A 576,716-nucleotide genomic window follows, 5' to 3' on the forward strand; every position below is an offset into this window, starting at 1 on the left:
GTTATAAAGGTATTCTGAGTTAAAAGTTAAGGAAAGCAATTGCTTGAAGAGTGGAAAATTTACTTATTTGGTTTCCCATTTGTTTTTTTTTTAAAGTTAGAAGAATAAAATACATGAATTGGGGTGGGGAGTTTGCTGGGTGCCAGGAACCCAGTGATATCCCAAATTATGTAGCCTGGCTCTGGCCAAAATGTTCAACAGCTAACAGAAACATCAAAAGGGGCTAATTCATCCTTTAAGCACCTCTCTTTCTTCTAATCTATCCTTCATTCTGCTGGTTGGGCACCAATATACACCCTTTTCTTCTTTGTTCCCTGTTTTATTTATTGTACTATTCCAAAACTTTAAATATGTACACCTGTTCCAAGCATGCCCCCTCAAACATTAAACACACATTTAAGAAAGTTCAATGAGGTAGAATGGTGGTGCCAAATAATCTTAGTTCTCCCACCCACCTTTAAGGTCAAACACAATCAATCTTTTGCTAAGTTTTGAAATGGAAGCTAAATTGCACAATGAATTCATCAGAGGCAAAGTGGGTTGTTTGTGCCCACCATGGGCAATAACACTTGAACTGTATTCAACACCTAAGAGCTGGGAGGTAAGGGATATGATTATCTGTTTCCAGCTTTCAGCATTCTGCAGCATATAAGAAATCAGACGGAACAGGATTGTCAAGCACCTTTCCAAAAAACTTAGGAAGCTAAGAATAAAAATGTCTTAATGCAACAAAAGAACAGTGCAAAGTGAAGGCGACAAGCAGAGTTATTGTGGAGCTAAGTAAGCACACAGAAAATTACTGCAGCTATATGATGTTCATTACTAAAAAATTTTAAAAAATTGCCAACTGATCAAAAGAAAATCACCTGGCCTGCTTCTTTGTCTTTAAGAGCAATATAATTTCTTTCTACAGTAGGATGTGAAAATTTATCTGTGCTGATCCCTGAAAATTAAACTGCTGCAAAAGATACTGGAGCCAAATTTTTTTCAGTCAGTTGGTAATTCCTCTGCAGGAACCTAGCTGGAGTAGGAGGAGGAGCAGCAGCAAAAAAAGTATGATTATTGTGTATTTTCATCCTGTAACCTTTATATTTCTCAGGAACGAGGAAGACAAAGTGGTGTCGTGACATCCCCTTGTGAGCAAAGAAGTTAAGTGTTGAGAGGGAAGTGAAATAAAACTGGCCTTCTATCTGCTCCCATAAGACAATGTAAACACAAATCTTTGACAGGATGAGAAGCCCTGCTCAGAATGTAAAACTCCCAGCTGACAGGGCAGTCACGGGACAACCTTTGAGTCCTGCCCTCGTGACAGTTGAAATCCTAATTGGGGAAATAACCACCAGATCATTCACAGGTGTGGGAGTTTGGTTTTGAATGAGAAGCTGGCAAAAAGATCTTCCAAATGGTACTTAAACTCACATGACTGCTGAAAATTGTTCCCCCAAAAGGCAGTTAAGGTTTGCCCCGTGGTTTCTTCACAAGAAACCATATCCGCAAAATAGGATGGCTTTTCTTTTTACCACATTAAATATTGGAAGTATGAGGCATGTACTTCATATCTTGTAGGTGGGGCTAGAAACATAATGATCAATGGTCATGTATTTATGGACAGCAGCTGATGCTAGGCTGCTATGACTTTTCTTAGCCAGTTTTTGATTTGTGAATCAGGTGTAAGCTAATTTTGTTCTTCTCTAGTATATTAGGTGGAGGTTGAAAACCCAAAAACAGTTCAGCTAAGATTTAGGTCCCCTTCCTGCTATTTAATCCTTGATCCTTTTTTTTTAAAAAAAATATGTGATCTATTTTTCATCTTTTTATCCTCAGAATACTCGTGGGGATGAACAATAAAGTAACATATAAACACTTAAACTCCCATATAAGGTTCATGCTAAAACAGATGGTTCTTTAGCTATTCTGACATAAGGTCCTTTCACATGCTCCAGTTTAAAGCCATAAATTACGTTCAATAAACAATTGGCAGTAAGTGTAGTCCTTTCAACCTGGATACAACATGTTCCTAGTATTAAGCTTTGTTTGTTTTCTGGTGAATTTCATAAATCAACCTGATCCACAAACAGCTTTTATTCTTCCTCTAGTAAATTTGGAGATGTCTGTAGAAACAATCCAACTTTACCTATTGTGGAACTTTCCCGTAGCAGCACCCATAAATAAATGTAAGAATATTGCATCTCCAAAACTCATTGTCTGGGTTTGCGTGTCATAAATTGGCCAATCACAATTTGCATTGTGAAAATACAGCTTATGTAAATAATGTTCAGTGTGTCACATAAGCTTGAAGAATTGAGCTCATTAAATCAGTTATTGTAGACACATCATTCAACCACAGACACTGTATGTGCAGCAGCACATGGAAACTGTAATGGCTCAAACAAAAAAAACTGGATGAGGTATTTTTTTTAAAAAAAAATAGCACTTGAATAGTGAATTGGAGCATTTGGATGTGAATTCTAGGAATGAGAACTGTTTGGATCTCACATTTGGGTGCAGGTAATAAGGGAATTGTAATATGGCCTAGGGTTGACATTTCTCTCTATATTACCTGAGTTACAGGAGACTTTAACCAATGTAAATTTAAATTAATATGAGAGTGGTTAAGGTATCAGGCTAGAAACTGGAAGACCGTAAGTTCTAATACTGCCTTAGCCATGAAAGCCAGCTGGGTGATCTTGGGCCATTCACTCTCTCTCAACCCAAATCACCTCATAGGATTGTTGTTATGGGGACAATGAAAAGGAGGAGTATTATATATGTTCACTGCCTTGAGTTATTTATAAAAATAATAAAGGGATATAAAATAAATTTCTAGCAAGCAACTTAGCTAAACAAATAAGATGCAACTAAATAACAAATGGAGGACAATTATACTTTAAAACTACAAGTACCATAACAACAGTTGTAAATTGAATAGATTACCTTCAGAAGTTGTGGGAGCTTCATTACTGGAAGATTTCAAGAAGAGACTGGACTGGTGTAGAAATGGTATAGGGACTCCTGCCTGGGTGGGGGGAGACTAGATGACTTATAAGGTCCATTCTATTCTATTCTATTCTATTCTATTCTATTCTATTCTATTCTATTCTATTCTATTCTATTCTATTCTATTCTATTCTATTCTAGTCTAGTCTAGTCTAGTCTAGTCTAGTCTAGTCTGCTCTGCTCTGCTCTACTCTACTCTACTCTACTCTACTCTACTCTACTCTACCCTACCCTACCCTATTCTATTCTAAATATGAAAGCCTATGTTTAATTTTGGAATACCATTGGTGGAGTTTACAGTTTACACTAAACCATGGTTTGTTGAAGCACATTCCTGTTCATCCAGTATACTAAAATATAAATTTGTTTACAACAGTGGTTCTCAACCTGTGGGTTGGGACCCCATTTGGGGTCGAATGACCATTTCACAGGGGTCGCCAAACCACGCAGTCCGCCATTTTTTTCCCTTTTCCCTAGCTGTCGTACTCCCTCTTATTGGTGGCCACATCCACTTGGGGGTCACCACAACATGGGGAACTGTATTATGGGGTCACGGCATTAGAAAGGTTGAGAACCACTGGTTTACAACAATAAGGATTGATTTCACTGCAAATCTATCTATTGCCTAGCAGTTGTGACCATAACCTGTGTTAGTATGGGTTTATAAGGGATATATTAACCTGTTGATACAGTGATTTGGTTCATCTGATAAATCATATTATAGATTGATACTATAAATCATACTATATATATATATATATATATATATATATATATATATATATATATATATATATTTAGTAAATCGAGCAATGAGACTTCACATTAAAGTACAGTGACCTTTATCAATTCTTTGTTTTTGACAAAAACATTCCCCAAAACTGTATATATTGCATTGAAATATGAATTAACTTATGTCCCTTTGGCAACATACCAGCACATATGGTCAGTACGCCCTGTTTTCTGCAAGGTAAACTATGAATGAAATATCCCACAAAGATTGTACCTGCAGAGGTCTCAATGGTACAGAGCTAATAGAGAAAAGGGGCTCATCAGAAGGACAAATCGTCCTTAACAGTATTTAAGTGCTGTAGTGCCTCCTGATTTATACCTATTGTAGTAACTCTTCTGCTAGTTAGATGAAAGCTCATGGTAATCAAACATTTATGAAGCCAAATTAAAAATGCAGAACAGCTCTTATCAAAATGATTAGGGGGCTGGAAGCTAAAATGTATGAAAAGCAGTTGGGTATGTCTAGTCCAGTGGTTCTCAACCTTTTTAATGCCGCGACCCCCAACCGGTCGTAAGTCGAGGACTACTCAACCAGTCTTAAGTCGAGGACTACTCAACTGGTGCAGTACTGTTTGCAGAATGGGACTTTTGGCGGGCTCAGCAGGGCAGAGACAGCCTGGACAATTCCTATTGGCTTTTGAAAGCCAATAGAATTAGACTCTGTTCAAGAGAGTCTATTCTATTGGCTTTCAAAAGCCAATAGAATAAAAGAGAGTAGCACAGCTAAGGAAAAGGGGGAAAAAATGGCGGACTGCGTTGTTTGGCGACCCCCGTGAAATGGTCGTTCGACCCCAAATGGGGTCCCGACCCACAGGTTGAGAACCACTGGTCTAGTCTATTGGTATGTCTAGTCTAATGAAAAGAAGGCCTAGGAGGGACATAATAGTATTGCTCCAATATTTGAGGGGCTCCTACAAAGATGAGCAGGTCAAACTACTTTCCAAAGCACCCAAAGGAAACTAACCACAGAGAGAAGCAATCTAGAACTAAGGAGAAATTTCCTAACGGTGAGAGCAATTAACCAATGGAATAACTTGCCTTTAGAAGTTGTGGATGCTCCATCACTGAAGGCTTTCAAAAAGAGTCTGAAATGTTATAGGATCTACTGCTCGAGCAGGGGGTTGGACTCCCTGGTGCCTTCCATATTCTATTCTATTCTATTCTATTCTATTCTATTCTATTCTATTCTATTCTATTCTATTCTATTCCATTCCATTCCATATATGGAAGTATACTGTTTCAAAAATGAAAGTGTCCCCAGTTTCCATGGCATGAGCAAAGTTGATCTAAAGACATAAGAAAAAGTTACATTGTCCATGGGAATACTGTACTGCTGAAGCCAGCATGCTAAGTTCTCTCCCCAGTTTACACTTGCTTTTTGAGATGTGAAGAACATTTTCTATTTTAAGAGAGCAAAATTCAAAATATTTCTGCTGGACCAGACTGAGGGCTAATGTAGCCCAGCATCTTGGATTAGATCTGGAATTCAGTGGGTTTTCAAATGAAAATTAATTGTGGTTCTTAATCCTATGTGTTTTCATATCCCCGCAGACAAAGGGCTCTGACATGTATGACTGTGTGCAGTTCTGTGAACGTTGTTCATGTTAAAATTTATAAAGAGGAAGAGTGACATTTTAAAAAAAATGAGTATTCATTATCATTACCAAAGCTTCCTTTTTCATTTGAGCTTGTAATGCAGGAAACTAAAAATATGAACACCAGGTTATCATGCAACTTGTGAAAACAATCTTCATATGTACTCTGATTGCAAGGATTTGCTCACATTTTATGATGGAAAAAGCTGGCAGCATCCTCGAGGCTGTGATATTTTTAGATTAGTGGGTGTTTAGTGCTGAAAGATTATTTGAATATTTTGAAGCAGGATCTGCGAGTCTTTATTTGCAGGCTGAGCGTCTTAATTTAATATTCCTAAGATTGCTGTGGTGTTGTAACTTCAGAGAACAGCTCAAAAGAGTTTCTAGTCTACTTTTCCACACTGAACTTTTTAGAGCTCTTAGACACATTTGATTTCTTGAGAGATCATCTGTTATTAGTTATACGCCCACTTCTTCCTCCCAGGTCATGCTGCTATCACCAACGGGAAGCCAGTATTAGTTGGAATTGCTGGAATTATCTATGGGCGTTGATAGAGCAGTTCCCAGAGGCAGTACCTGTTGACGACCCCTTTACCTCTTGTGACTTTTTCTAGACATAAAAAAAGACGTGTTTTTTTTTAAAAAGCAAGCTACTCTGAGGTTTATACACCTTATTAGTTCCAATAAAAGAAAATATCTGTAGCTCAGAGTTGAATTGTGGAGTGTTGTATAGTCCCCAAAAGAACAAAACAGAGTCAAAACAAGATTTTGCCTTCTTCCATTGCAAAGCAGAGCTAGTGCCAAAACGTTTTCTGTTGTTGTTGCTTTTCCAGGGACTAGAAAACATATTTTCATTTGTTTTAGAAAGCAAATATCCTTTGCACATAAGAGTGAAATTAAGTCTCCTGCAATATGACTTCTTCCATCCATTATATATAATATTATATCTTATTATTACCAGGCTGTGGCTGCAGGATTGGAAAGACAGATTGAAGTGAGGAGCTGCTATCATAATTTCTCAGTAATGCAAATTCTGCACAAGCCCCCAGAGAAGCCCTTTCAGCTCTGGTAGAAGACCTCTGCTCATGATGGGAAGGCATAGCTGTCACCATTCAGAGATAGATAGTGGGGCTACACAAACATTTACTAAACTAATAAACTCTCAGTTAAATAATGAACAATCTGAACAACAGAGCTGATGCTGCATCTTTTTTTTAATTTTGCTGCTTGAAAGCGATTGCAGAGCCAAGAGAAGAAGGAAAGAGTGATATATTAGAAACAAATAGGGCAAACATCAGTTGCTAGACTGAATGGAAACAGTACGTTGCAAAGAGAGGAAATCCACAGATGCAAAGCCCGCAATAACTCTTAATAAAATACAATACAGAAAATAGGACTTAAGGATCTCCAAAATACATTATCTTAAGAGTTGGCAATAATACAAAATAAATTCATTATGTACAAACAATTTCTGCTTTTGGTCTCTGTACAACAATATGAATTTGAGGCACATGTGGACAATTCTCAGAAGTTATGACTAATGACAAGGATGTCAAAGATACACACACTTGTTGAGAAGTGGTTCTTTATGCTGGTTTCAGATTTTTGAAGAAGTGGATACCTAGAAAGTTGTAGTGTTTGTCCTAGTGGACTTTAATGAAGAATTGCTGGGGAAAATTTCTGTATGTAGACTATTGAAATGGAAATCATTGTTGAACCATGCTCATCTATCTGTCCCAAATGCATATACATGTATACTGTGGGGAGTGGGAGACACTGAGACGCCCACTATCTTTGGTTGAGGAGGAACATTTTTAGACATGGTCAAACAAAATTTCTTAGTCGATATAGAGACTGGTATAGATGGCAATCTCATCTTTAAAGGGAACAGTGTAAGATAAAGAAGGAACCCATTAAAATGGGCTACTATTAGACTATTTGAAAGAAAAGCCAAAATTTTAAAAAAAAACACTTAACAAATATCAAAGATCGCATTGCATTTTTGAAAAGCTCCTTATTCAGAAGTAAATCTTCAGACTGTGGTTCCAATCATCAGATAAAAAGACTGATTTTATTGATTATGATTTCTATTCACGAGAAACACTTTTTAGAAGACTATTTTTTTCTTATTTGGACATAAATGTGACATGGTCAGGTGGTAATGTCATATTTGATCAGCAAAAAGTATCTTTTTGAAATATCCTCTTATTTGGATATTTAATTGTAAAGCATACAGTAAAAAACTGAACTAATCAGTAGCTGAACAGGAATGTTTTTGCTGACATAGAAACAAAAATGATTTGGGAATGATGAATGAATGTGTGGTAGACTTCAGTCCAGGGAAAAGCATAACCAGTGGCTGTGGGAATCCCAAGTGGGAATACATTAGAGGGTTGAGATGCTATCCCTGATTATGGAAAATGTTGTGAAACCTGACAGAAAGATCAGTATTGATACCAGGGCTAAAGTAGGAGTGAATAAGAGGTTAAACTCAAGAGCATCTCCTTCCACAGTGCAAGCCTGTTCATTTTACTCAGAAATAATTCCCACCAGGTTGTATTTATGAGTCTGTTAGTTTAGACCTGTAACGCAACCCCCCCCCCAAATCTTGCAATCCTAGTCATGCTTACTTAGAATTAAGAATGATGCTTACTTCTAAGTAAGCACACAAAGGATTGCAATGCCAGTCATATCACTAGAAAAGGATCCTGCAGCCAGATGGAAGAGGCCCGGAGAATTTGCAGCTGCTACAAATATTCAGCTGTGTCACTGGAGGGTCCATCTCTGCAAAAAACATAAAACCAAAACATTAGCTATTTATTTTGTCAACTCTAATTCCCTCTTCATATCAGTCAAAGACCTTTGAGTGGATCTTCCCTCAGCACTTGGTTGGATTCTTTGGCAGATTCTTTCAGTTCTTCAGAATATCTTGATCTCTTTCTTATTTTCCATTGTCCTAGTCTCACATGTAGTGTCAGATATAATACCTGCTACAGTCTGTCACAAATTGAATAGCAAAGGTTGTTTTTCAGTGCTATAACTGAACATATGTGTCTGCAAAGAGCCCCTAGCTCAATTCCTGGCAATGGTTAAAAAAAAGGGATAATTAGCAGGTGGCAGGAATAATAGAGGCCAGAGTTGGCTAGTAATTCCGGAGATTCTTTGGAGAAGGCCAATCTAATCAATCTGAAATATATTTAAATCATTCAACATGTGTCTATTCTGATTTTTAACATAATTTTGGTAGACGTTGAAAATTGCTCTCTGTTAATTGAGGTTTCCATAGTCCATAGAACTTCCTTGCCTGAGATTTTGGGGAAAATCAGATAATTTACAGTTGTAGAAAAAGAACGAAAAATCATTTATTCTAGTTTGAGATTTTGTGGTACAGAGCTTGCCTATGTACTCAAAGTACTCAAAGTACCACGCCTTAATTGTGTCCGCTGCAGCAGATCAATAGTGCTACCCTGCTGGAAACTGAGAATGAGAAAGTCCAGCTAGTTCTTTATCTTTAATAGTAGACTGATTGGCAGAAATAAGCAATGAAGGTTTTGATAAAAACAAGCATGATTAGCTGCTGGGGTTTGCAATCACTGCAATCACACATGCCTAGGTATAGGAATTGGTTAAAAATGAGACAAATGTATTTGAGGCCTAGATAGGAATGAAAGTCTTGATACAAACAATCCCAATTTTGCTTACCTCTCATGGAAACCTTCCTTGGAATGAGTAAGAGCTGAGCTGGTCTGATTCTGATTTGGACCTGTAAGATGGGTTTTGTTCAGATACTTGACTGCTTCATGAGCCACAGCCAGGGTATTGTGCACGTCTGCTTGTGGCTGCTTCTCTTCCTCCCCATTTTTTTCAGCTTCCCACTCTTCAGGATGCTCCACAGAAATGAAGGAGCTGTAGGTCTCCTCTAAGGAGCCCCTGTGCTCATCATAGAACAGCAGGCTCCGTGACTGGACTGCAGAAAGGAAGAGCTTCATTAAGCAGCAAAAACATGTTGCCCATTTATTTGCTATGTCCTTATACCAATAAATGTCACGCTTGTAATTTCTGCCTGTCATGAAACTATATAACAGTCAAGCTGCCAAATAATTGCCTAAAATCTAATTACAGTTTGACTTATTCCCATTTTCTACTATATTAACATAAGGCTATTCTATGAGGTCTCATCATTTGGCTTCAAAAAGCAAGCCGCAAAAAGCAAGTCTCTTCCTCAAACCCCTTATTCAGGTGTAGAGTTTAATTCTGACTGTTAGTCTTCAAAAGACATAACTGATAGTACAATTTGTAATAAAATGTTTTTGCTTTTGCTTTTTTTTTTTTTTACAACCCTTTCATCCCTTAATTCAGGATAGAGTTGGGGTGACAAAATGCAACTGAGCATTTACTGACCGGCTCTCCTTCCTGATGCCTACATGGAGTTCACAGAAGATATTTTCTCTTTACACCCTGACAGAGAAACATCTGCCACTACCTAGCATTGAACTCTCAACTTCCGAGTGGGAGGTGAGTATCTTCACCACTAGGGCCACCACACTGGTTTATAATAAAATGCTTTATAATTGTTTTTTAAAAAATACAGATGATTTAATACAGTTTTCAGACAACTGACGGACTCAATGCCAGTAGAAGTGGTGCCAGTGTACAGTGAAAATATATATGTATTAATTGCAGGTTTTACATTATATAATACCTATGCAAACAACATCCATGTTTTCAGATTATAGTCATAATTTGCAGTACTGTATAGACAAGGCTATTTGCTTGGTACTGTATGGAGAATATCTATACCAACATCAGAGATTCTAGCATCTGATAAAAGTTATGCCTATACGATGGAAGAGCTATTTATTTAGCTCAGCAATACAATCAGCTTTAACAACAGTGCATAAGACAGACAGGGCTGGCCCTGCTGCTTCCATTTCTGAGATTGGTATATAAGATTAGAACGAGGGGTTTTATTTACCTTTATTTAGTGGTGGAATTCAGCTGGTTCGTACCACTTTGGCAGAACCGGTAGCTAATTTTTTGTTGCCCAGACCCAAAATGGACTTCCCCAAGTGGCATCCTTACAGAGAACCGGTAGTTCACATATTTGAATCCCACCATTGCCTTTACTTAAACATGAGTTTTTATAGGGTATATATGTATAAATGAAATGATCATGTACATTGTTAGCTCATTTTGGTTAATCATTAGTATTAGGGTGAGCCAGATTCTTGGAAGAAAGTTAAAGTTTGAAGATGTTTATTTATTTATTTATTATTTATTTATGAGACTTATATACCGCTTTAAGTGCAAGCACTCTCTAAGCGGTGTACACCAGTAAGCAATGTATATATATATTACATTGCCCCCAACAATCTGGGTCCTCATTTTACCTACCCCGGAAGGATGGAAGGCTGAGTCAACCTTGAGCCGGTGAGATTTGAACTGCTGACCTGCTGAACACAGTCAGCTAAAGTGGCCTGCAGTACTGCACTCTAACTGCTGCGCCACCTCGGCTCTTAATATTTTATTTTATTATACCACACAAATATGGAATTTGCTGATCAAGGACAATGAGCTCTGGACATAGCATGCCTCTGCCTCGGATTGATACATTTTATGATAAAGTCCAATCTGAAATTGACAGAACATGTGCTGCTTATGGTTAGAAACTAGAATACCAAAACTGGAAATATTAAGGAAGAAAGTTTAATTGGATTGTATGGTCACAGAAAATTAAATGAAGCAAGATTTTCCAATTTCTGTCAATCCAGTAACAGGACATATATGGATATACATGGAAATCACCGGACAGAATACATAAAAATCAATGTACAAGGAGGTGGAAGAGTTTGGTTATAACAGCAGATACGTGGCCAGGGGCTGACTGCGGAAGAGATCACAAACTGCTCATGTTCGAGTTCCATGTCAAAAGTAAAGTAAAGTAAGTAAAAGTAAAGTAAGTAAAACTAAACTAGAAGAAGCAAGTCAACCAGTGTCCATGCCAACAACCTTTTAAGGAAAACATCAGGAATTGCTTTGAAATCCTGAAACTCAATGATAGGGAACCAGAGAAACTGTGGAATTAGATCAATGTAATTGTTGAGGATGAAAAAGAAACTGCTGCAGCCCCAAAAAATGTAGGAAAGCAAATTGATTGTTAGAACAGAGGAAATGCCAAGAAAACAAGCCAAAGTCAAGAAAGACAATTATCTCAGGAAGGTCCTTAGTTCTAACCAAACTGTGCCAGCAAATCTGGAATACAAACCAGTGGCTAGCAGATGTCTAAGGACCAATACAAAGAAAGGAGGCTTCATAGAGTGTGAAAACAATCATAAATATCTTTAATTTCACATGCTAGCAAAATAATGCTTAAGATCATTCAGTGCGGATAAGAATTGTACACGGAAATGGAATTGCCAGAAATTCAAGCTGGCCTTAGAACAGTGGTTCTCAACGTTTGTGTGACGGCGACCCCTGTCACACAAACATGCCGCGCATGCGCGGCGGCGCCCCCATGCGTGCCGCGCATGCGCGGTGCCGCCCCCTGAGGGGGAAAAATGGCGGATCGCCTTGTTTGGCGACCCCCGAGAAATGGTCGATCGACCCCAAATGGGGTCGCGACCCATAGGTTGAGAACCGCTGCCTTAGAAGAAGCCAGGGAGCAAAAGGTATTATTGCTGATGCAGATTGAATAACTGAGACAAAAAAACATTAAGAAGAAATTAATATATGCTTCATTGTATGTAGAAAGGCCTTCAACAGTGTCAACTATGTTAAGATCTGGAATGTGCTTTGGAGAATGTGAATCCCAACACATCTTGTGATCTTATGCAAAACCTGCACCCTTCCCCATAAGGCCAAACAGACTAGGTCTGGGTTGACAAAGTTAGACAAGGCTGTGTCTTACTTATTTATTCAGACTATATGCCAGACGTACTGTATATGGAGGGTAACTAAATTGGAAGAAAATTTAAAAAATTAAAATTGGAGGAATGAATATCAATAAACTGTGTGCGAAGGCTGTTCTGCAATATGCTCAGTGTGTGGCTACCTTGAATAGAAATCACAACTGAGGCAAAATGTGGCTACTATTTGGCATAGGTTATAGAGGTCGTAGGTGTCTATACTGGAAAATCTGTACAAGATGTCAGTTGCCCGTCAGACACAATTTGAATCCCTTGTGTTGATCTTTAAAATTCTAAAGAGCTTAAGATGGTATCTGTGCATATCATCTCCATCTACAAACCTACTGAGTTGCTTACATCCCCAGAAGAAGCCCTTCTGAAGATATCCTAGTTGCCAGAATTTAGCTGTCAATTATGTTGGAGGGGGCCTTCTCTTGTGTGACTTTCAGGCCACAGAAAGTTCTCCCTTTCATACTCCCATTATTTAGAAAAATGGTAAGAATACATCATTTAACGATTCATTTTAATTGTTAACCTCTTTTAATGATGCTAATTTTAACTCTACTGATTTTAGTATTCTGCATTTTGATTAATTGGTGGAATCACTTCAAGCACTACTAACTAATAGTAAGTAGAAAAGTAGATATGAATTTAATAATAAACAAAACAAGATAAGTTAATGCTTGAGAAAAAGAAATGAAAAATTGGAACTTTATCACACACTCTGGACATGGATTAATGACTATGGAACCAAAACTTCTTAGGATAAATTACCCCAAAATCTAATTATCTCAGTACTGGGCAAATTACAGTCCATTGGCCAGAGGTGGCTCAGGATTTACATTTTTCCATTGTCCCCTGAAATCACACTGCGGAAATTTGGAGCACAACGGTCCACTTTGAGGGCTGCAATTCATGTGTGTAAGTTAAATAAGGCTGGGAATAGGAATGGGAAGCTCTAAGAGTTCCATATCTAATTCCCACTCCTAAACACTCCAAACCACCCAAAGTATTGGAATGGATGGAATGGCCGATGTTGATGTTTTTCTGTAAAACGTTAAAGGTCAGGAATGAGAGCAGGAGATCTGGGGGTGGGAGCAAACTGCTCTTATTCTTGCCCTCTTCAACACTGTCTCTAAATTGCCCTCCCCAACTATTTCAGGTGATTATTCAAGTTATAGATTTTTTTAGGGTTGAAATGGGAGTGTTTTGCCTTACAAAGGCTTTCCCTCCCGTTTGTATCCTTAAACAAATTAATAAGAAGCAAAAAAAAAAAAAAAAAGGCTCTACACTCTTAACAATATTGTTGGGCCAAATGTCCTTCGAAATTAGAAGAGCAAACTTATCCAAATTAAGTCTTATCATCATTTCATTTTAGTATATTTCTATTCTCACTGAACAGTTTAATTCGCCGCTTCTGTCTGTAGGAGGGTAGGGTAAAGATCCCATTCCTTCTCACTTTCGGAGGCTTTTTCCTTTTTTTTTCTCTCCAGGAAATCAATTTTCAAGTAGAAGAGAGAAACTCACTGTTCTTATCCAGTTCCAAACACATTGTTTACAGTCAGCTTAAAGTAGTGCTTTTGGGCTTCGGCTGCTTGTAGCTTTGGCTAGACGCTGATGTTAGCTAGCCTTTCTCCTGCCAGTTTCTGGAGAGCTTTTCCCAAACCGATCAGATCAACCGCCATCTCTCCACAATCGGCAGGACTTCCTTCCTTCTTTGTTGCCTCTATGGGGCAACTTCAGGCCTATTTAGGGTTCCCTAGCAGGCAGAAATTGGCTATAGGGTGCGGAGCCTCATGATCCCTCGGCTGCTCACTACTGCACAAAACCTTGGAATGGGGGAGGCTCTGACAGGCCTAGTGCAGGAACAGGTCCACAATGCACCACTTCCCCAGCTCTCACATGACCTGTGGGGGAGGCAGGGCACCAGGCAGCCTCTGGAAATCCAAAAATCATGTTGGGGAAGGAGAGCAGACCATTCTGCCCCTAAATCTGGATAAGTTTGAAATTGGTGGAATCTGTTAAGATTTTCCTTTTAAATCATGAAAATAGAAGTAAACAATTATCTATTACTGAAAAATGAAAAAAAATGAACTGATGCTGACATCTAGTGGTGGATGAAAATATACAACAGCAGTTGCTCTATTACAGGCATTGGCAAAGCCCAGGAAAAGATAACTAGTTTCTGGTGACCTTCAATGTCTTAATAACAGAGAAAAGCTATGACAGAAAGAAAGAAAGAAAGAAAGAAAGAAAGAAAGAAAGAAAGAAAGAAAGAAAGAAAGAAAGAAAGAAAGAAAGAAAGAAAGAAAGAAAGAAAGAAAGAAAGAAAGAAAGAAAGAAAGGAAGGAAAAAAAAACATTTTGGGCTATCTACAAAGTGAGAATCATAAACTCTAAAAAAACTTGAACTTTCTGGATTACAAATACTAACTCAACTGTGATTCTAAAGGTATCTGCAGAGAAAGGAAAACCCTGACTTTTGACTATCCTGGAAAACTGGAGATCTGCAGAAAGAATGTACCAAGAAAAAACAAATACTTTCCAGAAGGAGATCTATACTATATTGCAACTAATTCAAACAACAATGATCTCAAACCACGAGGAAATTAAAAATAACTTTGAAAATATAAATGAACACATCTCTAATTTAACTTTAAAACACAAAAATTCTCAGAAAATAAAAATAGAAAGTGAGCAGAAAAAACAGACAATTGAATACGAGACAGAGGAGAGAAATTTTAAGATGGAATTTAACAATAGAAGGAAGTATGACTTAACCCATAAGGAAAAAAATTACAGGAAGTACTGGAAATGGAAAAGGTAACTTACACTCTAAGATTACATGGAAAAGATAACTTACATTCTAAATTACAAAATAAGTTCGAGGCCAAGAAAAAAGATTTGACAAAATGGATTCTGTCAGGAGAACTATGAGAACTTGAGAGACAAAAATGATAAATAAAATAAATAAATAAAGGAAAAAGATTCTCAATGAATACGAAGGGGTGAAACCTTCCTATAAAAATCTCTTACCTGTTTTGCCTTTTGTATTTGCAACATTCTCAAGATTATTCTTTGATTCAGTGAAACATATTGATCAGGAAAGATATTTGGCAAAAAAAGTGCTAAAGTGAGAATTAAGAAACTAGATCAGTGGTTCTTAATCTGTGGGTCGGGACCCCATTTGGGGTCGAACAACCATTTCACGGGGGTCGCCAAACAACGCAGTCCGCCATTTTTTCCCCCTTTTCCTTAGCTGTGCTACTCCCTTTTATTCTATTGGCTTTTGAAAGCCAATAGAATAGACTCTCTTGAATAGAGTCTAATTCTATTGGCTTTCAAAAGCCAATAGGAATTGTTCAGGCTGTCTCTGCCCTGCTGAGCCTGCCAAAAGTCCCATTCTGCAAACGGTGCTGCACCAGTTGAATAGTCCTCAACTTACAACCAGTTGAGTAGTCCTCGACTTATGACCGTTTGGGCATTAAAAACGTTGAGAACCACTGAACTAGATGATGGGATTTACCAGAGATAATATTTAAAAATTAAACATTTGTTTGAATATGGTTAAAGAAATAAACAGATTTTGGATATAAATGAAGATCAGTTTAAGAGGGATGAACCCCTCAAATAACAGTATTTTTTCTTTCTTTTTTCTTTTGTGTTTTGTTTTTTGACATGATAAATATAAAAATGTTGGGATGGTTTATATAAAATAAATGTTTTTTCTGTTTTTTTTTAAGATATGAGAAATGTAAAAGTGTTGGGATGACTTGAATGAGAAAAAAGACTTAAATACTTAACTGTAACTAATTTTGAGAAAATCTTAACCAGTGGGAATGCTCTGAATATTGTGGGGAAAACAAATTTAAATAAGAGCTTTGTAAACAGGATCTATGATGAGGCAACCAAGATGATCAATTAGAAAAGAAAATTTATATTGATGTGGTTATTATTTGCAGAAACATAAGCAAAATGTTTATATTTAATTGTCATTTATTCAAATAATAAGAACTGTATTAATTTAAGTTGGCAAAAGAGAATATTATTGGAAGAAGAAAAAATCAAGCAAAGCCATAATATGGACTATAGAATTATAGAAATTAATTGTCATTGATTGTTTTTTAAATACCGTACTAACCCAGACAACATGCTGTTTACCAAATATTAAGGTGATTATGTTAAAAATCAATAAAACATATGTAAAAAAAAGAAATTAGAAGAACAGAAGGCCCACAGCTCAAATTTCCAAACTTTATCTGTTCCTGCAATACCATGATATATCTCTGTGGACAAAATGAACCATGATGGGGTTATCCCTGGAAAAGAAGGATTAAAGAAGCTTTTAGTAATGAAGGAAATGTCCACATTTGACTCACTTTTACTTGTTGTGTAAATATCTGGCGTCGGAGCTGCTTTTACTGTTTGTGATGATGTTGAGAATTCTGGGAGACATGGCATCATGGAGCCCAAAACCAGAACAAAGCACAGCACCAGGACCTATGGGGGAAAACACACAGTAGAAATATTCAGTGCACTGACTGAATAGAAAGGACATTTGGAGAGATGAATAGTAAGAAAGAGAAGAGCTGGAAATCATCAGAACAACTTTGTAATGGAGAAGTGACTATAATAACAAGGAAAACCCAGTCTCACTTCTCTATTGAGCCATAAGGCTTACAGATTATTTCCTATGGGAAAGATGAGCTATAGGTCTAATAAATGAAATATATTTAGGGAAATCAATAGATTTTAAAAATTTAGATATATGTGTTTACAAGAATTCTACAAACAGATTTAAATTTGTAATCATTCCAGTCTATTTATCACTGGGGAATTTTATTTATTTATACATATATACATATATGCATACATACATATCACATTTAGAAGCTGCCCATCTTGTTCAAAGAGCAACTCTAAGTTAGTGGCAAATACATTCATAGGCTTTTCAAAATCTTATCAGGCTTCCAAGAACCCCTGGTCAGCATATACAGTATATTTTCCATCCAGCCCTATAAGCTACATGCTATAGGCCAGAGTTCAGAAATAGTCCACATTGAGCCTGCCACTAAGTAGGAACTGAACATTGCATCATTTGGTCCACGCTACAAACACTTCTTTAGATAAGAATAGGAATAATATTAAAGACCTACTGAAGCAATATTCTTTTTCTGCTCATCTAGAATGGATATTCTCTCACCAGCAAGTGATATAGAGATGAAAAAAGTTTCATCTACTGAATTTTTGCCTATCAGGAAGATGTTATTTACAGGCCCAGAAAAACTCACCAGAAAAAGGAGAAAACTTTAAAAGTTGTAATGAAAGGGGAAAAAAAGAGTGGGAGGGGGATTTTGGTTCGATTCATTGAACAATAATCTTTTATTTGGTCACTTTGAATCTGTAGCACAGAGAATGCTTATCTGAAGCTGCCTTTATTTTTGCCAGAATGGAACAAATGTAAATGATATTTTAAACTTATTCAACTTTCATTTAAAACTGATAGAAAAATTGTACCATTAGGTCTTTTTTACAATGAATTTTCCTTTGACAGCTATAAAATGGATGTCAGCTTTTGCTATTTTTATATCAGAGGTAAGAGCCCATTAGCATTCATTAGAAAAATTCCTTGGTTTGGGAGTGGGAAGCGGGGAGGATGAACCACACATTTAGCTGATGGTTACAGGAAGAAACATAACTCATTCCATGAAGTTTGCAATCTAACTCTTACGCTGTGATTCAACATAATGCAAGCTACATTTGGGGATTCAAAAATAAAAATATAAATTCTCCTGATGTCTAACAAAACTTTAATCAAAATGAGGAATAGAGGAAGGGGAAGCAGGTTGATCAGACTACCATCTAAACAAGTAAGCTCAAAATATTCATCTTTACTGTTCTCACACTATAATAGTGGCTTTACAATACTAAGGACAATTTCACACTGCAGCCTATGTTGCTTGTCTTATGTAATGTCCCAGCTGTTTCTTAAGCCTTGGCAATGTGACTGAGCTGATGCTTAGTCCAAATTGCAGCCAGGTGTTACCCTTTCAAGGCAAGCCAAACACAAGTAGCACCGCCATGAGTACTAATTTTATCTTTATTTTAAGGTTGAATTAACACAGGGGTCTTCAAACTTGGCCCTTTTATGACTTGTGGACTTCAACTCCTAGAATTTCTCAGCCAGTGTGCCTGGCTGAGGAATTTTGGGAGTTGAAGTCTACAAGTCATAAAAGGGCCAGGTTTGAAGATCCCTGGTATAGGGTTTCCTGACTGAGCAGGGGATTGGACTAGATGACCTCCAAGGTCCCTTCCAACTTTATTTTTATTATTATTATAGCCGTCACCACCATCCCTTTCCCACATTATGCCCTTGGACACTAACCCTTTCCATTTTTCCCCCCTTCAGATACCAAGATTTATAACCTCGGGATTATAAAAATCAATCATTGTCAACCAGCAGAGATCAGAATCTGACAGCTTAGGAGGAAATGGCCACCCTGGGCACCAACCAGTTACTGGGAGAGAGGGGACATATTATATATTGCAGCCAATCAGAGTGGAGGTTGTTACTAGAATAGAACAAACTTTCAGAGACTATCTACTCTGAAGGGCTTCAAATTCCCAGGTCAGAAAAGAGCTGTTTTGATTTGAAGCTGGAAATATGGGTGAGGTGTACATTTGCAATGGACCAGGAATGGGAAGACAACATCCTTTTCTGCCTTCAGGAAGTGATGAGCATCCTTTACTGCAGTGTTTCTCAACCTTGACAATTTTAAGGCATGTGGACTTCAACTCCCAGAATTCCACAGCCAGCAATGCTGGCTATGGAATTCTGGGAGCTGAAGTCCACATGCCTTAAAATTGTCAAGGTTGAGAAACACTGCTTTACTGCAATGGGCCAAACAGCAAGTGGGTAATCTGTCCTTAATTTTGCAAAATTTCAAAGTCAAGATCACTGTGAATGGAAAATGATATGTCTACAAAGAAAATTTAAAAAGGATACTATGTAGACCTTACCATCAGGCATGTTCCTGTCTGTGTAGAGGCCATTTTGTATGGCCTGGAAACCTTCCCTGCAACCAGAGATTGTAGCTTTTGTAACTGCTGCAGAAGAGTCCTAGAAATTAATTTTTTAAAAAATAACTTTTTCATCATCAGAAGAAAACACATTAAAAAATTAAGAACTCTAAAAATAGTATGTTTATGTCCTTCTCTAAGAAAATAACATTATTTCTTTCTTTAATAGATTTATATGATTGTCTACCTCAGAAAAGTGACTTTGGGAAACTAACAAAGTATTACAATAATTAAAAACTATTGAGTCCAGATACTTGAAATGAGCAATTAGTACAATAACCTATACAGTACAATAACCATAGCTGAAAACCATATATTATGTATTTATTATTGAATACAGGAAGTCCCTGGGTTACAGCCACTCATTTAGCAACTGTTCAAATTTACAAAGTTGCAGCATTGCAGTGTCCCTGCAATCATGTGACCATGATTCGGGCACTTGGAAACCAGCTTGCAATTATGACAGTTGCAGCATCCTGCGGTCACATGATTGCCAATTAGGCTCTTCCCTGCCATTTTCAAATTCAATGGAGAAGCTGGCAGGAGGTTACAAGTCACTCCCACAAGTCACTCCCACTTCCACTGGTTTTTTTTCCCCAAGGCGCCCCTGGACAGCATGGGGATGCTGTACTCCATAGCACAGACATGTCAAACACAAGGCCCGGGGGCCAGATGCGGCCCGTGAAGTGGTTTCATGTGGCCTGCGAAGCCATCCTGGAAACAGTGAGGGAACAGCAACCGCTGCCTTGGCCCTGGCCCAGGCCAGCCGGGAGCCAATGTACAATTTTGTGGTGGCCATCTTGGCACTTGCCCCGGTGGACCATGCCTTGGCACTTGCCCCAGTCCCACCCCTTCTGCCAGAGACCCTCAGATCTATCCTACTCCTGCCCAGGCTTCCATAGGCACTCTTGACGCGAATGAAGTAGAACTGGCCACGCCCACCCATTAGGCCACACCCACTCCATTCACGCCCATCCAGTAGGCTGCACCCACTCTGGCCACACCCAGCTGCCCCTCCAGGGCAACCGCAATGCTGATGCGGCCCTCAGTGAAATTGAGTTTGACACCCCTGCCATAGCACCTCTACCCACGCTCTTTATTGCCTGCCCATGGCACCCATTTGCATGTAACTCTTGCCAACCCACTATAGATTTGGGATTCTGAATGCAGTGGAGAGTCCAGAATTGGTGGGAGAATCAGAGAAGGTAATTACTTGTCCAGTAGATGGCAGTCATCAGCTATCAACAAAGTTATCAAACCTACTGAAAAGCACAGAATCTTTGAAAAACAGAATATGCTTCAAGCTTCCAGAGACCTTGGATACTGCATCTAACTATAAAGTAGGACCAGAACCTGCTGTTGATCATAAGGGAAAAGCATTTACTGGAGCCACTGAATGAGGGCAGAAAGCACAAATGGAGTGGAAAAGCTCAAGCACAAATCAAGATTATTTGAGGGGGCAGATTCTGGATAAAAAAGTCAGAGTTTATCTAAAATTGTATCCATAGCACATTAAGCAAAAACAGGTTCCTGTATTATTCATACTTTTATTTACTGATAGCATTTATTTGCCACTGAATTCAAACTATAAATTGACACAAACACTGTGCAATGAGCAAAAGAAATTCAACAATGCTATTAACAACAATTAATCAGTTATCAAAGACTTAAATGTATTGCACTCTTTCAGATAGGAACTCTCATCATCCTGACTCAAACACTTGAAGAAGCCAAGGTTTCACAGCTTTTCTAAAGGCCTGCAGGATTGGACCAAGTGTTAGTGAGGTGTGTGTGTGTGTGTGTGTGTAAGAGAGGGCAATTGAGGTATGAGATGGGTAGATAGCTTTGAGTAAAGGTGTTCCTGTAAATAACCCACTCCTGTATCATGTAGGACTTTATATGGAATAACCAGCACCCTAAATTGCATCAGAAGCCTTCTGGAAGCCAATGCAAGATCACAAGGTGATGTGCCACTGCATTCTGGCCCAACTGTAGATTCTGGATGGTCTCCAAGGTCAGCATCATGTAAGGTAAAAGTAAAGATAAAGATTTCCCCTGTCCGGTAGTCCGACTGGAGGGGGTGGTGGTCATCTCCCTTTCTTAGCCAAGGGAGCCAGCATTGTCTGAAGACATTTCATGTGGCCAGTATGACTATACACCGAGGCGCCCGAAACCCTGTTACCTTGCCACCAAAGTGGTACCTGTTTATCTACTCACATTTGCATACTTTTGAATTGCTAGGTGGGCAGGAGTTGGGGCAAGTAACAGGAGCTCACCTCATTGCATAGCGCCTAGGTCTTGAACCCAGGCTGACAAGCTCAGCATCACACAGGTCCCCCACACAGAATACATTACAATATCAAACTGGGAATGTCTACGCTTTGAGTGACAGAGAACAGAGCTTACCAGTCCAGAAACAGATACAACTGATGCAAAAAAATAGAATTCTGCAATATTCCCTCCGAAGCAGGAGTTGTGAATCTAGGAGGACTCCCAAATTGTATTATACTCCCAAATGAAATTATATCACAGTTACCTATTGTCAGTGGGAAATTGTGTAGATGTCTTTCTGTATTTTATAAGCTATTACTTGGCTTAATTTTTACCTTTCATTGGTGGCTAAGCCAATTCTGAGGAATCTTGCTATTTCCCCCCATTTTTACAGGAAGTAGATATCTGAGTTCCCTGCGTGTCTCTTAGTCCAAGCAAATTCCTTGGGCTGAGATGTTGTTATGTAGGACACTGTGCCTGTGCAAGCAAAGAGCAATTCTAGGGAAGATAAAGTACATAGATTTCTCCTTTCCAGCCATTATGATTTGTAAGATGGATCGGAAGGACAAAAACAGTAACCAGTGAGAGATGCCCCCCCCCTTGGGTTAAGAAAGATGACAAATTTATAAGGGGTCTCTCTTGATTCAGACTCAACTCCTGGCAACTAGATGGTCCCTACACTGTTATTTTTGTGGCAACACAAGTTCTTTATAATAATAGTAGTAAAGTTGGAAGGGACCTTGGAGGTCATCTAGTCCAACCCCCTGCTCAGGCAGGAAATCCTACACCATTTCGGACAAATGGCTGTCCAGTCTCTTCTTAAAAACTTCCAGTGTTGGAGCATTCACCGCTTCTGGAGGCAGGTTGTTCCACTGATTAATTGTTCTCACTGTCAGGAAGTTTCTCCTTAGTTCTAGGTTGCTTCTCTCCTTGATTAGTTTCCACCCATTGCTTCTTGTCCTGCCTTCAGGTGCTTTGGAAAATACCTTGATTCCCTCTTCTTTATGGCAGCCCCTGAGATATTGGAATACTGCTATCATGTCCCCCCTTGTCCTTCTCTTCGTTAAACTAGACATACCCAATTCTAGCAACCGTTCCTTATATGTTTTAGCCTCCAGTCCCCTAATCATCTTTGTTGCTCTTCTCTGTACTCTTTCTAGAGTCTCAACATCTTTGCCATTATCTTCTTCTGAAATGGCTTTCAACTTCCAATATAGTCTATAGTCCAGAGACCTTTGTGATCTCTCATCTAAGTACTAATCAGTTCTGATCTCATTTAGCTCTTTCAAACTTGCCAAGCTTGACTAGATGCTGTCATCTCAGTGGCTTATCTTCTGCTAATATACATCTTCCCCAAAAACCTGTCAGCAATTGATTCCCCAAATGGGACTATGCCCTTTTCTTGGCTCTCTGTGCTATGCAACCAGAGAACAAGTTCTCAACCAACAGTCAGTTAACAAGGTCTAGGAAGGAATAGCACTTCCTCACAGGCCTCTAAATCTACAAGGATTTTTCTGTTTCCAGTGAACTCAGGATTCAACTAGTTGTCAACTCTCTCTACCGACAACCTTTCCAAAGTACTATTAAAGCAGAAGTTCAGACCCTAATAAGTAAAATGAATAGTAAAGGAGGAGCCAGATGCAACAGGGGTGCCTTACCATATTTTAAACTAAGAAAAGAAACACTTCCCTCTAAGTAAACCATACCCTCTCCTAATGTGAAAGTTATGTCTGGAAACTAAAACCACCTAATAGCTGTGCTGGACTCTTCCAAGAAATGAGCTTTAGCAAGAGAATCAGGGCACATTGCCTTCCTGACATTTTTTCCTGTGTCCTTCAAATCTTGTTCTCCTTATCTGTTTTGTGCTCTTGGCTATAAATGGCTTTCCATAACTCTGGCTTATACCTATGCGACATTGGCACACAGCTCGCCAGTGAATCTAATCCTTGATACATTTCAAATCAACTAGCAGCCAGCTGAGTTGACCTACCGTGCAGAAGAGTAAGGAGGCTGCATAAGATTGCAGGTGTTGTGTGCACGTGCATATGCAGCATCTGACCACCAAACTATATTTCAATACTATTGGCAGAAAAGCATCCTCTGTATACCGAAGCCAGCTGGACAGTTTAAAGAGAGCAGAACAGTTCTGACTTTGGGTGCAATGCAGTAAGTAATGTGGCTTTGTGCAATGGAAGGCAGTCTCCTGCCTCAGTACTGAAATATGGTTGAACTCCTAATTATTTCGTGAACCTAGACTTGAGGAAGGAGCCAATTTGTCCTTCAGTTATGTAGAAAAAGGGGTTGAGTCAGTCTGACAGAGACAAGTGCCTAAAGATGCACTTTCTACTTGGCCCATCACCAATAAGGGCCACTTACCACTTGCTGAGTACAGGAATGGTTGATGCCCTATATCTCCCACTCTCAGCCAATCGTACATAAATCTCACCCCCATGTTTCCCAGTTTCAGTTCAAAACTGCTATATTCTGACCTAAGCCATCTTGAGCCATTCAGAATAGATGGTTTCCCTCTCTTTTCCATTCCAGTAGCAGCCCCAGCTCAAGTTGGTGGCAGTGCCTGAGAGGCCTCTTCTGCCCCACTGGATGGTTGCTGCCTGGGCAGCCATCTCATCTCATCTCATCAGTCTGCTCTGATCACTGCTGGATGGCAGTAGTTGAATTTTGATAATATTGCGGTTGCTTCGCTGATTATTAAGTCAATGAGCTATCTTCCACATTAGAAATTCCATTCAGGCCCTACATCTCCCAGTGAGTACTCTTTTAATCTCTGCCCAGGCTGGGTGAAGCATGTTCCCCTTACTTACCCGATCCCTGTCCAGTGCTCTCAGTACAGTTTTGTTTCACTTCTCTCTCCTTTACTTTTTTTAAACACTTGTTTAAATGGCAGCATAGAAACAGGACTTCCTTGCTTCTATGAAACTGGGGACTACCAGTTCTACCCTGGACCCGCAAGGGAAGGGAAGAACAACCTGCTGCCCCTTGCTTTGGTTTTTATAGTACCAGAGTTAGGATGGTACCACAAAGGATTATTATTGATGATGTTGTTTTAAAAAAGATAGTTAAGGTGTCTAATTTAGCAGAAATGGCGAAAATCTCCGCCTATTTGAAGGACCATTCACAAGAAAAATATATTTCAGTTTGGAGAAGATGGATTGATTACATTCCAAAGAAATATGAGACTGAAAAGTATTATCTTGCTTATGAGTAGATTTTAGATTATTTTTAATAGTTCAATATGGTTGAATTTATATTATTTTTAGTATTATGGTTTAATTATATTATTATTTTTGTTTTTAATTTGTTAATACTTGTTTTGAAAAGGAGTTAAAGTGTGTTATGGATTTGATTGATAGCATAGTCGGGTTATGTTAGTTAGATTATGTTTGTTTATTTTTTACCCTGTAATCAGCTCTGGGAAGTGGGGGAGGGGGGGAAGGGGTGGGAGGAGTTTGGGTTATAATGTATTAAATTTGTAAAACTTTTAATAATAATAAAAAAAGAGTCTGCTTTAGTATCAAGGGAGATAATGTGGGAAGAGAGATGAAGGCATCCATGGGTGCAATCATCTGGGTCTGGGGAAGCAAAGAGAAGGCACAGTAACTTGGGAGGAAGGAATAATCACTAAAAGGAAAAGGCAGGTATTATTAGACTGGTCCACACAGGTAGCCAGGTTTACCTTCCCTGCAAGGATGGTAAGAGCGACAAATCAAGTCTTGCCATAATTCCAATTCCAGTTCAGGCTGGAATTTCTGTAGTTGCCCTGAGAAAAGGCTGGAGGTAGCACGTGTGAGAAACAGCTTCGGCTGCAGGATATAATTGCCCTTAGAGGAAACTGTCAGCTTAAGAATTGGTCTGGAAAGACATTTGTAGCAGAATCTCAGTATAGTATTAGGGTTGGAATACACTCAGGAAATGTGCCTATTTTTCTCTCCCCCTGCTCCAATTTTACAAAAAGCAAATAAACCACAAAAGTTCAGTCCTGGCTGTCTCAACACAAAAATTCCTAAAACTTACTAACCAAATGCAGCTGATTCATTGCTGGGAAAAAAACTAGAACAGAAGAAAACCAAAATCTGTTCCTGCAGCGTAAACTAATATCTATCAAAAAGTAGATATGTAAAAAGAAATATATTGCAGATTTATTTGCTAGACAAATCAAACAATGCATTAAATGGAATATCTTATAGCAGGAGTGGGTAGTGAATCTTGTAATATTCAACTTGAAATATTTTTGGCCCTGCAAACTATGTGGCATACATAAATGCAAATATGGGAGAGGTGATATGGAAATATGGATATACTTGGTAAAACTGCATATCTACAAGCATGTACAAGGAGAAATTACATGTACATGTGTGAATATTTAAGGAAAGGCGGTAAAGACAATATGCAGATTTTAAGACTGCGGTAACAATTACTTTCAGAAAATCTCGATGCAAGCACTACTGGTGTGGATTTAAGATAATCTGTATATATCATGAAGAAAGGGTGGGGGGAGCTAAGTGATCTTCCTTCTCCTTTCTTCTGCGTTCTCCCAACCCTTTTTCTCAACAGGACCTTTTGGTAAAGATAGGAACATTTGGGTTCTCCTCACCTGTTTGCATTTTCTAATGTCTCCACCTTTTTCCACAATTCATTATTCTCAGATGTATACGTTTCAACTCTGGAGAAGTAAAACAAAATCATGAATATGATGTATACCCACTCTACTCCAGATTCTAGTTCCTAAGGACTCGAACCAAATAGGATATTATTTGTGTGAAAGCAATTAAAGTGCACACATTTTGTTCTGTAAATAGAAACTTTGGGAAAGCCTGAGCAGGCTGGGGATTGTGGTGGGTGTGCATGGAGAGAATGGAGGATATTAACCTGTTCTTTTCTCTGCCACAATTCTGACAAAACTGGTTTTTCTATTTACAATTCAAGGAAAGCCTCTATCAGACATGTGGTAACAGTTGTGCATATCAGACTGTCTCAAAAGAGTCTGCAATAATTATTACATTTCACTTAGAAGAGAAAACATGCAATTTTTAAAAAGAGGCAGTTTAAATAAAATTAATTCTAAATTACCAGTCTGCCTAGGCCCGGGCTCATTTTGCCCCCTGAAGAAATTACGCAGCACAACCGCTGACATGAATTCCTCTTGCAAACATGAAGGATTTTCTTCCAGGCCTTGCACATGGCCTGCTCATGGGAGGCCTTGTGGCTTACTTCTCAGCAAGACAACACCCACCATTTGCACCATTTGAAACTAAAACAGCAATTTTGGAGTGGCCATTTTGTTGGGAGTTTGGTAAACAGAGAAAAACCTATACTTCCGTTCGACCCTCCCTCATAATCCCAAAGCTGTTCAGGCTTCCTTGGGACTCCTTGGGACTGCTAACATTTCTATAAAGAATTTGTGCGGATTAATTTCAACTGTGTGGGTAATATGACATCCAATTTGGTCTTAAGCATCTCTGTGATTGCTCCATGCCAGGAAACAGGCTCTATCTGATAAATGAATTGAAGCAGCTTAGTGCTCTGACTAAAAATACAGAAATCAGGGATGAGTAAGACCTAGTCATAAACCCTGTGTTTGTTCTAAGGACTGATATGTTGCCTTACAATTAGGAAACATTCAGGATGGTTAAAATTGTATTAAAGATGACAATAAATAAAACAGCCAAAGATAAATGTAATTACACAAAGTCATGATGTCCTACTGTACACCATATGTAGCAAGAAAAGCAAAATTACTATTATTGACTGCAGTGCATTTTTGACGCCTTCAAAATTATTCACAGTGTTTATTATATTTATCTTCATTATACATCAGAAAATAGACAATAATGATTAGTCAAAAGCCATTTAAGGAATAAATAACACTCCTCCAAGAGAAGCACCTAATAGTAGAATAAAATCAATTCAAAGACTCACAAATGAATTTAATTCATAGGGGGAGAAAAGACATTCAGCAGAAACTTTCACTGAGGTAGAAACAGACTTGAGTATAAATTGGTGTATTGGTGTATTTCCCCCCCCCTTTTTCTTTGTTCCATGTTATTAAATGAAAAAAGGGGGAAAGATTAAACATAACACAATGAAGTAATGGCCATAGATAGTATTAACCTCTAGCTCTGTGTTAATCAGGCTGCATTTGGAAGGCTGTGTCCAGTTCTGGCTTCCCCATTTTAAAACGGACTTTAGAATGCATTCAGAGAAAATCAGTTAAGATGGTGAATAGGCTGAAAACCAAATTCTATGAACTACAGCTAGTAGATTTGCACAGGTTTAGCTTGGAAAAGAAAACATTAAAGCAAAATATAATCGCAGACCTCAAATATCTGAATAGTTGTCATGCAAAAGATGGAACAGATTATTTCTTTCTCCAGGCCTGGAACAAGTGAATAGAAATTCCAAGGAGGCAAATTTCATCTAAGCTTTAGAAGAAATTTACTGAAAGAGCTGTCTGGCAGCAAAAGTGGCTGGCCTGGGAGGTGGTGGACTCTTCTTTGCTGGAAGGAATCAAATGGAGTCTGAATAGCCATCTGTTGGGGATACAGCAATAGCATCTTGCACTGCTGACCTTGCATTGAGCAAGGAGTTGGATGACATGATGTTCAAGGTCTTTTCCAGCACTATGATTCCATGGATGTGAGCTGTAAACATCTTGGCTTCTTTTCCCCCTTTACTCAGCTATTTGTACTGCTTGGGAAACTATATGCTAAATTCAAGGATTTTTGAAGAGGCCCAAGGAGAGTTCTTTATTCTCCATTTTCCTATCGATTCATTTGCATAATGCTACACAGTGAAATTACTGCTTTAAACTGTATTCTGAAACACACATCACATTGCTTTATTATTTATTAGATGCCTTTAATAAATAAAGTTGTTAAATTTATTAGTTTATGAAACCCGTGTACATTGTATATAACAGTGGTGACGAACCTATGGCATGCGTGCCAGAGATGGTACTCAGAGCCCTCTCTGTTGACACGCACACCACCATCAGCAGCAGGCCCATCAGGCTGCCACCGCTGCCCAGAGCAGGAGCCCCACCCAACACAAAGGAGGCGAAGCGGCTGACTAGCAAGCTTGAGTAGAGGTGGTAGAGCAGAGGTCACCAACCATTGTTGGACTGGAAGAAAAGGGAGGGGGAAGTATTTTGCACTGCAAATGGGGCGGGGCTAGTGCCTACGTGATACTCACTAGCCCTGCCTTGTTCTTGGTGATGCAGTGCCTTGTATTTGCACTTTGCGGGGCAGCAGCAGCTGTTTTTGTGCCTTGCAGCATGGTGGCCCATTTTTGCGCCCCCATTTTTTGCGTGCCAGAAGCGGCACTCAGAGGCCCCTCCCTCCCCCCCCCGAGGGCACCACAATGCTGATGTAGCTCTGGCACTTTGCGATAAATAAATGGGTTTTGGGTTGCTGTTTGGGCACTCAGTCTCTAAAAGGTTCGCCATCAGTGGTATATAACAATGACAACAAAGAAACATGTATCATCAGCAAAGAGGTAAAGGACAGAAAGGCTAGACATAATCTCAAGATGTTTATGTGACTAACCATAAATAAGTTCTGATTATTCCATGGCTGATGAGTTGCATAAATCATCATTATGCTTTGATACAGCCTCTGAAATGTATGATACTTGGTAACATTTGGTGGCAGAATAGTTTCCAATCTTCAATGGAAGTAAAAAGAAAAATAGAGATGTACAAATGAATAAATACGCTTGTGGGAAAATAAAATTATTTAAAATTATTTATTTTAAATAAAATAAAATTTATGAGGAGATTCAGAAAGGGTTTGAGCTTGAGATTTCTCAGACTGGGAATTATAACAAGAGTGAATATTTTCTAATAAGTTGCAGTAATCTTTTCATATTTTAACCTACAGCTTATTATTGCTTATTAAATTAAGAAATATAGAAACATAAGACTGGAAGGGACTTCAGAAGTCTTCTAGTCCAACCCCATGCTTAAGGCAGGAGCCTTATATTAGCCCAATCAAATGGTTGTCCAGTCTACTGTTGAAAACCTCCAGTGATGGAGCACCCACAATCACAGGAAGCAAGCTATTCCATCGCTCAATTGTTCTTACTGTAGAAAATTTCTCCTACCTTTGGGTCGTATTTCTCTTTGACAAGCTTTCACACATTACTTCTTGTCCTGCTTTCTGATGCCTTAGAGCAGTGTTTCCCAAACTTGACAATTTTAAGGCATGAGGACTTCAACTCCCAGAATTCCACAGCCAGCAACGCTGGCTGTGGAATTCTGGGAGTTGAAGTCCACATGCCTTAAAATTGTCAAGTTTGGGAAACACTGCCTTAGAGAACAAGTCAATCATTTTTTTTTTTTTTTTTGGTAACAGTCCATCAAGTACTTGGAGACAGTTATCATGACCCCCAGATCCTTCTCTTTGACAGGTTAGATATACCTAGCTCCCTCAACCATTCGTCATAAAATTTAGCCTCCAGACCCTTTGTCTTCTTTGCTGCTCTTCTCTAAATACTTTGCAAGGCTTCAACATCTGTTTTGTATAATGGTGATCAGAACTGGACACAGTATTGCAAGAGTGGTCTCACCAGTGTGGTGTAAAAGTGGCACTATCACTTCTTGTTGTCTTGATGCTATCCCTCTGTTAATGCAGCCTAGGAATGCATTGTGTTTTTTGGCAACTGCAGCACAATGCTGACTCATACTTAAGCAGTGGTCCACTAGGGCACCTGGATGCCTCTCAAAGTTACTACTGTTGAGCAGTTTACTAATAGAATATTTTGGAAATCAATAAATGGAGAGATGTCCTGAAGAACTTTGCATTACAAGCTTGATTTGGAGAAGAAAATGAATACAAAGAAATTAATTAATGGGGAATAATATGGAGATGAAAGAAGACTGGCTACAGACATTTGTTCTGAGTCAACCCAATGTCTTTTGATGCAATCCCCTTTCTGAATACACAAGACTGATTGCAGCCCTTCATTCAAATAAATTTGTGTATTTTAGACAAATTAAATCCTGGCAACATTTATTTAGTTGAACCTTAATGGTCCTTAATCTGAAGTCTTTATCTGTTTTTAAAGCATCCAGGTAAATGTGATACGGGATCTACGATCAAGATCTCCTATAGTTTCTGTGCTTTTGTTCATGGAATTCTTTGAAACAGGAGAAGTGCTAACAGCTTGGAGGGGAGGAATTTCAGTGGAAAAAAGTGACATTCAAGAAATGGCAGGCCAATTCCAAGCAACACTTCATTATTTTTTTTAAATACCATGTGAGCTTTATTTGTTTGTTAGGTTTTTATCCTACCTTTATTTCTGGTCAAGTAAAGGTGTTGTACACACCTAATGCCCTGGGCTGCTTTTTTCTTCACAACAATCCTGTGAAGTGAGTTGGGCTAAGAGAGAGTGGCCCCAAATCAACCAGCCAAGTCCTCTAGGCCTATAACTACCGTAGTGGTTTCCTGGTTTCTAGTCCAGTACCTTAGCTACCACACCAAACTGGCTCTCTAATTAGGCTTTCTAATCAGTCTCCCATTTATTTTTATTCAGAAAGATTGATCACTCATCACACATTTACTTTGGCTCAAAAAAATCTGATCTGTTTTTAGAAAGTTGTTTGTAATATATAATTTTAATCTTTTTGGCTAAAGTTTAAACCTATTACTTTTTACATCCGAACCAAATGTAATCCTTTATTTTTCTTAAGGCAAACTTTACATGGAGCATTAGGCACCACAACATATAATTTTGTCCCTGACTGCCAAACTGCCCTTTTAGTACACAGCTGGCTGCTATAGGTCATATAGCAATAGCACTTAGGCTTATATACCATTTCATAGTGTTTTACAGCCCTCTCTAAGTGGTTTACAAAGTCAGCATATTGCCCCCAATAATCTGGATCCTCATTTTACCCACCTTGGAAGGATGGAAGGCTGAGTCAACCTTGAGCCATTTAGAAAATTCTTGGAGTGAGCAGTGAGTTAGCCTGCAGTACCACATTCTAACCACTGCACCACCACGGCTCATATAGTCTTTAAACATATTAGAGAAAATGTCTAGAAGACAAAGGCAAAAGGAAATGACAGAAAAAAATACTAACAGGTCTTAAGGTTGCAAGATCCAATCTGAGTTGGTCACCGGGACCAGAGGCCAGCACAAGCCTGAAATCTCAGATCCTAGTGACCAACTCAGATTGGATCCTGCAACATTATCCTGGGACACATATATTTGTCTTCATTCACAGTCTTATGATTGCTACAGATGCAATAATGCAAGAAGAGGCAATTCTATTGGGCAGTAACTGAACCAAAATAAAGGGTTGTTTGTCTATTAGATAATTATCATACTAGAAATCCCAGTCAAGTTCAAGAGAAATTACTGACATCACAAGCCTAGCATCAACTTCCTGGGGTCACCCAGAGAAAAGAATGCCTTACTTTTTCTCCAAGCACTCTACATATTCTTTCTTCTTTCTGCGACTCTCCTGTGCAGAAATCTAGAATGAAAAATAAAAATATTAGCTGCACTCACAAGAATAATTGCATATTATGTAAATATAGCAACCTATGGTCAAATTTCAGGCAACACAGGAAACTGTGAGAAGGATTACCCACAACTACACAGGAGTCCCCTTTGAATAAGGACTGTTGAACCTTCCTCTTGTGATTTATGTTGGTGGACAAAAGAGTTGCTTGGTGAATATTGGTATGGTTGACAGATTGTGGTTTTAGACCAGGAAATGGCATGAGTTCTTTCCCATCATTAAAGTTCCAATTTAATTTGGGGGAGGGGGGTATTCTAAATTAAGACACAGGACATCTGTTTGTGGAAACTGTCTCTGAGGAAGGCTTTTTTAAAGAAGCTGCCAAGATAAGTTGTTTGTGATTTAAAGAGATGTCATCAGGTGCAATGTACACCCCACAGATGCTACAAATCATCTTCTCCCTGTGCAGCAATCCAGATTGTTGCACAGATTTAGAGTATAGACTGAAATGTTGTGACTATGGTCAGGCCTGGCTCAGGATGTGTTGCCTGAGGCAAAACACAAAATTGTGTCCTTCCCAATACCACATACAGAAGCCAATCCAAATGATGGTTGACTAGATTGGGAATAGTCCAACATGCTCCACCGTATCTGAGAATAACAATAACAGTTTGGGGTTATATAGCAGATTGCAATTCACCTGGCTCAGGCTTTGGCTTCTCCTGTTTGAGGCAAGTGCCTGACTTTATTTAATGGCAGGGCCAAGTCTGTCCATGAAGCAGCAACAGACCCTTATACTCTGCTGTTGATCACCCATAAATTGTCCCAATTGGCAGACAGTCTATTATATATATATATATATATATATATATATATATATATATATATATAATATGTATGCATAAACTTCTAGGTTCAATCCCATTGTTAATTTAGCCTTTTTTAAAATACATTTAAAGATCTTGGAGATGTGCATTCAATCAATACAAAGTGAGCTAGATGGACTAACAAAATTATAGAACTGGAAAGTTGGACGGGATTATAAGGATCATCTAGTCCAACCCTCTGCAGAGTTCAGGAGAATCAATTAATCCATCAAGTTGTTTGTCTATTCTTAAATACCTTCAGATATGGACTACCCACAAATTTCTTAGGTAGTCTTCTGTGTACAGAATTTACTGTCGGGAAAATTTTCCTTATATTTAAATGAAATCTTGTTAGCTAGCTGCAGCTTGTATCTGTTATAGCTACATACAGGATTATTTTCTGTACAGAAGTGGTATGCCTCGCCATAGCATTTTTGCTTCTGCATTCTTGTACTGGTGACCATTAGCCTCTGGTTAAGCAATTTTAAGTCTGAACTCACATGACTCTTCTTATATGTGTATAGTCGAGCTGAGCATATGTTTTCATTTTACATTTATGCTTTTATATTATATGCAAAAATAAAAGTTCCTGGCATCTCTATTTTAAAAATTCTTTGAAATAGCGGTACTGAGGGAGAACTGGAAAGTAATTGCCAAACTGAATAGACAATAGTGTGACAGAGAGACCAATAGTTTGCTCAGTGTATGCATATGTTATAGATTAAGTTGGATTGTCTACTCACATTAAATTTCTCCATATTTGAATCATCTTCCTAAGGCATTATTCTATGAAACGATTGACTCTTTACTCCTAAACATTTGCTCTCAAGCTACATTGCCCAATCCAATATATAGATTTCTCATAATCCTTACACAGATCTATCTTGGGTGACATAAGTTGTAGTCAGCTCTAAGATATCTAACTAATACTGTTAGTTTACAATATTTTGCCTGAGAGACATCTCATAAAGTTCCCACAGTATTAGTATAGCACATTGTCTTCTGAGGTTGTGCCAGAACTTTATTTTAAATACATATTTATGAATCAAGTCTACGTTATATTCAGAATGCAAATCAGCCTGCGGACAAACGACTGTAGCTTAACTTCTTGGTGGATCAGAATTGCTAAAAGAAGCTGAATCATTCTTTCCAGATGGACTGCACCTTATCTTGGAGACTATGTTTGATTCATAGAAAGTGACTAACACATATTGTTAGTTCACGAAAACTCACATTTAGGAAGGAATCTACAATTATGGATACGTGAATCAGTAAAAATCCTATCCAGTTTACTGACCACAATTGCAGTTTAATAAACATTTTTTTGCAATCTTTCAGATTTTCCAGACATCCTTTCCCAACATTAAATATTACTAATAATGGTTCAAGAGTTGGGAAACTGAAATATTATTCTAGATGAAGACAATGGAAAACTACTCCCATACTGTTGATAAGACTGTTGGTAAGAAAATTAAACGTATGGGTCCAGATATTTGCCTGGAGTATATTTACCTTTTTATTTCATTAGCACACTATTTTCAGCAATGCATTTTCTTTTCAAAAGTGTATTTTGTTTTTGCAGATTTCAGGAAAAAGTTAAATGTTAACTAGATTTTTAAAATATTTTTAATAGTTCATGCTGCTAGGGAACATTCAACTTTGCAGATTCATCCTTACTCAGAATCAGTATTGTAGACATTTGCTTCTAAATTCACTTGAGTAAAAAATATTTATTGGGCAACCAGCTGATGGAACTAAGTTTAAATGTTGTACATTATGAATGCAAAATAAAACAGTAATATGGTAAATAGTGGCATATTTATACTCTCTCCAAGATCATATAATATATGAGCATAAGAAAGGGAAAAGGAAAGGGGGATATGAAAATAAAATTGTCTAGTTTCCAAAGCACGTGGCAGTTCCTAGCAGATCTTTGTTGATTTCAGAACCTAAGTAGGGTTACCCCTAAATAATATTTAGATGCAGAACTTTCTGAGAATTCAGAACAATAAAAAATTCCAGAAGCAAACAGTGGCAAACTTTTTCTGTAATATTGCTATGAAAAGTGCATGAACACAGCCATAAAGAGTTGAGCTGGATTTGAAAGTGTCTTTAGCATTTTAGAACATTAGGGCACATAGGTGTTCATCAAACTGGTTATCTATGTCTTTTTTCCCAGTGTAACTCAGGAAATTCTATGAATATGTATATAAAATACATGAATACACATCTGTCTGCAATTTCTTAAAACAGCAACAATTTTTCCAGGGAATACCTGGTTGTCCTCCAGAGGTATACGGAAATCCCAGATAAAGATGCATTTGAGTTAAGAAGTTGCAGTTCATGCCTGCTTGCTTCACTTACGTAATGATCATGGTGATTCGCTTAACAACCACAGCAAAAAATGTCATAAGATCAGGTACACTTCACTTAACAATTGCATCACTTAGTGACGGAATTTCTAGTCCCAATTATGGTCATAAGACGATGGCTACCTGTATTGCTTTTGAACCCAGTTCCTTGCAGCCATGTGGGTTTATACATGTAAGCAAAGTTGCAGTGATGGCAGATAACTTGGGGAAGTTGTGAATAAATCTTGTGGAGTAGCAATACATAAATAGAGTTGGATGGGAAAAGAGGAATGACGAGTGAGAGAAAGTCATTTTTTTTCAGGGTACAAGTGTAGTTCTCTGATTGCAATAAATACTTTCTATTTATGTAACTTTCTAGGAGTTCCTATCCATCTGAGGCTTTTCTCCTTAACCATCAGAACTTTTTGTCTATTTAAAATAAAAGTACCTACACAAGACAAGGAGAAGTAAGTTTATGGATATGAAGAAGCCTTATCTTGATATGTATACACATACTTTATAGTACTGTTAAGATTTTTCACTACTAAGTCCCTGTTAGTTACTTTATTGTTACTCCAGTCTCCATTTATTTCAGCTTCCCCCATGTTGAATTTTAGATTACAATCTCCTCAGGGATATATTTTCTGCAAGCAGTTTGCCCACTGATGACATGGAACAGTGAAATACTGTAGATAGGCAAGTAAGTAAACCGGCAGGCCAGTAGATAGATGATCAAAAGTCAATTTATTTTGGAATTCCAAAAAGCAATACAGGTGCTTTCTTGATTCCTTCCTAAATTAATAAGGTGGCTTTGAAAAGGCCAATCATTGCATGATTAAATATTACTGGGTGAATATAAATCAAAGAAATCCCTGCATCTATATTTATATATACCTCACCCCTGCCTCTCTTAGCACTGCTCTTTACTAGTCTTGTATAGTTGGAATAACAGACCTTGTTCTTGATCTTTCGCCTTACTCTCTTCAGTGCTTTCTCTTCTGCTTTAGTCAAAGGAAGCTTGGTTGGGATGGGATAGCCCTCAGCAATCAGGGTGCGCTTTTCCTCCTCAGTTAGGAACAGGGGCCCCGAAGTCCCTTGTAGTTTCTGGGAAGAAAAGCAAGAGCAAACCAATTTCCCCAAATATACATTATAATCTTACCCCAATTTTTCTGTGCAAAGTAATGCATTGTCCTGCACTGTGAACATGAGTGCAAGGGCTCACATTCATGAGCACAAGCACTGTAAACATGAGCACGAGGGCTATCAAGGGATGAGAAAACAAGGACAGGGGGAAGGTAATTCTTGCACATTCCAATATAACAGAATTTAATCAATTTCCAAAAGAATATAGCATTAACATCACAACATTTTAAGCAACACGGTAATTTTCAAGGAGAGATCGGACGGGTCTCCTGGACCAGAACGTCCTTCAGCGTAGACACTATAATCCTGTAGCTCAATGAATCCTGATTTTGAAGGTTTCCTCAGCTAATCTTGTCTGCGTGTTAGAGTTTTTAGACTATTCCAGAACTATGGATAAATTACAGAATTTGGAATCAGTATTGATTCTGTGAAGCCAATGTGTAGTGTCAGCCTAGAAAAAACAACAACAAAGCATAACAGGCAATTTGGAAAGCAGCAGTTGAGGCAACAGGAAAACCATACTTTGAATGCAGAGCAGAAAAATGCATCCAGAAGTGGTATTTGTACTCAGTGAGGGTGAATATAGAGCAGTGGTTCTCAACCTGTGGGTCGGGACCCCATTTGGGGTCGAATGACCATTTCACAGGGGTCGCCAAACAACACAGTCCGCCATTTTTTCCTCCTTTTCCTTAGCTGTGCTACTCCCTTTTATTCTATTGGCTTTTGAAAGCCAATAGAATAGACTCTCGACTTACGAACGGTTGAGTAGTCCTCGACTTATGACTGGTTGGGGGGTCGCGGCATTAAAAAGGTTGAGAACCACTGATATAGAACAACAGTTTCAAATCCTGCCCTCCTAAAATGATTGCTGAGTAATACAGATGATGGGGCAACCTGGCATCGCAGTTAAGCCTAACATTTTCTCTTTGCTTACATGTGGTGCAGTGAGGAGAGGAGAAGAAGAGATTGCTGTAGAAGACCGAGCAGTAGGGCGGGCTGGGCTGGAGGGAGGCAGGGACCTTGGGCTCTGAGATCCATCACTGTCACTACCATGGCTGCTGGGAGGTGTTGGTGGCATCTGCACCAAGTCATCTAAGTCAGAAAAAATACAGAAAACGGGTTAACAGAGGTTGGTCATGGGTAACAGCAGGAAAAAGTTATTTGGCGAAAGAAGGCTACACATCTAACCAGTTCCAACTAGTTTGAACAGCAATCTGGATCTTCATTTGTGAGAAGCAATATTTTTTTTGGGAAATGACAAGAAACAAAACAGGAGATCCACCTTCTCTTCATCATATGTTAACATCTCATCATCGTTAATTACCAATGGGCTTTATTTTCTTGTTTTGATTTTATGTAAAAAAAAAAAAAGGCTTACTTCAACTGCCTAACTAATACTCCAGGATAAGTGGAAACTTTGAGAGAGGAGGACAGTACGGAAAGGTGAAAAATAAATAAATAAATAAATAAAAATAAAAACTTGCCTCCAGGTTTAAGATATATCCAGATCTTGGAACTAAATATGCTCGGGGACAAGATCTAAGGGACTTCTGGGGCTGCTCATTGGCAGTACTTGGGCATCCCTAGGGAAGGGCTAAAAGAAATCAAATTGGCAGGCAGAAACGTGAATTTGATATCCTACCCCTTTTGAACAGTTATGTGTGTCATATATGCACAAAAAGCAGGGCTTCAATTACATGGTTACAGCCACCATCTTCATTTTTTTTTTATTCTCAGCCCCACAGATGTTACAGCTTTCCCAAGTGCTTTCTTCTTTGATTTCCTTTACTGAGCTTTGATTATGGCTAAGATAAAATCAGTGAAATGAAGCTGATTTCCTTGTTTCTTCCTCTATCTTCTAAAAGAGGAAATTGTCCCAGAGGCACATCAGGAATTAGAGTTTGAAGCTTAAGTGGGCTTTACCTCACAATGGATAACAACGCCAATGGAGCTATCAATTACCTTTAATTTTTCATTCATGAGATATCTACAGTTTCTTTCAGGAAACCCTGTTCTAGGTCCAGTAGCATGTGATAGATATTGATGGCAAACTTGTATGTCTGTCTCCCTGCCCTGCTTCTTTTCTATCATCTACATCTCCACGTGGTCTCCACAGAGCTACCTCATGCACTTTCTTGAATTTATGCACAGGTGTATAGCTAAAACATTTCTACTGTTACATCTATTCTGTTCTGAATAGGTTATATATACTTCAGTTGCTAGATTCCAGTCATGGGAGTTGTCTCACAAGTCTTTTGGAATAAGTTTTCTATGTCATTTGCCAGAACGTGGATTTGTTAACTGCTGGTTCTCCCACGAATCCTCTAAATTTCCTGCTGATAGAAGATAGTGCTCTTGCTAATGCTTACATTATTATTACTATTATTTTAAAAAAGCTTGTTCTGTTGGGATACATTGTGAGCCAAACATCTGAGAGAGCCTAATATTTTCTGTAAATTATTGTTTGCTTATTTGAATATGAATTTCCAGTACTTGGAAAGGACACTACATTTTTAAAGTAAATAAATAAATGTGTTCATTTGGCTAAACAGGTCCCTCTGTGCAGTGTTAGTGACTGCCAAGCAGAATTCTAGATATTGTTATCTTTCTGGAAATAAAGCTAAGAACTTTTTACCAGGCACATTAAAAACTGGCAGCGTTCATTATTATCCTTCCAATGACATGCAGCCAATATCTAATCCAAAAAAGCCAGAGAGAAATGTGGGCTGGGTTTCAAGTAAGACTACTGAAACTGGGCAAGCTTTTACTGACTTCATTTAAATCTCTGTCTTAAAACTTAACAAAGCGACTATGATTTTTGTAAGGTGCTCAGTTATTGTAGTGATGGGAAGAATTTCATTTAAGGAAAGACATTTCAACGTCTAATTACCACAGATTTCCCCAGCCTTTTGCCTTCTAAAGAGATAATTGCCTTCTGGCGGACTGAAGAAAAACCCTAACCTTTAAAAATTACAGGAAATGTTGACTTATTAAAAAAAATAACAACAATCTACTAATTTTCACACCAGAAAGGCTGGCAATTTGGGGTTTTGAGCTATCTTTCCATATCATACAAAGCATATACAGAAGGAGGAGCAGGTCAAAGAACACAAAGCAGACCCAGAAGAAGATGGAGAGGCACCATGAAAGATACACTACAACAACATCAATTAAAAATAGTTAAGGCTGCCATAAGAGCAAGAGCCAGAACTTTGTGTCCCTCAACACCCAAAGCAGTAAAAGAGGAGAAGAAGAAAGAAGAAGGAAGGAGAAGAAGGAGAAGATGGGGAGGAAGGAGGAGGAAGAGAAAGAGGAAGAGGAAGAGAAGGAGCCAGCTTTCCAACATGGCTGATCCTGAAGGTTTGCACTTCACAGACTTAGGCCAGACATAACATTGCTGAAATGAAAGAATATGATTTAAAGTTTGCACTTTAAAATTATATCCAGAAAATGGAAATTGCCCCAATCAAATTGCTATGAAAGTCAACTCTCTTAAGAATTGTTCTTGCATTCTTTCAAATAACTATGTAAAATGACAGGGCAAGATACATGCTCCTATTCAAATGACAAATTCTAATTTAATTACAATAATGACTAATAGATTAGTTCGTAAATTTTGATAGATGCTGTTGTATTGATCTGCGTTTTATTTTCTAGAAATGCTGGCAAATATTAGATAAAAGAAGATTAGAAGTAAATCTAATATTTCCACTGCTGATACGCCACATACTCACAATGCCCATCACATTCTAGTAGTAGCCTATTTCAAAGAGATAAATGTAGGTGCTGGTTGCTACCTATGAAGCCCTACGTGGCTTAGGGACTGGTTATTTAAGGGTCTGCCTTTCTCCCATAGTATTTGCCCAGCCAGTTTGATTCTGCAGGGTTGATGCACTGTGGGTTCCTTTGATCAAACAGAGTCATCTATTGGAACCCCAGAAATTCTCTTTCTCGGTAGTGGTTCCTGCCTTCTGGAATTAGGTTTCCCCTGAAATGGCGCCCACTTTCCTTTTGTTCAGAAGAGCCATGAAAATTTGACTCTTCACTCAGGCTTTTGACAAGGAGAGGGAGACTTCATATTATACATTCTGGTCTGTCACGCCATATTTTATCATTGATCTATTGATCAAAGTGACCAATTTCATGAAAATCAATCTTTGATTAAAATAATGCATTAAATTTGCATGCTGCCCAACTCTCTCCCAAAGATTGATTTAATCTTTGATTGATTTTATTGTAATTTTCTGTTGTTTGATTGTTGTAAGTCATCCAGAGTTGTTGAGAGTTAGGCAACATGAAAATTTATCAATTATCAATTATTTTTATTGTTGGTAGGAGACCAACCATGTTTAAATTGGATTTGGCATTTTTATCCACTATGGTATTGCATAGTCAGCCAAAAGTTTAGATTGAATGTGGCATTTTTTCCCACCAATCCAGTCCTTTCCAAAGACCTGGGATAAGTTTGTTTGATGGTGTTAAAGGTATTATAGCAGAATGTGCTTATATCATCATTATTATTTTGTCTGGAAGTTTACCCCGATAGCATAAAGACAAGATGGTCTATAAAAATAATAATATGAGATTGGAGAGCACTGAAAGCTCATTGAGTTATCCAATTTTCTCACCGGTTGGCACATTTAAAAATTGGTTCACTTCTCTAGGTTCAGCTTTGATTACAGGTTGGATAGTCATTTCTATCGGTGCCTGTAAAACAAATGAGAAAAGTATTGGGTTAGTGATTTTTTTGAATATCTTGCTTGGAAGAATCATAAATTTCCCTATGAGATCACATCATTTGCAAGGACTCAAAGCATTGTTGTGTGAGGGAGATGGGCAATGAAATATAAACTCAAACAAACAAACAAACAAATTGTGCTGTATCTTGTCATTTGCTTCTGGGGTCAGGCTACACACATCTCTCACGTCTCTTATTCTGAGACAATAGGGCTCCATACAAGAGACCATCATCCTTCTAGAGATCACCTACACACTATTTTTACTATTCATCTGTATATTATGGTATGTGATATGGTAGTAATCTGCTCCTGGCACCAATTTTGAGCCTCCTGGTAAAGAAAAGTGAACATCATGCAGAATTGATGTTCTGCATGATGAAAGAGTGCATTGCACAAATAGTGTTCCATGACTGACAGTCATTTTCCTATTACCTTCTTCCTATCTCTAAAATGTCCACTTATTCAGATTCAGATTTTGATCTATTGCAAGATTGCGTAGAATGCTTTTGCACAAACTTTGGCGATACAGAATACCCTCTACTCTTCACTGGATTTTCTGCAGGGCTATTTAACAGCTGTTTCTGATCAAAGGAGATGAAGAATTAACACGAAGAGTCATTAATTCCCAGCTACATCAATGTGATCTTCTCTTTCCAGCCTTCTTTTCCCACCAAATGCCAGAGATTTTTTTTTCCTCATTAAACAGATATATTTCACGTTGTCTCAGACTGTAAACATAGCCTGGCAAAGGAAGTTAATATGGTTTTCAAACACACACCACATAGATCTACATTTGGAAATCCAGGGAGTTCAAAGTTAAAGCAACAGAGGAAGTTTTGTGTACAAGTTTGATTTGAATGGTATCCTTGTTTTTCCCCTCCTACATTTATCCACAGTAAGTGAAAGGAAAATAACCCACAATTGAGTACAAATGAAGGGAGTTCTCTTACTTGGGGGGGGGGGGAAAGGGGGAATAAGGCTGTAAAATATATGTGAGAAACTGATTCTAGCTCTCACCTTTCAAAGGGCAGAATAAATGATTTATTGAATTGACACATAGTTCATTTTCTGAAACCTGTAGGCCCACATCTGATCAGACAAACCCTTTGAAATTAACTCATTGGCAGCAAAACACAGTGGGAGAACGTTACTACCATATCTTTCAGGACATCCCTTGAAACACCACACTCTAATTTACACAAGTTTAAATTGAAGTTACAATGAAGCATGTCGTATGATTGGGAAGCAAGTAACAAGGAAGGGTATTTGGCGCTCCAGGTCAGAAGTTCTCAAATGCCCCTTGTTGACATTCCACACACGTTTATTGTTCCATTGGTCTTCTCAATAGGGATGGTCAATAGAAGGGGGGAGTGTTGTAAGCCCCCATTGTAAACCACTTAAGAGTAATCTAGAACCACAAGATGAGTGGTATATAAATGAATGAATGAATGAATAAATAAATAAATAAATAAATGTTTGTTGTACCAAATGGGAAAGAATGGTTGAAAAGACATCACGGGCTGAATCTGGCTCTGATTTCTCATTTTGCAATATATACAGCCTCTTTCCCAAAATTGGTATTTTCCAGATATCCTGGACTAAAAGTTTCTAACTTTAGATTGCTATTCTAGGAGCTATAAAGGATTTTGCATTGACAAGGCTGCTGGGCTGTACAGTCTACAGTAAGCTGATGCACCTTAACAGTCCAACAGATGAAACGACTTATAGGAAGATGATATAAGAAGGCCAATCTAATGTGTCTAAAATAAAATTTGATTTGTTTAAATTTTGACATCTCCATTTCAGCTTCTTGAATACTATCCTGGAATTCTGCTCTTTGACAAGCATATTTGAAATATCAAGGAGTTGCTTCCTGAGGGGGAATGGCAGCCTGATGTTCTCTGAAATGCAGAGAGCTGCTGCAGCTTTTGAAAATTGGATGGGAAATTTTTTGGTTGGCTTTTATCTCCCTGGATCAAAGGGAGATCAGCAGATTAACCGCCTATGTTCCAGACTGTTCTGGACAGCAGGGCCTTCTGATTAAACTGCAAATTAGGGTAGGTTTTTTGCAGCTAGATCCAGGAGCTGTGTTCTCAGGAGCCCTGGACATTCATCTACACCAAGGGTCTGCAACCCTGACAACTTTAAGACTTGTGAATTTCAGCTTCCAGAATTCCTCAGCCAGCTGAGGAATTCTGGAAGCTGAAATCCACAAGTCTTAAAGTTGTTAAGGTTGCAGACACCCGATCTACACTCATAATGGCAGCAGAGTCATTACAAACATTACTGCTTTGTTCTCCCTTCTCTTAATCACTTTAAGAAGTAATCAATTACAGCTGAAGAAAGATTTCCTTTTGCAACAAAGATAAGATTCTTTGCGATGTGTTAATCTTCTTTTGAGACTACAAATATACAACAGAAACTTTGGTTTATTGATCTTATTTAAGTTTTATTGGCAAAAAAATCAATTAAAAGAGAATCTACAAAAGTTTTCAGTGATTAAGGTGATGGTTTTTATTTTTTATCCTGCTATTTTTATTTTTATTATTTTTATTTTTAATGAAAGTGCTTTGTACAATTCATTACTAAGTTGGTTAAAGTGAGTAGTCCAGCATGGAATGTTTGTTAATTATCTCTAAAGTTCTCAATAAACAAAAGACTCAGTAAAGACTCAGACATGACTCAGATTGTGATGTTTAGTTACCATAGAAAGTGCTGTTGTTATATTTTACCAAAGACCTTCTCAGATCATAATTCTGTGAATTTGGTTTATAAAAGAATATCTAGTCCTTTCAGATGGAAATTAAATGAAGTATTGCCACTAGAAAGAAGTTGGCAACAGTTATCTATGTTAACAATAAGAGAAATGGAAATAAAATTGAATTATGCAGAGCAAATAAAATTTGAATTTGCGAATAAACCAATGAGATGATTACGTTACAAATTGGGAAGAGAAAGAAAAAAAGAAAATGTTAATGAAATTACAAGAGCAAGATAATATACTAATGCACAAGGTTTTAACGCAAAAAAAACCATTTTTTCGATATTATTTTAATCTGCATAAAGGGCATGATATTGTCTTGAAGAAAATAGATGAACGTCTTAGAGAACAAAATCTACCAGGGATTAGAAATGAACAAATGCAAATGATGAATGGAACTATAATGATAACAAAAGCTTCAGAAGCAATGAAAAAGAGTAAGCCAGGAAAGATGCCTGAACCAGATGAACATACTAGAGTTCGCATTATAAGTGGTTTAAGGATGAACTTTTACCACCTTTGCAAAATATAATGAATTATATTCTACAGGGAGGAGGGCTACCAGAGACTTGGCAAGAGGCCAACGTAACATTAATACTTAAAGAAGAATAAAATTTGACCTGAGTAAGAAATTACAGACCAATATCATTACTGAATAATGGTTATTAGTTGTTCACAATGATTTCAGCTGAAATATTTTTTCATAAGGTTCTGAAAGATATAAATTTTGGGAGGAATTTTATAAAATAGGTGAAATCTGTTTATGCTTCATAGATATAGCACAAAAAGTATTAATGAGGATTTAACTACAAAATATGAGTTTGCTGTTTAGTTTGGATGATAGTTTGGGTTTTGTAAGAAATAAAAGATTACTCATTTAGAAAATAGAAAACCATAATTTGAGATTTGGGCGGCATGGATGTCTATGGGGTGATAAATTTAAGGTGAATATAAATTTAAAATTGTTATATTAGGCTATTCTAAGAGTATGGAATAAATATAAATGGAAGTTTTACCTTTATGACTTTCAGCACAAGAAGCATTTTATAGATGAGAAATATGCAAACATAAATGGCTAGCCTACTGAGATGTTGAATTTTTTTCAACGGGATTATAAAATGAAACCAACAGATCTGATAATAGAGGGATAACCTTGTCAATGGTTTTCTTTTATCTACTTGAAACCTTTCTTTCTTAGAAAGGTTTCAAGTAGATAAAAACATAAACATGTTATTGCTAAAAAAGTATAAATAGTTGTTGAAATATAGTATTACACAGAAGACGAACAAGTCAAGGAATGTATAATGATAAAATAAGCTAAAACTTTTCGCTATAGATTACAAATGGACCAATGAAAAAGTATGTGATTGAAAGGACTGAAATTTACATTATGTTCTAGACTTAAAGAGAATTTTTATAAAATGACGTATCATTGGTATTTGTCACCAGAGAAGCTGTCTAGAATATATACGTATTTTGAATCTTTGTTGGAAATGTGAACAATATGAAGGGACATTTTATCATGTTTGGTGGACATGTAAAAAAGCCTAAATATTTTGTATACAAATACATACATTAATTCAGAAGGTTTTAAAAGTTAAATTACAAATAAAACCAAATACTTTTTTGTGGATATTAATGGACAAGCAACTAGAAAAAAAGTCATGGAACTTTGTTTTTGTATGTGACAACTGCAGCAAAATTATTATATGATCAAAAGCAGAAAGGCTGACAACAGAGGAATGTTGATGAAGATGATAGAACTTGCAGAGATGGCTAAATTAACCACTTTGATCAGAGGGGAAAAAATGACATTTATGTTCAACTAGAAATGATTTGTAAACTTTTTCATGAAATAGAAAAATGCACTTATGATTTGTGGTTTTGATGATTAGGAAAAAATGAATAATAAAAAAGTGTTTTTTTGTAATCACTGATTAAGAGATAATTTTGTAATTGTACTTATAGTTGCTGAAAAGGAAATGGGAAGTTTCTTCCTATTTTTTCATTACAATTCATTCCATAATTTTGCTTTTCTTTTTTTTTCTTTTTCTTAATGCTTCCATTGTTTGTCTTGTAAAACTTGAATAAAAAAATATAAAAAAGAAAAGCGTCTTTGAAATGTCACCAGCAGAAAGATTTGTATTTTTACAAAGAGAGATAATTTGAATTCTATCTCAGACGTTGGCTTCATCCGGAAGGTTTGCATTATTTGTAGACAAAACGGTTCTAGGCTAGAAACAAATGGGCTAGTTAACCTCTAGAACGTCTGCAGGAGATTCACTTTATAATTTTTATTTTGGGTGTATTTTTCCACTTACACTGATCATAACAATCCTGCCCACTGTTTGGACTAGCATCCCTAATAAAGGTAAGTATAGTTCCCATAAAATCTGCCATTTCTGAATCAGGATCAAAAGTCCTCTGTCCAGTTATCCTTCAACTGCCCACTTTTCCCTCTGCTACGTCACTTTTTAAAAGGTGGTTATTTCAAATCAGCAGTGATTAAAATAAAGACTACCTAGGCATTTTTTTCTTAATTTTATTTTCCACCTTGTAGTAGCCTTTCTATTTAGAATGAAAGATGAGGAAATCATGAAAAATGCCACATTCTCAGGTCCAAATCATTCCAGATATTCTTGGTGCAACTCACCTCTTTGGGGTCTGGCAACCTTTGCAATGGGTTAAGATTCATCATGGGAGCTGCATGCGTTGGCAGCTGAGTTTCAGGTATTTCTGGCACCATGTTCTGCTCCTGCTTCACCATGATGGAACATAGCTTGTGCTGGAGTGTCCACATACCATTTTCCAGTTCTGAGAAAAGAAGCACATGACAGTCAGGTCATATTACCATTGTCTATGAGAAACATTGTACCATATAATGAGGTGTGTCCTGTTCAATGACAGAAGTAACCTGAAGGAACAAGGATTTTACAGCTAAGAAGCACCACAATCAGCTTTTCTTTGTTTCAGAACAGAAAATATAGTCCATTAAACTCTAATACAGGGATATGCTACAATTTCCAGGCCGAAGGCTACACTAAAGCCTTGCCTAGCACAGCACAGCCATTTTAGGCATTATGCCTCAGTTTAAACAATTTTAGAGGTTTTTTAAAAAAGAAATGGAAAAATTCTGCAAGATCACCAAATCTTACCAGACTTCACCAGCCTCACCTGAAATGTCACAAGACCTCAAAGATTAAATCCAACCACATTTTGACAATATTTAAACTTTTTTAAAAAGACTGATATCACACAAGATGGTTGATCTCTCCTATATGAATCTGTTCTGTCAGGGTAGTCTGTCCTATACTGTTTATGAAAAAAGTATGTTAGTAGATTGATATAAGAAGTTTCTTTAAAACAAGGATGGACAATGTTTTCTGCGTTAGATCCACCAGGTCTAATTTTTTTTTTTTTGCATGATTCTAGCAAGCCAGGGTGGGATATTAAGGGTGGAAGTAACAGCATTTGGCTTCCAAGAAGCATTTTGCTCTCAACACATCCTTATTGTCCTATTTTAAACTCAAAAACAGTTTCACAGAAATGTGTTTATTTTGCTTCCAAATTTCAGCAGTTAAGAGTTCAGCCCATTTGCAGCACTTTGGGAGTTTAAGGGCAGGAATGTGAACATTTCATTCTTCAGACAACTTTTAATCCTGTTTTCATTCTTATTTTCATGATTTAAGTTGAATGTGCACTGCTCCAATTCAGTCATTTTTGCCATCATCTTAGGTACCATGATCTCAGGGTATTCTAGGATTACAAATGGAATATATATAAAGAGGTTCTTGTGGGTTTGAGGGGTTCCCCACTGTACTAAGAGAGAAAAAGTGTAATGTTGCTATCAATATGGAAATACTTTCCTCAAAAGAGTAGAAATCCATACAGCAACTCTTATACAAATAAGGAAGTTCTTCATTTGGATATACAGTATATACTGTTCTGGAAAGTATACTTTAAGAAAACTAAGGTTCAGAGGAAAGCATAAAGATAACTCGGTATTACATAGGACAAGAGCAATACAGGAAAAAGTAAAATAATTGAGGTTAATTTGGAGAAAAAATGAATGATAATAGCCTTCTTGAAATGCATCCCTGGGTGTCACATACAGTCATGTGAAAAAGTAAATACAGTACATCCTCTTTGAATAATGTTGCAAAGAAGAGAGGGCCAAAATTCCTTCACAACGATGTGAGAGACTGATAAAGTCATACAGAAAATGACTTTAAGTTATTAAGTTATTGCTGCTAAAAATGGTTCTATAAGCTGTTGAATCATAGGGTGTACTTACTTTTTCACACAAAATGACTTCTTCATTTTGACTTTCTTTTTGTAAAATGAACGATGACATGGTTAATATGTCATGAGGTGTTATTCATCTGAAATTGTATTTATCTACTTTAAGAACTGCTGAGGACCAGATGATTTTTACTATGTCCTGATGTGTAAAACCATATAACTCAAAGAGAGTGTACTTTATTTTCACATGACTGTAGAAGACTATATCGTTCTACCAAGCAGGTTAGATCTTAAAGTTTATAGGAAGCTGGATTTTGACTGAACGTAAGGAGCAAATGCATGATGAAAAGAGCAATGGAAACAAACCATTATGGTTAGAATGTATTTTAGAAACTATATTCACCTACTTTGATTTTTATCCAAGAATCAGAGAATGCAAGATATATCAGGCAGAAGAAAATCTTCAACGGGGTTAAGTTGTAGGTATAAAACCTGGAAAGTTATGGCAAGGCAATACTCTGAGAAAGCCTTTTTAATAGATATGCGATCCTTATATAAGCTCAGAAAGGATTTCCCAAAAATAATTATAGCTCCAAAGGGTGAAAAAATGGCTGTCTGATCCTATGTTAGGGTTGTCTAGAATTCTGACTTGAGCAATTTCTTTTACACACACAAACACACACACACAGAGGGGGGGAGGGAGGGAGGGAGGGAGGGAGGGAGGGAGGGAGGGAGAGAGAGAGAGAGAGAGAGAGAGAGAGAGAGATTTAAATTAAAAACATTTTGTGCCCAAAGAAGTTCAAAACAGATTGTTTCTACCATTCTGTTTTGAGCTTAAAACAGTCCCATTTCCAACTCAAAATGTCTATTTCAAATTTGAACCAGGACTCTTTCAAAGTTCCAAATATTTCCAGGATGGTCAGAATAACCCTTTCCTAAGTTGAGAGATGTATTCTGAATTTGAAGCAGAATATATTGAGCTCAATTTTTTTTTTTTACTTCAAAACAGTTTGGTTATTCCTATTACATGGTTAAATATTTTGGGGATGGAAATGCGAGTTGTGAGTGTGCATGCAGCAAATGGTATTATTATAACTATTAGAGAGCCGTTAATTCTCTCTGCAGAGCTGCATAAGGTCACTGAAGAGAGAAGAACTGTCAGAGAAAGCTGCCTTTTATCATCTCTTCTTCCATGCTGCTTCTTCCCAGATTTCTCAATCTCCATTCTCCTGTGCTGTTGCTCAGAGCCATGATGTTCTTATCATGCTCTAAAGAATTGCATTCCACTATGAAGTAGCTGGCATGATGCTTCTAAAAGATGCAAGGTTCCTTCCGTCTCCAGTTTTACTGGTAGTTCCACTTCCCTAGTTAACTCTTTGGCTTAGAAAAGGAAGGATTTGGGAGGGTTTTGTACTAAGCCCACGGCCCTTTATATTATAAGCATTTATATTAACATCTAGAACAGAGGTCCCCAACCTTTTCGGCACCAGGGACTGGTTATGTGGACAGAGGTTTTTCCACGGACTGGAGGGGGCGTGGTTTTGTGTGCTGTCTGCATCCTGTGGATGGGGCTTTTCTTGTTTGTGCGGATTGGTAGCTGGCATGCCACGGTCCGGTACTGGTCCACGGAGCTGGGATTGGGGATCCCTGAATTAGAAGATATTATAACAGAACGAACATCTAGAAGACTTTATAATAGAACTCATAATTAGCACCTGGATATATAAATAGTATGCTGCATCATTTTCATTGCAAATAACCATATTTACAGAATGTTAGATGTGAAGGAAAACCGAGAGTAGGAACAAGAGGGAAGGGGAGGAGGAATAGAATGGAATATCCGGAAACAAGCAGCACGTGACATTCTATGAACACTAGTACTCCAGTGCTCCTTTTCCAGCAATGTTACTAAAATATATCTCTTCTAGATATTGAGGGGGTTTGGGAGAGTAACTGTCCTCCCTCATCTATAGTCTGAGGTGAGATAGTTCGGTAACAGTTCTACAAGGAGGCAGGATATTTCTTTGGAACAGGACCAAGCAAGAATGACCTATGAAAAAATTGTAGTGCTTTTGCCCCTTCTCTTCTTGATGTCTGGCAACATTCAGCCAGGATAATCTCTAACCACTGTGGGGAAACATTCCCTGCTTTTATGGTTTTTTAGCTTTTTTTTTTTTTAAAGAAAGGTCTTTTTTCTCTTGTATATACTGAATCTGTGCCATTTCCTTTTCGGGCTGATGGTTGTCCTTCAACCACTTGGACACCCACAGGGTCCCACAAATAACAGGATCCTCTGCTAGGATTGCTCTAAAAATATCCTGTCGTCATGAATCATCCTAAAATGAATTGTTTTAAAAATAGGTTTTGAAATGACTATGCCTCTCCATCTCCTGCAGAGAAATCTACTGGTAAAACAGAAGCCCACTTAGGCCTCTACATGTGCCAATAAGGATTAACTGTAAGCAGTAGCTTTCATTCGGTCTACACCCAAGACAGAAGGATCAGGGAAGGTGCTGATTTCTTTGTATCCACACCCAACAACCTCAGGGTCCCTCTCAGAGGCCGCCCAGAGCTTGGCGGTGGGGAAAAAGAGGGTAAATTGACATAGTTTATTTAACCTCCTTTTCCGTGTGAGTATTACAGAACTTTTCAGGGCAAAACCCAGCCATTTAAGCTTTAGTACATGGAGCCCAGCTTTATTTAATGGAGCAGGCCTGATGTTGAGGCTTAGATCAGTCGGTTGGGAAGTACTCAAAATTCAGGGAGGCAGACTGGCCTGAAGGACATAGCTCAGGAATCAAATAAGTTCCACCAGTTTACCTACTCCTCTGTGCCACAAGGTCAGACAGAGAAATGATTTTTTTCTAAAGTCAGTTCAGTTTACAAAACGGGTATTTTAGCACCAGATGGAAAGCATAAGGATTTCTGTAGGTTCTTCTTGTGAGCTGAGGAGAAAAGGAAAGGGAAGGGAAGAAAATCTCTCCCTTTTTATCACACATGAAATTGTCTTCAGTGCTTATGCTCTAGTAAATTGAGTTAAACTGGCCAACCAATTTTCAGCCTATGAGTAAGACTAATTGTAGACAAGCACATCAGAATAAACGTATAGCCAAAGTAGAAAGGGTCAATGCATTCCAAGCCTGAAATCCTTAAGCTTGAACCTGCATGGACACACTTAGGGCCCAAATTTCCTCTCCTCACAAATTAGAGGAGATACATGGACAGAATTGGAGAGAGGAACTACAAGACCAGGAGATCTCCTCAAGGAATATATTCATGTTAGAAGTTATCCATCCCTGATTTAAAGGGAAGAGAAGAAGAAATTAAGAGGTTTTTTTGCTAGAAAGAATGATAAATTAAAAGATTCATAGGAATAATATTAATAATACTAATAATACTAATATACTATTACTACTACTACTACTACTACTACTAATAATAATAATAATAATAATACAGCAAAACAGAAAAGAACTGGAGAAAATCAGAAATACAAAGACGTGCAAATAGAAGTAGAATGATTGTAGTAAAAGAAAGCAAAGTTAATAACAATAGGCTCCTTGGGTGCAATCCAAAATATCTGGAGCACCACTTGAACACCATCAGCATTCAGAATCACCACTAGCCAATTGCAAAAGGCAGTTTAGTTTGAAAAGCTTACATCCTGCAACAATACTTCTAATACCATCAAACAGTATCTGCCTATCCCAGGTCCTTGGAAAGGACTCCGTAGGTGAGTAAAAGTGCAAATCCAGTCTAAACATCTGGCTGAATGTGCATTGAACCATAATAATAACCTCCATTGGTAAATTGCTCCATTCATATATAAATATTACTATCATAAAGTCATTTCTTGTATTTAAGCAAAATTTAGGAATTCTTGTGGAAAACGGAAGGACTCTTACGAATTCCAGAGGATTTTAGCAGATAGATTTATTGCGCAGGTTCAGAAGCAGTAGCAACCAGCAATTCTGAACCCCGAGGGCGGGTTCAGATTTCAGTTTTATACTTTCCCTTTCTCAGGAACAAAGGAATACACATTGTAATACACATTGTAATACATTAGGTTCATTTCTCATGGGTATACAATGGAGAGAGTTTGCTACATACATTGTATCCAAGTGCAATGCGCATTAGGTTAATCACATACTACTAACGCAGCATTATTCCAGTAATTATGCAGACATATCATTATTCTAGTGATTGTTCTTATTCCACATTACTATTATTTTTTTCCCTAGTTTCTGTCTACAATGAAGAACAACTCCTGACTATGGCACCCTTTTGTGAATATGGAGTACTTCTGCCACTGCAGGAACTTGCAGCTATGATTATAGCTATCAATAAAAATGCCTGATTGCAGCTTTGCTAGTAGCTGTAATTTTACCACCAGAGCTTACAGGAGGCTTTTAAATGCAGAAGGAATGGTTGCTTTGCTGCAGGATTTTTTTTGTCATAGCAAATATTGCTACTTACATATTCATTTAGCAAAAGACCAAATGAATCTACACAGCATCAAATACTGAAAATGTGAATTTAGGAAGAGAATACTAGCAATTTCTCTTTTGGATTTTTGTTGGTCTAGGACTTGTAACAGCTCACCAGGCTCATGGTGTTTGTATGGGGGCAATCGTAGATCAGTTTCAAACTCTTTAGAGATTGAGGAATGGAAACAGTGGATGGAAGGAACCAGAAACAAATCAGAATTAGTTCCCCAAGGGAACTAATTTATTTAGCATTATTCAGTAAAAAAAAAAACCTCTTTGGCAAAGAACACTGCTTTAATAGATCTACAATAATGTTGTGTGAATAATGAGAGGTAGTGAGAGGTCAGTTTCTTGGACAATATCCAGGACTTAAATAGTCAGTTTTTATATTAAATGACTGTAAGACAGTAAGCATTCTCCTCTCTTAAAACAGTGGGTTATTGGCTCTTTGCTGTGACTCATGAGGCCAAAACCCATGTTTTGTCTGTTTTTGAAGATCCTGATGAGAAATTAAAGGTCAACTCTAGTATTTTTTTTATATCAGAGCCCTGCTTATTTTTTTTTAAATCTCTATTTCAATTTCCTCCATTATTGCTGTTTTCAACAAAAGAGATTATAAAAAAGGGAAGTTTAGTTTCTAATTTCAGCTTGTTGATATGTGTATCACAGTCCTGTGCATATTTATTCAAAGGTATGTCTTACTGTATTCAATTGAACTCACTTCCTAATTACCATGTTTAAACAGTGTAGTATTCCATTATTCCCCCCACCCCCTTTCTTGAACTATCCCTTATTTGGCTTAAGCACAACCACTCATCTTCCCCAGATAGCTTGTTCGGCTTCCTGATAATACATTCCAAAGAGAGAATATTAGCAGGCAGATAAAACCTATATATGTTTCCGGTCTGGCTTGACTTTTTTTCTATTTCCAATAGCTAACTGAATAATGTCAGCTGTCTTATCATTAGATGATTTAAATCAGTTAAAAATGGATTAGATTAATTGCCTGGAACCAATTTTAACTCTGGACTGCTTTTACAGGAAGCAGGGGCAGTTTGCTAACAGCAGATGATGTCTGCTTTCAAGAGAAACAGCGCTTTTGGAAGAAACACATATTGGACCTGCCTGTGTCAATATCATCCTTTCTCTATCACATCAGCAGAGGATATGATGCAGTTTGGGCATATGTTTCTGGATCAAAGCCTTCAGGGTTCTTCTACTCACCACTGGCATTTTCTTCTGTCTTGACAGGCATAAGAGGGCTCTGTGGAGCAGAGTCTCCACTCAGGGAATAGCTGTGCTCTGCCTGGATGCCAGGAGTGGGAGGATCCAGATCCATGTCCAGCAAAGGGTTCTTTTCCACCAGCATGGGGTCATCAAAGAAGCTGTTGAACAGTTCATTGGAAAAGTCCTCCATGTTCTCAGAGAAGTGGTCAAAGCTCTCGGAGAAATGCTGAGAAAGGAAAGATAAGCGTGAACCACATCATCTCCATGAGAGACTAGAGGGCCTTCTACTGAAACGTATCCCAAGCAGACACACTGTGAGCCAAATCATTTGGATGAGAAACAACTATATTCATCTTTTATTGTTTCTGTTTTCACAGCTTCAGAAGAAACTAACCAGCCAAAATCCACAATGAAGTACATGCCTGCCCACTTTCTTCACCTTCATTTAATACATTTTTATTCTCTCTGTATAAAGCTCATGTTTTATTGAAATGCATTAATTGGAACATCAGAAATACAGGTTTGAAGTATATTACTTTCTTTTTACTTTGAAGCCTTTTAAACATATTTTCTTACAACTCTCATCATCTTCATTGGTGTGTACACTGTGTTGGTGTTCATTTTTCAAACTATCAAAGCACCTTTATTAGGTTTCTGTGCAGTGACAATGATCAAAGGCGCACATACCTAAATTATTTTTTTATAAAATGCAGTTGGGGTATCATATTGATGTTCTCATAAATAACTGTGAAATTAAATTGTTATATAAATCATTTCATAGTTTGAGGATGGAACATTATTCATCATGAAAGGAGATGTTAAGGATTACTATGAAACTTATCGCTTCACTGCCTTTTTTTCTATACAGCATATCCATTTGTGGAAAGTTTTGTCATACAAAACTTTGGAAAAACCTTGGCAGAAACTCATGCAGCATGATACTGATATTTATTCAAAATACTGTTCAGTATTAATACAGTACAAAGGTTTGTTTTATAATGTGATCCAATTCTACGTACCCTCAGTGCACAGAGTGGTAACTTGAGAAGCAGACTGAACATTAAAGAGTCTTGAGCATCTTATTATATATGTTTACAATGAAAGCACATGTCACAAGTCACAGTAAAGTAGTGATACTTATAGAAGACATAAGAAGTCATACCTCTGCTTCAAATCATACTTTTAAAAAAGTGCATCCATTTCATACACATCATTATAGCTATATAGAATTTCAATTCTATTGAAATTCAATGAATCCAGATTTATTTTCCCTTCATTCATACTGTTTGCTTTTTAAACACACACACACAAATCTATTGCATGTTCATTTTTATAAGTAACAAGAATCAGATTTAATTAAAAATTCTGTAATAATTCATAGCTGTGTTTCTACATAGATGCATCGTGAAAATAGCCTTCAGGGAAATCTGTCAATTTTCTCTTGGCAAAATCCCTTTTCTCCAGATAAAAAATGAAGATGAGTGAAAATACTTTAAGAATAATTTTAGACACGTCCACTAGTAAAATTTACATTTCTGCTAGATTGAAATATATATCAGTTGGTAACACAAGAAAACTAGAGTCTTTGAAAAAAGTGATATAGAAGTTTAAAGTTTATGGAGATTCTCAGTCCAGATCATGGTTGTCCCAAAGGTGCTTTTCCAAAAGGCAACTGGACTTCCTTGGGTTTTTTTCCTTGAAAAATGTTTCACTTCTCATCCAAGAAGCTTCTTCCGTTTAAAAGAGAATACAGAAAAAGAAATAAATATTACCAGCTTAATGGGAAGGGGACGATATTGATGGACCAAATTACAAGAAAAGAAAACCACTAGTGTAAATTAAGCCCCTCCCCACAATCTTCCTTGTAGGGAGGAATAATCTGCAGATCTAAACATATTTTTCTGTATCATGATCCTTGTATCTGAAAATGGTATTCCAGACCATCCTGTGTGAATGATGTTTATTGCAGGAAACACTATTATAAACATTGTTATTTCTCTCAGCATTTAGCAGTTATGGAGATGATCTTTCAAAAGTTGTTTTCTTATCTTCCTTAGTTTTTTTAAAAAATTATCTTACTAGGATATATTTCTTAGTCTTTTGCAATTTAAAATATGTTGCCATTATCTCTTCACTCAGTGACTAAGTACTTCTTTTCCTCACATTTTGCTGAAAATTGTACACCCTTCTATTCTGTTCACAGGACTTAGCTTTCATATAAGAAACAGGAACATTTTCACACTATGTCCAAAATCAACCCATCCATTAAACTTTAAATAATGCAAAACCCGAGGAACTTAGAAACAAATACTAACAAATATTATAGATAGGGCCACAGAGATAACAAGAAGACACCTCTGGATGCATGTAAGTTCCAAGGCCAATTATTCCTGTTCATTTTTTAAATATAGCAATACATTTAAATGAAAGAAATTTAACCAAATAAAAAGAGTTCTATTTTTTAAATCTAATAATTGTTTGAGCACAAGGTTATCTAATATCTGCAAATATTTGGCTTGTTAGCAATGTTTAACTTGATTTGGTCATACCTCAATGACTGAATAACTCACATCCAATAAATCAGAACAATGGTTTAAATATATATTAGCAGCTTCTAGTTCTGTTTTTGTTTTGTTTTGTTTTGTAAAATCTAGTTTTCCAGATTTTTTTTTTAACATCTTGAAGTAAACCTGAATTCCTATCTGATAGATAGACTGGAAGCGCTACATTCTAAAGAATATTGATCCCTTTGTAAAGGAAAGTAGGTAAAGTTAAGATCCCATCCACTGGGAAAAAATTCTGAAGAGCTAATGGAATCATCCACCTACATTTTACTAGGACATAATTTATGTTTGGTATGTAGTTTTGGCCAGAAAGTGACTAGCTGGAAGTAGATACAATAAGAAATAAAATGTATTTTTCAAGTTACATTATTATTTATTATTATGATGATGATTTATTTATTTGTACCCGACCCTTTATTATTTATACAAATAACTCAAGGTGGCAAAGATATTCAATATACCTTCCTCCTCTTATTTTCCCCACAACCTTGTGAGGTGGGCAGGCTAAGAGAAAGTGATTGGCTCAAGATCATCCAGCTGGCTTTCATGTCTAAGGCAGCACTAGAACATACAGACTCCCGGTTTCTATACCAGCACCTTAACCACTAGACCAGACTGGTTCTCCTATTTTTTCCATGAGATTACGGAAAAGAACTCCCTTTCAGTTTGATGTCTGCAAAACGAAAGGAACTAAACCAGTGGTTTTCAACCTTTTTAATGCTGCGACCCCCAACCGATCGTAAGTCGAGGACTACCCAACCGGTCGTAGGTCGAGGACTACCCAACCAGTTGTAAGTGGAGGACTTTCCCTGCCTGGGAGCGCTGCGCATGCGTGGTGCCGCCCCCTGCGCCGGCCGAGGAATAGCTGGTAAGCAGCAGAGACGGCGCAGGCCGACCACCGGCTGGGGCACCAGCTGGCCCAGCCCAAGGGAGTAAGGCACCCGCTGGGCCCCACGCGCGCCAGCAATCCTCCCTGCATCTGCCGGCCTCCCACCTCCCACCCCTGGCCCTCTTTTACTTACATTTTTAGTAGTTGCTCAGCAGGGAGGGGTGGAAGCTTCCAGACAGCTCGCCTTCGCTGCAAATAACTTGCAGCACCGTTTGCAGAATGGGGCTTTTGGCGGGCTCAGCAGGGCAGAGACAGCCTGGACAATTCCTATTGGCTTTTGAAAGCCAATAGAATTAGACTCTATTCAAGAGAGTCTATTCTATTGGCTTTCAAAAGCCAATAGAATAAAAGGGAGTAGCACAGCTAAGGAAAAGGGGGAAAAATGGCAGACTGCATTGTTTGGCGACCCCTGTGAAATGGTCGTTCGACCCTAAATGGGGTCCCGACCCACAGATTGAGAACCACTGAACTAAATTGTCCTCTTGCATCTTTATGTTTCCTCTTCTCCATATTCATAGAAGCTCCACTTTCATCAACATTCCTATGAAATGCTAGTTATATTTCTAGATTAGAAGATGTCCTTGTGGGTTTGGATGTCATTCCTTATCTATGGTGGGGAGGGAGGCACTCTAGATAAGCATTGACTTTCATCTCTAACTCCATCTTTGTTTTTCCATTCTCTTTTCTTTTACATACATACTCTTGCATATATACAAAACATGAGAAGAAAAGAGTTGGGATTCTTTCATTTTAGGTTGTCTTTTAAACAATGTTAGGAGCTGTTAACTACAAACTTCTTTGGGGCAGTGGTGGGATTCAGCCGGTTCACACCACTTCGGCAGAACCGTAGCTAATTTTTTGTTGCCCAGGCTGAGAACGGACTTCCGGGAGTGGCATCCACACAGATAACAGGTTGTTCACATATTTGAATCCCACTATGCTTTGGGGGATACAGGAACAAGTATGTTTAAGCAGCCAAATGAGAGAGACTGTTCAAATTTATAGTACGGCATTGGAAGAGAAAAGATTAAACAGTTTCTCTATGCTGTTTTTTAAGAAAACATAAATACATGCATAACATATGATTCCCTTTGGACGACAATGAAAAGCTTCAGGGGCAATTTTCACAGATCAAATAACAAATTATTCTAGTTCTGTATCATCTGCAGATGATATCTAATCTGCATCAAATCTAAGATTGGGAGAGGCGTAGGTCCATTTAGTCCAATATTGTCTACACCAGTGGTTTTCAACCTTTTCTTCACCATAGACCCCCTTTAAATACTTTGTGTTGCCATGGACTCCCATGACTTAACTCAAGATTTAAATCATAACATTTCTTCAAGCCATCGCAGACCCCCTATTGTGCCTCTTCCCAGGGGTCCATAAACCATTGGTCTACACTAAACAAGCAATAGTTCTTCACACTTCATATTACAGATCACATCCAATGACTGTAGAAATTTGGGTTATATGCAAAAAATTAACTGTATTCTTACACCATACTTATCCATGTAAATAAATGATCATGCAGCATGCCTAGCTTTTTTCATGGCTTAGGATGAAATGCAAACCAAGCCTGTCCATTCCATTTACAGTTACATGATTTAAATTGGCAATCTGATCGTCTGAATGAAGTTATTATTTTCTGTAGCAGTTGATAACCTTGGAATTCTCTAGTGATGAAATCTTGCAAGTTGTATGCTGAAATAGCAAGATACACCAGATGCTCTAGATATCATTCAACAACTGCATATTTATTTCAGATTTACTGTGCAAAAATACAGTTATTTTGAGTTGGTGTTTGGAAAGAAAAAGCTGGTGTTAGAAAAGGAAATGCTTTAGATGGTGACATAAAATGTTCATAAGTGACAGATGGAAGGCCAAAGAAGGCTAACTAATCTTCATGTTGCAATACAATGTATAATCTTTTTATTAAGCTATTTTTTTAATCTATAGCCATAAAAATGAGTTACACTGGGTTACAATATATATATAACTTTAAAAAATAACACTCCTTTTTCCACATTTCCTGACAGGTTGCAAGCAAGCTTTTCTGTGCAAAATGTAAGAAGTGAGAAACTTCACCTTCAACCCTCCTGGGATTAAGCCTAATTGTTTCAATTTACTCATTCTTGAGCTTTGGCAGCTGGTTAACTAGCTGACTTCAAGCCAGTCATCCTCTCTCAACCCAATCTGTCCCACAAGGCTGTTGTGAGAAGGAGTGGAGGAAGGAGTGCTGTGTACAGCGCCTTGGGATCCTGGAGAAAAGGCAGGATGTAGATCTGACTAACTAACTAAATATTTACATAAGAACAGTATATGCAATACTTAGATTCACACATTGCCTGAAGCTAAGATTTCTTCAATGAGCTGTAATGGCTGGATACACACATTATACTAGAGGATAAAATGTGTCTTAGAAACCCAATGGCTGAATTAAGCTAAAACCAAAACAAAATTCATTGCAACTAACAGCCAGTTACTGGCTCAGAAGCAGGAATACTAATGAGATTAAATACCGTCACACCTAAGTTTTACTCAGAACTAATGTGGTTGTTTTAAAAAATATGTTTCGTATATTACAGTTATATTGCCTGCCTTTTTAAAGATAGCATCTTCAAGGAAAAGATAGATATGAATAAATATTTAAAGTGGTGGTTTATATAAACCGCCAACAGGAAAAAAAAATGTACCCTTTTGTTGCTCTGATTTACTTTCCTTCAGCACACATGGTTCTTTGCTTTATCCCAGGGTGCCAAATCCCTTGTCAGTCTTGCCAAGAAAAAGACAGAGGCAGGAGATGACCTGAACACCCCGGATACAGGCAAGCGTAAGTTCCTGTTCCAACATAAAGATCTGTTTGTTTTATTCAAAGACAATATCATTGTGTAAATAAATGCCAGGCAATAAGAAGGATGCAGAAATACTGGTATCAATGCCATTTACCAAATATCGGTCTCCAGCTTTGTTCTTAAAAGGATAAAGCAAGTGTAGTTAAAAGAAAGCTCTAGTTTAATATATACTCAGTCAATGGGACTATGACAGAAACCTCAACATGGAAATATTTATGCGTTCAACTGCATCTCAGTTGTCCGCATTGTGAAATCTTTCAAAATGCACACAAGAGAGATATACACACAATTATTCAAACAGACTGAGTAGCTATGAATCTCAAATGAAATTATATAGAATCTTTAGTTTGCTCAAAGAAATTATCTCTACGATACTTACAAGGAAGGCGATATCTAATATCAATGTTCAGTCATGTTACTGTCTCTGAACATCAAATGCCCAAATTTGTAAGATAAACTTACCATTTCTACTAACACAGTTGCACACTTGTAAAATGTTTATCTGTATTTTAGAAGTTATACATCTGATACAAGGCAATGGATTGTACCTGGGCATTTTAAAAAATTAGTCTCTGCTAGTTAATCCACTGTAATGTGGTTTACTAAACATGACGTCATGAAAGTTGGAGAAAAGATAAAATGAAAATCTAAAAACAAAACAAAAATGAGAACATCTAGATTTGCTAACAATCTTTAATATATTTTATTTAGACTTTACCATCTTTCTATTTAGATGGATCAGGAACTCAAAAACCTGATTTGCAGATTTAAAGAGAATTCAGGAATGAATTAAAGAATTTGGTTAGATAATTTGGATAGCTGTCTTGAGAAAAGTGTTCTTGTGAACTGGTAAAAGGTCTAATGGCAGTTCCAGTATAACATGTTGGCTGGGAATTACAGGAAATGAATTCCAAGATAATACTAAAGCACCACCTTAGGAAAGGCTGCTTATACTATTCTTTGTCTATATTTAATAAGGAAAACTGTGGGAGAATAATATTTCATCTATTTAGCAATCTAAAATATTTACTTCCGTGGTGTATTGTGCGAAGCTAAAACTGGAAAGATGGGCAGAGAATCTCTGCAACATCTTCATCAACCTCTGATGTTACTTTTACATGAAACTGCCTTCTATTATCTCTAGCCTATATGGTTGATATATGACTGGTTGAAATGATAAGAGCTGTAGTCCAATCAACACATATGGAAGATGCTACATTGGGGAGACCTACCCTAAAATGTGAAAGAACATATAAACAGAAGGGTTCAATAGTATTTTTGATTGCTGTGACAGGGAGCCATGAAACCTAAAACTATACATTGGTTTTATACCTTGGCTTTTTTATCATTTTATTTGTTTTGCCAAAGATAAAACTGAAGCTTGTTTGATTCACTTTAGAGCACGGGTGTCAAACTCGCCATGTCACGTGACGTGTTGCGACGCACCATGACTCTTTTTGCATTGCTGGCAATGAGGTTGGCGTGGTTTCGGTATGATGAAACTGGCTGCGGGCCAGCAGTTTGACACCCCTGCTTTAGAGTAACACTCAGTGTTGTATTAAACTTATACACTATAATTGATAGAGAATTAAGGAGGTAACCCTATATCTGGACTTCCAGATACAAGATTCAGATGCCAGAAAGATGGCATCATACACATCATTGCTCTTTCTTGTATTTCAGTGGGGAAAAGTTCCAATGCTGGCATATGCACTATTTTATGTGAACGATACATTATTCTACGAAGGAATGCTATATGGTAAAATCCACACCTTGTGTCTTTTAGCCAAAAAAATGTTGGCCCCCAAATTAATTGCTTACTGGAGTACTGTAAATAGTTCCCAACTGCTACCAATTTGTTGCTAGGACTAACACTTGTTGAGCCATTCAAACATTAATTTCCATAATTAACTAATATAATCCCTCATGAAACAGCTTTTTTCATGGTGGGACAATCCTACAGTATATACATAAGAGAAATATGGGCGCTAGTGATGATTCACAAATTGATGCTGGAAGGTAATAACATTAAATCCGTAATATCCCAAATGAGTACTTCACAGAAGATGTCAAGATTTGTTATCTCTTGTCTTAACAGACAGAACCAGGTCAAATAGGCTTAAGTTACAAAATAATAAATTTAACTGAATATTAAGGAAAAATCCTTGACAGGAAGCAGAATGGAACCAAGAAGCTATCAGATATGAAATGCCCTCAGAGAAGTCTTGAGAATGAAGGCTGGACATATATTGGAATATTCTTCCTTTAGATTTCCTGCGTGAAACAAATGCTAAAGCTTGCAACTATCCAAGACCCCATATGATTCAAAGAGTCTGTGTTGTTGTGTCTCGTGATGCGTCACCTTCCTCAACTATGCCTTTCTCTTTTATCTCTGACTAAGTCTTCATTTACCAGATTAGTACTAAAACCACATATTGGTTTTAGTTTCTTCCTGGGTCCCACTCCAACAAGTAGTTTGTGCACTTATTGTAGTTTATGCTCTGACATAAGGTATAATTATGGTAATTGCCAAAGATAGTATAAGGAGTAGACACTCTTGAAGGGAAAAAAAAACACTGCTTGCACACTTCAAATCTGAAAATTCCATTTAATTTCAGGCAAGGCAACATGCAGGGATGAATCACAGTTTATACATGGAGGGGGTGAATCAAGGTTGAAAAGAGTTGAAAGCTATTAGGGACACCCCCTAGTGAGATTACAGATCCTCAGCTTTCTTTTTTTCAAAAGCTTGTTATCTCCAATGGGTGGAGTTCATATTTACATACAAAACCATAATAACCTGTCAGTGATCCAAAATAATCAGCAAGAGTGTGAATCTAAAGCAGTCTGGAATTTAGTAGGTTCAATAGCACCCACTTCTTTATTATTCCTTATTTTCCTAAATACTACTTTCTAAATGTATCAGACTGCAACCTAGAGTTTCCCAAACCCCAAGGATGGTAAGAGGGAGGGGAGAGGAGTTAAGACCAAAATGTTACAAGGACTCAGGTTGGAAAAGGATGATCCAGTGGAAAAGAAAAAAAAAAGTTTATTGAGCTTGTAGCCTAAAACCTTTTTGAAAGAGGATACTATGCAGGATCTTCTCTGTGGTTTGAAAATATATTTTATGCAAAGATATTATGCTGATTTAGTGTATAAACGTGATACGTAGTAGTTCTGCTTCATTACTGCTTAGGCAAATTTCCTAAATTTAAACCAGGAATTGCAAATTCTGGCCTCAGATGTGGCCAAGCTACAACTTCCCTCAGTATTCACCATTTAAATGTTTCATCACATTTTTGTTTAAATTGATAACATTTGGGTTTTTTTAATGTTTGAATCCATATGCATTTTTATGCTAGTTTCTCCTAATATGTAGGAGCTAGTTTTTTTTCTTTAGACATATACGTTTTGCCAGCAATTCTTCCAATATAATGCTTTTCATGCATGCTTTTACTTCATACCTCCATTTTATATGCAGTTTTGGGAGAGGCAAACTATCCAGATTTTTTTAAGAGAGTTTCAGCATGCAAGCATGTTCCAGTTCACGCTGGGAAACTGGCTGAGTTAGCATAAACATGTGAATTGTCCCAAGTAAAAAGATCTTTTGCCGCAGGCATCATAGAGCAACAACTTTTCTGAGACTTCACCAGCTGATAAAGTATCATCTACCATGAGACAAATACATGTTGAGAATGGATCACCCTCTCTTTGTGGAGAAGGTTGCTGATTTTAAAGGATGGGTGGGAAAATTAGAAACATAGTGTAGGAAATCAGCACCTTCCCCCAGAGAAGGAAATATCTGGGGGAATATTAAAAAGGCAGAATGTTATATTTCCCCAAAGGAATAATAGAAAAATCTTAGGAGATGCAGAAACAGCCCAGTCTCCCCCAGACAGAAACTGAGCAGGCCAGCTCTGTAGAAATGCAAATTTGATAATCCTGGGTCACCTATTCATAAGCAAAATGTTTTCAGTCACAGCCCCAGTGAAGCAGGACATGACCTTTAGGATGTAATAGGATTAACCCACCACCATTACTATACCAAAAACTCAGGTCAAAGTACATGACACAGAACAGAAACAACCTCAAACAGGAACAACTCCAAACACAAAATCTCAAAAAGGTATAAAAACACTCACTCCCAGCTCTATTTTGTCACCCACCCCAGAAACATGCTGTCTCACTGAAGTTTCTGGGAACTCAATAAACAGAATCTTCTTTCCTAAGCAGTCTCCATTTTGTTTATTCCTGGCTTGGACTGGATCCTGATGATTTTTCTTTCAATAACAGATTCCACATCTTTTGTGTTTCCTCACTTTCACCAGTGTTTTGTTTATTTTTCTCAAACTCTTCCTCACTCCTCCTTCACAGTCAAGAAAAGCCCCTTATGTGTTCTCAAAGCAGCATTACTGAGGAACACTCATGGTAGGGACAGCCAAAGTTCACTAGCCCCATTGTGGGACTATGGATTGTCCCTTTTCCAAGTCAAAATTTCAGACTGCTCCTTCCAGTTAGCTGTCTCCCAAGCACTGGGAGATATGAGGTGTATCCCTTGATAAGATGGGCGGGAGCCATTCTCTAAGCATAAGCTATCTTTAAACTCCCTAGGAAAATCTGCTCCTGTTTAAGCTATCTCATTCCTGGAACGAGCATGAAAGACTGCCAATCCATTGTCTGTGGCACCCGTTTTCCTTCAGGGATGCATGCGGGATCGAAAGAGGCCTCCTAACATATTTCCACCACATTTTCTCATTATTGCACCCTCACAACACACACACACACACACAGTGTGAGTGAGTGAGTGAGTGAGAGAGGGGGGGGTTATCTCAGGAGTCTGGGTGAAATATCACAAATATGAACTATTCTTCAGCATCTTTTAGATACAGATTCCCTCACCACCTTCAGATACAGTCCTGATATTCCTACATTAAAATAAAAAGAGAGCAGCAAAAACCAGTATGGCTGGATGGAAGCCCACATCCAGAAGGTTTAGCCTCTCTGCAAGTCAGAGGTTCTCCTCATGCTGGCCAACTGTGCCAAATCGGGAGGGAATTCTTATAAGTTTTCCCTTTTCTTTTTTGGAAATATATATATTTTCCTTTTCTGCCTGCCAAGATAAATCTTCATTTCCAGCTGTGACATCTGTGTTTCCCTTCTCTCCTTTCAGTAAGGAATGAACCTTCCCCCATCACACTCCAGCTTCACAGTTGAGGTTTCCATTACTCTACAACAAAAGAAGCACTCTAACTTCCACCCATTCTTTACATGCTTTAAAAGAAAAATGTGATGGTAAATTTTAGTGCTCATTAAACTGACAACACTAATAAGAGACAGGCAGTAGTGGGATTTAAATATGTGAACAACCAGTTCTCTGTGTGGATGCCGCTTCAGGAAGTCCATTCTGGGCCTGGGCAACAAAAAATTAGCTACTGGTTCTGCTGAAGTGGTGCGAACTGGCTGAATTCCACCACTGGAGACTGGCATCATATACGGAGTGGCTAAGCATAGTTTAGCCTGACAGTGAGGTTTAATGTACTTCAGCTCTTACTAGGAACTCCTCCCTATATTGTATTCGCTCTTTCTTTTCCAGTTGTTTCATATTGTTTCTTCTTAATCAATATATATCAGTAATTCCACATAGCAATCACATTACAAACCAATCTAAAATTAACACTTATAATGCTAAAACTATGGGACATGGGTGAAAGTAATGGTCAATACTCCAGAAAGATAATGTAAGTAATGGTCATTTATGTTCTTCCCTGCAAGGAGATAAATATGACAGGCACCATATAGATTTTCATGAATGTCCACAGAAATAAGATGATGATACTGTAGGTTGATTATCTAATGTTCTTAATTAGTGATGAGATATAGGAACTCAAAAGGCAGAGCACCCATGATCAGATCTAGGCAATGGTCCCAGCCCCATTCAATTCACAAGCATGGCTGTAATGTATAGATATGGCTGGCTAAACAATGTCAAATTTCCCACAAATTGCATATAGGCTGCTTGAAGGAAGGGCTGGATAAAAATGTAATAATAATAGTAAACTACAAACTAAATCAATTAATACAGTGTTTCTCAATTTGTGTGAACTTCAACTCCCAGAATTCCCCAGTCAGCATGCTGGGGGAAGGGGAAGAGATCTTAAAGTTGCTGAGAATGAGAAACATCAGACTAATAACCGGCAACAGGCTAAATTTACAAGCAATAAATGAGCCAAATGAATATTTTAGCCTTGAAACATGGGTGATAGTCAGTTTGTTACATACTAGATTTATTTTTAGGACGTGTTAGCCAGATTAATCTGTTGCAGCTAAGCCCTTCCTCTGAAAATCTAAGGTCTCTGATGGTAATATTTACACACTCATTTAGAGTAAGTCTCTCACTGTGTACTGCAGCTGACTCCCAGATAAGCATAAAAATATAAGAAGAAGACTTGTTCTTTCTCATTCTGGAATACAAAATACAGTATGATGGATTTCCATTACAGAAACGCAGATCCCAACTAAATATCTGGAGAAACATAAAAAGCTGTTTTACTGTGGAACCACTTACCTAGACAGATGTGGGTTTCCCTTTATTTGGTTTAAGCAGAGATTAGATAGCTGCCAATCTAGGATATTTTAATTTGGGTTTCCACCTGAAGCAACATTTGGAATCAGCAGATTAAACATACTCTTCCAACTTATTTGACCACATTTCTGGACTTAAAACATCTGGATGAAACTCCTGATGGCAACATAGAGGTAGAATTTTAGGCATCTCATTCTCACTCTTTAGTGGCTATCCAGAAATAAAGCTCTAGATTCAGTATTATCCCAAAAAGTTCCAATATCTGTTATATTGTCCACCTTTAAATTTCACTACAGATCTACCAGAGGAAGCCCTGCAAGGTAGGAATAGTTCCATGTCTTCTTCTTTCATATCTCTTTTGCAAGAAAGTTGTATAAGAGAATAGTTATTTAAAAAATCCTGTCCAGTTCCTTGAATTCTGGAATTTCTGAGTGTCTAAAGACTCTGGGCTAACATTCCAACATTTCTGCCAGCAGCAAGAACAATGGGTGGGAAAGGGGGCATTTTTACATAATCAAAACCAATAGAGAAAAAGAAATATACTTCCCAGACAGCACTGAGAAATATTGTTTTCCTATGTGTTAAAAGCTTTTGAGAACCAGCAGTGGAAGATATGTAAATTAGCTACATTCTTCATTCTTTTACAAAAACCACAAGGAGAGCTCACCATTCGTTTTACAGTAAATCATTTCCCAGTAAAAGATCTTTACCAGATTTGGGTTATGCAAAATCTAATGCTGAATCCCACATCTGCTACAGAGGGGATCATTGACACAAAACAAAACAAAAAGGGAAATATTCTGAAAGCTACAACATTCTCAGGAGCAAGTTTGAACAATTGGGTGCTTGCTTGGACTCCTACCAGTATCTGAGGAAGACACCAGTCCTTGCTTATCTGCTTTGCTTTTTTGCTATGACAGGTCAATAACTAAAGTTGCCTTTTCAGTTACCTTTTGTTCCTCTTGATGACAATACAATCGGAGCCCAGAGGGCAAAACCTAGTAGAAGTGGGCATCACAAGATCTGAGAAACTTGCTTTCTTAATTTTGTCTTCATGCTACATTCTACCTGAGGTATAGATTTACTTCACCATTTTGGGGTTTATCAGTCCTATCCCAATATAAGTAGATACTCCTGGAAAACATGCTGAATTTCAGTACCATCAAGCCCAAGAGATCAGTTTTTCATTGAAAGATTGAGTGATAGACCTTAGAGATAAATTACAAGTACAAATAGCTTTTGATTATTAGAGTTTCTCTAATAGCCAGAGACATAAGAGTCATTTAGATGGATTGTCAAGAAAAGTGGTAAGACAGAAGCTTCATCCTATTGAATAAAGATATACTATATAGCACAAATATTTTTAAAATGCATATCCAGCCTGCCTTTCAAATGCAGGATTCCTAAGGTGTCACATATCAAATATAAATAACAAAAGTTCAAAAATAGAGTGGTGTGATCTATAAAAAAGGTGGTAAATGAACATTTTATTAGAAAACAAAAGCTTGACTGAATAGAGTTTTAAATATTGTATAGTAGAGCATTCTCATATAGGTTATTAATTCCTACTGGCTACAGATAATTCTTAAAATGTCAAACTCTATTCAGTCAAGCTTTTGTTTTCTGATAAAATTTTCATTTGCCACACTATTTGGGGTCTGTGGCCTTTTTGGGGGGGGGGGAAATAAGAGAAGCAATTCCAAGCTCTTGTCTTGTACAGTTCATTGTCTCCAAAGCTGTTAAGAGAAAAGAACAGAACTGGCTGACAAAAGTAGAAGCTGAAATTGCTTGAATCCCACAATAAAAGCCATGCCTGGAAGCACAGACTACCATAAATTAATCTGGAACAGAAATGCAAATGTAAGAATCCCCATCTTGGCTAGGAATAGAGAACACAGACTTTTTATGCTCAGAGGATTATATCGGGGAACATGAATTTTACATTCAAAAGGGGGGGGGGGGAGAGAACAGAACTTTCATTAGCATTAAAAAAACGGCCCAGGAAAGGTTTTATTCTCATTTGTGTGTGTACTGAATGGAGGAGCTACTTTGAATTTATTTATGTCTAGACAGTATAGGGTGAAGATTGCTGTGAGGATCCAAAAGAAACAGGCCCAAGAGGAGTAAAAAGGACAGCAAAAAGGACAGCAGCAACTAGGCGAGGAAAGGCCAGAGGGAACCAGAGAAAACAGAAATGAAGAGGTGAACTCCCTTAGCAGCCGGCCAATCCAAACGCCTGAAAAGGGTTAACTGACTCCCTAAAGAGACTTTCTAAAAGAAACAATAAGAAATCTATCAGCTTATTGGACAGTTCCTAGAATCCCTGAGCCAATGGGAAGGGCTGCCAGCTGAGAAGGCTTTTTGGTGAGCCGATCAAGAGGAGTGCAGGGTTAGAATGGAGCAGGCTCTGCTCATGCGTTTTTCGGGGCCGAGGTAAGGACCCCAGCCAGCTTGCTTTAAAGGCAGATCGGTTTGCAGATAACAAAAATAATCTGACTCGCTCTGTGGTTGCTCCTGAAGGCAGGGCCACGACACAAGAGTTGTAAGTGGCTTAGTAATGCTTTCTGCGTGTTCGGTCTGTTTGCTTTTACCGCAGTTACTTCTTGCTGCCTAGATTTAATCTTATAATCAGAGTGCGACTTGGAAGATGGAGAGAAAATGCACTCTTTGTGCTACAGAATACAAGCCCTGCGGCGTGGGAGTGTTAGTAGACTCCATGCAGCATGGAGGCAAAAATGTCACAATTGGAAAAACATAAGACAAAAGCCACTTTAAAACCTCCAGTGTTCAGAAAACATTTTAGCCTGACCCATAATCTTTCATAACCCAGAGAAAACACAAGAATCACTAGGAGACCACCAGTATTGTAACTGAAAAAGCAGCAGAATGAAAAATTTCACCACCTGAATATCCTGTATCTTCTGGTATAGTCACCCTACTCCACTACACAAAAATAAATTGTTAGTATCTCCCATTCATGTTTTTCAGGATACACGTTCATGTGCATTTGCTGCTTTGCAAGAAAATCTTGCAGGGTATATATTCATTTGCATTTCTTGCCTTGCAAGAAAATCTCGAAGTTGCCATAATGGGAAAGAATATGAGGAGAAAATAAGATCAAAGTATTAGAATCCTCCAAAGGCTTCCCAGCCTCTTTGCCAAAATTCTTTTGTTGCATTTAAAACTCCCTGGAAATAGTGGTATAGTAGCATTGCACTGTGATCTGTTTTTCAGCCACTTTTCCCGAAAGCTGTGACCATGATTGCAGGTTGCTACAGTAGCTGGAGGGGGGAGGGAGAGAAGTTTTAAATACAATAATGCATATAGGAAAAGACAGGCTGCAAAAACAGGATACTGAATCTCAATGAGGCAAGAGTTCTCACCAATGGACCACCTACAAAGTCATCAGAACCACAGCAAATCAAAGGTGAATTGTATTTTTCAAGCAGCTTCAAATAAATTGGCACCAAATTGGAAATAAATTGAACAAAGTAGGGAAAGCTGTTGAAATTATTTTCAATCCCTTAAAAATAGCTCCATTCCAAACCACATGACCTGTGAGGAAAAGAAAAGGAAACTTAGAACAGAGAAGCCATTAACTTTTTCTAAACTTTTGCCCAGTTGCTTCTCCCATTTTGATGCATGGGAGTGGCTGGAATTTTTCTCCAACTCTTAGCAATGCCACTCTGGTCATGTGGCAGGGTCTCAAGAACAGAATAGTTGATTACTCCCAATCACCTTTCCCATAGGAATGTCTTAGGGATTTTTTTTTTCTCTGCAGCCCATTATCAAACTTGATTTGGGCTTATTTTTGTTTTTTTGTTTTTTTGCAAGCTTCTCTCCACATACCAAATTTGATCCTTATTTCCATTTGAGGACCAACTGAAAAAATGCTCATGTTTGACTGCTTGCTTTATATTCTGCCTTTCCTTCAAGCTGCATATAGTACTATACTTTTCCCCAACAACTCTGTGAGATAGGTTGGGTTGAAAGATAATGATGGACTGTAAATAACCCATCAGATTTCATAGATGAGACTGGGCTTGAACCTGTTTGCTCCAAGCTTTTTCCATCTCCTTAGCCACTAAGTTATGCTGGTTCTCAAGGTGTGATTGGTGATTGTTTTCATTTCAGCCCCCAAAATGACTTATTTTCATACTTGAGAGCCTTGGCCTCCTGAGGCCCATAAATTTATCCTCTGAGTCATGTGGGGGTGAGAGTTACTGGGAATCAAGCCACACAATTAATACAGATCTACTAATCAGGATGTTGAAATTTTTTGCTGAATATTTTCAAACTTCCCCTCAAGTTCATGAAGCTCTTAAGCTGAAAAGGTATCTATTTTATCACTTAGCTGATAAGCAGCTCACTACTAGAAGAACAAGTACAATAGTAAATCTGGCTTGTCATAACGGCATTCCAATTATTTTACTTGAAGTTAGAAACATTTTTCTGGCTTGCTCCACCAGTAAATAAATGCTTAGTGTTAACACCAGTGAATGATACAAGCTGGCACTGCAGGAGGAAAACATGCAGAGTCAAGCAACCAGGTCACAGTCTATAAACTTTCTCTAAGGGTTATAATGCTAGCCCAATCCCCAAGATTTCAATTGTCATTGAAGCTATTTATGAGTATTTTATGCATTGAGTCATGTGCAAAAGAAAGCCAGGTTAAGAATGCTTTAGGCACAGCCTACTTTTGCTTAGAACAGGGGTGTCAAACTCAATTTCATTGAGGGCCACATCAGCATTGCGGTTGCCCTTGGGGGGCTGGGTGGGTGTGGCCAGGGTGGGTGCAGCCTACTGGGTGGGCGTGGATGGAGTGGGTGTGGCCTGGGTGGACAGGGCCAGCTCTACATGGTTCGCGTCAAGGGTGCCTGGGGGTGCCTGGGCAGGAGTGGGACAGATCTGAGGGTCTCTGGCAGAAGAAGGTGGGACCGGGGCAAGTGCCAAGGCGTGGTCCATTTCTTCATTCCTCACAAAGAGTGACACCTCTCCAGCATGCACCCAGGGGGCGGGGCTGACGCGGCAGTCCCTTGAAGTTTCCAGATGGCCTTGTGGAGCTAAGACTGAATGCGTTTCAGCATAGATAGCCACCACAAAATTGTACATTAGCTCCCGACCGGCCTGGACCAGGGCCAAGGCAGCGGGGGCCGTTCCCTCACTGTTTCCAGGATGGCTTCGTGGGCCACATGAAACCACTTCGCGGCCCGCATCCGGCACCCGGGCCTTGTGTTTGACATGTCTGGCTTAGAAGAACATCATTTTGTGCATAAATGCATGACTTTTGACATCAGCAAAATAGAAAACCACAGAGTCACAAAAATTTCCAATCTGATATTGGTAATCTGGATGGGCTGGATAGCAGCCTTTTAAAAACTGGATCCTGATCATCCTATTACTGGTAAAATATCCAGCGAGATGGAGTCTATTACTCCAAGAGAAAAATGGTCAAATCCAGGAAAGGCTCTGCTCTTGTATCTGTCTCTACTTCCCCGGGCTATAAAGAATTACTCTGTTGCCTCCTACTATTAAGCAGCACTGAGGGCCACATTAGATATGAGTTGACAGAGCTGGAAGAAGCAGTAGCTCTCCTGACTAAGAGGTTGAGCAACCAAGAAGGAGCAGTAACTTTTTCAGCATGTCATTTTCTTGGTCTGGATTGTTTTCCTATTCCCAAAAGGTTACTATTTGCTCTGTGTATTTTCTTCTTCAAAGCACATTAGGATCTTAGGGAGTGTTGAATTTCTATTTTGTATTATTCAGGGGCTATCCTTTGCAGAAGATCTGATCTGGAACCTCTGGATATTACATCTTATTTGGCAAAATGGAGTTCAGTACTATTAATGAAAGACTACAAACTATCATCTCTTGTATGTAGTTCAGTTTAGTCATTTTTTGAATTCTGTATAGTCCAAGCTCAATGTGGTTATTTTGGCCTTCTCATGGCTTACAAATTCTGAGTTCTGAAATGGACAGATTAACTCTAGAGATGAAAAATAAAACTGAAACAGAGTATTATGAAATTTGGAAATTTGTACGATTGGTTAGAGATAAGGAAGATCGCTGAGATGATTATCAATTGACTAGTTGATATTATAAGGACTTCCTTTTAGTACCTATATTAGGACACAACTGAATGATATGTAAATACAACGTTGATGATTGAAAGATGGTTTATCAAAACATTTACAGATGTTATACGCACAGTTTATTATATTCTGTCCTGCTATAGAATGTATTTTAAGTTTCTGTTTGTCTTTCTGTAACATAAGGTAATACTAAGAGCACTGTTGAAGCCAGGGAAGTTGAATTATGTCCCTTTTTTTGTTTTTAAAATGTACATTTAATAAAATTTGTATTAAAAAATAAATAAATTCTGAATTCTGTAAACCAAAGTGGTGGCTAGTCCGGGTTGAAAAACATGGTCTGCTTAGACTTTAGTTAAATATCTGTGGATAGCTCGAGAGGTGAGGATTAACATAAGTAACTGGATAAATCTCAGTTGGCTGCATATTGTTCAATATGCTCAGCTATTAACCAATTACTATGACTGGGTTCGTAAAATGAGCCAAGGTAATATCAGATACTTACTATTATGCCCTAGATTAGCATTTCTCAATCTTAGGAACTTTAGGATGGGTGGACTTCAACTCTCAAAGTCCCCAACTAGCAGGGAAATTCTGGGAATTGAAGTCCACACATCTTCAACTTGCTTAGTACAATGTGTGAACTTGGCATGGAATATTATGCAGTGTTTTATTTTGGACACCAAAGGGATTGTACATTTATCTGGTTTTATGCTATCCTATCAACTTTTTTTCTATTGCAATAACTGCAAATCTTCTTGGATTAGTCATGAATAACACCAGGAAGAACTTATTTTTGCAATGCAGTTCCATTCCAAAGGCAGCTGGGTTTTGTTAAGTATAATTTACTAATCTGCGGTACAGATTGTCAGGGAATTCCCTGTAAATTTATTTCAAGTCCTTCCTCTTTGAAGGGATTTTATATTAGATACTGTATATGTGATGGTAATAATGCTCCAGTTCCCTCTGGCTCCTTTGAGAAAAAAAAACCTTGTCCATTCTTAACAGCTTTCGCTATTTATAAGTGTGTATTGTTAATCATACCTACAAGGTATTAATGTAGTTCGAATTTCCCTCTTCTGGTTCTATCAAATATTTACCATACTCTGGCTTTTGCTTTTCAGGGGACTTTCACCCCAAATACTGGAAAGCTTAGCTTTCCTGTTCTACCACAATATACAGATCATGAAGAGTCTTGAGACAAGAGTGGTGAAGAGTGGTTCTTAATACCTGGTTAATGTTCCCAATGCTCAGTGGACAAGCTGTGACTGAAATTACAGGTAAAAGATTATAATCATCTACATTGCCCCACCCCACCCCAGCAGAGAAGATTTTACTTTTCCCAATCCCTTGCCTAAAGAAGCACGGGGAGGGAAGAAGCAGGACATGATCTGCAAATTTCTGTGTTACAGAGATTGATTATTTTTGGGAGATCCAGAAAGGCACAAGATCAGTTCTTGAGGTCTTTCTCTGGGATCCTAATGGGGGCTACTGGATTTACCTCTTCCTTATAGGAGTGTTATATTTATCCAGGTAATCCTTGATTCACAGTCATTAGTTTAATGACTCTTCAAAGTTACAATGCCACTGAAAAAAGTGAGTTATGACTGGTCGTCACATTTACAGCCATTGCAGCAGCAGCAGCATGATCATGCGATCAAAATTCTGGCATTTGGCAACTGCCACGATGGTTGCCCCATTCCAGGATCATGTGATCCACATTTGCAACTTTCCCAGCTGGTTTCTAGTAGGCCAAGTCAATGGGGGAAACGAGATTAACTTATTGACCATGTGGCTCACTTAACAGCTTGCAATGATTCACTTAACAATTGTGGCAAAAAGGTTGTAAAATAGAGCACAACTCAACGATTAGTGACAGAAATTTGTGGTTGTATGTTGAGAACTATCTCTACATAGAAATATTACAAAAATGTCTCAGGGATACTGTTTTCTGCTGGAAATAGAATCATAGTATTAGCCATTGAATTCCTCTCTGCTCAAGAGACTTGAGGACAACATGCTAAGCCATGACATGGGATATTTGTTTCTAGCTTTGTGTCTAGTGTTGTGTGAAACTAGTCCTTATGATCTGTTAGCCATAGTTTATAACGTTGTGTAACTTTGGCTAATTATGTTGGATCTATACCACCTTTAAGCAATCTACAGATTAATGAGACATGTGAGCATTACTACAATGATTGGAGTCACACAATCACTAAGCCATTTGTTTTCTTTTATTATAGCTTATTTACCAAGGTATAAACATGATTTATAAACTGGAATGATTGGTTTCATGCAATGTGATAAACTAGAAATAAACATTATATTATGGCTTGGTGCAGTGTGTGAATGCAGTCTGTATGTAGTAACAGACCTAAGTCAAAGATTTGAGACTTGGCCCAGCAGTGGTATTTTTCCTGTTTATACAATATATCTAACTCAGTCAGACACTAACCCACTCAAAACGTCCAAGTAATTCTATCTGTAGACAGTCACGTTAAATTTAAAATTGATTGTGGGTTTTTTTGAAGAACGGTATGGGAGGCCAATGCACCCTTTAAAAGTAATTTTCAGCAGGAGGCCTTGCACATAGAATCCACTCATTCAAGTTAATACAATCTTAAAGCGATGGAAAGGGAAACAAACATCATCTCTACATTTTCTACTCAAAAAGCCCTCCCCTCTCATTTATTTAGGGCAGTATTAACTTCCCCTGTTTGTCAATAGGTTCTCAACAAAGCATCTAGTCAAGATCTTATTCCACATATTGTCAGGTGCCAGAAATCAGGAACCAAGGCTGTTCAAATGAGTACAAGTTTACTTGATCTCTCCCTCGGGCTCAGCCTGGTTATCTCCTACACATATTCCTGTATGTAATCTAAATTGGGTCAGAAAAATGTCTCATTAAAATTTTTCAGCTTTATTTGTGGCTGATGTTGAATAGTCTGTATTCACACGGGAAATCAGAATTCATAATGATAAAAATTACTCAAGATCATATCAAATCTTTGTGGCTACAATAACCAAGGCACAATCAAAAGGAAGGGAAAAAATAGTTTTAAAAAGTGAAGGGCATCAGTGAAGGTGGCAGGCACATTTTTTTTTTGCAAGCCTTAACTCAATTTCCCTTGGTGCAATTCATCATTGTTACATGGATACAGTGATCACACTGACAAATTTTATTAGAAGGTACAAACTACAGCTACAGCTCACTTCAGATGCAGACTTCATCAGCTGTGGCTCATGAAAGTTTGTGCCCTTTAACAAAATTTTGTAATCTGAAAAGATGGTACCACTTTTTCCCAGTATAAATTAACATGGTTCTTCTACAATAACCACCTGATAAAGCTCTATAGACTTTCTTGTTCTTCTAATCTTTCATTGTCTTCTCTGCTGTCTCAACCCTAACCCTAACCCATTATATGATATAGGGACAATCACTCTCTCACAGCCTAATTGACTAACCCCTACAGCAGTTCCCCAACCTTTTCAGTTTTATGGACCAGTGGGGGGGGGGGAGAGGTGATGGTTCCGCATAAGTGGCAGGCAAGCACATGCGTACAGTTCCATTTGCGTGAGCAGCAGTTAAGTGCACGGGCAAGCTCTCATCCACTGCTTGCGCAAGTGAGGATGAATGCGTGCCCACTGCTTCCGTGACCTAGTTCCGAATGGCTTATGGCCGATAGAGGACTGTGGCACAAGGGTTGGGATCCCCTGCCCTACAGGATTTCTGTGGGGGGGGGAACTGGAAGGGGTGCTGTGTATACTGTCTTGAGCTCTTGGAAGAAAGGCAGGAGGTATATTTAACAAATAAAATGAACTACCTAGGTCCTAGGACAACCTGGTCATACTTCCCAAGATAGAAATAATACTTACACAAATGGCACTGGGTGTGTGTGACAAGAATAGCCAGATATTGCTAGCAGTAACTGCATCCTAGAATCTGGAGTGATGATTCATTATAATCATGATTCATTATAGTCACTGTGAGGGCAATTGAATCCAGAGAACAAATGAATTAGGTAGGCCCAGGATGGGGAATTTTGGCTTATGGGTCTATTTTCCCACTTCCGCCAAAATTTCTCCCTCTTTTACCCCTGCTATCTTCTGTGGCAAAAGCTACACCCCAGCCAAAGGGCTTGTTTGGCAAACATTGTTCTGATTTGGTTACTCCATGCTTTCCCTGAATATATAAAGTATGGAATGCTCAAGACTGGATGTGGATGGGTGTTTGCAAGCATAACTGTTGAAGGAAAAAGAGGGCTCAAAGCATTTCTATGGCTTTGAAAGGACTCCTCCTGGTGCTACAAGATATCCGTCAGGCTTTGAGTTTTGCCCCCTTCCCCCCTCCATTGTGATTCTCTAAGCTGCTCATAGGAAGTGCTATAATTTCTGCAGGTACTGTAGATATGTATTCATTGAATGGTTCAATTGCTCCAACCACTAATTTGGCCTAGAAGTGCTCTAGAACAGTGATGGTGAACCTTTTAGAGACTGAGTGCCCAAACACTGGCCCCGCCCCTGCTCCACCCCCACACTGTCTCCCCGCAGGGCCACTCACCGCCTCCAGGACCCAGCACATATTGCCCAGGCAGCGCAGCAGCGCCATGGCAGCCACGCCCTCTGCCCGCGCCTCGCAGCATCAACTGTACGCGATGGGACGTGAGGGCAGAGTTTTGTTTACACTGCCTACCTGCCATGTCTTGGCTGCACTGCTCCGTGTGGGCCACTCTCAGGGGCAACTCCTCCAAGGGGGCTGCTGGTGAGGGGGTCGTGGGGGGAGACGAGCCTGGGGCAATGGCACGTGTGCCTACAGAGAGGGCTCCGAGTGCCGCCTCTGGCACATGTGCCATAGGTTCGCCACCACTGCTCTAGAATAATGTCACTATATATTACATAAGAAGATAAATCTCTAGAATTGTGAATATAGTTCGGAAATATTCTGCATTGGCTTGCCTTTTATATTTTCATGGCTTAATTGTCATTTGAATTGGTTGTTTGTTATATATCTTCTTGAAAGGGAAGGTATGATAATAAAATATCACATGAGTTGCATGAATTTTGCAGAAAATAAAGATCAGGCCGTACATCCCCCTTAAGACATAATACCAAGCAAGCTGAGTGTGTCCAAGCAGCTTAGTGTGTATATGCTAATTGCTGTCATCTGCCCAGAAGAAGCCAGAGAACAAATCCATGAACAAAGTATATCAAATCCTGGCTTAATCCTTTCCTTTTTCTGATGCATGAAGTCAGAATGATTATATATAATGCTAAGCTTAGCTAACCAAGCAGCGAACTATTTATTAGCAGCACATTCTTGAAGGAGAAATCAGGATATAACTCCTGCTCAGAGACGCTCTGGTTGAACACCTAAAGATATGATATTCAAATAAACAAAGAGTCAAACAAAGATTTAAAAAAGCTCACCTTTTCTTCATTTTTTCTATTCCTTTATTCGCTTTCTTTTTTTTTTTTCATCTAAAGGCCCAGTCATCACTTTGGCTAGTTTCTTGCTTTTCATAAATATATACATATTTTAAAATTTGTTTATTTTAATGTTTTAATCCACTTGTTTATCAGGATTATTTTTCTTTTGCCCTAATCTCAACTTATTTTTTCACTTTTAGAGGTGGGAACATAGTGAATTATTGTTTTGATTAGGAGATAAAAGTTGCTTCTTCAAAAATGATAAATTGCACCTCTTGGAGCCAATCCTTAATATCATGAATATTACTACTTTTCCAATTTCTCTAAATAAGAACATATTCTTTAAAGGCATAGATGTTATGCACTGTTATAATGTTAAGAGAATTATTTTTAACTCTTTTTATGTAGCTTTTGAAACGGATTTGACATTTGATTAATATGTGACAGATGTAGATATTTTTCTACTTTACTGATTTTTTGGTAGGATAACTTGGGGAGGTGTATTTTTTGTAGCATTTCATATTTTTCTCTGGTTTTGGGAGGGATTTTGTGTTTTTTTTTTCTTTCTGAAAAACTTGCTAATATAAATAAATGATCATTTTTTAAAAAGCTTGTGGAGTAGGAAGCAAGAAAACTTTTGGATTTGACTTTACCATTTGTATCCCTTCCATCTGAGCTTGTTAAATAGTATCCAAACATTCTGAAAAAAAATAAATGATGCTAACATAAAATTCTGAAATATTTTTAAATAATTCCTTCATTTGATGGTTGGGTTTTAAAAGTATTTAATCTATATAATACCTAGCATTAACAGTACAACTTAAACAACCTTATGTTCATTAACATATTAAAAATCATATTTAACATTGATATAAACTTTTTTTGTTATCTTTAAAGGTTTGTTTAAATCAGCAGTTTCCAATTTCTATTAAATAAGTGCCATTACTTAATTATTATCTGTATTCCATAATGTATTATTTGCAGTTTATAATGCAATAAAACAATTAACTTGGGAAAAGGTACTCTTAAGAATGAATAAAAATGTATATTTTTCTGAGCAATTGATTACTTTTACACATATTGAACCTATTCGCCCAGTGTTGAAGCTTTTTAATAATATTCAATAATATTCAAAATCTTATTTTGGGGCACACCTCGAGATAAAGTCAAGGGTCACTTTCCCTTCTTTGACTAACTATTCAGTCAGTTATGAGATTGTTGTAGGATTACGGTATCACAGTACTCTGGCCTTTGGCTACTTCCCTAAGTTCTTAAATTGATAATCAGAATTTTGGACGGAGGAGCAACAGTTAGATGTCTAATATTAAATTACTTTTAATGAGCCATTGAAATTCCACGGCTCTGGAAACGACATTTTAGGAGTCCTCCTGGACTCTTGGCTCCTGCTTAAGCAGCTGGTGGAAACTCTAGCTGGGAGCAGAGCAGCTTTGCCTTGATTTGGCTGGTGCACCAGTTATAATCTCCCTGGACCAGGATGCAATGGTGACAGTAACTCGCATCCTGTTCCCTATTTGGCTGGAGTACGAGAATGCATTTGAGATGGGGATGACTTTGGAAATGATTTAAAAGTTGCATCTGGTCCAAATGCTGTAGCTTGGTGTACACAGCTAGGCAGATGACTTTGGAGAAGGAATCAAGGACCATTAGGGAAACACCAGGTGCAAAAGAAAAAGTCCAGAATAGAGGAAGAACATTGCAAGGAGACTCAGACTACCCCCCCACACACAAACACACAATTCTGAATCCTGAATATAACAGGGAGAGTTTCGCTAAGCAAGTAGAATCTGTTTTGTTCCATTGAGTCTTTGGCCCAAAATGTTTGGGATGTCAGCCATAGATCCTGCTTAACGTATTATACAGTTGTCCATTGTATGGCTGTATTATTCATTTACGGTTTGAGTTTGCTGTATATTTGTTTCAGATTTAACATTTGATATCCTGAGTCTATTAGTCTTAGAGTGAGAACAAAATATTATAAAAAACAAATTATAGACAAACAAATTGAAAAATTCAAGTTAATTTTGGATGCATGGGGAAGGCTGCATAGTACATCACTGTTTATTGCAGCATCTGCATGTTCCTTAAGAGAACAGTGCATGGATCCAAGCAAAACCTTCAAGACCTATAACGTGTCTCTCTAACTGTTCACAGTAGTCATGAGTTTATCATAGTAGTGGTCTTTGTGATACACACTGGGAGAAGAGGACGAGGGGAGACTTGACAGCCTAGACCAGCATCACCATGGCAAGAGTCTTGTACGTGAAACGACAACAGTGGAGGAGGAGTGCTTAGGAAGGAGTGCTTAGCACAGCTGTTCTTGATTCAAGAAGAACAAGGGTGATTGCCTCACTGTTTAATATTGTAGAGTTAGAACAATTCTGTTGACCTAGTCAGTCAACCAGAAGGGATTAGATTTAGCCCTAAACAGACCTAGTCTTGTTTGGAGTTTAACTCATGTCATATAAATATTTACCAGATAGTGGTTCTTTCCAACAACTGTACTAGAGATAAACTTCCAGAAAGCTCATAAAAGCAGGATTTTTTTTTTCCAGGCATTGTCTCAATTCTTGCTCTCTGCAATCACACAGGGGATCAAGGTGTAGAAAAGTAACCAAAGCAGATAAGGGATAAATCCATCCCTCTGCCCATGATGGCACCAACTGTGATCTTGCCAGTATGAATTTTCTATTCCCCAGGGGGAAAAAAAACCCACCCCCCCAAAAAAGAAAAGAAAAGCGACAGCCTCTTTTGCTGGATCTGGGAGAATTTTGAACACATCACTGATTGTCATTTTGTATCATTTGCTGGCAGCCACAACTGCCTGGGAAAGATCACAGCTGGGTTGTTGCAAACATAGCCTAGGGGTATTTGTAACTAGCCATGATGACAAAAGTGATGCAGTGTATGTGGTTGTCATGAAACCATAGATGAAACCAATTAAAAGAAAGCAAAAGGTAAAATGGCTATAGTTTCTTAATTGTCGCAGTGCTGACAGTGGTGTTTTGCTATCACAGTACAAGTTATGCTCTACTGTACTGTATTTGTGTTGTGATCCTCCCTTATTTAATATTTTCTTCAATCATCGAATCTAAAAATCATCAGTTTAGCTCTTTCCATTTTCAGCAAAAAGTCCATAAAAGATTTAATACTCTGCAAAACTACTTGTTATTTTATCTTCCGTTCTGGGTACTTCGATTTATTTTCATTTGATACAAATATAATAATCTTGCTGGCCAACAAAATAGTATCCGTTTTTATGAATGTATCCATCATAAACAAATATATCCTTCCAGAATGGTTCAGCAGTCTTCTCCTCCCTTTTATAACTTTCACTCCCTTTAATAATAAACATTTTTCTTTATTTTAATTTTGTAATCCATAAATAAGCATTAAAAAAATCAAAGAAGTTTTTTTTCATGCCCATAGCATGAAAAATTACTCCATACTTGTAAGAACATGATCTTCCCAGATCTCACATTTCCCTTCTTTTCCTACTTATCTCTTTGTTTAATACAGTCAGCCAATCAACTTCCCTAACAAATTTGAACATTTTTCTTTCCCACGGAGCTGTATCATCTTTTTCTTTAATTTGAAAAATACTTTAAATAAGGCACTATTCCAAATTGAACTAGTCCACGTTTTAACTTTCTTACTCCAAAATCCCAATAACCTTTTGCATTTAATTCTTTTTAAAACTTTATAACTTGTTCCTACCTTTTTTTTACTTTGAATCTTTCCTGAATCAAAAGTACAGTCATCCAGGTGCCAATAAGTGCTCTGCTGCTAGGGAGGTCTCTTAAAATTCTATTTAAACATACATTAGAAAGTGGATCGGGCAGACTCAGTGCCCTTTAAATAGGCTTCACACAAGGCTGTGGACATAGTCTTTTCTTCCATAGCTCCTGGTGCTCTATTTGTAGGTCATTCACAGGGTAACTCCAGACGCTCTGGGCTTCCTTGCAAGAAACTGCTTCCTTGGAGCTCATTGGGCAATCTCCTGACTTCTCCTGTTCCAGAGAAGCTCTGTTAGCTCAGGCATATGACCCTGCTGTCATTCTTTGTCTCTGCATTATCCCTGCTGTTTATGGAGCTGTCCTGTTTTGCCATGTTTCCACCTGGAAGTTCAACTGTAATGGTTTATATCAGTAGGAGGACTATGGATACAAAATAAGGAAATTGGAAAATTTAATTTGTTTGGGGATTAGTTTGAGTTAGTGATTCAAAATTACCTAGTGGAAGGGAAACTGCTTTCCCTTATTACTTATTACAACAATAAATACAAATACTAAATATGCACATATACCCATAAACCCCAGTGACCTACAACCACAGAAACCGTTTCAAAGAATAGTGGTGCTCCGACAACAATGCTAATTTTATGCATGCCAAAATACTGCAAGCATATGCAATACAAATCTGTTTGCAATACAGATATTCTTTATAAGCCATTCCTTATTATACATCTTAATAAAATGCAGAGTGACACACAATTTCATCCAGAACTCAAGCAGACATACACAATCTTTTTTTCTGCCCAGTTTTCCCCATGACAACAGTCCTGTGAGGCAGATTGGGCTGTGTTTTCATGATTAAAAGTGGACTGGACTTAGAGAAATATGAGTAGTTGTAATAAGTAGTTCTAGTTGAAATAAGTCTTTTTCAATTTGATGCCCTCTGGTTACACTGGGAAAATAGTCTGAATAGACTAAATCTTAAAATAATTAAATGTGAATTCTCATAGAAAAATCAGATCGTGTAAGACATTCCTTATCTTATTTTGACTCCAGTAAACTTAAAAGAAGCTTTGTAATATTTATTGTGGATGGATTTTTATCCTCCAGAGACCAATGCTTTATTTCCATTGAGCACAGATTTAAAATAGGTTTTAAATAATTTCCAATGCAACCCAACAAACTCTTTATTCTGTTCACTTTTCCTTCTTTCTCCTGCTTCCAAAGATGTATACATAATTAACTGTACATCTTGGGTTCAATTTCCGGAGGTTTTGAATGGTATTTTGGAAAGCTAAATCTTGGACAGCAGGAGCTGTTGCTTTAATCTAGACCCAGATGGGAAAGTATTTTCAAGCAGCAGCTGACATGTCAATCTAATGGGGTGTGGCTCTTGGTTTCATTATCACTTCTCTCTCTGGCCCCCAATCATCTGACCCCCAATCATTTCTGAACATCTCAGAAATTACTTTTAAAAGAATTTTACTTTTATTATTGCTATTATTTCTGTCAGACTTCTGCTTTATCTTTTTTCTCTTCCATCCAGCTACAGAAGGGGAAGGATGAGCATTTACCTCTATTAATATCAACCAAAGCAATGATTCAATCTCCTTGGCTCATTTTCAGCAGAAGTGCTTTTTAGCCAGAAGCTTTCAAAGAAGACTTTCCAAGGTTATTCTGCTTTAGATCCAGCCATGTATTCTAGGTTAACAAGATCCAGTTGGCTAATCTCACATGTTGTCCTTCTGATTTATATAATGGAAAAGGGTAATTCCATACCAAGTATGGTTTTTGTTTCTTGATGTTCATCCCAGTTTGCTAATTGAATTTTTTCCCCTCCTGCTTCAGGTTGACAGGGCTTTGGATCTGTCCCCCTGGATCTGTCTAGGAAGAAATAGTTTACCAGGCAATGTAAAGAACTGAGAAGATACATCTTCTCTGCCATATGGATATAGCAAAATCTTATAATCTTCCATCAAGAATGAGATGGACGCATATCTCTATTTATTAAGAACTACTGTGAATTGGCATGAAGCCTGCCAGAGTCATGCCCAACTGTTCTATGTTCTTCCTGGAGAGTCAGAATTACTATGGAGCAGTCAAGTAATCATCAACTGTATCAGCAAGAAATCAAAACATTCATTTCCCAATACACAAGAGCCATTAAGGGTAAGGAAGAAGAGAAGGATTCCAAGTTGGATGATAGAGATTACATCATTATGGATAAACCCATGAGCCTGTCCAACTGAAACCATGCCAATAGACCCAGATGATTCAAGATATTACTACATGCATCTCCAGCTGTTGACACTCTTTCTTCTCCCTTTGCCTCTTGCTTATGCTGCTTTTGGGAAATCATTTTAACAAAAAGATGGAGCTGAGACACTCACACAGGGAGTAGCATCTGAAACGAACTGTAGTGGCAAGATTGGCATGATATTATGCCACAGGGACATACTTGCATTTGGACATCTGATGCAAGTATATAAAGCTTCACATCTGTCTCTGCATATTTTGTGGATACCCTTCTTAGGGTCAGACTGTTACTTTAAAAAGAGCACTGATCTGGCAGATGTACATCCCAGGCATTGTAGGAAAAGCTATTTCTGATCTGCCATAGGTTAACCTGCTAAAATTTCAGAAGAACATTTTACTCCTCAGTATCAGGCCACATACAAGTTTAAATCTTAATGTTAAATTTGTGGTGGTTTTGATGATGATGTCTGGAGAGTGTTACATATTTAGTTAAAATATTGGACTAGGGGGACAGATTCAGTTTTATCCTCAGCTATGAATGTTCATTGGACAAGTTATCCTAGTGTCACAGCTTGCTGTGGGGACAATCTGCAGTATGAAGGGGTATTAAATACATTGAGTTGAGCACCTCTTGGAGTACAGGTGAGCTGTAGATATTATGGATATTACTTATAACAGGGATGCATTTCACCTGATGGGTGTACTTAGACCTCTATGTGTGGGAAAATTTAGATTTATATGGACAGAACACACACAGAAATCAAAGCAGCTGAAACATTTCTGAATATCTCTGGGGCTGTAGGGGAAGGAGTGGCAGAGCCTGGAGGCAGGCTCAAAAGAGAGATCAGTCTAAAATCCTCATGTAGGATTCTGGAGCATACTAAGTTCATCCCACTGTGAACCCTTATGTAACTTCTAGCAAGTTACATAAGTTGAGACTATTCCTGTGCATAGGAACAATTAGCAAAAAATCTGTTTAATTGAAACTTCAAATGTGGTCCTGGTTTTTTGTGTCTGAGGGGTGCAGAACAACACACTTGAAAAGAATGATCTAAGATAATTTATTATTATAAGATTGGTAAAGTTGAAAAAGATGGGAATTTCAATTATTTTTTTTCAAGACTCTTCTGACTAATAAACATATTTTGTTTAAAAATTTGAGGATACTAGGGAAACGAAGGAAGACTTTTACTGCTATGTCTAAGTTTGTAGATTTTGCTAAAATGTAAACCATGTTTTACACAGCATGATGACTAGGTTCATTCATCGTGCTGAGCCATAATAGCATTTGGTTGGGTTTGCCTTGGCATAATGTGTGGCCTCGGCCACCGTGATTTGTAAATCAGATTTTATGACATAGTATTATGACTGAATTAGGCTGAAATGGCTTCTTCAATAAACCCTATTTGAAATAAAACTTGGCCTACTATGATCTGTAATCCCAGCCATTGTATGGAGCAGCCCTATTCATATTGTGCACTTCATTTTTATTTATTAAATTTGTTTGCCTCCCATCTCACCCCTCTGAAGGAAACTCTCAAAGTTAGGCCCTAATTAATTAACCTCTTTGACTAACAAAGCTACGGTGTGATAACTAGCTATAATTCCAAAGGTTAATTTATTAAAGGATAAACTGTCAGCCATTTATAAAGTAGAAAATAGGGTATTTTCTATGCAGGCTAGAGAGTTGGGCTGACATAAACACTGAAGACATCTCTATATCTCTCAAAACATCTGGGAAAGCTGAAGTCCCTCTGTGCCATGGAATTCAGCAAAAATGGAAATTACTCAGCGTGCCTGGCTAGGTTTTTTTAGTTCCAGCCTGGGAGAAGAGAGGAAATGTTCAAGTGGAATTAAATGCATATGGCTTTTTTTAATTAAGTTTTGCATTCATTGCAAAAATAGTAATTGCCATATCTTTGTGGGAATGTTAAAAAGTTTACAAAGCCAAGTGCAATCTACTGTGCAAATTAACTGCTAAATGGTCATTTAATGACTACAGAGAAGGATCATGTTTCTCTTGCTTCTTTCATCTTCCAGGTGACATTATTGTCACGTGAATTATCAGAGGACTTTTAAACCATTTTCTTTGATCTTCTTTTAGTCTGTCTCTGTAAAAGCTCCTCACAGTATCTGTAGCATTTTTTACTCACCTTCAAATAAATAATATGTTTTACAATAGTTATATCAGGTTAGTTTGATCTTTACTTGTAAATTCTTGTCTGCATACACACAGCCTTAAAAGCAGATATTTCTACAGTGGAATGAAGCCTTGTTCAGTCCCAACATAGAATAGCACTAGCAATATCACTTAGGCTTATATACCACTTCATAGTGCTTTACAGCCCTCTCCAAGCAGTTTACAGAGTCAGCATATTGCCCCCAACAATCTGGGTCCTCATTAGATCAGGATTAGGTTAGCTGGTGCTTTTCAGATGTTTTGGATTTTGACTAACATAAGTCCCAGAAAGCATGGACAAGGAGTTGTAGAACAAACATCCAGAAGGTACCAGTCTGTGTATCCATGACTCTGGGTGGTTTAGGCTGGCAGATAGCCAGTACATTTCATAATGTAATTGTGCTCCGTGCAAAATCTTACATAGTCTTTCCTAGATTGTCCGTTGCTTAACTTCATTAGTTGACACCAGGTTCTACAAAAAAGGACGGCAAAGTTTTGAGGCCACTAGTGGATCATAATGATATAAAACTGTACAAGTGTTCTTGTTCCTTTGTATCCAATTTCCAACATAAGTAGAGAATGGATCCATCTATAAGGCTAGATTCAATATGTCAAACTGAAAGCTTTATATTACTTACCAATCTACCGAAACGTATTGATGGAATGCCCAATTTCTAAAAAGGGAGAATAGGTACAGGGCATGGTTGAGCCTCAGCTCCCTTTTCCTGCTAATCTTGCTGGGCCCTCTGCAACAACTTGAACTATTCTTGGTAACTCAGGTGGCTTTCTGCATGTTCTGTCTGTCATTCCTCCAATGCAGTTACATGCCAGCTATTTTGTTAGGTGGCTTTTACTGGTTTCTCGCTCTAAAGCCATAATGAATGCCATTCATTCTCTCAATGCCACTCCTCTGGAAAACTTATGTTTCTAAATGCCATGGGCCAAATTCCTTGTTAAAGAAAAGAGAGTAGAGTGGCTGTAATGCACGTTAGAAGCAACATTTCAGTTTTTCAGCACAGAATCAAGTCAGCCAAAAGCCTTCTTTGAACTCTTTTGAGTTTTACTTCATTTCAAAGAACAAGACAAATGTCTGGGAAATGTCCACTGTTGGCTTGACATGTCTAACTGGACAGTCAGGGAAGCTGAAAAGTAAAGTATGAAGGTAACATACTTTTCTTCACAGCATTGAACTAAATGGCACACAACTCTTTTATTCTAAAAATCGTTTACTTTCTTTGCAATGCCACGTAATTCTATTGCTTTATATTAAAGTGTTTTGCAGTCTTGTGGACAGATCTGTTTGCTCTGTCTTGAATGGAAGACCAGATAGGCTAGATTAGAAACTTGAAAAACATCCTGGAAGAAGTAGAATATCACTTCCAACTCCCAATTGTTGCTAAGAAAGATGCAAGATTATCTTTGTAGCCGTTAGATATTAAGCTCAACATAAGGTCTTCTTTAGCTATTTATCATGATCTTTGGATCCTCCTAATGTTGGCTACCTCACTTTCCTGCCTCGTGGGCTACCTCACCTACTATACCTCATGGTGCTGATTTGCCATAAAATAGAATAGCTTATTGGTCAGATCCCACCTCCAATATTATGTCCATTTCTAGATACCACTTTCATGATTAGAGAAATTGGGGTTGGTTTGCAAGCATCAGTATGCAGGCTGCTGCATTTTGCATCTAATGCTGTTTCCAAGTCGTCTTTAAAGGTATATCCAGGTAGACCGCGTTACAGTAATCCAATCTGGCGATAATGGGGACATAAATGACAGTTGAAGAATTGAAGCAATGACTTTTGAAGGACTTTCCGAAGGACTTGAGGGGTTATGCTTGATTATGTGTTGACTCTTAGATACCAAATAAAGGCATGAAGTCCTCAACTTATGACCACAGTTGGGACCAGAATTTCTGTCAGCAAGCAATGCAGCTGCAAAGTGCAACATCACGTGATCGCATCACTTAGTGACAGAAATCCTGGCAATCCTTGTTACTGTTGTAACTCCAGACACGTGCTTCATTAAGCGGGAAACAGAAGGTGTCCCTTGTAAAGAGAGTAGGGGTCCCTAGTAGGATGTGAGAGATCCTGGGAGACCCAATGCAGACTGTGCATGAGTTGGGGTGGGGGGGAATGATGTAGTGCGGAACAAGGTCAGAGAGACCAAGGAAATTGGGTACGAGGTGTGCACATGCATACTGTATGTGAGCTTTCCCCAGGAAAGCTGGGGAAAGAATACACTGCAGCTCTGGGCTGTAAGAAGCCCCTGAGCCACAGCGCAGAATGAAGTGCAGCCCACGATCAGCTCAGTGGTGCGATGCAAAGTTACTTCTTGCTGCCCTGGGAAGCCACAGTTGCCACAGTCCAGTCCCATCTGCATTTGTCCTCATGCTAAACTCCATCACACCAGATAACTTTCATCATTTTATTGCTCCTGCTGTTGTGCCTGGCCTGGTCCTTTACAAGGCAGCTACTGGCCACATGACACCATCTTCCCCAGTTCTTGTGAGGAAACCACCGGGCGGAAAACTGGGGAAGAAATCCTTGCGCAGCTAGCAACTGTCCTGTGAAGAGATAGTATGGGTATGCTTGGTCAGTAGTGGAAGCAAGAAGATGGCAAAGATCAGCTAGAGTGGCAGGGGCCACGGAGTGCAGGGCTAAAAGAGCATAGATAGATGGGTAGCAAAGTTGAAACATCCTTGCAGTGAATAAATGCAGAAGGGCTGCCAACTGCCCAAATTTTAATCACGTAATCTCAAGGATGCTGCAACAGCCATAACTTTGGAGACTGGTCATAAATCCCTTTATTCAGTGCCTCGGTACTTCTGAACGGTCACTGACTGAATGAATGATTATAAGTCAAGGACTATCTATAGCTAGGTTTTCGACATGATGATCTGTCCCTAAATTGGTCCTCCAAATGGGATTATGATAGGACTTTTCAAATATTTGAAAGGATGCAACATTGAAAGCCAACAGCTAATTTCCAGCATAATCCATAAGTCACGGGAAAACAAAGTCAGATAGAATATTAGGAAAAATCTTCCTAACAATAAGAGTATTCCAGTAGTGAAACCAATGGGCAGAAGCGGAAGCTGGGCAGCCAGTTCATTGAGAAAGTTTGATTTGGGTTTCTGCCCTGGGTGGGGGTTCTACTCAATTGTCCACCTAAGTCATCATTTCCCAACCTTGGTAACTAAGAGATGTGGACTTCAACTCTCAGAATTCCCCAACTAGCCATGGCTAACCTGTTTTGAATATGCAACTGCTGAATTCTTTTCAAGCAGATAATCATGAAGTAGTCTTAATAATAATAATAAAGTTGGAAGGGACCTTGGAGGTCATCTGGTCCAACCCCCTGCTCATGCAGGAAACCCTATACCATTTCAGACAAGTGGCCGTCCAGTCTCTTCTTTAAAAATTCCAGTGTCGGAGCATTCACCACTTCTGGAAGCAGGTTGTTCCACTGGTTAATTATTCTAACTGTCAGGAAGTTTTTCCTTAGTTCTAGGTTGCTTCTCTCCTTGATTAGTTTCCACCCTTTGCTTCTTGTCCTGCCTTCAGGTGCCTTGGAAAATAGTTTCACTCCCTCTTCTTTATGGCAGCCCCTGAGATACTGGAACACTGCTATCATGTCCCCCCCCTCGTCCTTCTCTTCATTAAACTAGACATACCCAATTCCAGTAACCGTTCCTTATATGCTTTAGCCTCCAGTCCCCTAATCATCTTTGTTGCTCTTCTCTGTACTCTTTCTAGAGTCTCAACATCTTTTTTACATCGTGGTGACCAAAACTGGATGCAGTATTCCAAGTGTGGCCTTAACCAAGGCATTGTAGAGTGGTATTAATACTTCACGTGATCTTGATTCTATCCCTCTGTTAATGCAGCCTAACACTGTGTTGGCCTTTTTGGCAGCTGCAGCACACTGCTGGCTCATATTTAAGTGATTGTCCACTAGGACTCCGAGGTCCCTCTGTTGTACAAAATATTTCCCAGATTAAAATATTGGCACTAAGGTAAAATTGATTTCCCAGTTTCTAGGTTGCGTTATGCCAGAGTCAAATGTGTAGCTGGATCTAGTCTGAAATGCCTATTACTGATCCAAGCTCAACATGACCTGATTTAACAGTCCCAACAGCCATAGATTGCCTTTGTTGTTTAAGAAAATATTTAACGTGTAAAGTTGTTATTATTGGTTGGGGTTTTTTAAATCTATATCTGGAATTGTCAGAATCTTTCATAGGTTTCTTAGAACAATCAAGTTAATGAGAACATCCTGCCATTCACAGTACTGGTAGACACAGAAAGACTATTGTGGAGTTTTAAACATTCAGAAACAGTCAGGTTTAGTGACTCTCTGATGTCAGCGGCAGAGAGCCAAGAAGAAGAAGATGAACAAAGAAAAACTGTTAAGGGGATGGTAACATCTAAGAGGGACATCTAAGTTATAACATTAAGAAAAACAATGTATGAATAGAGCCCCTTTGGGGAAATTAAGCAATGGTACCAAAATCTAATGCTGATAATAGAAAAAGTGCAAATATATTTTTAAACAGTTCACTGCAATCTATAAGTAAATATCAAGGAAGACTAATTTTACTCATGGAGTCTTTTCCAGTATGAAATTTGATTACAGGTTCCCCAAAGTTCAAGATCATGTAATTGGTCAGAAACTAACATGATCCTGTTGCAATATTTTTTAAGACCTGCAACTGTGTAATAGTACAAGAAATATGCCCTGCCACAAAATACTCAGGATTCAATCCACATAGCCTACCCAACCATGCCCTTGGTGAAAGCACCCTATTCAATATACTAGTCATTTTTCTATCAATTAGCCCTCTGTGCCTCTAAACAAGTTCAGGCTACGGTTAGCTCAGGATAAATCGGATAACCCTGACAAATTTTCTTCAGTATATATTGCATTGCTATAAAAACTAGAGTTGCTGGCTGAATACTTTAGTCTAAGGCAGTGGTTCTCAACCTTTTCTTCACTACAGAAGCCCCTTAAATACCGTTTGTGGCCACAGATCCCTAAGACTTAACTCAAGATTTAAATCATAACATTTCTTCAAGCCTTCACAGCCCTCCTGTGATGACGTCATGGTTCCCTGGGGTCCACGGACTACAGGTTGAGAACCACTGGTCCAAGGCAAAACAAACAATCTGGGACATTCTAGATGTTGCCAAGCTTTAACCACTGACTACAGGATATGTTTCCTCAGAATGATGGAAATCATAGTTCAGAAATATCTGAAGTGCCAATGATAATCTTGTCTAATCTAGGGTACAGAGGATGCTATTTTGCGTACACATCTTATATATCCAAGCAATTTAAGTAGTGGAGGGGGGGAGATTTAAACCTCTTTTAAAGTACCATATTTTCCGGCGTATAAGACAACTTTCTAAAGCGCGGAAATCGGCGCTGAAGTCGGGGGTCGTCTTATGCGCCGAGTCGTCTTATATGCCGGAAATTATGGTAGTTTCCAGTGGATAAGACGACTTTCTAGGCATGGAAATCGGCACCGAAGTCGGGGGTCATCTTATACGCCGGCAAATACGGTATTCCAAATTTATTCCTAATCCTGGTCTTATAAATCAAAATTTTCTCCAACTGTTTCATTACTCTTTTCAGAACGTAACCAGTTTTCCTTAAGGAAAATTACTTCTGATCAGCATTTAAATGGAGGTAACCACTTTTCCTGCTTCTCCAAGGTTTTGAAAAGAAAGCACTAGTCTAGGAACCACAGCCCAGATCTCTAGTTTAAAATAATGCTTTTAAGTAAAATAGGTTAACTTAGTTCAGTTTTAATTCTTCATTGATGAAGTGGAACTAGTAACACTCAATTTTCAGGACAACTGTATATGAGAATCATTGATTTAGTTGTAAGCTTGGTCAATCTAATTTTATCACACCCTAGCAAGCTGCTACTATAGCAGCTATAGAAGTTTATGCCCAATAGGCATCTAAATATATGACTAAACTTCTGACTCCTATCTTTTCTACTATTGCATAGATGCATCACTTGTAAAGGCTTGGGATCAACTCATTTGGCTTTTGAATGAAGGAAAGCAGAAATGTTTTTAGAATTTTTTAAAGCTGTCTCTGGATAGAAGAATGGCATCTAAAATGCAAGTGAAATGTCTATATTTTTGGTGATAACAATTAGCTTTTTTGGCAATTGCTGCATTAATTATCATTCTAAATCTAAATTCTTCAATAACTACCATTGCAAATTAAGAGACCTCTTAACATTCCACTCTTGACAAATTGTATTATTTCCTTGCTTCCCACTCAGACTGCAGACAATAGGTAAAGGTAACACTGAGTATTGCCTATCATTGATTGCTCTCACCTTATCCTTCCAGCAATTTCTAAAAGAAAAAGGAGGAAATAGCAAACACACCGCACTCCTTCACAAACACATTAACTGTGATTACATAACATGAACATTTGATTAGAATGGCATGCCGGTGGAAGTTCCTTACAAACAGCCAACGATATGAGTTCACTAAGAAATGTTTAAAACTGCATTTATAAATAATATAAATAATATTTGTTGTGACTATATCGTCTGACCAGTTACCTCAGTTCTCTGAAGGTTCTGCAACTTATGTAATTATGACAGGTTAGCAAACATTAGCCAAAGTAAGACAATTTACTATATTACTTACTAGTATAGTTATTGGTAAAAATAAATAAATGGTTGCCAATAAAACTCTCATAAGATAGGAGAAAACCTTTACTAAATCTATTAATAGCTTTTCTCCTATAAAAAAGCCATAAAAAGTACAGTATAATTCTCACTGATTGAAAACAAAGCAGTAGTGCATTTTAATGCATAGAAATGAAGTTAGACAAATTGTCCAGTCAACTCATCATGATCTACTCTGAGGAGTAGTAATTCTCAATAGTAACAATATATTACATTACTTTTTCCCAGGACCTTTCTCCCAACTAAAACTGCCAAGTGCTGTTTGCATGGCACACTCACCCATAAACTAGATACCCATATTTTAGCCTAGTACTTTATACAATGTTCTCATGGCATTGCTTTTTGGTTCTGCATATCATGAAAACTCATAAAATTAATCAAACCATAGTATAGTTAAACACGGGTAAGTACAATCACAAATTGAATCTGACATCTTTTCTATATAGGTCATAGCTAAAGTCATTGTACTATGATGTTTCCATTGATTCCTTCATTTTTTTTTAAGAATATAGAATATCCATGATACCTGAGAAAAGAACAAGAATGAAAGTAAAATACTTTACTGTACTTTCTTTTAAAGTAAAATGTGTAGTTCTATTATAACACCAGTGCTGCAAAAATCCATACATTCACAGATGGCAACAAAGAATTAGTGCATTGTGTATCTCTCTGCTGCCATGTATTGGTCATATGGATTTTGCAGCCCTGATATAACGGCCTTAATTCCCATAGCTGAGAAAGAATGAGACATTCCGAAGACTGCGTGCCCCATTCTAGGAGGGAAAAAAATGTTTCTGTGGAGAACATATGAGGCATAGGATAATTCAAAGTTTCTGTCAATATTAAATTGCAGCAAAGCAGTATATTTTAAGACAGTTTGCTCTTAAATACATGCTTCATAAGAATAATCAAATGTGGTCTGAAATGCTAGGGAGAGGCATGCATTCTTCCTGTCTAAATGAAATCTCAGTCCACAAATTACAAATTAAAAACATTGTAAAGAAATTGTATGTAATGCAAGAAATTCTGTCCTAAAATCACCTCAGGAACAGATGGTTGGTGCTCTTTAGACCACAGGTTTTGGTTTTTGCTTTTTTTAAAAAATTCTGTGCTGTAAATTATTCTGTGCAAAGTATTTTCAAGCTTTTCACTAAATACTGGCAATGCATAGAAATAAATAAAGCATAGAAATATATTAATTTCCTAAGTCTTTACACTACGGCTATGTTCTTAAGCTTATGCATAGTGTACTAATTTTCTGGGTTATACAACATACTAAGGAAAATAGATGATTATCAATTACTGAGTGTGAAGAGTATGTGCACGGCCAATGACATTTGAGATGGTCATTTCTTTAGTATTTCCATTTATATAATTTAGTTTTTAAAACAAATACTCTTTTTAATTTCAAGTACATTTTTCACCTGTTTCCAAAAGACATATTTTTTTTAGGAAAGGTAGATTCAGATGAGTTTCCTCAAATTTCCACAACTAGAAAATATGTAAAGGTTAATTCATTTTAACCTTAGATGAAAATTTCACCTTCTAATCAGACTTTGCTAGAATCGAAGTGATTAGCACTTACAAACAAAAATGATTAACTAGTAATGATTATTGTCATTTTCCTCGCTCTTCTAACTGTAACAATGTGAATTGTCTAAAAAGTGCTAAAAATTAGAGTTCTACAAAGAACTCAAGAAGGGAGTAGACAAATATGTAGAGTTAAGGATTAACACTCCACCAATGCTACTGCTATGATCATGTCTGCAAACTTTTCTTTCAGTGAAAATGAGATCTAAATAGATCTTTTGCATTATGCTGGCCATTAAAGAATGACATTTACATAATAAGCCCAAGCCAGTAAGTTCTAGTATGAGTTTTAAGATTTGAAGAATTCTTGTACAAATATAACCACCAAAAAGACATGGAATATCCTGTTTAACTATTGGGGGGGGGGCGAGTTACTTTTCAATCAATACAAATCTACAAGTGAATGCCACCAATTTTCCTAAGGTTTTGCGCTGAGGTTACAAGGCAAATATGCCATCAATCCCAGCTCCCCAGCCCTAACCCATGTTCACCTGCCCATTGACCACCCTTTGATGCTGTCTTTGGGCTGGTGATGAGATCAAGTGATAGCAATATAAATCACTCAAATACTACAGACCAGATACATTTTCATACTAGGTTAAACCCAGTGTTTTCAGTACAGCATCCTCCCACATCTGGCTGCTAGGTATCAGATGCTGAGCAATTATGCAGCTCTATATAAATCAACCCACAGCTTTCCGTCTTGGCTGGTAGCCAAGAATGCAGTGGCAGAGCGGAAAACGGTCGCCGTGCGGATCAGTATGCAACACGTGTTACTTAGCCGGTCCTTCCATTAAAACCAGTAAGTGGCAACCGGCAAACCCCGATTTTAACGCGAAGTAGCTGCAGACAAATCCAGGCGCATTTCGGCAAACACCTGGCTTCCTTCTGCCATGCAGGAACGCTTTCCTTCTTCTTGCCTTAGCCAGTAGCAGATCCAAAACCCACCGAGGGACTGCCTTACAAACCTCGCCTGCCCCCACCCCCCACCCCCGCTTCCACTTACCACATTGTTAAGAAAATCCGCTTCATTCAAATCGCCCAAGTCCAGGAAGCTGGAGGCGCCCCCGGGGAAGGGCTCTAACATGCCGTCCATAGTAGAAGAGTCGAGCCCGAGGAAGGCGCGGAAGAGGTTGGAAGGAGAAAAACTGCTTTGCTCCCCGCCAGCGCTGCCGGATCCCGTCCTAAACGGACAGGCGGTGCGCCTCACTGCCGCGCAGCCCGGCGGGGCAGTTCCTCGGGCGCCGGGCACAGGAGGGCTGCGCCTCCCTCTCCCGAAGGCAACCTGTAATCCATGGGGAGAACCGGTTGGCGGGGGGGATCGCTTTCCCAGAGGGAGCGGCGGACGCTCGCAATGGGGGCTTTGAGAGGGTGGGGCCGGTGGGGACCCCTCCAGTCGGGGGAAGAAGGGGGAGCCGGAACGGGGATGGGGTGAAGGGAACGGGCGAGGGCTGAGGCAGCCTCCTGGAAGGTTGGAAGGAGGAGCCCTCCGGGATCGCTGCCCAGCTGTCACCGTCACACGCCTTTCCCCAGTCTCGGCCGTCTGACCGGCCCCCCGTGCCACGCCTCCTGCCCCTCCCTCGCCTCGCTCTGGGATATTTAAGAACGGGGCCACCCTCCCCGGCCTCTGATGCAATCGAGGAACACGCCCACCCCACCGCTTCCAATGGGAGATCGGGACCGGCAGGAGGGGGAAGGCTGGCGGCGCGGCCTTACGACAACTTCCTAGCGGCGGAGGAAGCACCGGCGTGTTCTGAATGCAGGAGCGATGATGATGATGATGATGATGGATGGGATAAATGACTAAGGTTGTCTAAAGCTTAGCGATTGCATTCTTCCGGGAAACAATCGGCGCACTGCTCTTTCGTTTTATAGGAAGATTAAACAAAAGTGAGGCCTGTTAAGAGAGGGGGCGCTGAAAATCAAGACAATAAATAAATGGGGTTGAAAAGGCCCAGTCGTGCTTAAATAAAGTTGCCTGGTGGTCATCAGAATGACGAACTCTGTTGGATGCTTGCGGTCTGCATAGGTCATCAAGACTATGGCATAATAAAAGTGTTTTTAATTTTTAGCCTGATGGTCCAGCATTGTGCATCCCACTGAGGCCAGTCAAATTCATTCAGGCAATCACTGTCTTCTATTTTGCTTCTGAACAGGTGATTCTGAATGTGTCTTTCCTGTGTTTCCAAAGCAGCAGTGAACCATTTATGACTATTGACACTGACAGCACAATAGTGGAATAACGAAAAACTTCCCATTGTTTGCAGCCAAAACCCTTTTCTCAGTGAAGGTACAACTCATTTAAATTTGGCATTTTCTCCAAATGCACACCTTTCTCGTGATCTGATGGAATAAAACCAAGAGAAGAGATATAGTATAAATGTGTGCATGTAAAGCAGTGGTTCTCAACCTGTGGGTCGGGACCCCATTTGGGGTCGAACGACCATTTCACGGGGGTCACCAAACAATGCAGTCTGCCATTTTTTCCCCATCTTTTTCTTAGCTGTGCTACTCCCTTTTATTCTATTGGCTTTTGAAAGCCAATAGAATAGACTCTCTTGAATAGAGTCTACTTCTATTGGCTTTCAAAAGCCAATATGAATTGTCCAGGCTGTCTCTGCCCTGCTGAGCCCACCAAAAGTCCCATTCTGCAAACGGTGCTGCAACAGTTGAGTAGTCCTCGACTTACGACCGGTTGGGGGTCGCAGCATTAAAAAGGTTGAGAACCACTGATGTAAAGGGACTAAATTCGCAAAGTAGAAAGGAAAGCAAAGCAGATCTGCTCATCAGTAACCCTGTAGTTCCAAGTTTACACTGCCAGTAGAAGTTAGTTCATTTCCTGCAGCCTCTTTAAATACTCTGAAATTAAGTATAAATCTTAAAAGTTTAAGGAAGATTATAGAGCTTCCTATCAATGGGATTTGCTAAGGATCTATTGCTTCTTCTTTCTGATAAATATCTAGATAAAATGCTTAGGAAAAAAGTTAGGGAACCTTTTAACAACTTTGAGAATCTATAATATTGCAGTTCAGTACAGTATACTTTTCAGATCACTCCATCATATTACAAGGTAAATAAATATAATACAAATTGCAATGCTACCCCTGATTAGTACATGATGTGATTTAAAGTTTAGAATTAATTGAAACTAGAATATGCTGGTAAGCTTTTTAGTGAAGCAACAACATGCAATTTCATGTAATGGTGCAGATACAAAATCAAACCCAAATCTTGACATTTGAACTAAATTCTGGTAGAATTTTGGAATTCTCATCTAAAGTCTTACAAAAACATAATTTACATCAAAATGTAAAATTTGGCAATCTTGAGATTGTCTTTAAAATGTAAAATATTTAACTTTGCAAATCCACTAATTCTACCTAAGAATGGCACCTGCAAGTATAATAATGAATACAAGTTGTTCACAAAGATTCTGGGTGAAAGACTAAAAATAAATTTGCAAGAATTTATTCTTGAGTAAATAAATAAAAGACACTTAAAGTACATTTAAGTATCTGTTGGACATTTTGGAATATTTGGAGCAATGAAATGAAAAACAATCTGCATCAATTTTCTTAAATACAGAGAAGGCCTTTGACAATTTGAATTGGATTTTCTTGTTCAAAGCTATGGAAGATATGAATTTCGAAGAGAATTTTATAAAATAGGGAAAGTTCAATTTATATTTCACAGAAAGCACAATTATTATAGGAGATTTAGCAAACCCTATGAGATACAAAAAGGAACAAATGAGGGGTGCCCACTCCCCTCTCTCTTGTTTGTTTAAGTTCTTGAAATACTGAATAGAGATATCAAACAAGATGAGAGAATAAGGCGTTTTGCAGATGACTTGGTATTGGTTTCGGAAGATTTTTTTGAAGGGAATTGAAACATTAATGGGAAAACTAAAAGAATTTGGTGTGTTGCAGGTTTTAAGATCAACAACTGAAGATGAAGATATTAATAAAAGAAATTAAAATAGAAGATCAAAAAGAATTGATGAATAAAGTGGGTTTTAAAATTGAGAAGAAACTAAAATCAAAATCCTACTGGGTACGACCAATAAGAAATGTATCTTATTTCAAAATAACTATGTTGAGACATGGAAAGATATGTTCAGTCAGAAGAAGCTACAGTTGTCATTCTTGAGCAGAATCTTGTCTTGTCTAGAATGATGTTTTGGTTCCAGAGAGTATGTTTTGACAGCTGATGCATCATTTAAATAGTAGCAAAAAGATAATCTAAATTTGTGTAGCAGGGAGAAAAAAACATATGAGTTAAATATAAGATATTATAGGATGCAAAGGAAAGAGGAGGATTGGGTCTGCTTGATATGAAATTATATTTTGCAGCGTGCTGTTGGGTTTAGATGAAAGAATGGGGGCTGCTGAGAAGGACATGACCTAAGACTTGAGTGGCATGGATATTTGCGGCACAACAAAGTCAAAGTCAATGTGGATTTTAAAAATCATTATGTTAGACATGCCATATTGAGAATATGGAATAGATACAAAACCAGGTTTGGCAAAGGGACATAGTTGGCCATGGTTTTCTTATTTACAGTTGTTAGAAAGATTTAAAGTAGACAAAAGAGTTAAAGGTTTTGAATATTGTAAGACTATTTGAAATGGAATTATGCACAAAGGCTGAACATGGAATCGATAAAATGGTGTTTGATTTTTTTCCAAAAAATAATTTTAAAAAGTTTTTTTTTTCAGACTCAGAGCCAGATTCAAATCCCTTCCATTTCCTGCTGCCTTGTTCATTTTATTCCTTTGCTAAATAGACAAAACTCTTGTTATCATAAGCCTGGAAGGAATTAAAGAGGGAAAAGAGAGCAATGTAGTATTGTGTTATACTTCCCTGTCAATAGAAAAGAGAGGTTATAGTTAAAAAGTTTACAAGTAGATAGTGTGTTTGCAAGAGGATGCACATACCTGCAAGGGAAAATATGTACACCATGTCTTAGTTTTTCACTCAGATCTCTGGAAATAGCTTGGAGAAATAGGGCAGTGAGGGAAGAAAACATTAATTGCTGTTGTCTTTAAGGAGAAATTCCACAAATGCTCTGTCTTAATGAACCAGAGGCTGTGCCAGAAATAAAACAAAGCCACAAGTCGAGCTATGTAAAAGGGTTATATCTTGTTTGGTGTCTGATAGCAGTCCAGATCAGAACATCAGAAACTGTCGAACTGTCATAAACTGTAGAGGAATCTATGCACCAAATGCTCGAGGATGTAAGAAAGCAGATACCCTGCTCTAGGTCGGCACATAGCCTTCTTCTATATATATCAGCCTGTAAATGGAAGCTCATCATTAGAAAGTACCTTAAAAGTGTAGTAATGGAGGATGTGCTGCTAGCATTCGTGGGAAAATTGACAATGCTATGCTGTTCACCTGGCACACTGACTTGTAGACTAGCCAATAGGGCTGCAGATTCCTTTTGGATTCCATAAGGTCCTTCGGAACACAAAGCGTGCATTCGGGGGGGGGGAATTAAACTTGGGGAGGGAGCAAGGAAATGAAGTTGAGAAACTGAGCCGAGGTGGCGCAACAGTTAGAGTGCAGTACTGCAGGCCACTTTAGCTGACTGTGTTCAGCAGGTCAGCGGTTCAAATCTCACCGGCTCAAGGTTGACTCAGCCTTCCATCCTTCCGGGGTAGGTAAAACGAGGACCCAGATTGTTGGGGGCAATGTAAATATATATATATATATATATATACATTGCTTACTGGTGTACACCGCTTAGAGAGTGCTTGCACTTAAAGCGGTATATAAGTCTCATAAATAAATAAATCACAGCCAGTGGACAACAGTGCAGTCAAGTATCTAAAAGGGGCTTGGATTTCTGGGCTGGAGGATGTATTGGTTTAGTTCAGGGGTCTTCAAACTTGGCCCTTTTATGACTTGTGAACCAACTCCCAGAATTCCTCAGCCAGGCATGCTGAGGAATTCTGGGAGTTGAAGTCTTCAAGTCATAAAAGGGCAAAGTTTGAAGATCCCTGGTTTAGTCTGTCAGGCCTAAATAAAGGCTTCCATAACATTTTCCTCTTACCAATGTGGTTATCTGCTCAAACAAATGCAAGATTATGTGGCAAGTTACACTATCCTGATATCCATTTGGGGAACTGATTTCATTATTTCTTTATTCATTATTCATCATTTCATTATTTTTGTTGTGTTGAGTCTTTCAGCAGAGATTACTTTTCACTGGCTATCTTTGCTCTTTTTCTAGCTGACTTTCCTCACAGCTACTAATTTCCCCAAGGAATGTGTTGAAAAAAATGTCCCTGATTCTGATTAAATAGGTAACCTTGTCATATCTCTGAAAGCTTAACTGCCCTTTCCTGGGAGGGCATGATGAGAATATTTTATCAGCCTTTCAGAAATTCAGATACTGTTTTAAAAATACGCTGGGTTTCTCCACAAAATTGTTCAGAGGGGAAAATAAAGAGCAGTCCTTCCTTTCTGTTTCATCATCTTCCCAGTTCAAATAACATTGTTTGAGTCTTCAGCAGCCTCACCCAATGATGGATAATTACAGACTTTCCCTTGGAGGAAACAGACAATGTAAAGGAAACCTTCCTTAGAAACTCATCTTTCAAACAGGCACCCCCAGATGTAATGTCTGCGACAGTGTGCCAGACCCATTCACCAGAGGAAAATGCATGCTTATGCAGTAATAATGGGGAGAAGTGTTAAAGCAATTTCAAAGGAAACCTTACTCCCTACTAGCACTGATGATATTACCTAGTTTGGGTAATGAAATGTCTGCATGAAAACAGCCAAGCTCAGAGAGCACCAAGGATCCCTCCTTCCAACCATGAGAAACAAATATTCTCCCTTGTTGATCATTTCCATATGAGTTCAGCTGCTGTATTCAGTTATGGAAGGCCTTTGGGAGATTTGTAATTTTGTCAATTTTTTTTAGTAATAAAGAGTAGCTCCTTTTCACCTGCTCCAGATTTGTTCTTCCTATGGGCAGACATTCATACCTACACAATACCAGGAATGGAGTAGTATCAACAAAATGCTGCCTTAGGCAAGATGTATACGGTCTGGGAAGGAAACAATAAATAATATATATGAACAAAATAGAAAGACCATAATCTCACCCCCACTTTACTCAGACCTTTATCTCCTTTCACCCATTCTTTTTCATACCTAGGAGATTCCATCAGTGCCTCTCTTGGCTCCATAAAATGATTTTAATTCTATAACAGGAGAGCATATATTGTATTATATAATATTCTTACTGATAGGTAGGCTGGCTGAGCAGGATTTGCCAAGTGTCTCAGATGCTAAAATATTTTGCTTTGCAGGCTACATCTCTTGGAATCGGGCGTGAAGTATGACTTTTGCTACTATACCTTAAATATCACAATGAATTGGCCAGTCCTTATTCCAACAGCACAGAAGAAACCATATTTTTATATACAGTATTTATTTTAAGTTTTAAAAACAACAAACACTGCAAAATATAACATCTCAAAATATCTCAAAATAAAATAAAACTATATTGTAATAGAATATTCCATAACAATAACTGTGAGAGGGACCTTGGAGTCCTAGTAGACGATCACTTGACTGTGAGCCAGCAGTGTGCAGCAGCAACCAAAAAAGCTAATACAATACTGGGTTGTATAAACAGAGGCATAGAATCAAGATCACGCGAAGTACTAGTACTGCTTTACAAAGCCCTAGTAAGATCACACCTGGAATACTGCAGCCAATTTTGGTCATCATATCACAAAAAAGATGTTGAGAGTTTGGAAAAAATTCAGAGAAGAGCAACTAAGATGATCAGAGGCTTGGAGGCTAAAATATACAAAGAACAGCTGCAGGACTTGGGTTTGGCTAGTCTAAAGAAGAGAAGAAATAGGGGAGACATGATAGCAGTGTTCCAGTATCTGAGGGGCTGCCACAAGGAAGAGTGTCAGGTTGTTCACCAGAGGGAAGGACGAGAAACAATGGTTGGAAACCGATCAAGGAGAGAAGCAACCTGGAATTAAGGAGAAACTTCCTGACAGTGAGGACAATCAACCAGTGGAACAGTTTCCCCCCAGAAATAGTGGGCGCTTCATCACTGGAAATTTTTAAGAAGAGGCTAGACAATCACCTGTCTGAGATGGTATAGGCTCTCCTGTTTGAGCAGGGGGCTGGACTAGAAGACCTCCAAAGTCCCTTCCAACTCTATTCTATTCTAAGGAACAAGTGATGGCCCAGCTATTTAATAGCACTTACTTGATGTTGATTTAACCAGGATCAGATTTGATTTATACACTGGTGAAATCACAGGAAATATGGTTGTAGCCTATACTGGGAAATCAGAAATATTTTGAAAGAAAATGAATGCAAACCATTATTGTTGCCATGAAAGCTACATGAACTGTTCATACTGATGTAAACATCTCAGATCAAGCTCAGATTTAAATTGACTTTACTTACAAGTTATATAGAATATTATGTTTAAGAGTAAATTGTTACCATTACCAACATTTCTATACTGTATTCAACATATAAGTCTTGTTTTATTCCGTTAGTGGAATGGTTTAGAATTGCACCTCCTGTTAGTGCTGTTTAGAACAGAGGTCCCCAACCTTTTGGGCACCAGGGACCAGTTCCATGGAGAAAGGTTTTTCCACGGATTGGAGAGTACGTGGTTTTGTGTGCTGACCGCATCCCACAGATGGGACTTTGCTTGTTTGTGCGGACCGGTTGCTGGCATGCCGCAGCCCGGTACTGGTCCACAGGCTGGGGGTTGGGGACCCCTGGTTTAGAAAACAACTATTTTGCATAGTTAATAGTCCAGTGTTTTTTATTATTATGCTGAATATTTTTATTACTTTTTAACTATTAAATAATATACAATAAATAATAATACAATATTAGTATATCTTTGACACCATTAAACAACATTTGCCTAACCCAGGTCCTTGGGAAGGACCTGATAGATGTATAAAAATGCCAAAGCCAGCCTAAACATCTGACTGACTTTGCAACCAACCAATATTACTAGCATATTATAATATAAAATAAAATACAATAAACAGCATATAAACTATGTTTATTATTTGTCAGATTTAGATATTTTGTCCATATTTGTGTCAGAAGCACCTACATAGCTAAGCCGAAGAGTGCTTCTGGGTTGAAAGGATTTGCTGGTGATACCACCATTGTCCATGGGACGCCTGACTGCCAAAAATAATGCATTCCCCAAGGATGCTCCTTTCATGTCCTCCAGTTTAGGGACTGCCCAGATTTCATGATTGAAAAATGCTAAGAACTGGTTAAAACTACTCGTATATAAAGTAAATAGATAGACATGTATTGTTTAATAACTCAAGCAGTTAAACTGCTTACCCAAAGGAACCCAAATCTCTGTAGACGTTTGGAAAAATGACCAAAGTATAAACCTAATAATTCTGTTAACAGAATAGCAGAGTTGGAAGGGACCTTGGAGGTCATCTAGTCCAACTCCCTGCTCAGGCAGGAAACCCTATACCATTTCAGACAAATGGTTGTCCAATCTCTTTCTAAGAACCTCCAGTGTTGGAGCACCCACAGACTTTGGAGGCAAGCCGTTCCATTGTTCTCACCATTAGGAAAATTTTCCTTAGTTCTAGATTGCTTCTCTCCCTGATTAGCTTCCATCCATTACTTCTTGTCCTGCCTTCGGGTGCTTTGGTCTCTATTAGTCTGCTAATTAGGACTAATGTATGTTAAACAGTCTCTATTTAACATACATTAGTCCTAATTCATTATCCATTTCCCCTGTACCATAATTTTCTGTTGTTTCCTTGCTGGTATATCCTCTATGACATCATATTATTCTCTTTATCTCTTTAGAATTTTTACCTAGAGTAATAGGAAGCAGACATATATTCAATACACTTGCTGAACTTTAATCTTTTCCCCTCGATTCACCATGGAAGCAAAGCAATCTGCCTTTTCCATTCAGATAGGTTGATACTGTCACTTGGTCTTTTCTCTAATGCAGAGTTCTGCATCAGGTGGGATGGTTAATAGCTTGAAGTGTCTCTGACTCATTCAACACAGGGTGTGGGGTGAGATTTGTAATGTGTCCTTTTCTCTTTCAGATGGCTTCTTAGCATTTTATTTTTAATATACATATACACATACATACATACATACATACATACATACATACATACATACATACATACATATATATATATATAATGTGAAACCTGATTCATAACATGAGAGGCAGTGCCATTCAGTTTAGGCTTTAATAAGCATCTCCATGGCAACTGATTTTACAGGCATATTTGAAGTGTCACTATTATAGCAAGTTCTAATTATTGTCCCTTGCCAGTCAGCAAAAGCAGCTTATTATGTCTTTATGAACTTGTTTGCTGAATTAGATAAGCATGGAGAAGTTGTACTGTATTGCATCTGGATAGCAACAGAAGATTATGGGAAACTGATTTAGCTAATCCAAGGATAGTTGTTACTATGTTCAAGATACACACACACACACACACACATATATATATATCTTCTTCTCATCAAAATCAGCTGAACTGGTTCCATGCTCTATTTGTTAGCTGATAGATGGAATCTCCTATTTAATGCCTGTGGGCAGCAACACATCCATGTATGTACCAAAATCCCTGCTTTATTTGGTTTTTATTATGCTTAGACTATTTTAACTTTGAAAAAATGGCATACTTGCATGCTGTAAAACAAAGTACCACCTTTCAGCTATATACATGTTTATTTCCAATAATGCTAATCCAAGTTGGTTTTCAGTATAAATTGTAATTTGAAACCATCATATCGATCATAACTGAAAATTTTGTGAATGGAAAATTGTTCTGCCAAAACAATTGTTTTGAAGAGTGCTGAAGATATATTTTCAAATTCAAAACATGACCACCAGCCCTGCCTAAAATCAATGGCTTTGGTAAAACTTATGAATAAGCTGTGTCTGGATGACAAAACAGAGTAGCCACCAATCCCTCCTCATATGGCCACAGTTATCAAATAGCACAGTGTCCTGGATAACTCTCTTCCCAAGCTGTATTCGACAGGTATGTTCGCACAACACGCTAAGCCTGGCTTATCAACAAGGATAACAGACATGCAAGTTGTTGGTTACTGTTTCTGACTTTGAACTAACTGACCAGATAAACACTTCCTGTTTCTCCCCATTTTTATTTTTGAAATGTAATAAATAAGTAAGTTAACATACTGGGATTATAGGTAGTTCTTGAATTATAACAGTAATTGGGATTGGAATTTCTGTCACTAAGCAAACCATCACATGACCTCATGGCTTAGTGATGGCAAACTCAGCACTCCCCGTTGCTTTTGTTAATCAATTCTTGCTGCTTGTTAGGCAAGGATCCACCTAGCTCCAAGCCATTTTGGACTTGGTCTCTCCCAGCCCCAAGTCTCAGTAAGGTAAGGAACTGCCCCCTCCGCTTCCTCTTGAATTCCCTCACCTGGCTATTACTGCCCCTTATCCAGTGCTGGATTCAGCCAGTTCACACTGGTTCAGTAGAACCGGTAGCTAAATTTTGCTGCATTCAGAGAATCGGCTGGCTTTCAGAACTCCAGTCTAGGCTTGGGAAGTGCATGGATGCCACTTCCGGAAGTCTGTTCTAGGCCTGGGAGGCCTCCTCCAGGCCTCCCAGGCCTAGAACAGCCCACCAGAAGTGTGTGGATGCCACTTCCAGAAGTCTGTTCCAGGCCTGCATCAAATAAGAGAACCGGTTGTTCAGGTAATTGAATTCCACCATGCCCTTATCTGACCTTTTGGCTCTCACACAGCAGCAGCAGTATCAGCAACACCAGTAATGAGGCTTCAGGGCAGTGGAGGCCAGCTGGGAGTGCTAAAGGCTCAAGACCTCTACTACTGCTCCAGAGCCACCACTGAGGGATGCCACAGTGCAGGATGGCCAAAGATCAAGAGTGGTGGGTAGGAAGATGGCGATGGGGAAGTTGAAATGCGCCTGCAGTTGTAAGTGCAAGTAGGTTGCCAAGCAGTCGAATTTTGATCACATGACAGCAGGGGTGTTGCATCAGCAGTATCTTTGAGGAGTGGATATAAGTACCATTCATTCAGTCCTGCCATAACTTTGAATGGTCACTGAATGAATGGTTGTAACTTGAGATTACCTGTTCTATACATTTTTATATGGCTTAGCATCTCTGTGTGAATTTATCCAAGTGTGGGTTATTCCAGAAGCCATATTTAGGTAAATTATGGTTTGGGGCAATCGATGAGCACATCCTATTTTTATTTTTCTTTCCCAGTTGCTTAATTGAATTACACATGTGTTTGATGGGAAAATCAGTGCACCAGAATTTCTGAAATTGCAAAAGCTCTTGGATTAACCTGTGGGAAAGCCCATCTAATACATTCATTCAGAACTTTGATTAGAGGAGAATAATTTTCTTTGCTAGAAGGGTCTTATAAACCCTATTTTATGTCACCCACTGGTGCAGCAAACCCCAGATATTAATTATTGCATACTGATAGGATGCTATTGCAGTTGCTGTTCAATGATAATTGGAGTTATTTGCACCACATATATTACGTCGTATTGCAACTAATTTCAAAAAATTCAGGCTATTTTAAAGTGTAATGCTATGAAAGATCAAGGAATGCCATTTGCTTTATAATATTGAAGTAGAGCATTAATATTACTGAATACAAATAGTCTATTTTATATTTGAAATCTGCTATACAATAAATCAATCAACTTTTGCCATGACAAGTGTACTTTCTTAGCATAAGTTTCATTTTTATTTTTGAGTCATTAAGTAAATATGTGTGTGTGCGTGTGTGTGTGTGTTTGAAGATCTTAGATATAGAGATGACAAGCATTTCACATTGTACTGTCCTGAAATATTATTGTCATTGGGTAATTAAGTCTGCCAGTGATCTAGAATTATTGCTTAAATACCTTGGGCTGCCTGTATATATTATAATTATATTCTCATTGGAGTTAGCTGTTCTAGAGGTTTCAAGAAAGGTAGCAGTAGAAATGCCTCCTGATTCTAGGGTCTTTTGTTTAGTTGGTAGAAAAGAGACAACAGTGCTTGATGGAGTAGGATTGTTAAAAACATCTCTGGGCACTTGCCTAATCTTCAGTTGGGGAAAAACAACAATTTTTTAAAAAAGAGGAAGAATAATGCTGAAACCGCCACAGTGAATAAAGACAAAGAGGGAAAGCATAGCAAGATGGTTGGCTTTACTGGGAAGGCGAGAATGAGAGACTTCAACCATTTTTTGAGGCAAATAAGATAGCTACTGGAATTTTTTAAAAAAGTCTCCATTTCATTGAGTATTAGCGAAAGCAAAGCATGCAGCTAAATTAAGAATTTAAGTGCCCTTTGCAATTCAACTTTGCTGAACTAATAAAAATAATTGAAGAATTTATTTGGTGCCAAAACCACTACTGATTGCAGAACATTTCAGGATTCAGATTTTTTTTTTTTTTTTTTTGCAAGCACAGCTGAATCTAAACAGCTGTCCAAGCATTGCAAATTTGATGAGGGACTAAAGGATGCTGTGAGAGATTGGCTATTCTATGGAATTTAGAAAGACAACATTCAAAAAAAGACTCTTAACAGAGGCAGATATAATTTTTAAGGGAACATTTGAAATTGCTATCTCCATGGTAACTACTGCTAGAAATACTATAAAAAGCAATCCACTGCTAAAGATAAACAAGATATTACTTTGAAAAGAAGGCCACTAATGCAATGCTATAGATGACAAGTCTGATAGTGAAAGTGAAACAGGAATAGCTACTGCGGAACTCCATAGCATAAAATGGGAAATCAGACCAACAATGGTATGGCTCTGATGAAAAGTGAATAGCAAGGCCTTATCAAATGGAATTGGAAACTCATTCTGCTGCATCAGTTGTATTGCAGGGTGGATTTAAGCAGCATTTCAGAGATGTTAAATTAAAGATACAGAACTCTTTCTTTAAAAACCTATACTAGTGAAAAGCTCATTCCTGTGGAGTGATAATTACAGACGAACGTTACATTAATAATATATGTTGAAGGTATACAACCTGGGAACACAGATGGCCCAGCACTTTGAGGTGATAAAGTACTCATGAAACTAGGCCTAGATTAGAGTTCGCTCACCAGCCTGTATGCTACACTTCCTCTTGTGAAGACCCACTGAGAATGAGTTGAAAAAGCTACCGAATAATGCTGTACCTCCGTTCAGAGATGCCATTATACCAATCAAGTCCATCAAAGGTAAAATACAGATACAGGAAAATGTCACACCAAGGTTTCACAAAGCATGGCCAGTTCTGTATACTGATTGTGTGTCATGAGGTCAGGGTTGACTCTTAGTGACCACATAGATACATCTTCAGGAGGATCTGTTCCCAACGTAATCCTTCAGGTCTTCTAGCAGTATATCCATAGCTGCTGTAATTGAATTCATCCACCTTGCTGCTGATTGTCCTCTTATTCTCTTTCCTTCCACCTTTCCCAGAATTATAAGCTTCTCCAAAGATCTTGGCATAATATGTCCCAGATATGATCATTTGAACATATTTATTTATACCTTGGATGAAAACTCTGGGTTGATTTGTTCAATGATCCAGCTGTTTGCCTTTTTTTTTTTTTTGTATTCATGGTATTCTCAAGAGTTTTCTCCAATACCTATCCTGTATAGGCCAAATAGGAAAAGGTAAAAACTGAACTGAATTGATGGAAGCTGAAGGAATCTTTTTGAAAGTTGTTTGGCACTCATGGGATAAACCTGTGGTTCCAATAGCTAAAAACTATTTGGATCTGTGGTACTTTTAAAGTAACCATTCATTATTAATTATGGATAACGCTTATTTAGAATCGAGGACATTTTTGCTAATCTTACAAGATTGTTCTTTTGGGGCAAAATAGGAAACAAGAATTCCTCTATGAAATAGATATAAATTTGGCAAATGAATAAATAAATACATTGGTAGAGGGCAGCTATTCAGTAAAATAGATACAGCGGAGGCTTATTTACAGATGAATATAGAAGAAATCCCAAGATATTTCTAATTACAAATAAACAGTGTTAAATCATTATCTTTTGCAATGCCTTAAAAATCTGACTTTGCTATCAAACCTGGGTTCCTGATAGTGTAGGGTAGCCCTTTTCATGTTTAGTTTGAGTGTTTATGAGAGTTCTTGGCTGCCATTTTATGTGATAATAATAATAATAATAATAATAATAATAATAATAATAATAATAATAATAATAATAATAATAATAATAAAGTTGGAAGGGACCGTGGAGGTCATCTAGTCCAACCCCCTGCTCAGGCAGGAAACCCTATACCATTTCAAACTAATGGCTGTCCAGTCTCTTTTTAAAAACTTCCAATGTTGGAGCATTCACCACTTTTGGAGGCAGGTTGTTTCACTGGTTAATTGTTCTAACTGTCAGGAAGTTTCTCCTTAGTTCTAGATTGCTTCTCTCCTTGATTAATTTCCATCGATTGCTTCTTGTCCTGCCTTCAGGCGCCTTGGAAAATAGCTTGACTCCCTCTTCTTTGTGGCAGCCCCTGAGATATTGGAACACTGCTATCATGCCCCCCTCGTCCTTCTCTTCATTAAATTAGACATACCCAATTCCAGCAGCCTTTCCTTATATGCTTTAGCCTCCAGTTCCCTAATCATCTTTGTTGCTCTTTTCTGTACTCTTTCTAGAGTCTCAACATCTTTTTTACATCATGGTGACCAAAACTGGATGCAGTATTCCAAGTGTGGCCTTACCAAGGTATTGTAAAATGGTATTAACACTTCACGTGATCTTGATTCTATCCCTCTGTTAATTCTGGTTGTTATTGTTTTATGCTCTTTTCTTAGCTGCTAAAATTTATATATATGAGATATATATATATATATATATATATATATATATATATATATATATATATATATATAGCCTACACATTTATTAAAACAATAAATAATAAATTACAATCAACTTATTTTTCAAGTAGCATCACCGGCGGAGAGCAGTGAACTACAGCTGTCCAGGCATTCGCTGCTGATTTAGGTGACAGCACTGTACCTGAAGAAAATAATAAAGTGCTTCTGTAAAACCTCAGTAATATAGAAATTAGCAGACTGTGGCCTTTAAGCAGATATATAAATATGAGTTTGTTTTGTCATTAAGATATTTTGTACCCACACCACGGCTACATAAGTGCAAAGGAAAAAAAAACAGGCAATCATGAATAAGTCTAGGCTGTAAGATGTGTCACAGCTGGAATCCTTTTCAGGGTTTGTTGATTCTAGCAGTATCTGCCCAATATAGTTATCACACTATCCCCCTTAAGCACTTTACTTCAAGCACGGAAGATGGTGGCATAAAACTCACTACTCGTGCATTGATGAAATTCTGGCATAGTTGTGTAACTGAACAAGAAATATAGCAGGAAACACAAATACCTTTTGCATCATGCTTCAGAAAGGAATTACACCGAATGGACAAGGAATAGTGTTCAATTTGATTTAATGTTTCCATACAGGTAATGTTGAACTTGTATGGAAAGAAATTTATCTTCATCACGGATAATAGCCACTACTGTTAATTTTCAGTCCAAGTAAAGGAATTCTGCTTACAGCAACTATTTGAGTACAGAGCTTTGGATGGCACATATATAAAATAGAATTCAAAAGACACACAAACACCCAGATGTAGACAGATTGTCTCATTATCTCGATAGGGTAAGCAATATGAAAAATCCACATCAGATGAAGATTTCTTTGTCAAGTACTTTCTTACAAGAGAGAATAACCAGGAAGGATTCAGCATTGGCTTAAGTCTATAGAGCAACCTAGACTGTTTTAGTATCACAGCAGAAATCTCAGTTTAGAGAGTTTCAACAAGGCTGTGATAGTACCTGAGATGAGAAGTCCTGTCCCACATACCCAAACACTTGTAAATATAATCTGTTGTTAATTCTCAGTAGCCTTCCTCTATTCATGGCTTGTTTACCTTTGGCTGTCCACAAATGTTTACATTCTTGCAACATTCTAGAAGTTTCAGGAAAGTAAGAGCAGAAAATCCTATCTCTAGTATCTTTTCTTGAGTCAGCAGAAAAGACATCATACACACAAGGCAGAAAGGGTGACTCCACAATGATTTTAAATTTAAATTGCTCACCCTCCCAATGTGGTTTAGGTTCTGACTGACACTGGCATCATGACTTTTTAAATTGTGTTTCAGGAGGGCAGGGGGAAAGGAAGGCCAAACAATACTTCTGAACTAGTGGCATTTGTGTGGGTAAGGGATAGTTTTGGGATGCCACAAATAGAGGACACTAAAACCCACTGTCTCTGCTAGAATCCAAATTGAAGGGTCCCAGAGTAAAAACCTTTGTGACAAATCCTGGCATAAGTCTGAAAATAATTTACTTTTATGTGCAAAATATTGTTTTGATAGGAGAAATTCCCAAATGAAAGCAACTGTTCAGAGCAAAAACGTGAATGTATTGGACTTTACTTTCCTTTCTTTTTAGGATTATGGGAGCTGAAATCTAGCATAATTGGAGAATATGGGCATTGAGAAGACTCTCCCTGATGCTCAAGACCTGGGAATTGAATGGACTGAAGAAAATATATGAATTTTACAGCAATCCCATATTCTCATCATGACTGCTCTTTTTAAAGTATAAACAACATCTAACATGCTGATCCTGATCTAGGAACAAAGTAAAAACTACAGCATTTGTTGTTCCTCAAATACTATTATCCTTCTTTCTCTCTTCTGTGAAAACTGATTTACGTCTGTCTATATCAGTCTCTCTCTCTATCTATCTAAATCACTCATTGAGGGAAATTTGAGCATGCATCATTTCCACCTTCCTTTCCTCATATTTTAACTTTATAATCACACTATGAGGGAGTTTAGGCTGAAATATTATCCTGTGAGCTTTACAGCTAATGGGGGAGGTGCACTGGGTCTCCTCAGGCCTGCTCTGATGCCTTCTTCATACTTCCTTCTGACAGGATCCTTTACATTCTGTTATGCAGAGTTTCCCAACAGCTGCTGCTTAAGCTGCCACCATCAAACAGTATATGGATTGGTGAAACCTCATTCTGTCAGTTATGCATAAGATAATGTTGTCAGCGTAAAGGCATTTGTGAAATTTAAACTGGCAGGATGTATTTTTCTGATAATATAAAAGTAGGTGTGCCCAATGATTTGGTCTGGTTCTACTGCTTTCCTGGGTTAGAAATGGCTAGTAAAGTTCATGAATTTCCCAGTCAAATGAGAAGCAGCCATTCTGGCTGGTGCTAATTTTGTGAGAAGCATAGATAATCAAAACATAACTTCTATTTTTAAATAATCTTCACTGTTCCCTTATACATGGATGTTAGGTATTCTCTGTTGCCATAAGCCACATATTGTCTAATATTTGCAGACAACAATATTGTATCTTTAGTTCATTATTGTTCTGTCATCAAATAATATACCCAACCCTCTTCATTTTTTCCAGATGATAACAACAAAAACTGGTTCAAATTACATGCTTTTTGTTCTTTTTCTAACCCTTTCAGAAGGTATTTTGGCAAGCACATGCAAAAAAAAAAAAAAGAGAAATGGAAGAATACCATAGACACATACATAGACAAAGAGAAAGCACTTTTCTTTCAGATGGATTGATATCTGGTTTCAAAGCTTGCCTAAGGAAAAGGTATTAATAATCACCAAGGGAAATATTTGCAGAACAGAATTAATAAGTAGGGAGGCCCAGTCACAGCTTTATTTACAAGTTCTCTAACGAGGGCTCCCCAGATCTCAAATTCTACATTATGAGTGAAACATTAACTGGAAACTAAGTTCTTCTCAGATCTTTTTCATCTTTCCCAACCTGGCACCTTCTGGGTACCTTATCTCCAATGATCAGCATCATTTGTGTGTGACAGTAGCCAGTAGTTTTGGATAGGAAGTTCATAAGTGAGAAATATGAGGCTGCTACTTTTTTTACAGTGCTTCTTGCCTAAACTCTACCACATTTATGGGTATCAGTTTATTCAATCTTTTCCTTATCAATATGATTGACTCTGCTACCCTTTCTTTTCTTGCTTTTTAGGAAATCTTTCTTCCTTCTGTGGATACGGCTTCAACAAGGCATGGCAATGCCAAAGAGCCAAGGCAACTTAAGTAACTTAGAACTTAACTGATTCATATTTATGATGGTCGCAGTGTCCCAGGGATCATGTGATCACCTTTTGTGATCCTCTGACCAGCAAAGTCAACGGGGAAGCCAGATTCACTTAATAACCATGTTACTAACTTAACAACTGCAGTGATTCACTTAAGAACTGTGGCAAGAAAGGTCATAAAATGGGGCAGAATTCACTTAACAGCTGTCTCACTTATCAACATAAATTTTGGGCTCAATTGTGGTCATAAGTCAAGGACTATCTGTATTGTATATCTTCTTTTCCTGTCCCACCCAAATCTCATATTGTTGAGTTTAGGATTTTTGTGTCCTTTCATGCATATATTGCCCATCAGTGCATTCCCATATACTACCCTCCCTTTTCTTTAATGGTTACTTGGAGATAATTTCTGTCTTGGATCATAGAGTCCCAATGCTGCAATTTAGTCGCTGACCTCAAAGGCTCTGCAGTTCCAAATTACAATTCTTTAGAAAAGCCCCTGTCTAGTGGCTTGTGTGTCTGTGTGCCAGTATGTGTGTACTTTTTAAATTTTTTATACATAAATGGTTAAATAGTGGGTGTGGATGAGAGGAACCAAAACAGAGGAACGCAGGGGAAGGGGGCTGATAGAGCCAGTGTATGAGAGATACAGAAGAAAAAAGGATCACTGTATTTTGGGCTGCAAGAGTTAGTCTGCTTCTTCTGTATTTATCACTGCCATAATTATTTTAATTGCACTGGATGGTTTATATTTAACCCTGTTTATGCGTACATGATCTTGTGAGGTTATGGTGACTCTGAATTCAAAGAAATCCAAGACCTGTAATTTAAATGTAGCTAACAAAATGAGGATGGAGGTCACTCAATTCTGAGCTTTTCCTAAATATAATAAAGGTACTGTACATCTTGGAACTCTGTCAAATTGCAGGCAATTCTGCCTTTCCTGCCCATCCTTTAACGTTCTTAACATGAGAATTTATTTTTCTGCAGTGATTGCTTAGAAAACAAGTAGTGTCATCCTGTTGCTCTCTGTCTGCATCAGAGTTAGTGTAGCTTGGTTTGAGATGAAATATTTTCTGGCAATAGATTATAGTTTGTATCCTGGAAATAAGTTCTATACAAATGGGTGTTTGTACACACGTGTCTGTGTGCACTATATACAGCTGCACACAAAAAGATAAAACTGCTTTATGAGTTTCAATCTACATAACAATAATTCTGCGGATTTTTTTTCAGAAAGTTATTTGAAACAAAACATAGCATTGATTTTGTATTTTTTTTAACAGACTCATATTTTTGCAATAACCATAAAAGAAGATAGGAAGACCTAACATGATCTCCTGACACTTCATGCTTTTACTAAATTTATTTGAAGTGCCATTTTCTACCTACTAGTGTTTTCTGGATATTGGCATCTTAGACAGAAGCCAGAGGTGCAATGCTTGTAAATGCCGATTCAGGTTTGAAAATTAATTCTGATGGCTTTGTTCCTTTTCTGATTTTGGGGTCAATGAGCCATCTGTAGCCTTGGGAGAAGCTTAATTAAACTCAGATAGTACAGAAAAAGCTTCCAAGAATCTGCCTGCCTCATATTCTTCCCCACCCAGCATATCTATCCTTCATGCACATCTGGATAAAAGCTTGCATTCAAAGAGCAAAGAAAGCAATAGCTTTAGGCAGTATTTCCTCCAGTCAGACTGTGTTCCTGACAAGTATTGCAAATTCTTGCATCATATGACAGCTACAAAACACCAAAAATGACACCCTGGCAACAATTCCTCTTGTGTAGGTTATCAACTCAGAGCAAAAGGGCATTTTATCATTTTTCTAATCCAATGTTTCTTAAAGTGTGATCCTAGGACCCCTAAGGGTCCCTTAAGACCCCCTCAGGAATCTGCAGAATCAAAATTATTTGTCGGCCTATGTTGAAAACTAATAGAATATTAAAATCCCTTCAGTCATGAGAAGTGGCAGCGGGAGCAAATGTGTCAGTTTTAATTTTTAATATAGTAAATTTCAATAAATATAACCCATTCAAAGAAAAAACTCTTGGTTTACTGTATAATTTTTTTATAATGGGAAGGGTCCTGGGGAAATAAAAATTAAACCACTAGTCTATTTTTATTATATCAAATATTCTTCTCTCCAGCCATTGCTGATTCTGCAGGGTAGGTGACTGAATCATGCATCCAGTAATTTGATTTTATTGATGGTATAGCCCTAAACAGGATGATGTCCAGAAGCACTGAAAGTGATATCTCCATGTTTCAGTTACAAGATGTGGAATATTTCTTAGAGTTTTTCCCCAAATTGATAACTGTGTCACAAATATGCCACAACATTCCATGACATTCACTCTAAAAATGTATAAAAAAGTGAATGCACCTGATTACTTTCAGCTTCCACTGATAATAACAGCAGACCACAGAAAGCCCTGAAGAGAGTATCAATTGACAATGACTTCCTTGATGGAGCAAGTAATCAAGCCCTTTTACGCTGCTCGAGTGTCATTTATGGGATAGGCAATCTGAAAGAGCACAGCTGCAATTATGTTGACATTCATTCCCCAGCTAACAACAAGATGCAGAAAGAGGTTAAGAGAACAAATGTAAATACAACATTTTCATGGCATCATATTCAAGTGGAAAGGACAAAAGAATCAACTCCCCATTCGCCTTTCGGAATCCACATCTTCTCAACAGCCTGTCCAGAAGACAATCCAGCTTTAGTAACTTCACATCGGACCAGAAGGGAGTTAACAACTGGAGCAATTACTTAGAAAGACATTAGGAAAACTCCGCCTCAGCTGTTCTAACTTACTCTTAGAAAGTGCAGCAAGGCTCAGCAAGGGAAGGTATATTCAACCTCTTGTAAGGCATCAATGGCTTCTGGAACTATAAATGAATAAATTCACCATGCCTGCATTCACTATGCCAGTGTTGCACAACCTAGCACTAATTACTATTTGGTCTTTCTGCATCCATCAGAACCTGCTTTGGGAGTTTTAATGCTGGTTTCTTTGAAAAAGTTCCCCAATTCTAGCCCTCCAGGCAAAATTTTGTGAAAGAATGTGCTTGCTGCAAGCAGGGTTTTGTAAGGAAACTAGCAGAGCAATTAGCAGGATACACTACAAGGTTTTAAAAAGTTTGAAGTGCCATATGCAGTGAATTAGTAATTAGTTTATGGTTTCGTGCTGCCCCATAATTGGGTTAATTGAAAAAGCCATGAATTCGTGTGATGTGTATATACAGTCCATAGTGAAATAAACTTTGCATGGCAATAAACTAGTCAGAAATCATGCTACCCTTTTTGTCAAAAACAGTGCTGAAAAGTATCTCTGAATATGCAGAAGCTTAGGAACATATGGTATTGTAACTTATTTACCCTATAATTGCTTTTCCTCATTTTCTTCAAATCAAATTAGTAGAGAATGACTTAAGTAATAAGCATAAAGCAAAACATCATAATGCTAAATTATGATCTACCTTGTTCCTTAGATAACAAATGGTGACTATACTAAAGACATGGCCAATATCCATACTTTTTACAATTTATTATTCACAATTTATTATTTTTCACCTCCTCCTCCTAGTTTAAAATGCAATTCTGGCTAACACATCACACATCTGATAAAGTTGATTCAATGGCATAAAAGCTTATGTTATAATAAATTTAGCATTTTAAATAAATGTTTTAAATTTTTTAATGTCTCCTCTTTAGGCATAGGAATCAGCTTAGTACTCCATTGTTACTCCACACTCTCTCTTTAGCCTATATACCGTAGGCTAAAGGCAAAATTGTTACTCTTAGACACTTATTAGAGAATAAGTCATATTTGACCAACGCAACATATCTCTTATGAGATTATAAGTGAACATAAGTCTATTGATTTCAAAGGATTGTTTGACATCTTCTAGAGATCTTTGTAAGACCTGTTTGTGGTATAATTCCAGTTTTGCCTATGTTAGCCATATGAGGAAGGCAGAAAACTATTCAAAGAAATTATACAAGTTTCACTTTCCTTGTAGCAATTTTTCTGTTGAAAATCTCCTCCCAGGAACTCTACCTTTCTTTCCAAGCAGAATTTTTATGGCTGTATTTGCAATAAGCAAACCAAACAAAGACATTTGGGGGCAATCCAGCATCCAATGTAGATTATAACTACCCTGCACTTCTAATTGTACTGCAGCATATTACTCAATGAGCAATATGCTACAGTGAAAGCACTTAAACATTCATATAAACCATGACAGGTGATCTGTACAACTCATCTTTCTAAGAAGTTAGCTATCATTTTAAAGGGATCTGAAACTGAAAATAGCTTATTTATATTGTATAGATAAAATTGTTGGAACTTTTTTCAACCCAGAGTCCAGCATAAGCATTGGATCACAACATTCCAAGTTCCCAGTTAGTTTGCCTTTAGCCATGGTGACTCAATACCTATGGAGAAGGTACCAATACCTCAATCCAGGCAAAAACAGCATGTTGGACTCCAGTGTTGCCAGAGGACTAACTAGACAGAATGATTAACCTAATAATTAACCTAAGGAAGGCATTTATGTTAGTGCTGGGAATCTGTGATCCTAAAAAATGTATTGAATATTGAAATCGTATCTTTTTGTTATAGATAGACCTTGTCCTTCTGCAGTAGAAATGGTGTGTGTGTGTGTGTGTGTGTGTGTGTGTGTGTGTGTGTGTGTTACAGCTAGCTTGGGGTGTCTGGTTTCTTTTTTCAGAGTTGTGAAGATATATAAGCCACAGAAGTCTTTAAAATAAGGTACCTTCTGGCAATGTCTGTCATCATCCAAATGAGGAGGTGAAGTGAAGTTGTATGAATCTCATTTCATTCACTGGGTTGCCTTTTGAGAGCAAAGGAGCACCCCTGCCATACCCTCAGGCACCTCAGTTCTGAATTTCTTACAGTATATATGCACTTCAGGAAGAAATGGAGCAGGGTGGGACTGGGGAATCACTTTTAATTAGATTTCCTTTACATAAATCTATTGTTGCAAGGAAAAAGTCACTTTCTAGATTTCTATTTATGATAATAAAAGAGGAGCAATCTGCTTTTTTTCATTCCTTAGATCAACCTTCTCCCAATATAGTGCTGAGCAGGTGTGTGTGTTGATTGCGACTTACATCATTCCCATCCACACAACCAATGGCCAGACTGGCTGGCTTGAAATGATGGGCTTTAGAATTTCAATATCTCTGGAGGTAATCAGATTTAGGAAGGTTGCTTTTCATTACCTCTAAATTTCTTGCTAAAGAGGAAATAAAAATTGCCTTTTCAGACCCAGCCAGTGTAATAGCTTTCCTCACATTTACCTAGCCCTCTGCAGGCTAACATTTCTGGAAACTGAAAGCCATCATGCTGAAAATTGCCAAGGGGGAGAAAATGGTTGTATTCTAACTGTTCTCATGGCTGCAGTATGAAACTGCCTTAGGTCTAGAATTAGACGAACCAGCCTAAGCTGTCTAATAGTGTTCCCCACTTAAACCTCTATATACAGAAACCAATTTGATTGTCATTTGAACATCCCTTCAATATTGGTGTCAGGCTAATGTTTTCTTTTGTACCTGAGAGCAACAGTAGGCTACATGGCAGACAAACCTCTTGTCATCCCCACCAACTTTTGTGGGACTCCTCTCCCCAGCACCTGCTGCTTACAGCTTTCATTTCATTCTGCCTAATGGTACAACTGGCCCTGAGCTGAGTCCATCTGCTCTATATTGGTAACTGACTGGCAAAGGATCTCTACATTCTTGGGCAGAGCTTTCTCCCAGTCTGGCAACTTGAATCTATTTGACTTCAGAAGATGGGAAAGAAAGCACAGGTCATTTACTTGCAAAGCACATGCTATGCCATAGAACAGGGGTTCTCAACCTTGGCAACTTTAAGACTTGTGGACTTCAACTCCTAGAATTCAACTCCCAAAGCTGGCTGAGGAATTCTGGGAGTTGAAGTCTACAAGTCTTAAAGTTGCCAAGGTTGAGAACCCCTGCCATAGAGGCAAGGGGTATTTGTTTATCTGTTTTTTCCTCCGGTGCAATGATTTTAAGAATGAGACAATCCTAGGTAAGAAAATAGCACCACCAAGAAGAAGTAAATCTCAGGAACAAGATGCCTGCTTTCTTAACTTAATGAGCCGAGGTGGCGCAGCAATTAGGGTGCAGTACTGCAGGCCACTTTAGCTGACTGTGTTCAGCAGGTCAGCGGTTCAAATCTCACCGGCTCAAGGTTGACTCAGCCTTCCATCCTTCCGGGGTAGGTAAAATGAGGACCCAGATTGTTGGGGGCAATGTAAATATATATATATATATATACATTGCTTACTGGTGTACACCGCTTAGAGAGTGCTTGCACTTAAAGCGGTATATAAGTCTCACAAATAAATAAATAAATAAAATAAACTATGCCTGACATATTTGCCCCTTAACAAATGCTGAGCTGTAGGGACTCTTGATCCTCCTTCAGTTAAGCCCAATGGCCATACTACTAGATGTGAGGATGCTAGTTGCAATACTTTAGGCAGGCACAGCTTATGCGTTGACATAGGCACTGTATTAGCTGTATCCCTGTTTGATTGCAAACATTTATTACTGCCTCTTAAATATTAACAGCTCAGCAGATTTTATGAAAGGATAGTACCCTTAGCTCCCACCTGGCTAATAATGTAATCTTTTAAACAAATTGGTTAACTTGTTAGAAACTAGATTCATCAATTTACTGATGACTCAATATGAGCATTCCACACAATGCTTGGATTCTGTTCTTCTAAATGCTAGCCCCCAGTAAGGTGCATGGATTTATGAGAGGAGGAGGAGGAGTATTTTTACATGTTACTATATCACAGACTCAAGAACAAAGGTGTGTTGCTTTAGGTCAGACTTCACTGGCCTATTGGCCTTTTGTAATTGAATGTGGGAATGGCCTTGGGAGACAGGAGGAAGAGTGGCAGCCAGGGCGGCATGCTAAATGACTCAGAAGGGACCCTCCTTAGTTTCTTGGACTGTAAAGGTGAAGGGGGTAGAGATATATTTTCAGATTTGCAAGACTGGGTTAATGTAACCCTATAATAAAGTAAGAGCTAGTAGTTCTGGGTGTGCTTCTTATTTGGACCACTGTGCCAACATCTTCAAATTTCAATCTCCATCATGACCAGCATAATTTTGCCACCTTGGAGAACTTTGTATGGTAGATGGTAGACAGTGCATACTATTTACTATTCTTGGTCCACAAGAATGGATTCCAAAACTCATGGTTCTGGGCTGAAGGTTGTCCTTTCATTGATAACATAAGCACTGTCTCCCATCTGTTTGTAGGAGAGAATAGGGGTCAAGCTATTCTCCAAAGCACCTGAAGGCAGGACAAGAAGCAATGGATGGGAACTAATCAAGGAGAAAAGCAACCTAGAAATAAGGAGAAATTTCCTGACAGTTAGAAGAATCAACCAGTGGAATGGCTTGCTTCCAGAAGTTGGGGTGCCCCATCATTGGGGGTTCTTAAGAGATTGGACAACCATTTGTCTGAAATGGTATAGGGTCTCCTGCTTGAACAGGGGGTTGGACTAGAAGACCTCAAAATTTCCTCCCGAATCTTATTTTGTATAATAACTACAATTTCCCCAACAGTGGCCATCAAATGTGGCCCTTGCCATACCATAATATCAGGAGCAAGGAACGGGATTAAAAAAACTGAGCAGGATGTTCTTAATGGACAGACCAACGAAAAACAAGGATGATGCAAACAGTTTTTAAAATATGAAGTAATCTTAAAATATGTCCAAGACTTCCAAGAGGTTGTACCTAGTTTTATTTTTCCCCTGCCCAATTTGGTAAGGGTATATATACTGGTATAAGCACTCTGTACTTTATGATTGCCTTGGCCACTACCTCAACATCTGGAGTAGGTTTGAGTTTTGAGAGTAAAATCTTATACTGATGTTTGGATCTAAGTACTCATACTTCGTTCATACTGGGAGCTGAAATTCAGTGGATGCAGAAAGCACTAGGTAAGAAAATCACCCTTGTTGTGTAAAATATCTTAGATGGGGGTAGCTAGCTAAGTAAATGGAAGCATATACACCACTTTTGGATTTAGGAAAAACATGAATTAGATTGTTTTAAACTCACCCTTCCTTAGGAAAGAAGTTATATGTAATAAACAGCAAGAATAGGAACTTCAGAAGTTTATTATTATTAAAAGTCTTTGTATAAATATTGCCACCAAAATCCACTTTTATGTACAACTCATAGTTGCACACTTTCAACTTACCACCTCCCAATTGACAATTAACTTATACAGATACATTTGTGATGATAATGGTTTCTTGACAAACAATGGTATAATTAGATGGACTGTCTAGTAGTTCATGCAGTATAGGAAAATTGCCCTCTGCTGGCTGGACAACGCATGAGTCAATCTGCTGATGTCCCTGATGAAAAGTACACAATGGGTTCCCCTTTGGCAGAATTTTGCCAAAGAAAACTCGTCTTAGAATTTCAGCACAAATATCAATTTTGCAGAAGAACAAATGGCAGATGGCTGACATGCAAAATGGCATTAAAAATGACTTTCCCTGTACTGGGATAGTCGAGCAGGAAAACATATAATGAGTGAAATATCCTTGATAGACCCTGGGCCTAGTAATATATTTAAAGCAAAGAGAAGGGCTACCAATTTTGTAAATATACTTTTTTTTGCAAACATATAATACTGAAGGAATATGCTCAGCCATTTACAGTTACTGCTCCAGAAAGCTGTGATATTTAGGGAGCTAAAGCTCCTATATTATCATGCTAGTTAAAAAAAAAAAAACTCAGGAGGATTTCCAAGGCTCAAAAGTGGAAGTATACAGATGAAGTAATGTATGGGCACTTTGACAATACAGCAACCTCCCCATTACATCACTGACTTAGGACTACTCAAGGAGTTGAAAATCCGTCAGAGTGCCTCCCAAGGGCCTTTGTCATATGCTTGAAATATGCAAGAAATTATTATCATCATTGACTTTATGGAGGATATAGAGGAACTTATTTCACCTTACAAGCTTCTTATCTATAGTTTTGAGGATCACAAAAAGCAAACACTGAGATTTGAATCTTTAAAGCACCAAGACGTCAAGAATAAGAGAAATAGAGGTTCAATGCAGAGGATAGGAGGCTTATTACTGCCTCAAATGGCATCACAAGCAACAAAGAGAGACTCATCGGTTGGAAGGGAAGCGTTGTGGTGGAAACCTGTTTGGCAGAAAAAGAAGCCCAGAATAAGACTGAAAATAGAAACCTAAAATTATATATACTGGATTTAAGGCATTTTAGAATTATGGATTGATCTAAGGATTAAGCTTTTGGGTTAGAAGTAAGAAAAATGGGTGATTATTAGAATATATATATTAAATAAAGTAAGAATGTATGTTTTGGAATAATAGGTTTATACGTATGAAAGTTATTATACAATGGAATGAAGAAAATTGAAGAGGTGTTCTAGATTGGGATTGAATTAATAATGAATTGAATTTTAATTTTAATAAGATGACTTGTTTTATCTGATAATAGGGATGTTATTAGGTCTGATAATTAATTGGATGAAATTAGAACCTTGTCTAATGGACTTAAATGATTTAAGGTTGATATTATTGTGTTAGCTTAAGAAACTGTTTGATTGATGGCTTAGATATGTATTGGGTAGATTAATGTTTTATTTTAACTGGGAGATAGTAGTGGAAGAAGGAATAAAATAAGATTTATGATGAAATTAAAGAATTAGGATAGATTTGGAAGGGACTCCTGAATTGATAATGTGCTTATTTAAAGTTAAATTTGATTATGGTCTTGTAATTGCATAAAGCTGTAAAACAGGTTTAGGATTATTAGAAATTTAAGTTAGAAACAGACTATTTTAAATATATAAGCTATTTGAGGGAAAGAGAGAGGGAATATTTGATGTATTGATTAAGTTATCTATATATGTTTTGTTTTTGGATTCTTGACTACCCCTGTACCACGGTGTGTCTCGAGCATGTTGTCTTAAAAATTAAAAAATCAATAAAATTTGTTTAAAAAAAAGAAATTGTTATCATCGTCATCTTTTTACAGTTTTGTAGCTCTACAAGCTTGGTGGAGACAGGTGACAAAGAAGCATCTAGGAAGAACAGTAGGAGTGGGAGTGACCTATTTACCTATAGATAATCTTGTTGTGTAGTCCTAGGAAAAAAGCACAGTGCAAGCAAGCACACTTGCATATGTTTGCTTTTAAGGCTTTATAACATCCACTGAATAAACCTCAGGGGAACTTCACATTTTCCTGGCTCTGCCTAAAGACCTTCAACTCTACTTTCCTTGGATTGCACCGTCATGTTCTTCAAGTGCTAGAAATAGAGATACTAAAAACAAAAAAGGTTTTAAAAGAAAAACTGGTTTGGGCATGCACACACTGCTTGTTCTAGAATCAAAAAATCAACTTGTTCAAATTATGAACCCTTTAAAAAATAAGAATTAGGGTTTTTTAAGGAGATTTTAAGGAATAGACACTTTAAGAATTCTCAGCTACCTCCCAGCTGTTTTTGCTTCCTAGGAAGCAAAAGAAACCGCCGCTTCTATCTCCGTGTTTATAGTATTTTGGTGAGTAATTTTTAAACGGAAGAAGCAGTTTAAAGGATTTTTGTTATATACTTTAGGTGTTTATTTTTTTTATTATTTGATTTTTACTATTTTTCCTCCTTTTCTTTGTTATATTAGTGAAAGGATTTAAGATGGCGTTTTGAAAGTGTCGGAGTTTTTTTTTCCTTTCCCTTTTGTTTTACTTTCCCTTTTTAAGGACTGGCTTTTGCTTTTGCTTTTGGTTTAGAATTTTTTCTTTTGAATTGTTTGCTCTTTTATCTTTTATTCTTTGGATTTTCTCTGGATTTTCAAGGACTATAGTTTGTCTCTTTTTAAATTCTTTTTCTTTTTCTTTCCTCCTCCCTTCTTGTGTGGAGGGGAAAGGGAAGTGAGAACTGCGCTTTTTAAAATGGCTTCAAAGAGACAGCAGCCTGCTTCAATACCTAAGGTTGTTTCTTCTCCTATAACTTCCACTGCACAATTACAACAACAATCTAAACATGTACCACCGGCTCAGCCACCACCCTCCCCCCCTCTGCCTGGACTTTCAGCACAAGAGGTCAGAGGCATAATGGGAGAGATTGTAGTTCAAATGAGAGAGGAAATGAAGCAATTTGCCTCACAGATTAAATCAGAAATTAAATCTGATCTTAAAGAAGAGATAACGGGGATAAAGACTAAATTGCAAGAAAATAATAATGATTTACGACAAGATATACTTGCAGCAGTTTCAGGCTTGGCTACTGTGGTGGTTAAGCTCGATGCAAGGCTTGAGGAAGTGGAAAACAAAGTTGATTCCTTTGATGATAAAATTCAAGATGTGGAAAGGAAGGTGGAGTCCTCACAAGAAGATATTTTGATGTTTCAGTACAGACAGATGGAGTATGCCCTGAGGATTAGAGGCCTCAAGGAAGATATGAATCAAGATTTGGTGGAGGTGGTCCTTACTGATCTGGCAGTGGCCTTGGATATGGATAAAGGAGAATTACATAGAGAAGTGGAAAAAATTTATAGACTTAACTCCTGGATTGCTAAGCAGAAGAATTTGCCTAGAGATGTGGTGATTTATTTTACAAAGAAGTCCCTGCGGAATGAGATTATACAAGCCTTTTACAACAAAAGATTTCAGATTGCTGCCCAAGATGTTATCATTCTAAAGGAAATCCCATCCAAAATTTTAAGAAGCAGGAAAGACTTCGCTTTTTTAACCAATGAGCTCAAAGCTAGATTGATGCCATTTAGATGGGAAATTCCGATGGGTATTGTTTTGAGCCATGCGGGGACACGCTACAGATTGAATACAGTTGACAAAGCTAGAGAGTTTTATACTTCGGTCCTGGGTGCAGGCTCAACTCCATCTGGTCAGAAATCTCCGAGTGGCAAGGAAGTCGAGCAGCAATCTGAGGCATTAGGTTTGGTTTCCGCTGGGATGATACAAGCTGAAAGGCAACGCCAGATGGAGGTTAAAGAGCAGAGGATGACTCGTGCAGCTTATAAGCGTAAAGAGAAGGAGCAACGTAAAAAAGAGCCTAAAGAGAATTCTTCTGGAAGTGCATCATCGCCGGTGGGAGGAGCAAGACCCAAGAGTTATGCAACACATGCAGCTCTTTCAGATCTTGATGGTGTCTTCTCCAGGCTGCGTGCCAAGGGAGATGGCAAAGTTTTTGACCTGGAATGTTAATGGATTGAATTCTCCTCAGAAACGGAAAAAAATCTTTTATTATTTGAAGCAACATACCAATGATGTTATTTGCTTACAGGAAACTCATATTTTACTTAAAGATCAGAAATATTTAGTCAATGCTCGTTTGGGATCTCATTTTATATCTTCTGCTCCTGGGAAGAAAGGGGGAGTTGTTATATATGTTAAACAAAACCTACCAGCTTGTCTGGTAGAATCAGATCCCCAGGGGAGATATGTGATGATAGAACTTGGTATATATGGTAAGAAAGTACTTATAGTGGGACTTTATGCTCCAAATCAACAACAGGAACAATTTTATAAGCAGTTACATCAAAAAATAACATTGCTTGACTATAGATCAGTGGTATTAATGGGTGATTGGAATGGTGTCTTAGATATACAAAGGGACAAGAAAGGTTCCTCTCCTTTTCTTAAACAAGCAAGGTTACCTAAAGCTTTTTTTGATATGAAGGAAGACTGGGAATTAAGGGATTATTGGCGGGAATGTAATCAAGAGGAGAGAGATTTCACTTTTTTTTCTGATAGACACCAATCTTTTTCAAGAATTGACTTTTTTTTGATTACTACGGATTTGTATAATAAAGTAAAGAATGTAAAGATTTTTCCTAGATCACTGACGGATCATAGCCCAGTTTGGATGGAGCTGACTCAAGAGAAAGAGGAAAGGAGATCCTGGAGAGTTAATGAAAATTTGTTCAGACAAGAGAAGAATGTTCAAAAGTTAAAGGAGTGTTTAAAGGACTATTTTGCTTTGAACATGTATAAGGGGACTTCAATGTCAATGGTATGGGATGCAGGTAAAGCATTTATGCGTGGTGTTTTGATAAAAATGAATAATTGTTATAAGCGGAAGCAGATGCAGAAACGTAGAGAACTTGAAGATGAAATTAAATCAAAAGAAAGGGCCTTGATTCTAAATCCTTCTGATGAAAGTATTAAAGAATCTGTAAAGTTACTAAGGTCACAATTTAATATGTTGATAGCAGATCAAGCGGCAACTAATTTATTGTTTATGAAACAAAATACATTTTGTAATGCTAATAAGCCTGGGAGATGGTTGGCTTATCAATTAAGAAAGAAACAGAGACAGAGAATAATAGAGAAAATAAATTACAAGGGTAAATTAGTTTCTCAGAAGGAATTGATTAAAAAATCTTTTTTGGATTATTATCAAAAGTTATACAAATCTACTAATGTGCAACTGCTAGATATAAATAAATATCTAGCTGAGGCAAGTTTTCCTAAACTGACTGAGGATCAGAAACATGAAATTAATGGCTTAATTACTAAGGAGGAAATTGCCTCAGCAATTCAACAATTGAAACTAGGGAAAGCACCGGGTACGGATGGGTTAACAGCTGTTTATTATAAAGCTTTAATGGAGGAGATGATCCAACCATTAAATGATCTTTTTAATGGTATCTTACAGGGTTTAGAGATTCCTCCTTCATGGCGTAGTGCTTTTATATCATTGATTCCAAAGGAGGATCAAGATCTTACTTTACCAAAAAATTATAGGCCTATATCTCTTTTAAATGTGGATTATAAGATATTTGTAAAAATCTTGGTAAATAGGCTTATGAGGGTGGCGCATCATCTTGTGCATAAAGATCAATCAGGGTTTATAACAGGAAGGTATATGAAAAATAATGTTAGACAAATTATTAATCTATTAGAATATTTAGACAAGAACAACCAAGTTCCTGCAGGGCTCATATTTTTAGATGCTGAAAAAGCATTTGATCAATTGAATTGGCATTTTATGCTAAGAGTAATGGAAGAAATGAATTTTGGCGAAAAGATATTACAAGCTCTTACGGTAATATATCAAAAACAAATGGCACAACTTATTGTTAATGGAGGTTTGTCGGAGGTTTTTACAATAGAGAAAGGTACTAGACAGGGGTGTCCTTTATCGCCATTGTTGTTTGTTTTAACACTGGAAATATTATTGATCAAAATTCGAGAGTCTCAGGAAATTAAAGGAATAGAAGTTAATAAAAAAGAATATAAGTTGAGAGCTTTTGCGGATGACTTGGTTGTTACCTTGTCGCAACCTGATTATTCTGTAGTAAACTTATTACAGTTGATTCATCATTATGGTTTGGTTTCGGGTTTCAAGATTAATGTAAATAAGACTAAAATCTTACCTAAAAATATGTCTAGTCAGGAGAAGCAGATTTTGGCTAACTTGACGGGTTTTGAGATTGTTAATAAGGTAAAATATTTGGGGGTGATGTTGTCTGTTTCTAATGTAAAATTATTTAAAAATAATTATGAAAGGTTGTGGGTCAGGGTACAGAAGGACTTGAAGAATTGGGAGAAGTTGCAATTATCCCTCATGGGAAGAATTGCAGTGATAAAAATGAATATTCTACCCAAGTTTCTTTTTTTGTTTCAAATGTTACCGATTTTGAAAAATGAGATTAATTTAAGTGAGTGGCAGAAGGGTCTTAATAAATTTATTTGGGCAGGGAAAAAGCCAAGGGTTAAGTTTAAAATTATGCAAGACTTCCGTGAGAGGGGTGGACTTAAGGTACCAAATTTGAAATTATATTACGATGCGGTGGTCTTAACACTAATCAGTGATTGGGTAAATTTGACAAATCCTGAGATACTTCATTTAGAGGGATGGGATTTACTTTATGGGTGGCATGCCTATTTAATATTTAATAAAAAAATGGACTGGGTCTTTAAATCTCATATTTTAAGAATTTCTTTACTTAGGATTTGGAGAAAATATTATAAAAGTGATTTTAAAGTTCCATTATGGGCTATACCTTGGCATGCGATAGAAGGAATAAAAAGAGGAGTAAAAATGGACATGGTGTCTTATAGTCAGTTACTTAGATGGGATGGGCAAAACTGGCAGTTAAGAATACGGGAAGATTTAGCGCAAGAAAATATTATTTATTCTTGGTTTCAATATAGGCAACTAGTAGATAAATGGAAGGTGGATTGTAAATTGGGTTTTCTTAGAGAAGATGGAAATCTTATTAAGCAAGTCAAGGATCAAAGACAAACCCATATCAAGAGAATTTATGGGGTATTAGTTGAAATGGACTCAGAAACGGAATTAATTAAAGATTGTATGATTAGATGGGCGCAGAATTTTGGTGTCCCAGTCTCATTGGACATTTGGGAAACCATTTGGGTGAGAAATGTCAAATTTACACAAGCACAGAACCTTAGGGAGAATTTTTATAAAATGTTTTATAGATGGCACCTTGATCCACAAAAAATGTCTCTTATGTACCCTGACGTGCAACCTAAATGTTGGAGATGTGGTTATAAGGATGCTTCCTATTATCATATTTGGTGGTCATGCAGAGAGATAAAAGCATTTTGGATCAAAATATGGTGGAATATCCAGAGAATTTTTAGAAGGAGGGTAAAATTTACTCCGCAATTATTTTTGTTAGGCATTGTTACAGATTGTGATACAAAGGAGGTTGTATTGATGTTAAATTTGATTACAGCCGCTAGGCTGTTAGTAGGACAATATTGGAAGAAGGAATCTTTGCCTACATTGCAGGAATGGTTTCTTAAAGTAGCTTATCTGGCGGAAATGGCAAAGATTTCGGCTTTCTTAAAGCAACAAACGCAAGAGAAGTTCCTTGCTGTTTGGGACAAATGGATAAAATTTATACAATTTAGATTGGGTATACAAAAATATCATATAGCTTTTTTATAAGTTTTATTTTTATATATATATATAGATATTTTTATATATATATATATATATAAATATAATTTTTTTAATTTAATTTTTTATTTTTACTTCTTAATTTTTAATTAAGCCTATATTCTGCTCTGGGAAGCTCAGGGGGGGGAAGGGAGGGTTTTTGTGAGGGGTGGGGGATGGGGGGTTTTTTTTTATATATATGTAATGTTTAGTTTCTTTTTTGTATATGTTGTCTTTTGTTTTGTATTGTTTTTGTCTTTTTGTAAAATTTATAAAACTTTCAATAAAAATAAAAAATAAAAAAAAAAAGAATTCTCAGCTACCGAGAAGTAAAATAACTAAAAGTTGTAATAACATAACACATTGGAACTATTTTGTATCGGCTTAAGTTGGAAGCATCTGGTATTATTCTGCCTATTTTAATTGATAGAGGATGCTAATTAGAGGTCTTTCCCATCCGTTGTTGATTTTTTGCTTCATTAACCAAAAAGTCCAGGAACTAAAACTGGAAACTTTTCATATAATATTTATACTCCATTATGAGGCTATTTTCCTTTCTCAAAAGAAAGATAATGGCCATGATCCTTCTGATTCAGAGACATCAGGAATGAAGTTTTCTTCTGGCAGCAAGTGGCAGCAATTCCAAGAAAGAGAAAGAGAAAAAGAGAGAGAGAGAGAGAAAGAGAGAGAGGGAGGGAGGGAGAGAGGGAGGGAGGGAGGAAGGGAGAGATTTAAAAGGCAGCTTTTCAATCAAATTGGGTAGTTTGGTTGCATTTTGGACTTCTTGGTGATTGAAGTATTCATTCATAATATTGATTAATGCATTCATGGGATGTATATCTCATTTGTCTTCCAAGAAGTCAGCACAGGATTTGTGAGTTCACCCTTCTTTACCATGGCTCAGACTGAAACATTCCCTGTATTCATAAGCCAAGTTATCCATTTTTGTACATGCTAATTAGAAGGGGAAAATTATGCCCTGATCAGCTGCTTTTTTCGGAGAAAATTCTCATTCCTATGCTCACAATCATCTATACCATGACACAGCATCCATCTTTCTGCTTGTTTTCAAATTTAAATATGAAACCAAAATCTGCAGTAAGATCAGTGCACTGAGGCCAGATCTAGGCTAGGCTTACTGAACCTGACCTTTTCTGCCCCTGTATTGCAAATATGGGTCAGTTTCAATGTGTGAAAATGAAGTGGGTCCAGTAATGGAACAGCTCTTATGGGATTATCGTAGGATTGCGTCTGCATCACAGCAGCAGGAAAAGAAGGTTAATGAATTATTTAATAATCTCATCCCTATTCATATGGATAAGGCTGTTTTGGACTAAATCCAAACTATATCACCAGCTGAGCTTTCCTATTCACATGACATATTCACTTCCTAGATCCAGTTTAGCATATCAGGTGAACAGGGGTTGGGAATTGCTGTTTCTGCAGATTGTCCTGAGGCACCACCTAGCCTACATCTTAATTAATAAAAAAAGGAACAATGCAGCTAAAAAATCAACTTATGTGCCTCCACCATGAAACTAAGACAGCACTGAGTGATAGATAGGAGAGATTGATCCAGATTTATTGCTTCACTTCCTGTCCCAAATGAAAGGAAGAATGATAGACTGCAGGTTGTAGAGACATTGGAAGAGACCTAGAGCAGTGATGGCGAATCTTTGGCAGCCCCAAAACTGCCCCCGCCCCCAGCCCACCGTCACCCTGCCCACCCGCAGGGCCACTCACCGCCTCCAAGGCCCGTCACAGATCACCCAGGCGGCCCACCAGCACCATGGTGGCCACGTCCTCCGCCTGTGCCCCACAGCATCAACTGCGCGCGATGGGGCATGAGGGCGGAGTCTTGTCCCCACTGCCCAGCTGCCATGTGCTTGGCTACACTGCTCTGCATGGGCTGCACTCAGGGGCAACTCACCTTCAGGGGGGCTGCTGGTGCAAAGGGGGCTGTGGGGGGAGATGGGGCTGGGGCGATGGCATACGTGCCCACAGAGAGGGCTCTGAGTGCCGCCTCTGGCATGCGTGCCATAGGTTTGCCACCACTGACCCAGAGACTTGGATTTGCTTCTATGTGTATTTTAGTAGGAGGTCTCTTCAGAAAACGTTAGAAGCATTTATTTGTTGAAATGCTTAAGTGCTGTTTTCAGCTACTCCCAACCCGTATATCTTCATAAATTAAAAAGTAACATCCCAATAATGGCGTTCTTCCAAAGAAAACAAAATATAGAGAAGCAATGTATGCATGCAAGTTTCTCTGCTCAGGTTGTTGTTGTTAATTGCGAAGTCGTGTCCGACCCATCGCGACCCCATGGACAACGTTCCTCCAGGTCTTCCTGTCCTCTACCATCTTCTGGAGTCCATTTAAGTTCACACCTACTGCTTCAGTGACTCCATCCAGCCATCTCATTCTCTGTCGTCCCCTTCTTCTATTGCCCTCAATCTTTCCCAGCATTAGGGCCTTCTCCAGTGAGTCCTTCCTTCTCATTAGGTGGCCAAAGTATTTGAATTTCAACTTTAGGATCTGGCCTTCTAAAGAGCAGTCGGGGTTGATCTCTTCTAGGACTGACCGGTTTGAATGCCTTGCAGTTCAAGGGACTCGCAGGAGTCTTCTCCAGCACCATAGTTCAAAGGCCTCAATTCTTTTGTGCTCAGCCTTTCTTATGGTCCAACTTTCACAGCCATACATTGCAACTGGGAAAACCATGGCCTGGACTATAACACTCATCAAACAAAAACAAGTTGCATGCATTTTAACCTAGTATACAGTGTAAGACCAACTTACGTAATTTGTTTTATAGCTCAATATGTCCTGAAAAGCCAGGATACTGGATTGTGTAAACAAACTGCGCTTAATTAACTACAAGTAAGCTGTCACAGGAACATGGATGCTGCATAATGTAGGGATGCTTTGCATTTCCCAGTGCGAATGAACTGTTCTTCTCTGGCATACTGAAATGTCCTGCTTCAGAATTTTGAAACCAGAGATAGCAAGGCTCAAGGAAGGCTAAATTCATAGAAAGCAGTCAATGGGGTATGATTTGATTCACAACAGGAATATTTAGGACCTGCCTGGTACCTTTCTTCCACTAGGAAAAAAAAATTCTTTACTTACATGCATAGAAGAACAAATGTATAAGGAGGAGAAGGACATGTGGAATTCTACATGCTGCTCACCCTCCCGTTATCTTATGTGAATTTGGAAGGGGATTAACTTTTGCATCTTGGCCTTAGAACAAGCCTTTATCACCCCAGACTCAGCATTCTCCATCCTATGTTTATAGTGTATTTGTTCATTTCAGCATTTGTTCCCAGCAGGAGCCAACAGAGGGTGCCAAAAGAGCGGATATGGCGACACAAGTAGCCGAACATCCTCGTTAGCGTTTCTTCCCTCTAACTTGCTATTTGTCTGATTCAGCAGAAGCCTGGATTGTTGTTGCTTTTTCAAATTGGGTTTTGCAGTGCAAGAAAGTTACACTTCTCGTTTTCTCTCCCGCCCTCTCATTTTTCTCCACCAATGCACTGCTTCGTCTACAAAAGCTCATTATCTGTGTCTGATCTTCCCCAGAGCTGTAGCTGAAGAATACTGTGACCTTCTCATTCCCAAAAAAAAAGGACAACAAATACACTTGCACATACAGTGCTATTCCCTGCATCAGATACAATTTACCGAAACAAGTGGGAAGCCTCATTGCTTTGTTTGCAACAGTCTGATGTGGCAATTAGCATGGCCATCCTAAGACTGAAAAGTCAAGAGGCAATATAAAATCAATGCAGGCATTTGAAGGCCTTTTCATTGAAGATTATAGATTTTAATCAGTCACACTGTTCCAGCAGTGATATTTTTCAACTTTACAGTCTAGGTCTAAGAGAGAGTAATTGGTCCCAAATTATCCAACCAATTTTCATGTTATCAGGCCCCAGCCCCGGCCCAGGCATGACACAGTGAAATCTAATCAAATTCAATCCTTTATTTGCTTACATCTAACGGGCAGAATCTTGCCCTACTAAAGCTCTAACCTTCTAACCGTGGGGTCCCCAACCCCCAGTCCGTGGACCAGACTGGGCCGCAGCATGCCAGAAAATGGGCTGTGGAAACAAGTGAAGCCCCATCCATGAGATGCAGGCAGCACACAAAACCACGCCCCCCTCTGGTCTGTGGAACAACCTCTCTCCACAGAATTGGTCCCTGGTGCCCAAAAGGTTGGGGTCAGCTGTTTCTAACCTACTGAAGATATCCTGAGAGATTCTAGGATGTGATTACCATGAACCTCTTTTCCCCTTCCCCATCCAACCTGGGACCATGCGATCAATAATCTGGGCTTCTCTCTGGGAAATCTCTGTATTGCAAAAGTCCTCCCTTCTGCCCATTCCATCAAATGTATAAAAGAGGACTAGAACCTGGGTACACTAGTTCTCCATTGTACATATTTCTATTGAAATCCTATTACTAATTAGCAATATACTTACTTTGTTCCAGACTGTCATATAACCAGAAAATTTATCACATTGTTAAATCACAAAATTTGATAAAGAGATTTAATAATAATTGATAAAACCCAAAACATTATTTTTTTTGTGCTTAACAATATATTCAGTTCCAGGTACCTGTAACTATGAATGTTACCAGACTATCTATTAAGGCATGGCAAAGGAATAAAATTAAATTTAAAGCAAGATAAAGGATCTTGATGGGTTCCATGATACCTCTTAATTGGTGTGGAAATAATTTTATTTGTAACAACTCAAGGGCTAAAATAACATTAAATTCAGTGCAAGAAATAAAAGATAAAGAAAACAAATTCCAAAAGTTTAATTGCAGCACATCAGAAGTTTTTTCTGTGTCCAACAAAGCCAGTATAGCAGTTTCCAGATTCCCAAACTGAATTGCTAAATTATCCATAAGTAATCTAAGATTATTATACGCTTGACACATTTTCAAAAACCAAACTGTGTAGGAAGTTATAGATTGCAACATTTTCTAAGCATACTACATGCTTAAATTGCAGTCAAATTGTTCGCAGCTAAATTTGACAAAGATACAAGCTTATCCAGTTTCAGAATAATTGTTACACAGGCTTCATAAAATGATAAGGAAGGACTGCATTTGCAAAAGATTTATTATCTAATCCTAACAAAATAGAGGCCAAGCTTTCTTTATATATTTTTTAAAGCTATTCTGAAGGGGATTTATTTGTTTCATAGAACTGTATCTAACACTTTCTACAACCTAAGTTAAAGATATCTTTAAGTCTTTCAAATGAGCTGCAGAAATCCTTGGAAGATCCACTTAATTTTAAAACTGTCATTCTGTTCATCATCTCACATTGAGATGATATAATTTAGTTTAAAAATCCAAAAATTGAAAATTGATTGCTCCCAAGTCATATGAATTATATCTAAGGAAAAATTATTGTAGATATATAATTATCCAGTATTGTTTTACTCCTTGTTCTCTATAAATGTTCTTAATATGAACATCAATGAATAAATATTCTATTTAGAATAAATAGAATATTCTATATTCTATTTTAGAAGCATTTAATTGTTCAACCTCCTACTTAACAGACCTGAACAGAATCCCAAAATGCATAAAGTGTGTAAAAAAATATTTCTCCTCTTAGACATATCCAGTTTTAGATATTCTATGAAACAAATGATGAAATGATTCAAAATACAAGAAATGTTTTTTTTTCTTCTGTCCAGAACAAGGAGTTACTGGCAGATACAGAGAGCAATGCCAAGTCTGGATCTAAAGCATTTTTTCCCAGATTGAATCTGAATACTGCACACCTCTAATGATCAATTAGAATGGATTGGAAAAGACTGTTTCCTATGTTTGGGTCTGCAGTTACAGAACACCGTTAATCAGGTCAGGTAAAAATCAAGGAACTTGAATTAATTAAATGTGCAAAGTTCATTTATTTTTTACTACAATTGGGGAAGGGAGGCTTACAGTGTTACATACATTCTTCTTGTCTGGTTAGTTTATGGTCTAATGTATTCCATAATTTCAGAAAATGGGTTGAATAACCTGGTTAGTGTTGCATGAATACAATGAATGGTTTCATAAGACTTTTAAGGACCATAGATTTATATGAGCACAGAAACAGACCCCAAAATAAATTAGTTGTAATAATACATCATAACCTGTTACATTCCCTTTAATGCTCATTGACATCTTTGGCGTTAATTGCTAAAAAAAAAATACTCTAGAAGTGGCAAGCAAAATCTGCAAAGAATATATCTTAGTAAGTTCAAGAATAAATGCATCTGGTTTGCCCAGTGTCTCCAGTAGCAAATTAACCAGTGACACAGAATATACATCAAATTTACCAACATATCTTGACAGTCAAAGTAAAACCTTGCATCCTAATTCAAGTTGGATACTAATAAAGCCTGACATTGCAAAGGACTGTTGGATTCCATAATTGTCTCTAACTGGAACATTGCTTCAACTTTTTGATCCACCTCTTCCCACAACGATAGAACACCGCTTCTTTGCAAGCCCTTGGCCATATTTTTCCTCCTGCTCTCCTCTTGACACTTCACTGATGTTCCCAACTATTTTGAAGAAGCATATTCCTTCCACTTCTTAAGTAAGTGAACATAATACATACATGTAACTTATTTATAAAGTCAACTATTCTAACATTGGCAACCTCATGAGATTGTTATGATCGGCAATACATGAGACTGTCACTTCCCCAGAGCAAGACTCAGGAGTATATCTCAGTTCCTCACCTTTGCATAGCTTAACAAAGCTGCTAGGCTTGGGTACAGCTATAGTCTCTCTGTCACATGATATGGCTTAGCTAGATAAGAATATTAATTGCAAATTATACTGAAGCCTTATTAAACATCTAATTGCTCTCTATCAGTCTGAAAGTGCAAATCCCTTTTATACCCATTGCAGTTTAAAGCTACTGTGTCTTCTTAATGTCCTTTCTATGGTAGTTATGGCCTCCTCCTCCCTTTTAGATACCCTACAATCGAGAGTGTCAAGATCTTAAACAGCTGTTACAGGCCTGTTATGGTTTTGCCGCTGTTTCCTTTGGGTTTGTTTGCTGCAGATTTGCCTTGAAATACTGTACAGTGATATAAATCCATTATTGCTGTCATATACTTATCTTTACTTGACAATTGGGGAATAGCATCTTAACAAATAATGCCTATGCCCACCATTAACGTGATCTAGATGGCTTTGAACAAAATTATTGGCCAAGAAAGGTGCAGGAAAAAACTTATATTAATCTACTTACAAGGAGATTTAGCTTTAGTAATTGAGCTCTACTTTATCTTACCTTTGAGATTATTAACATTTTACCCTTGTGTAATTGACCAAACTGCCACTTCTCTTTGGCTAACAACAGTAAAAAAAAAAAAAATCACTGGTCCTTTTCAATTGGCCTGCTTGATAAGAGTCAATGGGACAGTGTATAGCACAGTGGTTCTCAACCTGTGGGTCGGGACCCCATTTGGGGTCGAACAACCATTTCACGGGGGTCGCCAAACAATGCAGTCTGTCATTTTTTCCCCTTTTCCTTAGCTGTGCTACTCCCTTGTCCAGGCTGTCTCTGCCCTGCTGAGCCTGCCAAAAGTCCCATTCTGCAAACGGTGCTGCACCAATTGAGTAGTCCTTGACTTATGACCAGTTGAGTAGTCCTCGACTTACGACCGGTTGGGGGTCGCGGCATTAAAAAGGTTGAGAACCACTAGTATAGCATGAACAGCTAACCCCAATTAGGGAGGGATTAAGGAAAGATAGTTTCAAACAGAAACAACTTTGGGATTGAAATTAACTCCTTCTAAGGAGACATGCTTTACAAATAGAGAGAAGAAAATTAATAGATCTAGCTTCCAAAGTCCTAAAAATGTCCCTGAAAAAATGGACATTACACCTCCGGGTTCTTTTTACTTTTTGTCTCCTGTGTTCCTACTTAGATAAAACGCTCCCGATTTCCATATATAAATAACCTCAATGTTGGATTACTTTTACCTCTTCTTTATGGGATGGCTCTTGAAAATATTTCCACAAGTTGCAGCTGGCTCAAAATACAGCAGGGTAGCACATGATAGATATGGTATTGATATTCATATTTAGCATTTATCTTCTCATGAATTAAAAATCAACAATTATTTGCTTTCAAACTTTCACAGCAGTTCCCCCAACCATGTTATCCTTCAGAAGAATAGGCATCCGTTTCCAGAATTCTCAGCAATGCAGAGTGTCTAAACTGGGAGGGGAAACTGTTTCTGAGTATTTAGTGCAAACCGACCCAACTTAGGGAGCTGATTTGCATGTCTGCAAAGTCCTCCCACATACCAACTAAGAATGTAATGTCATTGTACAGGCTTGGCTTAAATAGCAACCACTTTTCTTCCCTATTTACTGTCATTTCCCCACTTCTTTAATCATTTTGCTTGAAAAAAAAGCATGCTTTGAAACTATAAACCTTCAGTTGGCCAGATTAATGTATTTCTTTCATAAGGATATGAGATTTTTTTTCCCCTCACCATCATGGTCAAAATGGCTGCTTTTGCTGTTTTCAAATATGCATTTATGCTGATCCCAATGCCATTCATGGTGGTGTTCATACTGGTGTTTGTAAATATTCACACACACCCACACCCACAAACTATAGTGGAAAAAACAAAGGGATCACAATAGTGTGCTCCCCCAAAAGGAAAAATATAAATAAGTGAAGAGTTTGCCACGTATCTACAGGACTGGTCAGCAATGTATCAAAATTGTACAAGAGTTTTGTTCTAGTTACAATCTATCCTTTGCACTGTTTAATTTAAAATAATTTCTCCTGGAAAACTGCCAATCAGCAATATTAGTCTTCTGTTCTCTGAGCCAAAACATATTGAGTCTCCAACTTTTCACCCTATAACCTATATTCTGTTTCCATTGCCTCTTAGTCTATTTTGTCTTTGGGGTTGCTACGTATTGACAATGACTTGATGGCACCTAATCAAATTCTGCTGCACAAATTTTGTCCCACTTGTCTTACTTCGAATACAGAGGGCATTGCTTGCAGAGGATAGTGTATGTCACATTAGAGAAAGCATGTGAGGATACCTTTAATTGTGTGTGATGTTGGTATAGATCAGTGTTTCTCAACCTTGGCCATTTTAAGTTATGTGGACTTCAACTCCCCAAATTCCCTAGCCAGCCATGCTGGCTGGGGAATTTTGGGAGTTGAAGTCCACACATCTTAAAATGGCCAAGGTTGAGAAACACTGGTATAGATGTAGGACTAAAATAGTCATCTGGATAAAGTTCAGTTGTAGGTTATGGTCCTCATGTTAGCATCACTTGTTTCTTGTCGCTTGTGATTTGCTTCAGGTTAGGTGGCTGTTTGTATGTAAGCATGGGCATGCCACACAGTGCTTGAAAATGTGCAGGGTTATTCTTCTTAACCTGCATCTCACTCAGGACACTTTAACCTATCAATTAGCATACTGTATATTGCCCTGTGGATAGTATGGCTATGATCAGTTCTTAGCACAGCCCATTAGATCCTAAATCCTCCGAAGAGTAGCTAGGCCTAATCTTAGAAGATCTCAAAATGCTCTTCTTGTACCAGACAGTCTGGAAATTCTCCATTATTCTCTATTATTGTGATCATTAGAAACAGCAGTGGTCAGTACCAGCTAAGTACCAGCTGAGCTTTTTTAAACAAACTTCTTCTTTAAGCACATTTTCTAGCAATCTATTCATTATTTCATCTTCTCATCACTATCACAAGTGACAAGACCTGCATCAGCACTTCTGAAGTATCTGTAAATTGAAAAGATTCAACTGAACTTGCATAAAAAATAAATGCAAGTACTATGGACTATAAGAAAATTTCATGGGGTGATGTGAATTAATGTCTGAATAGTACAGATAGATAAGAGAGGTTTCAGATCTACATACTCATGGGGTCAGAACAACCTGTATTTTAGGTTGTCTCACCACCTTTATAAACTGAATTAAAAATATTTTTCAATGTGGTAATTTAAAATACAGCTCTTAAAACTGAATCCAGAGAACTCCAAATGAGCTTTTAGTAGAGTAAGACAGCTGAATGAAACAATACTTCCAATTCTTGAAATACTTTCAAGTGTAACATATATCATGGAGAACTATTATTTAATCTGCTATTCATTTTATATATTTTGATTCTTTTCATTGCTTGCATTTTATTAAAATACATTTATCACCATGTTATCTGAAAAATATTAGCAGCAGTGTACATATGGATAATATTTCAAAGCATCATGTCCTAGGGTTGATTTTTGTAATGTTTTTCACTGAATCATCATCCAAATTTCCTGGTGCAGTCATATGTTCAGTCTCAGTTACCAACAAAAATCTGCATGACTCATGAAAGCCAGGATGATGGCAAATCAGCTGATGTAAACTTGAAATGTGAATTACTAAGCCCTCAGGAATGCAATGTGTGTTGACTATCTTCTGTGTCACTTGGAGTCCCATACCCTGGAAAGGCCAATTAAGTGGAAAAATCCCTGCACACTTACCATGCCAGATTGTACGATGCAGTTCTGAGAAGTTACTGATGCAGTGTAGATATTATTCCCAATGCAAATAGCTAATGGGATTAAGCTAGGAAAATGGCGAATGAAGGTTAATTTACACACTGCCTTTCAAATACAGCATCACAGTGCTTCCTAATACAATTAGGCATAAAATAATTTTTAAAAGCCTTTTCAATAGACTTCTCCTTCCTCATCTTCTGCAGACCCAGCACAATTCAGATGCTCACCTGCATACGTGTTAATTAAATACATGCAAATATTCTCATGACATGATAAAAAAAATTGACCCTTTTTACTTTTGAAGCATCACTGAACTGATGGTTTTTTTTCATATTCAACGGTAGGCATGCACAATATGCATAATATTGTGCACCACCCAGAGCTGATGGGAGTCAAGTGGCATACAAATTTAATAAACAAATAAGCCAACAATTTATTGTGAATTGATACAGTATGGTGTATGTTGTATATCTAAAGCAACATATCGAATGCATAGTGACTTAATTGCAGAAGATTTGAAAGGTCATAGCTATTTTATCTTTTTTAACAGAGGACTCTTGTTGAAGCCAGAAGACAAGTGGGAGAGATCATACTGTTACTTCGTTTTTTAAAAAAGCTTATAACTGAATATGCAGTTGTGCAGGAATGCAAGTGAAAAATAGATTCCCTTCCTTGCCATAATTTTCCTTTCTGCAACATCCTTCTCTGATCCCACTGCAGTTTACGAAGAACTCAGTTAAACAACATTCGCCAGTAATAAATAATGCTGTTGCACTGGAATACACATAACTCAGTATCGCATAGAAAACACAATCATCGAAAAAAGTGATATCGGTCTGAAGAAAAAAAAATATTAAGGGAGATATAGCGCGGGAAGAATAGATTGCTATACCAAGTGCTGCCTGAATAAGCCAGATGTCACAGAAACCAGGAGAAAATAAAAGTTCAGATTGGCCCCTTATCTCATTTGCTCCTTGGGGACCCTCTGACTCCTGAATTTATCTTGTGTTATTCTTGTAACTGCTTTCTACTGCAGGAAAACCAGCACTCCTTTATCTCACCCTGCACTTTCTTGCACTTGCCTTACTTCTCAGAAGAGTAGCAGCTCAATAAAAACAAACTCAGACCTAAATGAGCACTACTGTAATTGATATGCAAAGCAACCTTTGGATTGATTTCTTCCAGAACAGTTTGGAAATTGTCCCACAAAAGAAATATGTAGGATGCCAAACAGCATAAACATGCAAAACTCCAGCGTAAAACTATTTTAGCCAAAAGCAGTGAAATAGCGAACAGGCCAATTCAGCATGGCAAAAGAAATACACACAAAATAAACTCAGTATAAATATCAGACACCAGTTATATATAATCCATATCTGTGGGGTCCTTTTTCCTCTCTGAGCTTGATTGTTTTCTTGCAGCTGTTTCATTACCTAACAATGTAATATCATCAGTGTCCTGTCTGCAAGAAAACAACCAAGCTCAGAAGGCACCAAGGACCTCACAGTTCAGCCCTGAGCTACACGTTTTCTCTTCTATCGATAATCCGTATCAATTAAAATGCTAAAGTTTGCATTGCAGTGAACCAGATATGGGACTTTACAAGCCAAAAATCTTCATGGAGGAGGAAGATTGTAATAATGTAAGAAGCTGTCAGGAGCGTGGAGAATTGAATTGAGAAAGAAGGAAAATGAGAGGCGGAAGGAAAGATGAATAACAAGCAAAGATGAAACTGGGCAATTTCAGTTGGTTGAGCAGATGCAGTCTCCCAGAAAACTCAAAGCCACCGTAGGAGTATTGCAATGCAAGGAAGACATGGGAACTATCTATGTTCCCATCTATCCATTTAAATATCCAGAGGGAGAAGAGGAATTGAACTGGAGACCTCAGAAAAGAACCCAAATGTTGCTATGTTTAACTCAAGTCCTTGACTAACTCTTTAAGAATTTGGTTGTAACTATATTTTAGAATAGGCAAACTATTTTTTTTTAAACAGATGCAATAATAGAAGTAGCAGAGAGAGAAGACAATTCTTGTTTGAACTGTATGGCAGTTAGGTCATAAAGTAATTTATTATATTTCAAACTTGTTTGAATGTAGGCAAAGGAGGAAGGGAAGAACTGAATGTTTGGTTTGAATGCATTAGGTCAGTGCTTGGAAAATTTTAAGATGTGTGGATTTCAACTCCCAGAATTTCTTACTCCACTTATCTTAATTGATTCTGCTTGTTTAAAATCTGACTGGAAAAGTCATTCAAAGAAACTGAAATCTTTCTGTTTATGCTAGGAATTTAAAAAGTTGGAATATTTCATAATAAAGTCCTTGTGTGTTGTATTTTGTTCATTAGTCCTGAGACTCATGAGAATATGATAGCAGTTGTGTGGACTGAACAGATAGTAATAGAATTTAGACTTATATATTGCTTATATACCGTAATCCCTGAGTTACGAGTGTTCACTTAGCACTTGTTCGAAGTTATGTGATAAGTGCCCCCTAGTGTTTACGAGCAAGTCCCAAAATTACGAATGTTGCAGCACTATAGCACAGTGGTGGCAAACCTATGGCACGGGTGCCAGAGGCAGCACTCAGAGCCCTCTCTGTGGGCACACGCGCCATCGCCCCAGTCCTAGGCCTTCAGCTGGGTTTTATAAAACCTTTTTGCTTTAGGCCTCTGCTGCCGTGTGCAAAAAAAAAAAGGTTCAATCAATCAATCAATTTCAACTTCTCTTGGAAAAAAAAAGATCTTGCAAAGTTGGAATTGATTGATTGAACTTTTTAGTCCCACCCAGTCTGCCGTTACCACTGCAGCCACGCCCACCCAATGGGCCACACCCACCTGGCACCCGACGATGCATAAGTGGGTTTTGGGTTGCAGTTTGGGCACTCAGTCTCTAAAAGGTTTGCCATCACTGCTATAGCAGTTGTTCACCCTGCACGACTGCAGAGGCTCTGAAACATTTACCCTATTCCTCCCTCCCTGCTCCCCACAACTGCTTTCCCCTCTCATTCTGCCACACCAGACTCACTTACCTTGCAAAAGTCCTCTCTGCCCTGATTTCTTTGTCTTTGAGGAAGAGGCGAGTCGATGGAAGCTTCGTCTGCCTGCAAATGGGGTACTTGTAAACGGAGCGGAATGCTGCCTTTCCAAGCACCCCATTGGCAGCCAGAGGGAGCTTCCTATCTCCCCAAGGTCTCCATCTGGGCGAAAAGTGTTTGAATGCCTATGGGGTGCATTGAAACGGAGCGGAACACTCCGTTTCAAAGTGCCCCATTTGCAGGCAGAAGGACCTTCCAGTCTCCCCAAGGTGCTCAAACAGTTTTTATCTGGATGGAGATATTGGGGAGACTGGAAGCTCCATCTGCCTGCAAATGGGGTGCTTTGAAATGGAGGGAAATGCTCCGTTACCCAGACAGAGAACTTGGGGACACTGGAAGCTCCATCTGCCTACAAATGGGGCACTTTGAAACAGAGTGCTTCACTCTGTTTCAAAGTGCCCCATAGGTGCTGAAATACTTTTTATCTGGACAGAGCCATTGGGAAGCTCCATCTGCCTGCAAATGGGGTGCTTGGAAAGTGGCACCCAGGAGCTTCCATCGACTCTCCTCTTCCTCAGAGGCAGGAACCAGGGCAGAGAGAAGACAGATCTTTCCAAGTTAATTAAGTCCGGCGTGGCAGGAAGGGAGGGGGAAGCATGAGGTATCTTAGTGAATCGGGGGATGCCTTGTGGGCCTGTTCCATCATTAGCTCCCCCCCAGGGCTTTCCCCATCCTGAGATACCATCCCAAATTCGATTAGCGAATGAGTGGCCGAAAACAAGGAGTGATCTCATTCAAGATATGAGATTCACGCCCAAAAATTTTCGAGTTACGAATGGAATGGGCAGGCTCCACTCCATTCGTAACTTGAGGACTTCCTATAATGATTTACAGCCCTCCCTGAGTGATTTACAGAGTCGGCATATGACTCTCAACAATCTGGGTCCTCATTTTACTGACCTCAGAAGGATGGAGGGGTAAGTCAACCTTGAGCCAGTCAGGATCAAACTCCTGGCTCTAGGCAGAGATAGCCTGCAACACTGCATTCTAACCACTGCACCACCACAACTCAAACACCACAATAGACAGCAATTTCTTGTGAATGAAGGAGCATGACAAAAGCAGGAAAGAGGTAGTCTTCGGAGTGAGATCCAGAGGGTGGAAGTCACATCTGTATCTTTGGAAAGCAAGGATGGGACAACAAAAGCAAGCATGGCAGAGGGAGTAGTTTTGAGGGTGAAAGCCCCTGGTGTTCAGGCAATGGCTGGTGAAACCCTTTCTGCATTCAGCAGGGAAGGAGAAAGTCTTAGGCCTGACAAAATGCTTCCTACCAAAGGGTCAGAGATAAAAGCAATAGTTGGGGGAATATCAGACTTGGTGCCAAGTCCACAGTTGACCCGGAACTTCCTCCAGTTAATAATAATGATAAAGTTGGAAGGGACCTTGGAGGTCATCTAGTCCAACCCCCTGCTCAGGCAGGAAACCCTATACCATTTTGGACAAATGGCTGTCCAGTTTCTTCTTAAAAATAAATTGTTTTTCCAGCAGCTGTTAAAGAATGCTAGGTGGGGCTGTGGAAAATGCCCAGCCTCCATAGGAAACTCTCGTCTGGGGAGAGCGAGGTGGGTGTCTGTAAACTTGCAAGCTCACATCCTCACAGGGTCTTTCTTTCTTTCTTTCTTTCTTTCTTTCTTTCTTTCTTTCTTTCTTTCTTTCTTTCTTTCTTTCTTTCGTAGAGGTAGAAGACTTGTTTATGGAACTGTTACATGGAATGCTAAACTGTTTAAAATTGGGACACCTTTAAATTGTTGTCACCTTACAAATACTGTGGCTTGGACAGAGAATTTCACTGCAAGCATGCACTCTTCAAGGAAGCCCCAGCAGGTATAGCATGCACATCTACACCCAGTCCAAAGCGTTATTTTGGCTTTGGATCTAAAATGCAGCACATTCTAGTGATGATGATGATGATGATGATGATGATGATGATGATGATGATAATAATAATAATAATAATAATAATATGTTGTATGTTGCAATTCAACAGACAAGCACCTGCAACATAACACCCCAGACTTAACAATTGTCAATAAGAAAGACAAAAAAGTCTGGATAGTAGACGTGGCAGTGCCTGGAGACAGCAGAATAGACGAGAAAGAACTGGAGAAGATAACAAAATACAAAGATCTACAAATAGAAATAGAAAGACTGTGGCAAAAGCAAGCAAGGGTAGTACCAATAGTCCGAGGCTCCTTGAGTGCAATCCCAAAACAACTGGAGCACCATTTGAACACCATTGGCATTGACAAATTTGCTATTAGTCAATTGCAAAAGGCGGCCTTACTAGGAACTGCTTCCATCCTGCGATGATACCTGTAATACCATCAAACATCCACATCTGCCTATCCCAGGTCCTGGGTAAGGACTCGATAGGTAGACAAAATGCCAAATCCAGTCTGAACATCTGGCTGACTGTGCAATGATCCATAATAGAAGCCCATAGTTTTTCCACTATGGAAACTGTAAGTCAAGCTTTACCAGAATAGGGGGTGGACTAGGCAAAGGAATGCTTAAAGAGCTACAGGAGGAAAAGAAATAACTCTATGGTTCAAGAAGAAAGAAGCCCTAGAAAGACAGAGCACAAAGAGTAATCAAAGACCAGGAAAGAGAGGGGGGAGGGAGGGGGGAGGGAGAGGGAGAGCTATGGACTGCAGTTTCAGAAGTTAATCCATATTGAAAGATACAGAGATAGATAGGTAGGGCAGTATAAAAATGTAAAAAAAAACCCACCATTTTCTGCACCAGATGTAACCAAGTATGCATACCAATAGAGATTCAGAGATCACTTCTGAAGGATTACAGAAGTACGTGTCAGGTTCATGGACTTAGGAATCAAACAGCTGCAACCCACTTAAAAACCAATCCAGAAACGGTAGAAGAAATAGTCTTCAAACATTTAGTGCATCTCCTACCAAATTCAGTCAGGTTCTACATTCAAATGCATCATCATGGAAAGGGAAAGCAAGAATGCTAGTAGAAAAAGCATGCTAGGGAAAATTTGAGTTTGGCAAAAGTTCCAAAGGAGAGAAGAGGCAAAGACTCAGATAGAAAACACTTTTTAAGTGGATGATTCAGAGAGAAAGAGAGGGAAAAATAACCCTAAGAAAAATAAAAAGACTATAATGCAGAAAAATGCCTGCTATATTTATGGTAAATCAGGACATCAAGCTAATGATTTCCCCAAACAAATGGCAAAAGCCACAACCTTAGTTATCCTGCACAGTTTCCAATTTGTTAAACGTATTTTTGTAATAACTATTTAATGGGGGGGAATCTAAAGCACTTTACAACAGTCATGCATAATATAACAGTTTATGACCATAGTCATATAAACATTCACAACAGGGAATAAAACCAAATAACTGAAGAACAAATACTAGGAAGTATTGATATTGCATAAAAAGACTTTTAAAAGAGACATCCAAAGTGCATCAGTTCTGGGGTCATTAATGTGTAAATCACCTTAGCCAAACTATAGGTGTAGAAGAAGTGATATATCAACCAATAGCAGGTGATCCACTGATCTCCAGTGACAATGATAGGCCTGGGGACACCCCTAAATTGTTAACCATCTCCTTCAATGTACTCTTGTTCCACCTACAGCATGCAATTCTCCTAGATCTCCACATCAGAAAACTGAGTCCCAGGGATTTAATCTAATCAGGATTCTGCTTACCTGTTCAAGTTCAATCCACCACTACATTATATGTGATATATTAAATTAGGCAAGTATCTTGATTTGGTTGTAACAAAAAATTAGAGCTGAAATCTCTTCTCCAATCTTCTATTGACCACGCTAGCAGCTTCATAAAAATATTAAATGGCAATAGAATCTGAGAATAAGACTGACAGTAAGGCTGCAGAGTCTCTGATCTGATCCAGAGCTTCATGTTCATAATATCAAAAGTTGCCACAAAAGATTTGATAGATCAAATAAAATTAACTGATTCCTTCTTGCTTCTCTCTCTCTCCCTCCCTCCCCTCCCTCCCTCCCTCCCTCCCTCCTCTCCTCCCTCCCTCTCCTCTCCTCTCTCCTCTCTCCCTCTCTCTCTCTCTCTCTCTCTCTCTCTCTCTCTCTCTCTCTCTCTCTCTCTCTCTCTCTCTCTCGGCTCTAGCAAGTCACATACATAAAAATGCACATTTTCTAAGAATTCTGCTTAAGACTTTGTTCTAATTATCTGATAGCCTTCCTTCCTTCCTTCCTTCCTTCCTTCCTTCCTTCCTTCCTTCCTTCCTTCCTTCCTTCCTTCCTTCCTTCCTTCCTTCCTTCCATGATATGCTGGCAATTAAGAATATATTTCCTTTGCATGTTGAATGTTCAAATAACAATAAGATGCAAATGACTTTCTATGGAAATTCCTGAGCTTATAAAGTATATGTGTAATTCCCCTTATATTGGCAGAAATTTGAAGGCAAAATGATCTATCTCATTTGAAGGAAAATGGACTCAGTAGATGTAATTTGGAGCAAAAAAGCATATGGAAGAGCAGTATAATGCCTTAGCATTCCATTCTTGATTGCTTGTTAGCTGCAACTTCTCTCTCTTCTTTTACCAATAATCATCCTATAAGGACTATCTATACATGAATAGATCTGTGTGGGAAAAAAATCTTGAAAAATGATGGAAAATAAAAATCTGCTACTTTTCTACTAAAAGCAGTTGCCTTTCAAATGTGATTTTTTTTTCCTACGGAAAAATTGTCAAATATAACATCAGGTTCACTTTACTACTCCTGAGCTAGAACTAGATCTTATAAATTATTGGGGGACGGAGGGCTGTTCTATAAATAAAATTGGTTGTAATTCTACCTTTAAATAAATGTTTTCTAAAATTGCTTGTGTTCAGATATGTAAGCTTGTGAATTAGGCAAAGCCAGATATTCATTCTTTCAAAAGATGGAGGCTTAGCACTGCAGCCAGCATCTAAACGTATGCTAGTTTTTGATGTTTGATTTGTTACTATTTTATGATGCCACAACTGTGTATCTTTTACAGTATTACTTCATTGGCATGGAATGCAGTAGAATGTAAAATAAGTAAGAGCTATGAGCTCTTAGATGAAGAAAGTAAAAAACCATAATTGCATATTTATTTTTGGTGCCTTTGAACAGAACTGATTCCTGGAAACTGTCTAGACAGGTCCCTGCAGGGTGTTTTTTGTTTGTTTGTTTTTTGCAAAATTTTTGTTGCCATTGCTTGCTCCCTAAGCCTGCGAGAGAGTTAATGGCCCAAGGCCACACAGTTGACTCTGAGCCTAATATGGGATTAGAACTCACAGCCACCCAGTTTCTAGCCTGGTACCTTAATCACTGTACCAAAGTGGCTTTCTATAATTATATTGAGATATGTGAAATGAGCTGACATTCTGCATTTGTTTAGTTACTTCTGAACAGGTAGAAATATGGCAGAGTTGAAGGTTCACACTTGAAAGTGTATTGCAATGTGAAGGAACTTGAATCTTCAGAAATTAAATCACCAACATTCCATCTTTGGCCCAATACATTTTAAAGGGAAGGAAGGCAAACATTCAGGTTCAGGTTATCAAGAGTAATAAATGGGGAAATCATGTGTCAATCTTATGTGTGTGAACTAACCATGATTAGAAGCTCAAAGGACCAAGAACTGACATACTACTGTGATTTTGGACTGTTGTAATGCATAAAATACTGTAGGGTTTAATGATTCTGGCACAACTCTTATTTAACTTGCAAAGGGTCATGAAGTTTTCAAGCTTCAATAATCCCGTTGGTGGTATTTTTCTTGTCCTAAATATTTCCTTATAAAAATGTGGTGTCTTGTTAGGCTGAAGGCAACGGGAAGGAGTGATGTAGCAGTAGTTTCACTACACGGCTGTTCTCTTTGTTCAAAGTGGTAGCCTTTTAGACACCTTCTCTAATTGTATTTTAGTGGCTCCAGCTTATCTCCATTTACATTGTGGCTGGAATCATTCCTTTGAGACTCAACAAGAAAGGCAGATCTCAGACATGTTGTGATGCAGATTTAAGGATGATAAATCTGTAGAAATAACCCCCTCACATATATGCATTTTTCTGTGAGTGCTTCATACAGCTGATGTCCATATCACGAGAATAACCAGGTTCACCAGCTTGGTAGAAAGGCTAGAAGCTAGCAAACACAACCATTCTGAAGGCTAGAACACAGTGTTGCATTTGCTATTTCTCTTTCTGAAGGTTAGCAAGCATGATTAGCTTTCAGAAGGATCATATTTGTTAGCTTTCTGGTCAGAAAGCTAGTGACTACAACTAGCCTTCAAAAGAAGGTTGTTTGGAAAGCTAGAAAGTGGGCCAAGAGCAGACTGAGGCAACTTCACTTGTACTGGTGGGACAGATGAGTTGCTGAGATGGGGCAAAGAGATAGGGGGTTAGGGCAGCTACAGTGCTCTTTTGTAAGGGCAGGTGGCTTGCCAAGCTCCCAAAATTTGATCATGTCACAACAATGGCTATAACTTTAGGCAGCAGCATAACTCCTTTCGTTCAGCACTGTCATAACTTTAAACAGTAGCTGAATGAATGGCTGTAAGTTGAGGACTACTTCTATGGCATTCCTGATACTGCTAAACTACAATTTCCAGAATCTCCCATAGCTGCCAGGCTGACTAAGGCTATTGAGAATTGTAGTACAGTAACATCTATCTCCTGCCCTAGGCCATAGAACAAGTTGATAGTTGTTCAAAACACATGGATTTCTCAGCAACAAAAAGTTTCCAAAGTTCCTGGTTACAAGTAATATATTTTCCTAATCTTTTGAATATGTTTTATGTCTGACTCAGGACAAATCTGATGGTAACAATAACCGCAGGTATTCCTTGACTTACAACCACAACTGAGATTGTAGAATTATTAAAAAAATGTATATCATAACATTTTTCTTGGAAGTAAATTCCCCTGATTTCAAGGTACCGTAGTCTTAATCACCTAAAACTCCCCTTGAGTTCCCTGCTTATTCAGTACTGATAAAAATTGTTCCATTTGTGAAATATTTAAAGATACATATGAATTTCAGAACATTAATTTGTTCTTAAAGAAATTAAAGGAAGTAATTGCTCAGAAATCAAACGGCAAAAAAAAAAAGGTGAGACCGAAGCAGGTTGCTAAGTGAGGGGTTTAAAGGCAAAGAATCTGATATTGTTCATATTTAATAAAAAGAAAAGTCAACCTCATTCATGTTTTCATCTGTGTGGGAAAAGATAACAGCGCATGTGTGGTAATCAAATATTTATTTGCATAAAGAAAATAGCACAACACATTTTATTTCAAATATTTTCATTCAGTTTTACAATCCAGAGTTGTTCAAGGGAATTTACAACACAACCTAAGTCAGTCTAGAATATTCAGTCATTAGGAGCAAAGAATAGTAACAGTGCTAACAGAAATAAAATTTAATATTATCTCTCCCAAGCTATTTCAAAACATACTGAATCAGCTAAGCTGAATATGCACAAAAGAAAAAGCTCTTAATAGCATATACACATACCAATAGGGAAGAGATCAATCAAGCTTGCTGGAGAATGAATTTTATACCCTGGGAACCACTATATAGAAATGAATGTGGGTGAAACAGTAATTCAAAATATCCTGTCCTGATCCCAAACTATTTAGCCTTTCTAGGTAAAAACTGATTTTTTTTCTTGGAAGCAAGATATAGTTTCATGCAAAAGTTTAAATGCTGTTGTTCAAGTGCTTTGTTTCAGTGGATCTTAACTGAATGGAAAAAAAAAACAACAAAATCTCTGCAAGATACCAAGTTAAATATGATGGTTTGTTGCAATTTTACATATTGCTATTTCAATGTACTATTTATGTGAAGCTATTTACAGTTTCAAAATAAGAGAACAATGAGTATTCAGGTGCAGAAGTTTGGACAGTCACTTTATAATACCTCCTTTGGCAAAACATTTCCTGTAGCCAGTTAAAACTTCTTCTATACTTCTTTTAGATTTTTGTCCTGTTCTTCTTGGAAAAAAATGTTCTAGCTCAGAACATTGTTTATACTCCAAGTTTGAGATCTCCCCACTGATTTTCAAATAAGATTCAAGCCTCAAAATTGTAAAGGCCATTCCAAGCTTTTATCTTTCTTTTTTGTTAGTATTTCATGGTTGATTTGAAAATATGTTTCAGGTCATTATCTTTTTTCCAGAAGGTCAATATTAGATAATTGAATTTTATTTCTGTTTTCTCATGTGGTTCTTAAGCACAGATTGTATGATCACTTTTCTGTGAGTAGAAAATACTTTCCAAATGAAGTAAAACAACCTTGGAAACAGCTCTATTTTAATATGAACGGATTAGCATCAATTAACTATGTATGGTTCTCAAAGTGATGATCACTCCAGAGTCTACTGGAGTGGGCAGCCACAAAAAATAAAACAAAATAAAATAATATAATAAAATAATAATAAAATAAAATAAAATAATAAAATAAAATAAAGTAATAAAATAAAATAAAATAAAACTTATTGTAATTTATATGAAAAATAGATAGAACAAATACTCAAAAGTTCCAGAGGTAATTTCTATGACTATCAATATAAAGTATCTTGGGCTTACAAATAACTTCATAAAAGTTACTAGTCCCTAAAATTATTAATTTTTGTTGCTTCACAGATTATGTTAGTCAGCCATAGTCATCACCATGACTGAGATTTTTGGAACTCCTGTCTCAGGTCACATTTGTCACAAGCACCTACAATATTATTATGCCAAGATTTCCACTGAAAAGGATTTTACTGGGAAATTCTTTCTCTATTTTCTATTCCACCCTTTTCCCAAAAAAATCCGGTCAATCAATCAAAATAATAACATTCCCCCAGCAGTGACAAATTTTAAAACTTTCAAGTTTCCAAATCTAAGACATTGAAAAGCATCTAAGAAACACTAAAACCCTGCCCAATATGGGGAGAACCCTTCCAAGAACTGCCTGTATTGCTGAAGAAAATTCAAAGTAGTCCCAGGTAAGAACCTTGCAGGCTTGTGTTGGATTCATGGATATTTTCAAACCAGTTTTAGATAGGGACGTATATACATACACAAGGAGAGAAGCAATCTAGAACTCAGGAGAAATTTCCTAACAGTTAGAACAACTAAGCTGTGGAACAACTTGCCTCCAAAAGTTGGGAATGCTCCAACACTGGAAGTTTTTAAGACGAGATTGGACAAACATTTGCCTGAAAATAGTACTGTATAGAGTTTCCTGCCTGAGCAGGGAGTTGGACTAGAACAGCGGTTCTCAACCTGTGGGTCGTGACCCCGAGACACCGCTCCTCTATCTGTCTCTCGAGCTGGGGGCCGTTGCAGCGCCGGATTCGTTTCTGTCGAGCATCTCCTAAGGGAAGCTGTGCTGTTTTGCGGCCCTTTCCCCGGAGGAGGCTGAACTAAACTCTGCCGGTGCTATCCCCCTCTTGGTGCGCTCTCTCTCTCTCTCTCTCTCTCTCTCTCTCTCTCTCTCTCTCCCCCCCCCTCTCCCCACCTGGGTGCTTCTCCAACCAGATCTGGGCAGAGCTGGCGGAGCAGCCTTCCTGCCCCCCCTCCCTGGCCAGCTGGAGCCGGGCAGGCCGGTGACCTTCGGAAGTGAGGTGAGGACAGGCGAGGCGTGCTGAGCCCCGGGCACAGCGGGTGAGTGGGCGGCGTTGGTGCATGCTTGAAGAGCCCTTAGGGTTGGGGCTCACCATAACATGAGGAAATGTATTAAAGGGTCGCGGCATTAGGAAGGTTGAGAACCACTGGACTAGAAGAACTCTAAGGTCCCTTCCAACTCTGTTATTCTGTTAGCGCATAATTTGCATGAATCTATAAATGAGATTTCCAGAGTAACTATGGGTAAGCTCATTCTATAAATGAGATTTCCTAAGTAACTATGGGTAAGCTCATTCCATAGATAAATCACAGTGGTTGAGAGACAGTTAGTAGCCTAAAGTCATCCATAGGGATTCTTTTGATCAACTAACTATGCTTTGATATAATTAATGCACTGATTAATTAATATATTTAATAGGGATACAATAATTACATTAAAAATTAAGTGTGCTAATGTGCTAAAGGTAACTGTGGGTAGTGAAAAGTAAGAAAAAAGTAGCTTTCAAGGTGACTTTGATTTGTTCAGAAGATACTGTGTTTTATGTTGAGGCTTTAAATGATTATTTTGCCCCCAAAGTAATTCAAAGTATAATCATGATCAGATATAATTCTAGCATTTTTTTTCCTCTGACAAGTCACTGAATGCTGGCTACATGTTTCTGTACACTTAGTTTAGAGTTATTTACACAGCTGGCCTCTTTTATAATCTATTTCATTCATTCATAAAAAATAAAGTGAAAGAACTATGTGCAAAAAATGTTTACAGGTAATCCCCGAGTTACAAACATTCCCTTAGTGAATGTTCAAAGTTATGCCAGAGGCCCCCTAGTGTTTACAAACAAGTCCCGAAATTATGAATGTTGCATGGCAGTTGCTCACTCTTACGAATGATCACAGAGGTACTGCAACATTCACCCTGGCTATTCCCTCCCCTGCCACCCCGCCAGGTTTCCATAGGCACTAGGCCTGTGGATACTCACCTTGCGAAAATCTAGAGAGGCTTCACTTTCTTGGCCTGTTTCAGTGCTTCAGGTCTTCGGTTTATTCACAGAGAATGGAGGCCTAAAGTACCGCAAGATCATGCGAGACCATTAAAGCAAGATCTCATGCTACTGATCTCATGTGATCTCATGGTACTTTAGGCCTCTGTTCTCTGCAAACGGAGGCCTGGACGAGATTTGCAGCAAAAGACTTTGCAAAGGGAGCCCTGGGTTGATGCGTGTGTTGCCTCCGGCCTCCATTTTGCTGGTAGAGACCTTTTCAAGGCTCTGCCACCAAGAATGGAGGCTGGGGCGACACACGAGTCAAATGGGGTTCCGTTTTTGATGGCAGAGGCCTCTAGGAGGCCTTTGCCACCAAGAATGGAGGCCCGGATGATGTGCACTCCCTCCAGGGGTTCCATTCTCAGTAGCAAAGGGCTCCTCAAGCCCTATGGGGCTCTTATGATCCCATAGGCGCATAAACTCTTTTCAGCCAGAGGCTGAAAGCTTCTGGTGGCCATGATCTTTGCTCAGGCACTCATCCACTTTTGTAGAGAATGGATGCCTGACTTCCTGCAAGATCAGGGCATCCAGAAGCTTCCAGTCTCTGCACGAAAAGTATTTGCACACAAACAGGAAGCTTGAAGCAATGTGATTTCACTGCCCCAAACCTCCCTTCAGTGTGCAAATGCTTTTCTGTGCCGAACCTGGAAGCCTTTGGAGGAGACTCAACGAGGCTGCCTGCCGCTCCAGAAGTGGCAAGCAACCTGGTGAGTCAGAGAAGCCAAGCAGGGCATGCTCATCCTGCTCTTCCTCTGCTCTCACCATGAGCAGACAAAGAAACAGAGAGGCTGGAGAGAAGACATATCTTCACAAGGTAAGGGACCCAGTGTGGCAGGATGGGGGGGGGAGCAATTGTGAGGAACCCAGGGAGGGACAATGAGGTATCTCGCTGGGTTGGGGGAGGCCCTGGGTGGTCTGAAGCAGGTGGCATATTCCATCACTAGCCCCCCCCATGGCCTTCCCCACTCTGAGATACCTCATGTGTGCTTAATGAGCCAAATGTTCGATTAGCGAATGCATGGGCGAAAGCAGTTCAAGGTACGAGATTCACTCCTACAAATCCTTGAGTTACAAATGGAATGGGCAGGCTCCATTACATTCGTAACTGTAATAGTAATGGACAACTTCAACTATTGTCACCTAGACTAAAAAAATGTCTTCATACAGTAAATGACCACCTTAAAAAGAATCAGCTATAGAGGAAGTGGCCCTATGTTCATTCTTAAATGATGCCCAGGATCTTCTTCAAAGCATTAGCATTATTGAGCCAGTGAACACAGCACTATTCTACAAAGCATAAAAGTGGAAAGTGTCTATGGAGATTCTCAGGCATTCAGGTCTTGGTTGTCCCAAGGGTGCTTTTTGAAGAGGCAACTGGACTTCCTTTGTTTTTCCTTGAAGATGTTTCGCTCCTTGTCCAAAAAACTTCTTCAATTCTGACTGAATGGTGGGGAATGGGAGGATTTATATTCCTTGCAGTCATCTGGTCATTAGCATTCTTGCAGTGAAAAAAATCACTGAAAAATATCCAACTAAGTCACATTTGATTTTAAAAGAGAAAAGTTTGATCTAGCAAGATTTGTCTTACATTATTTATTTTTACATTCAGGAAGAGAGGAACAGAATGGATTATTCTGAACAAGGGCTTTACTAGCCGGCTGGCATTCCAATATATAATACTTTATTGCAGTTCTATTAGGTATAATTAAACCATTATATGAAACTGTCCTATGCGCTTTAGCTATCTTGTATATTTAAGGAAGTATCCACTACTCCAGCTTTAAACCTAATCATCATGTTCAAACAAATAGAAGAACATAAGGAAATCAGGAAGAGAGACAAACCATTCTTGAAGAAAAGTCATTACTGAGTCATATATGACATTGTGCAATAGTGATTCATGTATCAGTCTACAGTCTTAACAAATTACATATTTGGAGATAAAATTTATTTGGTGATGACCTTTGAAACATGAGCAGTGGTGGCTTTTAAGGGGGCTGGCATGATTAGGGACCAAAGTGCTGGCTGTGGAGAAGGTGTAGGAGGGGATTGGTGGTTTCCTATAGAAAAGACATCTATACGTCTGAAGTGGGTTATCATTGCAAATACTATTTTATTGTGCTGATTCAAGCTAATTTGACCAAGCTAATTTGCATAAAGGTAACTTGCTTCTTCTTTTTTCTCAAGGCCTGCTCTACTCTTTGGTTTGTGAAGGTGGGATTTAGATGTGTCATTTGCATATGAATCACATAAGCCAAATATTTCATGGCTAGTCAGTATTCCTATTAAATAGTATATGCATTTGCACATTTTACTAGAAGGCTGTGGTAAAAATTAGCTGTTGATTTCAAAATATTATCTTGATCTCCTCCTCCTCCTCCTCCTAATCTGATCTATTTCTAATCCAGCTATGGCACATCCAGAATCACACTGAAGGTAATCTTCCATTAAAAACTCACGAGAGCTAGAAGCTGGACTGTTACCCTGCTGGTGGAAACCTTTCTCTCCTCCTGTTTTATACTTGGTACAAGCCATTCTCTCCCATTTCCCCACAGTTTTAAAATGCACTGATGGAATAATGCCTTAGCATTTTGCAAATCCCTCCTCACTGCAACCATTCCAACTCCCATTACTCTCCACCAATATGATGAAAAGTGGCTAATATTGGGAATTATAGTTAGCAATATTTGGGGCTATCTGGATTGTTGACTTTGCAACCATATTTTTCTGTAGCTTTCAAATTCCTGCTTCTTAGTTTTCTAACTCTCCCTTATTTTTCTGTCTTTCTTTTTCCCTTCTCCCCCACCTTCATTTAAAGTTTGATCTAAACCTACTTTATTCCTTTCTTTGAGGGCTCTAGGTCATTTTTGTTCATTCAATTCCTTCACGGCTAGCTGCTCAATCACCCTCCAATAGATAGTTCTCCTAATTTTAAGCATTATGTGAATCTTTTAGATTTCATTTTCACTACCATATCTATCTTATATTTTATAACCTTTGAGATATCTTTTTATTTCTCTGGTGGCTGCGTAAGCTAACTCTGTTCCTAAAACCTGGGTGTCTGATAACCTTCCCTTTCTAGAATTTGGATTATTTTTTTATAAATATTTTTGCTTCCTGAACAGTCAGAATATTTGTGAAAGCTGATCCATGAGATTACATAAGCTATGACTTCATTATTACAATATGCTATTGTTGACATAAAAGTAATGCCTTCAATATTATTCATTGCCAATAGATGGAAGTATTAATGTGCTCAATGCTCTGACATGGTCTTAGCCTCTATTGTTTTAGTTCAGTTGGCAGGAAATTTCTGTGAGAAAAAATTATGTTGTAGTTATTCATGAAATTGTGTTGCATTTATTCATGAAATTCTCAGTCTGCAGTGAGAACTCATCAATACACTTTAAGCCATGCATCATGAATGAGAGTTTTTAACTGCTGTAGAGACCCTCCAATTAAAATTTGCCATTATTGTTTGTGATTTATGATTATGACTCTTGTATGCTACCATGAACACTGGGCTTTGCTAGGCCAAAAAATATAAAGATGGTGAGCTAGGAAATTTGTATGATCAAGAACAACGTGAATGACATTGGACAGCAGCTAATGAGTTTCACCTAAGAGAGGTAGATGAACTGATTAAGGACAATCAGAAGATTACTCAAAGAGAATTGCTTGGCATTTCTCAGGAATATGTGGATCAAATTGTTGATGTTCTTCAATATCAGAAGAGTTGTGAAAGATGGATTCCACATATGCTGACAGCAGAGATGAAAGTTCAAAAGTTGAAATTTGCCAGTAATTGTTGTCATGTTGTGAGAATGAAGGGGAGGACCTTCTTCATAGCATTGTAACACCTGATAAAAATGGCTCATCATTATGATCTAGAAACCAGGTATCAGTATGAAATATCACCAAAGTTTCATTTGGAAAAAAATTCAAAATCTAGGTTTTGGCAGGAAAATTCATGGTTACAGATTTTTGGCACCTAGATGATATTTATTCATATTGGTTTCCTTGAACTTAACATTATTATCAATTCAGAGCACTACATTGCAAAGTCAAAACTTTGAAAGAATGATTAAGCAGAGTGTGAAAGACAAGAGTGGAATTTTGCTGCAATATGACAATGCTAGCCCAAATACATTCTAATAATGAAGTTGGATCTGACTGTCTTACCCCATACAGACCAGGCTCATCAGGCTTTTCCCAAAATTAAAGGAATACCTTTGTGGGTGTTTGTTTGACTGAAAACAAGAGGTCAACAGGATTGGTTGAAGAGACAAAGTGAGGATATTATTTTGTGATGACTTTAAGAAGCTCATTCATTTTTGACAGAAATGTGTGATGAATAATAGTGATTGATGATTAGTGAGGAGGTGAGGCCCTCTCCCCAAGAGACCAGTCCTCCATCCAACTATCTTAGACACTATAGTCCAGTCATCAATCTTCTCTTGTTATAGAATGTTGTTGAAGCTGCAAGAACTCTTGAGGAAGTGGATATTTTAGATACACTGTTTCAGTCAGGTTTCAGGCCAGGATTCAGTACCAGATAACTTGTTCATACATGTTGATAACTTTGGTGGAGCCAGATTGAAAGTGGTGCTTTCATCCTTCTGCTCTTTGAGCAGTGGCTTTTGATGCTGTCAATATGGCATCAATATGGCATCTGGACTGGCTTTGGAGGTTAGGAATTGGAAGGGAACCATGTTGAGATAGTTATCTCACTTTGAGGCTGGGTTTAGTCAGTGCTGTTGGTGGGAGAAGCATTGCTCTCTAGAGCCTCCTTTGTGGGGTGTCAGATCAACATGTTCCATGTTTACATGAAACTATTGGATGAGACCATCTGCCAGTTGAGGTCTGGTATCATTGGTATGCTAATGATACACAATTATATCTTTCAACCCCAGGCTAAGTGTGGCTGTCACAGTGCTGTCTCAATACATAAAAGCTGTATAGACCTGAAGGAGGAGAAACTGACTCCAACTCAATCAACTACAAAGATCAAGTTGGGATCACTTAGATCTGGGTATCTTCTATTCTTACTTTTGGATGGTCCGCAATCTGGGAGTTTGTTTGGACTCATAGCTCTTCTCTGTCTAATGCACCATGTCCCTTTCTGGAGTGGGGAGTCCTCCACACAGTCATTCATGCCTTTATTATTTCACAACTTGGTAACTGCAATGAACTGTACACAGTGCTACATTTCAAGAACACTCAAAAGCTTCAGTTGGTCCAGAATACAACAGAAACACAGAGGGCCTGTCTCAGCATGACAATGACACCCCTATTTTGGTTGCCATTGTGCTTTTAGGTCCATGATTGTTTGTTTGTATGTATATATGTATATATGCACACACACACAAATATGCCTTGGGGTAGGGTGGTTTGTGTTTGATATATGATTCATATACTTGGCATAATTTTCTGGATTTGCCATTTGTTTATTTCCTTAACTGTATTTTTATTTATTGTATTTGTGTTTTATTTTTTATATTGTGAGCCATCAAAAGTTGATCTAGAGTTAGGCAGTGCCAGCTGAAATAGATAGATAAATTAAAGAGCTCCTTTCAAGGATTATTTACTTCTTTTATTGTTAAGATATCCTTATTTATGGAGATGGAAACCCTATTTTTCATTCAATACTCTTAGACAAACACTGAACTACAAAATATCTTAGTCTATCAAAAAAAAATATAAACAATGTTATTTCCTAAAAGAGTTATATGCTAAGCAAAAGTACTACCATGCTCTGAATTACTTCTGGAAAGCTACTAGAGAATTTTAAAATTGTTTTAGTCCACAGTGTCAAGTGTCCATTCTTTTTTTTTTATATAAAAACCTATTAATTATTTCAGAATATCATTATTCTCTAAAAGTCTGTAATCATATTACATCCCTGTAGAAAGAACACTCAGTGTCTCTAGCATGTCCTTCAATTTGGTAATGTTGATTTAGCTATTCTAGCAACTTTAATCAGGCAGGATATAAAAAAAGAGAAAAGCAACTAAATGGCAACAGTTGTAAAATCTGTGTGCTATGTTTTCTTCATGTGTGCTATTTCCTGTTGATTTGTTAATTCTGGAGAATTAACCCTTACCTTTTCTCAGATATGGAAATAAGGATGTGAACTGAACTACTTTTTAATAGCTTTAGATTTGTCAATATACTAAGGAGGGTAATGCCCATGGAAGTGGACTCTTAATTTATCTGATCATTAAAGGATGATTAGAAAACTGTAAATATAGCAAAACTCTATGTCTGCATCTGGTAGGGCCAATCTACAGATCTGAGAATTACTCTAACAAAAGTATAAGTAGTGATGATCTTCATTAGAACAATAATTGATGCAGATATGGTGTTAGGAATAGCCACTTTCTTCCCCGCTTTTAACATTCTATTAAAATGAAAATGAAAATTTCTTGAAAATTAGGAAGAATATTTTCTTTCTTGAAAATATTACAGAATTTTGATCTCCAGGGTAATTTTTTCTTTTCTTTTTAAAAATAAAAAAAAAACTTTTAAAAAAGAAAAGAAACCCCAAATGAACAAACTGCACCACACTACACTACCTTATATATTAAATTTATCAATAATCATTGGTTTACTGATAAATGTTATATAATACTGTGGTATAACCAGATGCAAAATATTATTGTAAAGTATCATAAAATTTCTAGCAACATGGTTCATACTGCTTCCTCCTTTCATTAGTGGAGAATATAGCCTTTTCCAGGATGAATAATTGACACATTTATAAAATCCATTCCTTAACATAATATCTCTTTTCCAATTTCTCAATAAAATCTCCCCCCCCCATGTTCAATACAACCATATTGCAAAGCTTTGGTAAATAATTCAACACCACATTAATATCTTTAACTTTTAAGATTTTTTTTTCATAAATGTATTAAAATATTGTTTCAAAAAAGTAGCATATTAGATGAACCTCAAAAAAAAAATTTTTACACCTCCAATAAAGAAAATCTGATGTCCATTCTTTCAAATAGATTTGGGGGAGTCCAAAACATTCTAAATACAAATTTTAAAGAATGAAGTTTAATCTCAAATCTGTTGATAACCCATTCCTAAAAAATGTAAAGCCACTGATTTTTTTATTTCTTGAATTTATGCCATCTCAATCAATGTGAAACCATCTTAAAAGCCCTGAATTTGCTGCACTTTTACAAGAAAAGTTCCCAAATAATTGAGACTTTAATATTTCTGTCTGTTCCCCAGGTTTTCTATGCCAGTTCTGTATCTTATTGCTGTGTATTTATGTATATTGTACTTAAAAGTATGTGGAAATTGCAGCTGTGTGAGCTAGATTGCTGACTGGCATAAGGGATTGGGCTCATATAATACATGGTACTGGATTGGTTGCCAATCAGTTACTGAGTGCAGTTTAAGGTGTTGGCACTTGAACATTAAATTGTTAAAAAGATAAGGTACTGACCATTAAGAGGACTTCTCTTCCTCCTATGAATCTGTCTGGCTGTTAAGATCAGCAGGAGAGCCCCTTCTAAAGATGCCTTGATGTCAGAGACCCAACTTTCTGGCATAGAAGAGATGCCCTTTTCCTGTGCTGTTTGGCCAGTATGTACAAACTCTATACAGATACATCCCTTTCATAGAACCCTAGAGCAGATGACCATTTAGATGACCATCCCATCAGATAGCGGTCTAATTTTCTCTTGAACTCATCCAATGAAAAGGAAGTCCTCTGTTTTTATTATTAGAAAGTCTCTAGATAGAAGCAAGGAATTAAAATGTTCTGTATCGTGTTCTTGTCATGTTTGATGGGCTATCTGTAGTTAGGCGGACTGTTTTCCACCCTTTTTGGAGCTTGGGACAATATTTATTTTCCTACAGTCATCTGGCACCTCACTAGTTCGGTCTCTCCAGGAGTTCTCAAAAAGAACCTGACCAACAACTAATTCCTTTGACAGCCATGGATGGAATTCATTTGGTGCTAAAGATTTAAACTTATTCAAAGGAAAGATGTATCTCTTGATTTTGCTTCCATGCATTTTCAATTTCTATTTTTTTTATCTCGCCATACACAATGTCCTAGTGGAGCACACAAGGTTTTTGTTGTTGTAGTAGAATGAAACAATGTATTGCTTGTGAGCATTTTGCTTTCTTTGCTGATATATTATTTTTCCTCCCCCCCCCCCAATTTTAACATTTAGCAAATTCTGGCATCATTTAAATGATTTGTTTTGTTTTTATCATCAAAATTATCAGATCGCTCTCTCTCTTGTATGCACACACACACAAACACACACGCACATACAAATCAACGCAACTACTTTTTCCTGGCACTTGAAAGCCATTAGTGTAAGACAGTGATGGCGAACCTTTTAGAGACCGAGTGTCCAAACTGCAACCCAAAACCCACTTATGCATTGTCGGGTGCCGGGTGGGCGTGGCCATTGGCTGGGTGTGGCCAATTGGGTGGGTGTGGCCTATTGGGTGGGCATGGCTGCGATGGTAATGGCAGACTAGGTGGGACTAAAAAGTTCAATCAATCAATTCCAGCTTTGCAAGATCTTTTTTTTCCCCACAAGAAGTTGAAATTGACTGATTGATTGAACCTTTTTTTTTTTTTTTGCACGCGGTGGCAGAGGCCTAAAGTGAAAAGGTTTTATAAAACCCAGCTGAAGGCCTAGGACTGGAGCGATGGCGCGCGTGCCCACAGAGAGGGCTCTGAGTGCTGCCTCTGGCACCCGTGCCATAGGTTCACCACCACTGGTGTAGGAACTAGTTATGTTTCCAGCAAGAAAGAGGAATGAGATGCCACTATAGAAAAGGTTCTATCTCCGATTGCCACCTACTTGATTTTTGAAAATAAAGATATCCACTGTTGAACCTCCAGTAATGATCAACTGCATTTTGCTGTAGGCTAAGGTCTTTTTATTTTCTCAAAGCTTTTTATCTAAGATACTTTATTTTGATGAGAACTTTATTCTGCTCTTTTAAGGTTTTGCATCCTGCTGTGTTTAGGCTTTAGAATTTTTATTTTGAAAGGTGCTTTTTATTGTATTTTTGATACCATAAAGCCACACAATAAATTTATTTAAAGGAGGCACAGGATTTCCTTTTTGAAATCCTGTGCCTGTGCCTTCTAGGGTAGCTAAACGTAAGGAGCAATAACTAGAATCATACTTGGGAGTCATTTGGAGTTAGTGTCATTTAGGATTGGTCAGGATTATGTTCATGCAAAAAATAATGTCATAAAGTCCTACTGGACCTGGGAGGGCTCCCTGGGAGACTGATTTAAGAATGATTGACCAATTAGAACATGATGGACACATATGTGTGCACACGTATCAATTCCCTATATGCTAAACCAGTTTTGAAGAGTTCTTGCCAATGGGATTTTAGTGCTATTCAAAACAGCTTCTTTTAAAATGACCTCCACAGTTACACACACCATTTATAGTAACCCGAAGTTACCTAAAAAGGGTAATACTTGTCTCTACAGTATGGGAAGGCCTTTTTCTTATTTATTTAGGAACTTTAATCTTAAATTATATTTTGGACCCTGTGAATTATACAACAGCATGTAGCATATCAGGCAGTGATTTTACTAATGGGATTTTTTTTAAAAAAAGTGATCAGAATTGTTTTAGAATAGTAAATGAAAACAATCAGTAATTGTATTAACATACTGATTTGTATTTAAATTATTTCAGTTGTTTAGAAGTACCTGAAGCTTAACATGCAGGGGGCTTATTTTTAAACTGTTTGGATTTAGTTTTTTGCAATTTAAATTCAATACTCCCCCCCCCATCCCAGCAAAGTAAGCGATTTATATTTATCCACTCATGAATTAAGGATTGGTATAAATTATCCCAGAATACTTACGTTGATTGACTAAACATTAGGATACCACCTGCAAAATAATAAGTGGCATCTCCTGCAGGGGACTGTGAACCTCTACTGTAGAAAACGGCAGTATGAAACAGAAATGTTTGTGACCTGAGGTCAAGTGGATCTCATAGCAATCTTCTTCCCAAGTAATTCCACTATTCCACTATTTGTTATTTCTGCAGCACAGAAACGGACCGGATAGTTTATAGATCTTACCTATCATACGATTAGTAACATCTTTCCTCCAAAGTTGCTCTGTGCTATCCGCTGTGGAAGGATAGCTGGATGCAACAAGTTGCCTTTTTATTATTATTATTGGGGGGGAAATTCATATCTGGAATTTTCATTGGCCTAGAATTGCTAGATACATGTAGTTATTTCAAGGACAAAGGAGAAAGCTATGCTGTAATTGCACCAATTCCTTTGGTCACTAGAATTGAGTTATAGTTTGCCCGTTTATTATTCCAAAATTTACAGAAGAATCTCCGAGGGAAATGGGCAGTTAAAAAATAAAATAAATAAATATATATATAAAATAAAATTCTATCAAGTTTGGTGGGGCTTAGTCTCAAAACACTGAACGAAGGACTGCCTCCTAAAAGTGCCTGAAAAAAACCCTGTCCAGCTGCACTTCAATAAACACTGAATAGAATGGAAAAGATACCCAAGCCAGCATATAAACCGATCAAATGTTTAGCAAAATATTATATTTTGAACGATAATATATGAAAGACTAAGGAAACTACTTTCTTCTTCCTCCTCTTGCTGGTATTAAGTTGCCTGCAGCCCTAAAGTCCTATTTTTTGGCCTGTTGGAGTGTCCTTCAACCACAAATATATAAACCAGCAGCATGTTTTCTCTCCATTTTGAGGTAATCTCTCCACCCCAGCCTGCCACGTCTCTCTTAAAAAAAAAAAAAAAAAGCAGGGGGAAAAAAAGTCCAGAAAATCCAAATTCCTCCATATCACATCATTCATGAATTCACTGCAATTCCCAGTTATGAAACCTGGGTCCACACCATTCTATTTCCTTTCTTATTGGATATTGAAGATTTTCCTTCTAAACTGTAATGATTTTGAGCTACTTTGAAATGGTTTGACCTCTAGACCTGGCATGGAATGAATCTTGCCACTGGACTGAATAACCACTCCAGTGGCTCTTGCTAGGATGAAGCAGCAGCCCCACTCATCCTTTTGGGGTCTTCTTGGCTGTTTTCCTAGACTGTCAGTGCTCTCTTGGTTTTTAATCAGTTGTCTTTCAGGACAACCACTCCTATGCAGTGTATAATTTTAAAATGTTTCAAAAATATACCACCAACACAATTACTTAAAGGAGATCAGTTGTGAAATAAAACAAGAGCCAGAAAGAAATTCATATAGAACCTTAACAAGGAAAAACAAATACGCTGTAGCCTGTCAAAACATGATAGTGGGTTATCAAGAGGACAGGGAGAAACAGATTTCTTCAGAGCGGGAACTCAACAGATATGGGTTTATCAATTTCTGTTCTTGGAAATCACCATAAATTACTCTTGCCTCAGGATTTCTCACATCACCATCTGTATTTTGCATTTCACAACCTGATTTGAAAATCTAATGATTAGTTTAGATTTCTGCTTTTGTCAATGGCTGATATACACTTTGTACAAAGCCATGATTTTCTCAATCATTGTTTGCTGCATAAACTTAACTCTCCCTCATCTACAAATCTACCTTCTTCCATTTTTACCTTCTGCACGAACTGCATGAAAGTTATCTCCTGGATTTCTACTTTTCTTTCCCATTTCCTTCACTCTTGCTCTCTCCCGCTGTTCTCTCTCCTTCTTTTGACATACATGGTATCTATTATTCCCTGCATGCTTTGTGTTCGATCTTCCACCTTCCTCTCTAGATCCCTTAGGAAATTTCTGGTTAACAGGTCTGTTTGGATTTAGTAGCTTGGCAAGCACTCCCCCCTCTCATTCAACCACTGCCTGTGTACACAACTGCACCTTAATATCTAATGAGCCCCATGTTGAGTGTGATTTCAAAGTCACAATATGGCTAAGGTCTTTTAGAGCTGGAGGTATATTTTGGTTGCAAGGACACAATTGATAGAGAATCCAAGAGAGACTTTTATGCTTTTTTATTATATACAATGAAACTTTTTACAATAGGTAATTTACAATACGTATTTACAACATCCCTATTTTTACCTAGTATCAGGTTTACTCCTAAATCTCTCCCCTCCAGAGACTATTTCCCTCTAACACTCCTACTAACTGCTTCACTTTCTCCCCCCCCCCCCAACTCCATTTCCCTCCCCCATTTCTGGGCTTATCAAGAGAGTGAAAAGAAAGGAATGTGCTGGAGTTGCAACCAGGGTGCTTAGCAAAGTTTGTCTCCTTTCTTGGATCTGTTCAGCTGTTACCATCTGTGTCTCTTTCAGGGGAGAAAGAGCCTCTCTCAGGGTCTTCTCAAAGATCAGGGCAGCCATTTCCCTCCTCATCTTGGGTTTTGGGTGAAAATATTGTTGTCTGGGATTTCACTTGTCTTCTTCCAGGGAACCATCCAGAGACTCATCTTCTTCCTTTCTGAAGAGGAAAATGACTATTATGCCATACAGTCATCAAACTTCCCACTCTCCACTTTTTAGTCGCACCAGAGGCACCTCCACTAGCAATTGAGGAGTCAGATGCCCCTCCAGCACTCCAATCCCCAAGGCTGGACCAATGGGATTGCTGTCTTTACATCTCTCCACAACAGCCCTGGCTAGCAGCCAGGTCAGTTGATCAGGCGGTGCAACAAAGTCAATTACAGTAGAATTGAACTTCTTCTCCCCTTCTCTCTCCATTTGCTGACTCATGCCAGTAGCCATGCTAGGCCACTAAAAACATTTGCCACATTGGCATATCCTGCTGAGGCATAAAATACATCTTTTAAATCATTAGACATTATCTCACAGGTTCTACTATGTCACAGTCAAACAAGCTATCGACAGAATATGTGAACCCGGAACACTTTATTGAAAGAATATACACTGGACATAATGTATATACATACAGAGCCAGTTTGGTGAAGTGGTTAAGGCAGGGATGTCAAACTGCCGGCCCACGGGCTGGATGCGTCATGCCGAATCTACGCCCACCCCAGCTCTGGCAATGGGGAAAAAGTCACGATACATCACAACATGTCACGTGACAATGTGAGTTTGACACCCCTGAGTTAAGGTACTGGCCTGAAATCAGGAGAATTTGAGTTCTAGTCCCATCTTAATTGTTAATACAATTAATCTGCGTGTCAGAAATAACTGCATATGTAAATAACTATGTGTAATATTATAAGCATGGTAGAAAAAAGGCAAATATTTAGCAATACTATAATCCAGGAGTACCTAACCCCTGGTCCATGGACTGATACTAGGCCACGGCATGCCAGCAACCGGGCCGCACAAACAAGCAAAGCCCCATCTGCAGGATGCAGGCAGCACACAAACCACGCCCCCTCCGGTCCGCAGAAAAACCTCTCCACGTTATCGATAACTGATGCCCAAAAGGTTGGTACCCTCTGCTATAATCCAGTTCAAAAGTATAATACCTCAGAAAATAATGCCCACAATTGTAGGAACTCAAATGATCATTCCAGTATTTATATCCCAATTTGGCTCACAGCTGCCAGCTGAAGAAAAGTAGAGTATCTTTGACTGTAATGCTACCAAAACACCAACAGTTTCAACTGGCTTTTGACTATTTTGAATACTGGAATTATCTAAGAACATTTGCAACTTTAATGTAGCTTCTATATCCTATCTGGTCCAAGTTTCTATTTCCAAAGAGATTAACATAGAATAAAAAGTTCAACAAAACATTCAAATAGAATATTGCAATAATTTAAAATTGAAACAATAAAAATAAATCAATGCCAATTTTCTTTTTACATTTCTAAATTCTTTAACATACTTTCTTGAAGATTGTCACATTGAAACCAGAACTTCATTTTAAGTAAAAACTGTGGATCCCAAAATTAAAATGGATTTTATTACTACATAAGCAAGATGACACTGCAGAACTTGGAAATCCATTCATCTTTTTAATTTCTCAGTTCTGTGTGCAGTGGAGGATCATCACCAGATTCTATTTCCAATGCACAGTTCATTCTCCCCCTTTGAAATCTTTGTACCCAACCTCAAAGATGTCTGGAAATACAATTTTTTATGAATTTCTGTGCTCACAACTAGAAGATCATAATGTTGCTAGCTTTTGGATTAGCTTGTATTATGAACTCAATCATCATAGTTAATAAACTTATTTTTGTGTTATATAAGCCTATTTGGGCTTATTCAATAAACCATGATTAAAACATACTATGCTTAGTGCTGGATATGACTTCTGTTTGGAGGTCAACACAAGGGAGGAGGGTTAAAAATGGCAATAGGACCTACTTACTAGGGAATGCCTAGGTATGTTTTCCCATATATATCCATAAGATTTTAAATAAAACAGTAGAGTAAATCTATCAATAGTATATCACTGAACCTCTATCTTGCCTGCACTTGATCTAGGAAAGAAATGCCCTAGAAATTATCAGTATGACTTTGCAAAAACCTCCTAAATGCATAATGGCATTACAGAATCAGTGCACTACATAAGGGGCCTATAATGTAGTAATTATATCTGAAAGACATACTTCAGAAACAAAGAATTCTAGCACAGATTTGCCTCAGCTTGTATTTGTATTATTTATCTAAGCAAGTCCACTAAAATTGGTTAAATGCAAATAAAGTGATTAAAAATTATAACTGTATGGTTCTTAAAAAATCAATTTCAAGCAATTGTATTTAAAATACTTTTATACTGCCTTGTAAAAGTTTTCTAGACAAATGCTCTATAACTGTGTGTATGTAGACACACACAAAACATATATACGAAAGAGCAGAAATAATTATTGCAGAAATTACATAGATTGCAAAAACATAAACCTATATACTAATTGGGAAAGGATTATGTACTATTCAAAAGTAAAATGATGTACTTTGCAAAATACACTTATAGAAAATCAACAAATATTCACTTAAAGAAAATCTTTACATTAGCCAATTTCTCACCAATACAAAACAACAAAGTAATATTGTCTAAGGTTATCAGTTCTTCGGAATCTGTGGCTTCCCCTGTATTGCCCAATTAAAAGTTGTGATAAACAAAACTGAATCAACATGCCTATAGTTGCTGGAAGCTTTACTATCACAGAATAACTCAAAATGCTTCTATTTTAAACATCAGCAGACAGACTAAGATTATAAAATATGTTACTGCCATATTACTCTCATCCTTTACTCATAACTATTGCATAGTAAGTAATTGCGCAATTAATTCATTCAATTTTCCCACAAAAAATATTGATCAAATAAAGATCATAAACTTTCAAAAATGTTTGTTCAAGACAGTTTTCCTTACTGCAGCCCCAAAAGACAGTGGGAGCTGGATCCAATCTTTGGAGATGTACTGAAATTAATGATATTGCTTAAGAGATGCCTAAACGTGCTTTGTTAACCAGATTACTTAATGAGAATGTAAGTAGCATCATCTCAACCTGCCCATATAGCTGTTCAATTTGTAGCTTATCTAAAGATGAGAATAGTATCTGAAACATTTTTAATAAGGGTGAACTAAACTTAAATTTAGTCCCTTGTTGATTCTAAAACTGAATCAGTTCAGTTAAGAGGTTTATACATCTTATTAACTACTGCAGTGATTTATTCGAGATATTCTGTCAATCAAAGTATTCTGATTTATAAACCATGGTATACAGCTTAAGGAAATATGCCATAGTTTTAACACATGAACCTACTGCCTTTGAAGTTGATGGCTATATGATCTAATTATTAAATAGTTAATGACTAACAAATTCATGTTATCAGATTCACAAAAAAATTTAAATGTTCTCATTAAGTCTATGCATATGTAAAGTATATTAAACTTTTAGCTTTCGATTAAGCAATCAACTCAATGCATAGTTGAAACTGAGAACAAACCATAACATTACATCTAACATCATGAATCTAAATATATTTGCTATGTCGTTTTTTTGCATGTACTGCAAATAGTTTGACACAACTTGGCAAAAATTAGTACAGTATGTATGGACTGATAATTTATTCACAATTATATGAAATATCACTGATTTTTTTGCATGAATTTTAGCAAAATATGTAGAATTCAAATTTTAGTTTGATCCAATGTTAATTGATCTGAGTACTTAATTCAAAACATAGTACAATTATACAGTATATGAAAACTATATATTTATAAACAGAAAGTTATGATAAAACTCTCTATTGCAATTCCAACACGATTTCAAATGTCTAACATTGGATAACAAAGATAAATCTTATTTTTACTTTGTGTTAATTTAATTTCTAATGTTAGAATTACAGATGTTTCTGTTGTTCAGAAAACCTTATGAACAAAAAAAGTCATTATAAACTTCAATTAAAACCTAACATTAAATAAATAAAATCACAGGTAAGAAAAGAATCTTATGATCAAGTAAGTAAACATACATATTGATTTCACAGAGTACACACTGCTCACTCAAGTTATGCCTGGGATGTTAATATGATACAGCTTTCTTTTACTTTGGTACACTAGCAAGTTATTTCTCTGGTGGTGTTTGCACAAGATGCTTTCCAGGGATTGCTAAATTGTTCCAACTGCTTATGCTCAAGCAATACAACCATTAACTAACCCTCACTTAGTTCACACAATACATTCAATTAAAACATGGTCGGTTGGTTTGTGGTCAGCTATGGTTCTATAACCTCAGCTTGTCTATTAAGTCACTCAAGAACTCGCCCTGTCCTTTAATTTTACCCAGCCACCCTAAATATGTTAACTTTGTAGCAATGACCTCCATTTATTGCAGCGTTATTTTCTTTCAACTAGGTAGAATCTGAGGGCTCTTTCCATTGTTAGACTGGTGCATGTATAGTTATTTTTCTCTCCTTCCCTACTCCCCACCCCCCAAACCTCGCAGCCCTTACTGCCCTGTTGCATCAACTTCCTGTACAAGCTCCTCGCTTTGGGATGATGGTGAGAATTCTTGGGTCTCTCACACCCCTTTCCCTCCTCCGGTATGTCAGCTTCCTGTGCAAAATCCCGTACGCCAGGCTAAAGATGCCTGTGTGTTGCCGCTGCCCTTGGTGTATCAACTTCCTGTGCAAAGCCCCTTGCATTGGGGCGATTCTTTTATTATTATTATTATTCCTGTCTTTGGTGCATCAACTTCCTGTACAGATTCTTTTGCAAATGGGTGAAGAGCACGTTTGAGAGGACACTACCAGCATGTTCGCTGCTGCTGTTGTTGTTCTTTTCCTATTGCCCTGGTGCATTCGCTTCCTGTGCAGAATCCTTTACATTGGGGCGGGGTGGGGGGGCGAGCGAGTGAGGATGCTCGGCTGCATTTCTCCACATTCCTTAGTGTATCCGCTTCCTGCGCAGAGCCACTTGCAATAGGGGGGAAAAAAAGATGCTCGCACTTCTGGTTTCCTCTTGCTGCTACTGCTGCTCCCGCCGCCTGCCCCAGTGCATGAGCCCTTCTTCGTTTCCTCCCTCCCTCCTCTGCCTGCCCCGGTGCGTGGTCTTTTCCTGCCACCGCTGCTACTGCTGCTCTGCGAGAGTTTGCTGCCCTACTTCACTCTACTTTAGTTTCACTCACTTTACATCCGGGTTTTTTCCCTAGGCAATGGGTGCCGCACCACAGCCCGTTCCTTAGGCAAAGGGAAATAAATTCGCTGCACCGACACGTCAAGTAGTCCCTCTGGAGAAGCCTTGAGGCGCCCCCTCCTCTCCCCGAGCAGGCCGGCCACCCCTCCTCCTTCATTCATAGGGAGATAAGGTGGGGAGGCCGGTTGAGGGGGGAGGCCTCCTCCTCCTCCGCTTTGGTCCCCAACCTCGGCTCCTTCTTCGCTTCGGAGAGCGGCCGAAGTAACCGCGTTTGTGTGCGAGAGAGTTGTGTCGGGGGCGCGCGGGCAGCGAGAGAGTCAGGAGCGCGCGCCGCTGGCAGGCCAGGCAAAAGCAAAGCAAAGCAAAACGGAGGCCGGTGGCGGAGGGATTCAGGCGTGCGGGTGCTGCGGCCGGGCCGGGTGAATGGGATTGAAGAAGAGTTCAGCTTCTCGGCTTGTTTTTGTGTCACAGTTTCTCTTCTTCTGCGCCTCTTCTGCTTCGTTCCTTTCTTCCTGCCTGTCCCCTCCTCCCCTCTGCAGGAGGAGCCCCCCTGGGAAAGGGGAAGGAAAAGGACCCCTCAGAGGAGAGAGAGAGAAGAGAAAAGCAAGAGGAGGAGGAGGAGGAGGAGGAGGGAGCAACCAACCAACCATCTTCCACTCCCAGCTTAGATTAAAGAAAGTGAGAGGAGGAGGAGAGAGAGGAGCCAAGAAGAGGGGGACAGGGAGGCCCAGAGGAGCAGCTGCACCGCCTTCTCCCTATGAAGAGGACTCCTTTCCCCTCAAAGAGAGGTCCTGCCAGGGGGACCCCAGCCAGACCACCTCGGCGGCAACATCACCACCACCAGCAGGGTGTAGTATCCCACCTTTTGGATATTCTCTCTCCTTCTCCCCTCTTTTCCCTTTCTTTCTCTCCCCCTCTCGGCCCCCGGTCCTCTGTTGCCTGCCTCGGGAGTTTCGGGGGGGAACAGAGAAAAGGGTGGATGGTGTGGGTGCGCGCTGGGAGGAGGGAGTCCACCATGGAAGACTCCGGAGCCAACTTGGAGATGAGGAGCCACAACTTCAGGGTAATCCCTCCTCTCCTCCCCCCCCACCCGGAGGTATAACGCCTAGGGATGCGGGAAGGGGGCATGTCCTTTCTCTGTCACCTGTGAGGATTGAAGTAAGTTTCTGTGAGAGGAGGAGGTGGTGGTGGTGGAGCGGGAGGGGTTAGGTGACACATTGGAGTGTGTGTGTCTGTGTGTGTGTGTGTGTGGGGGAGAAATGACACATTTGCAAAGAGAGGAAGGGAGAGGACGATTTCCCCCACTCCTCCCCAGGATGATCTTTTCTAGGCCGTTTTCTGTGGGGTTCATTTTCTTCCCTGATGCTGCCGCCGAGGAAGTTTTATTACCTTGAAGATGCTCTTGCTTTGATGATCCAGGCTTCGTAGTAAAGCTGCTGCGGCGGCGGTTTTTCCTCTCCTCCCTTCTTTTTTTTCCCCCCCTTTGCCTTTAATTTGTCTTGGTAGCCCGAGTAGTGCTGGGAAAATTCCGTTTCTTCAGCAACTTGTTATTCTGAAGTCTCTCTTGCCCCCCTCACCCTGGGGCAGCCCATTTTGCATGGATACAAAGCTCAGTGCAAGGACACCTTTGGGATTTCACACTCCTGCTCTGGCACGTTTGCAGTGACTAGAGATGTGTACCTTCTCCCTTTCTTTTCCTGCCATTTCTCTGTATTAGGTACAAAGAGTAGGGGTGTATGTGGGACTGCCATTTGGTCTGGTGGTTTTGTGCCTGTGTATCTTGTTACTTTTCTGTGTTTTTCTTTCTTTGTTATTCCGAGCTTACTACAGATGGGATTCTGTCCCTCCCCCACTTTACATGTCTGCAGTTCAGTTGTTAGTTTCAGGATTAAACAATTAATACTTTTTGTTGTGAATAAAAATGAATTAGATCAACACAATTAAACCAAGTGATAGAAAATGAGGTTTTATGACCAGTATGCATTTATTTGTGATGCTTTTGGGATACTGTAATGAAGAGGTTTGCTGGTGACAAAGATGTTCTGAAAGGTGTGAGGATGTCATTCCATTTAAATTGCAGATTATAAGTCACATTTATGTAGAGAATAAATTGTTAGTAAAATTAGTGAAAACAACTCCCAGATAAATGTGTTGTTGCCATTTACTGTGTGATGTTTGTAATAAACTTATCTAATCATTTGTACACTTTGTTGAATTAATAAATTAGTGAAATCTATGTTCTTGATTATGATTTAGAGATCTTTACTGTCGAGATTGGGTTTTACAGATGTATTTTCAGCAAGGATGTCTTAAAAAGTTAAGACTTTGTCATACAAAACAGTATAAATATGAGGTAGGATATTCTAAACATAATGATAAAGCTATGTGCTTTTCTACTGAATAATATTAGATTTGAAATTACAAAACTTAGGCATGCAAATCAGAGTAAATTATTATTATAGTACAGTATTCAGTAAAAGTGTAGTTCCAGCTAATTATTGTTGAAATACTATTATTCTGTAAGACTAAAGGGTAGCAGCAGCTTTAGGACAAGCGTTATTAACAATTTTCAAAATACATATATGATCCTGTAATATCATAGGCCATTATTTTGCCATACATACAAATTTCTATTGTATTTTTGGAATTTCATCCTTTTTTGAAATAAAAAGTTTGACACCATAAGGTTTTATAGAAAGAGAATAAAAGTTTTAGGAACTCTTTTTCATAGAACTGCTTGCATTTTATTTATCATTTCCTTTGGCAGAACTTGTCTGGTTTCAGTTTCTATTTCTTTTTTTCTTTTTTGCTTTCTAATAGCCTAAGTATAGTGACCACTACAATCTGTGTATATTAATGAATATTGAATGTTCTTTTCTTATGGAAAGTAAGGTGAAATGGGATTGAAAGTTTCATTTACCATGCTGGTATTTAAGGGGAAACTGAAGTTAGCTGTCATAAACAGTGATCTTGCTAAACATGGGAGGAACTTTGCAAATCTCTAACTTTGAATATATTTTAAACTATAGTTTTAAAAAATTCTTTTCACAAAATATTGTCTTCATAAATGGATACTAAGAATTTTAAACAAAAGCACCTTTTATTTTTACACATTCTAAGAATTTCCTCACAATTTTGAACTCTTACTTTGGATTTGAGTAATGTAAGTTGGTCAAAAACTTGGGAAAGTATCTTTAAAATAATAATAAAAATACATTGTAGAAGCATAATTTTTCTTAAATGATAAATTCAGGTTTAACTTAAGATCTCTTCTACAATAGTGGCTATAATCTAGAGAAATGAAAATAGTACATTGTTATGCTTCTTTTAAAAATGGACCATTTGCAGGGGAGGGGGTTTGCAAGTTTTGTTCTTTTGATTTGTATAACAACTGCCAAGAATTTAGGCTACTGGTCTAAGTTTGGGTATTTAGGGGAAAATAAGGGGCAAAAGCTATCTTGACATTTCTCTGATATGCAGCATTGAAGATTTACTTTTTAAGCAGAAGTGCATCTTGAATTGGAGTATGTTCTGTTTGACTACTTACATTTGATGGTCTTCAAAACTGATAAAATTGTTTACTTCCTTAAGGTTGTACTTCTATATAAACCTTGGTTGGTCTTTTGAATAGACATGTTTTAAATGCAGGGAAACTGAGGCAGACTTTCTTCTGCTTTTTTGTTTATATTCTTTCAAATTAAATACAATGAATTATTACATTTTATTACAGGGTGCAGAACACAATGCTTTTGCACTGCAAATAAAAATGTATGTGATACTTGGTATCAATATTGGGGCATGTTTTCAAGATCAGCTTCCTCTAGACTGGTTAGACCTAACTCCCACTGGTCATGCCCCCTGGGGTATTAAGGCTGTTGAACTCCAACAAATTTGGAGCATCAGTTAAGTGAGCCAGATCTAGTTTATATTTGAGACAATAACTAAGCATGGAATCAGCTTTGTTTTCTCTTTCAGTGTGTTATTAAAACAAGTTATTTTGACATTAAAACACTTAACATTTTTGGTACTTCATAAATGTTCACTAATGGGCCTCAATATTTATTTCTTGTAAAAACAAAAGTTCTTAAATTTCAGTAATTTTAATGTAGGCCATCTCTTAAACTTATTTTAATTTTAGTGGGATCAGATCTAATTGCATGCTTAAAAATTAATTGAAATGATGCAACTTGAATATAAGTTTGGGTGGAGTTCTTTCTTTTTTAAACTTATTTCTATATGGAAAAGTTTCATTGCATTTTTGGATCATATATTTCTTATACTGTAGTATTAATAACATAATACTAAAGCAAAGTTTTACTATTTCATTTCACATTTATATGGAGGAAACAATTTCCTAAGAACTAGCACCCTAATTGTAAAGCACCTATAGAGAATTTAAATTGGGGTGAATTTGTTCAGTATTTTTGGAATAGATTCCGCACTAAAATTTATTGTGAACTTAATTATTCAGGGTATTAATTTGCACAGTTTATTCCATTCCATATTAATCCTAATTAAAAATTATTAAACTTTGTACTTAACTAGAAGTCTGCTGAAATCAGTGTGAATAATTTCTGAGTAAACATGTATGGAATTGTAATATTGAAGTTGAAACTCATATAGTTAAAGACACATGTTTTCATTCTTTTCGCTTTTAATGAATAATACAAGTCGGCAAACTTCCATGTTAAATCAACAATGTGATTTATAATCTTTGTGATATCTGAGATAACTTAATAATAATAATAATAAGGCAGGTTGTTCCACTGGTTAATAGAGAAGCAGTAGTTAAGTCTTGGTTTGATCAGAATATTTTAACATTTGGACATTTAAATTCATGGTGCTGTTATAAAAATACAGCTGACTGTAATGTTATAATGGCCCTACATTGCTGTTTTACATGGTTCCTTGTAAATTTTGGATATGAATCAATTCTTTCTAACCTTGTAGAAGCCTTTTGAATAGTCTTTTTAAAGAATGTATGGTGCAAAGAGAGATCACCGTTTCTTCAGTAGTTCAAGTTTCACATTTTACATACAGTTGTTGAAGTTCAGAACTTGGACTAATATGATCTGACATAAATTGATAATTTAAAGGATTAAAGTATTTTGGAGTAAAGATTTTTATTTATTTACATAATGCTGTTTATGTTCCCTACTTTTGTAGACTGTAGGTGGTAGCCATCATAGCATTAATTCTACAGAAAAGCCATGTTTTGAGAGATTTTTTTTTTTTTTTTGAAGGCCAGAAAGTTAGGTTCATTCCATAACATAGGAGACAATCACAGTATAGGGAACTTTGGAGGTCCTTTTTGTGAGAATCTATGGCAGTGGTTCTCAACCTGTGGGTTGGGACCCCATTTGGGGTCGAATGACCATTTCACGGGGGTCACCAAACCATGCTGTCCGCCATTTTTTTCCCTTTTCCCTAGCTGTCCTACTCCCTCTTATTGGTGGCCACACCCACTTGGGGGTCACCACAACATGGGGAACTGTATTATGGGGTCACGGCATTAGAAAGGTTGAGAATCACTGATCTATGGGATAGGTTGAGAGAGGTGGTCCTGAAAGTGCATTAATTGCAAGGAGAAATAATTGATTAATTTGTCTCTAGCTGAAAGTATTTTCCGAATGATATATTTTAAGTTGTGTAGATATATAGAAAGTGATATGTTTGCAGATAATTGGGCACGTAGAAGGAACATGTTGACCACAAATATGTCAGAGAATGAAGAAATTCCCAAGTGAGTTTCTTACTGCTTTGGATGTTAGACTGGGCACCATAACTGGCTTCTTTACTATCAAACTTATAAGTATTGTAGATTTTATTTATGTTTGTTATTTTATTTATGTTTGTTATTGCTTACAAATATTTTAGTAAATTATTTCAAGAATTAAACTTACTTTAATTTTTTTATAGATCCATGGATGTTTGAAAAGATGATCACAAACAATTCCTACAGTAGCTATGGTATTTAAACATCCTCTGGTTCTTAATTTGTGTTATTCATGGGGAATCTTTTAAGAAGAAAAACCACTTTGCTGTCTTTTTGCAAGTTCTTTTGCAAATTCTTTTGCAAGTTGTTTCTGAGAGTTACACTCTCATTTCATTTAATGTTTTTATTTTTATTTTCTCTCAATTCTTGTAGTGTTTTTTATGGGACATATTGTATTTTTTCTATGTGAGTTGCTAGATTTGTTTTTGATAACTGGCAACATAAAAATGCTTAATGAATAAATATGAAGTGAACCTTTTAATATTTATCCTTATTATATGTTCTAAAAATTTAATCTTGTATTACTTCTTTAAAAGTAAAAGTTGGGAAATGACTTAAAATAAGGTTTCAAACTTTTAAAAGAACTTGAGATCTATATAGAAATAATTGCATTTATAAACCTTGTTTATATTTAGAACAGATAAAGCTTAATTGTTAACATTATATTGATCAAATTTTGAAAGTTTTTTTTTAAATGCAAGGCAGTTATTTGACACATTAATGCCATGATTTTGTATAGGCTGTTGTTTATAGGAAACTCAACTTTGAAAATGTGAGGAGTGGCCTCCTATTTAATACTTTACCTCATTACCTTCTACAACCAACTCTAGCAGTGTTTGTCTAAAACCAGAATTCATCTCATGAAATGAAAGGTGGGAATTTTAGGATTATAGTATGTAGTATATTCAAGTTACTCAGAGTGGACAATAAAATGTGCATTATGCAAATGCTTCACTGGTTGGAAACTTATTCCATACAGTCTCTATTTTAGTTACTCAGGACAAATCCAATATTTTATCAGTCTAGACTATGCTGGCTCAGGAATTCTGGGAGTTGAAGTCCACGAGTCATAAAAGAGCCATGGTTGACTATCCCTGATCTAGACAATAATAGATGCAGTATTTGTTTTCAACAATGTATATATATATGCAGTCCAGAGGAATGCATCAACCCCCTTGCCAATGTGTTCCCCGAATCTTATCTATAAGATAGAGGACTCTAGCAAATGTAGAATGGGTTTGGGAAATGTATATGGAGCAAAAGGATATGGAATTCTGCTTAGGTCTTATTGATTGGGATCCATAGTGACTTTTGTATTGCTTATCAACACAGCTTACATCTAATTTGCTGCAAGATGTTAATTATTACCACCTTCCCATTTCACTTCTAAATGTTACACTTCTGTCTTTTGATGGCAGAACAAGCAATGCATAGCAACTGAGGGAAGTTTAATTTCTACCCTTTCAGTGGAATAAAATAGTTCTCACCATGAAAATAGAAATGGGTTTTAAAACCTCTCTTGTTGCACTGAATAGGAAAACAATGAGAAAAGATTAAATGTGTAAGTGGTAAAATGAAAAATTATGAGCCCTAAACATTGATCACTCTTTTTGACTCTGTCGATAGGGCTATTTTTTAAAAAAAAAAATCACCAACCCTCACATAAACTGAAAATATGCTGTGTGTTTTGTTTTTTGACTGCATATGGAACACAAACTGTCAGTACTTGAAGAGAAGGAGCACTAGCAGAAAGGCATTGATTCATTCTTTCCCCCTCCTGCTGTGTATCCTAGTATTGTTAACTATGGCTATTTGAAGACAATATATTTGGATGCAGAATCATAGTTGATCTCCTTAGTCAATTAGCCATCCAAGCTTAAGGATCTTTTAAACCCAAACTTCTGAGTAATCACAATATTTTTTCTGATAAACTGACTTATAGTAGCCATGGCAACAGCTGTCTTGGCTTTTTATGGACAGTTCTGTTGCTGCATCTGCAGGCTTCATCAATACTTCTGCTGCCTACAGAGGAAAGTGCAATAGAATGTCTCCCTTATACTTTTAACAGCTTTGCATATTATACTGTTGTGATATACTATTATATACTTCCCATGTTCCAAAACTTTATAGACTGTTCTTTTTTTTTTTGCCAAATAATTATTTAGATCAGACATGTCAAACACAAGGCCTGGGGGCCGGATGCGGCCTGTGAAGTGGTTTCATGTGGCCCGCGAAGCCATCCTGGAAACAGTGAGGGAATGGATCCCTCTGCCTTGGCCCTGGCCCAGGCCAGCCAGGAGCCAGTGTACAATTTTGTGATGGCCATCTATGCTGAAATGCATTCAGTCTTAGCTCCACAAGGCTGTCTGGAAACAGCGAGGAACCAGGAGAACTTGAGCAGCAGCCTTGAGGAAGTGGGGCTGGGCTTGGTGCTGCGGGTGCTCAAGGGCCAGGCTGGGCATTTGACCTCTGCTGCCCAGGGATCCGGGCAGCCAGCACCACCATCCAGCTCCCCCCGCATGGCCTGAGAGGAACAGTGAGGCTCCTCCAGTGTACCATGCCTTGGCACTTGTCCTGGTCCCACCCCCTTCTGCCAGAGACCCTCATATCTGTCCCACTCCTGCCCAGGCCCCCACAGGCACCCTTGATGCGAATGATGTAGAGCTGGCCATGCCCACTCAGTAGGCCACACCCACTCCATCCACAGTCACCCAGTAGGCCACACCCACCCTGGCCGCACCCACCCGGCCCCCTGAGGGCAACCACAATGCTGATGCGGCCCTCAATGAAATTGAGTTTGACACCCCTGGTTTAGATGCTGGAGTTTAAGTGTTGCCACTTGTAATTAAATGCTGTGACAACCGTGTCATGCTTTTGAACATAAATTGTCATAAATTGTTTCTAGGTTCTTCACTACAGCTAAGGAGGTTATTTTAAATGGATACATTTAAGATGTTATCTTAAAACCTTGTTATTTAAAGAACTTCCCTTAAACTTCATAGTAAATACTTCAAGATGACTTTTTATTGAAGAAAATACAGGTTTGTGTTTAACATTTGATGAAGGGGAAAGAAAATTTAAGTTAATGGATTTTTAGCATTGGAGCAATATGTGTCTTTCAGATACATGTTTTAAGTGATGTAATTGATATGATTACCAAAACACTTTAAATTGAAGAAATTTCTGTCCTAATAAATGGAAATCAGATTTCGCATGTTACATGATTTTCATTTAATGAACAAATTTGAAAGTATACACTACTGATTTTTTTATAATAAACTATATAGTACTGATATAAGTACCTTAGAAATACATCAGTGGTAATATATCATTATATAATTTAATATAAGGATACTACAATATAAGTAATATATCAGTTGAAATATTTGATGAAACAGTCAAAGGATAGTTGCTGTGCTAAAATGTTTATTTCCATAGATATATAAGACTACTTAAAATTACTTCTATGGGAATATTTTATATTTTAGGACATGAAAACTTTGATTTAGAGCAGCATATAGAATTGAGTGTGTAAACTTCTGAATTTATTAGCAATTAGTATGTTGATTTTTAAATGTAGTTCCTTTCCATACAGCTCCCTAATTGATTCTAAATGGTATTCTTAGAATTTTATTCATCAGATAGACACAGGTTTAGATGATTTGTCTTCTTTTTGCTGTCCTCATCTCAGATTTGGAGCAGATTAAGCTGGATGCAAGGAGAGGAAAATAAAAGGACATCTGATTGCATCCACATGTCATATGAACTGTATACTCTGGCATGTAGTCATTATGTTGTGAATTATTTTAAAATAATTGCATTTTAAAAGTAGCAAATTCCAGAATGTAGTTGTTTATGATATACTTTTCATTTAGTAAATGTGATAAAAGTGGCAGTGATCAAAATTTATGCCAGCTAAACTGTAATTTTAATTATAATTACTTAGTACTGTTTGGAAAAGACAGTGTCTGTTTGAGCTAATTCATATTTGATATACATGATTGATTTGGTGGTGTACCTATATAAATATGGTTGAAGGCAAGCCCTTGCACCTCTAAATGTACGTGTGCATGTGAATTTGGAAACATTAAAATTTGCGAATCAGCCTTTTAATTACTTTGATTTTTGCTCCAGATAGTTATAAAGTTTGCTAAAAATGTGTGCAAAAAAAGCTGCAAATTGAAAGGTAGGAATTTGGCTGTCATTTTGATGGACCCCCAGTTTGGCCATAAAACAAGTCACATTGTTCTATTGGGCATGTCACTACCTTCACCCTTTATGTGGAAAATGCTTTAACTAATAATGTTCTACACAGAATAAAATGTGAAACCCCGAGGACCTCTCTCCCTTGAAAATGCAAAGCTCTCAATCAAGATCGGAGGGCTGCTGTGGTGGTAGGATAACTTTAACTGTTATGGGTACTTCTGAATACTCCTTAATTATAGTTAACTTAATTAACTGGCCTTCCTTCTCCCTTTTCATATAAGCAGTTATGTTAATATGTACAGAAAACTATATGAACTGCCTAAGCAGTTACTGAATTTTTGTTCAGTTTTATCCACTAATTGAATTGTTGAATTCTCATTGTCTGTGTTGTTTGAAGAATCTGCCCATACAAATTTTGGATTAAAAATGTATGGTATTGATTTACATGCTTGATTCTGGACGTATACACAACACTTGTCGTTGGAGTATTCTTATATTATTGATCCTTCATTTAGCTTGACTTTAGTGATGGCGGGTATAGTATGGAGAGAATTCCATACTTATACATACAAACAGAGATAAAACATGTTTGGGATATAAAAGAGATTCACTTGGAAAGATCTGTAACCATATTTAGCTTCTATAGATAAGGAGGTGACACAGATTCTTGACCTATCTCTAACAGTATGATGGGGTTAATACTTTCATCTATCACAAATGACTGCATGTTTAAACTTGCTTTATTGATACAGAAAGTGTTTCTATTCTATAAGAGTAAAATTGCATTGTATGGAAACTTTAATGTACTTTGTATCAGTGCACTGTTATTTCAGTACCAGCAAAACTGATTATAGTTTAACTATTTTAATTATTCAGTTATGAAATAATGGGCAAAATAAAATATATTTTCATATTTCTCTGTCTAGAAATATATGCTGATATTTAGTTGGCAGAAAAACACTTACAGCTTTTTGTAACCCTTATGGTTAATGCTTTTTAATATTTGAAAATAGCCTCTTTAACTTTTCTCCTTTGTATATGCGGCCAACACTCTTTTGCTTTCTAGGCTTTTCCTCTCTAACACTTATGGCTCTCCACTTGAACTCTTAAAAACTCTATATTTGAGAATGCTGTGAAATAAAAGAGAATGCAGACTTTTAGCGGGTCTTAAAAGTTAAAATCCACATATTTATAGTACCACAGATAATAACGCCTACACCTCTATAGAATAAATGTGATTTTTGTGCTTACAGCTACTCTTTGTTTAGTGATTGACTTGTTTAACAGCCGTTCACAGTTGTAAGGATTGGTCATAGAGTTATTTTTTCAATACTGTATTTATGGCCTTCGCAGGTCTGTAAAGCAAAGGAAAGCTCAAGATCATAAGATAGTTGCAGTTTCACTTAGCGACCACTTCACTTAACCACTTTCACTGTTGCCGATCCTAATTGTGGTAACTGGTTGAGGACTATCTGTATTTTCTCTGCCTATCTCTATCTTTATTTTTATTTTGCTATTTGTTGAACATGTAATTCTTGACTTACAACCATTTCATTTAGTGATTATTTGATGTTACAGCAGCTTTGAAAAAAGTGACTTATGATTGTTTTTCAAACTTATGTCTGTTGCAGCATCCCTGTGGTCACATGATCAAATTTTGGATTCTTGGCAACTGGCATGTATTTATGACAGTTGCAGTATCATGTGATCACCTTTTGTGACCTTTTGACAAGCATAGTCAATGGAAAAGCCAGATTCACTGTTACTAACTTAACAACTGCAATGATTCACTTAACAACTGTGGCAATAAAAGTTGTAAATGGGGAAAAAATAACAATTGTCTTCCTAGCAATGGAAATTTTGGTGTTAAGTTGAGGACTATCTTTACATTGGAATTTCTTTTATGAGCTATGGCCAAGAAATAGTAATAACAAACTAATAAATTTTCTTTCTAGGAATGCTTACATTGTCATTTTTGGCTTAACCATAAATTAAAACTTAATCTCATTTTTGGTTTAATCATAAATTAAAACCTAAACTATGGTTGATTTTCTGAATATATAGCAAACAATCATCATACTTCATCTAGCATGGCTATTGATGATTGGATACTGGGTATGATTGTTCAGAGCTTGAATGCAAAATGTTTTGAACTGAATTAGTTCAAGTGCAAAACACCAGTTTGAATGCAAAATGGGCTGTTTCAAACATTTTGGAGCTCTTTGGGTGCAGACTGCATCTTGCATTTAGAATAGTCATTTTGATTTGGAAAACCCTCCCCAAGTAATCAAGACATACTACTTTGCCCCCCATACAAATGAGTTTTATCTCATTTGAAATAGGTTACTGTGAATTTGCTGTATTCAAAAGTTTTGCACGTCGGTAGTTCAGAGATCCCTTCCTACTGGTTTAAATGTGTATTGTTTAGTTTCTTTCCTTACTGGTTTTTAGTTCATATTGCAGAATAATAATTGGACAATGCAGGCATTGAACTAAACTTGAGATGAAAGCTCTTCTCTTCATTTTCTATGCACTTTTGCTTATACAATATTGTAGTTTTATTTTTAGAATCTTTGAGGAAAGCGGTTTATAAAGGCCACTTTATAAATTTATAGCAAAAATTATAGTTTAATATTTTTCAATATCAAAGATAATTATATTAATGTTATATGTAAAATATAAAATAGTTTATTAATGGATATAGAATTTTGCTTAGCTTATAGAGCAGTGGTTCTCAACCTTTCTAATGCCGCGACCCCATAATACAGTTCCCCATGTTGTGGTGATCCCCAACCACTTATATATCACCGGGTGCCAGGGGCATGGCCAAAGAAAAGGGGGAAAAATGGCGGACAGCCTTGTTTGGCGATCCCTGTGAAATGGTCGTTCGACCCCAAATGGGGTCCTGACCCACAGGTTGAGAACCACTGTTATAGAGGGTTCACATTGAGAAATAATTGTTTTTCATCCGAGTAACATAGTGAACACTGTGATTGCTGGATCACATTTGGTGTGATAAATTCCTTGCTATGTATGTATTTATATTAAGTCAACATAAAGCTTCATGTTTCAGAATGATATTTTTTTAAGGTTTCTTTTTTAGTGTATATTATATTGGCTGTTTTAAAGATTCTTTAAGTAAAAGCCCAGAGGTGTAAAATGAAGTAAATGTGACAAAAAGGAAGAAAAAGCTTAAGCTTAACTAACTAAAATTAATCCAATTGTTAAGCTAATTGTTAAATTGTGTTGCAACATACTGTGGCATCTTGCTTTTAAGATACAGAGATTTTTCAAAAGTAGATAATAAATTAATATCTATTCCTTAAAATCAGGATGTAACTTTCTCATTATGTGAAATTACCTTCCTTACTCTAGGCTCAATAAAACCAAGCTCTTCATTAGATTCAAATTCCATGTGTTAGAAATACAATTCAATCTCGCATTAAGATCCTTATATATAATATTTCTTCCCAAGGATATATTAATATATGTGGTAACTTTAAGTCAAACCAAATCTATAACAGAATAAGACCAAATCGTATGGGCTAAAGAGCCTTCACATTTCTTGCATTGCGAATATAAAAATCTAGTTTTCATTTTCATTCCTTTTTAAATAGTTGTTGAAGGCTCCGATACAAATTACAGTTTTATGAGGAATTTATTTCTTTTTTTAAATCATAAGAAATTTATTTTTAAACCTAGACTGGTGGTTCTCAACCTATGCGATGTTGGCACAGGGGGTCTGCAAAGACTTGAAGAAATGTTATGATTTAAATCTTGAGTTAAGTCTTGGTGGTCTGTGGCCACAAAAGGTATTTAAAGGGGGTCTGTGGTGAAGAAAAGACTGAGAACCACTGCCCTAGACCATTTGTTTTCCAAAATTGAACATTTCATTCATCATTCCAGAGTTGAACTATATAAATAATATTAATTTTCACTCTACTTTTTAATATTTTATAAATTTTAATTGTGGATTTTCAAGTACTGTATTTGTTGAGTAAGCTAAAATTGCAACCACCTTGGAGGATATAAAATATTTGAGCCAACTATTTGGTTAATATATATTGTCAAGCATATATTACAGGTAAATCAGACTCAAAATGCAATCTTTTTTTTATTGAAAAGTTTTATACAACCCTCCCCCCTCATTTCCCAGAGCTGATTACAGGGTTAAAAATAAACAAACAAATTCTAGCTAAGCTTATCCAACTATACAAATAATAAAATCCCTAGAATACTTTAACTCAAATACAAAAGAAAAATTTCAAACAAAAACATAAATAACAATATAAATAATTCCCACTTTAAGCTTTAAGTTATTCAAAAACTAAATAATACTTTCTAATCCCATATTTATTCTGTACAAAATTTATCCATCTTCTCCACACCGAGATGTATCTTTCTTGTGAATGATCCTTCAAATAAGCAGAAATTTTAGCCATTTCTGCTAAATTAGAAACTTTAAGCAACCATTCTTCTATAGTAGGCAAAGAATCTTTCTTCCAATATTGTTCAACCAATAACCTTGCCGCCGTAATAAGATTCAACATTAAAATAGTTTTTTTTAACATCACAATCTACAATAATACCTAACAAGAATAATTGTGGTGAAAACTTTTATCTTTCTATTAAAAATCTTCTGAATGTTCCACCAAATCTTAATCCAAAAGGCTTTTATGTTTCTGCACGTCCACCAAATATGATAATAAGTTGCATCCAAGCAACCACATCTCCAACACTTAAAAATGCAATCTTTTGAAACTGTTAAAACAACATTTGAAAATCAACCGATTTAAAATATTAAAACTTTGCTTAGTCTAATCATTCCAATCAAACATCTTCCCTGCGATTTTCAAATTTAAATTATACCACACATAAACTTCTTGTACAATTGCTTACCAATTAATAACTAGTTATGACTATCATAGTCTTAATCAGAAAAGTTTTCAAATTGGGAATCATCAGTTTAACATAACTGAACCTTAAAACTTCCAGGATCTCAAAGATGTTACACTCTTGGGCTCTAAATGGGACCTAAGGGGAGTTGAATGATAACATTAAAAATCTATTTAAAACATGTTTATTTATTCGTTAATCATGAAAGAACATACAAAGCAAAGAAAAAGAGAAAAAAATAGACTAACAAAACCCCCAGATATCAAATATATCTAACCTTAAACATAAGAAAAAATCCACTCCAGCTAAAAGCTGAAAGATAGATACATCAAAAATTTAATCGATTTTTCTCACATAGCAGGTCTATAAATAGTTATAAACTTTCCCATCTATATTTAACAAAAATGCTGTATTACATAAACATCTCTGATGTGGAAATCTAATTGTCTAGTAATCGAATCAACCCAATGTGTGTGTGTGAGAGAGAGAGGGGGGGGGAGAGGGAGAGAGAAGTCAACAGGTTATCCTAAAAGTAAAAGATATCATTGAAAGTCTGATAGGATAAAATCATCATCATCATCATCATTCCACAATTTAGCTAAAGAAATTCTAGGGGCTTTAGTTTGCTATACATTTTTTCTCAGCTATTTATATAAAATACCTAATGGGAATTATCATTGGAATCCCATTAATCTCAATGTAATATTCATTTTAGTAATACAACTTACTGCACAGATATATCGTTGAATAAAACAAAGTAATAGTAATATATTACTATATTAAAGGAAACTGTTTTAATTGTTGTCATCATTACTAAATATTCTGGGAACTGCATTATTTTATCTTAGCATAAATTATGATCTTAAATGATTCTGTGAAAAACCTCATGTAGACTTTTTTTTTTAAAAAAGTCATGTTTTCTGAGAGATCCATTCATGCTGTTGTGATTAGCATATGAGCAAAAAGTTGGATTTAAAATACTAAACTGCTGAACTATTGAACTATTATGGTATGTTAGGTATATTATAATATAATATATATCTATAGGTATATAAGTTTGGTATGGATTTTTTTTTCAGTGTTTATAGCTTGGTAGCCATGTGTGTTTATGTATTGTATTTTGGGATCCAAATAGGTTTCAGTGCAGGTAACTTGCTTGATGTCTTTGCCAGATTGCCACTCCATTAGACTTTGTATTTTTTATTTTACTTATTTTGAAAAAAATATTTTGATTTTTAAAACTGGGAAACTGGTAGGATGCATAATCTTTATTTCTAATAATACCCTGAGTTCCATAAATCTACTTATCTAGAAAATAACAAGATAAGCAGGATGGTAGGCAGTGTCCAAAAGAAAAGTCTGTATGTGAATGGGCAAGCTCCTTTATCAGCTACTTTATAAGGTTACTTGTGGTGTATGCTCAAAATTTGAAATTAAATATTTTGAGAAAATGTGAGACTCTGTTCTATATAGTCCATCACACCTGACCTTGTATTTCAGCAGTCCTGTTACCTGTTATAATACTTATTTTTAGGAAGCTAGCTATTTCAAAATAGAATAAGAAGTAATAATAGAAATAGAAAAAGAAGTAATGCTGAATATATTGGTCTTCCTCAATCTGCTGTCCTACTGTACAGGTGTAGCTGGTTGTATTTTCCATTATTACTAGTCAGTATGATCATATTGAACACATATTATGAAAGTTAAAACCCAAGATATGTGATAGTTTCCTTATGAAGGAGGATTATTATTATTTTATTAGGAGGGCAAAGTGCTTGTCTAAATTGTAATGTGGGAATTTGGATTTTTCTTCATGGGCAGTATGCAAGATGAATTTACGGTTATATTTTGGTTAATATACTCTCTTTCTAAGTAAACCTGCCATGTTAAAAAAACATTTATAGATCTCAAAAATTAATTCTGAACTTTGAATTTGAGAAGAAGGGGACTCTGATGGAAAGCAAAGTGGAAGATAGACTTTCCTCTGTGATTGTAAAACAATAATTGGGTGACACAGACTTTCTTGTATTAAAGAGGTGCTTAATTCTTAATAATTCTTGGCCTTTATTTCATCTGTATGCAATGAAATCTCCAAACGTTGTTTTCTCAAGTATAGCCATCTTGAGCTCTGCTGAAAATAATTTGTTAATTTTCACAATGTGAAATAATTTATTTTTGCTATAGAGTAGTAACATGGCTGCTCCTGGATGGCCAGAAGAAACTGGATTAATATTTTTATATAATGTATGCTTTATAATCTGAATCCCCAGTCACATGAGAGATGAAAAGTACCATAAACTGTAAAATCAATTAATTTGCAGTTATGAAGTAAATGAATAATCAGGAAGCTAAGTGAAAGAAAATTACATCCAAGTATTACAACAAACAATCTAGGAACAAAGCACTCTTTGAGACATATGTAGTATTTTGTGTGCTTTCAGTATTATTATATTCAAGTCAGATTCTTTTCATTGGCATTTGCACTAATTTAGGATTTTTTGTTTATATTTATTAGCTGAATTCACACATCATGCCGAGCCATGTTTAATTTTCTAGTAGTTTGTTGAATAAGCCTTAGTGGCTTGCTTCACACACTACTGAAGTATAAAGTGTTGGATTGATACATGTCATAAAGCCAAAATCAATTACATTATGACTTTGTACAATGTGTGAATCTGCTGTTCAGTCAACACTGTAGCTAAGAGGAACACTTTTTCATTGAATAAATTTTAAAAGAAAACAAGTAGCTATTGTCCAGTTATTAGAACTAATGATAAAAATTAAGTCAGTTTTTGGAAAATAGTCCAAATGTAGAAAGTTCTGAATGTTGTTTAATTTCTTAAAAAGTTGTAGGCTGGGTTAGGGTTAAAGGGGTGTTGCCTCCATCTAAAATTAAACAGCAATAATACAATTTGATAGTATAGCTGTTTGAGACAATCTATAGGGAATAGAAGTGATCACAAAAAGAAGGAAACACAAAAATAGTGTATCAAAGAGTTGACTCTTAAATGAATAAAAGAGAGATCATAATCTTGTCAGGTCTAGCAGCCAAAATATTACTCAGAACTACAGTCAAAGAATGAAGTCTCATTATCTTTAACAATGTCAGTGAAGAGAACTCATATCTAATGATAGCTTTGTAGAGAAGGTTCTGATAGCTCAGCAGGTTTGTTGTGTTTCAGTGTGCATTCCTTGTATATAAGAAGCTATATTTTATTTGTTTGACAGTTTAGCCTAAAGAACTTAACTAGCTAATCTCCTCTGAATTTATGGAAGATATTTAAATTTTATAGTTCTATAGCTTGAACTTGCTTTATTTTTTCTTCTTTCTTAAATATTCTTCTGTGTTCTATATAACAAAAAAGTCCAATTAGAAAATAACACAAATATTTACTAGAAAAATTATTTGCTCAGTTTACCAAAAATTTATTTGACACAGAAGTTTAAAATTAATTGAGGTAGTCCTAAGTTAATGATGGCAAATTATGACCAGAATGGCCATGGTTACTGATAGTAGAGAATATATGTAGCTTAGGGTTGAATTTGGGATTCTTGGTGCTCTCTGAGCTTGGTTGTTTTCTTGTAGATTTTTTTCATTATCCAACTGGGTAACATCATTAGTGCTAGAAGGGAATGGGGTTTGTCCTCTATATACAAATGGCTTGCCCTGTCTAAATTCCAAATTCTTACTAAAAAGCTTAGAAATACTCCTATCCCCACTGTAGGGATATCAAGCTTACAGGGGGGGGGCTCCTAACCCTTTCACTCCCTCCCACCCTCTCCAAAAAAAAAGGGAAGCAGGAAACGGCTGCTGACTAACAGCGGTTAGTTCAGCCAGCTGGGAAACGCATCCTTTTGTGCGAGCGGAGTTTGCGGCTGCAGCTCCGCTGAGAAAACCAACCCTTTATTAGTCAGTCTGCTGCTTGTGAGTTGCACGGACCCACAGAATTACGTGTGCGGGTGGGGGGGAGCACAGGGATCCGCACGATCAGGCGCGCGGATCAGCTGATAGGTGGCAACCGGGGAGACTCAAACTGTCCAATCCACACTCACCAACTAGAATAAGGGTACTGGTCGGGAATCCCCCTCCATGTGGTCCGCCATTTTTTGAATCCGCGCGACACATGTGCGGCTCTCTCCTTTGTTAAACGCACGTGGCACCGGCTCGATCAGCAGAGCCACTGCGTATGCGCAGCAGCCATTTTGCGCAAGCACATTCCTTCTTGAGCGCACGTGATTCAGGCTGAGCTAGCAAGCCTCTGCGCATGCGCGGCAGCCATTTTTGCGCATGCGCAGCTGTCCTTCCTTGAGAAACTAATCTAGCGGCCTACAACAAGAGAGGCCTAACTGAAAGAGTCGTTTTTCTCCCTAGCCTCACGAAGGAGGTACTCCTAGGTACAAGCCTCATAAGGGAAGGTGACTCGATACCCCTATTAACTAGGTGTTCCCCATAAGGAGCCGCCCTCAAGGTCAGGTTGAGGCCTACTTCCAGGAGGTAACTCAGGCATCCTTCACAACAGTGAGATTCCTCGGTGTTTGATCATACTGCTAAATTTCGCTAATCTTCTCCTCATCGAGAGAGGCCAAATTACAGTAAATTCCCCTAAGCACTCGTTCAGGAAACAAACAAGCTTGATCATACAGTAACAGCTAGTGACCTTTCTCTTTCCAGGACTTGGTGTCTCTTCGCTTCCACAATTAACTACCACGGACTGGCTCCATCCGGGTTCCAGGTACCCCCAGTAGTATAACTGTCCTTAGCCAGATTATAATTGCTTGGGTTCCAGGCACCCCCAGTCGTGTGCCTGTCCTTATCCACAGCATACCAGGCCAGATTCCAGGCACCCCCATTAGTGTGCCTGTCCTTATCCATGCACAGCCATTGTTCGTACCTAGACGCAGAGGCTGTACCTGGGTTCCAGGCGCCCTCTGTAGTGCGTCTGTCCTTACCCAGCGTGTATAATCTCCTATTACCGGGGTCCCCCTACCATGGCCCTGCACTATTGGAGAATGGAGGAAGCTATCATCCCCTCCTCAGGAGCCCTGCCATCCACGTCAGGCACACCCAGCCCGGATGGCACCGACAAAGCAGCAGCCACTAAGGCCAGGGCTACAAAAAAGTCTTCCAGGAAGGCAGGCAAACAGGCAAGCCCTAGAAAAGGAATTTGCAAGGGCACAGAAAAGGGCCAGGCTGGAGAGAAATCAGAACGGGGGCCTAGCTCCTGATTTACCTCTGGGGGCTTCATCGTCCCCACTGTGGGTCTGGTCAATGGGGGAATCCTCTCAGTCCCCCGCACGATGCAGGACAGGTGAATTCTGTTCCCTCTCCCAATCCTCTTCACCACGGATGTCCCAGGGGGCTCCCAAGGCCACATTCACACCTATGACAGCGGGGCATCAACCTATCGAGACGCCCCTGTTACCGTCGGAGGACCGCCTAGCGGCTCTGATCGCACAAGCAGTAGACTGTGCCCTCGAGGCCAGGGCCCTGGGTCCCAAACCGGGACCGTCCAAGCCCAGGACTGGCCAACAGCAGGAGACAGGGTCCCAGCAATGTCCCTCCTCTCCATCCGGGTTGTCTCTTTCTGGGGACTCTTACCTGGACCAACCCGGCACAGAGCAAGAGATCCAAATGTCCGAGGATGAGGACATCCCACTGGAGGTGCCCTCATTCAGTGGTCTCTTTAACCCTTCTCTCTTTATTACCCTACTGCGTAAGGCTGAATCCACAGCTCATATAGGACAGGGAACTCCAGCAGAACCCGTCCTTCCTGATGCAGAGGCCGACCTGAGGTTCGTCGAACTGGTAACGACCCAACATCACATCCCCTGCCCCGCGTTGTTCCTGAACGCGGTCAGGAAACAATGGACCTCTCCAGTTTCTCTCCCTCTCTCAGGTAACACTGACAAGAGGCTGTATAACGTAGCCAAGGAACTGGAGGAAGCGTTGGAGGTACTGATAGTGGACGAGCCCTTAGGACCCCTAGTATCGTCTACTGCCATATCTGGGGACTTCTCCGAGGCCCTTAAGGCCGAGGATCGCAAATGCGAGTCCACATACCGGAGAACACACCAGGCAACTGCATGGGCTACCAGAGCCGCAACCTCTGCCTCATTCTTCAGCAGAGCCACACTCTGTTGGCTCCAGCAACTGCAGACCTGGATGCCAGCGGAGGATGTCCGCACGCAGCAGGAACTCAGTAAGATGGTAACGGCCACGGAGTACGCGGCAGACGCAACACTCCAAGCGGCCAGATTCTCGGCCAGAGCAATAGCTTCTAGCATCACGGGCCGACGCATGCTTTGGTGAAAAAACACTGGCAAGCCGATGCCAAATCCAAATGGAAGCTGGCATCCGCCCCATACCAGGGAGGAAAACTATTTGGGGATGCGCTGACACCTTACCTAACAGAAAACAAGGACAAGTGCAAGGTCCTTAATCACCTCATCAAGAGGCAGGAAAGGCGCCCCGGTCACTATTCAAGGAGACAGTCCTTTCGTGCAGGGGCTAGATTTGGCTACTCCCGGTCATCACAGCCCTTTCAGGCTGGACAGGACAGACAGGACAGACAAACAGAGAGGCAAAATTCAAGGATCAGGGAGCAAGTGCAAGTCCATTCCACCGATCCAGATGACTCCTCATCAACCCTTCCCATAGGGGGCAGACTCGCCCAGTTTGCCCACCAGTGGGAAGCCACCACCACGGACGCATGGGTAATAAACACTGTACGTCACGGGCTATTCCTAGAATTCCTTTCCAGTCCCCCAAATCGGTTCATCTCTTGCCCATACCCCCGAAACCGAACAAAGAAAAAACTCATGAACGATGCCGTTCAACATTTACTAAGTATTCGAGCCATAGAACCGGTACCGCCGGACCAGAGAGGCCAGGGATTTTACTCAATACTCTTCGTAGTCCCCAAACCATCGGGGGGATGGAGAGCCATTCTTGATCTCAAGGGTCTGAATTTTCATTTGGCATATCGCAAATTCAAAATGCAAATGCTACGCTCCATATTGGGAAGCATAAGAAAAGGGGAAGGGGACCTCTTGACATCCATCGACCTCATGGAGGCGTATTTTCATATCCCTATCTCTCTGGCCCATCGCTGTTTTCTACGGTTTGTATACATGGTACACCACTTCCAATACAGGGCGCTCCCGTTCGGCCTATCATCGGCCCCCAGGGTGTTCACCAAGATCCTGGCGGTCCTAGCAGCTCACCTAAGGACGATACCAGTCAGAGTCCAATGCTATCTGGACGACATACTAATTCAGTTGTCATCCACCCGGTCCGCACGGGCGGATCTCGAACTAATAATAAAACTACTCCAGGATCACGGGTTCTCAGTGAACTTCCCCAAGAGTCAGTTGGTATCCGCAACAAGACTATTACGCCTTGGGGCCATCTACAATGGAGTGCCGAGTGTACCTTTCCCAAGAACGCCGGAACAGCATAAGGGAATCAGTTCTCCAATTGCGCCGGCATCAGTCCGTAACGTTGGCCAGTCTTTCCCAATTGTTGGGGAAGATGATCTTGATCATAGCAATCGTCCCATGGTCCAGACTTCACTCATGGGAGTTACAATGGTTCATGCTTCCCTTCCAGAGACAGGAACTCAGTGCGTCCCAACAAAGGGTGAGACTGCCACAACGGGTACGGCGTTCCGTTGCGTGGTGGCTATCACCAGCCATGCTCAGAGGCTCTTACTTCAGAGAACCGGATAGGTTAGTACTCACGACCGACGCAAGCCGGGGGTGCTAGGGAGCTCACCTCAGGACACAGTGGACGCAGGGCCGCTGGTCCACATCGGATCTCCGGCACAACATAAACTGGCTCGAATTACTAGCCATCCACTTAGCAATACAGCACTTCCACAGCTTACTGTCACAGCGTCATATAGTAGTCCTCACGGACAATGTGGCAGCCAAAGCCCACATAAATCGCCAAGGGGGCACTCGTTCCCGCTCTCTATGGTCCAAGGCCCTTTTACTGGGAGCCTGGGCAGAACAGAACCTGGCCTCAATCAAGGCCGACCACATATTAGGGAAAGCAAACACTCAGACAGACCTTCTGAGCAAGACAACAGTAGACCACTCGGAATGGCGTCTCCATCCGAGGATCTTCAAGGAAATCTGTCACCGCTTTGGTCGCCCTCAGGTAGATCTCTTCGCATCTCAGTCCAATGCCCAGTTGACACGCTTCTTCTCCAGATTCCCATCCGTGGGGGCGGAAAAGACGAATGCGCTCCGGAGCCCATGGCCACAGGGTCTGCTATATGCTTTTCCCCCCTGCCCCTTCTCCCTATTGGCCAAGGAGGCCTTGGTTCGCCGATCTGAGAAGCCTCTCCCTCACAGATCCTTAGCGGATCCCCCCGGACAGGGTCTCAGTCAGGGGATGATTCTTCACCCAGAGCCGCAGTGGCTACAACTAGCCGTCTGGCACTTGAGCGCTTGATCCTAACAAGGGGACCCTGCTCGCAAGGGGTTATCAGGGTAATTCAGGCTTCTTGACGCTCTTCCACAAACCGTATTTACGAGGCCATGTGGAAAAAATTTCAGTCTTGGTGCTCTGGTTGGCACCTGATCATCGGGGAACTTACAGTCCCCAATATCTTGGACTTCTTGCTAAGTGGCTTGGAAAGGGGTCTAGCTCCAAACACATTACGCAGACAGATCACGGCCCTCTCCACGGTCCTATCGTGCAACTCTGGTGAGTCTCTGGGCCATAATCCCTTCCTCCGTTCATTCCTTAAAGGGGCCGCGAACATCAAATGGTGCTGCAAGTTGTCTGCAGCGAAGGCGAGCTGTCTGGAAGTTTCCACCCCTCCCTGTTGAGCAACTACTAAAAATATAAGTAAAAGAGGGCCAGGGGTGGGAGGTGGGAGGCCGGCGGGCGCAGGAAGGCTTGCTGGTGCGCGTGGGGCCCGGCGGGTGCCTTACCTCCCTTAGGCTGGGCCAGCTGGTGGCCCAGCCAGTGGTCGGCCTGCTCTGTCTCTGCCGCTTGCCAGCTATGCCTCGGCTGTCGCAGGGGGCGGCACCACGCATGTGCAGTGCTCCCGGGCAGGGAAAGTCCTCGACTTACGACCAGTTGGGTAGTCCTCGACTTACCACCGGTTGGGTAGTCCTCGACTTACAACCGGTTGGGGGTCGCGGCATTAAAAAGGTTGAGAACCACTGTATAGGGTTTTATAAAGCGGTAATAATACTTTGGGTAATTTTGATTTTATGTCTCTGTTTATACAACCCAGCGTTCTATTAGCTTTTTTGGTTGCTGCTGCACACTGCTGGCTCATGGTCAAGTGATCATCCACTAGGACTTAAGGTCCCTCACACAGTTTTTAAGCCAGATCTCGCCCAATCTGTATTTATGCCTTTGGTTTTTCTTGCCTAAATGTAAGACTTTGTTTCTCCACATTGGAACTCATTTTGTTCGATAGGGCCCATTGTTCAAGTTGGTCAAGATCTTTTTGGATCCTGAGTTTGTCTTCTGGGGTGTTATCTACTCCTGCCAGTTTGGTGTCATCTGCAAATTTGATAAGTTCCCCTTCTATTCCCTCATCTAAGTATCTAATAGAGAATAGAGAATATTTTGAGGAAGAAGATTGAGACACGCTGTGTCTGGTTCTGCAGATCTAGCCATGCAGAGTACTAAATTAAGTGGAGAGCACTATTGAACGCCTCTCTAATGGAGAAGATCACCGTGTCTTGTGTCATGGAGGTGGCATGTTGATGCAGTGGAGAAAGTTATGAATGCTCACTTTTCCCCCAAGAGTGTTCTTTGCCATATAGCTCAAATTCATGAATATGGATACTCCAAAGGCAGTATTTCTAATCTGTGAAAGGGTACAGGTGGATAAACATAATATATAAATATTATTTCTTTATCTGCTTGCTTGGTTTTACAGGGATATAAATCATGATATTTTAAGACAGGATATAATTGATGTATTAGATGACATTTGTAAAATATGTAGCAAGCCAAAGATGCTGCAAAATACAAAGAGGAATTTTAAAAAGATTTTTAAAAGATTTACTTCACAAGTGGGCAGCCATTGTAAATCAAATAAATATTTAAAAAACTTAATTTAAACTAAAAACACTCTGCCCTGAGAGTGAGAAACTCATCTCATATTAGAAACTGATCTCATAGAGGATACAGATTACCATTTTGATGTTCTTTAAGTTGTTAGTCATGTTCTGTGTGCCATAATCCATAATACAAATACTTCTAAGAGAGATTAGGATTCAATATAATATTTATACTAATTATTTTCCTACTAAGGTATTCTTAGCTGGATTGCTTCCTACTCACCTGGAAGACATAGACAATTTTTTCCCCTAGGATCCCTTGTTGATATTTGAGAGCAATTTCCCAGTTCATTGATACAGTCTAGTTTGTTAAATAGGCTGTTATAGCTTCTCAAGTACTCCTTTTTTCCTTTACATCTCTTTATTATTTTTATGGGCTGGGAAGTTTTTCACTTTTCTTGGCTACATTGGAAGAGCTCTTCTTTGGGATCAGCTCTCCAAACAGCAGCTCACAGCATACATATACAGCACCCCAGGTAGATCTTTTTTGTGCACACCCAGCAAATATTGCTGGAGGCCACATCAAAGATGATAGAGATGGCTTGATTTATTTTCTTAAGGTCTCTGGGATCATCCGTCTTTTGAGGAGAAAAGGTATCCATGATTGGAAAGGATGGACCAATGTAAAAAGTTCAGCAGTTCTGTCTGGAAGTTGAGTCATGGCAATTAGACTTTTCTTGTTGGTTTAAAATATTTCGCTGCTCATCCAAGTAGCTTCTTCAGTCTAAGCAAGTTAATTAGGGAAAATCTGCATAGGCAGACAGTTGATGGAATGTACCAACTCCTAAAATTTTTTGGAGTCATTAAGTGTGGTCTCCCTAATGAACTTGGGATAGATGAGAGAACTGCATAAAAAATGGGAGACAGAGTGTGTCTGACACCTCTACCTCTATTGAGGGAAGGATTTTCCACTTTGGCATAAATGGATTTCTTAAATTTTCTTTCAGATCATCTACTTCAGGGGTCTCCAACCCCTAGTCTGTGGACTGGTATCAGGCTGTGGCATGCTAGCAGCTGGTCCGCACAAACAAGCAAAGCCCCATCCATGGGATGCAGGCAGCACACAAAACCACACCCCCTCCGGTCTGTGGAAAAACCTTTTTCCATGTATTCCTGGTACCCAAAAGGTTGGGGACCTCTGATCTACTCTCTCCAAAATGTGAACATTAATGTCCTTAAAAGAGTGTTCTTTTTCTTTTAAATGAAAGTACACTGCAGATTCTGGTCTTGTAGTGCTGTTTCTCTTATGCTGGACCATCCTCTTGTGTAAAGAGCTCTGAACACACCAGACTGCATACACTATATTATTCTTTTTATGTTTAGGGTCGATGAATCTCTTTATATGGGTGGGTTTGAAGAACACAAAAGCTAAAACTAAGCTAAAACAAATTATGTGGTTTTTCCCCAAATAATGTGTTTTAGCTTCTCCAATACCCCAGCTGTGTAAAGAATAGGCAGGTTCTTCCATTGACTCTGAGTCTCAGCTTTTGTGTTGTTCTTTTTTGGATCCAGACACTGATTTAATAAAGGCCCCATTTGGATACCCACAAGCCTTAAGAGCTGTTCCTAGGTGCCTGTATTACTTTTTTGGGGGGATCCCTGGATTTGAGAATGTTTTCTGCCCTGTGATATAATGTCCTGAGAGAGCAGCTCTGCTTTCCTCAGCCTGCTTCCTTGCCGATGGCCAAAAAAATACCTGCTTAAAAGACCTCTTTCTCCATGGAATTTTAGAGATTTACTGATTCTTCCTTGTAGTCAAATGGCACCTTATGTTTTCTTAGTTGGGTGCCATTCCTCAGAAAATCTTAGTGTCAATCCACCAAAAGATTAACAAGGCCATGGTTTTTGTAGCGGAATCCAGCCTAAACACATTAGAGTTCTTTTCCAGGGCTAGAGAGCCACAAATACAGCAACATGGATGCAAAGTCAGTATTATCTGCCAGTACCTTCAGGGGTACAAATGTTGGTGACTCTTAGAGTAAATTCTATTTGAAACAAAAGAAGGAAGGAAAGACTTTTCAGCCATCTCTACTCTCTGAGCAACTAACTTCCTTAATGCTGTCCATTCTCCAGCATGATGGATGGAGAATCCACCAATGGATTGACTCTGTCCTCCTGCCCAATCAGACTAAGTCAGTCAAAGTTGTCACGCCCATCCTGGTCTGGGACTTCCCAGTCTCGACTTAGTCTGTTCGCCCAGAAGGACGTGAAAATTTTGACTCCCAAATTCTTACTTCTGTCAGGTTTGACTTAGATGGAAAAATTTTCCTTTCTCTAACCCATTAGTGGATTCTCCTTGGTAGGAAGGTTAGAGGCTGTGTGTACACAGCCTCTTATCATCTCTGGAATTAGGGGCTTCAGGTCTCTGTCATCTGAAGCCTCTCCTGCTGTCAGCTGCTCAGTTTGAGTTGCGGCCGCCATTTTGGGGCTGCTAAACTGTCAAACTTTTTGGTGAGTTCCTTTGCCTCATTGCAATCAGCTACAGCTGGGGAGCCTAGAATCAGCGCGATTCCGCTGCCCCAGCCATTTAGGACAGTTTCCTAGGAAGCTCCCTTTGTTCCTGTCAGCTGCCTCTCGGACTAGGCATTCCTGCTGCTGCTGGGAGACGCTGTGGCTGCCACGCCTCTCAGCTGTTGGGTGCGGACGGCGAGGATTTTCTTCCAAAGATTACAGTTTTCCTCTGTCAGTCCGAGAGAGAGAGACTTCTCAAGGCGCGTCTCTCTGTAGTTTAAGGGCAGGCGATCCAATTGCCTCAGATTCGCGTTTTACCACCCAAGCCCAGTAATCAACTCTCCCTCAATCAGGATGCGTGGCCACCATTTTGGGGCACCGCGAGACAGTTTTCCGTAGGACAGCAGGAAAACCTTAACTAGGAAGGCTCGGAACATTTGGGAGTGGCTGAGATCGATGCGCCTAGCATCCTGTTGTCAAAAGGCTGCATTACAACATTACTCATAGCTTCCTCACCGAGATAGTCGTGGGTGCCATTTTGGGTGGCCACACAGGACAGCTTGACACTTCCTCACTCGTCACGGCCGCCATTTTGGCTGCTGCGCGACAGACGCAAAACCTCACTGGCCCACCTTTAGTGAGGAGACAACAGGTTTGCCCTGCCCCAGTCAGGCATCCAAAATTTGTTCAGGCCCCAAATTACAGAGAAATTCCATTTTGGGTGTCCATCAATACAAGGCCTAATTATTTGTCAGCCTTACAGCAATTCGGATTCTCTCTCATTCCTTCTACAAACAGCTCATTATAGCAGTCCTTTTGCCGCTTAGCCGTTCTGCTACTCTGCATCTAGTGGTTGCTCGCCAGGCCCTGACCATTGCCACTAAGTGATACACATGAGACCTCATCACTGGACATAAGACAATACTGGCCTTCACTCTTCATTCAGTGACATGCGCTCCAACGCGCTCAGCGTGACTCCAGTTTTGCCAGTAGGCCAGACTACGCTGATCTACGTGCACATCAGTCCCATCACGGTGGGCAACTGACGTATTTCTTGCAGACCGAGATTGTTTCCAGTGCCCCACTGGAACCTTCTCGATTCATCATGGCAGACAACACTGTGCCACAGGCTTCTGTTTCAATCAGGCAACCTAAATTCAAGTCCCCTTGCCAAGAAGCCGCAGCTAAGGTAAAGGCCAAATCAAAGTCTAAGTCTGGCAAAAGACCAAGTAAATCTGCTGAAAAGCAGGCCAGTCGTGCACATCGGGCCTTGGAGAAGCAGTTCTCCTGGGCACAACGACTGGCGGTAAGGGAAGTGGACAAACCACCACGTCCTTCACTTGGGGCTCCAGCTCTCAATCCACAATTTATTTCTCCGGCACGGACATGGTCTCCAGAGCAAGAGCCTGAGCAAGTCACTATACCGACTTTTGGTCAGGAGTGTCCACCCCTCTTTGGGGAGGGACTGGGACCACAGGGTCCCCCAATAGAACCCACAGCTACATTCACCTCGACAGTAGCAGGCCTTCGCCCATCACAGGACCCTTCATTTGCGGATCAACTGCAGGCCATGATATCGCAAGCAATCCTTCAGGCGACGCCAACAGTCAACATCCATTCCAGGACCTTCATCAGCTCCATCTGTCTCAACACGACCTGGGGTACTCGAACGTCCAGACTCAATCTCGCCTCCTCATTCCCCGGGAAGCGACACCTTAAGTTCCGCTGATTATGACTACACTGGAGATCAGTGGTCGGCCTGTGAGGAACCTCCGCAAGATCCTCCTCCCATCATAGAGCTATTTAACTTCATGCTCTTCCCATCTCTACTTCGCAGGGCATGTGCAGCGGGTAAGATCGGCCCAGACCCTATTCCCACCCCGGAACCATCCTCTACTTAGGACACGGATCCCTTATTTTCTGAGCCAGTTGTCAGGCATCAACATATCCCCTGTCCCCCCCTTATTCCTTAAGAACATACAAGGGCAATGAGAATCCCCTAATGCCCTTCCTTCCCAAAGGGTAGCAGAACACAAGTTGGTAGATATGGCTCCAGCCCTAACGGAGCTGTTGGAGGTCCCTAAGGTAGACGACTCCCTAGCTCCCTTATTATCATCTTCCAAGTTGCCAGGGGATATTTCTGATGCCCTAAGAGCAGAGATAAAAAGTCCAAGCTCTCCTCTTGTAGAACGCACCAGGCATCAGCATGGGCAGCTAAAGCGGCAACGTCCACTTCTTTTTTTGCCAGGATTTCCCTTATCTGGCTCAGACAGTTCCAAGCCAGCATTCCCCTGGAGGAAGTGAGGGTCCATCAAGATCTGACCAAGCTGGTGGGAACCTCAGAGTACATGGCGGACGTATTTATGTACGCTGCCAAACATTCTGCCCAGGCCATGGCATCCAGCGTCGTCATGAGATAACTTCTCTGGCTCAAGAACTGGAGGGCGGATAGTAAACACAAATGGAGAGGGGCCTCAGCTCTGTTTAGCGGAAGGCGACTCTTTGGGGAGGCGCTTTCTCCCTTTCTAGTGGAGAATAAGCAAAAGCAAAAGGTGATCTCTCATCTAATCAGGAGATCAAATCGAAGGTTCTTTCCCTATGCTCGCTGTCAGTCCTTTCGAATGGGACCAACTGCAGAGCCTGGCCAAGCACCCCGGACCTTCATTCCCAAACCAGACTGTTCATTCAACAGGGCGAGTTATAGGGACAGACCCCGTCAACAGAACCAGGGCAAGCCATCCTTTTGAGGCAGGGGAGGCCGTCCCTTTCGTCGCTCCAAGTGACTTGGGGGGGGTCCTTTCCCATTGGTGGCAGACTCACTCTTTTTATCCACCAATGGGAAAACACAACCACAGACTCTTGGGTGCTTCGTACCATAAGAGACGTCTATCTCTGGAGTTTGTAACCCCACCTACAGCACGTTTTATTTCCTGTCCAAAGACAAGGAATCCAACAAAGCAGGGCCTCATGACGGAGGCCATTCGACACCTATTGAATATAAGGGCCATAGAGGAGGTACCAGCGGGCCAGGCAGGAACGGGATGTTATTCTATCCTTTTTGTAGTCCCAAAAACCTCAGTGGGATGGAGGGCGATCCTCAGTCTCAAGGGTCTGAACTCCCACCTCGAGTACAGAAAGTTCAAGATGCAGACCCACCACTCCATCCTGGGCAGCATCAGACGAGGGGACTTCATGACATCCATAGACCTTACAGAGGCGTAACTCCACATCCCCATCCTTCTGGATCATCGACAGTTCCTGAGGTTTTGTTATGACCACTGCCACTTTCAATACAGGACCCTATCATTTGGCCTCTCGTCAGCCCCCAGGGTCTTCACCAAGATCCTGGCTATTCTCGCGGCCCACCTGAGGTTGGTACCGGTTCGCGTCCAGTGTTACCTGGACGACATCCTGATACAATCATCCTCCACTCTGGCTACTCAGTCGGACCTGGCCTTAACAATGAAGACCCTGCAGGACCACGGGTTTTCAGTAAACTTTCAGAAGAATCAAACGGTTCCCTCAACCCGCTTTCTACATTTGGGCACGGTAAGAGACACAGACTCTGTCATGTTTACCTGTCAATGGAACGTCAAGACAGCATCCGAGACCTGGTCCTCAGAGTCTGCAGGGAGCATGTAGTGACACTAGTTTTGCTCTCCCAGCTGCTGGGAAAATTAATATCTTGCATAGCAATAGTGCCTTGGGCCAGACTACACTCCAGGACTCTTCAATGGTTCCTGCTTCCCTTTCAGAGACTGGGCACCAGCTCCTCCAGCCAATGAGTAAGGGTTCCGCCTCAGGTTTTCCAATATCTCAATTGGTGGGCCTCCCCAGCCATAAACAAAGGGTCACTGTTCAAGGAACCCCCTCGGATCATCCTGACCACAGACGCCAGCCTGTTCGATTGGGGAGCACACCTCCAATCTCAGTTGGCTCAGGGCCGATGGTCGCAGCTAGATCTGAAGCACAACATCAATTGGTTGGAGTTCAGGGCGATCCATCTGGCTTTCCGCCACTTCAGCAATTAGATTGTAGGCAGCATGTTCTGGTCCTCACAGACAATGTGGCGGTGAAGGCCCACGTGAACCGGCAAGGGGGCACCTGTTCCAGGTCCCTCATGACAGAGGCTCGGTTGCTGGGTTCTTGGGCAGAGGCCAACCTTCTTTTCATCAGAGCCGAGCACATTTCGGGAGAGGCGAATCGTCAGGCGGATTTCCTCAGCAGGTCGAGAGTGGACCATTCAGAGTGGCGACTGCACCCGGATCTCTTTATGGAGATTGCAGAGAGGTTTGGCCATTCCCTTCTGGACCTGTTTGCTTCTCTGGAGAATGCTCAACTTCCCATGTTTTTTTCCCAGTTTCCTTGTCTGGGAGTGGAGGGGACAGACGCTCTCCGCAGTCCATGGCCACCAGGTCTATTGTACACCTTTCCTCCTCTCCCTCTGATTCTGGCAGTTATCAGAAGGATACTGCAGGAGTAGGTGGAGGTAATATTCATTGCTGCACATTGGTCGAGACGACCGTGGTTTGCAGACCTCGTGGGCCTTTTCACGGCTCCTCCGTGGCAGATTCCCACGAGTTGCTTGGTCCTAACTCAGGGAACCCTGCATTATCCAGACCCCCAATGGCTTAAGTTAGTTACCTGGCGCTTGAGCGCTGGACCCTGACACAGGAATCATACTTGTCAGGTTTCATTGACATGATTCAGGCCTCCAAGAGGCCAGCAACTAATCGTATTTATGATCACACTTGGAGAAATTTCTGCCACTGGTGTGACAAGACTCACTTGAATCTCTTGGAAGTGACCATCCCAAGGGTGTTGGACTATTTATTAGAAGGCATCAACAAGGGCTTAACACTCAACACTATTCGCAGACAGCGGCTCTTTCCACGGTGCTCTCCTGGGACAAATCAGAGTCATTATCTCAGCACCCCATGGTCTACTCCTTTCTCAAAGGAGTCACCAACAGCAAACCGTCCGTGGTTCACAGATATTCCTCCTGGGAGTTACTGCGGGTTCTCCAGGTCCTTACTAAGTCACCCTTCGAACCTATTGGAACTTGTTCTCTGCAGTCCTTGTCGCTCAAGGTCACCTTCTTGATAGCCATTACCTCTGCTAGACACATCTCGGAGCTGGCGGCTCTATCTATTAGAGAGGATTTATGCGTCTTTCATGATGACAGGGTGGTCCTCAGGTTGGACCCCTCCTTTATTCCAAAAATCAACACAGTGTTTCATAGAACACAGGAAGTCATTCTTCCAGACTTTTGCCCCACCTGTCACATGAACTGGAATGACAATGGCACGCCCTGGACATCCGCAGAGCCTTGTGCTATTATATCAAACGGACGGTGGCCTTTTGCAAGTCAGAAGCCCTTTTCGTATCTTTCCAGCCTTCTTCTATGGGTCAGAAGATGTCTGCCTCTACCATAGGCAGGTGGATCAGGGCTTGTATAGCAGGGGCGTATTTGTCTTTCTCCCTGTTGGTTCCTAGTCATGTGATGGCGCATTCTACTCTCAGCGCTTCCACATCGGCTGCGTGGGCAACACAGGCATCTATAGAGGACATGTGTAGGGCGGTGACGTGGTCTTCACCTTCTCCCTTTGTACGGCATTACCGGCTGGACAAATTTGCCTCTGCAGACGCCTCATTTGGTTGGAGGGTACTGCAAAAGGTAGTGCCAAGACCGCGACACGGGCCCCAACTGACTCCCTCCCATAGGGACACTGGGGCTTTGGTACGTCCCATTGATGGATTCTCCATCCATTATGCTGGAGAAAGAGTGTTGGCTTACCTGAACTCATCTTCTCAGCATGATGATGGAGAATCCACACCTTCCCTTCTAGAGGTCAGTTAGGTCCAGTGTCAGGGGGGTGGTACTTTTCCTTCTCTTGGGAGTCAACACGTCGGACTGTCGTCAAGGGGCTCTGCCGTTGTCGAGACTTGGAGGTCCCAGATCAGGACGGGTGTGACAACTTTGACTGACTTAGTCTGATTGGGCAGGAGGACAGAGTCAACCCATTGGTGGATTCTTCATCATCATACTGAGAAGATATGTTCAGGTAAGCCAACGCTCCTTCTCAGCTTAGTTGATGGATGCAAGAGGACTTTGAACCTCATTGTGATGCTTGAATTGCCAGCTGCAATAGCAGTAGTCTACCAGTACTCTGGGGGAGAGGAGAGGAGTCACATGTCTGACTTGCACAAAGAATGTCACCAATTACAAAATAAAATTCCATTAGATATAGGCTATTTTCTGAGCGCTGGGCGCTTCACAGACTTTCTTACAACTACATCAGAGAATTGTAAAACATACCTCAGCACCAGTTTCTTTCTCCAAGTAATGGCAAAGGAGAATTCTAAATGCTCCAAGCCATTATTGATTTTTTCCCCATAGACTCAATACTATATCCCAATAGAACTCAATACTCAATATTTTTCTTATTTTATATTACCACAAATTAAAAAAAAATTGAAGAGCCATCCTAGATTTCTTGTCGGGCGGGCACAATGCACAGCTTTGCAAAGTTTCATGTGGAAAGGTCCAAAAATCCATTTTAAATTGCTTTCAGTTAAGGACTAACTCTCAAGTAATCTTATCTCCAATAATAGTCTTCTGAAGACATGGGGTTGTCAGCATTTCTACTTAAATGACTTCACCAGTTCTTCTTTTTCAACAGAAAATGCATGACATCCAAATGTAATCTAGTCCTTGTTTCATCTGTCCTCTCACATTAGTCAGGTGAAGAGTCATTTGTCCTTTCAATTATGCCTTTGATTATGCTATGCTTAATGATCTTGCATGTCATGATAGTTCTGGCTCTTCTCCTAGAGCCCAGGAAACAAAAGGTATGATGGGACTTAATTGGTACTCCATCCACTGTCCTCATAATTCCATAAAATCATATTCCTGGTTTGTTCCAGGATCTTGTTTAAACTTTAAAAGAATACAGTTGTGCTCTGTTTCACTGCAGGTACAGTTGAAGCTACCTAATAAGTATAGTACTTCAATAAAATATAATTTAATAAAGACAGAAGTTGGACAAAAAAAATTAAACCTCAAGTTTTTTTTTTAAACAAAGAGGTTGCAACAGCCTTATCCAACTTGGATATCTACCTTTGTCAGTTGTGGATTTGCCAGCTGCAAAATCTGGGAGTTTGATGTCCAGATATTTCAAGGGCACCCATTTGGGGAAAGCTGAATTGGAGTAACTGATATTACTGCAAAATTGATCAGATGGAATTAATGGATGTCTAGTTTCAAAATCAACTGCAAAGTGCTAGGCAAATATATTGCAACAAGCTATTAGATGTTTCATGTGATCTGTCCAAGACTAGTTCCAAGTGTGCTTTTCTTTTTCATTTTTTACTGCTTAATGTAATGCCATTATCCAAATATAAAATATTTTAAAGAATGCAAAAAGAGAAATTAATAAGAAAAAATCAAATATATATATATATTCTCTGAGTGTGAGTGGTATATGTATATATTTTAAACCAAAAAACGAAAACCCAACAGTTCTTAAACCAGCAATTTTCAAGAAAGCATACTTTCCATTCTTGACAATAGTTCTAATTGTTCTGCATCTAGAAATACAGTGAAAGTATTGCCACAAAATCTAACGTAAACCCCTATTAACATTGACATTAATAAATATCATCCCAAATCATCTATCTACAGTTTTCCCAACTTTTTAACTTTTTGATCTTTTAGCCATGATTGATTCCCAGTTCTTTCCTCTTTGTCCTATATATTTTTTCTCTTCATTTCTCTTTTTAAATATCAAACAATTATGATTAATATCAGATTTGGCAAACCAGTGTTAAATCTTAGTTTTAAATTTTAGTTCTAAACTATTGATGGAGTAAACCAGAGAATAAATGGAACAATTATCAGTGGCAGAGAGAAGGATTTTGAGAAATATGGAAACTTACAATGAGTGCAAGGTCACAGGGTTGTCCTATTATCTGTATGTACTTTAGAACAGGGACTGCCAATCTTTGATAATGAAGGATTATGCTTAATATTTTGGGTGGCCTTGAAGTAGGTGCACAATTTCACGTGTGTATGGGATTGGATTTTCATATTACAATATAGAAACAACTATTTCTGCTGTTGATTTCCAAGAATCAACTTGGAAAATCTTTTTGTCTTGTACCATATAGATGCCATCTTTGTGAAATTTTGTTCAGTTGCGTATACCATTTCTTGAACAAAATGTACAAAGCTGCATTTGAATGAACGATGGTATGTTTAGTGCTAGAAGAAATGCTTACCAGCATAGCAGACTGGTGCAAGATTTTATGGTAAGAAGTCCTGTGTGGTTGTTGCAAGTTATCTTTGAAAAATGAAAACACATTATCCTAATGTAAATGTTTTTTTAATGGAAATACACTTGATTATATCAAAATACATTTTCAGGTCCACATCTAAATTGTCTCAAAACATACCCGGCAAATGTACTTATTTTAGAGCTTTATTGTATTTGTGGAGTTGTTAGTTTAGTTAAAGCGCAATGGCAGGATAGGTATTAATCCAAATCCCTAATGTTCATACTTTGCATCAGTCTTCACACAAAAAGAAACTATAGCCCAACATACAAAAAAAAAAAAAACCACTGCAAAAGACAAATTAGAAACAAAAATTTATACTTTTTTTTTGCATGAGTTGTTTGTTCCTACAGATAGGGATGAAGTGGCCTGTAATAGATTAATGTTGCAGGAATGCTTTCATTGACAGAAAAAAGTATTCTCCACTTAAAGGTTCATCAGAAGGTAGACTTTTAAAAGAAAGCTATTGTATTTCAAAAAATAGAATTACGGAAATAATTCTATTTAGGCCAAGGCAAGGTTAAAAAAAGTTGCAAATCTGAGTGCTTCAGAATTCTTCATCAGGTAAAATGTGCTAAGTGCATACATACAAAGTGAAGGAAGGAAGGAGGGAAGAGGTACTAAGTGTTCAAACAAGAGCTTGCCTTTTTCGCCTTATGATGGCATGTGCAATAGAATATAGACATTCAGAATTGATTCTCCCAGAATTTTTTGCTGGAGATATTTGAATGAAGATAATGTAGTTTATTTTTGTACACTAGAGCTTATTTCTTACTTGACAAATGGTAACTTCAGTACTTGAAATCTTTAGATAAACTAATAAAGTTATTGACCTAGTAAAAATATTGGAAATTATCTTATCACTATTATTGTCTTTGGTTATTTTTCTTTTCTGATAGAGAAAAGAGATACTAGTTTGTGATCTACTGTATCTGACTCCTATATACTATATATACTATATACAACTTAGCTATTTTTCCCATTAGATAGAAGGTTTTGAATTTTAAAATAATAAATTATTTTAAATAAATAACAAAAAAGAAAAGTAAAAGAAAGCACAAAATGCATACATTATATAGAAATACATAAGGGCTTTAAAATGAAAAAAATACAACAGAAAAAAGATATAAAGTATAATATATTGTTAGAACAATAAACAGTTACAATTCTATATTTAACTAATATAACAAACCGTGTGTGTGTGTGTGTGTGTGTGTGTGTGTGTGTATACACATATACAGGTGTATTTTTCTAATGAACTAATGTGGCTATCATGCTTTTTTAACCTACTGTACTTTGTATAAATGAGTCCCATATTTCCTTATTTATGCATATAAAGAGACAGATTGCTTGTAAGTAGCAAGTATAATCAAGTCTTCAATCTATTGAGTAAATAAGGCTGTACATTCATCTTTCCAATGTTGCAGTATAAGTCTTTTAGCTGTAATATGGGCATGGATAATCCATTTACATTGTGCAATTGTCAACTTCTATGTACTAGGTATGTAATTCAGGAGACTATTTTCCTCTGAAAAATTATTTTAGCTTTTTAGAACTATATAAATATATATTATATAGACCACTAATTTATCCCAAAACTTAGTAAATATAGGACACTATAATAACTATATTGCCTAGAAAATGGGAAAGTAACTTATATACCTAGAGTATCAATGGATCTTAACCTACGACTTATACAAGAGCAGCAATTTTTTAAAGAATTTATACGATTCCATTGTGTTTGTGTAGAAAAGGGCTGTATAGGATGGCATTTTGTTGGAGATGTAATAAGGATATTTCTTTAAAATGCATGTTTTATGTCTTATACTGTAAGGCCATAGTGCTGCATGTGGTACTTAAACACATTTTAATGTAGGTTATAGCGCTCTAGAAGCTGCTACCAAATTGTAACTTAGTATGGATAAATCATGTTAAATATATTTAATTACACTTAAATAGAAATGAATGCCTTTCACTTAAATAGAAATGAATTTATTTCTAAATCAGTTCTCCTCCTAATCCTTCTATTACTGTTAGACTATAAGACCATTCAGATCCCAAGATGTCCATCCCATAATAGGTTTTAGATTTCTAGCCTATATCTGAGACCTTATATTCTTTATTATAAAGGATAGTCCTTTATTTTATAAACTGTTTTTATATTTATTTAATTTATATTCTCTTGGGTTGCTCTTGAAATATATAAATTATAAATTTAAACATTTTTCCTTTATGAAACTCTTTCATGTTTGTTTCTTGTTCATGTTTGTTCTTTGTTCTATTTGTTTTTCCCAAGAAAATATGTTCACTATGTAGGAAATATCTCAGAGGAATTTCATCTATGGAAATTTATATTGAGAGCATGCAGTTTGGAATATAGCTTTTATCTAAAACTTTTGGTAGAAGTAGTTCTATTCAGATTGTCCTTCACTTCCAGGATACAACTTGAGAAAAATTGGCTTATAGCATTGTACCCTTATTATATGAATAGATGAACAAAAATTCAACTCAAATGAGATATGTCACCTCATGCTGCTTTTTCATCACCCCAAATTTTCCAGAGTTAAAAAAAATTCTTCCATTGATTTGGTCAATGCTTATCAATAAACTTCCATTGATTTGATCAATGCTTATCAATAAAGATTTCATAAAATATTGATATCATTGAGTGACCATATATAGAAACTAAACCAGTCTTTTAAAAATGCAATCTGTTCAATCCATATAGTACTATTTTTTTCTTTGTAGGTTTCTTAGGTGTTTTTAAATTTGTACTATCGCCCTCACTTGGGAGAGAGTGTCCCTTTGCAAGATAGAACTCACTAAAGAGAGAAGATGGCAAGGAAATAACAGGCAACAGGGAGAAAGCAGAGCTGCTTAACTCATTCTTTGCATCAGTCTTCACACAAAAAGAAACTATAGCCCAACATACCAAAAAAAACCACTGCAAAAGACAAATTAGAAACAAAAATTAAAATAAGCAAGAAAATGGTAAGAGAACAGCTACCTGACCTTAACGAATATAAATCAGCGGGGCCTGACAGATTACATCCCAGAGTTCTGAAGGAGCTGGCAGATGTTATCTCAGAACCATTGCACTACATCTTTCAAAAATCCTGGAGCACCATGGAAGTACCTGACGATTGGAAAAGGGCTGATTTGGTCCCCATCTTCAAGAAAGGGAAAAAAACGGACCCAGGAAACTACAGACCAATCAGTTTAACATCAATACCTGGGAAGATCTTAGAAAAGATAATTAAAAAACAGATCTGCAAACAACTAGAAGCAAACAAAGTTATAACTAGTAGCCAGCACAGGTTTGTTAAAAAGAAATCACGCCAACTTATTTCATTCTTCAACAAAGTGACTAAACTAATAGACCAGCGAAATACTGTGGATGTAGTATGCTTAGATTTCAGTAAGGCATTTGATAAAGTAGACCACAACCTACTCCTTGGTAAGCTAGAAAAAGGTGGAATAGACAACATCGCCATCAGATGGATCTGTAGCTGGCTGGCAAACCATATTCAACGAGTAGTGCTCCTCGAAGCACGAAGCTGAAAACACCAGCCTGAAGATGACGAATGGGACTTCGTCGAAACGTTGCCAAGACACTTCCAATTTTACACGGGAGAAAACCCGAATAACCAAAGACCTACATATATCTATACATTTTTATATTTTTATATTTATATATATATGTATATATTCTGAGGTTTTCGTGGGTGTTTGTATGTAGGTCTTTGGTTACTCAGGTTTTCTCCGGCGTAAAATTGGAAGAGTCTTGGCGATGTTTCGACAAAGTCCCATTGCTCCTCGAAGCACGAAGCTGAAAACACCAGCCTGAAGATGACGAATGGGACTTCGTCGAAAAGTCGCCAAGACTCTTCCAATTTTACACGGGAGAAAACCTGAATAACCAAAGACCTACCTACATACATACATACATACATACATACATACATATATATATATATATATTTAAGAATATTGGTAAAAATACGACTCCCGGGCATAATTATAAATAAAAGAATAAAACACGATCACTGGGAGAGTTGAAGTAGAAATACTTTACTAAAAATATACTAATACTAAAAAGTTGCCAAGCTTTTGAAGACTCGTCTCCATGAACACCAGTTGGCTATAAAACTGGGCGAGCAGCGTTCACAACTTTGGATGCATATGGCGCAGGAGGGCCATCAATTTGACTTTGCTAATATCTATATCGTAGCTAGTGATGCCACGAAGGGAGGCCGGCTACTGAAAGAGGCCTGGTTCTCGAATGACAGCTCAATTAATCGTCGCATTGACTTGCATCCAGCGCAACAAGCGCTGCGGAAATGGGACACAAATCACTCATTACATCGCAAGCAATCATAACACCTGCGGCGTTATGTACAGAAACCCGCATCCCCCCGCCGTCGGGAACGCCTGCATATGGACGTAAATAACTATACCATCAACACCCCCTTGCCAGGTGACCGGCGCTGGATCGTGTGGCAAGAGAGTCTCCCACCCCAACATGTGGACGTTGGAATAGAGGCTATGGACCCCCCGCGCACGGAGAAAGAAAGGGAGGGGGTGCCCGATATGGACAATCTATGCACCGCCCAACAACCCCATGTGAGCCTCACACACCCCCCAGGAGGGAGGGAGCGATATTAATGGAGCCGGAACACCTAAAAGACTTAATGCTAAAATCTCGGAGTGTGTGGTTGCCCATAGCAATGAAGAGGAGCGTCCCATGTGGAGAGGGGAAAGAAAGCATAGAATGACAACCCGCTCGATCAGCAAGGGGAGGAGTAATGAGAGCGGTTTGAGTGCCAAACAACGGGAGGGAACGTATGTAAGGAAGACTGAGGTGGGGAATAAAGACTTGATTGTTGAGGCATACCATACCCGGATAGGAGCTGTTAACATGACAAAGGAGGAGAGAGATACACAATTGGGAAGGGATATTAACCCACAATTAGTGGAGCCCTATCCCCAAACACAAGAAAACATCAGATCAAGTCCTCCCCCCGATACGGCAGACGTTGGTATTATCGGAAGAGGATGGGATGTAAGGTTACTAACGCCTCTAAAGATCAATAGTGGAGGGATAGGGAAGGGCATCCAAAGAAAAGAACATAACGTTATAGACGCATCTTGGCTTTCAGCTGGCCAATCAGGGCCAGTAACACGGTCTAAGAGCCGTGCGCAAACATTACTTGAACCTACTTAAACCACCTTTACTGCAATGGCCTTTTATCCCTGACGATGCTGGGGAGTTCTCCCAGCGAAAGCTTGGCAACTTTTTAGTATTAGTATATTTTTAGTAAAGTATTTCTACTTCAACTCTCCCGGTGATCGTGTTTTATTCTTTTATTTATATATATATGTATGTATGTATGTACGTACGTACGTACGTACATATATATAAGGTAAAAAGGATTTATGCAATGTTATCTTCATTTTAGATGTCAAAAGGGTCTCCCTCTTTCCTCTCTCTTTCTCCCTTTCCTCTCTTTTCTCTCCCCTCTCTCTCTTTCTCTTTCCTCTCCCCCTCTTTCTCTTCTCTCTTTCTTCTCTCTCTTTCTCTTTCCTCTTTCTCTTTTTCTTCTTCTTTCTGTTTCCTCTCCCCCTCTCTCTTTCCTCTTTCTCTTTTTCCTCTCTCTTTCTCTTTTCTCTTTCTCTCTTTCTTTCCTCTTTCTTTCCTCTCTCTTTCTCTTTCCTCTCTCTCTCTCTTTCTTTCTTTCTTTCTTTCTTTCCTTTCTCTTTCCTCTCCCTCTTTCCTCTTTCTCTCTCTCTTCCCGTTCTCTTTCCTCTCCCTGTTTCTCTCTTTCCTCTCCCTCTCTCCTTTCCTTCTCTTTCCTCTGTCCTCTCTCTCTCTTTCCCATCTTTCTTTCCTCTCTCTCTCTCTCTTTCTTTCCTATCCCCTCAAGATGTCTGGTTGCCCCTTTCAGTCACTCTAGACAGCTTACAGTTCAGAAAGAATTTAGGCAAACTGCGTTTCGAATGTCAGGCTGGGACTTGGTCGGGCACTTGCGGGGTGCAATTAGAGGCAGCTCCGTGGAGGCCCGGGTGCCTGACTCACAGAGGAAGCCGGTTGGCAGCCCACAATTAGTGGGCCCACCAGGAGGCGGCTGACGTGGACACTCCTGCGGAGGTCAGGCGGCCCCCGAGCTCCCCACTGAGCTGGATGGGATTCCTGGCCAGCCGGCCATGGGGTGGAAATGGCTCCCTTGCCTGGGCCGCTCGGCCTCTCCGGCTGCCAGCTGGCCTTTCCAGTGCCAAATCCTGCAGGAGGGCGAGCCGGGCCAGGCTGGGCGGTGGGAAAGGAGGTGGGGGCGTGGGAAAATGGACGGAGGTCCCAGGAAGGCCAAGCATGGGGGGTAGAAGGCAGCAGAAGGTGTCTGGGCCACCACGGACCAGCCCGGGGGGGAGACGCATGGCCAGCTCGGCTGCCAGGGAGCAGCCCAGGAGCGATGCCCCCCCCCCACTCCTACCTCTTAAAAGCCTCCCAGCGCTGCGGAGGCCCTGGCCCACTGCTGCCCAGGTTCCATCCCAGAGGGGAGCAGGCTGCCTGGGCAGCAGGGGTAGGTGACAGAGGTGCAGTGGTTTTCCCTCCCCCAGCCAAACCGGCTGCACGCCTGACTGCGAGCAGGCTCTCCAGGGCCGACACACACCGACGAAGGAATGAGGAATGGTTGCAGGAAGGAATGTGTAGCAGGCATGTCTGAGCTGCGGTGGGCAAGTGGTCCGCTTCTGCCCCACTGTCTGCCCATCGGAAATCCCTGGGCCAGCCGGGCTTTGTTCTACTGCACCTGGCTTTGGCAGCTGCTTCCCTCTCGAGGAGCCCTTTCCCCACCTTTGGCCTCTCCTTGGAGCAGAGCTCGGGGGTCACAGGCGTTGAAGCTTGGGAAGGATGGGGGGCACCGGCTTCCCCCCTCCCAGGTGGCCGCAGTTGAGGATCACCTGGGAAGCCTCCTGGGAACTGGCTCAGCGCCGGCAGAATCACACACAGCCCTGAGAACAGGGCAGGCGCAGCCAGTGCTCTGGGCGAGAGCGTGCCCCATGCAGAGAGACCTGGCTGGTTTGACAGGCTCCCTCCTTCGCTGGGTTCCTGTGAGTTGCTCTGGAGGCGGAGGCGGTGGTGGCTCCCTTGCAGCAGTCTCCTCTGCCCTGGAGCCGCCGCCCCCAGGAGCAGACGGGAAGGCCCTGAGTTGCTGGCCGAGCAACCTGACGCGTGGCTTAGGTCGAGCTGGGGGAAGTGGGGGTGGTGGTAGAGGGGTTCCCGGGGATCATTCCTGGCTCTGGGCTGCTCCCCTGTTAAAGAAGGACCCGACAGACCGCATGACACAGCGCAGCACAAACACAAGGGGGGGCGGGGGACAGGGACTCTTTCAGTGGGGAGAGAGGCCAAGCGAGTTCAGGATTCTTGTACTCAGTTCGAGTTTGGGGAGGGGCCAGTTTCTCCAGCCAGAGTCCGAGTTTAGGGCTTGTGCAGTCTTATAAATCCAAACAGAGGTTTTATTTTGGGCAGGAAAACTCAAAAGACAAGATTATAAAGTGGAAACATCTCCAGGTGACTTTCTTGGCAACCAAACTGGCTAGGCTGCCAGAGAGCGGCCCAGGGAGCGATGCCCCCGCCGGCCGCCAGCCCAGCCGGGACTGCCACCGGGCCTGGCCCGGGGAGACACGTGGCTGGCTTGGCTGCCCAGGGATGGCCCAGGCAGCGATGCCATCAGCCGCCACCCCCACTGAGACTGCCACCCAGACTAGCTTGGGGAGACGCGTGGCCAGCTCGACTGCCCAGGGAGCGATGCTGGCGCCGGCCACCACCCCAGCTGGGACTGCCGCCTGGGGGGCAGCAGGAGGAAGAAGGGAAGGAGGAGGGCAAGGAAGCTGGCACCACTGGCGGGGCTCCACACTGCCCGGGCTTAACCTCTGCCCATCAGATGTAGCCGCGGCGGGGGCTGCCAGCCCCTCCGCCAGCCCGGCTGCTCCCTCCCGTGCCCCTCTTGTCCCGGTGCCAGCCCAAGCCGCCCGTGGGGCAGCAGGAGGAGAAAGAGAGCAAGGAAGCCGCCGCAGCTGCCAGACCCCAGGAGGAAGCTCTCCTCTCCTACCATTGCTGCATCTCCTTCTTCCTTCCTGGCAGTTGGGATCACAGGGGCTGCTCCCCCTTGGGCCGCAGCTTGCAGGAGGGCTGCCCCGCTCAGCAGAGCCTCCGGCAAGCTTCTCTCAGCAGGGATCCCGGGGCTTCCCTGTGCGGCTCCACGGCCATGTGCGCCTTGGATGGGGCCAACCTGGGAAAGGCACTTCCTGGCTGTGCTTCTCCCAGGGGCGGGGTACCCAGGCGCAGGACCAATCAGGAGCCCTGTGAGGGGTCAAGTCCACATGAGAGAGAGAGAGAGAAGGGAAGTGTAAGTGCCTCTCTGTCTCTCTCTCTCTCTGCAAATGGAGGAGGCGGCTCCGGAGCCGCGGGTTGTCGACCTGTGGGCTAGTCTAAAGAAGAAATGGAGAGATGATAGCAGTATTCCAGTATCTGAGGAGCTGCCACAAAGAAGAGGGGGTCACGTTATTCACCAAAGCACCAGAGGGCTGGTCAGGAAACAATGGTTGGAAACTGATCAAAGAGAGAAGCAACCTGGAATTAAGGAGAAATTTCCTGACAGTGAGGACAATTAACCAGTGGAATAGCTTGCCCCCAGAAATCGTGGGCACTCCATCACTGGAGATTTTTAAAAAGAGGCTAGACAGTCACTTGTCTGAGATGGTATAGGTTCTCCTGCTTGAGCAGGGGGCTGGACTAGAAGACCTCCAAGGTCTTTTCCAGCTCTATTCTATTCTATTTGTTAGGTACAAACAAAGTATTGTAATTTAGGATCAGAGTGATCATGTTATTCATTTAGGAATGTCTCATTAACCTGTCCATTTTATTTGGAGTAAAAAATACTTTTAAATATAAATTTGTCCATTTAACAGGTATTAATTTAAACATGTTTCATTGTACTTGGTTTCCATGGAAATAATGTACAATTAATGTTATTTATAAGATGGAAGTAAAATAGGGTGTCTAATGGGATCCCCCTGTAGCTCTGATGAGCAGACTTTGGGGGAAGGATGAAGACTCGTGGGATTTTTAACAAAGTTAAATGGAAATGTCTTGTAATTGCATGTAAAAGATCAACAATAACTATAAACAAATACTTCATTATTAGAAAAACATAATATTTCCTAACTTCTTCGTATTTAATTTCTTAAATATTTCTCTCTCTGTGTGTATTTGTGCTTGTGTATTGTTACTAAAATACTAAAATGTTAATGGATGATTTGAAAAAAATGTATAGAAATCTCCATTACAATAGAGTCTAGTTTTCACATGCCAATAATTGTCTAAAGCAATTTTATGGCATTCTTAATTATTGGTTTCTTTTGAAATTTTAATCCCAAAACGGATATATAAATGCTATTTAATGCTATTAGATTATTTCTGCTTCATCAGTCTTAAATCAAGGAATTTTTTTGAATATTAGTATTTAGACAGTATGTAGTAAGAAGCATTCTGCAGCAGAATGGGTAAGTTATGTCCTTGATAGGACTTCTTCCTGCATCAAGGCTTCTTACCATAAAGTTTGTTTCTTTTTAGCATTTGTATTCTAAGAAGCAGTGTTTTGTTTTAAGAAACTTAATGGTTCCATATAATAACCTTTTTGTATCTTGAAGTTTTCTCAGTACTTCTGTACACTAGTGCCCCTTGCATAGACTATGTATCAGGTGCTTTGTTGATTTGTATAGTATAGTATAGTGTGGATTCTAGGCAATTTTGTTCAAATTATTTGTTTTGGGGGTTGTTGTTTTTTTTTTTTTGGTCCTATATGTTTCATATGTCCTCCTGGGATTCCTGGGTGACTCCCTATCTAAATTGCTTTTTACACTCAGGGACCCTATGAAAACATTACAAAGAGGATAGCATATTTCCTTCCAACTTTTCTAAGAAAGAAATAATAACTTTATAGATTGAACTAATCCTGTTACTTACATACATAATTTCTGGTTCATTCCTATTGTGGAATATAGTATAGTTAGTACATCTGCGTCATTTAAAATAATGAAATAATTATTCCTGTCTATATTCTAGCTCTAAAATAAATATGATTCTTTTTCATGTTTTCTAATTATTGACCCATTGATTTTTGGAAAAAATGCTGGCTCTTGATTTAACTGGTATTATATTTTCATTTAATAGAAGAAATAACATTTATGATTTAAATCCACTCCTGTTGAATTGTTATGTTGAGTTAGGGTCATTAAGCAGAGTGTATGAATGCCTTGAAAATTATGCATCTGAAACGTATAAATTATTTATATGCAGTTGGCTGTGGGTATAACAATTTCCTGAACTGGGTATTAACCATTACAGATAGTCCTTATTTAGTGACCACAATTGGGATTAGTAAGTCAGTTGTTTAAGGAAAATGGCTGCTAAGTGAAACCGTGTCTGTACTTATTAACTTACCTCAGCTTTCCTTTGCTTTATAGACCTGCAAAGGTCATAAATTTGAGGAGTGGTTGTAAAGTTACTTTTCATCACTGTTGTAACTGAATACTCACTAAACAAGCCAGTTACTCTTTTTGTTTCATAGGGTACTATGGAACAATCCTGGGCCTACTTTGTAGAAGTCTGGAAGTCTTCCACCCTAATCTCTTCATCCCTCAAAGCTTCTTCTCCTCCAGAGATCCTGAAAATTCAACTGCAGCTAATTTGATAATGTCACAATGTTACTGATTGATCTTTTGTAGCTCTTCAGAAGGTTGGAAACTAAGTTGTAGTTCCAAAGTGTTCATCTCCGTCACATATGGATAATGGATTTTGGCAGAGAAGATTTTCAGTGCCAGAATGGAAGCACTAATGCTAAGGCACTGGGGCAGCTGACCTCCTTTCCACCGCCTAAGTGAAAGTTCACCCTGTATTCCATTGGCCATTGCTTGTGAAAAAGTCCCACTTCCCTCCATTCCCATTTCCATTCTCATTCTAGACGATGGAGAGAAATAATATAAGGTGGAAGCGGTATTAGACTCTAGACCAGGGGTGTCAAACTGCCGACCTGCAGGCTGGTTTCATCATATGGAAGCCATGCCCACCCCATTGCCAGCAACGGAAAAAAAGTCACGATATGTCGTGACATGTCATGTGACCTGACGAGTTTGACACCCCTGCTCTAGATTATAGAGGCAGAAGGAAGCAAGTCGATTTGCACTGCTTAGTGGCCACAGTGATTACCTTAAGGATGGTGGCAAAAAATGTGAGATTTGATCTGGTCATGTGGATGCCTCAATTTATTTTGGTAATGACTTAGGAATACTTATCCAGTCTCAATTGCATTTTTAAGTTGTGGACTACCTGTAATCATGTTTCCTATTTGGTTTACCCAATAGAGTTGGCAGAGTACAGTTTTTGAGCCAAATGCAGCACCACTTGGTTATTATGCCATCCAGCCTCATTTAAGTTTGCTAATCATTATCTCGTGGGATACTTTATTAAATGTGTTATGGATTTAATTATTTATTACATATTTAAAAGTATTTTCATCCTGCCTTTATTCTTTTATAAATAATGAAGTTGGTAAACATTTCTAACATTCCTTCCTCCTCCTATTTTGCCCCGAACAACCGGTCTGTGAGGTGGGTGGTGTTGAGAAGGAGTGACTGGCCCAAAATCATCCATCCAGCTTTCATGCTTAAAATGGGACTAGCATTCACAATCTCCTGATTTCTAGCCTGGTGACTTAACCACTAGACATACCTTGCCACAATTTTTCTTTTTATTTATTTTTGGCAATTTTCCTGAATGCTTTGTTGATATCAAGATATGTTACATCTGCTCCTATCATCTGTTAAGGAAGTTGTCCATTCAAAAAATACAATTAATCTAAGATTTGCTCTTGATGAATCCATGCTTATGAAATGATCTAGAATCTTCCTAGTATTAATATCAGACTAAATAATCTAAAGCTTCCTGGATCCTCCTTTTCCCCCCTTCTTTCGTTTGAAAATTTCACTGACATCCCAAGATGAAATTCATCTAAATCTGGAGCTTTAACTATTTTTTAAAAAGTACTGGTAGTCCTTGAATTACAACTACAATTGAGCCCAAAATTTCTGTTGCCGACACATTTGTTAAGTAAGTTTTACCCCATTTTATGACCTTTCTTGCCACATTTGTTAAGTGAATTACTGCATTTGTTAAGTTAGCATATCTTCAGACTTTGCTTGTCTAAAGGTTATAAAAGGTGATCACATGCCCCAGGAAACTGCAACTGTCATAAATACAGATAATCCCCGAGTTACAAGCATTCACTTAACGCTTGTTTGAAGTTACATGATAAGCACCCCTAGTGCTTATGAGCAAGTTCTGAAATTACGAATATTGCAGCACCACGGCAGTCGTTCGCCCTTACGAGTGGCTGCAGTGGCACTGCAACATTCACCCTGGTTATTCCCTCTCTCGCAACCCAGGGTGTCCTTAGGTACCAGGCCTTCAATACTCACCTTGCGAAGATCGAGATCCTTCACTTTCTTGTCTATTCCAGGCTTTCGGTGCATTCTCAGAGAATGGACGCCTAAAGTAATGCAAGATCATGCGAGATTTCACGTGTGATCTTATGGTACTTTAGGCCTCTGTTCTCTGCAACAGAGAATGGAACCAAAGCTGGGGTACGCTTCTGCGGCCCTCTGGCAGCCCAATCTGGGCGCCAGAGGCCTTTTCCAGGCCACTGCCACTGGATCTGAGGTCAGGATGCTTCCGCGGCCCTCCGGCGGCCTGATCCAGGGCCTGGGTGCCTTCAGGCCACTGCCATCCAGATCTGAGGCTGGAGGACATTTCTGCGGCCCTCCAGTGGCCCGATCCAGGCCCCGAGTGCCTTCTCCAGGCCACTGCCACCTGGATCTGAGGCCGGGGATGTTTCACAGCCCTCCGGCTGCCCGTTTCTGGGCAGCAGCAGCCTGGAGAAGTTACACGACACCCGGATTGGGCTGCCGGAGAGCTGCAGAAGCGTCCCCAGGCCTCAGAACCAGGCAGCAGCAGGAACCACAGCAGAGAGGAGACAGCAGGAAGGGAGGTGGATGCATGAGGTATCTTAGTGGGTCAGGAAGGCCTTTGGGGCCTGTTCCATCACTAGGCCCTCCATGGCCTTCCCCACCCTGAGATATCTCATGTTCACTTATGAAGCCGCATGCATCTTAACGAGCAAGGGAGTGATCTCATTCGAGGTACGAGATTCACTCCCACAAGTTTTCGAGTTACAAATGGAATGGGCAGGCTCCATTACACTCATAATTCGAGTACTACCTGTGTGAATCAGTTGCCAAGTGTTTGAATTTTCATCAGTGACCAAGGGTTGTAAGTCTGAAAAATGGTCATAAGTCACTTTTTTCAATGCCTTTGTAACTTTGAACCATCACTAAATGAACGGTTGTAAGTCGATTACCTGTACAAAATCCCTGGCCATTTTTCTATCCAATCTCAGGCTTCCATTTTGTCCCTTCATTCTGTATTTCACAATTATTGATCGGATACATATTTTGTTGGGGAAGACTGCAGCAAAACAAGTTGAGTCTGTTTTCCTGTAGAATGAAATTGTGATAAAGATCGGAAAGTATTATTGTTTTGTTATTATTCTGAATATAATATATGTCTTGAATTCTTCATCTATAGAAAATGTGAGTTATACTTCTCATTATTGTAAGAGAAATCTGATTGCATCACTATAATTATGGCTGAAATCACAATTACGATGCGCAAAATATTAACATATCAAATAGAAGAGTTTTAGCTTTGCTGTTTCCTTGATATGTTAGTATTCTGCTTATACATTCATAGGAAAGTCTTCATAATCTGAACTCTCTTTAATAATCTGAAATCATCCAATCAGAAATTTACCAACTTTATGAAAAGTATCTTTTTAATGTATCCCCTGATGAACTGTATTGTTGTATGGATGTAAAACATTTAATATGATTTATGTTTGTTTTAAAGTAATATAATTTTTACTTATATTATAGGCATGCTGATTAAAATTCATTTTAAGAATTTCTGTTTTAGACATTGTTGAAAATAAATTGCTTGTTTGTAAGATAATTAGTTAACGTACGAATATGTATGTTTTATGTTGTATTGAATGAAAACTGAAATTCATTTAAAATGCTGAAAAGATTTATTGCTGTTTAATTAAATTATGTTAAATATGTTGGATTCTGCATATATCAAAGAAGTAATTTTTTGTTAAGCATGATCTGGCAATAATAAAAAGAAAAGTTTTAGTTAGGGAAGAAAAGTAGAACTCGGTACTTCTTATGAACTTATTATATGTAGTATGTGTAGTATGCTAGGGCTGAAGAAGACCCTGTCTAGTCTTTCAGAAATCACAATGGAACATTTGATTTTTCTATTCCTTTATTTAATTTCTCACCAAGTTTGCCATAGACATCTTCACAAACACAAATTCTAATATAGATGTTTCTAGCGTCATTATTATAAGATTGTCATTATTAGATTTTTATCCTACCTTGTGTGGGCGTGTGTCTATATATATGTATGTATTTATATATATTATTCAAGGCAGTGAACATACCTAATGCTGCCTCCCTCCTATTTTTTCCACAGCACCATCCTGAGAGATGGTTTGAGCTGAGAGAGAATACCCTAAATCAGTGATGGCAAATCTTTTAAAGACCGAGTGCCCAAAACCCGCCCCCTGCCCTGCTCTGCCTCCCTGCCTGCTCCGCCCCTGCCTGCCCCCTACCCCGCCCACCGCACGGCCACGCACCGCCTCCATGGCATGCTGCAGATCGCCCAGGCAGCCCTGCAGTGCCAAGGTAGCCACTCCCTTTGCTCACACCCCACAGCATCATCTGCACAATATGGGGTGTGAGAGCGGAGTCTTGTCCCTGCTGCCCGGCTATGTCCTTGGCTGTGTTGCTCCGTGCAGGCCACGCCCGGGGTGACTCTCTTCCAGGGGGGCTGCTGGTGAGGGGGCCGCGGGGCAACGACATGCATACCCACAGAGAGGGCTCCAAGTGCTGCCTCTGGCACGTGTGCCATAGGTTTGCCACCACTGCCCTAAATCACCCTGCTAGCTTTCATGCCTAAAAGAGGCCTATAACTCAATACAGGATAGTCCTCAAGTTATGAATGTAATGGAGCCTGCCCATTCCATTTGTAACTTGAAAACTCATGGGAGTAAATCTTGTTACCTCGAACGAGATCACTCTCTTGCTCGTTAAGACGCATGTGCTCGTTAAGGGCACATGAGGTATCTCAAGGTGGGAAATGCCATGGAGGACCTAGTGATGGAACAGGCCCCCAAGGCTTCCCCAACCCACTAAGATACCTCATTCTTCCCCCTTCCTTCCTGCTGAGCCGGACTCACCTTGCAAAAATCCTCTTTGCTGTGGTTTCTTTCCCTTTGAGGGAGAGGAGAGTCAGCTTGGAAATGCTTTTTGCGCTGACAATGAAAGCTCCTGGGTGCTGTAATATCGCGTGAGTTCAAAAGAAATCATGGTCCCCAGAAGCTTCCATTCTGGGGGGGGGATGCTTGGGTTGTTTGCTTGCCTATGGGGCAAAGAGTAGAATCGGAGTTGGCTAAGTGCAGGAATGTGGCCTAGGTGTGTTGCTTGCTTGCATGCATCGGCCTTGGTTTGAGAGCAGGAATGAAGCCTTCAGCTGAGCGGGGAGGCATCGTGGGGCAAGTCACCTTGCACCTGTGTCTAAGCTGCTCGCGGCGGCAGCCACCTGACCGGCTGAATTCTCCCCAGTCAGTCTGCCCGACCTACTCCTTGCCTGACCTTGCCCAAATCCTGACTGCATTTCTCCTTGTCGTCCTCCCAACTCAAGCAGTGGCAGGGGCTTGAGTTTCTCTGCTCCATCCGAAAGGAAGAAACCAGAGACGCAGAGCAGGATTGCTTTCAAGAAGACATGGTGTGCTGTGCGCACCGGCTTTATTGAGAGCAATCCTGCTCTGTACCTCCGTTTTCTTCCACTCGGATGGAGCGGAAAAAGTATTGCATTCGCACACAGATGGAGCTCCCCATCTCCCCAAGGTCTCCGTTTGGATAAAAAGGTGTTTGAGCGCCTATGGGAGTCATGGAAATGCTTCTCATCTCCCCAAGGTCTCCATTTGGATAAAAAGTGTTTGATCGCCTAGGGACACTTGGAAACGCCAGAGGGTCCCGATTGCGCTCAAACACCTTTTATCTGAACAGAGACCTTAGGGAGATGGGTCTGTGAGGAAATGGGGTGGTTGAAAATCGCTGTGTTTTCAAGCATTGCATTTGCACAGAGATGGAGTCTCCATCTCCCTAAGGTCTCCGTTCAGATAAAAAGTGTTCCGGTGGCGGCGGACAGGAGTTGCGGGGGGGGGGGAGCAGGAGACAGGCACAGAGTTATCACTGAAAATGAAAGTTTCTGGATCCGTGATGTCGCAATAGTTCAGGTATCCCATTCTCTGCAAAAGTGGATGCATGCCTGAACTCGCGTGATATTACGGCATCCAAGAGCTTCCATTGACTCTCCTTCAAGGCAGAAATCGCGACAGGGAGGAGACAGATCTTCTCAAGGTGAGTCCGTGCGGCAGTAAGGGAGGGGGAAGCAGTTGTGGGGAGCACAGGGGGGTAGAGTTGCAGAACCTCTGCAGTCATTCGTAAGGGTGAACAACTGCCGTAGTGCTGCAATATTTGTAATTTGGGGATTTTTCTAGGGGGCGCTTATCACATAACATCGAATGAGTGTTAAATGAACCCTCTTAACTCGGGGATTACCTGTAGTCCCTTGGCTGCTAGGCTAATAGCTTACCCACTAATGAAATGATCTTCTCTAAGACCATCATTGAAATTGGCAAAATGAAGCCGTTTCTAAATCAAACCATGATTGTGCTTATGATCTTACTTGTTTTACAAACTTGTGAAGGTCATAAACACAAGCATTGGTTGTAAAATTAGTTTTTCACCACTGCCATAACTGTGAATGGTCTCTAAACGAGGCAGTTGTAAAGAAGGATACCTGTACTCCAAACTGGCTTTTTCATTGTTAGAATTTAGATACATTTATATAATATTTAGATTTATTTATTTATTGTTAATTTATTATGAAAATCTAGAATCAAAATACATATATCACATTTAAGAGAAATTATGCTATACTTTTTATTAAATTAAGTATTATAAAAGGTATTAAAAGAGATAGAAGTTGTATTTTTTTATTCCTGTGGCTCCCTAAAGCTCAGAAATAACAGAAATTGCTTGAAGAAATAGTAAGCACTTTGAAGATATTAGGCATTCAATTCCTTTTTTATGTCCCTTCCCTCCATAATTATTGAATACTTTATTCCTATATACAGCCTCTACCTTTCTTCTGTTAAATTGTACATATTCTCCATTTCATGGGTTACAGTATGAAATTAAATTTTACTTTTTTAATTTGTAAGTGATTACCTTAAGTGTAAGTCTATTTTGAAGCAATATGCTTTATAAATAATTTAATACTGTAACATATTTATTGGGGCTTTCTAATAGGAAATATAATATACGAAGTTATTAAATTTCACTCTACTTTTTTGTGTGTGCTAAGATAATTTAGTGTGAGTGTGTACTAAGATGATAATTTAGTGTGAGTATGGAATCAGGATAAGATCATAAATTGTGCAAGAAGTTATGTGACTCTTGAAAGAGCTGGATTTATTTTTCAGTCTAACTTAATTTAAAAATTTTGTTACGTTTTTGTAATTTGAAAATATGACAAGCAAATTTGCACAATTTAATCTTCTAGCATAGAATTGGATAGTGATGATATAATCCATCTTTAGATATATGTGTAATGTCATTTATGGAATTTCAATTAAAAATTTAGCTTTTGAAATATTTCCCGGTTTGATGTTTTGTTACTTTTCATATTTGTACTAGTGTTTTCGAAATCTGAGTTACAGGGGTGTAGAATTTCAAACTTCAATTGCACGAAGATTTTAAGGAATAAAGAGGAAAAAGAAGTTTCCTAGAACTTAGGTGGTTATTATTCATCATTTAATAGTAATAGTAGTAGTAGTAGTAGTAGTAGTAGTAGTAGTAGTAGTAGTAGCAGCAGCAGCAGCAGCAGCAGCAGCAGCAGCAGTGATGATGATGATGATAAGTTGGAAGGGACCTTGGAGGTCATCTAGTCCAACCCCCTGCTCAGGCAGGAAACCCTATACCATTTCAGACAAATGGCTGTCCAGTCTCTTCTTAAAAACTTCCAGTGTTGAAGCATTTACAGCTTCAGGAGGCAGGATGTTCCACTGATTAATTGTTCTAACTGTCAGGAAGTTTCGCCTTAGTTCTAGGTTGCTTCTCTCCTTGATTAGTTTCCATCCTACCTTCTTGTCCTACCTTCAGGTGCTTTGGAGAATAGCTTGACTCCCTCTTCTTTGTGGCAGCCCTGGAGATATTGGAATATTGCTATCATGTCCCCCCTCATCCTTTTCATTAAACTAGACATACCCAATTCCAGCAACCATTCCATGTACGTTTTAACCTCCAGTCCCCTAATCTGTTCTCTGTACTCTTTCTAGAGTTTCAACATCTTTTTTTACATCATGGTGACCAAAATTTTTTTTACATCATGGTGACCAAAATTGGACGCAGTATTCCAAGTGTGGTCTTACCAAGGCATTGTAAAGTGGTATTAACACTTCACGTGATTTTGATTCTATCCCTCTATTAATGCAGCCTAGCACTGTGTTGGGTTTTTTGGTAGCTGCAGCACACTGCTGACTCATATTTAAGATTGTCAACTAGGACTCCGAGATTCTTCTCACAATTACTACTATTGAGCACGGTACCTCCTAAACTATACCTGTGCATTTGATTTTTTCTTGCCTAAATGTAAAACCTTACTTTTTTCACCATTGAATTTAATTTTGTGAGATAGTGATCAATGTTCAAGTCTGTCAAGATCCTTCTGTATCTTAAGCCTATCTTCTGGAGTGTTGGCTATTCAAAATAGGCCCAGAATTTAAATTGTAAGCCTCACAAAAAACTAAATATCTTTATTAATTGCTTAGATTTTGGCTAAAATTACAGCAAGTGGGGTGTTGATCAAACTGCATATAACCCCTAGCAGGACCCAGGCTTGCTGATGCATTCTGGATAATCAAGAAAGCCAAAGAATACTGAAAAGAAGTCTATATATGTTTCATTGATTATAGAAACACTTTGACTGTGTTGAACATATCAAGCTGTAGAATATGCTTAGGAAAATGGGAATTCCAAAATCTCTCATTATATTGTGCAAAAGCTATATACAGGATAAAAAGCCACAGTCTGGATGAAACATAGCAAAATGTGTTGTCTCCAGGTCAGGAAGTAGTAAAACAAGGCTAGCCCCAGACGGTATGATGGATAAATATAGAGCAGGGCTTTTCAACCTTTTCACTCATTTACCATTTTTAGGATATGGCAACATCCGAGTACCACCAGTCGACTAGCAAGGTGTCAAAAACTTGATGACCCCCCCCCCAAAAAAAGGAAAAAAGTGATAAAGTACAGGTAGTCCTCAGCTTACAACAGTTTGCTTAGTGATTGTTCGAAGTTACAATGGCACTGAAAAAAGTGCTCCTCAAGCCACAGCTGAGCAAGGCACCTGCCTGCCCGCCTGGTGGCGCTCTTCCTCCTGTCTGAGGTTTCCTTTGTTGTGAGCATTTCTGTTGAGGATTGGCAGTGAGGGTGGGGTGGGGGGTGTTTGGTTTTTATTCCCCCAATCTGCTGGGTGGTTGCAGCAGGTTTTGGTCACTTCACATGACCCTGGGACACTGTGACCGTCATAAATATGAATCAGTTGCCAAGCATCTGAATGTAAATCACAAGACCCTGGAGATGCTGCAACATTCCAGCTGATCGGCGCTTCTTCTGGGTTCAGCAGAAGTGTCAGGATCAGTGCTGCTTTCCAGCTGATTGGTGCTTTTTCAGGGCTCAGCAGAAGCACCAGGATCAGCACCGATCTCCAGCTGGAGCCTGGTGCTGATCCTGGCGTTTCCACTGAGCCCTGACAGCCCCAAAGAAGCACCCATCAGCTGGAAAGTGGCAATGATCCTGGCACTTCCCCTGAGTCCTGACAGCCCGGCAGCTCCAGCCATCTCTCGCTCAGGCTTGTGCAGTGCTGTCACCGGTTCAGCTCATTCCCCTCCCCCGCTACCACTTTTCTAGGATGGTCATGTACGACCTGCCAAGTGCCAATGTACCACAGGTGGTACCCATACCACTGGTTGAAAAGCCCTGATATAGAGGATAGCGGGGTTGGAAGAAGACGTGGATGGTTTTAAAATCAGAGAAACATCAATAACTGTCACTATACTATTGATACTACTCTGGTAGCTGAAAATGCAAATGACAATCAATCCCACAAATATTTAATTCATTAATTCATTCTGGTTTGGAGTTTGATTTTGCTTTTAGCTGTTTTCAGTAGGCAAAAGGGAATAATAAGGATTGAATTCTATTTAAAATACTTGTCCATTTGGAAAAAGAATTTTACTCTTGTTCTGGTATAGCAAAGTTCTCAAAGGTACTTCGCGAACTTTCTTCCAGTTCTAAGTTTCCTTCCTCTCTTTACTTAATATATATTATCATAATTTCATAAATTGTATTTTGGACAGTTGTCTCCTAATTGTATTTTTATTTAAAAGTATTAGATATATTGTTAATGGATTAATTCCTCTCTCTCTTTTGTAGGGGGACTAGAGAGCTGAAGAGGATACTTGTTTAGCAAAGTTGGTAAGCTGCTTTATTGTTTTGCAGTTTCTACACAAATGAATTTAGAATGTTAACTTTTTAGTCGACATCAATTAAATAAAATATATTGTGTGAAATATTTATTACAGAACATAATGTTCTCAGAAGTGGATCTTAAAGCACCAGTATAAACTTGGCATATCACACTTGAAAAGGTGGCAAAAAAGATCTAGATTCAGAATTATTTAATTGTAGTTTTTAGTAGTTATTTTATGGCTATTAGAAGGGCTCTGAAAATAAAATGTTACAGATCTTTTTTAAATTAATTATTAGAAGTAGTGGTTTAGTTTCTCAGTATTATTTTCATTTACTATAAAGTTATTTTGCTTAATAATATTAATAATGAATATTTAGTATTTGTCATTTGTTTGAATAGAAGATTTTAGGAATATACATTTTCAGTTTTATGGACATTTATTATGAAATACATTACATCAAACTTAGGACAGTATCAGATAAGTGAATAGCTCTTTGTTGTGTTTTGTAGAACAAGTATGTTGCAAAGTTGTTGAAAGTCTTGAGATTAAAAAAAATAGGATTATAGCTTGTGTGTCTTAATCCCATGACTAGTTGTATGAATAGGACTTTATGATTTTTTCCTTTTCTTTTATTAAAACACTTTTTATAGGAATACTGTAAAGAGCAAGGCTTTTCTTTTCGTTAAAAGAAGTGTCTGGAAGGTGTGGGGATTTGGTAACCTCAACAGCTCAAGAAAGTGGAGAAGGCAGAGAATGGAGTTGCAGACTCTACAGGAGGCTCTGAAAGTAGAAATTCAGGTTCACCAGGTAAATAACATTTTCCCCTTTGTTTCACTTGCAAAACTTACTAGAAACAGTTCTAATTTCAGGAGATCAGGCTAAAAAATACTAATTTCTTGGTAAATTTTGGCACATTTCTAAAATCAGCACTATGGTTAGTGTTTGTCTGTTTTTGTTTCTGATGTTTCTGGGACTCAAAAGAAGTATTCCTTAGTCTTCCATAAAATACATACTTCACATACACATACATATGAAACTTAAAACTGAAATTAATTAAAAGTCTTAGGAGACAGAGCCAAAAACATAGAAATAAAACAAAAATAAATTTAGTTCGTGTGCTCTATTAACATTTTTTAATATTCCACCAGTTTTTTTCTCAGCCAGATAAGTTCTTTAATTTTTTCTCAACTTTCTGAAACCATGTATGTTACTAAACTATTTCCTTGTTTTCAGCTCATAAAGTATGGTTATTGAACCTGAGTTGAATATATTCGGTTCTTATTTACAGTCGATGCAACATTAAAAACAGAAACTTAATTACAAAATCTGAACTTCAAAACTTTCTGAAATGGTTTATAAAATTTACATTCTAAGCAGCATGTATACAGATATTGCAAGGCATGTTTTTTTTTTTTGGTCTAATTGTCTTTACAAAGCTGTAAGGACATAACACTATGATTTTAACATTTGTTTTCTCTAAAAGGTACAATAATTTGGCTTTGAATTGAAAGACACCGGGGCCACTTTGGTCTCTATTATCAAAATTTAAGTGGTAAAGCATTGTTCATTTGAATTCTTGGTGAAGGACTAATATTCACTAAAGCGATTCCAGCTTCTGCTGGTAACCAAAGGTGAACAGAAGTTACCCCTGGGCTAATACTTGAAAGCCAGTGAATAAATAGTTTGCATATTCAGGAGGTTCCTTTTAGCTTTGTGTTAGTTTCCAGTAAGTTAATAACTTTTGCATATTTATTTCTACGTTACCTGCCTTTTAAGATGGCCATCGACCTTTTAACTCCAGACATTTTAGATACTACCAATTGTTGAGGTTATTTCCAACTGACTTTTTTAAAACTGTTATAGTTTCTTGATAGTGGACCTATAATGAGAAAAGTTAGGGAGAGTACAATCTTCTTATTATTTTTTAAACTTTTCAGTATAGAAAATTGAGTTTGATATCATCAGTTATTTTGAAGATAAACTAGCTATATCCCAGAACCTCATTCTACACATGCTTCTAAAATTAATTGGCAAATAATTCTAAAATTTTATGGCAGAGTAGTAGGAAACACCTATTTAAAGAAGGTGCTTTTTTCATCTGTATATTTATGCCTTCAAGTTAGTTGACACCTGGTGACTTTATGGACAGTTTTCTAAGCAACATTTTTATAAGTAGCTTGCCATTGCCTTCCGAGAACTAAGAGAGGTTCTATCCTAAAGCAGGACTAGAATTCAATTCCCTTCACTTCTAGTCCAGTGCTTTACCATTAGTTTAAACAAGTTCTTTTGGAAGAATTAGCAATTTAAAAAAGTTTAAAAATATCCCAGATTGCATGTACTTGACTTTTATGATTATAGATAAGCTTAACGTTCAAAAATAGTTTTAAATTTATCCACTTAACTTTTAAAATGATGACAAAAGAAATGTATATTTTAATAAATACATGCACACAAGATGTATCATAAAACTTAGTAACTGATTTAAACAACTTGAGTTTGTTAGGCAATGATGGCAAAAGAATGCTGTCTGCTAAGACAGTAATACCTTTCTTCCAGATTTTTCTGAAATACAGGTTAGACAATTGCCAGTTGAAGAATGTTTGTTTCTCCACAAATGTTTAACTTGTGGTTTGTTTGACTTTGTTCTGATCTTGTCCACTTTACTCTTTCACTCTTATCCTTGGATTGTCACATAATGCTAAATGCCGCCATCAACTTGGAAAAGGTAGACTATTCATAACTCTTGCGGTGTAGCGTTCCTCTTGATATGTGGCTTATGGGAATTGGGGAATTCCTTTAATAGTTGCATTTGAACCTGGGATCATTGTTTCCACAAGGTGGTGCTAGGGGACTATTACTCGGTATTTTGACACTATTTTGATATATAAAGTAGGCCTGTATTTTATTTCCCATAATATTTAAGAACATTGTGCAGTCTTTCAGGTCATCCAGTGATTTGGGATGATATGCTATCATTATGCTAAATAATACCTAGCTCTGATTTCATATGAGTTAATAAATCTGTATCTCTGTATATCAATAACTTATTTAAGGAAAGACTGAATAAGAGCCAATGTACTGTATCCACGAAAAAACTAAAATTGCCACTAAGAAATTCATCAAATTGAATCAGCTATGGTCAATGTGCCATTTGTGGTCCTCCCAATAGTTGGCATCTGGGCAGAATAAACTTCTGCGATACACTTTATACAGAGCTCTCTATAAAGATATCGTAAACTTTAATTGTTAGGCTTTTGAGTAAAAAACTACATTGTCCAATCAGTATCCAGAAAATGCTTTAGAAGTGGATTGCCTTAAAGGAGGCATGCTTATCAGAAAAATTGTACATAGGATGAAAAAGATTTGATAGATGCTTTCTTGAAAATAATTTTGATGGCCATTTTCATGGTCAAATATGCCTTGGGTTATTTTTTGGAAAATTGTTCCAGCTCTTAAAATTTGATTATAGCCAAGATTTGATTATATAGTGTATTAAGACCCCCTTTGCTTTTGTCAATTTTTTTAATAAATAAAAGATCTTAAAAAGAAAAAAACTAAAATATAACATTGGCATAAGTATCCAGACCTTTTGCAACAACACTTGAGATTTAGCTCCAGTGCCCGCTATTTCTCTTGATCATTGCTGATATTTCTATACCTTGATTTGAGTCCACCTGTGGTAAATTAAATTGATTTAAATTGATTGGACATGATTTGGAAAGACACACACCTCTCTATAGAAGCTCACAGCTGACAATGCATATTGTAGCAGAGCAAAAGCCATGAGGTCAAAGGAACTGCCTGCAGAGCTCAGAGACAGGATTATTGCAAGGCACAGATCTGGGGGAAGTTGCAATAAAGTTTCTGCTGCACTGAAGGTTCCTAAGAGCACAGTGGCCTCCATAATTCTCAAACGGAAGGAGTTTGGCACAACCAGGACACTTCTAAGAGGTAGTTTCCTGGTCAAACTGAGCAATAGGGGAGAATGGCCTTAATAAGAGAGGTGATCAAGAAGCCAATGGTCGCTCTGACTGAGCTTCAGAGATCCTTTGTGGAGATGGGATAGAGTTCCAGAAGGACAAGCGTCACTGCAGCCCTCCACCAATCTGGGCTTTATGTAGAGTGGCTAAACAGAAGCCTTTCCTCAGTGCAAAACACATGAAAGCCCGCTTGGTGTTTGCAAAAAACACCTGAAGGACTTTCACACTGTGAGGAACAAGATTCTCTGGTCTGATAAAACCAAGATCGAACTGTTTGGCCTCAGTTCTAAACGTTATGTCTGGAGGAAACCAAGCACCACTCATCACCTGCCCAATATATTCCCAACAGTGACGGATGGTGGTAGCAGCATCATGCTGTGGGGGTATTTTTCAGCAGCAAGGACTGGGAGACTGGTTAGGGTTGAAGGAAAGCTGAATGGAGCAAAGTATCGGAATATCCTCAATGAAAACCTGTTCTACAGCATTCAGGACCTCAGACTGGCCAAAGGTTCACTCTCCAACATGACAACAGTCCTAAGCACACGGCCAAGACAACACAGGAGTGGCTTAAGGACAACTCTGTGAATGGAGCCGAAGTGGCGCAGCAGTTAGAGTGCAGTACTGCAGGCCACTTTAGCTGACTGTGTTCAGCAGGTCAGCGGTTCAAATCTCACCGGCTCAAGGTTGACTCAGCCTTCCATCCTTCCGGGGTAGGTAAAATGAGGACCCAGATTGTTGGGGGCAATGTAAATATATATATACATTGCTTACTGGTGTACACCGCTTAGAGAGTGCTTGCACTTAAAGCGGTATATAAGTCTCATAAATAAATAAATAAATAAATAAATAAATAAATGTCTTAGAGTGGCCCAACCAGAGCCCTGACTTGAACCCTATTGAAGATCTCTGAAGGAGCTGAAAATGGCTGTCCACTGATGGTTGCCATCCAACCTGACAGCTTCAGAGGATTTGCAAGGAAGAATGGCAGAAAAGCCCCAAATCCAGGTATTCAAAGCTTGTCATGTCATACCCAAAAAGACTTGAGGCTGTAACAAAATACTGAGTGAAGGGTCTGAATACTTATGCCAATGTGATATTTCAGTTTTTTCTTTTTAATACATTTACAGACGTTTCTAAAATTCTGTTTTCACTTTGTCATTATAGGATACTGAGTGTACATTATTGAGAAAAAAATGAATTTCAACAACTTAGAATCAAGTTGCAGCATAACAAAATTGACAGAAGTGAAAGATGTAGGTAAAATCATAAGAGCACATCCATATCTTTTTTAGCAGAAGTAAGCTGAAAAACATCCCATGGAAGTAGAACTGACATAAATTTAAGTTAAAGACAAATAATAATTTTTAGAGTGTAATGATACAAAGTTCATAAATTAAATCAATATTTAGTTACCACATGCATAAAGAGTGCATGAGAATTGTTATACAAAACATGCTTGTAGCTATAGTCAGCCATACATTTCAAATAATTTTCAAGCATCTTTTGTTGTGTTTTATTTTTTACTTGTGTATATTTTGCTTCAAACCGTAGACAAACATTCAGGTGATTGATAACAGACTCTTCCGTGCAGGAGTGATAATTTCTTTGCCTAGTGATTAGCATGGATAGTTCTGAGCTCAAAAAGATATGATTAAAATATTTAGGAACTTGCAAATCCTCATTGAAGCTGCTGGAATTCATATGAAGTATCTTTTCAGTTTCCTAAAGCATCTGCATCTTTCCCCAGGCTTGTGTAGTTACTTCAGAAGGTACTCATGGTTGTTTTCCCATGTGTGAATGGACAGTTACAGTCTTTTGCTGGGGAAAAAAGTGAATATGGTTGTGACATGGAGAGAATACCATGGACAACATCTGAAGTAACTATATGACTATGCTTCTGAAATGGCTGCTTCAGCAGTTCAGAAAGAGATGCTTTGACATTCTTCTTTACTTTCTGGAGCACCTCTTTTGAGGACTTTTACAACCCTAACATTTTTTTTTTCATTTGATTGTACCAGATGCTGAAGCAGCTAATACTTTGCTATCTGGAGTATTATACTTTTGACATATAAAATGTCTGAGTAAAGGTCTTCTCATCTAATATCTCAAAATTATTTTTTTTCTAGCTGAGATTTTTAGGGCTTTCAAAGAATAAGTTTTGCAATCTGCTCACTTTCAAAAAACTAGCAAATGTCCTTATGTTTTGGCAGATTTATGACAGTAGCATATAAGGAGTAATAGCTGTTGCAGAGAATGGCCATATTTTAATTATTTGGGGTATCAGAAAAAGCAATAATAAAATAACATTTTTATCCATTGAAATGACTTTAACTTGTTTATAGCATCTTGGAGTGACCTCACAATAGAAGATCAATAATGGTTTGTTAAATCTTAGGCAATTACATCTTTTGGAAGCTCAAATCAGCATGGCCAATATGAGAAATATTGGAAATTATAATTCAGCTGTAAATAAGGGCTGTTTCCAGGGGAGGCAGAGGAGGAGAGGTCCTGGAGCTTGTGGAGCGAGGGAACTGGATGGGGCTGTCAGCAGGCCCAGAGAAAGGGAGAGAGGCTTTTGGAGGAGTAGGTGGCGGCAGCGTTCTCCAGGGGCAAAAAGGAGTGAGGCCTCTTTAAGGAAAAGGTGGAAGAGACAAGATCAGAAAAAGGAAAGGAGGCGAGATTGTTGTGCAGGAATACAAGCTACTTTGAGGGCTAATCCACATGGAACTCTGTTTCCATCTGTCCTGCTTGCCATTGTTCGCTCCCTAGAGACTAAAATGGAAGATCTGTAACTTGAGCTGGCCACGAACATGGAGTGTATGAGGTGGTGACCCTTTGAGAGCTGTGTGCAACGAAATTTCATTTTGATGTATGCCGATTGGTGTACTTTCAAAGTGACAATAAAATTATTATTATTATTACTATTACTGTTACTATTCAAGTTTATTTTTCAGCATACTTTTAATTTAGATGTTAAGTCAGGAAATTTTGAGACAAAGTTTCCTTTAGAATTGAATGTCAGAAGTGACAAAATTTTAAAGTCATTTTAAAAACTTGTTTGTTCTAGATATTTTTCACTACCTTTGCTTATGCCACAAAATCTGAGAAAATAATGGAGTCATAGGCATCATTTTAATATTTTACCCTTTCAAAGTTTGCACTGAGCAATACTCCACTTGCCTTACATCACGTTTTTTGCTTTTAATGATTATTCTTTGCAGGAGATTGCATGTCACCTTGTACTTTTCTAACAGTATTTGCTTGTCTTAATATTTCTCCATTCATTTTCCTATAAGTACACAAAGTACACAATTTAAGTACACAAATTAATCAACCTCTAATTTTTTATCATAATTTTCAATCATTCATTCTTTTTTATATCAAACTTTTGTCTTAATATATTAATTTTTGGATATTTTTTGTTGCATGCTACAATATTATTATGATACCATAACAACATGAAATCACAGTTGCCAATTCTTTAACTGATGTTGGCTTTCATACATATTGAGTTCTTCTCAAAAATCTAAGGTGCTGTAATATATTATCACAGTATATGTTTGGATCCAAGCAGTGTGGCTTTTTGTAATTGATGAAAATTTTGTTAATGCTTAGATTTTCTAAGTGCCATCCAAGAGTTTTTGGTACGACACCCTGTGTGCTGGTAACCACTGGGACCACCATGGTTGGTTTATGCTATAATTTTTCAACTTCGATTTTCAGATTTTGACACTTTTCCAGTTCTTTGTCTTCTACAGATAGTCCTCAATTTACAACCATTCACTTAGTGACTGTTTAAAGTTAAAGCGGCACTGAAAAAAGTGACTTATGTCCAGTTTTCACACTTACGACCGTTGCAACCTCCCTACAGTCACGTTATCAAAATTCGGGCGCTTGGCAACTGGCGTGTATTTATGACAGTTGCAGTGTCCTGGGAGTGTATGATTGCCGTTTGTAACCTTCCCATCTGGTTTCCTCCAAGCAAAGTCAGTGGGGAAAGTGAGCATGATTCACTTAACTCGAGTAGGCAACCTTGGCTCTTTTATGACAGATAGCTGGCTCAGGAATTCTGGAAGTTGAAGTCCACGAGTCATAAAAGAGCCAAGGTTGCCTACCCCTGACTTAACTGCTGCAATGATTCACTTAACAACTGTGGCAGAGAAGGTCATAAAATGGGGTGAAACTCACTTAATAGCTGTCTTGTTAGCAACAGAAATTTTGGGCTCAATTGTGGTCGTAAGTCAAGGACTACCTGTATTTTACTATCACCTGGTATTGCCATAACAATTATCCACACTTTCTTCTTTTCAACCACAATTAAGTCTGGTATGAAGACTTTATTTAAACCAAGGCCTTATCAGTCGGAAGGCCCACAGCACTTTAATCTGCTCACTTTCAATTACTTTTTCTATGTTTCTTTTCTTTTTCATGTTCCTACCAGTTTTTCATTATTGGCATATAATTTTTACATACGCTTCAATGAATCATTTTGGTGACTGTTATGGTGCTTATAGGCAATTTGTGGTACTTTTTCTTCTGTTTCTTTGCAGAGCCTGCACTTAGAATCGTTTGATGGTTTTTCAATTCTGCCCTTGATTACATTAGTTCAGATAGCTTGCTCTTGAGCAGCCAAAGTGGATATAAAGAATTTTTCATGTATTATATTAGAAGATAATCTGTCTTCTAATTTTATTAAGGACCTTTCTGTCCCTGAAGTTGTTCTAACGTAACTCTTATTTTTGTCGCTTTGTCCCAAAGAAAATTGTCTACTTCTTGCCAGAACTACTATACTGCCAAAAACTGTCTGTTTCATATTCAAAATCTCACATTATCTTTCATGCTTTGCATAATGTCATTTTTTCATCACAATTAGATCAATAATGCTTTTTATATTTATGTTTATTATTTTGCTGTGTATATGTAAATTGCACATATATAAACATTCTTTACTTAAATTCTTTGATCCTGATACTGTTGCAACTTCTAACTTAGTTTTTTGTCTTCTACTTGAATATTTCTAAAACAGTGTCTTTATTAGAAATTGAAACATGTAAAATGAAATTCGTGTAATCTATGTAACCTTTAGAAAAGTAAGTTTGAATGCCTTCTTTTTAAATTAAAGATGGAGTGTTTGAAACCTATGAAATAAGATTCTTTTGACCTTAAAATGGTTAATTCAACAAAATAATCATACATTGGATACATGAGATAATGTTTAATTAAGATATTTTTTTGTTATTGGAGATATAGTAAAGAAGTTGGAAGATGAACTAACACAATTCAGGCTTATAATACTTTGGCTACATTTTGGACTGAAAACATAGGTTTGTAAGTGCAACTCTATAATGAGTGCTGCCACTCAGCGATGCAAACATTCCTCTAAATTATATCTCTAGTAAATGGAATCTGTCAGTGTACCAAGATTAATGGATACTTTGGGCTGGGGTGATAGTCACCCAGATTTGCATCTGGCTTTATTGATGTCAGTTCTTTATCACCTGTATGATGTAAATTTGATATTTCAGTTGTGCTTGCTACTGAAGAAGTGTTTAGAATGCTATCCCATTAGATTTTTGGAGTTCTGTTTACATCATTATAGTCTATGGAAATGGAGCACTGTTGACTTGATCCTTGCCTATCTTGACTGATAAGATCTAACAAAGCAATTATTGACTTAGTAAGCATAAGTGGCATTGAACTCCTTGAAATTACATCTGAAGGAGGCATTATATGCCCTTTCCTAAAGAGAATCTCCCTGGGTCCAAAATAGTTAATATGCCTGCTTTGACTATCATTACTGAGAGTATTATAGTCAACTTTAACTGTTCTTAAATTATTCTAGTTACTGGCCTTAATGCCATACTGCGGGGGTAGACAATTTGAGGGGACTTACAGACATATTATGTTTTAATAGACTTCTATGACTGCTCATCTCAATTATAGATAGTCCTCGGCTTATGACCATAATTGAGCAAATTTATGTTGCTAAATGAGACATTTGTTAAGTCAGTTTTGCCCCATTTTACAATCTTTCTTGCTACAGTTGATAAGTGAATCACTGCAGTTATTAAATTAGTTACACAGTTGTTAAATGAATCTGGCTTCCCCATTAATTTTGCTCGTCAAAAGGTTGCAAAAGGTAGGACACTGGGACACTGCAACTGTCATAAATATAATTCAGTTGCCAAGCTTCTGAATTTTGATCACATGACTGAGGATGCTGCATTGGTCATAAGTGTGAAATACAGTCATAAGTCACTTTTTTCAGTATCGTTGTAACTTTGAACAGTCATTTTAAATGAACTGTTGTAAATTAAGGACTACCTGTACATGACTCTGGGTAGCTAATAACATTAAAAATATAAAACATATACAAAAAACATAAAAACATATAGAACCTGGGACAAATTACAAAAGGCATCGGTCAACACAGGCTTGAGCACAGAATCAAGTCTTCAAGGTAGGAGTTACCGAAGGCCAATCTAACCTCTGGAGGAAGAGTGCCATAATAGAAAAAGTTCTGTTAGATTGGTCATGTGATATTTCTTAACAGATGGTATCTAGAGTATGCTCTCCTACCTGATGAGATAGGAATGGTAGAGACAACTGGGGAGAAATAGTCCCATAAGTAACCTGATTCCTGACCATAAAGGGCTTTAAAGGTGACTACCAGCACCTTGAATTGCACCTGGAAGTATACTGGTAGCCAGAACAGTTCCTGGAGCAGTGGTGTCACATTTGTTGAAAAACAGGCAACATTAACCTCATCTTTACTGGACCTTAAAAGAATCTTAGAAAGTCATAGAGAGTACTAACAAAATCTGTCTTCTATTTTCAGAAATTGGTTGCCCAAATGAAACAGGATCCACAGGTAAAACACGTTTTATTTGTATTCTTAATTGAGTATTATATTATTAAAGTTTAATGTAAGATCCAATTTTAGATATTTCTTTGGATTACTTTTTGAAGTTAAATTAAAATATAAAATATATTTAGTATATAAGTAGTAGTATGTTTGATACTTCGTTCTGTTCTTCAGAAAACTGTGATTAATTTTGGGTTTGTGTTAAACCAGTGCCTTAAGACTTATGCATGCTTTAATCCATAGTTTGTAATTCTTGTCTGGCAGACAAGCAAAATCATAGTTCTCTACAGCTGGGTGAATCTATAATTTGCTTTGAACCCAGAAGTAAAATTGAGCAGATTATGGAGCTAGAATAGAGATTGCAGTGTGACATGCAGTCATGTTACAGGTAAACTACAGGTGAGCACAACATTTCTGTTGCTAAACAAGACAGTTCTTAAGTTAGTTTTGCCCCATTTTACAACCTTCCTGGCCACAGTTGTTAAGTGAATCACTGCAGTTATTAAGTGAATCATTTGATCATTAAGAGAATCTGGGAAGGTTGCAAATAAGTAATCACATGACCCCACGACAATGCAACTGTCATAAATATATGCCAGTTGCCAAGCACCCAAATATTGATCCTGTAACATGCGGATGTTGCAACAGTCATAAATGTGAAAATCAGTCATAAGTTATTTTTTTCAGTAACTTTGAATGGTCACTAAATGAATGGTTGTGAGCTGAGTATTTCAGAATAGACCTATTTTTTTTATTATGCATGAAATAAGTAAGCAGTATCAAATTCTATAGGTTAATATGTTCAGAATTTTTCAAAATTATGAAAAAGTTCCTTGAAACTATGCTTTATATAGAAATTATGACAGATTATAATTCATGTTATACATTTCCTTATAAAATAGCCATTTATGCACAGAATGTTGAAGGAATATTTTACAATTGTGGCTTTATTAAATATCATACAACACAGGGCACATTGTTTCGGTATTATCATAAAGAAAAGGGCTGTGCAAAGCACATGTAATCCTCAATTTATGACCACAGTTGACTCCAGAATTTATGTTGCTAAGTGAGAAATTTGTTAAGAGTGTTTTGCCCCATTTTATGACTTTTCTTGCCACATTTGTTAAGTGAATCACTGCAGTTCTTAAATTAATAAAACGGTTGTTAAATGAATTTGGCTTCCCCATTGATTTTGCTTGTCAGAAGGTCACAAAAGAGGATCACATGACTCTAGAACACGGCAACCATCATAAATATGAACCAGTTGTTATGCATCTGAATGTAAATCACATGACCATGGGGATACTGTAACGGTTGTAAGTGTAAAAAATGGTCATAAGTCATTTTTTCCAGTGCCATTGTAACTTCGAACAGCCACTAAATGAACTGTTGTAAGTCGAGGACTACTTGTATTTAATGAGATGTTTGGCAAAGAACTGAGTTCCAGATAGTTTCTGCACACTTCCATTATGTATGGTCCCAATGGAAGCACTGTCTCTATGTGTATGCTACTCTAATAAATTGTGTTAGAATTTGAAATAAAAATTCCAGATTTATATCTAACAATTATTATTAGGCTTATCGTCTTATATGTAGAGAACAGAATTCCAGTACTGTTGATTTTAAGGAACTTGATAAAGTTCAGTGGACGTGTATGCACTAAAACGTTTTGAAGTGTATCTGCTTTTACCTTGTGTTCTTGTAAGATCTAGAGGCTGGAGATCAGATTTAGAGATCGGCAATAGTTTTGTGTTAAAGATCTTTTGAAATAATTTCATTTTTTTCTTTGCAAAGAACAGCCTATAGAGTTTTCATATTTGCTTTTATAGACCATTTAAAGTCCTCTTGATATCCTTATTAATCATTTCCAGTGAATCATGCTTCATATTTTGTCCTCTGTCAACTGTGACATTAGCCTGAGAGTCACTAAACAAAAACAATATTAATATATTTTGCTTTATTAAGCAGTCTTATTGCAAATATTTATCAATGAGCAGAATTGTTATACTTTTTTTTTTCTAAGCAGAATGCTGACTTGAAGAAGCAGCTTCATGAACTCCAAGCCAAAATCACAGCTTTGAGTGAAAAACAGGTAGGGAACTGGTATACCTTTGACATGGATTCCAAGCTTTTATTACGTGAGCAATTGTGTGTGTGTGTATGTAAAAATAGATGCAATAAGCTAGCATTTTAGATTTTCTTTAGTGTATCTGCCAAAACAGAAATAATTATTTGGTATTTGTATGTGTGTATGTATGTATGTCTTTGAGTCATACAGTCTTTAACACAGTGGTTCTTAACTTTTTAATGCTGCGACCCTCAACCAGTCGTAAGTCGAGGACTACTCGACCGGTCGTAAGTCGAGGACTAATCAGCTGGTGCAGCACTGTTTGCAAAATGGGACTTTTGGTGGGCTCAGCAGGGCAGAGACAGCCTGGACAATTCCTATTGGCTTTTGAAGGCCAATAGAATTAGACTCTATTCAAGAGAGTCTATTCTATTGGCTTTCAAAAGCCAATAGAATAAAAGGGAATAGCACAGCTAAGGAAAAGGGGGAAAAAATGGCGTACTGCGTTGTTTGGTGACCCGCGTGAAATGGTCGTTCAACCCCAAATGGAGCCCTGACCCACAGGTTGAGAACCACTGCTTTAACACCTAGCAGCTACTTGGACATGTCCATGCAATTTTCTTTGCAACATTTGCCAGTTTCTCAGGATTGAGTAAGTAACTGGCTTGAAGTCATCCAGTTGCTTTTTGTGCCTAAGGCATTATTAGAATTCAGAGCCTCCCAGCTTGTAGCCCAGTGCTTTTAACCACCATTCTAAACTGAATTTCATTTGGGACAATATTTAAAGTGCAGTTTGTCTGGGGATGTGCGATGCTGGAATCTAGGCTCTATAACCGTACTGTTATAAAAGAGTATTATGTATACTCTGAAAGGTGCAAATTGGAAAAAAATGGTGACATTAAGAAGAAGAGGGATTACTCAACCAAGGGTGCATAATGCTTCCAGTTTGCCATTGAATTTGAATGTTGGTAGTGAACTGCCAAGAAACATTGTCTAAATATTTGTTGAACATTAAAGATAGGGAATAAATGATAGATAAATAACAACTAGGCTCTTATGGATTTATATAAAAACTACCCATTAAAGTGTAGCAATGTATGGGATTTCTCTATTTATTTTTTAACCTTTTCTCATTTGTGAAAACATTATTTAATGAAGAACAGTTGAATATTTGAATACTCAGTGTGTGCCTATGTGTATGTAATCACCTAGATCAGTGATGGCGAACCTTTTAGAGACCGAGTGCCCCAAAAGTGGCCCCACCCCTGCTCCACCCCCTGCTCACAGGGCCACTCATCGCCTCCAGGGCCTGCCGCAGATCGCCCAGGCAGCCCAGCAGCGCCATGGCGGCCACGTCTTCTGCCCGCGCCCCGCAGCATCAACTGTGCGTGATAGGGTGTGAGGGCAGAGTCTTGTCTACACTGCCTGGCTGCCATGTCCTTAGCTGTGCTGCTCCGCGTGGGTCACACTCGGGGGTGACTCTCCTCCAGGGGGGCTGCTGGTGAGGGGGTCGCGGGGGGAGGCAAGGCTGGGGCAATGGCACATGTGCCCACAGAGAGGGCTCCGAGTGCCCGTGCCATAGGTTCGCCACCACTGACCTAGATCTCTCAAAAGCATCTGGCTAACCATTCCAAGAACAGATTTTTTTTTTATGCTTACTTTAATACATTAATAGAAGATAAATTAATGGGTTAATTTTCCCTTTTGGAATAGCCTTTCCCAATCTCTTTCTCCCAAAAGATGTGTTTGGTGTGCCCTCACTTCCACTATTTAGGAAGGGAATAAAAAAAGGGAAGATGTCAGGAAAGCTTTCCATTGTTAAATCTTATAATTGGGAGATGCGTTACCGCTGTGTAATTCTTATTTTGTGTTTTATTATATTTTCTGTGCTGCGCATTGTATTGTTTCAGGACTGTATTGATGGATGGATAGATTAGATAGATAGATAGATAGATAGATAGATAGATAGATAGATAGATAGATAGATAGACAAACAGATAGACAGATAGAAAAAGAAAAAAAGAAAAAAAGAAAGAAAGAAAGAAAGAAAAGAAAGAAAGAAAGAATCAACATAAATAAAATTATAAACCAATAATATTCTGGCTATCAAATACATATATTGATCTTTAAAAATATTTAGGGAAAACTGAATCAGTATAAGATACTTAGAATTGGTTAAACTGAAGTGGCCTATAAGCCCTGTCAGAAACTTTTCTTAAAGCCTCCTTGATATTTTTTCTTAATTGTGGAAGGTTCTGAATAGAACAACAACAACAAAAAAAAATGTTTAGATCATATGGCATCTTGAGTTATACAAAGGACTTAATGTATTTATTTACTTGATTTATATAACCACCCATCTCACTTTTACATGAAGCAGAGGTAGGAACAACATTCTTTGGTTAGTGTATGCCTCTAAATTATATTCAGATGCTCAGTGAATTACATTTGTTAATATATGCTATTGCAGTATCGGGATGAGGTCTGCATAAAAATAAATTGTGTTGAATACATTTTTAAAGAATTGATATTTATCAAATTTGCCTTGACTCCCAGTGATTCTGGGGAACTCACAGCAATTAAAACAAAGAAAATACAATAATAACAGTTTAATAGATGATGAGAATGGCAGATTGGACAGGGATGAAGTGTCTTAACTCTTCCTTGCTCAAACCCTGGGCAAAGATCCATGTCTTTAAGCATTTCTGAACAACAAAGTGATGGGAAACCTCATTTTGGGGAGCAGATGCTATTAAAGAGAAGGCATTCCAGGGTCCTGATAGATGACATTGTTTAATTAAAGGGAAGAACCAGTTGGTTGTAGTGGTTAAAGCATCTGGTTGGGAACCGGAACACCATAATTACTAGTCCCACTACCTGGGTAACCTTGGGCCAATCACTGTCTTTCAGTTTTAGGAAGGAGGCAGTGTCAAACCATTTCTGAAAAGCCTTGCCAAGAAAGCTGCAGGGATTAGTCCAGGCAGTTACCAGGAGAACACTGACTCAAAAGGACAAAAGAAGTAGGTGGGGGGGACACCCAGACTGCATCACCTCTGCAGGATAGAATCAACTGGATAGATACTATGGAACACTGTATAAAGCAATGTGATTTGTATCTGGGTATTACCGCAAATAAAAACAAAGTTCAAATGAATGCATGGAATTTATCTGAGGAAAAATAATATCTGTAGCAAACAAGAGGGCTGAATACTGTTAAACCAATTATGTACCTCAGAATATTCTTATCAAAAAATAATAAAAAGTAATGATTCTCAGACTTGGAAAAATAAAAAAAAGTCAGTTATTTTAATATGGAGAAAGTTAAAAATTTTCCTGGTTAGGAAGGACAGCAGTAAAAATCAATATTTTACCAAAGCTCAATTTTCTATTTTACATGAACCCAATAAGAATTGAAGACTGGGTATAACAAAATACAGAATCAAATAATTTTATAAGATCAAAGAAGAGACCAAGGACCAAGATTTGAGAGAATTGGATATATATTGGCACTACCAAATTTTAAATGTATTATCAAGCCATCTGTCTAACCTGGATCACAGACTAAATTATACCATTGTATAGCTGGGTTGCTTCTCTCGAGATAAGCATTTTGCACAAATATATTTGGCTTGATAGTTATTGAAATATAAAACCTACATACGCAATTCAATCATAAGCAGCATATTAAAAGTATAGATTTGAAATACAGGAGAAGAATCAGCCCAGACTTACTGCCTCTTGTCTCAATGTTAGTTACTTATTTTCATGAAGATGAATGTACAAAATATTTGATAAATTACTAAAGAGATATTTAATATATAATAAAAGAGCTGTTTCTTAATAAAGAAAAGATTCAAGAGTCTTCAGAATAGTTAGAATTACCTAAGTAATTCAATATCTTCAGAATAATTAAAAACTAAGAAATACAGTGGTATATCTAGAAACCTAACTGAATTTTAACAAATTATAATACAAAGCTAAGAATATTTATTTGGAGCTTATTTATAAGTTGTTATTGAAACATGATCTAGAAATTAAGTTAAACATTTTATGATTTAAATAGGACAATTGACTTGTAGCAATGACTGAGAGACAAGATTAAGTTTACCATTAATATTAGAGAAAATTGGTTTAAGATGTTTTGCGATTGATAAATTAACCTTGTATTCATTGGCAAAACAGATCATTCCTTTTCTAAAAACAGTTGGAAATACAATAATAAGACTGAATCTTCATACACTGTTTGGTGGCAATATGGTAAAATCTTAACAATTCTGGAAGATAATTTATTATTTATTTATAATTATTATTATAGAATGAATTTTAGAGGTTGAGTTTTTTTTTCTGCATCTATTTTTCTGCTCCTTAGTGGCATCCCGAGGGGAGAATTTGAAACAGTTTGCCCAGGGTGTAAGGGGGTCTGTAGATACTTTCTCAGCCCTCTTTTTGATCCATGCAGTATACTGGTCCTCAGTGGAAGGCAGGCTGGTTGCAGGGTTTTTTCTGCAGTCCTAACTGTCCATGGAAGTCTGTACCTGTCCTGTTTGGTTGCTGTAGCAAACCAGACAGTTATAGAAGTACAAATGACAGACTCAGTAATTCCTTCGTTAAACTGTATCAACAGCTGCTAGGGCAGTCTGAACTTTTTGAGTTGACGTAGGAAGAGTGTTCTTTGTTGTGCCTTTTAATGGTTTTGATGGTTCTAATGTTAGATGTAATAAAATGAATTATTTATTTAATAATTTATAAATTATAATTTTATTGGAAATTTCCTCTTCAAAAAAAATGGCAAGTAAAGCAAACAACATTCTATACATCAGGGAGTATACATCAGTGTTAATAATATTTCCTATCTGAAGTACAAGTATGACGCACCATAAAATTTGAGTTGCAAACTATTTATGCATACATATTTTTATCATATTTAAAATGTTGGTATTGTTAACATGATATTTTAATATATTAACTTCTGCTTGAAATGTTAAATAAAAGTACAATTTTTACATTTAAAAGAAAATTTTAATTATTCATTTATCTTATATTGTCCAAATTAGTTGGCTATTGGATATTGAATTGATCTTTACCATTTGAAATCTTACTTTAATGCTAGAAAATTTACTATGCAGCACTGATCTGATGTTAGATCATGCTGAAGTAGCTGGGTCTATTTAATTTTCACATTCATGGTGGCATGGTGATATGGAAAAAGATGGCTTGGTTTTGGATTTTCAGTAAAAGTTGTATTAGTTTTGTGCCATGAATTATATTATTCAATTGTTTTAAGGGGGGGTGTAATTTTCATACTTTGGAGAAATTGCAACCTCTAACTTCTTTTTCTGAGAAAAAAAGAATGATCAGGTCACTAAGTTGCAATGAACTATCTGTATGATGGGAATTAATTGTGCTTTCATGGCAAATGCAATCAGTAACTTAAATTTCTCACATTAATTAATACAGTGAATTATTTTTAAGTTAGTAAATTCCTTGGTTAGCCCACAGGGTTTTTTTAATAGTTTCAGAAAAGTTTCATATACTAATAAAAGAAAAAACAGACCAACCTATCAAAAATAGGAACCCTGGGAGGAAGTGATCATGCAATATTAGAATTCAACATTATAGAAGCACAAGCAATAGAACACAGTCAAACTAGAGTCTTGGACTTCAAGAGAGATAATTTCAATAAACTTAGAGAGGGCTTGGGAAGAATTCCATGGATGAGAATCCTCAAGGGGAAAACAACTCAAGAAGCTTGGGAAATTTTGAAAAATGAGATAATAAAAGCACAGTCTAGCACAATACCAACAAAGAGGAAAAACAACAGCTCTCAAAAGAAACCAGCATGGCTGCATAAAGAACTCTCTGACAAATTGAAAGATAAAAAGGACAAGTATAGAAAGTGGAAAGAGGGGAACCTAACTAAGTCAGAATATCAGCAAATAGCCCGAGCCTGCAAAGATGAAGTGAAGAAAGCCAAGGCTCAAAATGAACTAAGGCTTGCGACCAAAGTCAAAAATAACAAAAAAAACCTTCTTTCAACATGTAAAAAACAAGAAAAAAGTGAAGGAAATGATTGGTCCATTAGTGGGTGGAAGTGGCAAGAAGGTGACAAACAACAGGGAGAAAGCAGAACTATTTAACTCATGTTTTGCATCTGTCTTTACACAAAGGGAAAAAACAGACCAACCTATCAAAAATAGTGCCATAAAAAACAAAATAGAAACACAAGTTAAGATAGGAAAGAAAATGGTAAGTGGGCACCTGTCCAGCCTAGATGAGTTCAAATCGCCAGGACCAGATGGATTACACCCCAGAGTTCTCAAGGAACTGGCAGAGGTGATATCGGAGCCACTGAACTATATTGTTCAAAGATCCTGGAACACAGGGGAACTACCAGAGGACTGGAAAAGAGCTGATGTAGTTCCCATCCTCAAAAAAGGAAAAAAAAAAGGGATCCAGGAAATTACAGACCTATCAGCCTGACCTCAATACCTGGGAAGATCCTGGAAAAGATAATCAAACAACGAATCAACGAACACCTAGAGGCAAACAAAGTCATTACTAAAAGACAACATGGGTTTGTCAAAAATAGATCATGCCAGACAAATCTTATTGCATTCTTTGACCAAGTGACAAAATTAGTGGATCAGAGGAATGATGTGGACATAATTTACTTGGACTTCAGTAAGGCATTTGATAAAGTAGATCACAACCTACTACTTGACAAGATAGAAAAATGTGGGGTAGACAGAACCACCACCAGATGGATCCGTAGCTGGCTGACCGGCCGTACTCAGCGAGTGGTCCTCAAAGGAACTGCATCTATATGGAGGGAAGTGTGTAGTGGGGTGCCCCAGGGCTCTGTTCTGGGCCCAGTACTCTTCAACATCTTCATCAACGATTTGGATGAAGGGATAGATGGGGAACTCATCAAATTTGCAGACGACACCAAGCTGGCAGGAATAGCCAACACTCCAGAAGACAGGCTTAAGATACAGAAGGATCTGGACCAGCGGTTCTCAACCTATGGGTCGCGACCCCATTTGGGGTCGATCGACCTCTTTTGTGGGGTCGCCAAACGCGGCGATCCGCCATTTTGTCGCCTCCGGGGGCACGGCGCGCCTCCGGGGGGCGGTGCCGCGCGCGCACGCCGCGCGTGGGGGCGGCGGCATGCCTCCGCGCCGCGCGTGGGGCGGCGGTGCGCCTCTGGGGGGTGCCGCCGCGCATGCGCGCTGCGCGTGCGGGCAGCGCCGCACGTGCGCGCTGTGTGCGGGGGCCCGCCCCCATGCGCGCGGGGCACCGCGCATGCGCGCCGCGCACGGGGGCCCCACCCCCATGCGCGCCGCGCCGCGCATGCACATAACGTTTGTGTGACGGGGGTCGCCGTCACACAAACGTTGAGAACCGCTGATCTGGGCAGACTTGAACACTGGGCACTAACTAACAAAATAAAATTCAATGGTGAAAAAAGCAAGGTTCTACATTTAGGCAAGAAAAACCAAATGCACAAGTACAGCATAGGTGGCACCATGCTTAATAGTAGTAACTGTGAGAAGGACCTCGGAGTCCTAGTAGACAATCACCTAAATATGCCAGCAGTGTGCTGCAGCTGCCAAAAAGGCCAACACAGTGCTAGGCTACATTAACAGAGATCACGTGAAGTATTAATGTCACTCTACAATGCCTTGGTAAGGCCACACTTGAAATACTGCATCCAGTTTTGGTCACCACGATGTAAAAAAGATGTTGAGACTCTAGAAAGAGTACAGAGAAGAGCAACAAAGATGATTAGGGGACTGGAGGCTAAAACATATAAGGAACGGTTGCTAGAATTGGGTATGTCTAGTTTAACGAAGAGAAGGACAAGGGGGGACATGATAGCAGTATTCCAATATCTCAGGGGCTGCCATAAAGAAGAGGGAATTAAGCTATTTTCCAAAGCACCTGAAGGCAGGACAAGAAGCAACGGGTGGAAACTAATCAAGGAGAGAAGCAACCTAGAACTAAGGAGAAACTTCCTGACAGTGAGAACAATTAATCAGTGGAACAACTGCCTCCAGAAGCAGTAAATGCTCCAACACTGGAAGTTTTTAAGAAGAGACTGGACAGCCATTTGTCCGAAATGGTGTAGGGTTTCCTGCCCGAGCAGGGGGTTGGACTAGATGACCTCCAAGGTCTCTTCCAACTTTACTATTATTATTAATTTGCAATTATTCTTCACACAAATAGAGATAAAATAGATTACGGTATTGTGATGGTGTTTATAATTTTGTTAAAATAGATATATGGTATTTTCCTAATTTTGTATCACAGATCCTCCATTGTGGAAATTTGCATTCTATAACAAAGACCATGTAACAACAGTAACATAATTTTGTGACCCTTGGGAAAATATTCATTTTTTAACTATTAATCTTCTATTGATATATATAACTGATAAAAACTGTTAGATAAGAACAGTGCGGCTTGTGCTTCCAGGAGGCTTTGATTGAATTACAAGTAATTGTGACTGATTACAGGTATTAAAAGTTCTCCATAGAACTTTGTATACAAGCTCTTTTCATTTGGAAAGTACTTTATAGTGTTGATATTATCTTGACAAAATAAGAAAAAGAGATTGTGAAGTGATATTTTGACCTAAATTTCATAGTGAATTTAACAGAAATAGAGCTCATGTAGTTTCAGCTACTTGGGTAATCATACTGTATGTGATGACTCAGGTAATGCATTTTTTGAATATGTACTTTAAATTTGTACAGGTGAATCTTGACATGTCTTTCCACACAAAGTTAATTTTGGGTATTTTTTTTAAAGGTTTGCCCCTAGAATAGAAATAATTTAAAAGCACAGGTATTTTAAAGGGATTAAAATAAGTTAAGTGACTAGCTCAAAGTCACCCAGTTTACACCTAAGATGGGACATTTTCTAGCCTGATGGCTTAACCGCTACACCAAACTGACTTGCAGTACTTCTTTATATGTAACTTAAAACAGTATTTGAATCCCTTGACAGTTATCAGGGCCAACTATACCGCTTACTTGAGGTCTGTGAGTTAATATACAGTAACAAGGGTGTAGTGCTGTTTTGTTTTCGGCTGCCAGCTCTATATCCCCTAAGCTCTGTTGCTAACCTCCCTCATAGTAAAAGATAACTGTCCTGTCCTAAATGTTACTTGAACTGAAATGTGCTCATGAAGTCAGATAGAGGTTCCATTTGATCCTTTATCTCAGGCTGCAACATGTTTTAAAGCCAGCTTTGCTACAAGAAGATGGCTGTAACAGCAAAGCTGTCTCTCAAACCAGCTGGTACATTGCTCAAGTTTTGCATGTATGCTCTTACTCTGTTGTCATATATATCTAGGTAAAGGGAAGAGTCAGACCCTATAAAGAAGGAACATGACTATCTTAGAGCGGGGAGCTGTTGACACTTGAGATTCAAAGTGTGGCCTGGTGGTGGCTAGTCAAAAAAAGGTGCAATAAAAAAAGTCTGCTAGAAGAAAGAAAGAGAAGAAAGAAGAAAAGAAAGAAATTCAGAGATAGTGGGGTAGGAGTAGTATTTGCTACAAAATATCTGTGAAGCCTATGTAACTAGCCCAGATTAATCACATGAGTATTCTAGATACTGGATTAGGGAGTTGGTCATTGGAATTGGCTGGGACTTCCATGAGGAGAAAGCACTGAAAGAGCCAGAAGCTCAGGTGTGGTGGCTGCATCCCAAAAAGGAATGATGCTGAAAGAAGAATGGGGGTAGAAGAGAAAAAGATTGTATTGCTTCCCTTCTTCCTCTCTTAGGAGTTCCAAGCAGCCAGATGCTTTCAAGTTGTGTTCATAGACCCAGGCTAGAGCAGCTTCGTTAAGGGAAAAGAGCACTGAAGACAAGAAGACAGAGGAAGAGTGCCTATAGTGAAAATTAGCTTATACTTTTTATTTCATTTATTAAACTTATTTGCCACCCATCTTGTTTTGAAGCAACTTTGGGTGGCTTGCAGCATGAAAAGCGTTAAAATCATAAAAGATAAATATTTCTAAAACAATAAAAATGGACATAATCAAAAATAGAATTACAGTTAAAAGATAGAGTCGGGGAGCAGGATATGCAGGGGTGGGATTGCCTCTTAATTCATCAACCATCTCTAGCGTGATGTTCCCCCATTTGGGGTCCCAAGCCATCTGGCAGAACCAAGTTTTCAGGCCCTTATGGAAGGTCGAAAGAATGGGAGCCAATCTCGCTTCAGAGGGTAGGATGTTCTAAAGGTTAGAAGCCACAGCAGAGAAGGCCCTTCTCCTGGACCCCACCATCTGGAATTCCTTGACCAACAGGGCCTGCAGCATGCCTCCTCGGCTGGTGCAGATGGGCAGGCCAGTCCAGTGTAGTGAGATGGTTCCTCAAGTAACCTCGCCCAATGCTACATAGGGCTTTAAAGGTAATAACCAACATTTTGATTTGCACCTGGAAACAAACTGGTAGCCATTGCAGCTTGTGGAGCAGTAGTGTTACATGGGCCACAGAATCACTGAATCAAGACCAGAAGAACAACACTTTATTGTTCCTAATAAATACTATATTCTGTGATTCTCTAGAAAAGCTTTACAGGGAGAAATAAGAGAGAAAAGCCCACTGAATCGAAAGCATCCAGAAAAATGCTTTCTTCAAACCTCTGGCAAAATGAACAAGGCAACATTTTAAAATTAAAGTAAAAACATCCTGACTGTAGATAAAAGTGTCACTATGAAGTTATCTTTTAAAAAAACACAACTAGTCAAAAGTATACAGAAAAACAAATGATCTAATTGCTGTGGATAAAATTTAGAACAAAGATAGGCAGGTATAAATAGCAAAGCACTAGTGACCCCGTTTTGCAATACAGGTAGTCCTCGACTTAACAACAGTTCGTTTAATGACTATTCAAATTTATAGTGGCACTGAAAATAAGTGACTGACGACCATATTTCACAATTGCAACCTTTGCAGCATTCCCATAATCACGTGATCAAAATTCAGACGCTTGGCAACTGGTTCATATTTACGACCGTTGCTATGTCCCAAGGTCATGTGATCATCTTTTGTGACCTTCTGACGGGCAAAGTCAACAGGGAAACCAGATTCACTTAACAACCGGGTTACTAACTTAACACCTACAGTGATTCACTTAACTGTGGCAAGAAAGGTCATAAAATGGGGCAAAACTCACTTAACAAATGTCTCACTTTACAACAGAAATTTTTGGCTCCATTTTGGTTGTAAGTCGAGGACTACCTGTACCAGTAAACAAATGAATGTCTGAGAACTCTTGACATCTTTTTGTTCTCTCCGAATATGAAAAAAGGGTAATATAGTGAAGAATGAAATACTTAATATTTATTACAACATTTTCTTTGGGGGGTTCTTTTTTTCTTGATTGTTCCAAGAAGCGGGGGGGGGGGTATTCATCAATGAGCAGTGTAATTGGAGAGCAAGAAAATATGAGTTCTCAGACATTCATTTGTTTACTGGTACTGCCACTAGTGCTTTTGCTATTTACACCTGCCTATCTTTGCTGTGAAACCTCTGTGAGAATTGAAGTGATTGAGTGATAGCATGAACAAAATTATCTACAAGTAATTACTTGTCTTCCAAAAGCTATTTCCAAATTGTAATTATTTTAGTGAATTTAAATTTAACGGTTGAAAAAGTTTTGCCTACATATGAAAAGTGTTAAAAGAAAAGCGTTTCCTTTGTCACAATGTTTATCTGAAGTAATTATCAATACTATAGGAGAATCTATAACAAATTGACGATCTACAAGTTGTAAAGTTTTAAAGGTTTTACTTTTTGATTTGTCCCAGGTTTTTGCCTTGCGTTCACCCCTCCTTTTGTAGGTTGGTGAAGGAAATCCTTTTTGTTATTATTGCAAATTTATGCTCTATTTTAGATAGTAATTAAAAACACTCTAGTCTAGTTTATTACAAATATTGGTAAAATTGCCTGAAGTCAAGTTATATTGTAAGCTATATTCCCAAAGCACTTTTACAAATAGGAGCATAACTATTTTTACTTCTATTTTTTTCTCTTTTACTTTCTTTTCTTTCCTTCCATATGGATAATTTTTAAGTTTGTTGTAAGCCCATAAATATAGGCATATTATAAATGGGAAAACAGAGAGATAAAGAAACGAATGAAGTTTTTTTCTTTCTGTTTGCATGTTTTTGGGTACTTTTGCCCAGTAATGAACATACATTTGAGTAACTTCATAACACATTCATTTTGATAGCAATAGGGGACAATCAAGCTACAAATTATCAAGGAAATATACAAATCAGAACTTGAATAATAGCTTTTATTATTTTAAAGAAACATGAACATATACATGAGCACTATTTAAATACAGTTAAATGAATCGTATTTAAGCATGACGATCACTAAAGCAAATCATAGTATGGACAATAAACTGGTTAACCTGTACATTTTGTTTTATTGTAGTATCCCTCTAGAAATTATAATCTTGCTAACATTTTTTAAAGTTACGATTTTATTCTGCTTTCATAATTTTTGACTTTTAGTTTATGTCTGTATTTTTATTGATGTTTTGGTTTTTATAAATGTTTGAAGCAGTCCCCAACCCGTGGGACGCGATGGAATGAGTCAGCAAACATATTTCTGCCTTTATATTAATTGTGAGCGAAGGGCGGGGGACTTTTTTTTATTTTGAATATAATGTAACAACATATCTTTTCAAACTAAAATACTGTACATAGAACTTATTTTGACACATTTATTCTGGAGAGATCATGAGAATAGATCTATACAAAACTGGTCTATATGGTTCACTGACCTCTGTGACACTCTGCAATGAAGAATATTTTTTTTGTACTTTTATTTGCAATTTTAAGGATTATCATTTTTATTAGATTTTTCCTTCCCTATAGTTCAGGAGAAATTTTAAAGAGTAATGGAAGAAGTGTGACATTAATCAGACAGTATTTTGCTTTCAGCTGTATATGGGAAAGAACAAAATTTAGGGAGGTATGTCTGTATTGAGCTGTGTCTAACACTAATATTCTCTTGGTGGAACAGATATTTGCTTGCAAATTAAATGTTCTCCTATTGTAGTCCCCTTTACATTTAAATCTGCTCCAAATGATTAGAGGGCCTTCCAGAATAGTTTTGAACAGCATGTGGAGAAATCAAAGAAAAAATGATGGGGAAAGAATGCTGAACAGAATGTACTGATAACAATTTACTAATTCTTTGTTTTCAGAAGTTTTTAAATATTCAAAGATCATTTTAACTTGTGCTTGTTCATTTGACTTGTACACAAGCCAAACACATTAAGTACTTGAAATGCAAATAGATACCAAGGGAACTTCTTTTTGAAACTGAACATTGATTTGTGTAAAATGTTAAAAATCAACATTTTCATGGAACTTTGTGAGAAAATCTGACCTTTTGGCCCTAGCCAGCACTGTTTACTTTTTTACAAGAGCATAACAATTTGTAAAAGCCATTTTCCCCATTTAGGAGGAGTTGACTTTAAAACAGATTGTTTAAAATAAAGAATATTTGACATATTTTTTATAATATAGCTGTTGGTGATATAAAAATGGCCAGAACCTATGCTTTAGAATATATTATAAATGGACTTGTTGATTGCCAATGAGGGAAAACTTTTTGAGAAAGAATTAAATATTATTAAAATGGAGAGGGAGTCTTCAGAAAATAGAAATGTTCATTATTTTGGCCCATCCCTTTTGCAGTTTTTCAGTACAGAATTCTATGTACAAATTCAAGATAATTTTGTAATTTGACACTTACCATCCCTGACCAATTGCAGTTTCCTGCAATTGTGCTACTTCTGACTCTGAGCTAGCACAGTTGTTTTAAGTGTCTGATGTTTTGCAAGTAACTAGCTGTAATTCCTTTGGGAAAGTTGTCCAAGAAATAGAGCATTATATACAGATGCACTGTCTAATATAGAACAAATATTTAAATGTAGAACTGTTGGTCCTTTGAAGTTTGGAAGAGCACAGAATGAATTTGTACATTCGTTTTTTAGTCTGTTCCAGTGGGAGAAGATTGACGTGACATCAACAGAGGCTCTGTAAGTGTTCCACTGTGTATAACACCTTAGGTTTTGGCCTAGGATTAAGAAGACCCAGCTTTATATATGCAAATGATGATAAATCTTACTAGGGAAGTTTAGGCCTGTCATTGTCCTTTATTGTAACTCATAAGGCTGTTGTGTGAGATTAAAATATTTACTTTGAATTTCTAAAGAAAAATATGATATAATGTAGTAATAAAACAAATGACTTTTAGAGCTGAAAAATACAACATCAGTTCTGAAGCCTACCGTAAATGCCGGCGTATAAGACGACTTCCGCGAGCGCTGAAATCGGCGCCAAAGACGGGGGTCATCTTATACGCCGAGTCGTCTTATACGCCGGAAATACTGGTAGTTTCCGGCGTATAAGACGACGTTCTAGGAATGCGGCCCGGCTATAAAGACGGGGGTCGTCTTATACGCCGGGTCGCCTAATACGGCGGCATATACGGTAGTTAGTATGGTAATATCGATTGATTATGGGCTATCCAGACAGTGTCGACTTTTAGGAACAACATAAATATTTCTCCCTGATGATCTGTCCCTAACTTGGTTCCTTAGAACTTCCAATCATGCACCTATTGCCACCATAACTGAGTCCATCCATGTTATTTCCTTGCAGCTTTCCTAGCATTAGAACCTTTTCCAGAGAGTTTACTTCATATAATGTGTTTGGTCTGGATAAAAAAAAAATGGGTTCTGCTGAGAAATAAAATAATGCTAGAATTAGGAGAAGATAACTGAGATTTGGTTAACATGTTTTTTTTATGGTATGGTAAAACTTAATGTAGATTTTAAAACATCACGGGAGAGTGCCATATTAAGTATATTAAAATTGTGCCTGAAAATACCTTTATAGGTGTCAGCACAGGAAGTATTTTATAAAAAAGAAATAACAGGCAAAGATAAATAGTTCACATATCAAAATCTATTAATATAGGAAGATGAAGTACCTAAGAGTCCATTGGAGTTGATCATCTAATAAATATAAATAAATAAAAATCGTGAGTAACATCAGATTAAATAATACAAAATTTAAATTGTTGAAATCTTGTGAGTTTGCTCTTCTGAAAATTTGATCTTTTTACATGTGATTTCAGGAAAGAATATTAAAATATCAGATGAATTCAAAAATCTTTTGTGATAAGATTGCTGGAAACCTGACTATTTTTGACTATTTTCTTTTTTTCTCACCATTTCCAAGCTTATATAAGGGATTTGCCCACTGAATTATTCCCAAATACTTTCTGTTCATGTTTAAGAGACAATAAAACTGTTTCTACAGAAAACATGAACTTCTTAATTATATTCAGAAACAATCTACTGGAAATTTATACTAAAGAAGATAAAGATATGGTGTTCTACCAGCCACCCTCTGAAATGAAGTGCACATAGTCATAACTTAAGAATAGTCATATCTTTTGAAAACTACTTGCTGAATTCTCTGTATTTAAAAAAGCTATGTCCCAAGGTACATATGACACAAGATTACATAACTTTCATTGTTTTACATGATAGGATGTGGAAAGAAAAGTTTGCAGTGGCCAGCTTGAGCTCTTCCTGCTTTGTTTTCTCCCCTGGGATTTTTAGGCAACACAAAGATCATTACATCAAACCTGGTTTCCAATTATAAAAAGAAAATGCTGGAAATGACAGAATCTAGGTATGTGGAGGAAGGTTTGTGTTGTGCAGGGGAGCAGAAAGGAAGAATTTGCAGTTGAAGGACTGGAGCAGTTGTCAGCTCAACAGGCAACTGGTGGTAAAGGAGGAGCAGATTTGGACTTAATTAAACCAGCTGACGGAGAAGCAGAGCCCAGCAGCTTCACTACTCCAGCAGCAATATTTCTGACAGGTAGTCCTCAGCTTACAACCACAGTTGAATCCAGAATGTTGGTCATAAGTTGCTGTGGTTATTAATTGGGCCCCCAAGTGACCAGGCTCAATGTTATGACTCTCTTATTAAGTTGTAAAGCAAGTCACTGTATTCTGTCAGAGAACGACAATTTTTTATAAATCGCAGTTGTGGGATGCTGAAACGGGTTCTAAATGTGAGCCAGTTGACAAGTGCCCAGAATGAGATCATGTGATGGGGAGGAGAAGCAGTGTGTGGATTATAAGTTGTTTTGAAGTCTGTTGTGTGTAAGTTTTGTTTTTGTCCCAGGGTAATCCCATACAAATACACAAAAGGGTGGTTTTGTTCTCTTTAGTAAACTAGCCTTGCAAACACACACATTTCCCCTGCCTTCCCTTCCCAGATTTAGCAAGTTTGGCTTGCAAGTCTTCCAGATCAAAGCGGCATGGAGAAGAAGGTGTCAGGTGAAGTCTGAAGGTCAAAGTTTGTAGCAGATTCGTCAGTCCAGGTTCAAAGTCAAGATTACGAGGTTTCGAGTCAAGGCTTATGGAATGGAACTTAATGGGTGGTTGTCAAAAGAGAGCTTGAATTTGTTGTTCCATTTTAATAGAAGCAGGCCCTCTGTAACCCATTTAGCTGGGTGAGATTCCTTCTGTGTGAACGGTCTCACAGAATCCCTTTGCTCTACTCTCTTTGCAGCCCACAGCCTTGCTTTGGGACGGGGCATTAATTCCACACTCCCATCTTCAGAGAGTGACGGCATGTCCTTAGAATAGGATGAAAAAATCCTGCTGATGTTGCCTAGTCTGGTAATGAAACATTCAGAAACTAAATGTGCAACAAATTTGGAGAGCAAACCACTGTCAAAACCTAAAACCTGAGCTACAAGTATTTTCTATTATTTCAAAATGATTGGCATGTGTCTGTGATTTTACCCTACCTCCTTAGTTACCCTGTGTATTAGATGGCAGTCCGTCTGATGGAGCTGGAGGTGGCTGCTTGTCTGTTACTATTTCTGAAGCCGCTCATCATCGGTTCCCTCCTTTGACTCTGAATGTGAACTCACCATGACAACTTCAAACAGTCGTTAAGTGACTGTTTGTAAGTCAAGGTCTGTTTGTACATCCAGCCAAGAGCTGGTAAAGCCCATTTTCTCTCCCCAGCCCAGGTTGAGAAGCTGCCAAGCTAATACTTCAGCAACAGTTTAGCAAAGCAGTTGACAGCAACAGAAGCGATTTAAAGGTGGCTATATATTGACTCAAAACAATGAAGATTCAAGCAATGAAGAAGAATAGATTGTTTAGAAATAAGAAACACATAACTTGTTAGTATAGTATATGATAGCACAGGGATAGTAATAAATTTGTAAGTATGTAGTAAGTACTAAGTACTAATTTTATTTGTTATAAGCCTCCCTGGAAACACAAGATAAAAACTGTTGCTGGTCTGTTCAATTTACCTAAGGGGAATTATGGGGAGCCAAAATAAACACTGGGAAGAGAATATTTTTAAAAGTAGATAACTTTTTTTAAAATATGAATTTGAATTTTTAAAAAATATTTTAGTGCTTTGGTTTTGATCTGATAATTATTTGTTGAATGAGTATATGCCTGGAATTATCCGTTGTCAAAATGGAATACTTAGATTGTTTTATGAGTCCTTGAGTATAATAACATAAAAGTGCTATGTGTATGGGGGAGGGTGTTTATGTGGGTGTGTGGGTGTATGTATACACATATACATACACATTTTCAAAATGACTATCAAGATAAGAATTGGCAGTCTGGTGCTCCCAGAGGACTAGCCTGTCTAGGACACCTGTGGGTAGTATCAAGTCATCTTTTTATTATTATTATTATTATTATTATTATTATTATTATTATTATTATTATCATCATCATCATCATCATCATCATCATCATCATCATCATCATTTAATCTCTCTTAGCTGTATACTTGCTACTAAGCCTTAAAGAAGAAACTATTTCTTTTTATCCTTTGCTCATATACAATGTAGAGATTATTTTATTTTCTTTCAGAATCAAATATTGGACAAGTATTTCTCTTAAAACCTCTCCTCACAAATCCTGATTTGTTTCAAATTAATCTAAGCTATTTTCACTCATCTTTTTGCTCTAAAAATTCACTAGCTGGTGAATGTAAAGATTGATTTTATTATTTCTTTATAGATAAAATATCAGTTGTATTGCCACTGAATTTATTTGACTTATCAAAAATGAACTTTGGTTTTGCTTTACCACATAGAGACTTCTTTGCTATTTTTAGATGAATATTGATCAACTTCCCTGTTGAATGTATTGCATTTTTTTCCAACTTCAGTTGCTGTGATGTGTTTTATTCTGGAATTTTTAGTGATTTTTCTTACACTCTTTACGGTAATATAAGAAATTTGTTTTGACAAATGTTTGGCTGCTTGTGTTAAGTGCTGGGTCTTTTAATTAACAGATGCAATTTTTAATAAAATGTCTTGTTGAAAACCTCACCTGCTTCATCATTTGCATTATTTTATTGTTTCTTGACATGCTCATACTCTTTATAAATTTAAAGAAAACAGTATGTAGTTTGACCATATCAATCTGTATTGTTTATACTTTTACAAAATGACCTTGAAAAGTAATATTCATTACTTAAATTACATAAATATAAATTTATATTTACGTATATGACACTGGAAAACAATTTTTTCCAAAGTCTTGAAAAATGGATCTTAAAATATATGAACTTTTAACGACTATAAGGTATTTAATTGCATAATATTTCTGATGTGCTGCATGAGTTCAACAGGGCCAAAAGTGTTTTGTTGCTGATTTTTCTTTGTACTCAGTGTCAAATGCATCTCGCTGCAGTGTCCAACAATAGTGAGCCAGCATTAATGGATTAATGGATCAGTTGCCTTGATACTATTTTTCCATTATAGCAATACCCTGGTGAAACCTTTCACATTTTTGTCACTGACTGCATCTAGATTTTTGGAAAAGTAGTTCAAGTGTGACATGTTGCACTTCAGTGACATGTTGCACTTCATGGTCCTGCAACTGGTTTGGTGCTCTGTAGTTGCCAAGAAAATTCTGAATGACAACCTTAAATGCTTTCCAGGTAATTTCCTCTTGCCCCCACTAACAGATCTTTGAGCTACTTGTCATTGATGACGTATCTGATCTGTGGTCCAACAAAAATGTCTTCATTAATTTTTGCATCATCATTCTTGGAAACATCTGTCTCAAATAAGAAAACCTTCACCTTCTTTGTTCATACCTTTCACAACATTTTTTTTACCAATCCAAGTTTTATATGACATGGAGGCAAAAATACCTTTGTTGTTTCAACAAGTGATTCATGTATCACATATTTATATCCTGGAACCAAATTCTTCCGGAGAGGCTATTTCTTTTTAATGTAATGAGGCTTTCTTGCATGGATGTCCCAATCACATATGTAACAACAGAACCTGGTATATCCGATCTACATTTCAAGCATTAGAGCCATCACTTTTAGATCTCCACAAATATTCCACTTGTACTTGATGTACCTGATGTGCTTCAACAATAGGTCCACATTTTTGTATGTTCCTTTCATGTGTGCAGCATAGCCAATAGGTGTACATTGCAAAACCAGAAGATTTCTGTAGAACGGTACATGATAAGTTAAATTATAGGTTACTTTAGTGATTAGCAGCCAAAGATCTATAAGATACACCCAAATGGTTTCAGGAAGTAAAATCTTTGTTGTACAGTGTCACAGAGGAAAAAGCTAGACATTTTAAAATCTTACAATAAAAATTGTTGCTATTTTACTTGGCTTTCATGGTAATTTAGCAAAATATATAGTTTTACTTTGATTAGAAGAGAAGGAAAAAACTATGCTTGACTGGAAGCAAAATTTTAGGACAGCAGGATTCTAAAGTACAAGGAGTCCTTGAAATTCAGGCATTTGGCAGTCAGTATACTTTTACGAGCAACTATGGAGTGCTACCCACCTATCTCTCCCACACTGGCCAAAGTCCACGGCAACTACAGCCAGGTAGGACCCAAGACCCTGAGAAAGTTAAACCATAAATGGTATTTATTAAGGAAGTTATTGGCAGGGTGGTTTGATTGCGGTTGTCATAGTTGGGGAAAGACAGATTGCAGTGGCTTTAATGGTTGACCCATCCCTGTGACCTATGTGCTTCCTGCCTTTCTGTCCCAGAGCAAGCCTGGGCTGGGGCTTCCTGGTGTTTTGCCCTTTGTGTGGAGGCTCATTACCCTTGGAGCTTGCCGGGCATTTGACAGTTCCCAGGGCATGGGATACTGCTGGGTTAGACTGGGGCGGCTTAGGGTTTCCAGGGGCAGATGTGGCTTCTTTCCCCAACCTTTCTGCACTGCAGCACCTCCCAACTATCATGTAGCCTGCTCTCAACCTCCTAGGGCCTTCCCCACCTTTCTGAGGCCTTCTGGGAATCTGCTCATTAATGACTTGCAAGATCACTTAATGACCACTTAGTTCAAGGATTGAGATTCTGATCCCAATTGTGGTCATATAAGTCAAGGATTACTAAATATTTTCATGGAAAGAATTTTACATAGAAAAGTGGGAAAAAGATGTTCTCAAATAGAAAATTGAATGTTAATTAATTTAGTATTTGTGTTTCACTGTTTAAAAGATTGCAATCAAAATTGATTCACTATTGAAGATAGAAAGTAAAGATTTCTCAATTGTTTCCTTTTACACTGTGTTAATTTTTAATCAATTTCTGCTACTCCAGTTATTTCTTCATAGCTAACACTGTCTTAACAACCAAAATGATGCTTCTATACATGGACTTCACCTGATGGAGTATATAGAAATCAAATTGATTATATTATTATTACTATGGTTCATTGCACAGTCAGCCAGATATTCAAATTGGATGTAAGATCTTACCTCAGCTAATACCCCCAAGAAAGAAGAACTCTTAAAACTGGCATTGTTTCAAAAGGAACTTTTATTGAGAGACAATGAAAGCAGAAAGGCAAGATCTGAATATTTCCCCCACAAAGTGTTACATTAAACTCCTCTCTTCAAACCTCTCCCAAGTGCCTAGTCCGTGCCCAGCCAATCCACAGGTGCGCTGTTGTTATGGGAACTGGAAGGTGACAGAGCGATAAGGCACTGTTACCAGGCATTGCATCCTCTTCCCATTGGAGCAGAGATAAGGCAGATGGTCCCAGACACATTCTTCCCCCCTTTCACACCTAAAGAGATACAAACCAGAGGAAACACATCCCAAAGCCCACAAATTCCCCCTCCCAACAGAGTAAAGCCTTCCCCTCCCAACAGAATGGCAGCATCCCGAGAATGATTTGAGGGGCCTGACACTGGATTTGACATTTTTGTCTGTCAAGTCCTTTCCAAGGACCTGGGATAGGCAGATCTGGATGCTTGATGGTGTTATAGATATTGTTGCAGGATGTAAGCTGTTCTAAGTAAAACTGCCTTTTGCAATTGACTGATGGTGAATATGTCAATGCCGATGGTGTCCAAGTGGTGCTCTAGTTGTTTTGGGATTGCATCCAAGGCATCTGTTACAATTGGTACTACCTTTGCTTGCTTTTGCCATAGTCATTCTATTTCTATTTGCAGGTCTTTGTATTTTATTATCTTCTCTAGTCCTTTCTCTTCTATTCTGTTGTCTCTTATTGCCAGGTCCACTGTCCAGATTTTTTTTGTTTATCTTATCAACAGTTGTTAAGTCTGGGGTGTTATGTGATAGGTGCCTGTCAGTTTGAATTCTAAAATCTCAGAGCAATTTAGCTTCTTCATTTTCTATGACTTTCTCTATTTTATGGTTCCACTAGTTTCTGCTTGCAGGTAAATGATATTTCTTGCACATCTTATAGTGCATTATTGTTGTTAGTTTGTCACACGGTGCTTGTCATGCTGCATGATCTTCTTGCACCAGCTCACCAGGTTAATACAGAAAGGCCTTTCATTGTGTCGATCATAGCAAACTGTAAAATGTGCTGAGAAAAATGGGAATTCCATAACACCTCATTGTCCAAATGAGAAGTCTGTGTACAGGTCAGGGAACCACAGTATGGACAGAACATGGTCAAACAAACTGGCTCCAATTTAAATGTAAAGACTACAAGCTAAAACTAATAATAGGCAGAACAGTCATCCTTAAAAATGACAATGAAGGTATCAAAGTGATGGATAGCTTCTGCCTTTTAGGCTTAACCATCACATAGAATAAGCATTTAGAAATATGCCACAGACTAACACTTAAAGGAGCAGCCATTAAAGCATTGGAAAAGATATTCAAATATAATGATGTGTCTATATCTCCAAAGTCAGAATTTTGCAAACCATGGTATTCCGTGTGACACTTTAAGGAAGTAAAAGTTTGAAGAAGCAGGAGATGAGGAATATTAATGCTTCTGAATTCTGGTATTGGAGAAGAATCCTGAAAATACTGTGAACAGCTAAGAAAATAAACAATGGATCATTGAACAAATCAACCCAGAGTAGTTCTTCAAGGCACAAATGGTCATTTGTCAAATTATCCTACTTCTGATACATTATGCAAAGACCCTGGTTTCTGGTAAAGGCTCTAATGTGGGCAAAGATGGAAGGAAGGAGAAGATGGGAACAACCAGCAACAAAATAGATGGACTCAGTTATAGTGGTTAGGAGTGCACCATTAGAAGATCTTAAAGACCAGGTAAAGGATAGATCACCATGGAGAAAATCTATGTGGTCATTAGGAGTAAAAGAAACCCTGATGGCACAAAAACCCAGTTGAACGTTAAATAAAGTCTGTACATTTTAAAGAACATTTTATTTTGTTTGTTTTACTTTGAGTGCTTTTAAAAGAACTGCAGAGGCCTAGTTGTGTACAAGAACAATAATAGAAGGTGAGAGTGAAACATTGAGCATTCAAAAAAGTAAGACTGGGTTTGGATTTGTTAAAACAGATCATGCCAGAGAAACTTTATTGCCTTCTTTGACAAAGTGATTAAATTAGTGGACCAAAGAAATACTGTGGATATAGTGTACTTCGGCTTCAGTAAGGCATTTGACAAAGTTGACTACTGTCTACTTCTTGGTAAAATAGAACAATGTGGGACAGACAGTGCCACCACCAGATGGATTTGCAATTGGCTGACCAATCACATTCACCATGTAGCCTTGATGGAGCTACATCGATGGAGGGAAGCATGCAGTGGGGTACCTCAAGATTCTGTCTTGGGCCCAGTGCTCTTCAACATTTTCATAAATCATCTCGTTAAGGGGATAAAGGGGGAATTTATCAAATTTGCAGACAACATAAGCTGGCGGGAATTGCCAACACTTTGGAAGACTAGACTCAAGATTCAGAAGGAGTCTGACAGACTTGAGTATTGGCCCCTATCCAACAAGGTGCAGTTCAGTGGTGAGAGAAGTAAGGTCCTGTGTGTAGGCAGGATCACTGCTTAATTATGAGTCAGCAGTGTCCTGCAGCTGCCAAGAGTCAACACAGTTCTATGTTGCATCAAGAGAGGGTTAGCATCAAGATCATGGAACATGATAGTTTCACTGATGAGCACACACTTGGCATACTATGTCCAATTCTGGTCAAAATTCTGATTCAAAAAAGATGCCCTGGAGAGAGTGCAAAAAGAGCAACAAAGATGATAAGGGATCTTGAAGCTAAATCATATGATGAGCAACCAATGGAACTAGGTATGTTTAGTCTAATGAAGAGAAGACTCAGGGGAGACATGCTAGCAATCTTCCAATACTTGAAGGGCTGTCACAGGGAAGAAGATGTCAATTTATTCTCCATAGCACTGAGGGCAGGACAAGAAGCAGTGATGGAAGCTTGTCAGAGGGAAATTTAACCTGGAAATAAGGAGAAATTTCCTGACAGTGAGAACGGCCATTTGTCTGAGATAGTATAAGGCAATGTTTCTCAATCTTGGCAACTTTAAGAAGGGTAGACTTCAACTCTCAGAATTCTCCAGCCAGCATGGCTGGCTGCAGAATTCTGGGAGTTGAAATCCATCCATTTTAAAATCACCAAGGTTGAAAAACACTGGAATAAGGACTCCTGCCTTGGGTAGGGAGTTGGACTAAAAGACCTAGAAGGTCCTTTCCAGTCCTATGATTCTATGACTCCAGGATTGACCCAAGTGAATCCCTTTCTTTCCGATGTGTGAGTGCTGAAATGTAATGCTTAATTTTTAACTCAAGATGCAGCTTTGTAAATCTGTATGGGTACATACAATACAAAAAAAGTGATGTTGAACTTATCTGAATAATCATATAAATGGGTGTAATGGTGTCTGTTATGGATATTCTATCTACTACAGCAGAAGAAAAATATATATAAAACCTTATGCAAATAAACAAAGCATGAAAAATGGAGTGGTCGGAGGCTGCTGTTAAAGCTGCTAAAATTGACACTATTTACACTCTTGTAAGCCACTTGTGTAATATTTTAGATTGGAACAATTGTGCATATTACTAGTTTAAAAACATTGCAGATAGCAGAAGATAGGAATACAGATCATCCTTGGTAGTACTCAGTTAATGAGTGGAAGTGTGAGTGGAATCTCCATCACTATGCAATGTGGTTTTAAAACCTGATATCACATGATGGCATTACACTAATCCCACAGTCCCCATTGCCTTTGTTAAGTGAAGTGAGGCCTTTGAACTATGGTGCTGGAGAAGACTCCTGTGAGTCCCCTGGACTGCAAGGCGATCAAACCGGTCAGTCCTAGAGCAGATCAACCCTGACTGCTCTTTAGAAGGCTAGATTCTGAAGTTGAAATTCAAATACTTAGGCCATCTAATGAGAAGGAAGGACTCACTGGAGAAGAGCCTAATGCTGGGAAAGATTGATGGCAATAGAAGAAGGGGACAACAGAGAATGAGGTGGCTGGATGGAATCACTGAAGTAGTAGGCGTGAGCTTAAATGGTGGAGGACAGGAATGCCTGGAGGAACATCCATAGGGTCGCGATGGGTCGGACACGACTTTGCAACTAACAACAACAACAAATGACAATGATGGGACATTTAGCAAATTCCAGGCAGTTCACCAGTAGGCAGATAAGCCATAGTGGGGGCTGGAGGGAATTGCTGTCAGATGGGAGCAAGTGCATGAGTGGCCCATAAGGTATGGTATGAATGCAGCCTGTTTGGGAGTGGCTATTGCTGCTGCTGAGCAGAGGAAGGTGTAAATGATTTACTGCGAGCTTCCTTGCCCACTTTCCCCCATTGACTTTTTTTGTAGGAAGTAGGCAAGAAAGATCACAAATGGCGATTGCATGATGGTGGGATGCGGCAAACATTATAAGTATAAGCCAGGTGCCTAGTATGCATGTGACCACAGAATACTGGGAATAGCTGGAATTTTGAGGACTGGTGTTGCAGGTATTCTTTTCTTACTGTTTCTTATGTTCAAACCAAAATTGATACTCAAATTGGGCAACTTTTGATGTAAGTAAGGCATGCAGCTTTAGTGAAATTATGATAAATCATGCCCTGTTTTACTGCAGGCAGACTGTTATAAGATTTGCATGTCAACATGCCTGTTATTTATAGAACCAATATGTGTTTACTTGAATGGCCACTTGTTGAAAGCTGAATCTGAAATAAATGATCATTTATACTGGAGGGTATAGCAATTCAGTCAGTTTAATAATTGCTAAATCATTTATTCAGTAGGAAGGATTACAATTCAGTTTGTATTTGAAATGCTGTATGAGTTAGAATAGTTGCATATTTTGCACTTATTTACCTTATTTAAGATAGCATGTTATTGAGTGACGTCTGATTTTAATATCATGTAATATTTTTACTTGTAATATGCCAAGTCAATCAGAGAGCAAAAGAAAGTTGACATTTGTTGACAATAAATCATTAACAAAAATTTCACTACTCAGAAAGGTTTTTATAAACTACTGTGTCATTAATATATGTCAGCGTGCTGTAAATGAGAAATTTAAAAAAATTAACCTTCAGCAGTGAAAATATCCCATTAAATTTTTAAGCTGAGACAATAAAAACTTGCTGATCTTGCAAGGGAAACTTAATTTTGCCATATTCAGCATCAACAATTTTCTGTAAAATAAATTATTTGTAATAGGATAGTCTTTAAAGAAAGTGAATCTTGTATTTTGACTATTGAAAAAACTATCAATTATCTAACTGATTTTTGTTTTCAGTTTTATCAGGTGTTTCATTTTAGACCTCTCAGACCTTTATGTGGACATACCATTTGACCCATTCCTTAGATCAGTGGTGGCAAACCTATGGCACATGTGCCAGAGGCGGCACTCAGAGCCCTGTCTGTTGGCATAGGCGCCACCACTGCCAGCAGCAGGTCCATCAGGCCACCCCCGCCACCCGCAGCAGGAGCCCTGCCCGGCACAAAGGAGGCAAAGCGGCCGAGTAGCAAGCTCGAGTAGAGGTGGTAGAGCAGAGGTCACCAACCATTGTCGATTGGTGGACTGGAAGAAAAGGGAGGGGGAAGCATTTTGCACATGTGCATGTGTGCACGGGGCCGCAAGCAAGCACCTGCTGCAAATGGGATGGGGCTAGTGTCTGTGTGATACTAGCCCTGCCCCATTCTTACGTGGTGCAGCGCCTTGTATCTGCACCCTGCAATGCGGCGGCGGCCTTTTTTGCGCCTTGCAGCATGGTGGCCCATTTTTGCAACCCCGTTTTTTGCATGCCGGAGGCGGCACTACGAGGCGCCTCCCGGCCTCTCCCCAGGGCACCACAATGCTGATGAGGCCCTGGTACTTTGTGATAAATAAGTGGGTTTTGGGTTGCGGTTTCGGCACTCGGGTTTCTAAAAGGTTCGCCATCACTGCCTTAGATAATAGATTAACAGGGAAAGGACCTTGGAGGTCCTCCAGTCCAATCCCCTGCTCAAGTAGGAAATCTTATACCATTTCAGAGAAATAGCAGTCCGTTCTCTTCTTAAAAACCTCCAGTGATGGAGCACCTGCAAATTCTGGAGTCAAATTGTTCCGCTGATCAATTGTTCTGTCAGACATTTCTCCTTAGTTCTGTGATGATAAACTAAATCTCATGAGTGATTGAAAAATGTCACATGCTCTAATACTGATTCAGTCCTCCATATGCTCATAGAGTGGGAAGCAAAACCACACCCACTTTATATGTGTTTGTACATATTTGTACATATTTATTCTTGTACAAACATGTTTTACACCAATTTGTCTAGGCTTTTATCTTTGGCCAAGAGCTTTCTCCAGATGACTCCTTGGCAGTGGTAGATTATGTAAAAAGAAACGAAAGAAAGCAATGCCTGGAACTTAATAGTAATTGTTTTAGTATTACAGAAAAGCATTATTGCTTATTTGGATGTTTAAAATAGTTATAAGCTTTAAAATAATTTAAAGTTTTTTTTCCTGCCGTTTCATTGCTTTTCTATTTCATATTGAGAAACTTTTTTAAAAAATATACCTTGGGATGAAGAATAGGGCTATGACAGATCTTAGTTGGGAAAATATATATTAAATGAATTTCTGATTCTTATAACCTTTAATTGGGTGAAATGGTGCACCATAGGGCAAAACATTTTCAACCAAGATACCTTAAATGGGCTAACTTACAGAATGCGTCCAAAATCCAAGGCCGATGACTCCTGTGGAATTGAAATTTTGCAGATTTCATAACATATTTTAATACATAAATATTATCATAAAAGTAGTTTATGATATGATATCAAATGCCATAAACATTTTCTGTGTTGATGTTTGACTGTCTATACCAGGCATGTTAAACTGCCGGCCCACGGACCGGATGCGTCCTACCTCAGTTAATACTCCCAAGAAAGCAGAACTCTTAAAACTGGCATTGTTTCAAAAGGAACTTTTATTGAGAGACAATGAAGCAGAAAGGCAAGATCTGAATATTTCCAGCGTGAAATAATAATAGTAATAATAACAATAAATAATATAACAACAACAACAATAATAATAATAATAATAATAATAATAATAATAATAAAGTTGGAAGGGACCTTGGAGGTCATCTAGTCCAACCCCCTGCTCAGGCAGGAAACCCTGTATCATTTCAGACAAATGACTGTCCAGTCTCTTCTTAAAAACTTCCAGTGTTGGAGCATTCACCACTTCTGGAGGCAGGTGGTTCCACTGATTAATTGTTCTAACTGACAGGAAGTTTCTCCTTAGTTCTAAGTTGCTTCTCTCTTTAGTTAGTTTCCATCCATTGTTTCTTGTCCTGCCTTCGGGTGCTTTGGAGAACAGATTGACTCCGTCTTCTTTATGGCAGCTCCTGAGATATTGGAACACTGCTATCATGTCCCCCTTATCCTTCTCTTCATTAAACTAGCCATACCCAATTCCAGCAACTATTCCTTGTAAGTTTTAGCCTCCAGTCCCCTAATCATCTTTGTTGCTCTTCTCTGTACTCTTTCTAGAGTCTCAACATCTTTTTTTACATCGTGATGACAACAATTGAATGCAGTATTCCAAGTGTGGCCTTACCAAGGCATTGTAAAGTGGTATTAATTAATTTAGTTTGTCTCCACTTTTTCTTTTGTTACCAAAACCTAAGAAAAATAACTCATCTAGGTTATTCACACAAAAATACAATATCCCATAATTCAATTGTGGGAACATTATTTTAAAAAAATAACGTAGTCAACTGAAAGTAATAACTGGATTATGTCAATGAAGATTCTCAGTCATCCAGACAGAGTTGTCTGGAAATTCAGTCATGGCAACTGGACTTATTTTTATTGGTTTGAAACATTTCAGAGCTCATCCAAGTGGCTTCTTCAACTGGATGATGTAATATATGTACATTTTTCAGTTGAATATAGCGAATTTACAAAGTATGTGTAAATAATACTAAAGGTTATAAATAATACAACATATGTACCTGATTTGGTGTAACGGTTGCTGGTCATATTAGTAACCAATATGAAATGGTTAACCTTTTCCAACAAGCTTGTTGCCTGTCTTAACGGAATATTTTGTTTTAATAGAACACTAATTGCAACAACTTAATTCTGATGGAAATATAATAGTGTAATGAAAGAGATTCAATCTTTTTAGTAGTTTTCATTCTACATGATTTGATTGAAAATCTTAAAAAGTCCCACTAGATGGCAATCTCAGCAACTATTGCTGAACATCTTTCATATTTTCTGTGCAAGTTTGTAACAATTCATGGACAAAAAGTTTATCTTAGATTATATCCAGTGATATAATTCTACTGCTCATATATCAATTGATCTTTCACCCACGTCTCTGCTATACTGCTACTAAGTTTGATTTTCTATATGGTAACTGCAGAGGAGAGGAAAGAAAGGCCCAACACATAAGCCACTTGCTTAATATTTGTTGAAAGCTACTGTGTTTCTCAGTCTGCTCCACCTCCCCACCTCGGTTTTTGTTTTTTTTTTTGCCAGTGAACAAAAAATAGATTATAACATGAACTATTTGTACACAGAGATTCATTTTGATATAGTAAAGGATCAGATTAGAAACTGAGAGACTGTAAGTTCTAGTTCCAATTTAGCCATAAACCAGCTGGGTGATCTTGAACTAGATACTTTATCTCAACCCTAGAAAGGAGACAATGGCAAACCATTTCTGAAAAACCTTGCCAAGAAAACCTCAGAGATTTGCCTAAGCAGTCTCCAACCATTGGACACGATTGAATGGAAGGGAAAAAAAATTACATCTTAATTTTTTCTCCTAAAACTCTCTCTTTCATCAATTCAGTTTTCTACACTATAATTGTAGTTACAGGTAATAAATTACCTGTATCTACCTTTATGTAGCTTATGAAAACAAAACAAAATTTTTGTTTGTTTTCATGCAGTTAAAAATACATGACTATATGAAACAGGGTTAACTTAAATGCAATGGGAAATGATGATAATGATGGTGGTGGTGGTGGTGGAAGGGATCTTGGAGGTCATCTAGTCCAACCCCCTGCTCAGGCAGGAAACTCTATACCATTTGAGACAAATGGCTGTCCAGTCTCTTCTTAAAAACTTCCAGTGTTGGAGAATTCACAGCTTCTGGAGGCAGGTGGTTCCACTGATTAATTGTTCTAACTGTCAGGAAATTTCTCCTTAGTTCTATTAGTTTCCATCCATTGCTTCAGGTGCTTTAGAGAACAGCTTGACTCCCTCTTCTATTAAAGATTATCCTAGGAAATAAACAATTTGCATTCAAAATTACTTGATTTTATTCTTTGTATCTTCTATTCTTTATGAGCAAGAAATATTTTTGTAAATAAATCTTGAAAATGGTTTATAGAATAATATTTTGTTGCTATTTTTTCTTATGCATTTTGTATTTATTCATTTATAAATTTGAAAAAGTCATGCTAGTTGAAAAATAGTATAATGACTCGAATGAGAATCTTAAAAAATGATATTTCTGAAGAATTAATAGAAGAGCTTTCTGAAGATTTTACTAAGGCATTTCAAGGTATTTGTTCATAACATAATCTTTCAACTCTTTCTTGCAATTTCAGTGTTATAATATCAACTTAAAATTTTCCTAAGTTAAAGGACTTTCCTTCCTATAATTGTAAAACAATGTTTCATATTGTATGTTCCTCTGGTGCAGTGGTTCTCAACCTGTGGGTCAGGACCCCATTTAGGGTCGAATGACCATTTCACGGGGGTCGCCAAACAACGCAGTCCGCCATTTTTCCCCCTTTTCCTTAGTTGTGCTACTCCCTTTTATTCTATTGGCTTTTGAAAGCCAATAGAATAGACTCTCTTGAATAGAGTCTAATTCTATTGGCTTTCAAAAGCCAATAGGAATTGTCCAGGCTGTCTTTGCCCTGCTGAGCCCGCCAAAAGTCCCATTCTGCAAACGGTGCTGCACCAGTTGGTAGTCCTTGACTTATGACCGGTTGAGTAGTCCTCGACTTACGACCGGTTGGGGGTCGCGGCATTAAAAAGGTTGAGAACCACTGCTCTAGTGTAATCTTGCTTCAATTGATTATATATGGAGAGGCAGTGCCCCCAAGTCTCTGTATCATTAACTATGCAAATGAATCAAATCATGTTTACATCATTTATCTAATGGCATTATTATGCAAATAGCAAAGTTGACATAAATAACATTTATATAATATGATTAAATAAAGTAATTCACTGCAGATATTTTAAAATGAAGATGAAATTAAAATAAATTTAACTACCTTGTTTGGAGTATTTCACATGCAGTAGTCTTGTACATTATTAGGGGAAATGTCCAGATGGAAATCCAAAATCCAGCAAAAGGTGGAGGCTTTTACTCTGTAAGGAAGTACCACAAGTATCATCTATACAGGTTTCTTAAATTTGAGTTTGCTGATCTACATATCCAATGAAGGTCACACAACTTCTGAATTAATGGATATAATCAAAAGTGCAATTCTTATCTCTATTTGACAACAAATGTTTTACTGATGGGGAATACCCTTTGTTTGCATTTGTTCACCTACTGTACACCTACTTCTTTTTATTTTTGATGTGGAGGCTTACCCAAATAAACAAGGTATATATATATATAATACAGTGTGGTCAATACTGGACACATTGCTGTCATCTTCTAGATCAGTCTGCTTGCTTGTGGGAGGAAGGTTGGTACAGCATCTTAGTGTATAAGAAAGTTTTGAAAGATGATGGTAATTTTAAAACATTGTTTTCATTTTATTTGAGACAATTGCCAGTGTTAGCTTTTATGAACTTCGTAAGGTGTACTTTGTAGTTAATCTTTCCAATTTTTCAAAAGTTTCCTTGTGTTTTCATTGAGATCAGTCCAACATGTATGGAGCCAAGAATATTACAATTGCTTAGCTGCTGCAAGAATTAATATTCTATTATCATTTTTACTGAAGTTGTAATAGTCTTTCTTTCTGTTCTAACAGGTCTCTGAAATGCTTTGTTAAATTACATCATGAGATCTCTGCCTTTCTTGGCCTTGGCTTCTCTTCTTAGCAAGTTCCATTATTTGTTCTGTTCTACCTATTGGTATTTGATAGTCCATTTTCATAGTCATACCTAACAGGTTCTTTGATTTTATTCCATAGTTCCTATAGTGGTATATCAATAATGCTACTATATATAATGCTACTATATATAATACTACTATATATAGTGTCATATCAGTAATTCAAACCACTCAAATGTTCTTGTTAAAAATTGTGGTATATGGTCATGATTATATCATGAAAACTGGTTGGCTTTGTTCTTCCTCTCTACAATAGCTTCACTTAGAATTTATACATGAACAGATTGTAAGTTGTTCCATGAACAGTCTTCATCCACATCTTTGTTGTTATAACTGAGCTCCTTTATTTTTTATACCAATAATATAATCAATCTGATTTTTGTGTACCCCATCTGGTGATGTCCATGCATAGAGGTACCACTTTAGTTGTTGGAAAACTGTGTTACCATGATGAAACCACAGAATTGACAGAAACTGGATGTTTTTCGTAGCTTCATTTCTGTTTTCTAGGCTATACATTCAAATTATATTTTCCTCACTATTTCTGACGTTGGCATCCCAGTCTCTAAACAAGCCCTTTCTGAATCAAGAGAAATAGGTACAAACTTCACCTAATCAGGACAGAGTCTTACCACTTCTTTATTAATTCAAATTTCATGTGCAGATGGGGATTGAGCTTCCTAAAACAGCAAGTCTTGATACTCTCTTGCATTTATGGCTCCATCTAGATGAGCAGCTAACAGGTGTGGCCCTTGCCCAGCTTTAGTTGGTGTGTCAATACAGTTCGGCCTTCAATGAAATGCACTGAGAAAAGTAATTCTTGACATTATCACCTCCCATTTGGATTATTGTAATTGGATCTAAATGGGATTGTCCTGAAGACCATCTAGAAAATTAGGCTGTTGCAAAATATTGCTGCTTGTGTGCTTGAAAGTTAGGCTTGATATATCACATGATGCTACAGCTATGACATTGCACTATCTACTGGTATATTTTGATGTGTTATTTATGGTGTTAGTTTATGATCTGGGCACCTTCAATACTGCCTCTAGCTGGTAGGATATGTCTATCTGCAGCATAAAAAACTGAGTCTTCAGAGAACCCTTACCTATTAGGATGTTCTAATAAAAGAAACACGGAAACAGGCATTCTTGCTAGGATCTCCCCTTCTGTAGAATGCTAGCTCTCAGAGATTCTTCTGGAGACTTTTTAAGACTTGGCTACTCTGGGAGACCCTTGAAGTTTATTTTTACAGTTCTAAGATAAATGGATGGATATTACACTGTATTAGAAGATACTCTGCTATTTTTTTTCTTACAACCTTTACCGTATAACTTGCTGGCTGATTAGATTTGATATGAGTGAAGCAGCATAATAGATCATAGCAATAATTAATGAATTTAAGGTCCATTATAATTCATTGATCAGAGGGTTGGACTCTGTGGTCTAAATCACCCTGTCCAACTTTATAATTCTATGATACTTATTGATAAGTAGCAGGATAATAGGGTATTAGACTAGAGAAAGTTGGCTTAAAGTATTATGTATCAGCTATCCTGCAATAAAACATGGGAGCAATTTTAATGTTGAAAATTAAGTGAATTTAATTAATGTTTACACATTCCTAGTGCATTCTTTAGAGAAAAAGCTTCTTCACTATGTTAATAACATGAAATATTCTTACTGTAATCATTCAAAAGGCTGTCCATCTGACAGATGTGTTTACAAGATATTGTGCAACTTCCCATCTTTGTGTATGTTTGTGGATTCAGCAGTATTTTAGAGAATATTAATGCCTGGTCTCCATGATAGAGAATTGCTGTAACTTACCACTGAATGCTGATTGACTCAGCCGCCTTTGTGCCTTAAAGTGAATTGCTAATATAGACTAAAAATGCCTTTTCTAAACAGCTTACTCATCACCAAAACAGTATGCTAAGCCAGCACACTGTATGAAGATAGGGCATTCTTAACTTTGTGTGGAGAGCCAGATGATCATCAATTTCTATGTTGGATAAAATACAGACATATTTCTTTTAATAGAAAGCTGGATGGTGTTTTGATAACTGCTGTGCACACCTGACATGTTTTGGAATAGTGGTGTCTTCTGGATGTCCTAGCATTGCATAATAGACAAGTCTGCAGTAGAAATGGAATATATGGTCTTTTTTCTTGACCGTATATTGATTGGTTTTTAAAACTTTCTTATGTCTTTTATAGAGCTTTTTCTGCAGGTTTCACACATTTCCTGCCTCTAAATGGAGGAAGACAGTCTAACCACTGTTTTTATTAATCAGCTTTTTCTTTAAAATATGTCTAAACAGAAACCAAAACAACAAGATCATATATAATAAAATCAGTGTTAAAACCAAAAGCAATCTTCCAACACTATGTAAAAAAAAAAGGGTGCCAGAACTTATACACTTCATACAACCCGCCTTGCCTACCCTACAAGGTTCCATCCAAAAAAGGTGCTGGAACTCCGTTCTGGGCGTTTTATGACAAAAAAAGCCCTGCTATAAACCATCTAATTACAGTAGCAAGCAGAATATACTCAGGAAACATTGGGATGTATTAATAGGTCTTTATGGATTTCTTAAAACTTCACAGAAATACAACTCAGCATATGCCACATGGCAAGCATTCCATAAATATGGAGCCATTGTAGACAAGGTTATCTGTCTTGTTTTAAAACAGTGGAATTACCTCAGACAAGGATACAGGGAGAAGCTTCTGCTTCTGATCTTAAAAAGTTGATAACATGAAGTGTTTCTTGATTCCAGCACATTTAAATCTTTAAAGGTAAGAACAGAATTCTTGAATTGGTACTGGAAATTTTCAACTCAAACACCAGCTGGAGAGGTGGGCCAGAAAGTTTTCTACAATTAAAATGTTCTGTTTTATGCACATTTGGCAGTTTTAAAATTGTATGATATCTGCTCTTCAGGTAATTTTTTTTAAAAAAAGAAAGACTGAAATTACATCGTGGTTGCATATTATTTCATTGCCTGTTGTCCAACATTGTTTCCAATATAGGAATACAAATATTTTAGGGATTTTTTTTATGATGGATGTTTCAGACATTATAAACCAAGCTAGATTTATTACTTTTCACATCACATAATATAGTTTAAATTTTTAGGTGGGCTAGTGTTATTGAGATGATTATGCTAGTTGAATTCATATTTATTTGCATAGGATTTTCTGTGGAAAACACACTTCTTTCCCCCTAACATTTAGGCCACATTCTGTATCATTTAAAATGTATTACAATATTTCTAGATTACTGAGTGCAAATAGTCAGATTATAACATAAGATTATAAAACAGAAAACACTTCGCCTGAAAAAGAAACATGTTAGAACAATTCCTCTATTATTCAGATGTCAGATGTTCTGTGGAAGACTTGTTTTGACTGCCCTCCAAAACACTGTAAGAGATAATAGTATCTGTATCTCCAGAGGTAAGGTTTTCCACACAAGAGGGTGTATTACAGGAAAAATTGTGTGCTTTATCTTTCTGTCCACCCCTCCCCCTTCTTTGGGGAAAATTCTTAGAAAGCCCCCTGGGGCTAAATACACTGTATAGATTGATTCTTGCTGAAGCAGACAGACTTATGTATACCTATGTGCCAAATCCTAAAAGGTTTTATAAGTTTAAAAGTGCATACTTTGAATTATAATCAGATGCATATTGATAGCCAATGCACAACCAGCAGCACTATTATTATATGGCACTTCTTCAAAAGCAGTCCTGTGTAGAGTCTGTTTCAATAGTCTAGCCTGGTTACTAGTACACAAATACGTAACTAAGGAAAGGGTCACAGGTGAGATATCAGCATATGCCAATGAAAAGTGCACCTGATCACAAGAGATAACCAGATATTTCCCTGTTAGACATCTGCAAAATCCATCACTTCTGTCCAAATAACAAAAGTAGTGTTGCAGTGCAAGTTTCTCTGCTTTTGTATGTGAGTATGATGTCAACCTATACACAAAAAGGACATAGCTTGCAACGCAGCACAGTGGTAGTTCCATTATTTGCCCTCTCTTGGAACACTGTAGATGGTTAGTACAATCCTAAGGTTATTTGTAAACTTTTGTTTAGAGCAGTTGTTTAATTATTTAGTTGTTTAGAGTAGTTCTTCATATCACTATCTCTGTCATTTTTCCATTGACGCCATCTATCATAAAATGGTCCCTAGAATGAATTCCATACTTTCTTGAGATGTGTAAATGGCAATGTGAGCTAGTGCCGTGCATTATAAGGATATTGATTGTACTGCAGCCAGTACCTCAGGATAATTTTTCCAAAATGACTTAATGTAGATGTTGAAAAGGATGGAATCTTGCCTAAGGCAAGTAGTTTGCACTGTTTTGAAGATTAGACAAATATAATCTTAGTGTAATCAGAAGTGAGTGGTTTTGGCAGCAGAGTGCTGCATAAATGTGAGGTGAGCCAAAATAAATTATTAAAAAAAACTATTGTAAAAAGAAGAGAATTTTGGTAACCTAGGCCAGTGATGGTGAACCTTTTAGAGACTGAGTGCCCAAAAAACGGCCCCGCCTGCTCCTCCCGCTCCACCCTGTCCCACCCACTCTGCTCCACCCCCACCCCATCCCGGCTCCTCCCGCTCCGCCCTGTCCCACCCACTCTGCTCCACACCCACCCCCACCCACCCACAGAGCCACCCACTGCCTCCACAGATTGCCATGGTGGCCATGCCCTCTCCCCGCGCCCTGCAGCATCATCTGCACGTGATGGGGCACGAGGGCAGAGTCTTGTCCCCACTGCCTGGCTGCCATGTCTTTTACTGCGCTGCTCTGCACGGGCTGTGCTCAGGGCGACTCTCCTCTGGGGGAGCTGCTGGTGAGGGGGAGGTGGGGCTGGGGCGACAGCATGAGTGCCCACAGAGAGGGCTCTGAGTGCCGCCTCTGGCACTCGTGCCATAGGTTCACCACCAATGACCTAGGTAAAAGTTGATAAGGAAATCTACTATGTTTGTTGAAAGAATATTGGGGAAATGCTGTAAAGGGAAAAGCAACGTGATTTGGTTACAGATTATATATTCCAGGTCTAATTAAAGGATATTGGTCTTATTTAAATGTTGCTTTCTTTCATAAAAGGAAGCAAATTGCTGTATTCATTAGAGGGGTTTCTAACTATGTTCTGTCCCAAGAAATACGAACTAGGGCTACACATTAGGGAAATTTAAGGTTAAAGTTACTTTATCCTTTGGGATTTGGATATAATTTTGTATATCTTTGGTAAAGAGGGGTATTTTTTTTCCATTTTCAGCATCTTTTGTCTGATATGCTTTAATATTAATTTAAGTAAAAGGAGAAAAGACCATTAATTGTCAGCTAAACTGAAATTCTATATACATTGCCTCTAATTGTACGCCTGAAAGTCTCTTTTAGTGCCTATAAAGATATGTATAGGAAAGGCAAAGTGGAAATATCTTGCAGAAATACTCCGTGCTAGACACTGGCAAACAGGTAAATATAAATCTCATACTGACTACTGCTTTTCTACACATAAGTACAAATCTGTTAAAAATGTAGCCACAGTAGCTCCAGACTACTCTTTTCTATAACACATTGGATTCACAGATATTATCAGCAAGGCATTGTTTTTCTGTCAAAATGAAGCAAATATCTGGTTGATAGTTGTCTTTTTAATTAACAGTTTAAAAAGTTATTCTTAGATTGTTGCTATTGGTAATCTATGGCTAATGACATTGAAAGAAGAATCCTAGATGAGTCCTTCAGGCAGTCACAGAAACGGCAAAAGAGCTTTGCAAGGTCTCAACACCTCTCCCATTTTGCTGCACCTGGCTGTAGTCTGCTAAACTTTTGGAGATGAATTTTTTCAATGCAGCTGCTCAACGTAAAAAAGCTACCAAAAAAATCTTCTTGCTTTCTTGCTTCTGTTTGTCTACTCTTCATCCTGGAGTCAAGATAAGTTAAAAGGGATAGAGATTGGAGGGCAGAGGTGTGGAGTTTAATTCTGACATCTAATTTGGGAGGAGGGGGAAAGATCAAGAAGTATGACCCTCCCAGCTTTTTTATTTTAATTGAAGAAATGTGGCATTCCGAGGGAGGGGGTTAAAACATAGGGAAGATTTGGGAAGCTGCCACTTTCACATGCAGCTGCTGGCTTCCCAAAAAAGCCTAGCTTGAGCCAGGAGAGGTTTGCAATCCTCCAACAGCCTGCTAATCAGAGCAGAAAGCTCCAAAAGCAGCCACCATTTTCTATAAGGAAGTATCCGAGTGCTGAAAATGGTGGCTACTTCTAGGAGGAATGGGAAGCAGGCCCAACCACTACAGTTTGTGTTGGGGCAGGATAGGGGAAAGAGAGTTGGGGAGTGCTATGGCATCCCTGTAGTTGGTAAGGACAAATGACCTCAGGGCGGCTGCAGCCATCATAAATTTGAAACAGAGTCATATATAGTTTGGGGATGTTAGATGTAACTTTGAACATTCATTAACATTCATTAACATGTCATTTTTCAAGGACTACCTGTATTTGGCATGTCTTTGATGCTATAATTGAACTCCTCCACCATCTTTTAGCAATAATATACAGATAGTTCTTCATTATTTAGCAATCATTCAAAGTTATGAGGATGTTTCAAAAAAGAACTTTACTACCAATCGTCACATTTATGACAGTCAAAGTATCCCACAGTCATGTCATCACCATTCAAATGTGTGTCAGAACTAACCTCCAACAGAAGTAGTGGAGAACGCAGGAGCAAAATTGCATACCACAGTCTTTGTGATATCTCATTTAATGACCACATATTGAATGCCATTAAACATGAGAGATCCGTCATCTGGCACTACATTGTCAATTATTATATATTAGAAATCCACGTGTTTTCTTGGTAAAAATATACAGTAGTAGTTTAGTGTGGCATGAACTGATGCCACTGCCATTAAAGCTATCATCTGCTTCCTGCATCTTCCCTTAATGCTGCTGACCAATATAGGTACCTGCTTGCTTAAGCTAGGCCACAGGTCGGCAACCTGCGGCTCCGGAGCCGCATGTGGCTCTTTGAGCCTTCCCCTGCGGCTCCCGGCCTCCTCTGCCTTTGCAGAGAGAGACAGAGACAGAGAGAGGAATTGCGCTTTCCTGCTTTTCTCTCTCTCTCTCTCTCTCTCTCTCTCTCTGTGTGTGTGTGTGTGTATTTGTGTGTGTGTGTGTGTAAAAAAAAGAGAGTGCACTCACAGTGTTCTCCGAGGAGCTGAAAAGCTTACTGGGTGGAGCTCTTCCCTTTGCTGCATCTCTGCAGGAAGCAGGAAGGGCAGGAGAGAGCTAGCTAGCCCAGCTAGGCTGACTCAGGAATTCTGGGAGTTGAAGTCCATGAGTCATAAAAGAGACGAGGTTGACTACCCCTAATCTTGTTGGACAACAGCCTGAAGCTTGTCAGGTGAGCAGCAGATAGGAGAGGGGGGGGGGAGAGAGAGAGAAAGAGAGAGGGAGAGAGAGAGAGAGAGAGAGGAAAGAGAGAGAGAGAAAGAAAGAGAGCGGGGGAAGAGGAGTGGCAGACCAAGGGCAGATAGAGAGAGAGAGAGAGAGAGAGACCCTTTTGACATCTAAAATGAAGATAACACTGTATATATCCTTTTTTACCTGTGTGTGTGTGTGTGTGTGTGTGTGTGTGTGTGTATATACATACATACATACATATACATATATATATACACACAAACACACACACACACAAACACACAAACACACACACACCTATAATAAAGGTAAAAAAGGATATATGCAGTGTTATCTTCATTTTAGATATCAAAATGGTTTTGCGGCTCCCAGTGTTTTGTTTTTGGTGGAAAACGGGTCCAAGTGGCTCTTTTAAGTGTTTTGGGTTGCTTACCCCTGAGCTAGGCAGCTAGATGACCTTCATGCCTTGGGTGACCCACTGGGGAGTAGAAACTCCTGGCCTATACTCCTGAGTCCTTTGCTCATCCCTCTCCCCACTGATGCAGTGACGAGTAAAAGCAGGACTTGTTGAGAATCTAGGCATACTTGGTTTAAAGAGCCTGGAAAGCTTGTTTATATTTCCTGTGTTCTAAATGGGACATACATTCATTCAGAGAATATTGTCTTTCTGTTTTTAAAAAGATTGATTGTGAAATTACTTTGCTCCAATTTTATTTATCTAGAGTATTACCAAAGGGGTGTTGGTAGATTAGCACCAAGAAAAGATAGCATTTAGAATAGTTTTCCATCCAGGGTTATTTTATTATTCTGGATGTGAACTGTTCTCTGTTGTGTCATCTTATCCTTTGTTGCTTTTCTTGTATAAATGGCTCTGATTGTGCTGAATGGCCTTTTTGGGAGGATTCTGTAATGAAAAATGGATTATGATCATTTATTTCAATATGACAAGTATACTTTTATTTTATTTTTTTGTTTATATGTATTGAAGTTTTACAGAAAGGTAGGTAGCAGAATATTCCCTTAAATCTTTTCTACGCTGAGTGCATATGCTATTAAATTATAGAATTGTGCTCAGCCTGTGTTTAAATGTTCAGTATTGAAGTGAATTTTTGTTATATTTCCCATTCTTGCAAACTCCATACAACCTTATCAGAAATGGGCAGTTGGTGCTGTTGGTATGAAAGCACAAGGGAATTCTCATGTAGAAGGTTAATGGAGTGTAATTATAAAGAAAAATGGACTGTTCACACATTCTATCTCACTATACCTGCTATGAGAGTGACAAGCACTTGATCTTTTTTAAGCCCTAGTACAGAGGTTCCGCAGTCTGTAATTGTCACAGTCAAACTGTCAAACAATTGTTCTATGAACTATTCGTGGACTTGATAGGAAAGTTTGCATTCTGCTATGTAGCGTTTATTTTTACAATAGTACGTGAAGTAAAGTTCTTATATTTGTTATTACATATTATATTACTTTAAGACATTTTCTTTATACGATCAATGTTGGCATTCAGAAACATTTTGCTCCATCAGATGTCAAATGAAATCAATACTTCCTCTTCAAAACTGTTGTTATGACAGTTCTAGCTGAGAAGAAAGTCATTCATTCTTCCAAGATGTGGTGTCCTTGACCCTGTAGATTAGGTATTAGTGGAAGCAGTAAAGTGGCAAAAGTGTCACTCCTCAGGAGCTAAAGTGAAGGTTCCTCTCCCCTCCCCATGAATATCACTGAACAGAATGTAATGTTTAATCATAACACTAGCAGCCTTTGAAAATCAAAGCAATTTTCAAATTAGTATTCCACTATAGATTATTTATTCTCTTTGTTTTTTCAATAAAGGATAGATGATTGCTACCTACTGTAACTGAACTCTATAATTTAGGAATGGTTTATTTATTAGAGTTATTTATTCAGTCTTGTTTAGTGCTGTAGGCCTATCTGCAAATTGGCTCTGTTGACTAAAAGTGGGCAGAATAGCATAAAAAAAAATATGTTAAGTCCTTCAAAATAAAATATATAAATGAAAACAGTCATTAAGTGCCTAATACTGTGGGATGAGCAGTTCTGTAAATATATGAATAAATTCAGGATAGCTCTTCTATATCCCTTAGCTATTGTGCCCAATTACTAATTTCCTTAGGATATAATTACTATTTTTGATCATTATAAATCATGGCTGTGTCACCTGACTGAAATATATTTTCTGTATCCATAGCCAAACCATAATTACACAGAGCTTCTAGATTTAAGAGAGGTCTGAATGATCCTAAATGGAGTGGGATGAGTAGATGGCAGAATGTTATAGACCAGGGGCTCTCAACCTTGGCAACTTTAAGACTTGTGGACTTCAATTCAGCTTTGCTGGCTGAGGAATTCTGGGAGTTGAAGTCCACAAGTCTTAAAGTTGCCAAGGTTGAGAACTCCTGTTATAGACATATGTTGTGGTGATGGTTCAGCTGGGAAAAAAATGTTTGAAAGTGGAAATGCTGACCAAAACAGAAAATGATGTGATTTATAATATGTCAAAGACATATTGGAGGAAATAGCTGGGTAAATTAAAAAATGGACTGTTACTCCTGGCAAAATATTAGATACAGGATTACAAAGAGTGCAGTTCTCCCCTTTATTTATTTTGATTTGTATGACTTTTTTTTCATTGACATGATTCTGGGTGGCTAACAGTAGAAAAATACAACCTAAATAGCATAACAACAAATATATAAACAGCAGCTTGGATAAAACTAGAAACAGATCAGATCAGATAGATAAGATCTCCTGTGGAGGTTAGCAGCATCAAGTTTCTGGGTGTGCAGCTAAGAAGTAGACTAGCTTGGTCGCTCAACAATGAGACACTGGTGAAGTGGGCATAGCACTGCCTGTATTTTCTGTATTTCCCCTGTCCTTAGCACTTTCTACAGAGGGACGGTCGAGAGCAACCTGTCATATTGCATTACTCTCTGGTTTGGAAGCATTACTGCTTCAGACAGGAAGGCAGTGCAGAGAGTGGTGAGGATGGCAAAAAAGATTATTGGCAGTTCACTCCCTTCTATCCAGGACATAGGATATAAGCAGTGCTTGAGCAAGGTCCACAGGATTGGGATGCTACACATCCTCTTCATGACCTGTTTTCCTTGTTACCTTCTTGGAGGAGGCTTCGTGGTATCTGAAGCAGAACATCCAGATTCAGTCAGTTTTGTTCCATATAGCATCAACCTTGTGAACTCTCAACTTTCCGCTGTTGCATGTGTTAAAAAATGACAACAAAGGTTATCGTACCTTACCTTACCTTACCTTACCTTACGTTACCATCTTATTTTAATCAGAACCCAAGATTGTAAATACATCCTCACCAAAAGGTAAAGTAGGATGTACATTTGCATTAGAAACATGTAACCGATTCAGTCAAATCCTTAGGTAAATAGAATTACTTCATTAAGAGTAATGATACCAAAAAGATTGGATGGAATGTCCAAGTCTCTTTCTATATAGTTATAGGAATTGAGTTTGACTTGAAGATTTTTTTTTTACTAAATATTAAAGCAGTTTGTGCATTTCTGTTTGTACTAACAAAGCTTTGAATTTCTGAATCTCATTTTTGACCTGAGTTGCAGCCTGTTTCATAGGACATTTGTACCAGCTGAACAATATGCTTGCATTGAATTATTTATGTATTTTTATTTTACATACTTCTATCCTATTCCAGCCTTAACAGCTTATATTGAATATAAAACTAGTTAAAACATCTACTGTACAAACCTTTTATCAAAAGTGTAGCAATAACATTTGCCAAACAATTAAAATAAAAGTTAAAGATGGCATAATAAAAATCAGGGGAAGGCTCTCAATTCTTTCTTTGCTAACTTCTGTATATCAACACAGAGGGAGCCAATCTTATCTCTGCCAGGAAAGTTGTTCCACAGTGTTAGCCCTGCCACTGAAGCACTACCTTCTGGCTTCAGTTCCTCAGACCTCCTAATAATGTGGGATTAATAAGTTTTCGATTTGATCTGACTTGTTGGGCCCGTCCTAGTTGGAGAGACAGATACCTAGTTGGACTATCTAGTGCTGCAGACACTTATTTTATAGTATTCCCGTGGTGCTCTTTTCTGGCATTACTTATATTGTTAATTGCTGAAATAGAAGATAAATGTCAGCAGTATCACTTTTCAAAATATGGTTTCAGAAATTCAAATAATTATAAGAACTTTTAGTTTCCTTGAATTAAAAAGTTCAGATAGTTAAAATTCCTACTGACCGTCAATTAGATCTGTGTGTGTATATATATGTATGTATCTATGTATCTATGTATATGTATGTATGTATGTATGTATGTATATATGTATATATCAGCTATACAAGTAAAAATATGACTCTTGGGTATATTCATGTTAAAATCAAATAAAAGTCGATCACCAAGAGAATAAAAATATAGAAAATTTATTTGCTAAACCTAGCTTTCGTCAAGAGCTATGGACCGTCACTCGTGCAGCCCTAAGCGGTTGCTCCCAGAAATGAGGGGGGGAATAGCGATGGACCCAGTAAAGTACAAATTGAGATGACACCTATAGAAAGGGACAGGAGGGAGAATAGCATAAAGCGGAATGGAATACTTGAACCGCAATTGCAGAAGACGGGGGGATTGGACCGTAACTTGACTGGGATAACCGGAGGAACCAAAAAGAAATGGGGGATAACACACACACACCCCAGCAAGCAGAACCATGGACAGAAGGTTGGTGGGAGGGAGACAATCACTACCCACGAGGGAAGTGAAAGGACTCCGGCCAATCCCAGGATTAGTGAAAGGGATATGCTTCGAGCAGCACGAAGCTGAAAACACCAGCCTGAATGTGTGTGTGTGTGTGTGTGTGTTTTCTGAGGTTTTCGCGGGTATTTGTATGTAGGTCTTTGGTTGTTCGGGTTTTCTCCCACGTAAAATTGGAAGTGTCTTGGCGACATTTCGACGAAGTCCCATTCGTCATCTTCAGGCTGGTGCTTTCAGCTTCGTGCTTTGAGCAGCAATGTGTGGTCTTAGCTGTTTATTCCTTTTAACTGCCAGTGGGGGTATGAACTGATTGGGTGGGAGCTTGGCTGTGTTCTGATTGGGTGGAGGTGTGTTCTGAATGGTTAGGGGCTTGGCTGTGCTCTGATTGGCTGGGGGAGTGTTCTGTTTGGTTGTGCTCAGGTTAGTCTGAGTTGCAGAGGGGTTTGAGATTTTGGGCTGCCTTGCTATTTTCTGGCTTCGCGTTCGTGGTCGTGCTTCCTCTTCATGGAGGGTGTCAGTTTGCTTCATGTATGGATTGGAGGGGTTTAAAGTGGCTAATGATGCAGCTGTGGTCTGGCTTCTGGTTTGTGGTCGTGCCTCGTCATCGGTGTGGCTTTGGGTTTGTTTTTTGCGTGGATGTGTGGTGGTGACATCCTGTGTGGTTTTTGTGAGTGTGGGTCTGGTATCATTTTTTGTGTTAGGGAGTCGTTTGTCAATAAGGGCGGGTTTCCAAATGGCTGGTAGGCGGGAGGTATCATCTCGCTTGTTCATGCTGTGTGGGCGTTTTTCTATCTCGATGGCTTCTCTGATTATTCTGTTATTAAAATGTTCACTTTTGGCAATGGTTCTGGTATTTTTAAAGTCAATTTCATGTCCTGTGGCTTTAAGGTGTTGGACCAGGGAAGATGTTGGTTCCTCTTTTTTGACTGAGTTCTTATGTTCTTCAATGCGTGCACTTATTCTTCTGTTGGTTTGTCCGATGTATGTGGTGGGACAAGTGGTGCATGGGATTTCGTATACTCCTTGATTTTCTAATTCAATTTTATCTTTGGGGTTTCTAAGGATGGTGGATATTTTTCTGTTTGTGCAGAATGCTGTTTTGATGTTGTGTTTATGGAGGATCTTACTGATTCTGTCTGTGATGCCTTTTATGTATGGGAGGATGGCTTTGCCGTTTTCTTGTTCTTTGTCTTGGATTTTAGTGGGGGTTTCTTTTTGGATTAGGTTTGTAATCTTATTTCTATGGAATCCATTGGATGTTAGTACATTGGTGAGAGTGTGTAGTTCGGGTTTTAGGTGTTGTTCGTCAGCTAAGCGTTTTGTTCTGGAGATGAGTGTCTTGGCTACAGAGTTGATCTGTGCTGGGTGGTTAAAAGGAATAAACAGCTAAGACCACACATTGCTGCTCAAAGCACGAAGCTGAAAGCACCAGCCTGAAGATGACGAATGGGACTTCGTCGAAACGTCGCCAAGACACTTCCAATTTTACGTGGGAGAAAACCCGAACAACCAAAGACCTATATATTATATATATATATATATATATATATATATATATATATATATATATATATATATATATATATAGCAATAGCAATAGCAATAGCAATAGCACTTAGATTTATATAATGCTTTAAAGTACTCCCTAAGCGGTTTACAGAGTTGCCCCCCAACAATCTGGGTCCTCATTTTACATCTCAGAAGGATGGAAGGGAGAATCAACCTTGAGCTGGTCAGGATTGGACTTGTGGTAGCAAACAGAGGTAGCCTACAATACTGGATTCTAATCACTGCACCACCATGCTCATTATACATACATACATACATACATACATACATACATACATACATAAACACGATATTTCTTGGATTATAAACTTGTTGTCTGATTACATTAATTTAATGAAGTAATTAAAATAAACTCAACTTTTGCCTCTGTATATCTGGTCTTTCATAAATGGAAGGCAGTAGAAAGTGTATTGTGCCAAAGTTTTTTTTTTATCTTCCACAAAAGACAAAAAGAGCAATGCAGAGCAACTTTTTTCTCACACATTGTAGGTAAAGCCTTCTTTAAAAAAAAATTGAAAGCTTACAGAAATTTCATTCCTATTTTTATCCACAAGTTTCTTGAGGAAGAAGACCAGAAAGAATTGTAAAATTGAAACCGCATACTTGACTTTTGTTCTTCCTAATTTCTCTTCGGATTGATTTATTTATTGCAACCTAGCTTGGGAATGTTCAGGCCTAGCATCTCTTGAATACTGTTCTCTAACCAGATAAAATAGCATATATTCTTCTTCTGTGAATAATTAGAGTACCAGTAATAGTTTGACAGGTATATATTGGCTTCCGTTCTGTTATTTTTCCTTATGGTGTTCTGCTTCCTGCAAATGATCCTTCTGTTCCTGCCTATACTTGCTGACACATCATTTTGTACTTCTGAAAGAAACAGTAAATAATACATCAGTATTGGAATGACTAAATGAAGAATATGGAATCTCATTTTCTTGATCTCTGGGCAAATACGTTTAGAATTTGATTCTATAAAAATAAATGACAGGCTCTAAAAATTACCACATATCTATTGGCTTATAAGAATTACTGTAAGATACAGTAATTAAACAAAGTATTACCATCTGATAAAAATAATGTTTTTGTGAAATGATTCATAGAACTATAATTTCTATCAGAATGCCACAAATGACCTACATAGGCATGTATGGGCAAGGGGCTAACAAAATCAGGGGGAATTTTAATGGCATATATTTTTATATTCTTCAAGCTTAAAAAGGGCAGAAATAATTGAACACCAGAAAATGTGATGCAGTTTAAAACATGCACTACTCCTATGCATGTGGAAAAGGCTTGGTGGAATAAAGATCAGGAACATCATGAATAGTTTGGATTATAGGATTGGAGATCACCCAAACTGATGAAGAACATTCTGTTATACTAGCAATACATAAAACTACCATATGCAGAAATTAGATATTATAATCCAGGACTGTTGTCGCTTATAATACTTTACTGACTTGTTATAAAAGTTTGTGAAAGATTTGAATGATGAGTGCCCTCATTTTGCTGCACACTTTTGTCTGAGCTGTGAAAGAGCAATAGTTCCTGGGGGAGGGGTGTCTTCATTTAATTTCCCCCAACTTCTGCTTTTAATGATATGTTATCCTTGCTTAAATTTGCTGGTTTGACAATGTTAGCAGTTGGCTTTCCTTATTTTATTTTTATTTAGTATGAAATTTATTTAATCAAATATTTTATAGCTTATAGTGAGTTTTAACAAATAGCAACAAAAATAAACAATGGTAATGCAATCAGATATAAATACACATACACATATGTAATAGTAATTAAAATGAACTAGAACTTAAAATTCATTATTAATAACAAAATTCACGTTTTGTTAATATTAATACAAAACTGACTTTTTAATATAGAACCTTAAAACAAAGTTCATCTTATAACCAGTTACATTGTTTCTATTTGTTTTTGAAAAAAATCTTGCAATGTATTTTACTGTAATGAAAAAAGTATATGATACTATTTTTATTTTTATTCTCTTGCTAGAAAAGAGTAGTTGAACAACTCCGAAAAAATTTAATGGTAAAGCAGGAACAGACTGATAGTAAGTTTCAAATACAGCCATTGGCACAGACAGAAAATAAAATACAAACATCACAGCCTCTACAGCAGCAGCAGCAGCTACAGCAGCAGACCACTGCACCTTCTCCAAACCTGCTTGGATCACAGGTAAAGGTGTTTGAATTAGTTACTGTAATTTTGAAAAGTTATTTCTTAGGCTGAAGTTCATCAGTGTATAAAGAAAAAAGTACATAAAATCAATGCTAGTCTAGTAACGACTAGCAAATATTTAATAGAAACTAAATCAGTTTGATCTGAATAGGAGTGAGTGAATGTTTATAGGATAGGGTAATGCTTTCAGAAATCTTTAAGTAAAAACAAAGGTACTCATCTTCTATTTTTGCCATTTTCCTCTCTACCCTTGATTAATGCTCATCTTGTTTCTATTTGGTCTTTTTATAACTGACATCCTAGGATCTTGAATTATTTAGAGACCTTTGATCAGTTCATGTTATTTATTTCAGTGAATGGCAATTAAAATACAGAAATAATGTATAATAATGTATAATTTCTGTAAACAAAGTTATATATGCAGAATAATATTATGATATCAATTTATAATCAGCCATAAATTTTCTAATAAAACTAAAATGTATAAATTAAAGCAATTACCCATTCAATCTTACAACTGCTGTTCCAAAAAGTAATCTCTGCATGAAAAACCTATTGGTCAGGAGAAACTCTACAGTTTATAGGTTAAATTGGATCCCCAACCCCCGGTGCGTGGACCAGACATGGCATGCCAGCAACCGGTCTGCACAAATAAATAAAACCCTGTAGCGGAAAAACCTCTCTCCATGTAACCGGTCCCTATTGCCCAAAAGGTCGGGGACCTCTGGGTTAAATGATGTTAATTACCATATATAAATGGTGGAGAAACATTTTCTCCAAAAGTTACTATAAATAACATAGCGGAAAGCAGTTTCTTTTGTCTTGCCCAATAAAAGATATTGTGTCTAAATAGTGGCGATAATGTAATAATTCTGACCTTTAAGTTCATTTTTAATAAAATGATGACATATTTCATACTATCTAACTTCTCAAATTTATGATTACATCTTCTCATTGCATACTCTGACACTGATTTTATATAGGCAATAAAGACAAATGTTCTCTTGAAATTCAGTTTTCGACCAATATCTAATATTTAGTAAAATAAGATTAGGACAAGTTTTATGAATGAATTCTAGTCACTTTGGTGAAGGTTTGTGAACTAGATATAGTAAATTAAAATTTTTCATAAAGGAACATCTTTGGCAATTTATTGTGTGATAAATGTTGAGAAGAATATGTCAACAGGAAGTATATTCATTTCTATTTTCAAGTATATATAGTTTGAGACTAAAGAACTTGGTAAAAATAGTACATTATAGTGAGGGTGTAATAGTACAAAGTAGCTATGGGTTAATATTCTCTATTCTTACCAAAATAATATAAGAATTTAGAATATTGAAGACAATGCTTGACTAAAAATTATTTTACTCTCTAAATAGTCCTGGTGAAGAGCAATAAATTAAACCTCAAAGGAGTTGCAGTTTTGTTCTGAATGGCTCTGATGTATTGCAAGTAGTAAACAGAGCAAGTGAGTAGAGCTGCAAATATCAGTACCCCTTTGTGTAATGGATTTTGGACAACTCGCAACCGCTGGCTATCACTGTTAGCTCACCGCCATCACCTCATCCCGGCCATGGAACAGCTCATTGTGGGAGAATGCCGGAGGTGAGGGGAACTTCCACCTCCTTCTCCTCCTCCTCAGCTGAGACTGGGGGAAAATCGTGGAGGATGAAGCAGGGAGGGGAAGAGGGGCTTTCCCCCCCAACCAGAAAAAAGATCACTTGGGAGAGAGTCACACACTTTTCATTGCACATGAGTTTTTTTCAGAGAGTTAAGGGGTATTGGGGGCTGTAAGCCAGATCAAGGAGACAGAGAGAGAGAGAGGGGAGGAAGAGAAGGAGGAGCATTCTCCCGCAGTGAGTTATACTGTGGCAAGTTGCCCATGGCGAGCCGGCTGGGGTAACCTAGCGGCAACCTCGCTGTGGCAAGTTGTCCCATTCACTTGTGTAACTTACTTGACTTATCCTGCTACTTATAACAAAGGATCATTTGCATATGGATCATCTCTGTTTCAGACTCTGGTACCTGGAGAATAATCTTTGTCATTAGTAAACTAGAAAGATTGTTCTTGACTATTGGCTAACTGAAGTATAAGAAAAAATAAAATATTTTTATTTATTCATATTCCACTTTTATTACTTTTATAAATAACTAAAGGAAGCGAACATATCCAACACACCTTCCTTCTCCCATTTTCCTCACAACAACCACCTTGTGAAGTGGGCTGAGCTGAAAGAGAGTGACTGGCCCAAAGTCCCCCAATTGGCTTTCATGGCTAAGGCAGGACTTGAATTTATACTAATTATTCCTTTGGTAACAGCATATCAGTGTTCCATTAAATTACTGGAAAAAATTAATCAAATTATATGTACACTGATGGTAAGCCAAGAAAAAATATTATTTAATTCACAAACTTTAATTCTAGAAGTCCTTTACTATGAAGTAAGTATTTTATTGGTTAGACCAACTTCAGGTTTGAAATTTTAATTGCAGGTTTGTCTGATGCTCTTCTGACAGTTTTGATTAATGTGCTATTGAAAATAATTAACATTAAGTAAAATAGGGCAACATAAATACTATAGAAATGTTATTGATTAAGTTCATTTTGAATAATCTTACATAATTTATATTAGCTGGTATTAAAAACTGTTGACTATTAAAAGAATATAATTCTACAATTCTGTTTTATAGTTTAACTTCTAGATAATATGCTGCTTAAACAAGATGATATTTAAAACTAAAGAGCCCTCTAGTGAAATTGCCTTAAAGTTGCTACATTTTTTCTTTTATTATTCAGTTGCAGAACTTCTTTAAAAGTATTAAAGTTATAATCTATTTGTTTAATAAGAGAAAAATTAAATTAATCAAAATCCAAAAAATAAAATCATTATCTAAATTGCATATGGACTTAATTCTGATATATTGCAGTATTTCTCAAATTATTCTTAAAACTTTCAAGTCTAATTATTTGGAAGAATTAAATCAGTTCTTTCACAACATTATGAAGCTACTTTGTATGGCGTAGCCTTAACAAAAAAAAATTAGAGGATTTTAAAGATGTGCACAATTATTAAAAGGAGCTAGAAGGAAACACCAGCACTAACAAATTATAGTATTGGTAAAATCCTTAATTGTAGTACTGTGACCATACTGAAAATTCATAGTTTGCAGCTGTTAAAATGTTAAAGAGTTCATTCATAATCTGAAATAATTGCTAGCAAAATCTTGCCTGGTAAATACCAATAGTATTTTCTTTTTCATATTCTTGGAAGGCATGATGCCTTACATTAGGACATGACTCTCTAGGGTCCACTTATAATTAATGTTGTGATGTAGCTAATTAAGAACACATAATTTAAATTATACAAATCAGACTAAACATATTAAGTAGAATCTGGTACATCTGATAGGAATGCTATATCAAAAAGTGTGCACCTGTTTTAGAAAAAAAAAAAAAACAAAATTTCAGTGTCATGCAAAATCATGGATTTCTATGCATGCATAGGTGGAGAAGTCTTGAGGGTCCCAGTTCTAGTTAATTGTAGCATAACATATGAAGGGGTTAAAATAGAGTTCCTCCTAAATTCCACTATCATCTTTATAGTTTTAAGCATATTCAGCTCCAGATTGTTATGGCTGCACCGGAGGGCCAGTTGTTCAACCTCCCATCTATGTGCAGATTCATCACGTCTTGAATGAGGCCAGTGACTGTTGTACTGTCTGCGAACTTCAGAACTTTAACAGAGAGTATGCTTCCCTCTGATGAAATAATCCTATCCCAACTGAAAATATAATACTGCAGCAATAAATCTAATACCAGATACAATACTTACTTAGGGACTTCTACTAAAATAAAAATACTTTGCCAGTGAAAATTCCCATATGATATTTGCTGTTGCTTTTCAACTATCTATGACTGGGAGTTTCCAAAAACTGTATATGATAATAATCTTTTAATTTTGGGGAAATTCTTGTCTGGATTGAATTTTACCTATTAACCTTCATCTACTTGAACTAAAAACAGCTTTATGACATTCTATAGATACAGTGACATATCCATATAGATATTCACACCTATATTGCATTAAGTATGTAAGTTTACACAAAACTAGAAATTACATGTCATTAATACTTGGCTGGACTGTCCTAGGCACATCAAATCCTGGACTAACAGGAAATGTGAAACATTTTGTTTATTCTTGGATTTTTTTCAAGAACAGTCCAGAAAGTTCTAGGAATAGAACAGTGCTGGCACAGCTCATCACTCTCTTCCCTTTTCCTCATGGCCTAGGTACTAGTTTGCCCAGGGATCTTCACAGCACATCTCCCTGCTACCATTTTATATTTGAGCACAGCATAAGTGACTGGTCCATTCCACTTTTTGCTCCTTTTCCCATAGCTTTTCTTCCCTGCAGCTGCTGTCATCCTATATGACCAGGCCACTTGTCCTTCACCTGGCCTTCCCATTTCCTCCTTTCATTGCCACACTTGAATTGAAGAATGGGATACTCAACTGGCCCAGCTACTCACCCCTCTCTAGATGTTCTCTTCACCTTCCTTCCTTTATCTCTTCTTAGCTGCCACACACACTGATAGCTTTATTTTCCCCTTCTGTGTTATTCTAGAGGCCCTATATCTGGAACACATATATTCTGGATCTGTGTCTGGATAAAATACGTATGTTATGTTCCAAACATGGATTACCCAGTTCTGCCTGTTCCATGTACAGCAGGGGTGTCAAACTCAATTTCATTGAGGGCTGCATCAGCATTGTGGTTGCCCTCGGGTGTGTGTGGCCAGGGAAGGTGCGGCCTACTAGGTGGGCGTGGATGGAGTGGGTGTGGCCTACTGGGTGGGCGTGCCCAGCTCTACATCATTCGCATCAAGGGTGCCTGTGGGGGCCTGGGCAGGAGTGGGACAGATCTGAGGGTCTCTGGCAGAAAGGGATGGGACCAGGGCAGAGCCCATCAAACCGGATATGTGAAGTAGGCAAGGACCATTTGCTGGCCACTTCCAGGCGATGATGCATTTCTTCATTCCTCACAAAGGGTGACACCTCCCCAGCATGCACCCAGGGGGTGGGGCCAATGCAGCAGGGGCTGGTTCCTCACTTTCCAGACAGCCTTATATTGCTAAGACTGAATGCATTTCAGCATAGATGGCCACCACAAAATTGTACATTGCCTCCTGGCTGGCCTGGGCCAGGGCCAAGGCAGTCGGGGCCGTTCCCTCACTGTTTCCAGGATGGCTTCGTGGGCCACATAAAACCACTTTGCAGGCCGCATCCGGGCCCCGGGCCTTGTGTTTGACATGTCTGATGTACAGGATAGCTTGTGCACTGAACATTCTGGATATTACCAATATAAATGGTTAAGAAGAGACATGCCTTTCCAGAAGTCTAGAGATATGATAAGGACATATTCCAAGGAGTTGAAAGGCAAATATTGAAGGATGCAAACAAAAACTTGATTACTATTATGCATATTTCATCAACTGTAATCAAATCATGACCTAGTATTTCTTTATGATTAATTGTCAAGTGTATATAAAATTTGCTATAAAGTATTAATAAATATATTGATTCCAGGAGAAGGATATCAGTGTTCAAATTTTCCATATTTTCCCATTGTGCTATATTGCTTCTATTTTCTCACAGTTCTCAATAATACATTTTTCTCAGTGGGTGGTGCAGTCTTCTAGATAAAATGTGTTTTCTGTTTCTCTTAGAAAACTGTAACTACAGCTTCTATGATCACCACTAAGACACTACCTCTTGTTCTGAAAGCAACAGCAACCATGCCTGCCTCTGTTGTGGGTCAAAGACCTACAATTGCCATGGTGACTGCCATCAACAGCAGCCAGAAAACTGTCCTTAGCACTGATGCACAGAACACGCCTGTCAACCTCCAGACAACAAATAAAGTCACTGGTCCAGGAACAGAGGCAGTACAAATAGTGGCAAAAAATACAGTCACATTGGTAAGCAAGCTGGGTAGCTCAGCACTTGAACCATTTTTCATAATAAACATAATATGAAGTTCTGTATACTAGAGAATAGAGTGTGTTATTTATATACTTTGAGAATATATTTTATATTTTGATGCTTTGCTTAAATTAAAATTACACATTTTAAAATTTTTCAATTTTAATTACTATTAATATCACAGTACTCCACAACTACAGTACTACACAACTATGTATCCTTAACACATGTTCCAGTAATAAGATGTTAAATTGTTTCTATGATTCTTACTCTCCTTGCTGAAAAGACAAAGATTCCTTAATCTTGATCATAGAAGTTTATGCTTGGGGACTCTTTATTTGAATGGTATAACTTCTGACATAGTTTACTTTTTCAATTTTGTTGCTTGGGGAAAAAAAACTCCACCAAGACTTGTTTAACTTCATCAAATATTACTGCCACTGGGTCCATAAAATGATACCTTGCACAGTGACATCTTGCCAGCATTTTTTCATTCTATAACAATTACAAGCACTGTTATGATCAAGGATCAGTCGACAAAATGTCAAACAATTGAACCCTATTAAAATGTAAACTTTAATTTTGAATGTGAAGTCAGCTATTTAAACAAATACAATTTGCACTTCCGGTGGATTTTGCGCGCGCGATGGCGGCTACTTTCTAGCCGTCCTCCTGGGCAAGTGTAAGAACCGCTATGAACAGCAGACATCAGCTGTTCAGCGGTTCAAAATCCCCCTCACGGGCAAAGGGGGGAGCAGAGAGTGTCTGAATAGTGGTAGAGCCTCTTTTGCACCCCCCCCCTTTTTTGGGGGGGGTGAAAGGAGTGCTCCCACGGAGTTCAGGCTTGTCTCCGCTTCCCAGCTGTTTTTGTCCTCAGGGACAAAACGAGCCGCTGCAAACACCTCCGTGATTAAAGAGAACTGGTGAGTTTTTTCTTAAACGGACAGAGCTGAGTAGAGGATTGGTTTTTGCTTTCTTTGATTTATTCGGATTTTAAGTTTTAAGACTTGTTTCTATTTTTATTCTCTCTTTCTATTTTTCTTTCTTTGTTGAAAGGGAAAGTAAAATGGCGATCGGCAAACCTCTTGGTGTTTTTTTTTCGGAAGTTAGAATGCTGACCGGCAGGCTTTTTGGTGCTAATTTTTTTTTTCCCTTTTCCTTTTCTATTTTCTTATGATTGGAATGGACTGTTAGAATTATTATTTTTCTAATGACCTTCTTTGGAGGGAGTTATGATTTTTGAAGGAATTCTTATAATTTTTTTTTTAAGAAGGATTAAAGGCTTTTTTCTTAAGATGGCTCCAAAGCGTCCAGGGATTTCTACAGCTTCTAAATCAATAGTTCCACCCTCTTCTGGGGGTCAGTTAACAACTATGAAGGATTTGCAAGATATGATGGGAGATGCTATAACTCAAATTAGGGCAGAAATGAAAAAGATTTTAGAGGAAAATAATAAGATCTTGAGACAAGACTTTGTTTTGGCTTTAAAAGGAGTTGCTTCTGTTCTTGAAAAGGTGAATTCCCATGTGGAAGAGGTAGCTGAGAAAGTGGAGATAATGGAGGGGAAAATTGAAAGTATGGAAAAAGAAATGGAAAATGAGATTCTTATGCTTCAGTATGGACAAATGGAATATGCTTTAAGAATCAGAGGCTTGGGAGAGTCTCTGCAGGGAGATTTGAAAGAAATAGTTGCAAAGGATTTTGCATTGATTTTGAACAAAGAGAAAGAGGGAATACTTAGTGAAATTGAAAAATTATTTAGGGTTAACTCTGTGGTGGCAACACAAAAGAATTTGCCAAGAGATGTGGTAATTTACTTTGGAAAAAGATCTTTACGCAATGAAATTGTACAAGCTTATTATAAGAAGAGATTTCAAATTGCTTCACAAGACGTTATAATCTTTAAGGAGATCCCATCTAAAATTTTAAGAAGAAGAAAGGAGTTTGCTTTTCTAGCAAATGAACTTAAAAAGAGAAAAATCCTATTCAGATGGAATGTCCCGACTGGAATGGTGGTGAACTACCTGGGGACATGTTATAGACTTAATACTGTTTCTCAAGCAAAAGATTTTTATATTTCGGTTTTGGGAGTATGCGCATCGCCATCCATTAAGTTTAAAGCTTTGGAAGAAAAGAATGTAGAACTACAGTTTGAAGAGCCTATATTTATGAAAGTTGGGGAACCCCTGTTTGAGAGGCCCCAACAAGTCCAGGTTGAGGAGCAGAAGACAACTTGTGCAGCATATAATTGTAAAGAAAAGCAGCAACAGAAGAAGGCTAAGGAGGTTTCATATTCAGTGGTTTCTGAATTTCTGGGAGAAGTTAGACCTATAAAGCCTTCGGAGCAATTCTCAAGGGTGGAACTGCTGTCTGAAATGGAAATTGGGAAGGCTCCGGAGTCGTTGAGAGATTCAGGAATTTTGGAGCAACAGAACAAGGTTAAGGAGGTTTCATATTCAGTGGTTTCTGAATCTCTGGGAGAAGCTAGACCTACAAAGCCTTTGGAGCAATCTTCAAGGGAGGAATTGCTGTCTGAAATGGAAATTGGGAAGGCCCCGGAGTCGTTGGGAGATTCAGGAATTTTGGAGCAGTCTTCTAAGGCAGAATTTGCAGCATTCCTCTTGAGTATGATACGAGGATCGATGACAACGGATAACTGAGACTGATAATAATGACATTAGTATAATTGAGACTGATAAGGATGGAGTTTCTTATGGATGGAATTTGTTATTGGTGAAAATTGAAATGTTTAATGTGTTTATTGTAGATAGACGTATAAGGGAATTTTAAAGTTTCAAGTTTTAAATTTGTGTTCTGGAGGGAGTTTATAAAGAATAATGATAATATTAGTAATTATTATTATTATTACTTATAAGATGAAATTTGATTATATTTGCATAAGGGGATTTCAATGTTTTAAGTTTTCAGTATTGTTTAAGTTTGTGTTTTGAAGGGAGTATAATTTGTTTATTTTAGTCAGGGGACCTTAATGTTTTAAGTTTTTTTGTGTTTTGAAGGGAGTATAACTTGTTTAAGTTTTAAGTAATGTTTAAACATTATTATTAATATTTTTAAGAGAAAATAATCTGTTTAACTAAAAGTGTCTAGATTTATTTAGGATTTATATATTTTTTAAGTGTTTTTTTTTCTTTTTTTTTGGATAGGAGAGAAGACTATGAAGATTGAAGGAAATATGTACTTATTTTTAGTTTTTAAAGAGTATTTAGTTTTAACGGTATAATAAAGGTTTTTGTTTGTTTGTTTTAGGATAAAGAAAGAGGGAGAAATTAGACTTTATATTATAGGTATAGATATTCAAAGAAAGTAATGTTTAATGTGTTTTTTGGAGGGAGTTTATATAGAATGATGATTGTATTTAGATTTGTTTAGGTTTTAAAAGTGTTTTAAGTTTTTTTTTGTTTTTTTTTTCCAATTAAGCCTGTACTCAGCTCTGGGAAGTCCAGGGGGAGGGTTTGGGAGGTTGGGGGAGGGGGGGTGAGGTGGGGGGGGTATGGGAAGGGGATTTGTTTTTGTAAAATTTTAAAAATTTTCAATAAAAAAAAAACAAATACAATTTGCATTAGAAATATAACAGTGATTATCAGTATATGTTTAATATATGAGCCATCTGATGTTAACATTTGAGAATTAATCCAGAAATGCAGCTATAAGTAAATCTACTTAAGACCTTAGCATTCTAGTAATAAATTATTTCCTACGCATTCCTGGAGAATAAAGAAAATAACTCATTGTGCAAAGCAGTGGTTTGGGCTACTTTGAATATGAATGCTTATGTTCTTAACATAATTAAGCTTCTTGTAAAAAATCATTTGGATGGGTAACAAGACTGATAATATATTCTAATTATTATAGAGCAACTGCTAATGTATAAAAATTCAAAATGACTGATACAGTACACTCTTACAGTAATAACATATGTTTACATATTTATGAGACAAGCAAAAAGGCTAGCTTTATACTTCCTAAGAAAGGCAGTTTCACTCTTCAGAATCAGTTTGTGATGGAAAAGGCTAGCTATCATTATATAACTTTAAAATAATTCATGTACCTATACTTTGCTTAAAGCTTCTTTAGCTTCATCACCACCTGAGCTCACTTGTGTTGTTTAGCAGGTTCAAGCTACAGCTCCTCAGCCTATCAAAGTGCCACAGTTCATCCCTCCTCCCAGACTTACTCCTCGTCCAAATTTCCTTCCACAGGTGAGTCTGTTCAGAATAGATAGCAGCTAACCAAATTGTGTCAAACTCAGTGAGAAACAACTTTGATTTGAGGTTTGAAAAAGACAACATTAGATATTTCACACATTTAATAAGAATTAGGGCTATCAAATCCATGTCGCATGAATCTGAATGACCAGGAGCGCCCATTCACATGGTTGAATAACAGCAGTGAGTGAGCATTGTAGCTACAATCTATTGTTGAGTTGGATTCTTGCAGTCCAGACATGGTTGCCAGCAATAAATTCTGCCCAATTTTTCAAATTAAAGCTCCACTTTTGCTATCTTGTGGGAGTGTTTTGTTCCAATTGTTTCTACACGCTTCATCAGGTCTGTCAAGAGAGGTATGCTTCAGGCCTTGTCAGTTAGATGTCATCTGGTGGATCAGGAACTTTGTCTTTTCTGGCTCAGAACCTATCCTTCCTACCCAAGATCACATTGTTCCTAACCCTTCTGTCATTGAAAAACCGCTTAAGATCTGGCGGTTCTCCCAGGCTTGGAGGTCAGGAAGTTAACTAACACTGTGAATGTAATTAACTTTTTGTTGCTGGGATGTACCCAATTGCCCCAGTTGCTTCTCTGTATTTATTATGTGCTTTTAATTTTGTTGCTTTTTGGTATACTAATGTATGCCAATAAAGTGTTCACCACCCAGTTGTTGTCAACTGTGATGAGTTTGTAGTTTATTTTAGTGTAATTTGCTCTTACTGTTTTCTAGAAAGGATTAAATTTGTTAAGGGAAGATTAGTTGAACAAATAACTTTCTGAAATAAGTTCTCTCCAAATATTAAAGGCAAATGTGCAAGGGGAGTATAGCAACCCAGACAATTGCAGCAGAAAGCTAGAGTTTTCTTATTATTTTGATGCAATGTAATGGTTGTCCTGAATTTTGCATCCCAGAACTAGTAGCCATATGTATAACATCTTATATGCAGTGCTTTGAATGTCTAATACTGTTTCTTTCAATAAATGATTCTTATACCTCAGTGAGGTTATATTTGTCTCCTTCACCTCCATTCCCTCCTTTTTAGAGAACTTCATATTTCAGAGATTTTCATCTCTGAATTATAAAGTCAAGAACATTATATAAAGAATATCCTATTATGTTAGATTCAACATTTAAAATAATAATGTATGAATTCTCTCAATTAACACAGAGATTTAGGGTTAATATAAGCATAGCTGCATTTAATGTATATTTATTTTGCATAGATAATTCCTCTTACTGTTAATATTCTTAAAAAATATAGCATTGGAAAGTCCAAGCTCAGTAAGTATTTATAGTCCAAGAAGGTCAAGATGATAAATATGCCAAAATATTTTCCTTTATTGCCAGCTGTACCAAGCAGCCAAAGAGCTAGTTATGGTGCGGCACTTAAATCCACCACTAGATGTCATTCAAAGTCCATTTTCCACTCTTAAAACAAAGGGTTGATTTCTTATATTCACCTCAATATTTTTTTTCAAGAGAAAATCTTAACAATTATCTCAGTTCTCAGATTGATCAAAACTGTAGTTTTGTGTTACTTTCACTTCAGTATTATGTATTTCTGCCCCCAACTAGCCAGTATTATGTATTTCTGTCCCCCAACTAGCCAAAGAGCTAGTTATGGTGCAGCACTTAAATCCACTACTAGATGTCATTCAAAGTCCATTTTCCACTCTTAAAACAAAGGGTTGATTTCTTATATTTCACCTCAATATTTTTTTTTTCAAGAGAAAATCTTAACAATTATCTCAGTTCTCAGATTGATCAAAACTGTAGTTTTGTGTTACTTTCACTTCAGTATTATGTATTTCTGTCCCCCATAACAAATTTAAAACGTCGCTTCTGTTCACACCCAGAGGTTTTAGGTTTCTTGGGAACCTTTCCCAGGAAATTCAGTTGTAAAATAATAAAGAAAGGATCAATATTCTCACCCAGTCCAAACATGCTGTTTACAACATGCTAATTAAAGCTTTTGTTCTTGGTTGTCAGCAGCTAATGGCCGGCTGCAGAGGTGTGGTTGGTCTTTCCCCTGCCAGTTTAGAGGGCTTTCCTTGGATCGAACGGAGAGACTGCCATCTCTCCATGATCAACAAGGCACCCCTCCTTCTTCATTGCCTCTTCGGGGCAACTTTAGGCCCTTTTCAGAGCCCCCAGCAGGACAAAATTGGGCGCAGAAGGCAGAGCTTTACCTTCCTGCGTCTGTCTCACCACAACGCAAAACCGGAAGCATTGAAATTCAATGTATTCTATGCTGCCACATCAGGACTTCAGAAATTACGTGACCCACTCTAATTTTTATTACAAGCTAACTTATAAGGTAATATTATCTCTTTAGTCCAGACATGTCAAACTCATGACGTCACATGACATCGTGCGACATCTTGGGACTGTTTTGCAATTGCCAGCAATGGGGTGAGTGCGGCTTCCACGTGACACGTCTGACCCACGGGCCGGCAGTTTGACACCCCTGCTTTAGTCTGAATAATAATATGTGAAGTTTCCTGATGCAAAGACAAGGAACAGTTTTTAGTACCATGTGCAACCATTGTATTTGGAATCAACCAAGTTTGAGACAGATTTCAAATTAAGTATTTTTGTGCTGATATATATCTCTGAGTAACACAAATACTGTTGTGTGCTAAGTTGTGTTTGTTGGAAATAATCTGATATCTCTCTGTCTCTCTCTATCTGTAGGTTCGACCAAAACCAGTTGCCCAGAATAATATACCTATAGCCCCAGCCCCACCTCCTCCTATGCTTGCTGCTCCTCAACTTATTCAGAGGCCTGTGATGTTGACCACAAAGTTCACTCCCACCTCCTTACCTTCTACCCAGAATTCCATCCACCCAGTTCGTGTTGTGAATGGGCAAACAGCAACCATAGCCAAAACTTTTCCAATGGCACAACTCACCAGCATTGTTATAGCAGCCCCAGGTGCCAGGCTTGCTGGACCTCAGACTCTACAGATCAGCAAACCAAATGTTGAGAAGCAGGTACATCTAGAGGAATGCTGTTTGATTGGTCTGTATTTTTATTTACAATCCATCAGAGCTATTATAATTTGCTTGCTTTTTTTTTTGCTTAAGTATACAATTTTCATCAGCAAGAATATGTTTCCATTATTTTGCTAACTTTTCTAATTAAACTGACTTCAAGATGAGATAACAATTTTACAACAACCTCTAATTTTTTGGTTACACGATGGTATTTAAATACTTTGCAATCTGGATAGTTGAAAGAACATAGCCCTAACATAACAGAAGTAGTTATCATTTTCTTGGCAATACATCTTTTTTAAGCTTGACAAATTTTCCATTGATGCATGAGGAACGTGATCCACTTTTTGTCTCTTTTAGGAAGGTGCAACATACATGTGCATTAATTCACAATAAAATATGAACAGATAATCAGCATATATCAGATTAATACTTCAGTTTGCACAGAAGGGAAGGGGTAGTATTTCCTTCCATTTTGAACTAATAAAGAACCACCATTAGTGTTAATTGAGACTTAGTTATATTTTTAATATCTTTAACCATGATTGACTTATTCAGTAAATAGCGCCAAATATTTCCAGTACTGTTTCACAGTCATGCCAGACTAGTTCAAACTAATGTTTCAGACATAGCCAATATTCACCCATAATCATAGATTTTAACTAAGTTTTACTGAAAAATCTATAGCAGATTAGTTTGTATGGCAAACTAAACCAAAAATGAACAAACCACAATGTGGCTTACTATTAAGTACAAACCAATCCATATCTATATTCCATGTATTGCTCATATAGCATACAGAAATTATCTTTGTCTCCTTGGAACAAATTGGTAATACTTTATGACTTCACATCCATGTCATAAAGTGATTATTGTGTCATTGTGGAGGCACTTAGGAAGCTATGTGCAAAGGATCCTGCTATATAGTATGTAAATATACTTCAGGAAAACTTGCTCTTTCAGGAATCATGGAGAACTAATTTTCAGACACATTTCATGTTAATACAGCAGAGTGCCTGTTCCTAACAAAATGGTGTCTAAGCAAGCTTTACAGGGAGATCCTTCTTTAAAATATCAACTCATCTATAGTTCTGCTTACCAGGTCTTTTATTTAAGTGTTGGAGTTTGGGGGTGGCAGCGTGGTCTTATGAAAAACTAAGTATTATTTGGGATATTTTCACACAAGTAAGGGTTTTCACCATTGTTGTCATTCTGGTAATAAAAGGCATTACTAAATCAAGGAGTATATATATCCAGTTATTTGTATTTCAGACAGTCAAGCCCCAAGTAGAAAAAGAGGAGAAGCCAACAGAAATTCATACTGTTACCTCTCCTGCACCTCCCAAGCCAAAACGAGAAGAAAACCCACAGGTATTAATAGTTAAAATATTATTTTCTGGATAGTAATCTGATATATTGTCCGTTGCTAATATGCAAAAATTTGGGTTTTGTTTATTACCTGAAATCTCTTAAATATCTGGGAATAATTCTTCTATAATGCCTTTAAGGTATATGTTAACACAATCAGCAGTGTAAGTCAAATTAACAGTGATACTAACAGACAATTGAAAATACTTATGAATTTATGGGGAAGAATAAATGTGGTGAAAATGAATTTAATTTCACGTTTAGTTTACAAATTTAAGAGAGATGTCTCTATATTAATTCCAACTAGACATTTTAAACACATCAATAAGTTTCTGATGACCTTTTAATAGAATGGTCAGACCCCAAGTTCTTTCTTTAAAATTCTAGTTACATATGAAAATGGAGCTTCTTATTTTGCAGAATTTTAGTTGTACCATTGAGCAAATGTATTACCTTTTTTGAAAAAAATAAAAAGTATGGCTACATAAACCAAACTTGAGATACTATGGCTACCACCACAAAGTTATTATTGGCTTCTTTTAAATCCTGGCAAGTTCTACTTTTAATTAGAACTGAGGTGTATTTCCAAGTATTAAAGACATCCAGATTTATTTGAATGTTATTCAGAAGGAGATTCAAATTTGATCTTATAAAAAAGGATGAATATTCTTATTTTTGTTTTTAATATATTAATACTTTCTCTGGAAATGGAGTAACATACGGTTGGTTGGTTGGTTGGTTGGTTGGTAGGGAAAGAAGGAAGGAAGGAAAGAAATAGAAAAAGAAAGAAAGAAAAGAAAGAAAGGAAAAGACGAAAGAAAGAAAGAAAGAAAGAAAGAAAGAAAGAAAGAAATATTCTATGGGGTGATATCTATTTACAAATGTTGGATAAAATGCTTGTATGTTTAATTTTAGTTATTGAAAATTTCTGCTGAAAAGAGGTTAAGATCACATTAGTAAGAATTTGATTAATTATATTTCTATAACTGAGAAGTACAAAAAGAATGTAATCTGTCCAAAGAGACTTGGGCATATAACTTGCCCAAAGGTATTCACTTAAAATATTTGTTATTTTTCACAATTTGGACCTGATGTTTTGATGTCCCCTGAAGCCTCTACTCCTCTGGAGTATATTAAAAAAAAATTTCATAGAAGTTAACCAACAATTGAATAATATAAAAATTGAATGATAAAAAATCTGGAATAAAAAGTAAAAGACTCCAATTTTAAGATCTCAGCAGACTCAACTTTAAAAAAAAGGTTAAATGTGTCTCATAATCTTTAGAGGAGATTTCACCTGGCTTGAAATGTCCTTCAGTTGCCATAGCCTTAGATTCATGCTTGAGATGTTGATGAGATATCTTTTTTCATTTGTTTCATAGTTATGTGAAGGCCTTTAACATGATCACCAGTCCAAACTGCTAGAAATCTCATCAGAATTTTCAGGAATTCCTCAAATTTCATAAATCTTTTGGAGTGGACTATTTTAATAGGATATCTATCCGGTGGTTGCCAGAAAGATGACCTACCTATGATGATTGGATTTTTTAAATATTATTTAACTATCATATCATAGGGCTGAAAAATCAATGGTATGCTAACTGTATGTGCTGGGTCAGTAACGCATAGTCCCATAGTCAGTCCCATAATCACCATGAAAAGCAGGAAATGGCATCATCCAGTTGTATCTCAGTATCCCTGGATAAACAAGTGAGGGAAATTTCCAGTCACTACACAGCGAATCTGTGTGGTGTAGTGGGTAAAACAAGTGCTACTTCACCCTCAGGGACAGGTTCTCATTGAGTTTTACCTAGTAATTATCAGTTGATCTAGTAGTCTACCTTACAGTATTATCATGGGAAATATTGGAGAAAGGAGAACTATATACATTGTTTTGAGCTCCTGAAAGGAAGGTGGCCTATGCATGTAACAAATAAATAAGGAAACATATATTTGAAGCCTTTAAAAGAATACCTTTAAAATAATACTTTTAAAATAATCTATTAACAACCTGGCTATGTATGACATTGTGTTCCTGCTTTATTAGGAATTACATGACGTTAGTTTGAATGTCTTTTATTAGGGGACTTAATACCACAAAGATTTGAATTACCACATTCAAACCCAACATTTTAAGAACTACATGCTACTCTGGTGTTAATGTCTACATATTTCTGATGGCCACAGTTTTGAGTAATTAAACAAAGCATTATCATTTATATGAACCCTAATCTTTGAAATTATTTTATGCTCTTTTATTTATATCATTTTATCCCACCTTTTCTTAGGATGAACTGAGAAAATGTGTTGTTTGCTACTTTATTCCCAAGATGGATATAAGATATACTATAAGCGAGCAATTTGGGGCAGCTTCAGATGACATGTAAGGAAGTCAGCTCCCTAGAGAGTGGGTTTACTGAGTAAATAAATAAGAGCTTGCCAAGGAAGTTTGACTAAGAATAGGGAAGAGGTAGGAGAGACAGAATAAAAGAGAAAAAGTCAGGGAAGATAAAGGCTGTTGATTGACTGCTTCTGCTGACTGTCTATGGAGATTCTCAATCATCCAGGTCATGATTGTCGCAAAGGTGCTTTTCAAAAGGCAACTTGACTTGTGAAAGCATTTTGGGGCTTCTGCTGACTGTTTTTCTGATAGTCCATTGGGCTGCTGATTGCCTATTGTTCATGATTGGACATTTCTTGCTGTGGATCTAGCTGTGAGGAAGGTTGTGGGGAACCCAGCTCCCCAGCAGCAGACAAAGGGGAGATTGGTGGGGAAATTCCAGTGCTACAAATGCAAAAAGATTACCATCCTGGAAGAGACGTTGAAAGAACTATAGATAAAATGTTCGCTCCCTAGCTCATCAGGGGAGATAAGGAATTCATAAATAGGTCATAGGAAGTGTTTGTGGAAAGTCAGCTGAATTAAAAAGTCTCCTGGAAAATAGAAAAAGCAAAATGGAAGGATTGGAGAGATACAGAAAAGTAATCTGGCTCTTAAAATTTAAAGTTGTAGAATAGATTCCAGAATCTCACTGTTTATTATATTTCTATATTGAAAGAAAAGCAGCTGCCATAAATCTGAAGAGCTGAAGAAGGGGGTACTACAGGTTCTGCAAAAGGAAGGATGCTAGCCTCTTCCCTGGGGACCAGGAAACAAGTGGCGATGGTGCTCTGTTAGCCAGCCAATCTATCAAGAGGTGTATGGTGCTTTTCTGGGCACACATTTGGAATGTCACAAAAAGCTTTCCCACCCAATGATAAATATCCCTGCCTTCTGATCCATATGGGAACAAATATACAGCCAAATACAATCTTGAAATCATTGCAGGACTAAGAAGCACTGGATAGGAAGGCAAAGTTATTTGGGGCTTGGTTTGTCTTCTCTTTCTTCTTTCATGTAAAAGGACATAGCTTAGAAAGAGATTTCTCCAAAGGAACAATTAGATATACTGATCAGGTACCAATGAGAATGCTTTTGTTTCTTTGATACTGGAATGCATTATTTAGGATTCCTGGCAAGAAATAGGCTGCATGTTATGAGAACTGGGAGGATATGTTTGGAAGAGATTTTGCAAACCTGGTCAAGAAGACTGAATCCTATAGGAGAAGGAGAGGATATGACTGAAAATAGTATAATGCTGGTAAGGAAGTACAGAATGTAGTGGTATCAAAAATGAGCATGAAATACCAGAAAGAATAGATCAAGTTATATGACTAAGTGTTCCAGCATCGTTACACAAATGCACAAAGCATGGGACACAAGTTAGAATAACTAAACTCTTAATGTGGGAAAAATATGATTTAGTTGGTGTTACTGAAAACTGGTAGGATCAAATTCATGATTAGAAATAAAGATTGAAGATGACATTTTAATTGTCCAGACCTATCTTGAAAAACCAACTCAGCCAAAACTACCGAGTCCCAAAATTCCTTAAGAGGTCTTGCTGACCAATTCATTTTCCAGAAAATGAAAAAAGAGACCTTCTGGGATTAATATTCCTAGATCTGATCCTAATTAAACATTGACTGAAGAAGTAAAAAGAGTGAGAGCTACTTTAATAAGTTTAGAGACTATAGGCAAAATACCTCAGACGGAAATCCTGAGGTCAAAGGATGACGGTTAGGAATATCAGAAATAAAAGGTTGGGATGAGAGTTGGCAATATCTCAAAAACGAAACATTAAAATAATATTTATAGGAAAAATCAACTTAGAAAACTTGTGTATATATAAGGAGCTAATTGTTAGAGAGTAAAATTGTTATATGATCCATAGAACTGCTTCAGTGTCCTAAATCATCAGAATTAAATTTATTAAGTCCTATTTGTTTGAGACTCTTAAGTATTGTATCAAAATGCATGGTTACAATATAGTGTACAATATAACTATTGTGTAAAGATGCATGGTTATCGTGATTTCTACTATCATTTGAGATATACAGTTGATGTATATTGTTGAATCATTTATATTAAGAATTTATATTAAGAAATTACTATTATCAGCTAATTTGATTTTCTATAATACTTGTGTGATTTCAATTTTTTGTTTCTCTTAATTCAGAAACTTGCCTTTATGGTTTCTCTTGGACTAGTTACGCATGATCATCTGGAAGGTAAAAAGATAATCAAGATGCTTCTTCATTGCTTTTTAACCAATAAAAACATCAAGACCCATTAATAGGGAAAAAATTCATTTTGCTTTATTGGATTTATTTTCAAAGAAATGCTAGGGATTTAGTGTGAGTGTAGACAAAAGTTTTATACTACCCAGAAAGAATGATGTGCTTAACATATTCTAAGAAGAACTCAAACATGATAAATGTTCTCATATGATTAAAAATGGAAAGTTATTATCATTTGTAATATATATTTTTAAAAAATTGGTTTAATAAGTGGACCTAAATCCTAATGTGGTTTTAGATATGTTTGATAAAAGGGGTTTCTTTAATTTAAGACCTGTTTAAATATTTCAACAAATAATTTTATTTACTCCTAAATGACAGTGAATGAGATGTTTACATATATTTTGATGCATTTTTCTATACATGTGTTTGCAGTTTTTTAAAAAATAACCCTTGAATATTTATAAACTGTCATGGACTTACTGCATGGAAAGAGTTGCAATATATATTGAGCAACTGAATAGGTCTTTACACTTCTCTGCAGCTGTTGAATTCTCAGTTGAAAATCTTGTGTGTTTCATTAGTTGATAAAAAATATAAAGTTAGATTTTTCAAGATGTAGGCTGTAATCTTTTAAGTTGAATTGGTATCATGTACTGATGTATTTTCAGTCTATTTTTATGTAATAACAGCTGTTTCTTTAGGATTATCTTTGTGCAAGGATTTTCAGAAATGACAGATTCTGACTCCTAGTTTCTCAGACTCTAAAACAAAATCTTGTGTGCTTGGAAATGTTCTAACCAAATTATTTCTTTCCTCAAGAAATACAAAGTAAAAGACAAGAAAGAAAACGAAGAACCACAGCAAATCCAGTTTACAGTGGAGCTGTTTTTGAGCCTGAGGTAGAAATCTCTTATTTATATATTAGAACTCGCTTTGATGCTCTCGAGTCCACCCATACAGACATGGAATGGTCAAACTAGCCTAAAAAGAAGATTAAAGTTATTTCCCTTCTAAGTTTCATGTTTAGCAAATCACTCCTATGAATGATGGCTGTTCTTACTGCGTCTGAGAGAAGCAGGCTAGTTTTGAATGGCTCTGCTTTCCAGCACTCAACTGCCACTCCATGATCTGCAGCATTTGCTACTGGCATTGCCTAATGGTTCAGCTATACCCACCCTCAAAGACACCAGAAAACTAAATAGACAGTTCTGGATTACTTTGATACATTTCTAGAATCCATAGACTAATTGTTGAATGATGAAGATTTAGCATTAAATCATTATCTTGTTGCTAGTGGAAATAGGTCTGTTGTATTCTGTCGTTGTTTTCATGAAAGTCCAAGTTCTCTGGAGTAGGTGTTCTAGTTAACACAATGATGAATGCATTCTTAAAATACTGAAAGCTTGCTTGAATTTTTAGAAATTATTTTAGTAGTAAAGCATGTTTATGTTATATATGCATCGGTGATTCTAACAAAAAGTCTTAATAATTGCTTTGTTCCTATTTTCTACAAAGCGCAAGAAGAGTGCGGTCACATACTTGAACAGCACAATGCATCCTGGGACACGTAAACGAGGTAAATTTCTAACTAATAAAAGGGGTGGTACATGGATCAAATATATTAAATAATCATATAAACAGAGGAAAAGCTGTACTGGTTTCAGCCAAGGCCCATCGTAATCCAGGATTTTGTTTCTCACAGTAGCCAACCACATGTTTCCATGATAGTCACATAAAGAATATGGAGATATTTTCTTCTCTTGCTGTTCTTTTTCAATTAATATCTGGAGGTATCCCTTATCCTGCACAGATGTAGTGTAGAATTTTCAAAATTAATACAGTAACTGTTTTCACACTATCCAGGTTAGCATCCATAACTTTATGTTTTGATAATGAATTCCTCAGATTAATTTTGCACTGTATGAAGAATAACTTCTTATCCATTCTAAATAGCCTTCCTGTTAGCTTCATTAGCTGACCTCTAGGAATTGCAGCAATATTTCCTACAAACTATTGTTTGGCCAAAATACCCAGCATAGGAAAAAGATATAAATACTACTGAGGTTTGTAAACCTTGATATACTACTTAACAGCACAATCACAAATACTAATGAGTCATTTTAAAAAAATCATACAAAACTGAAAAAAATAAAGCTCTCATGTTCTATGAAGGACAATACTTTTGTTTTCTTGTTACAAATAATTACGTATATATAACATAACATGCATTAGAACAACTCTAGTCAGAGCCAAACTTATAATCCTTAATAAAGGCAAAAAGTAGAAATAGCATTGAACCAAAGAAGAAATAAAGCAAAAAAGAGAGGGTCATATAAGGCAGTGGTTCTTAACCTTTTTGAAAGAATCGCCCCCTTGAGCCAATGCGGAAGTTGTCATCGCCCCCCTCCCCCAACATAACCTCTCAATCACAACATAGGAAATAATTCTTCAATTTATGCAAACACTTTTTTCGTTTTCTTTAAAATTGTCATCAGGACATATCGATGCAAATAATTTATTTCCAGTCTTTTTCCCATATCTCAACTGTGAAAAATGTTGGTGCCACCCATCACTTTATTCCCAAACTTCGTGATACATGTATTTCATTATTATCTTATTTATTCAAGACACTTAAATGTAATGACCACTGAAAACAAAATTCAATTGCAAGAAAGTGAAATGTCTGAAAAGAAAAACAGTAACATTTAATGATTGAATTACAAGTGAAATTTAAGACACAAAAAGAAATATAAAAAGGGCATAAGAACAAACTGCAATGCAGGAACTAAGAATTTCAAGACGAAAACTCTGAAACTAAATTAAGATTCAAGGAAAGTATATATAGTCACGCACACTCTAAAAAGGATTAAAAAGACACAAACTGGAACATGAAATCCAAAGCGCTCCCCCCTCCATCACTGCCCATTCTGGCCAATGGCGCACTACTGTATGGGTAGAGGCTGCTGCGCAAAGCGCATGAAGATAAGCGATGTGTATTCACATATGTACAGTGTTCTGTACTGAAGCTAGCTGGAGGAACATTTGAAAACACAATTCAATCCACTAATAGTGAGCGATCTGATGCTTTTGTACGACAGATATACAGCGATTCACTGTATGAAAACGTCTCAAAAGTGTCCCCAAAACGTCTCGCTCCATCGCCCCCATATCGCCCCTTTTTCGTTCCTTCACCCCCGTGTCGCCCCTTTTCGTTCCATCGCCCCCCTGAAAAATGAAATTGCCCCCTGGGGGGCGATATCACCCAGGTTAAGAACCACTGATATAAGGAACCACAGAAAACAAGCTTGTGGAGATTTATGAAAATGGCCAATAATAGAATCATTTGGTGAATAAATTGTCTCATATGGTCATAAAGAAAAATGAAAATTGAGTGAAGAAATGCAATCATGTTAAACAGAAAGTGGAATCAAATTATGGTCTCTTAAGTCTAAAAGTTTCCAAGTTTTGAGAGAAAGAGAAAAATGTCTTATTTTTCTATGGCATGCACAATTTTATGCATCTCAGTCCTATCACTTACCCATTCCTGAGCTAAACAATTTGAAATATTATACCTTTTTCAAAGAAGAAAGGTGCTTGAGCATCTTGATAATTTTAGTTGTCCTTTTCTGTCCTTTTCCCACTTTTATTATTTTATTTTTCAAATACAGTAACCAGAACTGAACACAGTATTCCAGACACAGGGATAATTATAAATTTGTACAACGGCATTTCAGGGTTGGCAGATTTTTAAATACCTTTCCTCTATGAGACAAACCACTCCCATTCTGATAGTTAAAACCTCAAACTCAGAAAAATAACTGCGATTTTAAAACAATAATTTGTAATTAAAATGTGTATTGATGAAATTGAAATTGTGCTTCTAATAACGTACTTGAATGTTCTGTATATATGAATATAAGTGGTTAAAAGGTGTAAGAGTCAATTACAGGTTCCACTGAGCAGGTTTTTCCTTTTCCAAAATATGTCATTATAAGTAAAGTGGATTTGACATATTTGTTTCTATCACTCTTTACCTGTTTGGTACAATTTAACTAAAAAAAGTTACCTATGAATGCTTAATTCCATGTTTCCATCTTTTGGTCTGTAATTTTGTTTTATCAATCGTCAGAAGACTATTAGAAAAAAACTATAGGGTTACATTTTCAATTAGAATAATAGTTCACTTTAGAGTAATAGGCAATTTTATGTCATAGTTATTTTATGAACAACAAAAGTGCTCTTTACATTTATGATTGGTCTAGACTCAGAATACTTTATACTTTTTAAAAATATTTCTTAATCAACCAAAAGTATTTTCCAAATCCATTATGAATATTCTTGGCTAAATGAAAATGTTATGGATAGCCTCCAAATGATATCTCAGCTTTTCAGATTTCTAAGAAAAAGAGGAAATGAGACTTAGAAAATGAATAAAGTATTTACTAAGTCCTGTTTTAAGGATTATGATGATATTTCAGTCAATCTAAGGTGTATGAATCATGGCAACTTTTGATAGAAGTCAGTTGGGGGCTTGATATAGAGGGAAAGATTGAACATTCAAAACATTGACTGAAATGACATACCCTTGTTAGGAATAGCCACTTTTACCCTTCTGAGGAACTGCAGGGTTTTTTCTCATAATCTCCTTTTTGAAATTATTCTTGTAAATATCTTAAAATTAATGTGAGAATCTTGGCTTCCTTTCACTTGTGACTATTATACTAACTACCTCTCTGTACCTCATCGCTTCCTTTTTCATGCTAGCCAATGAGGAGCAATGTCCAAAGGTATGTAAGATTATTTTCCTCCCCTTTTTGTTTCCTTTTGTTAATATGTAGGTCGTCCACCTAAATACAACACTGTGCTGGGATTTGGGGCTCTGACCCCCACATCCCCTTTGTCCAGTCATCCCGATTCCCCTGAAAATGAAAAGGCAGAGACATTTACTTTCCCTGCAACTGTTCAGCCTGTATCCTTACCCAGCCCCAGCTCAATGGACGTAAGTAATTCTTGATGAATTATGCACAGTTTGAAGCAAAACTACTGTGCAGAAACTTCAGAATTATTTTTTGGGGAAATACTTTATATTGCACCAAAATGTTCACTCCTCTTCTGGACTTTGGATTACTAATATTTGTACCTATTTCCCCTCTCCTTGCCATTTTTCCAAGGCTAGATGGATTCTATTGTGTCCTAGGATCTCTAGGAGAATATTTTTCCCTCCAGCCATCTTTTCAGATGCACAGAGAGGTTGATGCAGTGTGTGCATGTTTTAGCAATGGAGCGGCAAGAAGGCAATCAGGGTTCTTTGGTGTCCTGTCATATTCAGATCATAAAAAGAACTAATGATATGTATTAATCATCAAGAAAAGAATGAATTAATTCCTCAGGCTTCACCAAATCAATATGCGGGCGAATAGTTTCAATGGCTGTTGGCAGTGTCTTGTGCTTTACAGATTCCTGGACAATGGATTCTGCTCTCTTTAGTCTTCAGTGCTACAGAGCGCTCTGTAAAATCAGTCCTCTGTTTGATACAGATTTGTTGTGTAAAAATTGTTCTAACCCTTCACTGATACGTATAATTAACATCCATAGGAACAACATTAGTTCTCATGATAATAACTTAGAACTGGAAGTTCTGGATTCATATCTTTAATTAGGTCTCATTACTTTTCTATTACTTTGTTTTTTCAGTTTAACTAGTTATTTGCTGCTTAAAATCCCAAATAATACATTCCACTTAAATACGTATGTTACATTTTATATTACAGTAAATATGTCTTGAGAATATTTCTGTACATCTAACTCAGTAAATAAGCAGCTTGAAATTCTTGTAACACACAAATCTTCATTGCTGTGGCAGCCAGCAATAATCAAGTCAACAACTAAATGATATATTCACTGCATCATGAGATATGACAAAAGATAAAGTTAAGTTGGAATCCTAAAAAGAATACGTTGTTCATGTTGTTCAGGTCTTTTAAAATGTTATATTTGATGGAATCTTCTAAGTTGCCAAAAGGCAGTACTAAAAATTGATTTTGAACACACAGAAGAAAATTTGATAAAAACATATACCAGTATGTATACATGCATACATGATATTTCTTAATATTGTTACAGATTAAGAAAAGATGGCATGCTTATCTGAGATTTTTGGCTTTGAATAAAGCAAAGAATTTTTTGCCATTGCTTTTGGATAATAGTCCGAACTTTTTATAGTGATGAAATTCCTATTTTATTTCACCATCACCTAGACTGAGCTTGTTATATATTTACAGAGCAGTTGTGTGTTCTGTTTGCATCCTCTGTTAATCACAACATTTCACAGCTGGGGCATTATAACTGTTCACTAGAGTTCTAAACATTTACGTTACAAGTTGTGTTGAATCTTCAAATGATACAATAATGTCTTTATAGCACTAATAATAGCTAATGCAGATTTTATAGTCATGTGAAAAAATAAGTACGCTTTACTGAAACTTTTAATTTTTTTAACATTTCAACATACAAATATTTGATCGTCACTTCAATAATATTGTTAGAGAAATGGATATAACAAATATCACATACTTTTCATATTTTGTAATCCATTTTGTAATTTAAATAAATAAAAATGCAAATTTCACATGTGGAGAAAGTAAATACACCCCACTTTTATCACTACTTCAAATAAAATTAAAATCAGGTGCACCAGATCATATGCAAATGATTAGAAGATTATTAGAGAGAATCTGGGAGGAACCTGTCTTACTGAAATCTCTGGCATTTGGTTTGATTTGCTCTTCGTTGTTGAAGTGTAGGGTATCAATAGGTCTAGATCGAAAGAGCTCTTTGAGTTCTTCAGAAAGAAATTTATAGATACCTATGAATCTGGGAAGAGATTTAAAACGATGACCAAACAATTGGACATCTATCATTCTACTTTATGGAAGATCATCTGGAAGTGGAGAAGATTTCAAACACTTGCAACTTGTCTAGGCCAGGCCACTCCAGCTAGTTCAGTCTGAGAGCAGAACAACAGATTCTGAAAGAAGTCTCCAAAAACCCCTAGAATTTTTTCACATTGTTTTTGCCACTATTGGTGTCAAGATGTATGAGTCTACCATTAGAAAGAAGCTGCTCACATTAGATCTACATGGAATGTATGGGGTCTAGGACAACTCGCCATGGCCAACTCACCACAGCCAACTTGCAACTAACTCGCCACAGCCAACTCACCATGGAACAACTTGGCCGTAGCCAACTCGTCGCAGAACAATTCAACTCTGTATTAATTGTTTCAATCAATTATTTTTTATTATTGGTGACAACGTTTTCATCAAAATTATTGTAACTCTTCTATTTTTGGATTCACTTTATTTTATTATTATTGGCCACTGTTCTGTTGAAATTAATTTAACTTTTGTATTTGTTGAATTGTCCTGCACTGAGTTTTCCCGTGGTGAGTTGGCTGTGGTGTTTTGGCCACGGAGAGTAGGCTGTGTCAAGTTGTCCCATTTGGGGAAAAGTGCCAGGAGGAAACATTTGCTGTCCGAAAAGAACCCCAAGGCAAGACTAAAATTTGCTCGTGAACACCTAGACCAAAGACCAAGACTTCTGAAATAATGTGCTCTGGACAGAAAAAGGAAAGATGAGTTATTTGGCACAGTAACAAAAGACATGTTTGGCAAAAATAAATAAATAAATAAAAGACACTTCATCCTTACTAACCATAAAGCATGGTGATTAAAGCTTTGCTATATCAGCACCTGGGTAGCTCACCATAGAATCCATTAGAATTTTTTCATTGGTACTTGAGGATAATGTGAGATCATTTGTCAGAACACTGAAGCTCAACTGAAAGTGGACCTTTCAGCCTAACAATGACCCTAAATCTGCATAGAGAAATGGGGAGAAAAGTTCTTCCCAGTCTACGCTAGAAACTTCTAGACAGTTAAAAAGAATCACCTATTTCAGGCTGTTTCTGCCAAAAGGTATTAAAGCCAAGGTTGTTTTTTCCACAGAAAGAAATGGTATATCTGGTTTTTTGTTGTTGAATAAATGAATGCAAAAACAATTTTCATAGCTTTTTTGTTCAGTCACATCACTTTTATATACTGTTTGAATGAAGGTTAAAATAATAATACTAAATATTAAAAAAGAAAACACTTTATGTGGGTTTATGTGTTTTCTCACATGACTGTACAAGTTAAAGTACTGATTGCCCTATCATTTGAACCCCGCCCAACCTCTCTTAATTTTTGTGAAACTGATTTTATGTAGAGGTAGTCCTTGATTTACAACTATTCGTTTAGTGACTGTTTGAAGTTACAATGGCACTGGAAAAAAAAATGATAGTTGCAGCATCCCCATAATCACATGGTCAAAATTTGGATGCTTGGCAGTTGGCACATATTTATGATGGTTGCAGTGTCATGTGATCACCTTTTGTGACCCTCTGGGAAGCAGAGGGGAAGCCAGATTCACTTAACGCCCATGTTTCTAACAACTGCGGTGATTTACTTAACAAATGTGGCAAGAAAGGTTGTAAAATGGAACAAAACTCACTTAACAACAGTCTTGCTTAGCAATGGAACTTTTGGGCTCAACTGTGATGAATTGGATAAAATTGGGGTTGGGGGAGGGAATCAGGGATAGGCCTGAGAGGTTTTTTAAACTTAATCTCTCATCCCCAATATTTCTTACTTACCGTAAATGCCGGCGTACAAGGTGATCCGGCGTATAAGACGACCCCCGTCTTTATAGCCGGGCCGTATTCCTAGAACGTCGTCTTATACGCCGGAAACTACCAGTATTTCCGGCGTATAAGACGACTCGGCGTATAAGATGACCCCTGTCTTTGGCGCCGATTTCAGCGCTCGCGGAAGTCGCCTTATACGCCGGCATTTACGGTAAATTGAGCCCTAGGAATTCTTCACTCATTTGCTCCATTGTATTTGTGGAACCAGATAATTCATATCTGGTAGATAGCATACTCCGTGCTGGAAATTAATGATGTTACCTACAGAGTGTGAAGCATTGATTTTCATGTAGTTAAAAAGTTTAACTAATTAGCCAATGCTTGGGAGTAATCCCATCTCCCAAATGGTTGATACTCTGTCATTATTTAATACATTACTCATAATAAAGGTAGCCTACCATTGTTTTAAGGATAATGTGAAATAGCTTATATAATTCAGAACCAGTTTGCAAGCCATGAATCAGCTCATTTACCACTATTCAAGTTCCTATGGAATGCCATATTTTATAGAGAATAGGCTACTTTTACAGATCTTACTATTTACTTCTAAATTTGTAGAGTTTTTGAAAGTTGTAGCAACTTGTCAGAATTGCCTTCAGCTCATCAAAAAGAATATTGTATAGTAATATCCTTTCCACTCTTCTTACCTTGTTATTTTAGAATAGAATTCTTTATTGGCCAAGAGTGGTTGGACACACAAGGAATTTGTTTCCGGTGCATAAGCTCTCAGTGTACATAAAAGTAATAGTGATAATCATGATCATGAACAACATGAAAATACATTCATGATAAATCAGAAAATACAACACTTCATCATAAATCATAAGATGCAATACTTAGAGATAGTCATAGAATACTAGCTAAGCAAACAACATAAATCATACTGTTTTGACTTATTTTAATCTTTATATTTGTATAATATGCTAAAATTAAAATGTCTGTGATATAAAGGTACCCAGGAATTAACACAGCAACTCTAGCAGCTTCACATATTTCAGCTGAGAAGTATTTATCATAGAGATCTGTTTTGGTTGCTCTTTTACTGCTATCCCAGATTAATTAAACTAGAAACAGATAGATCTGTCTTTGGACTGAATTCATAAACAATAGAAACAAAAGAAATAATGTTCTTGCTTGACAAGTCTACTAGAAAAAGTGGTATATCTTAAACTATGTAGCAAATAACTTTTACGATGAACATGGAACAAGTTATACTTTGGGTAGTTTTCTTTCTTACCTAGGATTCTCTCATGCATACACTTTACTTTAATTTTTAATATAGATTGCAAATATTTTTTTTTAAAAAAAAAAAAAACCTTTCTCCCTGTTTTCCTTTATTTTATAGGGTGATATCCATGAAGATTTTTGCAGTGTTTGCAGGAAAAGTGGCCAGCTACTTATGTGTGACACATGCTCACGTGTATATCACTTGGACTGTCTAGACCCACCTCTGAAAACTATCCCTAAGGGCATGTGGATTTGTCCCAAATGTCAAGACCAGGTATTGTTTCACACAAAAGAGTAGGCACCAAAAAGGGTTGTCTGTAGCAGATTAAAAAAAAGTTTTCATTTGGTTTACGTAGAGTTAGAGGAACTGGCCTATAAAACATAGCTTATCTACAAATCACTAGGCATTCCTAAATTAAATGAATTTTGCAGCTCTTAGCTTATTCATTAATAAGGTTGCCTTTGTTTTCTACATTGCAGGATTTTTTTCTGCCATTATTATGTCATAACAATACAATGGTTAGTTGTCAGATGCAAAGTCAGAAACATTGACAAAATCTTTTTTTGACCTATAAATTATCTCTTGCATCATTATGCATAACTATTTCTCCCTTCCCCACCTACATTAAAGTTTTCATTTTTATGTTAGAAAATCCATTATTTCCAAGCCAGTTAAAAAAATCTATATAATCAGACATAACATTAATCTCACAACAAAGGACATTTATGGGAGACTCACATATCAAAATGTCCAATACTTCCCCAAACACTTGTCAGTTTTTCTTTCAGTCTTTCATGTGGTATTTGGCTCTGCAAAGAAATAGTTGGGTTTGCAAGCAAATATATATCCCATTATGGTATGAAGAAGATCAATAAAGAATGACTGTGATATCTAGATGTGTCTAAACTCCCTTCTCTATTTGCTACTTCAGTTTAAGAAATTCATCACTATTCATTTATAAATTTAAATAGTGTCTGTGTGCAGTAAACTTCCAAGCAATATACACAGGTTAAAATATGTACATAATAACAAAATAATAATAGCTTTTAAAAACAAAAACAAGTATTAAATGGAAAAATGAAACTGCTGTGAGATCATTGCAAGCTTTGTGACTAGGGAGACAGTTTTCCAAGAGTTGGTATCACAGCAATAAGGGCCATCCTTCCCTGAGTGACTGCCAAATTAATATCCACACGATGACAGCGATTAGATGTAGCACCATGACAAAAAACCATTTTTATGTATTGTAATGTTACTTTCTTTCTGAAAATCCAGTGCATTTGGTATTTGAGCGACTTACAACAGCAGTTTGTGAGTCAGAAAGTCATCATCCTCTTTACTGAAAATGTAAGATAAGATATGTTGCCTTTTCATTTCAGTTCTGTTTTTTTTATAATTCACAGCAGGAAAGGTTTGTAGATTCACAGGAATGTATAAAATTGCTGAGGCTGTGATTTAGCTGGCCTCCTTTGTGGGAGTATAAAACAAAAGAGTATTTCATACTGTTTATACTTTTAAGAGCTTTTCAGAAGCTTGTAGAGGAGGTGTTTTTGCATGCAGTAAATTAAATGATTACTCGCTTGGGGAGAATTTTGATGTCTTTTTCCACCTAAATAATGCTTTGTTAAGAAATTTAACCAATACTCCAATTGCATTTGGTTACTTATTTTGGGGGGAAAAATCTGTCTTCCTTGGCAGAGCTATTGTTGAGTCATGCAAAGCAGGCTTGTCACTATCATAGGCACTTATGGGTTAATGTTTAATAACACAATTCCTGCCTGCCTGCTACTGTTTTGTTATTTTATGAATGTTTTATAATTCATAGTATTTAAAATATGTGTCCTTATTTAGAGGCCTCTGGAGTGGCAATAATCTAAGCTCCTTTAACAACTTCATAGCAGCAGGGCTATATCTTCCATCCCTCTATTTTCCTCAAAACACAATTATATATCATTTTAGTACATTTATTTTATTTGGTTTGTGAATTGTGCATTCATTAGCAGAATTTACACCCACCATGCAACCAGGTGCTTTTAGTGCTTAGATATACCCTTGCTCATTTCTTTTCTTTAGTGAACCCTCTACTTCCTGCCATCACAATCCAACTTCTTATGCAGGAGTGGGCCTAGCAATATATCTTATAAGAAGTTAAAGTTGTTTAAGTTTATACAACAATTCTAAGAAGACAACTATGAATGTACATATTGATAAGGATTTTAAGGGCTATATCAAGAATCTTCCCTAGAAGTAGAATATGTCAGTCAAATGTTCACCCTCCTTTCTTTCAGATGCTGAAGAAAGAAGAAGCAATTCCATGGCCAGGGACTTTAGCAATTGTTCATTCATATATTGCGTACAAAACAGGTAAGTCTTTGGCTTGATTTTTTGAGGAAAAATGATCAGAATGTTTATTCTACAGGTAGTCCTCGAGTTACGAGTGTAATGGAGCCTGCCCATTCCACTCATAACTCAAAAACTCGTAGAGTGAATCTCGTTCCTTTAGCGACATCACTCTATTGCTCGTTAAAATGCATACGGCTCATTAAGTAAACATGAGGTATCTCAGGGTGGGGAAGGCCATGGAGGGCCTAGTGATGGAACAGGCCCCCAAGATCTTCCCGACCCTCTAAGATACCACATGCTTCCCCCTCCCTTCCTGCCATGCTGGACTCAGCTGGCTTCAGGCTTGCTGTCAGGCAGAAAGGAGTTGGGGGCAAGAACAGGAGACAGGCACCTTTTGCATAGAGAATGAAAGTCTCTGAGGTCCATGATTTGGCGCAACTTCAAACACTTGCGCGAGATCACAGACTCCAGAAACTTCCATTCTCGATGCAAAAAACACTTCCACGCCGACTCTCCTCTCATTCAAAGGGAAAGAAACTGCGGCAGAGAGGTTTTTGTAAGGTAAGTGAGTCTGGCACGGCAGGAAGGGAGGGGGAAGGAGTTGGAAGGAATGGGGGGGAGGAAATAGGGTGAATGTTGCAGTGCCACTCAAGTCGCTTGTAAGGGCGAACAACTGCCGTGGTGCTGCAATATTTGTAACTTCGGGACTTGCTCGTAAACACTAGTGAATCCATCTGCAACATCAGGAATAATGCAGCATCGCAATCATAGCCATTGAATGGTGGTCCAGTGTAAAAAAAATTGATGAGCGAGCATATCTACATAGTACAACTAATAACCTCTTTTCTACAGCAAAAGAAGAGGAAAAACAGAAATTATTAAAATGGAGTTCAGATTTAAAGCAGGAAAGGGAACAATTAGAACAGAAAGTCAAACAACTCAGCAATTCTATAACAGTAAGTATTAACCATTGCCAGGTAATCATTTGTTTATACCTTTTTTCTTTTCACTAAGAACCATGAAAAGAGAATTTATTTTTTTTACCCCATATCAATCTGGAGATGAGGGGTTCTTGTGCTCTCTGAGCAATAACCCAATCAAAGAACTGTTTAGCTAGCACTAAACAGCCAAACCCAAGAACCACCAAGACCACCCCCACCAACACTGGCAGGGCAAGCCACCAGAATATAAACTGACAGCAAACAACACTCCTTACTAGCACTGATGATGTTACCTAGTTCGGGTAATGAAACATCTGCAAGAAAACAACCAAGTTTAGAGAGCACCAAGGACCCCTGATTTCAACCCAGATCGCAATTCGGGTGCTTGACAACTCATTTGCATTTATCATGCACTCTTTAATTTGTTCTTTTCTTTCAATCTCAGCAAAGTTTATACATTTCAGCAATCACATATTTGTTACTTGTATACAATTCAGTTTCAAATTCTTTTTTATGTTTTTCAATTTCAATTACTTTTTATCTATATTAAGTCTCTTAATTGTACATGTGAAAACCATTGCACACTAAATCCCTCTGCAGGAAATTGATCTCTTAACTTCATTTAAGCTCTCCATGTTTTTGTACCAGCAAATCTTGATATGTTAACCGTTTCTCTTGGCCCACTATTTCTTTTCTGTAAAATGCTTCTTATGCTGAAACCAATAAAGACATTTTGGGGCACAGCTTGAGTTTGTACCTATTCCATATTCTTTGTACTGTACTCCCAGCATAACCTCATCCAAAGTTAAAGATAGTAACTTACCAGATCTAAGAGTACACAAAACCCACAGCCACTTAGTCTTACTTGCAACCTTCCATCTAGATCTTGGCACTGAGTAAGAGCATTGATATTTTAATATTTCCACTCTTTCTCCATATTAAAATTGTATCATATTTGAATTAATTTCTAAATGTATAAATGAAAAGGATATATCTTCATTTTTTAAAAAAAATAGCCATATTAATACAAATTCCAATTTTACTAGTCTTTTTTATATTTTTAATAAACTCGTTGTTTGCAATTAATCATGGAAAATCCCAGTATGATTTTTGGCCAGTCCTTTGGTCTCATCCAGTCTACCTGCCTGAGTTTTTATGGAGATAAATAAAAGCTGCCTTGAGTTCCTGGAGAAGAGGGAAGATATCTATTTAGCTAATAAGAACTTTGTAAGTGCAAAGATGGTAATTTTTCACATTCTATTTATTTTAACATCTCTTGAAGCCCAATCCATTTCAAGAACACACACTGGTTTCACATACAAGGAACCTTGATTAGACTCTGGTTAAATTGATTGATTAGTTATGTACCAAAAAGTCGTCGTTGATTCCTAGCATTCACATACATTTTCTTCATGACAATCTATACCCGCTCTTTCAAGTCTTCCAATGGTTTGTAGCTAGACTGTTTGTGTTCTGTGAGATGCCCAGGGCTATGATACATAAGGACGATTATATGAGTTATTTAAAAAAAAACATATATAAAGTATTTGTTGCCATTTCTAGCAGCTCAAATTATCAGTTTTGTTATTTCCCTTTCTATGAAACTTGTGAGAAGTAAATCAGTTTATGTTCTAAATCAGAGATACACTGCAAAATATTCTTGTACTAGCTGCACAAATTTAGACTGTACCTCTTCTACTCTCCAAAACAGATAACTATCATAGTTATAATGGACTTGCTGTTCATCTAGTGATTAGACATAATATAGAAATATACATCATATGCTATCTTTGTAGCTTTTGTATAGAAATTTATTTTCTTGCACAGATTGTTCCTGTGGAATAAAGGTGTGTATACGGTAAATCAGAAATATGTCATAGACAGACAGAAAGAAATTTCAGCTATTCAAAGGGAATATTTCAGTGTTTAACTTGCTTTTTAAAACTGAGAATCCACAACTGATTATTTCACATTACTAAGTATGGTATCTTTCTATTGTTATCTACAGTATAGCATAAATATAACTTTAAATCAGATGTACACAGAGCTACACGCAAGCAAAAATGTTTCTTTTTTAAAAAAAGATATTTCTATAAATGCAAGTCCATTTGAGCTAAATGCAGTTTGTTTTGCATACCATTTTCACATTTTGCCTTCTTTATTTGTATTAGTTCAGGCTTTTTTTTAGCAGTGTACTCACTAAGATTAATGTTCTGATTCACTTCAGAAATGTATGGAAATGAAGAACACAATCCTGGCAAAACAGAAGGAAATGCACAGTTCGTTGGAGAAGGTAAAACAGTTAATTCGCCTCATCCAAGGCATCAATCTTTCCAAATCCATAAACTCTGAGGGCAGTTCAGCAGCCATCTCCAATGGCACGGACTCCGCCAGTAACGTGACAGCGGCCACCTCCGCCCCAGCCTCTTCCCCCTCCCAGAGCTGCATGGTGAACTGTAAGAAGGGCAATGAGACTAAATAACAGAGCACAATAAGAAGGAGCCTGAGGAGATGGCAGCAAAGCAGAAGAACATAACAGACCCTCTAGAAAAGGAAGTGGATTTCTTCTGGAAAATACAAGAAACTCTTTAGTTCCAGAAAGAGTATGAAGATGCTCGTGCCGGGCGGCACCAAGTTTGCCAATTGATCCTTCTTATTCTGTGTGTACGTGCAAAGTTTGGACCATGTTACATGAATAGTGCCAGCTGGAGGTTCTTAGCCAGCACCATGCCAAGTTAAATAAGATATTTACTCTCTATATTTTACACCAGAGTGTGCCTGCAGCAGCCTCCACAGCCACTATAGGTTTGTTTTTTTATTTTTATTTGGGGGTAGGGAGCAGGGAGCAGCAGGTTTCAGATCTTATCTATAGGCCAGTTTTTGTTTAGCTAGGGGAACTTCAAATCCAAAGAGCCCGCGGGCTTTTCCTGTTTCTAAATTGTCCATACTACTAAACCAAAAATGCAAAAATAAGAATTAACAAATCCTAGTATCCTAAAAGGGGGATGGGGGAGGGGGATAAAAACTTTTATCTAGTAAGCAGTATTTACCACTGTTTTTTTCAGAAAAACACAACAAAGGATCAGGAAGGATTTTTCAGTAAGTATCCAAAAGGCTGAAGATTACTAGACTGGCAGCTTTGGGTTGTCCCCCCACCCACCCACTTTCTCTCTCTTAATGCATTCAGAAAATATATTCAGATGCAAATAAAATGCATTGTTGATTTAGTTGCTACATTAAGAAGGAAGCTTTTACTGAGGTAGGGAAGGAGACTAATATGATCAGCCTGCATTTTTATAAAGCAGGCCATGAGTGAAAAGAATTTTTTTTTCTCTTTTTGGTACATTTGTCCAGCAAAAACAGTATCCCAAACAGCACAACACATGTCCCTAATATATTGCCCAAATAGGTAAAATGCCTGTTTCCTTCGTTCCTTTCTCTTTGGGTTACAAATGTAAGGAATAGAAAAACTCTTTTTTTTTTTTTTCAGGCTGACAGTCCAATAAAAAGGTAGATGGGACCTTGCATGGTATAGATTAGAAGTAATAGTGTCAGTGAGATACAGTGAGTCTTTGTGAGTCCGTGTGTCATCGTTTTGGGCACTGTTTTTTATGCAAGGGCAAATCTTTGTATCTGGGGAAAAACAACTTTTTTTAAATTAAAAAAAGAAAAAAGATATTGAGGTCTTCCTAGTGTTACTTAAAATAAGATCAAGGTAAGAAACATTGTAAAAAATTACAAAAGTGCTATTTGTTTCCTAAACAAGTGATTTCTATTAAAAAGGTGTCAGAACTGGAGTAAATTCTGTGTACTTAGATTTTTTTTAAAAAGAAAAAAAAAACAGATTTTATTTCTGGTATTGCCATAATGCTGTGGTTTCAGTTTGAAAATGCCTTGGGGTGGATATCTTGATATTGTCATGCCATTGAAATAGCCTTCATAATTAAAACTGAATCTGAGCTGAAACCATTTTTTAAACTAAGGGGATTTTTTCTCTGTAAAAACACAGAGAATAGCATTGACAGCATTAATCATTTTTATTCTATTGCAATATAGCACCTAAGCTGAGGGAATAACACTTCTTTATCTTACTTTTTAAGATAATTGTCAAACTAATCCTGCAATGATCAAAAGGCTGATGCTGGACATCAAATCTGTAAGCCTGAAATAGCCAGTTTTGTATATATCAGTGCAATCACCCAACATGTTTTTTTGTGGCAGAACTCATGTCACTAAATCATGACAATGTGGGCCCAAACATTATCTGGATACATGTTAGCAGAACTCTTATTTCTGCTAATCATTAGTGGTACAGGTGCACTTATTCTACATTAAAGATCTATGCATCATTATGCACTTTATTTGTACATTCATTTCAAGTTTGCTAGTTATTGTAGCAGTTCTGTTTTTCTTGTGGCTTCCATTCTTGTCCCTGAAGCTTTAGTCATTTTTAGTTAGGCTTCTTGCTTTTAGAGCCCAGCAAGTGATCGTTCATTCTCAAGTTAATTAGTGAAAAATAAAAAAAATCCTGTCAATCAGAACTTGCTTTACATTTGAAAATGTCAGGCTTTACTGTCAACTCTTGATATTTTGTAGTGAAGGTAGCATATTTCCAAAGATTATATGTCATTAATGGGTATAAATGAAAGACAGCCAATCAGATTGACAGCTGCTCTGAGTATACAATATTATCACAAGAATGCACAGAGCAAATATTACTAGAATCACAAGTTTGTAAATTTTGTGTCTTAGTAAGCCAACCATTTAATAAACCATTTGATATTGTTGCCTGCCTGGGATGTTTTAGCAAGCAAGATTACATGTATGATGAGTTGACAAGCTTTTAGCCCTTTTAGGTTTAGACACCTTTTTGGGAAAAAGGAATGAGTGAAATTGGCCAGTTTCTCTGCTGATGATAGCGAACAAGATCTCAAATATTAGTTTATTCCCATTTGCTGGGTCCCTGGATCATGAGTTCACTTCGAATTGACTGGAGTATAGTGGCCACGGTCACCTCCTGTCCTTCACAAAGAAGTGGAATAAATGCAGAACTACTCTTCCTGCTAAATGTGACTTAAAGGCTGAAACAGTGACCCCATGGGAAGTTATTCTCTGTATGTTGTAAATTGTGAATAACAACGTTTTGAGTCTGTCTCAGAAAGGAAGGGTAACTTGTTTATAAAGAAGCATAAAAAAGTGTTGGGTTCTAGTTTCATATTATATGAAGGATATGATTTCTTGAGGCAAGTCTCCCATGTATTGGAAATTTGTTTTGGATGTAAATCTTTTGTCTTCTGACTAGTAGGATTGTCATCCAGCACTATTTGATATTATGAATAAGGCTGTTGTCAGTTTATCATTCTGCAATTGTATACATGCATACTTTTCTTTGCATCTCCTGGCCTAGCATTGTAACCAGTTAAGATGAAGGGAAAGAGAGGAAAACAATCATTAGCAGGCTATTCTGAATTCCCAGTATCCAGAAACAAAATGTTGTTCATAGATTTGAGTTTTGAAAATACAGCACAAAATATAAAATAAAATTTGGACTTTATAGGAGGATTCTTCCATATTTACAGAATGGATAAATATTTGTTTTATTGAACAAAAAAATGTGCAATGATGTAATGGATGTTAGATTTTCTTCAATGCAAGGGATTGCTCTCAAAATAAAAGGGAATCACAGAAAAAACATTTCTTGTTAGATAAGATTGTCATTGTAAATTATTTTATTAGCTAGAATTACCAAGTTCAGTGTTTCTGATAACACTTCATGTCAGCACTACGTCAGAGAAATATTCAGAAACATCATTAGAAAAGAGAAACCATGCTTATGCTAGTGGCTTGCAATTAGTCTTGCTTTTCTCCTCCTCCTCAATTTTCTACAGCCTCTGCTCAGTGCCACATTGGCTGTTTATATCTTGTCAGCTGTATCAATATATCACAATACATTTTCTTATAAATGTGTGGTGCTGTATATCATGGAATTCACTGTGAACATGTGAGGAAGTAGTTTGGAGTTAAAAAAATCTTTTGATTTATATTGTAAAAAAATGAAAGAATTGATTAGATGGGCTGGTCCATTGTGGGACTTGATGCAGTTAATCTATTGGAAAATTGTATCAAATAATTGTGCAAACGCAGGTTTGTGATGCAGCTGTAGGCCAGCAGCATGCTTCCCCATTGCTTAACATCGTGATTCCCCTTTATTTTAAGATTTTGATCCTATTTAATCCATTGATTTCCTTTAAAATGTGAACACATAGCAAAGCATTCTTAGTCATTCTACAATCTTTTCTTTTTTTTTAATGTTCCTACTTAAGACAGGTGCTCTGATCAATTCAGAATTACAGTGTATAGTTAATGTATGACTCTCTGCTACGAATCCTAGAATTACAAATTTTGTTCCTCATTATAGTTGTTTATTTCCTCCCCCCCCCAAAAAAAAGCTCAGCTCTGACAATAAGTGAAAGCAAGAAGGTCCCACTAGTGAATTTGATTCAGAAAAAACACAAATGCCTCATAAAAAGGGGGGTTGATTCCTTCCTCCAACTGATTTATGTAGTTTTGTACATAAGTTATGAAGTTACACTAATTCCTGGGCTCTACCAATGTGATATAGTTGAACACAAAAGCAGAGTGGCCTAGTTCTTTCCCAATGTGTCTTCCCATTAACAGGTGATCATGAGAGACCTTAAGGTTCTGTAATGTTCTTCAAATATTGATAAATGTATTGCATCTCTAAGAATGGATAATAACTGGCTGTTGTCTTATGTAGATGCCTTTCCATATTTAGGGTAGCTCTACACAGCTCTTCCATTTTTAAAAATCACTGTTACTGAAATAAGTATTTAGCATTAAATATCTCCCTGTCTCCAACCCTTATTCTACCTCAGTTTATCTAAAGTCTCCTTTGTAAAGTACAAGATCTTTAAAATGAATGTTTGGAGTTACACATCACACATAAGCCATAATGTGGCTTTGGCTTACTGTATACGAATAGGACATTATGATTTACTCAGCAAGATTTGGTTTAGCGTGAAGTATGAACCCTGCCAAGGAGCCAATGCTATTCCACTAGAATTATAAACAACTGTCTTCAAATATTCACAAAACATTAAACACTTGGAAGGAAGCAGTGTATCTCTCTTCTGTAATCCTTTTCACCATTCTTTATGTGTAGAAGATTGCTGAGATGCTCCTCTACCCATAAAGGCTTTCCATATAATTTAGAACCCCGATTTAATATCACAAAGGAGTCTTTCCTTTGCAAATTTCCCTCTACATATTGAAGGCAATAAAAGCAATGTTTGGGGTGTTACATCTGCTATCTACGTTATTTAGATATAGAAAGAGTGCTCTTTGGAAATGCTTGATGAGTTCTTATCTTTATTTTCCTTCTTCTCCAATATCTCGGTGATTTTTGTACTTTGTAAGCTCTATACTTACATATCAGCCTTGATGTCAGGAACATGATAGTTGGATCACTGTGAAGGGTCTTGTTCTGAGAATCTTATACTTCAGTAAGGAGTATACCAAACTTTTCTGTTAACTGTTCTACTCTTGTTGTGGAATAAAGGTAGGTATTGGAGAATAAGGTACCCCCTTCATGATTGTATCCCTTAAAACCTTTTGGGCACCAGGGACCAGTTATGTGGAGAGAGGTTTTTCCGCGGACTCAAGTGGGCGTGGTTTTATGTGCTCCCTGCATCCCGCAGATGGCATGCTGCAGTCCAGTATCAGTCCATGGACCAGGGATTGGGGATCCCTGCCTTAAAACACCAAGGAAAAATCTCATTAGCGCTAATTTGTATTATGAATATTAGGCATTGATTAATTCCAATAGGAATTAAGACAGGGCTGAAATTTCGGTATCTTAACTAGGAAACACTTGGTTTAGTTAAAAAAAAGGAGTTAAATGCTAATTTATTTAGGCTTCCTTGTCAAGTACACATTATGTATTTAATGTTACACTAATTTGTATCTTTTATTTTGTAATTTATTCAGTTTTGCAGTTAAAGATATTCCTGCTGACTTCCTTATGAATCACCTGTGTATCTTTATTTTAAGACCTGATTCAATTGCTTATAACACAATTTTCTGATAATTGGAACAGGACTCCTTACAGTAATTGGTTTGTGATAAAAAAAGTGGCTGACCTCACGGAAAACTCCATTTTTGCTTTTCCAGCAGTAAGTCTCCAGCCCTGCATATCCAACTTTGGAATCACATGCAGGAACACAGAGCCTCATGCAGCCAGCAGTTGGCCACTCCATACCTTACCTTCTCCAATGTATGTTCCAACTAAACTCAACTACACTTGTACTGCCTCTGCAACCCAGTTCTTATATCGTTTGTAAGACTTTATTTACATGAATTGGGTGCAACCTCAGTTTCACAGATGGTCACCCTGTGAATGGTATACAGATACATGACTTGGTTTAGCTAAGGGTTTTGCTTTTGACTTTTTTGAGGGAGATTTAAGATAAAAAAGAAATAGCCTGGTGCTCATAATGATTTTTCAGTCTCTTTGCTGCCTTCTTTCTGTAGCCTTCCACTCCCTTGTGGGTTTGGTAACGTCGTGTCTAGTTTTCAGTCTATTAAACTGGGAAGAAAAAGAGGGTACAGACTAAATGATCAATTTGTATTTATTTAACATTTTACTAAATAAAACAATAAAATCTATTGTCTCAAGTTTTGTTTGTCATGGAAGATGAGAGTTTATATCCCTGCTAACAGGTCATGAATTAAGAAAAACAGCTTTTAAAGATGGCTTGTCAAAGTGAACATGATTTTTTTAATGGGCACTTCCATTGAGCCTGAAAAAAATGCAGCTATTTAAGGAGTTGATTCATTACAGTTAATGTGATTCTTAAAGCAGTGGCACCTTAATTTTAAGCTTGCAATGGAACAAAACAAAGTTGCTTTAATGAATGGCAAAGAGGTATTACACCAGCGGTTCTCAACCTGTGGGTCACGACCTCTTTGGTGGTCAAATGACCCTTTCACAGGGGTCGCCTAAGACCATCGGAAAACACGTATTTCTGATGGTCTTAGGAACCTGTCTCGCTTTCAACTCCCCCTAAAATTCTTCATTCAGGCAGGCTTCCAGAGTTCAGCTGGCAGGATGCAGGTAACCCCTCCCCCGTCCTGCCATCTCCCACAGCACTGCGCTGCTCTGTGTCCCGCACCTCAAGCCTCCGTGGCACAGAACCGCTGGCGTCCCCAATGGCCGCTGATGCGCTCCCCGCCGCCGGCGACCATACAAGCCCTGGCAATTGCTCCAGCCAAAGAAGTGGATGGCTGGGAGGCCACCGCGGCACTGATCTTCTGCGCCGGTTAGCTGGTGACCCCCCGAATGTGCAGTTGTGAGCTGGGAGGTCTGGCGACGGAGAACCGCTGTCTTACGCTATTGTGAGGTTCAAAGTGTTTCTTTCAAATCATGTTTAAACTGCACAGGTCCAGTTTTTATATTTTCATGATAGATAATCAGTTGAGTTTTAGAAGCTAAGTAAATGGAGGGCTATTTATCTTGAGAGTTGGAGAAATTTGCCCAGTAGATTTTTAGCCTGCACATAAGCACAACTCATTTACTAACACTGAAGCTGGTTTTCTGTTTTTTTAAATCTGACATAGAGATTTCCCTCTATCCCTTCCTGAATTCCCTTTTGTTAGGGAACCTAATCCCTGTAAGCTTTAATGTTGTGTTCTAACTGCAATATTTTTGGCTCTCTTCTCAACTTAGTTCCTCTTTCCAAATCCCATTTTCCTTTACTACATCCTTATAACTAAGGTATGTGTGAAAAAACTGATTTAGTTATAATACTGTGTCTGCTGTGTTTATTTTTATCTTCCCAACTAGCTAATTGGAGAATTCCCCCCCCCAGTCATATTTTCTTGTTCACAAATCTTAGATTTTTGCCTGCTGTGCTAAAATTATTATATAATTTGTATTTTCCTTTCTAAGTTGTTAACAACATTTGAAAAAAAAAATCATAGCCCTTCAGCAGAATGAGTGAAGAACAACTTCGAAGGACAGCGTGAATAAAAGCTTGGTTTTCTGCATCTCTATCTCCTTGTCAAAACAGTGTTGCATTTGAGAGTGTTTGTTTTGTTTTTGTTTTATCTCAATTACAGCGAACTAAAATGGCTTTTGGGGAAAAAAAATATACGAAGGCTAAACATTTGGTGGCTCAGCTTCCCATGTTGCATATACACACAGCACATTACAAGTACCTGTCATTTTGAAAAGAGTGGCCAGTGGACTGATATGAACCAGGTTGTTATTATTGCCTGTAGTTTGAAGCGAAGTTCTGGGAATAACAGCATCTTGGGGGCAGAATTTTCCATGCCTTCCTAACTTGTGCTTTTATCCTTCCAGCTGCTCTCACAAGTTCAAGGACAGGCAATTTATGATGTCACAGATGATTGATAGACTTCTACTTACCATCATCCCTGGCCAGCAGTGTAATGGGGGCAAATGAAGGATCACCAGTTTCCCAATTATAATTTAGTACTTTATATTTTTGTCTTGCCTTAAATTTAGCACTAATGCATTAATGAAGTAGGAAAACTGAACAAGGATAACTTAACACCCAGAGCTCTTTGTGCAGCAAAAACTACCAGATTTTCCCTCAAGAAAAAATGGGAATAAATTTACTATTTGTTGTTTCAGTCATCATTTAGTTTAGGGTTCTTTAGCAATAAATAACCACACAATTTCAATCAAAGGTTTGAAAAGTAATTTTTAAAAACTTTTATTTTTTTTTAAAAAAAGGGCAAGAAATATGACCAGTTCTCTATATTTTCAACTTGGACTAGATCCAATATTTATATGAGTCCATTTTAAATTAGGATGGAACACTTTAGTCCCATCACTTTTACATTCCAGTTTAATACCAGAAAAATCAGAAGAAACAGTCTAGCAGCAGAAAGTACTGGAGATTCTCCAGAACACAAAGATAAAAAGGAACTGTTAGAAAATTCAAGATACACAATTTACATTTAGTGAGAAATCAGTTTAAATTATATAAATAGTAACTGAAGAATCAACTCCTTGTGATCCAGTGTTTCATAACTATGAACAAGTGCTGGGTAGAAGCTGCTCCCAACACACAATCCAGTACAGCATTAATTAAAAGCACATTATTATAAGGGTTGTGCAATCTTTCGATCAGATTCAGGAGATGTGCTTCAGAATACACAGCAGTACAAATATAAAAACTGCCTGTGACTCAATAAAATAGCTACTTCTATTTCCAGGAGACTTCTGCAGCTACATGATCATGAGGACAATGCTGCTTTAATGAGCAGAAGATGCTTTTGTGCTGAAACATGTCCCAAATCACCTTCTTTTTAATAACATCTGAAGCACTGAAAGCCAAATGATTACCATCTTTAACTTGGAACTCTAGGTTTTTCCATTCAAAGAACAGATATTTGACAGTCATTGCCTAGGCAGCTATACAGATGGCAGTGTGCAGAAGACTTCCAAGGCTTCAAAGATTCTGCTGCCTACAAATTGAAACGGTAGCTCCATCCCTGGAGCAAGGAACTCTTGTAATTTAGGGATGGGAAATATGAAAGGCCTTGGATGAATTTCACCTGCCTCCATGGAGAAGAAAAAGTTTGCTTGGCAGTGCTGAGCATATCCAAATTATAGCTGCACTAAGGTGATTTCATGAGTGCAGAAGTCAAACAGCTTCTGTGGGGCATAACAGCATGACTACCACTTTTAGAGGGTGGAACAATAAAAAGAGACAACAGAAAGAATACTTTACTTCAAAAATGTCTTATTAAATTCTTTGAGACCATCTGCTTGGCGAAGCCTAATTCAAGAACTCAGTATTACGGCGGTGCTTAAAAGTTTGTGAAATCTTGAATTTTGAGTATTTCTGCATAAGCAGGATCGAAAATGTGTTCTAGGTCATCCTACGCACATCCTAAAACTAAAGAAGAACACAAAGAAATGAATCAAAAACATATTTGTTCATTCATAGATTGAGAAAAATGATCCAAATCTACACATTTGTGTGTGGCAAAAGTATATGAAACTCTAGGATGGTCAGTTCATTTGAAGAGACAGAGTCGGGTGGTTAAATCAATGTGATGACAATCAGGTGTGAGCATGGGAAATTCTGCCTTATTTAAAAAACAATTCTATGATCTTCACAGCACAGGGTTGTAGATGTGTGTCAGGGCTCAAAGATTTCTAAAGACCTTCAAAAAACAGTAGTTGATGCTCACCAGGCTGGAAAAGATCACACAACTATTTCCAAAAAGTTTGTACTCCACCAGTCCACTATCGTGCAGATCATATACAAATGGAGGCAATTCAACACTATTGTTACGCTCGCCAGCCAGGAGTTGTTGGCCAAGCATCATCCAAAGAACAAGGTGTGAAATATTCCAGGAAGTCTCAAAGAGGAAACATCTAAGGAACCACAGGCCTCTCTTGCACTGATGAATAGCATGACAGAACACTGGATAGCAGTTTATGTTATGGCAATATTGCAAGAAGAAAGGCGCTACTCTCCAAAAAAACAAAACCCATTGCTGCTTCTCTACAGTTTGTGAAAGACCACATGGATAAATTCAAAGGCTATTGAAAGAATGTGTGGATTGATGAGACCAAAATAGAAACGTTTTTGGCTTGAATGAAAAGTGTTTGGCAAAAGGCAAATGCTGCATTTCAGTAAGGATTTTAACCCATCTCTGAAACACAGTACTGGTATCATGATTTGGGCCTGCTTTACTGCCTCTAGACCAGGATGACTTGCCATCATTGATTGAACTATAAATTCTGAACTATACCACCCAATTCTACAGAAAAATGTCAGGGTATCTGTCCATGAACTGAAGCTCAAGAGAATATGAATCATGCAGCAAGATGATGACTCAAGACATAGGAAGTGTACAACCAAAAACGTGATTAAAGCAGAAGAAATGGTTTGGAAGGGCTAAGAACTTCTGATGTTGTGGAAGATCCAAAATAGGTAACTCATTCAAGGAACCTGCCAATAACCCTAAATTAAACCTATTCCTTGAGGAGGAATGGGCTAAACGTCCACCAGCACAGTGTATAGCACAGATCAATAGTTATTGAAAATGTTTAGCTGCAGTTATTGCTACCCAGGTTTGGATGGTGGACATGATAGTTACTGAAAGCAAAGATTTGTACTCATTTAAATATGTGGCTTTGGATCACTTTCCCCAATAAGTCAATAAATCTGTATTATATTTTGATTCATTCAATTGGTTCTGTCTTGTTTTAGGACTTGGGTGGAGAACAAATAACATCTTAAGGTCATTTTTACACAGAACTATTGAAAATTCAAAAGAGTTCACAATTTTTTAAGCATCACTGTAGATGGGCCTTTATGCCATATATTCTCAGCAAAATATGTAGTGTGAATTTCTTTTCATTTAATCCTTTCCCCCCACATGACATATGGTTCTTGTTTTAGAATATGATTAAGCACAAAAAGCTCTTCAATCAATATGGCCATAATTAAACAGATAACTAAGAAACACAGAATAGTTTCTCTTGCAAATGCTAAGAAATATTCAGAGAAAAGTAGGAAGAGAAAAAGATCAACATCAACATTAAATGAATTGTCTTGCTTCAAATTTGATTTTCAGGGAATTGCCAAAACAAGGAGAAAGGGGATGAGGCTAGAAATAAGATCAAACCAGAGGTTTATCTGAGGGGCTCTTGGTGCTCTCTGAGCCTGACTGTTTTCTTACAGATGTTTTATTATCCAAACTAGGTAACATCACCAGATGTTTATCTAGTTTCCCCATTCAGTTTCCATAGTGGCCAATTGATATGTATAAAAAAGAAAAAGGAAAATTAAAGAGCAGAACAGCACCCCCCTAACTTGTGTTACCCAGCAACAAGTTTTAGAAGTAGATTGCTTCTGAAGGTCACTTAACAGTCCAAACCAATTATAATACTCAGAAGTCTGGTGGACTCCCTTCAACCGAAGACTAAATAATCATCTGTTTAATTGGACTCCTGCACTGAACAAGACAGCCCCTTTCAGCTTTATGATTGGAACCATTAGGACCTCTTCTCTTACAAAATACATTAAGAACAAAGGCTAGAGAACAATGGCAAAGAGAAGACACTGTAGAAAACAGTAATGGCAGCCCTTGCTATTTGATAGACAGGAAAAGGAGAAATGCTACAATTATGAACAAAAATGTTCCTTTCCATTGTTGAATGTAGGTGAACACAAGCACTATATTAAAACAGTGCACATGAGAAAGGGAAAGCACTTAAGCCTCTTTTTCTCTGACTTCTTCTTAATCTGGGAACAATCTGTAAAAAGAGGCAGATGCATAGAAATGTAATTTGCCTAGTTAATCTGAGAATAGAATTTGCCACAAAATATAGCCCTGAACAACAGCCGTGGCTAAAATTCCATTCACAATCTAGGCATGGCCGTACCATTAGGTCACCATAGCTAGAAGGATGTGGGCTTCTGATGTGAGTCTCTCCAAGAAGTCTGAGCCTCATCGATTTGCAGGTCGCACGGTCCTTTGGTATTCTGGTTGCCATTCATAAACTTCTCTCCGCAGTGAGGTATTTTAGTGCTGCTGCACCATACTTGCGGGACAGGTCCTGATGGAATTCTTCCCTCAAGATCTGGAGGCAGTTCCGATAGCTAGCACTCTGGCGGAATTTGGAGATGTCAAAACTAGGAGCGTGAGGCATATGGATCATGAAGGCGTTGGGCAGGACAAGCAGCTCATACTCCTGTGAAAAAGCAGGAAGTGGCTGACCGGAAGCCATTCCCTTCAACCCTGGTCTTCCTCAACAAAAAGGACAAACAGTGGGTCGTTCCAAAACCACCTACTCACCTGAGCATCAAGCTCCATGATGTGAGACACCTTGTTCCACCCAAAGCCTACAAACCGCTGGTCATAGAGGGGACAATCACGCCTTACTACAACGTAAGGCTCAAACTGTGGTTGCCATTCCACTCGATACGGCACTGTGGCTGTCCGCCATTTGGCATAATCTGTTGGAGCATGGCCCTGGGGCCACACATGATACCTGTACACAAAAATATACATCACTGGTGAAACACTAAATGAAAATACTTCGATCTGCATCTGGTTCCTATACTAAAAACTTAGAAACCGAAAAACAAGCTCAGATTAACCAGACTTCCTTATTACTTCTATCAAAAGTCACACTTCTTAGATTGTCACAAGATATTATGTTCATTTGAAATAATAGGAAATACTTGTAGCTCGGGTTTTAGATTTTGGCAGTGGTTTGCTCTCCAAGTTTATTTCAATTTAGTTTCTGAATGTTTCATTATCAGACTAGGTAACGTTCCCAGCAGAATTTTCTTGTCCTATTCCTCTTTAGCTTATGTATGTTTTGTGTGCCAGTGTGGTCAATTAGTCGTGTGACTGGTTGTTCATTTGGAGCTTTATTTAAATTCTAAGCAACTGATTGGTTCTCTTGTTGATTGGTTGTTCGAATGGTGTGGTTTCTTATGTATGCATGTGCTGGATCTAAATCAATATGCTTGTTAATTGCTTCTTAATTCCTAGTTCAACCTACTACCCCCAAACCAAACAAATTGGCATTGTGCTGCTGAAGCTCAGACATTTCCCACTGAATTTCAGCAGGAGAATTCTGATTTCTTCTGGGGTTTCACAACGATTTGAGAGTAAAGATGGAAATGTTTTCCAAGCAAACGTCAGATGATAATGGGACTTGGAGCAAAGATGCTAATCACCTGATCATTTAGAATGATTTGGATTGTGTGGGAGAAGCAGCCTTTCTTATAGCCACAGATGTTACAAACGAAACCAGCCATTTTTGTTATGCCCAGAAAGAAATGGGAGTAATATGGGAGGGAGATGGGAGACCCAAACAAATTAACATATTCTAGAGTACCAATGGAAACCAAGCTATTAGCCGATTTATTTCACTATAAAGAAAGAAAGGCAATGGAAGCAGAGCAGTAAGAGATTTGGCGGGGGAGGGAAGGGACAGAAATTGGGAAGAGAAAATGGTGCAAAATAAAGAACAGAAATGGTTATAAATGCTCTGAGAAACGCAAAGCAAGAAACAGTCATGAGAAATTAAAAAAATATATATCTGAATGGAAATGGTGCCAAAAAAATGGGAGAGTTGAACATAAGTAGACCTAGGAGAAGAGGAAATATATGTATAACCAGTATTGAATTCATCTATCAGTTTCAAATAACCAGTTAAATCTTGTCCCAAAGATGCTTTTTAACGAGGCAACTGGACTTTCTTGTTTTTCTTTGAAGACATTGTGCTTCCCACCTGAAGAAGCTTCTTGGATGAGAAGCGAAACATCTTCAAAGAAAAACAAAGAAAGTCCAGTTGCCTCATGTAAAAGCATCTTTGGAACCATGATCTGGATGACTGAGACTCTCCATTGACGTTCAGCTAAATCTTGGTGCATAAGTTACTAGAGAGAATTGTGAAGCTGGTTATGCCCTTTAGATGGTCCAGCAAACTTTGGTTCTTGAAAATGGATCTTTTCTGATCAGCACTTACCTGAAAGTATAGAGGGAGCCCATGTCCAGCATGGTGAGAAGCTCCGCTTTTGATTTGGGAAAGTTGAGACGGTAATGCAGAGTCTCAAACGCAGGCACTATGAGGGCTACCTTCTTTGGGGGCAGCTCCAGCTGCATGATGGAGGACCTGGAGACAAATGCCAGCAGAACATTTTGAGATTTCAACACTTTGGGGGTATTAGGACTGACATATTTCTTAACCTAAGGAATACATTAGAATAAAAATAATATAGGCTTATGGACTCCTCCTGGGTCAGTATGGCCAACAGAGACAACTGCAACATCAGTGGAAAGAGAAATGAAGAAGGCAACAGTTTCCTCACAATGAAGGAACTTGACACCAGCTAAAGGGGAGAACTAAGACCTATGTGGAGGGACACTGAAGAAAAGACTGGGCATTTCACAAATTCTTAGATCTTTGGGAGACTCAGTTGAAAACTATATTGCTGCCTTGATCCACTTTGGACCTCAAGAAGACATACCTGAGATAATCATAGAGGCCATACATAGGCAGGAAATCAATGTCCATCAGAAAAACGTGGGAGGTCTGTGCATTTTTCAGGGCTATGTTGCGCAAAAAGTTGACTGGGTAAAACTGCCCTTCCTTGTATACAATGTGATAGGCAACATTCTGACGGTTACTCAGCACCTCTGATGCCTGAGCATAGCGTAGAAACTGCTGGGCCTCTGCATCAGACATGTACAAAGCCAGGCTAATGGGACCTGTCCAATGTTTACATATCGCCTCCAGCATCTGCAACCTGCAATCAATAACAAAAATTGAGAGCATCACATATTATCATTAGTCAACAAAAAGCTATAGAGCTCAGACATTCCAGACCCCAAACCCTTCTAAAATACAATTTAAATGCTCATTAGTTCCCAAATGTAATTTTGGTGATGTTCCTTCGCTCCATTTTTAAAGTTTTGTTTTCTTCCATTTCTACTGTTTTGCCAACACCATACCAGCTCTTGTCTACATTCAAGTATAAAAATAACAGGAATCTTAGAAATAGGTATTTCAGGAATGATCATATTATGACAAGAACGAGGACTTGCGTTCAGACAATGAGATTTTCTGTGATATTCCAAAAAAGCGGAATCAGCACTATATTCTAAGACCAAATACTATTAATAAATTGTCCTTGTTTTAATATTAATATTTGATCTTTGATTTTGACACGTACACAAATTTATACAATCTGTCTGGAGAGAATTGATTTTGTGCAGCCTCCATTTCAGTATTAAAACATGCTCTTTAAACATGTTCTCCATCCAATTTGCACCTCTAAACTCATGCAGACCTTTTGTTAATTGGATCTAATAATTTCCTTCCATAATTGACTCTGTCTAGAAAACAGATTACTTTACAATTTTGGGTCAAGTTAAGAAGGCAAAGCTACAATCTCAGCATTTCCTAACAAAACATTTTAAGGATGCCTCAATTCAAGAAGAGCACATCTAATACAGAGGAAGGGAGTTAAAAGAAGCATCAAATAGGTGAAGCAAAAATATGATAAGGTGCAGGCCCTCTACTCAGTTCAGGATTCAGGAATGGGGAAAATTAATTCCTCTCCTAACCACTGAGATCCTACCATGCTTTCCTAATACCAAACTGGTTGATCTTGGGAACCAATGTGGCACTCCTTAACTAGGCTTGTGGGGCAGGGGAAATATGCAGACTGAACAGCTGACCTGTGGCTGGTTGTAGAATAGTTACCCCTAAACTCTCATACTGTAGATCAGTGGTTCTTAACCTTTTTGAAAGAATCGTCCCCTTGAGCCAATGCGGAAGTTGTCATCGCCCTCCTCCCCTAACATAACCTCTCAATCACAACATAGGAAATAATTCTTCAATTTATGCAAACACTTCTTTTGTTTTCTTTAAAATTGTCATCAGGACATATCGATGCAAATAATTTATTTCCAGTCTTTTTCCCATATCTCAACTGTGTGAAAAATGTTGGTGCCACCTGTCACTTTATTCCCAAACTTCGTGATACATGTATTTTATTATTATCTTATTTATTCAAGACACTTAAATGTAATGACCACTGAAAACAAAATTCAATTGCAAGAAAGTGAAATGTCTGAAAAGAAAAACAGTAACATTTAATGATTGAATTACAAGTGAAATTTAAGACACAAAAAGAAATATAAAAAGGCATAAGAACAAACTGCAATGCAGGAGCTAAGAATTTCAAGACGAAAACTCTGAAACTAAATTAAGATTCGAGGAAAGTATATATAGTCACGCACACTCTAAAAAGGATTAAAAAGACACAAACTGGAACATGAAATCCAAAGCGCTCCCCCCCCATCACTGCTCATTCTGGCCAATGGCGCACTACTGTATGGGTAGAGGCTGCTGCGCAAAGCGCATGAAGATAAGCGATGCGTATTCACATATGTACAGTGTTCTGTACTGAAGCTAGCTGGAGGAACATTTGAAAACACAATTCAATCCACTAATAGCGAGCGATCTGATGTTTTTGTACGACAGATATACAGCGATTCACTGTATGAAAAAGTCTCAAAAGTGTCCCCAAAACGTCTCGCTCCATCGCCCCCATATCGCCCCCTTTTTGTTCCTTCGCCCCCGCGTCACCCCTTTTCGTTCCATTGCCCCCCTGAAAAATGAAATCGCCCCCTGGGGGGCAATATCGCCCAGGTTAAGAACCACTGCTATAGATGATCTGGTGTCCTTTGACAATGGGACATGCAAAAGTAAAAAGGAACCTTGGAAATATTGCAGGCAAAATCATTTAGCATCTTGCCTTCCCTTATGATGGAAATACAAAATGGCCGATGTAGGCCTCCCAGATGATCTGTCAACTGGGCACAGGCGAGATCTATCTTTTTATCAAGACTTTCACTTTATGGACTATAGCTGTACTCTGATGGTACCTGAGGTATGACATTCTATCAAAGAAGGAAGGAAACAATAAGGTCTAGATATTTCAATTTAAGGTTTACGTATCTTTCTCTCCAAGGTTTTTTTTTAAAAAAATAATACTGGATTGCAACTCTTGATAGAACCCCTCTGGTTTTCATCTTTACCAGATACTGGTCACGTCATGTTAACTGAATGATTCTCAGTAAGCATGAGTGCTTATAAAACAGTGTTATTAAAAAAAATTGAAAAGCTGAATACTATTATGTTTTCCCATATACTAAGATAATAGTAAATTTTCTCACTTTTAAGCCCAAATTGCCATATGAAAGCACCACAATTTGATAGAATTCCAGTTCTACAGCAATGAAAGGAACACCTGAAAGAGCCATGTTGCCAGACCCTTCTGTTCCCATCCCCCGGTACCTGTCCATGGACAGCTGAGCTATGAGAGTTACATCTATTTCATCAACCGACTCTGAAAAAGCATACTGCAGGAAGAAGAGATGGACACGGTGCTGAATAAGGCTTTGCCTTCGAAAATCATAGCAAGGATCGTCTTCATCCAGCTCTTCCAGAGCTTGCTGGAGCTAAAATTTACATAGGAGTGTATTTGAGACACAGAAGGAGATTTCAAAATAAAACAGTTGGTCAAGAATGACATGTAGCCACTGTGCATCCTAAATATGCTATTGACTGTGGCACAGGTGAACAATCAAGGAACTTCAAATGGCCCTCTGGTACTGCCCAGGTAATTCAGAAGGTCCTGCTCATTTTCCCTCATTAATCACCCAATAGCTTGGCAGCAGTGATCAAGACAATGCATTTGTGGAGGGAGGGGGGTTAATCTAGATTAACACAAGCCTTGTGTGATAGTTTCCTCCCAATAATCCCTATGGTTTCACATATGCAGATTAAATTAGTTTAATAATAATAATAATAATAATAATAATAATAATAATAATAAAGTTGGAAGGGACCTTGGAGGTCATCAAGTCCAACCCCCTGCTCAGGCAGGTAACCCTATCCCATTTCGGACAAATGGCTGTCCAGTTTCTTCTTAAAAACTTCCAGTGTTGGAGCATTCACCGCTTCTGGAGGCAGGTTGTTCCACTGGTTAATTGTTCTAACTGTCAGGAAGTTTCTCCTTAGTTCTGGGTTGCTTCTCTCCTTGATTAGTTTCCATCCGTTGCTTCTTGGTCTGCTTTCAAGTGCTTTGGAGAATAGCTTGACTCCCTCTTTTTTGTGGCAGCCCCTGAGATATTGAAACACTGCTATCATGTCCCCCCTCGTCCTTCTCTTCATTAAACTAGACATACCCAATTCCAGCAACCGTTCCTTATATGCTTTAGCCTCCAGTCCCCTAATCATCTTTGTTGAATGAATTACAAGTCTCTCAATTTCAGACATAAGAAGGAAGAAGAAGACCAGAAAGCCTCTCACCTGGCCACTGGGCAAGCTGGCACAGCCAAACAGCTCTCTGCGCAGCAAGTTGCCATCATACTCTAAGAAAGTCAAATAAAGGTTCCGAAAGAATTCCACATGCTTATTTTTGACTCGCAACTTCTTGGGAGAGTTCCAGTGAATCACCTGAGGACAGAAAGCTGAAGTAACCAATGCTAACGCCTTCGGCAATAGGCAGGCCTTCCCAGCAATTCTTTTACCTAAACTACAGAATGCTGAAAGTTCCAACAAGACAGCAATCCAAGATTTTCCCAATGTTACCAAAGGAGATCAGCAAAGACTCAGCCAGGGAGGCACTGCTCACCTTAAGATCAGACACCTCCGTGTAGCACTGCTCTGAACGGGTATGGTCAGAGAGTTGCACATTCCAGAAGCAAGGGAGCCGGTACACAAGAGTTGGTTTTTGTTTAATCACCGCGTTAAAGATGTCCTAGAAGAGAGATTGCAGTTGGCACACTGGGCACTCTGGAAGAGGAGAAAGCTCCAGGATAAAAGCAAGTGTGGAGTCACATCAGAAGGAAACAAATTAGTGTTCGTCAAATGGCAACATCTAATCTCTCTCTGCCTACGTCGAAATAAAAGGCACATTGTGGGCCTAGACTAAAAAGGCAGGAAGGCACAAAAAAACAAGAAGACTCGCCTGATCTGCTAGTGAGGTGGAGAGCATGTTCATGAGCTCTTGCTCGGCTGTCACCCGCCACAACTGCTCCCAACCAAGGTGGCGCAAACGGTCCAGCAGCAACAAGATCACCCCTATGGAAGAGAAGACAAAAACTCAGGCCTGGAAGATGTTCTTCATAATATGAAGGGGCTTCTCTGAGATTGCTCAATCTTTCTGGCTTCCCAGATTTATCCAGATCACGATGTCATATCATTCATTTGTTTACCAAAATATCTCTATGCCCGGACACCAGACCCACTTACTAAGGTAACATTATCAGGGACCGCAGAAAACCCAGCTGACTGTCCGAGCAGTGGGAGAATTTGTAGGCAGAATTACTGGATAAAATAATGATTCTCCTCTTTCTCTTGCCTCTTAATCCCCATTTATCATGTATCTCCAATAGTCTTTCCCAACGGACATGGAGAACACAACTGAAAGGATAAACTATAGGTAGTTCCTCATTTAATGTCTGATGGTTTACCCATCGTTCACAGTTATGATGAAAATGTAACTTTACAACCAGTCCTCACATTTATGACCTCCACAGGTGCATAAAGCAAAGAAAGCTGAAGTAAGAGCATAAGATAGTTATGATCTCACTTAAGAGATTGCTTCACTTAAAAACCAAATTGTCAGTCCAACTGTAGTTGTTAAATGAGGACTATCTAAACAAGTAATACAAAGTTCACTTCTGGGATGTCTATACATCTATCCCAAAGAATTGGCTTGCATTTCTTTATGAAATTTAATAGTACGAAACAAATTAAGCCTTGCCAGCTCACCTAAATCATCACTGCTTCGTTGTAGCCTTAAAATAAAAATAGTTGATATGGTAATTGTCCCAGCTGAATAGTCATATATGTGTTGTGGAGTGTACCTGTATTGAAGCCACGATCCAATGCTGGCCATGGTTTATGGTTCTTCCAGAGATTCCCCAGGTACCAATCACTTTGGTTTTCCACTAGTCCAATCACTTGTTTATCTGGATTAAAGATGACACCAATCAGATCCAGTGCAAGGTGCTGACTTTCCCCATTCTCAAGATAAGATCCCAGCTCACTATACTAGATCCCAATAATTGATTCTCCCATTCCTATTTTCTAACAATCTGAAAAGCAGCACAACTGGATAGATTAGAAAACAAATCCATATTATGTCACATTCCCATAAACCTGCTCAAACCACTAGGCCACAGAAGTAGTTCTCACTTTATGATTCTTCATTCAGCAGCTGTTCAAAATTACAACAGCACTTAAAAAAGTGAGTTACGACTTGAACCCCAAGGTTACAGCTGTTACATACAGTGCTGGGACTCCATTGTTAAAACAATGTGGCCGTGTGATACTGAACGTGTTGACCAGAAAATTCTGGTTCCAATTGTGGTTGTAAGTCGAGGACTACGTAGATTTTAAATGACTTACCAGAGCAGATAACCAGATGATATAAACCAGATTGGCTAGTTGGGAATCCTGAACAGAACACTAATCTATCTAGACAGCATCAGATTAGGGAAGAACAGTCTGAATGGTTGATCTCAACAAACTGTTGAACAACTTGTAGCAGCTATATTGGCTCTATGTATGTATGTATGTATGATGTATGTATGTATGTATGTACGTACATCATGTACATCATGTAGGGCCACAGCTTCCGTTCTGAGAAGATCTGGAAAAAATCGTCCCATCTCTAACTTACCTGAGAACTTCCCAAAAACAGCCCAGAGCTCAGCAATGTCAGTAGCAAATGTGATGTCAGTATCAAGGACGATGACCTTGGAAAGGTCAGAGGGCAAAGCTTTAGTGAGTGTCAGCTTCATCAATCCATAGATTCCCGAGTAATGTTTGTTGGGGATCCAGGAAATGTCTGGCTGTAGCAAGAAGAGAGAAAGACACTGAGGAATAAAATGGCAAGATCACATGCGTAAGCTATGGACAAGGTCAACCTCTAATCATAATGCTTCTATAGCTCATGACTAATGAAATTCTATTTAACACAGGAATGCAACTCTCTGTGATCCAGAGCCACAAATGAGAGTTGTAGAGATGCTTGCAAAGATTTTCAACAAACATGGAAAGGCAGAAGCCCCATACAAAGACACTTTACCTGATTTACTTTTTATATCTACAGCAACATTTACGAACATACGGAAAACCTTTTTGATTCAGCAAAATACATTGTTTAAGAAAGATACTGGGCAAAGGAAAAAGACTAAAGTGGAAACCAAGAAAATAGATGATGGGACTTACCAGAGAAAATACTTAAAAAAGAAACATTTGTTTGAATATGGTTAAAGAAATAGAAACGTTTTGGAATATATATGTCATTCTAAGAGGGATGAATTCCCTAAATAATATAGTATGCTTTTTTCCCTTTTTTGTTCCCTTTTTTGATATGAGTAATATAAAAAAGGAAATGTTTTAGATACTTAAATGTGATTGAATTTAAGAAAATTATAATGAATAAAAAATGTTTTGAATAAGAGTTAAAGAACTAGATGACTAGATGTAGTAAATGGAATGTTTAAAGATTAAACATATTTTTAATTATGGTTAAAAAGAATAAGAAATTTAGGAAATAAATATATATTAGCTTAGGAGGGATATATATTTTGAGTAGTGTGTTATTTTTTATATTTCTTTACTCTTGCTCTGTTTTCTTTTTTTTCTTCATTGTTTTATCTATTCCTTAAGAAATATAAAAGTGTGAGATGGTTCATATGGAAAAATAGAGTTAAATTTTTTTAATGTAATTAATTTTTGAGAAAATCTTAACCAGTAAGAGTACCTAGAATTTGATGGGAGAAACAAACTAAAATAAGGACTGTAACAGGATCTATGGTAAGGCAACCAGAATGATTGGATAGAAAAGAAATATCATATCAATGTGATTATTATTTTTAGGAATATTGGGGAAAATTATATATTTAATTGTTATCTATCAAAACAATAAGAATTGTATTAACTCAATGTTTGCAAAAGAGGATATTTTGGGAAAAGAGGAAATCAACCAAAACCATTATGTGGATTATGGATTATAGAAATCAATTGTTAATGATTGTTTTATAAATGTAACCCAGACAACACACTGTTCACTAATTATTAAGTGATTGGTGTTTTTTTAAAAAAAATCAATAAAATATATTACAAAAGAAAAATAATAATAATAAAAGCCACCAATTCCTGTTACGCAACTGTTTTCCCAACTATAAAGACAAAACTTTGCTAAAAAGAATCTGCTTTAGCATGTTCCTGGATCGCTCATGCAGTTATCTTCTGTCAATTGTTGGTAAAATGTAAAAGAGGCAGAGGATGGCGCTTTGGTTTTTTATTTTACGGTGGAAAAGATCTACAGGTGGTCCTCAAGTTACTACAATTGAGCCCAACATTTCTGTTGCTAAGTGAGACAGTTGTTAAGTGAATTTTTCCCCAAGTTATGACCATTCTTGCCACAGTTGTTAAGTGAATCACTGAAGTTGTTAAATGAGTAACACGGTTGTTAAGTGAATCTGGCTTCCCCCAGTGTCTTTGCTTGTCAAAAAGTTACAAAAGGGGATCACAAGACTCTTGGACACTGCAATCTTCATAAATATGAGTCAGTTGCCAAGTGTCTGAATTTTGATCGTGTGACCATGGGGATGCCGCAAGGGTTGTCAAGGGTGAAAAAGTCATAAGTCGCTTTTTTCAGGGCCATTTTAACTTTGAACGGTCACTAAATAAACTACTGTAAGTTAAGGACTACCTGCAATACCATCAATAAAGCAGCCCCTTCGGTAGCACCAGAATAAAAATATTCATGTCCCTAAATCCCTTAACTTTAGCCTACCCCTGGCCTAGTTCCTTGTAGTTCTATTTGATTATGAAGAACAACACCTATATGGCTGTGGCTAAGAAATTAAAGTAGAACATTTAGGGTCACCTATGGGTGTCAAATATCATGTTATGCGCCTGGACAACTTCATAGCTCTCCTGAATTGAACTGCTCAAGCCAGCGTTTTAATTTTCTGCCCTTGTTTTAGTTTGCCAAGGAGATTAATCTTCTTAGAAGTCCTGAATTGCAGAATGGTATTCTATGGATATGAATTATTTCAACTTTATATTCCCGGATGGCTGACTGCTGCAGCCTTGACATTTATTCATTATACCCCGTCTTGAAGACAATTCATTATCGTTTGGATCCAAGATCCAGCTCTCTTGCAATAATGGAAATGATTTTCGCTGCAACAATGTAACTTTTCTCCACTGACAAAGAGACAGGCCTAGCATCCCTTCCCCCTGCAACTGATGAATGCCAGCTTATCCAGACTTCCAAACACGCCCTTTGGTCAACGGCTCTCCAATGTGAGACTGGCTAGAAATGTTAAGAGGCTTGTGCATTTAGGGTCCAGGCAGAAGAAGAACCCAATCTGGCAGAGCTCCAGCATAATTAGCAAGATTCCAGCCCCATGGGATTATGGCATGCACACCTATGGCTGGATCGCTCTCTGGGTGGGGCAAGGAGATCTAAGAGCACAATCTTGGTTTGGGCACCAAAGCAGGCACGCCCATGTTTAGATTGCCGTTTGGACAAATCTGCAGGGAGAAGGGCTAGAGCAGTGTTTCTCAACCTTGACCATTTTAAGGCACGTGGACTTCAACTCCCAGAATTCCACAGCCAGCAATGCTGGCTGTGGAATTCTGGGAGTTGAAGTCCACATGCCTTAAAATGGTCAAGGTTGAGAAACACTGGGCTAGAGTGCATTCCCACAGGGTGTTAGCCATGGAACATAAGATTTACTTTTTGAGGATGGGGAAAGTATCTATTCTACGGCCAGATGTCGCCCCAATGATATTATTTATTTGGTTAGTGGAGCAACTTAATTAAGTTCAATCCATTCAAATAGTGACCCAGATTCCCACCCATCCCTCAAAAAACAACAGAAAAAAGAGCAAATGGGATAAGCATTTTTTAAAAAAAAGAGTGGGACATTCAAAAGACTGGGTGGAGGCAGGGGCAACTCACGTATGGATTTCCTTCTCCTACCTTCAAGTCATCAGCATTGTAAAAGCTAACTTGAACTGAGGGCACCATCCAGGTCTGGAAGACCGTCTGTAGTATCTGTCGGGCCACTGAGTCTGTGATGAGATGGAAGTGGAGAGGATTCTTCCTATCAAATGGGAATAAAGTTTATGCTCACAAGAAATGGGAGCAAAACATGTAAGAAAACAGTCCTATCCCACTCTCCAAATATTTTTCATCATCATCAGATGATAGCATGACAGTTTACAAACCCGAGACTCACTATAGTCCCATCTACTCTCCTGGGTAAAGCAAGGTAGGGCAGAGTAGACTGCGTAAACGGTTGAAGATTAAATCCAAATTTCCCCTGCTTTTCATCTTTTCTCCTATATCCAGAACTGCAGCTTGGAAACCAAGGTGGAGAACAGCACCACATTTGAATCCCCCCAAATTCTAAAGACTGAAAAGAGCCAAAAACGTTAAGAGCTACTGAACAACATAATAACAACACTTGCCCCTTCACGTTCAGGTTACCTGTGGAAGAGGATCGATTTCACCAAGGTAACTACATCCCGGCTTGCATTGTATCCAGCACAAACAATGGCAACATGGAGGAGCTGTTCAGAAACACAAACAAACATCAAGCCATTCAAAATTATTTTCCACTTTCTTCTCCTTTACAGATCAAGCCATCAGAAGTTACTGCACCCATCATTCTATAGCAGGCATGTCAATCTCGCAATGTCACATGACATCGCGCAATGTATCGGGACTTTTTCCCCATTGCGCGGTTTTGGTGTGATGCATCCAGCCCACTAGTTGGCAGTTTGACATGCCTGTTCTATAGGCTCCTGTCTATTTTGTTCCCATCAGTAATAAACCCTTAAAGAACCAAACAGAGTTCAGACACAAATGGGAAGCCAGATACAAACTAATAAGGGGTTGGATTAGAGATGTCTAAGGTTGCTTCCAATTCTGTCATTCTGTTAATACTATTTCTTTGCCTGCACTTATTTTGTGGCCCCATGAAGCCTCCTCCAGATTCAACTGTTGAAAATTGGAATCATTTTAGAGGTCACTTTGAATCCAGAAACACATCTCAACACTGGCATAAAGTAGGTTTTACGTATTTTTTTAAAAAACAAAGTTACCTACCCAAAAATAAGGGAGAGAGAAACAGGGAGTCCTCACCCTACCCAAGGGCGTGATGTGACCCTCTCTATTTTCCTCTTTGCTTTGACTACCGTGACCCTCGCATACCTCAAAGTTAACAATTATCCCACGTTACTAGAAGGCTGCCAACTTCTTGCTCTTGTGAATCAGAGCACAAATACTTCTGCCAAGTAAATATCACAGTACTTTTAAGCAAAAGGGAGCCAGAAAGAGAACACTATGAGTATGTTCAATAGTTTAGGGAACATAATTAATCAAGGAGATTGGACCACAGTATGCCTCTTCTTGTCACTACTAAATCTTCCCTAATTTGGGCAGACTTCTTTGTTCATGAACAAGCAGTCCACAACATGGACTTGATAATGAGTTCTCATCGTTACCTCACACTTCTGAACCATCCTCTGTTTAGGACAACCACTATAGTTGCTCCTTCCTTCCTGCTCTTTGATGAACTGTAATCCCTGCTGGCTGAAGTCCATTCTACCCGGGGTTTCCTCCTGTGCCTGAGAGTGGCTGAGCTGCAGCTTCAACAGTTGGTTTTCCTCTTCCATTTTTCGCACCTGGGATGCCAAGGCTTCACGGTCAAGGTATTGACTTGACTGTTCCCCAAAGCAAGGGGGTAGCATAAGGGAACATCCATCTATAGAAGAAATCCCCAAAAGTGTAAATAGGAGAATGGGAAGCACTACATCTCCCACCACTGGGCCCCCGTGTCATGTCATGAAACCAGAATAAGAAAGAAGGTTAAAGGCAAATCATAGCAGGATCAAATAATTAAAATATTCTCTTTTTTCCCATTGCTTTGTAATTTACTAGTTTCCTTACCATTCCCTATAAGCTGTCTCTTTTTTGTTATGTTTTAAAGACTTCAATGCTTAAAAATGGTGATTATTACGAAAGGGGGGGGAATATCAAGCTGAATGTTCAAGGAAACCCATAATCCATATCATGTTAAAAATATAGAAACCTTCTCTAGCCTGACATCTTCCAGATTTCAGATTTTAAATTCTGTAAGTCCCAGTCAATGCATAAGAAAACAGGGCAGACTTTGTCCAAAGATTTCAAATGCTATCAGGTCTATGCTCACTATAATCCATTCATGCACCCGGGCCCATTTTTAGGAACCGCCTTCTCCCATTCCAACTCCAAGTTACCCATAAAGAGGTAAAGCCATGAGATGAGGAAAACCAGAGTCACTGTGGCAAGCAGCAGCTTCAGCTTCACACGCCAAGGACACAGCATGATGGTGGCAAAGGTCAGGTAGGCAGACCTAGCCTCACTGGAGCCAGCATTCTCTAGCCTGCAACATAAAGGAACACATGAAGTGCTACCAGCATCCTTCAACCCAAGGAATCTCCCTTAGTTGTAAAATTGATATGAGGACTTTCCAGAGCCCAGGCCACAACAGTTGCTAAGACACCTCCTTCACAAGAACAAGCATTCCATATTTAGTTTTGATGAGCATGAATGCATCCCAACTCTACTGGCACCCAACACTGCTACTTAAATCTATTCAGCGACCAGATGGCTTGAGTCACTGTCTCTTTCTAACAGCAGTTTCATCAAGTCTCCAAATAGCCACATTTGCTTCATGCAGAGACTGAGCTGATGGTCATCAAGAGTGATAATATGGTTCATGATTAATGACAGCAACTGACAATCACAGTTATAGAACACCAGCAAGCATCTTTTGCCTCATCAGTCAAGCAGTAGCTGGAAAAATAGTAAAGCTACTTTTTCTTTAACAGTTTCCTGAGTTTGTGGATAATGGCAAATTAAATCTGCAGGATGCAAGCAAAATCCTAATGAAAGGAAAGAGGGCGATGCACACATCAGAAATTACCCCAAAGAAGTGTTTGGGATCTCAAACTGTGGAAGGGCAGCACTTCTGCTATTCATTAGATTAGATAGATATTTTCCGGCTTCTGCATCAGAAGTTCATGCAGCTCTTTAAGCAGACACATTTTTCTTCTTGGGCTGGTACAGAAGACTTGAACAAAGATTCCTTTCTTATAAAACATCAGAAAGGTGCTTTTGAAATATACGAACAGCCCTAGAATGCAGCCCCTTTAAGAGCAACTAAGTCACCCCTCTGTACTGGATGTAATACTGTAAGAAGCCTTATCAACGATCAATACCCAATGTGATTGGTATGCTGTTAAAAATAACACTCATCAACAGACAGAAACGTATTTTATCGTTAGCTATTCTTTTTATTTGCAATCCTTATAACCTGCAGAGTCCTTGATGGTGGTGTCTATTTTCTTTTTCTTTTTTTACAAATTTTATTTATAATACAGTTAAAAAAACAGACATTGGATTTAACGTGACATTCCAGTATATACATTCTTATCAGATTATTCCACTTTTTACAATCAATTCTTCATCTCTACATATACATCTAAGTTTTATATACAATTCTTATTCTAAAATAACATATATTTCTATTTTAACGTTCATCTTTAATCCCAACCATCCTCTTCGAATTCCTCCAGCGGTAAAATTTATCCCAGGTTTCATAATAAACTGATCCACATTTGTCTTTTAATATCATTGTGAGCCTGTCCATTTCCGCACATGCTAATATTTTATGTATTAACTCTTCCTCTGTGGGAATTTCCTTGCTCTTCCATTTTTGCGCAAAAGCAAGCCTAGCTGCAGTCAGGATGTGTAGCAGCAGGTAGATTGTTCCCTTGTCTTATTTTTCTGTCGTTATTCCCAACAAGAAGAGTTCAGGTTTTAACTCTAAGTCCAGTGTTAATATATCCCTCAACCAGTTTCGTGTCCTGTTCCAATACGATGGTGGTGTCTATTTTCACCCTTTCTCTCACACAAAATATCTGAATTGAGCTGCTTCTTACTGTTCTGGAATACACCCCCCCCCTCCAAGGGATCCACTTCCCTTCTACGTTCCATCACAGTACTATGGTGAACAAAGCCATTTCGAAGTGTGGTTTTCGCATTTAAAGCCCTCTATGGCTTCGGATCCAGTTACTTTTGGGACCATCTTTCCACAGTTATCCCAAAGATGCTTTTTCAAAAGGCAACTGGATTTTGTTTTTTTCCTTGAACAAGTTTCATTTCTCATCCAAGAAGCTTCTTCAGTTCAGTTCAATCAGAACTGAAGAAGCTTCTTGAATGAGAAGCCAAATGTCCTCAAGGGAAAAAACAAAGTCCAGTTGCCGTTTGAAAAAGCACTTTTGGGACAACCATGACCTGGATGACTGAGAATCTTCATAGGCTTTCTGCAGTTACTTTTCCCCATCCTGTTCAATCTGGTAGGAGGGACATGGTCAAGACACGGTCGGCTAAGGAATGTTGGCTAGCAAGACCTAAAAGAAGTGTCTTTTCTGCCATGGCACTTACCCTTTTGAACATCATCCTGTCTCTGCTGGCCTTGAAATTTTGTTTGTGATTTTGTGCCTGAGCCTGGGGCCCTGGGTGTGTGACAGAACCTATCTCCTGCTTATCTTGATAATTGTTTGGATGATGCCTGGCTGATATGGGCTTTAATTTTTATATTCTATATTTATATTTATATATAAATGCATATATATTATTGTAAGCCACCTACAGTCATATATGTGAGAAAAATCAAATAAATAAAAACTGCTGAAAGCCGCAAAACCCATGCCTGGTCTCAAAGGATCCAGGGCCTGCTTAAGAGCCAAGGAGATATAGTGGAGGTTAACTCTCAGCTCAGCTTACTTCACACAATTATTGTTGTGGGATAAAATGGAAACCTCCCTGAGGGCTGCTTTTGAAAGAAAGATGAAATAGAAATCAAATACATTTCATAGTTACATAGCTGTACCTGACTTTGGCTAACTAACGCTGTTTATACATTTACCTACCTCACTTTTCTATTTCAAGTCACGCATGAGCTACATCATGATTTCTGTTGAAAGAGAAAGAAACCAGCAATCCCTGAGTATCCAGGGAGTCATGAATACTTCCATCCCACCAGACCTCAAGAAGTGATTATTTCTTCTTCCTCTTTCTGAATCCTTTTCATCTTCTGTGCTATGACTTTCTGCTGCATGCTTAAAAGCAGGGATTATCTGCTTTCTGTTATTACTGGCCTGTTTATCACTCTTTTCACTTCCCAGACGGAAAAAAAAATAAAGCTTTAAATACTTTTCAAAATCATCTATGAAGTAGAAATATAGAGAAATACTTTAAATACTTTTCAAAATCATCTATGAAGTAGAAATATAGAGAATAGTTCAAAAACCCCAACTGTTAACATAAAAATTTAACTACAGTAGATATACGTTCTATGTTTTATTATGATTTGGAAGCAACATATCCCCTATTTTCAGTTGACTACATCTGATTTCTTTCCCTTGCAACTAGACCAGCAAATGTTAGAGAGAAAACCAAGAATTTCTTGTGTACTTTTGTCAGCTTAATGCCCCACTGTCTCACAAAACAAATCCTTAAACCTTCAGCTCATGGTAACTTACTGAATTCTCTTAGTGGCCAAAGGTAATTTTCGATCAGATCAGGGGTAGTCAACCTTGGCTCTCTTAGCTGGCTCAGGAATTCTGGGAGTTGAAGTCCACGAGTCATAAAAGAGCCAAGGTTGACTACCCCTGGATCAGATCAAAGCTCCGTTCAGACTAATGTGTCCCTAGCTAAACCAAGTGGAAAGCATATTATGAATGCCTGCTCCTTAATTTTCCTGCTTGCTACAGTGAGAAGGCTTCGGTGCCCCTTCTTTCCTATTTATATAGTGCCTCTTGCGAAGAAGCCCCAGCTCAGGTGATCTCTTGTGATTCCATGTTGTATTTTACTGGCACACGTTTATCCCACACAAAGGAACTGAGCAAGCCCCCCCCCCCGCAATGCTTTAAGGGGAACAGGAGAAGAAACCAATAATTAAAAGACATACCTAAATTGCCTTAAACGTTTTGAGAGACAACTGTTAGAAGAATAAATCTACATTTTTGATGCATGGGGCATGTCAGTACAGCTCTGGAAGTTGCCTGAAGATCAAAAGCAAGAGGAGCATGCTGGAAAGGAGATAATCTCCCATAAGCTATAATTCGCTCAGACCCATGGGTTCTATAGATTTTTATATTCGTTTTTTGAGCAGTTCATTCCTTCTCCCCCCTTCTTTATCTGCAGAGACTCTTCTCTGCTGAAAACCAAGCATCTTAAAACCTCAATTATCACTAGAATGGATACAAGATAGGCTATTTCAGTGGTTCTCAACTTTTTTAACGCCGCGACCCCCAACCGGTCGTAAGTCGAGGACTACTCAACCGGTCGTAAGTCGAGGACTACTCAACTGGTGCAGCACCGTTTGCAGAATGGGACTTTTGGCGGGCTCAGCAGGGCAGAGACAGCCTGGACAATTCCTATTGGCTTTTGAAAGCCAATAGAATTAGACTCTATTCAAGAGAGTCTATTCTATTGGCTTTCAAAAGCCAATAGAATAAAAGGGAGTAGCACAGCTAAGGAAAAGGGGAAAAAAATGGCGGACTGCGTTGTTTGGCGTCCCCCGTGAAATGGTCGTTTGACCCCAAATGGGGTCCCGACCCACAGGTTGAGAACCACTGGGCTATTTCTTCTTCTCTGCAAGGATCAAAGCTGATGATATTCAGGAAAAATCCACTCTTCCTTAGAAGCCTCTTCACAGCTCAGGAAGTTAAGGCCAAATCTCTCCAGAAGCTTCTTCCTCTTCCCCCCACCTAACCCCAAGGGGGTTATGCATCCATTGAACATGGCACACTCAAAATGAAAACCTTCCAAAACCCTCTCCGCAAAGGGTTTTCCCATACCAGCCTTTTGTGACTTGGATCCTCCCTGAAGTAGGGATTTCAATTTCCAAAATTACTCCATTGCTAAGGACTTGGGAAATTGGAAACAACATCGGAACAGCACCTGGGCCGGAAGGTCTGCGGGTTTTCATTGTATTCGATCAGTTTGCCCATAAAAAGAAAGCCATAATGTAAATTGTTGGGGGTTTGAAAAGAAAACCACAGATGCTCTTGTGTAAATGCTTAACAACGGCTAGAAAACTGGGAAAGTTGCCTGTGTTCTGCATAACAGCCGGAGGCTATGCAGCAGCCTCTTCTTTTAGTACTGTAGTTATCAGAGAGTAGGATTATTAACCTCTCCCATTCTTGGGCCTCTTATTGCAAAGATCTTTCCATGAATCTCTAACAGAGGAGAGGAAAAGAAAAGAGAAAACATGGCCTGTGGCCCAGGAAACTACTTTCCACTGGGAATAAATAAATCTGCACCATTGCTTTCTCCAGCGTTCATTTAATTAAAAAAAAAAAAGTTCTTTGAGTTCTTTCCATTCTATTTATGGAGGAATGTGCTAATATAACTTATTTAAAAAAATGAGGCTGTTTTCTTTCCAAATCTTTATAAGGATTCTTTGATAAGGAACACTGTAGAGCTGCTGCTTGACCAAATAGCGAAGCCCATCCCACAGCAAACAAGTTACTGTAGCAAATGTAACACGTGGATTAAACTTGCACACAGAGTTTGCAGGACACTCGTGTAAGCCAAACATATGGAGAGCAACGAGTAGCTTTTCTGGAGCACTGCCTTGGATTTAGATCACAAGTCACAAATGTATTTTCTTCGCTTATTTCAGAGTAGCTGTTTCTGACACAGAAAACAACTGCCGGTGGGACACCATCAACCTCTACTCCCCATCTGACCTTTTCAGCTGCTGACTCCTTCCTTTGCTATATAACCATTTGAAGCATTGTTTTCCCAGTCTTGCCTACGGTTACTCCGCAATAGCCAAACATCATCTGACGAAGTAAACTGCAGCTCATGAAAGCTTGCCTGTCCATCAAGTCATCTGTCACATTTTGTAACTGTTCATCTCCCTCACAGCGGGACTCCGGACCGGTGTCCATTAAAATATTAACACATAAAGAAAAGTTAAAATTTAAAAAGAGGTATGATTAAAACAATGTTAAAAATTAATTAAAAAGGCAATGGAGTAGGCTTTTTGGGCGTTAACCAGCCCCAGAGTTGTGTGCTCTTCCGTGCTCCACATGCAAGGCTGCAAAGCCATGTTTTCGCACCTTTTATCTTATGCCTTTTCAGTAAAATTTGTTAACAAGACAAGGTGCTTTCAGACCTGTTTTTAAATGGATCACACTAAGCTTATAGATAACATTGGGAAAGTTACGCTTATCAGTACCGACAATAGTGGACAAAAGGCCACCTTATTTCCTGCAGCCTTCTAAAGGCGTTGAGCAATAAATCTCAACATTTTCAGTGGGAGTCCGACTTGTCTAAAGGGCAGATTGTGAAAGCCTGATTTAAAAAGGAAAGGGAGAAAGGATAGAGAGGAAAGCAAGCTAACTCAGCCATTTACGTGTCTAAATGGATTTTCTAACAAACTGCTAATCTGGAAATAATTTTGAACAAACAGGAGTGGGGCTGTCAACAAAGCATTATGCTACAGTCACATTCCCATGCTCTCCCATGTTGAAAGAGCATTGTGCTTATTGCCAGATGTTTTCTTGATAAAATTCAGATAGTTTAGGGAGACTTTTCAATGAACCTTCCTGGATAAGGCAGTGTAAAGGAGACTATCTTTTAGAAAGCTAACTTTCACTCTCAGGGGCCATCTGAGGACCACCTCCTGAGCTTGGAGCTAAGTAGGGTCAAATCTAGTTAGCGCTTGGATGGCTGACTGTCAGGAAATCCCAGAGATGTAGGTTAGATTGGGGAGTTGGGGGTGGGGACATAAAAACACCACAAAGGAGACAATGCAAACCAGTTATATACTGTTGCAAAAATAAAGGCTACCCAGACGTCTCCATGAAACCATGAAACGAAGAAGACAGGACTTTAACTAAAGAAAAGTTTACCTTGCTAATCCTGCATGGTTCTAAAATTAAGAAATGCCCTCCCTTGGGGAATGCACTTAGCCTCAACTTTTTTTAGAAAGTGAATTAGGACACAGCTTTTTAATGAGCATTTATAAAAACATATTTTTATATAATGTGTTTTTAGGGTCCTACTTATTTTGGGCTGAATTTTGTATTATACTGTATAAATTTAAAAAAATGTATTTTTTTTTTTAAAAAAAGAACCTGCTGCTCATCTGTAGTTACCCAATCCTGATTCTTGGAAGGAAAACAGACTATATATATATCTAATAAATGAATAATGCAGGAATTGGGATCTTGTTATGTTGGCCCTATGTTAGGTCCTCACCAAGATGGCCATAGTCGGCTCCGGGATGCCCGACCTTAAGTTTAAGAAGGCCATTTGCTCTCTTCCCGCAAGACTGAAAGGTCGTCAGTAGGTCGACCCCAGAAACACAGCCGTTCCAATAGGGGCAAGATATTGGTCACGCGTTCCGAGATCTCATTTCTGAGCAAAAACAAAGGAAGAAAGTTTTATTTCGCCTCGAGGACGAATCGAATCATCACCGCGGCTTCACCAAACTGGCAAAGAAACAATTCGAGAAGAGCTCTGCCTCCCCAAATCGGGCCGATGTAATCGTGCCCTGGCGCAAAGTAACAGCCAGCACCAGCCTGCAACCCGCCTAAACGCAGGGATCCGGGGACGGACAGGCACGGCCAGTGTCGTAATTCACAGGACCTTTAACGAACCTCCCCCCCCCTCTTCTTCGCACCTGCTGCTAAGCCGCGGCTCGGGCGGCCTCGCGTGCCTCCTCTGAACTTTGCGCGCAGCCGACACCTCAGCAGCAGGAGCTGCCTCCTCTGAATTTCTTCCCCCGCTCTTCGGGATCGATGTGCAACCGTATTTGCCAGCGCCGAGATCTCCCCAGTTCCCTCTCCGGAAGGAGAACAAAGACGAATAAAGAAAATGTTACCCTCACTTTCTATCCTGGCTCCAAGAATCCTCTCCCAATCGGCCGGGGTTCCGCCTGTCCCGCCTCCTGTGTACCGTGTTCCCTCCCCCTCCTCCCTCCCCCATCCACCTTGACTCCCAGCCTTTCCTTCCCACCAAACGATCTCTCCTCGGAGCGCCAGATGCCCTTTCCCAAAGTCGAGGAAGCGTGCTGCCCTCCCCCCCCCCCAAAACCCTTCAGAAAGCCACTGCGGACCTGGAAAGAAGGTGGTGGGGGGGGTTACGTGGTCACAATAGCCGAGAGCTTCCCACTTAATTTGGTTTGGCCTTTCCTTGGAGTCTTATTGCCCAAGTCCTGACGCGGTTCCTCCTAAACACCAGGGCGAATCCCTAAAGCCCATCCCGGGTAGCTTTCCTCCGCAGCTCCTTCCACCGGAGGGCCTTTGAACGCTGCAGAGGCACGTTGCCCAGGACTATCGCTTTCTTTTCACCACTTGGGAATGCACGCGTACTTTTCCCTACAAGGCGCGATTGCAAAAATGGATACAATTCCCTGTACGCTTAGTACCCTAGTTGTAAATCCCATGGAGTTCTGTGAGATTGAGATTAAATCCTGACGAAATGGACTAAAGCAGGGGTAGGCAACCTCGGCTCTTTTATGACTCATGGACTTCAACTCTCAGAATTCCTGAGTCAGTAGACTCAGGAATTCTGGGAGTTGAAGTCCATGAGTCATAAAAGAGCCGAGGTTGCCTACCCCTGGACTAAAGCAAGAGACAGAAACGCCCCCTTAATCAGGAGGGGCTGGGTTGAAAGGGGACTTAGCAGAGGCCAAGCAGTCTGCTGGAATGCCAATTATGCGGAGGCCGCTTGTACTTGTACCTGCAGCTGCGTCCCTCCTCAAGGCCCCTGAAGAGAAAGAGGCTCCCAGAGATTCCCGAAGGAACTGGCAACATTTTGGAAGTGTGCTGGAGAGGCAAGTCAATGTGAGCACCTTTCATGCTTGGGCAAGTGCAAACCAGCCTGCTTCACTTCTCCATTCCCACCAGCACATCTGGATCTGAGTATGCATTTGGTAGGTAGAAAGCCTGCCTTGAAGCCATATTTATTTTTTTTCACTGCAAAACTAGGAGTGCTCCTTTGGGAGTGACAGCCAATCCCCTCTGTGCTTCCTTCTCTAAAGGCTCTAAATGGGGTGGCTTCCTGCAGAACTGTGCCAGTTTTTTCTACAGCTATTGCTTTAAGAAAGCCACTTTCTATTTAAGCAAGCTTCCTTTGGGTGAACTGTATTTTCAATTAAATGTGGGAACTAGGGCCTGAAGGGAGTTGAAAACTACATTAGTCTTGCAGTATCCGAGGGCACTCTCAAAGGGCCTTTAGTAGTCCACTCACGGATTCCCAACTGTAATAAGAATTTCATACTGGCTTCTCAATAGTTGCTATCCAGTGTCCTACTGCTTCTGGAGTTTATAGCTCATGGCTTGTGGCTGTTGCTCTCCATGGATGTATACAATTCAATCTTTAAAATGGTCTTGCCTTAGCGGCCATAACATCTTCCAAAACTGAATGGGTACATGAACTATTCATTGTTTTATGTATCCAGAATCTTCGGCAACTCAGTTTTGTAACAAACAAATTCCATTATGTAGCAAATCATACAGAATTGTCTGTACAGTTGCCAAAAGTCAAATTTCACTTAAAGGCAAAACACACACACACACACACATACACACACACACACACTTAACTGAGCAAGAGAGGCCTACTCATGTTTCCATTTCTGCATGTTATTTACCTCTATCATATCCCCACATATTGACCCACTTTGAGTTCATAACTTTTCCACCTAAAGGATGGTTCTACCTTGCCAATTGTTCAACCATTTTTTACATTTTTTCTAGCAAAGTGTTGTGGTTTGGGGGGGGGGGCAGACAATAACATCTGAAGTACATGAATGAAGACACTGAAATATCTTTCTATTCCTAGCTACCACAACATGTGCAATTTACTTTTTTCCAGATAGCTGCCTTACATTTGATTAGTGATATCATTAAGAAATCTATTACAGTTCCGATTACTTTCTAGTTAACCACTGCCAGCTAAGACCACACACACACAGAGAGATGCCCTTTTACCAACGATGTTACATTAATTTATACTGAGTTAGATATATCATTGTAATACTAATTTCCTCAATCTGAAAAATCATTTTATAGGTCTTCAGTGTCCCTTTTTGTTATAATTTGAAATTGCTACCTTGTCAGTAAGCCATTTCTCTCCTCACCTGAAACTCTTGACCATGTAACCAAGGCCAACCGTTTATTTTATGTCCCTTAACTGTCCAAATTAGTCCATTCCTCCAAAATTTTTGTGGTTTGTCCGTTATTAATCAAGACGACACAATTTCTTTGTACTCGTTTTATATTTGGTATTGCTTGACTATTGCTCATTTTCATTTTTTATTCTTGCTTATATTAATATTTTTTTTTATTGAAAGTTTTATAAATTTTACAAAAAGACAAAAACAATACAAAACAAAAGACAACATATACAAAAAAGAAACTAAACATTACATATAAAAAAAAAAAAAACCCATCCCCCACCCCTCACAAAAACCCTCCCTTCCCCCCCCTGAGCTTCCCAGAGCAGAATATAGGCTTAATTAAAAATTAAGAAATAAAAATAAAAAATTAAATTAAAAAATTTATATATATATATATATATATATATATATATATATATATATATATATATAAATATCTATATATATATATAAAAATAAAACTTATAAAAAAGCTATGTGATATTTTTGTATACAAAGGAGGTTGTATTGATGTTAAATTTGATTACAGCCGCTAGGCTGTTAGTAGGACAATATTGGAAGAAGGAATCCTTGCCCACATTGCAGGAATGGTTTCTTAAAGTAGCTTATCTGGCGGAAATGGCAAAGATTTCGGCTTTCTTAAAGCAACAAACGCAAGAGAAGTTCCTTGCTGTTTGGGACAAATGGATAAAATTTATACAATTTAGATTAATATTAAGGAGATATAATTCTACTTTTGAAAAAAAAAGAGGCTTGGGATCATCTTTCAGCAGATAAAACGCAACAGGAAGGAGAAGATGCAAGCCTGACTGGTGATCAGCAAACAGGACTATCACACCCATGGTAAGATGGAACAAACAGCAGGGTTGAGCTTTATTCATAGAAGAAAGGATGGAAAGCATCTCACCACTTGTTCTAAACAACTGGCCCAACCCTATTCAAGCATTTCAGTTCTTGAAAACACAGTATCATAACAGGCCAATTCCCCACCTACCTATTATTTAGATCTTCCATGGGGGAAAAGTGCGGATAGAGGACTAATAAGACAAATAACATCATATAGCAGAACTTTTTCTTTCATTATCAGTTTTATTCTGTATTGAAGACATTTAGCTCTACTCTGCAGTGATACAATTCTATTACATCAGCACTGAAATATAGTGACCAGCTGCCATTTGAGAGCTTATACTGGAGGAAAAATAGATTTTCACCAACTAACAAATAACGTGCTTAATTAGATCAATGGCCTAGATCAGGGCTTTTCAACCAATGGTACGGGTACCACCTGTGGTATGTTGGCACCTGGCAGGTGGTACGCGACCATCCTAGAAAAGTGGTAGCGGGGAAAGGGAATGAGCTGAACCGGTGGCAGCACCACACAAGCCTGAGCGAGAGATGGCTGGAGCTGCAGGGCTGTCAGGGCTCAGCGGAAGCGCCAGGATCAGTGCCGCTTTCCAGCTGATCGGCACTTCTTCGGGGCTGTCAGGGCTCAATGGAAGCGCCAGGATCAGTGCGAGTGGAGCTTATCCTGGTGCTTCTGCTGAGCCCTGAAGAAGCACCAATCAGCTGGAATGTTGCAGCATCTCCAGGGTCTTGTGATTTACATTCAGATGCGTGGCAACTGATTCATATTTATGATGGTCACAGTATCCTAGGATCATGTGAAATGACCAAATCCTGCTGCAATCACCCAGCAGATGGGGAGAATAAAAACCAAATACCTCCCCACCCCACCCCTGCTGCCAATCCTCAACAGAAATGCTCACAACAATGAAAACCTCAGACAGGAGGAAGAGAGCTGCTGGATGGGCAGGCTGGTGTCTTGCTCGGCTGTGGCTTGGGGGGCACTTTTTTCAGTGCCATTGTAACTTCGAACAGTCACTAAGCGAACTGTTGTAAGTTGAGGACTACCTGTACTTTATCACTTTTTTCCTTTTTTTTTTTGGTCTTCAAAAAAAGTACCACCTTGCTAGGCGACTGGTGGTACTCGGATATTGTCATATCCTAAAAGTGGTACAATAGGTGAAAAGGATGAAAAGCCCTGGCCTAGATATTACTTTACAGAACACTTATTCCATTCTCATGAACCCACGTATTTCAAAATGTAACCTATAACTTATATGTAACTTCTTGATTTCCTCATATCTTACAAAATGGACTATATATTTCCATCATACATGTATCATATACATTTTTATTACTGTTATCCATATACTCTTATGTCATATGCTAAATAAATAAATACATCACAGGTATGTACTTATCATCTTACTTCAGCTTTTTTTTGCTTTACAGACCTGTGAAGACCTGTCACTTTTTCATCATTGTTGTAACTGTGGTCATTAAATGAGGCAGTTGCTAAATATGGACTACCCAGTGCTTTTTTTCTTAAAAAAAAAAAAAAAAGGTGCCGGAACTCACACATGTCATACAACCCGCCTTGCCTACCCTACAAGGTTCCATCCAAAAAAGGTGCCAGAACTCCATTCTGGGCGTTCTATGAGAAAAAAAGCTTTGGGACTACCTGTACCATACTGCTGGCCCGCAGGCCAGTTTCATCATACCGAAGCTGTGCTCACCCCATTGCCGGCAATGCACAAAGAGTTGCGATACGTCACGTGACGTGGTGAGTTTGACACCTGTGTCCTATACTTATCTTTTTTTTCCTTCAGGACTTTTCATTTCCTTGTGTTTCAGATAAAACAGAAAACTGTTATGATCTAGACCTGGTGGTAGAAAATGAACAACCCAGATAAGGGAGACCTATGTTTCCCCAACCCTGTATTTTCAACTGTGAAAACTGGTCACAAGAAAAAAAAAATCCTTCTCCTTCCTTACAATATGACTTAAATCTTTCCCTTCATCTTTCCAGGCTTTGAGCGATGTTCCTCAGCAGTTCCTTGCTTGCTTTGGACAAATATTGGTAGCAATGTGACTGGAGGTTTCCTAATAAGGGTATTCTTTGTTATCAGTTTACATGAGAAGGATGCGAATCGATTCATTCTATCTTGCCGCCCCTAAAGCTAATGTCCTCTTATACTATGTACTTTATATATTCTTGTGGCAATAACTGGCCAAAGAAAATAAGTAGCTTTCTGTTACTTTTTAAAAATTCTATCTTTTGTTTGTATTATTTGTATGGAATATTTGTATTCCATTCTGTTCACATACCAAGAACAGTGCTGTTTGAGGTATTCTTTCACTTACTTAAAACATTTTGATTAACCCCAATTCTTTGTCAAATTAAGACAGCAATATTCAACAATCAACAGCACCTAATCAACCTTAGCTGAACTTGGAATCAAAGCAGGCTTATATCTATGGTTAACACCAGGACCGGGTGGTGGGAAACCATCTGGAAATATCACAGCTGTAAACGAGACTGGGAAGTTTAAAAAAATCCAGAGGACAGTGGCAAAGCTTTGCCAAAATGTTTTTAGGGAGACTTTACTTTTTATTTCTCAAATCAGATATTACAAAGCAGTTGTTCTCTGCTTGCCTTAACGTAAAATGAATTTTCATTGAGAAACTAAAAGCAGCACATGTATAGCTGTTGGTTGTTAGTTCTGGATTTTCTTCACAGGAGAGTTTAAATGACAATGATTTACAAGATTCTTCCTTTCAAGTCTTCGGCCCTGTGATGTGGGATCATCTATGGCAACCTTCCTCAACTTAGTGATCCCCAGACCAAGTGATGGGAATTGTAGTTCAACACACTTGGGTGGTGCCAGAATAAGAAAGTTAGATCTTTTCTTGCTGCCATGTCCTATTCATCCTCTCTGCAGAGAAAGAACTGAACTTATATTTTGTCTGTGAATGCAGAGCTAAAACTCAGTGAGTTATTTATGATACAAATGACAAGGCTCAATTCATGTCACTGTGAAATCCCCAAAATGGTAGAAAATCATTGTTAGTTATAGGATATATTTATTTTTACAATTGAGGTCTATGTCATAAAAAAATGGAAGGACATTATCCATTATTTCATCTTCTGTTGTTTACTATTTCTTTTTTTCTACATTTGAGCTTAAGGGAATTTTTATTCGCCTAAATCAGGGGTAGGCAACCCAAAACACTCAAAGAGCCACTTGGACACACACACACACACACATACATACATACATACACACACAGGTAAAAAAGGATATATGCAGTGTTATCTTCATTTTAGATGTCAAAAGGGTCTCTCTCTCTCTCTCTCCCTCCCTCCCTCTCTCTCTATCTGCCCTTGGTCTGTCAGTCCTCTTCCCCCACTCTCTTTCTTTCTCTCTCTTTCTCTTTCCTCTCTCTCTCTCCCCCTCCCTCTCTCTCTCCCCCCCTCTCTCCCTCTCTCCTATCTGCTGCTCACCTTGCAAGCTGGCTTCAAGCTGGTCTCTAACAAGCTCAGGGCAGGCAACCTCGGCTCTTTTATGATCATGGACTTCAACTCCCAGAATTCCTGAGTCAGCATAGCTAGGCTAGCTAGCTCTCTCCTGCCCTTCCTGCTTCCTGCAGAGATGCAGCAAAGGGAGGAGTTTTGCCCAATAAGCTTTTCAGCTCCTCGGAGAACACTGTGAGTGCACTCTCTTTTACATATAACACACACACACACACACACAGAGAGAGAGAGAGAGAGAGAGAGACAGACAGACAGACAGAGAAGCAGGGAAGCGTAATTGCCTCTCTCTGTCTCTGTATCTTTCTGAAAATGGCAGAGGAGGCTGGGAGCCACAGGGGAAGGCTCAAAGAGCTGCATGCGGCTCTGGAGCCGCAGGTTGCCGACCTGTGGCCTAAATCATTGTTTCACATGGGAGACCAAGAGGAAACCTCAGAGCTGAATGCTAAATCAGAAAATTGAAATAACATTCCAGAGAGGGAGGGAGGGAGGGAGGGAGGGGGAGAGAGGGAGAGAGAGAGAGAGAGAGAGAGAGAGAGAGAGAGAGAGAGAGAGAGAGAGAGAGAGAGAGAGAGAGAGAGAGAGAGAGAGAGAGAGAGAGAATAGCAGAGCCCTTCCTTACCATTACCAAAAAATTACATGGACGTATTCAAAAATTGTCTAGGTGTCAAACTTAACTTGAAGGATTAAACTAATAAAACCCATAGAGAATACAGCATTTAGCTGTTGCACTTTTCTTTAAGTAAAAAAGCAGTTATACAGAGACATGATAATGAAGGACAGGAATCCAGAGCGGCATCACTCCCCTATGCAATGGCTTGACAATTCCTTTATTCTCAACCAGACTGAACATAGCAATGGCTCCCTTTTTCAGTGATCAAGTCTTGAGACCACCTTCATTTCCACTCTGAAGATCCAGTCACCTCATGTAAAGTATATTTTAAATGCAACATAAAGTTTTCAATGGGAGAGAGGCATAGATAACACACTGAACCAAGGATATGTAATGTAAACTCAGACATAAAATTTATAAAGCATAAATAAATAATCTATACAGGTACTCCTCATTTACTAACCACAATCAGGACTGGCAACTCTGTCACCGTTGTAAAGTGAAATGCCACATGATTGTGAAAGACATCATTTCCATTGCAGTGGTTAAGCAAATCACTGCAGGTCATTAAGTGACACATCATGTGACCATGACTTGCAATTTCCTGCTAGTTTCCACCAGATTTTGCTCGTCGGAAGCTGGTTGTGAAAGTTGCAAATGGTGATCACATAATCCCTGGAAGCTGCAACTAAACATGCAATCATTGCAAAGCATCCAAATCCCAATCACATGACTTTGGGGATGCTGCAACAATGGCAACTTGGGTTGTGGTTAGGGTTAGGATTGTAAACCTACCTTTTCAGCACCATCGTAATTTTGAAGGGTCATTGAATAAGACAATCAGTAAGTGAGGACTAACTGTATTTGGATGATAGTGGTTCTGCAGAATCCAATCTGAGTCGATTACCAGGACTAAAGATTTATTTTTCCAAGCTTTTGGTGTCTTGAAGAGAGAGAAGTTTCCTGAGGATGGACTCCTACATGTCCGAAAGTTTAGAAGAAGTGACCAACTCAGATTGGATCTTTCAACATTATGCTGGGACACATATGTTTGCCTCCATTTGAGATAGTGGTCCTACATAAATAATCAAAGAAAAGGAGATGTCTGTAGCTCCACCACCTAACTTTTAGCTCTGCTCAAGACCTAGTATTCCTCTGCACCATACACACAGTTCCCATAAATATGACAGATTTTAGTCAGGCCCCTTATGCAAGTAATTGTTATACACGGGCAACATTTGGCAGCCATGGCTTTCCACATTATTCTAGGGGCTAATGGGTAAACTGGCAAGGACAGAGACCAGAGCTTTTGTAAAGCTATCTGACATTGGGTGAGGCTCTGTTGATGTCATGCTCTTTCAGGATCTCTCCTGCACATGGATAGTTTGTGTCTTCCACAATACCCAGTTCCTTTACCCCTTAATCATTCTTTCCACCTTCAGGGGAAAACAAACAAACAAACAAACCATATATTCTTCAGGAGGATGACCCTAAATAGCTCACTTAAAAAAAGAAAAAAGAAAAAAGGAACCAAGCAATACAGAGGCTAGGTATCCAATTACACAAGCATACAGCAGCAACATTCCAAAACGTTGCTCAGGGTAGGAATTTTGTTTGGTGAAATCATCTGGAAGACACAGTAAACTGTTTAAATAGTAGTCTAAACCTGGGGCTGCTTGTTCCTTAAAAAAAATAATACAGAGATGTCACCTTGGAATGCAGTGTTCCAAGCTGTCAAGATATTGTGCTGAAAACCTGATACCCTAGCAAAGACAGATAGCAGGCACAGTTGGCACAAATACATGTAGCAAATGCCACCCACACACCATAGATCCTCACTGGGAAGAGTTATTTCTGGTCTTGTAGTATCCTAGCAATTCACAAGTCTTCTCTTTGGTCTAAAGAGAAGCAACACACTAAAAATAGGGAAATCTCTATGAAGAAAGGTAATTGAAACAATTTCAACTGCCCAACTCCTCTCTCTGTGTATCTATATCTATATCTATGAACTGCAAACAAATTTGAAAATTAAAAAACAAATAGTGTTTTATGGAACTAGGTTCCTCATATCTAAAACACGGTATTATCTTCATAGCCCATCCTCCAACCACACATACATATAGAAACATACATACAAAATTGTTGTGAGCCACTGGGGTCAAAAAGACATAAAAGTGCAATATATGATTAAGAAAGCCCATGTCCATAAAAGAGGCATTGAAACAAACTGGAGACAAGGTCATGTTTTTAACTGTATCTTTATATATTTCACCAACTAGAGGACTTTGTACCACCGGCCGGCCCTCATATATCATGCTTTTAAGTCACTTCCGTGTCTTCCCTCCCCTATGCAAAATATAATGAGGAGGATGTTTTCCTTGAATCTCACTGAGGTCAGCATGAATTCCTCTCTGCAGAGATTTCTGGTATAAGCAAAAGCTGAGCCATCATGCTACATTCTGGCAATCCTTTGGCTTTCTTGGGATGATCCAGGTGAGGCTTCCTGATTGAAAGGCTGCGGCACAGAAGGCAACTGCTCACTCCCTTACCTAATTATGATTTAGCTGGTGATTCTTGTTGGTATTTCATACAATGAACAAAAACCAACAGAATTCTGTGCCTACCTGTTATTTGCTGATAAGATAGAAAGATATTTTTAGTCCTGGCAGCAGGGGAATAATATAGCAACCTCAGATCATACTCAAATAAAATACTAAAGAATAGTGGCAATTCAAAATACACTAGGGAACCTTGGACTTTACTGTTTTTACTGTCAGGGGATAAAAAACAGTAGTTGTATTCTGCATTTCTTACTCCAGTCAATAACAATTCAAATTGAATAAACAGGATAATCTTTTTTTATTAAAAGTTTTATAAATTTATTACAATATAAACTCCCCCACCCCCTCCCCCCCTCCCCCACTTCCCAAAGCTGATTACAGGGTAAAACAAAATGATAAACAAATATAATCCAACTAACATAAACCAACTGTACTATCAATCAAAACCATAACACACTTTACTCCTTCTCAATACAAATATTAACAAATTAAGTCAAAAATAATAATATAATTAAAACTATTAATAATTATCTAAAATCTACTCAAAAGCAAGATAATACTTTTCAATTTCATATTTCTTCTGAATATAATCAATCCATCTTCTCCAAACCATAATATATCTTTCTTGTGAATGGTCCTTCAAATAGGCGGAGATCTTCGCCATATCTGCTAAATTAGACACTTTAAGTATCCATTCTTCCAAAGTAGGCAACAAATTTTTCTTCCAATATTGCCCCACCAATAATCTTGCAGCTGTTATAAGGTTCGACATCAAATTAGTTTCTTTAACATCAAAATCTACAGTAATACCCAACAAAAATAATTGCGGAGTAAACTTAATCTTTTTCTTAAAAATCTTTTAAGTATTCCACCAAATCTTAATCCAAAAAGCTTTAATATCTCTACAAGTCCACCAAATATGGAAATTGGTTGCATCTAGGTTTCCACATTTCCAACATTTAGGCTGTAAATTCGGATACATGCGGGACAACTTTTGGGGATCCAAATGCCATCTATAAAACATTTTATAAAAATTTTCTCTCAAATTTTGCGCTTGAGTAAATTTTACATTTCTAACCCAAATTGTCTCCCATGTATTCAATAAAATCGGCTCTTGAATATTTTGCACCCATTTGATCATACAATCTTTAACCAACTCTTTCAGAATCCAATTCTATTAAAACATTATAAATTCTTTTTATATGAGCTCAACTTTGATCTTTAATCTGTTTTACCAAATTCACATCCTCTAAAGTAATTCCAACCTTTTGATCTATACTCCACCTCAATAACAATTGGTTATAATAAAACCAGGAATATACAATATTTTCTTGTTTCAACTCAGTTAAAGGCTTTAATTGCCAATGCTGCCCAACCAAACTAAGTAATTCCTTATAAGAAATCTTATCCAAATTTACTCCCCTAGATACTCCCTCGATCATATGTCCTGGAATCCTCCAAATTGGGATTTTATAATTTAACCTATAATAATATTTCTTCCAGACACGCAACAAGGCACTTCTCAAAATATGGGTTTTAAAAACTTGATCAATCTTTTTATTATAAATCAAATACGCGTGCCATCCATATAATAAATCCCATCCCTCAAGAGAAAGAATATTTTTATTTGTTAAGTTGAGCCAATCAACGTTAAACCCACTGCATCATAGTACAATTTTAAATTAGGGGCCTTCAATCCACCTCTTTCCCGTGTATCCTGCATAATTTTGAATTTAACTCTCGGTTTTTTCCCTGCCCAAATAAACTTATTAATCCCCTTCTGCCATTTCTCCAGATTAGCATCTTTTTTCAAAATAGGTATCATTTGAAATAAAAAAAGAAACTTTGGAAGAATATTCATTTTAATTGCCGAAATTCTTCCCAACAAAGATAATTATAATTTTTTCCAATTATTTAAGTCTTGTTGCACTTTTATCCATAATGTCTCATAATTATTTTTATACAATTTAGCATTAGAAGCTGTTAAATAAACTCCTAAATATTTAACCTTTTTCACTATTTCAAAACCTGTTAATCTAACCATAGCGTCCTTTCCCTTCATAGACATATTTTTCGATAATATTTTAGTCTTATTATTATTTACCTTAAAACCTGAAACCTTTCCATACTGATTTAAAATTTCAACCAGATCTCTAACCGAATCTGTCGGTTGAGATAATGTCACAACCAAATCATCAGCAAACACTCTCAATCTATAATCACTCTTATTTATTTTTATTCCCTTTATTCTGGGTGACTCCCGAATTTTAATAAGTAAAATCTCCATTGTTAAAACAAATAACAATGGGGATAAAGGACATTCCTGTCTTGTACCCTTTTCAATTTTAAACACTTCTGTTAAACCTCCATTAACTATGATTTGTGCAGACTGTTGTTGATATATTGCCTTAAGGGCAAATAAAAATTTATCCCCAAAATTCATTTCCTCTACTACTCTAAATAAAAATTGCCAGTCTAATTGATCAAAAGCTTTTTCAGCATCTAAAAAAATCAAAGCAGCAGGGATTTGATTGTTCTTATCCAAATACTCAATTAGGTTAACAATTTGTCTAACATTATATTTCATATATCTTCCAGATATAAATCCAGATTGGTCACTATGAACCAATTGCTTCAAAACTCGCATTAATCTATTTGCTAATATTTTTGAAAAAAAATTATAATCTGTGTTCAAAAGAGATATAGGTCTATAATTTTTGGGCTGAGTCAAATCTTGATCCTCCTTCGGAATCAATGATATAAAAGCCCTTCTCCATGATGGAGGTACCTCTGCTCCCGACAGAATATTATTAAAAAGTTCCTTCAATGGTTCTATAATTTCTTCAGATAACATTTTATAATAAATTGCTGTTAATCCATCTGTACCTGGAGCCTTACTAACTTTCAATTGTTTAATTGCCCAAATAATCTCATCGGAAGTAATTAAACTATTAATCTCATCTCTTTGATCAATAGTAAGTTTAGGAAAATGTGATTCCTGTAAATACTTTTCTATATCTGAAACTTGTTTGTTTTCACTAGCATATAACTTTGAATAAAAATCTAAAAATCCTGTTTATTTTTTTTAGTTTTTTAGAATAAACAGGATAATCTTGTGCCTCAAGATAGTAATTCCGTTTGAGTCCAGCACCAAGAGAATCCTTCAGCAATTTTCACAGCCTTACTAGAACTTTACTATCTAAGCTAAAACCATGTCACTAACGGAACCCAGCATCTAAAGGAGAAGATATTGCCGCTGGTTTTAACCTCTCTCTCTTTCCTTCAATTCCAAAATAATAAAGGGATCGGAATCTCTTCAACAGCTTTCTCTTTCCTGGATCAATCCTCCTCTTAGGCACTTTTCTTCCTGCCATTCTTTTTGTTTCAAAGTTCAATAGATGGGGGGAAAAGGAAAGGTCTTGACAAATCCAATCAAGGCTCAAAGAAAGAAAGAAAGAAAGAAGGGGGAAAAAACAGGATGCCTGCAGCAAACATGCCAGGTCCTGCACTAATGAGAGGTAAAGAGGCACCTAAGGAAAACAGGCAATCACAGTTTTAAAGGAAGGGCTCAGAGAAGGCATTATTCATTCACAATAGAATGAAAAACTGCAGAACCAGAATTTCCCATTCAAAAATCTGGCAAACATCAAATCCCCCCCAGATCAGAACTGAGCTCCTAGTTCTTTTATCCCGAGGGAGGCAACCTAGAAGTCAACAACAGATAACATCTGGCTACTGGAATTTGCAGCTGAAAGGCTTTTGTGCCCTTTACAATAGCTATGCAAGCAAGCACACATATAGGAGAGCAGGGGTTAGGCTAGAGTCACTAGAGCCTCCTCTTCCCCAATGTTGCCAAAATGACCCCTCCCCCAAATTTGAAGTTACCTCACTGTTTATGACCAGATCCAGCTCTGCTAGATTTTTGACATTTTACAGCCCCACAAAATGTGTTACTTTGGGGGTGAAGTCATTTCATTGCAACTAGCTTGCAATGAAACAGTGAAATTCAACAACAACAACAACAACAATAATAATAACAATAATAGATATTACAAGGCCAAGGATGCCTGTCTTTATTTCAGATAAGAATTAGAATCTTCCTACATTCCTATGCTGAATATATACCAATAGCCTATTAGATAGAGAAGGAGCTTGCTTAGTCAAGTTCCTTTCCAATATTTCCATCCAACTTACTTTCTGAAAAACATTTTCACAACCTAACGCCCTTTATTTTGCTGGATAGTGTCTCCTAGCTAGTAGGGATGTGCATACTGAATGTGTTTCTAAACAGCTCACACAATTTAATTGGCTTGAATTTTTATTCATCTTCATAAAGGAGGGATAACAATTTTCAAGCAGTCCAGTGAGTTGTATAGAATGGGGAAATCAGTCAGCTCCCTGTATTGCAGTGGTTCTCAACCTTTTTAATGCCGCGACCCCAACCAGTCATAAGTCGAGGACTACTCAACTGGTCGTAAGTTGAGGACTACTCAACTGGTGCAGCACCCAGCACCGTTTGCAGAATGGGACTTTTGGCAGGCTCAGCAGGGCAGAGACAGCCTGGACAATTCCTATTGGCTTTTGAAAGCCAATAGAATTAGACTCTATTCAAGAGTCTATTCTATTGGCTTTCAAAAGCCAATAGAATAAAAGGGAGTAGCACAGCTAAGGAAAAGGGGAAAAAAATGGCGGACTGCATTGTTTGGCGACCCCCGTGAAATGGTCGTTAGACCCCAAATGGGGTCCCGACTCACAGGTTGAGAACCACTGCTGTATTGAAAGGAATTGCTTCTAAAAAAGTTAGAAGGGAAATACCTGAAAATAAGAGTATATTTCCCATACTGAATGTTACTGGACACTGACAGGAGCAGACTAGTGTTCCTATAATAGCAGCAGGCAAACAAAGCAACTGATGTTGCTGTATGGGGTAGGCAACCTCGGCTCTTTTATGACTCATGGAAAAATTTGACAAAAATATGATTTACAAATTTAAGTGTTTTACAAGTTTTCAATACATAGCTGACTCAGGAATTCTGGGAGTTGAAGTCCACGAGTCATAAAAGAGCCGAAGTTGCCTACCCCTGACTTATACCATCCAACCATAACTCAAAAGTTGTATTGAAAACTTGTAAAACACTTAAATTTGAAACTCATATTTATCACTATAGAAAAGTGCTTTCAAAACTATTTATTTTGTTCTTTAACACGTGAAAATGTAGGTGAAGTAAAATATTTGAAGTATATTGTAAAAAAATTCTTAAACCTTCTTGTGTAATTCAGAAGTTTAATACTTAGTCTCAAAAATAATTTTATCCATTCACTTGCCGAAGCTTCTAACTTTTTATTCAAGGCAGATTCATAAAATTTAAGAAAGTTTATCAATTACTGTTTTTGTTAATAAACTCAACAATTATTCCAGCTATTACTATGCCATTCAATAATTTCAAAAAAACCTGCCGCAGTACCATGCAAAATTTATAGTGAAATTCTTTGTTTCACAAATCTCCTGTATAATCATTTATACTGTAGATGGTAGATGGATTAAACTTTGCAACTGACTTAAGGGTCCCATCTCCATTTAGCTTCTGGAATTAAAAAGATGCCACACAATCTATCATATTGGAATTGATAGCTATCATCTTTGGAAAGCCAAATAATTGCTCCATTTGCCTGAAAACTGCCACAATAACAAAACATATCTACTAATTCACATCGTTTTTCAGAATAATTTGGCATTTTGGATCTTAAAAGGAACAGAAAGACACTAATCTCTACTGCTTCTTGTTCAAGTCAAGAATATAAGTTAAGCAGTTACATCAGAGGTCCCAACCTTTTGGGAACCAGGGACTGGGAGAAAGGTTTTTCCGTGGACAGGAGAGTGCATGGTTTTGTGTGCCGCCTGCATCCACAGATGGGGCTTTGCTTGTTTGTGCAAACCGGTTGCTAGCATACCGCAGCCCGGTACCGGTCCATGGATTGGGGGTTGAGGACCTCTGAGTTACATCATATATACCTGTCCCATTCCTTAACTGCTTAACTTATATTTTGATCTGTGGGAACCAGGTACAGCAACTGTAACTTTGGGTATCAGGTACAACCACCATTCATTTAGCACTGCTGCAACTTTGAACATTAATTGAAGGAATGGTTATTAATCGATGGCTTGTAGCCTAACACGAAAACTAAGAGACTACCTGAACAACATAGTTTGGGGCACATAAATTCCCCTTGCTCTCCCATTTAGGGATCCCCAATTGGGCTTAAGCATTTTGGGGCCCAGTTTGGTTGATTATTGGTAAAGCAGTGCCACAAACCACTCAGGGATGGGAATCAGGGAATCTAAGGGATTATGCATGGCCAGCGGAGGGCAGGGGTGGGAAGAGTACAAATACAAGCTTTTCTTGCATCATCCATTTAGGCTGTTGTTGCTTTAAACTGCTGGCATAGATGACTGGCATTTGGATGAGAAAAGTATGTTTGACCTTTCTTTTAGTTGTCAGTTCTTTGAAAAAGACCGTTAGGTTTCTAAATGTCTAATATCAGGTATTGGTAAGATTAAGCCTGTACACATTGCAGCAGTCTGCTAATTCACCATTACAAACCAATCCTACACCCCCACAAGTATAAGGTTGGGAGGAAGAATTCACCATCTAATAACTACTTCTACAGTATCTCCAAGGTAAGGCTTTAATATTTCACATAAATCTTTTTTCTGAATTATCAGCATCAGCCTATTATAAACAGAGAAGGGCAGATGTTTACTATCACATTAGCCACAAACACCACAGATATTAACAAAAAGAATGTAACCCTCAGGCCCTACTTTCTAGTAAATTGCCCACAGCAGTCCTATTCAGCAGGATAAACTGCAGCTGTGTTACAGAGTTGCCGACATCAAAACAAGTTGCATTAATGGAAAGAACCCTCACCTGGAACTGCTGAGTCATCCTCGGCTTGGAAACGTCATCTCTTGTGCATTACCATTGATTACACAATTTATGAAATGATTGAAAGCTTCTGTAACCAGTACTTGTGGGGCACTTGGCCAACAGAAGTATGAGATATACAGTACTTCAGGGATATACACAGCAATTTTGACAGCCCTCTTCATCTTTGATGCTTCTATAAGCAACCTTCATCAGAAACTTAAGGCTACTAATAAGATACTACTTCTTTGTTTCCCTGTTCTGTACTGCAGGCCCCACTGGGTTATTTTCCAGTTGGTTGCAAACCAAAAGGAAATCAAGCCAGGTCCTACTTGATTGCTAAATAATATTTTAAACTCACACAGGCTTAAATTTCTAAGTTGTCATCAAAGAGGTGAATTTAAAAAACATACTTGAGAATACAATTGCTAATAAATCTGGGAAGGATGTCTATTAAATTAATAAAACTGCAATCTTCCATAATATGGTATCCTCCTGAAATTGATTACTGCAAATCCCATCATTTCCAACTGGCTGGGAGACATAGGAGGTGTGATTAAACAGATTTAACAGACACCTGATAGGGATAAACCAAAGTGTATACTTTATGATTAACAGCCGGGATGTAACCCTAAGGCAGTGTTTCCCAAACTTGACAATTTTAAGGCATGTGGACTTCAACCCCCAGAATTCCACAGCCAGCAATGCTGGCTGTGGAATTCTGGGAGTTGAAGTCCACATGCCTTAAAATTGTCAAGTTTGGGAAACACTGCCCTAAGGCTGCATCAGCCTTTGAATGTCAAAAGTTCTTTATCCTGACCATTTCCTATCCCAGCAGTCTGTTGGGTGAAAAAGTAGAGAATGGGGGTGCCATTAAAAGATAAAAAAAAAAAATCAGAGATAAAGAAGAAGCTTTTTTTTATTCTTTAGGAAATGTAGTTCCAGAGGGAGGGAGGAAAGAGAATCTATGGAGAGAAAATTCTAATGACCATTTTCAGTTGGGTTTCAGCCTTGGTACAGTACCGACTGCACTTATGGATGGCTGATAGTAGCCCTTCTTGATCTCTTGGTGGCCTTTTATACCACGAATCATGGTAACCTTCTGGACTGGCTCAGGGGTTTTACAGTAGTGAGCTTATGATTGAAGTCATTTTCTTCCTTTACAGCCAATTTCATTGGGTGCTGGTTTAGAAGGGGATACCCAGCCCTACACACTTGCTGTGTGAAGTCTCTCAGGGTTCTTCTCTCTTCCCACTGCTATTCAACATCTATATGAAGCTGTTGGGTAAGGTCACCTACTAACATGGGGTTGTGTATCATATCAGTATGTTGATAATAGCCAGCTTTAGATATCAATCCTAGGCTGAGCAAGCAATGACCAAGTCAAAAATAGTCTCAGGGTCAATCCTAGCAAGATTGAGTGGCTATGGATTTGGGGGCTACCTGGATCTGGAATGTCCACCAATAATTCTGGATGATATTCCCTTCCTCAGACAGAACTGGTTTATTTGTTGATGCTTATCTTTTGGGATTGTGTAGTTAAAAATGCACATGATCTTCAACTTTCAGTAATGAAAATCAAGGAGCTCAATGATAAAAATGGAAATGCAAGGGGAATGCATATGCTAATTTTCTACTAATTTAAATCCTTCATGAGCCTTGATGTTACTAATCAAATGTCCAGCTTTTCACACTCATAAATGTAACTCTACATCTGTAAAATGTAAACCACATACATTCCAACTTGCATTTTTCACCACCAGGACTATTACTCCACACAGATGCACTGAGACAGAATCCTCAACAACAATGTTCATTTGGTAACTGCGAGTTTCCTAGTTCAAGAGATTTCTTTAATGAGAGGCCCAGTTTATCCCATCTGGAAGCAAATGAAGCCCTTATATACATGTAGTGCTCACTTACTGACTGCAGTTGTGATCTGCAACTCTATTGCTAAACCGTCTGGTTGTAATGTGAAAAATGATGTGACCACATCTGAGTTACAATGGCAATTTGCCAATTCCAGCTGCACTCATTAAATGAATCACCATTGGTCATTAAGTGTGACTTCATGTGAATAAGTTTTACATCTTCCTACAGGCTTCCCCACTGACTTTGCTTATTGGAAGCTGGCAGTACAGATGGCAAGTGGTGATCATGTGCTATGGAATGTCCTAACTGTCTCAAATCTGTCAGTTGCCAAGTGTCCAAATTGAGATCTCTGACTGTGGGGACAATGCAATAACCAGTCATTCAATACCATTGTAACTTTGACAGACTCTAAGTGAAGACTACTTATATTATTCTCCAAGGCAAGGGTTCCTAAACTTTTTGCAAGTCACAAGTCCCTTTGTGTGTAATCTTCATATAGAGACCTCATCTAAAAATCCAAATACCAAAAATGAACAATGAAAAAAATACAGCGAAACTTTGGGAAAGCTGGATTTATTGTAAACATCTAACTAAAAGTTCTTCTCACCTCCCGTGAACGCTATATGCAGGATTAGTGAAACCTAACCTCACAATTTGGGAAACTTTGCTCTAGAGTTTAGGGTGCGATATCCCCAAATAAATAAGTCCCAAGTCTAATATCTATCTCAGCTATTTATCTCTCAAAAAATTAAAAAAAAATAAAAAATCGAATTAAGTATCTGGGCCGACGTGCCCATTTACTTTTAAGTCAGCCTCCCAAGAGTTTATTAGGGCGTTTGCTTCTACGCACAGACGCGTGGAGTTCTAGCCGCGGCTTACTTCTAAATAAAGAAACGCGATCAAGTCAGAGAGAAAATCTTTCAAAGGTAGCAGTTAGCGCAAAAGACAGCGGCCACGGACCATTGTCAAGCAGACGCTCTTATTATAGCTCGAACTATTATTACTTCAGTTTAGCACAGAGCGCCACCAAACCACGTGCCGGTCGGTGCTGCAAAGTGGGGGAGGACTTCTATTTTTACGGTAAGGTCTCTCAGGGACAGGGGACTTCCTCGACCAGCCTCTGGTATCCCTCCCCCCCCCACGTCAGGCCGTTCCCCCACATGCCCTCTCCCAAGAGAGGACAAACCCTATTAGACACCTGCTGGGCAGCCTCTCCAAAGCGGGGCAAAGGGCGGCGGCGCCGGCATGTTCCCACATCGCAGTCCTCGCCCGAGCCAATCTCTTCCACCTAGCGCTTTCCTTTAGCTCATCCTGCAAAAGCGAAATTTGCTGGCAATGTTTTTGATCCCCTCGCCGAAGACAGCCACGCCTGAGAAGGAGCTGCACCAAGCGCCGACCGACGCCAGAGCCGAGTTGGGGCAACACCTCGGCGCTGTGCAAGGAAAGTCTGTGGCACCCGCGTCCCCGCGCAATACTCACACCTGGCAGGGGCGCGCGCTGCTGCCACGGCGGCGCGCGCCTTCTCTCCAGCCCTGGTAAAATTTCCTCCTCTCCTCCTCCTCCTCCTCCAGCAAGCGGACGCCTGCTAGTCTCAACCTCCCCGCGCTCCGCTCATTCTCCCTCTGGCTGTTTCACTCAGGGCTCGATTGGTCTCGCTCTCGCCAGCTTCGGAGCAGGTACTACGCAGGCGCAGAGGTAGAATGCCGAGCAGGACCAGGAGAGAGGCGGGGTCGGGGGTGTGTCTGGGCAGCAAAGTACAAACCGGAAGTTTGTGCGCAGGCGCAATGGAGGAGTGTGAGAGCGTAAGTCGATCTTGTAGAGCAGCAGCCATGGCTGGTTCAACGCCGGGGCTGGTGGGGAGGCTGCGGCATTTGTGTTACCGGTATCAGGACTACGTGAAGCGGCATCCAGCGGCCACTGCTCAGCTGGAGAGTACCGTGCGCGGCCTCTCTTACTTGCTGCCAGGTAGGAGAGACGAGCACAGTTGCAGATGCCCCCGGGCAAGCTTTCTGTATCCATAGGCTGTCATACTATTTTGGCTCCCTTCGAATCCCAAATGGGATTCAGGCTCAGCATTTCTAACAGTTCGGCAATAGGCAGACGTCTGGCAGGTGAAGCTTTTTAACCCTGGAATTCTAGTGTTGGAGAAGGCTTCACCTGTTGGATTTCTTACTGTGCTTTTAAAAAATGGCCAGCAGGTTTGTCAGGAAAAAAGGTAATAGCCACAGGGGAAAAATAAACAATACTGCTGTCCTTCTCTTAAATCTTTCAACTGGCCTTGGATTTGAAATAGTGATTTGGAGAATGATTTTGGCACTTTTTAAAATTACTTTTTAATTAGTTGCAGAGCTTGATCTCAATTGAGATGGCTGGCTCTTTATCTCTCTGTCGTCTGCTATTACAGATATATGTTAAATGTCTGCAGCTCAGTGCTGTGGAAACTGCAGGTTTCAATCTCTTAACTTGGCAACCTCTTTCGAAAGTGTTTGCATTGTGCTTGGTGCTGCGGGACAGGTCTGGTCTCTTAATGACTGTGGTCACAGACTGGAGGTTTAATTTCTTTCCATTCCACATGAAGGGTCTTAGGAAATAAAAGCAGAATCCATCTGAGCAGCACTTCATTCATTGATTATGAAATCAAGATCATTCCCATTCATTTATCCATTATCTAATATTTTGAAGTATGTGGCTTTTGAACAGGGAGATTGTCTTTATTATAATTAACATTAATTAATGGTGGGAGTGCCTAAGTGTAAGATCAATATGCTGAAGTAGTGATTGCTAATAACAACATGCTGTGTGTGAATGCAGAGAGACGCAGAATGCAGCTCATTTGTTGGTCTGTTGATTATAGGTAGTCCTTGAGTTATCACAACAATTGAGCAAAAAGTTATGTTACTAAGAACCCAGCTCTAAATTGCCATTTTGAAGTTAGGTAATTGGAGCTGTGCATAATATCCCTAATGTGGAAATAATATTAATGTATGCAAAGGCATTGTGACTCTTGCTATTTTATTTTGGTTTTCTCCTCTACCCATAATAATTGTTTTCTTCCTATTTAACTATTTAGTAAAGTTTTCAGACCTTTTCTTTAAATAATTGTAAGCAATTCATATTTAACAGTAAATATGTAAAACTGATACATTTTAAAAAGCTTTTGAAGACCAAATTCCAAAGTCAGGATGCTATTATAGAGAAGGCACTACCTGTGTTGATGGTGGGATAGATACAAAACAAGGACAAAAGAAGTAAATTATAGATAATTTCATAGAGAGGGGGCTTTTTTTAGAATAGAAGTAAATCTGAATAAGAAAAAAAAATGCCAGTTCTTTGGTCAACGCTCATCAAGGAAACCATTGTTTTTAAACTATTTTTGAGGTGAGGTTTTAGTGATTTTAATGTTGGAAGCTGCTCCATTCAGTTGCCCCAATTTCTTTAAAGGGATTAAAGGGTCATAAAACAAAACAAAAAAAATGCCTAGATTCTAGCTGCCTAGAATCACTATGTGTGAGTTGGGGAACCATATAAATTTGTTTAACAAATTTCTGATTATATTGATCCATATGGTCTTTGTTATATATGTTAGATGCAGTGTAAAACCTTAGATTACAGTTCAAAAATATTATGACAGACAGGAAAGCATGGACTAGTGATTTGTTAGGAGTCTGAAAATATATGTTTTCCATTGTAGAGGAACCTGTCATACTACTTTGAATTAGTTAAGCGTATATATAATTCAGAATAGATGTGGGAAATGTAGTTGGGCAATATGTTGGCTTCATTGTATAACTGTTGCTTCACAGCTGCTCCCTCAAAACTCTTTCATTGACTGTTCAGGTTTCATTTGTACTTATTTTTACAGGTCGATTTTCTGACTCTCATGAGCTGTCTGAACTTGGTAAGTAAAACTGCTTTGAGGTTTTAAAATAGTAAAATATCATTGGGTTCTCTCAGAAGTCCATATGGGATTGCATTAGTGGGGAAAAGATACATGCTTATTGCATATCCTGGGTTATTCTGAAGGTTTTAATGTAGAATATAGATTTTGACTTTAAAAACTGGACTGGACAGCCATTTGTCTGAAATGGTATAGGGTTTCCTGCCTGAGCACGGGGTTGGATTAGATGACCTCCAAGGTCCCTTCCAACTTTATTATTATTATAATTATTATAACTCAGTTTCTAGCTTGCAGCTGAGTTGGCGACAGGGTCCGTGCACCTCCAGTACCCTGAGATCAGGTTGCTAAAATTGAGTGCCAAAATGTAACTTTCAGTAGCAGAGGTTTTGGTTTCCCTCCACATAAAAACATTAAGGTGGAAATGATAGCAGGAGGCTTCTGGGAGGGAGAATGCTCTCATTTCCAGTTTTAATTTATATCCCAAAAACAATGTAATAGTCAGAACTCATGTTATCAAAATCTAGCTATTTCAGTGCTAACATTTGATAGCACAATTAGAATTTGAAGGGTTGGAGTTCTCTATATGGTACTAGGTTTCCATCATTCCCAATTTCTATAACTACAGATCATACAGATCAAATTTGATATATATTATATTCCAATGCATTTTAAGAGTACTAGTTTGGAGAAGGCTGTCTTAAATAAGTTATCTATCAATTAAAAAAAATAATCCTTTGAGTCAAGTTTGACCCCTGGTAACTATATGAATATAGTCTTATTGTATGGTAGTGGTTTGACCTTTTTCCATCCGGGATTGTTTTTGATTTCCCAGTCTAGCTTATAACTCTGATCTATCTTGGAGGTCTTTCATCCAAGTAGTAACCAGGCCTGGTTCTACTTAGCTTCCAAGTCCAAACAAGCTCAGTCAGCTGCCTAATGAAATATTTAATTCAGCACTGCTGTAAAAAATTCAGATTGTCACTGAAAAAAATGTTAAAAGAAAATGGCAAGAAATATTATTTTTGAATAATTTTATATATAAATCGATATTCATATGAGCATTCCTAGAAGAGGATCATCTGATCCCATTCTTTACCATTGCCCAACTTTGTAAGATATATCTCAGTTTAATAAGCTGCAGGCCCTTCATTCTCCTTTTATGCTGGGCTCAGAAATGGTTGCTTTTCTAGTAAAGATAATTTTTCACTTTGTCTCTTACAGTATTAAAAGTCACCTTCAAAATATGGCTTCTGATTTGCACTGAAGTCATTAATCTCAGTTTTCAAAAACTGTAATAACTGATCCAAGGTTACAGTTACAGTTATTACAGATCAGAGTTACAATTACAGTTATTACAAACCAACAAACCAGTTACAGTTATTACAGACCAATGATTTTTTTCATTTAATCATATAGAGCAACTCTAATCTTATGTTATGTCTTATGCTTGCTTCATATTTGCCATGATGCAATCATTTGAATGTAGCCAATATTTGAACATAAGCTAGAAAGTTGAGAAATAAACAATTTCAAGATAGTGTTAATTGACTTCTTTCAATGTGATGGGTGTGGCGAGAAATGCATATGCTTGTACAATTGTATTTTCAAAATAATGAAATTACAATAGCTTCATTCCTTGTTACACAAATATCTAGCACAGCGTAATCTGTTCATTCATATTTTCTTGAGGACATAAAGTTTTCCATCCTAAAAGAAGGAATTTCTTGTCCTCTGCAAAAACTCTTAAGATCTTTGTGTTCCTCAATCCTTAATTGTTTTTGTTTGATATGTAGCCTAGAATAAGGTATCAGTGTGGATCTCTTGACCTAAATTCTGTGTTTTGTCCATGATAAGTTTCAAACTATTTAAACTTATTATTGTTCATCAAATACCATGAACAATTCAAATAATTTTAAATTATCTTTAAAAAAATTTGTTAGTATTTTTGTTTCAGAATGATTGTGTTATTGATTTTTCTTTTTATTTCTTAGCCTATTTATGTCTGATCTATATTAATAGTTCTGAGGCTTGGATAAAATGAATAAAAAACAATATAACAGAATAACAAATGTAATGAAACCAGTATTGTACTTGTTTGGCCCAGGCAAGCAACAGTGCCCCATAAATAAGTTACCACCACCAAGGGGATCTTCTCCCATTTCTATGTAATATTCTTCTCACAGAGAAAGTCAGAGAAATGAGCAGTTAGCAGATTTAATACTTGAAAGATCAAGGACACGAATAGTCTATGACTCTTTAGTTATTCCTACAAACCTGGTGAAGTATGTTCCATAACATATTTAGTCTTTCTTGAAACTCCAGCAAAGCTCTGCAGAATCAGGATTTTGCTTGAATTTGCAATTTGGCTCCTGATGTCATTTTAGAAATGTTTATGCTTTTGCATCACAGAACCTATTATCAAAAATTAGGGCTATTTTGAAAGGGAGTTGTGAATTAATGCACTCTGTTCCTTTGCTTGGCTCCTATGGAAGAAAGCCAAAATGTGACCAAGACTCACATTTCAGAGGAAATGCAGAAATAACAAGAATAACTGATTTGAATACAACTTGGGCTTTGAAATAAAAGTATTGTTAAGTCAGCGATCTCTTCATTTTCCAGGTTCTAATAGGAAAAAAAAAGTAGCTTTTTACTTTTATTCCTTTTTGATTACATTCCCCCTCTCCAAATGTCATCTTCTCTTTCTCAGTATATTCTGCCTCCGGTCTGCTGGTCCTACTCAATGACTGGATTCTTCGAAAGGAACTGCAGCAATCCCTCCCAGTGGTAAGAAAGTTTTGCAGGCCGAAGGAAGTTACTGTGAGCGATTTCTTGTATTTCGTCGTCTTGATACTTTGACTCTGAAGCTTCTACCCAAATTAAATTTGGGCTGTTGATCTTTTTGCTTGCAACCTTTAGCATGATAGATGATGAAGATTACCATAGGGTTCAGCTCCTGAAAGGTTTAGAGCAGCCCAGCCCAATTTATAGAGGGGAAAGGGCCATATTGTTAAATTAAAAATCATTGCCTAAAGCAGTGGTTCTCAACCTTTTTAATGCCGTGACCCCCAACCGGTCGTAAGTCGAGGACTACTCAACCGGTCGTAAGTCGAGGACTACTCAACTGGTGCAGCACCGTTTGCAGAATGGGACTTTTGGCGGGCTCAGCAGGGCAGAGACAGCCTGGACAATTCCTATTGGCTTTTGAAAGCCAATAGAATTAGACTCTATTCAAGAGAGTCTATTCTATTGGCTTTCAAAAGCCAATAGAATAAAAGGGAGTAGCACAGCTAAGGAAAAGGGAAAAAAAATGGCGGACTGCGTTGTTTGGCGACCCCCGTGAAATGGTCGTTCAACCCCAAATGGGGTCCCGACCCACAGGTTGAGAACCACTGGCCTAAAGAATACAGGGTAGTCCTCATTTTAGAACCACAATTGAACCTAAAATTTCCCTTGCTCAAGCAAGGCGGTTGTTAAAGGAATTTTGCCCCATTTTTTTTCTTACCATGGCTCTTAAGGAAATCCCTGCAATTGTTAAATCAGTAACAAGGTTGTTATGTGAATCTGTCTTCCCCATTGATTTTGCTTGTCAGAGGGTCTCAGAACGTGATCACATGATCCCAGGACACTGCAATTGTCATAAATACATGCCAAGTTGCCAAGTGGCCAGGTTTTGATCACGTGACCATGGGGGATGCTGCACAAATCATAGGTGTGAAAAACGGTCATAGATCATTTTTTTCAGTGCTGAATGGTCGGTCACTCAACGAATGGTTTAAGTCAGTGATGGCGACCTTTTAGAAACCGAGTGCCCAAACTGCAACCCAAAGCCCACTTATGTATCGTCAGATATTGGATGGGCATGGTCCATTGGGTGGGCGTGGCTGTGGTGGTAACGGCAGACTAGGTGGAACTAAAAAGTTCAATCAATCAATTCCAACTTTGCGAGATCTTTTTTTTTCCCCTGCAAGAAGTTGAAATTGATTGATTGATTGATTGAACCTTTTTTTTTTGCACACGGTAGAGACCTAAAGTGAAAAGGTTTTATAAAACCCAGCTGAAAGCCTAGGACTGGGGCAAGGGCGTGCGTGCCCACAGAGAGGACTCTGCTGCCACCTGTGGCACGCGTGCTGTAGGTTTGCCACCACGGGTTTAAGTCAGTGACTACCTATACCTGTTTAACAACTGGCCAGAGCAGCAGCAGCACTGGTGTTGGCAACAAGGCTTGGAGGTGTGAGAAGCTCTTAATGTTGCATCTTTTGAGATGGTGGATGAATTTATTAACTTTTTAAAGAACCCTAGTGGGTCACACAAGGGGTTCCTTAGTGGGCTGCATGTTGTGCAGGCCTGATTTAGACTAACGAGAGAAGATGTGATCTGAATAGAGTCCTCGGTGCTGTCTGAGCTAGATTGTTTTCTTGCAGATGTTCCGTTACCCAATTAGGTGCACTGAAGATGTTATTAGTTGGGTAAAGAAGGTCTGCAAAAAAGAAAGAAAGAAAGAAAGAAAGAAAGGAAGGAAGGAAGGAAGGAAGGAAGGAAGGAAGGAAGGAAGGAAGGAAGGAAGGAAGGAAGGAAGGAAGGAAGAAAGAAACTTGGAGAGAAGCCAGGATTCCGTGGCAGATAATTCTCCTCTATTAGGGATCCAAGTGCTTGGATTCAAATGGCAAATGAGGAAGCAGTGAAACTGACTTTCTTTGCTGGGGAGATAAAAGGGATTTCTTTTCCTCCTAGCGAAAGGAGACAAAGAAGACCCTCAACATCGCTGCCTTCCTCATTTAGGCCAGGGGTTTGCAACTTTGACAACTTTAAGACTTGTGGACTTCAGCTGCCAGAATTCCTCAGCCAGCTATGCTGGCTGAGGAATTCTGGGAGCTGAAGTCCACAAGTCTTAAAGTTGTCAAGGTTGCAGACCCCTGATTTAGGGCACCAACAGTAAGAATGCACCAATATTAAGCAGCAGGTCGGCTGATGGGAACAGAGCAATCTGCAATGTGCAGAGATACAGCTTCCTAAGTATCAACTGTCGCTTTAAGAACCTCTTCAATTCGCTGCCACAAAGCTCTGGCACGCAGGTCCCTCCCCCCCCATGCTGGCAAGTGGTTGAAATGGGATGAGTCAGACGGAGCACAAGTAATTAAAATTGAAAGTCCCACATACCACCCCCAGCAGATCACCTGATTGCTTTTGGATGGAAGTGCTGGTCACGTTGCACCCTCATTTCTCACAACAGTTGCCTCTGCACGGTAGAAAGGATGTGTGGAGAGAGAGAAAGTAACTAGCCTAACTTTTGTAAGAATTACCAGGTCTGATGCTTGCAGGAAGGAAAGCTTTATTAAGAAAACAGCATTATGATAGGTACTTAACATCTGTCTGCAAGTAATGGGTATTGTCTGTTTTCCTCCATTATGAAAAAAGAGCAGCTACACAGGTCAGAGAAAAGGAAAAAATACAATAGAAGAGATGAGAGCCTGAGAATATTAGTCTAACCAATAGGAGACCTGTTACCCAGAGATATAGAAGTAACTCAGACAAGGAAAGGGCATAGAAAAGCAGAGTCTATCTGCTAACCATCTCTATGTCTATTGACTCTAGTGATCAGTGGCTTTATAGATGCAGAAAGCTGGTGTATCCAGAGTTCAAAATACTGAGAATTAAAAGAAAAACCAGTGTTTTACTATACATTGAAGCTAGTCATACTGAGTCATCTCACAGGCTTGTTTGCCTTTCCTGTATAGCCACTTTCCCAGCAGAAATTGCTAACATGGCTGAGTGTTCTCGAATGCCTGGAGGTCTTTGCCGAGATGGGAACTGCCAAGGTGTGGGGTGAGAATGGCCGGTGGGCCACTATTGTCCTCATCCAATTAACCAAGTGAGTGTTGAACGTAGAGATGGGGAATCCAAGGTTGCTTGGCCTCTTATCAAAATGCATGTGATTGGCAAAAGAAACAGGGTCTTTTTATTGATAGATCCTAAGTGCTTATAACTCAAGTAGACTGATTGTGTGGCATGTATAGTATAAACCAGGGCTTTTCAACCTTTTCACACATTGTACCACTTTTAGGATATGGCAACATCCAAGTACCACCAGTCGCCTAGCAAGGTGTCAAAAACTTGATGACAAAAAAAAAGGAAAAAAGTGATAAAGTACGGGTAGTCCTCGACTTACAACAGTTCTCTTGGTGACTGTTTGAAGTTACAATGGCACTGAAAAAAGTGCCCCCAAAGCTACAGCTGAGCAAGACTCCTGCCTGCCCACGCTCTTCTTCCTGTCCAAGGTTTTCATTGTTGTGAGCATTTCTGTTGAGGATTGGCAGTGGGGGTGGGGTGGGGTGTTTAATTTTTGTTCCCCCTGTCTGCTGGGTGGTTGCAGCAGGTTTTGGTCACTTCACATGACCCTGGGACACTGTTACTGTCAATAATATGAATCAGTTGCCAAGCATCTGAATGTAAATCACAAGACCCTGGAGATGCTGCAACATTCCAGCTGAGTGGTGCTTCTTCTGTGCTCAGCAGAAGCTCCAGGATCAGTGCCGAGCTCCAGCTGGAGCCTGGCACTGATCCTGGTGCTTCCATTGAGCCCTGACAGCCCTGCAGCTCCAGCCATCTCTCGCTCAGGCTTGTGCGGTGCTGCCACCGGTTCAGCTCATTCCCCTCACCCATTACCACTTTTCTAGGATGGTCGCATACCACCTGCCAGGTGCCAATGTACCACAGGTGGTACCCATACCACTGGTTGAAAAGCCCTGATATAAACCACACGGTTTTTACAGTAAGTTCGGAATAACTTTGGGCTCTTGCCAAATCTACTTGATTTTTATTTCTGTCCAAAATGGTATGTAAACTTTCTGCATGATAAGTGACTATGATTTTGTATAAGCCTCCTAATTTTCATTATCCCAAAACAGTTTCCAAGAATGACCACAGGGTCAAGATGTTGGGAGTGTCTGCCAACACTGATGCTCCTTTAGCATCTTGATTGTGAAATTGTGTGCCTTTGTTGTTTATAACCGTGCCTTGCTCTGACCCGCAGAGCCATTTTGCGCCTCCTGCTCTTGCTGTGGTACAAAGCTGGTATCCAGACCTCTCCTCCCATTGTACCACTAGACAGGAGACAATCACTGTATCAGAAAGGTGAGTCAAAACCAATTAGTTAATCAGCATAATCAAGGGGAATGGAAGATGTTCTGGATGCTATTGAATTATTGTTGTGTCCTCCAGTCTTCCAAATAACCCATACTTGGATAATATCAGCAAAAATATTTTGTGGATTTTTTGTATTACTCTATATTAAGTATTCATTTCCAATGATGCTGAGTTCAGGCCTGAAATAAATGCATTTATTTGTGTGCATGCAGGGACATGGCTATTAAAGAGAACATCATAGTTACAGTGGTTATTCCACATTTTTGCAATCATGTATTTTTCCATTTGGGGAAAGTTTAGAAGGAAATAAAAGGACTTATGGTGAGATCACTACTGAACAAAAATATCATTAGCTCAGTTCTATTTATTCACCAAAAAGATAAGTTTGACCTGACTAAGGAGCTGAATCTCAGTGCTTTGAAAAAGTAAGCATAGCCGCATTCTCACAGACTCCTCTGTAGATGGTTAAGGAGCTTTCAGCTCTACTTTGCCATCCCATTTTGAGAGGAAAAGACCCCACTATCTATAAATAATGAGAGCAAATGCCTAAAGGGGTTGTTGTAGGCAATTTCTTAATAAATAGCCCAGGACGATCAACTTCTGTTTATTGCTCATATTTGTATACTATACACTCAAGGTAAACCCACAGAGAAGTTGCCTTGAAGTTCTTTTCTTTTAGCACAGATGAGGAGGACTCCTGGAGCCTCATTCTTCAAAGTAGGCATACTAGAAAGTTTGAGCAACATTTTCTGGGGACCTGCCTAGATCTGCTCAGCGCTCTGCAGAGTTTTCCATTCCATTTGGAATGTCGGGTATCTCCATGCCTATTCTTGACGGGGGCCTGACTCTGCTACTGGATCATCTCAGTGGGAGAATTGTGCCCTCCTCTGATTGTAGCCTTACATAGCTATCTTTTGACAGCCCTGGAAGCCAGCTTAGTAGGAAAAGAACAGATCTTTGTGGGGAAGCGCTGTAGTCGGGTAGTGCGGTCTCTCGAAAGCAGTAAGTATCATTCTAGCTTGCTTTTTTTTTTGATGTATGTATGACTTTTTCTGGCCAAACATCTCGCTGGTTGCTGATAAATATCCATTCTTTTGTCTGAATTTCAGCCCCTTCCTTGCACTCTAGACATTGGGGTGAGCCTCAGCAGCGTGAGAAAAAGCAAAACCAAAGAGCAATGGAGAGCAGCCAACTATCAACACCTTTGGGCAACCAGGAGACGCTTGCTGAATCCATCTTTGTTACCCGTCCATTGTTGCACTGTATCCTATTTTGACTTTCAGTGGTTCTTGTAGTCTGTTCTGTGTACCACTAGAGAGAGCTACTGCCTTAGTATGAATTGTCTAGTTCAGAAGGGTGCTTATTTCCAGGCAGGCTCTAGATTTTGTTTTAGTTATCATTAGAGATACAGAAAAATACGGCATACTCCATTTAATCCTCCAAGGAACGATTGAAGGCAAACAAGGTCCAGGCAGAAGAAGAACATCATACCTTCAAAATCTAAGGGATTGGTTTGGACAAAACTCAGCAGCACTTTTTCGTACGGCTGCTGATAAAAACAGGATCGCCAACAGGATTGCCAACGTCCGATAACAGATATGGCACAAGAAGAAGAAGAAGAAGAAGAAGGAGAGATACTACATGGTGAAGCAGTGAGGAACAAGATAGTTGTATTGATTTTAGATATTTGCAAACCATATTTTAGGATAGACTACGTTAAAAAGTCTTGTACAGTGTATGGTCACTGAGAAATAAAATCCATTTTCTTTGGTAGAGCTGTCTCCCAGATCAACAAAGCTCACCTAATCACATAGAAATAAAATTAAGAATATTGCAGCTTCTGCATCCTATGCTACCAAGGAACATGTATCTTTATATATATATATATTGCTACCTTGCTCAATAGTAGTAACTGTGAGAGGGATCTCAGAGTCCTAGTGGACAATCACTTAAATATGAGCCAGCAGTGTGCTGCAGCTGCCAAAAAAGCCAACACAGTGCTAGGTTGTATTAACAGAGGGATAGAATCAAGATCACATGAAGTATTAATACCACTTTATAATGCCTTGGTAAGGCCACACTTGAAATACTGCATCCAGTTTTGACCACCACGATGTAAAAAAGTTGTTGAGACTCTAGAAAAAGTACAGAGAAGAGCAACAAAGATGATTGGCTAAAACATATAAGGAACAGTTGCTGGAATTGGGTATGTCTAGTTTAACAAAGAGAAGGATGAGGGGTGATATGATAGCAGTGTTCCAATATCTCGGGCTGCCACAAAGAAGAGGGAGTCAAGCTATTCTCCAAGGCACCTGAAGGCAGGACAAGAAGCAACGGATGGAAACTAACCAAAGAGAGAAGCAACCTAGAACTAAGGAGAAATTTCCTGACAGTTAGAACAATCAGTGGAACAACCTACTCCAGAAGCTGTGAAGGCTCCAACGCTGGAAGTTTTTAAGAAGAGACTGGACAGCCATTTGTCTGAAATGATATAGGGTTTCCTGCCTGAGCAGGGGGTTAGACTAGATGACCTCCAAGGTCCCATCATCATCATCATTATTTGGGAAAATTGAGAAAAACCCAAATAAGGCAATAGAAACTGGGGATTTCTGTTATAAAGAAATATACAGTATTACAAATTAGTGGTATGTTTGAATTTTAGCCATACTCTCAAACTTCTTGAAAAACATTGAGCCCATCAGTTGTATACTACTTTCAGGCCTCGGGGGTGGGCAAGCAGGGTGTTTTGCCTGACACCAAATTTAAGGCAATGCCAGCATGGTCCTTGCAGCTTGATGTTTACTGTATGTACCTTCTCTAGGGAGCGAGTGAGGGAAATAAGAAGACTGAGCTCTTGTCCATTTTTTGTTGGAAATACATCCCACTGAATTCATATAGCAGTAAGAAAATGATTTTTTTTTTGACAGTATTTCCAACTATAGAGGAAGTTAAATAGCTAGTCAAGCTCCAGACAAGCCATGCAGCTTGGCATCACTGCATATCTGACCACTGCAATGGAGAAGGACAGGACGAAGATATTCTTCACTCAGGACAAAATTTGCTGAGGGGTAATCCTGTAGACATCTTAAGTAACTACAGTAAAACATCCTTCTCGTATAGTTTGAATGAGCAGTACTTTCCCTTTCAAAAAAATATTCAGAAGAGAAAATAAGGGAGTTTTTTTTCAGTGCCTCTTTATTTTTAATGGGAAGAAATTGAAAATAGTTGTTGAGAGAGGGAGCAACAAAAGGGAATTGGACCTTTTCAGTATTTTTTTTTTTTTTTGGATCCATAGTACTTCTCCATTGATTTTCATCCCTTCAGTTTCTTCTGATATTTTATTTAACATAACTCTGGTTATAATTTAGCCTGCCTGGATTTAAGATTTTCTGTGAGGAGTTCTGTTTCCTCTTGCTTCTTTGTTCCTTAATGTTTGTTTGAAGTACTGGGTTTAGCAGTGTGGGGACAAAAATCTTGGAAACCGTGGCTTCTATCAGGCATCTTGGATGTTGCAAGGTCAGTTTGGAGAAAAGCAGTCTTAGTTAAGTTTTATTCTTACCTCTTCTTATAGCATACATTTTAATTTCCACTTAATAATACCTTTGGTCCCAGCTGAGAGAGGACAAGCTGCATTTCCTTGAGAGGCTGGAGAACTTTGTTTATTCAGTTTAAATCCTGCTCTTCTTTTCAAGCAAGTACCCAAAGTAGCTAAACCAAATACAGATGTAAACCTTTTTCAAAGTTAATTTTAAACTTAAAAATTAGAAGTTTGATGAAGGACATGCTGTTTAGCTGCTCTTCTAAATGCAGATAGGGTGAAAACTAAATACTGCTTTTCTTTTTTTTGTAGTAGTAGTTTCTTTTTATATTTTTGAGAAGGTTGAAAGTGTCTGAAGTTCTGAAACTTTTACGATTAAAACGTATCCTCAAAATCTACAAATAGCAAACAGAAAATTAAAAGGAATGCTTTGGATCAGACAGCAAGGCTGTGGTCTTGTTGCTCTGAAGCTGTCAACTGGGAATGGAAGAGACGTTTTTCTCTCTGAAAAACTGAAAGTAATTGCAATATGATTGTGAGAATGCCCACAATCATATAAAATACCTTTAAATCTCCTTGTATTTTCCTCCCTATAGCTTGAGTTTACTGAGTGAAAAGAAAGATCTCAACAAACGTGAACGAATGGAGCTGAAACGCCGGACTGTCCTGCTACTATATTATCTACTAAGATCCCCCTTTTATGACAGATACTCTGAGTAAGTCTGCCAGCTTCTGCAGAAACAAATGTCCTCCTGACTACTTATATAAGTAAATATACAGGACAACAATTTCTGCCTAAGTCAAATTGAGATCATACGTTTTTGGATGGCCAGAAACATTAGAAGCCAGTTAAGAAAAGAGCACTATATCTATAGAATTCTCACTCTGGAGAAGAGAGAAGGAAGGAGGCCATCCTTGGGTGCCTTCTCAGGGTCTGGCCCCAAGCTCCCCACTTTGGGCAGCCTTTGCTAAAGACAGTGCATTCACCTAGCTGCTTCCTCTGCCATTGCCAGGTATAAGGAGCATCCATCTGCATCTCATCAGAGAGTCAGATGCCAGATGCACCAAGAAAAGCTCCATCCTCCCTATTCCTTGGCACTTCAACTCTTTCCTCCAACACTAGCCTCCAAAATTTTTTTCCTGCTGCCAAGCACAAAAGTGGCTTTTTAGGCATCTTAAGAGTCTCTCAAAACCAACACTTCTGTTTTTGTCTCAAGGCAAACCGGAACCATCTCTGCTTCAGAAAGTCCCTTTGCTCATGGCAGAGTCCCCAGATTTGTCCTTAGAGAATAGAAGGCTATTCTAAGATCTATTCCTGGAGTCACTATGGCTTGAGCTACTAGTAGCTACTGATGTTATTATTAGCACATTATACTTCATGGGGGTCTTGCACAAGCACTTATTATTTTAGACAGCCATGGTTTGAGAAGGCAGAAATGTAAAGGCCTGTGAAATCTGTAACCTTGCTGTGGTTTCAAGAGAGCATTTGTTGTTGGAAAAGAAGTCACTAACCTCTTTTCCTTCTTCCCCCCCCCCCCCATATGCCTTTGTAGGGGCAGGATCCTCTTTCTTCTGCGCTTGTTGGCGGATTATGTTCCTGGCGTTGGCCTAGTGACTCGTAAGTAGAAGCCTGCGAGGTTTGTTTTTTTTTTCACAGATAGTTTTCATCAGTGAAGGAAATCATGAGGATGCAGTCCCATCTTCTTTGTATGATTGTCTGAAGAATCTCTGTATAATTCCACGAGGGGGAGTTGAAATGACTATAGATGAAGGCAAAGTTGGAAAAGTTGAGCTTGTTTGACATTGCCACTGAGGAATTTGAAATTCTCCTCAGAATCTCTAATTGGCTGCTCACTTAGTTATGTTGACACTGAGACATTGGACTTGTTTTATTAGGCTTGCTTAGTGGAAGATGCCTGCTATGTGCAAAACCTTCTCTGCCATTATTTTGTTAACATATCTGCAACCAGGGGGGTCAAATGTTATGGATCTAGCACAGTGTTTCTCAACCTTGACAATTTTAAGGCATGTGGACCTCATCTCCCAGAATTCCACAGCTATCATTGCTGGCTGTGGAATTCTGGGAGTTGAAGTCCACATGGCTTAAAATTGTCAAGGTTGAGAAACATTGTCTAGCATCTGAAATATTCTGGGCAATATCTAGAAATGCAGATACATATGTGAATAAGATCAGTGCATTACATTCACCCACTCTCCTGTAAAGCTATTACTTTTTTAAAAAAATCAGGCTGAGTAATAGGAACCTAGAAACTGGTAGGGATTTATGACTTTCTTGACATTCCTATCACATCACCTGCCAGCCTGCTGTACAGACTAATTTAGGGGGTTAAGAAGTGATCTTGTGTATTTAGTACATGGTCAACTCATTTCAGTTTGCCCTCTTTTTTCCCTATTGTCAAGGCTCTTAGCTAAACATAAAAATCAGATGATTTTTTTCTCGACAGGATAATTTAAAGGCTCTGGGAGGGAAGGGCATCACGAACAGCAAATTTTGGGAATTCAGTCAGCAACTGGCTGCTTTAAAATTTCTCTCCCTCTTTATTTCCTTCAATTTCAGGACCTTTGATGGATTACTTGCCAGCCTGGCAGAAAATTTATTTCTATAATTGGGGCTGATCTGGCTTCAGCTTGAACTACTATACAACCCAGAGAAGATTCGAGCTGAAAGCTTGTGCTGACAGAGTGACTTTATATGGAGGAAAACAATCATGAGACTTGGGGGAAGAAAAGGGGCAGCAGCACATCTCTCTATGACTTGTATTAATGGTTTTAGGGAGAAGAATAAGGCTTCTTCTGACTTTTTTTTTTTAAAAAAAAATGCCTTCCTGTAAGTGCTACAAAGACGGCTTAAAATATGTATGCTGTTTCTTTCCTCTTTGGTAATAACTGGTTTCAAAGCATGGGACTTGGGTTGGGAGGGATGCAGAACTCTTTTTGTAAGCATTTTGTACATTAATGTGGATTAATAAAGCCAGGGGACTGCGGTACCTTTGGGCTAATTGGTCTGGTCTCTTGAATGCTCAGTCGTGAACTGCAGGAATTAAACCGATGGGAAGCAGAAGAATTTCAAAGCAATGCTAGGAGACGGACAAATGAGTGAAATGTTGAATTGATTGTATTGTTTCATTTACGAACAAATGAAGGAAATGAAAACTTGGCAAAAGCCCGCCCTTGCCTCATCTTTTGAACTCTGTGCGTTCAACAAGTTGTTGCCAGTCTTTATGCAAACCAGTGTGCCTTTTGCTGCACAAGGAGGGTTGTCTCCCTCACTCCGTTTTTCTTGATTAAGAGACACACTCTTCTACGGTCCAACATATGGTTGTGATTGAAAAGAATAGACTCCCCTTTTGACCAGCTTAAATAGCAGCTAAGTATATTCTGTGTTTTTCCCTCAGTATCATAGTTGACAGAACGTCCTAACTGTGCTTCAGGAAAGCCAAGAAACAGGAACGTTGCAGTATCCAACAAGTTTTATTCACTATGTTGAAAACGAAGTTAGCACTGGGAGGGACCTTGCTCCAGCGCTCTAAATACACCACACCACCACGCCCAGAGTACACACCCCAATTACCACTCATAACGAGATTCCACCCGTGCTACGCCCAGCCACGTCCACCCACACCACGTCCAGCCCAACCAGCATGTAAATCCATTATTACATCGAGTCCAAGTGTTGCATTCACACCATTCTCCTGCTATCCCAGCGTCTAAACCTGTCAGACCCAGCGTCCCAGCCAAAACTATAACAAAGTACGCTTCCCTAATTCAGCCCCTCTCACTCGCGGCAATGCGTAGCGGTTGTCCGAACGTCTGCTATCCATGTTAGGTGGTCACATGGTCCGCTTGCCTGCCGCTGTAGAGGCGCCAGTAACAATCTTGTAACAGCGTTGGCGGTGTAGCTCACGACGCCATCGAGATCGACGGAGTGCCTGGATCACCCGTCGTAACAGTCAACGCCGGACATAGGGATATTGGCAGGTAGGTATCACTCTGGGTCTGACAATAGTGGTCCACATGCCAGTCAGCTGGAGCTTGTACTACTCAACTGGAACTATGGCTTTTTTCTCTTTCTCTGCCCTTAAAATGTTGCCTTATAAGGGAATTTATTCTTCCCCTTAAAAATATTATGTTCCTATCTCATGTGTTACAAGGCCCTGCAGAAAAGCCAAAGTCTGGGGAACTGAAAGAAATGTAATTAATTAATTAATTAGCTGCCCATCTTCCCAATAGGACAACTCTGGGTGAGTTAATGAGGTGAAAGGCTTTGGCAAATTGTTCAAGCAACCAATTGGTTGTTAGGTTTGCTGTAAATGAAATGTAATGGGACCCCGGAGATGAAGCTTAGGTTAAATGAATTATACTGAGTACCCTAGCAAGGAGCTGTCAAATATTTTAGTTGCTCTGACTGTTCCTCTCCTTCTGTTCATGTTGTGGAATTGTATTCCTACTTGGTTCTTATAGATTTTGTGAAAACCACTTTTGCTAATGTACCACAGATTCAGTGATTTTAAGGGATATTGCTGTGATGTAAGATTATCCAAATTACCTTGAACTTTCAGTCATTTTATCTGATCCTTTTTTTGCTCATTTATTTGGGCATTTGTTGAATTCTGTACTTGAACATCTCAGTGTGAGCAAACAACAGTGAAGATGTCTTCTGCCTTCTTGGGAAGAAATGTCCTTTGCTCCTAAATAAAGTGGTATTCAGGTACCATTTTAAACAGATGTCATGTACAGGAGTAATTAAAGCACATTATAGCTGACTGTGGGACAGAAATGCAAGAGTAATGCTGGATTATAGACAAATTCTGAAAACTGTTGAGTTACAAATATTCATATATGGTTCAGAATTGTTTATGGTGCTTGTGCCATTAACTACTGGGGAGAAGGATTCAGTAGGTATCACCTTGCACAGGCTGACCATGACATTATGGTAAATCTTTGTTTACAGAACTTCTTGCTCTTTCATAGGTCTGAGGCTGTGAAATTGACAAGAGTATTTCTTTAAAAGTTGAGAAGCCTTAACTCTGAAGCCTTTCAAAGAGCTTTATGGATGGAAAAGGGAGGAGGGTCAGAGGGTACCCTAATCAAACAAAAGTTGTGAAGATCAAACAATTAATGGCAATAAGGATGGGCAACTATGGCAGATGGAGCAAAGTATCTTTTTCTAAAGTGGACTTCAGCCAACCAGCTGAAGCAGTATGGGGTTTTGTTTGTGTGGGAGCGGATGCCTGCTTTTTGTTCTTAAAGTGACCTATGTTCACTGCCCAGTCCATGGAATTCAGCACTATCCTGCATTCTATACCTTTGTGACAACACCATAGACTTTGAATGCTGCCTTCGGTTCTGCCAAGGAGAGAAAGATATATCAAGTTGGGCTTGGCTTTGTAGGCCAGATGGGACTTTTGATCATGTTACTTCTGATGCAGAAATTACTGCCTGCGCCAAGTCTCCAAAGGTAACAGTTACAGCTTCATGCCTCAGTACTGATCCTGTGTACCTAATATGTTCATAGTTACGATGGGAAAGGAGCATTGATGGGTCACCTGGCTTGAAAAATCACATACTGGTGCCAACTTCTCCATACACATTTTAAGGAACATTTTATTCTTTTTAGCATTGACAGAAGTTTGCAAGTTCAGTATATGCTTAAGCTCACTTTCAGGAAAAGCTGAGGGATGAATTCCAATATTATTTAATTAATTGAAATTAACCACTGTTTTGTCAGAAAAGACTAAAACACCAGATATCTGACTGGAGTGAGGCATGATATGCCTGTTAAGTTTCAGTGGTGGATTTTTTGTGGAGCTTTTTGGTATTTTTTTTCCTACCCGACACCTTGAGATAAGACTTTACCTCAGAAAGTTGCAATTACATGATGTCACTGTATAATTGCATATCTCAAGGAGAGATGTGAGAGATAGTGACAACCACAGATAATATAAAATGCTCATTACCCAACATGCAGTTTTGTCTTTAATAAATAAATTTTATATAGTTACCGGCATATTTCAGGGCAAAACATATCATTTGTTCACTACTGGTATTTGTTTTTTTTCCCCCACTTTATTTTCATATTTCATTATATCTGTGACACTGTGATCTTGCACACAAGAACTCTCTTTTAATTACTCTGTATTGTGTAGAAAATGGCACTTGGTAATTTTTTTTTTTTTACTAACAAGTGATATTTGAACTGATACAATCATAGAGTATAAAATCTGAAGGAAACACATTTTCCTAGAGCAATTTAGACCATGGACTACGTATTTTGTCTTTTGGGATTATTAAGGGAGAGATTAGAATAGAAAAGAAAAAGTTACAGGACCTGCATAAATATTCTTAGACATTAAATTCATATTTTAAAAAGTAGAAATAATTTCATTTGTGAGGATTATCCATAAAACTTAAGGATTATTAAAAACAAATTAGTTCCATTCATTAATTATATATGCAGGATTCTTTTAGTCGCATTCAGTTGCAAGAAAAGTGCATTCCAATGGGCACCTGCAACAAATAAAACACTTAAATTGAAAGAGCCAGTGTGATTCCACACTACGGAGTACATCAGATTTGCAAGTCCTGCAAATCTGCAACCAGGCACTCCTCTGATGGGGTATGGGAGGATTTCCTTGGAGGATTTGCTCCTTCAGACTCTACATCTAATACGAATATGAAGAGAATTAAGGTTGAAATATGTAAATGAAATTTATTGACGATCCATTAATTGGATTTTACAGCATTTTAATATGTTTAGGGATTCAAGATATGATGTGGTTATGGAGGATTTATGATAGCTACTGTTAAAAAAGCAATTCAGGATTTAATCGCTTGGTTATCTGCCCATGAGAGTTGTCAAAAGAAATAATGAGGAAATTGCCCTGCATTGATTTGTTTTTTTTAAACAAACACTTTAGGGGCTTTAAAGCAGTAATCATAGCCCTTCCTGATCTTATGCTCTCCTACGGCAGATTCAGTCGATCTGTCCCAGAAGACTTCATCGCGCCCTTGGAGCTTCAGCAGAAACATTTTGGCTTAGTGGATGGTATGCACGTATTAACTTTAGTTCCTATTTCCTGGCATCAGGCATGGCTGGGTAAAGGCACATTGCTACCGTACATCTCCACTGCATTAACCCCAGGGCAGCTAAGGGTAACTATGCTGTCCTAGGCAGGGGGCCACATTCACACAACTTGTTTTGCTGCACCCCTCCCCCTCCTGTCCTAGAACCTCAGGAAATCATGCTATTGTCCCCACAATGTGCCCATTCTCCACATTAGGGACAGATCTGTGTTATGCTACTGTCCATACAGTTTTTACCCTGTATCTCCCAATCTTAGCAACTTTAAAAAGTGTGAGCTTCTATTTCCATGTTGGCTGGGGGAATTCTGGAAGTCCACACTCTTAAAGTTGCTGAGCTAAACACTGCTTTAAATACACATGAAAATGTGACCTCCAATTGGCATGTGGAACACTGAGTGCGCTACAGTTTGTCTTTTTTTTTCCTTTTCTCTTTGAAATTGGAATTCAACCAGCCAACTATTTATTTATTTATTTATTTATTTATTTATTTATTTATGAGACTTATATACCGCTTTAAGTGCAAGCACTCTCTAAGTGGTGTACACCAGTAAGCAATGTATATATATTTTACATTGCCCCCAACAATATGGGTCCTCATTTTACCTACCTCGGAAGGACGGAAGGCTGAGTCAACCTTGAGCCGGTGAGATTTGAACCGCTGACCTGCTGAACACAGTCAGCTAAAGTGGCCTGCAGTACTGCACTCTAACTGCTGCGCCACCTCGGCTCTTAATTTAATGCATCAATCTCAAGTGGCAACAAAGAGGGATTTTCTCTCTTCCCTTGATCATATCTCTTCGGTACCATCTATTCTAGTAGATATGTGCAGCCAAGATACAACCACGTCTGAGGGCAGTTTGAGAGTTTGAGTTCAATACCCTATGAACATAACATGAAGTAAGGAAGCAAGAAGACAGGATTTGCCTGGGAAAAGAATTTCCTGTCAGGCAAGCTACAAAAATGCAAGAACAAAGTCCTTCCAATTACACTTTCCAATGCGTGCCTTAATGGACTTGTTACTTACAAGGCTTTGCACTCTCCAGATCAGTCAGTTGACCGGTCACCCAATCAATTACAAAAGGAAGTAGCCATGGAAGTTAGTTTCTCCCTTGTAGCCAAAAGAGGGTTGAAATGGGGTCTACACATGTGTGACCTAGTGCCTGCTTGTGGGCACTCTGGGGATGTATAACCATCATAATAATATTTCCCATTCCTACTACCTGCAGTATTTCACGAGGTTGTGTTTTCACAGATTATGGCCTTAAACCACGCCATCCCAAGTTCCAGATACGGAAACGGCGTAAGGAGTCAGAAACATTGCACAGAACACATAAAAGCAAGAGGGATGAACCAAATTTTGAAGAGTATTATTACGATGACCTCCTTTGAAAAATGACAAGAGAAACATCCTGTTTTGCATAGTCTTGCTTGATAAAACAGCCAAATGCACAGAGGAATAAGCCCCATCCTGTTACTCCACACTATTCTAGAAACTATCCATGCAGCTCTGTATTTTCTATGTGTCCCTAAGCACAATGTTTTAAGGTGAGATTGGCATTTGTAAATTCTTAGCTTTTCTTTCATGCTTTTAATTCCAACTATGCTAAATAATATTTGGAAACTTTTGGCTATTGGCTGGAGATAAGACTTCCAATGCCAGTGTTGAAGCTGTGTAGTGAAAAATAAGTGTCCAATATAGTTTTTAGTGCCATGACTATTTTTACCTCTCTGTCACCTTTCCAGTGATTCTGTCTTTGGATTATACCTCACATACCTCTAATTTGTATAAACTAATGAGCAGATTTTATAGTTTACAATTTCAACAATTATTAAATAGATCTAGCTCTCAAAAGCCTTTCTGTCTGTGAAGTGCCATTCATTTATGTAATATTTAGTAAAAGTACAGATCCAAAACCCTCTAAGAGCATTTTAGAGCATGCCTGCTTAGTAGGTAATTACTTATTTGGCTGAAATAACGGCTGGCATTAGAGAAAGGCATTGGTTGTAAAGCTGATTCAGGTTCCTAAGTTCCAATATCTCAAAAGCCTTTATTTTTATCCCATTTTTTATTTTTTTATAAATAACTCAAGGGGGCAATGATACATAATACTCCTTCCTCCTATTTTCCTCACAACAATCTCGTGAGATGGGTTGAGCTGAGAATGACTGGTCTGGTTTTTATGCCTAAGCGGGGCTAGAACTCTCAAGTCTCCTGGTTTCTATACTTGTGCTTTAAGGCAGGGCTTTTCAGTCTTTTCACCCATTGTACCACTTTTAGGATATGGCAACATCCAAGTCGCCTAGCAAGGTGTCAAAAACTTGATGACCCAAAAAAAAAAAAAGGAAAAAAGTAATAAAGTACAGGTAGTCCTCGACTTACAACAGTTCGCTTAGTGACTGTTCGAAGTTACAATGGCACTGAAAAAGTGCTCCCCCCAAGCTACAGCCGAGCAAGACACCTGCCTGCCTGCGCTCTTCCTCCTGACTGAGGTTTCCATTGTTGTGAGCATTTCTGTTGAGGATTGGCAGTGGGAGTGGGGTGGGGGGGTGTTTGGTTTTTATTCCCCCAATCTGCTGGGTGGTTGCAGCAGGTTTTGGTCACTTCACATGACCCTGGGACACTATGACCGTCATAAATATGAATCAGTTGCCAAGCATCTGAATGTAAATCACAAGACCCTGGAGATGCTGCAACATTCCAGCTGATTGGCGCTTCTTCTGGGCTCAGGATCAGCGCTGAGTTCCAGCTGGAGCCTGGCGCTGATCCTGGCGCTTCCACTGAGCCTGACAGTCCTGAAGAAGCGCCGATCAGCTGGAAAGCGGCATTGATCCTGGTGCTTCCGCTGAGCCCTGACAGCCTTGCAGCTCCAGCCATCTCTTGCTCAGGCTTGTGCGGTGCTGCCACCGGGTCAGCTCATTCCCCTCCCCCACTACCACTTTTCTAGGATGGTCGCGTACCATCTGCTAGGTGCCAACGTACCACAGGTGGTACCCATACCAGTGGTTGAAAAGCCCTGCTTTAAGGTAGGCAACTTCGTCTCTTTTATGACTCATGGACTTCAACTCCCAGAATTTCTGAGTAAGCTATACTGACTCAGGAGTTCTGGGAGTTGAAGTCCATGAGTCATAGAAGAGCCAAGGTTGCCTACCCTGAATGTGAGGATACAGCTATTGAAGCAGATTTCTGTTGACCCTGAAATGGTAGAACATAATGGTAGCCTCCAACACACAAAAACACAGGCCCTCCACATTATACATAACAATAAAAAATACAGACAACTTGGCTCACAGGGGCTTCTATGTAAGCCCCCTAGTGGAGATGCAGGAAATGAATCTTGAAAAATAAATGAAGGGGGGAAAAATGCAAAAAGGAAGTTGCTTCATATGCCCCTGAATGACCATTCTATACAAGCCAAACCGGACTCTAATATAAAATGATTCTGCAAGGTATACAACATAAAATTCTGAAAATTGCAAGCACGTAAGAATTCTCTTAATTTTCTTCTCAAACGTGGGTGGATGGGTACGTTATACAATGCTATCTATTGTAGCATCTACGTGGGCTCCTGCAATTCGATCCTAAGGGCTTCAAACAGTTGTTAAAAGACCTCATAACACAAAAGCCACACCATTCCTTTGAAACATCAATGTTTAATCATTGTTGTCATCAGAGCAGATCCAGCAGAAGCACAGAGCCCTCTGCCTGGAAAACGGGCTTGTAGGCAGGGGAGGAAGGCAAAGGCACGCCTTTCTGCAGCTCTTGGCTCCTTGTTACCCATGCTAGTCCTGTAGGTTTTGCCTCTCCACAGGACCTCACTACTGTTTCCTGATTCAGCATTGTGCTTAATGGCTGGAGCATCTCCGAGCCCCCTAATATGGATGAATCAGATATACGGCTCTCGGTTCACTGCAGTATCCAGATTACTCCCATCCCTTTGAATTTAGGATTTGCAGATAGATAAAGGAAAAGGGATAGCACAATCAGAGTTGCAACAGAGGGATTTTTCTATATCAGATAGGAGTACAATGGTTCTTTCTAGTTTTCACCTTCAGCCTCCCACAACCTGGCATCCACAAGATACATTGGGACTATAATTCCAGAATTCTCAAACTCTCCCTCTTTCAAAGTCCAAGTGCCAAAGTGAATCCAGTACAGTAATCCTAGATTACTTTTACAGACATTGGAGGTCAAATAAAAAGTGGATTTCTGTTTACTGGGACTTGTCAGAAATCTTTTGCTTAGCTTCCACACCCGTTCCCATCCAAGATTTTGATTTATCATTTCTGTTATCTTTTATCTAATGCTGATATCTCATATCAACGATTCAATTTTCTCGGTGGAAGTCCAGCATTCCTGTCCTATTAAACAGCAAGTGTTAAATGTGGAATATGTGGCAGACTACAGCAGTCTCCAGCACATAGCAGGAACCCACAAAAGTGTGGAGGAGTTTCTTTGCCCAGGCACCAAACCAGCCCCCTCCTATGCCAAACACATGGGATATTCAACCCTGCCTGTTCTCGGGCCAGTGCTTTGCTTGCTCATCCAGATGTGTGGGGGCAGCAACTGCTTTCACCGGTGGCATTTTTCTTTGAATAAAGAAAAAAGAGAATGTATTTCTTTAAAAATAGTAATCCCCATGTTTTGCCACCCATCCCACCCATTCTCAACTCCCCAAACCCCCTGCCCAAGGAAAGGAGGTGTACTGAAAGAGGAGGGGCTCTGCATATGGAGGGAAACTGCTCCCATGCCTCTTCCTCCTTCAGTCTTGAAGCAGCTTGTCCATGCACAATGGGGAAATGGCCCTTGTCTATACACGAAGAGGGGGCTGGGCCTGCCCCTACTCTAGATAGATATCCTCTGTGGGGCACGTATATTCCACACATTCTTTGTAGAACTGATGGAAAGCCTTCCTGCAAAAGAATGAGAGAGAGAAAGATATTTTGAACACTGATGGGAACTAAACAAGAACTAGAAGAACAAGGCATAGAGCTATCATGGCAGCCTCATTTGCAAATGCAAATGAGATACAAGAAAGATGCAAAACTTATGGTTTTTACAAAGATCAGACAGCGTTTGATCAGATACTATTGTCCTCAGATGATAAATTGATTAAGAAATTGTACAGTTTTCTGTTAAATTTAAAGATGGAAGATGAACAAGTTAAAGAAACAATGATAAATTGGGCAAACATTTTTGGGCACAATGTAGAGTTAGAAAAATGGCAAAACGTATGGGAAAGAAACTATAAAATAACAAGGGCAGCTACTTATAAAGAAAATTTATACAAAATGTTCTTTAGATGGCACTTACCACCTGCAAGACTAGCAAAAATGTTTAAAAATATGTCTGGCAATTGTTGGAAATGTAGACAAAATCCAAGCATGTACTACCATCTTTGGTGGACATGCCCTAAAGCAAAGAACTTTTGGTCAAAAATACATAGGTGGCTAGAGAAGATAACAGGAACACATGTAGACTATAAACCAGAATTATTTCTTTTAAGTATAATTTCAGAAAACTATGATAAAGAATGTGTATACATAACATTACATGTATTAACAGCAACGAGAATTACATTTTCTCAATATTGGAAAAATGAAGAAATATTATCTGAAGAAGATATAATTAAGAAAATCCTGGACTGTGCACAAATGGATAAACTCACATTGAAAACGAAAGGGAAACAAGATTCAGAATACTTCCAAACATGGGAAAATTTTTATAAATGGTTAGAAAAACAATAAAGGGTAGGAATGGAAACTGTATTAATATTAATGTTAAATATGTAAACCCAGACAACACATTGCTTACTAAATACTAAAGATTGTTATTGTAAAAAAGTAATTACACACACACAAACACACACACAGAGAGAGAATGAGATAGAAAAAGTTATGGTGAAGAGAAGCTAGATGTGTATCATAGCGTATAGACAGAACAAATTTGCTTCATACATTCTTTTTAAAGTTTTTCATTATTTAGGGCTGTATTTTCAAACATTTAGGAAAAAGAATCAGATCTCCCTAAAATAGTCTTTAGTAACCAGGCTAAATACAGCACATCCCAGAACTGCAAAGATCTGGCACAATAACCTGCTTACTGCACATATTATGTGGCAACTACACAGGAAATGACAGTAAGTTATGCAAGAATTTGTGCCAAATATCTGAGAAGCAAGTACCATAAATCTGTAGTAACTCTTGTTTTCCAACAAACAGCATTTCAGAAATGGACTTTTCACAGACATACTGTAGTAACTCTGACCTCATGCACATATATTAATGTTCATGCAAATAGAATATTTAGGCACAGATATGTATAAATTGGCACCAGAAAAATGCATCAACCTTAATGAATTCTCTCTCCACACTGTGGTGGGCCTGAGCAAAATGCTACATATTGAAAAACAGGAGTATCTCCATGAGCCATTAAATAAACATCTTAGTGGTGAAGAATTCAAACACTAGATTGGTTTTCTAAGAATATCCTGATTCAATACTGTAGGTTTTTTCCAGGAAATGGATTATATTTCTATGAACTCATTAACTTTAATGAAAACGGTTTCCAGTCAAACCTTGCAACTCCCTGAAACATGTCTTCATGCCATACCAATGGGATTCTAAGCAAACTGAAGACAGAATTAGAATTCTGAATAAACTACAGTATGTTTACCCTCTATTGCGCATTGAAAACTGACTAATCCCTGACCCCAGCAAGTATGTTGTGATCACTGCTGCCACCAGAGCTGCATACTACACCTGTTATCTGAGGCCAGTGCTCCTTTCCCTTTGATCAAATAAAATCCTTAGAAAAATGAAAATCGAGGACTGACAGCCAACAACTCACCCTACAGACTCTGCAAGTGGCTTGGTGGATTCCTCCGAGACAAAGACATGGCATGCAAATCTGTGGTCAGCAGGGTGCTTGGTAATGAACCCAAAATATCTGATGGAAAAAATAAAATTTGTTAGCTGCCCTGAGAGAACATTTGTGGAAAAAGCAAGATATAGGTTACATTAGTAAAGATGATGAGATAGATGATAGATAGATAGATAGATAGATAGATAGATAGATAGATAGATAGATAGATAGAGATAATGAAAATGGAGATAGATCCAGTAATAAATACATAAACCCATACCAACACCTCAATTGTCTGGGATGTTTTTTATATATTTCTTAATTCAGTTTATATTTAGAAAATGAGAACTATGTACTGTATTCCTAATGTGTCTACACAATGGATTATCTTAAAGCACTAAGTTGGGTCCAATTTAGATCCACTTACCAAAGTAGGGCTAGAAGCAGTTAACCTTTTAACAAATTAAAACAATTAAAATCTAGTCTAGGGTTGTCTAGGACTGTGCTTTGTTGCTTGAGCTGCCCCTAATCAGAACATTAATATTCACAGACATATAAATGCAACACCTATGCAACTGTTTCTGAATGATAGGCACATATGTTCCTTGATGTGCAGTGATGGAGAAGTCCAATCCAGGCTTTATTCATAATTCAATAATCCTCACTAACAAATCCAAATTCTTATTTATCCATTAGTTTTCGTGTATTCTATTGCTTTAGGAACCTTTTAGACTGAGGTCTTCCCAAAGTTATTTATAATATGAAACTGTAAAATGTATTATCAATTTATCAATAGTTTTAAAATGAGTTAGTTAAAATAAATTTTAATCATTTAACAGGAGCAAATACTATGAAATCTTTTCATTTAAAAGCCATAGAGAACAAACATTTTGAAAATCTTTTTGCATATTGTAAAATTCCAATGAAGAATTTTAAAGAATATTTCTACATGCAGAGACAAATACAGGCAACTCTCATTATTCATGGTAGCTAGGTTTTGTAAAATTGCTGGGAATTCTAAAGTAGCAATTGCTGAAACCTTAGCTAGCAATGTAGACGTCAAGTAGTTCAAATATTTTGCTGCTTTACATGTTCAGGAATAAATGTGGAAGTATCAACAATATTAATTTTGCAGTTCCAAATACATTTTTGTGAATAAGTGAATTCACATATGCTGGGTTCATAAATAATGAGAATTGCCTGTGGATCCAGCTAAATTCTCTCCGTGAAAGAGTTAGGGTTAGGTGCCTATCTCTAAAGCTTGGTAACCAGACTTAGCTTAAAGCCAGTTGAGAAATAAGAAACTCTAACTATTTATCTTTCAACATTGGCAAGTTCCTTCAAGTATTCTCTATTCTCAGCAGTTAAAACAACAATGCCAGCAACTAATTTAGCTGGTATAAAAGTAGTATACTACGATACGCTTATATTTAAACAGCATGGGATAGCATATTCAGACATTCTATTGTGATGGGTGTGAGCACCTCTGCACTTCTGTCAGTTGAGCAACTTGAAATGTGCTTTCAAGTACGGGAGGGGAAACAAAATCTAAATAATCTACCAATTGCTTTCTTAATTTATCCAATATTCAAAATGTAAGAATACCACTCAACAGCCTCATTTCTAAGGCAGAATTAGGACAGCACAACATATTCTACCAAACTTTCTCCCAATTCAACAATGAGAGTAGCATGTCAACACACTCATGAGGAATAGTCCTTGGTCTGTTTTTCCAGGACAAATGAAAAATCAACCAGAATTGGTAGAACACCTCTAATTCCATAGTCAGCAACAAATCCAAACTTCCATCTCCTCTGGATTATGCCTCAGTTTCTTCAGTTGCATCCCAGTCTGCCCATTAACCATTTGAAGATTCTCTGGGATAACAGATGAAAAATTAGCAGAGCGCTGTGCTGTTTGCAGACTAATGACACTGCAATTGAAAGGGGCGTTGGTCTTACCTGAACACCTTTTCTCAGCATGACGATGGAGAATCCACCAATGGGTTAACTTCGTCTTCTGCCCGTAGACTAGTTGTCCAATTTTGCTCCGCCTCTCCTCCTGGGATCTCCCTTCCCCAGTCTCGACGAGGCGAAAGCTGTTTGGCTATGTTTTCTTGTGTTGACTCTAATCTCTCCCCTCACAGGATCTGACTGGCCTCAAGGGTGGGAGTGGATTCTCCATCGTCATGCTGAGAAAAGGCATTCAGGTAAGATCAATGCCCCTTCTCCAGTATGACAAGTGAAGAATCCACCAATGGGACATACCAAAGCCTCACTGTCCTTGTGGGTGGGATGCCATCTGGGTGTGTCCCACTCTCTGATACTATGCACTGGAGTATCCTCCTGCCAAAGGAGGCCTCCGCAGATGCGAATCTGTCTAATTTTTAATGTCTTATAAAAGGGGAAGGCAACGTCCACGTCGCCGCTCTTCATATTTCTTCTATCGAAGCCTGAGTTGCCCATGCTGCTGAGGTTGCAGCACTGCGCGTGGAATGTGCAGTGATTCGTCTGGGGACCGTCAAGGACTGTCCCCTCTATGTCTCCGCTATACACCTTCTAATCCATCTACCGATTGTGGATGCAGTGACCCTCCGACCTCTTGTGTGAGAATGGAAGAAACAAACTAACAGTGCTTCCGATTTACGGAAGGGTGCTGTTTGCTTGATGTACTGTCTTAAAACTCTGCGAACGTCTAAGGTGTGCCACTTGCACTCCAGTTCATGGGACGGTTCAGGGCAAAAGTTTGGTAGCACCACCTCCTGTGTTCTGTGGAATAGGTAGGGAATTGACATTTGGTATGAAGGAGGGGTCCAAGCGTAACATCACCCTGTCTGTGTGGAAGGTACAAAGGTCCTCCATCACTGACAGGGCTGCTAGTTCTGAGATGTGTCTTGCTGAGGTAACAGCGACTAAGAAGGTAACCTTAAGGGTCAGGTACTGTAGGTCGCAGGTCCTGACAGGCTCAAACGGAGGTACGGTTAGGGCCTGTAGGACCTTAGGTAGATCCCAGAAGGGGTATCTGTGTACTACAGGTGGCCTACTGTTAGATGCGCCCTTTACAAAGGATCGCACCACTGGGTGTCTGGCTAGAGTTTTGGAGTTGCCATAGGTAAGAATGGTTGATAGGGCAGCCACCTGTCTACAAATTGTATTGGGTGCTAACCCCCTACCCAGACCTTCAGCTAAGTAGTCTAAGATATCTGGGATAGAGATGTTGCATGGGTCTAGTTGTTGCCTGTTGCACCAACCACAATAATTTTTCCAAGTGGAATCATAGATCCTGTTAGTTGTAGGCCTTCTAGAGGCCTGGAGAGTCTTAATGACTCTTTGTAAGAAGTTGTCTCTCTCTAGGAGACTCCGCTCAAGCGCCAGGCGGTCAATTGGAGCCACTATGGGTCTGGATGTAGCAGGGACCCCTGGTTGAGGGAACTTTGGTCGTGTGGAATCCTCCACAGTGGAGATGTAGATAGTCCTCCACTGACCAGCTAATCCCCGCTTCAGGCAATGGAAAATAACAGGAGCCTTCGAGGTCTTTAGTTGAATTTAGGGTAAGAGCCTTGGAGAGCTGTGAAATTCCTCTGCAGCTCACCAGCCCCCTATTGTTCCCACACGGCCCGCCGGCTTCCATATGATCTGTGGGAGGTTTAAATTGCCCGCTGATCAGCTGTGCTAATGTATTCCGAATTTGCTTTAGCTATCCTGGCTAGTTCTGTGGGATGATTGGTTTGGGGGGGGGGAAGGAGATTGTCTCTCCCTTTGTTCAGGGTCACACTTGGTGACCGGAAAATGGCGTCCGGTTCCTTGTTTGTCCAATGATTGGCTGGGCTCAGGCCAGCCTCGTGGTTGAGCTGCAATCCAGCAGCAGAAAAGGATCAAATGAACAGCCATTCATTCTTTGCAGTTCCTCTCCCCCGACAGATTGACCAAAATATCAGAAATGTATGACCTTAAAGAAGAATCACTTCAGGAGTCAAGAATTCAGTCTAAACGGGCTCAAGACTAGTCGAGACTCGGGAAGGGAGGTCCTAGGAGGAGAGGCGGAGCAAAATTGGACAACTAGTCTATGGGCAGAAGATGAAGTTAACCCATTGGTTGATTCTTCACTCTTCATACTGGAGAATGTCTTCTTCTAGCAGTTTCTTACTGATGTTAAATGTGATTAAGGAGATGGTATCTTTTGGTAACACACAGGCTGAAGTGTGAGTCACAAACCCTCAAATTTAACTTTCTAAAATAGGCAAAATTGAAATCACTCTAATATTTTGGATTCTACATACAGTTCAACAATCATCTATTTTGAAAAAATATCTACTCAATAGTATAGGAATTGATATAAGATTTATGGTATAAGATGATTGCATGAGATTGCAATCCAAACCCTGTCCCTTTTGTGTGTCAATATGGCATGCATGCAAAAGGGTGGTGTTTCTATCAGGACAGAACTCCCAACATCTTGTACATTTTGACATTCCCCCACTCCTACAGATGACTATGCATTCATTGCATGTAGATCATCCATCTACTGTATGACTTCAAGGTTGTTTCTATCAAACATGAAGCCATATTGGAATGAATTTAAATAATCAGCATACAGTCCAAATAATTCATATATCCTCCTTGTGTTTTGAAGGCCTTGAACAATTGACTCTTCCCGTAATCAGTCTTGTGGCTGAAGCCCAGCAAGATGATATGCTGATGTTGGGAAAGTGTTGCCTTATAGCACCATGAGTTTTTATTGTGATCATTTAGGAGGCTTTTGTGTGTGTGTTGTTTTTATTGTTTTGTGAGTCACCCAGAGTTATGGTTACAATATGAGCAGCTATAAAATCTTTTAAACAAACAACCTGAGTTTAAGAAGTCAGTTTCGAATTTTGCTTGTAATAGATTAGACATAGTTAACATTGTTAACATAGACTAGAATTTTGGCTTTGCTTTTTCATGAGTAGTCTAATCACTGCCTGATAATAGCTACCATGCCTTCCTTCAGAAAACCGTAAACCAGGGGTGTCAAACTGCCGGCCCGCAGGCCAGACGCATCATCCAGAAGCCACACCCACTCCATTGCCGGCAATGGCAAAACTGTCCCGATACATTGCACGACGTCATGTGACGTCGTGAGTTTGACATGTCTGCGGTAAACCAATGGTAAAAAAATATTTTTGTAAGAAAAGCTGTTGACCCATCCAATGATTCAGTCAGAGCCCAGATCTAATTATGAGAGAAATCAGAGCTAATAGAGATGGCATTACAGAACTACCATACATAGCAATTTCTCCATGTCACTCCACAGGTTGTGTGCACATATTTACCCACTCAGTAAAGAAAGCCATTATCAATAAACAATTCAGAGAAACAAGACTGGATCACAGCTGGATAATGAAACCATAGAACAAGCATAGCAACTTATTCAGAATAAGGAGGATCAGTAATTTCAGTGTGTGGAACACAATGTCTATTCTACCTACAGTATTTCAAATTTGTCATATAGCTTAAGTTGTTTATTGGGCAATAATTTCTTATGCAACCAATAACACTTCAGAAAAGCCTCAAACTTCTAAGATTATCTCAAATTTGGAGCTGTACATAAATAATAAGTGGAGTTACTAAAGCAAAAATCAGTGGAATCTTTAGTTCTAACGCCGAGCATGACAAGGAAGCTAGATTATATTCTGGGACTGACTTACTTGTTGTTCTTTGGGTGGTATCCACAAAATGAAATATTCTTCAACTGGAAAAAGTGGCTACATTTATTCCCCTGCAGAAGGTAAAGTTATCAAATATGTAACAGCCATTTCTTAAACAAAAGAGCAAGTTAAATGCTAAGTTAAAAATTAAGGATATTGCTTAGGAAAAATGAAAGGTCGCTGTATAACCATTTGCAATTGTTTGCTCTGCACGAAAGCTTACTAACTGTGAAAGAGAAAGCTGCATCCAAACGTTTTCTACTCTCACTAAAAGCTTCCATATGACATAGGAATTTGAAAAGGAAATTTGAGGCTTAGGTGACAGGAAAGCAGCAGTAGGAACAGAATAATGTGATAACTTCAGGTACCGTTTATGTAGGATCTCAGTCCTGCATTTTATGGTAATTCATCTGGAAGAGTTTGTAGGCTGTTAATATGGGCAAGTTTATCTATAAAGCTAGACCAAAAATCAAGAGACTGTGATTTCTAGTCCTTCCTAGGCATGGATGCTGGTTGAATGACTTTGGATCAGCTACTTTCCCTCAGTCTCTGAGCTTGCTTGTTTTCTTGCAGACATTTTATTAGCAAACTAGGTAATATCATCAGTGCTACTATTGATGCATACCCTATCCTAAGTTGTATAAAACAAATTGTGGGCTATTAATCGAGCTAACGAACCTTCAACTATTCTTTGTGGACTCTCATTGCAATCACCATTGGAAAAAAAAATCTGGTCAACAGGATCAGTTTATTTGCTGGATAAATGAAGGGCTATACTTTTCCTTGTGGTAACAAAGACCTTGGCTTATTTACCCCAATGAATATGGTTATACCTTACAAATATTGTGAGAGTGGGCAGCATACAAGTCCATGTACCTAATGAATAAATAAATACGGTTTGTCTTCACAGTTTTAAATACATCTAATTTGGATAATGATCAAAATGTCTGCATAATATTAAACTGAACTGAATTTAGTATACTTGTGTGCAAAGCAGTGTAAAATAACTGGGAATTAATATTTGGGCTTTATAAGAAAAGAAATACATTTAAGGTTTGGCCAAACTTTCTTTCTTTCTTTCTTTCTTTCTTTCTTTCTTTCTTTCTTTCTTTCTTTCTTTCTTTCTTTCTTTCTTTCTTTCTTTCTTTCTTTCTTTCTTTCTTTCTTTCTTTCTTCTTCCTTCCTTCCTTCCTTCCTTTCCTTTCCTTTCCTTTCCTTTCCTTTCCTTTCCTTTCCTCCTAGTTCCAATGACCATGAATGGCTTTGGCAAGCAGTTCTGTTTCAGCAGGGCCTTACTATTTCTTCCTGAAAACTCCTTGTAAATTACTTATGCAGAAAAGCTAATCAAAAGAGCTTTACTATACAGATCTTCAGAAGGCTGCTTAAAATCTTTGCAGAAAGATTTAGCAAAGCTGTAAAAATTATTGGAGCTTAGCAAAGAGGCCTTCGATTCCATTTTTATATCTACAGGCAGGGAGCATAGCATCCATGTGTGGACTCAAGGTCAGGAACACGGCTCCCTTTCCACTACACTCCTGCAGGAAATGAGATAATGAGGCCCTGAAGAATGGAGCCTCCAGGGATATGTGGACCATGCAAGAAGCAGAGCTTCACATGCAGTCAAACTCACTTTGCTGGGATCCTTGGTGTCATCATTCTTCACAGCAATCTTGACTCCTCTCATGTTGATCTCCAGGACACAGCTGGAGGGTGGGTTAAAGTGCACGGTGAGGCGACGTGTAGTGGCAATCTGTACCCAACAGAAAAAAGATCAACTGCCACAAACTATTAATGTTTCTTAAAGTTCCTGCTCTTGCTTTAGAAAGCAATTCGTCTCCAATGTAGACAAGAGTAGACTCTTCCCACATCTGCCCTGTCCTTCTGTAGTTTGGACTAAGCACATTCCTTCTGAAAGAACAGGGCCCATTCTAAACATGCTCTTGGATCCAACAATATTTCTGGAGTTCACAGGGCCAATCTTCTGCACCGACAGTTGCTTTAAAAAAAAAAAGTTTGGTCTGGCAATAGCGACTGTTCCTTTACCACCCACATTTAAACCATCCTGTTTTATGCCCCACCACATTGAAAGACTAAGTTAGTGGCTACCTGAGGAGAACCAACCTACTGTGTTCAAGCTCAGTGGAGGAATCATTCTGTTTTAAGTGGGTAAAAAGATTACCTTATTTATCAAAAATTGGAAAAGGGCTGTTCTGTTCCATCAGGTTTTTAACTTATTTGCTCCTCAGCTTGAAAACTAATACTACTTCCACACTACGTAACTTTTTTCTGGTTTGGTGTTTGTTTGTGTTCTGTATTTATTTATTATTGTTTGGCTTCGTTAAAAAAAGTATATATTAACTAGTTAGCTAAAACATAGAGGATCAGATTTGGGGATCTATTCTATATGAATCTACATATATATGGACCTATCCAGAATTTCTGTTCACTATCTAAGGTTTTGGGGATGGAAATACACTCTTTGATGTAGCAACATCCTAGTAGTAAAACTAATCCTTTAGGAAGGTTTGTCTGGGGGGGGGGGAAGTGTGCACCTGTCTTTTTTATCCTTTTGAAAACTATTTAAAATGATACTATTCAAGTTTTCTATGGTACATTCTGCTCTTTGGTATTTAGAGGTCTGCCCTGCTTGATTTGCTTTTAAAATATTTTAAAATATTCATGCTATCACATTGTCTTAAGTATAAAAATTCAAGATTAAATATACAAAATACTGTTGCTTATCATGGGCAGTTTTACTGTTGTAGACTAGAAAAACATCCAATTTAAATGAGGATATTTTATCTTAAAAATTAATCCAGGCCACTTCTTCAAATCTATTACAAAGCTGCAGTTAGAGCCAGACTATTTTCTGGTAACAATCATGGTTATCATGCAGTATTAACTCTTCATGAGTTTCATTCCCTGTTAGCTTGGTTCTTGGCCATATTCAAGATGGCCTTGCTTGCTTTTAAAACTCTAAACATCTAAATCTGGAAATTAACAGGAAAAATCTGTTACTGTAAGCTCCTTCCTTCTATCTTCTGGCATTTTCATTGTCTTTCAAATCCTGCAAAAGGATTTTCCTGGCGGAGAAACTAAAGTAGAACCAATTATCTGAAGACACATGTTCTGCTCAGAACCTTGCCCGTTTTAAATGGAATTTGAAATCTCCTTTGTTTAGATAAAGTGTGCAGAATTAACAAATCCATTGGGTGTCACTGGGTGTTATATTCTCTTCTTCCTGTCACTTCTTTTAATTATATTTGGGAGGGGAGGGTGCTGTTCATCATTCTGATATTGTTGTGCTGAACAGCATTTTTTTCTAAATAAAAATGTATTTGTCTTTACCCAAATAAAGGATCAGGAGGTTGAGAGGGAGATGGAGAGAGGGAGAGTTGAGAAAAAGTACCTTCTGCATAGCTGCACACAATACATCATTGCCTTTGTGATAAGGAACTTGAACTGAGCCAAGGAATTTCACCCGGAATTGATCCACCCAATCACTGGTTTTGCATGAATCTGAAAAATAAGGACAATAAAAAGAATCATACTGAAATAAGATACAATCCCATGTTTCTATGATGTTTCAGGGCTACTTCATAAAGCTAGGGGCAACTATAAACTGAGTGACTGGCAACAAATTTGGATCAGAGGAATTAGGTTCAAGAGGAAGTAACATTAAGGAATGATTTACAGAAAGAAGGAAGGAGAAAAGTCCAGTACCTTCAGTACAGTAAATTAAATTTAAATTAACTCCAGTCAATTGCAGTGGGGATGGGATACAGTTTATGTATATTTGAATGGCTTTGTATAACTGGAAATTAAAACTATGCCCTTTTTCTTCCATTCTAATTCTGAATATTAATTTATGGTAATTAACATTTTCTTTGCTATTATCCAAGGGGAATAGGCTGCATGAACAGCCTTCAAATCAAAGAATGATAATGGGTAGACCGGTCCAGATAGAAGCAGAGTAGCAACCCTAAACAGGATCAATACCTGTCATGTGATCTGGCTCCTTGGTGACCTCAATAGCATAGTAAGCAGGGAAGATCCCCCGATCACCAGTCCTCATGTTATAAGCTTCATACCAATAATCTTCTGCCTGAACTTCCACCAATAAAGGGTCATCCACTTCCAGCTCCAATTCATCTTCATGACGAGGCACAAACCTAAGGCAAAAACCATTCATATTTTGTGAACCAAAGCTCTAAAAATAAAATATTAGTCTTATATTTAACAGGATCTATGGGAATCTGGTATCTGCCATAGAAATCCATCTAAAGTTTTATTCTATAGCAAAGGGCTCATAAATAGTAGACTGTAAATTTTCAGACTTGATATCACAAGCCCTCGCTCACCTGAGAAGTATATTGCTATAAGAATTCTGCTTTGAGGATTTCAAAGTGATTTTCATGAGCAGGATGCTTAGCAATTGGATTTCCTCTTTTTTAGAAGGGCTGCTTATCTGCATAAATTATTTTTATGATGTCATATTGTTACTAGCATGACTTGCAGGTGTGATATCTCTTAGATTGGCCACATAATTTCCCCCCAAGACTTAGGTTATAGGACTTCACTTTGTTTTTATACAGTACAATAATTTATCATAAACACCAGTTCGGTCTCGTGCTTAAGACATCAGGATAGAATGCAGGACAGCATGAATTCATGTCCTGCCTTAAGCCCTGGAAGCCAGCTGGATGACTTTGGGCCAATGATTCTCTTTCAGCCCAACTCACCTCCCAGAGTTGTTTTAGGGAAAACAGGAGGAGATGTTTGCCACTTTGAATTATTTGTAAAAATAATAAAGACTAGATAGATAAATAGATAGACAGATAGATAGATAGATAGATAGATAGATAGATAGATAGATAGATAGATAGACAGACAGATGAAAAGATAGCAAAACAAAGCAGAACAGGAAATGCAGGCTGCACAGAACAAAGAATGAATTTCCATCCTACATTAATGATTCCAAATAAGGAATCTTAAGTGTACTAATAACCAAAACATACTAAGAGACCGATTAGAGCAGGGGTAGGCAACCTTGGCTCTTTTATGACTCATGGACTTCAACTCCCAGAATTCCTGAGCCAGTATGGCTGGCTCAGGAATTCTGGGAGTTGAAGTCCACGAGTCATAAAAGAGCCAAGGTTGCCTATACCTGGATTAGAGCAATCTTTTTGTTTTTTGTTTACACCCTACTTAGAACTACAGCTGGGGAGATCTGTAACTATATATAATTAAAGATACTCAGGCAGAAAGGAATATATATAAACCCAACTTCCTCCTTCTATTTTCCCCACAATAACAACCCTCTGAGGTGGGTTGGGCTGAGATTCATGGCCTCCTGCTTTCTAGTCTGGTGCCTTAACCAACAGACCAAGTTATTAGTATTATTAATAGTTAAATTTTATTATTAATATATCCTCAGACTCAGCTTATTGCATAGTGCTTAAATGGAATGAAATTTTAAATGTTTAATTCAAGATCTTTAATTAAGGATCAAGATCCAACACTGATTGTGCTTTACAAGGTAACCTAATGTAAGATTTGAGGATTCCATTCCAGATCACAGAGAACATTTTACTGACTTACTTTTATGGATCATGTTGGGTGCATATCATGGGAAGTAAAGTTCAACATAATTATAGGGATCAAAATGGATCTGCTGTAGCAAATTCTTATAGCAACATCAAACAGAACTTTTTGGCAACATCACATGCATGATAAATCCACATTTTTGGTATATTTCAGTATCCCACTGATATTTTAAAATATTACTTCTCTTTCGAACATCACATTTATAAATTCATTAATACTGAATCAAAATAAGAAAGTATAAAACAGCATCTCATACACCAATATATTACATTTTCGACATAGTGAAGTTGACAACTAAATCTTGCTAAACGTCCTCCTGGATGTCCAATAAACACACATATAAAATAATATTTTTTTATTTTCTTCAGATTATAAAATTTAAAACATTGATTTATTATTCCAACTCATTACTCCAAATTGCTTACAGATTACCAATAACTATCTTACAGATCAATTGTCTATAAAATAAGTTGTAGATTTAAAATTAACCAAAGTTTCATCCAATTATGACAATGATTTGTGGGATTTTGATGCTGCTAAAACATCCAGTCCAAACTGTTTATTCAAAATATGTTGTCATGAACAAATTAATTAATGAATATAGACAATTCAGGCTTTTTTTGCAACACAGTACTGTAATTATTTTGAAGGACTGATTAAGTATAAGCTGATTTAAAATATTAATGCCATTTTTTTGCCCATGAAATAAAAAAAAATAGCTGCAATTTCCATACTAGGATTATCCACTGTCAGTTTCTCAGGGAAACAAGGATCAAATTTAAGCTTCCTTCTGAATATATTATTATCCAAATATGTCTTATAGCAGTGGTGGCGAACCTATGGCACGGGTGCCAGAGGCAGCACTCAGAGCCCTCTCTGTGGGCATGCGTGCCGTCGCCCCAGTCTTAGGCCTTCAACTGGGTTTTATAAAACCTTTTCGCTTTAGGCCTCTGCCGCCATGTGCAAAAAAAAAAAAAAAAAAGCTTCAATCAGTCAATTTCAACTTCTCGCGGGAAAAAAAGATCTTGCAAAGTTGGAATTGATCGATTGAACTTTTTAGTCCCATCCAGTCTGCCATTACCACCGTAGCCACGCCCACCCAATGGGCCACACCCACCCAATGGGCCACACCCACCCGGCACTAGACGATGCATAAGTGGGTTTTGGGTTGCAGTTTGGGCACTCAGTCTCTAAAAGGTTCGCCATCACTGTTTTATAGTCTTTAGTGGTGGAAAAACAAATGACTTTGAGAGGTCCTTGGTGCTCTCTGACCGTGGCTGTTTTCTTGAAGATGTTTCATTATGCAAACTAGGTAACTTCATCAGTGCTAGTAAGGAGTGGGATTTGCTCTCAGATTACATTCTAGTGGCTTGCCCTGTCAGTGTTGGTGGGAGTGATCTTGGAAGTTCTTTGGTTGGGCTGTTTACAATTAGCTTGTTTGGAAGATCCTTTACTTCTTACTTGGTCTGATATTAATCTTGGAGCTAATCTATGCTCATCTGGGTGATGGTTGCTGGTAGGGAGGTGTTTTGGTCTTTCCCTCCCCTTTTTGGTTTGCTAATCGTCTCTTTTGCACATTATGTAGATACTGTATATGTCTATGTGTCCATTGATGGCCAATTTGTCACCATCCTAGATCAAGCTAAATCCAAAATGCTAGAAAATTTCTAGATGCCTCGCACTCTTGACAAAGTAGCCATCATTTATGCAGTGGTTCTTTATTAATGTATGGAAAAATTCAACCAACATTATTTTGTGTGATCCACGTTTAATCTGCCATTCAAAAGCTGAAATATTTTCTATGCATCTATTATATGATGCATATCTTTGTATATGTATTTCTTTTGGTCATTTGTCATTGCATATTTTTAAAATTCTTTTTCTCTGTTTTAAAGCAACTGGTGTGTGTGTGTGTGTGTGTGTGTGTGTGTGTGTGTGCGCGCGCATGTGTTAAGGATAGAAAAAAAACTACCTACTAATTCAGTTTGTGAGTAAAATTCCTGTGGATCACTTGATAAGAGGGCATCACTGGTTAGAAGTGCAGGGGGAGTCTGTCATCTGGGATGATGGGATTGTTTTCTGCCCCAAACTTACCTGAAAACAGCTCGGTGAGTCTGCTCCTGTTCTTCCCCATTGATCATGCAAGAAAAAAGCCCAAAGGACTCAGCACCTGAAAAGAGGGAAAATGCTGCAGCCACCTAATCATTCTCCTCCTCAAACAATAATGTTAACTATTATTCAGAACCCATCTTCCTAATCAGAAATCCCCTGGAATTATTTTAAATGTACAAAATATTAAAAGTAAAGAATACTAATGTCTAATAGGAATCCACTAAAGAGAAAAAGAAAAAAGCAGACTTAAATGCTTCATATATTTTGATCAGAACATCTACATGAAGAGAATAACTTAACTGAACAGATAGTTTCTAATGAAAGAGATCTCACATCAAGGTATTTTTTTTAAAAAAATTGTTGACGTATCTGGAATATGAGTACATTTCTTTCCCTGAAATTCATGAAGGGTGTGTCAAAAAATGGCAGTCGTGGCTATATGATTGAAACCTTGTCCCTTTGTACATGTGATGTCAACACATATATAAAAGGGGCAGGGTTTTGATTATAGGGTTGTGACCAGCATCTTGACTTTTCTAATCCCCACAGATAACCTACTGTATTTGATTTGTAATATTCCAATTTTTGTAAACTTGTTTGGTCAGAAGAAATGGACACATCTAAAAAAAAAAAACCAATGTATATGCAGTAATTATTTTCAATTCTTCTCAGCTTTCTAACTTGTCATCAGATTTATTCATTTTTTGGATATTGACGATCTAGAGAAACTATCATTATAGTGCTTAAGTCTCAACCATCTGCTTAATTCTATCTGTGGCTTTTTCAGCATCAAGACTTAAAATGTTGAGAACAACCATTTTAAATTGCCCAAAGATGTCCAGACATTTTAAGGGCATTGTAATGCAAGAAGGAAATTGCCAGCAAAAAATAAAATCCATTCCAGTCCTGAGAAGAATGGTTATCATTCTATTCTGGGCTGGGCAACCAATACTTGATGGTAAAATAACTTGAAACAACCTTGCTATTTTCTTGCATTATACACTCAAATTGGCATTTGATTTTGTGAAATCAAATTGGAAGTTAAATATGTTGCTTCTTGTAGAATTTTCTTTTGTACACCTAGCAACCTTGTTGTAACTCTTATTATAACAGGATTCAAATCTCTGACAAGTGAAATTTTTCTCTGTCTGATATGAGGCTCTCAATTCCCCCCACCCTCTCTCTTCTTTCTAGGGCCTATGGGAAATGACTTTTGCCCAGCACTCACTGGAAGAACGTGACCGGCCACTCATGAAGACATTGAGGAACTTCTTGGAAAAGTGGATGTCTGCCTCGGGGGTGGAATCCTCAGAGAGACAAACAGAATCACGTTTCAGGGCATCTTCTTCATACTCCTCCCCAATGGCTGATTCATATGGTGAGGAGACACAGTTGTCATAGACGGTGGCTGAATCACTCTCATCACTGTAACCTGAGTAACACTGTTTCAGACTAACAAGTTCGAGCTGTACATCCTCATCCACCACCAGTGTGTATTTGACTGAGTCGTAGGAGAGGGCGCTGGTGTCAGAGCTCACTGATGCCCTCTGGAAATTATGGCAAGGCCGATAGCCACCATTACTGCTGCTATACACAGTCCGTGGTGTGTTCATTTTGTCAGGTGAAGATAAGTAATCCAGCACTTCATCCTCCTCACTGATTGAGGAATTGGGTTTTCCTGTCATTTGTGGGTAGCCAGAAGTGTCTATATCAGAGCTAATGGACATCCGGTTGTCACTGGACTGTGACATGAATGGCTTCTCAGACTCCAGAGGGTCCAAATTCTTTTGTACTGGTGTTAGGTAAATCTCCTCAGTAGCTTCCAATCTCACATCAGTCTGGTAGCGAATACGATCCCGATAAGCTTCAGGTCCTCTTGTTACTACCACCACAGTGGAGTTCTGGGATGGGAGGCGGTTGACAGCCTGCTGCTTGTCAGGTGCTCGAGAGGAGACCAGGCAGGCTGATGCAATCTGTGTTGAAGCTGTACGCCGGCACGGGCTCTCTGTGGATGTACCTCGATCTTTGGTGGAGGCTGTGCTATTTTGGTGAGTGACCTCATCGCTCAGGCAAATGTGGTCATGGGGTGGTGTCTGCTCACCTATAGTAGGTAAAAAGCAAGGAGAAGGAAGGAACATATAAAAAAAACAACAAGATACAGATAACAATGTTTTGATACACTTCTTGTAGTTCATTCAAAGCAGTGGTAAGTCCACTGGAGCTGTATCTACACATTTCACAGAGTACATCCAGAGGATTTAGAGATAAATCCTACTTATGTGGCCAGCTGAATATTAAAATACCCATCTATCAAAGCCAAGTCAGGTTTGACTTTGACCTACCAGAATAATCATAGTCAGTAACAAATACATTGAGTATCCTAAGTGTTTCTATTCCACACTGAAAGGTGTGTGTGCCAACTGACACACTGCATGTGTGCGCATATCTATAGATCTCTGTCTCTCTCCCTCTCTCTCTCTGACTCAGAAGATGACATCCATGAAATTTCTACCATTTTTATCCTTCCACTAAGGGAAGTCAAAAGGATATGACTTGTAATTTTCCCTTACAACAAAACTACGAAATATCTTAGATTGAGAGACTGATGTGCTTAATGACAGCTTCAAGTATGACATCTGAATTTAAAAGTCCAATATGTCATACTCTTTCCAGCACATCACATTCCCCAAAGTGCTGTTCTGTGAATGTGACTCATGTTAAAAAAAACAAAGAAGGAAAAAGAAAAATGCTGGCCTGAAAGAACCAAGGCACAAAAAGCCAGCTCTCAAAATGGCTTGAGTCCAAGGAGTCCATTAATAAAACTACAGCATTCCTTGCAAGATGCCAGCTGACGTGAAAAGACATTAGAAGATTATAAGGAGGAGGTCCAAGCATTGGGGACCGTTCCAGCAGGCAGAAGGGGGGGAAGCAAATCTGCCTCTGCTGAGAGATGAACTCACCCGTTTTCAGGGGGGATGATGACCGAGACACTCGTTCCTGCCAACTGTGCTTTTTCCCCAGAGAGTTGTTATTCAGAGTGTCCTGAAGAAAAGAACAAAGAGGGCTTGTATCTGCAAGGGAAAGTGGCTCATGGCACAAAGAGGCCCATCGCTTCTCCTCCTACACTGGCCTCTCTCTCACACACACACACCCAGAGAGCTATTGTCAGTGTGCATGTGGGAAAGAGGGCTATTCAGAGGGATCCCACCACTCCCTCCATCTGTTGCTCCCCATCTGCAGCCTCCTGGTAGCAAGCATAGAAACAGGAGAAGGGAAAAACTGAGGTGATGCAGCAGGCTATAAGAAGGAGAGAAAGCAAGGAAGGTGAGCCTTCCCTTTCTGGGGCCACTTCAGTCAGTTGGTTCCTATGAAGGGGAACTGAATTACACAGATGTTTAACTCCTACCCTGTTGTCTCTCATTTAATTCAGAATATGGCCAAATGGAGGACTCTAAATGCTATCAGTCAAAAGACAGAGTGCAGCTAGTATTCTGGAGGGTGTTTTTAAAAAAGGAGGAAAAGAACTGGGAAAGCACCAGACTGTTACAAGTGACATCACATCACTCCAACAATGAGGCACTACTCAGTTTCCATATTTACTTATCGAATCAACTGTAGAGTTGGAAGGGCCACAAGGAGTTTAGTCCAATCTCTAGTCCAACTCTGTACTGCTCAAGCAGACCAATTAAACCATCCATGAGAAACTTCCAGAGATGGAGAATCTACAACCTCCACTGTTTTATAGATTTTATCATCAGCATTTTAGCATGCCACAACATCCCACCCAATATTTCTATCTCATTTGCCAATCTTTGCTCTGAAGAGTGGGAAGTGCACCGATACCTTCTTAATGAGAATGAAGAATTACATGAACTGGAAATTGTGGTGAACAAAACATTTTACAAAGCAGAAAACATGCATAGAATTGTGAAATATGTATATCTTTTAAAGATAGATGGCATTTGCATTCTGGAATAAATATTTAGTTCTACTCTCACATTTCTGTGCATAACTGCCCAGAGTCACTTTGTACGAGAGACAGGTGGCATAATATATTAAGTAAGTAAATAAGTAAGTGTAAGTAAGTAAGTAAGTAAGTAAATATAAAGATACTGAAGCTCATTGTACTCTTCCCTTCCATCTCATCCATTTCTGATACACTTTACTTTTCTGTCTTGTATTATGCATATCTCAGTAAATTACTTATAGATGTTGTTTTATCCTGTCTATTCCTGCCTCAATCCTGGTACTACCAGACTCTCTACCTCTACCACTGTGAAATAGTTACATCGTCAATCCACACTCTATCACTTCAGGTAGAGTAGGAGCCCTCAATATGCTTGCCTTCAAAAATCTAACGGGAAAAACTGTGTGTAAAAAGTCACTCTATAAGTGAAATGGGTGGTCTCTAAATTTGATGTATAAGTAAACATATTCCATATGTACCTGGGTGCCAAGCCATTGATAACCAGCACTTTGAATTGGTCTCAGAAGTAAACTTTAACCAATGCATTCAGTAATACTGCTGACTTTGCTAGACTTTGACTTTGCTAAAATGGCTTGCCCCTCTCATTTCTCCCCCTCCCCCCAAAAAGGTTTTTTTTTTCTACAGCCAGGTTAAGTGTAAATTGAAGAGATATAAATGCATCAGAAGTTTCAAGCATGGCACTCACTTTCCTGTTCTGTATTTTTATGATATAGTGTTTACTTTATGAGATGGTTATCTCACTGGATGCAGTTTAGTCCTACGTCATTGCAATGAAGTGATAGGGTATCAAAAGACCCCTCTTGCAATGAAAGTGTTTTGAGATCATGCACAGTCAACATAATTCTGGAAGATCATTGAAGGGCATATCTGCTTTTAGAACTTAAGCTGCTTCTGTCCAGTCTCTTGACATCTTGATTCTAAGCCGGTTTAAGAAAATCCTGTCCAGATGGAGTCACTACTGCAGCAGCTTGCAAGATATTCAGTCTGAATGGTAGCTACTGTTGGGCATCTGTGCCTCTCATCTTTATTTTCCAGGAAAGTAAATGACCAGTCACTTTTCTTCCTGTAGGCAAGGCTTCCTGTGTGTATGTGTGTGTGTGTGTGTGTGTGTGTGTGTGTGTGTGTGTGTACACAAACATTAAACTGAATTTGTTTATATACAAGGGTTAAAACACTGAAAATCAAGTATGTACAGGCATAATGAGTAAATATAAGAACGTTTAAAAGCAAATATACTTTTCTTATTGCCTTATTTTTTATTGTTTTTTAGAGTATCTTTTTCATGAGTGCTGAAATACCACAGATATAACTCTTGCCTTGGTAACAGAAGGCTGTTGGTCTGAAACCCAGCAATTTTTAAATCATTTTTTTCTTCTCAATGCTTTTTGACAAGCACAGCAGTGCACCTTTTTACTATTATTCCAATCACCTCAGGTAAAAAAAATCATCCCCAGATCCTAACTCTTTATGTTTCTTCCTTGATACGATTACATTCCCCCTTCCAAAATCTGTAAATGTATACTAAATTTTAGCTAAATTCAGTTTCATATATTTGGTTCAAATAGTAATACTCCTCAGAATGCCAGAACTGGCCGCAAAACCCAACTGTCTCAAAATATTTTAAGAGCTGAGATTCTAATTCAACAGGTGCTTAATTATTATAACACTAGTTACAGTAGAAGGTACATTTACGTACATTTTCTATCAGCGGGCAAAAGCTAGCAAATATATTACTCTGATTTTTGAGGTAGATTGCCCGAAACAGGGCGAATAGGTGGCTTTAGGTCACTGAGTGAGCTTTGTGAATGAAAATTTGAAAATAGATCTCTTCCAAGCACAACTTGGCCATAGGACAGAGAAATATAATGTGAGGAAAAAGATTTACCTCCCTATCCTGCAGTATGCTTGTGACTTTCTTCAATAATTGCATTGTTTCTCTCTTTTTCTTTTAAACTAGAAATTCCAGCCATGGACAATATTGATGTGCTGACATTAAAGCTTATTCTGAATTGAACAAAGTTTGGCGCCTATAGTAAAAATTGCAAGGAGCACATGGCTGTCTATACTAGTGAAGCAATGCTGGTTGCTTTTTAAAAAAATGTAATTAAAAACAATAATGATGGCATTATATCTCTGGTCCAGCTGATTTTAATAAACTCTTGATTTGTCATTTCCTTCAACCAGGGTCCAGATTTTTGTTGCCCATTACATCTTCATTTTCATTTCCCAATATTATTTCCAAAAATGCTTTGGGCCTCCTATAAGTCTCAACAACATTCTTAACAAATAAAAATGGTGCCTAATGCTCTATTTGGAAAATGCTTCTTTACAGTACTAGCCCAAAGAAAAGGTGGTGAGCTGCAGGAATAAGCAGGTCCACTGGTGAGATGGAGCTGATAATGCCTTCTGAGAAATAGGGGGTTTTGTGCCTGGTTATAATCATTACCACAGCCTTCCCCTTGATGCCACTTTTTCAGAGTCCCATAACATCCTCTCCGAAGTCCATTTGTATCCTGTAGCTGAAAAAGTTGCCAGTCACTACCTTAACAGTTGACTCAACTTCACTCTTGTCTGGAACTAATAGCACCTGAGTTATTTCAGATATTCATGTGCAATATTTTTGCTTTCCATATGACTACAATTTTTCTGCCTACACTTTAAAACCCTCCATTGTCAACTGCATACTGACACCAGTTCCCAATGTCACCCACCCAGCCCAGTCTTCACCATCTGCTTCACAGAGTGGCACCCCCTCTCCTTTGCATTTTCCATAACAATTGTCACAGGGAAAATCTTATTTAGCAAATGGAGTTGTATCCCAGAACAGCATATAATTAAAAATAGTCCATGGTGGAACTTTCCTCGCTGCTGTATAGATGAAAGAAGAGAAAAGGACCACAAAAAGTGGGCAGTCTGTGTATAGTTAAAGTATGCGGCTCTGAAACAGTCACAGCTCCAAATGAAGGGGCAATATAACAGTACAGAACAGGGAGATTTGACAGCATTATTTTATACCACACAGTTTAGCAGAAAACATCATTCATACATTTTGTATCACTTTGAAGAGCATTCCCAGTTCCTTTAAATCAGTCTCCTGGGAAGCAGTACTTTTAATACTTTTAACTATTTTGCCATTTCCACTTTCCCATCATCAACTAATGCCTTGAGTCTTTTGAATTAGACTCTACTCAATGGAAGCTATTAATATCTATTATTTTTAAGGTAGCCTTCTCAACCTAGTGACCTTTAGAAGTGTTGGCTTACAACTCCAGTCACCAATGCTGGCTACTGATGATAGGAGTTCTGTCTTACCTGGAAGGCAGGTAAGTTGCTATAGGGTCCTTTTTATTATATCAGCCTCTTATAGCTGTCTGTCTGTAATGTCTTTTCTCTAGACATCCATCATTTTGTTTTGATAGAGTTACCTCACCGAGGCTTCAAAAATCCTTGTGACCTCTACAAGGCAGCAAAGATTTACAGTTTTCTCTATTTCCTTTAAGGATTAAGCATCTAGGATCATTTTGAGTTTAGCTGCCAAGATGACCTAAGATTTGAGCAAATCCTATTTATTCACACTTTGTTTCCTCCCAGCAGCATTCTCTCTCAGCTTTTAGCTCAATTCAGGAGTATAGTAGATCTATCTTCCATGATAAATTATTCCTTTGGCCCTAATGGTTTTGTTTTTAACTCTGGTATGTCAAGGATACTTCACAATCCCTTAGGTCAGCCCAAGATATCTACATTAGCCTTTATAATCTCTGCAAAAGTTCAACTGTGCAGTATTTTACGTTCACCCCTTAGGAAAGAAATAAAACAAATACACAGAATAGACAAGATAACATTCCTAACCTCATAAGGTGACTTTCTGGGTGGTGAAACAGTTTTGTCTTATTTCTATGATTTCAGAATGAAAAGGCCGTAAGGTATGTTAAACAATCATGGAATATTTTATAGCCTAAAGCCCTGAGAAATGAAATCCTTTCATAGATTGCAATACTTTACATTATATCAGAGACAAAGTCTAATTGAAGTCAGAGGAACAGTGGATTTCACTAAACATGCCTAAACGTGTGCTAATTTCTCTCCAGCTCACACTGTGTTACACATACACTCTGAATAGATCCTCCATTCATTAGCTGAGCTGGCATCACAAACAAGCATATTCTAAAAACAGGAATTAATTGCATCTTACATTATTATACATTTTATTGCAGGTAAAAAAAGGGATTAACTACAACTGAATCCTAGATTGGGAATTCATAGCATTGCTCAATCTATGTATACTTTTATTTCTTGAAAGGTATCCCTCCAGCCTAATGCAAGGTCTCTGTCTCCTTTGATCACTAAGAATTGATCCACAGCCAGAACTTGCCAATTTTCAGATGTAGAACACATTTTGAATTAAAGGAACATATTGTGAACGGCAGAGAACACAAGGGGGCAAGTGACCTTCAAGTGTATTCACAATACATTTTTATGGCAACTAATAATTCCCCCCTCGCTCTCTCCCATCTTGAACTGCACAACACCCTTTTTCTTAAAAGCAATTACTTCTTCAGAGACTCCACTTCTTTCCCTCTAAGCTCTCCTACTACTTAATTCTTCATTTGGTGGGAAGAGAAGAGAAATGAGACATCCACCCTAGAATGCCCCCCCCCAAAAGCAGAATCTGACCAGAGAACCCTCTGTCCCTCAAGTTATGCAACAAGTAGGAAGCTGAAACTGGAATAGGAAGGGAGGAGGCTCCAACTTCCTCGAAGGGAGGGGGAAGGTTTTTTTTTTTTAATTCGCCTTTTCTTGGTAAATGTTAAGAAACAAAGCAGCGGGATGGGGGTGTGTCAAGGGACGCAAGGAGGGAGCACTCCGAATCCGGAGGAATGGCAGGCAGGGAAGGAAGCTGAGGGGCTTACCTGCGTCCGAGGCACTTGCGGGAAGAGATTGAGCGTCGTGGGCCTTTTCGGCCTGTAGGTATCCATGGTTACTGGCGGGGGCTCCTGGATGGGATCGGGCGCCGTCCCTTCTTCGGCGGGCGTCTCCCCAGTGGCATCAATCAGATCAAGCTGAAGCATCTCAGCCTGGAGCCGACTCGCCTCCCCTCCGCCCACTCCCAAAACGCTACTGGCCTGCAGGTTCAAATGGCTCTGCCAGGATAAAAGAGAGGGAGGGAGAGACAATGAATCATGAGACTGGGTCGTGCAAGGAGGCAGAAAGAAAGAGATCAGCGACTAATGCCGCGTTTCAGCAGCAGCCGCAGAAAGAGCAGCTGAAAGCGAAGGCAGCAACCGGCAGGCATCGAAGGCCACTGCGTCGATCCGGCTCCGCGTGGAACGAAGACGAGAAGCTGCCGTTCCCCACCACGTCCAAGCTTCTTCTGGGAAGGCTACTTGGCGTCGTGGACATCTGTTCGATTCCCCTGCTCCCTCCTATATAATTGGCATCAATTCAAGGACCGAAGCCAAGTTGCTGAACCTGCATGTAGAATGCGGACCAAGGCACACTTAAGGGGAATGCTTCTTCAGCACATCAGTCTCTACAAAAATATTAAATATAAAGGAGGTTTCTTTTTGTTATATTATGCTAGATTTCTCTCTGTGTGTGTGCTTGTGTGTGTGCACGTGTATATATATTTCTTTTGGAGCAATGGCAGTTTTTTTTTTTTTTTAAATCATTCCCAACCATGGAACACATGTGCCCTAGCAACATCTTGGGGTTTTTTTTTGGCATGGCTGTGATTTGCTATAAGCTTAGCCCCACCTTTTGAGTGAGATTGGTTTAAGTTCTTTTTAACTGCATCGAACAAAGTAATATTTTCTTCTTTATTCTGTACAATACACTAGAGATGTATAAACTCTGTTAAGCTTTATTACTCACTACCTTGGAGATGATTGCAGTGTCCTGAAACAAAAGCAGTAGAGGAAAGACTGAGACTAGTAACAGGAACGTCACACATTTCATGCTGGTATAGTTTTCAGCTGAATCAAGGAAAAGGTGACTAGCGCCAACTTAACAGTGGGAAAAGAGTCATCCAACTTCCTTTATGTCAACATAATAAGAATGAAAAAAGGCATCATATCTCTTTAGCTGTGGCCAAAAGATAACTGAAGACACCATCGATCAGTAAGTAGGAAATGGCCATAGGTTTTAGATAATCATCATGGAGGCAACATAAAACATGTTCTCATCTCTGTTATACTGACCCGTCAATAGTGATCCACTTTAGATGACACTAGAAACCCTCAATGGCCATAGCATGATCCAGCGATTGTTGGGGTTACAGGGCTCTTCTTCACAGCCACCTTCATGTGGACTAGAAGACCTCCAAGGTCCCTTCCAGCTCTATTCTAGTCTAGTAAATTTAATTGGGTGTCAAGGAAATGAAGACTATGTTGTGAGGACATATCCTTGATAAACAGTGGGGCACATAAGGGCTGCAGTAAGACATTATTTCTGGATGAGACCAGAAAGCCTGCTCATATTACTGTTACATCAGCACAGCACCAAGGAGTTATCTTTTTCCCATTTACACCTAAATATGGTGCAGACATGTTCTGGCAACAAGTCTTTCCTGTTGAGTCCCCATGGCATTGTGTTCGTTTTGTCCCCTGCCCATTAGTAACATAGTTGAAAGTGACTATTAGCAATATCGCAGCTAAAAAGGAATTTCTGCCTTAACTTGACCATATCCAGCAGTTACAAAATATGCAAAATCGAACACATTTGGCCATCCTTTCCACAGAGGCAAAATTTATTGTTTGGTAGCAAGTGGGATCACAGCGGCACTTACTGACCATTTGAGGTTTTTACAGGCACATTTCTTCCCTCTCCAGCCCCTCATCTGTCTCATGAACAATACTTCATTGTTATAAAGAAAAGAATAGATAGTGGTCTATCAGATCTGTGCAAGAGCATTAGAGTCAATCTCTAAACCTCAGTCAGCAATTCTGTAGTGTTTTAACTGGCCCTCCGTGATCTATTTTAAGACTGAAATAGTGAGTAATGAAATGATGAGTGCAACCTCACCAATTGCTTCATGATTAAAGAAAGGAGGACTTTGAAAACTCTCATTTCCTCCAGAATGGCCCCATTCATACTGTAGTACCATAATTGACATGTTTTTGCCACACTTGTAGATAAAGAAAGACAGCAGCCAATCCAGTTGCTTTGTTCATCAAGTGCTGCACACACAATATCAGAAGAGACCAATAGAGGAGCCACAGGGATCAGCAACAGGGATGGGTTTTTTATAGATATTTTAAGTCAGAAGTGAGGAAATATTAAAATATACTTTACATTACTAGGTGCGAAGGCCTCTATGGCCATCTATTATTTTGGTAATGTTCTCACAGCTAGAAACTTGACACACGGACTACAATATTTTTCAAACCAGGGAAAAATGGTTTTAGTTGCTTACGTGTTTTAATTTGTTATGAATGTTTTAAAAATTGTAAGGATTTTATTGTTTTGTACATGACTATGATAGGAATTTTTTTCAAGTTTAAATCACCTGTTTCAGTTTCTTATGAATAAGCATTGTGCTGGCATACATAAGCTTCTTCTGTAACTTAATGTGACTTATAAACTAGAAACTCTACCTTGCTCCAAAAGTTCATGGTTTGTATACCATATCAAACAAACCATAATGGTAGCATCTCTGGATGGTTTGACTATTTTCCTGGCAGAAGCCTATTGTAGAGGATGGAATTCATTTGTGCTGTGACTTGAGCCAGTTTGGCATAGTGGTTAAGACAATGAGCTAGAAGACCATGAGTTCTAGTCCTGCCTTAGACACATAGCTAGCTGGGTGACCTTAGGCCAGTCACTTTCTCTCAGCCCTAAGAATGAAGCAGTGGCAAAACCATTCTGAAATCTTTTCAAGAGAACTTCAGTGACTTGTATAGGCAGTTGTCAGGAGTCAAGACTGACTTAAAGGCTCCAAAATATAAAAGGGTGACTTGAAATGTGATCTTTTTACCACCTTATTAAAAATTAGATCAATATGCAAGTGAGGTAATACTCAGTAATAAGGAAATGTCATACTGCACCATAAGGAAGGACTGAATCTACATATTGTCTAAATGATGATTTAATTTCCCAGATTCAGGAGAAATCTTACATTTAAGTGATCACATAATCTATCAAGTCATCTACTCCCAGTGCTTTTTTTGTAAAAAAAAAAAAAAAGGTGCAGGAACTCACACACGTTATACAACCGCCTTGCCATGTCACATGTGGAACTAAATCTCTTTATTAAGTTTGCAAGGAAAAAGTAAATACAGTTCTAACATATACAAATCAGATACTGATCTATGTTGCCATCTACAGGTCATTGCCTACTCCTACATGAATAGCCTAAATGTACAGTGGTAAGGTTGAACATGACAAATTGTTCAGATTCCATTAATGCAGAATCCAATGCTTAGCAAAAAGATATTGAAACCTCTAAATAGTCTGGAAGTGGGAATAGTACATGCTAAATAGTACTTAAAAAACCATTTTTTCTGGATGTTTTTCAATAGTGAATTAGAAAGATTTTAGCTAGTAAGGGACAAAAGCCATCCAAAATCCTAAAAGCACAGAGGTGGAAAGATAATAATTAACTTGAGTGTATTATATGCTGCCTGACTCTCAATAACTCTCAGCAAATCCAAAAGGTACACTTAGTTGTTCACTTTTTTTTTGGTCAAGCAGAGATATTCGATAGTGGTTCCTTCTTAGCACTTTCCAAATTGCAGAAAACCATAAAAGCTTCCCAAAAAGCAAATATTTCTAAATGATGCAAATAGGTAAGTTAAAAGAATAAACTTATACGGAATGAAAATCCTTCATGCTATCTAATATGCCCTTTAGTTATCAATGAAGGGACATTTACTGACCAATATTATCATAGTTCTAAAAAAAGTATTTCAACCATTGATTGCACAGAGAAGAACAAGAAAATTTAAGCCATCTATACTAAACCCGATATTCCAAATCTTTTTTTATTGTCCCAAATACTTGCAACACCCAGATTTTAAAAGTGCTTTTAGATTCTAAACAAAACACTGGATTTTTGAAGGCCCAAGATTCATTTGATCACTGTGAATGAGTAGTCATGAGCTTGAAATAATTATTATTATGGTTTGCACACAGTCAGCTAAAGGTTTAGACTGATTATCATTATTATGATTCATTGCACAGTCAACCAAATGTTTAGACTGGATATGGACTTTTTTAATCCTTCTTTTTAATCCTTTGTGTCAGGGGCTGCCACAAAGAAGAGGGAGTCAAGCTATTTTCCAAAGCACCTGAAGGCAGGACAAGAAGCAACGGGTAAAAACTAAGCAAGGAGAGAAGCAACCTAGAACTAAGGAGAAACTTCCTTGACAGTTAGAACAATTAACCAGTGGAACAACCTGCATCCAGAAGCAGTAAATGCTCCAACACTGGAAGTTTTTAAGAAGAAACTGGACAGCCATTTGTCCAAAATAGTATAGGGTTTCCTGCCTGAGCAGGGGGTTGGACTAGATGATCTCCAATGTCCCTTCCAACTTTTTATTATTATTATTATGGATCATCGCACAGTCAGCCAGATGCTCAGACTGGATTTGGCATTTTGTCTACCTATCGAGTCCTTACCCAGGACCTGGGATAGGCAGATGTGGATGTTTGATGGTATTACAGATATCGTCGCAGGATGGAAGCAGTTCCTAATAAGGCCGCCTTTTGCAATTGACTAATAGCGAATTTGTCAATGCCAATGGTGTTCAAGTGGTGCTCCAGTTGTTTTGGGATTGCACCCAAGGAGCCTATTACTATTGGTACTACCCTTGCTTGCTTTTGCCACAGTCTTTCTATTTCTATTTGTAGGTCTTTGTATTTTGTTATCTTCTCCAGTTCTTTCTCTTCTATTCTGCTGTCTCCAGGCACTGCCACGTCCACTATCCAGACTTTTTTGTCTTTCTTATCGACAATTGTTAAGTCTGGGGTGTTATGTTGCAGGTGCTTGTCTGTTTGAATTCTGAAGTCCCAGAGCAGTTTAATTTTATCATTTTCTATGACTTTCTCTATTTTAAGATCCCACCAGTTTTTGCTTACAGGCAAATGATATTTTTTGCAGATCTTCCAATGCACCATTGTTGCTACTTTGTCATGCCGCTGCTTGTAATTATTATTATTATTATGGATCATCGCACAGTCAGCCAGATGTTCAGACTGGATTTGGCATTTTGTCTACCTATCGAGTCCTTACCCAGGACCTGGGATAGGCAGATGTGGATGTTTGATGGTATTACAGGTATCGTCGCAGGATGGAAGCAGTTCCTAATAAGGCCGCCTTTTGCAATTGACTAATAGCAATTTGTCAATGCCAATGGTGTTCAAGTGGTGCTCCAGTTGTTTTGGGATTGCACCCAAGGAGCCTATTACTATTGGTACTACCCTTGCTTGCTTTTGCCACAGTCTTTCTATTTCTATTTGTAGGTCTTTGTATTTTGTTATCTTCTCCAGTTCTTTCTCTTCTATTCTGCTATCTCCAGGCACTGCCACGTCCACTATCCAGACTTTTTTGTCTTTCTTATCGACAATTGTTAAGTCTGGGGTGTTATGTTGCAGGTGCTTGTCTGTTTGAATTCTGAAGTCCCAGAGCAGTTTAATTTTATCATTTTCTATGACTTTCTCTATTTTATGATCCCACCAGTTTTTGCTTACAGGCAAATGATATTTTTTGCAGATCTTCCAATGCACCATTGTTGCTACTTTGTCATGCCGCTGCTTGTAATCAGTCTGTGCAATCTTCTTGCAACAGCTTACCAAGTGGTCCACTGTTTCTTCAGCTTCTTTGCATAGGCGGCACTTACTGTCTGTTGCTGTCTTCTCAATTTTGACTTTGTATGCATTTGTCCTTAAGGCTTGGTCTTGTGCAGCCAGAATTAGTCCCTCGGTCTCTTTCTTCAATTTTCCTGCTCTTAGCCATTGCCAGGTTTTATTATTATCTGCTTTCCCAGCTATTTTTTTCATGTATTGGCCATGTAGTGCTTTGTCTTCCCATGCCTCTATTCTGTTCTTCATTTGGTCTTTCTTGTAGGCCAGTTTGGTCTCTCCAGTAGTTAGTAAGCCTTCCTGATATACTAATTTCAGTGCATCTTCATCATTGTTCTTCAGATATTCTTCCAAAGCCATTTTTTCTTCTTCAACCATCTGATGTACTTGTAGCATTCCACGCCCACCTATTTGCTTTGGTAGATAAAGTCTATCAATGTCACTGCGTGGATGAAGGGCATGATTCATTGTCATTATTTTTCTGGTCTGCCTATCCATTGCTTTTAGTTCTGCTTGAGTCCAGTCCACTATTCCAGCTGTGTACCTAATGACTGGGATTGCCCAGGTGTTGATTGCCTTTATGGTATTTCCTCCATTGAGTTTGGACTTTAAGATCTTCTTCACTCTCTTGATGTATTCACCTCTAATCTTTTTCTTGACTTCAGTGTGCTTGATGTTGTCAGCTTGAAGGATACCCAAGTATTTGTAGTACTCTTCCTCATCCAGACTCTTAATGTTATTTTCGTGGGGCATCTTGATTCCTTCAGTTTTCATATTTTTCCTTGTTTGATAGTAAGTGTGGCACATTTGTCCAAGCCAAACTCCATTACAATATCTTGGCTATATATACGGACAGTGTTGAGCAGCGATTCTATTTCAGATGATGTTTTTCCATACAGCTTCAGATCATCCATATAAAGGAGGTGGGATAGTCTGGCAGATGTTTTTGATGTTTGATAGCCATGTCCTGAGTTATTCAGTATTGTTGACAGAGGAAACAGTGCAATAACAAATAGTAATGGTGATAATGAATCTCCTTGAAATATTCCTCTCTTGATATTAACCTCTCCCAGCCTCTCACCATTGATCTGCAACTGTGTCTTCCATTGTGCCATCGATCTTTGCACAAATTTTCTGATGTTTCTACTGACTCCTGTTATTTCTAGGCACTTGATTATCCAGTCATGTGGCAGAGAGTCAAATGCCTTTTTGTAGTCAATCCATGCCACATTCAGGTTGGTCTTCCTTCTCTTGCAGTTTTCCAAGATCATTTTGTCTATTAGGAGTTGATCTTTTGTTCCTCTGCTATTGGGGCGGTTTCCTTTCTGCTCAGGTGGAAAGAGATTGTTTTCAACTAGATGCTGTTGTACTGCATCAGCTACCACACCAGTTAGTAATTTGAAAGTTGTTGGTAAGCAGGTAATTGGCCTGTAGTTACCTGGTGTTGCCCCTTTTGCTGGATTTTTCATTATTAGGTAGGTTTTCCCAGTTGTTAGCCACTTTTCAATTTCTCCTCCTTGTAGTATATTGTTGAACTGCTTGGCAATGAGTGGGTGTATAACAGTTAGATGTTTCAACCAAAACCCATGCAGTTCATCTTCACCTGGTGCTGACCAATTTTTGATTTTCTTTGCTCTTTTTTCTACCATTTTTGTTGTTATTACTAGTTCTTTCATTTCAACTTCTGTTTTATTTGCATCCACCTCTTTTAACCAAGCCGCATCCTTGTTGTATTTCTTTGGGTTATCCCATATCTGCTTCCAGAACTGCACTGTTTCTTCCTTGTCAGGTACTGACTGATTCCTTGCAGTTTCTCCATTGATGGATTGGTAGAAACGTTTCTGATTGGATTGAAATTGGAGGTTCTGCCTATAGTTTGCAATTCGAGCTTCATATCTACTGATTTTCCTGGCTATAGCTGTTATTTGTTGCTTTATTATTTCCAGTGCTTCCTTGATCTTCCTTGTTTCTAAGTGGTATTTCTTGATTAGGTATTCTTTGGTCTTCTTGTTCTTCAGCTTCTTTTCTTTCATCTGTTCTAGCTTGCTTGCATGTGATCTTAACTTGCTGATCTTATTTTCTAGTCTAACCTTCCATTTTTGTGGTGCACTGTTTGTTTGTTTTTCTTTTTTGTTGATTTTGCATCCCAGGTATTCAGTTATAACTGCAGCTGTGCTGTACATTAGTTGGTTTGTTTCTTGCAGTGAATTGGTGCTTATACTTGCTATTGCAGTATTTGCATCTTTTAATGCTTGTGCTAGCTGTTTCTTTGAAACAAGCTTCAATGCAGGCAGCCTTATTCTGTTGTTTTTGTGCTGTTCTAGATGCTCAGTTATTCTTTGTTTCAATTCTTTTATTTCTTTAGTTAGAGGGTTTTGTTCTTCCTGAGGAAGAGGTGCCTGGTTTCCAAATGAGAACAGTTGTATATCTCTACTGGATTCTTTCACTGCCAACTCCCCCTGGTTTGCCTCTACATTCTGAATTACTTCTGGTAAGGCTTTGATTTCTTTGCCCTGGGTAAACCTTTGCAGTTCGTCCAATTCTGTTTCTGTGAATACTTTATTTCGTGTTATAAATCGGCGTTGATCTGCTAGTCTCTGTTCTGTTATTTCTGATTCTGGATGTTGTTCTTTCCAGAACTGGTGCATTCGTTTTAGATATCCTCTTCTTGTTGGACTTGATCTGTAGTAACAGATCATTATTTCTTTGTTTTCCATCACTGTGTATCTGCGACGGGTAAACACCTTTTCTTCCAGTAGTTCTGCAGCTGCTGGCCCTGGTTGCTCAGCCAACAGTCCTGAGTCCTGTAACCCATTTTTCACCAGATATCCAGGAACTCCAATATCTAGTGCGGACCTTGTTAACCCGGGCGACGTCCGAGCCGGTATGGCATTCTGCAATTTACGTCTCACCATATTTTTTATGGGAGAGACACTCTTTGTCTGACTCCTCTGATGAGACCTGTCCAGTATGGTTGAACCTCTGGCATAGCTCTCATCTTCCTCAGAGTACACAAGCCCACAACCACGTCAAGGTAGTGCCTCACTGGGGGTTGTTGTTGTTGTTGTTGTTATTATTATTATTATTATTATTATTATCATTATTATTATATTCAGTCCTTCCTAAGGACTGAGATGGGGAGATGTTGTTGTTACCTAGGGCATTATTTTGGTTCATCACACAGTCAGATGTTTAGATTGGATTTAGCATTTTTATCTACCTATTGAAGACTTTACAAGGACTGGGCATAGGCAGATGTTGTTTGGTGGTGTTAAAGGTATCATAGCAAAGTGTAAGCTGTTCTGAGTAAAGCTGCCTTTTGTAATTGACTGATGGGGATTGTGTCAATGCCAACAGCACTGTGGTGCTTCAGTTCTTTGCAAATTGCACCCAACATGACTATTATTATTGATACTTTCTTTGCTTTCTTTTGTCACAGTCATTTTGCTTCTATTTGCAGGTCTTCATATTTCGTGATTTTCTTCAGTTCTTTCTATTCTATTCTGTCCCCAGGTACTGCCATATCCACTATCCAGATTTTTTGGTCTTTCTTATTGACAATTGTTAAGTCTGGGGTGTCATGTGGCAGATGCTTGTCTGTTTGAATTCTAAGGTCCCTGAACATTTTAGCTTCCTCATTTTCTATTATTTTGTCTATTTTGTCTAGTCTTGTAGGCAAATGGCTTTCTTGCAGATCTTCCAATCAGCCATTATTTTTACTTTGTCATGCTGCTGTTTATAGTTAACTTGTGCAATCTTCTTGCAACAACTAACTAGATGTTCCACTCTTTCTTCAGCTTATTATTGAGAATGTGTGTAATTCACCAACAAGCACAGTAGACAGAACTGGATGAAATAGTCCATATAGAATTGGAAGCTAGAAAGTGAGAGAAATCCAGGGGCTGTGGGTTTTGTTGCTTGTGTTTGCTTCCATTGCCTTTTGCCACCTTTTGTCCTGCTTGGATGTGCTCATCTTTGAAACTGTGAGAAACAGGATAGTCTCTATTCCTTTAATCAAGCAATATGTTTTGTAAGACAAATGGGTCATTCATGTGTTTCAGAATCAAAATTCACTTACGTACTTCAATTTGATGCAAATTTTTATGACGCCTACTTCACCTCTGTCATGGCAGCAGTTGCTCCATTATTTTAAACATTTCTTTAGCCCCATAGAAATATTTATACGAGTAATTAGTTTGAGTGATTAGTTATATAATGGGATTGTATAATAGAAAATGTAGTCTCTTCTCTACTCTGTTTAACTCATAGCTCCATCATTAACTTTTTTGTTCTGTTTCCAAACATATTCATTCATTCTGATGACACAGATTACAACTTTAGCACACCCATATGCATGGTTAGTCAGCATTTGTCTTTGGGGATCTGAGATTTGGATCATCAAGCAATTTTTTCAACATGCTACACTTCTAAAATAATACCCATGTTCTTAAGTAATATGCAAAGCATATTCCTAAATACAGATACACATAAATTTTTAAAAAAAGTGACTAGAGGAAGAAACAGAACTGATCTGCCTTTACATTGTATGTGCTTCCCTAATAACAGATTTCTATACAATTAAAGATTTAAAGAGTTTAATATAATGAGATAAATACTATTAATATTATTTCAGTGCATCACCTTCACCAGTTGTCTATCTTACTTCACTAGAAGCACTCACTGGATGAGTATTCAGATCCTGAAAAATCTTACCATAATTCTTCCTTGCCCAGATTTTCAGGTTTTGGACTTCAATTTTCATAATTTCCTCTCCATAAGTGATGAAAGAAATCCAAAAATATGGGATTTATCCAATATCTAAAATGCAAGAAGTGGGCAGGCACTCTAAAGAGTCAGGATGGTGGCTGTGATTATGTAACTGAAATCCCATCCCTTTTTTACATGCACATATGCACAACACATGTAAAAAAACAAACAAGGCAAAGATCAGCCAACAGTCTTGAATTTTTTGACACACAGACACACAGTCTGCAGATACCTGTGTCCAACACATTTGGCATGCACCTGGCTAGGTGAGGCTGGAAGCTTTTTTAAATAAATAATCCAACTGGGTAAAGGCGGTGACAAAGATAATCTTACAGTGGTATCTGGAGAGAGTTTGAACAGTTAGTCCCAAGGAAGAGAGATCCTCAGAGTTGTGGGTACAATCATCTTTATTTTAGACCCTTGCCCATCCCATTTGGCCAAGGCCTGCAGGAAGCAGGCTTGCGAATTGATCCGTGTGAAGGTTAATGCTTCTTTGAGAGAAGGGATGGTTCCATTGGTTCTGAAAGAAGTGGTAGTTTGCACCCTCAAGATTTCATTGCTGGATCTGGAAAATTGTTTGTCCGGCTTTCAATCTTCTCTTTTTAGGGAAGATTTGTTGAGAACCTCCAGCTGCAGTGAATTATTAGATTGTTGGAATGATCAAGCATCAGTGGAGTCTCAAGTTTTTTAAGACTATGAAACCATTCCTTCTCTTTTAACTCTTCTGCCCTATCTCTCCCCCTTCTTTTCACTTTATTACGTGAAGAGTTTTGGAAAATTCATAAACTTACAGACCAGGCTACATAGTACTCTGGAGTTTATTTCCAAAGGAACTTCAGAATAAACAGGAATGAGGCTATGACACCTCACTGCACCTCTTTAAAATAGCTGGGTCTTTTTCCTGGAATTATTTCCTTCCAGAACTGCCATGCAATACCAGGAAAAGGTGTCTGCTTTAAGGTGTTGTATTCCTACATACTCCAACCACATTTTAGAAATCAAACCTGAAGCTCTGCACAGCCCTACTGCAGGTTTTTGGATCTGACTTTGCTTACAACTGATTTGGATTACTAACATGGCCAATTTTCTTCTTTCAATAAAAATATCCTGGGTTTTTTTGGTCTACTCTGTGTTGCAACTTCATCCTGCATGGGAGCTCATTAATCCTAAATCATTGCCATCCATGACCTTCTCTTATATATCATGATTTATATACTGACAATTTTAATTGATCGTTTTCTTAGCCAAATAGCTACTTTCCCTTATTTCATTTACACCAGTAAATTTCTATAAATTTCTAGTTTCTTGGAGTCAGCATAAAGCAGCCAATGAGTTTGCATTATGTTATCAGCTCACATAGGTGCTCCTTCACATAATATGTAAGAGGTAAGAGTAGGAATAATTGCCTCTGTCAAGCATATTTCCTGAACAATTAGCTTTGCCTAAGAACAAGGAATTTGGAAGATTCCCAACTGGACCTTTTTGATCAAGCATTGGCACATTTCATTTATTTATTTTACAATATTTTATACTGTTCCAATAAATACAAACTCTGGGTGGTTCACAATACCGAAGCTGAGCCTCTTCTAGCCCATACTAAAACAGATGGTTATTTAACAACTACTTATTATGAGGCAGAATAGGTTTTATAGTCTTCTGAAATAAGAATAGGGTAGGAGCCAGGTATACAGTATCTCTGGCAGCAATATATTCCACAGCGTGAAAGCTAGATGAATTGGAGCTATGAGTGTCCTTGAGGTGCTGATTACAAAATCATTGGCTTCTATAGACACATTGGAGGAAAACCCATTGTAAATGTTCATATTTGGTAGGATAATACCGTATTGATTTCTTTTCCACCTACTTAATTGGCCAGGGATTCACTGTTACTGATTCAGGACTAAATTAATCCAATTTATTTCTTTAAATTGGAGTTTGGCAAGCTTTCTAGCAAGAACAAGTAGATAAGATATAAGACATTATAAGATATAATTATTTTGTATTTTGTCATTACAAACTTTAGATTCTTGCTATCTTATCTGTTTATATGACTATTTTAGACCAGCATTCAGGCAATGAAATGTATTAATAGTACATATTGTTAGTAGGCACCTGCTCATTCACCTGAGAATATAACCAAGTCTCATGTTAGCCTCCCACAGTGGGAAGTACTATTTTCTTACTTATATGTAAATGGATTAAAAATTATGATTCATTTCTTTTTACAGCGCAATACTTCATGCTTCTTAGTTATACCTAGTAATTCTTTCTCTACATTTTTTACCCCCCCCCCCCCAATATATTTTATTGCAACTAGCCAGAAAATATTTCTTAGAAAATCCACTTACTCCTTTCCTTTAATTATTCTTCAGGAGCATGCAGGGATCCAGATTCAGAGCAAATACTATAGCTTCCAGTTCCCTAGGAACAGAGGGAGGCCCTTGATGATCATCTCAATAACTTGCAGTATCAGAAGAAAGAATCTTGATCCCCAATAGCAAAAATAATTCTGTCCATCAACAATTAGGACATGTGGAACCAGATTAGTTATAGAAATCACAGTTGTTTAACTGTATGTATGTATGTATGTATGTATGTATGTATGTATGTATGTACATACATATGTGTTCTGAGTAACGGTGGAGCCTCAGAGGCCTTCCCTGTTACTAATGGCGTTAAGCAAGGCTGTGTGCTGGCACCAACCCTGTTCAGCATGATGTTCTCAGCCATGCTGTCAGACGCCTTTCAGAACAGCTCAGTGGGAGTTAATCTGAGGTACAGAACTGATGGGAAACTGTTCAACCTGCGAAGACTTCAGGCTGTCACCAAGGTAAAGGAGACTGTGCTACGAGATCTCCTCTTTGCTGATGACTGTGCCCTTAATGCAGGATCGGAGCAAGAAATACAAGCCAGCATGGACAAATTCGCAGCCGCTTGTGACAACTTTGGCCTCTTCATCAACACGAAGAAAAGTGAAGTAATGTACCAGCCAGCTCCAAAAGCCCAATATCAAGAGCCTACCATCACAGTAAAGGGACAAAAGCTGCAAGCAGTAGACCAATTTACGTATCTTGGTAGTACCCTCTCCTGTGCAGTGACAATTGACATCGAGGTCAACTGTAGAATTGCCAAGGCAAGTTCTGGATTTGGCAGATTGTGGACTAACGTGTGGGACCGCCATGGAATAAGCCTTGCTATAAGTTTAAAGTTTACCAGGCAGCAGTGCTAACCACCCTGATGTATGCTAGTGAGACCTGGACAGTGTACAGAAGGCACGTTAGGCAACTGAACTACTTCCACATGACTTGCCTACGTAGAATTCTGAGGATCTGGTGGCAGGATAAGATACCAGACATAGGTGTCCTCTCCAGAGCAGGCCTATCATCAGTTTACACTCTGTTGATGAAAGCCCAGATGCGCTGGGCAGGCCATGTTGTAAGGATGCCAGATCATAGCATCCCTAAACAGCTCTTCTATGGTGAGCTGCCTCGAGGAAAGCGATCGCATGGGGGACAAAAGAAGCGATACAAAGACACATTGAAAGCCTCTCTTAAGTCCCTGGATATTAACACCATCTCTTGGGAACTTCTGGCACATGATCAACCGACATGGCACACCTTGGTGTACCAGGGTTGCCAGACATATGAAGACAGAAGGACAATCTTGGCACAAGAAAAGCGAGCACTCTGCAAAGCCAGAGCTGTGTCTACATTTCTTTGTTCAGTATGTGGCAGAACATTCCGTGCTAACATTGGTCTTATTAGCCACCTACGGACACATCGTTGATAGCCCAAAACCCACAAGATGTCAAGGTCCTCATCGAAATCGATGGATGAACAACACACAGCATGTATGTATGTGTGTGTGTGTAGCTTTTTTTGCAGCTGCCAAAAAAGTCAACACAGTGCTAGGCTGCATTAACAGAGAGATAGAATCAAGATCACGTGAAGTATTAATACCACTTTACAATGCCTTGGTAAGGCCACACTTGGAATACTGCATCCAGTTTTGCTCACCACGATGTAAAAAAGATGTTGAGACTCTAGAAAGAGTACAGAAAAGAGCAACAAAGATGATTAGGGAACTGGAGGCTAAAACATATAAGGAATAGTTGCTGGAATTGGGTATGTCTAGTTTAACAAAGAGAAGGACGAGGGGGGACATGATACCTGTGTTCCAGTATCTCAGGGGCTACCATAAAGAAGAGGGAGTCAAGCTATTTTCCAAAGCGCCTGAAGGCAGGACGAGAAGCAACGGGTGAAAACTAACCAAAGAGAGAAGCAACCTAGAACTAAGGAGAAACTTCCTGACAGTTAGAATAATTAACCAGTGGAACAACCTGCCTCCAGAAGTGGTGAATGCTCCAACACTGGAAGTTTTTAAGAAGAGACTGGACAGCCATCTGTCTGAAATGGTATAGGGTTTCCTGCCTGAGCAGGGGGTTAGACTAGATGACCTCCAAGGTCCCATCGTCGTCGTCATCATTATCATCATCATTTGGGAAAATTGAGAAAAACCCAAATAAGGCAATAGAAACTGGGGATTTCTGTTATAAAGAAATATACAGTATTACAAATTAGTGGTATGTTTGAATTTTAGCCACACTCTCAAATTTCTTGAAAAACATTGAGCTCATCAGTCGTATACTACTTTCAGGCCTTGGGGGTGGGCAAGCAGGGTGTTTTGCCTGACACCAAATTTAAGGCAATGCCAGCATGGTCCTTGCAGCTTGATGTTTACTGTATGTACCTTCTCTAGGGAGCGAGTGAGGGAAATAAGAAGACTGAGCTCTTGTCCATTTTTTGTTAGAAATACATCCCACTGAATTCATATAGCAGTAAGAAAATGATTTTTTGACAGTATTTCCAACTATAGAGGAAGTTAAATTGGGTATGTCTAGTTTAACGAAGAGAAGGACGAGGGGGAAACATGATAGCTGTGTTCTAGTATCTCAGGTCTGCCACAAAGAAGAGGGAATCAAGCTATTTTCCAAAGCGCCTGAAGGCAGGACAAGAAGCAACAGGTGGAAACTAACCAAAGAGAGAAGCAACCTAAAACTAAGGAGAAACTTCCTGACAGTTAGAACAATTAACCAGTGGAACAACCTGCTTCCAGAAGCGGTGAATGCTCCAACACTGGAAGTTTTTAAGAAGAAACTGGACAGCCATTTGTCCAAAATGGTATAGGGTTTCCTGCCTAAGCAGGGGGTTGGACTAGATGACCTCCAAGGTCCCTTCCAACTTTATCATTATCATTATTATTATATATATATGTGTATGTATGTATATAGAATATGTATATGTGTGGTACATATGTGTATGGGTAGATATATACTTTCTTTCAATAGCAGGTAACAGAATTTCATTTTTAATGTGGGCCAGTGTGCTAATAGTAAAAAATAACAAGGTTATCTGTCTGTCCGTCCGTCTGTTTGTCCGTCCATCCATTCATCCATCCATCCATCTATATGGGCTAACATCTTTGAAAACATTTCTTTTCCAATACTGTTCTTCTATGTTATGCTACAACTCCTATCCTATGTCTCCAGTCTTTTTCATTATCTCTGACATATATACTGACACACATTATACCTGGGTGCTCTTCACAATGAACAAATACCAATTCTAATTTTATAGTGTATGTATTTTTCAATTCTTAACAAAATCTACAGATTTACATTCAACACAGAGGATATTTTTTACTTGCTCTTCTGAAGACATTTATCAAAAAGAAAAATACATTTGTTAACTCCAGATATCAATGAATAGCAGTCTAACTGAGAGGTTTTCAGATTTTATAAGTCTGGGGACTCTCTTTGTTAAAATAAACACTTCCCAGAACCCTTGATCAAGAGGCAATGCTTTAGTGCAGGGTGTTAAACTGGTGGCCCGCGGGCCAGATGCGTCACGTGCAGGCCACACCCACCCCGGCTCCACAAAGGCAAAAAACATTGTGATATGTCACATGATGCAATCAAGTTTGACACCACTGCTTTAGTGTTAAAAAAATGTGTTAAAATGATTCCTGCCCCCCCCCTTTTTTTTTGTCTCTCATAGAATCTCATTGGCTTCTCAAGTTGAAAAAGCTTGCTCTACTACAGTATTTGACTGGAATCCTTCTAAGCATCTTGAATTTTTAAAAATTAATCACATTTACCTGACAACATGTGACATGCTTTACAGTGTCACTGTGCACCTTCTACTTCAAACAGATTCAGTGTGGGTTTAATTAAGTCAGAGGGAAGTGGATCTTACCATACTAAAATGATATTTTACTAGTAAAACAGCTGGTAAGGGACAGTTTGGAGTGCTTATTTGCCTCCCTGGCCTCACAAGAGGTAAGCAACATTTGTACTCCTGCAGGCCACACCTGATGCCTATTCAGAGAGACAGATATACATGCATAAATCATCTCCCAGTGTAACTGCTTAAGACTGCCATTAGTAGTGAGGAAACAACAATCTATGTCATGATGCTCAACTAAAGACTGGATTAATTGGTGGCGAGGGACAAATAGCCAGAACTCCACAGTCAGCAAGAATAAGGGGCAAGAATCCAGCTCTCACTTCACAGGTGCTCTGAGACAATAACAGAAACTGTATAATTGTTGTGGATCTGCTGCATTGTCCACTCATCTAGTCCTTTAAAAATCAACAGCTTTTCTTTTATTTTGCAACATGGCATAGCATTTCATATTTATTTTTGTTACTTTGCAGCTTAAAAGTACCAGCATAAACAATCCTCAACTTAATCTAAGAGTAGCACAACTATTTATTCTATCCAAGTAAAAAGAAATGTTGTATATTGTAACAGCATCTCAAAGATTTGCATTCCACTCACATATAATTATGATGTGAAACTTCCAAAGAGTTTTTCATAATTGTCTGCAAATAAGATGCCTAATTAATCTTTTAGTTTTGAATAAATGATCTCAACCTTTTACAAAGTTATTTAAAACCAGTTTTTATTGTACAATGTAAGTTCTATATTTAATGACTATAGATTCTTTTTTTTTCTTCCCAACCTTCACGTATTATGTGATGTCTTTCATATTAATTCCATGTTAATATTTTTCTTTTATATCATAAGGATTTTTCATGGGTGCATGAAGTTCTTTCTCATCTTCTTTTGAGCACAATTTTAATACATTTTTGCAACTTTGGTGAACAATATATTTTTCTGTTTGGTGTTCTGGTTCTCTCGTCAAAAGATATTATCACTGAAGTCACTTTTTTGAATGACTTTTCATCTCTTCTATATAGTATGCCTTTATTCTTCTTTGTGTGTCTTTTTATGGTTGATCTCAAAACAATATAGCTTTTTCAATTGGAGTGTGATGGGCAGTTATAAAAATCAAATAAATAGCTACTATGTTTCTAAAAGTGAAATCCATACTTGTTAATTGGAAGTTCATCATTTTTCCCACTGGGCTTGAAATGTTCACTGTATCACTTGTAAAAATATACTTCCTTGACAACAGCAAAAACTTTGAAACTTTTATTTAGTTCTTCAGTTCTTTTAAAATAAAACATTTAGGCTGACCTTCTTTTGTCAATGAGGTACTAGAAAATTCACACATTTTCCCTTCTAAAATGTCTTTATTATGGGTCACATTCATATTTTGAAATCTAAATATTCCGATAACAGCAAGGCTAATTAGAATGGCTGAGAGCCTAAAATAAAAACTACTTTGGGATTTCATAGAATACAGAGTTCCTTCTTTTTAAGGGCTTGATGGAATGGTCATATATAGGTGCCTTACTTGGACTGCACTCTGGTTTACATGAGACTTTTTTTTCAATGCCAGTAAGACCTCTTTTTCATGCAATGTTAATATGTGCATTTCTCTAGTTCTTAAGTCAGCAGAAAAGATAACCAGTATAATTTGTTCTATCCTGACAGCTAAAATCTAATCTGCCTAAACAATGAGGCTTGCAAATAATTCTGCATGGCTTTACAGTACTTAAGAACGATATAAAGGCAGTGCTTAGTAGATTTGTCCGACTTCAGCTTCCCTCCCACCCAATATTACCAACTAAAAATAATAACATCAGATAGGTGATGTTAGGGAGAAATCTTTTAAATAAAAAGTTTTGGCTTGAATCCTTGCAAGTATAGTTTGGGAATTAGCCATGGGCAATAGTCACCACCTCTCTGTTTTCTAGGAATATGAAGCATAGATATGAAAAACGTGTGAGGCACATATCCTAAGTACTTATATGAAAGAAAGGAATCATATGAGGTCATACCTGGCAGCTCTCAGTTGTGTTGACACTGCTTCTCTGAGAACCCACAGCTAACAAACCATACTGAGGACAATAAAGATATAACATGGTTTGATTCTGGCTTGAAGCAATAGGTGAATCCAACCAACTGTAGTTTAGCATAATGTATGCCCTAAATTAAAGATGTTTTCAAGTTGATAAAAATTATGATTAATATTACATATTTGTGAAGATACTACTGATCTTAATTCATTAAGCAAAAATCTATCTTCTTCCTTCATATAAGAAGTTCTTAATTTAAAAATTGGATTAAAACAAACCAACTGCATTATAACTTGCTGTTATACATGTAGGAAGCATAGTGGCTTTGGACCTGACAGAGGGCAATTTCTCTGAGGATGAAAAATGTATCGCACAATTCAAGCCTATCTGCTCCATTTACATCTGGGAATGAGTCCCAGACTACAACCCTTGTGCCTAAAATTTTACTTGATGGAAGCACAGCAAGCGCAGTACCTGCATTTGCTTCATGCCTGAATTCTTCCAGATGCAGCCAAGGCAGAGTGCAATGCAGTAATGGTGCCTCAGGGTGACACAGGCCTCAACTGCAGTATAAGGAGCAGCACAAAGGCAAGCATATTTAGACTTCAGTTTCATCTTAAGTAGCTAGGTTCAGCATTCCCAGCCTAGTATCTACCAGATGTGTTGGATTTCAACTGCTAGATTCCCAAACAGTCTGACCAAGGACACCAGGTGGGGGGGGAGGGGGGGGGAGGGAGGCTGATCTACTGATATTCAGAGCTTTTTAAAAAATGAAGTGAAAAATGAGTTATTCAAGGAAGATATTGATACAATTTTCTCCTGGGATTGAAATAACCTGCTTCCTTCTTATCCAGGGTTCAGATTTGAGGTAGGACTGCAGGTTACATCCCCAATTATATGACCAAGAATAAATAGGGTAACACTGATGTTCTTACCCGTAAGGCCAAATTGTCCTTACAGTGTAGACTGATTCCACACTCATCAGTAATTTCAGAAAGATCTTCATCTTCAAACTCTTCTAGACTGATGTCATGGGTGAGCCTAGATAACACAAAGACCATATAATTATCCATCAGAGAAAACAAGCATATAAGAACTTACAAAGCTTGGTATGAAGGAAAGTAAAACAATCTTTCATATTGAATTCGTTTACCTGGTCTACAAAAAATCTCAGAGGTTTCGGACTGTATGTATATGTTCAAACAGCCATCAAGCCACTTTTTTACTTGAAAAACCTGCTAATGCAGTTGTATTTGGAACCAGAAGGAGGAGTGAGACACAAATATCACAACAAAGGGAACAGCTCACTCACAGAGCCTCATTGTCTTAAAAAGCAATGCTACCTTGCAGTGGTATCAAGTGGACCACAGCTGAACCAGAAAAACAACGTCTCAGCTACTGAAACACTCAGGGACAACTTCATGAGCTCAAAGGGCCAGGTAGACATTTCTAGGTGATGAAATACCTGGGATATCTGTCTTACATCAAAATAAGACCTATACTTAAGGCCTTTAAGAAGCAAGGGTACTTATTTCTCAAAATTCAATTGCTGCATAATATTTATTTGATCAATTTATAATATGTGCACAAGAGTCAGACACATATTTTATATTACAAAAGAAGCAGGACATGCTAAAAAAGGCTGTTGGATTTTGGGATCCCTTGCACCATAGATGTATGTTCTGATTGTTGCTGTATATCTTCATTATCTAGTCCAATTTGCTGTCAGTTAGGGTCAATAGGATCAAAACACAATTTCTTCATTCCTACATACTATATTTGAGTTTTTGAAAGTAAACAATCTATCTCAATCAACAATCAATTATGGAAAGCAGAGATATTTCCCTTCTCCTGTCTTCCCTACAACCATAGGCTTCAGTCCATTTAAGCAAACATTAATCAGCTCCAGTTCTATCTAATCAGTTTCACACTATCTATAGAAAAGTATCTGCATTCATTTTTTCTACTTTAGATCTATAATGTACACCTCTGTCAGCAGTAACTATCAGAGGAAATTGATAGTACTGCAATGTACAAGAACACTGTACTCACTAGTGTAAGCCAGGGTATTTCAAACAAGGTCCATGGAACTCTAGCATTTGGCAAAAAGTTATATACATAAAAGTCTCTCTCTCATCTATTGCTATCTCTACCTCTCTATCTCTCTATCTTTCTACAACCTGAAAAAGTTTGCAAACCCTTGGTATAGGGAAGCTTCAATTGTCCAAATGAATAGCCACAATAGCAATCAAGGGAAACAACCAAACATTTAAGGGGAAATAATTTTAGAAGACAGACTTTGGGTCTTGTGACATTTTGTGTTTTATGAGTGAAGGTCCACATAGCACTGCTCTCAATATTAATCTAGTGCCTATAAAGAAAATACTGTTTAAAACCATGTAGCTATTCCTGGTCTTAAGCTGCCCCCGTCTCTGAGCAAGCTGCACTCTTCCAGATGCTACTGAACTACAAGGCTTATAGTTAATCTGTGAGTTTGAGCCATATTAGCATTCAATTGCCACAGCTCAGAAATACCTGAAATGCTATTGCTTTTCTACCTCTGCTGCACTGCATCCCCATGAACAGAGAGACATAATGTAATGTGAGCAACATTATATCTTTCAGGCAAACCTGAACTTTAATTAATATATTTAAGGCAAGTCTATGCATTTATTGCCAAAAGACAAAAGAGACAAGTAAATCAAAGATCGTTTTCAATAGTCAAGTAGCAGTTGCTCCTGGTTCTAGAATGGGTTAATTTAAATAAATTCACCCATTTATTTTTCAGAAATGAATCTACTATTTTCCTTAAAACTGGGAAAAGGGGAATTCATATATATTAGTAAAATGGGATTTAATATCATAAGAGTGAACTGTTGTGAGTTTTGGCATACATGTTCCCCTCATCTAAGGTGAGAGAGATCACAAGTTTCCATTTCAGATTATCATCAGTACAGTGTGACACTCAAACTGGACAAGCTGTGGTTAAATTTATCTATAATTGATGAGCCAAATTCAGAAATGAGACTGAATCTGATAAATTGCTTGGGATTGGATACAGCCACTGAGTTTAATCTAAAATTCAAGCAAAAGCTTCTAAACTTCACATTAAGGCCAAAGTTGGGGGTGGTGTTAAGGTACCTTAAAAACCCAACAGGCTCATTCTTATAATGAGAAACTGTAGTTCAATGCAAATTTGTAAAATCTGAAGTCCTTAATATGTGGCTACAAATGCCACAATTCCTAGCCTGCATGGGATGGTTTAGCTTATTTTCCTCTACTGCTGTATTTAAAATAATTATTTTATAAATATTGCACAAAATAACTAAAACATTTCATTATAAATACTGGCCAAGATCAAGATAAAATCCAGAGCAGGTGGCATCTGTGGCCAAAAAGGCCTTTGCCAACTTCATCTTGTTTGCCAATTGGAACCCTTCTTGAACCAGGAGGCCCTTTTATTACTTACACCCTAGTCATTTCATGGCATGCTATGTTGGATTTTCTAGCTCCATGGAACCTGTAGTCCTACATATCTGAAAGCATCAGATTGAGCCAAGCACATTGTATTTTACCACATGGATGTCCGCAGAGGGAGGCAAAAAGTGGCACATGACATGCGAGTCATGACATCATTTCACAACTGACAGAATTCATGTACAGGTAGTCTTTGACCTATGACCACAACTGAGCCCGACATTTCTGTTGTTAAGTGAGTTTTGGCCCATTTTACAACTTTTCTTGTTGTTAAGTGAATCCCTGCAGTTGTTAAGTTAGTAACACAGTTGTTAAATGAAACTGGTTTCCTCTCAACTTTGCATGTCAGAAGGCCGCAAAAGGTGAACACATGACCCCGGGACACTGCAACTGTCATAAATGTGAACCAGTTGCCAAGCATCCAGATTTGGATTATGTAATCATGGGGATGCTACAATGGTCATAAGTCTGAAAAACGGTTAGAAGTCACTTTTTTTCAGTGCCGTTGTAACTTTGAACGGTCACTAAATGAATGGTTGTAAGTCGAGTTTGCATCAGAGAACCAATTTGGTCTAGTGGTTAAAGTACCAGGCTAGAAGTCAGGAGACTCTGTGTTCTAGCCCTGCCTTGGGTATGAAAGCCGACTGGCTGGCTGGCTGACTTTGGGCCAGTCACCCTCTCTCAGCCCAACTCACTTTACAGGGTTGTTTTTGTGGGGAAAATAGGAGAAGGGAGGAGTACTGTGTTCACCACCTTGAATTATTTATAAAAATAGTAAAGATGGAAAATAAAGAAATCAGACATTATAATGTGACATAAATTACATCAGGGGTCTTCAGACTTGGCTCTTTTATGACTTGTGGACTTCAACTCCCAGAATTCCTCAGCTAGCATGCCTGGCTGAGGAATTCTGGGAGTTGAAGTCCACAAGTCATAAAAGGGCCAAGTTTGAAGGCCCCTGAATTATGTAATTGTGTCATCTGCACAATGAAGAGTGATACACTGTCATTTTCATATTGTCATGACTTGTATTAGTTTGAGTCAGCGCAAAATCTGTAAAAGCTTGAAATGCCAAATTTTCTCATTGCATAAATTCACTCCTAGGTAGTCTGTGAAACACAAAACATACAGCAAAACAAAATAGATGCAAAACCCATTGCCTTGCTTTCCATCACTGAGGAAACTATAGCCTGGTTTGACATCTCAAATGAAGCAGGTTTATTTTTCCCAGCCTCACAAATCCTCATCTCTGGTATATGGAAATATTCTAGTTCTCCCCATCCAGTACAAGATGCAGGCCTGAAATTTGTACATTTTAATAATTCCAGCTTCTATTAAATGCTTGTTAAAATGATAAAGGATGAATTAAGAACCATTTGCCATTTTGACAGAGGATGATGGGAGCTGCAGTGCAAATAATCTAAATCAAACAAGATTGAATATGCCTGCATAGGGATTTAGTAGGTGAGGTGAGGTTCTAACAGCAAACCTCGAGATGGAAAGAAAAATCAAAAGTGTGGTAGAGCTTCTTGGTCTGACCACACTATAAAGAGAGGCAGGACACTCAGAATAATTCTATGAGTCAATAAAAGTTTCCCTCCAATTTTTCTTTCTTTGCTGTGGCTTTTGGATTAGCTAAAAGGACAAGATGCAGTTGTGTTCAAGTGCCTTCTATGCTTTTTGATTAAGAAATATCACGGTATTCCAAATAGCATCTTGAAAAGTTGTATCTGGCCTATCACTTCTGGTGAGATCTACTTGGCCCACATGGATATCAGAGATAACAAACTGAGTTTCTGTCCCAAACAGGTTCTTATTAAAACAGAATCAACTAGCACTTTTTATAAGCGGTTAAGAAAAGGGCTATTGAGTTAAAAAGAGAATGGGAAGTGTAACATTGCAGAACAATTGCTTTCCTTGCTATGGTCAGGTGTCAGGGAAGACAAACACACAAGCAGGGAAGAAAGCAGAAATGCATTGCAAGAAAAAAAAGTTTTCCTTAAATTTATATTTGACCTCTGTTACTTCCAGGTATTAGGGAACTACCAACATTAAAAAAAAAATCTTTTTACAATAACTTTTTTTATACATTCTTCCTTCCTCCTTCCTGAGGAAAAAAAAAATGCCTCCATTCTAATGGCAAAATACAAAATTGAGAACTAGAAGTTCAATGTCTATATATCTGCTCCTCAGTGGAGGTTTAAAAAGGGTACACTGGTCATCCATTCATAGACTATAACTGTATCTCATCAGTTTCTTCCTCAGGTTACACCCAAATGCTTTTTAAAGTCCTTTAACACTTTTGCTAAATCAATAGAAACACCGGGAAACATGGGCAGGTTTTTATATCCAGAAACATATTCGATGAAACAGAACTAATGCATTGAGCAGCTTTCACAGTAGGTTTCCAGCTGAAACCTTTCCTCAGCACTTTTTTACTTGATGGGGGAGGGATACTCTTCAGCCATCAAATTCCTTACACCATGAGTTATGTGTGTGCAAATATTGATGAAGTTGTAATAAAACAATGTCTCTTTATAAAACCAAGATGTAACTTATTCATCTCAAGGGGAGTATACCTAAACAGGTAACAAGAAAGATAAGAAATGCTGGGGAACAATGGAGAATGTAGGCAACAATCCTCAAATATTAAGTGATTCCATCTTCTACATCAGAGAAGGCATGATTCAAGAGACTTCTTCTGTTAATTGTCATGATTTTACAACAATGTCAATGAATGGGCAAACCAAGTTTTTAAAAGCCCATCACCTTCCAGAACAGCCTTTCAAACCCTAGCAGTAATATTAATTATGGCAAATCTTTCAGGCATAGAGTTACCCCACATTCACCCTTGTAACAATAACAACAACAAAAAGCAGAGACCATTATTTCAAAATGTCCCATGTTTGACTCTGGGGTGCTTAGGAGTTGCACTCAGCATCATAAAAAATACTTAAGGGATCATTTGAGGTTGCTGAGATACTGCATCCCTGCAATTGACGAGGTAATTTATTTATTTATGCCTTGTCTCTAGCACAAGTTTCCTTTCTGCATATCTTGCAATTCATCTTTGAGCATCAAGGAAGAACTATATTGACAGATAATTATTTTCATTTGGCAAACAAGGAATCCTTTCTGGAGATAGCCATTCATGACCAAGAGGAGATTAATAGAATCGTAAATGATCCGGTCTCCTTTCTCAATCCAGACAGCAACATTTTAGTTTCTAACATTACATATAAAGTTTGCAATCAAATTTGCATGTGGGCTAAGGGCCAACAACAAATAATTTGCTTATAGGATTCCAACGAAGACCTCTGCACTGGGATATAAAGGAAGCCAAATTACTTTTAAATGCTATACATACAGGTATATGAAATCTCTTGATCCCCCATCCCACAGGCCCTCCAACAGCCAGATGATCGCCTACCATTTCTCCCACTGATCCTCAATCCGGCTGTCCTCCTCTGTGCCCGACTGCATTTTATGTTCAAGCTTCATTTAAGAGGATCCCTGTCTTAGGGGAAGGTAATAGGGCCTATTAAAGGGAAACCTCCTTCAAACAGGAGAGCAGCGTTGCTTCTGTGCTGTCTCTCCTGCCTGTCCCAGCTTAGGAGAAACTGCTGTTTGTGCTGCACTCTGCTTCTCACAGCACAGTCTAAGGAAGCTCATTAAAAATAAATGGAATCAGCTGTCTGTATGAGGGGAAAAAACACTCCTCTGGATTGAGATGGTGCCAAGCCCTGCCCTCTGCTTCCCTCAGGCAGCCAGACTCCCTCCCATCAGCTGCAGTCAAGGGAAAAAAGGGAATCAAGTTACCCGATTAGCAGCAGGATGCTCTGCCCAATCATTCTGCCTTTGACCTTGGAGTGACTCTGCCCCAGCCAGGTTGCAAATGACCAGGTCCCTAAGTACCATTGGGTGACGAAGTCATCTGAAGTCTAATTCAGAAAAAGTATAATTAGAGATGTAGGGAGCCAGCACAAGATACAAGGGCTTGTTTTATACCCAGGGTTTGTAGATCGCTGCTTCAGAGTTGTTATTCCAAGCCAGAAGTTTATTTCGGCTATATTAACTTGCAAATATTCTTGAATAATTCACAGGTCAGCTTCTAATTCAGGAGGACAAGAAATCTTACTTTTATAATTGTTCTAACGTGTGCATTCACCTTCTCAATCTAGAGGGGAAAATTAGCTTTGTTGACTATATTTCTATCAACCACAGACAGTACAGCAGTTGGAGTAAACAGGTTTATATTAAATGCTTATCTCAGATGGCCAAGATTTATTCATATCCCCACAATATATTTCCAAATTCTGATCTTCCCATATCAGCTTGACTGAAGATCCAACAATATTGAATTTGCTGCCCATTATAGTCTCTATTCACAGGAAACGCCTGCTATGGAAGCTATATAAAACTGTTTCCATATGGTGTTCGATTCATCTAAAGACTATTCTTCCTGAATAGCCTGCTCTATGGAGCAGTGGCCATTAAGATACTATTCAAAGTGTGGCTGTTGTTGCCAAAGTGTGGCAACATGTTCAAGAAGTAATTCCTAGTCTTTATTATTCTATATATCATTGCAACTCTCAAGAGCAGCGAAATTGATTTAAGGGAAGTGCTGCAGAAAGAAATATGTTGGTCTTATATTTCTACAAAAATTGCCCTGTGGGGGAAGGGAGTGTATAAATAAGCAAATTCCGTGTTGAAAGTGTGTTTGTTTCTCTTGGGAAGGGGGAGGAAAAAGGTGAGTGGCAGGATGTCAGTTATGGATGACACAGAGATACAGGATTAGAGCTGTTGCAAAGCATTTGAACACACAGATTGCTTCTCAACTTTTCATATCCAAAGCTGCTCTCAGTTGCATTAAAACCAAGCAGATTACCTTGAGACACATGTCGGGATAATTCCAAAATCCAGGTGAATTTAAAGCTTTTTAAATGTTTGCTTAGATACGTTAAGTCAACACTAACAACTGTGTGTTCATTAACAGATTCTTGTTGCATTTAGTTTAAATCACAGAGGCCTGCTGGAGCTATGCTATTAAAGAACTGTTCCAGAAGACATTTGGTCTTCTATAGTTGAAAAACTATAAAAGACCATATGCTTCATTCATTTCAGTAGAATGTCTGACAATGGAACGCTTAGTAGGTCATACTATCAAATCTATTCTCTTTGAAATTCCCTTACAATGCAGTCTCTAAAGGTAAGGAATACTCATAGCTAGCAGTCCAGATAGAACATAATAGTACTTCTAGTAGTAGAATAGCTGGGGCAAAATGATTTAAGTCAGCCTGGCTCAACTTTATGGATCCAGATACCATGAGTTATCTTACAATTTTCAGAAAGCTGGAAATTATTGTTCTAAAATATTTGGAGGTACCATATTTGGGAAAACTGGCTTAGAGACAAATGATTACCAGTGTAAAATCAAGATATGTCCCCAAACGCAACCCCAAGAATTTTACAACAGATTTAATTAACCTGAAAAAAATACTCTGACTACAGTATTTTACTTACCTGAGTTCTGCCCAAACAAAAGTAAGTAATATTTTATTTCATTTGCCTTTTGACATTGTTAACTCTCCCTGTGTTCCTGCCTTCATTTCCTTTAATGAAGCCTGATATGCTTTTCTAAATTACTTCCATGTATTTGATATATCATATTTTCTATTTCTGTCTATTTCATTTTCAGTCTTGCTTTTCCCATCAGAGCTGCCAGTTTGGATTAAGGCCTATGGACTCTCTAGTTCAATCTGACAGCAGCCAAGCACAGGCTCTTCATAAGAGGATGCCAAACCCTTGAATATAACAGGATGGGATAGCTATCTCCGCTATGCCCAGATTGTAAGTTTCCCAGTGGCTTCCCTTGCCCAGCATTGGAGATAGTATAGTGGATCAAATAGGCAATTAGTCTGATCCAGTAAAACGGGAATGGGCTGACTTCAGGCTTGTGGGATCTGTTTTATTTTCCATAGAGCATAAAGCTCCATCAACACAGTCAAGTATATAAAGTGTAGCCACAAGGACAGAGGCAGATGCAGATAGAATTTGGAGTAGAACCAATTACTTCCAGCAAGCCCCTTTCTATGCACTAGAATAACTTACACAAGCAGTACAAATCTATATCTGATGTACTGTAAATTTTAAAGTCTAACACAAAACTCTAATAATCAACCATCAAAAATCCACAAAGAGCAACTCAGTTTTAGGTGCTCAAATACTTAATATTGCATTTAAAAAATGTTGAGACTAAGAAATAAACATAAAAATATCAATAATTCTTAATATTTTTTACAAATTGAGTTTACTTACTGTTCTGTTCTCATGTTTTAGTATAGATCATTCAGAAACCTACTAAGAAACACTGATCTACTTTCTGCTGTCAAGCTCATGAGCAGTGAGTACTGTTATTCTCCTTTCATGAAGCTAATTTAGCTAGAAAAGCATGCACACATACCCTAACACTATCGTTGTCCATCATGACTAAGTTGCTTTGCCATTGCTTCTGACATTGAATTACATTGGACAAATAGACTTTCCAAGCTTGGATGTCAGGCCCAAGCAACAGAACACATAACCTCTCTGGTGTTGCTGTTATATAGATGTTGATTTTACTAAGTTTACTGCAAGACGGTAAACATTTCTCTCCCTTGCTCAATATGTGTTCCACTGATTACTTGATTCTGTCATTATAAAAGAATGCATACAGCTCAACCAGGGGAACACTGAAGCCAAGGCTAACAAAGGCCAGAGCAGGATGTTTTATCCTGAAGGACTTGCAACAACCTAGGACTAGAAAACACTCCTGCTCATAGCTGACCAGCAGAGATAATCCCCTGGCCAAAGAAATATTGTTATCCCAGCTTCAGTATTATCTCACACTCACAGGTTGTTGCTTACAGGCAGCCCACCCTGCTGCTCTTGTTTCAATATAGACTAGATCATGCACACTCAGTATTTTCTTCTTGCTATTGATTGTGACAAAGCATTTGCCGAGATTGCCAGTTGCACAGTCAGCAAGATTGCTGATGTATGTACAGTTTTTTTTTTACAGTAGGAAGGGTTTCTTCATTTCCATAACTATCAGTTGCAAGTACTTCTTACATTCTTTGCTGGTGTTTGGAGTACAGGATTGGGGTTCATTTGGGATCACTTCAAAAAGTGTCATTGCCTAAAACAAGCCAGATTAGCTGCTAATTCTCAAACCATTTGGCCATACTGTATAGTTTCTAAACCAAACCCCTGCCTATAATGTTTACTGGCTAAAGATCAACTCACTTTGGGTCTTCTTTGGTCCTTTAGTTCCCAAAAGGATTCACAATGGTTTAGAAAAAGCTATTAGAAATCTCCAGTGGATACAAGGCCCTTTTTATAGCAGAGACCTCCATGCTATATGTGCAACAGATAGACAATAAGGGTTCTTCCAGTAAATGATAGGACTCCTGCCAGTTGGAGTAATCAACTCATTACTTTACAGGCTTAGTCCCAATAGATCTGCATGCAGCAGATGTTTCTAGTCTGAAATATTGCACTGAGGTCAGGGCTAACCTTAGTACCAAGGCGACAAATGACAAATGTTATATTTTCTCTTTCAGTCATTCCTCCTTCTTTATAATGTTTTAAAAAATACTTCACAAATTCCTCATTAAATTAAGAAGATGCTTATTTAGCTCAAATGCCTGAATTAAAATCCGAGCTCTAGCTGACTGAAACTTCTGAACTGAGTACAATAATAATTTTTGTGGGGAAAACAATACACATCAGCATCACTGTAACAAAGAGATGTAAAGGAAAGACTGACGATTGCCATATGATTGCCATATTATGATTGCCATATTCTGTGCTATAGCATACTACAGAAGCATTTCTTCCTTCAGGAAAAGGAAGTACAGTATAACCGGGTATCCAAAATCTTTTTTTTGCATTATCCATTCCAAAATCATCCAGGGAAAAGTGTTTAATGGCAGAAAAGGAAAAGTTCTGCTGTTATTTGGCATTTTATTTTATATTTTATTTCTTATTTTATGTCTTACTTTATTTTAATCTCTTTGAACCCCTGCAGTTTAGCTTTTTTTTCCTGTACAACAACAACTCAGAGTGGGGACCATCATAGAGTACAGGAATATACCAAATATCATAACATTTTCACTGAAAAAGAACAGGCCACAGCCATTGCCAATCAAAGCATCATGAGCAAGAACACTATAATCTGAGGTTTAGAGCTCTCTTTATACCCAGATCTTACATTTTTACCTTTGTGTTTTTATTTTCAGAATTCAAATGTCCTAGTTTGTGACATCAGTCAACTGCTTTTCATCGCTGCTATAAAATGGACATCATTGGCTATAGGCTCAGTATTATGCAGGTAGTCCTCGACTTACCACAATTGAGCCCAAAATTTATGTTGCTAAATGAGACATTTGTTACGTGAGTTTTACGCCATTTTATGGCTTTTCTTGCCATAGCTGTTAAGTGAATCCCTGCAGTTGTTAAGTTAGTAAACACAGTTGTTAAGTGAATCTGGCTTCCCCATTGACTTTGCTTTTCAGAAGGTCACAAAAAGTGATCACAAGACCCCAGGACACAGCAACCGTCATAAATATGAATCAGTTGCCAAAATTCACCTGAATTTTGGTCATGTGATCATGGGGAGGCTGCAATGGTCATAAGTGTGAAAAACGGTCATAAGTCACTTTTTTCAGTGCCGTTGTAACTTTGAACAGTCATTAAACTGTTGTAAATCAAGCTGTATATGAGGTGAATTCACAATTGCCCAAAGCCAATACTAAACCAAGTGACACCTAATAATTCCAGCAAAATCTATTACATCTGGTTTGTTATGCCTGTCTTGTCTGATTTTGGTAATCTGACTATGATATTGTTTCTTGCATTTCTAGATGCTGTTCTTTTTATTAATGTGCAAGGAACCCAGGAGACAAACGGTGTATCCAGGAGAGTGATTTGGGGCCAGGCAAAGACTATCATGGGAATGGCTGAGCATTGCTCCTCTGAATTAACTAGTTTTGTGAGTAAGTTTCTGCTTTCTAATTTGTATTTTTAATGACAGCTTTAACTGCGGACCTTGCAAGATTCTTTCCTCTTCTTTAATTTCAGCTGCAAAGAACTTTGTAACAGCTTTAGAACTACAAGTGAGAATTCAAAAAGCTATCATCCACATGTGATAATACTTATTAAAAAAACAACAACATTTGCAGAGGTTTTAAAGAATTCCCATGTCTGCTATGATTTGATAGCATAGTTTAAAGCAAACAAATATTGAATTGCTGAATTACAAGATTAATTATGGGGATTAATTATGGGGATTTATTATGGTCTGAATTTGGAACCTATATCTTCAATGTAATAAGGTCTCCCTTATTCTTCCTTGCTCATCTTTTTTTTAATTCTTCTTCTAATTTAAAACATAGATAGAAAATTTGCATGCCTTAGAGTAAAACACAAGCCTTACATGTAAAATACATTTCCAATGATGTTTCTGAATGCCATTTGGTGCATTTCTGGGAAATAAAATGGTAGGCACTGCACTATCTACTTGGCCAGAAAACAAATATCAAAGTGTAACTGGGATAATATCAAAGTGAATATCCTGGCTCATAATGGGGACATCCCCACCATAGGAATCATTTTGTAGGAATACCTGTACTTGCTCTCAAAATTCCAAAATTTCGAATTCTGGATTGCCCTCCAATACAATAAGGTTGGAAATAACTGTTTTGGGCAGCCAGCATAGCCTTAATGTTTTCTAAGGGAATCATATTGACCTTTTAAACAGAATAATAGGAATGCAAGCTAAGCACATCACACACAGAGAGAGATTTATATCCCTTTAGCATGTGGGAACCCATTGCACAAAGAGAAGATTATTGAGCTCACAATAGTGTATCAAATATAAATATTATGCTAAATTTGACTTGAAAAATTGCAGGGCAACCAAGATAACTGGCAAGATTCATGAATTACACAGATTTCCTCCAGTGTGGTGCCTCCAAAAATTGGGATTACAGCTTCCAGAGTTTTCAGCCAGCATTGTTAATGGCAGGCTGGGAATTCTGGGTGATGTAATACCAAGATACTTGGGCACATGCCAGCTTGGTACAGCCTAATGTAGCATATTAGCAGTAGTTCATTATAATAGATCAGCTCTGTCTTTCAAAGGTTAAATATATGGGGATGGGAAGATTAAAGCCAACCTTTGGGAATACTGATGCTTTAGACCCTTATTTTTGCAAAGTGTCTTGAAGAATTTAATTAGTCATTGCATAAAGAGAAAGATTACAAATTACAAGGCCATATATAGAGAATGAAAAAACACATGTTATTCTCCTTGCTTTTAATGTCATCCCAATAAGCAGTTAATTTGGAAGAGGATTTGGAAGCACTAGAGTATGTCCTACTAATGCAAACTTTATGGTCACATTAAGGACAAGTTTAAAACAATGTCAAGTTAAACTCCAAATGTAAGTCTGCTTCTGTTTAAGGAAAAATTATACAGTCTCACATTCAAACCGTGACATTTATTACTAGGAAAATGTAATTCTTGTTGCCTTAAAGCAAGATGATTGAACAAGAATGTGGTTTATAAAACAATGCATAATATGGAAATTCCCTCTTCCCTTATATTGTAAGAAAACAAATCATCCAATCAAATGTATTGAAGGGAAATTCAGTACAAACAAAATGTACTTCTCACACAACAGTTATTTATAGAACTTGCTGCCTCAAGATACACATTTTAAGACACCTAGAATTATTCAAGTAGACAGTATACAAATAATTAAGCACAATCTGAAAATATAGGATGGCTCATTATTTAAATGGCTTGAAAACAGAATTAGAAAAATAAGAAGAGAAATGTATTGGTAAACAGAACCTGCAGATATATGGACAGTATCAAATTATGCACAATATTAATAATGTTCCAGAGTGAATGCTAAATCTTCATAATCAAAATGGTATTATTCATAAATAACACAAAAGATATTACCGATGGTTTTAGAAATATATATTTGCCATAATGGGCTAAAAAGGGTAATCCAAATATTTCAATGAGGTTCAGACATGCTCAGTGATCCCAAAATCTTCAATGTCTGATTGGGATAGAGGATCAGAACAATCAGAGAGAAATAAAACACAAGATAACGCAGCTGATGGGATAGGACCTAAAAAGAAATGACTATTTGAAAATGATGGAAAAATAGACTTGCAGGATATAATGCCTTCAATTAAATAATATACAGATTTTGAATGGCCAAATACCACAGATATGAAAAAAACGTAAGAAAAGTTTGAAACTTTCATTTTTAGTTTTGAAAAACATAGCATAGAGTGAAGGGAAGAAAGAGTTTAGTTCTACTTGTTTTGTAATGTATTATTGATGAGCTGCAAAAATAACTTCTGAAATTGAATATAGTTTCAGTTTACTACATAAAGACAATAAAAAGACAGAATAAAAGTAAAAATGACCACTGAGTGTTAATATTAAAACTCAGATATATATGGTTAAATAGGCCAGTAATATTTTCAGGACAATTGAAAGAAAACTACTTCTTCAAGCCACACATAAACATTTTCACAACCCAGGGTCACCAGTTGTAGGAATCTCTTTAATAGGGAAGTAGACTGTTTTATAATAATAATAATAATAGTAAAGTTGGAAGGGAACTTGGAGGTCATCTAGTCCAACCCCCTGCTCGGGCAGGAAACCCTACACCATTTCGGACAAATGGCTGTCCAGTCTCTTCTTAAAAACTTCCAGTGTTGGAGCATTTACTGCTTCTGGAGGCAAGCTGTTCCACGGATTAATTGTTCTCACTGTCAGGAAGTTTCTCCTTAGTTCTAGGTTGCTTCTCTCCTTGATTAGTTTCCACCCGTTGCTTCTTGTCCTGCCTTCAGGTGCTTTGGAAAATAGCTTAATTCCCTCTTCTTTATGGCAGCCCCTGAGACATTGGAATACTGCTATCATGTCCCCCCTTGTCCTTCTCTTCGTTAAACTAGACATACCCAATTCTAGCAACCGTTCCTTATATGTTTTAGCCTCCAGTCCCCTAATCATCTTTGTTGCTCTTCTCTGTACTCTTTCTAGAGTCTCAACATCTTTTTTACATCGTGGTGACCAAAACTGGATGCAGTATTCCAAGTGTGGCCTTACCAAGGCATTGAAGAGTGGTATTAATACTTTGCGTGATCTTGATTCTATCCCTCTGTTAATGCAGCCTAGCACTGTGTTGGCCTTTTTGGCAGCTGCAGCACACTGCTGGCTCATATTTAGGTGATTGTCTACTAGGACTCCGAGGTCCCTCCGGAGTTTTATGGAGGATAAGTTTACTATTAATTGTAAGTGGAGACAATGAGGTAAAGCAACCAAAGATTGAAAGACCAGGTTCATATTCCTATTTAGTCACAGAGTCCCTAGGTGACTGAGCCAATCACACTCTCAGCCCACTAGATCTTACAAGATTATTATTAGAGAAAATTGGATGGTGAGTACTATGTGTCCTTTATAGTTTCTGAAGGAAACACAGGGACATGTACTCCCTCGAACCAAGCTTGTCCACGGGTTTCTTGACAATAATATAGAAGTGCTTTGTGATTGTTTTCTTCAAGATTTTATTTCAGCCTCTCAGTTTAAATCCATGTGATGCTCTAGTATTCTCCTAACCAAGTAGTAATTGGGTCCAACCTTGCGTACTTAAAAAAAAAAACAAGATATAAATTAAATATATCTCCATGTTCAACAGCAGACTTCCCTTAAAAAACTGTAGCATTGTGATTGGACTGTCAAATTAGAACTAAGGATATCTAAATTCAAATCACTCAATCACCAAGAAGACAGAGTTTTGCTTAGGTTAATCTATTTCACATGATTATTCTGATAAGAAATACACAGTATATATACTATATACACACATACGTACATATACGTATATACATTCACATTCCCTTGAATTCCTTTCAGGAAAATCAGGTGAAAAGTGCAATATAACAAATAGCATGGAGATCTATGATCAAGTCCCCTCTCAAAAACAGAAGCTCACTTAGTGATTTGGACCAATCACTCTCTCAGCAAAATTCACCAGCCCAACCTACCTCACAGTATTATTATTTCAGATATAGGAGGAAGACAAAGGGGTGCTATATTTACTACCTTGAGCTGGTGGAAGAAAGGTGAGATAAAAATATAACAAAAGCATAAATAAAATATGAGTTTTCCTAAATCTAGTGCCTCCTAAATGTGATCTATTGGAATTCCCAGCATTTCCAGGTTATATACTATATAAAAAGGCTGTAACATGACATTGGATAGAGGATGTTTATTGTTTTCATGTGCTCCTCTGGTTGGTCAATCTTGGAAGTAGGAAACTAGTTTAAGTCCATCTAGGAAGGTGACTCATATGTTGATCAAAGAAAAGATTGTTCTGTTTATTATCAAAACAATTTGCCATTTGGTAAATTTCTATCCCACTTATTAAATCTAAATAATGTTATGAGCTGTCTTTTTTATCTCAGATCTCAGCACTTCTGTTATTTAAAACCACAAATAACAAATATAGTGACACAAGATGCATGACTAGTTCTTAACAGCAAAGTTCTTAGATGAAGATATAATGTGGAGAAGCTCAGAAAAGCCTCTAAGCATCCTTTGGTCATTTAAAAAGATAAAGGATCTTGAGATCCTGAAAACAAGTTAATTTTTTGAGATTTTCTAGCACAAATATTCCATTGCTGCTGCTGCTGCTATTATTACTATTACTGTTACTGTTATTGTTATTCACAGAACCAGTGACTAAATAACTGAATCTATTGGAATTATTGGAATCACAGAATTCCCTTTCTTTGATCTGATCCACTGGTTATTGTAACCAGCTTAAGTTAAAGATACTGTAGAATCATGCAGTATGATTAATCTTTCACAATCTTTTCAGCCTGGAAACCATTTCACTCTCCAGTGCACACCAATATGGAAATGCACCTAATATCTACAAGCCATTCTCATAAAGACTATGTCCAGACCCATAAAGTAGTTTAAAGCAGACATCCATTAAAAAAAAAAAAAACAGTTACAATTACAAACAGTTACAGAGGCAAACATTGAGGTGCTGACCAAATGCAACATGTAATCTCAGAAATAAATGTCTTCCAGGCTGTTATTTCTTCTATGCAATTTTTGATAGATGGTTTAAGGTCTGTTTGTATTCTCTGCTGAAGCAACTGCTAATTCCTCTTAGGTATTATGTTCATATTTTACATTATCTCAAATATTTTAGTCCTTTTAACTAGCATTCCATTTGCTCCAAACCTGAAGAAGACAGCGGTATTTAACTGAAGAATTTTCTGAAGAGCTGTAATATTTTTCTGTGGTAAGAAGTGACTAATGCTTATGAGAGTGAGAAAGATCTGGTAGCAAACAGCAGGAGAGAAATGTGTGCAAAGGGAAGGCCAGAGTAGTGCAAGAAGCGGTTGTATGCATATTTTCAGGAATACGTGTGTAACAGTGTGGGATGGAAACATTGTGGGGAGGAGAGGTGGTGCTCACGAGTTCATTGAGGCAAGTGTATGCAGAGCCATTTAAATTCAGTCATATTCAGAGGAAGGTGAAGAAGGAGTCTTCCTCTTCCTCTTCTCCCCACAAAACAACAGGATAACCATGACTACTGTCTCTTTCTGCCACCCCACTACTCATCGCTCCTCTTCCAAAAGCAGCTTGGCTGCTTTCACTTCCTTCAGGAGTCCTGTGTGCTGGCCAGTCGGAGACCCCACCTGTTCAGAAGGAAGAGGGAAGACGTGGTGCTGGCATCCACCTCCTTGTTAATGCCTGGCAAGGCTCAAGCTGGAGTGGCCATAAAGCAAGGGGAGGACAGCTGCACATCCCACTGGCCTTCCCGTTCGACTCATCGGACCCCAAATCTCCTACCCTCCCTACACCCCTGTGGAGGTGTGAATGAACTAGCATTGAGCGGGAAATCTCCAAACGTCTTCCCTTTTCATCTTATGGGCTGGGGCATGGGTGAGAATAAGTCATCTCATCCCCTATAATAAACATCAAGGCAATAGATAACAGGGATGGGGCGGGAACCCTCTCTCTCTCCGCAGCCCCACAGAAGGAAGGGGAAAAGGATGCCCGGGGGAGCGCGGGGAGGGGGCGCGGTAAATCATGAAAAACGGGTTAGAAAAGGGATGGCAGAGTAGAGGCTGTTGCTTCCTCCCCCCGCCCTTTCCTGCCGCTACGGCATCTCCTTTCCCAAAGCCCCCCGGGGGTGGCTAAATTGGGGGAAACTCCAGTACCTGAAACTGGGGGGCGAGGCGAGGTGCAGCCCCAAGAACGGGGAGGATCCGGTCGGGGACGTGGCTCCTTTCTCTCTCTCCGCCATTCTCCCTCTCCATGCAAGCGAGGTGGGGGGGGGGAGGCGGAGGAGAGGCTGCTGATGCTGGCTGGCAGGCCGGTAGGCGGGCAGGGCGAAGGGAGTGTTCACAGCCAGATAGCGATTAGTTGTTACCGGAGCGGGCGCGGATGGTGGTGGCGGTTGTTGGCGCGGTGGCGAGAAATAGGGTGGGAGGGAAGAGGGTCGCCAACAGTTCCGAATGGGCGGGGGACGGAGAGGGGCAGGCAGAGGTGACCACGAGCAACTGCAACAAGACGGAGGTCGCCCCCACTGCCAGGCTGGAATACAGCAGCCCCCGTCGCCTCCTCCCCCACTTCCCTCCTTCCTCTTGCCAAGAGCAGGTGAAGCTACTGCTCCCCATCCCCACCCCAAACCTCGGCCAAGCGGGTGGTCTGCAAGGTTGGGGAGGGGAGTGAAGAGAGCGGAGCAGAAGCACCTGTGAAGAAGCGGCAGTAAGGCGGGAAGCTGCTGTGGAGCCTGAGTGCCCGGCGGGGGGGGGGGGGGGAGGCGAGGAAGATCCAGCGGCAGAGAAGCAAGTGGGGTGAATTGCGCGGTGCCAGTGGGGCCAGGACCCGAGCAAGCCGAGGGGAGACCCCCAGGAGTGATGATAGTGGTGGTGGTGGGAGGGAAAGAATCCTAAAAATAAATTGTTTTAATTGTATGCTGCCCAGAGTGAGATGGTGGTGTATAAATTTAATAAATAAAAGCTTCCGATGCTAATAACAAGAACCTAATAAAAGCCTAAGATAAAGTCGTCATCACCATCCAACAGCAGAAACAAACCTTGAAATCAAAAGCCAGATGGAAATCCCTCATCCCTGCCCCCCCCCCCCCAAGGACCCAGCTCTGCTTCCATGAATTAGAATTAGTACAGGGGAGAAATTGTAGAGATCAGCAAAGGATGGGAAGTATGGTGGTTGAGGGAGAAAAAGGCCAATGTGCACAAATGCAGCAAGAAGTATACAGGGGATACCATCTCTAATATCTATTTATTCGTTAGATATATATCTCACTCTTCCTTCAGAAGCTCAAGACAATATACAAATGCTTCCTCTTCCAGTTTTTTTCTCACCACAGTCTTCTGAGAGAGTGACTGGTCCAAAATTACTAAACTGAAGATGGGTTTGAACCTGGCTCTCTCCAGTCTAGTCTAGCACCTTAACCACTATACCATGCAGCCCTCTTATCTAAGCAACACACATAACTCTACTATCCCACATTGACCACCCTACCCCACATTCTTTCAATTACACCATGAGGCTGAGATTAAGCACAAAATTGGAGTCCAGCCCCAGACTACCCAGATCTTTCTGATCTGGACAGATTGGAAAGTTGAATCTACAACCTCAGTTTTATATTCTATATAGAATTTTAATTGACAAGAAGGATTGATGAACTGATGGTTTTTTCCATTGCTGAACTGATATTGTCTACACCCATCCTTAAATTGACAGAAAACTATAGCTATAAACTATAAAAAGTGCCATCCCTGTTGCCGGTTCTAATCTTGCCTTTACTGCCTATGCCTCAAAAAATAAATGAACAAGTATAATTTTTGACTAATTTCTTTAATTGGGTTCTTTCATGGAGTCAGATGTTTAGATTGGATTTGACATTTTTATCCACTTACTGAGTTCTTCCCAGGGACCTGGGATAGGGAGATGCTGTTGTTTGATAGTCTCAGAGGTATCATCATAGGACGTAAGCTGTTCCAAGTAAAGCTGCCATTTTGCAATTGACTGAAGGTGATTTTGTCAATGCTGGATGGTGTTCAAGTGGGTGCTCCAAATGTTTTTGAATTGCATCCAAGGTATCTATTATTATTAATACTATCTTTGATTTCTTTTGTCAGAGTCATTCTACTTCAATTTGCAGGTCTTTGTATTTTGTAATTTTCTCCAGTTCTTTCTCTTCTGCCGTCTCCAGGTATTAAAATGTTCTCTGTGCAGACTTTTTGTCTTTCTCATCAACAGTTAAGTCAGGGTATTGTGTGGCAGATGCTAATATTATTATTAGTTTCCCAAGTGGTTAACATAACCCATTTCTCCTAATGTCTCCTGCAAATGGTCTTAGCATCTAAAAAGTACACTAAATGGATTTTTTTAATTTCAAGGTTAACCCATTCTGAAAATCCTAGAAGGTATCTGAAGTACTAATGCAATTTTCAATTTCCTTATGCACAAATCTTATGGTTTTAATATCAATGTAACAGTGGTCTCATCATTTGTGTCTTCTGGAATCATTTGACATTTTAAGAACATGTGACTGCCCTTGCTGGACAATCTTTATTCATTCACGAAATGGAAGCCTTAGCAATCCTAGTAATTAAGAAGCAGCAATTTATCAGAATCCTCCTTATCATCCCCTAGCCCTGGATTCTTCTACTATTCTTGTTCACCTTTGCTCTTTGTCCAGCATGTGGGCACAATTCCAACAATACATTAAACTATACCCACTCAACATTTTCATTGTTTAAGAAAGGTTACGTGGCTCAGAGGCATTCTTACAAATAAAACTACAGGTAGTCCTTGACTTACGATAACAGTTGAGCCCAAAATTTTTGTTAAGTGAAACATTAAGTGAATTTTGCCCCATGATACTTTCTTGCCACAGTTAAGTGAATCATTGCAGTTGTTAAGTTAGTAACACAGTAGTTAAGTGAATCTGGCTTCCCCATTGACTTTGCTTGTAAGGAGATTGCAAACGGTGATCACATGACCCCAGGACATGGCAAATGTGATGAGTCAGTTGCCAAGTGTCTGAATTTTGACCATGTGACCATGGAGATGCTGCAACAGTTGTAATTTGTGAAAAACGGTCATAAGTCACTTTTTTCAATGCCGTTGTAACTTTAAACAGTCACTAAATGAACTGTTGTAAGTCAAGGACTACCTGTACCACTGGACTCTGAATCTTTGTAGCATGCCAGCTTCCTATTTTTCTTAATTTAAAAGATTTTTAAATGCTCAAAGTCAGATGAGTGAATTTATTAGGCACCAAAGATGGTGTCTCTGGCTACATTTATGATCCTGGATGCCATGTTGGGCCATCTATCATTCCATACATTAATATATCAACTTTTATTTAATATATTACCTTTTTCTGGAGCATATGGTTTGACTTCTGACTAATTGACTTAATTACTGGAATTACCAACAACTTAAAGCTTATGAAGTTTCAGGTCATTATTCTTTGACTTCTATAAATCCAGCAAGCAATTTCAAAAATCATTGATAATCACTCCATGGTTGGTCATGGCAATATCTTTGCAAACATTTCCTTCATTGCGGGTTATTTCAGGACAGCCAAGGAAGGTTGTTACTCTTGAAAGTCTAACTTAAATAATAATTCTGGGACTCCATTAATAAAGTCTGTGGTAAAAAGATAAATTCAATAAGAATGTAAAAAATAATCCAAGCTTTCAGCTCTTTTTTTTAATTTGCTCTGAAAGTATAAGAGTTTGGGCATTCTTCAAAAACTTCATCTCACCATAGCAGCTGAGAAGCAACTTAATTGCATGGTAGGATCTGAAGAATTTAGTATTCTTCAAAAGATAGAAAACAAAGTTGAATGATGCATATGAGGAAGGCTTGGACAAAAACAAAACAATTAGTCAAGACAAAACAATCTTTAATTTCAGAGTATTTTTAAAACAGGTTACTCAAGTTACTTCTAGCAGTGAAAAGCATTCCTGTGTAGCTATATTGTGTTCTCAGTTATCCGTTTATTTATTTCCCTACAGTTCAAATTTCAGCTCAAATACAAATTCAGTTTGAGTTACTTCCTCCTGTGTTCTTTAAGTTCATGTTTCTCAATCTTGACAACTTTAAAATATGTGGGCTTCAACCTCGAGAATTCTCCATTCAACATATTGGCAGAGGAATTCCAGGAGTTGAAGTCCACATGTATTAAGTTGCCAAGGTTAAGAAACAATGATATAAGTCATCATGTTTGTGATAACCTTTGATTAATTTAGAGATGAGGAAGATTTTTTTGACCTTCATGAAGGCTAGTGGGGCACAGCTACTGATTGTGATGTCACTTGAGCAACAACATTGGAGATTGGGTGAATTTAATGGACAAAAAGGATCGTTCTTAAGCCTCTTATGCCTTAAATTCCCATAGCAGGACAACTGCCCCAATTTTTGAAGTCTTAAGAGTTTCCAAGAAGTTACTAGGGGTCATTCAGTTTGGCAGAGTTTATTGGCAATAAATACAAAACAATATCGATTCAACTATTGAATTCATTGTTGAGAATAAAACATACATAATGTAGTTACTCTACAACATCTGTAAAAAGCAACAAAACATTTTGAGCCAAAATTGAAGAATTAAATTTATACTGTAGAACATGCATCTTTTTCCAAGTTGTGGTAAGAAACAGGAATATATTTTTAGGGCATCAAATAATGCAGATTAATTACCCTCTATGGAAGAGTCAAAAATGACAGTTTAGCAAATAATGATAGCAACATGAAGTTAGAAAATATTTTGACCTATGTAAATTTATCCAAGGATTATACTGGATAAATAGCTTTAAAATAGTTTGTAAAATTGCTGTTGTTGTTCAATCATTTCTGTCTCTGATCTGATGAATTCCATTTTGCCAAGGTTGTCTATAGTAACTGATTTGAGTTTTTGTAAACTCTTGTTTGGGTCATTATATATATTTGGGTCATGGTGATATCTAGCCACCATGTTCTCTGAAAGTTTCTTTTTTATTGCCTTTGATTTTTCCAAACATAAGGGTCTTCTCCAATTACTCTTGCCTTTACATTCTGTATTCAAAATACTAAGCTTTAGTCTCATTGTTAGTGTCTCCAATCAGCAGATTTTACTTCATCTAGTATTATTTTTATTTCTGGCAATCCAAATAAATTATTTTCTCCACCACAGTGCATTTTTCTTCATTAAGCCTGATAGTCCACCTTTCACAAATGTATTAAAACTAATATCTCCGCATGTCAAAAATTCTGTCGACCTATTAGTCATTTTCCCAAGTAGCAGGTACTTATTTTATGGCAACAGTCACTATCTTTCTGAATTTTTGAGCCTAGGGGGAAAAAATTGTTACTGTTTCAATTTCTTCTCTACAGTATTTGCATTGGGTCAGTATTACATGACATAGTCCAGGGGTAGGCAACCTTGGCTCTTTTATGACTCGTGGACTTCAACTCCCAGAATTCCTGAGCCAGCTTGATGGTTCAGGAATTCTAGCTGTTGAAGTTCACAAGTCATAAAAGAGCCAAGGTTGCCTATCCCTGACATAGTCTTAAGATTTTTGTTTTTGTTTAATAATCAGCAGCTGATTGGCTTTCCCACTCTCCTTTCACCTTCAGTAATCAAACAGGAATTATTGAATTAATCAAATTAAGGTGACAGTTTACAACCTTGGTACATTTTCTCAATTTTGAAATATTTTGTTGATTTATATTTTATAGTTGCTGCTTCTTGGTTATCATACAGATTCTTCAATAGGGAGATGAGGTGTCTCAATATACCAGTTTTTAAGGGGTATGCACCTTGTGCTGTATTCTACACAGCCAAAAACAGTAGTATAATAAATATAGTAAAAATGAATGTCTTTTTGGAATTCCCTTCCTTAATTATGCATTGGATATTAGAAAGAGGAACTCTCCTTATGCAACATTTCAGATGACATTAAATGTATCCTTTAACTCTTCCACTGCAACGATCAGTGGCCCAAAACTCTCATTTTTGACAGTTCGACAGGAATAATTAATATTCCTAAATGCAGCTGAAAAATGTTGCTCCTATTGTGAAAAGTCCCTAAGAAGCTATGAACCAATTTCATATTTTCAAGGATAGAGGTATCTTTTTTCTTAATTTCTTCTTCTCTGATGCCACAAGAGGTAGCAATCCTGCTAAGGCTACACTAAAAATAAATATACAGAATTTTTGAAGGAATTATGTTTCTGTCCAGTTAAGTAAAGTTGGGGCTGGCTGGGGAATTTTGGGAGTTGAAGTCCACACATTTTAAAGCAGCCAAGGTTGAGAAACACTGTGTATGGCATATAGGTCTTCATAAGCAATTTATGACAATGGGGAAAAATCAAAATAGAGGAGACCTTTCACTCTCTCAACATCACAGTAATTCCATGCAAATCAGCATCAAATTGGGTCAACCCATGCCATTAACTTCTTAAAAGAGAAAGAGAGGAATTTCAGGGCAAAATTCCAGAGGTCAAAAAACTCTTCCAAAACCAAACAGAATTTTGAAGGAATTCACTTAAGGTGGAGGAATTCACAACTGATTCAATTCTGACACGCTATGGAGGAAGACAAGAAACTACACAAGTCAGTGAAACCGTACATTTTGATCTCAAGAAATCTTATTCAGCAAATTACCTGCTTTTGCTTTCAAGGTTTTTTTTTTTTCAACCACAAGAGGTAGAAACATGCTTTATAATATATTTAAAGGCAAGATTGTATATGTAAGTAAAATACTATGACTAAACTATTTTTTTATGTTTTTGCAATCGATTGTTCTTTTCATAGCAAATTACAGCCTTGTGAAAAGGTTTTCTATGGTTTTACCTATTAGGACATAGTAAAAATTATCTGATCCTTAGCAGTTCTTAAAAGTAGGTAAATACAACCTCAGATGAACAATAACACATGACATGTTACACTACATCATTTCTTTTACAAAAAGAAAGCCAAAATGGAGAAGCAATGTATGAAAAAATAAGTATTGTTTCCATAGGTATGAAGAGGCTAAGTAGCAGCCAGGTGCTGCTAATCAAGTGCCCTTAATCATCAGCAAGTTTCCCTACTTTTATAAAAGCCCACATTTTTAGGTGTTTATTGGCTTCCAGCACTGAGGTGCATGTTAACACAACGGCAAGGAGCAAAGACATCAGCAATGGTCTTAGAGCAGGGGTGTCAAACTCGCAATGCCACGTGATGTGTTGCATCGTGACTTTTTTTCCATTGCCGACAATGGGGTGGGTGCGGTTTCAGCATGATGCATCCGGCAGTTTGACACCTGTCTTAGTGAAACAATTGTTGCTGCTCATCAATCTGGGAAGGGTTATAAGGCCATTTTCAAACAATTTAAAGCCACTCTACAATGCCTTGGTAAGGCCACACTTGGAATACTGCATCCAGTTTTGGTCACCACGATGTAAAAAAGATGTTGAGACTCTAGAAAGAGTACAGAGAAGAGCAACAAAGATGATTAGGGGACTGGAGGCTAAAACATATAAGGAACGGTTGCTAGAATTGGGTATGTCTAGTTTAACGAAGAGACGGACAAGGGGGGACATGATAGCAGTATTCCAATATCTCAGGGGCTGCCATAAAGAAAAGGGAATCAAGCTATTTTCCAAAGCACCTGAAGGCAGGACAAGAAGCAACGGGTGGAAATTAATCAAGGAGAGAAGCAACCTAGAACTAAGGAGAAACTTCCTGACAGTGAGAACAATTAATCAGTGGAACAGCCTGCCTCCAGAAGCAGTAAATGCTCCAACACTGGAAGTTTTTAAGAAGAGACTGGACAGCCATTTGTCTGAAATGGTGTAGGGTTTCCTGCCTGAGCAGGGGGCTGGACTAGATGACCTCCAAGGTCCCTTCCAACTTTACAATAATAATAATAATAATAATCATTCTACAGTGAGGAAGATTATTCACAAGTTGAAAACATTCAAGATAGTTTCCAATCTTTCCAGCAAATTCACTCCAAGGTCAGATCGGGCAATCAGAGAAATTACAAAAGAAATTCAAGAGTTACATCTAAAGACTACAGATCTCTGTTAGCTTGTTAAATGTTAACGTTCATGACAGTACAGTTAGAAAAAGACTGAATAAATGTAGTTTGTTTGGAAGGGTTGCCAGGAGAAAGCCTCTTCTCTCTAAGAAGAACATGGCAGCATGGCTTTGGTTTGCAAAGTTGCATCTGAACAAATCACAAGACTTCTGGAATACTTGTCCTTTGGACAGACAAGACCAAAGTGGAGATGTCTGGCCATAATTCACAGTGCCATGTTTGGCGAAAACCAAACACAGCTTATCAGTACAAACATCTTGTCCCAACCGTCAAGCACAGTGGTAGAGGGGGTGATGATTTGGACTTGTTTTGCAGCCACAGGACTTGGAAACCTTGAGTCAACTATGAACTTCTCCATATATCAAAGTATTCTAGAATCAGATATGAGGCCATCTGCCCAACAGCTAAAGCCTGGCTGATATTGGGTCATGCAACAGGACAATAATCCCAAGCACACCAGCAAATCTGTGACAGAATGACTGAAAAAAAAGAAAAGAATCAAGGTGTTGCAATGGCCTAGCCAAAGTTCAGACCTCAACCTGATTGAAATGCTGTGGCAGGACCTCAAGAGAGCTGTGCATAAACAAATGCCCACAAACCTCAATGAACTGAAACAATGTTGTCAAGAAGAGTGGGCCAAAATTCCTCTACGTGAGACTGATATTGCTGCTAAAGGTGGTTCTACAAACTATTGAATCATGCACACATGGCTCCTCTATTTTGGCTTTCTTTTTGTAAAATAAATGATGACATGGTGTAATATGTCATGTAAAGTTGTTCATCTGAGGTTGTATTTTCCTATTTTAAGAACTGCTAAGGACCAGATGATTTTTACTATGTCCTGATATGTAAAATCATAAAACTCAAAGAGTGTACTTTCTTTTTCACATCACTGTAGGTGTCCAGTATATCTTTTTTGTTTCAGAATAACATGATTGGAAGATAAACACTTTAGTAAACATTAAATTTACTATTTTTAGTACCTTCAAATTGTTCACTGTTGTTCCAGTACTGTGCTTTTATAGAAGCAATAAATACTGGTTTAATGATATTTTTTACGGATGTGATTCATCTATAATATTATCTGTATACAGATGTTTAGTGGTTGCATGGGGTGTTTAAATGGAATTACTAGGAGCACCATGAAATATTTTGCATGGTTCATCCAAGTTCTTCCTAATAAACAATGACAACAGAACAAGTAATGATGTGCTAAATGAAGCAAGAAGGATATATCATTTGAAGTACCTTGAATAAACTTGCAAATGAGCAAGTCTTAGCTCCAGATTTTCCTTGACCAATTCCCTAATCTCAAGAAAGGCACGTATTTGTTCACTGAGATTTTGTTTATTGACAAAACTTGTTCACCACATCTTTCATAAGAGATTTAGAGTCCTTGTGTATTGCGCATTCACATGCTCAACAAATGAAATTGCTGTTCAATGTTATGATTCTTCTTAGAAAAATACTCCCCATTAGCCATTCTGTGAGATTGTTTTTGTCTCATCAGTTTCCAAATTCAGGCTGAAAAGAAATCAGAAAAGAAAAAAGAAATAAGAAATCTAAGGTTATTTGGCAGTTTGCTCACAAGCTGAGAATGTAAGTAGAGAATACAATGAAAATATCTTTATCTACATATATTTAACACTGTCCTGCAGAAAAATTGTGATCCAAATGAGTTCATTTATGGAAAAAACTAACCAGCTGAAAACTATGTAGTTATTAAACAATGGTATCTGCAGTCGATTGTCTTTATTTGAGGATTATGTATTTGCAAATTCGCCTACCTGCTAAATATATTTGTTACTATAAAATCAATAGAGTACTTGAGGCAATTTCATTTGTAAATATGCAGAGTGATCAAAAAAATGAGTCATCCAATGCACAAGTTCCCAACTGAGATTTCAGTATTCTCTAATTAAGTATTCGCTAATTGCAGTGACTTTTTAAAACACAACTACAGGCAGTCCTCATTCAGTGATCATTTGAAATGACCACAGAGCTGAATGAGAGGACTTATGATAATTCCTCTCATTGCAGCCATTGCAAGCAGCCACGTTTGTGACTGGGCACTTGGCAACTGGCTCACTATTACAATGGTTATAATGTTCCATGCTCACATGTTTACTATTTATGACCCCCATTTTTGGCTTCCAATAAGAAAAGTCAATGGGGAAGCTGGCAGGAGGTCACATATGGCAATCACATGATCAGAGGATGTTGTGACTGTATGAAATTCTCCTATCAATAGCAACAGATACTGCTGTCCATGACTTTACAAACACGTCTATTTAGCAATGGAATTGCCGGTCCCAATTATCCTTATTAAGCAACAGCTACTTGTACCGTGAATAATGAGCAAACTCTGTATTTTGAAAAGTCTCAAATATGGAAAAAATAAACAGTCCTACCCACAAATTTACACTCTGTATAAATCAAAACAGAAAAGAAGACAAGATTAAAGTTAAAGATTTGGGAGAAATTTTAAGATGTACAAAGAGGTAGTAATATGGATGTCACAAAGCAGTGATTAACTATCTAATGCAACCAAGAAGTTATATATTGGAAATCTGAAAAGTAGGAGATAAGAAAAGAAAATTGGAGTTAGATAAGGAGCCTAATGGTGAAGAGAGTTTCTGAAGACAATTAAAAAGATGTGTAATGAGAAACATAATGTGGGCAAAAAACAGAAAAGCAAGAAATGAACAAATAACAATGACAATATTCAATCCTTGCAGTAGAGGGCAATAAAACCACAGCAATTTTGCAAGGATGAGCACTTCAGGGATTTTTGGCTGCTTAAAAGTGTAGAATTACTGAAAACATTCCAAAATCTCAGGGAGAAGGAGCAATGAAAGCATTCCCAAGGAGAAAAATGTAACATTTATTCTAAATTATAGAACAATAATCTAGGATAGCATCCATTTTCCCCTCCCATTTTAAAAAGGAAAACAAGAAGGAAAAGAAAATGGGACTGTATAGAGAGGATAAAAAAAGGGGAGGAATAACAAGAATGTTTAAAAATGAGAGAACAGAAAGCAAGGATCTCAAAATATTTGTACAATACCTTTGTTGACTCATTGATTCTCTGCCCAATTTATACATGTAATATTACTGTAAGGATAAAAATGAAGTAAGCTCCATGTAAACCCTTTTGAGATCTTGGAGGAAGGCAATATTTACATGCTATGAATGAATGAATGAATGCTTTATTTGGCAATCAAAAGGTAAAGACTAAGCTACTAGTATATAATCATATTTCTGCTTCAAGAAAGGAAAATAAAAAACTAACTCTCAACGGAAACATATTAGCATCAAAGAACCAAATTTGAAACAGTCTGCCTTCTGCAGACTCCCTTTAAGTCCCAACTTGTCGAAGTCTAACAAATACTTTTAAACAAAAGGAAACACCTAAACCAGAAGTGGGGGAACTATGGCCCCTTTATGACTTGTGGACGTCAACTCCCAGAATTCCTAAGCCAATGTTTCTTAAAGTCGGGTTCAAGGACCTCTAAGGGTCCATGAAATCAAAATTATTTGCCAGCCTATGTTACAATATAATACAATATTAAAAATCCATCAAACAATTATGAGAAGTAGTGGTAGCAGGATTGATTTCAATTTTTAATATTGTAAAAATTCAGAAATATAATCCATACAAACAAAAGCTCTTTTATGGTCCTCCATAATCTTTAAAAATGGGACGGGGTCCTGAAAGAAAAAACCTTAAGGAGGTTTGAGAAAGAAAGTGACCTAAACAAATTGAAAAAAGGTCTGTCTCAGTGTCCATGCTGTTATTAAAAAGGCAACAGAGCCCCTCCTTGAGGGAGATGGGCTGTTCAAAAATATGAAATATAAATATACTTATTGTTTTAATGATGAAAGTTGGCTATAATTGGCAGTTTCAAAATGAGATATTGTATAATGAATATTAAATAATAAAATTTCTGATCATTATCAAAAATGCTCATCCCAATTGGGCTAGTAGTCTAAAAGAAAAAAGGAATCAGCTGAATCAACTAACCTATAACAATGTGTCTCTTTTTTAAATAATAACTGCAATTAAGGAAACACAAAACAAAAACTTTAAAATGCTAGTAGAAGTCATATTTTTCAATATTTTATATGGAACATCAACTCTCCTAACTTCTAATATTATACTGATATTAATTTATATTCAGGTAGGTAATCTAAGAGAAACCAATAGTTCCTCAGATCTTTCTTTTATATTTTCTGTATTCTTTGCAGTGCCCAAAATAGACCAGTTACAACTATTCCTGTGCAAACTCTCAAGACGGAAAAAGTTTTGACTCTGTATGTACTAAATAAACGAGAAGGATCAATATGTAAGACCTTCGCTCTTTCTGATTATTTTGTATTGCAGAATGTTCACAAAAGTGTCACTTCTGATTAAGTTTTTAGAAAAATGAAACAAAAGTATTTCTTTCTGACAAGCAATTGTGATTGTACAGGTCATATATGTATTAAGAAAAAAATAACTTTAGACTCAATATTTAAGAGTGGGAAGACAACAATCCTGGGAAATTTCCAAAAACCCTATATTGTAACCCTGAGAGCAAATCTAAGGCAAGGATAGCAATCTGGAAGACTTTCCTCTTCCAGCCCCATTCTGTAATTCCCATGCTGCTGAATTTCTGCAGAACAATGCAAAATTTGAAAGGATAATTTAATCGACACCAAATGTAGAAACCAGAGCCATTAAATTCTGTTTATGAAGTAATGTACTTATCTTCCCTCAAAGTAACATTCCAAAAACTAGGGAAGCAGGCTCAAAATTTTACCTTCCTCCTCAGTCCTTTGGGCTGTCCCTTTTATGTCTTTGCACTGTTGTCTCAAAGCAGTAAACAATAGAAATCCAAATTATTTGCCCTAGTCCCAAATATCTAACATTCACAGCATAACAGAATAACAGAGTGGAAAGGGATCTTGGTGGTCTTCTAACCCAACCTGTAGCTACTCACTTGCGAAAGTTGTTGTGGTTTCTTTGATACCCGATGTACCATCATCCTAACTCTTTTGTGGAGCTCTTCACTATTGTCTTCCTCAGCATCGCATTTCCGTTTTGGAGAAGTCTGACTACAGTGGGACTGCCTTAGTGCTGTAAAAAGGCAAGTATAACAGCTGCCATTAGGCCACTTCTCATCTTCTAGAATCTCAAAAATTGTCATTTAAGCTTTCAAGTGTTTACCATGCTAGGCAGAAGATACAGTACATATACTAACTATATGGGAAAATGCAAGAGAAAGAGCCTTAGTTGTAGATTTCTGTTTACCATTGTGCTTCAGAGTTTCTTGCTGAAGGTGGTACCATGTTTTTTTTTCTTTCCCTTCTATTAGAATACACAAACCATTCCAAGAGATTTGGTGAAGCTATATTAAAAGTGAAAGTGTTGTCTAATGACACTGAAAAGTTGTATAATTTGTGGAAAACACTTGCTCACTTGTATTGCTGCAGCTTCCATGGGCTGAAGAAAGGTCTGTGGTTATATTACTGAAGTCTTCTATACAGGATGGGACAGAGGCCAATAAACCTGAAAAAATGGCATCTGTATTAGAGAGCAGGCCTACTTTTTCATTATAGCTTAAATATATATTCACATATACATTAATAAAAGAAAATTTATAGCGCAGGGTTGAACTGTGGGATCCTTGGTGCTCTCTGAGGCTGGTTGTTTTCTTGCAGATGTTTCATTATCAAACTAAGTAACATCCTCAGAGTTGATGGGATTGATCTTGGTGGTTACTTAATTAGGCTGTTGTTTACTGTTAGCATGTTTATCTGAGTTGGTAGTTCCTTGATTAGGGTATTGTTATTTCTTGATTGTTGATTTAGTGTTAATCTTGGTGTTCATCTCTGTTCATCTGGGTGTTGACATCAAATAAGAGCAAACCCACTCCCTTTTAGCACTGATGCTGTTACCTAGTTTGGCAATGAAATGTTTGTAAGAAAACAGCCAAGCTCAGAGCATTAAAGATTCCACAAACACACACTAACTTATACACCTGGATCATAATAACTAAAGTCTCAGGTATTGCTTTGTCTCATAAAACTGGAATTAATTAAGCAATTCTTACTAGGATTAGACAGAGTTGGCAGAAACTATATTAGGCCAGATTCTCTCAAGTGAATGGGGCTTTGGATCCAAACTACCTCAGACCCAATCTCAAAGTAATCTATTTTCAGGCCTAGCGATTTACAGTAACAGAACTTTCAATACTATAAAAGCAGTCACCGGAATGGAAGCGTTTTCTGTTAGAGCCTCTCTACTTGGATGAAAAGTCTTTTCTTGCTTCTGCATCACCCATTCAATTTGGGTAATGGAAACATATTATGAATGCATTGCTTAATATCTATTAAACTTTAAGAATGTCTTATAAACTGAGGACTGCACTAATTTCCACATTTAATACAATGGTGGTAGATCTAAACAAATCTAAGAATGATTAGCATTATTTTAATTCAACCAGTATATTAACCTAGTTAACTAGGAAGCTAAAGATTCATATCAGGAAATCAAGATTTAGCAAGGGTGAAAGTGCTTTCAAATCATGCAACCTAAAGTCCATGTTTTAAGAGCATCTAGTCATAGTCATTGGGAAATTTTATTCAGAAATTAAGAATGACTGCAGAAATATGGCAAGCAGGTAGAATCCAGCAAAGGCATCCCCAGGATCCACCATTTTTGTCAAAAAGTTGAATGCAAGATTATTCCTGCTTCCACAATGCACATACAAATACATCAAGAGAATAATTGTTTATTTGATTTGATTGAACAAATTGGTTTTTAAGCTTTAGAATCATAAGACTTTCTTTGCTATGAATATCAAGAAAAAAATCAGCATTTATTGTCTGTCTGTCTGTCTGTCCCTGAGAATTGATGAGACTTGAGTGACATACAAATTTAAAAAATTATTACTATTAATTATTAAATATACATACAAAGTCCTCTGTAGCGTGAGAGCTGTTGATAAATCTGCTTCATGCGTTCAATGTTTAGTCGACTGGTCTCTGCATGGTTTACCATGGGTTTGGGATAGTCTACCCCAATTATACATTTTGCTGCCTTTTGAACTGACTCAGAGGCATTCCAGGGCTCGTAGATATAGCGTGATGGAAAACCTTTCAATTGAGGTAGATACCGCCTATAGAATAAATCAACAAGGACTACCATTAATTATTTTAAATAATTTATATATGTAGCCAGCCAGCCCAATTATGTAAAATGTATGTATTCTTGTATTCTTATTTTTTTTTTTTTACTTTACTTATGCAAGGCAGCCTCTGTCTGTAAACTGACAATCAAAAACTGTGCCACAAAAGGGAAAAAAGGGGTGGATAACAGGAAAAGGAAGAGTCAAATTTCATTTTGGCTTTAATGTGACCGAAGCTTTGATGTTATCAACCCATATGCTGACCTAATGTAGTTACCGCTGGGATCTGTACGACGCCCAAAGCCAACAGGACAGTAGCAGTGGAAAAACTGCTGGAAGAAAGCACTGCAGGAAAGCCACATCCAGCTACCTGCATTCACACTGAAATCTGCATCCAGAAGCAGCTCATCAAATACCTGTGGAAAGGGAAAGAGAGAAAATGTGAGGGGAGACTTTCACGGTAAGCTTGAGTGGTCAGAATCAAAGACTCTGTTTAGTGGTTGGTACAATTTTGATGTGTAGGAAAGAAACAGAACTTTAGACTGTGTTTGTTGTTGATCTTATATCAACTGTTTTGGAAGCCTTGTCAGCTGTACAAAGTTCTGATGTTATTTATTATTATTTATAACAAATAACATATTTATAACAAATTTAGATTCAAGACAGTCTAAAAAACAGCCTGATCTTGGGGCAGTTGTTACCTTGCAAACACACACTGATATGGTATTTTGAATTGGGCAGAGGAGAGGTGAAATGACAGAATAGAATGAGCTGAGCCCCAGGGAAAAAAACCCCAAAATTGAGGTGCCACCATCATTGAGGCCCTGGTTCTATCCATCATTCTGCAACCTAGGCCTGCTTCTCCTATTGATCTTAGTGCAGGGGTGGAAAGCAGGCCTTTAAATACTTGTATTCTGAAATTCTTAGTAAGACTGTGCTATCCTTTGAATTTGAATGCACAAACGTGCTTCAGAAGCACTCAGATACTGCAGCATCTGTTTGCAATTCCTTAAAATAGTTGTCCCTTCCCTAGGATTGTACTGCTTCCAATTGCGGTACAATGTGGGAAAAGGTTTAAAGAGTTTAAATATATAAGGAGTTGTGGATAGATACTACATTAGTGTCCCACACATTTCAAAGGATATTTTTGTTACTGAATCTGAAGCCCTGCACAGCTTTACTACTTACACCTGTACTGACTAATGTCAACACAACTGGCCAGTGCAGCACATACCCTGTTCCATACTTTCTCAATTAACTACGCCAGTAGTTAATTGATCAGTTGATTTCTGCAGCTTGTGAACTATTTTCAACCATTGCAATAATTCAGTCATGGAATTAACAGAGACTGATTCCTGAAAATAAGCTACTGTATTAGGCTCCAGTTAGGCAGAGTTGGCACAGCAGTGGAAAATGGATTATATATATATGTGTGTGTGTGTGTGTGTGTGTGTGTGCGCGCGCGCGCGCGCGTGTGCGCGCTGACTGCCAAGAGTTCGATTCTGACTGGCTCAAAGTTGGCTCAACCTTCCATCCTTCTGAGGTCAGTAAAATAAGGACCCAAATTGTTGGGGGCAATATACTAAATCTTAGAGAAGGCTGTATAGCACTGTGAAGCGGTATATAAGTCTAAATGCTATTGCTATATTAACACCATGAACTAAATATCTATAGAAGCCTAATGCCACTAAACTATACTCCAGTTGAATTTGTTTTCTGGGAATTTACCTATATTTTCTGCTAAGATGCTATTTTCAAATCTTTCATTCACTCTTTTATTCCTTAAAAGAGACTTATCAACAGGATTCTCTAAAAGAACAACTGTTTCAATTCCTCATGGTCTATATAACCACCCTTTCTTAAATCATCAGCATCCTCATCCTTCGGAATTTTTTTATCACCTACTGATATGACTCACCCTCACTCCAGATTCCCAGCTGATCCAAAGGTCACCTCTAGTAAGAAAACAGGCTGCAGCATGCCGGGCCAGGTGGTGAATCCAGCCTTCCTGTCTCAGCTGGGTCATAATTGCATCAATCCAGGGGAAACCTGTCTTGCCTTCTGCCCACTTTGCCAAGGCTTCAGGATTCCTGTCCCATGGGATCTGGATGCAAATAGGATTTCCTTCCATGCGATCAAATTTAGGATTATTTGTGGCAGCTGTATAAAAAAATTCCCTCCAGAGTAATTGGCCATAAAGTGACAGAGGTGGAGTGCTGTTCCGCTTCACCTAAAGAGGGCAAAAAAGATCATGCTCTATTGGATGGATTTCTGTCAGTCACCATTCTGATGTAATTTTGATTCCAAATTAAAGTATCCAGGGAATCAAGTTTTAGGAAGTTTTTAACAGGAGAGCCTAATATTTTGAGGAAACATCCACTCAAGGCCAAGGCATTTAGGACCAAGCCTATTTAGAATAGTATAATCCCACTAAATTCTTCACCAAATATTAGATAATGTGATAAGATTATTTGCTTTAAATCTTTTTTGTCTACTGGAAAGCAGGACATTCAGAATAATAAAAGCAAAGCAGTTTAAAATATCTGATGCAAAAGGTAATCCTATGAATGTATGTCTAAAAGGTATGAATTGAATAATTGTAGACACACCCACTTTTAGATTTTATGTTGCTGTTGTGTCCATATCTCCTTATTTTCAAAAAGGACTACATAATACAATTTTAAACCTGGTTTTGTTGCTTTTATTTATTTGTATCCCATAGTTACTATTTTTACAAATAACTCAAGGTTGTGAACATATCCAACACACTTTCCTCCTCCTGTTTTCCCTATGATAACCCTATGAGGTAAGTTGGGCTGAGAGAGAGTGACTGGCTCAAGGTCACCCAGCTGGCTTACATGGCTACAGCAGAACTAGAACTCACAATCTCCAATTTTCTAGCCTGGTGCCTTAATCATTAGATCAAACTGGCTCTCGTTTTATCATTTGTATGCATATATTTAATTTCTTTATTTTACTCATAATTCAATCATATACTGTAACTTAAAAGCAGCCTAAAAGATATGAATACTCTCAGGTAAGGTCCAATATTATAATAAAGTAGAAATAAGACTATAATACCTGGAAGGTGTGCATTACTACAAGTAGAAATAAGTTGGGAATTAATATATTCTCCAAATCATTTCATTTCCTTGTGTCGGCAAATCTTCTTTCCCATTCTCATTTCCTCACCTTTTTGTAAAGTTCCCAAAGCCGATAATAGAATAAGCGACAAGACAAGCAGCCAAATCGAAGATAGGGACTCAGCCCTGTGGGGCTGGCCAATAACGAATTGGCATTCATCCTTGGCCGTTCATAGTTTGCAACCCATGCCTTGAAGATATTGGGACAGAAAAAAAATAGAAGTGAAAATAAATAAATAAATAAAAATAAAGAAATTATTTCTTAATTTATAATAAATTTATTTTCATTATAATTAATAAAGAAGATTCAGTGTTTCTTGATAAAAATGTTGCTTATTGTTATGACCAAGCTTATAAATATCTTCAAATATTTATGCATGGGAGTAGGAAAGACATCTTAGCAATCCAGAAATATTGTCAGAACCTGTAGCAATATCTGGCATAGAATATCTGCCTCAATTTTTTTTTAAACACAGGCCCACGTTTCATTACAGAACTAAATTAATCCCTATGGTTTTCTAATAGAAGACAATTTCCTGCAACACAACCTCCAGTTAAGTATCTATGATAGAAACAATATGAAAAAAGGATTTGAGGGGAGGTAAGCATAAATATTATTTTGGATTACAATATTTCTCTTTCTCAGCCATTACAACAGAAGAAGGATTATATGCGTATTCATTAATACATGGTACATTTTTATCACAAAAATATAAGGCAATGCAGCTTGTTCTCAATGACTTAGAACAGTGGTTCTCAATCTGTGGTCCACAAACCCCTGGGGGTCCACAATGTCATCACAGGGGGATTGTGAAGGCTCGAAGAAATGCTATGATTTAAATTTTGAGTTAAGTCTTGGGGGTCTGTGGCCACAAAAGGTATTTAAAGGGGGCCCATGGTGAAGAAAAGGCTGACAACCACTAACTTAGAAAACATAATCTTTCCCTGAAAGGTAATTTTGCAACAAAGATAGGGATGCTTACCTTTCTTTCCAAATGCTTATCCAGACGAGTTAAGGCTTCAGTCTCCCCTCCCTGCCAAACAGCTGGAGCAAGTCCCTCAGTGGGAAACCCTGAGTGAAAAAGGAATGCATCTATTAAAATTTAGCCAACAGGATTAATATCTCAAGCTGTCTCAGAACTATTTGCTGCCATGTTTGCTAAACCACATGCAGAACTACTTGACTTAAAGTAACTTAACTTTGAAAATGGAAAGCGAACAAGTTAAAGAAACAATGATAAGATGGGCGAAAAATTTTGGATACAATATAGAATTAGAAAAATGGCAAAATTTATGGGAAAGAAATTACAAACTGACAAGGTCAACTTCTTACAAAGAACATTTATATAAGATGTTTTATAGATGGCACTTGCCACCAGCAAGACTAGCAAAAATGTTCAAAAACATGTCAGATAGATGTTGGAAATGTAAACATCAGTCAGGCACTTATTATTGTGTTTGGTGGACTTGTGACAAAGTAAAGAATTATAGGAAAAAGATACATGCCTGGCTAGAAAAGATGTTGGGAGAACATGTAGATTTTAAACCTGAACTTTTTAAATTAGGTATAATGCCAGAAAAGACTAACAAACAAAGCATATATTTGATTTTGCATGTCACAACAGCGGCAAGAATTATATTTGCACAATACTGGAAAAATGAAGGAATACCATCAGATGAAGAAATAATTAAAAAAATACTAGAATGCGCAGAGATGGATAGACTGACTATGAGACTGAAAGATAAAGAAGAAACGGAATATTATCAAACTTGAGACTTATTTTATCGATGGCTAGAGGATTAGGAATTAAATATGTATTAGTGAATGTAAACTCAGACAGCACGTTTGTTGAAAAATTATTTTTGAATGTATAGAAAAAAAACCAATAAAAATTTTACAATAAAATAAAATAAAATAACTGGAATGAGTCAGAGTACATCTTTAGAAAAAAAAGAGCCTAATCTGAAACATGCATGCAGACACTGCAGCTTATGCTATTAAAACAGGGAAATATCTTGAAAATCCTTTTATTATAGGGCTTTAAAAAAAAGCCCATATGGAAAAAAGGTAGGAGGTTAGGAATCAAAATGGCAACACTCCAATAGAAAATCCTGATTTAATAATGGTAATTAGGGACTGTAAAAAAAAAAGCCAGAAATTTCTAGGTGCAAATACATACAATAATAAAAAGAATTTTAAAGATCAACTTTCAATTGAAACCAGATCTTTCCTTACTGGATTAATGAATAGCCTATTAGAAAATAGCTACGGAAGATTGTTTTTCTATTACTGCTGTGAAGCTATTATATGCACAAAAATGGAAAAACTTCTGAAATATCCACAATGGAGGAATAGTTGGTGAAGATGACAGACCTAGCAGAGAGAGGAAAATTAACTTGTTTGTTTCCAGAAAGATCAACAACTACATTTATCAATGTCTGGAAACTCCTTATGTTGGGTTTAAGATATTATTCCACCATCATTTTATTATTTTTTTTATTTTGTGTTGCAAATTTCCCAAGCCTTTTCTTGAATGCTGAGATTAAAAAAATCACTAATAAACACTGTTTTGCTCAATTATATAAAAACAATATCTAGTCACTCAATTATTAAAATGTATAATAAAGTATAATAGACAGGAATAAAACACATTATTTTATTGGAATTTTTGGAATATCTTATTTTAGAATATTGGAATAAGTTAAAGGTTTTTTTTTTTTTACTGTTTGCTTAACATGAAGAATAACTGTAAGGACCTAATGGACGATATTTATGTAGCTGCCTAGAATCACAGAAAAGTGAGATGGGTGGCTATATAAACAGAATGAATGAATGAACAAAATAATATGGGCACCACTTGAAGACCTGAAGGGACTGGAAAAGGGCTATCCATGCTAAAAGTTGACACCGACCTCATGGCATATAATCAATTAATCAATGGACAGTTGATCAGTTCATTTTCTCAACTTCAGAATGTATGGATAATCAGAAGATTGCTTTGAAACCAAAACCAGATGAGATTAAATAAGGAAAGAACTACAGCCCATCTAGGAAGTGTTTCAAACCCACCAAAAATACCTAATTCCTCTAGAGATGGCACTCCGTAGGTTTCATCATGGTTCTCTTGGATCTTTGTCTGGCACATCTCCATTTGTTGGCTTGTTATGGTGCTGACTGGCTTTTTGGGCAGATCCATGCGACTAATGATGGCCTGAAAACGTTTGTAAGTGAGGGGTGGTTTATGTCCATTCAGCTCAATGATCCTGCAGGATAAAGAAACAACAGCTTTGTTCCATGAGATAGGCAGGGAAAGTATTTTGTCAAGATCTTCCTTCCTTCCTTCCTTCCTTCCTTCCTTCCTTCCTTCCTTCCTTCCTTCCTTCCTTCCTCCCTCCCTCCCTCCCTCCCTCCCTCCCTATTTACTTGCTTATTTATTCAAATTGTTCCCTTCCTTGTTAGCCTTCTACAGGTAGTCTTCAACTTACGACCACAATTGAGCCCAACATTTCTGTTGCTAAGTGAAACATTTGTAAGATGAATTTGCCCCATTTTATGATCTTTCTTGCCATAGTTGTTAAGTGAATCACTACAGTTGTTAAGTTACTGTCTTGGTTGTTAAGTGAATCTGGCTTCCCCGTTGACTTTACTTGTAAGAAAGTCGCAAAAGATAGCCACATGACCCTGGGACACTGCAACCGTCATAACTATGAGTCAGTTGCCAAGTGACTGAATTTTGATCACATGACTGTGGGGATGCTGCAACAGTCTAAGTGTGAAAAATGGCCATAAGTCACTTTTTCAGTGGTGTAACATTGAATGGTCACTAAATGAACTGTTGTAAGTCGAGGACTACTTATATAAGGCTTCGTAGACATGCCTTTTCCCTCAAACATTAGAGCTGGGAAGTTAGAGGTATCTGGTTGATTTGTCTGTCTGCAATTGACCTGCAAGATGGAAGGGGTTTTTTGGAACTCAGATGCATTATATTATTAAGGTCTGTTTGTTGAGCAACCAGGACCAACAGCTGCAGGATTACTGGAAGAAAAATTGTTTACCCATCACAAATATAGAAAGACTGAAAATAAAGAAATTCACCAAGGTGACTTCAGCATTCCTATAGAATCCTTCTCATTCTCAACTCAATGAAAGTTGAGACTAGCATGCCTTTACCTATGTATTTGATGTTTGGCTCAGGGTATTAAAACTGGAATGGTAAAAAGTTTACAATGGCAGCCTTTATTAAAAACAAAGCAAGAGAAGTCATGGAATGTATATCTCCTCTCCCTCAACATTATGCAATATATTCAAGGATTTTGACTGTACATTTATGTTGTTTCTTTTTTAAAAAAAAAATAGCAGAAAGGTATTGTTAGGTGTTTTTTTGTAGGAAGTACTGTGTACATATGATCATGAATAATTCAGATAACTTTTTTGTGAACCTTAAAATAACATTTTAAAAACTGGGTCTGTATCTGATTTTAAAATTTTATTTGACTTGAGCTAAAATTTTTTGAATGGGTTGCGTATATTTCTCTTCCTTCCAGTCTAGATGTAAAGGGTTACAGTCCTCCCCCTCCATACCCTTATTCCCAAGAGGTAGCACCTTTATACATATTGCTGATGCCAGTATGTATATGAACTACTGGAGATGCGAGAGAAAGCAAACCTGTTCACTGACTAAAAAAAATAAAATAAAAAATGATTCTTCCTTTTTTTTGTCATCATCTGTGATTTGAGGGATTTGTTGGGGATATCTGTTTTATTTCCAGATATCTATAGTTTACACTCTCTGGATACTGTGCATATATATTACAGTGATTATTATAAACCTGTACTGTACTGTAATGTACTGAATATAAGACTGTTTCATTGAAAATACCCATAAGAGGAATAGAATACATAATCCTTTATGCATATTGTCTGAAACTAGAATGCATTTTGCTAATATTAAGATACATTTAAATATTTAAATGAGAAAATTCCATTTGGTTTGCTGCTGAAGAAGTCTGGACTTTAAATTTACCTTAAACTTGTTTCATCACACTAAATAATGTCGTTATTTGAATTTTTTTTGAATGACCTAATTCAGCATATTGAAACTCAAGTACTTTGGCCACCTAATGAGAAGGAATGACTCACTGGAGAAGGGCCTAATGCTGGGAAAGATTGAGGGCAATAGAAGAAAGGGACGACAGAGAATGAGATGGCTGGATGGAGTCACTGAAGCAGTAGGTGTGAACTTAAATGGACTCCAGAAGATGGTAGAGGACAGGAAGGCCTGGAGGAACGTTGTCCATGGGCTTGCGATGGGTAGGACACAACTTCGCCACTAACAACAACAAATTCAGCATAATGTCATAATTTCAAATTTAATGGAGACTGGATTGACAAGGCATTGTTGTTCCCCAATTAAGCTATTAAATCTACATTTCCCTGTATTAAAAAGCCTACTTCTTGAAAACCTGTACAACAGTTCAAAACCAAGAATAAAAAAAACATAAGGAGCAATGCATTAAACTAAATCTGCTGTAAGTTATACTTTCTTTGAATAACATTCTAAGTTTCAGAAGTCTTTGACCAGTGGTTTGGTTGGCCCTATTTTTATGAAATACAAAACTATCTTCACATAGTTCAAACTGGAATAGCAGAACAGGGAAAAAATTTCTTGTATAAATAGGAAAGTGTCAAAAGCACGGGGAACTGCACTGAACAATTCTCTATGTAGCTTACAATTTTTGCTCCTAGTAGAAAATCCTGTCACCCATTTAACCAAAGGATGAATTTTCAATGTAACTACAGTAGTAAATACTCAAATCCTCGATTCCTGATACAGTTCTAAAGATAACAAAATAACAAAAAAAGCTTCTTTCAACATGTAAAAAACAAGAAAAAAGTGAAGGAAATGATTGGTCCATTAGTGGGTGAAAGTGGCAAGAAGGTGACAAGCAACAGGGAGAAAGCAGAACTATTTAACTCGTTTTTCGCATCTGTCTTTACACAAAGGGAAAAAACAGAACAACCTATCAAAAACAGTGCCATAAAAAACAGAATAGAAACACAAGTTAAGATAGGCAAGAAAATGGTTAAGTGAGCACCTGTCCAGCCTAGACGAGTTCAAATTGCCAAGACCAGATGGATTACACCCCAAGGTTCTCAAGGAACCGGCAGGTGTGATCTCAGAACCACTGAACTATATTTTTCAAAGATCCTGGAGTACTGGGAAACTACCAGAGGACTGGAAAAGAGCTGATGTAGTTCCCATCTACAAAAAAGGAAAAAAAATGGACCCAGGAAATTACAGACCTATCAGCCTGACCTCAAGACCTGGGAAGATCCTGGAAAAGACAATCAAACAACGAATCAGTGAACACCTACAGGCAAACAAACTCATTACTAAAAGCCAACATGTGTTTGTCAAAAATAGATCATGCCAGACAAATCTTATTGCATTCTTTGACCAAGTGACAAAATTAGTGGATCAGAGGAATGCTGTGGACATAATTTACTTGGACTTCAGTAAGGCATTTGATAAAGTAGATCACAACTACTACTTGACAAGAAAGAAAAATGTGGGGTAGACAGCACCACCACCAGATGGATCCGGAGCTGGCTGACCGGCCGTACTCAGCGTGTGGTCCTCAATGGAACCGCATCTGTGTGTAGTGGGGTGCCCCAGGGCTCTGTTCTGGGCCCAGTGCTCTTCAACATCTTTATCAACGATTTGGACGAGGGGATAGATGGGGAACTCATTAAATTTGCAGACGACACCAAGTTGGTAGGAATAGCCAACACTCCAGAAGACAAGCTTAAGATACAGAAGGATCTGGACAGACTTGAACACTGGGCGCTATCTAACAAAATGAAATTCAGTGGTGAAAAAAGCAAGGTTCTACATTTAGGCAAGAAAAACCAAATGCACAAATATAGTATAGGGGGTACCTTGCTCAATAGTAATTAACTGTGAGAGGGACCTCGGAGTCCTAGTGGACAATCACCTAAATATGAGCCTGCATCCAGTTTTGGTCACCGCAATGTAAAAAAGATGTTGAGACTCTAGAAAGAGTACAGAGAAGAGCAACAAAGATGATTAGGGGACTGGAGGCTAAAGCATATAGGGAATGGCTGCTGGAATTGGGTATGTCTAGTTTAATGAAGAGAAGGATGAGGGGTGATATGACAGCAGTGTTCCAATATCTCAGGGGCTGCCCCAAAGAAGAGGGAGTCAAGCTATTCTCCAAAGCTCCTGAAGGCAGGACAAGAAGCAACAGGTGGAAACTAAGCAAGGAGAGAAGCAACCTAGAACTAAGGAGAAACTTCCTGACAGTTAGAACAATTAACCAGTGAAACAATCTCCCTCCAGAAGCGGTGAATGCTCCAACAGTGGAGGTTTTTAAGAAGAGACTGGACAGCCATTTGTCCGAAATGGTATAGGGTTTCCTGCCTGAGCAGGGGGTTGGACTAGATGACCTCTAAGGTCCCGTCCAACTTTATTATTATTATTATTATTATTTTGCACTGAAGCAACAGATCTATAACAAACTCCAGAATAAAATACAGCAGAGCAAAGCAAAACAAGAAAGCTTAAAAGAGAAAAAAAAAAAAACAGGCTAAAAAAGGAAGAGTTAAACAGAAAGAGCAAGAGTCAAGCTGCTGTCTTATATAAAATCTGAGGCAGCAGAACAGCTTTCTGTCCCTTCAGCCAATCTTTCTCGTCACCCATCTATGCAAACAGAGCTTTCAATCCAGCCATGTGCCTGACTTTCCTCCAGGGCAGCACGTGTGATGGGGAGGAGCTCCACGTTGCTCATCCTTTTCAATCAGCTATGCTCACATGCGTGGCTTTGTGACCCAACTTTCTAACAATGCATAACACCCACAAAGGGACTTTGTCTTTGAATCCAAGCGTCAATCCCTCTTCAGTTAACAAAGCTAAACGCAATCTTCAAAAAGGAGTTTTTCTCTGAAATTAGGTGTATTATAGACGAATAAAGATCCAAGGCAATAGTATGACTGTTGACTACAGATATGAAACCAGGTTAAAGAGCATGTTCTAGCTTCTGCAACTGCCAGCATATTGATCATGAAAATATAAGGTCAAAGCTTTGGCTCAGCCCTGCTCAACAGGAGTCTTTAGAAAAGCCCTTTTCAGCTGTAGCTCCCCAATTTTACTATGATGGACTATGAAAAACAACTTTTGCTAGAATGCCCAAGCAATTCTAAAAATTAGAACTCTAGGAAAAAGTTTCTCCTTTTACAAGAGCAAATATGTTCTAGGAGGCGATAGCTAAAATAGATGAGTAATACAAATAATATAAGTGTTTCCCATTTTGAAAGGGATACGAAAATCTCTACAGCTGAAGAAAGAAAAACTCACAACTGTTTTTTCCTATTATTTGCAATATGCTGCTTCATTCACAGAAACCCTACAATAAAGCAGTGCAAGGCTTATTTGATTACAGGTTTCAAAGCTGCAGCCTAAGCAGTTTCTTAACTGATTAACATTTAATACCGGTAAGGGATTGCTATTTTCAATGACCACCAAGAGAGAAATTTTCCAGACAACCCATCTTGGAGGGAATCCAATATTTAGACAGCAATACTTTATAAGCCAGAAGCATGATAAACTATGAGATGGCTTACAGCCCTGCACAATTTTAGTATTGTGGTCTGCAAAACTTTTTTTTCTCTATAATTGCACAAAGTAGATCATTTCAAGAGCTATGCAGACCTAATCTGCATCAATTGAAGGTCTCACTCTCTAGATCAGGGGTGTCAAACTGCCAGCCCATGGGCCGGTTGCATTATGCAGAGGCCGGCCCCACCCCAGCTCCGGCAATGCAAAAAAAGTCACGATACGTTGTGACATGTCATGTGACGCGGCGAGTTTGACACCCGTGCTCTATGAATCCTTCCCTATCCATCATTGCCTGTCAGAGAGAGGAATGCTTGAAAAAAGAAATTAAAAATCATTAAGAAATAGAAAGAAAAATATGTATTTTTATTTTTCCCTGAAAAAATAAAAAGGACTTCCTAATACATTCATTTTGAATAATGCCTAGAACAAAGGTGAAAGAATCTATGTTTTCAACCTATGAAATCAAGAAATAAATATGTAAAGAATGACATTTGTCGCAATGTGCTAAAATATACATCTTTCTCTCCATCCATCTACCCACTTTTTCTCAACCATTTCCCCCTGAAAATTAGTACTCTGCCTTACTGTTTGAATAAGTGGAGAACTTCATGCAAAGTAGGATTAATTTCTTCTGTTTTCAGTAATAATTATTTGCCTATCTGCTTTTCCTGAACAAGCAGACATCATGAGATGTTCTAATTCAGTGATGGCGAACCTTTTAGAGACCGAGTGCCCAAACTGCAACCCAAAACCACTTATATATCACCGGGTGCCGGGTGGGCGTGGCCCACTGGGTGGGCATGGCCAGCTTGATGTTGCTCCTGGGGAGAGATGCCTGTGGGGGCTGGGCAGGGTTAGGGAGATCCAGGGGGCCTTTGGTGGGTGGGGCGGTGGGCAGGAGGCTCGATCTGCGGAGTGAGATGAGGCAAGATGAGGCGGGGGGGTGCCATTGTCACAGGACAAGGCGAGGCAGGGGCCAGGGCGGCTGCTGCCTGACACCACTGACCCCTGCACACAGAGACCAGTGAGTGCATGGGTGCTGGGATGCATCTGGCCATGTGGGACCTTGGCGAATTAGTGGGCGGCTGGTTGAAGAGGACAGTTGCCATCGCCGGAATATGGCACGCGTGCCCACAGAGAGTGCTCTGAGTGCCACCTCCGGCACACATGCCATAGGTTTGCCACCACTGTTCTAATTCCTCAACAATTCAGCTGCTTACAATGCTGTTTGTAACATTTATATGATGTTATAATAATGTTTATGGCATAGTATTAAGATGTTAGTCAAGGAGTGGGATTCTGATCCACCTTCCAGCCATGGAAGCTTGCTAGCTGACTCTGTGCCTTTCATTTCCCTTAGCCTAGTCTACCTTAGAACATAGCATCATAGAACTGGAAGAAACCCCGGAGGTCTTCCAGTCCAACCTCCTGCTAAAGGCAGGAGTCTTATACCACCCCAAATGGTTGCCCAGTCTATTTTTGAAAACCTCCAGTGATGGCACACCCACAACTCCAGGAAGCAGGATATTAATTATTCTCACTGTCAGAAAATATCACCTTACCTCTAGATTGGATCTCTCTCCGACAAACTTCCACTATTACTTCTTATACTGCTTTCTGTTGCTTTGGAGAATAAGTCAGTCCCCTCTGTGACAGCCCCTCGGGTACTGGAAGACTGTTATCATGTCCCCCCCCCCAATTTTTCTCTTTAATAGGCTAGACATATTTAGCTCCCCCAACCATTCATCATACAATTTAACCTCCAGACTCTTTATATCATTGTTACTCTTCTCTGCGCACTTTCCAGGCTCTCACCATCTTTTTTGTATTGTGGTGATTAGAACTGGATGCAGTATTCTAACTGTGGTCTCACGAATGTGGCATTGTTGTGGGGTAAAAAACAGAAGGAGGGAGAACTATGTTCATTTAGCAAATTCTTCAAATTTCTGGCTTTATGCTGTTTCTAAATTTCTGGAAAATTTACATCTCTAGTCAGCCAGCACAAAGTTGATCCTGCCAATGATTCTACAAGAATACTGACAGGACCATTTATGTTCAGCTGTAGCCTCTCATTGGGCAAGACCTGAGGCGTTCCTAGAGCTTTTATTCGGTGCACATTGTTCCTAAGGCTGGGCGGGGGGGGGGGGGGGAGGAGAGGTTCAAGCCAGATGCTTGAACCGCCCTGCATCCTTGTTTGTGCCAGTCTTCTGTCCCAGAGAAATGAAAATAATGGAAGCACAGCATAACTGAACATGTTGCTGCTAGCTCTGCTCCATAAAGCCTTGTCCTCTGATATCACCCAGCCACTCGATGACACAGAAGGCTGGGCTTGGCTCCTGGCTCCGATCCAATTCTCCGCTGTATCTAATTTGTGGCTTGCTTCTGCTTGTCTTTTCCCACACACATTTCAAGTTTGAAAACTGGCACAGGCAACAATATTGTTTCATATATCTTCTTATTGAACTATAGAGGCATTTGTATTCCAGGAGATTGTTCACATATAGCAGGCTAGAATTAAAGACAGGGAGGTAGACAAGCCAATCCCCAACCCCCAGTCTGTGGACCGGCACCGGTCCGCGGCATGCCAGAAATCAGGCCACGCAAATAAGTGAAGCCCAATCCACAGGATGCAGGCAGCACGCAAAACCATACCTCCTCCGGTCCTCAGAAAAACCTTTCTCCATTGAACCAGTCCCTGGTGCCCAAAAGGTTAGGGCCACTGGCCTACAGGAATTCCATCTTGTGGACCAGCTGCTCTATTCAATAGTCTGCAATTATAAGTGCAAACTGCTACATCTGGATGGCCAAGACAGTATAGATATATGATTATCTTTCTTCATGAGTTAGTTTGAATGATTGGCAGTATGGCATCTTAATTAATCTGAGCTCCTTTTCCTTGGGGCTTTCAACACTGAGGGTAAGGCTGTCCAGTCAGGAATGATTCAGGATTGCACATCCTCCATAACTGGACCTGATATGACTAATATCTGGTCTCACACAATCAGTAGAACATATGTTGGATTTAATATTATATCCAAGTGGCATTAGTGCTTTGGAAATGTAGGAGTTTCATATGACTCCGCTGCTATGGACAAATTGCTCTCTATATAATCTACAGGTCTGAAAAATTGGTTAAAATGGTGCATTCCTGGCACCTGATGGATATGGATGTTTTCCTGACCCCATGGAGAGATTTTCTCACACTGTCTATTGGTGACACTATTAATGCCCTGGGTACTGACCTAGAGATGGCCCAAACTGACATTATTACATACTTGGTTTACTAGGAAGTAGGCTAGTACAGTACAGTGCATGAAACATTAATTGCAGTTTAAGTGAAGAATACTTTAGGATGGATCACATTGAACATGGCGGGAGGCTATTTGAAATCCTATTCCATTTCAGCACCCACTATTCTTTAAGAAATACAAGAAAACATCCAAAGTACATACCCCCTCTTTTAAAATACGTCTGGACTTTACTAGATTGCAAGCTTGCTGTAGGTATAACTTATGGGACTTGTATTGTAGACATAACAAACTTAGTTTGTATTTTATAAATATAGAATTAGTTTCTCTTTATTCTTCTCTCCTCTTTCTCAGAACATGGGAGTTTGCTATATACACAAACTGTTAACTTCTGTATCTATATGGCCATAGCAGAGAAAATGAAACTCTGACCCATTTTATAAAAAGTCTCCCAAATCATCCCCTATGCCTATCCTCAGTTTTGTTTTGTCTTCCTCTTAGACATGTGACACTTGCATATAAAGAGAATGGTATCTTACCTATCTAGGTCATAAAGGGTGTGTGAATTCTCTGTTGTCACCTTTACTCCTGCTTCCTTAGCCAATTTCACTATAGCTGCATCTCTCTCTTTTCCAAAAGGCTCTGAGTCATATTCAAAAGTGAGATGGGTCACCCCCCATTCCTGTAAAAAAAACCCGGAAAATATCAGGTAAGTACCAATGCAAATCATTAAAATGTGGTGGTAATATTCAAAACAAAATAATGACACAAATCCAACAGTAGAACAAGGGAAAAGATGTGCAAATGGAGTTTTCCCCCCAAAATTCTCCCATGACACTCCCTTTGTTTCTTTTATATAATTTTTATTAAAGATCTTTTTAAAAGAAAATAAAAACTAATACAAAACTATATAAAGTAAGACAAAGAAAACTATCAAAGAGAAATCTAAAAGTGCAAGAATGGAAAAAAATAAAGTAGAAAAGAATGAAAAAAGATACAAAGAAATAGGTTCCAAACTTAACTCTCTTATTCCTATGATTATCTATAAAAACCATAAATCATAACTTCATTTTTTTCTATTTTAGGCAAGAAATCCATAAGAGGATTCCAATTAGCCATAAACACAGATATTGACTTTTCTCTAATCAAAGAAGCCGATTTAGCCATCTTGGCAGTTTCCTTCATCTTCACCAATCACTCCTCTAATGTGAATATTATTGAATCTTTGTTTGAGCATATAATCATCTCATATAATAGTTATCATAGGATATTTAGCTTTCCATAAACACAAAAGAAAAAAAAGGCATTGTCTATCACAGTGATGGTGAACCTTTTAGAGACCGGGTGCCCAAAAACTGGCCCCACCCTCGCTCTACCCCCTGCCCTGCTTCACCCCGCCTGCCCGCAGGGCCCGCCGCAGATCTCCCAGGCAGCCCAGCAGTGCCATGGAGGCTACGCCCTCTGCCCATGCCCCGCAGAATCAACTGTGCATGATGGGGTATGAGGGCAGAGTCTTTTCTACACTATCTGGCTGCTATGTCCTTGGCTGCGTTGCTCCGCATGAGCCACGCTCAACTCTCTTCCAGGGGGGCTGCTGGGGAGGAGGGGGCCATGGGGGGAGGTGGGGCTGGGGCAACAGCACGCATGCCCACAGAAAGGGCTCTGAGTGCCGCCTCTGGCACACATGCCATAGGTTCGCCACCACTGGTCTATCAGTTCCAAACAACTACTGTAAGATTCCTGTTTCAAACTCAGCAAAAAAAAAAAAAAAATCCATTGCAATAGTTTATTATGGTTCCTGTCTTATCAAAATGCATTAAACCTCAAGTAATATAACTATTATCAAGTAATATAACTATTATCAAGTAATATAACTATTATCAAGAAGATTACTGCATTGGGCGTGACTGATAGGATAGAGAAAATTCTCTCCCCCAGGTTGGTTTTTAATTTTTAACTTTTTATTCTATTTTGTTTTTTGCACTTTTTAACTTTTATTTTATTGTAAGCCACACAGAGTTGCTGTGTCAGTAAGATGAGTGTGATTAATGAGGCATAGAAATCCAATAAATAAATAATAAATAGATAAAGATATAACCAATGTTAACAATGCACATCTTTGCATGTGGTTTTCTAGGCAGGAATTCTGTTCCAGTTTTTATTATTCTTGAATGACGGCCATTTTGGCTGGCAGCTGTGTCCAGCAAGTTCTGAAGTATCACTGATTGCCTATTTCTGAAATGTAGCAAGCAACCAAACACATTAGGCTCATCAGCATTTCTGAAATGAAGATCACCTGTTTAATTTCTACCACTGATAGTTGGCCAGTTTCTATGTTCTTAGATGAAAATTAGATTAAAATAATATCTGTCAAAATGGAGGACCACTCTGGGAGATAGACAAAGAAAACCCAACCTTTTTATGATCTTCCACCTTTTTATTTCAGCCAAGGTATCTTAATGGATTTCTCTGGGCTGAAGTTGGAAACATGGTATAAAATGGATGTTATCCTACTTTAATAAATTGAACCTATAGCACTGAGCAATGGAATGATATACAGTAGTGGCCAAAATTGTGGAAATCTTTTGGGAAAAGTGTATTTTTGAGGTTTGATGGCTAATAACACCACTTTTTTGGGGAGTAGTACCATAAAATTATATACCAATGGAAAGATAATTTAATCAAGAATGTAACGCAACAAAATTTGTTCAATTATGTGTACTGTATTCTATGAAAAGTTATAGCCAAATAACCAGAAAAAGGAAGCACAACTTGCTTAGGTTGATATCAGGTAGCTTTCCTTCCTTTGATTGTAGCCAATGGGCATGAATGTTTAGAGAGCCAATCAGATGTCACCTTTTTTTGGCAATGAGCCAATCAGATCACAGTAGGATTCAGTTATTTATGTCATGTATTGAAGCTGAGAGGAGGACATCTGTCAGTGTGTTATGTGATCGCTATCAAGTTGGTTGGTTTTTTTTGTATTCTTTCATTTAGTGAGCTTGTAAAACGTAATAAAATTAAAGTAATGGTGCAAAGAGTTGACTGTTGCCCAGAAAGCAATGTAAAATAGTATTATTAAGTGAACAAGGCTACAGTTACAAAGAAATTAGAAGAAAAATTGGTGGAAACTTAACCAAAGGTGGCATTTCTACCAAAAGGTTTCCACAATTTTGGCCACTACTATAAGATTCCACTCCATCCTTCGTGTTATTTATGAAACCACCAGGTAAAATCACAGGGAAGTTCAATGGAGGTACTATGAGTAGATTAATGATATTCAGCTCTATTTCTTCATTTAATGAATCAGGTGAGACTATGCAGATACTGGACCTCTGCCTTGCCCACAATTAAGCCAAATAAGGGGCAGTCAAATGAGATGGAATGCTTACAAAGCGAAGTAGCTAGAGCAGGTATGTCAAACTCAAGGCCCACGGGCCAGATCCAGCCCATAATGTGTTTAGATCTGGCCCACAAGCAGACTAGTAGGAAGAGGTGATCAAGTATGTAGTGGCGTGTGTGTGTGTGTGAGAGCTGAAGTGGCGGCAGCACCAGAGAGGCCTGGGGAAGAATTAGCTGGAGCTGCAGTGTTGCTGGGGTTCTGCTGAGGCCCCCGGAATAAGCATGTGTGGCTCTAGCTGTTCAGTGCTTCCGGTAGCCTCGGAGGTGGCCAGCAGCTGCACTCAGTCTTTGGGGGAAGAGTCAGCTGGAGCTGTGGGGCCGCTGGGGACCCCAGAATCAGCAAATGCAGCTCCAACTGATGAGCGCTGTGTGAAAAGGCCAGCCGGGCAGTGAGTGAATGCATGGGGGAGGAGAGGATATAAAAGAAGGGGTTTGGGCAGGAAGGAGGAGTGAGAGGGGAGAGAACGCGATTGGGAGATGCCGGTGGGGCAAGCCTGAGGGAGAGAAGGGGACAGAATAGGAAAGGCTTCTGTGGACAAGCCTGAAAGAGTTTGAGTGAAAGGGGGGCAAGCAGAGGAATCAACGAAGAAGCAGAAGCTGTGGAAGAAGAGCCCAGGAACAGAGCATTGCAACAGAGAAGAGAGAGAAGAAGGGCCAATTATCCACCTAAATACCATCCCATCCCATGACCTGCCTGCTGGGAAAAGACTGACCACCACCCCTTCACGTGACGTGCCTGCTGGGAGAGACTGACCGCACCACATAACATGACCCAGGCAAGCAAGAGACTAGGGTGGACCGACAACCATACCAAGAGGGCCAGGAGAACCCGGACTCCAGCGACCCTTAGGGGGGTAGCTCTACAAATAGTTACTCCTCATTTCTTCAGATGTCTTGTCAGTGGCAGCAGTGCTAACAGAGGATGGGCAGCGGGAGCCTCTTTAATGCGTGAAACTGTGTGACAGTGGCAACCACATGGGCAGGTGGGCCTGGCTAAAGCACCCTCTGTGTGAGAGTGAACGGCTGGTGAGGGAAGGAAAGGGAGGGAAGGAAAGAGAAAGGATGGAAGGTGCTCGAATCGTGTGTTTCTTCAGTTCTCATCCCTCCCTGTCTTGCCACCTTTCCATACTCCTCTTCCTTTGTCTGTGCTGCCCTTTCCAACAAGCAGGCGCTTGCCACGCAGGGTGAGGAAACATGAAACGGGAGGCTTATGTGTGCTGGGCCTGGGCCAAAGCTAGTTGGGAAGCCCAAGCCACGTGCTGCTCAAGTGCATGTGCTTCCTTCGAAGTTGCTGCTGCCTTTCCGGGTGACAGATCTGTGACTCGGTCTCTCTACTATTCGGACAAAATGGCACGAGAGAGAGAGAACTAAATTTGGTTTTTTTGCAGATTTATTTGAAATATTTGAAATGTTAATCCTGTTGACCTACATCTTAAACATAATGCATTCCTGAAGTAATATGATACATAGTCTTGCATGCAACTGGCCCTTTGAGGGCAACCGTAATGCTGATGCAGCCCTCAATGAAATTGGGTTTGACACTCCTGAGCTAGAGGGTACCTAAATGAGAAATAATCTGACCATTTTTAGATGGGCACATCTAAGGAGTACACATAAAGAAGGATAGTCTTAGATCCATTTTTGTAACTGAAAGTTGAGATAACAACTGCGTGGATTATGTTCCTCCAGTATTAACTACCCACTTGTTAAAATTACAGTTGTCTTTGCATGCCAGACTGGATGCTTTGGAAATGAAGAAAGTTATTTGCACCGAATTTATGTGAACCTGTACCAAAAGCCAACTTGAAAATGCAGCTTGAATCAAATTGACTGACTGAAGTTTACTTTATTTCTCAGCAATTCTTTTCTATTTACATGAGTCATTCTTTGCACACAGTGTATATAGTGTGAAATAAATCAATACTGTATAGTCAATGATTTAGAGTAGTGTTTTTCAGCCTCGACAATTTTAAGATGTGTGGACTTCAACTTCCAGAATTCCCTAGCCACCTGAGAAACACTTCTCTAAAGCATTAACTATACGGTATTGATTTATAAGCTGAGAGACACTGTTCAAAAGCACAATAAAAGATTTCAAGAATATTTACAGCCCCATCTAGCTTTTTGGAGTATGCCAGTGCTCAAAAATATTATCCCGACTAACTAAGTACATGTAAGTCTTTATTCTTTATCTACAGAAAAAAACCCTACACTTTTCAAATATATAAAAATATCTTTACCTTCTCGGCTCTGCATGACTTTAACATACACAAATACTCTAAAGAATCAAAGGGAGCATTGCTATGATTCATGTGGAGACCAAACAATGGGAAATACATTTTATAGAGATGCACATATACATATCTACAATTTGCCCCCCAAAAGCTCTGTGAAGTAAGTACACATATTCGATTAAACAGCTGCAATCAGAGATGAGGAACTGTTGGGATGTGTGTTGCTTTCTAATTAACACCTTTACATCCTGGCAGAAAGCAAGGAAGGATACAAGGGAAAGGGCTGGGAGGCAAAATGTAATTACACTTCTTTCAATTTCTTCATATAATATAAATAGACAAGTATATAAGATAATATTTTAAGGGTTCTGGATATATTGCATTAAGTATCTGACCACATATACCAGTGGTGCCGAACCTATGGCACGGGTGCCAGAGGCGGCACTCAGAGCCCTCTCTGTGGGCACGCGCGCTGTCACCCCAATCCTAGGCCTTCAGCTGGGTTTTATAAAACCATTTTGCTTCAGGCCTCCGCTGCCATTTGCAAAAAAAAAAAAAAAAAGGTTCAGTCAGTCAATTTCAATTTCTTGCGGAAAAAAAAAAAGATCTTGCAAAGTTGGAATTGATTGATTGAACTTTTTAGTCCCACCAGGCTGCCGTTACCATCACAGCCACGCCCACCCAATGGGCCACGCTCACCCAATGGGCCACACCCAGCCAATGGGTCACACCCACCCGGCACCAGACGATGCATAAGTGGGTTTTGGGTTGTAATTTGGGCACTTGGTCTCTAAAAGGTTCGCCATCACTAACATATACAGTTCAATAGAAGAACATGAATAATGCAGTTACTGAAAGTTAAAATAAATTTTTAGCCAATGAGTAAGAAAAAAAGGTTGCTCTATATATCTTTAACTTACTCATTCACATGTTTGTTAATCAAACAAAAATGGCATAATTAAAGCCTCTTTTTCTACTACTGTGAACTAAAATAACCATTTATAATCATAGCCAGAATTAAAGTTGAGTGACTTTGAAATGTTAATTTAATAAAACAGGGAATATTTCAGTAACATATTTGAAAAAAAAAGGCTAACAGAAAAATTATTGGACTACATATGTCACAAGACTAGTAGGAAAAATATGTATTTTTTCTATTTTTACAATATAATAAATCCTCAATTTAAAAGATCTCAGCTGAACAGATTTTGGATCCAATAGAACAAATCTGTCCATATGCTACATGATTCTGATTATGTGTCATCAAGTTATTTTGATACCTAGCAACCACACAGATTTTTCGCATGATACATGGCTCTGTCCTATATTAAATGCCATGCACTGTATTATGTTTGCATAAATTTCATTTATTATGTTATGGATGTATAAAACTTGCAGATAACTGTTTGAATGTGATAATCCCTTTTGCCATTTTTGCATGCAAGTAATGTACAGTTTACAATATACTTGAGTAAAATGCCATTCCCATTTTGCATGTGCAAAAACCCACTCAGATTTAATGAATATTTTGTCTTTAGCAGACATTGCTTCTCCTTATTGTCCATTACATCAAGGATTTCCAGTACATACTGTATGATGCCCATAATTTCTGATAGTATACAACGTTAGATAGGTTTGATAAGAGCAATTATCCAAAACATCCCTATAAACCTTATTATATTTTACTTTCCCATACAATAAGAATAAATTAGATCCTCTGTAACTTAATAAGCTAAGAGACTTTGTTCTAATAGAAGGGGAAGAAATAAGACACGAGTCAACTGATGCCTTCATCACTGAAAAGTATTGTAAGGCAGCATCCCTAAAGGCTTGAGAGAGTTAAGCAAATCATAGCTAACATCACCTGGATTTATAGTTTATAACCAACCCATTACTATTGGAAAATTTTCAAATTCTACATCAGAAGCATACTAGAAAAGAAGAAGGGAAGGAGTTCTGGGCTCATTTCTAACCTGCTACTATTGCAATGTTATAAAAACATTCACTCCTAGGCTTTTAAGACAAGAAACTCATGTATATATGCACTTAGACAATGTTTATTTCTTTTCCCCTCCTACTCCTTCTTCTGTTCTTTTGGTTTTTTGCCTAGCCCCTTCTCAAAAATAACATAGCCATAACTGAAAGGCCAAATATTTACAGTAGGCAAACTGTATCTATGTGCTAAAATGAAAGTGAAGTACTTATGTTAGGCAGAATGAATAATATTTGAGAGATTATCAAAAGAGCTTTGAATTCAATAGAAAAAAACTTTTAACTGTTTAATAAAATATTAAATGTTTAATATTTAACATTTTTAAAATAAATTTAAAAATAATTTCTTTTTGAAAAAAAATACCCGTTCTAATATGCCCTCTTGAAAACCAATCCTATTAATGGTATTTACCGTATATGCCGGCATACAAGGCGACCCGGCATATAAGACGACCCCCTCTATCGCTGGGCCGCATTCCTAGAATGTCGTCTTATACGCCGGAAACTACCAGTATTTCCGGCGTATAAGACGACTCGGCGTATAAGACGACCCCCGTCTTTGGCGCCGATTTCAGCGCTCGCGGAAGTCGCCTTATACGCCGGCATTTACGGTATTAGAATGCCATTACACTAAAAACCATGAATCACCTCTATTCATGGAAGCATGAGAAAACAGCTGGCATATATGGAAGAACCATCTTATTATTTATAAATATATAGGTGATTTTAATCCAAATCCAAAGATAACAAAATATCAGTATTAGCAGTATAAGTTAGATTTATTTTTTTAAATTTTATAAGCAAATTACATTCTAGCCAAACAGGATTTTCAGATGTAGTTATAATCTTACTTTAAAGAGTCTTGGAAAAACATCAGTTGGCTGCCCTCGTACTACAAATAAACGGGAATTAAGTTTTCTTAAACTGTTGTCCAAATCTTCCAGAGACTGGAGCAAAAACCTAAGAAGAAGAAACAAAATGTAATCAACAATTGTATCACACCTTTGAGCTAGGATAGGTTATAAAACAAATGCCATAAGAACTACTAGAGCTCTGCTTCATTGTTGAAAAGTATAACAACAAATCTTGGAAGCCTGACCAATTCTGTCACCCTCTTATTATTCTAAGGAAAATCAAGGCAGGGCAATCTTGAGTTTCTTTCTCATTCACTCACTCACTCCTCTTCCCTTCTAAAGCTAAATTGGTGTTTACATAACAGAGGTTGAATACCATCTTCAAGGCCATCTCTGTACTCCTCTCAAAATTATCTAGCAAGACACAATTAAGAATCCTTCGCAAATACTTCTTCTTTTTTTCGTACTTTTTCAATAGGGAAAAATTGTAAAATGAAAGAAAAAATCAAGTGTTTTACTTGGTGAGAAAGTTCTCAATAGGAAACAATTCAAAATATCGTAAAAAAGTACTTCAGTGAATAATACACACACATGCTCAGAAAATATGGTTAACACAAATATGATCTGAGAGAGCTTATCAATAGATTCAGTTGTCTGGTCTCTTTCATTTATTTCAGTGTTTCCCAAACTTGACAATTTTAAGGCATATGGACTTCAACTCCCAGAATTCCACAGCCAGCGTTGCTGGCTGTGGAATTCTGGGAGTTGAAGTCCTCATGCCTTAAAATTGTGAAGTTTGGGAAACACTGATTTATTTGATGGGTTCCTCCTCTGCCTCCTGGCATGAAGTTGGGATAGTAAAATGGATAAATATCTTAGCATATAACTTATATTGTAATATAAGGATATGTGTGCATTTTTTTGTGAAAGTCTACACTCGGTCTTTGAATTATATGCATAGGCTACTCTCCCTCCCCCCCCCCCCAAAAAAAAACTTGAATGAGTCCAAGACCAAAATTAAAATGGTATAAGTCAGTTTAAATTTAGGTCAAAATAGATTCTTTAAACGTCTGTAAAACGTTGGTTAGTTCTTCCCACAGGTCCTCAAAAAAGTTGACAAAAAGTTTTGTTTCATTCCATATAATGGTATTATCAAAGCCCACCATGGTTCTCAGAGAATTTTTTTTCTTCTTTTTTAATTAAATAACATAGTAATTCCTAGCTACAGAAAATCTGACCATTGCCACATTAGATTTTCTTAATGTATATTCCCACCAAAATATTCTTTGCTATTTTTGCAAATAAAAGGCAACTTTAAGCTACCTGAATGCAGCAGTCAGGAACAAAACCAGAGGCTAAGGGCATATGCATATGTAAATTGTCCAGTGTGAATGTATACATAACTGAAAAGATGAATTTTTCATTTACACAGATTATCAGAGAAAATAGAAAAAATATTTGTGATTTATCAATATTCTATAATCTAGAAATGGAGGGCTATTTGCTGAAAGGCATGCTACAGTTCTCCAGGCCAGCACCAAATATTATACCAGTAATCCTCAACTTAAGACCACAATTGAGCCCACAATTTGGGTTGTAAATTGTTGCGGTCATTAAGCAAGATGCCTATGTGACTGTCTTGCTCAATGACCATAATCCCACGCTCCCCACTGTGAGCAGGGGAGGTCCCAGTGCTGGTGCTAATCTCGCAATTTTCCTGAGACTCTTTCTACTTTGGAAACCTCATGAGATGAGCCTCAGTCCTGTCAAAATTTTTGAAGACTGGAAAGAGCCTCAGAAACATCATGAGATGAATACCAAGCCTCTTGATGTTCTGAGGCTCTTTCTAGCTTTGAAAAAAAAATAATTTAAAAAATAGAATTAAAATCACAGGATTAGTACCACTTTATAAAAACTTAGTAGGACCACACCTGGAATACTGCATCCAGTTTTGGTCACCATATTACAAAAAAAGATGTTGAGACTTCGTTAAAAGTGCAGAGAAGAGCAACTATGATGATTAAAAACCTGGAGACTAAAACATATGAAGAATGGTTCCAGGATTTGGGAATGGTCAGTCTAACGAAAAGAAGGACTGGGGTGACATGATAGCAGTATTCCAGTATTTGAGGGGCTGCCACAAAGAAGGGGGGGGGGTCAACTTATTTTCCAAAGTACCACAGAGCAGGACAAAGAAACAATGGATGGAAACTGATCAAGGAGAGAAGCAACTGGAATTAAGGAGAAACTTCTTAACTGAGAACAATTAACAGCTTGCCTTCAGAAGTTGTGGGTGCTTCATTACTGGAGGTTTTTTAAGAAGACACTGGACAGCCACCTGTCTGAAATGGTATAGTGTCTCCTGCTTGAGCAGGGAGCTGGACTAAAAGACCCCAAGGTCTCTTCTCTTCTATTCTAAAACATTGCATTGGCTCGTTTTCTACAGTAGCTGGGCGCACTTGATAGCAACTGCATAGAAAGGAAAGGTAAGTGGATTTGCATGGTGATGCTAAGGGAAGACCAAAGCCTTCTGGAAGTGGTGTGGAGAGGGGAAAGCCCAAGCCTTCTGCTGGAGTAATAGGATAGGAAGAAAGCCCACATAAAAGTAAGCCTAGCCAGTTAAGGCCTCCTGGCCTGCGATGGTGTAGAACCTGTAGCATGCTGGCAGTGCCCAAATCTTTGCACCTGACCACAATGGTTGAAAGTTTAGGTTGTATGTGCCTTTGTTCAGCACTGTCATAATTGTGAATGATTGCTGAATGAACAGTCTTAGGTTGAGGACCCACTGTAGTCACTCAAAGATATTTCCTTCAGTGGAAATAGAGTTGGAGAACTCAATTTTTTGTAGCATTGGTGTTCTCCTAAATTTTTCCAAAACCAACAAGGATAAGTAAATTATGAAATACTGAACAAAAGAAATTCAATTAATTATATCCTGCAGAAATTAATGAATTAAATGGGACACAAGGGATGGCACGCCATGCTCAATTCACAAAGTGGCTACTTTATTTACTCAGAGCCTGAAATCACAAGCCCCAAAACATAAAGTTCTAGAATTGGAGGGGACCACAAGAATCATCTAGTTCAGGCTATCCTAAACTCTGAGGTAGGGAGGGGAGTGCAGACAAGAGTTGAGGATAAGTGTGAAGAATCTTTGAGTTAAGTTATAACAATAAGTCCATCTTTCCCAAAGATTCATTGCATTGTTTACGTTGTTCATTTATTTTCATTTTGGTGTTTGGCTGAAGTTTTAGGGGAATTGTGTACCTTAAGATTACACTAAAGCTGTGGAATTCTGGGAGTTGAAGTCCACATGCCTTAAAATTGTCAAGGTTGAGAAACACTGCACTAAAGGGAGGTGTGATGGCAAAAAGGTTTAGGAATCCCTGAGTTCAACCATGTGCAATGCATGAAAAACCAATTAAACAACTCAAGAGAATTGGTTGTCCAGCCTCATCTTAGAAGTCTTCAGAGATGGAGAACCCATAAACTCCACAATTATAAAAGCTGGTCATAACTGCCTACATTATATCTTAGAAAATATTGCAAATTACGCTAAGTCTTGTGAAGAATGAATAGATAATTATACTGAATTGATTCATCCCCACAAATGTTTTGAAATAAATTTATAGCACTAGGTATACCGATTGCTGCCTTAAGACTCAATAAAGTCATCATACTTTTCTATATTTCAAATATGAACATTCATTGTTTATTTCAGATGTTAGCCAGCAATTTGCTTCTCATGATATTTTTCTTGCTAAGAAAATCCTTCTCCATTTAAACTTTATTTCAGCTCCTCTGAGGATACACAGAATTTTCTTCTGGCAAAAAAATGCAGAATAATTCTGTTCCACCTACTAAATGACTAAACTGGTATGAAAGAGCTAACCTATCATTTATACCCAGAATTTCATATGCAGAGACCCAATTAAGAGTATATTGAAAATAGCAGAACCAGTAGAACAAGAATCATCCTTAAGAAGGCAAAATCACACTACAACTGTTAGTAATGAAATTACGGATTTCAACTGCTGCTCCATCTTGTACTTTCATAGGTACAAAACTGAGAAATGACTTTAAAATGTTGTGGTACTCTGTGATATAGAATAGAAAAGACACATACCTACTAGAAATTATTTCCAAAATTATTCTAGCTTAGAACTGGAGGTTATAAGAGTATGTCTCAGTAGATAGAACTTATTTCCAAGTAAACTATTTATAAGCCTAAAACTATATAGAACCATTCAAGTTAATTCAGTAGCTATGTATAATGTTTAAATGGTTCATACTCAAAAAGTAAAAGCAATGTGCTATATTTATATCCCGCATAATTGGCTCTATACCGGAGCTGCCTAAATGTGGCTCAAAATAATTTAATGCAGCCTACTAAGGACAAAGAAACAGGAGTGACAGGTAAGTTAACCATGACCAAAGCTAGTAACAGATGGGGGAGGGACTCTCACAGCTTAGGTCCAAGCTACTTATAGAACTACTTCTGCACATCCTGTTCAGCAGTTATTTTGGGTCATCAATGGGTTATCCTTCCTATGTCTTGTATGGAACCTTTTAAATCACTACCAATTCATCTTCTTCCATGGTAACACCTATGCCACAGAATCATTTGCAACAGCAATTGAAGCAAGCCCTTCTTGCCACAGTTTCAGGTCCAGATTCTTAAAACTACAATTATTTAGAGCTTGAATATGTATGTGGATGTTTCTTCTGTAAGCCCCACATAGTTGGCAAAACCAAAAAAGAATTGCATGGATTTCAATTGGTAGTTTTAAAATTAGTCTGAGATACAGAATACTGAAAAGCATAGGAGGAATTTCTCAGCCTTAGTTATAATGGATTAAGAGGAGCCTCTTCAAACCATTTTTTTCTGGTCTGAGATGCGTCTTCAGTGATGAAATATTCAGACACATCATTCCCCCACTTCCCACAATCTTTCATACAGAGGGATTGAATATCAGATAGGTTTTCCAAGTAAACAAATGAGAAAATTCAGGTGTGGCTCTTTCATAAGATAATTCTCATACTTGCAGATGGTTGTTCTTTCCTTATGTGTCACTTTGAAACATGTTGACATCTAGAAGTCAATAAATCAAGAAACCAACATAGGTGCATAACCTGAAGACACATGGGACATAGGCAGCCTTAGAACATTCTGGATACTGTTTTTTTAAAATCAAAGTTAATTTTAGCCTGACAGGAAGGAAAATACTAAATATGTGAATAGAGAATAATCCTATTAACTATGCTTAATTTTAATTAAATATACATTTATAGGATATTAAAGCATTTTTGTAGGGACTGAAAGGACTGAGTGTGGAACATGGATGGTAATGAAATGCTGAGCATAAAAGAACCTTGTGCACCCCTGGAATAAGGGGATATACACTTTCTTATATGAGGCAAACTAAAGAACAACATGTCCTGGGAAATCCAGTATTAAAGAATCACAAAGTGGTAAAGAGCCATTAGGCTACAGAGTTAAGCCACTTGTTCAATGCAGAAATGAAAAAAAGAGCTAGTTTGGTACAATGGTTAAGGCAGCAGGCTAGTAACCAGGAAATGGTGAGTTTTAGTCCTCCCTGAGGCAGTCCTTCCTTTGGGCCAGTCACTATCAGCCCAACTCAACTGACAGGTTTGTTGTGTTAAGGAACATATTAGCTATGTTATGTCTTCAGTCGTTTATCAAAATAAAGGCAGGAAAGATAGCATGGGTAGGTAGATCTGAAGCATCCCTATCACAGAACTGCCTAACTGTCACTCAAACGCGCTAAGCAAAGGTTATATCCCTCCATCCTCTCAAGCTTATCTGACTCCAGTGTGAATATAACCAATTCTACTGATGTCCTCTGATGTCTGATTTCCGACAGAAGCAGACTCCAGGCATTTCTCTCGTGGGGCAAATACCACTCCTCCTCTCTGACCTCTTTGGACAGCAGCGAACCGGGGAAGTGTCATATTGCGCGGGGCTTGTTATTTACCCCGCCGCGCTGCTATCCTCCAAGCGAACCATCCGGGAATGCTCTTCAGCTCATCCTACGTGATTCTCCGCAAGCGAGCGAGAAGTTGGCGAAGGTCAAAAGAGACCAGTAGGCGAGGCAGGAGAGGAATTATAAGGCAGCAGGGTCCATTATTTACTCGTTCATAAAATAATTACCGGTCCCATCTCGGGGGTGAGTGGGGGAAGACAGATCTGTCCCTATTTCATTTAATCTTTTCCTACTGAATCATGGCACGCCGGAAGCACCCTCGACCCCCTCTCAAATCCCTGCGCTTATTTTAACAGGTCGGTCATGCACGAACTTTCCATTTGGAAGGGGCTGCGCTGCATGAACGCGACACTCGTGTCACACCGCGTTGAGGGCAGAGCAACCTGACCCGCTCCAACCTAGCTCCCGATTTCCCCCCCGTGCCCCCCCGTAAACTTGACCTCTGCCTCCACTCACCGCCAGCGGTTGATGCCCACCGCGGAGGACGCAGCGAACCAGGGATCCAAGATGTAGATGCAGCGCACGGAGGTCGCTTCTCGGATAGCTGCCTGCAAAGCGGGGTTGTCGTGAAGACGCAACCCCCGTCTGAACCAGTGCACGGAGCAGCAGCCGCCGCCGCTACGCGGCCGAGGTACCGGACCGGGCAAAGCAGCCATCGTAAGCACAGCCACTACCGCACAGGGGGCAATCTAGACTCTCCACATCGCCCGGTGCCTAACTCCCCTCCCTCCTTTCCCAGTGCGGCAATCCACTTCCTGAGCGGCCGCTCTTCCATCAGTGAGCATGCGCAGCACCGCCTCCTCCCTCCAAGAGGTCATTGGCCGCTCATCAAGTACTAACTACGGTATAACTTGGAGGGTTGGCCTCAAGGGACCCGGACTGCAGGGGCGGCGTAGCACGTTTTCGTGCCGTGTATCAGGAGGAGTAGGAAGAAGATGAGGACTGGGTTAAAATGGTGTCACGGGGAGATGGAGATGAAGCCTTTCACTCAGAAACGCCTTTCTTTTTGTTTCTAGAGAGCTATTGGATCAGAATAATCAGAAAAAATCTGGACGGCCACCAGAGGGCAGCGAAAAATTCAATCTTTGTGCACTTTTGACCTGCAGTCTGTCGCACGACCGGATTTTTCTGCAGCCCAAATTTGACCGCTTTGCAACAGAGAAAAACATGGATCCCGGAACGGTTGGAGAGTCAGGCGCCCTCTGGCGTTCCAACGTTGTCGTATGTTTTCTTCTTAAAGGAATGCTTGAAATTATTGAAAATGTGTCCAATAATTATTTTGCTTTGTTTGCTTTAAGTGGAGTTATTTTCAGTCTTCCCCCATAAGTTTCCTGCCTGAAAATATTTTTGGAGTTCCTTGTGTTTATAGACTGTTAAACAATAATTTGTTGAATAAACCACAGCTGGATGAGTTTGTAAGTCATAAATATGCTGTACAAGAAGTCCAATCCAGGTTACATTCTATTCCATTTCCACTGCTTGTATGTAGTAAGAATTTGTGTTTATGACACTGGCACATGCAAATTAAAGATAGTGATCTTGTATCAATCTTCAGCATTTTGTCCTCAAAAGTATATTGTTTATGACATTAAAGTCGTGGTTTCAGATATTACATTGGTAGGCCTGCCTGTCATATATTCATATAATCTTCAAAATGCTATTTATGGCCATCATAACATCCTGTAATCTTACTGTGATCAGTATCTACAAACTGTTCACAAGAAGCCTGAGGAAATGGGTTACTGTGACCTTCCTTGTGCTCAACATATTTGGAAGGTACTGGATTAGGAAACTAAATATAATTCATATCTCAATAAAATGAGTTGTTTACTTCCTGATAAATAAGATTATAATTGGGTTGGAAGAACTAGACCTCATAATAATATGCATATATGAAATGTTACAGGCTGTATTGTTGACAAGGATCCCCTGTCTCCTACTGTGTCTGTTACACTATTTGTGTTTCACTTCCTCCTACAGTTACAGTATTGCTTATAGTCTCTGTTGGGCAAGAGAAATTCTGGAATCTTAATTGGTGTATATGATGCATATATATATATATATATATATATATATATATATATATATATATGAAAAGAAGTTCTTTATGATTCAACCAATTGAATTGAATTCAACCAATTCTGAGAAGTATTTCTTTGATTTATATTTTGTCTTTCCTCCAGGAGCTCGAGGTAATAAATAGAGCATATTTTTCTCCCCCAACAAAATGCTGTAAGGGCTGAGAATGACTGGCCTAAAATCAAACAAGGAGTTTCCACTCCTGAGAATGGTCTAGAATGCGAGTTTCCATATTCTTAGTCTAACAACTTCTAAATCACACTTTAGCATACTCCCTATTAGGCTAACTACTGAGAAGAGTCAAAGGAATCAAAGTCAAAATTCAATTGATTGCACACATTAAATAAAAGAGAGTGGAATAAAGTGAATGGTGGTAACACATCAGACAGGTTCTCTTCAGGACAGTGGGAGGCTTAGGAAACGTCTGGGTGGAGGATCTAGAGACCCATATGAGCCAGAAGCCCTGTTCACTACATCCATGTGTAGTGGGCAATACTGAACAGCATATTCCATTATATATGATATGCATCCCTCCAGTTTAGGGGAGAGTATAGTGACTCAGATTCTCAAATAGTTATCTGGCTAATGTATCCTCTTCTGATTTCTCTGCATTGTACAGGTGTCTGAATAATGTGGACTACTTTATGCAGAGGCTAAGGAACATCTTGCAAGGAAATTGGAGCCAGAGTTGTCTATGCTGCCTGTATGATTTACTAGTTACTGTAGGTTACTTAAGTCTTTCATTTTTTGATGGTCATATTAGCAGCTTTTCTTGCTAACATAATAACAGAGGAAATGAAAAAACAATATTCAAAATAGCATTGCTGGCTGTAGAATTCTGGGAGTTGAAGTCCACATGCCTTAAAATTGTCAAGGTTGAGAAACACTGAACTAGAGACATATTTATAATCAATTCTGTCATTCTTGCAATTCAAACTGATCTGTACATCTATGTGCCAGGTAAACATTTCCCAGTTTTAATGCATAGTGGTCAAATATGTGTTTAAAAGTACAAGAACTGTTCCAAGAAAAAAAAGGGCCATTCCTGACGTCAATAGATGCTTCTAAAATATTGCTGTGAAAATGCAGTTTCTTTCCATATGTGTCATATAAATTTTTAGCATTAGTAACAAGAGCCTAATCTGTAGAATCAGCTTTGGTTTGGTGCTACTGAGAATTTCCTGTGGCCAAGATTACATAATGCCATCTTGTACTTGCCTCCAACTCATTGGTAAGTCAATGATGAAAACGGAACTTTTAAAACTAATTTTTGTTTGTGTGTGTGTGTGTGTGTGTTTCATCTATATCTATAGATATAGATATAGATGAAACAGTGGAAAATGGACCGACCTGTCTTATAGTACGTAGGATTTAACCAGATGAAATTGACAAGTGTTCTTTCCCTTTCCAGCTCAAGTGACAGGAAAAATGTTAAAGCAATGGTGTCCCTCCTTTCCTTCCTTCTGAGTCCAGAAGAGGTAAAGAAGATTGGGAATCCACCAGTTAGGGCTTGTAACAAACATGGACCAGAATGGCATCAGGCCATTCTGTAGATAAAGCAGAGAAAGGAATTAAAATTGACTTCATCTCCTGCTTGCTCAGAGACTCTACAGTAGTCTGTCTCAAGTTGGGAGGGGTGAGCTAAGCGAGATGCCAGCCAAAAATCACTAATATTATCCAGGAGTGGATACTGGCTTGAAAGAATGAGTAGAACAGATAAGGGGCTTACCAACCTCTGGCAATTTCCTGTTAACTAATGGTTTTATTCACTAGTGCAGTCCTGATAGTTAATGGCTTTATTGAAGTGCAGTTAACCTTACACACCCTTGTTTGACTGCTGGCTTCCTGGATGAGGTCCTGACTTAGTTCATAGTTGTTGACTTTATGTGGACTCTTTAAGTTTTATTAACAAGTTGCTATAAAATTGTGTTTGTTCAGTTGATTTCGAAATAACCTTTTTCATTTGGCAAAGTCAATAACAGTAATACATCCTCTTCTTGTAACCCTTCTTTTCACAGCATCTTCAATAACAGCATTGTTCCTTCTGGATAGTCCAAGATGGTATTGAGGGAAGTCAGAGCCCCAGAGAAGGAAATATTAAAAAGGCAGAAAAATATTTTTCCTCAAAAGGACTTTTTAAAAGCAGAAACCAAACCTGGCCCAAATCTCTCTCTGCCCCCAAGCAATAGCTAGCCCTATACAAATGCAAATGTAGAACCATCAGAAAGTTGGAGCCAGAGAACTCAAAGAGAGAAAATCTGCATACCCCACCCAAACTCTAGGAGTCATTAGCCCCATCACCAGGGAAGCAGGATATGACTTTTGGGACATAATAGGACTAACCCATTACCATCAAGTATACCAGAGAGGCACACCTAGGCTCAGGTCAGAATACATGACACAGGAAATAGCCTCAAAGTTCATGCTACAGGAACAGGAAACTTCCAAACAAAAGGCTAGAGAGGGTATAAAAAACCTACGCCCTTGTGCTCTGTCCCTTCTCTCTCCTCTGCTCTTTCCTGCAAGAACCATCTTTCTGCTTCTTCAATAAACTGTAACTATCTTCCCAAAGCAGTCGCCATGTTGCTTATTTATTCCCGGCTTGAATGAACCAGGATGAAGACTTACTTCTGACAGTATATATGCATTATTATTTGCTTTTTAAGTTTAAAGTCATAGAATCATAGAATTATAGTTGAAAGGGGCCACAAGGATCATCTGGATCAGTGTTTCTTAACCTCAGCAATTTTGTGATATGTAGATTTCAACTTCTAGAACTCCCTAGCCAACATAGAACCTCCACGGTTGAGAAACACTGATCTAAACACTCCATCTTCAATGTACAGAAAAACCAGTTAGACCATCCATGGGAGTATAGACTTCAGCCTGTTAAAAGCCTCCAGAGACAGAGAACCCACAATTTCTATAGGCTTAGTTTTCAAGTTAAAGAATTGCATCCAAGCAATGTATTGGATTCACGCATCTTTGTATACTAGAAATCATAGCTGGTTTGATTTATACAATAGTTTGTATTAGAGTATAAAATGCAGTGGTGGGATTCAGCCGGTTCGCACCACTTCGGCATTACCGCTAGCTAATTTTTTGTTGTCCAGGGCCCAGAATGGACTTCCGGCAAGCGGCATCCACACAGAGAACCGGTTGTTCACATATTTGAATTCCACCACTGATAAAATATAATAATATAATACAATGGCTTGGTTCACACAGCATGCTTAATCAAAATCAAACTAAGCTACAACAGGGCTTAATGTAAGATAAAAACCCAGTCACTTGATATTATTTGAAACAAATTCAGGAAGCTTGTAATGAAAATATTGAACAGGTAGAGATAGTTCTAACTGCTATTTGATTATGAAAGAAATCATAATGAACTACTACAACTCACAGAATGCACAGCTGATTGAATTCTGGGAGTTGCAGTCTACATTCATTTAAAGGCATCTGGCTGTATCAGGCTGATAACACATTTTCCAGAGAAAGATCGCTTATGTTAAATAGGTTTTCTTTCTAAAGTATAGATAAAATTATACTGGGCAGATCCCAAAATTAAATAGATTTTAAACATTTTGGGGTGTCTATTTCATGGATTTTAATCACTCAGAGCTACCAATAATTACAAGAAAATATGTTGCTGCCATAATTCAGCACATAGAGTTGAACAACAGAGAACAGAAATCTGATTAATTGCTCTCTAACTAGGTATTGCTACTGGTAGTAGGAAGGCATCATTTGTCATGAAGAGGTGATTTAGGCGGTGAATTTCATTCCTGTTTTCTGGTTAAAAATACTCCTGCATTTTTTGTGGATTTAAATATGGCAAGGTAAGGCCTTAGTTTTTTTTAAAAAAAGTATGATATGCATGCCTCTGGCCTCCCCTATCCTTGCCTAATTGTCACTTTTCTTATGCAGCCTAGAACATCTGATCTGACACTACAGACCAAGCCACCTGGCTGTGCAGAAATTAGCAGTCCCACTTTCGGTAACCATTAGGCCAAAAACATGAAGAACACATGCACTTAATTAGGAGGATGAACAATTGCAGCAGCATATTATATGAGCTTTTAGAAATCTGCTTATGGAGAGCTTTTACCATAGGCCTGGTGGAGAAAGGTGCTGTATGACAGCTGGAATAAAATAAAAACATCTGTAATGACTGTGATGAGAGATTCATAGTAGCCACAGGATATGAGATTCTGCCCAGTATTTACACTCTTCTATTGTTGACATGCCTTGTTATATTGCCATGCCTGTAAATATTGCCTGTGTTAGACTTTGTGGTTACACATATTCTTTTGCTTTGCCCCAATAAATCATTTCAGCTTCAATTATGTCTTCATGGCATTCAAGCTCACAAGCCTCCTGCCTGCATTTTACAGTGGCAAGACAATTGCAGTTTGTTCCTGTACGCATCTGGTTTGCTTGGGACCAATGCAAGGCTCTTAATAGGAAAGTGAGATTTTATATGCTTGTGTTTTTTTTTCTGACTCAGCTTTGAAAGAATTACTATCTTGCTCCTTTATGTTTCATCTTGCTGATTTTATTTGTATACATTTTTATCTCAAAGAAAATAAAAACATTCAAAAGCAGTTAATGTTTGGTTAAATCAATAATTTAGGATTGATTTATATAGAACAAACACGTGTGGCAACTTAGCCTCTTCAATTAATTTGGGTTAGGAAGTGCATGTTTTCCCACTATATTGCACAATGAACAGGTTCATATTAGGTGGCAATAATCCATGGTCTGATACCAACTGACCTTAGAAGACCTAGAAAACACCTCAAGAAATTGTGGGCAGATGATGTAATCCAGGGGTGTCAAACTCGATTTCATTGAGGGCCGCATCAGGGTTGTGGTTGACCTTGGGGGGCGGGGGAGCGTGGCCAGGGTGGGTGTGGCCACTTCAATGTTGCTCGTGGCAGGGGGCACCTGTGGTGACCCGGGTGAGGCTGGGGGGGATCCATTGTCTCCAGCCGAGGAAGGCGAGACCAGGTGAGCACTATACCCTTGTCCACCAGAGAAGCCTTACTGTCCCTCTCAGGCCATGCAGAGGACCCCCCAGTGATGCAGGCTGCCCAGACCCCTGGGCAGTGGAGGACAAGCGCCCAGTCCAGTTTTTCCCAAGGGGGCGCTCAGTTGCACTTACCTCCTCAAGGCTGTTGCTGCTTGGCTCACTCTCCTTGGCCAAGTTGCTCATGGTGTGTGCAGGAGGGCAAAATGTGTGGGTCAGAGGGAGGCTCACTCCCTCTCCCTGCGAGGAGACCCGGCTTTGTAACCAAAGCATCCTCAGCAATAGGATGGGAGACCACCAGGAGAGTCAGGAGGGGACAAGGGGATGACAAAAGGGCAGCAAGGCTACTCGTGGTCAAGTGTTAAGGCAGAACTTCCCTTAGACCCTTCTTCCCCCTCTTTACAATCTTCCTTCCTTTTCCCCCTTTTCTTCTTTTTCCTTCCCTCTTCATCTCCTTTCCTTCTTCCTTCCCCTCTTTCCTTCTTTTTATTTGTCTTTCCTCTTTTTCTTTCTCCTTTCCTGTCCCTTCTTGGATGCTCAAAGGCAAAAGGGGAGACATTTCTCGATGCCTCCTTGATGTGTGATCAAATGCCAATTTTGCTAGTAGTCTGTGGCCATTTAAAAGATGGAGAACAAACCAGGCTCAGTTTATCCCATGCTTGCATTTAGTGGGGGTGTCCACAGACAACAATATAGCAAAACTGTCAAAATGTTGGCTGACATAGTTGATCAGAGCTCCTCTGTTTTTTATGTGCAACAGCTTTAGGATTTAGGAACAGAGGTAAGTTAGTTGCTTTTCTATTAATACATAATCCTTAAAAGAGCTCTCCTGTAGGGACCCTACCATGGAAATATAGCAAAAGAAAATATTTTCCCCACTCTACTTTGTCCTGGAAATGTTTGCAACACACAAAGAGGGGATACTTTCCTAAGAGTTCACAATTCAAGAATACCAACCTTAACTTGAATTGCCAATAAAGTCCTATCTGTGACAAAAGAGAACACAAACTTGCTTTCTCCTTTGAGCCCAAGTCTTAATGGATCCAGGATTGAAGCAGAACTGCTTGAACTGGGGCATTTCCAACCAAGTTGCCCCTTCCTTCCTTCCTTCCTTCCTTCCTTCCTTCCTTCCTTCCTTCCTTCCTTCCTTCCTTCCTTCCTTCCTTCCTTCCTTCCTTCCTTCCTTCCTCCTTCCCTCCCTCCCCAAAAACATACATTTACTTCTGGGTTCCAGCAATTGATGCAATGGGTTTGCTTAATTACTGCTTCAGAAAGATCATAAAATTAGGTGTGGTCAATTGGTGACCCACTTTATGATCTGCACAACTCGTGGCCATTATTAAGTTGAGGACTACCTGTATTTATGTTTGCCTTTGTGTTTATCCAATCCATCATAGGTTAAAGAAATAAAGTTTTGTTGAATCAAACTGAATGGCCATTAAGCCCAGAGTCTTTGTAGCACAGCGGCTAACTTGATGCATCCAGGAAAATTATAAGCAGGCTATTAGGACAATAACTTTTTACTACTTCTCCTTCAGGGTTGGTTTTAAAGTATTTTACCTGTGAGGCAATATATTATCAGTACCTTTTGCTCCACTTCCCTATCATTTCTACGGTTGCAAACAAAACAAAGAGCCATTCTGAAAATAACAAATCAACATTTTATTAAACACATTTATCAGTTGCAGATCTACAATGGGGATCTACATTTCCCAACACAAAATTAGGAAAGTGAGAACAAGGTAAGGACACTAGCAAAGGTCAAAGGCAAATGGAATTATACATTCCAATGAAGTTTGGCTCCTGAAGCCAAGAGGGCCCTCTCAGGAATGAGAATGCATATCAAAAACGAATGCACTCACCCAATGAAATGAGCTTTAAGAGCAAGGACATGCCAAATACTTTAACTTTGTAAGAGTCCATTAATAATCGCTGACATCTGTTTCTTCAACAGTGGTGGGAAAAAAGAGTTGATTACCTAAAGACATTCAAGATCTGGAAGAATGCTCTTTCAAAGCTCTTTTTCTATTTTCTTTAGTTCGGTTCCCCCCCCCCCCCCCCCGGTTAGGCTGTCTAGAGCAGTGTTTCCCAAACTTGACAATTTTAAGGCATGTGGACTTCAACTCCCAGAATTCCGGGAGTTGAAGTCCTCATGCCTTAAAATTGTCAAGCTTGGGAAACACTGGTCTAGAGGAATAATAAATGTGCTGAGAAGCACTGGCAGAAAAATGCTTGAGAATCCTGGCATTGGGATTACCTTTTTGCCAGGCAAGTTGCAAACCTGTATTCCTTGCAACTTGTTTGCCCCACAAGGGCAACAGAACCAGCAACTAAGAGAACTGTTCTCCTGCCTCTCCAGGAAACGCACTAGACTGCTGAGTGTGATGTGTGAGGAGACAAAGAGAAACTTATATCAACAGAAAACACACATAACTTCAAGCAAGTAGAGAAAGGACCTACCTAGTCCTACTTGTTTAGTTTTTAACAGTACACCCTCACCTTTACTAAAGACAAGGCGTTTGCAAAAGAAAATCACTTGTAAAAATTTATCCTTTCCCTTTCCAGTGATTATTATAGCAAATATGCAGTACATTGGAAACCTTGGCGTATCTTCTATTTTCTACAGGGTAATCACAGGCTACACTTGCCTGGAAACATTAAGCTGTCTCTTGCTAGTTAAACTTCATTTTATTCCTTCAGTGAATTCAGACCAGATTGTCATTTTTGTCATTTGCTTTTGGAAGAGGTTCTACCTGTACCTTCTTCATCTCCAACCCTTTTACCCAGGTATATGCAAAAGAGCCCACTAGAACCATCATGTTACTAGCCCACCATAAAAAGCTCTTGATCTGTTCATAATAGCAGACAGCTAACACTGTCTGGGCACAGGCTTTGGCGGTCCCAGAAACATTGTGTGTAAGGGGGCTGGTATACTTGATCTGAAGTCCAGTCACATAGCCGATAGCAAAGCCAAATATCCCACTTAGAGTCATCATGCCCCAGAAATGGATGCTCCCTAATTTATCAAAGTGGTATAGCGTGAAGAACTCACTTGTGAGCAACAGAAGGGGCAAAAACAAGACACAAGCATTGATATTGTTATAGAAAGTCAGACGCCAGATGCTGCCATCCACAGCAGGCAGAACTTTTTTAGTGTAAATAGCGTTCAGTGAGACACAGAGGCTGGCAAGTATCCCATAAATGATGCCTGCCCAGGACAGAGTGCCTTCTGCTCCCTCTTGATCTATCCCAAGCCAGAAGCCACCTGCAATGTAAAAGAGATGGAAAATATACTGATTGGACTACAACAAGCAGGAGGCAAGCCTCATACCTATGTAAAATAAACAATTTGGAAACTCTTACAACTTCAGATATAATAGACCAATGTTTTTCAACCTCGGCTACTTGAACAGGTGTGGATTCAGCTCCCAGAATTTCCCAACTAGGTACTCCAATACTCTTGGTAGATTAAAAAAAAAAACCCAGTTTAGCCTACAATCTGGAATTTCCCAATATCTCCCATCTAAATATTAATCAGCATCTGAGCTGAAATCACTTGCTGAGACTGAATCACTATTCAGTAAGAACCCTCACTCCATAATCATCTGTCAAAGAGTGCCTGTTAAGTTTTAAAACTTGTTACTATAAGCATAATAGCTGTATCTTTACAAAAGTGAAGGTTTATATTCTCCAGCATAAGTCACTAGATCAGGGGTGTCAAACTCGCAACATCATGTGACATGTTGTGACTTATCACAACTTTTTTTACATTGCTGGCAATGGGGTGGGCGTAGTTTCACCATGACGCATCTGGCCTGCCAGCCAGCAGTTTGACATCCTGCACTAGATTGTATATTAATAGTTCGCAACTAAAAATAAAAGTTAGCAGAACAGAATAAATTCTATCAAGTTCTCTTCCACCTAATTTTAATGACCAAGAAATGTCACATTAGTTTAATTCCAAGCATTATTGAGCAAGAAAGATTTACCAGACTATCTGACTCTGTTTTTGTCCTGCAAATTGGGAACACAAACTCCCTCTTTTATTATGGCCACATATCAAAGGTGTAGCCTTGCCCTTTCCATATATTTAACTAACAAGCATCACCATTCTCCTACACTCACAATCAGCAGTGGAGATCTGAACTGTATGCTTATTGCATCAACAGGAAACAAGACCTTTTCAGGATACATTACTGCATATACTTCCTTATCACTTTTAAGATTCTATAAGATTGCCCTGTTCTTTTTAGAGCTACTCTGAATGTGTCTCTTAATTTCCAAAGGATGCTAAGATGCTCTTAAGTGGGCATTCTAGAATAGGTTTTGTCAAACTTTAGACATGAAGGATTGTGAGGAATTGAGGAAGAGTTATTAAATAAAAAATGGTAATGCAGAAAGCCCAATCTCTTATTTACTGACTGCCATGAGTTGTACACCATGATAACCAATGAAAAATTGAAATCCTGCAAGCAAACCATTCAAGGTTCTTCTGACCCACAGTGCATTTGACACTTGTTTTCTTGGGTAAATCTCACTGAATTCTGATGGACTTATTCCCCAGTAAATAAGACTTAGCACATAATAGATATAATAGATGGTGCACAATGTCAACTTCCATCATTCCCAAGCAGCGGTGAGGCTGGTTGAGAATAATGGGAGATAAAGCCACATGCTGGGAAAAGTGGCAACCATTGGATTGCTTTGTTGGGGCCATTGGGAGGACTCCACTCACCAATGATAATTCCACATGAAAGAAGGGCGTACAAGGATGTGGTTTGCTTCAGAAGCAAGTAAGAGAGGAGCACGTTGAACACGGTGGTGAGGGAGCGGCCCACGTTGTAGAAGGCCACTCCAACAAACTTGAGGCACAGGTTGTTGAAGGTGATCATGCCAATGAAGACAAGGGAAAGGGGTAGGACGCTGCGGGAGACCTTGAGGTCCATGCGGATGGAGGGAAAGTTCACAAAGCCTGGCGGGCAGCAGGAGGCCAGCAGGCTGAGCAGTTTGCAGATGACCACGGTGACAAGGCACTGGTAGAAAGTGACGAAGAGCGGCGCATCCAGGCGCAGCGAAGGGCTGCCCAGCAAATACTTGTTGAGGAAGACCATTGTGATAGAAATGAACCAGTATAGACAGACCACTACGGCGATCTGGAGGGCCCGCAAGAGAAACGGCGGCTCCTTGCTGCTGTTGCCCTCGCCATCTTCCTCTTCCTCCTCCTCCTCTTGCTGCTGCTGCTGGAGCAGCGGCTCCGACGCACCGCCAAGGGCCATTTTCAGGATCGTCGAGCGCTTTAGCTGGACCCGGTTCATGTTGCTCAGCCTCTGCCTGAGCCCTGCTCCCCACCGAGAGGGAGCAGAGGACTGCAAAGCGCTAAGGCATTTCAGGTCGTTCCCGAGGATGGTCACGTCCGGTGCAGTCCCGGATTTAGGCCTCCTCCGAAGTTGCCCGGACAAACGCGGCCGTTCGCTTCCTCTTCCCTTTGCCCTCCTCGCCGCGGCACATCCCAGCTGCTGCTCCGCTTGCGCAGATAAGGCGAGCCCTTCCACGCTTAAAGGGGCCGCGGTTGACGATTGCCGGAAACCGCTGCGCCCGCTTAACCCTGTGCTTGCTGAGGCAATTCCTCGCTTCTGGGTTCCTCGCCCTGGTTGGCGATCAAAACCTGGGAATCAGGTGAAACGCCCATCCAGAGCGCTGGAATCAACCGCTTGCTTGCGTGCCTGCGCGCTTTTGTCCTGAGCAGCGTTGCGGTGAGGATTGCGGCCACTTGCCACGTTGCAGTGCCAGCAAGCGATCAACCCCCTTGGTTTTCGGGCCCGTTTCTCTCTGGGATGCTCTTTGGGCCCCGCTTGGGCAATGGGAGTATCCGGGAGTATATCCGGGAGCAGCAGCAGGGGAAGTGCCCTCCCTTTTTTTAAATACTTAGGAGCAAGAGTTGATAGGACAAATCCAGTGCAACCGGAGGGCACCAGGTTCATGAAGGCAGGACTTGGCGGTTCAACAGTAGCCTGACCAAAGAAGGCTTCCAAGTTTATTATCTATTTGCACTTTGCCTATATTGCTTATGGCCGAAGTCACGCTATTGGTTATCTGTTAGGATGTCTGGGTATCCTAACGAAACAGCTGTTCCCACCACATTGTCATTTTTTCACATCCTTTTGATCACCTGCCTTCTGTTCTCCTTTGATTGACAAACCCAGTCCTCTGCCTATGAGCAGATCTCTTGCTCCAGCTTGTCTTAATTCATCTTTAGCCAGCAGCTGATGCAATATCTGCCCATGTTTTTTCTCTTTTGAGACCTTTGCTTCCCTGCTTTTGCCTATAAATAGAAGATAAAAGAGGAAACAAGGAAGCAGGTGGTGTATTGAGAATGAATTGCTGGACTCTTGAGTTCCAGCTGTTCATTCTCCTTTTCTCAACTTCAGGGTCACCCTCAACCAGGAGATGGATTGCAAATAAATTTAAGCATAACCACAATCATAATCATACTACTAATAATCACAATCATACTAATAATAATCATACTACTACTACTAAAATATATAATAATAATAATAATAATAATAATAATAATAATAATAATAATAATAATAATAATAATTCTGGGCAGCTCTTTGAACATCTGAAGTTGTGGCCTGCATCATCTAGCTTACTTATCTTGCCCCTGGGGGGCACTCCCACCACTAAAGCATGCCACAAAGTTTACCGATGTATCCTTTCCCTTCAGCGGTGAACAAGGCCTGCTCTTTTCAGCTAGCCAGGATCAAATAGTCACACTGCACACATTCCCAAAAGGAAAAGCAGCCCCTGATGCCACAGAACAGTCACTATACAAGGCCAGGAGGGAGCAATGCGTGCCCTGGGCCATGGACAGAGTGAGAGCACCTCAGCCTCCTTCCCCCCCCCCCCCCCGCTGGCAACAGAAAAAGTTGGGCATTTTTCTAATTAGAGGCAGAGAAACAGGAGCATGCCATTTCCTTGCAAATAAAAGTAATTCCAAGAAGAAGGAAAGTCTAGAAAAGAAAGCAGAGTGTTTTATTTCTATAGAAGTAGGTAAATATATGTCATTCAGATTTTGTATTAGAGTCCTGACTTATGCTTTTGCTTTATTGTGAAATCCAAATGTTTGTTATTGCTCTGTAAAATGTATGAATTGGGTGTTCAGCTTGCAGCATTATTTCCTCTTACCTGAATACCAAAAGGTGTTCATTTTTTTAGAATCTTCTTTGCTGTAGAATATTCTAGTGATCTGTAATATTTGATTAGGACTCAATTTAAGATCCTAGATTCAAAAGCTGAAGAACCTGACCAGACAGCCTCAGGAACCAGGTGAAGTCACTCTATCTCGGCCTAACTGTCCTCACAGGATTGTTGTTGTGGGGAAAGTAGAATGAGAAAGGTGTGTTAGATATATTCACCCCCTTGGTTTAATTGTAAAAGTAATAAAGGCGGGATACAAACAAACAAATAAATAGCACACCTGAAGAGATACGGGTGCAGCCAGAGCTAGGTAAGGTCCTGAGCCCAGCATCACATTGCAAATTATAAAGAGAAGATCAAAGGTCCTCAACTCATCTGTCTAAAAAAAGAAGTGTGACTCAATCAATTAGTCAAGCTGGGAGTTTGGGCTGCACTGTATAAAAATGGTGTGCGTTGTAACTGGTTCGTTGTAGCAAGCAACATTTTAATTGTATGATGTCAGAATGCCCAGATTATTTTGAACTGGAAATTAGATCTTAGATCTTCCTAAACCTGGGAATTGTTTCTTCAGACTCTTTTGCAAGAGTAAAATCTTACTTTTTTTTTAACAGACAAAGCTTTGAATTTACACTTACACACACACTTACACACACATAACATACACAGATGGTAATAACCACAATCATATTGTGGTCTATACACTATATTTTTCTTTTGGAATTTTTTTTATGAAAATCTAAATTATTAAGTTTTTTTTCTCATGAACTGGGTAGCACCAAAGATATCCTTTTCAACAACACAATTTTATATTTAAAGTTAAAAGTTTCAGACTATTTTAAAAAAGAACAGTACATCTTTATTTTATTTGAATACTTTCAGATTGGCCTATCCTCAAGAAGGATACATCTGCCAAGTATTTTATTCCTGTGCCAACCATCATAGCTAAAAGCTTGCAGAAAACTAAAGAAGAGAAGTTTTATATTGTTTCTGGTTGTTTTTGCATCTGTAAAGGTGCTTGATCTTTGCCAAAAGAAAAGCCAAAGATAAAAGAATGGTTAAGACTATTCTCCATTTTTTTGCGTACCTTGTTATTTTACTATACTGTAGGTCCAAGAATGAGTACAGTAATGAGAACCAGGGCTCAGTATAATATAGTGGTCCAGATATTTACTGCCAGGCTTATATAATTCTGTTGAGTATAAAATTGAAATCTTAATAACTGACTGATTAGTATCCATTTCTTCTCTTGACCGTCTTGATCTATATAACTCAGGACTGGGCAAACTTTATGGTATACACAATGCTAACAGACAGTTGCCAGGAGTTAAAGACTTACTTGAAGGCGCAACATCAGCCCCCTCAAAAAGCAAGTAAGCAAACATACTCTGCGCTCTTCACTAGACTTAAAAACAAAAGACAGTATAGGATGAACACTAGTCAGAAAGGCCAAGTCACAGTGCAGATATAAAAATGGCTAGTATTCTAGATTTTTCTCCAAAATGATTAGAAAAGCAACAGCCACTTATATAGGTTGCCAAATAATGGAAATTGGGAGAAAGATTATCAATTGGCATCTACCTGGCAATTAGCCATTGACTGTGGAGATTCTGCTCCACTGAACACAGGAAGTGTATGAGGATGTGGCACTGCTTGCCAAATTCCATTTTAAATCTGCTTGGAAGAACTTCAGCATGGCTTGTAAAAGTGTGGGCGCATATTCACTGTCTCACTTGGTATTACTTAGAATTCATTAAATCAAAAAAAATAACAGTTGTGAACCCTATAGTTTGTGATTTGACAAGCAACACTTGACTGTTCAGAATCTACATCAGAAATGGAAATATGTATGGAATGATTTTATCCATTTTTAAAATCTGTTCTCTTAAGAAATATTAAGCTGTTGTAATGGAATTTGAAGAATTCATTCGAGAAAAAACCAGGGAAGTATCTGGATGCCCCCTGCTGGTAGGCAACCTGTATATCTATTGTAATTGCTTTAAAATATATTAAACTAATGGTCGCTGTACCTTATGTCAAATGTCAGACCTAGAACTTCAGCAAGGATTACAAAAAACTTGTAAACATTTTGGAAAAAGAGGGGATGCTCTAATTGACGTGTGGTATGTGGAACTGAAAGGACTAACCGTACTTTGGTGCCAGGCAAAATCCTTTTTGTTTTTCTTAACTTCTTTTTGAAAAAAAAACTGAGCATGTTTTTAAACAGCTTGGTGTTTGTTTTTAATTCCACAGATTGCTTTTTTTTTTAAATGTAGTGTCTGACTGTTTTTAAATAATGTTATAAGTTACCCTGGAAACCTGTTGTAGGCTGTAAAGCATATGCGCCTACAATGGTGTCCAAAGAAACTGTTTTGCAGTATGCCAGGTATGATGTCTTATTTGTGGAGTTGGGTCTGGTGATAAGCTGGGATCCTGTTGTTTTCTATTAGTCCTCTGTTGCATGCTGGCTGCTTGATGTCATTGATAGATTGGTGATTTCAAAGCTGAAGTTTCAGTCTGGTCTTCAAGAGAAACAGCATGGATAATAAAATGCAGACGTTATCCATGAGAATTACCAATGCAGTTTTGATCCCATATTCAGGTTTGAATATGCCACAGTTGCCACAGGTCAGAGCCCCAGTTTCCACCAGAGGTTTCTGGGATGACAGACATCTTGAAGATAAAATTGCTGAGATCTGCTTGGAGCTGGATGCCACCTGGACAGATAAAGTAACCAAGACCACATCTTGCTACATTATCTGGGATGACAAGGTTTTCTGTGACATCAGCTCAGAAGTCCAGATCCCTGCCTTTCCTGATTTGTGAAAGCTCTTAGGAGATAACATGAAGCCAGGTTGAATGAGAGAAGATCATTATATCTGCCTCGAAAGAAGCAATGGAATGTCCTCTCTTCAAGAAACCATTCACAGTTTCTTGAGGTAGGTTGTTCCACTGATTAATTGTTCTAACTGTCAGGAAGTTTCTCCTTAGTTCTAGGTTGCTTCTTTGGTTAGTTTCCATCTGTTGCTTCTTGTCCTGCCTTCAGGTGCTTTGGAGAATAGCTTGACTTCCACTTCTTTGTGGTAGCCCCTGAGATATTGGAACACTGCTATCATGTCTCCCCTCATCCTTCTCTTCATTAAACTAGACATATCCAATTCCAGCAACTGTTCCTTATATGTTTTAGCCTCCAGTTCCCTAATCGTCTTTGTTGTTCTTCTCTGTACTCTTTCTAGAGTCTCAATATCTTTTTTACATCGCGGTGACCAAAACTGGATGCAGTATTCCAAGTGTGGCCTTACCAAGGCATTGTAAAGTATTAACACTTCATGTGATCTTGATTCTATCCCTCTGTTGATGCAGCCTAGCACCATGTTGGCTTTTTTGGCAGTTGCAGCACACTGCTGGCTCATATTTAAGTCATTGTCCACTAGGACTCCGAGATCCCTGTCACAGTTACTACTATTGAGCAAGGTACTTCCTAAACTATACTTGTGCTTTTGGTTTTTCTTGCCTAAATGTAGAATTTTACTTTTTTCACCATTGAATTTCATTTTGTTAGATAGTGATTGAGACATTTTTGGATAATTGGAACATTTCAGTATGGGTTCACAGATGGGTTCATACTAGTCATGCTTGGAGATGACCTATGGCAAATTGGGAATATGAGAGATACAATCTTTCTGGACTTATTTGATCTCTTAACAATATTTGATACCATCAGTCATTTTTGGACTGCCTCCAAGGATTGAGAGTGGGGGACACTTTTTGAAAGGGTTTTCCTCATGAAAAAGGAAGTTTGTGTTGTTGTTATTGAGGATGTCAAGCCCTAGATTCCTCCATGGTGGGGTTACGGACACTCTCTGTGCTAATAATCAGCATCTGCTTGATTAGGCAAGGTAATCTGGTCAAAGCTGGTGATGTCTGTGTGTAGTTGAATGGGCCCAAGCAACAATTTATAGCATAGTTTAATATGATACACCAAAATTAATCAATATAAGATAAAAAAAAATTATTGTGGCATAGAACAGTTTTCTCTCAATTCCTCAGGTCACAGTTTCAAGGTGGTAACTGGTAGAAGAGGAAATATAATCTCTGAAATTGTGTAAGCCCCAATGATACCAATTTAGGAATGATGCCGCTTAAGAAATTACATAATGTCAAACTGTGGGACAGTATGTATAAGTAGAATGGCAATTATATTACATCTTACATTGTGATGTGTCTATATCTACAAAGATCAGAATCATGCAGCCAGTGCTTTTGCCTGTGAAATGAAAGTTGGATTTTGAAGAAGCAGGACAGGAAGAATATTGATGCTTTTCAACTTTTTGTTGGAGAAGACTCCTGAGAATACTATGGGTGGTTAAGAAGCAAAAAAATGGATGGCAGAACAAATCAATCCAGGATTCTCACTTGAGATACAATTTACTGGGCTCAAATTGTCATACTTTGGATACATGTTGTGAAGGCCTAGCTTTCTAGTGAAAGATCTAATGCTGGGAAAGACACAAAGAAAGAGAAGAAAAAGATGATCAGCAGCAGGGTGAATGGACTTAATTACAACAGCAATGGATGAAAACCTGAAGGACAAGGTTGGGATCCTCCTGGAAAAAAATATCGCAATGTGATTGGTAAGAATTGATGTCAACAGGATGGATATATATGCATAGATACACACATATATATGGAATATAGAATAACAGAATTATTGGTTGGTTCTAGTCCAACCCCCTGCTCAAGCAGGAGACTTTATATCATTCTGGACATTCTGGACAAATGGCTGTCCAATTTCTTTTTAAAAACCTTCAGTGATGGAGCATCCAGACTGGTGACAAGTCGTTTTACTGATTAATTGTTTTCACTGACAGGAAATTTCTTCTTAATTCTAGGTTGGATCACTCTTTGTTAAGCTTCCATCCATTATCTTTTGCCTTGCCCTCAGGTGCTTTGGAAAACAGAGTGACCATCTCTATGTGACAGCCCCTCAAATATTGGAAGACTGCTATCATACCATCATTGCTATTCTGATTATATATATTGTACTACCAGATATGTCCCATAGTTTGATGAATATAATTTCCTAGTGTGCAATACTTTAGTTATTTTGTAGTAGAAGAGAAGGAATCACAGAACAATGCTGAGTATGGTTGACTATATGGATAGTGTTGTGTCCTCGGTTAATGGCAAGGATGGCGCGAGACATTCTGTGGTTTCAGGAACTCTTTATTGCTCTTCAGTAGCCCCCGTTACAACTCTGAGCAGCACAAGCCTCTCAGCCTCTCTTAAAGACAAATCCTGGGCCAAAAAGCAACATTTAGGTGTGCTGTGCGCCTCGCGCATACGCGCGAGCGCTGGCGCAAGCCAGTCTGGTCCCGGGCAGCTTGCAACTGCCCGGGACCATTGCAACGTCCCGAGCCTGCCTCTGCAGGCTCAGGACATAACACCTCTTCCCCCCCGGCTAAGACTACATGAATAATTACACGCGACCTCAACACGAGCGTGGTGTGCCCACCCTTTCTCAGTGGTACCATGCTATTGTTCTGGGCATTACTTCCCAGTGTCCCATTTCCGGCTTCCACAGAAACACACTCTTACTGTTTCTGCTTGGCCAGCAAAGTTATAAAATCTTCAAGATATTTGGGAGACCTCTTATCTCTCTGTGATCTACGTAGGCCTTGATAATTCCCAGGTACACCTTGTCCAGAGGAGGCGATAGGTTCACCCCCTTTCTCAGACCTGGTGGCCCCTGTGGACCATGCCCCGTTGCCTGGCCTGTTTGCTTGCCCACTGGGCTCGTCAGACCAGGACTTTGCTCTCTCTCTAACCTGGTTGACCTGCCTAATTGCAGGTGTTCTGTCCCCTCTAGGAGGCTGCCCCTGTTGGGCAACTCTGGAGAGTCTCTCGAGCCCACACTGGACCTAGCATGAGGCTGCCTTCCTCCACTCCCCAGTTCCATAGTAGGACTGTCTGTAATTTCAGTACTGTCCCAAAACTCAGTTGCCCCCTCCGTTGAACCAGAGGGTTCAGGATCTGGATTTGGCCCTTCTATCACTTCCCTGTGGAAGTGTCCTTTTCTGGGGACGGTGGATATATTAGGCCAATTGTGTTGATTGTGTGCCAGCTTTCTTGCAATGTTTGAGTTATTAGGATGCTCCCGGTTATTCTCCCAGACTGGAGTGCTGAAAGCTATAAGTGTTTAATGATTATGCCCCCGGGGTGACTCCCTGGCTGGAGTATGCACTGTAGCCTGTGCGCTAGCTGGTTCCCCTGAATTCCTGTTTGGAACACTCGCGGAATCTTGGGATAGGCGGTCTGTGGCCTCTCTGTTGGAGCCTGGTTGCTGCCAACACCCTTCCCTTTGCCCATAGGGGTCCCCCTCCTCCCCTGGAAAAGAACCAGGAGTCTCTGAAGGTAAGTCCAGTCTTGTACGCAACTGGTCGATATGCCGTTGCAGGATATGACCGTCATCCAAGGAGACCTCGTAGGACAAATGACCTGTAACCTTGCAAACTGTGGCAGGAACCCACAAGTGACCTGGCCCGTAGTTACGGGTCCATACTGGGGCACCCACTTGCAATTGCCTCGGTGCCCTGGGTTGTGTACCCCTAGGAGGCAGTCTGTCCAGGTGCAACTGGTCAAGTTTAGTAGTCAGTTTGCGCCCCCAGCAAAGTTCAGCTGGGCTTCTCCCCGTAGAAGTGGAAGGTGTAGTGCGGTAAGCAAGGAGGAAGTCAGCCAACCTGTGATGCCAGTCCCCATAGGTCAGTTTCTTGAAAGCATCCTTGGTGATGCAGACCATGTGTTCAGCCATCCCATTGGTGGAAGGGTGGAAGGGCGCAGAGGTGGCGTGACGAATCATGTTGGCCTGTAAGAAAGCTTGAAATTCGGAAGAAGTGAATTGAGGGCCATTGTCAGACACCAAAACATCCGGAAGCCCATGTGCAGCAAAAATCCCCCTCAGTACTTGGATAGTCTTTGCAGTGGTGGTGGAGGAGACAGGTACAACCTCAAGCCATTTTGAATAGCTATCAACCAGGACCAAGAAGAATTGACCCTGAAAGGGCCCAGCGTAATCGATGTGCACCCTAGACCATGGAGACTGTGTTTCTTCCCATCTATGCACAGGAGCCTGGGGCATTTCTGGGCGTGAGCGCTGACAAAAGTGGCAAGCATGCACCTTAGCCTCAATTTCCTCGTCTAACCCAGGCCACCATAAATGGCTGCATGCAAGTGCCTTCATTCGTACAATGCCAGAATGACCCTCGTGAAGGGAACCTAAGACCCTAGACCTCATTGAGGTAGGAATGACAACTCTGCTGCCCACAGCAGACAACCCTGGAAAGTGGATAACTCGTTCCTTTTCAGCCAGAAACTCTGAAACTCAGTGCCTGGACAACTCTCTGGCCAACCAGACAAAACGAGGATAAGACACGAGAAAGTGTGAGATCCATGGCTGATTCAGCAGCACATCCCTGGCATTTAGAGGTGATTCAGGCAGTGCCTGAATTGAAAGGATGTTGATTGCCGGGGCAGGATCAACCTCTACTACTTGTAAGGGTAATCTACTGAGGCCATCAGCATGGCCCATTTCCTTGCCAGGTTTGTGAATTAGAGAAAAGTCATAAGCTGACAGGAATATTGACCATCTGAGCATCCTGGGGGAGATGATGTGGGGGGTCTGTTTGTTAGTGGTAAACAACCCCAACAAAGGCTTATGATCAGTGTAGACCGTGAAACGTCTGCCATACAAAAAATCATGGAATTTTTTAATTCCAGCAACAACAGCGAGGGCCTCCCTGTCTATCTGGGCATAATTCCTTTCAGCAGAGGACAATGTTCTGGAGTAATATGCAACAGGAACCTGAGTTCCATCTGGTCTGAGATGACTGAGTACTGCTCCTACTCCATAAGGAGAAGCATCACAAGCAATGCACACAGGAAGAGTTTCATTGAAGTGTGCAAGCACATTGTTGGATGTTAGTAAGGCCTTAACCTCATTGAAGCTTGCTTCATGTGCCTGTGACCACTGCCACACTGCCTGTTTGTCCAGAAGCCCATGAAGTGGTTCAGCTACATTAGCCTTATTAGGAATGAAGGAATTATAAAAATTCAAGAGTCCCAGAAAAGCTTGCAGTTCAGCTTTGGACTTAGGTCTAGGAGCTTGCAAGATAGCTTTTAATTTGGACTCAGCAGGATGAATCCCATTGGCATCAATTTTGAATCCCAGAAAATCTGTAGAAGGCACCCCAATTTTACATTTGTTCTTTTTAAGCTTGAGTCCTGTTTTCCGGAACCGCAGCAGAACAGCCCTCAATCTCTCAGCTAGATTTTGGGTGGAGTCTCCAGCAATTAAGACATCATCAAAATAGGGGCAAACCCCTGGTATGCCCCTCAAAGTATTTTCCATTACACTTTGGAAAATTCCAGGAGCTACGTTTACTCCAAAATGTAGTCTCTTAACTTTGAATGCCCCCCTATGAGTTACAATGGTTTGTGCTACAGCAGCAGCTTCATCAACAGGCAGCTGTTGATAAGCCTGTGCTAAGTCAAGCTTTGCAAAAACACGTCTCCCCTTGAGGGAGGCCAGAATATGGCTGACTACAGGTACAGGATAGGCATGTTGTTGCAATGCCTTATTGAGAGTGCATTTGTAATCTGCACAGATGCGAATGTCCCCATTAGCCTTAAGAGGCGTGACTATGGGAGTTTCCCAAGGACTGGAGTCAACAGGTTCTAAGACTCCTTGCTGAATCAATTTGTCCAATTCAGCATCAATTTTCCCTTTTAAAGCAAAAGGTACCCTTCTTGCTTTTACTCTGATAGGAGTGACAGTGGGGTCAAACTTCAAAGACACTGGGGGTCCTTTGTATGTGCCCAGCTGTGGGCTGAAAACATCTGCAAATTCTTTGCAGACTCCCTGTAAGTCTACTGTTTGCAAGCTATTGAGCCCTGTAATTTGTATTCCCAAGGCCTCAAACCAATCGAGTCCTATGAGACTTGTGCGCTCACCCCCCACTATCAATACATCTAATGGACCTTCAAAATCCTTATACTGCACGTTAAGGGTGGCCTCCCCCTTAACACACACCTTGGAGTTTTGGAAGTCTGTTAGCACTATATTAGAAGGCCTAAGCTTGGCCTGAAAACCACTACCAGAGCAAATCTTTCTGAATGTGTGAATGGAAATGATTGAAAGTGCAGACCCAGTGTCTAGTTCCATGACCAATGGAATCCCTTGCAACTTCACCTTAAGTGACAATTTCTTTTTAAATGGCTTGTGTGTGCCTGTCCTATAAATGCTTCTTCGTGAAGCACAGAAACCCACCCTGTTTTGGCTGGGGACCCTGGTACCTTTCAGGAGCAATTCTTCTCGGGGTTGTAGCCTCTGACAGCCCAAGCACTGTACCCAAGTGCTTCGGGTGTGGAGGTCGCCACAAGAGGACCGACTGCAAGTTCCGTTCTGCAATCTGTAGAGCATGTGGGAAGCAAGGCCACACAGCTGCTATGTGGCCTTGCTTCCCACATGCTCTACAGATTGCAGAACGGAACTTGCAGTCGGTCCTCTTGTGGCGACCTCCACACCCGAAGCACTTGGGTACAGGTGAAGACCTTTCTTTGCCTTCCCTCTGCTTCCCTTCTTTGGTTGGGTAGAGATGATCTACTTCTTCATCAGGTTCCTCTTCCGAGCTTCCTTGGACTCCCTCGTGGTGCACGGAAACAGCTTCTGGAGTACTTCTGATAGGCCTCATATTCTTGATTGCCCCACTTGCTGCCTCTTCTGCAGTAACCTCTCTCAAGGCATCTTGGAACGATATGTCCTCTTTAGCGAAAAGTCTTTGCTGCACATCTCTGTTTCTCAGTCCACATACAAATCTATCTCTCAGCCTTTCCTCTAAGTCTTTAAACTCACAATGCTTAGCTGCTCTTCTTAATGCAGCAATGTATTCTTTAGCTGATTCGCCAGCCCGTTGATCCCTCTGTTCAAAAGTATGTCTCCAAGCAATAACAGATAACTTGGGTTGAAAATGCTCTTTTAATAATTTCTTTAAATCTGTGTAGGTAGCAGATTCAAGAGGTGCAGGGGCTACTAAATTTTCAGCGATTTCAAATGCATCTTGACTACAAACACACAGTAGGATGGCAGCCTTTAAGCCATCTTCTCTTACTTGATTAACTCTGAAATAATTTTCTGCTCGGGCCACATAAGACTCCCATCTATCTGGATGTGTAACATCAAACTCAGAAAGTTTCCCTATCTTTGCCATCTTCAGTAAAACAGGAAGGGTCTATCAGCCAGCTTATCTCCAACGAAGCTGTATTGGCAGGCAGTTGCTGAATTTAACGCCGTTTCCTCGCTGTCTCAGGACTCCAGGGTAAGCTTACAATTCTTTGTATAATTGTAAGGCCATCCCACCTTCGTCGCCAGTGTTGTGTCCTCGGTTAATGGCAATGACGGCGCGAGACATTCTGTGGTTTCAGGAATTCTTTATTGCTCTTCAGTAGCCCCCGTTACAACTCTGAGCAGCACAAGCCTCTCAGCCTCTCTTAAAGACAAATCCCGGGCCAAAAAGCAACATTTAGGCGCGCTGCGCGCCTCGCGCATGCGCGCAAGCGCTGGCGCCAGCCAGTCGGGTCCCGGGCAGCTTGCAACTGCCCGGGACCATTGCAACGTCCCGAGCCTGCCTCTGCAGGCTCAGGACACAACAGATAGTATTCTGGGGAGCAACTCTGTAGATGAAGGCAGATTTTGACGTTATAGAAAGTGTATTCTATTAATAAAATAAATCTCCCTTGACTCTTCATGACTGGAGGGATATGTTCAAGTAATTTTCTTGGGAACAGTTCAGAAGTAGATGACCAGTTTTTTTCCTGGATTTTTTTCAACTTTTCATTCTAGTCTATAGCCCAGGATTTTCAGGTGATCTTGCTTTGAAAAGGCAAGAAAAATGTTAAGCAATTATTTTAAAACACACAGCTGTGTCTAGTTCTGAAGGATAGAAATTATTGACCCTTCTTGCTTCTCTGTGCAAGATACTGTACATCATTTCACTTGGCAACTGTTTATATTATTTCCTACCTTTAATTTTTAGCTTCTTTTTTCTGGGAAGCTTAGGCTAGTTCTTAGAACCAAACTGGTGTCCCATAAATAGACCCATTTGTAGATGTGTGATCAAAATAGTCAACGTGATTGCTGCAACATATGGTTGAATGGGGGTTTGACTGCATCATCATGGCTCTTGCCTTTTTTTTGATCCCCGCACTAGACACTTTTGTGTAAGATTGTAATGGGGAGGCAGGGAATCTAAGATGTAAAGTTGGTTCATAAGTGTCTTTGCCTTTATCTCAGTTTACTAATTTGTCCAAATGTATGTGATTTATACAGCAGTAGCATAGTACTATATTGTTTATGAGGGGAGGAACTGGATTCATACATTTTAAATTATGATTTTTTTTAGCTGTGGTTAATTAAATTTTAACAAGATGATTCACCCATAACACTAAGCTATAAATCACCATTTAGAAAAATAAAGCAGTGAAACATAAATGAATCAAACTGCATGTTAGTATGATATATACTAATATCTAGAGGCAAACAAAGTCATTATCAAAAGCTAAAATGGGTTGTCAAAAACAGATCATTCCAGACAAATCTTATTGCATTCTTTGACCAAGTGACAAACTTAGTGGACCTGAGGAATGCTGTGGATAGAATTTATTTGGACTTCAGTAAAGCATTTGATAAAGTAGATCACAGCCTACCAGGTGATAAGATAGAAAAATGTAGACAGCATCACCACCAGATGGATTCATAGCTGGCCAACCGGCCGTACTCACTGTGTGGTCCTTAGTGGAATTGCATCTACTTGGAGGGAAGTGTGTAGTGGGGTGCCCCAGGGCTCTGTTCTGGGCCCAGTGCTCTTCAACATCTTCATCAATGATTTGGATAAGGGGATATTAACAGAGGGATAGAATCAAGATCACGTGAAGTGTTAATACCACTTTACAATGCCTTGGTAAAGCCACACTTGGAATTCTGCATCCAGTATTGGTCACCACAATGTAAAAAAGATGCTGAGACTCTAGAAAGAATACAGAGAAGAACAATAAAGATGATTAGGGGACTGGAGGCTAAAACATATAAGGAACGGTTGCTGGAATTGGGTATGCCTAGTTTAATGAAGAGAAGGACATGATAGCAGTGTTCCAATATCTCAGGGGCTGCCACAAAGAAGAGGGAGTCAAGCTATTCTCCAAAGCACCTGAAAGCAGACCAAGAAGCAATGGATGGAAACTAACCAAAGAGAGAAGCAACCTAGAACTAAGGAGAAATTTCCTAACAGTTAGAAGAATTAATCAGTGGAACAACCTGCCTCCAGAAGCTGTGAATGCTCCAACACTGGAAGTTTTTAAGAAGAGACTGGACAGCTATTTGTCTGAAATGATATAGGGCTTCCTGCCTGAGCAGGGGGTTGCACTAGAACAGAGATGCCCAACCTTTTGGGCACCAGGGACTGGTTACATGGAGAGTGGGTGCATGGTTTTGTGTGCTGCCTGCATCCTGTGGATGGGGCTTTGCTTATTTGTGCAGACCGGTTGCTGGCATGCTGCGGCCTGGTACGGGTCCACGCACCGGGGGTTGGGGAGCCCTGGACTAGATGACCTCCAAGGTCCCTTCCATCATCATCATCATCATCATCAGTATGTATATAGAACTATATATATATATATATATATATATATATATATATATATATATATATATATATATATATATATATATATACATACATATATATTGTTCATGATACCCAGGATTTGGTAAGGATCTTAGCTAGTCATTTCTTGATTTAATTTTGATAAAGATGCTGAGAACTGAATTGTGCACAGGAAAGAACTCAATTTTCTTTATAATCTATACGTATTTTATACGTGAAAGAATCAATTATTTTTATTTTTATTTCTTTATGAGAATTAATAAACCTTTTAAGCAATATGATCCTCCGTTTGTCTAGCTGAATATTTATATGGAGAGATGTTTGATAATGATACTATCATATTTTATATGATACGAGCAAATAGGGTCAATAGAGCTAATAAAAACAAATGAGAAAATGGTATTTACCAGTATTATTTGGAAATCCCTCGTTCAAAGAATTGAACTTGGATCTTTTATACACAAAATGTACAATGCTGCCCTTGAACTATGATCTTTTTTATGTGAAATATAACTAACCATCACAGCTAGGGATAACAACTAAGATCACTGCCATTAGTAGCCCCATAATTTATCAATATCAATTAGCAAAGTTTATTCACGTGTGCAATGTTTAATAAGACAGTCGATGAAGAAATACTGACATTTGAAAAACATGAGAATAATTTCTGTAATCCATAGCCTGGTTAGGTAGAATTGGATGCTATCTGTTACCTCACTTTGCTGGGTCTATTATGCTATTAGCCTCCTCTTCTCTATTCTTCATGCCACCTCCCTTTCTTTTATCAGTTCTTCAGCAAAACCTTGGCAGTGTTCCCACTGCCACAACATCACTGTTTTCTCCCTTATCTTTCCACCTTTCACATGGTCCATCTAATATACAAGTTCTTTGGGCAGGAAATCCTAACGGTGCTTTTTTCAACCATGTCCTGGATAACTGAGAATCTCCATAGACACTTGGGGCAGGAACCACATCATGTTCTGTACATGTAGTTTCAGATACCTGCAAAACAATATTTTATTGAACAGGAATGCCATGCAAATATATTCTTGCCCTAAAAGCACTATAGACAACGGATGAACAAAACATTCAGTCCTGTAGATTTATTTGTAAATCAAATCATGGTGCTATGTTGAGACAGTGACACTAGAGGACAGCAAAGTGCATGGCATAGGAAAATGATGCCAGAGGAGGAAAAAGCAAAGAAACAGCTATATAAACAGGACCCTTCATTTGCCTCCTATATTAGATAGATTCTGGTCACAATTATATTAATCTGTGCAGCTTAAATCTGAGTTTATAACTCACTGTAGAAGAATTAAGAATTAACTGGAGATAATTTGGTCTTACTAACAATAAATATTTGCCCATATAGGTTTATATTATGTACTGTACTTAAACTATTTTTCCTGGTTAAGTGGTAACATCTAACTCAGTGGTTCTCAACCTTTTTAATGCCGCGACCCCCGACCGGTTGTAAGTCGAGGACTACTCAACCGGTTGTAAGTCAAGGACTACTCAACTGGTGCAGCACCGTTTGCAGAATAGCCAATAGAATAAAAGGAAAAGGGGAAAAGGGGAAAAGGGGAAAAGGGGAAAAAAATGGCAGACTGCGCTGTTTGGCGACCCCCGTGAAATGGTCGTTCGACCCCAAATGGGGTCCCGACCCACAGGTTGAGAACCACTGATCTAACTGATCATACCTGATCTAGAAAGATTTGGTGCTAGTTAATACTTGGAAAAGAACCTGGCTGGCAACTCTAGGAATATAAGATACATTAAGACATGAAAACAAACAAACAATTGGAGGAGAAGGAGTGGCAAAGCAGACAAACAACAACAACAACAATAAAGTTGGAAGAGAATTTGGAGGAAATCTAGTCCAACCCCTGCTCAGGCAGGAAACCCTATACCATGTCACTCCATATCACTTCCATATCACTCCAGGAAAACTATATAGTTATGTCTACATAAATCATCAGAAGTTGAGCTCAACTTGAAGGTGATTCCTTTTTAAAAAGAAGTGTTTATTGTTTTCTGGTACCCACTGATCTGTCTGAATGCCCAGGTCATGGAGTTGTAATTTAAGTGATAATCTGAAGAATACCAGGTTGGTTAGAGTCAAATATAATAGTAAGAGCTGTTTATATTTGACTAAACCAGTGCTTAAACTGGGAAGGATGCTTTGCAATATTGCTGCCACAAGATAAAAAAAAGCAAAGAGACCATGTTGGAACAGGAGGAATAGCCACAACAGTCGGACAAGTGGCAGCTGAGCCTGCCCAAGGAGTGGGGGTATGGCAAGCATCTCAGAATGGTCCTCTCTAGTTTCTTGGACTGCAAAGGTGACGGGTGGGGAAAGTTGTACTTTCAGACTTGCAAGAGTCTGTTTATGCAACATTATCATAAAGGTAGGGGTCTAGGATAACCCATTACAGTCAATTTGCCTTGGCCAACTCACCGCAGCCAACTCACTGCGTGACAACTCGCTGCAGGACAAGAGTTACACTAATATCGGTGGAATAGAATCATTAATGAAAGGATGCAAAAGGAGGAACAAAATAAAATGGGAATGACAATTAAAATAATTTTAAATAATTAAATTGACTTTTTGAATTATCCTGCAGTGAGTTGTCCCGCAGCCAGTTGGCAGTGTTGAGTTGGCTGCAATGAGTTGATCATGGCGAGTTGGTCATGGTGAGTTGTCCCAATCCATCATCCTATTTCCCAAGGTCATTCCCAAACACCATTACAGACAGGCAACCAGCTGTTGGAGGAGAGGGTCATTCCAGGCACTGTAGCCAGTTAGAACTGAGGCTGCTATTAGAACAGAATGAAGAGCTGGAGATCATTCATTGTGAAGGGCTTAAGGCAGCTCAGATAAAAAAAACAACAACACAGCACTTTTGAATTGAAGCTGGGAAACATAAGCAAGGAATGCCTTTGCAATGGATTGGGAGTAGGAGTAGGATGATATCATCAGTTCCTAAATTCAGAAAGAGGTGGACAGCCTGTATTGGCAACAGACTTCAATACTTTCCCTGCAGCTGTTGCCCAGAGTTCACCGAGAGGTAAATTTCCAATTATTTAGCAGAACATCTTAAATATATGTCTATTATCTACATGTCATTTGGGGAACACAGTAACCAGTAAGTTTCTGCTAATAAATACTGTAGTAGGCATTAGAGGTTCTGCTATGCACTGTTCCAGGGATCTTCAAACGTGGCCCTTTTATGACTTGTGGACTTCAACTCCCAGAATTCCTCAGCCAGGCACTATTCTAATAGATTTTACTGATGGAATTGATTCTGGCTCAGGAGATCTTTTGAATGGCAGGACAGTGTAATGATTATAGCACCAGCCTTTGATGTGGGAGACATCGAAGTATAAATCCCAGCTGGTACCTACCTTACCAGTAGGGATCCTCCCTAATGCTTCACCTTCAGATATGAGAGGTGACACAAATTAAGATAGTCATGCCAAGTCAGACATAAAAGGCATTACTGGTATTTTAAATTGACATAGTCTTCAATATCAGTGTGGGGTATTTGAATAGTTTCTATGCTTCAATATCTCTGTGCATAGGTGAACACTTTATGTGAAATACAATAGCTATGCATTGGGGAGTGTGGCATAACAGATTCCTCAGTGCTGATTTAAGAAGCGGAAGATATCAGTGTTTTCCAATTAATAGCAGCACTCTTCTATGTTTCTCTCTGCACATAATAAACTCATAATTTTGTAATCATCTCTAATCACAGAGATGACTGTTACTGATCAGGAACTTAGACTGAGTAGATGGCTGCTGAAGCCATCAGTTACATGGATATTTGAACTGGAGGTCATACCTGCTCAACAGAGTTTTATTTGAAATGAATTACATGTGGTCCTTGGGTTATGAATGGTTTAGAAAGTTCAAACTTGCAATGGTGATTAATGAGGGGGATTTATGACTGGTCCTTGGAATTCACAGCATCCTTGTGATCAGACTATTGAGATTTGGATGCTTGGTGCCCAGCTCACAATTATAATGTCACAACATGCTGCAGTCACATGATTGCAGTTTCCGATGTTGCCTGCTGGCTTCTTACAAGTAAAGTCAGTGGGAAAGCCAGCAGGAAGTCAAAAGTCACATGAGGTCCTTACTTAACCACTCACATGGGGTTCTTGCTTAACAACAGCAACCAGGACTGCCAGAATTGCTATTGCTAAGCAATGTGATCAAGTAATGTTGCATTTTATGACTGCATCACTGAACAGCAGTCATTCTGTCCCAATTGCCATTGTAACATGAGGACAGTCATAATGATGTCCAGTCATAGATAGTCTTAAATTTTTAACTTTGTAAGCTGTCGAGATTCACCCTGTGATGAGATGGGCAGCAAATAAATTTAATAAATCAGTAATAATAAATAAGTAAAGTAGTCTTCAGGAATGGACTTCTTGTCTTGCTTTTGCTTGAAGGATTGGCTTTTCTGGAATAACCAAGCAATCGTCTAAAGCCTGGAAGAATTTATTTTATTTGCAGTATCATTCTTAAGCCACAGCATTTTCTTTCCTAATTCTGCTCTGCATCCTTTTACCACCAGCCACTTTGTTGATTCATTCATTCGCAGAAAGATCTAGCTGCAATGTCAAGTCAAGCTATTTCCCCAGTAGTAATTTGATAGTGTCTTCTTGCATCAATCAGCTATTGTTAAGGCAATAAAAGTTTAAAGACTTGGTTTGTCTGAAATGTCTTTGGGGACTGATGAACCACTGACATCAAAATTATTGTGTTACAGGTAGTCGTTGGATTATGATGGCAATTGGGGCCAAATTTCCATCACTAAGTGATGTGATCATAAAGTACAGTATCACATGGCCCTATTGCTTAGTTGATGGTAATCTTGGCAGTCCTGGTTGCTGTTGTAATCCCAGGTTCACACAGGTCATTAAGCAAGGACTCACATGACTTCAGTGTAGGAAGAAGCAGGGATCCCAGGAAAGCAGGCTAGTGGGTGAAAGCTACAAGTGGGTGGGTACTGTGGAATGTGTGTGAGTGGGCAAGTGCCCTGGACACACACTATACAGGACAGCGGCTATCATAGCCCCTATAGCAGAGGTCCCCAACCTTTTGGGCACCAGGGACCAGTTCCTTGGAGAGAGGTTTTTCCGCGGACTGAAGGGGGCGTGGCTTTGTGTGCTGCCTGCATTCTGTGGATGGGGCTTTCCTTGTTTGTGCAGACCAGTTGCTGGCATGCTGCGGTCCGGTACTGGTCCACGGACCGGGGGTTGGGGACTCCTGCCCTATAGGATGCGGGTAGGCAGATGGGTGCCATGGGCAGATGCTATAAAATATGGGTAGGCAAAAAGGAGGCAGGAGTGGGAGAAACCTGTGACCTCCTGAGCTTCCCCATTTGACGTTGCTTGGTAGAAGCTGGCAGGGAAAGTTGCAAAGGGGATCACATGAACACGGGTGTCAACGGAACCACAACAACGGGATGTTGCAACTGTTGTAATTTTGAGCTGGTTGCCAAGTGCCTGAATTGCAATTGTGTGAGTGTGGAGATGCTGCAACAGCCACAACTTTGTGGAGTGGTCATACATCTCTCTTATTCAGTTCTGTTGTAACTTTGAATGGTTGCTGAATTAAGTAGTTGAAGACTACCTGTACTGTACTGTACTGTCATTTTCATTATATTACTTTTGATTCTTCACATTTGCATTATTATTCTGTATGCCTATAAATCACCTAGAGCTGGCCAGACTGAGATCATTAATAAATTTCATACATTTATAAAGGATTCCCTGTGGATTTTACTCTGCTAGTGATTGCTGACTGTAGAAGGCCGTGCTCATCTCCGTTCCAAGGCCATTGAGCTAGTGCTTTCCCAAGACATTTCCATGGTCATGTGGCCAGCATGACATCATGGAACGCTGTTACCTTCCTACTTGGTACCTATTTATCTACTTGCATTTGCATGCTTTCAAACCGCTAAGGCAGGGGTAGGCAACCTTGGCTCTTTTATGACTCGTGGCCTTCAACTCCCAGAATTCCTGAGCCAGCATGGCTGGCTCAGGAATTCTGGGAGTTGAAGTCCAGAAGTCATAAAAGAGCCAAGGTTGCCTACCCCTGTGCTAGGGCAAGGATGGGAGCTCACCCCATTGTATGGTGCTCAGTAGTGGTGGGATTCAAATATGTGAACAACTGGTTCTCTGTGTGGATGCTGCTTCCGGAAGGCCACAAAAGTCCACAAAACATTAGCGACCGGTTCTGCTGAAGTGGTGCGAACTGGCTGAATCCCACCACTGGCACTCAGGCCTCGAACCTGGACTGCCAACTTTCCAGCTGACAAACACAGTGTCTTAACCGCTGAGCCATTGCACCACCCCATAAATTTATAGATAAGTAAATAAACAAATGCAGGTCCAGATTCATATAGTAAATGAGACAGATAAGGTAATATTAGGATAAAGCAGTGGTTCTCAACCTTTCTAATGCCGCGACCCCATAATACAGTTCCCCATGTTGTGGTGACCCCCAAACCACTTATACATCACCGGGTGCCAGGGGCGTGGCCAAAGAAAAGGGGAAAAAATGGTGGACAGCCTTGTTTGGCGACCCCCGTGAAATGGTCATTCAACCCCAAATGGGGCCCGACCCACAGGTTGAGAACCACTGGGATAAAGGATCCTTATCCTGATCAACAAAGAATGGAGAGAAATAAAGACAAAAGGGGAGCAGAAAATACTAAGCAGATAGAACGGCAATGATAGTCCTAACTTATAAATGTTTGATTTAGGACATAGATGCATCACATAAGTCCAGCATTAATTCTGGGCTTGGAAATGCTGGACCAGACAAGAGTAAAGAAAAATGAAAGCCAAAGGCTAACTTAACAGTGAATTTGATCTGAGTTTCCCAGTGTGGTAGTCAGTCCACCAATATGGCTATAGACACTTGTCTTGGCACCTGCCAAGGCTTCCTTTCTTATCTGCATTTTTTTTTATTTAAAATATTATTTTAATTTTTTAAAATGAAAACCTGGCATATTCGGAAGCTGGCATACTCTAATGCTGGCATATTGTGAAATGAAAAGGAAAAGCTGGCGTGATGGAAAACCTCCAGTATCCTCTTTCTTTCCAAGAATTTCTTTGGGCCCTGGAGGGGCACCATATTGTCAGCTTGCAACAGTGCAGAGTTTGATTTTGGGGAAAATGCTCGTTTACCTAGAAAAACAGAGCTAAGTAGGAACAATATGGAGGAAAAGAGCTGGAAGAAGAGCTAGAGTGGGTGACAAATAGCCTTTTGGTAAATCAGCAGTTGTAATTGGTTGTGTTTCCCATGGCTGTCATTCTGAGAATGGGAAAAACCCCTCCAAAAGGCATTCTGGAAGCATGCCCACAACATCTTCTCAAAATTCCCACTGTGCTCACCAGCTCAAACAGATTAGGACTCCTGTGCTGGGTTGAATATTGCTAAAAACTGTGGAAGAATTGGAGATGGAAGAGTCTCTCTGCTCGATATTTCCACCTCTTATTTCCAGGAGGAAAAAAAAAAAAGATCAGGTAGCCTAATCCAGTGAGAGATTGAACAGACTCACACGTATAAATGTCATGTACATTAATTGCTTACATTGCTTTGACATTGACATTACAAGCATATGAAAAACATTTCTAAAAGACTGATTTATTTGGGACAGGCAACACTTTTTCTCCAGCATTTTGCAATATGTTTCTGGATTTTCTTATTGATAAGAAAAGTTCTCCTTGAGTTGGCTCTTGAGGGTAACTCACATGAGCTTTGGAAACCAAGTCTGATCATTTTCAAGTCGGAATTTGTTGATATTTAGTTGTATCATTACAGCCTGGTAGCCTAGGAAGGTACAGAAGCATATTCAGATATTAGTTCTGACATTCAGGTGCAAATCTAGTTTTGGAGAAATTGTAGTTGAACATCTTCCCATCTTGCTGACATTGGATCATCTCAAAAAGAACCAGGAATGTATTTGGTTAGTTCTTGAATTGAAAATCATCAGGAAATATAAGGGTTAAAAAAAAATTAAAATCCAAAAATAAGGGGATGGCTAATCAGTTCCATATCACTGCCAAGAAAACATCATGGAATATGTCCAGGAAGTCATCAAAAGTGACTTTATTTGTTTTAAAGGAATGTCAACAATAGCTTGCATGCATTCACTATCTTGTATTACCAGTCTCACAATCAACTCTGCCAGTAGCAACATCTAGCAGAGACAAAAGGCTGGGTTTGCAGAATCTAAGAAAGGCCAGTGCTTTTTTTGTAAAACAAAAAAAAGGTGCCGGAACTCACACGTTATCCAATCTGCCTTGCCTACCCTACAAGGTTCCATCCAAAAAAGGTACCAGAACTCTGTTCTGGGTGTTCTATGACAAAAAAAAGCCCTGAGAAAGGCTGTGTACTTTACGGTTCATACGTTGTAGGACTCCAGCCATTATTTCAGCATGCTCTGTGACCCGAGCCATGGCATTAAAGCACCCCATATTTTACTTTTGAAACCTACCACATTATATCAACACTGTGCTTTGTTAACTGAGGCTTAGGTTTTAGCTTGTAGTGAGAAGTCAAGTAATCCTATGATTTGAGGGAGAGTTATAATTATGTCAATTCCTACTTATAGAGAAATAGCCAGTTTAGTTTCTTGGACTGTAAAATGTTCTTGGGGGAGATCTCTGCTATGTTGATAGAAAGAGCTGGTGGCATTATGATGGATGGTCTGTCTCTGGTCTGAGTGTGTTTTGCAGATGAAGTCTGTTTTGAGCTATAGAAAATAGCAGGATAAGGCTGTCCACACCATTACATGAGGACAATACCAGGGTCATGGGGTCAGAGGTAAAATTGGAGTTGTGAGATATTCTGAGACACAATAAATAACTAATGAATTAAGGCTGCCTTTTGTTCCTGGGAAGAATTGTTTGTGGATAGAAAAAAGGGAGAGAAAATATAGGAAGGTTAAAAATAGAAAGAATCAGGGCCTTTTGTACAATTTAAGAATGGAGGTAGGATAATTATATCCACATGTTGAAACAGGCACTGGAGTAAGCTTCAGTGAACTCACTGATTCTTAGTGCTGAGACGTCATGAATAAAGTAGCCAGCTTTTAAACCCTTGAATTAGGCTTATCAGATAATTATAATTATACATTCGTACCTATTTTTAAAAATTGCTATTTGTGCTTGCAATATATATATATATATATATATATATATATATATATATATATATATATATATATATATATATATATATATATGTATATATATTGTGTGTGCCTGTTTGTACATCTTTTCTTTTTACCTCCCTTGGGCACAAGAGATCGACAAGGAAGTAATTGTTTGTGGAAATGTAAAATCACATTAATCAGCAGTAATCAGAAGTGACGGTTTCCCATTAACAGAGCAGAACCATGAGGAGTGACTATCCATCCCATCTTCTGCTATCTCCCATTCAGATGTGCATGAGGCCTGGCTCATACTGAGAGCCATCACAAAGGAAATGCCGAACGATGCCATCATAAAGTGTCACAGGCAGCTTTCCCAGAGTGCTATGAGCATGCCTTGTGATTGATCATCCAGGCTCTTGGAAGCTCTTGAAACCTGGGGCCTAAGTGCGCCTGAATAGTAGCATTAATTACTATTAGGAACACAAATTTATATCTCTCTCACCTGCTTTAAATCCTGTGAAATTAAATTTCTTACCCTTCCCCTCCTGTTTCATGGCAGCTTGGGGTGCTTTATGGGCCTATCAAGCTTTGCAGTGCCTCCAGCTTATACTGGCTTTTATTTATGAGGTCTATAATAAGCTTCCTGGCTGTACTATCTGAGCCCCTTGATGATTTCATTTCAGGTTCCTTGGATGAAACAATTCCCCATTGGCTTGGCAGCACTGAGGCTTTTTGGAGGTAGGGTAATAGAGAGGGAATGTGGAGCTGGCAAGCTAGTATGGAATTTGTTACAAGGCCAGATTTATTTGCAGTTCTGCAAGTCCTTGATCTGCACTTAGAATGGAGATTTGTGATGTCCACAATACATCTTTTCTGATGGGCTGAGCTTCTAACAGATCTTTTTGAAGACTCTGAAGTCTGGCTAGGAGTGGGAATGCCCAATTAACTGCCCCCCCCTCTTTTTTATTCTGGCTGCATCAATGTAATTCTTTCTCCATTGTGTTTTGTCCTCTGAAGTCTGTAACTAAGCATGTGAGGAAACTTGAAATAACCCTTATCACTATCTTTTAATTGATTAATTTTGCTGCCGTGAATGAAAAACATGAACCCTATCCTGATAATTTCAAGTACTAAATTATATTTAAAATGGCACCCTCTGACCTTGGATTAGAAAGTGTTCAACTTAGCATTGTTCACTTATTAGTTCAATAAAACTGAAAAATATATATCAGAAGAAAAGGGAACCAGCCAAACCTCTGTACATGGTCACATTTAATTGCAGATCCAACTGATTCCATTTATTGCATCACAGTCAGTTTCTGGATCCTCCCTTCATAATGTAATGTCACACTAGCATGGATAGGAAATGAAACCTGAACAGGATTTTCCTAAGCAAAGTTCTGGGCTGCCTATTATAGTAGGTATGGCCAAGAATGTTAGAGTTATCGTTGGGGGAAAGGAAAACTTCTCTCTCCCAGAAAACTGGTGGGATGCACAACTCTTTAGATTTGAATAGGAAAAGGGAATATGAAGTGTATTCATGTAACACCTGTTTCCCACTTCTTAAAGCAGCTGCAATTTTTTCCCCCCTGGGGATCACCCAACTGCTATCCAGAACTGTGACGCTATCTTATAAACAGTTTGCATTAATGTGCTGTCTTTTAGCCTTCAGATTCAAAGTGTTGCACAACCCTAAAACTCAGTCAGCCAGGACACTCCCAGGGTGAGATTGTAGGACAGACTATAAATTATTGGAAAATTAGAAAATTAAGGGGAATAGATGTGCCAGCAAGTGCCAACCTGAAGAACATATGTTTAGAATAAAGATCATTGCAAAGAACAGTTTTTGCATACTTAATTTATGCTAAAGAGAACCAGAGAAGCTGTAGGGAAGAGATAAAAAACACTGTGAGAACTGGAGCAGGAAAAAAATTCTTAACATTTCAAAGAGAAAAAAGATCCAAGTGGATCTTTCAAAAGAAACTATCATGATAGCTAAGACAAGACAGAGGATGAAAGCCTGGGACAATAAGAAAGGCAATGACTGGATGCATACTTCCATTGTCAAGCAAAAAAGGACAAGGAGAGGTATTGCAGGCAAGAATGTCAAGGAAAAGGAAAATACAAAAAATTGTAAGAGATATTTTTAAGAAATCACAGCTTATTTGTAGTTAAATTAGGAATTTGTGAGTAACTATGGAAAAACTCTCAATAAAGACAAATGAGATTAAGGGAAGAGGGAAAGACCATGCTGAAACAATTTACAAAAGAGATTATAAAATGACAGAAACAGTTATAGAGAGAATATTCTCACAATCCAACTCCACTAGAAAATGAAGTCTGGCAGACAATAGACTAGCTGTCAAACGGGAAAGCACCACATGCAGATGAAATGTGCACTGAACTATTTAAAGCTGCAAGAAAAGGGGGCCATGAAAATGCTAACAGCTCTATGACAGAATATATGGAACAAGACTGTGATCAGAAAAAAACGGATGTATAGATCTATGCCGAGAAAGGAAATGCAAGAGAGTGGACAAATTGTGGAACTAGTGCATTCATTTCATTGCCAAATTTTAAGAGCTTTCATAGAAGAATAGTCATACATGGAAGAAAAGAAATGCCAAATAAAGAGCCAAGATTTCAGAAAAAGCAGAGGGATACAAGGTCGGATAGCAAACATGTTGGATAATAGAGAGTAAGAAAATACAAGAAGAATGTTTATTTTAAGTTCATTGACTACATCAAGGACAATCACTTTATATAATGCCAGAAGTAGAATATATTAAGGCTAACAGATGTGCCACAAAAGCTCATTATTTTTCTGAGTATTTTTTTAAATGAGCAAGAAGTTATTGTAAGAAGCTATTTTGGAGCAACTGAATGAATCAGAAGAGAGAAGGAGCTGAGATACTGATACATGTCATTTCTATCTCTGTTTATTTTGTATAGTGTTATGTATTTTTGAAAACATCTGATCTGATTAAGAGCAGAGCCTTACAATGAATTTGGAGGCTAAAACATTGATAATATGAAATGTGAAGAATACACCATTTGTTAACCAAAAGTAACAAAGATTTAAAAGAGTTGATTCCTGCACTGGGCAGGGAGTTAGGTTAAAGATCTCCAAGATTCCTTTCAGTCCTATGATTCCACAATTACAAAACATGGAAAGTGAATAAAAGGGTTAATGTTTAATATGAAGAAGACAAAAATTATATCAATGTGCATAAAAACGTGCAATAACAAATAAAAGTGGCAAGTAACTTTGTTTTTTGAATTCAAGGATAAAAATGAGCAACAACAATACTTGATTACAGTTGATGACAGAATGTCTATGCCACTAGACGTGGCATAGGGCAGACATGTCAAACTCATGATGTCACGTGATGTCACGCAACGTATCAGGACAGTTTTGCCATTGCCGGCAACGGGGTGCGCGCAGCTTCCACGTGATGCGTCTGGCCCATGGGCCGGCAGTTTGACACCCCTGGCATAGGGGATAATTATCCGCAAGGATATGCCCTGGGGATGGGTGGGGTGTGGAGCAATTTATTTGTGAGTTGAGGATCCAGTTTGGAACTGCTGCTACAGATATGCTTGTGTAAAACAACAAATAATGGGCTTTTTTTTTGAAGACCACAACGATTGGTAATCTGATCAAACAGTTTAACAAACACTGGTCTGTGCAATATCCAAAGTTAAGAAAATACATGCTAAATACAAATAGCAATAAAAAAATACAGTACAAAAAGTTGGGTTTTGCAATGTGACATCATGATTTGTCTTACATAATATTTTTGGTCATTGTGATTTTTGTTGTCACCTATGGACCTATATCATAAAGAGCTTTATGAGAATTTGACCCTGAAGTATTTATTGGACAAATCTAAAACTCACTAAGAATAGAAACAAAATTATTGGGTCTGATTACTGAATTGTCCATAGAGAATTGAGAATGAACTTTCTCTTGCCTAGCTTGACAATGGAAGAAGAGCTATGAACATTGAGGGGGGGGGGAAGTTGAGAAATAATATTCTTTTCAGGACTCTCTTGTTTAAATGCATAGTTTGTTATGACCTTAGAACACTTCCAATTTCAAAACATCTAGAGGTAGACTCTCACATTGGGGAATTGGCTCATTTGTGCATCAAAGTCAGCTTATCGGACAAAAATTGATAGATCTCTTCTGCACTACTCAGGTTGAGCCTGATAATTTATAGATTGGATTTGTGACACCTGATATATGATATATCTCTTCTTTCATACAGCTTTCAAGATGAGCTTCTTAAGGCTTGGTCATTTGGAGACGCTGCAGAGATAACTCATTTTCTTCCTTGGATGCCCTGAAACCAGGGTAAAAGTAAAAGCTTTCCTGAAGTTTGTGGGTGGGTAGGTTTTCCTCACCATGGAACTCACTGAAAGCATCCAGAGATGCTAAACCATACATAGTTTCTTTGATTTTGCTCAGTGCAATGGATGACTTCACTATGATTCATTTAACAAACCGTACTTTAAAAAAATAATGACTTAAGACAATGTACTGTGTGGCCTTAAGAAAATTATGTTTTCCCAGTGTCAGAATTAGAAAAAAAAAATCACATATAAAGTTAAAACAATCCTTCTGAAGCCTTCTCCAATGTCGTTTTCTTAGAAGATTTTCAGATTTAATTTTCTAATGTTTCTTTTTTTGTAAGCCATTTATTGGCCCACATAGATCTTTGTAAGTGAGTATATAGGAAACAAGCACATGAATGAATGAAAGAATTGGAAGATAGCAGAAAAGGAGAGCATAGATAAAGCACATCTCAGCTCTATGCCATTTTCCCCTATAAACTACCCTTTCAAGACTCCACAGATCTGCCTCTGCTGAACATTTAATACATAGAGGAGAGGTGTTTTGCTTGTTCAACAGCTGAAGCAGTTCTTCCAACATCAGTTGGGTTGGACAGCAGGCAAAAGCAGGGACAGAGGTATTAACAGACGATTATCCTCGTTGATCAAATTATTTGTTCAATAATGCTAAATAGAGGAGGGATCTCTTGGTCTCCTATTGCCCATGTATATTCTGCTGTGATTATGTATATAGAAGGGTTAATGTGGAGTAACCAAAGACCATGCAGATTATCTACAGCAGTCCCTGTCAATCGAAGCAGCTTTAAGATATGTGGTCTTCAATTTCCAGAATTCCTCATTCAACATGCTAGCTAGGGAATTCTGGGAACTGAAATCCACACATCTTAAGGTTACTGAGATTGAGAAACATTGACCTATAGCATTGTTTCTGGTGACTCTGGAAAGTTCTGTGCCTTTTTAAATATAGCTATACAGATAATGTGAATTCTTGCCTGCTGTTAATGCCTCTGTCCCTGCTTTTGCCTGCTATTTATTATTGTTTACTTTGCCAATGTCATTTTAGACATTTACTAATGTTTAATAAATAAACATCAAGTTATGTCCTTTGGCTAGCTTGATTAGATATAGGCACAGATTGGGAATGTGCTGGGTACGCATTGGGAATGTGCTGGGTGCAAAGTAAACTGGAAATGACTCACTGGAGTTTTCCAACACCGACCAAGTCCAATGTACTACTTGCAAAATGTAGCCAGAGGCTCTGGTTCCTCAAGCTGAGAACCACTACAGCTAGGAGAAGAAGCAGGTATTCCAATCTCCAGAGAAGTGATTACCTTGAAAGTTTTGGAGACATGTATCTTTGTGGGTTTGCTTCCGTAGTTTATTTGAAAAGGTACACAGAACCCCCTGCAGCAGTCCCCCCACCCTTTAGCAAACTGTTTAAAGAAATATGATATATCTATATCATATATTTAAAGAATGAGATAGAAAAATTTTTTAGAGTTAATTCACGGGTTGCTAGACAGAGAAATCTACCAAGAGATGTGGTTATTTATTTTTCTAGAAGATCTATCCGTAATGAAATTATACAGGCCTTTTACAAACAAAAGTTTCAAATTGCTGATCAAGCCGTGATAATTTTAAAAGAGATACCTCCAAAAATTTTAAGAGCCAGAAAAGATTTTACTTTCTTGTCTGATGAGTTGAAACATCGTCAAATTCAGTTCAGATGGGAGATTCCAAGAGGAATAATAGTAAATTATGAAGGGATACGTCACAGATTAACTACTGTTTCCAAAGCAAGAGATTTTTATCAGTCTATCTTAAAAGCAAGATTGTCACCACCTCCACAAATAAGGATGACGGAAGAGTCTCTTATGGCAGGAGCCTCATCAATGATGGTTATGGAACAAGCTGCACCGAATTCTGACATAAAAGAGCAAAGGATGACACGAGCTGCCCATAAACGTAAAGAAAAAGAGCAGTTGCAGAAGAGTGGTGAAAGTTTGGTTGTTACAGAGCCTGTGGGAGGGGCAAGACCAAAAAGATCTTCGACAGCAGATCTGCAGGCCATGCTCCAGAGGCTCCAGGCCGGTGGAGATGGTCAGGTTCCTGACCTGGAATGTTAATGGCTTAAACGTGCCCCAGAAACGAAGAAAGATTTTCCATTATTTGAAACAACATAATAATGATTTGATATGTTTGCAGGAGACTCATATAACTTTAAAGGATTCTAAATTCTTGATGAATTCCCGTCTGGGCACACATTTTACTGCTCCAGCCCCTGGGAAAAAAGGGGGAGTGGTAATTTATGTGAAGAAAACTTTTTCAGCTAAACTAATTGAGGCTGATTCTGAAGGAAGATATCTTTTTGTGGAATTATTATTACAAGGCCGAAAGGTTCTTATTGTTGGACTATATGCTCCCAATCAACAACAGAAACAATTTTATAAGTTGCTGCATGGCAAGATATCTCAGTTGGATTATAAATCGGTAATTTTGATGGGTGACTGGAATGGGGTTTTAGACCCAACTATAGACAAAAGAAGTTCCTCTAAAACTTTTATTCAAACTAAATTACCTATGACTTTCTTTGATTTGAAGGAAGAATTGGAGCTTATTGATATTTGGCGAGAAAGGAATACAAGTGATAGAGACTTTACCTTTTATTCTGATAGACACCAGTCATTTTCAAGGATTGATTTTTTTTTGATTACTAGTGACTTCCTCCCTAGAGTGAGGAAGGTGAAAATTTTTCCTAGAACATTGTCAGATCATAGTCCCGTGTGGATGGAGTTATATTCGGAAGACGGGAATAGAAGATCCTGGAGATTGAATGAGAACTTATTTAATCGGGAGGAGTTTGTACAAAAGTGTAAAGAACATTTAAAGGACTTTTTTACTATAAATATGAATAAGGGAACATCGATGTCTATGGTGTGGGACGCTAGTAAAGCATATATGAGGGGAATTTTGATTCAATTGAATAAAGTTTTTAGGGAAAAAGGGTCACAAAGACGTAGAGAAATAGAAGAAGAGATCAAATCAAAAGAACAAGAGTTGGTTCTTAACCCTACTGATAATAATTTAAAGGTATCTATAAAGATGCTTAAGGAACAATTTAACATGTTGATGGCAGATCAGGTGGCTACCAATCTGTCGTACATGAGACATAATACTTTTTGCAATGCGAATAAGCCTGGGAGGTGGTTGGCTTATCAGTTACGAAAGAAACAGAAAGCTAGAATTATAGAGAAAGTAAAATATAAAGGTACTGAGGTTTTTCAGCAAGATTTGATTAGAAAAAGCTTTTTGGACTTTTACACAAAATTATATTCAAGTGATAATATAAGGGGTTTGGATATAGATAAATATTTACAATCAGTACATTTTCCTAGACTTTCAGAGGAACAACAAAATGGGATGAATAGTTCAATTACTGTGGAGGAAATTGGTCTAGCTATTAAGCAGTTAAAGGTTGGAAAGTCTCCTGGAACAGATGGACTGACTTCTAGGTATTATAAGATCTTATCTGAAGAGATGCTAGAGCCATTAAAGGAACTCTTTAATAGTATTTTGTTGGGTATGCAAGTTCCTCCTTCTTGGAAAAGAGCCTTTATATCACTGATTCCGAAGGAAGATCAGGATCTTACAGAGCCTAAGAATTATAGGCCAATTTCATTATTGAATGTTGATTATAAGATCTTTACAAAAATTTTGGCAAATAGATTAATGCAGGTTATGAAAGACTTGATTCATAGTGATCAAGCAGGATTTATAACAGGGAGATATATGAAACATAATGTTAGACAAATTATTAACTTAATTGAGTACTTGGATAAGAATAATCAGATTCCTGTGGCTTTTATCTTTTTGGACGCTGAAAAAGCTTTTGATCAATTGGACTGGCAATTTTTATTTTCTTTGGTAGAGAAAATGAATTTTGGGGACAATTTTTTACATGCACTTAAAGCTATATATCAGCAGCAATCTGCACAAATTGTTGTAAATGGGGGATTGACTGAGAATTTTAATATTCAAAAAGGGACAAGACAAGGATGTCCATTATCCCCATTGTTATTTGTTTTAACATTGGAAATTTTACTGATTCAGATTCGGGAATCGAAGTTAATTAAGGGTGTAAAGATAAGGAAGAATGAGTATAAATTGCGGGCATTTGCGGATGATTTGGTTTTAATTTTGGAACAGCCGAATCAGGCGATTGATGGTTTATTAGAACTTATAACACAGTATGGGAATGTTTCTGGTTTTAAAGTTAATAATTATAAGACTAAGATATTATCTAAGAATATGTCAGTTAAAGAAAGGGAAAGTTTGATTAAAGCCACAGGTTTTCAGATGGTAAAAAAGGTTAAATACTTGGGAGTATATCTAACTGCTTCAAATGGAAAATTGTATAAGAACAATTACGAACCACTATGGGCAAAAGTCCAAAAGGATTTAAGAGATTGGAAAAAATTGCAATTGTCATTGTTGGGGAGAATTTCAGCTGTAAAAATGAATGTTCTACCAAAGTTTCTTTTTTTGTTTCAGATGATACCTATTCTTAAAAAAGAGGCAAATTTGGAGGAATGGCAAAAGGGTATCAATAATTTTATATGGGCCGGGAAGAAACCAAGGGTTAAATTTAAGATATTACAGGATGCTCGAGAAAGAGGGGGACTTAAGGCACCTAATTTGAAATTATATTATGATGCAGCCGCCCTAACTTGGTTAAGTGATTGGCTTAACTTAACAAATATGGATATTCTTTTTTTGGAAGGTTGGGATTTAATATACGGTTGGCATGCATATTTAATTTTTAATAAGAAAGTTGATCGGACTTTTAAATCACATATTTTGAGGAATGCCTTACTTCGTGTTTGGAAGAAGTATTATTATAGATTAAATTATAAAATACCTATCTGGGGGATTCCCAGACATGCAATTGAGGGAACCTCTAAGGGGACAAATTTTGATAAAATTTCATACAAAGAATTGTTAATTTGTTCTGGTTCGAATTGGCATTTGAAATCCCTAGATGTATTAAGGCAGCAAAATATTCTACAGTCATGGTTTCAATATTTACAAATAATGGATAGATGGACTGTAGACAAGAAAGAGGGAATAACACTAGAAGATAGACAATTGGTTATTCAGATTAAAAACCAAGGTCCGGCTCATATAAAAAGAATATATAATGTTTTATTAGAGTTAGATTCGGAAACAGAATTGGTTAAAGATTGTATGATTAAATGGGCTCAGAATATACAGGAGCCGATTTCATTGGATTTATGGGAGATAATTTGGATAAGAAATGTTAAATTTACACAAGCTCAAAATTTGAGAGAAAATTTTTATAAAATGTTTTATAGATGGCATTTAGATCCTAAAAAATTATTTTGTATGTATTCCAACATACAGCCCAAATGTTGGAGATGTGGCAATAATGATGCGACATACTTTCATATTTGGTGGAATTGTAAAAAAGTAAAGGCTTTTTGGATTATGATTTGGTGGAACATTCAAAAGATTTTTAGAAAAAAGATAAAGTTTACTCCTCAACTATTTTTACTTGGTATTTTTGTTGACTTAAATGAAAAAGAAACTACTTTGATGTTGAATTTATTAACTGCAGCAAGGTTACTAGTAGGTTTATATTGGAAGAAAGATTCTTTGCCTACTTTAGAAGAATGGATATTTAAAGTATCTAGTTTTGCAGAAATGGCAAAAATTTCTGCTTATTTAAAGGATAATAATGATATATTACTGTATGGGGAAGGTGGATAGATTATATTCAGAAAAAGTATGGAATTAAAAAGTTTTATTTATTTTATGAATGAATATCAAATATTATAGAGAATTGTTTTATAGGTTATGGAGTTAAAGGTTAATTATGATATTTTTTTTCTTTTTCTCTTTTTTTTTTCTTTTTTCTTAATCATTGTAATTTTCCTTTTTTTTTCTAACCCTGTATTCTGCTCTGGGAAGTGAAGGGAGGGGTGGGTGGGAGGGAGGGTAAGGGGGGGTTTTCTATTCTAAAATTTTATTGTATTTTTATAAATGATTGTATGTTTTTTAAAAAAAATTTCAATTAAAATTTATTTTGTTTCTTATTGCAAAAAAAAAAAAAAAAAAGAAATATTTGGATTTTCAGGTGTAAAATATGCAGATTAGAATGGAGTATGATTGCCCTTAAGGAGGAGTGAAAAATTTGGAAAGATTGGTGTTTTTTTAAATAAAATATGATGGTCACATTAAGATTGATTATAGTCAATCTTTTTTTAATTCTTCAAATGGCCTAAAACCATTCCTTCTTTGGAATTTTCCAGAACGTATATTGAGTGGCTCTATTATACAATCTTCCACTGGGTCACTTTGGTATATGAAGAAGCAGATTTTCTGTCAGCTAATAGACAACATAATAAAGTTTTGGGATTGCTTAAATCAGGGGTGTCAAACTCGCAACGTCACGTGACATGTCACGACGTATCGTGACTTTTTTGGCATTGCCAGCAATGGGGTGGTTTCGCTATGATGCATCCGGCCCACTGGCTGGCAGTTTGACACCCCTGGCTTAAATAGAGCATCTGATGTGCTTGGAATAATATCTTTTATATCTGTATTACAGATAGATTACAAGGGTGATAGCATACAAGGGTGTCTTCAATTTATCCTTAGTGATAGTTGAGAGATTTAAAATGCTGGTAGGCATTGTGTTTCTCCTCAAGTTCTTCTCTTAATTTAGGCCATTCATCCCTGTTTTTCATATGAAAATTTAAGTTTCTTACCTTGTAAAATTTTTAGGCAAGCATAGAAGGAGAGAAGGCAGGCTGTGTTCATCAGGTTGAGTCCCATTATCCCTATGAAGAATTTTAGAACAGGGCATGAAAATGACTATTTTCTGACATTAAAACACAAATTCATTTATTTTGGTGTATACTCTGTGACTTGAGATGTAAAATCAAAGTTTGAAATCTCTCCCTTTTTTCCCTTTGTGCAGGTAAAGTGAACTTCCAGTTTTCCCCAAAATTTCAAAAGCCTATGTTACGCCTAGAAAGTAGTTGTGTCATAGTATTAGTAACAAATTAACCAGAAACAATTGATGCACTGGGAAATATATTCTGCATTAATTTAAAATACATTTCAATAGACTGAGTTGATGTAGTACAATGTTCAGAGTGACATTACACTTCAGGCAACAAAACTTTGGACTTCAAATACACCTTGCTAATCAACATATTGAACGTCTTCTGGATATTTTCCCCATAAAGGAGAGATGTAAACTTGAGGGGTGAAGAGAAGTTTTAAACATCTTGTCTTGTCTTAAATGTCTTAAATGTACACATATGATAATCTTCCCCTAATACAAACACAATATAGGGTATTGTCACTTAGCACAGATTCCGTTTTTATAGTTGTAAAAATATTTTTATTGAAAACCTGACAGCTTACAAATGGAAATCAACTTATGAATCATTTAATTGATTTTAACTTTTTTAAAAAATGTTATATTTCTTTAGTTGTTTCCATTAGTTTGAATTAAGTTTGTTTCATGTTGTTTTAAATTTAAGTTTTAGTCATTGGTTTTGAAATGTTCGTGTAGGCTGCCTCGAGCAAATATTTGCATTGAAAGGCATCTTATATTTTTACTACATAAACTAATTAAGTAAAGGCAATTACTTTGCAACATAATGTAAAATAGTGGTTCTAAACCAAACAAATTGAGCTACCTCTTAATATCTTTAAGGCTAGAGGATCAAAACACAGGTAGTATGTAGGAATATCATTTGGAGTAGCTGCCTCACAGGGAGGATTAATTGACATCTTTTTTTTAAAAAAAACCCCTTTATTAATTAAATATAGCATGCTGTTAACAGACTTAATTTTAGCGGGATCTGATTCCAAATAAGCTTGGTAAAAATTTCTGCTTTACATATATGCAAAGTTCAAAATTTGACATTTACATGTATTCATACTGAGCTGAATAAATAATGTTTCATCTAGACTCCAATTCATTTTTGATCCAATACAAATAAGACATTTCTTTTGCATGTAAACAATCCCTTGTTATTCACAGTGCTGTATGAATAAATATACAATGTGAAATATCCTACTATGGCTACAATCAGCAGTGATTCTATACTCATATAGATTTAAAATCACAGAAATTGCTAATGGCTAGTTTACTTAATTTATTTATCCAGAAATCTGTATGCTCAAGAATGAGGACAATTTTTTATATATATGTAAAAAAATGCTCAATTGCCAACCTAAGAGGGAGTGGAACTCAAAGAGGTTCTCTTGGAACCTATGCAAACATTAAGATTCTCCTGTCCTGTGCTCATGCCAGCTTGAATCCAAACCATTTAAAGAAAATCCTGTCTATATTGAGACATTTTAGCAATAACTTGAACTGTATTCAGCCTGACAGTAAGCTACTACATCCTCCCATTGGACAATTCCCCTATTGCTATGCTCTCTTACCTTTCTATTCAGTGAAAGCAATTACCAATTGTTTTCCTTCCTGTAGGCAGGTCTTATTGTACATATGTATTTGTGTATGTGTTTGTGTAAATGCATATACACACATAGAGTTAAGCTGATTTTTTTTACAGAGCATTAAAGCATCAAAATGTCTATTAATGCAAACAGGTTTAAAATAAAATCTCCATTTTTACTTCCCATTTTTACTTTATCCACAAGGTTATAATAGCACAGCGACTATAATACTTGTCTTATTACTGTTACTACTTTCAAAATGTAGTAACTCCTCGCCCCTTCATTTTTCCATCTTTCTTTTCTTTTTTTTTTTAGAAAATAAGTCCACTGGTCCATCATTTCATTATTTCTCCAGTCACTTGAGATAAAGGGGTTCAAATGAATGGGGGGGGGGAAAGAAAAGTGCATTACTGGATTTATGGAGAGGAGATTTATGGAGAGGGGACCAGATATCAGAGAAAAGTAAGCAACTGAAAGTAGGACAAGAAGCAATGGAAATTTATCAAGGAGAGAAGCAACCTAGAACTAAGGAGAACTTTCCTGACTGTTAGAACAATTAATCAGTGGAACAACCTGCTTCCAGAAGTTGTGAATGGTCCAACAGTGGAAGTTTTTAAGAAGAGATTGGACAGCCATTTGTCTGAAATGTTATAGGGTTTCCTGTCTGAACAGGGAGTTGGACTAGAAGATTTTCAAGCCCTTTCCAACACTGTTACCATGTTTCCCTGAAAATAAGACCAGGTCTTATATTTATTTTTGGTCCAAAAGACCCATTGGGGCTTATTTTTCTGGGAGGCGATAAGTGTGCGGTGACCGAAGGTGTCTGGCAGCAGCTGCAGCCTACTGGCCCCTTGACCAGTGCACTTAGACTGCGAAGCCCATGCAGTGCAGGTGAGTGGGATCACTACTAGTGATGGGCTGTCCCCTGCTGGACACTCTGTGTGGCCACCCACCAACTCAATCCCACCGTCTGGTTGCTCGTGGCCTCAATGGCTTACAGAACTTCCCAGGGCAGACACTTGGGAGGAGGCGGCAGTGCCAGTGGAATATACCCTTTAGGTGAGAACGGTATGGGCAGGTGGGGTCTGCTGAAGGACCAGGTGGCGCGCACCTCCCCTGCCCTGTATGGCTTTGGTGAGTGTCTGTAGGAGGGGGAGGGTGGCCACCTGCATCCAGCAGGCCGGTGCTGCCTCACAAGGTAAGGTGGATAGAGATGCCCCACGCACCCTGCACCTGGCTGCCCGCCGACCTCTTCCCTTTCACTCCCTTCCCGAGTTAGACATGCTACAGAGGATGGGCGGGGGAGGCTCGGTCCCCTTACCCATTCCCATTCTGCCATTTTGGAGCTGGGGGAGGGATGGTGAAAGGCTTCTGCCATCATTGCACAACAGCCATGTCCGCCACTAGAGGGGCTTTCTTTGGTCCCCGCCACCCCTGCTTCGCCCTGCCCCACAGATCAACTGCCTGGTGGCAGCTGCCTCCCTCTCCTCCTCCACCTGCCTCACGCTGCCTGCTCCCCATTTCAGACCCAGGGGGGAGCAACAGTGAAAGGCCTCTGCTGCCACTGCACAACAGCTGCATCTCACACTGGAGGGGCTTTCTTCAGTCCCCTTCACGACTCTGCTCACACAGCCATGGGAGAATTATATCAGGTCTGGTGGCTGGAGTTACGGCAGCATGGCCACACACCCCTGCCACCTGCCTTGCCTCACCTTGTGGTGGTGGCACCACCATTGATGTAGCGAACAACCAGACGGTGGGACAGAGTGGGCGGGCTCTTAACTAGGGCTTATTTTCGAGGTAGGGCTTATATTAGGCGCATGCTAAAAATCATGGTAGGGTTTATTTTTGGGGGTGGTTTTATTTTCGGGGAAACACGGTATTCTGTTATTTGCTTGAATAATGATTGGTAATATTCATATTTTGGTGTTTATAAAGGACAACTTAGCATTCCTCAATTTATAAGTCACTTTCCATTGCATCATTGTAGAATTTTGTTACCTGAGGTTTTAATATGATTTCCAAACTTAAGGAAAGAAAAAGTAATTAAAACCTACACCCTTTTACCAGATTTTGAATGCAACATTTCATTTACAAGTGTTTTATAACTGTTGTGCTATTATATCATTGCTGATAAAATTCTCTTAAAAGACACTAGAGCAGTGTTTCTCAACCTTGACCATTTTAAGGCCTGTGGACTTCAACTCCCAGAATTCCACAGCCAGCAATGCTGGCTGTGGAATTCTGGGAGTTGAAGTCCACAGGCCTTAAAATGGTCAAGGTTGAGAAACACTGCACCAGAGATTATGGCAACCATGGGCTCACCTGAGGGACTCTTCCTACCCACGTGAACTGCTAGGGTTACCTAATTACAATGAACTGTTAGGGTTAACTAGTTACAACATAAAGTAAGTTGGCCAAAGCAATCAGGAACACTTGAGATAATGTAAGAGGGAAAAGAGTGCTTTAAAACCATACAAGGAAAATGCACCTGGGAGCTCCATTTGAGGTGGAATGGGGTGTGTGTGTGAACACAGAGCAACATAATCTGTTCCTTCAAAAAAACAAAAAAACAAAAAACAGGTTTCTAACCTGTTCTTGCAGCAAAGCAACCAGGAAGAGCTGATAAGCCCTTAGAGTCTGGGCTATAAAAAACTAAAATAGAAATTATTTTTAGTGCAAGGATTCAGAAGCATTTAATCTTTAGCCTGTTCAAATGATATACCCAGAATAAAGATCCTTAACTAGACCTCTTCAGGTTTTAATTCTTTAAGATAGAATATTAATTGAAACTGTTCATCTTTTGTGTACAACAGTAAGAACTGGAACATTGCTTTATTCCCCAGATTTAAGAAAAAAAAAAAAAACAGCACTGCAGAATTATCTAGAAATTTGGACAAGAAGTCATATTTTGCATCACATATAACAAACTGTAAAACATGATACAACAGACTCCTTTAGATTGCTAAAGTTCTTACTGCCACAGATTGGAAAAGTATGATTCATAGGGAATTTACTTGAATGTGTCCCATTTTAACATTCAGCTTGTGTTCTGCAATGTGTGACAGGCTTTAGAGCTACTTTAACAGGGATTGATGGCTTTGTGTTTCCTGAGCAAATAGTACAAGATTGCAACTCCCAGCAGAAACAGTGGCAATGAAAAATATAGGAGAGATAAGAAAAAAAAGGTGGTGAGCAGGTCTGTTCATCCTCTCCTCAGCAACATTAACAGAACTTTCTGAATATATCTAGGCAGTTTACAAATGAGTAAAATCCAAACATAAGCTTGATTGGCAAAACCAAATTGATTAAGTTACTTAGCCTTAAAAATCATAGAAAATTGAAATCAGATATAAAAAAATTGACAGCAGCTCCAACACATTGCTTCCTGTGTCCCAAGAATCTAAGAGAATGATATTGCCTGATCTGCTTTCTGAAAGTTTAACAGAAAGAGAACTGTCTTGACCTTGGGAAAAACTGGTCCATAAGGCTGGGGCAACCACTGAAAAGATCTCTATTCAGACCTGCAGCCTCCCATGGTGGAGGAGTCTTCAACCTAGCTTGCTCTTGCAAGATAGCAGACTTTGCAAAAGGTCTTGGAAGGTCACATGGGCTCAAGTCACAAGTGATTTGAGCTATAGCCAGCAGCTCTCTGAACTGTACACAGAAACCTATTAACCTGCAACCATGCTGAAGTGATTCCTACTTGCCAGCAAGGAAGCAGTTGCATTTAGCATCATCTGAACTTCCTGGGAAACATTCAAAAACAGCTCCAAATCGAGTGCATTACTGTAATCCAAACACAAGGTGATAAGGACATTGCTGACAGTTGCCAAGGCATCTGACTCCAAAAAAAAAAAAAGTTGCAACAGTAACACAGCCCAAACTGACAAATGGTCTCCTCACCATGGCTTTCATCTGTTGTTCCAGCAGAAGTAACTCTAAATAGCACATCTACTCCTTTAGAGGGAGGGCAACTTGGTCCAATGCCAACATTGGAGCTAAAATCAAACCATATGGTTTATGGATGAATAGCAGCAGATGGGCTATAGAAGGACAGCACTGCCTTCTGAGACTCTTCTGAAAAATCTGGAGGAGCTGTTCCCTCTAAAGGACTAGAGATGCTACAGGAACAGCAATGCTATCCAAAGGAAGCAGGAATGGTGGAGACAGAGCCAAGGAAGAAGCTTGGAAGAGCATACCAATGAGTTTACTCCCCTCCCTCCTACTGCCATTCCAGTTGACTGTGCAGGGATATTATCACCCTAATTATATTTGTACTTTTTAATCTCTGGCTGGCACTGGATGATGCTGTGCACTCTTGCACTCAGAATATTAACCACAGTATTTCAGGGGAATTAAGGAGCCCAGGCATTCTAGGAAATAGATTAAGGAATAATATGAGACTATAGAGGCAATAAGGGTGGACATGGCTCTTCTAGCTTTTCTAAGTGTTTTCTTTAAATGGGCAGTATCTACAGCACAGGCAAGGGAATCAGTTGTAGTCCAAGCCTTTCTTCCTAGGAAGAGCAAACTGAAGGAACACAGTGTTAAAGCCTTGCATTAAAGGTTAGCATGCCAATGTGGTTTGCTTGGTTATGGGTCAGTGTGATAGGGAATCCCAATAACTGTGCCATATAGCCATGTTTTAAGGTTTAGCATTTGTGAACCTGTTCACTATTGCTAAATAATGAATGCATCACTAAAACATACTGTTCTGTTTCAGGAAAAGAGGCATTGAGACGAAGCAGCGAGTTCCAATAGTCTCCTTTATTGCAACACCAACAGAACAGGTTTTAAAATGGTGCAGGCCCCCTTTTACAGCCCCCCTGCACAATACCTTGCTGGCCAATCATTGCAAAGGCTGGAAACAGCCTTTCTTGTCCTGGGTGTTGTGTCCTGAGCCTGCAAAAGCAGGCTCGGGACATTGCTTTGGTCCTGGGCATTCTATAAGCTGCTCGGGACCAGACAGAGAGGCGTCAGCCTTGCACGCATGCGCAAGGCGCAAAAGCACTCCGCTAATTGTTGCCATTGTGTCTGGGGATCTGGGTAGTTAAAGAGAGGTCTGCATACCCTTGCTTGTTGTTGATGTTTTGCTGTAAGAGGAATAAAGAGCTGTTAACTGTACAATGAGTCTTCATCATTTGCCCTCGATCGAAGGACTTAACACCGGGCATCCACATGGTCTGCCCGGGCCAATCGCTACAGCTTGTGCCTGCCGGCCTAGGACATAACACATACCTTATTTGCAAACTAAGCCTGTCAAGCCTAGGGATAGCTTGACATCTTGATACCATACTTCATGCTTCATTCTTCCAGATCCCTCCCTGTTCCAGTCCTGCTTTTCCAGGCTTCCATCCCTCTTCCTTTTGACATACTACTTTTTCAATGCCCTGCTTACTGTTTTTTTTGTTTTGTTTTTGTTTAAATTCTTTGGCTCACTCCCCCAGTCCATAGGACTATAGCTGGTCAGCTTGTATAGAGACTGATGATTGCTCAGCTCTACATGATAGGAGACAGCTGAACAATTGGCCAGAGAGTTGTAAGCTCTCTCATGGATAAAAACATACACTGAATGGCTGGGCTTTGCCCCATCATTAACACCTTATATTTCCTGTTCTGTGCTATGTTCCTGTGAAAATAGTAACCAAAAGAAATCTGCTTCAATTCTTAGGACTGGATGAAGCATTTTCAAGGTCTTCTGGGGCTATAGGCCTTTTTCACTTGACTATTCACCACATTTTATACACAGTGCATGCAAAAAATGAAGGGAAAATGAATATGTATGAATAAATTCCATCTCTAATATGCTATGCAACATTTAGCCCAAGCCCTAAAGGTCATGTATACAGTGTAAATGCCTACAGGAAGGCACTCTCTCACAAAGACACACATGCAAAATGTCCATGCAATCTACATGGAATCTTATTTATACAGGTGATCCTATATACATCTATTGTAGTTGGCAAAATGATATCAGGGTTAGAAGAAGTTGTGCATGAATGATGTTCTAATCAGAGTTTCTAGCACCCATCTTTTGATCAAGACACATTTTTCTTCACCAGCTTCTTGTTTTGTGTACGAGGACTGAGTGCTAATTCTGCACTAATAGGCTGTTGTGAATCTAATTACACAATCAACTTAAATGAGTATGGATTGCCTTGTTCTATAACATGGAGCCATTTAAGGAAATGAAGTACTGTTATTAAATTCCCCTGGCCTTGCAAGAACACATGAAAGTTTGATCTGAGCTTTGTCTCCATGCAAGCTCTTTGCACTAATTTTAAAGAACTGTAGATGAGAGTATTCCTTAGAGTTTCTCTGATTTTCATTAAAAATTTGCATGAAAACTCTCTTATATGACGTGAGAAAGCAACAGTCACTTGTCTGCATCAAAGAAAAGGAAAACGTGTCATGTCTTATGTTTTGATGACATTGTGGTTTTAGCATGTATTTCATTGACTAAACCAACCTCATTAGGCAGCCTTCTATGGTTTTGTTGTTAAATTGAGAGTTTTAATAAAGAGAATATTTCCCCTTTTTTATTTGGTATTAAAATTCAACCCCCTGAGAGGATATCAATACTCTATAACCAGGCATGGAATTTTTCTGAAGAGCCAAGAATGAGCAAAGAAATTATTATTATTCACCCCAGGGGAAAAATGTAATAGCTATTGAATAAAAGTTTTGTCTCAGCTAGCCTATGTTGCAGAGTAAAAAGAAAAGGTCTGGGTTGTTGGTTCCACATTAGCGGAAAGCATTGATTTGTAACCCATCTTTTTCTTCCTAAAGGAGTGTGCAATGTCTTTTGGGCTGAAGGGCACTCTTCTTGTGCTGGGTTTTCACTCCAAAAAGTGAATAGACCCAAGGCTAAATAAAGCCATATGCTTTATTTATTGAAATGTTTATTTAAATTAAAATGAGTCAAATGCATACAATATAATGCATATGGCTGTCATTCGTTACTCTTTTTATATCAGTGATAGGAACAATGGCAACATTTGAAAGTTGCAGGATCCAATCTGAGTCGGTCACTGGAACCAAAGATTTATTTTTCCAAGCTTTCGTGCTCGTGCTCAGGGAACTTCTCTCTCTCTCCAGAATGTGTGTCCATTTGGAAGTCCTTAGAAAGCTGCACCTGAGGCTTTCAGGGAACACATGGAATCCTGAGACTACAGGACCTTCAAACTCATTTTACTATGCCGTATCCAGCCTAGACGCTAGTCAACAGATTCTGTTTTTATTGAATAGAATAGAATAGAATAGAGAGGACCTTGGAGGTCTTCTAGTCCAGCCCCCCGCTCAAGCAGGAGAACCTATACCACCTGAGGCAAGTGATTGTCTAGTCTCTTCTTAAAAATCTCCAGTGATGGACCGACCACGATTTCTGGGGGTAAGCTGTTCCACTGGTTGATTGTCCTCACTGTGAGGAAATTTCTCCTTAATTCCAGGTTGCTTCTCTCCTTGATCAGTTTCTAACCATTGTTTCTCGTCCTTCCCTCTGGTGCTCTGGTGAACAATGTGACCCCCTCTTCCTTGTGGAAGTCCCTTAGATACTGGAATACTGCTATCATGTCTCCCCTATTTCTTCTTTTCTTTAGACTAGCCAAACCCAAGTCCTGTAGCTGTTCATCATATGTTTTAGACTCCAGGCCTTTGATCATCTTAGTTGTTCTTCTCTGAATTTTTTTCCAAACTCTCAACATATTTTTTGTGAATCTAATTACACAATCAACTTAAATGAGTATCGATTGCCTTGTTTTATAACATGGAGCCATTTAAGAAAATGAAGTACTGTTATTGGCTGCAATATTCCAGGTGTGGTCTTATTAGGGCTTTGTAAAGCGGTACTAGTACTTCGCATGATCTTGATTCTATGCGTCTGTTTATATAACCCAGATTGTATTAGCTTTTTTGGTTGCTGCAGCACACTGTTGGCTCTTAGTCAAGTGATTGTTCACTAGGACTCCAAGGTCCCTCTCACAGTTACTGTTTTTAAGCCAGGTCTCTCCCAATCTGTATTAGTGCCTTTGGTTTTTTCCTGCTAAGTGTAAGACTTTGCTTTTCTCCACATTGAAATTCATTTTGCTGGATAAGGCCCATTGTTTGAGTTTGTCAAAATCTTTTTGGATCCTGAGTTTGTCTTCTGCGGTGTTGGCTACTCCTGACAGTTTGGTGTTATCTGCAAATTTGATGAGTTCCCCTTCAATTCCCTCATCTATGTCATTTATGAAGATATTGAAAAGTATTGGGCCTAAGACAGAACCTTGTGGTACCTCGCTGCTAACTTCTCTCCCTGTGGATGTAGTGCTGTTGAGGACTGCTCGCTGAGTACTGTTTGTCAACCAGCTACAGATCCATCTGGTGGTGATGTTGTCTATTCCACCTTTTTCTAGCTTATCAATTAGTAGATTTTGTCAAATGCCTTACTGAAATCTAAGTATGCTACGTCCACTGTGTTTCTCTGGTCTATTAGTTTAGTCACTTTATCGAAGAATGAGATAAGATTGATTTGGCATGATCTGTTTTTAACAAACCTGTGCTGGCTACTAGTTATGACTTTGTTTGCTTCTAGTTGTTCACAGATCTGCTTTTTGATTATCTTTCCTAGGATCTTCCCAGGTATTGATGTTAAACTGATGGGTCTGTAGTTTCCTGAATCTGTTTTTTTTTTCTCCTTTCTTGAAGATGGGGACCACATCATCCCTTTTCCAATCCTCAGGTACTTCCCTGGTACTCCAGGATTTATGAAAGATGTGGTGCAACGGTTCTGAGATAACATCTGCCAGCTCTTTCAGAACTCTGAGATGTAATCTGTCAGGTCCTGGTGATTTATACTCGTCAAGGTCAGATAGGAGTTCCCCTACCATTTTCTTTCTGCATGTTAGTGTAGTCTGCTTTTTAATTTTTGTTTTAAGGACTTCTCCCAACTTCAAACTGAACTTGGGCTTCCTAGTTCACAACAAAACTTCACTTTGTTTGCATAGGGGAAACCTGTCAAAACTTCACATGGAAATTTAGAAAAGTAGTGAACCAATATGTAACAGTAACATAGTTTTCGTTTATTTATGATGCAGCTTTCTAAAGGAGGAATCACAAATATCTCAATGGGATAGGGTGGGGTGCTTGGTGTATTTAAATCAGATACAACAGAGTATAGCAGCCTTTCCAAACTGATACTTTCCAGGTTGTTAGTTTACAGCTGTCATAATTCTCAGTCAACTGGAAACTAGAATCAAAGGAAGCTTTGCAGCAAAAAGTGGAAATCAGTCTTTAGACAATGCTTTGCACACAATTGCCTGTTATTGTCAATTTGCACGGTAGGCAATGCCAGCCAAAAATCTTCTCTCCAAAATCTTCTCTCATGATGTGTTTTCTAGAATGTGCATTCACCACTTGTGCCATCACACACTTAAAAAGCATGGACCTTTAGCTAAGCCTAACTGTGACATGCAGAAACTGTGGTCAGCCTTAGCAGAAATGCTCTATTTGGGTTAGCACAGCATGTTTAGCTATACTGCTGATCTAGGCGAAGATAGCACATTCTAGTTAACCAGACTAGTTAGTTTAATAAGTTGCTGCTCAGAATCACTTCAACGTGAGACGTGCGGAAATAAATTTTAATAAATAAATAAAGTTATTGAATATAGAAGCTGTTATGTCCCGAGCCTTGCAAACGGCTCGGGCGTTTGCAGGCAGTCCTGGGCAGGTGCAAAGCTGCCCGGGACCAGACAGGCTGTCGCCAGCGCCGTGCGCATGCGCGGGTGCTGGCGCGGGAAAAGTAACACATTTACCCGGGAAGCGTCTATATAAGAAGCTGGGAGGTTTGGGAGCTGCTGAAGCCATCTACTTGTAAGCTGAACGCTGAATAAAGGAAACTGAGAACTTCAACTGCTTCTCGTGTCTGCTTCCCGCCAAGGACTCAACACTGGCGACGAAGGTGGGATGCCTTGCACTACCTGGAAAGGAAGAAGTGTAAGCTTACCCAAGGAGTCCTGAGCGGCGGAAAGGAACGGCGTCGACTCGGCAGCTGCCCGCCAATCCGGTGCGCATTCGGGGGTAGGCTGGCTGATAGACCCGTCTCCTGAAGATCTAAAGATGGCAAAAATCGGAAGGCTTTCGGAATTCGACGTCTCACATCCAGAGCGGTGGGAGTCATACGTAGCCAGGGTGGAGAACTACTTCAAGGCAAACCAAGTGAGGGAAGAGAGCTTGAAGGCTGCCACCCTGCTTTGTGTTTGCGGTCAAGACGCCTTCGACATCGCAGAAAACCTTGCAGCACCTGTTCCAGTAGAGTCTGTCAGCTACGCAGATCTGAAGAAGCTACTGAAAGAGCACTTCCACCCCAAGATGTCCGTCATCGCATGGCGCCACACCTTCGAGCAGAGGGATCAACGGCCCGGCGAGTCGGCCAAAGAATTCATCGCCGCATTACGGAAGGCCGCCAAGCACTGCGAGTTCAAAGACCTCGAAGAACGACTGAGGGACCGATTCGTGTGCGGGTTAAGGCATCGAGATCTACAACAGAGACTTTTCGCTAAAGAAGAACTGTCCTACCAAGATGCCTTAAGGGAAGTCACCGCAGAAGAAGCAGCAGGCGGCGCTATCAAGAACATGCGGCCAATCAGAAACAGTCCAGAGGTTGCATCCGGACAGACTGCCTTCATCTACCTCACATCCTAGGGCACCTAGACAACTACTTGTGGGTGCCCCGGTTTGGGCTCGCAATTACGGGCCTGGTCATACCTGGGTCCCCGCTTCTATTTCCAGGGTCACAGGTCCTCTCTCCTACGAGGTTGCCCTGGACAACGGTCGTGTCCTGCGTCGGCACATCGACCAACTCCGCCCTAGGCGGGACTTTTCAGATGAGACTCCTGGGTCTTTTCCAGGGGGGGAGGGGGACCCTTTGGAGCAAAGGGAAGGGCACGAGCTGCTGCCCATCTCCACTGATGGAGCCACAAACGGCCCATCCCAGGGTTCCGCAATTGCTCCGAAAAGGAATTCATGGAGCTTACCCACACAACAGGCACTCACGCCTACTCCAGCCAGGGAGTCACCCCGGGGGCATACTCACCTTCCACACACATCACACAGCACTCCAGTCACGGAGGATACCCGGGGGCATCCCAACAAATCATTCCCCGCAAGAGAGCTGGCACACAATCCCCAAGGTTGGCCTGACCTTACCCCAAATTCTACAGGGGGTCAAACATACAGGGAGGTGGTCGAGGAACCAATTCCCGACTACAACACCTCTAGCCCAAATCAGGGAGTAACTGAGTTTTGGGAAAGTACAGGAACCCACACAAGCCCGGACACAGAACGGGGTTCAGGGAATGGTCAGCCTCCTGACAGGTCTTGGACGGACCTAGGAGGTTCAACAGAGACGCCCAGCAGTGGCTATCACTTCAAGGGGCCCGAGGGTCTACAGCTAGGCAGGTCAACCAGGTCACAAAGTGACAGAAGCCCTGGCCTGACGAGCCCGGCATTGGGGCACAGTCCTTGGAAGGCACCAAGGCAAAATAAGGAGAACAGGCTCACATCTCCCTCCAGTCAGGGAACTCATGCTAGTAACCCAGAGCTGAGAAGGTCACAGAGAGCAAAGAAGTCTCCTAAATACTTAGAGGATTACATAACATTGATGGCTAAACAAAAGCCAGGTAACGATAGGAGCACTGAGAAGCAGAACACTGCATAAAATAAATGATTATATGTTGGTAGTAGTTTTAGCCCGGGGGAAAGGGGTGTTATGTCCCGAGCCTTGCAAACGGCTCGGGCGTTTGCAGGCAGTCCCGGGCAGGTGCAAAGCTGCCCGGGACCAGACAGGCTGTCGCCAGCGCCGTGCGCGTGCGCGGGTGCTGGCACGGGAAAAGTAACACATTTACCCGGGAAGCGTCTATATAAGAAGCTGGGAGGTTTTGGGAGCTGCTGAAGCCATCTACTTGTAAGCTGAACGCTGAATAAAGGAAACTGAGAACTTCAACTGCTTCTCGTGTCTGCTTCCCGCCAAGGACTCAACAGAAGCAGTTTTTGACAAAGGGCAGTAGAAATTTATTGAAGCAAATATTGTACGAATGCAGAATTCCTTTTTCATTCAGAATTGGATTAATATATAATATTCTAATCTTGCTATTAGGGTGGTTTCCAGTGGAATTCTTTTTTCAACTATCAAAATGTCCCAAGGAAGTAATCAAGGAAATCCTTTATTTCTTCTCCTATTGGAATTATTGACATGCTTTATCAGACAAAGGGAATTATATTGTTCACAAAATATTATGTACCAATTATTTGCTTTTATTTATTGATGATTATGTACAGTATGCTTTGCAGCAAAAATATTGATATTACATAACAATTTGCTGAATGATTAGGCTAACCAACTAACTCTCAGATTCTTCCTAGAAATCATAATGTTTTGATAGAAATTTACAGAGTTGGGTTTTATTTGCTTTTTGAACTCCTTCAGATATTTTCAATATTTTCATTTTCTTTCATTATTTGGGGGTGTAAATAGATCAATGCTTACCTCGGGTTAAAATAAATATAAATATACAATTCAGAACCCCACTGGGATTATGGGGAAAATGTATATGTTGTAAAAATGAATATTACTTCAAGACTGATATATTTACTTAGATATATTCCTTTGTTAAGGCAATTTATTAGTAACACACTTTCTATAAGAAGGACAGTTCCTCCTAGATTGTTTATATTAAATTATATCTATCACATGATGATGGAATTTAGCTTTCCAGATTTTAAGATTTCTCATTGAGTATATGTTTTGACTTTAAGGAATGCAAATACTGTAATTAAATTTTTAAAGAAGATATAGGCAAAATTAGAAAGTTTTATAAGATACTGATAATGGATTTTGTTCCATATTCAGCAGTTTTATTGTACCTCTTGTACTAAAGACTGCAAGACATATTTGGCAGTTGTTGGATAAAATCATAATTTTATCCAACATAAGGCAAGGCAAGGCAGGGCAGGGCAGGGCAGGGTAGGGCAGGGCAGGGCAAGGCAAGGCAAGGCCTTGAGCGACCAAGCCAGACTACTTATTAGCTGCACACCCAGGAATTTGATGCTTGTAACCATCTCCACAGGTGAATCATTGATGCACAGAGATGTGTGGCTGTGCCTGCCTTTTCTGAAATCGACAATAATCTCTTTGGTTTTTCTGGTATTTAAAACTAGGTTGTTTTTCTTACACCAGTTCACCAACCACTCAACCTCCTTGCAGTAAGTTTCCATCTTGTCATCATGAATAAGGCCCACTACTGTTGTATCATCTTATTTGATGAGTAATTTGTAATCTGAGATAATCCTAGCTGAACAATTGCAGATAAATCTTGCTTTTGGAAGTCAGGTACAACTAAAAAGTAATACTTCAGCTTCTGCAACTAAATGATCACAGATGACTGTTTAAAATCTCTTGATTTTACAGGTTTGTCCACATGTATTAGTATAATCTCCTGAATTAACATCTCCTGAATTAAGCTCCTGAATTAACATCATATTGGTGTATAGCCTAAAATACTTTCAAAATGAACAACTAAAGGGTATTGCTAAGATGCTAGGTGTTTGCAAGGACTCTGGAATGAAGAGTTGGAATATTCCATATTAAAAAAACCGGATGGTAAAATTAAATAATAACTAAATTAATTTAAATTAAAATTAAATAATATAAAATTCTTTTTCTGAAATGGGATTGACTAAACATTGTATTTCATATTTATTATATAATGTTTAAAAAGGGTTAAGTGTGAAGCCTATTATACTGGAAGTCTAAAGAGGGCAGTGCTGGGATTCAGTCAGTTCGCACCACTTCGGCAGAACCGGTAGCTAATTTTTTGTTGCCCAGCCCAGAATGGACTTCCAGAAGCAGTATCCACACAGAGAATTGGTTGTTCACATATTTGAATCCCACCACTGAAGGAGAGTGATGGATACTTTCTCTACTTTTGTCCAATTAGATTGGTTTAAAGATGTGACTGTGGTTGGAATTATATATCCCCAGTCTGGAATTAATCACTGTACCAAGAACTATGCATTTATAAAGCATGGAGTGTTACAAACATATTATTCTTCAATGCTGAAAAGACAGTGAGAACTCAGGAGTATAATTCTGGATTCACAGAAAATGTTCACTTTCTGATTATCATGAAATAGAAAGACCATCAATATTATTTCATGGCACTAAAGTTTAATAATGTGATTTAAAAAAATGTAATGTTCTGACAACTTTGACATCTATTGTGTTCAGTGATTTCTTTCCAATATGATTCATAATATATTTCTTATTTTTAATTTTTTTCCTGCTTCTTTTTATTTGTTGTTTCATTTTGTTTGTGTGAAAATAAAAAATAAAGGTAAATAGCAATTTGACCTCAATATACCAACTTATGAACAGCTGCTGTGTTCATCAAATGTGCTTATTCTGATCAGTTAAAATACAGCTACCGTATCTAGGTTGCAAAACCCCTGTTTCAAACAACAATTACATGTAGCAAATAGACTTTCCTGTATCTCTTTGGCTTCCAGCCAAAGGTCTCCTGGATTTTGACAACTCAGATAAGTTAGTCCTGCTAAAGTACTGTACATCCTGATGCCAATGCAGAATTGGAAACTGACTTTAGTAAATAAGAAATCAGTTCGTAGTAATCACCTGGAAATCCATTTCTTTTGTTTTTGCAACAAGCAAAGTCACAATGTTTTGCAATGTCAGAGGAGCCATTCAAAATTACATCTTGCAAAGTTGATATTTTATTATTTATTTCAATTTCCTTCAGTTTAAATATAGCTCCTCACATAGCGTGAATCATTTTGATGATACTTCTTTTGTTCTTGGTTTTTAATCAGGAAACACCAATATCCAGTGAGGATCTATTGCTTACATATTCCAATGGGAAAATGCCAGGTGGCCTAGCATCAATGGCAGATATGCCATTCTTTTTTAAAAAAAATGTCTAGATCATAACATAGAATCAAGCAGGTCTCTCTTCTATCTGTCCAGATGCTAATTCTTCAGTTGCTGGGCAGGATTAAAATGATGCCATTGTGGCTTGACTCTAAATTCACTTGTAGCAGAAAATTTTCAAAGAGATAGGAGAGTTCTGAACATAGGTGATCAACTAAACATACACATCTGTACTGCAAGATAACTGTTACAAGTTCCAGAAATTAGTGGTCAGGTTTAAACAGCACTAAGGGGTGCTAACGTTGAAATAACTGTTAGAAATTTGAAAAGAGAATACAAATAGCAGCAATTGAGTAGTAGGCAGACTGTACATCTTCAATCATTTCTTTTTTTTATTGAAAATTTTTTAAAAGTTTTACAAAAAACAAAAACAACAACAATAAAAAATAAAACAACCCTCCCCCAAACCCTCCCAAACTACGCCCCTCCATCCCCCCCGAGCTTCCCAGAGCTGAATATAGGCTTAATTAAAATTTTAAAAATTCTAAAAAAAATTAATCAACTTATAAGGTAATTAACAATAAAATATATATAACAATAAAAACATATACATTAAAAATACTTAGAAAAGAAAGAAAAAGAAAGAAAAAAAGAAATAAAGGAAAAGAAAAGAAAGAAAGAATACAATCTATAAAATATCAAATTTAAATACAAGTTATGAAAAAGCTAAATGGTATTTTTTTATAGCCAATTTATATTGTATGAAATTTATCCATTTTTCCCATACAGCAAAAAATTTCTCTTGTGATTGCTCCTTTAAAAAAGCCGAAATCTTTGCCATTTCCGCCAAATAAGAAACTTTAAAAAACCACTCTTGCAAGGTAGGCAAAGATTATCTTCAATCATTTCTTAAACTACAAATTTACACAACTATTCTAGTTTTCATGGATTTTTATTTTTTCTTCTTCTTGTAGGTATATCCCACAAAGCATTATCTTGATTAATGGCTTTCTTTTCCCAAGTCTCATGGTGGCTCAACTTTCTTTCATGCCTTCAGTTTTCTTATATTAGAGAACCCTATGGGAATATTTTATATAAACTGGCCTTTGAAGATGCTAGTTGTCATGGCAACTTGCTTCTTTAAAGGGACACCATTTTCTTTCCTAGATGTTAAGAGTTTCTGTAACCATAACAACCAGGGCCTTCTCTTCTTTTCAAAACTTCACTTGAGTTCTCTTTTGGATTAACCCCCCCTCCCAAAACCAGGAGGCTTGTGATGTTTTAACGACCCTGGTATTGAAATCTCAACAAATAGCTAGACATGTAACATTTCTTAAAAAAACAACAACAGAATAATAACAACACCTCAACCCCCACATTCCTTAGTTTCATTTCTTCTGACAGGATGATAGGAAATTGCTATCCTTATCTACTTGTCTAATATACACACATTTTCCAATATGTTCCAATACCATCATAGAATTAGCATGCTATCTTTCTGAGTGCAATTGCAGACACAGGAAATTAATTTTTTAAGTTATATTATAGTTTAGTTTGGTAACTTTTCTATAAAAAGTCTGATTCCTCAATAATCTCTAAGTGTCACTCACTTTCCTAAAATATTGATGTTTGTATTTTTAAAGAGAGATAAGTTGTGACTGAGAGAGAACTGGAGATCAGTTTATGTTATATAGAATTTTCCACACACAATCCCCAGAGTCTGTCTGAATGCTGTTTTAAACAGTTCAGTCAATGCCAAACCACTCAGTTCCTGGAAATGGATAAGCAATGTCATGCCCTCTAGGTATTTTGGACTACAGCTTTCCGAACTTTGGATAATTAGCTTTTGGGGGTTTATAGGAGTTTTAAACCAGAAAATTTGAAAGAAACCAAGTATTTACACAGTATTATGTGACTTCTTTGGTTGTGGCTCAACATATTGTGCCAACCCAAGCAAGGGTCACTGCAAAATATGAAGCCAGTCAAAACAATAACTTTTTAAAAGGTTAAAAAATTCTGTGGCAGTCTGATTTGCAAACTAATCACAATAAGCAGAATACATAAGTAAGTAGATGGGTTGCATATAAATTCAATAAATAAGTAGAAACTGAATGGCAGATCTATCTGATGAATCTACAGCTGACCGAGTTTTCAACAAAAGATTCCCATCAAATTAGAGTGACTTGTGGCCAAGATGGCAGTGTAATCAGATAGGCAACAGCATATTCCAGTACTCCTTGTAGACTTATTAGCTTGATAATTATTTAATTGCTACTATTAGAACCAGGAAAAGATGATTATCCTCAGTTTTATCACTGAAGAGGGTCTTTTGATTGCTTGGGTAGCACTCAAAAAGCTTAGCTACACCATCTCCATGACAGATGGTGAGATGAAGAAAGATATGCTTTTATAAAAAGTGGAGTGTATTTAAAAAATGGTATCAGATTGAATGTATCAGCTGATGGGAAGTCTGTAAATACTCTAGTAACTTTTTAAAGGAAGTCTAATAAGATCCTTCATGATAAAGTCATATTTTTGAAATTTCAGTTTATGTATGGTAGGAATTCCAGAGGAAGATGAAGGTGATCAGCTGTTTCTATTAGGGAAACACTTTTTTACCTGTTAGAAGATTGATAAATAGAAAATGAGTGTGTCAATTGTGTTCCATTCAGCTTTCCTTC

The 576,716-nt window shown here is 38.6% G+C and overlaps 8 protein-coding genes and 2 long non-coding RNA genes across 26 annotated transcripts; 4 read left to right on the top strand and 6 right to left on the bottom strand.

Annotated features, from left to right (window-relative positions):
* Positions 1–6,580: 6,580 nt before the first annotated feature.
* Positions 6,581–96,383, bottom strand: CREB3L1 (cAMP responsive element binding protein 3 like 1). Its single transcript, XM_039358525.1, has 12 exons — positions 95,849–96,383; positions 53,936–54,164; positions 46,636–46,796; positions 41,111–41,189; positions 37,417–37,574; positions 36,294–36,443; positions 32,076–32,134; positions 26,252–26,320; positions 19,309–19,408; positions 16,668–16,788; positions 9,087–9,351; positions 6,581–8,168 (listed from the first exon to the last, which is right to left on the bottom strand). Exons 1-12 carry the CDS (start codon positions 95,936–95,938, stop codon positions 8,132–8,134), a joined length of 1,518 nt encoding a protein of 505 aa, XP_039214459.1. The 5' UTR covers positions 95,939–96,383; the 3' UTR covers positions 6,581–8,131.
* Positions 64,287–89,909, top strand: LOC120314943. Its single transcript, XR_005558570.1, has 3 exons — positions 64,287–69,262; positions 74,043–74,198; positions 83,946–89,909. It is a non-coding gene; the product is annotated as an uncharacterized LOC120314943 (long non-coding RNA).
* Positions 96,384–166,290: 69,907 nt separating the features above from the next.
* On the bottom strand, positions 166,291–172,107 carry LOC120314978. The gene is made up of 2 exons (XR_005558577.1): positions 171,873–172,107; positions 166,291–166,753 (listed from the first exon to the last, which is right to left on the bottom strand). It is a non-coding gene; the product is annotated as an uncharacterized LOC120314978 (long non-coding RNA).
* Positions 172,108–172,282: 175 nt separating this feature from the next.
* PHF21A (PHD finger protein 21A) lies at positions 172,283–330,373 on the top strand. 5 transcript variants are annotated; one of them, XM_039358560.1, is made up of 18 exons: positions 172,286–172,728; positions 228,375–228,416; positions 229,063–229,219; positions 239,231–239,263; positions 241,287–241,352; positions 289,047–289,229; positions 294,963–295,214; positions 299,349–299,438; positions 302,140–302,439; positions 303,715–303,813; positions 308,370–308,421; positions 309,253–309,332; positions 309,949–310,009; positions 313,198–313,220; positions 318,522–318,677; positions 320,693–320,768; positions 321,600–321,703; positions 323,916–330,373. In XM_039358560.1, the coding sequence occupies exons 3-18, from the start codon at positions 229,166–229,168 to the stop codon at positions 324,168–324,170; spliced, it is 1,884 nt and encodes a 627-aa protein (XP_039214494.1). In that variant the 5' UTR covers positions 172,286–172,728; positions 228,375–228,416; positions 229,063–229,165; the 3' UTR covers positions 324,171–330,373. The 5 variants fall into 5 exon arrangements, with proteins under 5 accessions (XP_039214511.1, XP_039214494.1, XP_039214503.1 ...); XM_039358569.1 differs by having other exon boundaries at positions 299,352–299,438; XM_039358551.1 differs by lacking the exon at positions 313,198–313,220 and adding an exon at positions 313,272–313,432 and having other exon boundaries at positions 172,287–172,728; positions 299,352–299,438.
* Positions 330,374–332,420: 2,047 nt separating this feature from the next.
* Positions 332,421–378,547, bottom strand: LARGE2 (LARGE xylosyl- and glucuronyltransferase 2). Of its 5 annotated transcripts, XM_039358628.1 has the most exons (16): positions 358,073–358,273; positions 357,649–357,807; positions 350,604–350,749; positions 349,830–350,089; positions 348,811–348,893; positions 348,301–348,424; positions 344,977–345,148; positions 344,159–344,263; positions 343,258–343,370; positions 342,922–343,047; positions 342,597–342,743; positions 341,580–341,743; positions 338,743–339,021; positions 338,241–338,387; positions 336,554–336,749; positions 332,421–336,449 (listed from the first exon to the last, which is right to left on the bottom strand). In XM_039358628.1, the coding sequence occupies exons 3-16, from the start codon at positions 350,689–350,691 to the stop codon at positions 336,252–336,254; spliced, it is 2,202 nt and encodes a 733-aa protein (XP_039214562.1). In that variant the 5' UTR covers positions 350,692–350,749; positions 357,649–357,807; positions 358,073–358,273; the 3' UTR covers positions 332,421–336,251. The 5 variants fall into 5 exon arrangements, with proteins under 5 accessions (XP_039214562.1, XP_039214553.1, XP_039214534.1 ...); XM_039358619.1 differs by lacking the exons at positions 357,649–357,807; positions 358,073–358,273 and adding an exon at positions 378,401–378,547; XM_039358600.1 differs by lacking the exons at positions 357,649–357,807; positions 358,073–358,273 and adding an exon at positions 378,120–378,346.
* A 143-nt stretch (positions 378,548–378,690) lies between these two features.
* Positions 378,691–394,520, top strand: PEX16 (peroxisomal biogenesis factor 16). Of its 2 annotated transcripts, XM_039358644.1 has the most exons (11): positions 378,691–378,886; positions 380,784–380,819; positions 383,527–383,603; positions 386,555–386,688; positions 387,850–387,950; positions 388,884–388,964; positions 389,072–389,224; positions 391,406–391,478; positions 392,097–392,216; positions 393,054–393,118; positions 394,079–394,520. In XM_039358644.1, the coding sequence occupies exons 1-11, from the start codon at positions 378,706–378,708 to the stop codon at positions 394,135–394,137; spliced, it is 1,080 nt and encodes a 359-aa protein (XP_039214578.1). In that variant the 5' UTR covers positions 378,691–378,705; the 3' UTR covers positions 394,138–394,520. The 2 variants fall into 2 exon arrangements, with proteins under 2 accessions (XP_039214578.1, XP_039214585.1); XM_039358651.1 differs by lacking the exon at positions 388,884–388,964.
* A 2,089-nt stretch (positions 394,521–396,609) lies between these two features.
* Positions 396,610–400,917, top strand: CUNH11orf94 (chromosome unknown C11orf94 homolog). Its single transcript, XM_039358659.1, has 3 exons — positions 396,610–396,979; positions 398,493–398,566; positions 399,857–400,917. The coding sequence occupies exons 1-3, from the start codon at positions 396,918–396,920 to the stop codon at positions 399,991–399,993; spliced, it is 273 nt and encodes a 90-aa protein (XP_039214593.1). The 5' UTR covers positions 396,610–396,917; the 3' UTR covers positions 399,994–400,917.
* Positions 400,918–402,235: 1,318 nt separating this feature from the next.
* On the bottom strand, positions 402,236–465,980 carry MAPK8IP1 (mitogen-activated protein kinase 8 interacting protein 1). Of its 4 annotated transcripts, none has more exons than XM_039358673.1 (13): positions 465,476–465,980; positions 447,625–447,730; positions 446,672–446,731; positions 427,770–428,000; positions 421,832–421,913; positions 420,100–420,972; positions 418,854–418,929; positions 415,152–415,324; positions 414,562–414,671; positions 412,783–412,902; positions 411,153–411,223; positions 405,452–405,550; positions 402,236–403,515 (listed from the first exon to the last, which is right to left on the bottom strand). In XM_039358673.1, exons 1-13 carry the CDS (start codon positions 465,559–465,561, stop codon positions 403,443–403,445), a joined length of 2,160 nt encoding a protein of 719 aa, XP_039214607.1. In that variant the 5' UTR covers positions 465,562–465,980; the 3' UTR covers positions 402,236–403,442. The 4 variants fall into 4 exon arrangements, with proteins under 4 accessions (XP_039214607.1, XP_039214616.1, XP_039214626.1 ...); XM_039358682.1 differs by lacking the exon at positions 465,476–465,980 and adding an exon at positions 453,597–453,825; XM_039358692.1 differs by lacking the exon at positions 446,672–446,731 and having other exon boundaries at positions 465,476–465,977.
* Positions 465,981–474,693: 8,713 nt separating this feature from the next.
* CRY2 (cryptochrome circadian regulator 2) lies at positions 474,694–510,827 on the bottom strand. Of its 5 annotated transcripts, XM_039358732.1 has the most exons (13): positions 510,505–510,824; positions 504,041–504,149; positions 496,101–496,243; positions 486,748–486,941; positions 484,661–484,749; positions 483,727–483,867; positions 482,453–482,764; positions 480,799–480,950; positions 480,323–480,525; positions 478,824–478,913; positions 478,345–478,481; positions 476,430–476,476; positions 474,694–474,886 (listed from the first exon to the last, which is right to left on the bottom strand). In XM_039358732.1, the coding sequence occupies exons 1-12, from the start codon at positions 510,702–510,704 to the stop codon at positions 476,474–476,476; spliced, it is 1,773 nt and encodes a 590-aa protein (XP_039214666.1). In that variant the 5' UTR covers positions 510,705–510,824; the 3' UTR covers positions 474,694–474,886; positions 476,430–476,473. The 5 variants fall into 5 exon arrangements, with proteins under 5 accessions (XP_039214666.1, XP_039214651.1, XP_039214658.1 ...); XM_039358717.1 differs by lacking the exon at positions 476,430–476,476; XM_039358724.1 differs by lacking the exons at positions 474,694–474,886; positions 476,430–476,476 and having other exon boundaries at positions 476,484–478,481; positions 486,757–486,941.
* An 8,612-nt stretch (positions 510,828–519,439) lies between these two features.
* On the bottom strand, positions 519,440–523,040 carry SLC35C1 (solute carrier family 35 member C1). The gene is made up of 2 exons (XM_039358754.1): positions 521,895–523,040; positions 519,440–520,424 (listed from the first exon to the last, which is right to left on the bottom strand). The coding sequence occupies exons 1-2, from the start codon at positions 522,472–522,474 to the stop codon at positions 519,865–519,867; spliced, it is 1,140 nt and encodes a 379-aa protein (XP_039214688.1). The 5' UTR covers positions 522,475–523,040; the 3' UTR covers positions 519,440–519,864.
* Between the last annotated feature and the right edge of the window lie 53,676 nt (positions 523,041–576,716).

Source organism: Crotalus tigris, unplaced genomic scaffold (genome assembly GCF_016545835.1).
Source record: "Crotalus tigris isolate CLP2741 ecotype Arizona unplaced genomic scaffold, ASM1654583v1 scf7180000017576.4783729, whole genome shotgun sequence".
NCBI classification, from domain to species: Eukaryota; Metazoa; Chordata; class Lepidosauria; order Squamata; family Viperidae; genus Crotalus; species Crotalus tigris.

What these genes read in the sequence shown, in the direction of transcription:
- LARGE2 (XM_039358600.1), bottom strand. Translation starts at nt 378,178, where the DNA reads ATGTGGGAACATGCCGGCGCCGCCGCCCTTTGCCCCGCTTTGGAGAGG. An exon ending in TGTTTTTGGGAAGTTCTCAG is followed by an intron (nt 344,264 to 344,976) that starts GTAAGTTAGAGA and finishes TCTTTAATCCAG; the next exon opens with ATAAACAAGTGATTGGACTA. An exon ending in CGGAGGTGTCTGATCTTAAG is followed by an intron (nt 342,744 to 342,921) that starts GTGAGCAGTGCC and finishes TTCTGTCCTCAG; the next exon opens with GTGATTCACTGGAACTCTCC.
- PHF21A (XM_039358545.1), top strand. Translation starts at nt 229,166, where the DNA reads ATGGAGTTGCAGACTCTACAGGAGGCTCTGAAAGTAGAAATTCAGGTT. An exon ending in AAATGAAACAGGATCCACAG is followed by an intron (nt 239,264 to 241,286) that starts GTAAAACACGTT and finishes TTTTCTAAGCAG; the next exon opens with AATGCTGACTTGAAGAAGCA. An exon ending in TACGCATGATCATCTGGAAG is followed by an intron (nt 308,422 to 309,252) that starts GTAAAAAGATAA and finishes TCTTTCCTCAAG; the next exon opens with AAATACAAAGTAAAAGACAA.
- CREB3L1 (XM_039358525.1), bottom strand. Translation starts at nt 95,938, where the DNA reads ATGGACGGCATGTTAGAGCCCTTCCCCGGGGGCGCCTCCAGCTTCCTG. An exon ending in CGGATTTTCTTAACAATGTG is followed by an intron (nt 54,165 to 95,848) that starts GTAAGTGGAAGC and finishes TTCCTTTCTCAG; the next exon opens with CATTTCTCCGAGAGCTTTGA. An exon ending in CTCTCCTCACTGCACCACAT is followed by an intron (nt 36,444 to 37,416) that starts GTAAGCAAAGAG and finishes TTTTCTTCCCAG; the next exon opens with AAACTACAAGGGACTTCGGG.
- SLC35C1 (XM_039358754.1), bottom strand. Translation starts at nt 522,474, where the DNA reads ATGAACCGGGTCCAGCTAAAGCGCTCGACGATCCTGAAAATGGCCCTT. An exon ending in TTCATGTGGAATTATCATTG is followed by an intron (nt 520,425 to 521,894) that starts GTGAGTGGAGTC and finishes TTTACATTGCAG; the next exon opens with GTGGCTTCTGGCTTGGGATA.
- CRY2 (XM_039358711.1), bottom strand. Translation starts at nt 510,704, where the DNA reads ATGGCTGCTTTGCCCGGTCCGGTACCTCGGCCGCGTAGCGGCGGCGGC. An exon ending in ACCCTTTATGACCTAGATAG is followed by an intron (nt 486,942 to 496,100) that starts GTAAGATACCAT and finishes TTTATCCTGCAG; the next exon opens with GATCATTGAGCTGAATGGAC. An exon ending in CTCACGCTACAGAGGACTTT is followed by an intron (nt 478,914 to 480,322) that starts GTATGTATATTT and finishes CCATTTTTTCAG; the next exon opens with GTTTATTGGCCTCTGTCCCA.
- MAPK8IP1 (XM_039358673.1), bottom strand. Translation starts at nt 465,561, where the DNA reads ATGGCGGAGAGAGAGAAAGGAGCCACGTCCCCGACCGGATCCTCCCCG. An exon ending in TGGCCGGTCACGTTCTTCCA is followed by an intron (nt 418,930 to 420,099) that starts GTGAGTGCTGGG and finishes CCCTCTTTTCAG; the next exon opens with GTGCTGAGTCCTTTGGGCTT. An exon ending in GGAGCCAGATCACATGACAG is followed by an intron (nt 414,672 to 415,151) that starts GTATTGATCCTG and finishes CTTATTTTTCAG; the next exon opens with ATTCATGCAAAACCAGTGAT.
- PEX16 (XM_039358644.1), top strand. Translation starts at nt 378,706, where the DNA reads ATGGAGGAGTGTGAGAGCGTAAGTCGATCTTGTAGAGCAGCAGCCATG. An exon ending in TCATGAGCTGTCTGAACTTG is followed by an intron (nt 380,820 to 383,526) that starts GTAAGTAAAACT and finishes TCTCTTTCTCAG; the next exon opens with TATATTCTGCCTCCGGTCTG. An exon ending in ACAATCACTGTATCAGAAAG is followed by an intron (nt 387,951 to 388,883) that starts GTGAGTCAAAAC and finishes ATCTTTTGACAG; the next exon opens with CCCTGGAAGCCAGCTTAGTA.
- CUNH11orf94 (XM_039358659.1), top strand. Translation starts at nt 396,918, where the DNA reads ATGGGACTTTTGATCATGTTACTTCTGATGCAGAAATTACTGCCTGCG. An exon ending in CCTGCGCCAAGTCTCCAAAG is followed by an intron (nt 396,980 to 398,492) that starts GTAACAGTTACA and finishes CTCCTACGGCAG; the next exon opens with ATTCAGTCGATCTGTCCCAG. An exon ending in ACATTTTGGCTTAGTGGATG is followed by an intron (nt 398,567 to 399,856) that starts GTATGCACGTAT and finishes GTGTTTTCACAG; the next exon opens with ATTATGGCCTTAAACCACGC.